At 38.1% G+C, this 547,857-nt stretch overlaps 17 protein-coding genes, 1 long non-coding RNA gene and 1 pseudogene across 49 annotated transcripts; 12 read left to right on the top strand and 7 right to left on the bottom strand.

The window, feature by feature from the left end:
- The first annotated feature begins 2,998 nt into the window (after window positions 1-2,998).
- Window positions 2,999-3,664, top strand: LOC139814172 (ATP-dependent DNA helicase pif1-like). Its single transcript, XM_071780285.1, has one exon. It carries the CDS (start codon window positions 2,999-3,001, stop codon window positions 3,662-3,664), a length of 666 nt encoding a protein of 221 aa, XP_071636386.1.
- A 2,812-nt stretch (window positions 3,665-6,476) lies between these two features.
- On the top strand, window positions 6,477-15,242 carry LOC139818011 (uncharacterized). Its single transcript, XM_071786410.1, has 6 exons — window positions 6,477-6,514; window positions 12,353-12,590; window positions 12,666-13,010; window positions 14,504-14,630; window positions 14,703-15,012; window positions 15,101-15,242. The coding sequence occupies exons 2-5, from the start codon at window positions 12,401-12,403 to the stop codon at window positions 15,001-15,003; spliced, it is 963 nt and encodes a 320-aa protein (XP_071642511.1). The 5' UTR covers window positions 6,477-6,514; window positions 12,353-12,400; the 3' UTR covers window positions 15,004-15,012; window positions 15,101-15,242.
- Window positions 15,132-21,360, top strand: Klc (kinesin light chain). Of its 4 annotated transcripts, XR_011733358.1 has the most exons (5): window positions 15,132-15,630; window positions 16,701-16,866; window positions 16,992-17,707; window positions 18,812-18,942; window positions 19,388-19,402. XR_011733358.1 is itself a non-coding variant. In XM_071786387.1 (4 exons), exons 1-4 carry the CDS (start codon window positions 15,247-15,249, stop codon window positions 18,842-18,844), a joined length of 1,299 nt encoding a protein of 432 aa, XP_071642488.1. In that variant the 5' UTR covers window positions 15,132-15,246; the 3' UTR covers window positions 18,845-18,958. The 4 variants fall into 4 exon arrangements, 3 of the variants coding, with proteins under 3 accessions (XP_071642488.1, XP_071642469.1, XP_071642475.1); XM_071786387.1 differs by lacking the exon at window positions 19,388-19,402 and having other exon boundaries at window positions 18,812-18,958; XM_071786368.1 differs by lacking the exons at window positions 15,132-15,630; window positions 16,701-16,866 and adding an exon at window positions 20,348-21,360 and having other exon boundaries at window positions 17,571-17,707; window positions 18,812-19,081; window positions 19,388-19,975.
- Window positions 21,245-23,056, top strand: LOC139818006 (uncharacterized; annotated as a pseudogene).
- A 1,917-nt stretch (window positions 23,057-24,973) lies between these two features.
- LOC139817984 (major facilitator superfamily domain-containing protein 6-like) lies at window positions 24,974-30,123 on the top strand. The gene is made up of 8 exons (XM_071786354.1): window positions 24,974-25,930; window positions 26,587-26,885; window positions 27,237-27,573; window positions 27,739-27,929; window positions 28,065-28,201; window positions 28,327-28,439; window positions 28,543-28,788; window positions 28,937-30,123. The coding sequence occupies exons 1-8, from the start codon at window positions 25,873-25,875 to the stop codon at window positions 29,104-29,106; spliced, it is 1,551 nt and encodes a 516-aa protein (XP_071642455.1). The 5' UTR covers window positions 24,974-25,872; the 3' UTR covers window positions 29,107-30,123.
- A 6,038-nt stretch (window positions 30,124-36,161) lies between these two features.
- On the top strand, window positions 36,162-53,658 carry LOC139817918 (thrombospondin type-1 domain-containing protein 4). 6 transcript variants are annotated; one of them, XM_071786257.1, is made up of 14 exons: window positions 36,162-36,590; window positions 39,870-40,075; window positions 46,317-46,464; window positions 49,150-49,316; window positions 49,982-50,078; window positions 50,347-50,386; window positions 50,522-50,646; window positions 50,739-50,868; window positions 51,081-51,333; window positions 51,676-51,876; window positions 52,107-52,268; window positions 52,517-52,693; window positions 52,796-53,012; window positions 53,129-53,658. In XM_071786257.1, the coding sequence occupies exons 2-14, from the start codon at window positions 40,034-40,036 to the stop codon at window positions 53,263-53,265; spliced, it is 1,896 nt and encodes a 631-aa protein (XP_071642358.1). In that variant the 5' UTR covers window positions 36,162-36,590; window positions 39,870-40,033; the 3' UTR covers window positions 53,266-53,658. The 6 variants fall into 6 exon arrangements, with proteins under 6 accessions (XP_071642358.1, XP_071642350.1, XP_071642318.1 ...); XM_071786249.1 differs by having other exon boundaries at window positions 36,162-36,675; window positions 39,892-40,075; XM_071786217.1 differs by having other exon boundaries at window positions 36,162-36,675.
- A 145-nt stretch (window positions 53,659-53,803) lies between these two features.
- Mtg (mind the gap) lies at window positions 53,804-67,354 on the bottom strand. 2 transcript variants are annotated; one of them, XM_071786271.1, is made up of 8 exons: window positions 67,089-67,354; window positions 60,109-60,243; window positions 57,755-57,873; window positions 55,893-56,318; window positions 55,413-55,676; window positions 54,790-55,121; window positions 54,364-54,544; window positions 53,804-54,235 (listed from the first exon to the last, which is right to left on the bottom strand). In XM_071786271.1, the coding sequence occupies exons 1-8, from the start codon at window positions 67,126-67,128 to the stop codon at window positions 53,975-53,977; spliced, it is 1,758 nt and encodes a 585-aa protein (XP_071642372.1). In that variant the 5' UTR covers window positions 67,129-67,354; the 3' UTR covers window positions 53,804-53,974. The 2 variants fall into 2 exon arrangements, with proteins under 2 accessions (XP_071642372.1, XP_071642382.1); XM_071786281.1 differs by lacking the exon at window positions 60,109-60,243.
- Window positions 67,355-90,799: 23,445 nt separating this feature from the next.
- On the top strand, window positions 90,800-100,109 carry LOC139817949 (prostaglandin E2 receptor EP3 subtype). Of its 4 annotated transcripts, none has more exons than XM_071786303.1 (7): window positions 90,800-91,270; window positions 92,050-92,444; window positions 93,833-94,072; window positions 96,342-96,519; window positions 96,755-96,999; window positions 98,676-98,904; window positions 99,180-100,109. In XM_071786303.1, the coding sequence occupies exons 2-7, from the start codon at window positions 92,247-92,249 to the stop codon at window positions 99,290-99,292; spliced, it is 1,203 nt and encodes a 400-aa protein (XP_071642404.1). In that variant the 5' UTR covers window positions 90,800-91,270; window positions 92,050-92,246; the 3' UTR covers window positions 99,293-100,109. The 4 variants fall into 4 exon arrangements, with proteins under 4 accessions (XP_071642404.1, XP_071642411.1, XP_071642395.1 ...); XM_071786310.1 differs by having other exon boundaries at window positions 91,753-92,444; window positions 96,345-96,519; XM_071786294.1 differs by having other exon boundaries at window positions 91,753-92,444.
- LOC139817905 (rho guanine nucleotide exchange factor 17) lies at window positions 99,962-155,352 on the bottom strand. 4 transcript variants are annotated; one of them, XR_011733335.1, is made up of 26 exons: window positions 154,131-155,352; window positions 142,134-142,317; window positions 140,077-140,736; window positions 138,372-138,608; window positions 136,895-137,423; window positions 134,039-134,464; window positions 131,549-131,852; window positions 130,760-131,063; window positions 118,150-118,227; window positions 114,161-114,238; window positions 113,115-113,219; window positions 112,042-112,158; window positions 111,101-111,387; window positions 109,978-110,115; window positions 109,418-109,512; window positions 109,124-109,346; window positions 108,608-108,699; window positions 107,813-108,080; window positions 107,574-107,681; window positions 106,954-107,193; window positions 106,785-106,852; window positions 106,334-106,660; window positions 105,775-105,948; window positions 104,884-105,167; window positions 104,484-104,516; window positions 99,962-103,748 (listed from the first exon to the last, which is right to left on the bottom strand). XR_011733335.1 is itself a non-coding variant. In XM_071786185.1 (25 exons), exons 2-24 carry the CDS (start codon window positions 142,296-142,298, stop codon window positions 104,905-104,907), a joined length of 5,286 nt encoding a protein of 1,761 aa, XP_071642286.1. In that variant the 5' UTR covers window positions 142,299-142,317; window positions 154,131-155,350; the 3' UTR covers window positions 99,962-103,748; window positions 104,884-104,904. The 4 variants fall into 4 exon arrangements, 2 of the variants coding, with proteins under 2 accessions (XP_071642286.1, XP_071642303.1); XR_011733337.1 differs by lacking the exon at window positions 104,484-104,516 and having other exon boundaries at window positions 99,962-102,656; window positions 103,600-103,748; window positions 154,131-155,350; XM_071786185.1 differs by lacking the exon at window positions 104,484-104,516 and having other exon boundaries at window positions 154,131-155,350.
- A 5,277-nt stretch (window positions 155,353-160,629) lies between these two features.
- On the top strand, window positions 160,630-164,379 carry Pasi1 (pasiflora 1). Its single transcript, XM_071786328.1, has 6 exons — window positions 160,630-160,805; window positions 161,383-161,477; window positions 161,612-161,711; window positions 163,066-163,253; window positions 163,343-163,393; window positions 163,476-164,379. Exons 2-6 carry the CDS (start codon window positions 161,391-161,393, stop codon window positions 163,557-163,559), a joined length of 510 nt encoding a protein of 169 aa, XP_071642429.1. The 5' UTR covers window positions 160,630-160,805; window positions 161,383-161,390; the 3' UTR covers window positions 163,560-164,379.
- A 52,807-nt stretch (window positions 164,380-217,186) lies between these two features.
- On the top strand, window positions 217,187-425,028 carry Cv-c (crossveinless c). Of its 2 annotated transcripts, none has more exons than XM_071786013.1 (16): window positions 217,187-218,382; window positions 237,572-237,788; window positions 289,242-290,771; window positions 291,214-291,388; window positions 291,951-292,190; window positions 292,496-292,735; window positions 292,989-293,182; window positions 297,325-297,367; window positions 375,312-375,383; window positions 401,611-401,774; window positions 418,584-420,300; window positions 420,396-420,733; window positions 420,849-421,000; window positions 421,376-421,660; window positions 421,849-422,028; window positions 422,240-425,028. In XM_071786013.1, exons 2-16 carry the CDS (start codon window positions 237,618-237,620, stop codon window positions 422,352-422,354), a joined length of 5,616 nt encoding a protein of 1,871 aa, XP_071642114.1. In that variant the 5' UTR covers window positions 217,187-218,382; window positions 237,572-237,617; the 3' UTR covers window positions 422,355-425,028. The 2 variants fall into 2 exon arrangements, with proteins under 2 accessions (XP_071642114.1, XP_071642123.1); XM_071786022.1 differs by having other exon boundaries at window positions 217,188-218,382; window positions 421,379-421,660.
- A 138-nt stretch (window positions 425,029-425,166) lies between these two features.
- Window positions 425,167-432,000, top strand: LOC139817857 (cilia- and flagella-associated protein 298-like). Its single transcript, XM_071786142.1, has 5 exons — window positions 425,167-425,616; window positions 426,291-426,440; window positions 427,335-427,420; window positions 427,505-427,675; window positions 427,987-432,000. The coding sequence occupies exons 1-5, from the start codon at window positions 425,478-425,480 to the stop codon at window positions 428,293-428,295; spliced, it is 855 nt and encodes a 284-aa protein (XP_071642243.1). The 5' UTR covers window positions 425,167-425,477; the 3' UTR covers window positions 428,296-432,000.
- A 148-nt stretch (window positions 432,001-432,148) lies between these two features.
- Teh4 (tipE homolog 4) lies at window positions 432,149-443,901 on the bottom strand. The gene is made up of 5 exons (XM_071786099.1): window positions 440,977-443,901; window positions 440,456-440,666; window positions 436,878-437,332; window positions 435,281-435,578; window positions 432,149-434,862 (listed from the first exon to the last, which is right to left on the bottom strand). The coding sequence occupies exons 1-5, from the start codon at window positions 441,117-441,119 to the stop codon at window positions 434,584-434,586; spliced, it is 1,386 nt and encodes a 461-aa protein (XP_071642200.1). The 5' UTR covers window positions 441,120-443,901; the 3' UTR covers window positions 432,149-434,583.
- A 1,390-nt stretch (window positions 443,902-445,291) lies between these two features.
- Teh2 (tipE homolog 2) lies at window positions 445,292-450,513 on the bottom strand. 2 transcript variants are annotated; one of them, XM_071785971.1, is made up of 4 exons: window positions 450,261-450,513; window positions 449,916-450,174; window positions 449,572-449,745; window positions 445,292-449,253 (listed from the first exon to the last, which is right to left on the bottom strand). In XM_071785971.1, exons 1-3 carry the CDS (start codon window positions 450,508-450,510, stop codon window positions 449,574-449,576), a joined length of 681 nt encoding a protein of 226 aa, XP_071642072.1. In that variant the 5' UTR covers window positions 450,511-450,513; the 3' UTR covers window positions 445,292-449,253; window positions 449,572-449,573. The 2 variants fall into 2 exon arrangements, with proteins under 2 accessions (XP_071642072.1, XP_071642064.1); XM_071785963.1 differs by having other exon boundaries at window positions 449,578-449,745.
- A 33-nt stretch (window positions 450,514-450,546) lies between these two features.
- On the bottom strand, window positions 450,547-457,713 carry Teh3 (tipE homolog 3). Its single transcript, XM_071785953.1, has 2 exons — window positions 453,006-457,713; window positions 450,547-451,682 (listed from the first exon to the last, which is right to left on the bottom strand). Exon 1 carries the CDS (start codon window positions 454,354-454,356, stop codon window positions 453,016-453,018), a length of 1,341 nt encoding a protein of 446 aa, XP_071642054.1. The 5' UTR covers window positions 454,357-457,713; the 3' UTR covers window positions 450,547-451,682; window positions 453,006-453,015.
- A 6,485-nt stretch (window positions 457,714-464,198) lies between these two features.
- Window positions 464,199-479,788, top strand: LOC139817811 (protein tipE-like). Of its 3 annotated transcripts, none has more exons than XM_071786118.1 (6): window positions 464,199-464,716; window positions 467,299-467,675; window positions 469,724-469,990; window positions 470,625-470,818; window positions 472,465-472,781; window positions 476,257-479,788. In XM_071786118.1, exons 2-6 carry the CDS (start codon window positions 467,471-467,473, stop codon window positions 476,261-476,263), a joined length of 990 nt encoding a protein of 329 aa, XP_071642219.1. In that variant the 5' UTR covers window positions 464,199-464,716; window positions 467,299-467,470; the 3' UTR covers window positions 476,264-479,788. The 3 variants fall into 3 exon arrangements, with proteins under 3 accessions (XP_071642219.1, XP_071642208.1, XP_071642212.1); XM_071786107.1 differs by having other exon boundaries at window positions 464,217-464,716; window positions 476,271-479,788; XM_071786111.1 differs by having other exon boundaries at window positions 464,217-464,721; window positions 476,271-479,788.
- On the bottom strand, window positions 466,690-467,292 carry LOC139817862 (uncharacterized). The gene is made up of 3 exons (XR_011733315.1): window positions 467,124-467,292; window positions 466,920-466,974; window positions 466,690-466,825 (listed from the first exon to the last, which is right to left on the bottom strand). It is a non-coding gene; the product is annotated as an uncharacterized lncRNA (long non-coding RNA).
- Window positions 479,789-479,945: 157 nt separating the features above from the next.
- LOC139817728 (protein no-on-transient A) lies at window positions 479,946-494,245 on the bottom strand. Of its 9 annotated transcripts, none has more exons than XM_071786037.1 (16): window positions 493,849-494,245; window positions 491,888-492,127; window positions 491,586-491,804; window positions 491,067-491,368; window positions 490,520-490,815; window positions 490,248-490,438; window positions 489,782-489,872; window positions 489,534-489,553; window positions 484,130-486,596; window positions 482,379-482,421; window positions 481,940-482,014; window positions 481,650-481,721; window positions 481,229-481,294; window positions 480,587-480,873; window positions 480,425-480,509; window positions 479,946-480,044 (listed from the first exon to the last, which is right to left on the bottom strand). In XM_071786037.1, the coding sequence occupies exons 1-9, from the start codon at window positions 494,098-494,100 to the stop codon at window positions 486,384-486,386; spliced, it is 1,824 nt and encodes a 607-aa protein (XP_071642138.1). In that variant the 5' UTR covers window positions 494,101-494,245; the 3' UTR covers window positions 479,946-480,044; window positions 480,425-480,509; window positions 480,587-480,873; window positions 481,229-481,294; window positions 481,650-481,721; window positions 481,940-482,014; window positions 482,379-482,421; window positions 484,130-486,383. The 9 variants fall into 9 exon arrangements, with proteins under 9 accessions (XP_071642138.1, XP_071642131.1, XP_071642135.1 ...); XM_071786030.1 differs by having other exon boundaries at window positions 480,798-480,873; XM_071786034.1 differs by having other exon boundaries at window positions 479,946-480,509.
- A 129-nt stretch (window positions 494,246-494,374) lies between these two features.
- On the top strand, window positions 494,375-543,738 carry Teh1 (tipE homolog 1). Of its 5 annotated transcripts, none has more exons than XM_071786135.1 (7): window positions 494,375-494,516; window positions 496,700-499,506; window positions 500,255-500,588; window positions 525,928-526,545; window positions 542,306-542,365; window positions 542,587-542,952; window positions 543,354-543,738. In XM_071786135.1, exons 2-4 carry the CDS (start codon window positions 498,969-498,971, stop codon window positions 526,007-526,009), a joined length of 954 nt encoding a protein of 317 aa, XP_071642236.1. In that variant the 5' UTR covers window positions 494,375-494,516; window positions 496,700-498,968; the 3' UTR covers window positions 526,010-526,545; window positions 542,306-542,365; window positions 542,587-542,952; window positions 543,354-543,738. The 5 variants fall into 5 exon arrangements, with proteins under 5 accessions (XP_071642236.1, XP_071642240.1, XP_071642229.1 ...); XM_071786139.1 differs by adding exons at window positions 500,997-501,200; window positions 501,914-502,105 and having other exon boundaries at window positions 525,928-542,952; XM_071786128.1 differs by having other exon boundaries at window positions 525,928-535,027; window positions 535,349-542,952.
- Window positions 543,739-547,857: the final 4,119 nt, after the last annotated feature.

Genomic DNA, 547,857 nt, shown 5'->3' with positions numbered 1-547,857 from the left:
TTTTATATTAAGATATTATTTCAAGATTTATATATAATACTTTATACATATTTTAATACAATGATAGACATTTAATACAAAGAATAATGAAATGGCAAGAAGAATTGAGCGATAATCTTATTATTTGCATATAGATATTAAAATGCATATGCAATATGCAACTTTCTCTTGACTATATATTGCTTTCCGTCAAATGATTCTTTTTATCATTTTATGTTTGAAAGTATTAAACTGATGTCATCAAGAAGCGAAATACTTTATAAGATATTTTATCTTATATCAGAATGTATCAGGATAGAGTCTGATATAAACTATTCATTTTTTATTTTTTTAATCTTTTAGGTTTGCATGCAGAATGATAATGATAAACGATTTATGTAAGAAAATCATTGAGTGAACAAAATATCAATAACGAGAAGTAAGTGTTTGTTCCGCCAATGATAATCAACAAAAAGGTGCATATATTTAATCGACTACTAATTGGCAATAATTACATAACTCTCACGACGTTTCGACCCAGGATTCGGGTCCTTCTCTGATCTAACAAACAACAATTAAATAATCACAGCGTCAATAAGTTAGGTTAATATACATGTACCGAATTCAATTCGTGTGTAACAATTAAAAGACCATTTAAATTCGTGGCGATCATTCTTAAAAGGGGCAAGGACCGTCTCGATAAAAATCAGTCCACTGAGTTGGTTTATATATTGTAATGATTGTTGTGCATCCTACATTGGTCAAACGAAACGCTACTTAAAGACGCGCGTCACGGAACATTTCAATGATATAAAAAAAAAGATCGTCAGCACTGTCAGTAAGCACCGCGTCTCTCATGGCCACGAATTTAAATGGTCCGAAGTTGAGATACTTTATAAGAAAAAGAATACAAAAAAGAGAGAAATCGCGGAAATGTTCCTTATAAAGAAATATTCTGACACCATAAATCTCCAAAAACATACGGATAATTTAAATCCCATTTATGACAACATCATCTCTTGTTTATAATTTTTGTTATTCGATAGTGCTTGCTCCGCCAACCTTGGATTTGTTCTTTAAACAAAGCATGACGCGATACTTTCAGTTCGTTTCCGTCGTCCATCGCGTAAACATGAATTTGCCTGCTGTTCTGTGTTTTAATGTAACTCAGCGAGCATGAGACGAACCGGTGCCATTGGAAAGCATTCTCTGCGTAATTAATTCCTTTTTTCTTTCTTGTTTCTTGTTTTTTATTTATTATAACATACTTACCTTTTGACGAATTAATTTTTTAGCACTCTTGTGACTTTTCTATCAAAATCTCATGAATTGTTGACTGAGAATCGATAGTACATTTTCCTCATCAGGTACTTTTAATTGTTACACACGAATTGAATTCGGTACATGTATTAACCTAAATTATTGACGCTGTGATTATTTAATTGTTGTTTGTTAGATCACTTGAGAAGAACCCGAATCCTGGGTCGAAACGTCGTGAGAGTTATGTAATTATTGCCAATTAGTAGACGATTAAAAATATCAATAACTTTGAAATTTCGGGAACACGTACCTTCATAAAAACTATCGTATCACCTAAAACAAAGCAATTTTTATTTGCAAGTTTTTTCATCAATTGCATTATTTTTGAAATATTGAGATGGTTATTTAAAATTGGTTTATCTTTATGTAATAATATAATTGTTTACAATTAGTTATAATTGTGTTTAATCATAACTGTGTTTTAGAAAATGTAATAATTAGGTTGTCTTGTTTTCATTTTTGAATAAATCGAATGTTTAAAAAACCAAATCTTCAAATATGAGGATTGATATTTAATTCATTTATGTATAAGGAGAAATAAAATAATAAAAAAGTCTGTGTTGGCTTTTCAAAGTATGATTTGGCATATTAAATTAGAGATAAATTAAATTTATTATTAATATTTCTATTTTTTTTCAATAAAATTATTATTTTATAGAAATAATTGGTTTTGATTGAAAATCAGAATTAATTTAATTTTATTATTATTATTAAAATTCTAATAATATTTTCCCTTTTTTTATGTGGAACAAGCAGAATGATTTTTTCCCCTTGTATAGAAAATCTATATAGATCATTATTTCATCGCGGAAAAACGTAATCTCATAAAGAATTAATATCATTACATCTACGAAGAATTTTTCTAAGATAACGATGCTTTTATATTCAGTGTGAATGAAACCAAGAGATAGTCTAATCTAAATAATATTCGAGAAGTATATTATCGACTCACAAATGGATACATATATATATGGATAAGTATTGTTTTATTATACACGCGGTTGCATATTATAGTGGAGCTTTCGAAGCGTACTGTAGCTCTCAGGTGCAAATATATTGTTATTTAATGACATGCATACATGTATAAGCTTTGATTTATAATAAATATTTCAACTTACATATCCTGTTATCTTTAATGCTGAAACAAAATCACGTAAGAGATCGCGACATTCATTTGTATAGTATTATAGTTTTAAGAATCAGAGCAAAAATAATTAATTAAAATTCATCAACAATGTATTAATTTCATTAGCAAATTGTAATTGGCATTAGCAAACGGCAAAGACCTAAAGTGTTTGTTAAAAAATAGTACAATTACAGAAAACAATTTCATGTTTGTTTCCTTTTTCGTGCTTTTGGAATAATATAAATTAAAGAATATTGCAGATTTAATTGATTTATATAATAATGCGTTACGGTCGAACAACTAGATGTCGACCTAGTCAACTAGTAACGACCTTATATGTGTTGTGAAATTTACCTACGTATTTATTGTGACATCAAATGTCCATAGCTTCAGTTTTCGATCACCTCCCAAAGTGCTAAGATTGCGATCGAATAATTTTGGGAGCAACAACTCGATCGTTAACAATTATCGTTAAGGCATCTGTATTCTAATCGGTAATTTCCATATAAAAGGTAAGTCATAAGAAATAGAATACCTAAGTATCGCGCTTTAAATATATGACAAAATATAGCTATGAATTATATCGAGGAAATTATGAGAAATAATGGAACTAGCTGCATAAACTTCAAATTGCCAAAACCAAAGCCAGTGAAAATTACTAAAATAGAATATGATTTAGATGAGGAAAGAAGTGGAGGAGAAGATTTATTGTTGACATTAAATGCAGAGCAAAAGCACGTGTACGATTTCGTAATGCGAGCAATTGAAAATGAGAATGAAGTCAAAAGGTTATTTTTTATAGACGGATTTGCAGGAAGTGGAAAAACATACCTGTTTAATACATTACTAAGTGTAATCAGAGGAAGAAACGAGGTGGTTTTACCAGGTGCGTCAACAGGCATAGCAGCAACACTTCTAAAGGGAGGAAGAACATATCACAGTCTGTTCAAACTAACAATACCAATAGATAAGACAACGAAATCAAGTATCAGAGGAAACACGCAGGAAGCAAGAGAATTAATCTCTGCGAAAATAATAATATGGGATGAAGTGAGCATGACTGTAGGACAAGCTCTAACAGCAATCGATAAATTATTAAGAGATCTGATGAGGAATACAAAATTATTTGGAGCAAAAGTAATTCTTTTTGCAGGAGACTTCAGACAAAATTTATTTGTAGTGGCTCATGCAAACAGAACAGCTATAATTGAGTCAACTGTAAAATACAACTCAATATAGAAGAAAGTAATTCAAATTAAGCTTAAGGAAAATATGAGAACAGGGGAGGAAAGAGAATTTGCAAATTGGCTAATGGAATTAAGAGAGGGTAACTTGACGAATACAAATGGACTACAACAAGATACAATAGAAATTCCACACGAATTTTTATGTAAAAGATTACTAATTACAGAGATTTTTGGAGAAAAAATAACTATGGAAAAAATAATGGAAAATCCAGATAGAACGATTCTTTGTCCAAAAAATGAGGACATGTTTTACATCTTACAAATTAATGACAACATTTTAGGTTTAATGGAAGGAGAAAAAAAAGAATATCTATCCATTGACTCTATTGAGAGTGAAGAAGAACAAGAACATTTAAATTTTCCAACGGAGTTTTTAAATAGTGTGACACCAAGTGGAATGCCAGTTCATCGACTAAAATTAAAAGTGAGTGCCATAATAATACTTTTAAGGAATATAAATTCAAAGAAAGGATTTTGCAATGGAACAAGATTGATTGTAAGAGAACTGAAACAAAACCTGATTCATGTGGAGATTATGACAGGGCCAGCAAGAGGAGAAATTTCTTCTTACCAAGAATCGATTTCATACCAAGTGATATTGAACTACCATTTAAGCTTAAAAGGCGACAGTTTCCAATACGTGTCGCATTTGCAATGACAATAAATAAAGCCCAAGGACAAACATTGAAAAAGGTAGGAATATATTTACGAAATACAGTATTTGCACATGGACAACTCTATGTAGCATTTTCTAGAGCAACAAAAAGAGGAAGTGTAAAAATAAAAATAGAACAAACCAACAAACAAGGACATCATTTAATTGACGGAAAAAAATACATCTTTTACTAAAAATGTGGTATATCGAGAAATTTTGTAAATTATATACAAAGTGAGGGGAAATCTCAGAAAATAATGAAATAATGAATAGATTTGAAAAATTCTAACATTTTAATATATATTATTCTAAATTAATAAATGTGAGTAAAATAAAGCGGAACAGAAATGCATTCTGCGATTGGCGCAGTAATTGTAGCCAAAATGCATTCTGCGCTATGCGAGAATCTATATCATATAATATAAAAAGTAGTATAATAGGGCTTAAAGCGAAGGTCTACCTGGTCTACTATAAAAAACCTAACGCGCCAATAGGTGGAGCCTCAAGGGTGGTGTGGAAGTCCATCATTTTAATATCTTAATTTTTTAGAAAAATAAAAGTGATTAAAAATTACATATACAGAATGTAAAGGTGATTAATTTGGGCGATGATTGGTAAAAGGATTTACAAAAAAAAAACAGACGGAATACAGAAGTAATCTAGGATGAGAACATCTTTGTAAAAGTACACATTCGATGATAAATTATCACAACGACAAAAGAATAATAATAGAAGACTGTTCAGATAAAGTAAAAAATCGATCCTGACATTTCCACGGAGAAAAAAATTATCTGCAGATAACGATAGAAATTGGTTGCGAGATTTAATCCAATAATTCTGAAACACTCTGTATATTATGCGATATCGTGCCGTATACCGGCGTTTAATGGCGAAGAAGTTTTGTGTGATATGGAGAGTAAAAATAGCTCAGCAGGAAATGAGTTTCTAATCGGGACCTTATATCGTGCGCTTATTTTGCGTGCCGCCTTTACGATCACCTAATTTAAAAGTCGACGTTTTAGAACATTCTGAACACATTCAGAAAAACAAAATTTTTTTTTTTTAACGAAAACAAAGCTTCCTCTATGAGGAAGCAAAAAGGAATATAGCATTTGAGCCCGCGCGAAGCTTTTGACCAAATCTTAAAGAATTATATATGAAATAGGGGTAGAAAGAACTAAAGAATGTAATAAAATTAAAAAAATTGTTAATAATAAAAGGGTTGCCAATTTCTGTTTGAAAAAAGTGTACGTGATTGTTCAAATTTCCGCAAACTTTGAGGTATCAAACTGAATTTTTTTTATGGATAATTTTTTGTTACCGATTTTTTAGAAACCAGTTTGAAAATTATTCAAATTTCGAGAAATAATAAGTATTAATTAACCAATTTTCTTGAAACCAGTGCCAAATTTTGCTTTAATTTTTGGAGGATAAATTTAATTCTTTATTAATAGATAATTTTTTATTAATGGATCGATTTTCTTGAAACCGGTGCCAAAATTTTTCTTATTTTTTGTTGATAATTTTGATGAAATTAGTACCAAAAGATTACTAATTTTATGGAAATGGCTACTATAGGGTTGAAAATTGGGTTTTATGGGGTTCTATTGGTGTTCTTAATTAATGAGTGAGTTTGGGGAGAGGGGAATAGATTTTGAGCCCGCGAGAAGCTCGGCGAAAAATCTAGTGTTTATATATCCTGCAATTACATTATTCTTACCATATGATTGAATTTTCATATGTGTACAATCCATACAACCAACAACACGTATAAATTTAGCTGTTTGATAAAATTCTTGCTGATTTCGAAAAATTTCTTCTGGTGAAGTAGCAAGTTTTATAAATTGATTTCTTAACGCAGCAATGGCAGGAGATACTCGATGAACAATACTATGAGCGCTTACTTCGCTGATGTCACAGAAATCACCAACAGTCATAAAAAATGATCCAGTTGCATAAAACCGCAGAGCAACCATTAACCCTCAGTTACCTCACCAGGGCCTAAATGACCCTGGACGTGTTTAAAACTCGCGCCCTTTTTGAACACGCAGTGGTGGGGACTCTGGACCGGGGGGGGGGGAAAGTTTGAAGGGTCTAGCATTAGCCTGGTCACGTGCGAGAGTCAGTTCAGTCGAAGCAGCCACGGCAGACAGTGAGAAGTGGGACGATAGGATCACTCAGACCCTGGTGAGGTAATAGCGTGACAAAAACGATTACTGTCAAAATACAAAGTATATAAGTAAATCTTATAAAAACAGTGTATTTATGCAATATAATGATAAAAAAAATATTCTGTGTTGTATAAAAAGTAAAATTATTCGTTTCTCGGGCTTTACACGAGATAGTCATGTCTCTCAACCAAGTTTATATTCTTGCTTTATTTCTGTTTACCGCCCGTTTACACAATTTTTAACTATGACTCAAATATTTCTGTAATTTTGACGCACAATGATCTATCTTTGTTAAATTAATTTGATAAGGACCCAAAGTAAGGGTTGAAACGTCGTTATATCAATAAATTACTGCCAGTCAGGCTGACTCAAACGTTTTGTTTTAAAAAATAAAATATTGGATTTTATTGGTTTATAGAATCAAATAATACCTAATTTTTCATGTGTCTATTTTTAATAAATAAAGTATTTTTTATGCATTTTTATTGCATTTATTCAACATTTTTACCGATTTTATACAAAAAAACATGAATTCTTATCTCTCCATAGCCGCCATTTTGTATTAGCCATATGAAACTTTTTGAAAAATATTTTGTTATTTTTCTACATGTTTATATTTCATGCCCAAGGTCGCAAGTTTTACGATTTAAAAAAAAATCCGTTTTTTAGAGACAATAATATTTGATCGATTTTCTTCAAAATCATGAAATTTTACTTTGCAAAAAAAAATATACTTTTTGGAACCAATCGTTATGACACTAATTTCTTCTTAAAGTACAACTCTTGACCTTTCAAATTATGTATTATATAACCCTTGTATTTTTTTTAGTCAGTACTACGTCAATTTAAAAAAAGCAAATTTTTTCGCTTTTTCAAAAAAAACACGTTTTTTTTTTAAAATAACATTTACATTTTTTAATTTGGAATAATCTAACCTGCACAGTCTTGTAGATCTTTAAAAGATGTATCAATTAAAAAAAAAAAAACGTCAAATTGATGCATTTGTCTTAAAGATACAAGCTGGAGAAGACGTCAGGGTCTCTCAGACCCTGGTGAGGTAATATCGGGGTGTAAAAACGTAAGGTAACTGAGGGTTAATTGGATCACAGGTGGAATGGCATTATTCCTATTATACACACACACACACACGCGCGCATTTGTATATAATTAAATAAATATATATAATATATATATATATATATATATGTATGTGTGTGTGTGTGTGTGTGTGTGTGTGTGTGTGTGTGTGTGTGTGTATATATTTAATTATATACATATGTGTTGTTATAATATATAATATACTATTCACAGAACTGAGAGAGAATATTAGTAAATCAAATTAAAATAAACTGACAGAATACATATATGCGTTCCCATAGTATGTATAAAATATTTTTGTTTTACTTTTTTATAATAAACTTACTTTGTCTTGTTTATTATATATATTATATATAAGTTTAAATTGTTGTATTAAATATTTATACATACCGATTAGTTTTATGTTGTAATTCAACATAAATTTTTTCTAATATTACGTTAAAGTTTTGTTTTGATATTGCAAATCTTTTTTTAAAATAATCATCATCAAAAATTTCTAAATAATTTATACGTGGCCTGATTATACGTGGTTTTCGTCGATTTCTTCTTATTGGAAGATCATAACCCTCGTATTCATCATCAAATAATAAAAATTAATAATTCTATCCATGTTACATAAACACGTTTTCGAGATAGGTATTTTAAATAAAAATCGAAACAGCTTTATTCAAATTAAAGAGAAGTGGTATATTACTTTGAAAAGATTGGTTAAGGACGTTCTCCGGAAAACAGATTTTCTCTAGATTTTTTTGAAACTGTGAATATACGTTAATTTAGGTGTGCTTTATGCGATGGTATAAATTTCAATACCTCTTGCGGTATTAAAAATCGAGATACTGAGTTTCAAAGTTTCAACTTTTCAACTTAACATATATAATTTCTATTCCGAGCTATTGTAAAAGAGACATTATAATAAATTGTAAAAACAGTTTTCTCTAAATGTTTTTGAAAAATTAGTATATGATGCTCCATAAAAATAGAAATAATATGCAATTAAGTGTCAATACCCTTGCGGTACTCGTTTTCGAGAAATACTTTGTGTAAAGTATGCGATTTGATGAATTTTTCGCTCGGTTCAGAGTGACAGAAGAGGAGAGGAGTCAGTTACTTGGCAACGCCGCATGAGTTCTCACGCGTGAAGTTAACTTCTTATTTTTTAGATGTTTATTATATGTAATATTTTGTATATAAACATCTTTTTAAGCACGAATACAAGTTGAGCACGACTGGAGCCAGAGAACGTCCTTAAGAACGACATACACAACGACAAATATCTTGCTGTTGGCGACGCTGTTGATTGAGTTAAATCGTCGATTAAAGTTAATCGGCATCGGCGTTGGTCGAAGTGACCCTTTTATATATTTTCGAGGCACAGAAACCAAATGCATTCGACAACGTCGTCGCTCTTGTCTCATACCTTTCTTTTTTTCTTGTTTGTTACTTTGATTGAAAGCGCGACGACTTTGTACGTGTAATATCGCGCGAATTGTATCTTGAAAGAAATAACATGTATCTGTAACATTTATGTGCACTCTATCATACCGATACGGTAAATGCATTGCGATGCACTTTGATGTTTTATTATTTTTATTTATATATGATCCATTTGTTCTTAATCGTTGTGTTATGATTAACACGTGTATTATTCCAAGAGAGAAACTGCTATATTAATCGAGAATTCTAATATCGTCATTGATTAATGCTATTAATCTGAGAATGCTTTACGGTAAGTTTAAGGTTAAATAATTAATAACATTGCGACATAGGTACGTCTCAAAAATACTGAAACAATTAGAATATCATAAATATAACGTCTTACAATTAGTAAATATAAAACAGTTCCTCCCAGATAGATTTCCTAAAACTTACATGTATATTGTATATTTTTAGGTAAATGAGTCGTTGAAAAGCTTTCAATTTTACTCAATTATTTTCATGCAATTTTACATACGTAAAGCCCATGTCAGACTACGCATTAAAAATTAAGGATTGCAAATTGAAGATTGCAATTGCAAGAAGATTGCATTTGTTTAGAACCTAAACAAATGAGAATGAGCGATTTGCTTAGATAAACGTGAATTATACTGCGAGTACTGATCGGTGCACTCGGTGAAACAATTTGTTCATTTATATTTGCGACAGATTGTTCTTTGCTTTATAACTCATGAAACATCGATTTGTTGTTTAATTCCAGAGCGTTGATAAAAAGTATGTAACTTTGTAGATATACATATAAATATCTTTATATTTATTTGAAAGTACAATAAGCACGAATAATATCGCGTATATGAAATCCATAGTACTATGTATTGAAGCTTGAAGATTGAAGATTGTAAACTGAAGATTAGACTTTGATCAATCGGATAAATACAATCTTGATCCGTTTTGTTTTGGCTAAATTCTAATTTCTAATTCGCAATCCTCAATTTTCATTGTAGTCTGATACAAGCTTTATGTATGTAGGATTGCATAAAAAAATAGAGCAAAACTGAAAGTCTTTCAACAGATCTTTTTGCCTGAAAAGATACAAAATACATATAAGTTTTAGAAAATCTGTCTGGGAGAAACTGTTTTATATTTAACTAAAAAATATATTTATGATATTCCAATTGTCTCAATATTTTTAAGAGCATACGTATGTATACGTTACAGAATGTTATTAATAGCTCGATTACTGCATATAGAAACATGTCATTCAGCTTATCATAAAGTAATAATTCTTAGGTTAATAGCATTAATTAATGTAAGAATAATGTTAAAATTCTTGATTACTTATTTAATAGTTTTTATCTCTTTCAGAATAATATGCAGTGTGTTAATTATAATACAATAATGAAAAACAAATGTATTGTATAAACTAATATAAAAGTGCTGTACTTCCTGTCTTATAAATCTTAATTTTATTTCAGATTGCTTGAACAAGATTCTGTTATAATTTAACCTTAAATATGTTTGGGCAAACTGGAAATACATTGTTCAGTATGTATATTATGTAAATAAATCATGCTAGAGATTTAATTAAGGATTCTTTTTATTAAAATATTTACCTTTTTTTTTAGGTGGATTTAGTACAGCGACGCAAAACAGTCCATTTGGCCAATCTGCATTTGGTAAACCTATTACTACAACAAGTTTTGGTAGTGGCGCAACCTGTCTTTGGTATAGTAACAATACTTCATCATTCTTTTTAGTTCTAAGCTCACAGGTTCTACCATAGGTGGCTTGTTTGGAAATACCACAACGCCACCGGCATTTAGACAGCCAACTAATACTCAACCATCTTTTGGAGGTAGCAATTTATAAACTGTTTCACTTGCATGTAAAAAGTTCTTTCCTGTACGTATATTCGTGCGTGTGCAAGATATCATGCATTTGAAACATTCTCGATCATTACGTTTTTTAGAAAAACATTTTGCGATCCAAGGATCACTCGAAATGTCATTATATTGGACAGTAATTTTTGCAAATAATCATATTATAGGGATTATTTATATTGGAAATATAACAAATTGTAAAAGACAATTTCAAAAAATCATAAATTAGTTTAAAACTAGTCTCATTGATGTCCTTCAAAATTATATAATTTATGCCTGTTATATTATTTCCTGTGGTACAAAACATCTTTATGTATACATTGTTGATTGTGTGTATATTTTTAAGCAGTATTGTACATCTGAAGTAATTTATTTTATAGATTTTATTAGACATTAAATCAATAAATATTAAATACTAGCTGGTTACCCGGGCTTCGCCCGGGAGTCGTTTTTCTTCAAACAACTTCATTTGTGTTTTAATATCCTTAATCGAAAACAATTCCTTTATCAGTTCGGATACCGATTCCCAAAAAGATTGATAACTAAAAACTATACAGTTTATAGCACTCCCCGGGAAATTCTATCTCTATTTATATACAATTCTTTTAAGATTCAATCAACTATTTCCCGAAAAATTCAAAAAATTTCTGATAACGATTTCCAAAAAGATCGGTAACAAAAAATTATACACTTTATATCACAAAATTCAATTCTTTGAGATTCGGTCAATTAATTCCCGAAAAATTGGAAAAAGGACTATGTGAACACGCATACTGTGCATAAGTATAATTCATCCAGCAATCAAGTAAATGTTTTAGTGAAAGCATGGCATTCAGCCTGTTGCAAACTGCCATTAGCTGAAACCTAAAACCCTCATTTTTCCACTCTTTAATGCGCCGCCTTATATCTCAGAAAGTCCATTTTTGGGCTTGGTGCCTATGGACATTTTTATCAGCATGTTATGAACTACATTATCCTACATTATTGTCAAATTTGACTGAGAGCCGAAACCCCCCATGACCGTTGCGGGATCCTTTCGGTACCAGCTTCCAAAAAGATCGGTAACGAAAAATTATACACTTCATATCACTCCCCGGAAAATTCTACCCCTGTCTCATATATAATTCTTTGAGATTCGGTCAATTATTTCCCATAAGAATTAAAAAAATTAGAAAAACCGGTTTCTCTAGAAGATCGGTAACGAAAAACTATACACTCTATAGCACTCCTCGAAAATTCTACCCCCATTTTATATGGTTTTAATACAAATTCGTTCCAATAGTTTTTAAGTTAAAAACGTTCAAACATACACCACCCGTAAGAATTTTATATAGTAGTATAGATAATGTGCAAGCAATAAATGTAATTTTAATTTTGGTTTATATGATACTGTATTTGTTATATATTGTTAAAATCTAACAAATATATTTTTGTTTTTGCAGGCTTCGGGACAACAAATACAAGTACCAATTTTTTCGGCACCCAACAAAATGCCGAGACAAATTTTTTCGGTACAAGCACAGGGTACAACCTCAGCGTTTGGTCAAGCAAACAAACCTGGTTTTGGCACAACATCTGGAACTAATCTGTTCGGACAACCGCAACAAAATGCACAACAAACTACTCCATTTGGTCAGGCGAATACCACCACAAACACAAATCTTTTTGGTACAACCACAGGTAAGTTAAGAGCGCAATTGCATAGACTAATAACATTTAAAATTTCAAGCACTTTGATTTCTTTCTGTTCTGCAGGTTTTGGCAATACTAACCCGACTACCGTACCAGCTGGCACTGCAGTGAAATTCCCACCTGTCATTACAACTAATTCCGTATTAGAAAGTCACAGTATTTCGGCCCGTCATTATGTCAAAGCATCTAGGAAATCTTACGAGGAATTACGTTTTGAAGATTATCAACTTGGCAGGCATATTGGAAAAGACATATTATACGATAAATATCTTTTTGGTCTCCGCGCCATAGTAAAGAGTATGTTTAATTTTAGAACGCCAGCAACTACAACAACCAACAGCTTTGCATTTAATTCTACACCCACTACAAATCTGTTTAGTACTAATACTCAAACAAAACCATTTGGTAGTAAGTTATTTTATTTATCCCAATGTATATCGTTATAAAGTCGGTCAATCTATATGTATATTATATCATACAAAATATCCTAGAATTTGCGCGTACCGTGTGATCCTCTGTGCTGAAAAAAGCCGTTTCCTGGTAAAATTCTGCCATCCGACAACTGAAAAAATAGTTAATGAATATTAACTTGCAACAAGAAAACCTTATTAGTAGAGCAAGAGATGTTAAATTATTTTTTATAAGCTGTATTTAAAATAGTGATATTTAGATACACAATTGTTATGAAATCTTTAGAGGGATAATAAAATAGCGTATATAGCACCAACACTGCTGATTCATGCATAACTTTAAGTGTTCATTTGTTAGCTTTAAATTGTTCCGGTTAAAAACTATTGCTCAGATGCAATTTTGCCAAGAGAAAAAAGTTGCTTTTCCTGGCACAATTGTATTGTGCACTCTGTGTGTTCCCACTTCGAGATATTTTGTTTAAATATTTTCTATAATTATCTCATATTTTAAGGGTATACGTTTCTCTCAGTAGGTCCAAAAAAAAGGTGATTTTTGTAATTTTTTTGTGGAGAAAGTAAACAAAATAAATCATTCAATATTTTTGGATTATATTTATGATATTTTAAGTAGTTACCTATACAAATTTTTTCAGCCCATTTGGCGAAGCGGGATACTAGGCAACGGCGATCTGTGCGCGGAATAGGTTGCTCCATGGCGAAAGTCCTCCAGGTCGTAAAATGTGTCTGAAACATCGAATCAATCGATTTTCCTGTTCAGTACAAGTGTCCCTATAGAGTAGACTACAATCATATTGATATATGCAATATTTAATTTTTTATAAGCAAAAGAAGTATCGAAAATTTATAGTAAAAATTAATTTTTCTTTTTGAACTTCCGCCATTTTATGAATTTTTATTCAAAATAATTTTTTTTAGTCTACTCTATAGGGACACTTGTACTGAACAGGAAAATCGATTGATTCGATGTTTCAGACACATTTTACGACCTGGAGGACTTCCGCCATGGAGCAACCTATTCCGCGCACAGATCGCTGTTGCCCAGTATCCCGCTTCGCCAAATGGGCTGAAAAAATTTGTATAACTACTTAAAAGTATCATAAATACAATCCAAAAATATTGAATGATTTATTTTGTTTACTTTCTCCACAAAAAATTTACAAAAATTACATTTTTTTTGGACCTACTGAGAGGAACGTACCCTTAATATATTAATCATACATATGCATATACATGATCAATATTAAAATATGTGATAATTATAAAAGTATCGAAATATACTCACCTATACGTGCACATACGCACACGTATGTGTTAACAATTTGAAGGAAAAAAAAACAATATTTTTATTTTTATTTCTTTAATACGCGTGATCTTCTATTTACCATTATTTTATCAATGAGGTAAATAAAAATATATTTTTTAATAAAATATGGAAAGTATAAAATATGAAGTGTAAAATTTTATCTATAGCAGCTGCCCCGACACCGCTTTTTGGCACCAGCAGTATTAACCAGACTGCTGGAACGAGTTTTGGTAGCATTAATACCGGACAGAATACTGGATTCGGATCTGCATTTGGTCCACGCAACCTAATCAGGTAATGTACATACAAATATACACATTGCATATTGTATTGGAAATCAAAATGATACTTATATTTTGTTCATAGAGTATTATTGGATTGTTCAATCAAAACAAGTCTGCTTTTAATATTCCATCGACGTCGACTAGTACCGGCTTCACTGGTTTTAGTCAACCAGCCACAAACACCACTACGCCATTATTCGGTAATAAAACTACCACCACCGGATTTGGAACAACGTCTACATTCGGTGCGGCCGCGCCTTCCACATTCGGAACTAATACAGGTTTTCATTCCGGCACCAACCCTGGACCCTCGTTGTTTAACTCGTTCAAACCAGCTGGACAAACATCGGGATTTTCCTTCGGAACTACACCTGCATCTTTAACTGGGCTTGGTGACTTACTTTTTCTTTAATATTCGATCCAATTTACATATGTTATCCGCTCAATATATGTTAATATGTGAACATGTGTATATTATAGGCACGAATACTGGTTTAAGCTTGGGCGGTAAGTCTTCATTGTTCGGCCAACAAAAGCCGGGCAGTCTAATTGGAAATACAGGAAACAATACGACGTTTAACAACCCTGGAACATTTGGATCTTCTACTTTTGGAACGAGTTCTAACATGATGTCTGTTTACAATAAAAAAATTGAGAACATAGGCATAATGACGGCGATGACGCAGGAGGAGATCGTGGCTGGAGCACGAACGGTTGCTCAGGGTCTGGAAGCTCTCCGAGTCGAACATGGGGATCTGCTACAGGGCCTGCAGTCTCAGGACGCGCCAGCCGCTCGGGACAAGGCTAGTCTACTATCTAAAATCATTGAGATGATCGACCTCGGCCTAGGCGAGGCACAGGTGATGCAGGCGCTGGCGAGTCATCTGCAGATGGTGGAGGCGGAAAAGCAGAAACTGAAAATGCAGGTGAAGAGGTTGTGCCAGGAGAACGCCTGGCTCAGGGACGAGCTGGCCAACACACAACAAAAGTTGCAAGCGAGTGAGCAAGCCGTAAGTACTTAATTCCACCTGTTTAATCGTAATGTAATGATTTTATGTGGTACATATAGGTACAAAAATAATTTAAACCGAGATGTCAAGAATTTTTTATATACATGTTGTCGATTGTACTTCAATTTTATTTTTCATAAAGAAATTAGTAGTGTTAAAGTTTGACTGAATATTTTGTTTTATTTTATTTTTATTTTGTTTTTTCCCCCTTTGTTTCTCATAAGCAGTTCAAACCAAATTTATTAATTTTCTTCTTATCGTTATTATCTATACAATCTTGCGTATTTTAGATTTAGCATATTTATATTTTGCACCAATTAGTGTATCGTGCAAACCCTTCTCCCCTCCCCCGATTGGATTTTCCGGGCGATTGATTAATCATTGAAAACGGGGCAGCCTTTGTTTCTTCCTCGAGAACTCTTGCGCGAGAAAGTGGTTCAATGAGGCAAAATTATTTACGTGACTGTGATTGCGAAGCTAAAGGGAGTGAAGTGACCGGACGATTCGATATCTTCAAATCAGACTGTTCCGCTCTCGTCAGCCTCACTATTGATTCGGAGTGTGACCAAAGTATTCCGAATTCAAACGCTGCAACAACTGTGACTTTGGCCATTCGGTCGAGCGAAACGTGTGGCTTTCGCTCACGCTAACGTTTTGCGAAATTAACGAGTGGTGGAGTTTTTCGTCCTGCATTGAATGCATTGTGCTGTAATCATGTTCGGTCGAATTTGCCGTAAAGCAGACGTATTGGTCAATCGTATAAAAAGCACGTCACTTAGATGCGATTGGCCATTCTGGTAGTACTAGAAAGAGAGAAAAATACGCTCAAAAGTCTTTCTCTTTCTCTCTCTCGGCGACAGCCAGAACAATAGATCACTCATTCTAGTTTAAGTAAAGACTTAAAATTTTCGACAGATCTTTGTTCACAGATCAAATTTTCAGCAGTAATTGTGAAAATGTTAGCAATTGCGAAGAGGCCCCATTTTATTAATAATTTTCTTTATTACAACAAATTGCTTGTTATTCTATAGTCAGCAAATTTATCACATTTTCAATTGTGTATTTCGCAGGTTGCTCAATTGGAGGAAGAGAAGAGACATTTAGACTTCATGGCCAGTATGCGACAATACGATCCGGATCCATCAACAGAAGATGAAAATGCTAAGGATCGACCGAAAGACGATCTTGTGGTGGATCTCTTTTCTGATGATGATGCGGACGATCGCAATAGCAAATGTATTTCTACCTTTCTATCTTTGAATTATCGCAATAGCAAAATTTCTAATACTGAAAATTTATAAAGATAATTATTTGTTAAAAAATTAACAATATATAAAAAAGATTTTTATTGTGTTTTTCAGCTATATCTCCAACTCCACCGTCGCAGTTCGCTCAGCAAGTGAATGCCGGCTATGAGATACCGGCACGTCTGCGTACCCTGCACAACTTGGTGATCCAGTATGCGAGTCAAGGTCGCTACGAAGTGGCCGTTCCCCTGTGTAAACAAGCTTTGGAAGATCTGGAGAAAACTTCTGGTCATGATCATCCGGATGTGGCAACAATGCTCAACATACTTGCTCTTGTATACCGAGACCAGAACAAATATAAAGAAGCCGCAAACCTTCTGAACGACGCTCTAGCGATTCGAGAGAAAACGTTGGGTGAAAATCACCCCGCGGTAGCGGCGACGTTGAACAACCTTGCGGTGCTATATGGAAAACGAGGGAAGTATAAGGAGGCTGAACCCCTATGCAAACGAGCACTGGAGATTCGCGAGAAGGTACTAGGTCGCGATCATCCGGATGTGGCGAAGCAACTGAATAATCTGGCACTGTTGTGCCAGAATCAGGGTAAATACGAGGAGGTGGAGCGTTACTATCAACGTGCACTCGAGATCTATGAGGCTAAACTAGGCCCGGACGATCCAAACGTCGCTAAAACGAAAAACAATCTGGCATCTTGTTACTTGAAGCAAGGAAAGTACAAGGATGCCGAGGTGCTATACAAACAGGTGCTTACTAGAGCGCATGAGAGAGAATTTGGTGCCATCGATGGTGACAACAAGCCGATTTGGCAGGTACGGGAATATTGAATCACCAGTACAATGCAATTGCAATGTTTTCATAGCTGCGAACAAGTATTTAATTTTTGGAAATCTTTTTAGAGGACGCTTAGTAATAGTCAAAAGATTCCAGAATTATATTTAAAAAAAGAACGTGATTCACGACTTTTGATTTATTTACTGCAATTCTTCAAAATTTTTTTTTTTAGAACAATGCAATGTAACTTATAATCTACTTTACCACATATCTTCTAAAAGATTGATCCATGAAAAAAACTTAAGTTAACTGCAAAACTTATAGATTAACAATAAAACTTCTCTCTGTGTGAGCATTACACAACTAATTCCGTTACACAACGGAAAAGTGATGACTGATGGTTACTATTATTTATTATTTCAACTTTCGTATTTTTACATACATACATACATTAATGTGAAAGTTATAAGATATGGCAGTGACTCACTGTCACAAAATTTCTTTGGTACTTTATATTAAAATTTGCTCTACATTAGAACATTGCGAAGCTAAAGGGAGTGAAGTGACCGGACGATTCGATATCTTCAAATCAGACCGTTTCGCTCTCATCAGCCTCACTATTGATTCGGAGTGTGACCAAAGTATTCCGAATTCAAACGCTGCAACAACTGTGACTTTGGCCATTCGGTCGAGCGAAACGTGTGGCTCTCGCTCACGCTAACGTTCTGCGAAGTTAGCGAACGGTGGAATTTTTCGCCCCTGCATTGGATGCATTGTGCTCTAATCATGTTCGGTCGAATTTACCGTAAACCAGACGTATTGGTCAATCGCATAAAAAACACGTCAATTAGATGCGATTGGCCATTCTGGTAGTACTAGAAAGAGAGAAGAATAGGCTCAAAAGCCTTTCTCTTTCTCTCTCTCGGCGACAGCCAGAACAATAGATCACTCATTCTAGTTTAAGTAAAGACTTAAAATTTTCGACAGACCTTTGTTCACAAATCAAATTTTCAGCAGTAATTGTGAAAATGTTAGCAATTGCGAAGAGGCCCCCTTTTATTAATAATTTTCTTTATTACAACAAATTGCTTGTTATTCTATAGTCAGTAAATTTATCACATTTCCAATTGTGTATTTTGCAGGTTGCTCAATTGGAGGAAGAGAAAGACATTTAGACTTCATGGCCAGTATGCGACAATACGATCCGGATCCATCAACAGAAGATGAAAATGCTAAGTCGATTAAAGGGAAAGAGGCAGTAAGAGCCGGCGCGGTAAATAGGGCGCAAGTTATATATATTTCTTCATCGTCAATACATAAAAAAATTCGCGAAAATGCTAAGGATCGACCGAAAGACGATCCTGTGGTGGATCTCTTTCCTGATGATGATGCGGACGATCGCAATAGCAAATGTATTTCTACCTTTCTATCTTTGAATTATCGCAATAGCAAAATTTCTAATACTGAAAATTTTATAAAGATAATTATTTGTTAAAAAAAATTAACAATATATAAAAGATAGGAGCAAATAATATTATTTAATAATAAATAGAAAATTATTCAGCGAATATTATAATAAGAACAATTGTGGTTTAATTAAAATTTTTTATAATTATGATTTTTAAACTAATTTAAACGGATTAAGTGTAAAATATATTAGAACTTCATAAGTATTACGTGGCTATTTCTTTAATGAAGATTTTTATTGTGTTTTTCAGCTATATTTCCAACTCCACCGTCGCAGTTCGCTCAGCAAGTGAATGCCGGTATGAATCCTCAGTTTGGTACCAACGAAACTGCGGAGACAAATACCTTTTTGCTTCAGAATCTCAAGATCTGTTGTTCTTCTAATGCTCAAACGACGCAGACTAGTACAATTGGACAGCCGGTATTCGGCCAAGCGGCATCGACGGCATCTATATTCAAAACGCCTAGTTTTACTTTCGATTCTGACAAGAGTCTCTTTGGCGGTGCCTCGAAAACGTCGATCTTCGGTGAGAGCAGCAGTGAGAGTTCCGTTTCTTCTTCCACCACTACAAAAACGGCCACCGCTGCTGTCACTAGAGCGAATTCCATTTTGAAGACGTCAACCGTAGTCACTACGTCGATCACATCCAATCAGTTCTCTAACTCGATGTTCAGCGCTAACTCCACGCCTTTCTCGAAGATGACGTTCGGTAGCAACAATACTTTGCCATTCGGTAGCTCTACAACAACGACAACCATCTTCGGCGGAACAATCGCACCGACGACGACCGCGAACTTCTTCGGTGGGACGACGGCAGCGACCGTGGCGAACGTCTTCGGTACGACGACAATGACGAATGTTTTCGGTGCAACAGCAACGTCGACTGTCTTCGACACGAAACCGTCAGATAACATCCAGAAAAAACAAGGATAATTCCATCTTCTCAGTGAATGACGAAAAAATTTTATAAAGATGATTATTTGTTAAAAAATTAACAATATATAAAAGATAGGAGCAAATAATATTATTTAATAATAAATAGAAAATTATTCAACGAATATATTATAATAAGAACAATTGTGGTTTAATTAAAATGTTTTATAAATATGACTTTTAAACTAATTTAAACGGATTAAGTGTAAAATATATTAGAACTTCATAAGTATTACGTGGCTATTTCTTTAATAAAGATTTTTATTGTGTTTTTCAGCTATATCACCAAATCCACCGTCGCAGTTCGCTCAGCAAGTGAATGCCGGTATAAACCCTCAGTTTGGTACCAACGAAACTGCGGAGACGAATACCTTGCTTCAGAATCTCAAGATCTGTAGTCCCTCTGATGCTCAAACGACGCAGACTAGGACAATTGGACAGCCGGTATTTGACCAAGCGGCATCGACGGCATCTATATTCAAAACGCCTAGTTTTACCTTCGATTCTGACAAGAGTCTCTTTGGCGGTGCCTCGAAAACGTCGATCTTCGGTGATAGCAGCAGTGACAGTTCCGTTTCTCTTTCCACCACTACAAAAACGGCCACCGCTGCTGTCACTAGAGCGAATTCCATTTTGCAAACGTCAACCGTAGTCACTACGTCGATCACATCCAATTCGTCGACGACGACGAACTTCTTCGGTGGGATAACGGCAGCGACGACGACCAACATCTTCGGTAAGACAACGGCACCGACGACGTCGAACATTTTCGGCGGGTCGACGGCACCGACTACGACGAACGTCTTCGGTGGGACGACGGCAGCGACCGTGGCGAACGTCTTCGGTACGACGACAATGACAAATGTTTTCGGTGCAACGGCAACGTCGACTGTCTTCGACACGAAACCGTCAGATAACATCCAGAAAAACGAGGATAATTCCATCTTCTCAGTGAATGACGTGTCCTTCTCGGTGCTTGCTGCGGCGGCGGCGCAACCGGAGACCTTCAAAGTCGATCCTAACTTTTCATTCGCTGGTGCGAGATCATCGGTGTTTGGCTCGAAATCCGCTTCATCACTCAATAGCTCGACAAATGTAAACAAATTATATGAAGATTCCGTGCAAAAGGAGAATAATGAAGAGACGATGTCGAATATGATGAGTGGGAACACGATCCTCACTTTGAACCTATTATACCTTTACCAGATGCCATCAAAGTCCGAACTGACGAAGAAGATGAGGAGAAAGTGTTCTGCCACAGAGCCAAGTTGTACACATTCGACAATGTGAAAAAATGGAAGGAGCGCGGCGTCGGCGAGATGAAGATCCTGCATCACGCGGGCCACGGCAGTTACCGGTTGCTGCTGCGCCGGGAACAAGTACACAAGGTCGTTTGCAACTTCCTAATCACTTCCGACGTAGAGTTCCATCCGTTCCATCCCTTCCATCCCTTCACGTCGGACCAGGTTTGGATGTGGGCCGGCATAAACTATGCTGAGGAGAAACCGTGCTTCGAACAGTTAGCAGTCGAATTTAAATCGCCCGATCTAGCTCGACAATTCAAGGCGCATATTGATAACGTTCAGCAAGAATTACGTGATAAGAGAACTACTGAAGGTGAAAGATGCATCGGCTATGAGATACCGGCACGTCTGTGTACCCTGCGCAACTTGGTGATCCAGTATGCGAGGGAAGATTGCTACGAAGAGGCCGTTCCCCTGTGTAAACAAGCTTTGGAATATCTGGAGAAAACTTTTGGTCATGATCATCCGGACGTGGCAACAATGCTCGACATACTTGCTCTTGATGTATACGTAGACCAGTACAAATATAAAGAAGCCGGAAACCTTCTGAACGACGCTCTAGCGATTCGAGAGAAACGTTGAGCGAAAATCACCCCGCGGTAGCGGCGACGTTGAACAACCTTGCGGTGCTATATGGAAAACGAGTGAAGTATAAGGAGGCTGAACTCCTATACAAACGAGCACTGGAGATTCACGAGAAGGTACTAGGTCGTGATCATCCGGACGTGGCAACAATGCTCAACATACTTGCTCCTGATGTATACCTAGACCAGAACAAATATAAAGAAGCCGGAAACATTCTGAACGACGCTCTAGCGATTCGAGAGAAAACGTTGAGCGAAAATCACCCCGCGGTAGCGGCGACATTGAACAACCTTGCGGTGCTATATGGAAAACGAGGGAAGTATAAGGAGGCTGAACTCCTATACAAACGAGCACTGGAGATTTACGAGAAGGTACTAGGTCGTGATCATCCGGACGTGGCAACAATGCTCAACATACTTGCTCCTGATGTATACCCAGACCAGAACAAATATAAAGAAGCCGGAAACATTCTGAACTACGCTCTAGCGATTCGAGAGAAAACGTTGAGCGAAAATCACCCCACGGTAGCGGCGACGTTGAACAACCTTGCGGTGCTATATCAAAAACGAGCGAAGTATAAGGACTTATGTAGGATATATATATATATATTTATCTTTCCGTCGGGGGCTGGTGCTGACCACAGGTCTCGCCGAGTCGCTAGTAAGGTTCGACGGTTCAATAGTACGCACTTAGCGCGCACAGAATTTATTTGCGATTCCTAAGGTTGCGGCGAAAACCAAAAAATTGTCTTTGATATAAACGAAAACTGGGATGAGTATGCGGACTCAGAACTAAACTGTCTTGTGCCGGATAGGAAGTGCGTCCAAGTGCGTAAAGTCGCGATTTTTATAGGGGAGTTCCAAGGATGGAAGGGGTAAATTTCGTTGTGGAAGGTGTCTGGTTTTCGTTTTGGGAACTTCTGGTTGGCGGGATGTTTCTAATTTTTGTTTAAAGGATTTCTTATTGGGTGAGATGTTTCTCACCCAAGAGGTAGATTCTTAAGTTTTCGCCTATCCTAGAAACCTAGAGACGGTTATCGATTTTCGCGGCTGCTCATTGGTGAATCGTCTCGAAAGGCCCCCACCGTCTTATTGGGGGTGCGATTCCCCCAGTGTCTCATCTTGTTTTTCGACTATCGCCGATTTCTCTTTTATTAGGGTTTCTCATTTATCTCGCGACTCTGGTTTTATGTTGACAGACGATGCTTACTTCTCAATCTTAAGTGCAGTTTTATTGCAAACAGAAACTTTCGCCACGTGCTCTTAAATTTCTAAAAGCACGTATTAGATTTCGTTTCTGTTTGCGCGGGCAGTTTTGAGCTAGTCGCGTGATGTAATAAAGACATAAAGATCCCCATCAACCCCTGTCTGGAATTAAGGCCCCTTTTGCGCGTCGTGTCGCCGGGTTTATAGTTATGGGCCCGACTAGGTTGATGAGAATCTGGTCACTATATGCCCCGTCTGTTAGTAATTTGTCATCCAAAAGGTTTGCTTTTAGTGGCCCAAGCAAATAGGCAGTTTGATCATAAAAAAAGAAATGTGAGGAGATCTAAGCTCACTCGCCGATCGATAACCGTGCTTGCGAATTTATAGAACTTGCTGTAAATATATTTTAAATATATATTTAATCGAACATTTTTTATGACGTGTAGCATCCGGTATATTGCGTATGTTAGAATCTCTACTTACTAATAAAGTATTTTGGAATGGCATTGAAATATTTCTCGAAAATGTATCTTTATACAAGAACAATGAAATGTAAGTAATGGAAATATTAATTACTTTATACGGAAATGAACATATAATAGGTTTTATAATTAGGAATTTTACCATCTTTCCACACACACGCGCGCGCGCACACACTTTTTGATTTTATAATTATGTTATAATTATGTTTTTTTTTTGTAGCTTGATCACTAATTTCAATGATTTATGGGCCACTATGCAACACACTTTAAATGAATCAAATAATATACACAAGTTTAATATATAAACGGTCATGAATTCTTAGATTCAGTTAAATCATTATCCTGTAATAAAGATGGAACGACACAATGCTTCACATGTGAAAATTTTTGTTGAAAATATGCATATACTTAATCAGATGGTGTGGATTCCTATTAGCATACAGAAATATTCTTATTTTTATAACAAATGGTCTTATCACCACACGCAGTTAATACTGTTCAATACAGACAACTATACAATTTTTTTCCCATTGCTTTCCTACGATTGGATGATAATCAACGTACAACAAGCCGGTAAATATAAACAATTAAATTTAATATGCATATGTGTAACAAATGTATTAAGGTATGTTTATATCTATATATATAAGTACCGGACGTCTGTCTGTCTGTCTGTCTGTCTGTCTGTCTGTCTGACCGCGAACTACTCATTCGTTAGTGGACCGAATTTTTATCAAGAGTACATGAAATAGGGGTAGAATTTCCCGGGGAGTGCCATAAAGTGTATAGTTTTTCGTTACCGATTTTCTGGAAACCGATTTTTCTAATTTTTCTAATTTTTCGGGAAATAATCGACCGAATTTAAAAGAATTATATATGAAACAGAGGTAGAATTTTCCGGGGAGTGCTATAAAGTGTATAATTTTTCGTTACCGATCTTTTTGGAAACCGGTTACAAAATTTTCCAATTTTTCGGAAATTAATTAACCGAATCTTAAAAAATTATATGAAGTAGGGGTAGAATTTCCCGGAGATTGCCATAAAATATATAATTTTTCGTTACCGATCTTTGGGGAAATTGGTATCAGAAAATTTTCCAATTTTGAAATTAATTGACCGAATTTCAAAATGTTTTTAAATTAAAAATTAGTATTAAGGACGTTCTCTCGTTCTTATACTAGAGAAAATCGATTTTCTTAGGATTTCCTTGAAACTGTGAATATACGTTAATTTAGGTGTGCTTTATGTGTGGTATAAATTTCAGTACCTCTTCCGGGATAAAAAATCAAGATACTGAGCCTATACACGTTTAATTACGTAGATATATATTTATTTTGTATAATTAAGATTTTACATAATATTAAAAGTTATCTTTATTTATGAGTTTTAATAAAATTCTCTTGTAATCTTTTTTGTAATCACAAATATCTTTTAGTACTAGATTTTTTAATCAATTAAAAGAGTAGATTATTTTTAGCAAATAATTTATTTTTATTATACTTTTTGAAGTATAATTTAGTAATTTTGTAAATAATATTGTGAAAGTTAAACCGACGATGTATATACGCGAGCCACTTGATTGGCAAATTCCTAAAACTTCGATGAACGATAAACTTTAATGTAAACGTTAAAGTTTACATTCATTTGCTTGTATGTACATTTACGTAGATAACGGGCAATATTTCATGGAATGAATGTTGCAGAAAATAGTTTTAAGAATTTGTTTCGTGCATGATGTAACAGTTAACAGTCACACTTGTGTGCTTGTCCAGTCATATCGATGCGTTTAATAGTTTTAATATATATTGCATGCATTGTGTAGATACATTGGTTCAAAAAGTTTTCATCAGTGAACATTAAAACATTTATAACGTGTTAACACTCCTGATTGTGCAAAATTGATTTATTTAAGTGCACTTAATTGTTACTCTGCGTGCATTTCTTTGCGTTCCACAAAGACGATATTATTTATTTAAAAAAATACCAAATATTTGAAATATATTGTTATTGCATAAAATGTTTGTAGAAAATTCTACATAATATTTATGCATATCAATATCCTTATACATTTTCAATCTTACATATGACATTATAGTTTCTAACATTAATGCCAATTTAGCAAGTTCTTAGAAAAAAAGTGCAAAGTAGAAAGTAAAAAAGTAGAAAAAAGTATAAGTAGAAGCAAAAATTGGAGCACATCAGTATTTGTTATATCAAATATAAATTATGAAAATCAAATACACACATCTCTCTTTAAAAGCACATTATTTCTTTTTTATGGCAAGTAAGTAAATCATAACATATATTACACGAATTATATGTAACATAAAACGTAATATATAAATATTACATTTTATTTTATAAAAAGATTTATCTAATTTTTTAATTTATTAATATTTTAATTTAACAAAAACATCATATATGTTTCTTTAAGTAATATAGGATGTTTGGTAGTGACTGGACCACTTCTCGTGGGCAGGTATAGAGCGGGTTAAACTGAATCGAAAAGTTTATTTTATAAGTTTTTCAATAACTAATGCGAAATTAATAAAGATACTACGCGAATCAGTTTGCGTCCATGTGATTCGACGAAAAGAAGCAGCCTTCGGACCAATTCCTTATCAAACTACACTCCTCAACATAATGGTTTATGTCAGCCCTTTCTTGTTTACAAAAAATGCAAACCGTTTCTCACTGTCCAACCAATATCTATTTCCTGTTAGTTAAAAATAAAACGTAAATTTACAAAATTAAGATAAGCATTGCACACGTACTTGTAAATAACCTACATATTTTTTCTTAAGTTTTGCTTATATTGAGCGTTTGACTCCTTTCTATGTGGATTAAATTTAAGGAATATATACATTATGATTAGTTTAAAAATAAACTTATGCTATTGTACATATACACATAAGGCTAATTTAATTGTTCTTATTTTAGACATAGGTGCTATTTTCCCATTTTTACCTGTTTATGGTAAGCAACTCGGTGTTTCTCCATTAGTAATGGCTACCATTACTATCACTTGTCCTATTTTATATATAATCGTCAAACCAATAGTTGGTTTTCTTCTGGATTATTTTTACACCAAGAAAAAACTGATCTTTATGATTATACTCGTCATTTCAAGTGGTTCCTACATTATGTTATATTTTTTACCGTCATTGGAAGAACCAATAGTATTAGATGAGTTTCAAAATGTTTCTTGTGCATCTTTATCTTCTTGTGACGTAGATTATGTAAGTTATTATTTTTTTTTACAATTGCATATTTTCTCGATATAATGTTAAGAGAATACTGTAATTTGTAATTTCGCTCATGCATTTATTTTACAGACAATTTTTTTACAAAATCGGGATTTTGACAACATATGTATTTTAAAATTAAACTAGAATTTAATCTCCTTTTTTATAAATTTACCATGTTAACATATTATATCAAATATATTAAAAATGTATTTTTTCTAAATATTTTCGGAGTTTCTAAACTCTAAATTTTCAATAATATTTTATTATTAATAATTATTAATAATTATTAATTAACACTTTTTTATCTGTATATTTAAAAGTTCTATTTATTATTTACTTCAGAATTCCTCAACATCATATGACGGTATGAAAAGCATTATGTGTCATTGGGAATGCAAGGATACAAATTTTTCGATGCGGCTATCTTTTCGTATAGCTGAAAAGGAAGCAATTATTTTACCAAATACTACATGCTTATTAAATATTAACGAACTACCATTATGTCAAGAAAGGTCAACAGAAAATAATAATTGCAACGTTACCTGTAATAATTTTTTTAAGGATAATAATCTGTACACATCCATTACCTTCTGGGGATTTGTCGTCTTAATGCTTCTTGGCAATACTGGTGTTAATGTTTTCTTATGTATTACTGACGCAATTTGTGCTCAGATATTAGGTAAATAATATCATAATTATTATATATCTTTAAAACTGTTTATCGACATAAATATAATTATATTTTTGCATACATTTTTAGATATAAATAATATATCATATAAAGAAGAAATTTGTGTTGAGTGCGCGCATGTGTGTTTCATAATATATCTGTTTATCTTTTTAGGTAAAAATACGGAAACGGAATATGGTAAGCAGCGTGTATGGGGTGGAGTCGGTTACAGTTTAGCAGCACTTTTAACTGGATATACGGTGGATACATGGTCCCAAGGAAAAACCTACACATCTTACACACCAGCGTTTCTTCTTGTGTTTGTATTTTTCTGTGTCGATTTGATCTGCTGCAGAAAATTAGAGGTAATTTTATAATGCATTAAGAGAGAAAAACGAGTAAAAAAGAAGACTAAAGTTAGTAACACATAGTTTTGTTTTCATATTTCTATTTTATATTTGTTCTATTTTCATGTTCTATTTTATATTTGTATATTACAGCTGCCGCATATATCAACGTCGACAAACATATTAGCAGATGTATATGAACTTTTGAAATACAAATCCTTTGTTGTAATGTTGTGTTTTGCTGCCATTGTCGGTGCCTTGGATGGATACATGCTTTATTTTTTGTTATGGTACATTTGCGTCACTATATCGAAGTATTTTTGTTTATTTGTTATGTAAAATTTAAACATAAAAAATCAAAACGTAAAAATTTAGACAAATTTAATTGTCATGTTATTCAATTAATTTCTACTAGGTATGAAGAAGATCTTGCTATGAAGACCGGTTATATGAGCAAAATTAAATTAATAGAAGGTTTAACATTAGCCGCGGGAACTTTCGGTTGTGGGATAATGTTCTGTTTGTTTGGTACTATTAAATACTATCTTATTATGATTTGCTACATAAATGCAGCAATTGAATAATTTAAAATATTACGCTTTTCACAATATTAAAAATATCTTTTTTTTAGGTAAAATATCACAAAAGTTAGGACATGGTTACACCTTTATTCTCTCTCTTACATCTTATGCAATACGAATGGGATTAATATCTATAGCACCGACACCATGGTGGATAATTCCAGCAGAATGTTTAATGCAGGGTCCATCATATGTACTTTCTCATGCAACAATAGTAGCGTTTGCAAATGCAATATCATTGCCTGGTACATATGCTTCTGTTCAAGGAATAATGGGAGGGACGAAAGAGGGTCTCGGTAAACTTTCAAATCTTGTTTTACGTCAAAAGTCAATTTGTAATAAAAAAAGATTACACGAATAATATAAATAACTATATTAATTATATTAAAAAACATGTATACATGTATATATTAATGTGTAAAATGAGTTACACTATATTTTCAGGTATGGCTGTTGGTAATTTTGTAGGGAGCATTTTGTTGAAAAAATTTGGTGGTGCGTTGACTCTACAAATATATTCAATATTCACAGTAATTTCTGCGTTAGTGTTTCTTCTACTTTACATTACGCACTTAAAACATAAAATACCAGGCAAGAAATCTATAGTGATTTAATTCGACAAAATATGATAATTTGTCCAAGATATTGTTAAAAAATAACAAATTTTCTTTCTAATGTAGGAACACGAAATAATATTGAATGGAAAATGTCTTATGATGCACGAGGACGTTATGTTGTAGCAGAATAATGACTCAAGATCTGCTTTTTATGATATAAATATTATTTTTTAATTACTTAGGTAAATATTATCTAAAAATCTGTCAGTTTTATTATATTTTGTGCTGATATGCTGATATGAAATAGAGCGATATAAAGAAAATCTGTCGTTATATACGTATGTGCTCATATTTGTTGAATTTTATTCGTTAATTTTATTTAGCTTTCTTTGAGTAATTGTATCAGCTATGAGTTTGTAACGTACTATTACAAACTCATATAGCTGATACAATTAAGGTAATGTAATTTTCCATAAAGGTTTCGTTCATATATACTTATATTATTTATTATAAAAACGCCACGATCTGCAAGGACATCTGCGCAGGCAAACGTCCTGATGCTCTGATAGCCAGTTACGAACCATTTGGATTTATTGCTAATCGCGGGCGAGTGTCTTAAAGAAACGCGAGATTTATCAGCTTCAAAGACTCTTCGGCGTCTGTCAGATCGACCAGATGCGAGCGGAACGTTTCTACACAGAGACCATTGGTCAAGAACCGAGAGAGCCTTACGTTGCTATCGTGGGTGGTCACGCGGAAAGTCCTATGTTTTTATTTTCTAAGGCGAGACCGGATGTTCCTTTAATAGAAGAATTTAATGGAAGAAGAAATTAGAATTTTGATCTACCTTGTCCGAGATGCTGAGAGAAGAGTGATTCAAATAAGATGAAATTATTTCGCAATAAATAAAAGTAACGTTACTTGGCATACATTTTTACTATGTACATGATAAATATAAAATTTAATATCGCGCGTTTTTCTTTACTGCATAATTAGAAATAATTAAAAAGATTTCAGATTTTAATTGAAATAAAATGTTTTTAAAGTTAATTGGCGTGCAACTAGTCAGAAATATCTTGTACTTATTCCTTATCTATTTAGTCAAAAGGTGCATTTACAATGATGTTATCGATGCTGCTCTTTTATAAATTGTGCCGTGCCATACATCAAGAGCTGAAAAGATTATATACCTTTATATATAGATAAACGATTTAATGTCGCAACTTTTTAAGAAAAAGTATATTTAAAATATTCGAACTGATATTTGAAAACATCTGAGAGCTTGCGTTGATATTAGATCTTACTTATATTACGTATATTTGATTTTACGATTTGTGAAATCTCTTTAAAGTTTACTATCTCACAACTTTGTAGCAGATATTTAGAATGCCGTTATAACTGTCGCAATTATCTTCAATTGCATCATGACTTGTGGTATAAATTGCAAAGCATGCGACTAACGATATAATTGTTCCGCTAATCGGAACTGGAGTAAAAGTCAAATGCAGGTATATTGCATTGTGATAACAAGTTGCTGCACATTTGCCGGAAGGCTTCCGTATTCTACGTCGCAACAATATGCCGTTATCGTTACAATACGAACCGGATCTTGGACCAACCCGTGCAAGTAATTTTCAAAATAACACGGGTGTACCACGATCTATTGGTCGTTTGTGATCCAACGCATCTGTCATGCGGTTCGGAAGGGCTGATATTATCTTATGAAACGGAAATTGTACATTCCGCCATCACCCGCGAAAGATTTCGCCAATTTCCTCGTATAACCAATGACGCAATGACGCAATTTATTTGTCACCTGGAGCTATACTCGGCAAGGTAAAATGTAGACGTGAAAGTTCATAGCGCTCATATAGCATCAAATTAAGAAAAAAAAGTATATTAGTTCCTCTTAGAAGCTATTACCGATTTACATATGTATATTATAGCGTTACATCGTAGCATTGCTCCGTATGCTATTGCAGCTATCCTATCAGTGATTTAATTTCGATAAGATGCAAGATTATATTCTTCCTAGAAATGAAAATAATTCTGCTCTATCTAATATCAGCGAAGTGTACAGCTTCGGCGCGCGCGTTTCATCGCCGTTCATTAATTAGCGGTCGCGATAGTATCGAGGCGCGCAATATTTTAGGACAGCCGCGGAAAGTAGCTGCGCACGACAGGCGAGCCCATTAAAAATGCTTGTTAGAGAGTATTAGCGTCGTTTCGACGCGAGCTAGATCGCGACGTAAGATCACGATTAAAAGACATTTACCAGACACGGCGGATTAAGAGTGACGCACGGTTCGACCGTTACCTCGTTAAAAGCGCGGAATTACACGCTCGAATTATGCGTAAATCTGTTCGTGATAGCCGCCTCTAAACATTGGCGCCGGTGGCACCCGACATACATAATTCACCAGGCGAGTCGCGTTAAGTTCCTGAACCTGAATCTTTATGAGGGAGTTGCGAATTAATAATAGATGGGCGTGGGGAGAGGCGAGGTGAGTTTTAGGAAGAGATGGGGTGGGGTGGAGAATTAATTTATGCAATTCTGGATCGCACGTTTCATTTCAGCGTTATTCTAATATCAGTTAATTTATTTCGCTTAAATCGCTCATTAGCATTCGACAGCGTTTGATTGTATTAATCTTTCAAATTATCTTATGTTTATTAAAAGGATCTCTTTTAACAAGCTTATCTACATTTTGCTTCTGAGGACCTTTAACTGTAATAAAACACATTTTTAAACACATGTCTCAGAAAGTAAATTTACGTATGTGTCTTGCTTATTCATTATTTTAGATTCTCTAGATTACAGAATCATTTTCTAATATAGAAAAGGTGAAAACATTTTCCAACAAAAGCTAAGTAGCCGTGTACATACTTATACACATGTAACGCCCAGCAGTTACGTTAATTTCTCAAATGACATTTTTATTTTAATTAAAACAAGTGATTTATGTTGATCAGAAATAATAGTTTCTCAAAATTCCTCAAATGTTCTGATAAGAGTATAATCAGCAAAAAGAATTTCCGTTTTCTAAATTACCTGATTAAAATTAAGATGGAGGATACTTCTCGTTTCATCGCGATAGAATCATAAATGTATCCTCCACGCGGATGATGATAGGAGAACAGGTAGCGGTATTTAAAAAGCTAGAAGGGGACGGACTTGCCGATAGCACGCTAACCACAGTGTACCGTCGCATTAGCGATAACATAAAATTACTACGAGGCATGATTCTCACGAATCGCGAGATCTCAATGAGTAACCGCCGGTTTTATTGAAAAGCAATTGCTGCTCTGGGTTCCCGCCGTGGAAAAAAAATTTTTGAACGATTGGATCGTGGAAAACATTCTTTCGTGGTACTCCATCACAAGCAAGTGTTGTACTAAGTAATTATAACATTACGCGCATCGCGATGTGCAGCACCGAGGAGAGAGACATTAGAAATTCCCACGATGCTTATGACTATATATTTTCGCGCGGTAGAGACTTCATTCTGCCATGCCACCGAAACCTTATTCTGCCACGATCAATGATCGGAATGAAGATGCATCGCCATCGTGCGAGTCGAGACTTGGCACAAGAATAGGTATGCAGATATGATCGACATCTCAATTTCGCGCTTTTCGTTATATCTAGTATATCTATTAAATATGAGATTAAATATTTATTTATGTTTAATTCTATAATTATATTAACGCACGTGCTTGCAAGACGATTTAATCAACACACATGTAAAACATAAGTTTAGTGAAGCAAATACGCGAACGAGTATACGCGTTGTCACTAAATTAAAAATCTGTATTTAGTTCAGGTCAGATAAGGATACGTTAATTAGTTAGACTTATATATGTTACTTCTGCAATTTATATTGTACATTAATAAAATTTTTTCGCATTGGAGTTATCATGCAGTTGGATTATTCGCACTCTAGCCTTTAGCAAAACGTTTGTATTGCAACACCGTTTAATGTGAACTCTTTATCTGTGAATACTATAAGCATTATAGGTGCAGCTATATAGGAGTGAAGATTGAGAACTCTAACGCTATATAATGGCAAATAAAATTTTAAGAAAAACTCGATTAACGTTTCTCGCCGTTGATTTACGGCATCATTATGCTACGTTGATTTTATATATATAGAAACGTATTATCGAGCATTATCGGGATCGCGAAGTGTGCACATTGCCATCTTTTATAGTATTTAAAACGCCATATAACACGGCGTAGGTGCCTATTATAAGGATTAATCGTAGTTGCGTATAGTTACGAAATTTTCGCGTTCCCGCAGTTAAGGCGGCCGTAATAATTCGCGCAAAAATTTCGCTCTTCTCACCAATTACGTAATAACAGAATGCACGGACGTGCAGATCAGCGCCTAATATTAAACCGTTGCTCATTGCGCGGCGGTGAAGCGGATTTTGCCGATAAGTTATGAATGTGCCATGATGCCATTAGAGTGAATGAATTGCGCGTTTATTTCCGCGCGTTAATAAATAACAGTCTCCTCGGGCGTTTCGCAAAAATTGGAGCAACCGCGTGGAGCAACGGGCCTATATATTTCTCAAAGTTGCATAATACAATTTCGAAGAGGTTTAATTGTCTCTGTAGGGACAGACGAGATGGTGATTGCGGCATTTTATGATTATATCAGATAACTAATGGCACACAAAGAGCGTGATTTAGGCGTAAAATATGTATCTGCTGCTCAAAATAATGATTTTTGCCGAATTAAAGCGAGATGCTGATCCGCGAGCTGTCCATATCACGTCGAGTCGACGAAAGCTCGCGCGCTCGCAAAGCATCAAAGCACTTATACGATGCTGCATTGTTCGATGCTGAAAGCACACACACCGATCGTTATCGCCTGAATCGACCAATTATGACGCAACGTTAATGATCCCGATGAATGGTGTCATCGAGTCAATGACACTGCGAGCAGTGCAGGCAAAAAAGCAGGTAGCTATACGAGCCGTACGTGCAATTAGCTCCACTTGCCATGCTATAATCACCGTATTACATCGAATCATTGCGATTTGCCTGGCATTTGAATGTGTCGAGAGAGGATCTGATAAAATATTTAAATCTTGTTAATTAGCATCATTACGCTAGGATAACTATAATCAAGTAGCTTAAACAGATTCTTTATCATAATCGCTATTGCTTGTAATAAAATACTAGTCATCACTATTCCTTTCTCTGATTACTTGTTTTTATCGAAGTATGTTTAAACATTTTTGAAAGGTATTATATCTGTTTATATATACGCATATTACTTTCTATTATTAATTTTAAATGTTAGGTTTCTAACGTGTTAGACATTACACACGGTTTTAATGTCAGTGTAAAATAATATAGAATATATGTGCGTTATTCTACAGAAGAAGGTACTCATAACATATATGTTGTTAGCACTATTAGTCTTACTTTTAGTTCATTCGAATTAAAATAAAACTTCAATTTTACTGTAGCTTCAAATTCTCTGTATATATTTACACTTCGCCTACGAGTTTCCGCAAGACGGGTGCAATGGTCGTTGCCTCGGAAGAATGTTCTGTTATCGTACGAAAATTATTTCTCATACTTCGATGAGTGTGATCGAGAGGGTGACCCGGTATATTTATTTATAGTATCGTGAGCGAACGGAACGGAGGGTGATGAACGACGATGATACAAGGGGCAAGATGCAGTCTGGACGCACTCTCCTTGCTCTAGGAACGCGGCAATTTAGCGATATCAGCCGACAGACCGACGTGGCTAATTCTATCTACGTAGCGCCACTCGATAATTTATACTTGTGGAAATGTATTAGATCGCTGCCGGAGCAACTGCTAATTACAGGCTGCCTTGTATGCGAACGCATCTAGGCTGCGAAACGAGATGTTAAACTATACTCCGGCGAAAGTCACCCGTCCGTTATCAATTTCAGTTGCTGTCATCGCTTCCTCCTAAAACCGTTGAAAGTACGTAGGTTCTCGCAATTAATTGCGATTTTCTCAACATCTGAATTGAGAAAATGATTTATGTAGATTTATGCAGATTTTCAATGTAGATCGGTGTCTTTTAATCTTTCGAGAAATGTTTCCAAGAATATATCAGTAATATATATACATAAACACAAGTATATTCGTATCTAAAAAGATATTTGTCTCTTATAAGATTCTATATAATAATGAACAGTTAACCAGTCATAAATCATATTGATGTTTCGCAGCAGCGAGATTTGATGTACGACCGGTTGTATGATGTACTAGGAACGTTCTTCGTTTTCTTTTGGTACAGAGAAACCAGTCAGGTCCCACCTTTGTCATATATTTGCTCGAAATCTCGTCATCGTTGATCTCAAGCGATTCTTTTCAAGAAAAATAAGATTCCGGGAAGAAAATTAAATTAAATAACTTCGCTATATAATCATAATATCACGTAATATCATAAACGACGTATCTGTATATTTATCTCTGATTATATCTTTGGATTAAATCGAATTATTAAACCTTGACTTTATATTGGCTGCTTTAAAATTATTTTGCATTTCAAATAATAAAAAAATTTTAATTTTACTCCTATTTTTCTTTATACTAAGTTTTCATAAAATAAAATTTTTAGATTTTATAAAAAAACGAAAACTTATTTTTATTAGATTTTAGAAGACTAAAAGGATAACAATTTTATTGTAAAAGATCCTTAATTTCAGGCTTATCAAAGTATTTAAATTTTAGAAAAACATGATTTAAGTAAACTTTTTGTTGGAAAAAATTAATTGATTTAGCTAATAAATCTCTGTATATGTTACAAACAAAAAAGGCTTTGTACTCTGAAAGTATTGACATAGACTAATTCTTTCGATATTTTTGTATTCACAGAATCGTTTTGGCCGTTTTCCAATTGAATCAATAAATATAATAGATTAATTAATTTCTGTCAAACTCTCTTTCTGTATTATTTAAAGATTTGCGTCACGAAACGAAAAAAAGCGATATTTTCATCTATTAAAATAACGTCTTCATACTTGGTTGCCAGGTGACGCGCCGTGGCGGAGGCGCCCAAAGCTCGGTTCCGCGACTCTACGCGGGCGTATAAAATCGGTCCTCCACCGACAGGAGCCGTCAGTACGAAACAACACCTCTGACAGAGAAACTCGACTCTCGGGATCTGCTCACTGGCCTGCAATATGCACCTCTTGCGCTTTACATACGTTTAGATTTACACGCGAGATAATATCGAAAAACAAAATTATCGCGGGGGGGAACACTGGATGTAAACTGGATATAAATTTCCATACAGCCATTCCACAAAGATATTTTGCAATTGCAACGCTGATGAACAATGTTTTGTTTGTCGATCGGTGGCGTTGATGAACCAACCAGCTGGTGAACTAATTGGCGACAAGTCTATTAGCTTACAAAACCGAAGACCACGCCTTCGGGATAATTGTGTAATTACAGTGCGATTAATCGAGATGAATCTCTACGATGTGATAATAATTTGCTCTGCAAATTTGCAAATAAGAGCCGTATTCTGTGATCGATATGTGAGTTGATATTAGCTGACGTGTCTGGTTAGTGTGTTCATTCTCTGTCAACAATTTCGCGTACAGTCCGAACTCGGTGCAACAGGTCAGTCAAGTAGTCACAATGATCACGATTTGACGTGATTTTCGTTTTTAATTAAAAATGCAGGCGTAAGATAATGTAATTATCTCTTCTAATATATTTAAGAAAAATTAACAATAATACTTTTCAAATTTAAAATTATATATAAAAGATACACGATTTCTAATGTAGTTATAACTATATAAAATGTAATTGAATTATTTTCGCAAATAATAATTAAAACTTCGTATAAATCTGACTAAAAAAAAATAATTATGTTTTATTAATAAATTGCACGAACGTTAAAATAACACCTGCATAACACCTTAGACATTTCATGACAATCAGTTAAATAAAATTTATTTGCATCCAATTTGGCAATTACAACACGAGTAATACGTCTAGTTCCGTACTTGTAATTATCGTAGCCGGTATAATTGCGAACGCAGCCGGGATTGAAAATATGCAACGCGCAAAACTGTGATTAGGTACGTTCCACTCGGACGAAAATGACTCCTTGTTCGCAGGCTCGTTCACAGGTTCGCCTTTTGCAAACGTGTATTTATAGTGTGGTAATGCTGACGGGGTTCGATAATCGTAAAAATAAACGGTACATCGCGACTTGCGTAAGATTCCCTCAAATGCCCCATCTCGCCGCGATATGCGACGTGTTTTCTCTGCAATAAAGTAAAGACTCCCAATAAACGGTGGCCCGATAGAAAACACACACGCAGAAACGCACGCAAATAATTTTCTAACTCGTAACAAGGGCTCTTACATACGTACGTTAAACAATCGTATGGTATTTTCAACATGCATGTAAAAGAAATCTCATAACAGGATATTCGTTATATAAAAATTGTAAGCTCTTAATACAAAAGTACAATTTCTAGAGAAATATATTTTTTGAATATATTCTGATAGAATAGGTAAAATCACATGCAAAATATTAGTAAATAATTATTATGTTTACACTATTTATTGCACAAATTATAATGCAATGATTAATAAAATAACCAGTAGTACTAGTTAAATAGACTGCATTTAATGAATTATGAGATATTTTAATACATAAAATCGCCAATTTTATCTAGTACGATAACTAGTTTTCACCCGAGAGATGTAAACTACATGCTTTGCTCAAAATGTTAATAAAATTATCATGCACGCGCAATTTATTCGCCAGGCAGGCGTGAGCGATGCAATCGTGTTGCGTTCGAATCAGTAATAATTGTAAACTTAATGAGCAATTCGTACGCGATTTAATGATCATATCTCACGCGGGCTAATTTGCATCGGTCGCGCGCACCGTAAATAACGCAGGCCGCAATCCCGTTTCGAATGTCAATAATGTCGACAGTCTTTTTTTTTAATATTGTGAAATATGCTCTTCACGGAACAACGTGCGTCGGGTTACGCGACGGTTCACCGGTGCATTGACATTATCGCGAGGAACTATCGCATTTCAGAATATATGCAGCGGACGGTGAGCGCGCAAATGCTCTGCCGTCTGCTCCGCGAGAGAGTTCTGTTCCTTGCAAAAATTCTCCGGTACTTCGAACCGGCACGGTCGACTGCCGCAAATTTATCGTACGCGATTATGCAAGCGCACTCGTATAATTGGCGACGCGACTTTGCGCAGCCTTTGTCGGCAATTTATCTACGCAACGCGTAGATTTGCGCGGGAGCAGGCTTTCCCATTTCAGAGCGATCGATATTTACGATCCGTTTGTAATCAGCAGTCCGCGCGTGTAAAATTCTCGTCGTCCGTTTGCTGACTTTGATGACAGAATGTCACGCGAATCGATCTTGCTTTAAATTAAAATAAACGGAAGGCATATCTATTTAAAGTTAGAAGATTTTAAGAATATAATCTTAATCAATTTTAATGTGTATAACTATACGTAATGAAATGCGTGAAATCTCTCTGGTATGTATAATCTGCGGATAATTCTAGCTTCGGGCTACTCCACCTTCGACAGGTCGACGTACGGGTAATATAGGTTCTTGTCTAACGCTCACTAGCAACTGGAGCATGAAAGCATTATACGTGCATATTCGCTCACATGCGCGCCAGCCGATGACTTCTCTAATATCCAATTTCCTTCGCATCGGCTTAGCTTCTTCAGCGTCACGCTACAACATTTGGTTTGAATGTCAAACGTCATTTAAGCGCAAACGAGTCATAATTAATTTGCTATTAATTAAATAAATGACAGGTTATGTTATTTTATTATTAAATGTCATGATATGTTGCAATTTATCAATTTCTATAATTTTATTCAAATATTTGTACTGTTTCCATTTTTATAGGAATATAAAATATACTTTTCTAATCTTTTGAATTTAAAATATTAAATGTCTTTGTTTGCAATATTGTTAAAAAATATTAATAACTAGGTACATCTTGTTTTTACTTTATCTGTAATATCATATTTATGGCGAACTTATAATGTGTATTTCTTAAAATGTAGTTTTATTGTTTAAAGCACCCTTGAATTTTATTTTTATAAGAAAAGCATGACAAAAAGATACAAGTAAAAAAGTAAGTGTGAACAAATTTGAGGTATGTAATAAATGATTTAATTGACGTTTTATCAAGCAATATCACATTTGACGCAACGGTGAATTTGCTAGGGTTCAATCAAGCACTCGTAAAATTGCGGATAGTCGGAACTTTATAGAGACGATGATGTAATTGCATTCCACGCGATTCGTGCCGATGTTCATGAGGTTTTATCTCTGGAATGTTACAATGATAATACTGTTATCGTCACTGTTCACGAAATATCACAGGAATAACTTAAAGATTCGATCATATCGCAAATTCCGCGACATAATTGCATAAACAGTTATAAAAATATTAATCGTGTTGATTCATTTACTGAAAAAGATTCCAAGTATTTACATTTTTTATTATTACATTCTAAAATAATATTATTTTAATATTTAACCTTCCATTACGATATTGTCGAATAAACGCTATTGCCAGAAATTGATTAAAACAAAGAATTCAAAAAAGCTTAGTTAAAAAGACTCAATTTAAAAAAATCTAGTTTCTGTAAATTATTTAAAATACTAGCATTAGAAATACAATTTATGATAATAATCGGATATCCATAATCCACACAATATTTAAAAAAATTAGAATATTTTAATAAAAACATTATTTTTTTTCACAATTAATATTAATAACTTTGATTGCTGAACACATCTAGTCAACGACAAATCTACCGATAGCGCAACAAGCAGCATTTAAAACAGTGAAAAATGACGTAAGAATTAACGTGCAGTGCGGAAAGAAAAGTGTGCACTATCTCACCGGAAACAGTAGTAGCGAAATGCGTCGACAGTGAGGCCGCAAGAGCGAAAATCCGTCAAGATGCAGCCACTCGTCCTTCCCTTTTTGCTGCTATCTTTAACGGTAAGGCATAAGCGCAACGCGACTAACGCATATATTGACGTGTGATTTACCGCGCCATTAAGGCCGGCCGTCCGGTTGCAGCCTCAATGTCAAACTCGTATATCAAACGTGGGCGAAATTGTTCGTAAATATGTTCCGGCACATGTCACGAACATCGCGCCGCCGGTTCCCGATCACTGAGGTCGATCGCGTAATTTCTTCTTAGAAATGGAAAGGTAATGGATGACAATTTTTGCGTTACAATTCACGAGAGACTATAGTTTCCATCGAAGCACGAAATGGTGACATTCTAACAGATGAGATTCACACCGGACTAGAGAAATGAAGACTAAAATGAAAAAATGCGTAAAAGGTGAAAAAGTTCATTGACCATTATGTGACTGAGGCTTTAACAAATTTTATTCTCGAATTTTTGATACTAAATATTTACATAGAAGCCTTATTTTCAATATTCTTCTATTAATTAGTTTTGACAACTGTGTGTTAAAATGTTTAATTAGAAATATATAATATTTATAATCGATAAAAATTCACATAGATAAGTTTACAAAAATTTTTTAGAGTTTATCTCCTACATTTATTGATTTTTGTGAGACGGATTAAATCAGACTGTTTTAGTATCTATTTTCCTTCCTTAATCCACGATGCTTTCTCGGTCGACGGTGAGACTTCCGTCGACGAGGTAATAAAAAAGTGTTACACAATAACAGAGTCTTTTTATGATAATAAGAATTTTTTATAAGAGAGCGTAGCTTTATCTATATAAACATGTGCAGTGGAGAGATTCTCTTAAAATACATGCATATATTTTGGACGAAGGTTAATGCACCGGCACGTATATAGTTAATGTCATTCGGCATGCTAGTTAGAATAGAAATTTCGGAGAAATTTATAAAGCAGACTCATATTTGAAGCGAATAAAATTGAATATTAAATAAATTAAATAGAGAGCAATAACAAAGAAACTTTTAAATTAATTAGGATTCTAATAATAATATTATATAAATATTATAAACTAAAAATTTAGAGAAATTGATCAAATTATCTGTTCCACTTTTAATACGATGCAAATAACAACTAATTATATATGTTATATTTTCTAGAGAATTATAATAAATGTTATAATGTATGCTGTAAAAGAATTCATTTTTCATTACATATTGTCCTTTTATAAATTTCCGGTTGTCAGATTCAGATCAAAGTGTCATGTTACATATTAACTGATCATGTTTGTGTGAAATGAAAAATACATTCAAGCGTGACGAAAGCAATTTTGTGAAAAAAGAGAAGAGTATTACTTTGCTCTTCTAAAAAAAGGTAATATCGCAGGATGTTAATTGGGACAAACGATCACACATCAGCCTTGTAGACTAACGTCATCATAATATTATCTCAACCGGATCGGCTTGTACGTAAAACGATGTTCTATTAGCATAATCTAAGCGCTACTGGCGCCTAATTATAGACAATTTAAAGACGTGCGAGGATCGTTCTTTCTGCGTAAACGAGCGGCGACACGCGGAGAGGTTTCGGAATTAATTGAACTTTCACAGATGACTCGATATTCGCACAGTCAGGTTTCGGTAACCTATATGCGGTAGATTATGCCATGAGTAACTAGTACGCCGAATGCTGAGTAGGAAGTCTCGCTTAACGCATTCCTGCGGCTAAGTGTTGCCGGCGTAGCGTATTTTTAGAATGGCAGAATAATATAATCGGAGCCGAATGTGCAACTTCCTGCCACATGATCCGAAATCGAATCTCAGTCGCTACAAAAATTCTTTCTTCGAGAGAGTGGCGATAAATTTTATAATCTCTATAAATACTTCTCTCTCTCAAGAGTGAGGATTAATATATTTATTCCTCGCGCAGAAACTCTTGCCTCATTTCACACACGTGACAAAGAATTCTTTTAAGCTGCAAGTTTTCCGTCTTTTCATAAATTTTATCATCAATTATTGCTTCTTTCGCATCACTGCAGTTTTGTACGGTCATAAGATTAGAAAATTAGAAGGTGAATACGTGCATACGTAGAAACATTAAAACACGATAAACTAGATTTGTAGGACACCGAAATTTTCACAAGAGACTGTTTTATTTTTTACGTTCGCTCGTAAAATTGCAGTTTTCATTCACACAGACATATTTGACATGTTTATGTGGCGGCTATTCGTCTTCATTATTGTAGGAGCACGGCGCCAGAGGTTTACGCCGACCCCCGCATGTCCCCAATGTGTTTGCCTCCAAATCGCGACGACGTCTTTATTTTCTCCGTATATCCGTTTCGTTTAATGGCTCGTGAGATTTCTTCGGATTGAGAGTGGAACCGAATTTATTTGACTGGTACCGAGAAGACACCCGTTGTCGGCGAGCCCCTTCGTTGTTGTCATCGTCTTTTCGTTCACGTCGAAAGATTTTATATATTGGACGTTTAAGTGTTTGTAGTTTATAACTAATTGCATATAGAAGAGGAATAAATGGCGAACTCCTCTATTCAAAACATCTCGTTGAAATCTTCGTGAAGACACGCGGAAGAGTACATAGAATAAATGCATTGCGTAAATAACGTAGAGTTATCTATTTTGACTCTAACGGAGTGTAACAGCATAAAATAACGTGTTACGTAGAAGATTTGTATTTTAGACGGAAATAATAATATTAAGATTGGAATATGTGATACCTAAATTTCTTGCAATAAATTTTTCGACGTAATGATCGCGTTTTTCTTTTAATACCGAAATATGATCTTTTTAATTGTTCTATTATTTATCAGAAATCTCTTTATCCGTTAAGTAATAGATAAAGAAATTTAAGAAAGCATTTTGTTAAAAGAATTTTGATGTTTGATCGAATAAAACGCACCTATAAAAAGATCGTCGCGATGCATGGTCGCGCAGCAGGTTTGTCATTATGCGCCGCATTTATAGGGCGATGGGGATTTAACAGCTTGAGTGGCCACGAAAATAACACGCTGAAAATAAGCGGTAAGAGATTCGATGCTATAGGTATCATCGCGAGACGATCGGCTCGACGCCGTCGATCTTGATTATCGTAAAAAGGAAGACGCGCCGCGGCGCTGCCTCATGCAGGCGCACTCAACTACTTCACTCTCGTCGGTGACATTACGCATAATCAGCTAAAGCTGGGCGCTTAGAAATCTGACGAAGTGCAGAACGATCTCCTAATTCGTGTTTCTATATAGGTACTACTGCTCATCGCTGTAAATGCGGATAAATGGAAATAGAAGGATTTACATTATTTCCATGCTGTGATAAATAACAAGAAATTAATACAGAAATGTATCGTATTTCTTATTCAATTATAAAGCGTTTCTTGCTGTTGGCTAAATTAATGAGATATTAAGTTGACAAACTAAACACAGGAAGTGAAGAATTGTATTACACGAGGCGGTTAATTAGACGACTGGGACGACCTGCGCGCGACGTAATCTCGGAGAACCGGAGGAAATTATTTAACCGTTCACAAAGAAAATGGTTCTTTCTTAATCGCGTGTTCATACGTTACTCGGTGATACGCAGAGTGTACACACGACCGTATTTTATCGCTATGTAAACACCTAATGTGGCCGAGGTGCTACATATGAGGAGCTATACATATACTTACGCAGATACTCGACTAAATTATGGTTCGTTCGTTATTATTTACGATATGTATGATGCGATTCGATAAATTGTGATATTAGCTTGCTAGCTGAAATTATTTTGCCTGAATGCGGTACTTTTGCGCAATCGCCTCTGCTGAAATGGACATTTTTATCAGCGCAAGCGTTTGAAAACGATGGCCAATCTAGATATGTATAATAAATTTTTTAAATATTTACTTCGCTTGAAAACTGGATTCAATTAGTGACCAATACTTAGAGATTATACTTTGTTTATAATAATTTAAAAAACCAAAGGCCTAACAATATATAGTTCTTGAAGAGAGAAAAAAAGAAACAGCTACATTAAAAACTTTCTTCTTTATTTAAATAATTATTTTACACCTTATTTTATCCCTATGTCTTATATATATATATATATATATATATATATATATATATATATATATTCATATCCGGATTTGAAATTAGTAAGATATTTCTATATTCCATTTCTTTATGTCGTTCTCTCTTAATGGAAAATGGAATCTTTCATATTTCGGCTTGAACGTTGAACGTTCTACGCCACTGTGCATTCATTGTTCGCCGCCGATTTATAAATTCACTCATGCGATATTCATACAATTAACATCGTGCGATCTCGCGTACACAAACGGCAAGCAAGTTGACATTCATCCCGAGTTAATCCAATTGGAGAGAGAGGAGTGTCAGTTTGGGCGCGGCTTGATGTGCAGTTCGCCGATTAAACCTGGTTGAAAATGAACGGTCAGCCTCAATCGAGCAGCGTCACTCTTTCAGAATGATCCCCGACGTGTAAAATGTCGAATTATGTTGTTGTATTCTATACGTCACGCAGAGACATATCGCTAAGAAAACTCGAGCGAGTTAGAGTACTAGTGAAATAAAACTTTAACTTGTCTAATAGAGAGTAGAGATTGTAATATGTGTGTTGTAATTTATAGTAAAATAGTAATACATACTTCTTTAGCCTAATCGAGATATAAAAGATGTAGTAAATTTATTCAATATTATATTCAGGTTTAATTCCCATTCATTATTAAAAACTAATATACGTTTTAATTTGAAAAATGTTGATTAAATGAACGTATCGCAGTATGTACATTCAACACATGTAACATATTTCATATATTCAACAAAACAAAAACTTTTACTCGTTTTTAATAATCTTTTGTTAAAATATAAGGAGAATTTAGAATAATATTGTAGATAATATTGTCAGAGAATTAACAAGGTTACTTAGTAATAGTAAAGCAGTGCGGGAGCGATTCGTAGCAAGAGAAATGATTTATTGCTGCAGAGATACTAGCAAGCTGATGGAAGAAGCTCGAGGTATAGATTAAGCGAGGATTCTCTCTTTCTCTCTCTCACGTACACCGGTATCCGTACCACAACCGGGCCACGTGGCGCGTACAACGTGATAATACTTTGATCGAGATTCAGGTCGAATCGCGCATCTTACATCTCCAAGCTACCGTTTGATCGCTTAGTTAACCTTGATGATCTTACGTGGCGATTTGACGAGGAAGCAAAAATGTTCTACTATCTTGATATAGTAGAGGTCTTGATGCTTTTAAGCTATTTTGGTGTCTTTACGCAGGATATTCCAGAACATGCATCATGAATGTAACTTCTATGTAATTTATGTCGGAACGATCATACACACACAGAATAACATTCAACAAGAACAAGATATAACATTCTGTTATAATTTTCTTTTAAATTTTAATTATTTCTTTTAATTAGTCTTTTTAATGATTTCGAATGTGCTGTATTAATTATTATCTCTGATTTTCTATGTGTGTTATACCTTCCTATAAAAATAGATTTGTTTGAGAACCGTGCGTCTAAAAGGTGTTCTTGCGTACTCGTGCTAATTTCCAGGACCGAATTCGCGACCGGTGTTTATTTCTGTGCATTAGCGAAACAGTGGGTGCGGTAACCGTGCAAATGTAAAATGCTCGTCCGCGCGCCAGAGAAACGGAAAGGGTGACGCGAAATTATGGCTGTCAAGACGTAAATTTAGACGACGATTTGCCACCGTTTCGGTCCGCCTGCATTCTATTCACCTCGTCTGGCTAAAGTCGCAACAATAAGTCCGCTGGAAATAAAAAGCGAAGTGTAATCCCGTCACAAATCGAAATGCAGAGAAGATAAGAAGGTTTATTACCTAAAAAATATATCTTCTAACTTCTGACTGTTTTTTAATCTATTGTTTGCAAAATTTTCGCATCTCACGGTGCATTTCACAGTGTAGCAATTAATGCACGGAAATCGAGAATTTTTATCAAGCATACAAGCATAAATCACCCGTCTGCATCGGGCAAAATGGGTGTGTCGCTTCCTATTAATTTATTTCGCAGATTGACATCAGCATGGTCGCACATACACTCTGCTGATTTCATTTTGACGTCTAGAAAAATTGGAATGCACGCGAGAATGTCATTCATTACCTAGTACCCGTTCAACGGAATGCTCGGATCTATGATCTTGAATGCCGAGGCTGCGAAATTTAGTCTATGAAGTCACGATTTATTATCTTTTGCATGAAATTCTTGGCTGGCACGGCCAAGTTAGCACATGTTATACCTACTGTTTCAGTGTGGTGTGAAATTTGGCAGCGGTCATCTGATAGATGGAATTTTCACGGAGCCGACTTTGGAACCGGGTTATAATTTGGTGGCGGTGGTCCCACGTGGCGCCTTGGCACTGAACGTGACCGAACTCCGTCGCACGCAGAACTATCTTGGTAAGAGAAACAGGAATTTATGACTATTGATGAAGATAAATTAAGATGGCTGAACTATTTTCATTCAGCTCCACGCTAAACCTTGCATCGAACATTTTAAGCGCGTGGGTGCCCCATTTATTTAAGTATATAAGATCGCCAATATTAAGCAATATATTTCATATTTTGGAGCCTATACTGTAACATCACATTTTTAATTATTAAGTTTATTTATTAATGTATTTTAATGCCTCCTATCTTCTGAAGCCGCAACGTTACAAAACGTATAAAATTTCTTTGATAAAAAATGATAAAGAAGCTGAGAGAGAGAGAGAGAGAGAGAGAGAGAGAGAGAGAGAGAGAGAGAGAGAGAGACAGAGAGAGAGAGAGAGAGAGACAATAATTTCTTTATTACGGGATATAAATTAATGTCAACGCAACTTTGTGCATATGCAACTTAGTGCATTTTGCAATGTAAATTGGACGTTACATGATCAGGACGTGACTAGCGACTCTTTTTACTGACGTCCAGATACTGATCAGCGCTAACATTAATTGCGCGGTTGGCGCCAGATAGAATAATTCAGTATTGCTTTGGATTTCGTGGAAAGCGCAGGCAACCGGTTGCGAGGAATGCATTTCCACCTACCATGATTTCTTACTGTTTATGCACTGTTTACGGGTAACCCGTTACATAGCGTGGTCGTTAAATAGCGACCGCACCCGACGTTTAAGATCATCATCGTCCCGCGAATATGATTACGTCGTCCGCGCGAAAAATTAATTTACGACGAGCATTCTGCTTGCGAGATAAAAAAGGTAACGTGATTTAAGAGATTAAAAATGACGATATTTATTTCAATAAAATTATGAAGTTATTATATACTGTAATAAACATGTCAAGTTACAAAAATATTAAGGATTAAGTTAGAGATTGAAAACAAATATAAATATTAGGGTAATGACGTTCACTTAATTATCTGATTAGTTATCTGTTATTACATCAGACATCTCAGTTAATTGTTTCTGAGTCTTTAAGAATACTAATTTCCCCTGTCATAAAACAAGACGTATTGCAGGTGTCGCGATTAGTGTAGTTACGACTATTGAATTTGCGAAAACCAATTAACTTTTTTTTCTTTAGAAAGCATAATGCATCAAAGACCATACCTAACTTACATAATTCATTACGCAAAATTCACGCTGTATGATTCTTAGTTTTGGAGATTATACTTTTTAAGAAATACTATGTTGAAAACTGCAAAATATTTGTAGCATAATTAATCGCGAGCTACATACATTCTTTCTTCATCTCGTTAATTAATTTAAAAGAGATATATATACATATAATGCGTTTTTTACATTTAACAAATTTTAAAAGCAATAATTATAATAAAAATTGGCTGTAAATAATATTAAATTAGCATTTTAAAAAGTATAAACCATAAAAAATTAATAGTTAATATAACAATAAATAATAAACAGTTTTAGCAATGTTTAAAACCATATTTAGACCATTACTTATTTGCTAATAGCATTATTTTGTAATAAGTTTGGTGGTGATATGCTATTTAAAAAATTTGATTAGAAATTGAGTCTCCATTACATATGAAGGCAATCATCATTGTACTGTCTTTGATGCCTTTCGAATCCATTCATCGCTCGATCGAAGTAATGTAATGATTACCTTTCACGGGATACGAATAACAGATCGTAATCAATGCGTCTCCTATATACAATGATGGCGTCGCCGATAAGCAAAATGAGTCGCCAGCAGCGTGATTAGTTGCGATCGTTAACAATACTGTCGGCACCTTCATTACCGCCGACGTGATCGCGCCTCCCATTATCCTCACTTAATCTGGGAAGATGAATGATTCAAGGGAAATCGATAGGAAATTGCGCTTCGCGTGAAATTAAATCCATCCAATCTTCAGGGAACATAAAAACATAAATTGACATAAAATTTACAAGATGTAGTTAATAAATTAATATGTATATGTATAATATGTTTATAACAAAGTAGAATATTTTGTAAGGCGATTGTAGGACGTGTTAAAATTAATTTAGGTATCAAAAATTAAATTCTGCAAATGCATTTCCGTCAGCTTTAATTCATTTGTTTTTTGTGAATTGCGCTTTTAATGTAAACGTAATTTAATCTTTCGCGGTGCGTCGTAAGTGGAACGGGGCCCGTTGTTCCGCTAAATTAGATGCACCGGCCCGTGCCACGTGGATTACATAAATCGCGCGCGGCCGTAAACTCGCTCATAAACGACTGCTATTGTGCGCGCCCAAGTCTCGTTTAAACGATCGTGCGATTGCCAACTTTAGCGTGATCCATGTCAATCGACGTGTCGAAGATCATCCTTGTTTTATAAATAGGACTAGGTAGTTTATTCGAAAATAAATGCGGTCACTGTAATTTTCTCGTTTTTAACTATACCAATATGTGTGTGATATAGGTACATATATTTGTGACGAATAAATGTTTTTAAGATATACATAGTAACTGGAACGTACTCGTTACATATAAAATGTATGGAGAGTAATTAATATTATTAGCTATTCTTTTAAATAAATGTAAACAATTTTATTACAATATTATTAATATTTCTATAATCTGCATCTCAGATGCTGCACAGAAAGTCAAATATTTCTTATAATTTAGAAAGTACGTAATAAAACACGATAATAAATTTGCAGCGATTAGATTGCAAGATGGTAGCTATTTGTTGAACGGAAATAATTTTATCAACTGGTCTGGCGAGTACAAAGGAGCTGGAACAACATTTGTTTATCGTCGTCAAAGTCCTCAGAATTTAGAAAGTTTTTCTGCCGCGGGCCCATTACAGGAACCTATAGATGTCATGGTAAGTAAAATATGATATAATATAATATAAATCATATAAAGTAACTTAATTTTTATCTTTGTCATTTATACGAAGGAAACCAACAATCATCAACGAAAACAATTATCACGTTAAATTATAAATTTCTTAAATAATCTAATAAATACATATATGCGGAAATAATAATTAATTGCAAAGACTTTCTTTATATACATTACATTTGCATTCAGCGATGTTAGTCAATTTTTGTTCATAGAATAAAAATAACTATTAATATTACATATAAAGCTTTATATCTTATCGAATATTTTGCATCCTTCGGCCAAATTGTAGACATTGTTATAACGCGACCGTAATAATGGCGGCTCTCAGAGTAACAATTGTTGCGCGCTAGCAATCGTGGGCGTTAATGAGTTCAACCGAGTTCCATTTAACCCTTTCACCGCTGATTTTCCGCTGCACATTGTCATAAATCGTATAGGTTCTACGTTTAATGATGTTAAATTGCATACTGTTCCACTTTTGGAATACTATTTGGAATTTAATAATTATAGGAACTATCTAGTAATAATTCAATAATTAAAAATTGTTTGATAATAGTTTAATAATTAAAAATTAGATCTCAATTATTTTTAATTCAGATCTACTTAAAGTATATAACATAATATAATTTTATTATTTCGTAGGTTTTGTATCAGGAACCAAACCCTGGTATTGTTTATCGATATCGGATTCCCGGAACTACAAATTTACCGAGAAGCAATCATTTTCCGCATAATTCAGGTATTATTTTATTATAACCATATATTTATAGAAAGAAAGTAATTTCGAAAGCATACTGATTTTGAAATATTTTTTAATTGTATTACAGATGAAGAATTGTTTTTTACTACTTTATTTGGATATTTTTAGGCTTTTTAATTTTATTTAAAAAAAAAATTGACAAGCAAGCAAAAATAATGCTTTAGAAGTTACTTTTCTTGAAATAATAAATACTTGATATTACATGTATGCAAAAAATTACTAAAAATGAAAAATTGTTTAATTATAGTTTCCAATAAAGGCGTTGAGCATAGCTTACAAAATAGAAGGTAAGAAGTTCATAAACTAACATTTAATTAATTTAATAAATTAAGACATTGTTTATATGCCTTTTGATAACAATAAGCGTCTCACTTTAAATTTTATATTTAATAATTAAGTAATTACAAAGAATTTAATTTTAGATTCGAAAATGAGCCAGCAGTGAGTAATGTAACGTCTCCACCGTATTTATCACGACGGTTTAGGAAAAGAAAATTTATCTGGAAAGCGATTGGTCATAGTGAGTGCAGCAAATCATGCGGCGGAGGTAAACGTGAATTAGCTGATAAGTAGTTGATTTTATGACAAGTTTTATTAGAGACCCGCGCAGGTACAAATGGTTTTGATATGTTACATAAGGTGTACAGATACTCAGACACGTGTGTATCAAGGAGCACACGCAGCAGCCGGTATCGGAGAAGAGATGCCATGGGTTGGAAAAGCTGCACGAAATTCGTCTCAGATGTAATACCATGCCATGTCCACCCAGGTGATTTTAATTTATATTTTATACGCGTAAAAAGTTTCTTATACATATAGATTATAAATACGTGATAACATTAAATAATAATTGTACAATAATTGTACAAAATAAGAATGCATAAAAACACAAAAACGCAAGTATTACAGTTGCAGAAATCTAAAATAATTATTTAAGATATTTTTTACATTCTTCTCCAAATAAAAACTGTATTCTCGAAGGTGGCGCGGCGGACCATGGAGTGACTGTTCTACTTCTTGCGGCACCGGGGTTCGCACACGGGAACTCGAGTGCGTACAGGAAGTAAGGACGTCATTAACGATGAGAATCGCTGATGGAGCTTGCACAGAACCGATAAATCTGCCGACGAGCGAAGCGTGCGAAATGCCAGCGTGTGAGGAGATTAGGCAAACGTCGACGGAGACATCCTCTCAATCACCGGCTCCGCAATGGACCGTGGGTGTTTGGTCACAGGTAATTTTGTTCAGACACATACATTATCTATATCGATAATTTGTTATATAAGAGAAGTAGAGAAAATAAAGCATAACAATATTATATAAGTTTTAATATTTAACAAAAGTTTCATTTTATAGAGCGATATTATGTCAGATTTTGAATTTATATATTTCAATATTTATTTATATTAATTATATGCTTTTATATCTATCATGGGTATAATATTTTAAAACAATTTTTCAGAACAATTTTTCTAATTTTCCTGTTATAAACAATTAAATATGTATATATATGTACAAAATACGTACAAATATTTGAATGGAGTGATTATAATTTTTTATGTCATTGATTTTTAAGTGTTCCACGTCCTGCGGCGTGGGGAGAAAAACGAGAGTCGTAACTTGCGTTACAGAAGGTGCTCCATGCGATCTCTCGGAAAAACCTGAGGCACATGAAACGTGCGACTTAGGACCATGCCTAGCGAAATCAACGCCGCTAAACGTTGTTTCTGCGAAGCTACAGAATCCGCAGTGGTTATTCACTGAGTGGTCTGACCAGGTGAGCTGTTTACCTGCACTTGCAAGCTCTATGAGAACTGAAAGTATCGTTCTAATTAAGAACTGGTATAATAAAAAGCTTATTTTTAATTTTAATAACTTATTAACAGAAGAGCTGATAAAAAATGTGCATAAGTTATTATATTTCCTAGAACATCACACTTGAAATTATATTCAGATTAAAAAATTATTATATTGATTTTACTAGCAATCTCTAATTATCGACTTTAGTGCTCGGCAGAATGTGGCACTGGAGTTCAGACTCGGAGAGTTCTTTGCGAGACGAATTCTGACGAAGAACATTGCGATGAATCGAGTCGACCTGAGACTTCCAGAGATTGCTCGAGCAATAGAACTTGCAGCGGTCAATGGTTCACAGGACCATGGGCGGAGGTCAGGCTTAATTAAATATAATTGTGCAATAAAGCTATGAAAAATAATTTTAAAATAGAAAGTCGTATTATAAAGATTATAACGTGTTGATTGTGTGTCGTTGTGTATACACACATATATATTATAAGAATCCATAGCAAAAGAATATATATAATTATGTTTGCTTCACTATTTTCGTAATTATCTCAATATAAAAATATTTTTAAAATTAATTATTAATGTGACGAGAATTATTTTACATTCTCTAGTGTTCTTCAGACTGCGACGTGGGTGAGCAAGTTAGAGACGTCGTATGTGTTACAACTCTTCGAGGCTCTCTACGTGTCGTCTTAGACATGAATTGTCCTGCGAACAAACCGGAAAGTAGAAGATCGTGCAGAGAGCGTCCCTGCACATCTACTTGGTTCATATCTGACTGGACGCCGGTAAATATTTATTTTATCACAAGTTAAAATCACAAGATTAAAAATTTTAAGGGTTACGGCAGAACTCGGTAAATTTACTTGTTTCCAAAAATCGGTTCGCAGTGTTCGCGATCTTGTGGTAAAGGTGTACAGAAACGCGAAGTTCGATGCCTGAATCCAGATGGCCAATTACCCGAATCATATCAGATTCATTGCCGAGAGGAGGATCGACCAGTATCTCGAAGAACATGCAACGATTATCCTTGCAGAGATGATCTACGCGCGCCTGAAAATTCTCACAGGGTCGTTCAAATCCAGGACGATTCCGAAATAACAAACGGTAAACGAACTTTTAAATTTGAGATACAGATAATATAATTTACCCTTGATATATGTAAAACATTATATATAAAATGATACTTTTTCCATTATATATTAACATTTTATTTATTTCAGGTGTTGAAGACAATCCACTTTGCAAAGACAAAATGCCTAACTGCAATTTAGTCACACAAGCTCGGCTCTGCTCTTATCAATTTTATCAAGACTCTTGCTGCCTGTCATGTTCTCGAGGCAAGCAGGATTTTGAATAGAAATCCCCCCCCCCCTCGATCAATCATGTTTATTACGACTTTTTAATGCAAAAAAAAAACTGCCTTCAGTAGTATTCCCCGTTAGTATATATCGCCAATTAAAACCCTATTTTTGTCGCCTATTGGTACAAATAACTTTTAATAATTAATAGATAGTAAAACTTTTGTACGTTTTATATGTATAGAAGTATAGATATGCATGCTGCAGAGCAATTTTAATACGAAGTCCACGATTTCGTTCGAGCAAGATATTTGATAAAGAAACAGAAGAGACTGATCGCGTGTAATTGCCGGTTCGTTGTAGTGATCTGATGCAGCATTTAAATCCGCACTGTTCTCGAATAACCGTAAATATATATATTGTGCATTAATAAATGTTACGCTTTTTTCTTCTTCGTTGTTCCTTGCTACCTTTTATTTCTCTGCTTCCTTTTTATTTCAACGTTCTAATATTAGTACAAGGAATTTTACGCAAAAACATACTATGTATTATTATTCAACAATAAACGAGGAACGTGTATACTATTTACATTGCCTCTAAAGTATAAACCTACATGCTATATTTTTTATTAATAAAATAAATTATTTATATATATATACAGATAAAAAAATTGTTTAAACTAGACGGGAAGTTGCATCATGGAAACAAGGCAAGTTTCCAGATATTGAACATTGAGCTTGTGAATCTTTGATTAATCTGCTGCTTGACTCAAGAATTATTTTCACTTTCCTCCGCGTTGTTTGTACCGTTCTCGTGATTTTTATACGCTGAGAAGAACGCCAAGGCCTTCATCAACTGATAGCTCTTGCTGATGGGTATATTACTGTCGTACAAGTTCTTCGAAGATTTACAGTCTACATAGAACCACCAGTTGCACTTCAGAATCGTTTGATCGAACAACGTCGATTCCGGACACAAGAAACTCTTCATGATCAGGCCGTCGTCCGTCAGTGCGCACACGTGGAATACCTAATCGGACGAAAATTAATTTCAAGAATTTTTAAAACAGCAAAAACAAATATTGTATAAAATTTGTCAAATAAATACTTTTTTTAATACAGATTACTTTAATCTAACGTAGTTTTTAAAAGCCTCACCATACATCCCAAATCTTCGTCGGCATAGAGACCTGGAAAATGCTTTTGATCGCCACAATAGAAGCTCGTATCCGGCAGATCGACACGACTTGCGAAATTGTCATCGAAATTCTTGTCATATCCAACGGGATAGTATTCCCGTGGCGCATTCATCACTTTAGTAGCTCCGGAATTATATTTACTGTAAACAAAAACGTTTTAGATTTTTCTTCTCAGTGACTTATCATTATCATTGTCATATATATTGTCTTGTAATGCATATAAAGTATATATACGATGAAACATTATACATATACAAGATGTATTAAACGAGATAGTCAACACGAAATACGTTTCATTTCCTGTAAAGTAAATGTCTGTATCTTTTTAAATTAGTTAAATGCCCTGCTTAAAAGATTAGTTAAGTGGAAACGAAAATAAATTTACTTTTTAGGAGGTGCGATTGTAGATGTCGTAGTGGTACTGGTACTTGCAGTGGGTCCCCGTTGCTTTTTAAGAAGCTGTTGTTGTCTTACAAGAATTGCTGCTTCCAGGGCTTCTAGAGTAATATTACTTGCTTCCGCGAGAGCCTTCAAGGAGGTTTCCATCCCTTGGATGGGGGCCAAAGATGGTAAATCGTTGGGCAGTGGCAAAGACTGTCGTTTTTCATTTTGTTGAAGAGGCAGCGATTGACTGGCATCACTTGCAGAAATAGGCTGCAACGAGAGCAACGTCATTTCGTTCACCGAAGCAGCCATCTCGTCGCTCGGCAAAGGCAGCTGTAATAATAATAAAGTAATAATAATATTTAAACTTTACAATCTTCAAATATATCTTTACTGACATCACGCGATTTATTTGCACAAAATATGTTGTGACAGTTTATTGAGCAACATGTAAAAGTTGAAGTTTAGAAAACATATATAATTTGAAATGTTTCAATAATTACAACGATAACTATATAGTATAGTGGTAATAAGATAAGAATATTAAATAATGTAATAGAGTTATGATGATACTGGATACAATGAAGTTTTAATAAAATGATTGCTATATAAATACCGTTATACCTGTGTGAAATCATCTTTTGATACTTCGTTATCGGAATCCTGTAACAGAGTGCTACTACCACTGATTCTGTTCGTGAGCTTTGCTGACGACTGCGGCATCGCGATGAAAGGCGGCAAGCCAGCGTTTGCCGAGACTAAATTAGTCGTTGCCTTTGATGACAACGATGTTGGGAGGGCTTCAGCTTCGACCATACCAACTGACGGAATTGCAGCAATGATAGGTAGTTTCGGTATCGTTCCTGCCACCGCTATCATTTGTGGTTGCTGTACCAAGATTCAATCGAGTGTATTTTTCACATTTCTCAAAGAGAAATCTTTTTATTGAGATAATAATCGAAGCTATAAAATTAGAACTGTGTGCATATATGTCTGATAATGCATATTATTATTTAAATTTCCCGGAACAATATTTAATTATTAATTTAATTAAAATAAAAATACAGTATTAAATAAATATTAGATTAAATCAAAATAGATTACCACAATCACTTGGTCCTTCTTGTTTTCTATCGCCATAATCTGCTGCCGTTGTGCGAGCATTTGGTGTTGCTGTTGCTTCTGCTGTTGCTGTATCTTTTGTTGCTGCATCTGTTGCTGTCTCATGGCTTCCTGCTGTTGCAGACGTTGTTGCTTTAATATCTGTAGCGCCAACGCTTCCTGTTGTATTCTCTGCTGCTGCTTTAGCTTGGATTCTTGATGAATTCGTTGGTGATGCTGACGCAGTGCATCTTGCTGCATCGTCGGCATCACTGGTGCCGTTTTAAGAGCTGTTGCGTTCACTATCAGTTTTTGACGTTCAGGCTGCTGGCTCATCGGTCGAGTCGTTCCGATAGGCAACGGCTTGAAGGGCGGTACTACTTGGCGAGTATTGACTGAGCCTGCACGCGTATCATCACGATTGTTTGGCTACAAAAATAGTGGATTTATATTCAGTGTAAAGTAAAGAAAGAATTTGTTGATACCGTCTCTTAAGTCTAATTTTAAGACACTAGCTCTAATAATACAGGGCACACCCAGTTGAGAGCGTGAACTTTGCATTTTGTGGAAAGTTACACGACGCTCATTCGTGCGTTGCCTGAAGAAATGTCAGTAAAATCGCAACGTGTCATATAAACACGGCACACGAGAATGTACCGCGCCGGAGCGACATTCACGCACCAGTTGTGACAAGGCCGATATCGGCACTTCGTGTAATCCATATTTTCTTATAGCGATGCAGAAAAACCGATCCATCTTATTCGATCCCCGACCTAGATATTCCCCTCGAGGTGAACAAAGCATCAATAAAGACATTGAAAGATATTGAATATAATATTTACTGACACTTTTACTCCACTTTTGCTGATTGTGTATCTCTAACGCAAAGGGGATTACTGAATCGATTGTATCAGTTTACAATCGCTTCAGTAATCCCCTTCGCGTTAGAGATACACAATCAGTAAAAGTGGAGTAAAAGTGTCAGTAAATATTATATTTGCATACAAGCAATACAGTTTCAAAATTAACATAAACCGCAGTAATACAAGCACAAATCTAATTTGACACAAAATTTTAATCGTTATATTTAATTATAAACCTTTTAGTCAAATTATAAGTATGTAATAATAAAAATTTTACGATAAATTAAATTTCTTCGAGCAAAATGTCGGTTGCGATATAATAAATGCATTAGACACTTTCCTCAAAGCGGCTACGAAATGAAAAGTTAGTGACGGTTATTATATTATATAGAACATAATCCTATGATTATTATTGATCGTTATATACATCACGAGGCGAGATCAAGAAGCTGCCTCGAGAGCAGATGCAATTAGATTGCACACTGTGGAATGGTCAAAGCGGATTTCCAGAGGGGATATTGCCTCTATGAATAACGAGTGAACGCTTTCGCGCTGATCTCTGTCTGCATTGGACTTTCCATGAGCCGATTTGAGTGTGGTTATCGTCGTGATACCTATCGCCGCGTACAGGATGTTCAGCCCGAAAGTATCGTGTAAGCGAACATGTTAAGATTACTGTCGTATAGAGACTACAGAGTATGGAGAGCCTTAGGGCAGGAAGGAAAGTAGCAAATACAAGAAATAAATGCAAAACAAGCGTTAAGCGAAAGTAAAATCGTCATCCTATTTATTCAGTTCATTTGATCGGTCTTTTATGTATATTGTTGTATATATAGATATTACTCATACAAGTAATATATATATATATATATATTACTATATAATTTTATAATTACTATACACATATATAATTTTTATATTTTGATACTATATTCTAAATGTCTTACTTGCCTACATAATTGGATGAGCGAAATCTGATTGGTTTTGAAATTTTTTACTTACCGTATTCAAGGGATTAAATGCAAGCCCATTAACTCTGTTCGGTTGCACGCTTCTTCTTTTTGCACTTTCCAAATTGGAGAGCGATTGGCTAAAGCCTAGCTCGTCTCCAATGGAAAATCCTGTAACCAAGTAAAATTAAATAAATTTGATTAATTATAAGCATTACACGCGAAATGGAGGACTTAAATTTTTTAAAATAATTTTGTGAGAAGAGAGCAATAGACAATTTAATTTATTTACAAAGAGGAGGAGACAGTGCTATTGTAGAAAGCTTCCTATAAGTGTGTTAAGAGAATAGAGACGCGTAGTAAAGCGTAGGTACATGTGAAGAGTCACAGTCAATATAGAAGTAGTAGCTTTTTCAGAACCATTTCCACCAATCTTCTTTTCTCCTATTGTCTATTATTCTATTTTTGTAATTATATTTATATAGTCATGTATATATAATTCAGTAGAATTTTATACATTTTTCACACAATGCTTTATATTTGTTTTTATTACATTAAAAGACTTGTATTTATAAAAACCACAGGTTTTCGAAATCTCTTTGTTATCGTATCTTTATTTACGCCAATACAGTGTCTATATTAGCTAACACTAGCACATATAATAATTGCTCAAATGAAACGCCAGTAAACTGGCAGCTGTTGAGGTCGGTAGATATTGTGCAAAAAAGATGTTGCGTCATTTTAACGCCTAGTGGGCTCATTTTTACTATCGACATTTGATCCTCAGCCGCATGCATTAAATACAAATTATGTCCCCGTCGAAAAGGTCTTCTTTGAAACGAAGATGTATGATGGATAGCTACGCAATAACTGGACCAGGTCAAGGAAGATGAATAAATCATTATCTACTTGTCACTGCGTCTTTAAAGACGAAACCGCGATATCGGTCAGAGGGTAGCATTCAATGCAAGTTGCATCTACAGGTTAAGCCATTACATATTGTGCCTATACAGGCCAATCGCTTATTTCGTAATAATCTTATTAATAACGCTGTTGCAATTTCCGATATTAAAGCAGTTAACTTATACGTAAATCTTACTTGCAAGAGTTTGTTAAGATTAAAATTAATTACGTAATGGTAAAAGATTAAAGTCGTAAGATATTCTCGAAAATTATAACAATACACGAAGTAAAACTGTTTTCAGTATTTATAATAATTACAGAAAATAGAAAAGCGTAAATAAGAACGTTGTAGTTCGACTTGCTGTCAAGTTATGACATCTCGATCGTTATATCACTTAAATGTACTTGTCACATCTTTCCGACCGAAACTTTATGTAACAATTGCACGCGATTGGATGTATTTTCCGGTAGTGACACGATAAACGCATCCATCAGCACGCACGCAAATAGCATACGGGGTGGGTGAAAATTTTGACGTAACACTTAAATCGCCTTGTTTCTCAATCGTTTGGAGAAAATGTATATATATATGCAATATATATAAATATTTATAGATATAAATATTTATGAACACGTGAACCGGTAACTATCGGTAAACACTTAATGAAGTGCTTAAAGCAGGTCACGTATAATTTAGAAATCTATGAACATTTGCATTTATTATGCACAAACGTTTCTTTCATGATGTGTGAAAGATGGGTATATCTGAGCAAAGTTTGTTTCACCTATAAACGTTCATTTAACTTGTTACGTGATAAGAATCTTAATTTGTTATTGAAAAGTTTTCATTGCAAACAGTTTTCTGTAAATAGGACGATCAACATGTTACAAAATCTCTTCACAGTGAATTGGCAAAACAATTTACGCAACGTACAAAAAGGTCGAATGTGCAATTCATCTTTTATTTAAAAACGATAAATATCAAAGGAAGATATGTCAAGGAAAAAACATTTCGACTAGCAATACAAGGACATTAATATACATTTTAATATTAAGTTAAACTGAATTTTAATAAACTTAATTAATATATATTAAATTACTTACTAGTGCTTTTTAAGCTAAACTCAATTCATTTAATATATAATTTAAATTTAAACTTTTATAAAAGATATCTCATAAAATGGTTTACTATATAATTTACCTCTATAAATGTATTAATAGATTTTGTAATTAAAAACATGTATTTAATAAAATTTAATTTTTTTTTAACGAATTAAATATTCTTAAGAAGTGTTTACTATTCAAAGAGTTCTTTGTCAATTTCCTTAACGTAAATTTAAGACGCGGATATAAACGAGATTTGGTCGATTGATTCGGTTCACGCGATAATTATATCTTCTCAAGGTTATTCGTTTTCTCTACAATCTCCAATATGAAATTAATCGACCGAGCCAGATCGATAAACACGATTATTGGCGATCGCTCCCATCATATTCAACTCACCCAGGCCGACGTAACCCTTTACACCTCCGAGATTTCTGACACGGAAGAGACCGGACTTTTTGAAAGCGCAGTTTAGAACAAAACCAAAGTCCGATTGAAACACGCACGTGCCTAGCGCCTCTCGCCACGTACATCCTGCAAGCAAAACCGGAAGAAACAAAGCCATGGATCGTTCCTCTGATCCAGCGAATCCGAAAGGATGATCTGCGTGATTCGTTATGCTCCGAGGTGAATACAGTTTTATGAGTCTTGAAGTATCAATTGTTTAAAGCTGCATGTTATATTAATTATGTCTATCAAGCTCTTACATGCATTTACGTATACATTTTCGATTATGGAAATTTGATTTTAGTTTGCAACTTTTGTTGTAAACTATTTATAAATATATGAATAAATTGTAAACAAATATTCCTAAGAAATTTAATGGTTATTATTTTGTATCAGATTGAATTGATTCAAATTGTTAAATGTCATTATTATAATTAAAATAATAATATAATGATACTACTGTAAAATATGATATATTAAATAATGGTCAGAAACAATATTTTAATCAGAATTGATTATTAAAAGCAAATTTTGAATAATCAAGGTATATGCTTATACATATATGAATGATATATTTGCGTATTCTGTGCTATTGATTCTCCGTCGCCTGTCAATGTCACGTTTTCAGAAGATATGCTTCCATGTATACAATATTTGCTTAGCAATCAAATAAATAAACTCAAAGAAGATTAATGTTAATATTGGTATTAATCCTTGAAAGTACGTAAAAAAGCTAGTACTATAATCCGCAATCTTTTTTATATGATTTATCCACATGTAAACTTTTTTAAATAAATTTCATTAATAATTTAATGCTAACATACGCAGATATTAAAATAATGTTTAAAATATTTTTATCGCGTACTATAAATTGTTAGTTCCTAATAATGCTTTTTAATTACTAAACAATTATTTATATTCAATAATGTAAAAATTGTGTATCAATCGTATTGTAGACAAATCGAAAGTAACTCTATGAAACCTTTACTTTCCAATCTCCTTTCTCGAAGATTATTGTAAAGATAAATAGCCTTGTCACCGTAACTATCACGACAAAAAAAAATAATAGTGATTTATGTCTACGTGTTTTCTCTTTGTTTAGATATCGCCATAAAGAGCTGTGGGCCAAATGCCATTAAATTACCTATCAAAGCAACCTTCACTTTGTAGCAGTTTCTATTTTCAATGATATTACTCTCCGTTAGTAGAAAAAACTCTTAATGATGATATATCATGCATCACAAACTTTAAAGGCAATTACTTTCTCATTTAGGTCCATTTCTTATCTATCTACACTCATTGTGATGATGATTATAGAATGACTATAATAACGCGGCGATTATATTACTTTTCACTTATGTTAAAATAATCTATGCGTATCGAGTAAGTACGTTTTGCAAGAATTTTATTCTCTTCTTTGCGGAACGAGTATTTCGAACTTCGTGAAAGGTATTTCCGGAATTTGTTTAAGGAATATTTGCCGGATCTGAAGCGTGCCGTTGGGCCATAGCCTAGTGACCCACTTGAAACCTGACTAAACGCCCTGGCGTTGACCGAGCACCATGTGTTCCATGGTTTCCATGTGGCCCAACTGCTTTCTTATCGATCCCAAATTTATGAGACTTCTTCTCGAATTTCCGACTTTCGACTGATGCATTCATCAGACTTGGATACATCGCAAGTATTTACAAATCGCTTTTAACTTCAATATCAAAGCCAACATAACATTACATTCATCCACCGGAAATTGAAAAATTTTCGCCATCAGACAATTAATTTGTGAAAAAGAACATTGTAAAAATAATAATCAACTTATTCGTTATGAAATGTTATTTGCAGACTAGAGAAAACTGACAGCTGAGATCTTTTTTCTTGATTAAAAACAACCGGATGAGAAATAACAAAACTTTGAGAAAGAAATTATGTAGACGGCTCAAGACGAAGAAGAACACAAATTGTCATTGATAAAAATGAAATTAATAATTAACAGAGCATTATTATTGTAATTAATACTGTTTCGTCATCTCTGCTGATGAATTTCCTTATAGGTAATAAGGAAATATAGTCAAATAAGGTATATTTGACTATAAGTATATAGTCAAAGAGAATCGGTACACTGTTCTTGCTTCGGATTTATTATACAATCGCGTATTGCACTATGACGTACGAAAGTCGGCGAAACGAGTGGCGCATGGCGTTTCGTAATGTAAGAAATTATCTCTGAATAGAAATTTTACCGTTCCAGTCCGATAAACGGATGTAAACCCCTTTTTTCTAGAGCACTACTGGTAATGACACGTCGCGTGTGTGTCATTCGTGATAGTGAAAAGCAAAAGAAATCAAAGCCGGGAAATTTCACCGTGATTCGTGATAAATTAGGTGCTATCCGATCACATTAGTTATATTCAAAACAGCATTTACGGTTGAACGCATATGTAGGTTTATTAAATTATATTTGCATACACCGATATAATATAAAAAAAAATAAAATGTTATTATGTATATGTGTACAATTCAATTTAATATAACAATGCTTGATAGAACGAATACCAACAAGATACATTACTCATCTTGCTGCACAAATAAATGATAAATATTTTAGCAAGATCAATTCTTTTATCAAAGAAACTTGTTTTACTATATGCTTCAGACCAAAAATGGCAAATAGCGTTTTTGGCAAAACGACGATGAGGATATATTCACACATCTGTGGTACAGATCTCACACGTACATACTTTCACTGTTTCGCTTTTGAGAGATGCCTGATGTAACAGAGTCACGATATGATTCTTAAGAGTTATATTAGGTTCTACGAACGACGGCGAAATTCACTTTTCTTAACCGGGATTCTCATCATTGAACGACATAACAATGATCGTGTACGGGCGAACCGTGTAATACTTTTCTAAGGCTGGCCTTCACCTTGACCGCCGGCTGCTTCGATAATATTACTATTATTATCTTTACTCTATCAGCGGATTACAGAGAGAAAGAAAGAAAATCAATGCCATCAACGTTTAGAAACTAACGCCAGTCTCTCCTCTCGCAGACACCAACAATTGTCGACGATAAAATAAACATCCAACGATCCATTAAATTGTATATAATGATTTGTCGAACGCGATCATTAATCAAAGCAAAATCGCTCAAATAAGGGAAAGTAGATCACATTTCTTCGCGAAATGTATTCTGACGTATTGTGACGTTTATTATTTTGAAGGAAAATAAAGTAATTTATAATCTAAAATAAATTGCACAGATATTATTATTATCACATAAATTATTAGGTACAAAACATTTTTTATACAAGGTATCTGCAGATTTGAGATAATAAAATGACGATTAAAAAAAATAAATTTTATCTGACAATTATAAATTTAATAAATGACTAACGTCGACTTAACGAGAGCGGCATTGTTGGACGCAACTAAATAGAAAGTATGCGCACAGATGACATTTACATAGACAGGTTGGCCTGATTCCCCAAATACGCATCCCGTGAATCTCGGTAAAAGGATTATCGACAGAAGCAACTGGTCATTCTTTCAAGGTAGCCTAATTTTTCACTGGACACGTCGTCAATGCAAAGTCATTCAAAACGGTACATTCTCCTATTTTCGTGTCACGTATCGCTTTATTGAGCTTGAAGAAATAGATTGCATACGTAATTATAGTTATTGTTTACAAATAAATTAACCCTGGCAATATATAACAATCTTAATATTTTAAAATATATGAGATTGCGTACATTTAAAATCAAGTGTGACGCGTATCTTAAAAGCATTTAATTAAGGTCAAATAAATAAAATTTATTCGGAACAGATTTAGTAAATCAAATCAGATTTCCTTAGCGGATCTGCAGTTTGGTAAAAGTAGCGACCGGTTAATTCAGCAGTTAGTCAAAATACAGGAATAATTAACCTCAATACAACTTATTATCTATAAAAAAAAGTATATTTCACTTTAACGCCAAATTCTGAGCCTAGCAAACTTGTGTTATAGTTACTTTTCAATTCATAATAATGCAGACACAAGTACGACAGTCGTTTTTTCGATAATCGTGGGTGAAAGCTTTCGCGCATTTTATTTAATTATGCGTCACATCCGTTGACAAGTTATAAGTTTATACAAAAATAAGGTTTGCATGCTGCGATATCACAGGAACTTCAACAAATACGCATACCTCTTTCTCTTCCTTTTTACTTTTTGTAAAAATAATACACAATTATATAGTTGAAGAAGCGAAGCCGACTTTGATTCCTTTCTCCTGGATCACTTTCGATGACGATCATCTAGCGATCAAAATTGCATACTTTCGTCGATGTCCTGCTTTATTTTTTCCACTCTACATTTCGCGACGCGTGCACCCAATCTTTTCGCACTTTCTATACTGCATCACTGAGCAAATCAATGACGATACTTTTCTCAATGCGGTAATTTTTAACCGCCTACACGTTACGCATATTGTTGTACGTAAGGAACGTTTTGTTATATGAACCTGTTATCGAAACATTTGTAATTTTATGATGCTGTCAGGAAATCAAATAATATTTAAGCTTTTCTTTAATTATTGAAAAGAAATAGTATTGTTGGAAATTATTAATTCTACAAATAAAATTCTAATAATAATTTAAAAAATACACAAAATAATCATGTGTATTTGTATAACAATAAAAAAATAAAAGAATAATACAAAAAAGTTATATGTGCAAATTTTTGCAATTTCTTGGATAAAATATTTTGTCTTCTTATTTATATATAATAATATCCGGTCCTAAATATTACCATCAATAATCAATTTATCGAAAGTTTTTAAATTACAATGTACATATTTATTTTAGTAAATAAAGTAATGAGCTGCAAAACAGACTTTATATTTTCAAGGTGTTATTAAGCCTATTTGAGCAATGTACACACAAAAGAATAAATTGGTTAACGTAGCGAGAGCCACGGTTAATTATACAGTTTCATCATTTTTATTTACACATTATGTACACATATTTATAGATATACGATATGTACACCGACTCGTTTCAATAACTTCCTTTAAGATTTAATTTGCAATTACATGTATTTAACCAAGAAGATTCTATTATATCTCTAACGTAGATATATAAAAATACACTTTTTTAACACATGCTTACTTTATACAATTTTTAATAAAAATACTATAAAATACAGCTATTATGCTAGAATTACTACTTACAAGTATTTTGATTGGCTTTATTTATTCTAGAAAAGAGATTATATTATTATTTATAAAAAAATTGTTTTTATTATCTTTCTTCACAAACACGATTTTGGTTAGAGAACTGCGTCTTTTTGCAAAAGTATTAAAAGTTTCCGTATAAAAATAGGTTAAAATATTTTAGAAAAGAGATTTCCACTGATCCTGACGCATCATGACGCATAATAATGCATCGAGTGCAACGGACTACCTGTATCAACCTGCGAGAAGTCCGACTGCTTTTCACAATGCGTAACCATCACAGTCACGCTCAGATCATTGCAAACAGTAGCGTGAAATTACGGAAAATGGTATATTTTTACACAACTCACGTATCTAAGTAGGATATATGAATTTTCCGCGAAGTATAAAATGCCTGCTTACTGTAACGTTGTAAACAAAGGTCTATTATGTACAAATGCACTTTGTCACAGAACGAGAAATTTCTTCGCTAGAGAGAAACAAGACCATTAGTAGAGTAAGAAAGAGATACGCTGATTAATTGATCGATTTACAGCGTGAAACGTGCAGTCAAGTCAAGAATAATGTACAGACGTCGAAGTCGATAGCACAGAATAAAAATTATGCAGTTCATACAAGGCGCAATAAAAATGAGAGAAAGGCCCAACAAATGAAACGCCCGTGTAAAAAATGCCGACGGTTTTTGCGATCGGCTTTCAAATTCGACTCTACTGCATATCGTTCGTTTAAAACTTTATTATAACACATCTGAATATTGCATTAAATACTAATTATATTCTTTAGTGACACCAATAAGCAGTAGAAAATTAATGTGTTATTTTAATGGTATTAAAATGTTCCTTTTAACAACTGACAATGAGAATGTATTTTATGACAATTTACTTCAAATTATATAAAGTTTAAATAAAAGATTTTTTTATTAATTATTGAAAGATTAACGCAATTAATATCATAGTATTAAACATTTTATTTTAAAGACACGATTGCATAGGGAAATTTGAAAACCGATACTTATAAATGTTAAAAGAAATATTTGATAAAAGTTTACGTTTATGTGTATCGAGAATGCATTTATAGCGCGATTGTCCTATTCTATTATGGCACAAGAATTAATTTTTATGTTGCAAAATTGACGGCATATAGATGTGCATCTTAAGCTCTGCGCTTATTTGACATATACAATATATATTTTTCAAATTAACTTTACTACACAATTGCATGAATACCAATATTCCACAAAACTGTCAATCAAAGCATTGCATTAACGTATACTTAGATATCAATAAGAGAGAAATAACCGGATGCACAACATGCACATCGATAGCCACTGTCTGTTCTGCATTTTACGCATCTTGCGCGGTAGAAGTAGCGCAGCTGGATGGTTTTCTATCTGTGACGTTTACCTCGATAAAAATTTTAATTTTGAACTTAAAATTAATTTGAAATTTAGTTAATAAATCACATAACATTGATTTAAATATTGCAATGCAAGAACGAAAAAATAAACTTAAATCGCTAAAATTGATTCAAAATTTCTCGAAACAGTTTTATATAATTTAATAAATAATCTAATAATTTGATAAAAATTTATAAAAATTATATTCTTTCTTCTTTTTTTTTCGTAAAAGTATGAGCATAAATAGCATATTTTTTAATAAATCAACAAAAAGAAAAATAAAGAACCAGCCACGCCATTTCTTGAAAAAAGAAACAAATTACTTACCGACGACCACGAAGAGGAATAATGTAGTGGCGATTTTCATTCTCGATCCAGTTTTGATTATCACTATCCTAAATGATCTCAAAGAGTCGTCGATCCTCGTGAGACGATCCTGAGAATCGTTAGGAACGAGGGATAGAGTAACAAGCGCAAGGATTATCGCGAAAATAATTTGCTTGCAGGTTGAGCGAATCTTTACTAGGAACGATCAACGACTACCGGTGAAAAACGTGCGGCAAGCTACTCGATCTCGCGGATACTAATAGTACATGGACATGCTCGACAAAGGCGAGCACGCGGGGCACTTTCAGACTTCATCTGGCTTTCAGGGCCGAGCCACACAAGTCCTGGGACTTTACACTCTCTGATATCCCCTCTCATACACGGAGGACATCTCATCCAATATAATATTCTAAAATTGAAATTTCGTAATCGATGCATTTTTTAAACTTGACAATATATGTTTTCTTAATAATTTGTAGTGATGAAACATACATGTGATCGATTACTCTAAAAATTACTTTTTAACTTTAGTATTTATCTCTTGTTATTTATTTTGTGTGTTCTTAAATTATACGTTAATTTTAATTTTAAATTAAAATAAAATCTGCATACTACACTCGTAAATTTAATATTTAAGAATGCCATATAACTTCTTTTAAATTTAAAATTAACTTTCAAAACTTCTTAATTTATTATGATACAAAAAGCAATGTTCAAAGTATATAATACAATATTCAAAAAAAGGAATTGATTTTATTATTATTATACAACATTATATCAAAGTTATTTAGTAATCACTACTTAACTATTCTTTTTATCTCATGAGATATTAAAACAAATGAAAAAATTTGAAAAATTTTTTGAGAGACACAACACTTTATTTCTCATGTTTGTTTTCTTTTTTCTTTTAATTTTCTACTCAATTGTTTATTTAATGACATCTCTTCCGTAAAAGCATAATCTTATTACATATAATTTAAAACATCGGTTTTTATTACATATCATTATGTGTAAAATTTAAAAATTTTACTAAAATAAAATAAAAAGTTAAACAATTATGTTTTAAATATCAATGGAGATTTCTTGTAAAAACAAGCCGTCCCTGCGTGCCCCACCACGTTTTCACTGAGAACGGTCCGCTCACGGAACAAGTCCGATGCACGGTTGCGAGTTAATCTTGGCGAGGTGCCGGTGACCCACTCGGACGAAACGATAACGGGACCGACATGCGTCCATTTAAAGACAACCAAATCGACCATGATGGCTGGACATTTGAAAAATAGAAAAATATTCAGAAAGTTTATTGTTTCTGAAAACAAATTGCACCTAGATACAACAGTGGTTTTTGAACGAGAGAGAGAGAGAGAGAGAGAGAGAGAGAGTTCTATTTAATAAGTTCAAATTTATTATATTATATTGTAAAAGAATTTAAAAGTATACTTTTGTAGATATATTTTAAAATACAATTAAAAACGATAAATTTATTTTGTTATATATAGTCCATATAGTGTAAAATTCTTCAGTTCCTTATGATATTATTTTAGAAGCTTGAAATATAAACTACAAGAATCACTGCATCAGGAAAAAAAGCCGAAGATCTATATGTGCTAAAGAGATAAAAATTACGCACATAAAATAGTTATAAAAATATTAAAATTAAGAAATAAAGCTGAAGCATACCTACATGTGTGCTGGATCTTATTTCTAATTTTCAGTCGCAAATCTCAAGTGAAACAAAATCAAAAACCAACCGACCCTGCACAGACGATTACGTAACACACATTGTTGCGTTGATTTTCCGGCAAAATTGCACTGCACATTCGGTGTAGGGGAAATAGAAAAGGAGTTCGATGGGAAGATTAAACACCTCGTTCGTGACTGGTGTGAATTACACATCGACGGTTGCGTTCGAGAGAGAGGGAGGCATGTTTCGTTGGATACAGCATGCACTTTCATCCAACCGTTTCAATTCTAGAAGCTACTAGTGCATAATGCACTTGACCATGCAAAAGCCGAGAGTGGGTCAAGGTTTAATTACGATTGAGCTTTATTATTTTATGGAGCGTCAAATTATATTCGTCGGAATTTTAATTATTTTAATAATTTTCATTATACGAGTAATATCGCTCTCTATTAAATCATGCTGTAATAAGAATATTCTGCCCAAAGATGCAACAATAGAAAGTATGTCCACAGTTTAAAAGGCTGACAGTTTTCAGTTAAGAGTTTTGGAAAGTAATATTTCGTGCATTAATGAAGAATCTATTGATTAATTAATCAATTTCGAAGACACAAAAACTTTTCTTTATTAAAAATACAAGTAACATGTATACTTAAAGTAATGAAACCAAATTATCGACAAGAATTTTGTTATATTCTGCATTAATTTAATGCATTAATGTCCATATATATAAATAAAATTTTTAGTTTGCAATATTTGAAAACTCTATTTATTTACTATTATTTCATTATTATTTTTTTATTTAGAAGACCGGGTAATCCTATTTCATGATTTATGAATTCAATGCTTGCAAGATTTTGCAAATATTAATTACAAACATTATAATAATAATTATTATTTTGGTTTGTAGTATAAAAAGTTTTTTTCAGTTGTAAGAAAACTTGTATTTTTCTGTCTGCTGCTGTTCCTTAAGTTTACGTAATTTATTCTGTAAATATTCAGATTTGGATCTTTTTTATCAGCTTTGTTTGTATATATGTGTTGAAATGTTATATTCTGAATCATTCAACACACGGTGTTTGACGTAATAATTTTAAAGTAGCGTCAAGCTTCTTATTTTCTTCTCGGATCATCTTCACCGTATTCTGAATATAATTGCTCCGTATCTCTAATGCAATTTTCTCATTACTAATAATTCTCAATTTCTTCTGCATTTCTGCATGCGTCCGATCAAAGTTTTTTATCACTTTATACTGCTTTTCTTTTATGAGTGTCAAAAACTTTATATCTGTTTGTAATGATTTCCTTTCCACATTACGTGAATTCTTTATATCTGACTTTACCACCTCGTCGAGGTCATGTTTCCTCCTTCTTAGTCGTGCTGGCAATTCCTCTGGGTTTTTGAACTTTTTAATATTCGGCACTTCTTTTAGTAAGACATGATCCTCAAAGTTTTGGGTTAAAAAACTATAGTTGTAATTATTACTTAATAACTGTTTTCTCTGCTGAAGAACCTCTATTTTATTTTTTAATTCTTGTAACGCTGATGGATTAGAAAATTCCTTAAAATCAGATTTCTCTTTCATATTTTTAACGTCATCATCTTCCGAAACATCGTATTGTATTGTACAACTCTCAGTTGTCTCTTCGTACTCGATTGGAATCTATTGAAAGCAATACAATTTAATTAATTATACTTTTTTACATGATTGTGTAAAGCTGGAATATAAAATTAAATTCTATAACTTCTAAGAAAGATACTAAACTTAAATAAAATTAACTCTTACAGAAAATAATATATTATTGTAATATAGTCATACTAATAAATTATTTATTAAAAAATTAGAAATTAAAAACTATATAAAAATTAAAATTATTAAATAAGGACAGATAGATAAGAAACAAACGTAGTAATAAAAAATGTAAAAAATAATGAAAGTTACAATTATATAGTTTAAAGTAATATTGTCATTTCTTCTGCTAAATTGTTAAACTTGAGATATGTGTTATCGGTAAACAATATATAATGTCATACTTAATTATTTATAATAAATTATTTATAAAAAAAACTATAATCTTTATAAAAAAACAAAGTGATATTGTTTTGTATAATTATTACTTAATAATTACCTTTTCTGCTGGTAACGACTTTACTTTCTTTTCAAATACTTGTAATACTGATGGTACCTTTGAATTACAATGTTCCTCAAAATCTGATATTCCATTCGCGTTTGAAACGTTCTTATCTTTTTCCAAAGTGTCATATTGCACTATTTGTTTTTCGGTTGTCTGTTCGTACGCGATTGAAATATCCTGAAAGAAGTACAATTTAATTAATTGCATTTCTTTTCTTAATTATGTAATGCAGAAGCATATAACTAAATTTTATAACACTTCAGAAAGATATTATACTTAAATAAAAATAACATATTTATAGAAAATAATATATTACTGTTATACAGGTACTTATAAATAATTCATGAAACTGTTGGAACTGTAAAAAACTGTAAAAAAGTCAAACAATACTATTTAGTAATTTTCACTCTATATAACTATTGTTTTCGTTGTAGGAGCTGTACCTTCTTTTCAAACTCTTGTGACGCCAGTGGTACCTCAGGATTACGGTATTCCACAAAATCTGTCGTATTTTGAACGCCCTCATCTTTATGCGAACTGTCACATTGCGTTATATGTTTCTCAGCTGTCTGTTCGCACGCGATTAAAATATCCTGAAAGCAGTAAAATTTAATTAATTATAACATTGCTCTTTTTAATTGTGTAATGCAGGAGCATAGAATTCAATTCCACAACTTTTAAGAAAGATATTATACTCGATAATATAATTAATATTTACAGATAATAATGTTACACTAATCCTGAAAGCAGTAAAATTTAATTAATTATAACATTGCTCTTTTTAATTGTGTAATGCAGGAGCATAGAATTCAATTCCACAACTTTTAAGAAAGATATTATACTCGATAATATAATTAATATTTACAGATAATAATGTTACACTAATATTGTTGCAGATAAAATGTTCATAAAAGTTTAAAGTCTGTAAAAACTACGAAGATGCTGCTTTGTCGTTATTATACTTAATAAGCTATTAATTTCGCTATAGGAGCTCTACTTATTTCGCTATAGGAGCTCTATTTTAGATCCACGTATCATCTTTTGAATCGCTAATGCTGCTAGATGCTGTAATACCTGTCGATTACTACAATCCTCAAAATCTGGCACTTGTTTCGTACTTGGAACGTCTTCATTTTTTTTCGAAGTATCATATCCTTTTGTATAGCTCTCAGCTGTATCGTCGAAATCAATTGAGGTACACTGAAAGCAGTAAAATTTAATTAATTACATTGCTCTTCTTAATTATGTAATGCAGAAGCATAGAACTAAATTTTATAACACTTTAGAAAGATATTAGAGAGAGTCCGGGAGACTTGACCATAGAGGAGAGTTGAACCACTTCAAATATCTCGTTCAAATTTTGAACAAAGAGCTCGATCCGAGCACGTGACAACATGACGCTTGGTAGTGCGTTTCGACTGTGAGTGAGACAAACGTGTTTTAACGTGCTCGGATTGAGCTCTTTGTTCAAAATTTGAACAAGATATTTGAAGTGGTCCAACTCTCCTCTATGGTCAAGTCTCCCGGACTCCCCTTATACTTAAATAAAAATAACATATTCATAGAAAATAATATATTACTGTTATATAGATACTGATAAGTAATTCATGAAAATGCTGGAAACTGTAAAAAATCAAACGATACTATTTAGTAATTTTCATCCTATAACTATCGTTTTCGCTCTAGGAGCTCTACCTTCTTTTCAAACTCTTGTAACGCTGGTGATATTTCTGGATTACTGTATTCCTTAAAATTTGGCACTTCTTTTGTATTTGGGATATCCTTCACGATCACCGAGCTCTTGTGGTCCGGCAGCAGGGATGGTGGATTCTGCAACACCTCTCTGCCGTGATGGTCCCACTCGAGGCTGCCGGTCAGCTCGCTCTTGCTCGATAACGACTTATTGTGGCTCGACTGCTGTACTTGCATGAAAGCACTTATTATTCTATCTTAAAAAATGGCTTTATCATAGGAGTCGCCAAAATTCCTTTTAAGGGCTTTCATTTTAACCCAAGACGAAGCTTTTCACAAAGTTTCATCGAAATCGGAGGGGAGCCGTTTTCGGAACTTTATCCGCAAAATCAATGCGATGAGTTTCTTTTGTCCACTCAATTCTTTAATCTTTTTTTTTATTTAGGGCCTTTACTTTATCCTCGGCAGCGTTTGAAATAGAAAATACTCAATAATTTAAGACAAACTCATTTAACTTAACGGGCATTTTTAAAATAAAAATTTAGTGACAATTCTTGAATCGCAGGATCAAGTAGTTGCTCGTAGGTCACTTTTTTACAGTAGCGAGTGAGAGCCCGTTTAATTTATTTCAAAATCTAACGCTGTTTTTACGAAAAGATTCTCGCTCAATTTTTATTCTTTTAATCGCTATAAATATAATTTTGTTAGATATGTCTACCTTATCCGTCTTAAGGAAAGTCTTTCTTTTGTAGTTACGCACCATTATCTATTTATAAAAGAACAATTTGTCATTGAAGTGTGGACACATTGCCCCATCAAAAATAGGACAGATAGCCCCGACCACGTTTTTCAGTCTTTAACATGTTGCCAATTTTAGATAATGCGGAATTAAGATTTGACACTTCTCACACCTGATAACTATATATTAATTGATAATATTATGAATTGCTTACTTTAATTTGAGTTAAACTACTGTCGCACAGCAAATTTTTCGACCGTCGAAGAATGTGAATAATTGTTTTCGTTTTTTTTTTAACGTATATAGCGTCTGCGAGAGACATCGCAAGAAAACAAACAACATTTAAATATCTTACGTAGGGCATTTTTCAACTACTTGTTACAATAGTAGAGACATCTTTTGGAGGATAAGTTTAATTTTTTATTAATGGATAATTTTTCAGTAATAAACCGATTTTCTTGAAACCAGTGCCAAAAATTGTTTAATTTTTGGAGGATATAAGTTTAAGTTTTTATTAATGAATAATTTTTCAGGGTAAAAGCGCGCAAAGCGCGGGCGAAAAAAAGAATAAATGAATTGATATTAAAACAGAAAGACAGCAAATGTAAAACTAAACCCAGTAGAATTTTTAAACAAAATAGAAAAAGGAGGAACAGAAAGAAAATAAAATGAAAGAAAATAAAAGAGAGTCAATAATGGCAAGTCAGCGGAGGGTGAAAACGCGCGAGGCGCGAGCAAAAATAAAATTTAAAGACTTCAATATAGGGGATTACATTTTTGAAATATTTAACAATATGTTAATCTGCATCTATAATATTATCTATTATTTATTACTTATTAAAAAATAATTCGAAGATGTAGGTTAGAGTTTGAGGAGAAATAATATCAAATTTGGTGCTCCTAATTAATAGATGAGTTTGGGGAGAGGGGAATAGATTTTGAGCCCGCGCTTATTCAGGAAGCATCGGTCGAAGCATCGTCCTTTTTTCCTTTATAGTACTCTCTTTTGAATCTCTAATGCTGTTAGCAATACCTGTCGATTACTACAATCCTCAAAATCTGGCACTTGTTTCGTACTTGGAACGTCTTCATTTTTTTCGAAGTATCATATCCTTTTGTATAGCTCTCAGCTGTATCGTCGAAATCAATTGAGGTACATTGAAAGCAGTATAATTTAATTAATTACACTTTTCCTTTGAATTGTGTAATGCATCAGGAGCATATAATTAATTAATTTCTATGACTTTAAGAAAAACATACATGTATAGGTACTTAACGTAATAATGCTTAACTAGCATTAACATCTATAGGTAATGATATAACATTGTTACTGATGAATTATAGAATTCATAAAAACCATTAAAAATGATAACATACGACTTTTTCATTATTCCTTCGTATCTGTCTTTTCCGCTGTGGGACCTTCACTTTCCCTTCAAGTTCTGGGAACACTAATGACTTTACTGGACTATGTAATTCCTTGATGATATTAAATATTTTTTTTGCATTTGGAATGTCTTCATCATCTTCCAAAGTAATATATTCTAATGTACGACCCTGATTCTTCTTTTTATTCTTTTCAAATGAATTACGCTGCAAAGAATATTTATATCAAACTACGCTTCTTGTTTGCATTGTGTAAAGAGAATAAAATTAAATTTTATGTCTTTTAAGTAAAATGTTACACATGATAAACCTAAAAATCCTAAATAATAAGATACCACTTTGTAGTTATTACTTACAATTTTTTTCGGTTTTTCTTGTTGTAGAGCTTTTATTTCTTTGTCTTGTAAAAGTTCTTGTAAAAATAACATTATTTGTCTTATTTTATTTTTAGGGCAATATATAAATTGAGACCTTTCTTTCGTGTTTGGAACATTCTTATCTTTCTTCGAAATGTCATTTTCTGTTGTACATGTATCAGATATCTCTTCGTCCTCGATTGAAATATCCTGAAAGCAGTACAATTTAATTAATTACATTTTTCTTTTTAATTATATAATTTAAAAGTATCTACAATTAATCCTTCGAGGCCACACTGGGTGGCGGCCACTCAGACAAAAATTCAGATCCGATATTTTTAAGATAGGCTTTATAATCTATGTCTCTCCACCCTAGGATCACTAGTTTGAGCCCCTCTCTCGAAGATCCGTACAGTAGAAAGGCTTTAAGACATGTCAGTTATGTTTGGTAAACATTTAAAAATTACTGTGAGTGTGACCTCGGTGTATATTTCTTATCGCGACCAAAAATTACAACATTTTTGTTCATCGAGCACATTTCGGGTTCTGCACCAGTGTACATTAATTGAAATTATGAGACTAAATCCGTCTGGGCGCCGACCATCCAGCGTTGGCCGGGGCGTATTAAAGAAAGAGGCCTCGGAGAGTTAAAATCTATGTCCTTTACATAAAACATTATCCTGTCTATCGGATAGATATATTGTATTAGCGTTCCGCTGCGTTATCCTCAACAAGGTATTTTAAAGCTTATAAAAACAAAAATGCCATCATTACTCGCCTTCGCCATTTGCCTGCGTGCGCCCAAGACACTTCTTTGTTTTCCTGTTTTGTGATTACGTATCATTATGAAATTATGATACTTCTTAAAATCTGGCACTTCTTTCGTATTCGGAACATCTTCCTTTGAAGTATCATTTTGTGACGTACATGTATCAGATGTATTTTCGTCCTCGATTGGAATATACTAAAAGCAGTACAATTTAATTAATTACACTCTTCCTTTGAACTGTGTAATGCAGGAGTATATAATTAATTAATTTATATGACTTTAAGAAAAGCATATACTTATATACTTAATTCTTAACTTAGATTAATATAACATCTATAGGTAATTATATATATAACTATGACATTGTCGCTGATGAATTATGGAACTCATAAAAACTACTAAAAATGATAACATACGATTTTTTTATTAGCCCTTCGTATCTGTCTTTTCCGCTGTGAGGCTTTCATTTTCCTTTCAAATTCTGTGAACACAGTTGACTTTTCTGAACCATCTATTTCGTTGATGATATTAAATATTTTTCTGGCATTTGGAATGTCCTCATCGTCTTCTGAAGTAACACATTCTAATGTACGACCCTGATCCTTCTCTTCGTACCCTGGTGTATTACTCTGCAAGTATAGTACAATTTAATGAACCACACTTCTCTTTGACATCGTGTAAAGTAGGAGTACCAGGATTAATTTCTATATCTTTTTAGTAAAATGTTACAAGTAATAGACAATAACATTTACAGGTAATAGTATTATTTTGATATTGTTATTGATCAATATACGTATGACAAACTTAAATATCCTACATAATGAAAAGGATACTGCCCTGTAGCTATATATCACTTATAATTAGTTTCTGTCGTGCTTTAAACAATAATGATATATCTGTATCACTGTGTTTATTAAAGTCAAACTCATTTTTCGCATTTAGGACGTTCTTATCTTCTTTCAAAATCTACAGTTTAATTAAAAACATTTTATGTCTTAATTGTGTAATGCAGGAGCATGGAATTAAATTGTATAATTTTATATAAAAAATTCTAGCCAAATAACGAATACAGGTAATAATACTATCAATGTGACATTATTACTGATAAATTGTTTGTTATAAAGTTTCAGTTATTATACCTACATAAAACATATTCAAAAATATATACAACAAATTCGAAAATTCTAATTTTGATGAAAATTTATATACAATATACATATAAGAAAAAGGGTAAATAGACGAATTCCGAAATTTTCAATTGCAGCACAAAAATGATTCTAAGGAGAGAAAACCACTCCTCGTAGAGCGGCTTTTTGCTTTTCTCGATATATCGCGAAATTATTTTTTTGAAATACTATTAACGCGGCTAAATAGAGGTGTTCTTATCATAGAACTTTTATATAAAATATTTTCTAATATTTCGAGTACTTTTTGAGATATATCAAGAAAAGCAAAATGCCACTTTCTACATATACTTAAGAGGTAATTTCGCCTCTTAGAATCTCTACACGTGTATAAAGATCCATCAAAATCAGAATTTTCAGGTTTACGAGGTTTCCTTTGTCGAGCCGACTTCTCAACCGTATATGCAATGTCATATCTCATTTTCGCCGATTCATAATTCTTTATTTTTTGTATTGTATCATTAACTTTTTGATTGGTTTTTTTTGCAATTTTAAGGTGCACTGAGAGAAATACTTTTTTAATTATTAATATACCATGAGTTTAGACTTGATATATTTGTCAGAAATATACAAATGTCAATGTAAATTCGTAATATTTAATAATAATATACGTAACTGTATAGTAAAAATACCATCAATTTATATGAAATTGTATGTATATTAAATGTAATGTCATTGTAATTAACAAATTTATATTAATTATTAATATAAGTATAATCAATAATCTCAAATAAATTATTTCATTTGTCGAAATTGATAAAATATTTTACGCAAACATACATTTATTTATGACAAAAAAAGTCAATGTTATATTATTACTAATAATCTTTATTATTAATAAAGCACGGACTGCGGTATGCAGTAATATTATTTTTATACTGATAAATGTAGTTATATTCAGTGATACGCAATATAGCACATATTAATTATGAAGAAATATTTATTAGGGACGGACATAAAAAATTCTTACATTAACGACAAAGCATGTATATTAACTATTAATATACTGTTCTCTCAGTGTAAAATTCTATTTCTTTTTATTTTAATGTACGATTTCGGTCTCAGCTCCTTGCGTTTCGAAATGGCACATTGTATGATCCCAGATAATAGGAATTACTTTTCTTGACCTGAAAACAGGACCGACCATCGCACCGCTCACGAAAAATGTCATATAGTGTTCTTTCAAGGTACTATGATGACGGATGACCTTTCTCATCACTTTCAAAAACCATAAAAATCCTTTAGACGTAAAATGTATATGTTTTCAGCGTTGTAAAACCACTTATATTTCGTTATTTTTAAATCGTTTATTTTAATATCTATTTTGTGCATTTAGTACGTATGTATAATGCCTATTAGTTATATTTTTTCCATAATAAAAAATGCAACTAATCTTCATTCTTTAGAAATTTTGGCGTAATAAGCTTTTTAATGTGCTTCTTTTGTTTGTTTAATATACTTTTGGTTTCTTCTCACTTTTTTTCGGAAAATATTTAGTTAAACTATATATATAATGTCCTCAAATGCACTAGTAAATTTTTAAAAAATATTAATATACAATATATAATTAACAATATTTAATAACTTTTAATTGTAAAATAAACGTGTAAAATGGTGTAAAAAAAATCAACGTAAATGGTCGTTTACGCAAAAAATAATTAAGTTAATAGTTATTAGGATTAAAATTCTCACTGAGTTTATAATAAATAAATAGGAAAATAAAATTTTACCTCATTGAAGATATATTTCAGCTTGATTTTCCCCATCTCAAAGTCATTTATCTCTTTGATCAATGTGTAATGTATTTTCGCAGAAACTGTTCACTAGAGCACCCGGTACGATCGAATTCCGACCAAGAAGTGTTCTTCATACAATACGTTTTAGTGTTCTCCAGCAATCCTTGCGCCTGCGCATCGGAGTTTCAACGAAATACTCAAGTATAAGGGGGTTGTTAGGTTCTTTCTTGCATGTAAATCCTGGGTAGTTCCACGAGCGACACAAGACGAGGCACAGGCCTTATAATTCTGGGAATCGACGGAATTTCACGATCGCTTTTAAATAATCGTCTTAACGTGACTCGATACAAAAATCGTGCTACGTAGCCACAATAAATACGAATAATACGAAGCAGGGGTTCTACATTTAGCATGCTTATTAGAAACCTTTAATCTTTTATCTTTTAAAATTTCAATATTTATCAAAAACAAAAACAATGAGTTTGATTCGCCAGCGAAAGATTAAAAAATTAATGTTATAGGTAGCTTTTTAATCGATCCAACTGGCAAAATTTATTAATATATTTTACAACGTTTCAACCGTTGATTCTGGTCCTTATCAAGTAAAATGTTATAATGTGCACCGTTAATTGATTGTTGGTTGGAGAAAAATGGCGAGGACAAATATTTCTATCATTTTTTCCAGTTTATACATTCAGTATTTCGATTTATATTTACTTTGGCTAGAAACTAGAAAAGCCTTTAAACCGTCAATTTTAACTTTGAAATTTTCACAATAGTAATACATGTGTCCGGGTATGCGGTTATACCTCACATCTTGTCCCTTCCTTTGTCACGGTAGCAAAAAAATTTTACCTGATAAATTCGTACCGACGTAAGGCAGACTCATTTTTGAAGTATATTAAGGTAAAGGTACCAATACCCGGACATGTACCTATATCTGGACACCTTTATTATTTATAAGTATAACGCGTATTAAAATCAAAGATAAAAGTATTTTTTCTTGTAGTTTGAAACTTAAGTTATAATATCCAAACGTTTATTTTCATAAATTTATGTTTTTTTAAAGGTATCCAGACACAGATACGTGTCCAGGTATTGGTACATTTCCTATGCTTAAGTGTCCGGGTATTGGTACCTTTACCTTACATGCTTTATAACTCTGTTAGTTTTGCAAAATATTCAATCTTGAAAAACATATAGTGTTATAATAAATCATTTTTATATAAGAAATTTTGAATATTAATAAACAAGTTTTGCGAGGAACCCCGTTATACTCCGCATAAAATGCATAATAAGGAAAACTCACACTTTCAAAGAAATAATAATTTCATCCATTCTGTTCTTTCGCGGTAAAATTTGTGTCGTTTTTACAGTGGATATTTTAAAGAACATTTTAGTGTAAAATCAAGAGTTTATTTATTTATTTTTAATATATGTTTTAAACTTGTTTAAACCTTAAAGTTACCATTATGCCCCGGGTTCTCCTATATCTCATAAATCCTGGTTTCTTTTTATTTCTACACAGTATACATACAGATAATTAATTGATCTATATAAGAAAATAATAACGTATAAATGGTAGGTACGCGAGATAATATCGCAGTAAAAGATAAATATATACCTTTTCATATTTAAATCTTTTGTTATCTTTTTTACAAATAGTATATTTATGACGCACAAATTAAATATAAGTGATATTAATTATATAAAGTATATAATTATAAAAAAAATTTTAATGCCTAAATAGATAATTTGTTTATGATTATTTATTAGACCACAACATCGAACATTATTACAATAAATTTAACAATATAAACAAATATTACAATTAAAACATAAAGAGCAAAACAAAACTATTAATAGTAATAGTTAAATTAAAAATATGCCTAAGATTCTGATCTATGCTGTTTGCGTGAAGAAACTGTCCTCTGTAGACAAACTAAAGGGTTTTTAACGAAGTTATACAGCATAGAATATAATTCTAAAACTAAGTCTGCCTGGCGTTGGGTCGACTTTTTCTGAAAGAATTTCGGGTCAGGTAAAATATTTTCGCTTTTCCCTTTTGAGAGGAAAGGGGGGAAGAAAGGAAAACACGATGTCAGGTATAACCGAATTAGCACACCGACAAATTATTATTGTAAAAATTTTAAAGTTAAAACTGACGGTCTCTGAAGCTCTTTTAGTTTTTAGCCAAAGTAAATGCAAAATGCCGAATGCAGCTAGAAAAAAATAATAGAAATATTTGCAACAATGCTGGCACCAACGACACAATTAGAAAAAAAGCGCCTAAGCATATCTTCTGTCTTTCAGATTTTACCTGAAAGCTATTGGCAATGTTCCGTGTAAACCGTACATCAACGGCGAGCCTGAGGTCCAATGTGTACCTCTGAATGGACGCACCGAGAATTTTCTAATCGCCTGTGACTAATTGTGGAATTACGTGGGAAAGTTTCCCGTTGACCACAGCCACTCACAGCCCCCGATGCATGGAATTTTTCCAGTGGACCAGCCAACCAGATATTTTTATTTTAAATCAGCCAACTGACGACGTCAATTGAGCCCCACTCACATCCAGTGGACCAGAGAATCACGGCGCTCCGGCAGTTGCAGAACCGGTGTTGCAGAATCCTTACGATCTTAAGCACGTGCATCAGAGTGTTGCAGAGTGCTGACCGTGCGGGTTCTCTCAACAATATCACCGTAATCGTAGTGTTCTTGACGTAGTGTTCGCCGCCGATTGAAATGGCTTCGCGCTCAAGTCCGCGTAAAATCCTGATGCATCAAGAACTGAATCGTCCAATACTGAACATTATGAATTCTAGTAATCCGACTTATCAGATGCCGTGGAATCACGATCTAAGATACAGGACCTACAACTGCATCAGCCCCTATTCCGAAATAAGCGACAGGTGGTGCGAAAGAATGAAAGACGAACAGTGGTACGACAAATACAATTACACGCGCAATTTAAATTCGAAGACCGATGAGGATGTGCGCGACAACAATTACCCTCTCACTGATTCGTCGCTGCTCGATCTCTCCCTCAAGAGCGAAAAGTCGCCGGTGAAAGCAGAGAAGCACAGCAGCGATGACGACAGGAATGACAACGATTATTCTAACAACGATAATGCGAACGTCTGCCTGGTGGACTCGGTAGTAGACGATGGCGTAGACGATTGTGTCCGTCCGAATGACAGAGACATTCGCGACGCGGACGACGAAAATGACGAAATGCTGCGCGACCACAGTGACGACGACGACGACGAATACGATTACACGGACAATTCAGATTCGTGGACCGACGTCGACACCGACGAGGATGTGCACGACAATAATTGCTCTCTCGCCGCATCGAATGACGAAGACATGTGCGACACGGACATGTGCGACACGGAAAGTGTCGACGAAATGCCGTATTTAGATTCGGAGACCGAGGATGTGCATGACAATTACTTTTTCGCCGCATCGTCGTCGCTCGATCTCTCCCCCGAGAGCGAAAAGTCGCCGGTGAAGGCAGAGGAACACAGCAGCGACGACAGGAATGACAACGATTATTCCAACAGCGACAATGCGAACGTCTGCCTGGTAGACTCGGTAGTAGACGATGGCGTAGACGATCGTGTCCGTCCGAATGACAAAGACATTCGCGACGCGGACGACGAAAATGACGAAATGCTGCGCGACCACAGTGACGACGACGACGACGAATACGATTACACGGACAATTCAGATTCGTGGACCGACGTCGACACCGACGAGGATGTGCACGACAATAATTGCTCTCTCGCCGCATCGAATGACGAAGACATGTGCGACACGGACATGATCGACACGGAAAGTGACGAAATGCCGTATTTAGATTCGGAGACCGACGAGAATGTGCATGACAATTACTTTTTCGCCGCATCGTCGTCGCTCGATCTCTCCCCCGAGAGCGAAAAGTCGCCGGTGAAGGCAGAGGAACACAGCAGCGACGACAGGAATGACAACGATTATTCCAACAGCGACAATGCGAACGTCTGCCTGGTAGACTCGGTAGTAGACGATGACGACGTAGACAATCAAGCCCGACCGAATGACGAAGACATTTGCGACACGGACGACGAAAATGACGAAATGCCGAATTCAGATTCGGAGACCGACGTCGACTCCGACGAGGATGTGCACGACAATAATTACTCTCTCGCCGCATCGTCGTCGCTCGATATCTCCCTCGAGAGCGAAAAGTCACCGGTGGAAGCACAGAAGCACAGCAGCGATGACGACAGGTATGACAACGATTATTCTAACAGCAAATTAAAAAATGGGCTATGAGAGCCGACGCAAAATCAGATATGCGGAAATTATATTTACAAGGGAACCTCGCGAAGTGGAAAATTCTGATTTTAATATAACTTTCCACATATGTAGGGGGAGTAAAAAGATGAATTTAGATATTTTTTGTAGCTGCCTAAAAACGGTTTTAAAGGGTGAAACCACTGCTCATAGTAGAGCGGTTTTTTGCTTTTCTCGATATGTCTCGAAAAATATTTGAGATATCAAAAAATGTTTGATGATACACTTGAATGAATTATTAAACTTGTTGGTACTTTATACTTATCAACTATGGAATTAATGCACGCTGTCCGTCACATCCTTCACTCGTATTTACTATTACTCGTAACTACTATTTATATTTTGTTTACTTACGATAATTATGTACAATTTTTGATAATAAACTTTCGTAAGTTAAGAAATGGAAAAACACGTTCTATCAAGCGAAATAATCATAACTTCTGTATACAAAATAAAAACAATACCAAATGAATGACAAAATAAAATCAATATTTTATATAAATAAAGTTAATAATTTCTCGCAAATTAAATTCAGCAAATTGAAATATAACAAACTTAACTATTTAATTGTGTAGATTAAATTGACAAAAGAACCCCTAAAACTAAAATATTTTATAAAACACACACACGCACGCACGCACATACAGGTAAATAAATTTAGAAATTTTTAGTTGGCGCTAAAATTATTACAATATTGTTTAAAGAATTATAAGTAAATTCAGAATAAAAGTATGTTTATTTTACAATTTAGAAATTTTTTTTGCTGCCCAAAAACGATTCTAAAGGGTGAAACCACTTTTTATATGTAGAGTGGCTTTTTGCTTTTCTCGATATATTTCGGAAAGTATTCAAGATATCAAAAAATGTTTCAAATAAAAGTTTTATGGTAAAAACATCTCTATTTAACCACATTAATAAAATTTTGAAAAAAAAAAATTTCTAATTTTTAATCAAAATTTTGTTTAAAAAATTATTTTTACAAAATATTATTAATGTTGTTGAATAGAGGAGATTTTACTATAAAACTTTTATAAGAAACATTTTTTGATATCTCAAAAATTTTTCCAGATATATCGAGAAAAGTAAAAACCGCTCTACATAATGAGGAGTGGTTTCACCCCTTAAAACCGTTTTTGGGCAGCTACAAAAAATATCTAAATTCATCTTTTTACTCCCCCTACATGTGTGGGAAGTTTTATTAAAATCAGAATTTTCGAGTTCGCGAGGTTTCCTTGTTAGTCAATACATTAAAATTCAAACGTTTCGGCCCTAAATCGGGCTTTTTTCAGTGACTCATAAATATGATTTATAAAAAGTTAATATGCACGCATATATGATGGTATCGCAATGGGCTATGTACAAAGTTATTATGCACGCATACAATGGTAACGCAATGGGCTAACGCGAAACGTAAGCGCAGATATTAGAATTCGCGAACGTCAGGTGCGCGTTCAGATCTCTATGGAGGTATATAAGTATTACGGCGCGTATGTCCGACAAGCATCCGCGCAGCACTCGACAGCGGGAACCAAAGAAGGAGACGAAAGGCAGCAAACTGTGGCCCGACAGAACTACAGAATGCAGTAACTATTAGGATCATTATAATAGATGGAAATTATGAATAACTTACTGCGTGCTACGCGAACCGCGCTCAAACGTCTCTGATGGAATTTATACCTATTCCCCATCTGGAGAGCGATGTGTGTGTGTTGGCATCTCAACCATGAATGTGAGTTCAAAGCGCACGCCGTGATCTCATCAAGAACACACGAACGTATAATAGTTAAGAAACAAACAAACACGTATCGCCGAACATACGGCCGCACCAAGAGAAATCAATGGATTTGCTTAAACATTAGAACGATGTTTTATTTTATTTATTACCGGGAGATATAATATGATTCGCCCTGATCTTGCGTCGGCTCTCATAGCCCATTATTTCTTAACTTGTTTTTATTCAGAGCCTTATTATACATTTGTTTATTCTAATAGCGACAATGCGAATGCCTGCCCGGTGGATTCGGTAGTAGACGATGACAACGTAGACAATCGTGATGTCCAATCGAATAACAAAGATGTTCGAGACCCGCCCGACAAAATTCGGCGATTGCTGCGCAAGACAGAACAAGTTGTCGACAGTGGTCTGCGATTGCTGCGCGACGACGACGACGATGACGACGACGACGACGAGGATGTGCACGATAACAACTTTCTCGCCTCATCGTCGTCGCTCGATCTCTCCCCCGAGAGCGAAAAGTCGCCGGTGAAGGCAGAGGAACACAGCAGCGACGACAGGAATGACAACGATTATTTTAACAGTGACAATGCGAATGTCTGCTCGGTGGATTCGGTAGTAGACGATGACGACGTAGACAATCGTGATGTTCAATCGAATAACAAAGATGTTCGAGACCCGTCCGACAAAATTCGGAGATTGCTGCGCAAGACAGAACAAGTTGTCGACAGTGGTCTGCGATTGCTGCGCGACGGCGACGACGACGACGACGACGACGACGACGACGACGACGACGACGACGACGTCGACGACGACAACGACGACGACGACGACGTCGACGACGACGACGACGACGACGACGACGACGACGTCGACGACGACGACGACGACGACGACGACGACGACGACGAAGATGTGCGCGATAACAACTTTCTCGCCTCATCGTCGTCGCTCGATCTCTCCCTTGAGAGCGAAAAGTCACCGGTGGAAGCAGAGAAGCACAGCAGCGATAACGACAGGAATGACAACAATTATTCTAACAGCGACAATGTCAATGTCTGCCCAGTAGACTCGATAGTGAACGATGGTGACGTAAACAATCGTGTCCGACCGAGTGACAGAGACGTTTGCGACGCGGACGAAGAAATGCTGCATGACCACGGTGACGACGATGAAGCGCGTGTCGAGACTCCTGGCACGCATACCGTTGTGGTCGACGACGACAACGACGACGACGTCGACGACGACGACGACGATGACGACGACGACGACGACGACGACGACGACGACGACGACGACGACAACGACGACGACGACGACGACAACGACGACGACGACGAGGATGTGCGCGATAACAACTTTCTCGCCTCATCGTCGTCGCTCGATCTCTCCCTTGAGAGCGAAAAGTCACCGGTGGAAGCAGAGAAGCACAGCAGCGATAACGACAGGAATGACAACGATTATTCTAACAGCGACAATGTCAACGTCTGCCCAGTAGACTCGATAGTGAACGATGGTGACGTAAACAATCGTGTCCGACCGAGTGACAGAGACGTTTGCGACGCGGACGAAGAAATGCTGCATGACCACGGTGACGACGATGAAGCGCGTGTCGAGACTCCTGGCACGCATACCGTTGTGGACGATGACAAGTCGCAAGTAGAGATAATGGCGAGCGACGACGAGGATTCGGACGCGGACGAGCACGAGTACGAGTACAAGTTCTTCCCGGTTAAGCGGCACTGCGCGCAATCGTCTGAGGCCAACGAAGCACGTTCAGACACGGAACAGCACACGAATGCAAATACGGAGACCCTGGGGCCCTTTTCAAATACAAATTTGTTTACAAAAATCGTTTTGGAAGGCAGGAGAATACGGCGCCTGGGAAATACCGATTACGACGAAATTATATGCCAAACACAGATCGAGAAGGAACTCATTGATGCTATGAATAGTATGGATAATAGCATCAATAAAGTTTTTTTGGCTAAACCTCCTCAGCACGCACAGTTCGAATCGGACACTGATTTCGAGAGCGAGTGCGTTCATATCAAGCTGAACGAACAGGAATCCGCATCGGCGGTTGTTGCAGCAGACAAATCGCCTCTCGACGACGAATGGGTGATGCTGGATGGCTCATCCGAATTGGAGCAGGACGATTGTCAATAAGAATAATCCCATGGCTATATCGCTTACACCAGGTAATTATAAGGCCGCATTCGAGAAAAATGTCGATTTAAATGCAATACATACATTGGACGACAGTTTAGATGGTGCTGAACAAGTGAACACGCCGCCGCGTTCACCTAAGCCGTATGCAGACGAGGATCGTGCGCACACACCCCTCTTGGAGGACAAGAGCCCGAGCGATGTCTTGTGCGCGTCAACACCGCAGCCCCCAGACGATAACTCTGTGTCCACACTGTGATATCCATTATCCTTGACGTGTATCTATGGAACAATTCAGCGCCATGGGGAGAAAAATAATAAATAACTTTATGAATAGGCCTGTTCTTTTCAGATGAACTTCTTGCATTGTTCATCTTTTTTCTCTTTCTCTCCAACAAAGAAAAGAAAAAGAAGAAAGATGAAAAAAATGAAAAAGAAATGCTGCTTTATAACTCTGTTAATTTTGCGAAGTTTTCAATCTTAAAACATTCTCCAGACATTATATTTTTAGGAAATATAAAAAGTAGATTTTTTTATTCTTTAGAAAGTACAAATCCCTCGATATAACTATCAAAATAGAGTACATTTATATATAACATTATTACATAAAATTTGTTACGTCAAATTTTATTTGATAAAATGCCTAAATTCTTTAGAATAATTTTGTATGCGTCTTACATGTAAAGCCCCTTGCACAATGCTAGGCAACAGGCAATAGGAACAGAGAATAGAAATCAGAAATCATGTATAAATGCAGAATAAACAGTGACACAGGCAATAGACACAGAGTTTTCGTCACGTTGGAAATTCTGTGCCTATTGCCTGTTGCCTAGCATTGTGTGTGCAAGAGGCTTAAGAAACACATAAAGAATTATATCTTCGGATTATATCGAGGGAGGAGCACAACTATCGTGCGCTCTCTTTCTTTCTCTTGTTTCTCTCTCATTTCTAAAGTAACATGTCCAACACATGAACTGCACGACTGCAGGCCCATTTCGATTTAGTTTCAGTTTCTAATGCCTTTGTGTATTAGAAACAATAGAAACTGCAAAATGCATTGTTGTCGGATGAATGATGACTTATATGGAAAACTCCGACATCTGGGAAACCATCAGTTTGTCTACAGCAAAGAGAGTTTTTTACGCAAGCAGCATGCATTAGAATTCGGTTTTAACATAAATTTTTTTTATCAAGCGGTCTAATAGGTCATGGCATACTTTCTTTGTAAACTTTTTGAATTTTTGCAATATCTTCAAAATTGAAGAAAATATAGTACACGAAAATGTGCTGTGACGTCATACCTTATATGCAAAATTTTTTGAAGTTGCTGTCATCAAAGAAACTTTAGCAAGCTATAACTTTCTCAAATTTAGGTTTTTTTTTAATTCAAAAAGTACTAAAAATCGGCTTAGATTCTCTACATTAATTATGGATACCGCTTAATAAAAAAAAAATGTTAAAACCGATCTGGGCGAATTTAATTTAACTATTATTATTAAAAATTTTTTGTTTGTTTCTTCTATCTAATTTTTTGTTTATTCCTTACATTTGAATTGGAATATTTGTGCATATTGTTAAATTTATTGTAATAATGATCGCTGATGTTGTGTAATAAATAACAATTTAATTTGATTCTCTTTCATAATTTATTTTAATTTAATATAATCTGCGAGACATATGTAGGTCAAAAATAAAGAGTATTTAAAAAAATATCTTTTTTATAACAATTAAAAATTATGTATAAGTCTGTATAGTTACCATCTACTTATTGTATAAATAATTCAATAGTTTAATGTTGATTGTTATATCAGTGATAGAAAATAAAAATAATTTTGCCAGATCATAAAATTGTTGTGTGCATCACACTTTAAATGATTGTTATGCAAGAATGGCACCAATTGCAACTGCATTATTTAAATTAATTTCCTCGTTAGCTTCAGTATCGACCATTGTATGTTTATGGCTCACCATGTAAAGATGAACCTTGAGTTTAAGCAGCACATTCTGGCTCGCAAGAATACAAATGATTCGTTCGCGCTGTTAACGTCTCACGACAAATTGTTAGTAATTGTATGAGAAAAGAATTGCTTTATAACAAGAAATAAGAATTATCGTAAGAATATTTTTAACAATGTTTATATTTCTTGTTTTATCATTTACGGTTTTATATAAGTGCTTTATTTTATAATTTTTTATTACTTTTTATAAAATCTAAAAATTTACTTACTGCATATTAAACAATTTTTATTAAAAGCCTTATATTAAGAATTTATCATTTCGCTTTATTTTGATTCGTAATTTTTTTTATTTTTTGTACAAGTCTTTTTCTGGATTATATTGAGATATTGTAATCTAAGACAAGAAAGAAATTTAATTAGAATATTCATCGCTGCAAATAAAAGTACATTAAGATACATTATTAGTCTTCTTTATTGAAATATTACACTGGAGGATTAAAGCAGACACTAAAATCTTTGCGATAACATCAATAAACTGATCAACACTTCACAATGTAAATGATACCGTTTATACTGGTTTCCACCGCATGATATTTTCATGAGCTGTGAAATCTCGTGTAATATGCGTACTTAGTTTAATAATAACCACTCCATGAATAGCATAAAGATAACATAATGACCTTTGTTTTAACAGTGTTTAATGATTATAGGATACCGATATATTTCTGGTAATCCCAAAAATTTAGCAACATTTACATAAGCATTGTAATGATATAAGAAATAAGTAATATAAGATATTAAAAAAAAAGACAAATCTTACAAAATCAAATAAATTGATATAATGTGAACCAATTAAAATAAGTCATCAAATCAGACAGTAATATGTTCAAAATATCGAAGGAAAATAACAAGAAGAGAAGAAGAAGTGACTAAATCGAAATTACTTGAGAAAATTAAAAATTTATTATGACATCGTAGATGTGTAGATGCATAAATTTTACTAAAACAAACTTGATTTCTTTATCTTTTAGTATTTTAATTTTGTCGTGATCTTTATATAGCGGGACTCCATAATTATATGCAGTTGATCTGCAATGCTCATTTATTTGTCAGATTATTTAACACGTATTTTGTTAAAAAATTCTTCTATCAACATTTATTGAAATTAACAAATTAATTCTTGACTGATAATCAAAACTAGATATATTTCTTTCTATCGTTATCACAGTTGGATTGCACCGAGATATTGACAGATCCGCGCAAAGTTTATTGCCATTCCTTGCTAGGAATGCATTTCATTGTGTTCTGCATCGTTTGTTTAGCGCATTATCGTTTCCGTGCTTGAAATTATTTATTGACTGGTGCGTCGTCTTGTATACAAAAAAGTACGTGTAACATACATTATTCATAATTATCCGCATGCCAACGAATTGGAATTTGCTTGAATCCGTTTGCGAGACATCCACCGAAAGGCAAACTGTTTACTCACTTAAATGATTTTAGTATATCGTCTTCTTACTAGTTGCTATTAATAGAAGATATAAAATTAAAATTTTGACACAATTATTTTCGATAAAATAATATCGTGCATTCTAAAACTTATCAAAACTAAAATAGCACGCAAACAATTTCGTGAAAATAATTGTATAATAATTTAATTAAATTGTGTACTCTGATCTAACGTTTGCGTCGGTGACGCTTCTGATGAATTTTATTAATAAATATATGATGGATGACTTCTCTGGACGATTACTCTTGAAAACTCCGCGCAGGCGCCAATACGATTAAGTCGGTCTTCGGGAGTAAACAAAACTGGATCCTACCGCGTGGGTACGATCAGTCAAGCGATGACTCCACTCATCGAAGGAATCTCTTGATATCCTCTGAAATTCTCGTTTCTATCTATTTTCAATCGAAAGATTCGCAAGTTCGCGTCGTCGATCGTTGGCTCTCCAGGATTTCCTGCGACGAGAAGAGCGCGACGGGTGATCGGCGTTGCTTATCGATACGAAAATCGGATTAAAAGTCCGGATTAATAGACAACGATTCAAGCGAAACCGTGCAAGATTATCGTCTTGAAGAATCTCAGATGAGACGGCGAATAATTGGAAGAGCTTCGAGGATTGAATTTACTGAGAAAAGGCTGCGATTTTCTAAACTTGCAATTTCCTCCGCGTTAATATCTCTATTAGAAAAAATTCGAGGAATTATAGAATCTCAAAATATTTTGAGATTTTTACAATAACTGTATCGTAAAAGTGTTAAAATTGGCTGTGAATACAACTGTTCGGAATTTTCACGCTGTGCGTAAATATTACACTATAAAATTTCGTTATAAAACTAAACTATTAGAAATAATATTGTCAAACATTTAAAATTTTTGTAATCTTAATCTTTAGATTGCTTTAATAGCTTTGTGATTAATAAGCTTTAAAATCTTTCTATCATATTATAATCCTTCATTGTTAAGAAGTTTTAATTGCGATATCCACAATTCTCTCAGAGCCTTCTCAATTTTAATCTTTTCCCCAGAATTAATTATCTTTGTCATTAATTGTCATTAATTGCGTTTAAAGTCCGGTTTTCATCTTCTGCAATTAGTATGTAGTAACTATTATAAATTATTATACTTTTGCAGACATGTAGAATATCTTGTTGATCCTATTTTAATTATTCTTCTTGAAAACGTTGCTGCAAATATTGCAAAAAAATATTGAACATGCAAGAATCATTATACAAGAATTTTTATACAAGTAGCAATAAAAAGTTATTGTATACCTTTTAGAACGCGAAGACAAAAGTGCAACGAACTGAGACTGCGTAAACGTAATGTAATGAGCATTCTGTAGATGACAGAAGAAATTTCTATCCATCTTCTTTGGATCCATAGTGCCAATCTATATAAACTTGAAAAAATATATATATATTATAAAAAAATATATATATATACATAAGTGTGATTATACAATACGATTGATGCTAATATTTTAAACTGAACAAAAATAATCACGCATGAGAAAAGTAAGAATTGAAATCGACATATTTTAAAAAGAAGTTACGGATGATTTACATCGGATTATAGTTGATGTGAATGTCAGTTGTCTGCATTGGTAAAGTCAGGCCATTGTGACTGCATACTGGATACTATACTTCATTATAGTAACGCTTTACGTCACATTAAGATAAGTCACATTAAGTTCTTCGACGAAATTGAGGAAACAAAAAATAAGCGGAAAGTCCCGAAAACCACGTATCTTCCTAAAACTACATATCGCAATCATGTTGGCGGATAACTGGCAGAACGATACTTTATCAACTTTTGTGTTTAATAAGACGATGATGATGACTAACATAGGGACAAGTGTTGCGCGAAAGAGACATGTAACTTTTGTATCTCAGCTTATATTGACCCTCGTCTACATAACCGGTGTCATTGGTAACGTGTCTGCCCTGGTAATACTTTTCCATCGGGACAAGGTAATTCACAAGATTTTCTCAGCTTATTAATATAAATAAACTGATAAATGATCTTATTTCATATTAATTAATATAATTTTTATAGTAGATATGCTTATTATAATGTATTAATTAATGAGTTTTTGTAATATATTGTAATAACTGTTATTAATAAAACAAATATTAAAGAAATTATATATTACATAAATTATAATGCCATTTTTCTCAAAATAAATTTTTTTGTAGTTTATAATTGAAAGTATATCTAATAAAAGACTTACTTATTATATTTCTATTATTAAAGTATTTTTTTTTTAAATATACACAAATTTAATATATTTTCTTTTTAGCTGGGTTAGTTAAATTAAGATCTTAATATATTATTAGGAATATCTTTGAGAATAATGCCATTTAATTAAATCCAAATATTGATTACGCGAAACAAATAAAAATGCTTTTTTTAATGTTTGATCACTGATGGTATATTAAGTCCAATGATCGATCCAAACTTGATTCCACCGACAAAAAGTTAAACCTTTTCTATATATAATACTATTAGAACGTTTTACGATTTTTCTTTGTAGAACAGTTTTCAATAAATATAAAATTATATTAAATATATTTTAATAAACAAACAAATACAAATAAACCGAAGTAATTATTTTCTTCGTCAGTAGTGATTAACAAGAAAAACAATTTATTTCGACCACACTGACAATTTATTATAACGTTCACATATAAAGTTTTGATCATTGTTTTTGGTCCTTATCAATTCTACATTCTAAAAATAAATAGCGAAATCATAAATATGAAGAGACACAGATATCAAGCCATAAACAAAAAGGAAAGAATCGGTACCTATGTCATAAAGTTAAAAATAGCTCGGATCATCTTATTAATAGTTACAAATTTTTTCCCGGAAATTCATATCTAAAAACTTTTTGGTGTTATCATTCTGACTAATTTTTAATTTATCTTTTAGATATAAATTTCCGGGAAAAAATTCGTAACTAATAAGATGCTTCGAGCAGCTATTTTTAAGTTTATGACATAGGTACCGATCCTTTCCTTTTAGTTTATGGTTTGATATCTGTGTTCCTTTGTATTTATGATTTCGCTTTATTTTTAAAGTGAGAAGGACCAAAAACAACAGTCAAAACATCGTATATGTGAACGTTATAATAAATTGCTGGTTTGGTAAAAAATAATTGTTTTTTTTTGTTAAATACAAATTTATCAATATTTTATTAATAAATTATTTAATATAAATAATTTCATATAAAAAATATATTTCTCTATTACATAATAGCAAAAATATGTTTTTGTCAACTTAATGTTGTTTTAGCGAAAAGTGTGTTACCCTCCTCATAGTAAAAAATAATAGAATGAATAAATTTGTTTCATTTCAGAGAAGAAATCGCAAGCACCTGTTGATGCTGCGTTGTCTGGCAACCAACGATCTTGTGGCGTTATTGGGGATGTTGGTACAGATGTATGTTACAATTTATGCGGACGGTGTGACATCCACAAGAATATTTTGTTCCCTGCGGGTAGTCTGGCGACTTTTTGGTCTCTTCAGCGGCTGCGTCGCCATCGTCATGGCGGCAGAGAGGTGGTTAGCTTTGACGAGACCCTTTGTTTACCAAAAGGTAAGCCTAAGTTTAAGATAATATAGTAATGGTGATGTACTTACAAATTGCAGATAATTTTTTATACAGAAAAGAAATGAATTAGTTAATTTCTTTACGCAAATTAAATAAAGAAAATAAAGAAATTGTGCGATCGTGTGTAATCTATTAGAGAAACGGATTCTCTTTTATATTTATTGTGACCATAAGTTAACGCACTAAGCGTGTTACCAAAGTAAATCGCACGTTATAATTTACGACATGGTTTCGTTTAATCCGAACAAACTGACGCGTGTGAGAAAATTTATACACGTGTGCCACTCCAAAGCTAAGACAGACGCTTATAGAACGATCGTATTTTACCATAAAGATGGAATAAAAGGAGGGAGAACGATTGATCGACGAAGTTAGAAATCTATTTTTGTTTGAAATACAACTGCGTGTTGATATAGGAGTACTAAGACTACAAGGAAATGCCGTTTCGGCAAATTAATAAATTCGAATAATTTCACGATCATTAATTGAGGAAGTATTGATCGCGGAACGATGGAAGCTGACGTCAATTTACACAGCGTGATCATCTTATTCAGACGCAGTATCCAAGATTGCAAGTAATTGGAGATGATTACCGCTACAGTTATGTCGCCCTTCATCAAATATTATTTTTTCCAAGAAAACCCCACCTATAATTCGAAATATTCTCCATTCTAGGGAAATGCTATTAAATTAAAGTAATAATTTGCAACGCGCGTTATTTAAATCTATGTTTGTTCATAAAAACACGAAAATAGTAGATTGTAGATTAATAAGTTTTTAAATTTATAAATACATAAAAAGATTATTCTTAAATATATTAAAAGACTAATAAATAGGTCATGTTTTCGATTGCGATATAGTTCCGAGATATCACTCTACGCACGGATCATGCAAAACTGATATAAAGCCGCATACGAAGAATCGATAGATTTATCAGGCGCCAGCATGATTTCTGGTCAATCTTGGACGATTTAATTTGATACAAATACCGTTTTCATTGATTTTAAGAGACAATTGCCCTTTTGAGAATTTTGTAAGATTTTACGCGGAACGATGTTCTCGGAATGCTTTGAACGACGTGGTTCGTAGTTCAAAACAAGGCGTCACGAACGTATATTTTTCGCATGTTGATCTACTTATAAATACTTAACAAAACTTTAGACATCAGTATATTTTCATCTTATCCTGGTTGTCATGTGTCATGAGACCGCATGTTACAATACATGATAAAATTGGACGAATTATCATTTGGTGATAATTAGATTATCGGTCTTTATTTGATATCTTGGTTTTTTCTTGGTTCTTTGATAAAATTCTATCCTTTCCAAAAGGCCTCTGAAGAGTAAAGAATTGGCGAGCGCATAAATCCAGATCATGTAACATAGAAGATTTATGCGAGTATCGGGAGATAATAAATTCAAAAGTTTCCCTTAGGAATTTAATCTAATGATTTCAATTTAAAAAATCTACATGGTTGTTAAAGAAGAAGATATCTGAGATATAAATCTGACACATCAAATTTGATTTTTCCAGAAAATTATTATAATTCTATAATATATATTATGGTCTATAATTTATACCTGTATTATTTAAATACATAGAAAATTCTTAATCTATATAGATGAATGTCTAAGGCCGGTATTCATAGTCGGTTCTTATATTTAAGACCATCTTACGTACAATCTTAAGATGTCATTAACCAATCACAGAGCCGTATTAGCATCTTAAGATATTACTTAAGACGGTCTTGAAATAAGATCTGATTATGAATACCGGCCTAAGACTCAATATTAGCGATTTGAGCTTAAGGCTTAACGCACATTTAATAACATTTCTTATTCATGAAAGATTGCATTTAATTTTCTTAAGAAATATTTCTTTACAAAGAAGAGATGAAATTATTTCTCCAGATTTACAAATAGAAACAAAAATGACTAAAAGTTTGTAAACAAATTTATAAATGAAGATTACTACCCAGCCGGAATGCTAGCGTCTTTTCGACGTCTATAGATGTCGATAGATGTCGAATCGACATCTATAAGATGTCAATTCGACGTCTATAGACGTCGGCGTTCCGGCTGGGTAGTTTTTGTATCCTTTTTTTTTTGTCTGTGGCAAAATAAATTACACCGAAGCCGGTTTTTCCCGGTTTCTTCAATTTGTATAGCTATCGTAATCAAAAGTTCAGCAAGGAGTCGATACCCGCATCGTCGTATCTCGATATCTTAATGGATGACACGCATGTATCTTCCAGCAGGTGACGTATCCGGTAATTGTGCGTTGTATGTTGGCGCTTTGGTTGGTCGCATTGGCAATGACTAGTCTTCCAGTTATGGGCTTCGGATTATATTATAAAGGCGAACAATGCATGCGTTACCGAGAGGCTACCGAGCCGAGTGATATCGCTTATGCTTATGTATGGTTCGTTTTTGGTAAGCATAGATGAGAAGATAATAAAAAAAGAGAATTATTGATAATTAACAAAATATAACATTATTTATTTTGTAGATTAGTTTCTTTCGTTAATTATACTATAAACACATCAACATTTAAATATAATAATTGCTATAAATATAATTATAATTATGTTTCCGGTTAGCAAAAAAGATCCAATTGTAAAAGAATTATTTTCAGACTAATAAATATTAAATTTTTTTTTAATTATAGGTACTCTTTTGTGTTTGTCCATTGTCTGGTGCAACTTGGCGGTTTCTAGGGCCTTGAGTAAATTGAGTCGTCGTACAATCGCCCTTAGGAGAATCTCCAGAGCTTCATCAAGAGCGAAACCTTTGCTGACCGTAGCCAGACCAGTAAATCAACCGGAAATGGTTGCTACGACTGAAGAAAGAGCATTCGCAAGGCTTATGGCTGTATTATCGATATCATTCGTTATCTGCTGGATGCCACAAATGGTAAATTTATCGACTTAATTATAATTACGTATTATAGCTTAAATTTATAATAAACTGGGTAAAAAAGCAATTAATAAATAATTAATATAAAATATAAATAATTAATGTAAAAAGTAAAATAATGATAAGAAATACAATAAGATAATAAATTACAGAAAATAGATTTTATCTTATCAAGTAAAAAACCTAATGTAATAAAATAATATTAACTTTCTTTTATTCTTTTAAAGTATTTTCCTGTTTCTTATCATTCTTTTATATTTAGAAAAAGCATGAATATATATCATACACATTCATTGATGTGTCCTTCCATTTCATAAACGATTATCTATATCATCAGACTCTAACAGATAAAAGTAATAAAATAGCAGTCAAAGCAAAAAAAGGAAACAGATCAATTCAATCGATCTTTTACGTGTCTTATGCATGCAGTAAGGATTGGTTGAAGGTTTCAGGTAATAGATGTAGGTTGATGTCTATCTTTAGACAGTAAACAGTATCGAATCGTAGAATGAAGATCGTTACGTAATTCCCATGAAGGATGGTTATCATTTTTCCTCTCTTGTATAAGTTAAGAGGGAAGTCCTTGGTAGAAATACAAGTTCCTTTTCACATACTAGTACATTACTCGTCGTAACTATAGCATGTAGCCTTGAGAAATTTTTGTCACGAGATTCTACTTTCGGCAGTTCCGATCCAGGAGTTCGATAGTGTAGCGTCCATGACATTTGCCTGCATGTGATTTGCCTGCAAAGTGTTGTTTTAGTCGAATGTTATATTTACGACGTTTATGCTCGTCCATTTTAATCTTGATAGCATTGAGATGAAAGAAGAGATGAAAGATTTTTATAACAAAATGATTCTCGACGCTTTCATATGTCATTCGATGACATAAAAAATGTTTTTATCGAGAAGATTTTTTTTTAAAGAAGATTTTATTTAAAGATAAAAAATGAAAAAATTACTAAATATAAATATATAAACTGTTGCTACAATTTTCTAATTATAAGTAATAATGATAATAAGAAGAAAGAGAAATAGCAGGAAATATAATAACAATACGATTACTAGTAATAAGTAGATAATGTGAAGAGTATATTAATATCAAATAAATAGTCTGATAGAACGTAAATAGTTACATTGTATTTTTAAATAAATTGATTGACTTAGAGTGAGCATCTTCTTGCAGGAAATAATAATCATTATTATTTATTACATCTAACCAGTACAAAAATATCGCGCGCTTCCGCTATAACTGAAGGTCGAGGGTAAATGATGGATATTTGAGAATAGTTTCACGTACAAGCCATCGAGACATCCGCGAGCCAATATTCTATTCGTCTCTGAAGTGATTTCATCCTGTTGACGGTTTTGCCAAGTGACGAAAAACTTTACGCGCAGAGAAAATTAATTCGCAAAATAAATAGATTCAACAAATATTTTTTTCAATAAATTAGGAACGTTATTGTTATATATATTTATATATATAATCTATTTTATTTATAAAAATTTTTGTAAAAAAAAGATTTAATAATAGTTGCACACACAAATGCATCTCTCTATTCTTGAAGATTTTTCTTTGTAATATTTTATCTGCAATAATTAAATCAAATTTTTATTAGTTTAATTTAATATTAAACTCTAAATTGCTAAATTGTTTTTATTTCCTTATCTAGATTTCTATTCCATTGGCTCAATTCGCGCTGCAGTTACCTAAAACGGCGGTCACTGTACGGAAATGCATTCGCATCTTCCATGTCGTAGCCGATATTCTTTTATGCATTCACTTTACCCTGGATCCATATATTTACGTACTTTTGCGAGTGCCACGGCCAAGATTTCGATTGTTGAAGCCCCTCTGTAGGATCTGCTGGCCGGATCGAAGCCGCTCCAATTCTTTTACAGGTGAGACAATATATGAATGATTAAAAATTAAATATAATGCCTTACGTATTTTTATTCATGCCGCAACAATTGTATTAACAAAAAAGATTTATATAGATTAAAATTACTTATATAAAGTAAATATTAATTATCAACTTTATAAGATCGTTGTAGTAAAAAATAAAATACAACGAATTAAATAAAGTTGGAAAAATAAGATTATAGCTGTTGGGAGATAAAAACCAAAGTAAAAATAAAATTTATAGCATTGTCATAAAAACTATTTTGTGCAACAGGTACGACGGATCACCAATGTAGCACCGGGGATCCACCCACGCCGATCACTGAGGCTCCATCGACCCCTGTCAGCGAAGAGCACGATTCGCATCTGGTTACAGCATCTCTCTGAGATCGGCTTATGCGAATGATCTTCCTAAAGCGATTGAAAAATCACGATGTAATCCGCATGTAAGCATTTGAATCGCTTCGAAACTGGGGAGACATTCGACCAATTTTTGATTGACTCCGTTCATTTGCATGAGGCAAGTGAAAGTGATGTTGATATTTTGTACACGAAAAATTTGATCAAAATTTGATTTAAAAAAGAGAATTTTTATTTGTAAATAAGAAATATGATATATACTGCTTGAATATGTTTGTTTATATACGTAAGCTTCTAGTCAGTAACGAGAGCGCGAGAATGAATGACGTAATCCAATTAAGCGCCGAAAACCAAAGTGTAACCATGCCTGATTAAGAAATATTTTTTTAATACTAAAAATTCAAAATATATAGAATACAAATATAAATCTCAATATTATGAAGGATTTTGAAAAGAAAATGCAGAAAAGTTTACGAGATATAAAGTTCATATACGTTCTTACATATAAGTTTAGTTTAGAATATAAAATAAAAAGATAATTTTTTAAAGATTTATGTCAATCACATGTATTTAAAATATTGTCGAATCTTGGACGCAATGTACCATAAGAGAGAAGTCTATTCTACATACCTCTTATATACTATATGCCGTATTGTGTGTGCAATTGCAACCTAGAGCGTAGGAATGTTGTCAGTATATTTGTAAACGACTTTATTTTAAACGAATATCGTTATTTGTACATAATATCATACATACATATGTTAATGTATTTTATGTATACCGCGCAACGTCGCGTAACACTTGCGCGTTTAACAACTTTCAAATAAACGTTAATCCGAAATTATCTAGATCACGACTCACCTTCCGTTCTCCATCCAGGACAAACATACACCCACGACTATTCTCGTGTACAAAAAGAATAGAATGCAAACATATGCTTCGCACTCTCTGTGCAGAATATCTAAAATATCGTCACGTCGCGCTACCCGATATATTATAATGATCGAAATGGCGAAGCGCAGCGCGAGATAAATCAAGGATCGAATGAAGTTATACAAGTAATACAAGTACAATTATATCGGCAGGTAACTCGCTGTTAGTTACTGACAATGTTAAAAATAAGTTATTCACCGTCAAAAAGTCGAGTCGTTTGGAAGAAATATACATATCTCAAATGCAAGTTTAACTAAAATATGTATACATTTTGCCTATACAGAATGTAACAGAATGTTATTGTGATTGCATTTGCGTTGATCCATATGTTATTTACTTACTTGTAATATATAAAAGATGAAGTATATAAATATTCGGATAGAGAGACATAATATATGTCAACATTTCTTCGCTAAAACATTAAAAATATGATTTGCAGTCGGATATTTAACTGTTGCTGCTAATAAAAAAAATTGTTTTTGTTATATTTAATATTATTAATTTGTATTATATAAAAGAGAGAATGACGTCTTTTAATATTATTTACTTTTGACTTGAAAATAGTTAATTTTATAGTTAATTTTATAGTTAAAAACGCAATTACTATAACATTTCTTCTCACTTTCTGCGATGTTTCTGCATATTTTGAAGCTTGGAGCTTGATTTTTTGGAAATCGAAGTTACATTCGACTATTATATATCATTCACAAATGTACATATACATATATTTTGGTTTGTATTAATTTGACAAAAATTTATATAATTTGATAATATCTTTCTGACAAAAATATCGTTTTTATGCAACAAACAAGTGCATTCAAAATTCTAGTTTGAACATTACAACTGACATATGTACATTAAATAGAATTGGCAAATAACAGCATGGAAAGACCATAAAATTGCAAATACCACATTCCTTTATCTAAAAAGATTTGTTTGTTTTAAATATAACGAAATAGTAATAAGGCATGAAAGCCAAAATTGTATAATGTGACAACAAATTTACTTCCGTTTTAAAATACATATATTCAATAACCATTTTATCAATTTAATTATGGATAGTATTCTTCTCACTCGAATCAATTTATTTTTATATCGTAACAAATTAAATACTGATAAAATCCACAACGCCATATGTAAGTCACTGCGTTCGCACGGAATCGGAATAAGTGTTTGACCATTGCACTAATCGCATTTTCATGACAACAAAGGATGTCAAAACACTAATGACTACATACACTTCGTTTGGTCTCGTATACAGTTATCTCGATTCATTATCAATTAATTATTGTCTGGTATGTTGTATGTTTATTACATGGTTAATTATTTAAATCACTTGCGGACTTGTGACAATCAATGTCGCACATTTCTATCAAAATAGCAATGCATTCTTCGAACGCTTGTATAATTAATAATTCATAATATTATTAAATGCACCTCAAGCTCATTATCGAATCCATCTTGAATTAAATGTGCTTTTAAATTACTGCATTATTCAGCACGACATTGATTGCAAAGTCTTGTAGATGCGGAGAATATAAACGACCAAATCATTATACAACAGTAATGTACGATCCTTTTAGAATTCTTCTTAAATTAACTTTATAATACTTTTCTCATTATAAATTATATAATAATTCTTAAACAATTCAAGAAAATAAATAGACAAGTAATCATATCCAGAAGAATTGTTGATCAAACACTATTTGTCATCAAAGATTCTTTATTTAATATAGTTTAATTAAATCAAATATATTGTGGAAAAAGCTAATTTTTGAAAGTACAATTGTGCTTTAACATCCATCACAGTTAAGTTGTAAAATAGCAGATTTCTGATATTGGAATAATGATTTTTCTAAAAACAGCGCCTAAAAAAAGGAAGATGTACAACTTGATGGCAACTTCGTGACAGAATAATTATTGGCACTTCTATTAGCTTGCAATTGTAAATTTGTTTTTACTGACTTGTAGTTTTAATTAGAAGATAATGAAGTCCACACACATACGCACGCATACATATGTACACCTTCACGCGCGCGCGCATAGATAAAATATAAACAGTCACCTCTAATACGTAAAAGCTTCAAATTTCTTTATTTCTCGTTTCCTTCAAATAAATAAATCCGTCTATTTTTTGATGTACACAAACTCGATAAACTCTTAAACAATTAACACGAACACATCGAGTTACATTATACCATGTACTGGAAATAATGAAGTACATCAGTACTTTCGCAGTCAATTGATGAACGGGGAAGAGAAATTCATTTTCTTTTTTTTCCCTTTTTCTTTTTTTTGGCACTTCAGTATTTGTAAGAAATATATATATCTCTCTATATCTGCTAATTGATGTAGGCCAGAGTTGGATACATGTACACATATATTAAGCTCGATTTGACGTCCAGTCAAGTCCCGTCGATTTCTCAGCGTCGATAATTTTACCTGATCATAATCCGGTCTGAAATAGAAGATCTGTTACATTTATTGTTAGTTACACTTTCTACATTTTTCGACAATTTTCTCCTAACACTCTTTTTCTTAAAAATTCAACTATATTTTTTCCCCATTTTAAACGTAAGATGTTAGAAAGTGCAGCTAAAAAAATACACGCACGGATCAAATCCAAACGAGACAAACATCTAAAAAGTATCGTAAAGACCCTACTTAAAGAAAAGCAGGTTTCATTTTTATAAATTTCGTAGACGTTCTTATACACGTTCTTTGGACCTTTGTGTTGTTTTGGAATCTGTTAACTTAACGTGTGGGCCACTTTCAAGACTATATATATCTTCGTATATAGCGAATCGATATCAAAGCATACATCGACATCGAGAATTACATCAAGGATCAGATCCTACCATTTCCAACAGAAAATTCGCGATCTCGCGATTCGTCCGGTATTAATGATTTACCAAAGGCATGTGCTCAATTTACAAGAAGTTAACATTTTCAAATACATGTAAATATCGCAAATATAAGGCAACTCGAGATAAATATACACATTTTTTTTCAATCGTGATTATTTAATGCAAACGCATATTGCTAATAATTGAACAATTTACAATATAGAGAGAAAATAATACAAACGTTCAGATTTAAATATAATAATTGTTTTATTATATGTTAATCTCCAAATAATTTCGGATATGTAATCGAGGAAGCAAAATCCCACGGTCATCAAGCACTCGTCATTGGTAAACGATCTTGCACCAGACCGACGTAACTCATCATGATCGGGAAATTACAAATCCACTTATAAATCGCGCAACGATGACTAAGACAGGTCCATGACCGTCTTCGATCGGTCGGACTCCCGCGCGAGCTGCAATCGATATTTCCTTACGTCTTGAGAGCAGTGCACTTCTCGCATCTTACTCTTGATCCACTCAGCTAATACCAACCAGAGAACCCGCCCGCGTTCCCTGAAAACCCGACGCGCCGATGTGTTCTGATCGGCCACGATCAGACGACGGCAACGTCTGCCTGCGTGCTGCGCGTACAACGATTCCCACGGCGTGTCATGCCGGTTTTCATTTACCGCGACCCTTGCCTGCAATGTAGATGATCTTCATTACATTCCCCCCTTCAACTATTTATTTACAGTGTCTATATACGTACATCCACATAGATTAAACATGCTCAACTAAGATCTGTCTAGAGAAAGTTTGACTAATCTAAATCTATTAATATTCGTACTAGTGTGTAATTGTATACATAATAGTGTTTAAAATTACTAATTGTAAGTTTACTGTGTTATAATAAAAAAATGTCGAGATATCTTCTTTTATACCTATTAATATCTTCTCTTCGTGCTATATGTATAATTTGATTGATAAATTATCAACTTTTAACCATGAATCTATAATCATTTAAATGTTATAATAATAGATTAGATATTAATAACAGGCAAATTCAATTAATTTAAATAAATAAAAAATAGTGATACGATTATATTGGGCATTCAGTTTACTTTTTGCGACAAAATAAAATTATTTTTTGTTCCAATATTTTGTCGCATTAAGTAAAAACGTGTTTTCAACAATGACATGTATAGATTTCAATAAATAGAAGAATCTTATTGTATTAAAGAACAAAAATTTTTATATAAAAATATATAAGAAAGAAATAAAAAATATTTTATCGTATATAAAATTGATATAATAAAATAAAATTGTTGCTACAGGAAATACATGTGCAACAAACATAAATAAATCATACACTTTAAATTCTACGGGATATAGATAAATTTCATAATTAAAATTTTTATAAAATAATACATACTTACTAGAAGTAAAATGATTACTGCATCATCCTGAACCTTGTTCAGCATGATGAAAAACTTTTATTTAGCGTACGATATTAATAAAATATTAAGAAAATTTAATGCGCAATAGCAAATTATAATAAAATCAAGACAAAAAATTATAAAATTGTCTTGTGAGAAAAAAAACTGTACTTTAAATATTGTTTTCAAATAAGTGATCTGCAGAAAAGAAAAAGAATAATTTTGTTTCGTGTTTCTTTATGACGTAAGTTTTATCATTTAATCTGTTCTTCTTTGTACACGCAACAGCGATATAAAATAATGTGTATAATTGATATATTGTGTATATTTGACCTATTTTAAATCAAATTTTACAATAATATTTTTTAAATATTTTTTATCGGGGACTTGTATCTTTTACCTGGGGTCGTGCCATATCGTATCACACTTTCCACAACAGTAAATGGTTTGTGGAGTCTTCGCGACCAGCTTGCAACTCAGCGGATGCTTGAGGTCCACGGAAGTCTTCATAACCGTCTCCGCCGGATATCACCAGGAGTTTACCGCGATTGATGTTGTTCTGTTGCGTTTTGTTCGATTTTAATGAATAACGATTCACCTTTGGACGAGGATCCGGTTTCGAGGGATTCGGTGTTTCCACACAGGTGAGAAAACGCACGTGTCCTGTGTGTCCGTGAGGAATTCCTGTATAGAACATCATAATTTTATTAAATATTTAATTTGATAAAGATTATTTAATGTAAAGCTTTAGTGAACGTAGAGATAGAGAAGTAGCGTGTAAATTTCATAGCAAAATTTGCCGAGTTTCTAAAATCTTTGGCCATAATTTTAATCAAATTAGTTATGCAAATATAATTTCTCATGCAGTTTGTTTCCAGGAAAACCTTTATAGGATCGATTTATTTCCACTTGACGTATGCCAAAATGCAAACATACGTATAAAGATATTAATATTCGTCTGACAAAATAATATACAGGGTGTGTATATATAAAATATACAATACAATAAATTTTGATAATAATTAACACACACACACATAAAATACACACACATAAAATACACACACACACACACACACACACACACACACACACACACGTTATGTACGTATATGTTGTACGTACGTATTTTAACGCGATAAAAAAAAAGAAACATGACATTGATCGATCGCTTCTGTATCCTTCCACGTAGACGAAGATCGCGCGAGATTTGGGGTGTCGGCCAGCTTTCTAATTATATCGCGAGGCAATAATAACGACACAGGCGCTAGAATATGACGTCAATACGCACCAGTTACGATCGGCGGCTGCGACATCCTCTGAGTAGATGGCTTTATATGGGGAATTGGCACGGTGAGCAGCACGCCAGCGCTCGTGCCGATCCAAAGCAATTCGTTGCAAGCCAATAGTGCGGTGACCCTGAGACACGCAGCCTTGTGCTGCCGAATTATGTCATCGCAACCTGCAACAAGTTTAAAGCTTCCGTTAAAATAAGTGCCGAAGCTTGTCTCTCGATGAGAACTCGTCTTTATCGTCTCTATCATTCGGGTAATCAAGTTCAGACGCAATTCAACAAGTTTGAAAGGTGTGTCACACATCTATTTCTATTTTAATATCTTAATATTTTATATTTATTGTTTTAAATTAACTTAATACTTACAATTTATATAAAAATTAAGTCCTAGTCTCAATTAGAAGAGGCAGTTTTAAATTAATAGAAAGTTTACGAAATCCTAAATTTGAGATCTATATAAAATTTTATCATTTTAAATTATTTTTTTTTAATTGTTTCTTTAAATTTTTCTACTAATCTAACCCGAGTTTCTAATTATTCAAGATTTGAAACTTACTGGCAAGCATTTTGGTAACAGCTGGCGCGATGTTGATATCGGTTAGGCACTCGTATGTACCGGAATGGAAAAACCTCAGCACAGCGCTATTGTGTAAGGAAATCCAAACACCTAAACCGCCAGAGTTTGCCATACAGGAAACGGCGCGGCTCGTGTCGCTGCTCACGGCGAATGTGTGCTCGATGTCCAGAGTGTGGGTATTCAAAACTTTAACGCTGTTGTGACATCCGCACCAAAGTTTCCCGGAGACGGACAGCATTTTGGTCACCGGTGACGCTACCGTCCCGACGGACACCGTCGTTGGATCCGGAGTGTTCCATCCACTGACTATAAGAAAAAAAAAGAAAAAAGAAAAGAAGGACAAAGAAGAACAAAGTAAAAATAATTTTGTCGTGCTCACAGACTATTTTGTTACTAATTACGAAAAAGAATGTCAAAAGTCGGCACGTACTATGGTCCCGAACGTAAACGGTGATATCTCCGTTGGCAAGAGAGACGAACACCTTGTTATCTAAATATCTGAAATCACGAAGAAATATCGTGAGAGTTTAGAATAAAGCGTGGAAAAGAAAACATCCCTATTCCTTTGTAGTAATAAAATAGATCACAAAACGACTTACATGATGCAATGCACGCTGCTGCCGTGCTGTATCTTCACTTTGTTCTTCTTGATACGAATGTTGTCGTTGCAGTTATATACATGGATGCAGCCATCCTCGGTTCCCAGCCACATGGTAGGCTGATTCGTATCCTCCTCCGTGATAGTATTGTCGATACTCGATACGTCGCCGCTCAGCGTTACGCTGCTCGTGTCTGCACATGGAATGTCGTCCGAGTCCGAATCGTCGGAGCTCGAGCTACTGCAAAATGTGCGAGCAAAGATAAATATTAAACAGAAATAACATTAAACTAAATAAAACGTTCCTGCGTGGCAGCCTTCTATGCAAATTCCAATTACTCTGATTTTAAAGAAATTTCATGACCGTTAACTGTACTTCAGTTTAATAATTAATATTTAATTTAAATAAATATGTTGAATTATAAATTTAAATATAAGATACATTACTGGATAAATCAATGTTCCAGATATTTATGTTTAACCCGATCAGGAGTAATGTGGCCATTATTAATATTCGCCATTATCAATAAATCATACTCAATTATGAACCACTTAATATTGCCAAGTTTCGGATATCATTATTTACGCGTCAGTCGCTAGAAGCTGCAGAAGAAATATTACCTGTCTAACTGTATGTTACCGCCGCTGGCATCCACGTCTTGCACCGATATACTTATACCACTCTTGCTGTTAGCAAACGGACTGTTGTTCGACGTGCACGAGTTTGAGCTGAAAAGACAAATAATTTTTAATAAATTTAAAACCGTGTGTTCGCGTACTTCCCTCCACCTAGTTAGCTATTCAATTATATCTCGTGGTAATGTCAAACTTCTTTACGCATCTGTTCTCGTCAATCTTACCCAGGCGTACACGCAGGTATTCCAGCGACGCAGAGTATCCTGGCGTTGCAAACTCCATTGCACGACGTTACTTGAGGTGGTTCTGGGCTTAGACTCAGTACGCACACCTGACCGACGTAACCGTCACTGTTGCAGACCCAGACATCCTTCGATCCCTGCCCGTTCGCCAATGTCGGCGCCGCGCAAGTGAACTGGAGGCCCGCTCGCGTTTTCCTGATGGGCAGAGGCCCCACGAATTCAGGACACGGTCTCCTGTCAGCCGATAGTGCTGCACACATAAAGAAAAAGTACTTGAAATTTTCTTGCAAGTTTACTTTTAAATGAAAAATAAAGGGTACGTAACAGATTTAAAGGTGGAAGATTTATATGTGGATATGTCTTATATGAATGTGTCTATGCTTCAACCTACATTTACAAGTTACAAAAGATTTGGAATTCAATTTGATGTATAAGTTGGCTTAATTAAAACTTTGTTAAACAAAACGTTTATATATTTCTAAATCATAATTTAAGTTTTACATACCTCTTCATTCATTCATTTATTCAACTCTTCGTTAAATATTTTATTTATATCATAGGTATTGCTTTTGTGTGAAAGTTCGAAAAAGGTAATTGTGATTGATTAAATTATTCATCTATTTGTAAAATCTTCGATATATCAATTATATTACTCTATCGAATGATATAATAAAAGGATTATTTTTAGGTGTATTAATATCAAAAAATCAACTTTTATCAGATGTAGCTTTTTCAACGTGGAATGCTTGACATCAAAGACTAGGTAATATTACTCACCGAGCTTCTGTTTGGCTTCATTAAAACTCTCCTCCCAGCTCGCACGCTTGTCAGGCTTCGCGAACATGACGGATATATTCTCGATCCCGGCTCTGCAAACAAAATACACAGTAATGTGAGGCACGTTGCGACCGCGATCGAATCATCATGATTTAGGGATCCAATATTTAGCACGTGTGACGGAAACGTGATCGGAAACGATCCTTCGACAACGATCAAAGGATTTCACGATATTAATTTTGCAAAATTAGATGAAGCTCGTTTCCATTAATACCTCACATCAAGCTAAACTTATTTATCGCCATCAATTTCCTATAATTTGACCGTATATATAAATTGTAAAATAAAGATATAAACACCTTATATATTTTTGATTCATTTTATAATAAGAATTTGCAGCAACTAAGAGCTCGAGTAGTCGCAAGAACTACATCAATATATTTTATCATCATCGATCCCCTAAGCTCTTCACTATATGTTTATTTATCCTGTTTAATTTCGGAGAGGCACGCTTACTGAGTATTAAGTGTAAGTTCCAAGCAAGCCAACTGCGAATGCGCCGCGTTTCTTTCCGCCAATTGCCGTTGGGCCTGACTCAGCATATCCTTGATAAGGTCTTCCAACTGCTGCTTGGCACCATGCAAAGTCGCGGCGAGTTCCTGCAGCTGAGTCAACTTCGTGCAATCTTCTCGGAGATAATCCACTTCGCGTACCATTCGTCTTAAATTCTCGTCTTTGGCTGAAAACGATTTTAGGATAATCTCTCAGGCTCGAACGATGAGTAATATATTATCGATGTCTCTACAATACCTTTCATCACTTCGAGATCATCCAGTGAGATCCGCATCAGCATTTTGTACTTGTTTGCGTCGAGCAGACCGACCAGGCTGTTCGGACACGTGCTTCTGTGAATTTTCATTTCTTTTGTATTTTTATTGTCACAACAATATTTCTATTAAAAACTATTTATCTTTATATGTATATAAAAACATAAATTTTATATATAATATATATAAATGATTTATATTAAAATTCGTAATGCAACGCAATATACTGAGCAATTACTTTATTATTTAAACAATAACTAGAAAGTACTGCTTTTATATTCATTTCTCTTATTTGCATTATGCTTAGTGTTTTAAATAAGAGTAATTGAATGCATTACAATTATTTTAAGAAAGTTTTAAATAGATGTTTGGTAATGCAGAATGTTTCCACATGTTTATGTATTAAATTTTTTTCTACTAAAACGTCAAATAAAATAAGTTTGACTTAAACAAATAAATTCAAAAGAACACTTTTTATCGCACCCCGCTAAAAAGAATTTTATTTTTTATATATAAGTATATTTCTCTAATAATCTTGCTTACGTTGATGGTTTTCTTATCGTGCCGCTCCTGCGCTTGATGCTGGTGATGACGAGGAGATCGGAAAACAAAAATAAAGCTCGTTCCTTCCGTGTGCCCTGATTCGACGCTATGGTGACCAGATCGTGTCGGACGAAAGCTCTATGGGAGAAAAAGCGGACAACGTGTCACACGATGAATTCGATGAATCTTTTTGTCGCGTCGTGGCCAGTTTCCGCTACAGCACGCATCATTATCGGTAATCAATATTCCGATTCCGATGGCTAAATAAGTCCAGTGGAAAAACTATGTAACGCGTGCGAGACGATTGACACAGATTGAAAGGCATGTGAAGTGGGACGACACATTTCTGTCATGCAATGGTCGATAATTTATTGGAAAACGTTATTCACCACGAAACAGTCTAGCAATATGTATTTTCTTAATAATTTACGTTCCTAGTAGTCAATTCGAGCGGTTATTCTAAAATACAATTTATGTCCCGACAAAGCATGCAATAATTTTTTGGCGCATTCGCTTTAATTATTCTGTAAATAATTTTTTTATTTATGCATGCGAATATTATAATTTTGATATCATGGATAATGATATTGTGATAAACACCAAACAATCATAATTTATGTTATTATTATGACTTGACCTTATAAAAAAATTGTCTGATCATTATTATAGGTTGACCTTATAAAAAATTGTTTAGATGTTTATACCTGAGCATCTAGACTAGACACAAAGAAAATATGAATGACGAAGCACGACTTTGGAAACGCTATGGTACATACGTAAATTGAGCAATTTATTTTACAATTTGTAGTTCTTATTTGATTATTCACTCTTTTGTTTTTTTCGCTCTTCAGCGAAATTGAGTTTCGACATCCTTCGTCGACGTCAAGATGGGGAAATGATTGAGAATTATCCTTCCGTCGTGATAAATTATACCGCACGTGCATCGATCATAAATCTAAGGATATTACGTTGGAAAATGCTCGTAAATCGCGACCGCAACGTATCGATCGTAAATCCGAGACCAGCTGTCTTCAGGAAAACAAAGCCGAATCGAATTATTATCCGTGCTCCGCGGGTGACGTAAAAATTGTAAACGAATATCGGCTCGCAGTTATTATATTACCTGTCGTTCGTTACGATGCCGGCGAGACCTTCGACGAGGGCCTGGACCTCTCTCAGCGTGGTCTGCTGCTGTTCCCATTCGAGCGACTCCCTTTCCGTACAGTTGATCTTCACTACCAACTCGTGCACTACCTTCTGCGCGGCCTGCAGCAACTCGTGATCGGGATGCGTCGGATCCGTGTGTTTTAGCAGCCTCTGGATCAACAGTTCGTACCGCGGGATCTTCTGCACGGGTTTGATCAGTAGCTGATCCAGACCCAGCTTGCCCTTGTGCTCGCGTTCCATTGTCTAATCATAACAAAGTGTGAACTATCCTCTAGGATAAATTTACCGCGGATTTTGGTAAAATTAACTTCCGTACAAGATTTAGGTAGTTAAACGGTAATAATTACTATTATATAGTCATAACGATATCTGCCAATTGAAATTTTGCTTAATATAAGATATACAAAGAAGTTAGTTTTTAAATAAAATCGTAAACTGCTAAAGAAATTTTTTGAAAAAATATATGTAACGTACGTTACATAATGTTATAAGCTATCGCGAATCTAAGAGATAATAACTCACAATCAGTAATGATGATGCACAATAATAATACATTTAAGCGCGTTTCAGTGTTTAAAGCGACTGATATACTTCGTATTTCTCGAGTAAATGCAAGTTGCCAAGTGCGTCGAAAATGCGCCCAGCCTCATGAGAATCTAAGCGGTAAGTGGGCGATGGTAATGCCGGCAATCAAGTAATAAGTTAATTATATCGATAAAATTGCGAAAGGTCAGGTTTGATCGTGACGCTTTAAGAAGTGACGTGGAATAAAAAAGTTTCGTATTTAATAATAACGTGTTGTAAAGAGAGAAATATATATATATATATATATATATATATATATATATATATATATATATATAGAAAGAGTCGCAACGGATAAAATGTGCAGCGTACCTCGAGAAATCGTGCGAAGGCCGGCTTCGCTTGGCACGTTGTTTTTATCGCCTTCCTCGCAGACTTCCAATTGTCCAGAAACAGGGTGTATGTCTCCAGCACCACCGGCTTCGTGAACTATAAAGCGACACGAGCTCTTTATATCTTCACGTATCAGTGAAAACGTATGTTGTACACAAAACGCAATTCTTTAATAAAAACATTATTAAAAAATATATTGAACTTATTATTTAAGTCTTTGTTAGTTAAGGATGGATTATGAAAATACTTGAATAAAGATATACCTGACAATAAAGGTCATCTAAATGAACTGATATTCTCAATATTCAATTTTTAATTAAATGCATTTCACTATTTCATCTAAAATGCTTGAGTCAGATTATTTTGCAAAGTAAGTATTTTGCTAAAAGATTTAGTCCATAAAAATGTAAGTGTGGCATATTTCTAGTTTATTTTTAAATAATCAATATAAAAGCTTAAATCCGTTCCTGGTACGGCATTTTCAAATGCGGGGCACGCAAATTCGCGGATAATGAGAACTTGTTAAACTTTACCCTCTCAATTGAATAATAATAGGATAAATTTGGCGTTACGTGAAGTCGCGACGCTGTCAAAATTTATTCTGTTTGTAATATCAATCGCGCACCAAATTCCAATACGCCAGAATTAATTCGCGGCTGACAAAGCCGAAGCGTGGGAATGAATTTAGTCTCACGCTGTATCCTAAAATTTTAGAGAAAATCCTGGAATATCACGGCATCGCGAAACGACCGCTGTAAATTTATTCGTTACATTACATGATCCGCGGGGAAAAATGCGAAACGCAGATAAATGTGTTTTCAAAGATAAAAGTATTCCGTGTTTATGCAAGGGGTGGTATGGTCGCGACGTTGGTCGATTTATTAACGTAGACTGTGTAGAAGAACGAGCCACGAATTAACTGTATGGCGTCTGTCGATTTTGTTGGCGCGGGAATCTTAATGGCAAAGGAAAACGGATACTGTTGCGCAGTGTAATTTATTACGTGTCCGCGGCCGGAGATATTTGCGCACCTAGTAACAATGTAAACTCACCACATCGAGGAAGACGTCGCCGATCGTCTGCCTGAGTTCCCAGGTGTCCAGTCGCCTACGCAACTCCTCCAAGAATACCTCGTGATGACTGAGAAGCGCAGGGATCTGAAATGCACGAGTATTTCCTTTCGACAACTTTATCTTTGATTGATCGACGCACAATCAAATAATACTTTACATGGGGGGATTACATCGAAAATCTAAGAATTCGAATAAAACGCGAGGTATCAAGTCTAACAGGTGGAAGACTTGGTTATGTAACTGCTGTGTCTAAGTTAATAATATTTTTAACATTATGTCTGATTATTATATATTTTTCGCTAAAAAAGATATATATAGGTATGTATGATTTATATTAAAACATAAAAAACAAATAAAAAGAACAGCTATAATCTCAGCTCTATTTTATGCTGCTATTAAACTTCATAAAATCCTGTTAATATTTTTTTTATTTTTAATAAAACTGTCACATAATATAATAAATGCATTCTTTAAATCCTAATTACTGTTTTAATGCCTATACATTTAACAATTATTTAACGCCTACACATATACTAGTATTATATAAATGTCATTAATATTCAATGAATTAAATATTATTCCAATTAAATGTCATTTATAATGAACTATTAATGATCTCGGCTACACTTTTCAAAATAATTCATTAATAATTAATATATAGCAATTTGCTAATTGATCACGGTTCTGGACAAATTGTAAAGAATCGAACGGAACATTTCGCAGTCGATGGTGTTCGCCTATTTGAGCGGGATCGATCAACTTCGCGGTTAGATCTTGGTTTTAAATCTTCGGTCGGTCGGAAGATCGTAAAGCCCTCCTCCGCCTATATACAACTCGACGCGGCATTTATAAAATATAACCCCGCGAAGAGAGAGGAGCTCCTCGGTTCCGTGAAACTTCCCGGATGTTGAATTACAGCCCGCCGACGAGGCATGGATTTATGCGCGTGGAATAAGTGCGACGTACACGCTTTTGACGACGAAAATACGAAAATAGTTCCGCTTATACGCCTATGTCACACCTACCTGATAAAATATCTCATCGACTGTTGCAGCATCCACCAGACCGGCATTTTCGGGGCTCTTCAGGGGCTGTAGGTATTTCTGAAACGCATATCAGAGACATTGTGTTCATAATACTTTTATGTAGTAACAATCTTTTAGCTATTAAATTCTTTATAACGACAGCTAAAAATCTATAGAGAGAGAAAGAATCCGTCGTTAAGTCTTTCGCAATCAGTAGCATTGTTGTTTTTAAATGAGCAAAGGTGTATTAAATTGTCTGCAATCATTCGCGCAAGCGGAATAGAATTCCCCATAATAATTTTCATCTAGCTTTACCTATTACTTGAGCTTAAGAAGATCTACATTATATCACAAAGTGCTTGCACGCGTATTCTTTCAGCGGACCTTCAGATTCAATTCCGCGTCCTTCGGAGTCGGAGAAAACAGCGCGAGCTTTAAACATTTCAATGCCACGAGTCGAGAAATGAATTCAATTCAATTAACGCCAACGCGTTGATACCGTAATCGACTGGAGCAAAAAAATATACCTCGCGGTTTATTTGTACGCTCCTGGATAGTTTTCTTCCTATTATTTTTCTAGGTCACATTGGCAACGTGAAAAATGAGGAACCCCCTTCATCGTCGGTCCCAAGGACGCCGTTAAATAATCAGCAAACATGCCGACAACGGTTCCCGTTGTGCGGCACAGCCGTGTTGTTTATAAAATATGACAATCAAGTCGGCCGTACGCGCCGTTACGGTGACGCTTAAATTCCGCGGGCGTAACGCGCTGGTTAAAAATCGCCTCTCGGCCGAAACTTCGAAGAAACCAGCACGCCCTATTTTGGAAGTGTAAACAATAAAACGCGTCCTGAGTTTAATATTATGTATTCGAATGTGACCAGATGACCCAGTGGGATAGCAATCTAACATTATTAATATACATCTCATCATGTTTAAGAATGTTCCCCTGTAATATATAGTTTCATTGAATTTGATCCCTTAGAGAGAAAGTGATTTATTCGACATTATAATTGGTTGCATATATTACCTACTCTTTAATTATAAAGATGCGGTAAAATTAAGAAAATTTCATTTTTTAATAAAGAAGCTATTACATTAATTAATATAAATTAGATTGATACAAAGATAACGGAAAAAATAAAGAAAATAACAAAAAATTTTAAAAAGTTTGAAAATCTTTAAAATATGATAAACACACGCAGCATATACATATTTACTTAACTTATTTATATCTTAAGGATGTTCTATAGGTACCGTCCCAACCAAAAGTATGCAGGAAATATTAAAAACTTTGATATTAATTCTCCGGGGATCCAAAGTCAAAAAAATGTATATAAATAGTTACGGAACATCTAATAGAACGTAAAAGACGTAGATTTAGTGACTGTAAATAACTGTTATTGCTATTTTTTCCAAAAAAAATTTTCAAAAAAAATTGTAAATTGTTGTTGCTATATTTTTGTTTGTTGATGATCTGCTTGTGTGTAAAATATTATTATATTTGTTACATTTTTTAATGTTTACACTTTTCTCTGTAAAACCCTTTGTAAAACGGATATTCAAAAATTGATAACTTTTTATCTAAATTGTGAATCGATTTGAAATTTAGCCCCGAATTTTGAAAGAGAATACACAATATAATATTAAATTTTCGTCAATTTCGTTACATTTTAATTAACTCTTTAGAACACCCTAAAAAATATTGCAAAAAATGTTCTTTATGTCGTTAATTGTTTATGTTGAGAAGTAAGAATTTGAAAGGTTATAAATTTGTAACAATATCATTTTACCAGCAATTACTGATAATAGGCAGTTCGAGAAGCATCCTCAAATAAATCGCCCGATAAAGGGGCATTAAATTTCCAACAGTATCGTTGCACGTATTGACGTAATTATTTGATTCAATAATTATACCGCGCTGCGAAATGGCAATGCAATTAGTGTGGCGTATAAATCGCGTAATTAGTTAAAACAAAGATCGGTCTCATCATCAGTTCCGCAGCCAATGTTTGTCCGGTTAGCTTTTATTAAAGCGCCGGGCTGTCTGCACAATTGTACAGGGCACGTTGCACGTTAATGTGACTTGCGTCTCACACGTGTTCGAAGACCCAGCGCATTTCCGGTCACGAGTGACTCACGCATGTGCTTGAAAAAGTTCCATACATTTCAACCAATTCAATAAAAAGAAGCAATAATTAGAAATTGCTTTTAATAAAAAGCTGTTACAACTTAAGCTTTTTGTACACTACATAGTCATATAAATAAAGAAATATGCAAATGTTATACATATAAAAAATTTTTATATTAAAAATCACGTATTTGCGTCGCAATATTTTATTCTTTTCGCAAGTATTCCTACTTTCTCTTCCATCTGAATGCAAATTGCAATTAATTTAGAAAAATCGTGAAATCTGTGGAGCTTTAATGATAAAGTATTTTTAATGCTAAAGTAATTTTTAATTCAGCGAATTTAAAACTAAGAAGAGGAGAGTAAAAGATGTAGCAAACAACGGCTGAACGCAAACTGGAGCTGTTTGTACGCGGAATATCCCTGTCGGAAATCGAATTTATATGTGTAAATGAACACTATTATCATTCCACGATAGCGAGGCGATACCTTGACATTTGACATACGTATTTACAAAGTTACCTTGTACAAATCATTGTGCAATCAATTTCGCGGAAGCACCCTTCAGCGGATATTAGATGCATTGTGCCATTAAACAAAATATTCGACCAAGGACGCGAGCGAGCGCTTGAAAATCAGATTACAAGTATATAACGCGACCTTGCGTGGGGTGGGCCCGCCGCCTGTTGCATTTAATGCGTCGTCCACTTCTGACGATTGCCTCTTGCGAATTTTCATTTTCCAATGTAAAAAATGTACAATGTTCTCCACTTATTGACACATTGACATTTATAGCTACATGCAAATTATTAGTTTTGCAACTGCATCGAATTAAATTATAGTTACATCCTTTTACAGGATTCTGTAAAACAGCGGTACATCATAAAATTTTCTCGTAAAAATGTCACATCAGATTTTAATTATATATTACATCCTTACATTAATTAATGATGTTGGTCAAATAAACACATATGTCTCTATACATAAATTTTCCCTTTCTTTAATAATTTATAAATTTGTTTCACTATAAAAAGCCTGAAAAACGTTGATTTAAACAATGACTTTTATTATCATAATCACTATTATAATATAAAATTCATTATTATAGTAGCGCTAATTTTTAACAGCGATTTTTCAGCCTTGAAAATGAGGACATGCAACGATATACGTGTTTAATCGCGAATGCGTATTCTCTTGTAACATTATGCAAGCGCACAAATCGACTGATTCCCGTAACTATTCGGCACGGCCTGGTATTCAAACCTATTTCCGGTGTTTAACGAAAAGCGATTATGAAGTCAGGAGTGGAAATTTAATGAAAACAAGAAACCGGAGACGGCGTACTTGGATCGAACGAGCAACCAGCTCGCTGGAGCGAAAGTGTTGTTCAATCGGAGCGAATAAACGAGCGGGGGTGTTTGTTTACAAGACGCAAGGACGAATCGCAGTTCCGACGTACGTCGGTGCAACGCCGTTTCTTTGGACGTCGCGACTCGAGAGATCGATCGACGCGATCCTCCTGATCACCCTAGTCCGGAATATTTATTTCGAAAAAAAAATTCATTTGTCTATATATTTAGTCTTTTCTTTCTTATTGTATAGTAAAAGTTTTAGAAGTTGAGAAAGCTCTTCGTAATTATACGCTCATTATAATCTTTGAGATTTAAAGAATATTAAAAAATATATAATATTGTACTATATTCCAGAGAAAACTAAATCAAATTCTAAGAAAAAACGTCCGGCTAATCGATAAAAATGTGCTGCATGACAGAAGGAATTTTAGAATTTTTATTAGAGAACTCCATTTTATAAAGAATCGATTTCTTTTCGGATCTATTGATTCAATAAATGTACTTACATTGACTAGTATTTGTAGCGCCTCTACATAGGAGCGTTCCGTATCGTAAAGCTCCACAACCACGTGAGTCCTCGTATCCTGCAATGCAGAAAAGACAATCAGAAAAAATGAGTATTCATTGAGCGGCATTATAATATGAGGAAAAAAAACCGTTTGACCGAGATGGAGAAAGGGAGGGAGCTTATAGGCGACCGAGCACAGCTGTCACAGCTCGATTATTGCATCGTCTCGTGATGAAGATCGCACGTGTGCTTATGAAAGATGTACACGTGCGATGCTTCACGTGCGTATGTATAATACAAAGCGTTTGATTATGGTCGTTATGCAACATGGACGACGAGCTACAAGATGTTGAGACGTGTATCGACATTGTGATGCACGCCGGCATCAAGATTCTGTTGAAGTACCTTAACCCTGGATGACTAATATATGACGTAATGGACGTGCTTTCAATTCGCCATAAAATCCTTCACTTTTTCTAAAGGATTTTTTATCTTCAAAATTATTAGATCTCCTCATTTTTTATATTTAATTTTTTTCCTGTGTTTTTTATCTCACTTTCTTGATTTGCAAATAAAGATATATATTATAAATATTTTATCATATATATATATATTTTTTTTCCCACTAAAACACGTTGCGTAATTCTGAATAAAAAGAAAAGAACTAAATAATAAATAAGAAGAGATCTGACCTATCTGACTTTTGCGACACTTATGATTATTTTAGTTTACTTTTGCAAAAGTTTACCCAACGCTTACTTAAAGTGCTCAGAAAGCTTTTTCATTCAGAATTAACCGTGCCCAGTCTATAAACATCAAAAACAAGAACTACCCACGCGCTCGGAGGTGACGCGTTCGTTATTCTCGCTGTCCACCGATGACGTACTGACGAGCTTGCGATCAGCGTCCATTGTCATCCACGTAGGCCACCTGTACTGAGATTTCGTCAGCATTGATGCCCTCCAATCGCATAGTAATCCGAGCGATCGCGCGGAAAGTGCGTATAGTTTCGCAATCTCCCGAAACCGATGCACTGTGAGAAGCGCGCGCGTGTCCGACTGTAGAGTATGCACTTGCGTCTCGCGCGTTTCCGGTCTCTCACTTTAATCTATTCCGCTTGGCGGAAACGAGGTGAAACCAAAGTGGAGCTCTTAAGCTTCCGTACGTAAAAGCTGCTCTCAAACGTTTTATTCTTGGACTCTTCCCATGAGCTTCAAGTCGATCGCGCCCAAATACTTCACGACTCAGTAAACTACATCGATAAAGCAGCAATTAGTATCTCGATACAGGAACAATTAGAATTTGTATTTTTAAATTTTATGATTCTCGTAAATTTTATAAAAAATAAAATATAACTTTTACTGCGTATTTCATTAGCATACATCTTTAATTTAAATTGTTAATATAATCTCCCAGAAAACTATTGTTATAAAAAAATATGTCTGTATACTCCAAACAAATATCGATCATCGCGAGTGACTAACATTGCAAGTTTATATAAACCGCATGTATATATTTGTGTTCCTTCAATCCTTATATTTCTACTTCTTCATTTTCAGCATAAAACTTCCGAGGTAATTAATAACTTCTATCCACACAAAAGTTTCCAAGAAACCAATGCAAATATTCAAATAAAAACAGACCTATTCATGTTCTCAATCTGTATATCGATCGCCACGATACTCTTTGAAAAATTCTTTCTCGAGTATCATTCTTTCCTTTTTAATACAACAATTCTAAAGTACATGATTTTCGCGAGATTTCTAACAGTGTCTATTTCCAGGAAAAACTAATATTAAATGAGAAAACAATATACACTTTGAATTTCAGCATTGATCACCGCGAACGATCGGTAAAGCGTAAGTTGCGCAAGTTCCGGCTCGAAGTAAAATGGAAAAGAGAGCTGACTGTCGATCGACGCTCGTGCGTCGTACTTATCTGAAACCGGCGCGCGTGTCAGAGAGAAAAAAAAGAGCCGTGTCTCTCGGCGTGTCTGCGCTCCTACTCACGACACGCTCGTGGACAGCGCCTCTTTAAAAGCTCGTGGGAATTTGCATGCGGAGCTTTCGCGCCTCTGGACGATCGCGCGTCGAACGCGTCGTGTACGAACGAACCGACCAGTCGCCTGTTATATTTAGCAACCGTGACTATAAAGACCCCCCGCTTCGTCCCGTGAGCTTGCAAGCTCATCCGCGGCGCTCTTTCTGTCCCTCTCCCTTTTTTTCACGCTCCATCAGTCTTTCTTCGTTCCATGGGGTCGCGCCCGGTTACGGAATCGATAGTGATCCCTTGATCACGTTGTACGAGTATAATGATCCGTTGTGCGATCGCTTAATTACGCGAGTTTTCTTCGCTAATTAGTCGCGGAGTTATATCACAAACGTTCGGCGTCTATCCATCGTGTATCTAAGTAGCCTTCACCTTGGTATCACGGAAAAAGTGCGTAACTCAAGAGTTTTTCAAACAGAAAAACTACATATGAGCTCTCTGCGGAATAAATTCTTCTTCTGCATATAATTTGTAGTATTTATTAAAATTTAAATGAAAAAATGTTTTGCGCGTTCATATATTCCACCCGTAAAGAAAACAAATTATCTAATAACGCGTTGACAGTCGCAATTGACTTTCTTACGTGACTGTAATTCTATTATGTAAACTGATAGTCTATTACGCAAGCACTTAGTTTTATACTATTATGCTTACGCAAGACAAATACGCCAGATAAAAGTTTGTTAATCAATTTTTTCGTGGCAATTACACGCTATAATATTTGAAAGATTACAGTTATGCGAAGTTATGCTTTCTAGTTAGAATAAAATATGTGGTTAATACCATTGATAATCATTATTAAAGGGATAAATTGTGGGCCATCTGTTTGTCTCGTTATTACGAGAAAGATTGATCAACAACACGTAACTTTGATAAACAACACGTAACTTTAAATAGATTTAAGAGATAGATCCATGCGATGGGGTGGAATTCGTGGTGATTCATTTGCGAAGTCTCGAGTTGATTCGACAAGGTCAGGAAGAGATATTCGCGCGGCGTAGACGTGATATCGAGAAGAGGAAACGCACATTTCCTGATACTGGACCGTGTTGAAAAAGAGAAATCATGACATTCCTGATCCTGACATTCAGACGTGTCGTTTCAGCGATTCTTCGATTTGACTTGCGCGACGAATTCTAATTTACTTTCAAAGAAATGTACATCACACTGGAGCAGCACGAGAAATCTTGATGCAAACACAAAAAATAAAAGGAAAATGTCTTAAAATACGCGAAAGATTTTAAGTCTTGCCCGACAAAGGACCAGAGCTGGATTTTCAAGCGTAGCTTTCCAGTGGCACAAAGTGATCGACATTATTCGATTAGCTCGTAGAAACGCGCACGGAATAATTAAGAGTTTCTCTCAGCCATGCTCAACAACTGCAGAGAAAAATAATTATGTTGCACTAAATCTTTTCACGATAATAACATATTTTAATAACAATATTTTCTAGAATTACATATTATTTTTTTATAACCATTAAATTTAATATTAAATAATAATAAAAAGAAGTATTAACCATTTTCTGGTAGAAAAGAAAATAAAAATTTAGAATCAAGTTAAGACGCGAGTGTAATTATGTTTATAAGTTATAATAAAAATTTAGAAAGTGTAACGAATTAAATTTTAATGAAGTGAAAATGCATGCCTTATTCTGTTTTTTTTTTTTAATTATAATTAGACTTTATTGCAGTAAATATAATAATTGTATCTAATATCGCGAAAAAAGAATATATGTTTCAAGTTAAAGAAATTTGAAGAAAGATAAAAAAAATTGTACGATAGGACAATCGATCGCTCAATATAGCGAAGCATATTAAACGTGTCGTTATAAGAACCAGCCGCGCGCGCGCGCGACCGTGTTTAAACGTTGAAGAGTTGAAAACGCTCGTGTACTTACAAGTACTTGTCCATACCCCTTCGCGTCACCCTAGAGTGCTACGCGATCGCAAGTAAACACTTTCAACGTAAGTTTGCATTTGCACATCGACGAGGCTCGAATGAAATTACAACCTGTTACACACGACGGAGGCGTCGCGACGCGCCTGTAATTGCCCGGTCGCCCGCGCTACTTCAATTCTCGTCGAGAGAGAGAGAGATAAAGAGAGACAAAGAGAGAGAGAAAGAGAGAGAGAAAGAGAGAGAGAAAGAGAGAGAGAAAGAGAGAGAAAGAGAGAGAGGGAGGGAGGGAGGGAGGGAGGGAGAGAGAATGAAAAAGGAGCGTAAATCGAAGCGGAGCGATAGATCTTGTTTAACAGTCGCATCTCATGTATACACAACTCGCTACGGTTATTTCAACCTAACGAAACAAACGGATGGCACGGGATGATATAACGCCGCACAAGCAAATCGAGAGATGATATAACCCAAGGCGATTACACCGATCGAGAATCTATCCGAACGAGGTAATCGTCGCTTCTGTTCTCGAGTAACAATAGACGCATTGTCGGATTCCAACAAACGCGCGAGATTTGCTTTATTTCCTCTTCCCACGCCGAATTCTTCCTCGCATATATAATAAAATGCCGGTAACTTTGCGATCCGCCGATATTTTCAGAGCGCTCTTATTTACGAAAGAATTGATTACTTAATGCGAGAGGAGTATTATTTAACTTGAATTTGTGCTCCAATGCCCTACTGCTCCATTGCGTAACGTTATAGCAAGCTGCACCTGACAGACCTGTTGTTTTATCGTCGAAAATAAACGCCACGATATCTATTAATTTATCCGTAAGCCAAATCGTTTGTTTCCAAAACTTTCGAGCATTCAATTCGATGGAAATGCTATTCGCCGCTGTAATCCCATCACGTTGCACAAAATAAATGCAACGCACGAAATAAATGTCGCACCAAAACATTCCTGTTAAAAACTGGAGTTTATTCTTTAAATATAAATAAATTTTAATTCCCTCCCTAATCGATCAATACATCCAACCCCAATTTTTACTCACGAACTTGGAAAATTTGGGATCAACATCGAGAGATTGCTCTCCGGTGGGAACAAAGTGTTTTGACAAGACACTCGCGATGATCGGTCCCGTGCTATCTAGCTGCTAGAGCTACCTGTCGCGGTATCACATCGTAATAGATTATTATTATCGATTTATCGGGATTTGTTATCGATAAAAGAAAAAAAGTCTAGAAACCATTCTGCGAGAATGAATATTGTATAATACTTTCTTACGCGCACGTTCGATTTGCCGAGCACGATAGCGAGAGTGATCGCGGCGAGGCGGTGAGATTTTTCCCGCGTGTGCTGTTCCCGCCGCAGCTTTCCCGCCGACGAGCAACAGTTAGACGCGGCGTTACGCCTGAAACTGGCGACCCGTCGCACAGCTACCAGGAAGCTGATCGATGCTCAAGAGAATAACGGCGGTGGAGAGGACGGAAGCCGGGCGTCAGGACGCCGGCGCGTACTCTTCACGTGGATTACACGCGCTCCGCTCCGTATCCTGACACTACATCACCGCCACCAACGTCCTTCCCCTCCCACGACCTTGTCCTACGAGGAGACGAGGCGCGACCTTGCGTCGGGGTGTCGGGTTAACCCTTTCGAAACTCGTTACTGTGCAACAGGTCCTTAATGCCGCGCCGGGTAGATTTGGGCGGAGATCGATGATAAACCGTTCCGAAATTAATTTTCGTTTCCTATTGAATTATTGCGTGCAACGGAGTGATTAGACAGGCAAGACACTGATGAGTCGCCCCTATTTAATTCCCAGTTGAATATATTTAATCTCAATTACGTATAAATACGTCGAAGCGGCCACGATGCAATACAGCCTGATTTTCTCTATTACCACGTCGCGTTTTACGGTTACTTATTATCTATTATTATTCAATTAGAATTCTTTTATCGATATCGGAATCAGGATTAGGATTCTGCGCCGTGAAAAATGTGAGAGAATTTCGCCTGACAGCGTGAAACTTCCTTTTGAAGTCTATGATGTATAATTGAGACGAGATATGATTAAAATCCATGATTTGCTTGGTTTAGGTTCATCTTTCAGGTAAATTGTAAATTGTAAATAGAATTGCGGTTACTCTGTAAATTTAATTAAAGAAACGGCGGAACTAAATATCGCAAAATTATCGAGAATATATGCGCATTTTGCACCGCGCTTGAATTTAAAGCTCAACTTAAGGAATCACTTAACGTCGCGAACGATCGTCGGTCGCATTTAAATTTAAGTCGCACGTTTACCGGCAGACGCGTTACGATTTTACGACGATGTTCGACCGGGACTACGGGCTTTCCGAGTCGTTCGCGCGTAACCGTACATTTTGTTCTTTCAAATAACAGATCTAATTCATAGCCGAGCGGCATTCTGGCCCGTAAACTCGCTCCGAGGCACGCTCGCTCGCACGCTCCCGCGCGCGCGCGCCGCGCCGCGCGACGATGCCTGGACTCACGCCCGAATAAACTCGTCCACGTGAGGATTCCGTTAAAGAAGTTGAACGTACGATTTATGCAAGCCGAGCGTGCGAGAACAATGACCGGCTGGCTCTATAAGCCGTTTCACGGAGACGCGCGGCTTTTGTGTTTACCGGTGGCGGACGGGCGGGAGGAATCGATAAGCCCGCGAAGCGAATTCGAATACATCGTCACAATAAACAGACGTCTGTTAAAGCGGCGCTTCCTTCTTATTCGACAACGAGAATTAATTTCCGCCACCCGCGCTCGTTCTCCGGAAGCGGCACAACCGTTGCTGCTGAGAATACGTCGATGATGCACTCCGATGGGAATCATATGAAGCAGGAAGAAAAAAGACCTTCTCAATGCAGATTATTCTTCGGGATCCTTTTTGATCCCAGCGGTCATGAAATAATTCTGTTAAGTTATTAAGTGAAATAGTAAAGATCAGAGCTCTGAATAAACGTTTGTGAAAACCTCCGCTTTTTATCAAATGCCATCACATAAACCTCATTAAAACAAATCTCAGTATTTTATGTTGTTAAAAGGTCGATTACGATTTTGGTACATTTGTTTAAAGAATTTTTCATTTTTCACCTTTCGCTCTTGCGGCAGAATTATGTAAAACGTGCGTTCGAAAAATTGGATATTGCATTCCCGTATTAACATATATACATATATTGTTGAATTAAAAATTTGACAATTAAATAATGATAAAAGTGCTAAAACATAATGTAACATGCAGTAGTTAATTAGCTTATTTTAGCTTCCTACGATTTCTCGGGAAACATTACAAAGGATTTACAATGATATAATGGTATATGAGTTACGAGAAGATAAAATAAAAAAATCCCAGCGATGAGATGTGGTATAGATCAAGGGTCAACGTGAGTGTCACATCAAGATGGGCGAAACGCCGACGATTTTTCTTAACGACGCACGGAATGCGCTCGTGATTGCGGTTTGGCACGCACCCTCTCCGGATTATTCTATCGCATTTTTGTAACGTCCTGCAGCCTATATTTATTTCGACGATGCTTGTTTAGTCTGCGTCCAGGCTTGCGGCGGGCATCGAAACGCTGCTTTTCGGAGGCGCATTTAGCGAGTTTATCGCGCTGCTGCAAAATGCAACGCATTACGCATTGTTCCCACCGTGTGCAAATCCTGTACGTGAATTATTGACCCGTGAATTCGTGTGGGAATTTTTTTTTATTATTTAATTATTCACGTAAATAATTGAGTACTTTAACATAGAAGAAAATATTAATCAAATATTTTTCGCAGTCCAGAAATATATTTTAAGTCCAGAAATGTACCGTTTATTTGCGAATTGCCAGAAATTTGATTTCACTTTCTATCAAAAATTTAATTAATAATTAATTCAAAAAGTATTTTTGTATGTATTGTATGTGTTGTATAACACCGTGAAAAAAAAATATTGCTTAAAGATACCTGTTCCCTTAACGCCGAAGTACAGGACAAAGTTCTACAGTAAGAAGAAAAAGAAGAAAAAAAAAAAAAAAATCTTATGTTATATCTGAAATATAAATAATATATTCTAACAGCGATAAAAATACTTAAAAAAGAGAAAAGCTTATGTATTTGATTTAGCAAATGGATATTAAAACATTCGTTTTCGGCATTTTTCCAGAACAATATGCGCGAAAGTGTTACCAATATAAAATATTGCGCAAACGTGCATGCAAACAAGTAGGTTTGTGATCGTAGCGCGATAATAAAGTTACGCACGTTTATGGGTTGAGCAGAGGCATGAACGCGCGCGCGAGACTCGAAAATGCATTTCTGTTTACTCACAACAGGCGGAGAGTGCCTTTGCGCACGATCTTAAGGTCGATTCGATCGAATTAAATATCGCGCAACAGCGAGTGCCCGCGCTTGCGAAACTACAGACCAAGTGGTTTATACCATCGTGTAAGTTAAATATTTAAATATTTCCCAGTAACGTGCCCCGCAGCGAATGGTGCAACTACTTCGTGCCCGCGCGCGCGCTGCACTCGTCGGTTTATTCATAGATTATCCGGCAACATCCTGGCCTGCCACGCGGCCCCGCGTGTAGATGCATCACGCCGCAGTTTCACGATCATTCTTCGATCCGATCGAAATGTCGCGAGGTATTGCGAGAGCAACGCATTGCTGATTTATGGTGATTCTTGTTTTGTGCGCGTCGAACAATTAATCTAAATAAAATTCTCTAATATCCATCACCTTTAAACTGAAAGCCTTCTCAGTCGTAATCCTGCGAAGATTTATCATAAAATATTTAATATAATAAAACAATATTGCGCAAAAAACAAAATAATACACTGTTTAGAAATAATACAGTTTGCGTACATCTTTATCAATATTTACAAAATTATTGAGAGATAAAGTAGATCTTACAGTGAATAGATACGTGTCCAAACCTAAGTGCCAATAAAAAGATATCAAATGTAGAAAACATTCTCGTATCGTTTCGATATTAAAGGAGGTCCTACCGACGAGTTTGTCCGAGTCTTGGAAATTGCTGCAACGATATCGAACGTAAATGCGTTTAAATATCGCGCGTGCACGAGATTCCTTTACGGTCTCCCCCGAGAGACTGATGTACTTACTGATACAAGCGGCGAGTAATAAAAGTCGGTACCTACCGATACCACCTACGTGCCTAGTCGCGTCCGCACCTCTTAACAGTCAATGGAACCACGATTACGCTATTGTTCGAAAGTTTATGACCGGCCGACGGGCCTTTCATTATTCTCCGGCGTGTATCTCTCGCCGCGCGCCGACGCGACGCGACGCGCTTTCTCGCGCGTCGAATTTCTGCCGTTCGGGGCCGCAGTTTCTCTAAACTTCCACCGATAATGCTGTCGATAAAGTAACGAATTTGTACTCCCGGTACCGTGCAGGCTCTACTCCATCACGTCTGGGGAAACTTGCTACTTCAAGAATACATACATCACCGGAATACTTGGAGACTTTTGGACGCTACCGCGCTTCGCAGTTTCAATATTAAATTAATGATTAAAGCGCATACGAGCGTATACGAGTACATCGAATAATCGATATGACGTTTAAATAAAATAAACATTAAAATACCACATACTATGTATAAAATATTTATCCCTGCTCGGGCGTACAAGAATAAAAAAAAATATATATATATATAAAATAAAAGCTGTATGCCACATACGTATATATGTAATGTATATATGCGTGTGTATAAATTTATACATAAAATTTTTTAGAAATTTTTCACAGAACAGAATTATATTTCTCGATAATTGTACCATAATCGTCTCGATAAGATCAATGAAATTATTCATAAAGCTATATTTTTACAATATAGAAAACAATTTATTATGAAATTGACAAGTTAAACGAATATTTTACTTTGAATTTCAATATACTGCTTCGTCATAATAATTTATTGATCTGATAAGAATGCAAAAGTATGTATACGGAAATAAGAAAGAGACCGCGGATTTCGCACAATCGTGAAAATTGAAAGGGGTCTTACGAGGTATTCAACGACGAGCTTTCGTGAGCTTTACACGGCGGTAGGTGTTTAGTATTACGTCATTCTCCGCTCGTCCGGGGGATTTCATGAATGGAACGCAAAATTCACGATGCCTGGGCGTATAGTGACGTCAACGGTAAACATGACGTCGACGGAGGGTCTCTCGTATCCGCGGAAGAAACAGTTCACTGCTCTCTCTCTTTCTCTCACCGATGAAAACGCGACTGCGTACAAATGTACGGATTGATACCTGCCGGGTCAGCGCGTATTTCCATCGCGTCGCGGATGCAAAAATATGGTTCTGACCAGGATGTGTGCGCGAAACTCCGCACGTCGTGGGGTGATGACTATAACTGGCGTGCACAGAGATATCGCGCGGTAAATGCATTCCGCTTCACGTCATAAACAATTCTGCTTTCTCTCAGCAGACACAACCTTGCTTTCTTTCCGTGACTAATTTCCGCTGTGTGCGCATCGTCGCAATACGATGTAAATTCTTCGAAAATCCTCGTTAATCCTCGTTCGCGAATGCCATTCGTATTAAAATTCATCCGTGCCTCAAATCCCGGTGAAGAAGTTCACGGAATATCTCGTCCGCTAAAAAGAAATGCATTCCTCGTTGTTGAATCGACTGACATATCTACAAGTCTATTTTTAATACGACACGTGAACAGAAATAATCTTAATGAAAATAACCTTTTCAACGTAGATCTGTAATTTTTTTTTATATAACTCGTATACGCGTTTCAGATGGAAAATGAATTTAAATTGAATTATTTGCAATGTCCGTTTCGGATTGCCACACACGATTCTATTTCAGTTTCCTTATGTAAATATAGAAGTTCTCACGCGCTACGTCTAGCAAGTAACATTGAAACGCTGAGATCAATTGAGCTTTATTGCTAATAGCTGCAAACGTTTTAACATTTCACGCTCAATATTCTACGATCACGAACAAATTGACCGCGGCGTGAGGATCCGTCTGACTCCTAATCGGCGTAGAGAACGTGACTAAGTTATGGCGACATCTTTAAGTGATATATTTGCGGCTGCCAAGGACTTGTGGATAAAACGGGCCTATCGTTCCCGCGGTTCTTTGTTGTTCTTTCCAAACGGCAAACCTGCTGGATAGAGGACGCGCGCATTGCATAAGCTCATCGGAATTGCGTAAGTTCTACCGCGGAATATGTACGAGGGAATGGTGCGAACTTATAAAATCATCGAAAATGTCTGGAAATAACTTAATTTTGGAAACTGTTATCCCTCGATGTCGCTTAAATTAAACTTCTTTATGAAACCAGATTTAATCTGACATAATTCGTAAAAAGAATTATGTAGTAAGTAGAATTACCTCGTAAAGTTAGAATTCAGTAGCGGATCGGGATATATTCCAACGCGGCCTTGTGTTCTCCGCGATGTTATTGCCGCAATATTTCTAGTTCAATTCCCAAATCGTGTCTCTGTATCGCCAAAAGTATTTTTGGGATATATATATATTTTTTTACATAAAAAGAGAGGTATGCATATCAATTTAAATAAGCGTATATACCGCGCAAGGTCGCGGAGTTTGCGCCAAGATGATCGTGGCACGCGAATCATCGCATCGATGTTGAGGACCGTGGTGTCGGTCCCCAGGTACGCCTAACCCGCCAGGAATATCCGCGTACACGCCCCCGCCAGAATCGTATAGGGACTCTATACCAACGTCGAGTGCACTGGCCAAGGCACGGACTCATCCGAGAAATATGGCCGTATATTATTATTAGATTATGTTTTCGGCGCTGGAGTCGAACGAGCGCGCGAGCGCGCGGCCATTCGTTTCGCTCGGATTGCGGGATTTCGGTTTACCGGCGCTTTACCTCTCGTGGCCTCTCGGCCAGATGTTAGAACGCTGATGCGCGAGCCAGAGATACAGGGTGATAAGCCGTGTGATCAGCGTCTTTGTACGATATTTAGAAAAGAAGCGAAATTCGAGGAAGAAGCGGAGTCAGAATTCTTTGGCTCGCATTCATGCCACGCATTTAGCGACGAAATGTGACCGTCTCATCCCGAGATTTATTCGTTTAACATGAAGAATTTGTCGGCGAGAACCAGTCAGTCATATTCATGGTTTAGCGTTGGATATAAATAAATTATTTCTCCCACAGAGAGGAGAGATATTACAAGAATATTAAATGAGTGAATGACACGATGCATTTTTTTTATTGCAAATTAGCTTTTAAAAAAATAATGTAACAAATTTTACGGCTTTAGCATACTTTACAAAATAATTTAAAAAATAAATGACCGTTATTATTTTATAAACCTTGGTACAGATTTAGAATGCCAACATCAGTTTTTTTTCTCTTTTTTTCTTTGTCGCGTATAATTAAAACATTTTCGTAATATAACGACATCGTGCGATGTGCAAGAAAAGATTTTCCGACAGAATCGCTCATTCATTAATCAAAAGGAGCGTGCATTGTGCATGCATCAAATGTCTCGATAACAAATGCGCTGCACGAATCGTGCGGATACTTTACGGCCCTCCCTCGCTCTTATCTCCATCGTATCGCGAAAAATGGGCGAAATGTAGCCGGGGCATTGTAACCGGCAATTTATATCGAAGCGAGATAATCTCTGACTCACGTTTCGATGCGCCGGTGCGCGAGCCACCCTCTCCGAGGACCCTCTCAGCAGCTCCGCGAGCAGCTCAGGACTCGGCCCCGGAAGTCCGTCAAGTTTGGTCGGGCTGGAGGTCGTCCGATGGTGGCAAGGCGTGGGCGGCTCGGAGCCGCTGTTGTTGTTGCTGCTCGCGTTGTACGAGAGATTCGCGGAGATCTTTCTGCGAGGACGGAGACCTTCCTCGAGCGCGATATCGGTGGTGCGCGGTTTCGCCATCTCAGCCTCCAGCATTTGGCCGTAGGGCCCGCGAAGGGGCCTCTTGCTATACCTTGACGTTTGAAAAGAAGAGAATCTTTATGTTATTAATGTTTATAGATATCTATCAGTAGTACATTAGGGATTAAAACAAAAATTTTAGCTTTCGATAAAATTAAAATTGTTGACGTTGTAGCTGTAAAAAAATGTATTTTACATCTTTAAAAAAATAAGAAAGAGTTTTTTAATTGTTATGTATTATATTTGTGTGCGTACTTTTTGAAAATGCTTCTCTAACACGTTTTTTAAAGCTTAAGAATATTGAAGCTTGACGATAAAATATGAACTTGATAAAATCTTGCGAGGAGAAACCGAACGAGCAATCAAAATGTAAAAATTTTTGCTTTACACATAAAACTTTGATTGTCTCATTAAGGTTATTATTAACGCAAAATTGAAAATGGAAAAGGAAAGTATAACGTTAAATCGTCGCGTCTCCATATCAGGCGCACTTCCGTTCTATTTCGATGGGTCTGGATGTATAGGTTCTCCGGTTACCTTCGAGGCGTGTGGCCCTCGCAGTCGGACAGGTCGCTAGGCGTCGCAGGTGGCTCGTCTCTCTCCTCGCTGCTCTGAGCCGACAGCTTGTTCCTGTCCGCGTCCAAGGGCTCTGGCCATTGAGTTATGTACACGCCCTTCCTCCTCTTGCTAGTGTCGCCCCGATATCGTCTCGTCTTGCCGGATGGCGAGGATGCCTCCGAGGGCGTCTCGCTCGGCGCCTCGCTGCCCTCGCTCGCTTGACTCAGTCGCGGCTCCTCCGGGGGTGGTGTGATGATCACCTCGTGCGGCTCTATCCTGGTTTCTAAAAGCCATTTTTACGGTTCTGTCATTCTTGTCTGCCTATCGTATGTCAAAACAAATCAATATTGATTTATTTCTGCCAATCAATAATACGATCAGAGAAGAATCTATATAAAATTAACGAAACTGCAGCTTTGAACTTCAAACTTTCATAACGAGCAAAATATAGTTTATTTATTAATATTATGAGAAATAAGACCGTTATGATACAATCAAATTATAATAAAACGCCATTTATAATCCAAGCTTGGATCTTAGTAGCCTAATACTATTTCTGTGTGTATATTATACAGATATTTCCCAACTTATTGTTAGTAAATTGCGCGCCGATTCTTTGTCAGTCTTAAAACACAGTTATTGTTGGAACATTAAAATAACTGTGTTTTAAGTCCAACAAAGAATCGGCGTGCAGTTTACTAAGTTGGAAAATATGTGTATAATATACACGTAAAAATAGTACTAGACTGCTATGATGCAAGCTCGGGTCGTAACATTTTCGGAACAAACTCAATCTATAGTTCCGAAGAAAACATGTTTTCAAATTAGAGTAAAACGCCATTTACGGTCCGAGTTTGACCTATGTAATTAGAATAAAACGCCATTTACGGTCCGAGCTTGAATCTTAGTAGCCTATAGACTACTATGATATATATTTTGTTCGGAACTATAGAGTGAGTTTGTTCCGAAACATTTGTATACTTAAAGACTATATTTTAAGATATATATTTTAAGACTAGATATAAGAATAGAAGCAGACTCTTAGGCGTTCTCCCAGCACATCTTCTAGCTTGATTATACTTTTGCTAAGAACCTGAATACTTATTAGCTTTAAATTCTATAATCCTCCTTAAGTTCTCATTCCCCTCTGTTACTGTGTAAAACTGTGAATTTTTATTTAGCTGGTAAAAGTTAAATTTTTTAATATAAAACGAATTATAAGAAATAAATTTCTTTGTGATTTATTTCTGTCTGCATCGAATATTTCATCATTTATAAAATAATATGTGCGTTTCTTGATTTTTTCAGACTTTGAGATAAAGGAGCGCTATGGTTGGTTAAATTTAACAAAACTAAATTTAATTCTAAGTTACTTTAATTTGTGCCAAAATTGGAAATTCCAAAGAAGTTTACAGTTTAGCGTGAAAATTCATCGTTGCAAATTCGATCTCAGAGAAGGCAGAGTTTATCAACATGAGATCAGATCAAGTAGGCGTTCATGTATCTCGTGATGTCAGAGACGATGGACAAAGAATAATGCGGTGGGAGGGGGGGGGGTCGCGGGAGAGAACGAGAACTATTTTGGGTGCATCGACAGGAGCACGGGTACAAAGGTGCACGCAAGTTCCATGTTATTTTGCGTGGCACTATTTTCAGAACGGTGGGTGCCAGAATGGAAATAGACGTTTGAGCGTCATTGAGTTATAGCCATCTTCATTGATGACTTCACGCACGGCCGCTCTCACACGCGCCTGGAACCGCGCTCTATTCACAATAAATGATGAACTGACGCGCATTTCTCAACGATGACGACGGTATCCTACCGTCGCGGCTACCGCGTTTCTTCGCCTTGTTCGCCGTTCGTTTCCTGTCGTTGTTTCCTCGCGATGATGAGCAACGCCGCGCGCCGCGGCGAAATTCGAGCAAGCAGATCTTGCTCGCGCACTCGCGGACTCCCACGCGAGTGTATTTCCGTTTTATATCCTACTGAGATATCTCTCACGCATACAATCGACCCACTATCGCGAGTGGAAACTTTGCTTCGTTTCTTCGAGATTACGCTAAAATGTGCCGAAAGAGGCACATGTGATTCTTTTTATTAAAATAATATAGGAGTTAGAAATTATTAATTTGTAACATAGCAAATAAAACTCCAAGTGAAATAAAATAAAGTAAAATAAAGCAAAGCGTAATGACAAAATAAAAGCTTAATTATTGAACCACGAATATACATACGAATTACCGACTTAGAGGGACTATTACTTTTTCTTCTAAATTATAAAATAAAGTCGAATATAATTGACATACACTTCTCTAAAACAATTACGAGAGAATATATTTCTTTTTATTTTCTCAAGCTAAAGACGGTCGTAATTTCTCTAGTGATATTAAGCCTATGAAATGTTAATGCTAATAAATATTAAATATAAAAAAACTAGTAAATATTTTTATCCTCAGAATATATCTAACCTTTTTGAATAGTTTGTTCCACGATGCTTCCTTCGACGACCGGATACACTGATTCGTGGCCAACGAGTTCAACGGCGGGCGAGTCCGTTTGCACCAAATCGACCCTGGGCTCAATCTGGTTCGTCTCCGGAACTAGTGGTTCCGGGCTGGTGAGTGCGCTGGAAGTTGCCAGACTGTCTGAGCCATCGCTTCTGGGTCGTATCTCCTCGTGGTTCCCTTGCTGTGAAACACCCAAACCCTCGGCAGAACCGACGGCGCTGTCGACGCTGGGCGTCGACGTCCTCGGACTCTGTCGATTGGGGCTGTTTTGTGGTGTCGAGCTACCCGGTGTGACATCACCCCGACGACGAGGTAACGTGCTCGCTCGAACGTCTTTGGTCTCAGAGCGATTGGACGTTACGATCGGCTGACTTTTCTGTCGATTCGCTGGAAGAGGAAAGTGCGAGTTTGCGCTGAAAGTAAAATCTGCATCTTACAGAAAATCACGAGTTGTTAGTAAGTTTATCCTTATATTTCTGTCTCATTTTATAGCGTTTTAAATACAGTATTCCATGAAAAAATATTGCATGAGTTATATTTATCAGAAGCAATATATTAACGTTGTTAATGTTCCATGGCAAATGGAAAATCCCTGGAGAATAAAAGTATAAATTATTTCCATTGTAATAATAGAATAGCCAGAAAATTGTGAAAATAACGTAATTGTAGAATTACGTTATTTTATATCTAATAATTATTGGATTTTTGTAGTAATTTTGTAAAGCTTTAGAAACAAAAATACAATGCGTTATTATTAAATTTTATATAATATTGAATATTTTTAGTAATAATAATACAGATAAATTATGACAAAAATTTATTTCAGGATAAAAGAAGTTGAAAAGATAAATAATATAGAAAATGTAAGGCAAATTTAGATTTTAGTCTAAAGCGCGTTACTGTTACTAATCATTATTACTGTTAATTGCGTGTATTATAAGAAAGCTTTTTGGTACAAATTCAAGTGGTCTCTACAGATACCTTTTGAATGACGTATTCCAGAGATGCGTATTACGCGCGTTTTCAATAATAACTCGAGTACTCTTGCACCGAGCAACAGTGAGGCCGCCTCTCTCGGTCGTAAGAGAAGGCGAGAAACGCAGAGAGCACTAGAGGAAATCCTAATTACCTCCTCGAGTGTCACGTAAGTTTGGCAGCGCTCTTAGACCGAGGAGGTGGACCATTCCAATAATAACAAACAGACCGTGCGAGATGAGAGATCACGAAGACGCGAGAAGCGGCGCGCACTTCGCTGGCGGAGTTCCGGAGAACGCGGCTGACCGATTAAGATACACGATAGAAAATTTTATTCCGTACGATTAAATAAATCAATACAATTTCGCTAAAATTTTACTTTCAACGTTGTGAATACAAAAAAAATGTATCGTGTGCCAATTATAGTACTTTTTCACATTATCACATACATATATGAATATGAGCATAAATATAATCATTTACGTGAGTATCCTCAGAGGAGATGAAATTACGAAACTTATAAATTCAACTTTATGCAGGATCAAACCGTAAGAAATGAAACAAATTTTTCTCGATTTTTGTTAAAGAATAATTAAATTGTATTATATAAATTTGAATATATTTTACTGGGTAGTCATTTTTTTCTATTGTAACACTTGAGATAATAAATTATTAATTTCGAATTAAATAATGTTAATCACAAAAATGCAAATATCAAAGCATACTGTATACAATTATCCGATAAAATATTCACACAAGCTCTATACAACATAAACAGAACAGTCAGATAAATAGACTTGGCTTCTACGTCCGCTCGCGGAAAGAGATTTGGGCAAGCGCAGAAAAGTTCTGGCGACGATATTTCAAAAGCACCTGGTTATCCGTCCTCGCAGCCCGCCTTTCGTGCGTAAAAGGTGTCTCGAAAGATTTGTTGCCGCGGAAGCGTGAAGTGTTTCCGGCTTGCCAATGAGTCGCGACGCGTTTTCACGCTTTCAATGTCATCATAAAGATATATCGTTCATATATTTTGTTACTTGAACTTTAAATTGTTATTGTTATTTTAATAAATCTTTTAATGATATATTTATATTAATATATTTATATCTTTTAATAATATGTATTTAATTATAGAATAAACTTAACACTTTTCTTAGTAATAGAATCGTTTTTTTATATGTCTTTATAAAGTGTTACAATCAAATTATTGTATTAATAAATTTACGTAAATATTATCTTTTCTTTTTTTTTATTTCAGTAAGATTTAATGCTGTTAGGAGCGCATAAAATTCTTATCAAAGATATGAATGTGCGAAGCAATTGAAATCTTGTGGTGATCTAAAAAGATAATACGGGTCAAGGATGCCAGATGTTTTATTACTATCATTAGAAATTCGAACAGTCGCACTTAGCGCTTTTCTTATTTCTAGTCTTTCATTATGCAACCGAAACTACTGTGGTATGTAGTTCAGGGTTGAAACCTAATACAAGGCTGTCACTGTGGCGTTACTTCAGTTCCGTGTTTCCAAAAGTATCTTGTGAAGACACGTGTGGATCGTGGATTAAGAGAAGGACTCTATGGATGAAAATAGCATTGGCCGCATTGTGATCGCTATCGAATTAAAAAGCTATTTAAAAGCAACATTTTTCTTTTCAAAGATTCGACCGAGCTATATAGCTAAAGAAACTCTACTTGATCGCACGTCCTCGATTTTCCTTCTGCATGACGACGATAAAGTAAATCTTACGGTAGACACAATCTGCATCAGTCTTGCTGTAATTGGTTTAATTAAACCTAGCTTGCAAGACGCCCCTAATGAGCTCAGCCGGCACACGGAAGCTTACCTTGATTAAAGTCCACCTGGCTGAAGGAGGCACTCCTATAGGGCGCGCCGGATCTGTGAAAGGCGAGCAGCCCACGCGGCTCCAGCGTGGTGATGGCATCCCGGGCCTCCCCCTCGTTACCGCCAACGGAAGCGTTCAGGTTATCGCACAAATCGTCCACACTCGTAGCACTGTCCACCACGGAATCACTGTACTGTCTCAAGTGTTTCGCCGCCTCCGCATTGGCATTCGGTTTGCTCCTGAGGTCACTGACGTCATCACTGTTTCTCTCGGGTCTGCCTGATCTCGAGGTCTTCCTCGAGTCGTGGCAGGACTTCCGGTATATGTTGTTTCCCGAGCGATCACTGAGACACTCTTCACTGACACTTTCACTACGGACCATCGTCTTCGGATTTTCTTGCTGCTGATGCTGTTGCTGATGTTGTTGAAATTCCTGATTGCTATTACCATGCTGGCTGCCCTCGCTATATGTATAGCTGCGATGAGATGAGCGACCCTCACAACGGCCACAATTTGGATTCAAGCCCGTCTGAGAAAAACACGCAAAAAATTAGATTAATTTGGCTTTATATTGCGTCGAATTAAGTCTAGCAAAAATGCGTGATTTCATTCAAATTGGAAATACACCCACTTTATTTGTGGGCGGACTTTAATTAGATTTATGTCATATAGACACTAAATCCGGAAATAATTCATGCGCGATTATTAAAGTATTATCGTAGGTCAAATGTTATTGAAATTTGCATAACTTGACGTCATGTGTATTAATTCCTGTTACGAGGTAATAATATTACTATTGACGTTATAGCAAGAAATTTATTGGAGGCAGCAGAATAACAGAAATTTAATGTACAAAAATTATGACGAGCTAAATGACAATTTGTGTAGATTATGAGAGAGCGATCATCTTTATGCGCCTTGGCATGCATTTAGTTCAGCGAAATCATGACAAAGGAGTCTCGCGAATCATGAAATTCAGCAAAACTCTTCTCGGATATAAGCGGCAAAATGGACATTGAGATTCGTTAATGAGAAGTATTGACTATGTCCTACGAAATATATCCCGATATCTATTTTTATTTTCTCTTAAAATAAAAAATAAATATTTGAAATATTTAATATTAATTTATATCTTTCTTCTTAATGCTATTGAGTGTCACAAATTGAAGAAAGATAAAGATTCTGTCTTAATATAATGCAATTATTTCTAGCAACACAGACATTTTCTACAAATACAATGGAAGAATACCTCCTTTGTTTGCAATACTAAAAAACCACATTACAAGTAATACAAATTATTAAATAATTTCTGCATATGCCTGATTTCGTAATAATGTTCAAACGCTAATAATAAATATTCTTTTTCTTGGCAATAGCGAACGTTCGAAAGTATAAAAAAAGTCCAGTTGTGTAAAATATCACTCGTTCGTGCGTAGCAGAAGACGTCTCTCGTCACTATGACGTTGGAATTCCTCACCTGTGGATAATTTTGAGACGACGGCTGGTATCCGCTCGGAGGAGGGGAGAAAGCCTGCACTCGCGACGGTCTTCTGGGTGGCGGAACCGGTGCTGGTCCCTTGAGTTTCTCGGTGAGCTCGCGAAGGCGCTCGGCCTTCTCGCTGCGGGGGCCGGAAGAGGACTTCTTGCCACTTCCTCCTCCGCCCCCGCTCCAACGAAACCTGTGCAATCGGTCCACCGCTATCACTGCTGGTTCCTGCAGTCGGTCAGGGGAGAACAAATAAATCTCACGGCTTGCAATAGCTCCGATAAACACGTAAAGCCAAGTCGATAAAAAAAAATTATTTATTTCTCATTCTCCCTGCTATCTATTTTCAATAACTCCTAAACCAATCATTCTAAATTAATATCAAGGTAAGGTTTGACAGAAATAATAAAAATTATCTTTCTCCGATTGATATTAAAATATCGGTTAATAAACGATTTGCATATTGATAGTTACCTAACCAGTCTGCAGCTTAAAAGTAAGGCTCTTAGTTTAGTTAGAGTTTCTTTCTAATTCCCCAAAAAACTGCATATATATGTATATATAAAATAAATATAAACGCAAGAAAAAAATTTGCTTTGCAAATATTTCTCATGAACACAAGTGTATATCATACTTGTGTAGTGACTGACGCATGATAATAGCGATGCAAGAGTATGTCACGCGGGCGAATGCGTAAAGTGGCAGGCCTAGGTCATCAAAAACTCTTATGTGTCGCGTACATAAATGTCTAGTCGAATAAGAAGAAGCGATATTCTATTTTCGTCGTCGTCTTTATCTCTTCCCTCTCGGAGCGGTAACGTACCGCGACGCTACGTGTGAGATGATCCAAAAATCAGGCGGCCACACGAATGCATGATTTTAAAAAGCAAGAAGAAGAAACCGAGTTGTTCGAATGTGCAGAAAGATCAAACGTGAATTTTGGCACTCCTCTTTGCAAGCTGATAAATTTCCTTGGCGCGGTGAAACCGCGAGCGTTTCAAGGCGAAGTGGATGCGTTGACTGTTTTGTAAAGTTGAAAACAAAAAAATACGTCCATGGAAAAGAGCAGTTTAATTGGATTATAGTTGATAAAATGGTATTAAATATTCTTTTTATCATACTACAATTAAGAATTTGGAAATCTTTTTAAATAGAAAATTTTGGAAGAGGAATATCATTATTAAATTCTTTAAAAAAGATATAAGTAGTTAATAAAAAAGTAGGGTATTTTTTTTTCAAAAGTTATATAGGTCAATCAAAGTTATTCACTTCTTTGATCATAGGAAATCGAGGAAAAAGAATTTCTTTTAAGACGAAAACTGCTTGTAATGGAGTCTGCCACAAAGATTAAGGTAATTTCAAATCTGTTATCAACAAAATTCACGGTGTCATCGAAGAGATAAAATTCCTAGCGGTGACCTTGAGACCTACCTCGGGGCTGCTGACACAGAATCTTCCGGACCTAAGCCACTCCACTTTGTATCCCTTGTGACCACCTTTTGCACCTCACCGAGTCTACGCGCGAAACTCGAACTTTGCGCAGGCTACGGACGAGCGCGATCGAAACGACCCATCGCGAAACAACGATCCACTCGCGGATAATGGAACGGCAAAGAAACGGAATGACTAACTGAACCAACTAAACAAGCGAGGAACAAACGATCGATCTTGGCGCACGATCGACTGAGGCAAGTACCTGCAGCTTGAGCGTCTGATGCTTCGTCCACTGCGCGAGCTGCCGCGGCACGGAGACGGTCTGCGTCGTCGTCGGAACGCCGGACAAGTAGCCGAGCGACGTTGAGGGTGAGCACGGCGTCGTCGTCGGTGGCGAGTACGACGATGTTACCGCCGCCACTGCTGTTTGTGGATAATGCTGCTGGTAGTGGTGCGGCTGCTGCTGTTGCTGCTGCTGGCCGGTGCTGCCGATGTTCCCCACCGATGTTTGAGCCGCGCCGCGACTATTATTAGCGAGCGTCGGCGTCGTCTCCGCGACGCTCGCGGTAGAAGCAGGAAGAGGCGGCGAGCAGCCGGCGGCGATACCCCCGGAGGGATAACCGCCAGCGACGATCGAAGGACATGACGACGACGACGCCGACGATGACGACGCGGACGATGCTGCTGTCGCCGTCGAGGACACGGTCGAAGGGGCGGAGATCGCCGGCGGGATTCGTGGGAGCGGTAGGCGCGATCGTGGACCGATGCAGCAACAATCGGCGATGCTGGCCGTTAGATCGATCGGCGGTTTTTCCGCCACCGATCTCTCGGTCAGTCGCTCCCGCGAATCGCCCTCGCGCGAATTCCGCTTCCGCCGGCGCTCCTGCGATTCCTCTCTGGAGTTGGCAGACGGCAGGCTCTCCTGGAACAAACAAACACAATCTTCGATTCTTCGTAAAGCAATTCTCATCGTCGTTTAATCTCTTTGATCGTCCTAAGTTTACCTGATATTTCCTCTTTAAGAAATAACTCTATCAATATTTTTTTTATTTCGAAAGTCGTACGTACACTACGTACGCTTCAACGTTTATTATTTCATTTCCTAAAGTAGTTCATAAAATGTTGAACATCGTATACTTTATATATATATGTATATTTTTTTTAACGTCCTTATTCAGATGTAAATTTGGAGCTAAAAGTATTGAAATAAAAGATTTAAATCAAATTACAAAGAGAAATCGTCGCTAAATTCTTTCGAAAATAGAATTATGCTAGCTCTTCTTCAGGGCGCCTCGTATATCTTTGTTACTTATTCGCTATTTCTTTGTATTTCACAAGCACGTCCTCATATTCGCTTTATTTCTCCGTCTGGGGCGATGCGTCTTTTTCGTTTCCTTCCATTTCTCTCATGTCCCTTTACTTAGGGACACTGTTCCCCGCTCTGTCTCAAATGCATCTTGTATTTTTAAACTTACAAGAAAATAATGTACATGCAAACGTACTACTACGTAGGTACTCTTTCTGAGGGCGTATCGCATTTCGTAAATCTTCGCCGCGTTACTCCTAAATCTCAACCAGTCTTTTTTATCATCAAGATAATATTTTCGGAATTGATAATGGCGTCATTGATCTACACGGCGATAAATAACGGCGATTTATACGGGTCTCGGGCAGAATTTGGCACAGAGGACGGCGCGAATGTGTCACATGAGATACACGTCGGTCGTATGTGTCGTTGTGACGTCGACGGTGCTTATTATTCCGCGGACAAACCATGAAAAGAAAGGCGGAAAGTCAGAAAGAGTGGCAGAGGTGAGAATTGAAGAGTCACTTTAAAATCGGCTCAAGTCAGTGACTGGCGAATTCTATTTGTATGATTGGTTCTAAATTTAGATCCTTCAACGTCTTAATTTTCGCGACACGATTGAAGATCGTTACCAGACGAGGTTTAAAGAAAATAGCCGGTTTAAGTAGAATTTAAAATAATGCAGATTTTCTCTCTTATAGAATAATATAAAAAATAATTTGCTGCAAATCTTATTGTTAAATAAAAAACCAAAATATTTTATATAAAGTACATTCTAAATTATTAATTTTTAATTTTACTTCGGCAATGCATTTGGAAAATGAGTAAACTGCTGACTGCAAACGATTAAAATAAAAACTTCTTTTTGTAATTCTTTGGAGTACAAATATCTGATAATAAGTCTTGAATGATATCAAGAAAGAATTTTGTAAAACTTCTATTTTCTTCATATTATTCGTAATCTGATATTTTGAATTTTATCGCCGCATAATAATGGATGAACTGCACAATACCTGAGAGATCCGCAAACCGTATCTGGTGCCACCCAGAACAACGTACCCGCCACCGACGCCTCCACCCGTCATGGCCCTTGCAGCGCCACCCAGCCATCCTCCGAAGCCACCCCCACCTGTCCTCTGGGGTCCGCTACCCCCGTCTCCTCCGCCAGCGCGGGGCATTCTTCATCCTTCCTTCACCCTGAAATTCAAATCGTATTACAAGCCGGACTAAAAAGACGATCGAGCGAAGGATGACACGTGCAAAAATAAAGTGAAAAGAAGGACGAATCTTGCCTCGCGCGAGAGAGATTACGGCTCGCGTGAATTGTCCTTGGCTGCCTTGCACGAGGACTAACGAGCTAGATTCATCCTATGGGATATTAACGATCTCGGTTGAGTTACGAGCGAGCGGCTCACGCGACGGACACATATCACGCACTTACGCACGCAAAATGCGGGCCGCTGCGTAAATTACTGCGAACGTTCGCGCATTCCCCCAATAACTGTCGGCCACGATCTTATTTATTTATTCATACACCATCGCCGATGAATGAGACTCGCCGGAATTCGTGAGCCGCGCTACCATTAAAAGTCAGACAGGTCGCGCCGTTACCGGAAGCGACGGAGGCCACTGCGTGATGCCGTGGCAAGACCAATGCCGGCCGCGAAATTCTTTCTTGGCTCTCGCCAGGTCCGAGAAGAAGTCTGCTGACGTCCGAGGGAGGTCTTCCTCCCTCGCGAGTCTGTGGGTCGTTAAAAAAAACTTTGCGAGAATTCGGAGCAATTCTATTCCGGCGTGCGACACAAGATATTTCGAGACTTTACTTTAAATAGATAGATTTAATAAATGCGAGAAATGTTTACAATGAATAATTATTTTTCAAATTCTCTGCAATGTAACGTGACTCTGAAATAACGTCACATATGCCTATTCTGTAATACTATTTTTGTAATTTGAGAAATTGCATCTTTGTGATATATTTTTAAAGATAAAATAAGATATGCTTATTTATAGTCTTGTTGCGTGACGTCTAGATCGTGAAGCAAAATAATCTCGTTTATATTAACGAGACTTAGAATTTTATCAATTTTCCGCTTCTCTAATTTTTTATACATAATTATCCTGTAGAAGTTAAACAGCAAAATATTGGCTTTTAATTGCACGATTATGTTATGCGTTACAGTGGAATCGCCGTTGACATCGTTACTGAATCGTAAAAGCGCACTGTGGAGATATCTATATAGTAAACCGGCATATTTCTGCAAAATGACCGGAAGTCGGCGTCGCGCCAGTGTATCATAACTCTTTCTACATAAAATCAAAACGGAATAATGGAATATAAATTTTATCCGACAAACTTTCCCCACATAAACTTCTATCTTCATGTAAACTATGCGCTATAATAAATTTTAATTTCTTTTTCTTGTATTTAAAACTTCAAATTTTCTATTAAAAATTTTAAAATAGGTGGCAACTTGGCACAAAAACATGATAAACAATTATTTACATAATTTTTTTCTCTAATTATATATTTTAATCAAAAGAATTTTACATAAAAAAAAACATACAAGTTTGTATTATATTGGTAATAGTCTAATATAGTAAATCAAAACTCAGAATTGAAATTAAAGCATTTAAACGTATATTTAATGTATGATATAGCAGATGATAGCAGATTATGCTGACTTAATGATTTGTGTACAAAAGTCGTTTATATTTCAGATATTTTCTTCTATTATTTCATTATAAGCTTGTCCCAGTTGATTTTAAATCTGTTTTATGTATACTTCTAAAGCCTCGTGGTATTGACACGAGCTAATTGCACGTTTCCCACTCAAATCAATGGGCGATGTGCCTGCTCATCCGAATCAGATTAATTGTTATAACGCATGATTGCCGCGGTCCTTTCCGAATCAATGAGTTTCACAGATCGCCTGCTGGTCGCTTATCTCACGGGCAAATAAATAAACAAATAATTAATACAAAACTGTAATTATGCTGCATAAATCTCGATCTGCTACCTACATGCGCCTCCCACGGTTTCGTTATAAAATAACGGTTCAATGAAACAGCGGACAAGTAACGAACAAATTTCAAGAAAATTCCTTTTTTTTAATAATGAAATATTTTTGTAAAATATCCTCATATATTTCACAATATTTAGTAATATATTTATATTAACAAAAATTATTTTCTGCTATAATAATGTTCTTCTTCGAAAAAAAAACTATAATCGAGAAAAAATTATCCAAGGTTATTTTTTTATTATTTTTACATTATTTTATTTCTTGTTACTAATATAGTCATTTTATATAATTTGCTACTGCTTTTTAAACTAAATATATTATGAAACTAAAATTTAAAATAAATAACTAGATTTGCAACTTGACTTTCGAGATTTATTCTGAAATTATCCTTGCCCTCACTTGATATTAAGAAGATATTAACTGACAACTACTTAAATAAATAACAAAGTTCATTGTGAGTCTAACAAAAATATAAGAATGTAGATTTAATTGCGATTTATATCCAAGAAGTTGAAAAAAAATCGCGATTTAATGGATGTCCATTTAAGTAGATAAGCGTGACCGCGGCTGACAGGTATAATGGATGAAATTTCGTTGGAATTCACGCGCAAGGCCTTGCATAAAACGTCCGCTCCGAATTTATTATCAGCGTTAATGCAAACGGGACGCTTCGCCATGCCGGAAGTCACTCTCGGGTATTACCCTGCACTAATACCCGAGAAACCGATGTATTCGGTACAATCGTCCTTCCAGTTCAACAGCTTCTTTCATTCCGAATAGACTTTCGATACAGAGTTAACTTCTTGGTTTCGATGCGATAACAAAATTCACCAGAATTATTCGACTATTCACATAATATATCCAAATATAATGTTTCAAAAATAATATAAAAGAATTAATGAATACATCCACATATATTAAAAATTAAAATTATTTGATTATATGTACGTAGCTTTTAAATTTCTTTCATATTTATATGTATATGGCAAAATATTTATCGTTTTTTTAAATAAATCTCACATGATTAGAGTTGAGTGAAATGCTTAACAAAAAGGAAAACGATTGGATCTAACAATAAGAGGCTTAAATGGCATATATTATATCAGAGATGCACGTATGAATGACTCTTAAATATATGTACGTGACTCTATTCTTCGAGAACAGTCACGCGTCACTATCATCCGTTGAAAGCATACCTTTTACTACTCATATGTGTCGTTACTATAAGGTAAGGTCGACGGATATCAGTCTTGTTAGATATTCATTACGTCACGTTATCTGTCAATGACAGACTGACATCGTGAGTCGTTGAACTCGCGCCAAAATGCCGGTGAATTTGTCGCGACGAAAAGAAGGAATTCAGGAAAAAAAGAATCATTTCTCTCTCGTCGACGTGAAAAATGTGTTTATTGGCGACATTATGCCGTTTGGCGCTTATCCATTCCGTCGTTTGGATTTTTCTAATATAACAAAAAACGTATTTTTATCGGTGAAAATCGGTCGCGGGATCAACGAGAATGTTGTTTGCCTTCAGTGAACAGTGGACATGCTATAACAAATATAAATTATTCCTGGCGCCTCTGCTTATCTTTATTTTTGCTCATACAAGTAATTCTTGCTCCTTTGCAAAAAATATAAAACGACATTAAAAGTAATGCAGCATAATAAAATAATGAAGTTGTAACCTATAAGAATTTTTAAATTGATCCTTTAACAAAGATTCAATCGAAAACTGTTATTTCACATAACTTTCTAGTTTTTAATCCTATCAATCTTATAAAAACTACACAAGTTTCAGAGTTTTGATAGGAGTTTAAGATAGGAAAATACATAAACAAAATCAATATTCTAAAAGATAAATACATTTTAATAATTATTTACGTAATTTCAAAAATTCATTTTTAATGATAAATAATTAAGACTAATATAATTTAAAAGATTTATTATAATTGAAACCAAGTGGGAGTTGGAAGAGATCGAGTGCAATTTGACTATTTCTGCGTAGCGCCCAATTGATAAACAGGCTTCTACAAATAATTGAGACTGCACCAAGACCGAATCAATATCGTCGAGCAGGATGTTTATTCGTATTACAATTTCCAAAGCGATCATATACCTACATATATTCCAGATTTATCGCACCATACCACATTTAACTTCAATCTACACACTATCTACTATATCGTACATACGCAGTTAATGTTTGCAATACATATCTTAAAGTTCCTAATCGTATCCGGATTTTCCTTCAATCCAAAAATTCCTTTTATGATATTCATATGCATATATTAATATAATAATGTGATACTAATTGTAAGGTAAATAATACCTATTATGAGAAGTTATACTTATCTTAATGATTATATTGTTACGAGAAGCTTTATCTTATTAAATTATTAAATTGTTAATGTTAAATCTTTTTCTATGCAATGATTAAATCATATATTTAAGTATATTCGAAACGCACGTAAAACGGTTAAATGTAGAAGTGAAAAGCGAGCAAAGAACTAGGTAAAAAACAAAGTCGCGGGCAACACGCGTAAGCAATGCATCTTCGCGCATTGCTGTTTTGATCGAAGGAATTCTTGCCCTGGTGTAAGATCAAGATCGCAGAGAAAAGGAAGGTCCTGTCTCATCTGCCACGCGGAGCACGTAAGAAAACCGAAACGAAAGTGCGAATCTCTCGTAGGCTGGACCTCTGTTATAAACGCATACGTCGCGTTTCAACTCATTCAATCCGCGTTCTATTTGATCCATATTCCAATTGAATCAATTCACGCGGTTAAAAAAGCAAGTCAACGGGATTTAAATGCAATCGAACGATGCATATTACTTTCTTTAGCAATGATTCCTTTGTTTCACATATGTTTCCTGTACCAATATAAGTTTCGTTTAATATAAGTGTGTAAAATATAACATTTAAATTCATTACAATAACTTACATACGCTATATATTCTCTATAAACAACTCGCAGATTATTTTCCTTTTTTATTATTCTGTATTTTTATTATTATTTTAAATTCATTTTTATGAGAGAGAAACATATATTCTCCGTGAAACATATTTTTTATACGAATAATGCAAAACTCAGTTATTACTGGTGGCGGGTCAATGCCAATCCCGAAAAAGGAAAACATCGAATAAAGAAAAGCAGCCGCATTCAATTTCGCAGGACATTATTTACACATGAGGGGGCAACTCGTCCCAGTGCAAATAACCGATAAACATTCGCGATGCTTTGTCATCGCGGCACAACGCGTCGCGTCGTGAGGTTTATTTGCGAAACGATAAGCACCCGCGTCAAAAGTGCATTCCCGCCGTATTTCGACGGTTTTGCGCCGGACTCGCGACTTTACGTCGCCAGAAACGAGGACGTCAGATATTAGTCATAAACATCAATAATTTCAAGTTATGAACGATGAAAAATTTAAATTAAGAATTCAAGATATGAACGTATGGGATGTAACTATAAGTTGACATTTTCAGGAAACTGAGTTAATATTTTACGCTTCAAAGTTGTACTTATTCTGCATATATGTATATTAATTTAATATGTATTAATTTAAAAAAAGTATCGATATAAAATTTTGTATGTAATAAATGTAAAACAATCTGAACATTACTTCTAAAGAGAGAAACCACCTCACACAACATGTTATTTAATAAACGAGATTGTTTTTTTTATAATTTAAATTTTTAAATGCACTTCTCAAAGGAAAATCTTGAAATTCCTCGATGTAGTATCGTGTTCCAAATTTAACACCTGCATGGCCACTAAGGCGCAAAACTTCGAAATTGATGGAACGCCCATTGTAGATTTCATATTTCGAATATTTTCCTATCAAAAACAATGCTTTTCCACTAAAAACAAGGATAAAATTACGATCTCGAATAATCGAAAATTATTGATAAAAATTTATAACACACTTATCTTTTAAAATATACTAAATTATTTAAATTTGGTCAATATAATGACGTTTTGTAAAAAGAGAACTATGGAAACTTATATAGATTTGATTTAATGTTTGGAAAGCTTTCAAATATTAAATATGTTTTATGTAAATTAAAACATTTTATCTGATAAATAACATTTGCTGTATAACATACATATGCACAATTTTCGTTATGCTTATATAAAATATTGTAACTCTAAAGTAGAATCTTACAGCAAAATTTAGATGCGACATAGAATGCGCCTGCATCTATATATCTGTAATATAAATTGCTTGTTTGTCACAACAGGCTTCTGTGTTGTGAAACAACGCGTAAACTTTATTATCTAAATAGATTTCCATACTAAAATATCTATTAGAGCATCAGAAGACTCTTGTGCCGGAGGCAAGCTAATAGTCTCGTGACTGCTAGCCGTCTGTACTCCAAACGATCCGCCAACGTAATACTTCCTTTATCCCGTGGAGAATGCAAAGGAAGCCAGCTCACCGGGGGGGTTTCGAAATTTTTCTCTCAGGAAAACGTTTCTAAATATAGAAAGATGCGTATTAACCTTTTACACAGAAACATCCCGACCGCTGAGGCTTGTACATCGATTTTGCTCCGGGTTAATCTGCCATTCGCTCGCCGAACAGATTCGCGTCAATCACTTTTAATTGTCGCAAACATCTGCTCGCGCGAAACGTCTTTCGTGTTATACGAGAGAAAATGACGCAGCAACATTGAATATTTTTTATGGTCTCAACGGGTCTCAACCAAATATCAAGATATATACCTATAAAAATAAAACAAAAAGTATTTATAATTTACATATATAAATATAAAGGATATCATTTGCGAAGAGTATAACAGAGTATAAATGTAGACATAAAATGTAATGTAAAGTAGTCTAGATAACATTGCATCTTACTTTTCATTTAACTAAGCAGAAATTATCGAAATAAGATGTCGAATATCCCGTAATTATGAAGTTAAGGGGTGATCTATAAATCCAAATGCAGTAGCCCGATAATTAACCAATAGTGTATTTCTGATTTTATGCTTAATTAAGCAAGCGCGATTTAAGCCGATTTAATCGACGCGCCGCGACCATCCCGTCCCGGTGTCCGTTCGTCGCTTTCAAATAAATTAATTCGCGATCTAAGTCTAAACGGTCGCGTAAGCCGCGCGGTCCCCTCATTTGCATATCGATCGAGAGTTGTCCCATAAGTCACTGCAAATCGTTCGTTATAAATCGCCGCACAAAACTGGCCGGCGGCTAGGGAATACCTGCCCGCTCCTGTAATCCTCTTTCTGCCAGTTTCTGCAGTATGCACCGTTGCTTGAAAAGTCCGCGAAACTTTTATTTTCTTCCATCCCATTTTCGACGGGTCGGATTACGTCATTAATTAATCGTTATTAACGTACAAGATACGATGTCATATTTTTGCCACGATGAGTAACTGTGTTTCATTCCTAAGAAAATTAGAGAGGGAGAGAGAGGGAAAGAGTCGCGGCGATATTTATATCTCATTCGTGAGCGGCATGACGTGTGCCGGGACATTTCTCGCGATGCGTTCGCCAATTTCGCATGGCGGAAGTACCGCAAATGAAACACTTGTTTAAGAGTAATTGGATCTAAGTAATTTCTGGGAAGTTGTTTTGAGAGAACATATTATGAAATACTTAATATGAGTGGACTTTGTACGATAATGTTCTTTTCTGCATATCATTATAATGTAAAATTACATATCATATAAGTGAAACACGATATTTAACAGAGTATATTGCTCTCTGTATGTTAAATACGTAAAAGAGGAACTATAGATTACCATGACAGAAATAGAACGAACAAGTTGTCTATCACTAATCAGTCAATATAACGACAAATCATCATTATCGCATTCGATAATGATTTTATTATCATGCAAGCAAGACGCCCTGATGTCTCGCAAGAGAGTTCCAATTCATCAAATGTTCATCTAACAAATTTCGCGATGGAATGTTGGCACTTCGGACGTATACAATTGCTTCTTTTCTCTCGGAATCATGCCAAAGAGAAATAAAAATTACTGGCATTGATTGAGATCGTGATGATGAAACGAAGAGGGAGATCCGTAATTATTTTCAACGTGCAGTATGTTGTTAAAAATGTGAGTAATAATTTTGTTAAAATCAAATAATGGAAATTATCGAGATAAAATATAAATTTAAAGATATTTCGGAATATATTAATTAACTAAAAAGTGTGAAGAAAAATGTTTCTATTAAGATATAATATAAATAAAAACTATTTTTGTATTTATGTATAAAAAAAACAATTTTGTTTTGACGACAAATACACTTGGTAAATTATTTAAAAAATTGAAATTAATGTAATAAACTTTAAATGCTGTTCTTGAGCCTCAAGCAAGCTTATAAGATTTGAACTATAGTTCATGTGAAGTCTGAAGACTGAAGTCACTGTTACGTTTATCTCGCCATGATATTAAATATTCTTATCAGTCTTATATACTAAACAAATAACAAATGTATCAGTTCATATGATCGGCACACCAGGTACATACCCTCGGAGAATAAATTCACTGTCATCAGTGAGTCCCGTCATCGCCTATCTGTCTCTCATTTTCTCAAAAGTCTAATTCTCATGTACACGCGCCTCACTATTCACCACATTGATGTCTGTCTTTCCTAAACTTCCGGTATCGCGTTGCTTGATTATGGATTTATTAAAAATTTTTCTTAAAGATTCTTTTGAACATTCAGATTTTTCAGCTAATTTTATTTAAAAATCATATACTGCGATTGTGTTTTACGATTATTTTCACGAATTATATCGCTCAAACTTCCTTTTCGGCTTATTGTAATCCTAACTTTTTTGTCCTCGGTATCTTCACCTCAGGATAATACGGAAGTACGTATATATACCTTTTCTGAGAAACTCTTAAAATATTTTACGTGCTTTCAAAGTTCTCCTCAACAACCCTTAAGAGCGTCTTCGAGATTCTTCTTGAGACTCTCTCAGGATTTCTTTTCAAGCTCTCTTCGATGCTCTTCAAAACGTTCTGTGTGTTCGGGGTTTTCCTCACGGTTCTCTTCAAGGCCGTTACACGAATCACGAGACAGACGTTCGCGCACGGGCGTGGCGGATGCCAAAAAATTTCACCGGGAACTGAAGCGACCACGGGAGGAGCAAGAGGTGAGGGAGGAGCAGGGGCAAAAGATCAGTGATGCACAGGCGAGGAACACGATGCCACCTTGGTGAAAGCCACCGCGATGAAGAGGCTTCCTTGCCGCACCGAGTGTCGCTCCCGCCAAGCGGAAGATTATCTAAATAGACTCCGCGGGCCAAAGAGGGAAGGAGCAGAAGAGGAGACGAGGACGGCGGCTTAGGAGGAGAAGAGGACCCACGAGTTGGTATTTATACGTCGTGCCTTTGGAGAGCCAGTGGCCGCGACCAGGAACATCCCTCTTCGTGTCCGCGGACGAAACGCACCGGATGCCATTGATTCTCCTCAGCCCCTCAGCCGTCGATTGGAATTCTCGGGGCGCGCGCGACAGGAATTAACAGCCTCATCGGCAATAAGATCTGAGAGACAGAGGGGGAAGGGAGGGAGAGAGAGAGAGAGAGAGAGGGGAGAGAAACGCGGGTTAATCGCACCGAGCGAAACCGAGGACCTTTACTCTTCGGTTACATCGTTTCGCTGTGCATTTCTTGGGTGGTAGAGATTACTGCGAGATCTAATCTGAGTTTCGTCTTCGGATTTATTTCACCGTTCATAGCAACGCAGTTGTAACTTTTAATAAGTAATTATGTATAGTATCTTTAATTATGTACGGGAAGCTCTTACCGCATTTTCTAACAACAATGTGTGTGATTAAGAAATGTGTCTTTTATTTTATCAGGGGCTTTATGAATATTATTTGCTTTCACAATATTTTCCAACATTAAAGTTTAAGTACAATTGTAATTAACAATCATTTTTAAAAAATTGTCTGTTAAAATAAAATTTGAATATGGTGGTGAAGCAAAATATTAACTTGAGGCTTATATATATATTGCAAAAATCCTTAGATTAGTACGACTACTTATAAATAAAAAATTATTAATGTTTCAACATTTTAATAAAAAAGATTTTTAAGATAATTTAATTCTGCGTTTAATTACTAAATCTTATATTTTATATATAATTAATTATTAAAGTTGTTGAAGTTAGCTTGAAACTCAAAGTAATTTATTTTCCTATTTAATTGCCAGTATTAATAATAAAAATTTATTTTATATAATTGTAATATAAAGTACAAGATTTATGATTGTTTCGATTATCGGATTTGAGAGACGAGAGAAGATTGCAATGGAGGAAATCTGAGTAGCACACATTCGCAGCTGTTTTAATACAAGTGTGGATATCAGGTGCTAAACCTGATGATTGCCGCGTTTGTGCGCGAAATTCCTTAGACGCTTACGTAACCACGGATACAATAAACTTAGTAAAAAAAAAATAAAATAATAAAACTTGTGCCATTTGTATAATCAACTGTAAGGAGCAGCAAACCACGCGGTGGAATTTCTTCTTGTTTGTCCTCCCGTTCCTTAAGACGATTCGTGTTTCACTCTCGATAGCATCGTAGACTTCGATAATTAATTTGAGAAAAAAGAACAAATATTCGATAAGCGTGGCAAATATTAGAAATTCCGCAGAATATGTCGTTTTTCTGAATCAACTTGTGTGTGATAATCCATATGTCAATCTTTTAAAATTAGAAAAAATCAAGATATAAAAAATACATTGTTAATTTATCCGACAGGTTTTGTTAAGAATAAATTCTTGAAGTAAAAGAAAATACGTAAAAAATATCGACGTTGAATACAGACAAATAATTTTTAGTAAATATAATTGGTTAATAATAAATAAAAATTTGTTCCATACTGGATGGAACTGGACATCTTCGGAAGGAAAGAATGGAAAAATATCGTAGATCGCGGATATGAAAACAATGGAGAGGGTCGCGCCGACATTTATGAATATAACGTTCGGTCGTCCCGTGGCGTTGTTCGAGCGGAAAACATCGCGATTTTTTGTCGATCGGTGAAAGTTCAGCGGTGATCCCAGGCAATCCCGGAAGCCGCGTTCCTCCACTCGTCGCAACGTGGAAAGAATCGGTATTGTGCATCGCACGCGCTCACGCTCACGGACGAATGCGTGCAGCCGCCTCCGGTACAGGCCGTTTCAGCGCGGGCCGTTGAACCGAAACGGTCAACCGGAACGACGTCCGATACTTTTTCCTTCTTCAATAACGGGCGATCCGCCGCGCGCGGATACTAATCGAGCGAAAATCAAGGACGCGCCGGCGAACGTCGAGCGCGTCGCGACCCGCCGCGCTCGATTTCAGGGCCAAGAAAGCGTGCATTGCATTGCAAGGGCAAGGGACTCGACGCATTCGAAGAAGCGAATTTTTACAGATTCTTCGTAGTAATGAATTTTAATAATAATCTTTCGTTTCACCCTTGGATTTTCAGTCGGAAAATATAAATATCTAAAGCGAGAACTTAAAGAGTATCTTCATTTTTGAGAGGCCCGTGTCTAAAAATTATATGCTAAATGTAATCTAAAAAAGAAAGGAAGTAAGAGATTCCAAAATATGTTTAAAATAAAAATTGCATTTAATGTGAGATTATAAAATTATTGCCATGTACATTTAGCGCTAAATATAAAATAAGATTTTTGATATAAAATGTTAATCTAACAATGGAAAAACTCGCTTAATTATAGGATGCTGGCGTCTCAGGATTCATAGAAATCTAGAATCTTGGTATCCCAAGATTGTCGAATACAAAGATCGCATCATCCCTTAAACCTCTCACGTTTCACTCGGTATAAAGTTCTCGACTTGTTTCCGAATTCTCGGCGTCTAATCCACGTAACATCTATAAAGTTTTAGGATTATCGCGTTCTGTGATCTTCGAGCCGTACCTTGTGTCCGACATTCACACATTCCGGCACTACAACGCAAGGTTCTTCTACGCCGTTGTAGATTAATAGCGGACTTACTTCTGCGGACGATCGAAAATACTTTCGCCGATGCCCTCCGCGCGATTCCACCTGAGAAAGTCAACGATCGCTGGGTGACAACGTGCAGATCCATGATCAGAAATCCGTCAATGGTTGATATATCGTCAGCAACCGAGTACGTGCAGACTCGGGAGATTTTCGTCGATGCGCCCGCGCGTTTACCGCGAGTGCACGCGCACTCACCGCGACGTTCGCGTCGGTCGCTCGGGAAAATCAGCGATCTCGATCACCAAGGAGAGATCCAGTCAAATCGCCGAGTCAATCTTAGTCAACCGCGCGCACTGGCACACATTAGCACAACGTAGCCGTTCTACAAATCTAGATACTTCACTTCCTCCCGATTCTGCCTTTGGACCGTTTCTTTCCTCCAGGGTTTATCACCTGATCGCGTTGTCACCTACCGAGAGAGAATCCATGAATTACGATCGCGATTTTTATTTTTTTACTTTATGGATGCAACTTAATGGAACGTTAAGCCTGCAGAGACTGGCCAGATCTGAATTGTACTGTAAGTTTGATTTGCGGGGACTTTGCATGTGCCTCCAAGTCAAGAAAGAAACGACGCTTCGCGTGAATTATGACTATGATTCACATATCGGAGTAATCTCTTTTCGCTCCGCGATATCGAGAAACGGTTTCGCACGATACAAATCGCACAATGTACTTTCCCACTTCACTTCAATCCTGTCGATGGACTCCGATTCTACTCTCGTACGTCTTTCACTCGCAATCATCTGAAAGAGTAATCACTTAACACTCAAAGTCGGTAAACTAAGAAATTTCCTATTGACCGACATTTTTGTGTCACTCGTTCTTTACCTGTTCTCAATGTGCAAAATTTTATTTAAAATTTAACACAATTTTTGGCTTCCAACAAAGAAGAAAAAAATCGATGCACGTAAAATTCACAATAAAGTTAAACTCCTAATTAGCGCGATAAAACTCCGATTCGTGCATGCAATTTTTCAAAAATCCTTTCGATCGCTGTCGAGCTGGATGCTTATCCACGAGGACTCACAGGTTTCACAGATTCCTACGTCCTTCTCTCCCCGAGGAGAAGACGAGGGCCGCGCACAAAAGAAACGCACTCTCGAAATTGGCTCCGGCCTCGATCAGGATCGGTCCCGGCGGCAGACTCGCGACGCGCGCGCGCGAGGACGCGTCGCAGGCGATCGCGGGCGATCTACGGGATCGCGAACGTTGGGACCGCTCGGCGGCCTCGGCGCGGCTCTCGAGCGTGTATGCGTAATCGCGGCGATATAAGGTGGCCGCGCGATGCGGTTTCACGGATGCAGGGAGAAGGGGGTTACATCAGAGAGAATACGAAGGAGTCCGCTCTCGCGGCTCGACTCGGTTTGTCGTTCACGATGATGACGACGACGACGACGACGACGGCAACGACGATGACACGACGCGCGAGATCGCGCCGTGCCGAGGCACCGCTTCGACTCCGCTTCGTTTCGCGAGCGCCGGGACCGACGAATGGCCGTCCGGGACCAGCTGGGTACCGCGATGTAGCTGGCCCGACTTGACGCGAGAGACCATGGCGCGTATGCACGAGGCAAGGCGGATCCGACAGCACAAACCGGCACGAAGAAACGGCTTCGACGGCGCGGAGCGCGAGCGAGAGGGGCCCGACGGGGCCTAATCTGACCGGAGGGGCTCCTATGCCCCCTTCGCGCTAACTCTCCCACGGCGAAAGGTGGTCGCCGACCGCGCGAGATGCTGCGGTCGGCCGAGATTTTCCTTGCCGACCATTCAGCATTAACAATAATACTTTTCTTATGTTATAAAAGCTTTACATAAGTTTTTTTTATACAAATAGCTTCAGATATAAATTGTATTAAATTGCTAATACACACAATTTATATAAATATAACATTATATTCTTTACGAAAAAGCTTATCAAATTTTAATTACGTAAAAAACTATGATTTTCTCTCCTTTGGATCTTTATTTCTAATACTTTATTTTGTAAGAGTTTCTTTTTGAATTTATTTTAAAGTCTTGGTATTACTGAGAAATGTATTACGACTGTGCGTCTATAGGCCCCTTAGTTGAGGTTCTTATTTCGCTTGGGCGGGAGAGATCTCAGATTCAAACAACGCATCGCGTGGCTGCTCCCGCGCCACGCCGACTAAATATTTCACGGAATATATTAAGATATTAGTCACGTAACTCTGGTGGATCCACTACTATTAGCTTTCGAAGTAAAGTGATTTCCACGCGATCTTAAGGCACGTGATTGGTGCCCAAAACATGCGATATTTCAGTCTTGATACTAACATCCCACATTTTCTTTTAACAATAACAGTTGATTCACTAAGATAATTATAGGCTTTCTAATTTCTAGAGTATCATTTTTCAAACGTTTTTACATTACTCTCTCCAAACATAATTCCAAAAAATAGATACATAAAAAATCAATTTCTAAAGCATTATATTTTAAACATTTTCACGTTACTCCAAACATAATTCTGAAAAAATGGATACATAAAAAAATCAATTATGTAAAAAATTAAAGTAGAAGATAATTATAATAACGTTTAATAAGAAATAAATTATAATAAATTAATTTTCTATTGTCTTTCAATATTCTCATTTCTTAAACTTTGCAATGTTTTTCATTATATATTGTAAAAATACCTTAAAGGAACTAACTTGAAGCAATAAATTTAAGCCTTGCAAACAAGGTTGTAGTCTCCAGATACGAATCTTATTCTGTTATCAATTCTTCGACTCATTGTCAGACTACGTATCTATCTGGCGTCATACCGTCGTTGGCTGAACGTGCGAGGGGTCGTGTTTCCATTCGCAGATAATTCACGAGAGAGTTCACGTTCAGAAATAGTTTGAAAGAAAAGAAACCTTTTTCTTCGCCTCTTATTTTACAGACAAATTAACATTTGTATTAACATATATGTACTTTTACACGCTTAATGATTCTTTCATGATTAAATCGAGACTGTTCGACATGATTTATTGTTAAATTATTGAAGTTAACACAAACATGGCATATATCTCAACCTCTCTGTTTCTCTCTTCTCTCTTCTCTCTCTCTCTCTCTCTCTCTCTCTCTCTCTCTCTCTCTGTTTCTCTGTTTCTCCCCTTGATGCTGATACTTCGTTCAACTTGAGTGACTCTAGTACTCCGAGTACGTCAAGTTCACTCGAGCAGTTACGAGCACCGAAGGAATTACATCAAATTCGGTTCGGTAATCAAACAAATAGCGCATTCCTGCGTCAGATAATATAATGTGCCGCCGAAATATTTTCCGTTTCAGAAACCAGCTGATTGCAAAATTAAACAACCGCGACAGGCCGCGCGATAACAGTTTTATCACAAAGATAATAATTTTAAAGTCTGAACGCTCTCAACGATACAAACCCAACATCTAAATCAAACCTGTAGTAACTGCATTTATATGCACCACAATTTTATTCGCAATTTTAAATTAAGCACCTATAAATATTATTACAAATATTATCCTAAAATTATTATTTAATAAATAATTGTCTTTAGTGTCTATATTCTTGTAATGTTTATGCGCGGTTATATTGTTTACTGCAGAATGATCTGAAGAAACGTTAGCCAAAGGAGCTGCGAGCTTTGATAAACAAGAATAAGCAATCGCGCACACGATACATATGTGCATATATACGCTCGAAATCATTTACGTTCATCGGCAGAAGCGGCGCGACGGAATGGTTGCTGGGTTTACTGATTATTCCGATTTGCTCAATTTGACCGGGGCATGAGATGAGCCACGTGCCGGGTGTTGGTTGAAGATTCCGCAGCGTTGCCAGTCCACAGTTGTCTTCATTCCAACCATTGACACTGTTGAAGTACCTCTCGACTAGATGGCAACGTTGACATTGCCGCGCGAGCGTGCAGCTGGCATGATGCTCCGAGTCCGACGCCTAAATCGAGAGACAGTTTACAGTGGTCCAGCGGATGCTAAGGTAGCTTAGAGCTGCGCCGCGAGGGAGCCGATATGGTAGCAGGCGATCGTAGAAAATGGTACGGAAGAATGGAGAACGGAGGGATCTGTATCTATCCGCATATAACGCGCGCACATGCACATGTATTTATAGCTTCTTCACTAGTCGGCATCAGGAGGAGACTACGGGATCCGTCTCTTGCTCCGTGTTTGGGCGCCGCTGATACCTCGATAGCGGGATGGGAATTAAATTTAAAATTACCTGTCTGTCGATGGAGACGAATATTGATGAATGACACGCGCGCGCGGTTTCATTCGAAAGTTTGAGAGGGCAATGATCGACTTAGAACTTTGGATGTCTGGAGTAGAATGGAGTTTGGGACCCTACGACCATACAGTCAAAATAATTCATATTTTCTAAAAAAACTGTTTTCTATATTATTATCAAGGAGAAATGGTTGCATTAGTATAATAACAGTTTAATCGTATTCAATAAAATAATTTCATCATTATTACTATCCGATACGATCAGTTTCTCAATTCTGCATTACCCGTTCTGTCATATGTCGTTTCCGACTGGATATATCTTGCACCTTATAGTATTGCTAATCCCAATGACGTTAATCCTGCTTGTCGATGATCTACGGCGTCTTAGAGCACCGCTATCTCGACGAACGTCTGGATCCATTACGCCGTTCGTTGTTGCGCCGAATGACTGTGAGGATTTATAGACGCATGTAGGCACTGTCCTCCCCGGAGTGAATGGATTTTATCATTTCATAGAGCCCCGTGAAATTCCTCATGGCCGGCCGACAATGACGGCCAATCAACAAACCATTCTCGATCTCCGCGTACGTCGATTACAAAAGGAAACGTTCGAACGTGTCCGTCTAGAATTTTTAGTGACCCTCGCTTTTTTTTCTTCACGTCACTGTTCGTTTATTTTATTTCAATTGAGTTACATCGTCTTGAGTTACATCGTGAAAGCGTGAAACGCGCGTAAAACGACATCAGGATATACGTGCGGGATTTCCCGCGTCGAACTGTAGTTTTCTTCTCGACAATCGAATTATCATCAATTGATCTCAACACGGTAGGTTTCTGTTTTCCTTTGCGGTGCACCAAAATGGTGACCCGCTGCGGAAACCGCGGTCAGGTAACACGAAACCGTTGCACTACATTTTCCGCGGGTTCGATGACGCAGACAGCTCGATAATAAAGTGACAACACAGCGAGTTTATCGCAAGATTATTATAAATAATAAAATCCATTCATTCCGGGGAGATATATTTGTAAACTATCGCAGTAAAAAAAAATCAGTTTGTGTGTGTTTCCTCTTTATTCAATTTTTATAAATATCTGAAGACTCAGAATTGCTATTTCCATCCATTTGTGGCAAAAGAAATTACTGAAATAGATCATACAATGTAAAAATCACGGAAATTACTGCCTCTTCAAGAGATTTTGCGATCTTTGAAGTACACGGCGAATTATAAAGTAATGTCACGCTACTCTTCAAACGCGCGGCTTAATAGGAGATATAAATGTGACCATTTCTATTTCTATCCAGACTGACCTTGCACTGCGATATTAATAGATGGTAAATCGCTGTGCAAATACAGATAGCGTTGCTACATTGAGTTCGTCGCACCTGCTTGTTAGATAAATTGATAAATTCCAGCACTAATCTTTATAAAGATTCAATTACGTTACATAAAACAGACATTGCATTCTTTTCACCGGATAATGCTCAAGCTTGTTGATAAAAGAAAAGTAATTTTTATACAGATACGTATTAATTGTATTCTTAAACGTTTATTTAAATTTTCCAATTTTCTCGAAATTCTTCATGTACGTTTTTGAATAGCACTATAAAATATATTGTGATCATATCTTAAGAGATAGGAATATAAGATTATACGGTACATGTTTTAAACCAAGCGCCGCAGACGGTATAGCGATTTCTGGTTACATTTGTTCATCAGCCGCACTGTGTCACTAACAGGTGAATCGATTCAATTCGTTATTACGTTAATAAACTTATTAAGTTGACAAATTGATAAAGAACAAATAGATACATTCACTATTTATGAAAAATAAGACTCACTCAAATTTTTTAATTTACTTTACTAACAATATTCAAATTTGATATATTGTGGTTTTGTATAATAAAATAAATATTGATTTTATAAAAAAAAGAAAAGAACAAAAAACAGATAATTTGTTCAGAATAAAATCTCTTGTACGATAGAAGATTAATTATAAAATACAAATTTTTTGCAAACCAAAAGAGTTAAAATATGCAATAATAAATAACAACTTCAAATTTTATTAAGAATATTACTCAAAAATATTTTAAAATTTTTAAAATTTTTTTTAGTAAATGACTAATTGTAATATTTGCAACCATGGTGTGTTATGGTGCATGGTATCCTTAGCCAACTGTTCGGAGTTGGTGGATCGACGCGTTATACAAGCTTTACGAAAAGGGAACAGCCGGCATCGTGACCTGTTCGCAAAGTGGAGGGGGTTTCCAATGCTGACACGACGCCATTAACCGTACGTCCATCGACGCGTGTATGGCACTGTTTGTCAGTTCTGCTGTTATTCCGAGGCGATTCGAGCATTCGAATCTTGGTGACCGCGGTGGCAGTCGACGTTGACAAAAGGAGTCCGATTGAAATCATTTTTCTCGCCCGCACCCCTGAGAATTCGTAAGTACGAGCGAGAGAGGAATGATTTTTGAAAACAACTTGGTGCTGGTGTTCGACATGAATCGACTGCATTGTCGCATCGTGTGCCGTGGCGATGAAGAACGCGCGATTGGTATCCGGAAATTTTAGCGTCAATATCGCGCCGGGCAAGAAGTGCCGTGTCTCGTTTAAAAATTGCAAATATGTATTAATTGTTTTGTACGCGTTTGACCATTTCACATGAGTAAAATCCAACATGCGTGTCAGAATTGATTGTTCCGCCTCTTGTAACATGAGTCTGCAACGCTATCAACTATCAGTGTATTGACGCTTCTTCGATATCAGTGTCTGTGGAAGTGTCGTAAACGTGAATGTTAACGCGATTATTCGGACGCAGAATTGATTTTGCGCATCAACATAATTTTATTTTAATCTCAATAAAGCTTCCACGAGCAATTCTGTCAATACGTATTTACGTTGGTAACTCTGATGCGCGTCGACGCCCAAGTTTTGCGACGATTGTTGAATAACGTCATAGTCGGCGAGACCACGCTTAAAGCGCGCTTTACGTTCTCTCACATTCGAATTTTGATTTCAGTGTAAACAATGGCGATTGTGGAATCCTGTTGGTCGCCGTGCATCTGGTCGAACAGCGTTAAGACCGGTTGCAACGCTATAGCGTTTTACACAGTGGTGAGCATCACTTAATTGGCTAAGAAGTTCCATGCAATTAGAGGCAGAGTTAAAGTATATCTAATGGAATATAATTTTAACATTTTGAGGTTTATTGTGCAAATATCACGTAATCAATATTTATTTTCTTTCAGGCAATTAGTGTAGTGTTAATTACGCTAATATGCTATCAACTGGCAGGTGGCGATTCCACACAGATATACAATCCGTTATTTGAAGCTGATGTAAGGGGATGTAAGTATGATATTAATCATGTATAAATGAGTTTGTACACGGAAAAAAATTAAGTTAAATTTAGTCGTAAAATATGAATAACTAATATTTTTTGCAGCAAGAGCTATATTTTTTGCAGCGAGAGCTGTAGTTTAGCAATAGTAGCAAAACCTTTTGTTCTCGCTGCAAAAAATGTTAGTTATCCATATATTACGACTATTTTAGCTATAGTAGCTAATCTTTTTATACACTGAAATAGTGTATAAAGTTTCAGAAACGGATATGAATTTTAGAACGCTAACTTACGTATATTTCGTTCTTACAATTTTCAAAGATTTTCGAAACTATATTTATGAAATGTATTTGTTCATACATATGACGTGAGAAATGTTTAATTATTAGTTATTACTTTAGCTAACACATTAAAATGCGATATTATAGTCGAAATTAAAAGAATCAACTTTTACTCAGGTCCTTTTAAATAAGAATACCTACAAGTTGATTGATCATATACAAATACGAGTTTAAGTAGTCACAAGTATAACTTTCGCATCAATCAGAAATTAATGATCCAACATTTGCAAAATTAAATAAACAATATCTATATAATTAAGTAAAAATCTATTGACATTTTAAAAATCTGTTGACATATGTATGTGACTACGATTTAGATCACTTTGCTTTAACAAAATTCGAGCTTTTTTTTTATTTTATGTAAAGTTTTATGCTAATTCCTGAAGAATGCGAATAACAAAAACGACGAAAAGTTTAAATAAAGCTACAAAATCTTACAAACTTTTGCATTATCTAGAGAGGGTCATAAGTCATATAATTTTATTATCACGTTTTCATTAAGCTGGTGAGTGAGTGACTTCACTTCTTTTTGTCAAGTTCTGACTGTCATTTCTATTTAAATCATATTACAAACTATAATCACTAGTCAAATTTTATTTTTCTCGTAAAAGATAAAATTTTCTTTTTTTGTACACTACTTTTAGATCACCCAATCTTGAAGTATTCACCTATTTATATAATTTAAAATTGTTTTATTAACACTAGACCTACCAGAGCTGTTCAAATAACCGGCTTATAATATTTTATAAAAATTACTCAATTTATAACGGTACATTGTTATGACTTTTCTTGTAATGTGTAAATAATTAAATTAATCAATTTACTCTTTCCTTTCATTTCTTTCTTAAAAGAGATATATACAGTATATTTAAATCACAGAAATTAATTGTCAGTGTTTCTAATGTTAGTCTTATTAGTTCATAGGCTTATGCTTTACCAGTTTATAGATTCATAAGCTTTTAACTTTTATGATATTTTTAGTATTTTATTCAAAAAAATGAGAGACGCCCGCAATTTTTAGCTATGCAAGTTGTCGGAGGCTTTCTCATCTTCTATCTGCTTCTGTTGGTCATATGCGCTTTGTTAATGGTTTACGGCATAAAGGAAGGCGTACGTGGATGGTTATTGCCATGGCTCGTTGGATGGTTCATCGTTTGCTTGTTCCAGTTAGTCTTCGGACTATGGCTTTTAGGCGGCTATTATATTTATGTGAGTTCCTTTTCTTTATTTTGGCAATGATTCTGTTATCGTTCGATAAAAATTCGCAATCATATCACTTATTTATGTTTTTACTTTAGTTGGACTCTGTATTCGCGACATTATGTAATTGGCTTTGGATGTCTTACAACGTAAGTGTATTTTTTTGTTTTTAGCGTTTCCGTGTTATCTAAGCTTTCTGGTCTTCATAACTCCCTGTTTTTTTTTTTACAGATATACTGCTGGCTGGTTGTTTTGTCAATGTACAGAATATTTGCGAAGCTGCAGTCTCCGAACATAGAACTTTTGTGGCCTTGAAGGAAAGCGCAATGTACGCTACAGCAATACGTATACACCTATTGCCACCAAAGTAAGAAAGAATCTCTATTTCCATTTACTCGTAAACTCGACGTAAGAACGCGTGAACTTGTTAATAATAACGCAAAGTTCTCCAATCGTTTTAATATATACTTTCGAAATGTTTCAACGGGTGTCTAAGAAAGCGAAATTCGCCTTTTCATCGATGTGTAGATATTAAGCCCCAATTGGGCTTAAAGACTTTTATGACATGTACTTTTAATACAATATGCATTCGACCATATTTGTCTTTAATAACGTTTCTAAAAATCTCAGAGGAGATTTTGGACCGCATCAAACAAATCCCAATTATATTTTTGTATTTTTTTATATTCATATAACATTCAATTATAATATTGGTCACGTCGTATAGCGCATTTCTACTTAAGTTTCAATAATATACAACTATAGTCGATGAGAAGGTACGATATTTTGTTCATAATAAGAGACTAAGAGAGGCCTTTTAAAATATCCGTCCGAATAATCATCATAATAAGCTTAGAATCTCGTTGAATAAAGTGAATAAACAAATCAAAATAGTAATGATAGCATCAGGTTAGTTGAAAATTCATGTTAGGTCTTTTTACATGACCGTTTTACACGTTGTTCTGAGTATGTTGAGATATTATACATTTTTTTCTACAAACTATTTTTTCTACAGCATTAGTACAATAAAAAAATATATAAATTACTCGATATAGAAATAAGCATCTATTTATATTATACAAACAATTTATATTAAAAATAAATAAATATTCCATTATTACTCTTTTATTATAAATGTAATTATTTACGTTATTTTTCTATTCTCCCTTCCTGGTATACAAAAAGCCTTATTTATACGACATAAAATAGTACTTAGAGAATCTTTAATTACAAATATAATATATGTTTTTTACTGGAAGAAATATTTGTAAAAAAGGACAACCAACAACTTTTATGCTAACAATTCTCATATTTCTTATGCTGTACGACAGTAGATGGCGTGACGATTCACTTTATTCGAGCAAAGAAAATTTTATCTACAAATGGTATTCTCACAGATATTACAGATATTAAAAGGTAAATTTTATAACAAGAAAATTCTTATAATTTTGTAACACTTCATATAATAACAGATATAAATATTATATTTTTACATCACGTGTCTCATGACAACTTGTCATTATTTAATATTTCTATTGTTTTACAAAAAGATTACGAGTCGTTGGCTTATTTTAACATTAACATATACTATGACTTATATATCCTGTTATTCAATTGCGGAAAGACCTAATGCAGAAATTGTGCGAATTTACCTGCAGTGCATTACTAAATCGAGCAACTGAGAGTTGCGCATATACATCGATTCCCGCTCGTTTACAGCAACATATAGGTTTGAACTGCTTGAAGTCGTACAGCATCATATCTTAAATATAGAAATTGTTGCAAATTGTAATCTTCATTTAAATTTTTATAATGTTTTCAATTTAATAAAATTTCTTAACTCATACGCATCCATAGATTTCAATTTGTTTATGTCTGCTTCTATGTTTTGTCTTCTGCACAGCTGTTTATCGTTAATCATTCGCAAGAGTATATGTTATAAATGTGTAGATGTATGTAAATGTCCACAATGTATTGAGCTCGAGTCCGCGGGTTCGCTAAGTTCAAATGAATGTATGAATCAGTCATTCCTGGTGAGTAACATCCGAATTGTCACAGTTTATCGTTTAACTTACGGAATGACGGGATGAAAATCGTACGCTCAATGATGCGCCGATTATTATCTTTGCGAGAAACCAGGCGCTTTCTAAGCGCGACCCGAGCAGCGCGGTTCCTGTTTCAGTGATTAATGACGACGCGAGAAATCCTCCCTCGGTCGGACCACCGGGTTTGCGCGCGAGCCCATCTGTCGAAGGCGATATTAATGGATTCGTCCTAGTGAAACGTAGCTTCGTATCTTGCATCCAATTAGCGACGCGGTCTGTCGTGCAGAGTGCGGAGAGAGCGCGCGCGCGCGGAAGGCTTGACAAATTCTCGCGAAATAACGGCGCATGTTCGCGGATTAACGGCGCGCGTGTCTATATCGTCGCCTCTGGCGGCATTTGAAGCGTAGTTAAGCTGATATTTTGCGGTGATAACCGTTATCGTTTGTCTTCGCTTCGGACGTATATCTTCGAACAGAATGGATTCGTCATTCTCGCTCATTCTTATGAGAACATGCTTAGCAATGTGCAAAATAAATATAAAGAAGATAAATCGAATTTATTATTAAAAACTATTTTAAAAAATGTATATAAGGTATATATATTGAGAATTTTGTATTTAAAGAAATTATTTCAATAAAAATATTTCAATAAATTTAAGAACTAAAAATAGTTTTATCTTTGTACTTATAGTTTATAGAAACTCTGTTGAATTCTTAAGATTCACGGTTGTGGGACTGCAAGTAGCGTTTTCTGCGGCCGCAATCTTTCCTTTCTGCCGATAGCTCTACACGCGCATACACATGCGTAAATTGTAGGCGGCTTAGAAGTGCTGATAAGACTGATACAGCGCATAACGCGTCCATAAACGGCGTATAAAAGTATGAATGGAACATTCTTCTTGTACTGATAATGTCGGGAGGAAAACGTTTCTGTATAGGCTCGTCCAAAATACACAGTTTAAAAGTATCATTTTATACATTTTACTTATTTTCCTCTTTCGCTTATTGTTTTAACAATATTAATTTGAACTCTTCTTATGCGTAACTTCATTTTTTGCATTAATAAATATTTCTTATATAAATAAAATAAAATCTATTATACTCATGTATATAATTTTTTAGTCGTACTGTACATTTTAAATTAATAAAATTTGTACGATCGTAAGGACATAAAACTGAGCATCCGTAAAATTTGTTTGCGATAAAAGCCCGCGGACCGAGAAAGTGACAGCGAAGGAGCATCGACAGAGCGACTTCGCCATATGACGACGAAGTCAAGCGAGTCAACGGCCCTAAACGTCAAGCGGAAAGGGCGGAAATGGCGGGCCGTGCATAAATAAGCGCCTGGAAACCACAATGCGTTTGCGGAGACGTCGCGTGTGGGCAGCAGCGGCCGCGGTGCCGTACCGGCCACTCGACCTGAAAATCAATGTAAAACAATTTGGCTGACGACCTCTCACGTGACACGCCGTAAATCTCCGGAACGTCGATGATCTTCGCAGGTATTTGATTTCCGACGCGCCGCGATAGAATGTAACGAGTTGTACCGACGAGAGCGGGACTTGTCGATGCAAATTGGGATCCTAAATCTTAGGAGAACGCACATAACATGTAATAATATGCGATATACAACGAATCATATATAGAAACTGAATAATATCGTAATAATCATTCTTGACAGGCCTAATGTCAATGGCAATCACACAAGATAAAGTTATAAAAGGAAATATACGTGCTATTTCTTTTCAAGATACTCCTAAAATATCAATTATTTATCCATTACTCGTTTAACTTAAGATTTAATTTTATATTAACTACATAATTCCGTTAAGTTTTACTTTCGCTGTATGAATTTATTGCAGAAGCACAACGATTCTTGTTGCAATTATTATAATAACCATAATAATTGTAATCGTAAAATAGATTTGTTACCGTAATCTCTCATATGTGCTTTCGCGTAAATACAACAATATTAGAAGACACTTAGGTTGAACGTGGTTAATCATATATCTCTGTACTTTCGTGATTAACAATAATTACGCCCGCGAGTGCCGTTTAAGGACACCGCGAACTTTCGACTTTCCCTTCGCTCCATCTGCCAATTACAATCGCCGCGTTTGGATGAGTCTTAACGTCTCTAGAGCGTTTCACGAGTCGTTGTCCACCGTTCATTAAGCCGGTTTCACGATTTACGATTCTGCCGAGCAAAATGCGAATAATCGAGAAGAAGACGGAAAAGCCGGGGGAAATATGTGGCGCCTTAAGAGAAAACGAGAGGAGGACGAGCTAAAAGGAGCGGAATCACTCGTAATGGTCGTATCTCGTGCTGGCAGTATTCGTAGCGAGCATTATGGTTTCATAAAATATCACGACGCGTACCTACATGAAAGTCCCGTCGAGTTTATGCGGCGCCCGACTTATCTCCCCGTAAAACGGAGATTAATCTTTCGCCACTTATATTTTAATCCACGACGGATTCCACTCTGGCTTCTTGTTGGTTCGTGTTTTATCGTTTCATGAATGAGAAGCGACGATAAGCATCCAGATATACTATCGAGTTATCGGATATCGATCTACGAGAAGCTATTTTAAAAATCGTAATCTTAGGTACACATTCTTTCTTGATTGCGCGCTCTTTGACGATTTTCAATTAAGTTTTTTCTAATCTTTAAATTTAAGAAAATAACATACGGTATATTGCGTATTTGTCCTACATTTATTTATATTCTTCAAAATTAAAGCCATAAACTTTAAAAAAGAAAATTATTGCGTTTAATTAAAATCCTTGTTTACTTAATCTTATCACCACAGTATAAACGTAAGAAGAAATTATATCGATATTGATTCATTTACACATGACTTACGCTTGCCCAAAGCAAAAAAATTTTATTCAATGCATTTAAAGCCTCGACGGAGTCCGATGTTTATCCTTTCATCTTCCTCGGAAAAAAATAACACCCTCGGTCAGTGGCTCCAATTTCATCTTGACGTGAATATCAGAGTACACCGAAAAAGAAGTGGATACGTTTTAAGAAAACACTTAAGTTACGGTCTGCTCCGGTTCAGGTTTTGAGGCGCCCTGAGGTCGAACGATAACCATTCGAACAGATATGGTTGAGTAAACCTCTTCAAACGGCCTCCTATAAGTTGCTAGAATGTATTCGATCTATTCATGCGCATTTTTTTTTATCTTTTATTGTTGACGCGGGAATGCTCGCACACAAAAAACAAGTATTTTACCTGCTTTTCTGGTATGAAGAGATTCGTTTCTCTTCTTATTATTAATCCTTCGTACTGTTCATATTTATTCCAAAATTAAAACGCAATTATAGATGAACGAAAACATTAGCATCTTTATCAGAGTACTTTATAATCAATGGACTCTTTGGAATTTAATTTAATAAAAAAATGCAAAATTAAAAAAATTATGAGAAAAAATTCTAATTTTAGACAAAGATTGTTAAGATATTAACAACGTTTAATATAAATGAGTAATTTTTAATTCAATAATACAATTTTAATAAAAAAAACAAGACTTTTAAGTATTAAATCTCATTATTTTTCTCAACTAATTTGTTAGCAAAAAAATTATTTATATTCTAATTTTGCTATGTTTCATTAGGAATAAATAATTTTTAAGTTCATAAATAGATACTTATAATTTAATCTTTCAAATCTTATATTTGCACGGTCAAAACGAAGTGAGTAAACGCAGAATAAAGTCGACAAACCCTGGCGAAAAAACTGCATCTCGCATAACGCAATCGAGAAAAGAAATTTTTTAAGGAATCGACGCGGATTGTTGCTGAGGCAGTGCGTATGCAAAGGGACCGACATACTGTCTCATAACGTATGTATCTCGCTTTCTATCGAGGCCCGCGGAACCATATTAGTGCATCCTGCATTGCACAAACCGCAATGGCCGGTTGCTGCCTGACTCCATATTAGCAGCGCGCCGCCGTTCTTTTTGCGTATACTTCATTGATCGTAGCAACATACATGATATTTAAATATTTACACGATAATAATGCACTTGTATGATTGCATTCTCTTTGGCAGATATGCTACTATTGTTCGAATGATACGGCGGTTCCTCTTTTTTTCTTTGTTACTAAAACGCTAATTTTATAATATAATTGAAGTTTATATGTATTATTTTCTTAAACATATCAAATGGCTCTCGAATTCTTTTTTATTTCCGTATTTTTATATATTTTCTTGCAAATTTACAGGATGTCAATGTTCCAATCGCTCAAGGACAACTCTGTCGAAGAATCCTTATAACGTGGAGGATTCTTTGTAAACGACCCGCGATCGTAGATCATGTCTCGTGCGAATCTGCGCGCCGCAGGTTATTTATAATTGTTAGAGGCGCATTGTAACGAGTGCCTGAGTTATTGGACGTCGCGAAGAATATTGTGTCCTCGTTGAACCTCCTGTCACGTCACGGCCATGCGCATACTTTGTATCACACCCGTTATATTTGCGAGCTGCTCTCAGGCGATGAGGAAGCGTCGCGGACCTCGACCGACTTAAACCGCATTTCCTCGCTGCATCGCGAATCCCACGGTTTCTATAACAAGCCTCGCGGTACAAGTTTTCAAGTTCTTTATACCTCAATTATAACGCGCGGCAACGTCAGGGAAATAAGTCAAGAGATAATTTGGGTGTTAAATTAAAAGCACAGTTAATAAATCGTCTGTGAATTACTTCATTATCTCTCCTGATGACCAGGAAATATATTTACGCTTATGCCCAATTACTGCACCTTCCATGAATTGTACTTTTCACTGGCATGAATAAATTCTCCTTTTGAGAATTAAATTCATAAATTGTCTGAAGCGATCATTTAAAACGATTATTTATATATAATAAGGCCCTTCCTAAGTGTCTTCATATCGTCCTGTAAATAGATTTATATTTTTTTCTTAAATATAACTACATGAGTAACTATCACTTTTATATAAATATAATCTGTTGTTAATATTTTTGCGCATAAATTAAACATTTAAAAAATTAGTTATTATTTCATATTTTTGACATCTCGAAGAAAAGTTACAACAGTCCTGTATTTACTCTTATAAAAATTGAAATAGTTAAACGAGATTTAACTGTTTCTTTCTAATTCTACATATATACTTCTAAAAAGGATCGGCAAATCAGGTAAGCCTCGGTAATTTAAATCAATGTTTATGGAACGATTCCTAGGGCTTTATGGAAGTCTAAATCTGCTGCTGCATGGACGCACGTTCTATATCTCTTCGCAACTGGTACTCCTACGGGATTCCACCACACAAAATAGCGAGACCTAAAGACCTTGTAGATCCCTCGGACGAGGTTTCTCTCGCGTCCGGTCGCGTGTCGCGGATCCGCGTCGCCTTCGTGGCGTCGAATTAATTTTCATGGATTTCCGCGGGGCGAACGAGACAGGCTCGCGCCACGAACACGATCGTTCCCCGGCCGTGGAAGAAAATTAATTGGATGCGGCTGCAGCTTTACGGCTGTCACCATTATACGGCCTTTACAGGCGGCTTAAAGCGTCGTTGCGCCGCGCCATACGAGATAGTTAACGATTAATGCGATCGTCCGTTCACTCGCTCGCTCGCGTTCACCGGCGCATGTTTCACACGCGGGGTCTCGACGGGCCTGGACGACGTTAATTGCACTATCAAGTAACGCGAGGGTGCCGCGTACCGCCCGCGATAATTGCGCTTAACTGGTCGCCTCAATTGGAATGAATTGTCGTTTTCTCGCGATTACTTTTTTCGCCGTCTCATCTGCCACGGATATCATCTGTCTCGTGTATGTTTATTATGTTTCACCCACAACTGTATCACTACTAAATCAATTTAACGAATATTAAATTAAATCGCTGACAGCTGTACAAATTGACGACTTTCATAAAAGAAGAAACTGCAAGATAAACTTCTAAAATTTTCCAAAGAAAAACACGTTATAACATTTCGTGACAAACATAATACGTAAGAATAAACAATTTTTTAAAATCTTTTTATATGTGCATGTGTATATTAACATATTAATTAATTTTTGCACAAATAATTTTTTATTTTATGAAACTATTAGCTAGTTTTTAATACTTGATTTATTTTTATAATTTAAATATCATTAATTTTATTTTGTCACCTATCCTGAATCGATTTTCAGGTTTTAATCTACAAACATGTGAATCACTCGAGCGATGATCGTGTAGTGTGTAACAATCACTTTGACGCGAAACTACGCAGTAGGTAATGAACGCAGTTCCTGTCACGCGCTTTTTACCGGAACCCGCAAATAGGCCGACAGTGTCCAATTTCACATTACGCAAAACTGACACCGAGCACGTCCGTTCAGTTCTCCATCTGCACCTGTACATCGTAACGCAGGCGCCCGCAAGGACGAATCTAAATTACCGCTCTCGCAATTAATACGTGTCACGGTCGTCGTAAATAAACGAAGAACACGCAGACATGCGGCTGTCGCTCGTAAACTGCGAACACTGCGGCGAGCGCGAACGTGATCAATAACGATTCTGCGGGTTGCCGCGCCGCGCCGGTTGCCGTAACCCGAATATAACGGCGACGATCGTTGTCGATTATGCAATCGTTAATCGATACGCAAAGTTACCGCGTAGATTGTATCGCCCGCGGGTTTATCCCTCCCTCTCCCCGCGATCGAGTAAAAGGCAAATAAATTAACTGTGCCTCTTTAATTCCGAGAGCGGCGCGATTAATTGGAGAAATGCTCGCATGGTCGCGTCGTCGTGATGCATTTATTACTCGTGCGAGACACGCTTTCCCACGATCGCGAGACAGCTTTTCCTCCTGTCCTCTTGCCAAAGAGATTCGGAGGTTCCGCCGGTATTCTTGAGAGAACCCGGATGCTCAGGGGATCAAAGGATATGAGGAACGCGCCGCTGTATTAATACCGAAATCCCTATTATTATTGAAATCATTCGGACCCCGAGGGTGTCACGGTGTGTTAAAGCTACTATGCTTGTTTCTGATGTGCTATTATATACCGGGTGTATGCGAATAAAGAGTTATTGCAGCGTGCATGGTGGTCCACGCAAAGATAAAGAGGATTGACGTATATTGTTATTAAATTTAATATTGCCAATTTAACTGCTATAGTAAAATATTACGGTCGGATCGATTTCACACTCAATAAATAAATGATAAATAATTTATGTATAAATTTATTTGAAAATAATTTGTTTTTGCTATTATGACAAAGAACTGATACTTACATATTGAGATTTACTATTTTTGTATTAAATTTCGTACTTTCATTCTCCGTAATTGTAAAAGAAATGGTTCAATTAAATGTGTGAATAATATAATACAAATTATTTCATTTTGCAATTTTTTTGATTATTTAAATTAACATAGTTATTTAAACTAATATTTTATTAAAAACGATGATTCCTTGTATATACTATTTATGTATTTAAGTGCCTATATGCTTAATGGATTAAATTAAAATTTGAGTATTTACACGTTACTTTCACAAAAAGATTTCTCTTGCGAGAAGGGAACTTTTCCATGCGATCATTCCTCGCGATTTCCGCGTAAACCGCAAAATTTTAGACGGACACGTCGCGTCGCGTCGGCGAGAGCCCGTAAAAGTCGTGGATCTCCCACGCGGATGGATCTCGCGAGAGAGATCGTACGGAGCGACGCTGGTAGAGCGGATTATGGAGTTTACGTGTCGTATTATCATAGACAGTGCAATGTCACGAGCGCCTCGTCTCGTGTACGGGGCCTTATAGGAGCGGCCCCGATCGACCGCCTCGTATAATCCGCCGATCTGTATTGCGAGATCGATGCAGCTGGCACACGTACCGTACGTATGCACGTCGATGCCGATATACACGGGTCCGTCCCTCGTAGGAATTAATCCCGATCGTGGTTCGACGATCCGTCATTGGACGGGACCGGTGAGCTTAGCTGCGCGTCCGAGACGCGAGCGCATACGACGGACGTCCAGCAAATGCAGGGATACGCTGAGAATCGGTAATAGTTTTACGACGTTGACAGAGACAAACTGCGGGTAGAACAATGAAAGCAAACGTGAGAAGTATAAACGCGCAACTTCGAAATTGCCCACTTTCCAAGACCGCACGTGGATGTTTTTCGAATTATTTTTATACCGATTTACACTCACATTATACTACATTAAATTTCATTGATCTCTTTTCTTTTTATTACTGATATAACTGATTTATGGACCTGTAGCCTTCATAAACTTTTACATATAAATGCTCGTAATATGTCGGAACTACTGTCCAATTCATCAAAAAGAGAGAGAGAGAGAGAGAGAGAGAGAGAGAGAGAGAATTTAGAGTTAATATATAAGATATAAAAATAGTCGTTGATAAATCTCGAGCCACTATGTTAAAACAGACGTCAGATAATTTAAGAACCAAATGAAATTACTCGCGCATTAACTTTGGTACATCATTTAGATGAATTATTTAATATTAGCCGCCGAGATATACTCTCGCGTGCGTCCTAAGCGTAACGCATAGTTGATGCGATTAAACGAAATTGGACGCACATATAATCACCGGCAATGTGCATTATCTTATCACGCGCGATGGATCGCGGCCGCAAGAAGACGAGTTCTAATGACCGTAAGAGCCTTCTTATTCGGTATAAGAAGCTACCGTACCCGCTTATTATTCCTAGCAGAAGACGAAACAAGGACGAGAAGGTAACGCGAGTATCACGTGCAAGGCGACCATAGCTTCTGCACCGAGAAGAGTCCGCCTCGAGCATTTCGGCGCGGCGTTCTCGAGAAGAAGAGCACGCCGCTACTCGTGGGAAGATAGAATTGGGTTAATCCTACGAGCCGAGTTCTCCGTCACCGAGAGGGCAAACTGTTGCCGGGACGAACACGGCGCGTACATTTGTCAAAGTCCACGGGACTTCCGACGCGCGTGGAGAACGCGCTTCATGTGGCTCTCGTCGTGAAAATAGCATACATGGCGGCGGCGTTTATTCGCGAAACACAAGAGGAAATAAAATCCAAAGAGTGTGTTCCACTTGAGGCATTTTAAAAGAGAGTGTGCTCTAAATATAGAAGAGTCGCCTTTGTCGCATTTATATCACAAATGAAACGAAAGGAAAGTTTCTGTGTTATAATATGTATGCTGTATTGAATATAAAATGCTAGAATATATCTAACTGTTTATCTAATTATATATCCAATCTAAAATAAAATTGCTAAAATGCATTGTTAAGTAAATTACTAGAGAGATAAATATATTTATTCTATGCTGAAAGATAAATGTGCTTCAAAAATGATCAGAGATTCAAGAAAGAAAAAATATACAATTTTAGAGTAAAAATTAAAATCAATAACAAGATAAGACATAAATATCTAAATTTAAAAAAGAAATATTATGAGAGATTAATTCAGTGTGGCCAAGGGGAAGCTGTAATATGTAATATTAAGAGTATAACATGAAGCGAGCCAAAGTATTACCGATTTCTTACACTCGCCGTAATGACGAATAAATTGCTATACATATATACAACCTAGGATAACCCGTCGTGACAGCCGCAGGCTCCATAACGTTCATTCGGTTTCATTTTAGCACCGAGATCAATTTACGCTTTATTACAATTTCCTCATTTCTCGAAAAAAATTATTCAACTTTATGTTAGTTCCGTTCGCGAGTACAGACGCGGTTTCATTATCACTTGCAAAACTGACGATTTTTAAATCTTCAGTAGACATTTCGCGAAATTGCATAATCCGAAATGAAATATACGCTACGACGCATGCCGCAACAAATCGACAGCGGCAGAAATAAAAGAAACGTATCGCTTGAATCGCAATTGGCACTTGGCTCGAAACGCAACTCTCGTTGCAACCCTGAAACGCAATGGCGAAGACCCGGCGCGCCACTCCTGCTAAGTGCTACTTCCTCGAGGGATCGTTGTTGCGGCCGATTGTTGCCGCACCGGTGGTTATATGCACTCTCACCTGCATAGCTCCGCGTCGCGCGCGGAAATTAAGTACTTCAAAGTACTATTGACTATTCGAGCGTGGCCGCGGCTCTCTCTCCGCCCATCGTCGACGTAATTCCCGGCTATTACGAATTGTTAACGTCGGGTGCCCCATCATTGCGATTAGACGTTCGTGTCAAATCGCATAATACGCTCCGTGCTCGACTCGGTGAGGCTCTCCGCGTGCGCGGCCACTTTATACGCAGACTTAATAGCATGACGTAAGAAAGTAACAGTCCACATGCGCGCCCGCGTAATTTTTCGTTTTGCATAAGCGTAAGCCCGTTTAAGGCGGCGTCCCGCGATAATATCGTCGAGCAAATACAGCCGGCAATTTGTTTGCAAATGTATGCTAAATGGGATAGCCGCGCCATCCGGCGAATAGTCGCCGACGATCATAGAGCTGGCCGTACCATGGAAATTCGTACATTTCCGTAATGGTACGATTTGCATAACTGCACGAGGATGTATTCCATGCGACTTAAGTACACATAGATCTTAAGAAAGTTGAAAGGAATGCTAAAGATAGAAAGCCGCCGAATTTTTAGAGCATTAATATTCCAAACCAAAGGTACACACGGAACGTAATAGGTTCGCAACATAGATGAATAAGCTCGAGCTAAGCTGTTTATTTATACACGCACGATGCGAAATAACTTTACGGTTGTTAATTTCACGACTGCAGGGTATTATTATCACGCGTACGCATTGGGACATATCTCCGCCACTCCGTTCTGCTCCACATTCCTCTATCACCGCATTCCTTCCCTACCGCGCTTGTCGCCTAATTTCAGTTCTTTTGTCGCCCCCACCTTATCAGCGCACGGCTCGTGGCTCCAAACGTTATCGCGTCATACGTTGAAACAGAAGAATAATTCGGTCGCGTCTCCGCGAACGGTCCAGAATTTATCTATAATAGCAACCTCGAATTGCTCGATGCTGCATTCTGCCTGTTTATTCGGCAAACGGAATCTCACCTCGAAATAGCGGGGCCGCGGGGTCCACACTCGGGAAACACACGCATACGAGAGTTTTGGTGTAGTAGGCTACTTCGGCGCTGACGTCTCAATGCAGCCACCGAGAGGACCACCCAGTCGCGATACTTCCTACGACCGCCCAAACCAGAAATCCCTTAAAAAGACGACGAGAGAAAGATCCCTCGAGCGTCGACGGAGAGAAGGGATGAGGGAATGGATAGCTCAGATGGAGATTAGCGGAACAGCTGAGGATGTTTGCATTTTGAATATTTAATTACTGGAACGTATCAAGTATAGACTCTTTCATAATTGCATCTAATCATAAAATAGTAGCTTCCAAGAACAATTCTCGTGTTGCGATGTATTGCATTTTATATCGTCTGCGAATAAAAAAATAAATGTCATATTTATAACATATCATATTAATTGCAAATTATTTTTCAAACTGCTATAAATGATAAGAATCATCAGAATTGATTGTCATATTAGAATCTTCGCGATCTATTAGACCCTAAATTCATTTTCCTTTAATTCTTGTATTTTTAGAGTGTGATATCGGATATGGCATTCATAAAAGTTCGCCGAACCCGGCTTCACAGTTAATGTGTTACAAATTGTCCGGCGCTGGTGCACCGCTGCCACAGGGATTATCACGGAAGAGCTCATTGCGTCGCCCCGAATTTGTCGATAAATAAAGGCTTATGTTAATTCGAGCGATGGACGAGAACCGACCGAGATATTTCAAAGGATTAATATTACATTTACGCCAATCAGGCCCGGGGTTTAACCTCCCGTGGACCTGAGCTTTGAATTCAATGGAACCCACAAATCCCAGAAATACGTACAGCGTACTCTCGCTTGAATGAAACAAAATTTTCGAGGCGCTGTGAATATTGTTAATATTTGAAATATGTAAAGAAAACACATTATGTGTAACTGTATCCATATTAAGTGGGGTCTTAATGTAAGATCTCAATATATGTCTTATTCAGAGATGTAAAACCGAATTTACAAGGCTCCTTATAAAAAGTTTTAAAGTTAATTTAAAAAATTAAATATCTAATATTACAAAAAATAGTATTGTTTGAGTATTATATTAATTCATCTATATATTTTTATAACTATTTCACGCTTATGCAATTTATGATTTCATACATAAAAATAAAATAGAGTTGAGTGATAGTCAAATAAAGATGGGATTTAAAATTTTTTTATTGGAATTAGAGTCCCGACTAAAGCCCTATTGTGAAACTTCTATCAAGTTAAATCCGTAAAGATTTAAAGCTTTCCCATCGTTGTGATCTTAATCCGCGTGAATCCGGCGAGAACGATCCACCGAACCTCGCAGCATCCAGAGATCAGCCTCTGAAATCGAATTATGGTATTCCGAGCGCATTTAATTCGGAAACACTCGTGTGATTTATAATCCGACAGCATCGGGCCCGGCCAATCTGACGATCATCATCGGTATCTGCGGAATGCCGATCGTCGAAAGTGAACCGGGCACCCCGATTCGATCGGACTTACGAGGTGCACCTGCAGTTAACGACCGTGCGTACGCATCGGCGATTCCCTTGCTGATCGAATATACCCTCCCGTAATTACTTTATGTTCATGCGAAAAAAAGAGTATATGGAGCTTCTTCCGAGGTTCCATAAAATTAGCACTCTATTTTCAGAACTTCAATATATTCGATAGAGTTTTGACTGATGTTCTCCAAAAAATTCTCCAGTTTCTAACATGTTCTAGAAAAGTTTCAAAAAGAGTTCTAATGATTAAATGTAAAAGCTATAAAATCCAAAACACAAAATACGTTTAAAAATAATATTTTATGTTTAAAAAATACAATTATATATGTATATGACTATACTAGTAAAATCTTTTTATCTTATCGATTTAAGTCGTAATATTTTCCAATAGAACCCTTCAGGCACTATTCAGAATTACAAAAGATATTAGATTAAAAAAAAAAAGTTTTTAATTCATGTGGGAACGTAGAGAGTTGCCGTCGAAAAATTGTCTAAAGTGCTCTTTCGTTTTTGTACCGTGAAAACCGCGTCAGATTGAGTAATGATACATATCGCAGGGATATTATCTGACCTTCATAATGAAATGGTACAACGCGCTTTTAGCAGACTTAATACCGTACACGGCTGAGAGTCAAGCGAGCGACCTAATGGATAACGCATAATGCACCGTAATTAACTACTCCAGGACGAGAAACGAAGGTGGATTGACGTCGGCGAATCGACACAGTGAGCTTCAAAGTTTATATAACACCGGTTCTCTTTATGATGCAGACGAGCTGCTCGAGTGCCTCGTAATGGCCGACAACTGTCTCCTCCGTGGTCTCTCGCTTAAGTTACACTCCGTAACTGACTCCGATTCTCATTGTAACACTCTTTAAGCCACACGGCCGTCGCACGGACGCGCGCGCTGGCTCTGTGGGCACAAGCACAAAGAAATATTTTGAAAATGCTCACCGCTTCTTCGACTTATTCACGCCTGTCGCGCGGACAATGGCGAGACGATTAGCGGTGGATACATCGCGATGACGCAGGGCGGCTTCAGCGATCCGACTTTGCTTTGGACGCAACGATGACAAAGATCTTTATTAAAAAACAGTTAGAGTTCCCCGTGCCTCGGAGACGCGACATATAATTAAAGGGAAAAGTTGACGAAGCGAATACATCGACGCGGACGTATTGCGAAACTTAAGAGAGAGAAAAAAAGTTATCTCTATAAGACGCGATTATTAATATTTCTCATAATCGCGTTATAATATTAATTTAACAATGTGATATTGTAATAAGAATTTATAAATATATAGTCTTATAATGTCTTATAATGTCTTATAGATAGTCTTATAATTTACTAATGAAAACTGTTTAACGTCTTATTACAGTAAACATAGATATTTTTTATCAAATGCACTTGATGTGTAATTTAGGTAAACAGATAGATATAACTTTCATGAAAGTTTAAGTATTCCACATGTAGGCTATGATGCATAGATCTCCAACGCTGGATTAACGAACTTGGCCGTTGCTTTTCTCGATCATATGCACAGTGCGAACGAGTCAAACCGCCGAAACATCCTGCTCGCCGCTTACGAAATCCGCGTCGCGTGGAGCACGCAAGATCGTCGACGAATCAACGACGAAGCACCGTTAGACAGTTCATTTAATCCTGCGCGTCATACGGAAATACACCGTAATTAACTGCTCGCAACGAGGTGCGAGCCGGGATTGACTGACGTCGACGATTCTCTGCCGCGGGATATATAAGTTTATGTAACCCGCGCGTTTACATTGCGTGTCGACGAGATCCCCGACTGGAATTTAACCCGCACCCATGACGTAATATTTATGGGATGCTTTTTTTTCTCCGCGCGACAGGAAGTTTCTCCTCTCGTTTAATCATCTTCGCCGGACTAATCATGCGGGACAGAGTGTAACGCGGTACGCATATGAATAATAATACGTTTATAGCTACTAACCGTGCGTTTATTATGAATTATTATCGCGGGTCTCCGAGCAAGAAATATACGAGATATATTATCATTTTCTCGAAGAGAACTGCGAGAGTGCAAGCGCTAAAGTGCAAGTATATTCGATTAAAGTAGAAAATAGCTAGTTTGTGCATGGTAAAGCCGAGAAATGTTTTGAAACATTGTTATCATGCTTTTTACGAGATATATACAATTTTATTGTAAAAAAGATATTTTTTCTTATATTTTATATTTGAAAATGAAATAAATACGTCGAAAATAATAATTAAAACTGTCACTTTGATTTTTTAATATCAAAGATACAATTTAATTCAATATGCCTTAAGATAGAGTCACGTGTTAATTAAAAATTAAGCTCTTATTTTGCCATACAAGAAAACTGTTAAGTATATGCGTGTACATAAGCGTAAAAAAATAGTGCAATGCAAATTGGGCAAAGATCATATAATTTTTCTCTAACTCTTTAACTGATACGCAATCACTCTACGTGAAAAAGATTATGAGGCATCATAATAAATAAAAAGTAAAAAAAAAATGAAAAATTCTGCTCGAAATTACATGATCAATGCTCTGATTTGAAACGCAAAGCAAGATGAAACGTCACCTATAATAGTTAGGTCGTGAAAAAGAACAGTATACTCGTGGCGACGCTTCCTCAGTGTCTGGTTACGTTTAATATACAAGCAGGATGCGCATAATGATGCGTTGCACCATCCCGATTAACGAGCGTCAATGGCGCGAACCCGTCGTTGTCGGCGTGCTGTTACGCGTTACGCGTCGGCGGAGTCGACGACCAGCTCGATCATGGAAACACGTCCGCCGTCCATACCGACCCCATGATTCAGCGGCCGGTCACGCCGAATGACATTGTTATGCAGCGTTTGCATCGGGACTCTGAACGAAGGAGGCCGCGCGAGGTGGTGGGGACCCCGTACAAAGGCACGAAAGACTGGCGAGACTATTGTGCGTAAGAGTGCAATGGCGCAAGCCAATGCATTATCTCACGCAATGGGACACTGACACCCCGTTTGCGGTGTCCCTCCTTGCGGCGTAAAGAGCCACACAAAGCGAGACACAGTGAGGACTGGCGGACGAGCAGAGACGGGAAACTGATAAGCCGCGACACGAGATTACGTCGCCACGAGGCGTGCTGTAATGCCCCGTGAATACTTATATAGAAAGAGAAAGATTCTCAGTTTGACTGTCTAAAAATTCTTTAATTTGGACGCTTGATAAACGCGAGAATAAATTCAAATAAATATCAAATAATACTAGATCAATTTTTTTCGCTTCCCCCTCTTTTTCCCTCCTTTTCATTCTCCTCAGAGAAGTGATACTACGTTGAAGTTACTAAAATAATATGCGTAAATACGTAACGTATGGTATTCAGAGCTCTTAATATTTTGCTTGTAAAATATTTATTTAGAGTTATCTAATATCTCTAAATATCTATTTAGAGTTCAGATAAAAATTCAATGTTGAATCTACGAGATGATTATTCTGTATTAGTAATGTAAGAGAAGTGAATTCGCCTATCTCGCGGTCTGATCGTCCGTAGCGGCGGAAGGAAACGCGATTATGTCGACGCTGGACGAAAACTCGTTCCCCCGCATTACCATTCGCGTCCGAAATGCGGTCTCCTACCGTGCAGCGGTGCCGTTTGATGTAAGCAGTATCCTCGCTGCGTATCTTTCTCCTCCGCTGCCCGCTACACATTTCTCTTTACATTTTGTTCTTTTTCTCCCTGTTTACTCTTGTACGCCCACTCTGTCACCCTCTCCTTCTTTATCTTGACAATATCTGAGAGAGTTTTTCGCTGTTTAACCCTTCCTTATTATGTTATTTGAAGAAAAATGAGAACGCGATATTTATAAGTACTCGAAAATTGAATCAGATTTCGCAGACTTTTGACTCAATGATATTAAAAATAAAGACATAAATTGCCATTTTATCATGATTCGAATTATATTAATACAGAATATGGACTATACCATTATTGCCATTTGGATTGCCTTTTAAGTGTGTGTTTCCCTCTCTCCTTTTCTTTCTCCTCCTTCTTCTATTTTAATTTTTCTGTTCTTTATATTCTCATAATTCTCTTGTTTGCAAGAGAATAATGACATTTCTCACAATCGTCATGCACGCAGAACTACTAAAGCGGAAGGGCATTGAAGTGGAGCCATGGTTTAAGGGCCATGTAGCACGAGTTAAGTGGTCCCCTCGTTGTCGCAATTATCGTGGAAACAAAACGACAGCCAACAATGCGACAAATACCGCGTAAACAGCCGTGGAGGAGAAGAATGAGAAGAAGAGTACGGGAGAGGAGGAAGGGCAGCAGAGAAGCGAAGGAGGATGCATGTGTCTTTGTATTACGGAAATTATGGGAGGGAATGCTTAATGCTTCTGCGTCGGCCAAGTAATTGCAGTCGTCACAATGCCCTTTCTTAAAGCGAATATAGGAAAGCTATGTTTCCAATGCTTGAAATAATTTAAATATTCGTAGAATGTTAATTTGACATGTTACTTTTGTCTATTATAAATAGATGTACGAAGATTTGTGTACATTGAGTATTTTAACGAGTAAAAAAAGAAAGAAAGAAGAGAAGACAGAGAATCAACGTGAGATCTGTTGCTTACATTATTTTATACAATTCGCCATTATTTTTGTGACAAGATCAGAAGAACGCCCGAAGTAAAGTAAGTATCGTATTAAAAAACACGGGGGGTCCGACGCCGCCTCTGGCTCTCCGTCGGTCAACGAAGATTCCTCTTCGTATGTGTGCCGCGTCTGGTCCCTTCATTAGAATAATTGCGTACCGTGGGATGATTAAGTGCTTCTTCCACACGCTTAGACGTTACACATACGCGACAGCGGATTTTTTTTTTATTTGTAGCGAATATATTTCCGCGGATGTCCTTCTAACATCTGACGTGTATTTTGTTATTCAACGGTTATGCTTTGGGAAGTAATGTGAATTTATAAATCAGACTGAAAGAAAATCGAAAACTAGGCTCCTTATACCACCAATATGGTCAAAATAATATATTATTTATGTATGTTTATCATTCAAATTTTATATTCCTATATGTATTCCCCAATTCAATATTATGTAAAACTCTTATGTATAATTAGCTCTGCAATAGTTTTTTTTTTTTTTTTTATGTATTAATCTAATTCCAAAATCTTCAAATTAATAATTTTGCACAATATACAGATTGTTATGTAACCCTTAATCTTCTACGAAATAATGCTAATAAAATAGCGAATTTCATAAGAGTCAGAGCAAAATCTGGAAAGACACAGATCTTCCTGTTTCTATTTTTTAATCCTCTCTCTCAATCCTTTTTCTTTTTTCTTATAATCCTTATAAATAAAATCTCGTCGTCCCCGACATTCGTTCAGAGCGAATGTCACTTCTCACACATACGCAAACCAGCAGAACCATTGTTTGTTAATGTTTCTTCTTTCGTCTTCTCTCTTCTCCATTGAGAGATACATGGCTTCGTGTGTGGTTTTTTCTCGACGAAGTGTGGCCCATTGTTGAATGGGCACTGGTATTCCTGGCAACCAGCGCTGGTTCTGGGCTCCTTCGCATGCCGACCAATTTACCGGCCGACAAATACCCCTTATAGTCTCTCGCGTGATCGTGAAAAAATGAGAATCTCAGGATACCCGTATCGGCGCGTTCGCAATCAAGTCGATTCAACGTTAAAGGAAGACTACTGCGTAATTGCAAAGTATATAATTACAGCTTACGCGCTATATTAAAGCCGATTTTTTTAACCTAATGAGATATTTCTTAAACCACATGTGAGGTGCTTTTACATGAGGCGCTGAGAATGATTTAAACGTCATATTTATAAATTGTAGTAAGATTATATCATGGGTATGAGACTATACATAATATACATATTAGGTATAGTATGTAGAGACTATATGAGCATAATAAAATATGAATTCATATAAAAAAATATACGTATATTTTTGAAGATATTTTTACAATTAAACTTTTATTTCATCCGGCTATAATTGGCAAATAATCATCGTGACGATGCGACCATTGGTTTTAGTCCTTAATCGTCAAGACGTTAATAATCTTTGATACAATTATATTATATAAGCATCAAATTTAAATTATTTTAAAAATAAGATGCTTATATATATAAGTATCAAAGATTATTAACGTCTTGACGATTAAGGATCAAAACCAATGGCCGAATCGTCACGATGATTATTTGCCAATTATAGCCGGATAAAATAAAAGTTTAATTGTTTACTATATTGTTGGCAATTTACGAATGTACTTTAGATATTTTTACATCTTCTTTAAATTTCAGTTAAATTTCGCTAGAATTTCTTTTTTTTATATGAGAAAATATCTCAAATCAATATGTTGATCAGTTACTTGATCGTGAAATTACTTCACGCTTTAACGCGCAATTCTTCATAAGTGTCGTGAATCATGTTTGTGTGTGATTAAGACTCGCAGATGAAATAATTGCGTCGCGCGCTATCGTTCATCAAAACATTGTCGCTCGAGTGGACACGAAATGGTTTGTCACCCGCGGTGAGTTAATGCGGCCGATCGCACTGAAATCATGCTGTTTATGACACAATACGAGCGACGCTTGGGAGTTAACATCCAGGCTGGCGAGAGAGGTGGTCTCGATTCGTTGTGAAAACAAATGTATCCACTATTTCCTCACCGATCGGCATTATACCGAAGAGACGCCCGTAACAAAGTATATCAAGCTACATTGTAAAAGCGTATCGATCGACCCTCGTAAAAAATATCGAATATCAGCTCCTCGCATCGAATAGAAACTCACGTCGAGGGATTTAGAACCGTTTAGATACAGCAAAGACGTCCACGTCCGTCGTATTTAACTTTATCGGCGCTCGGACTTTTATGTGGTTTTATCCGGTTGTAAGATATCGTTTACCTTATATTCCATCACGCGCGTTTTACGATACTCCGTACGAGTGGCTGTATATATTCGCGATTATTGCAATAGATGTTGTTCATCTCTGCTTATGGGAGGTAAAAAGATTCCTCGAATCTCCATGATAAAATTTTTGTGATAAGTTAGATAATAGGAAACATTAATATTAAATTATATAAAATCCATATTTAATTTCTAAATTATTAATATTAGATATGTGAAAAGGCCTAATATTTTCTCAATTATTTTTGTTAATATAAAGCATAAAAATTGAATTTATGAGAAAACCGAGCAATTATTTTGAGCATTACACAAAAATCTCTTATCGCTACATAAATGCTTAACACAAATATCTAAGTATTTCACTTTTCATAATTGCTTTAGTTTATATGCGTTCCTATAAATATTTTGTTAACGCCAGATTTCTTGTACTGAGAGCTCAATATTAGTTAGATCCATTTTTCATCTCTGACCAGGTGGTCTCGATGGGTCACTCGAATGAATTCAAGTCGCTACGGAATATCGTAGCCAGGGACGGATAGACGAGGAAAATAATGAAATTTCAGCTTGAGAAGAGCTTATAGCTGTTAAAACCTCTATGGAATAAGTTTGATCGGAAATATTTATCGATTTCATAAAGTTTTCTAGATATATAAGTCTATGTATTATGTAAAATAATAAAAAAGTCAACGTCATTTAATAATTATTGTTTTTTTTTTTTATTCTTTTTCTGCTCAAAGAACATTATTACTTTTAAACACGAAAAGAAATCACATCTCCGTTCCTGTTTCTCGCAATCAGTTAGTTACGTACTAGTTCACAACGCTACGGTGATATTACGGAATGTAACGTTTATATTGGTCTTTACGATTTCGTATCGCAATCCTAGGAATAATCAGGAAATGACCGGGACTACCACGTGTGACATTTCGCAACCGTTAAGTTTCTTTCAAACTCCAAGGAGTAGACACCAATTTGAACTAGGACGATTTGACTAAGTTTCTAGGACATTACTTCATTCGGTTTGACTTAATTTAAAAAACACGACAGCTTTGTATAATTATCAATTAGTTGTTCGATAGTGGTAAACGAGTTTTTTAACGTTAGCCAATGTTTGATATTTTATAATGAAAATGTCGGTCAATATTCGTTTAGAAGTTAAGTACACCCGATATCTCTTTCAACAGAATTGCAACAAACTTTATGCCCGCAGGCTTGAAATAATATTACATGAAAACACGTAAAATCGTGCTTTATTATTTAATTAAATTTAACAATATAAGTTATTAATACAATTAGAATAAAATCAGTTCAAGAAGTTCGTAACAATTGGAAAGATTAATAATTCCAATTAATACGCAGAATTAATTAATCGCTTGACTAAATCTCCAAGTTTGTGGCAGTAAATATGAGTTATGGTACAAATGCAAGTGCAATATATGTTGCAGACGTGGCGTCAGTTCTATTATCGTAACACAGAGAACCAAATTAGATCGGCTTCTTAGAAAGGGTAGCCATTAAGGAAAGCTCGCGCTCTAGTCGTGGGAAGGTTAACGTTCCGTCGTCGTAGCGCCGTGACGAATTGCACAAAGTGTTTGCGACGAAATTGGTCTCAGAGCTCAAATCTCGTCTCGTCTGTAACCTCGGGTTAGTCCGCACCACCACCCCCCCCCCTTAAATTCATTTCGCAATTTCTCATCTCGTTTTAACGCCTCGGGCGGCGCGCCGTATTTAAATCCGTAATTAATTGTCGGCCTTGAGCTCATGCACGCGTTTTACCCATTAAAATTCGTATACTCGGGAGGCTAGATTAATTAATCGCCTCCGCTTTAATAGCTCTCCGCTGATGTAGCGCCGTGGACAAACTTCGGGGCCGATCGGTTTTCGCGGGCGACAAATGAAGCGCATAATAAAGCCCTCGATCATTGCGGCCGCCGTCGTTTCTCTCACCGCGAGCTCACAATTTGCATCTTCGCACCTTCGCACATTCGAGTCGTTTAAAGCCGCCGTAGATCTTGCCACTGCTTGCTCGGAGGCATTTAAAGGAAACCCTGATCGACGCGGCCATGCGTTCCAATCCGCCTCGTCCGCGACCATAAACGGATCGGCTTCATTCATAAGCTACTGTCGTCGAAACGGTCTCCCGTCGTCGATTCGTAAATTTGTTCCTCGCTCTGATGGGAAGAGGAACGTGGGAAGTTATAAATTCAACGCATGAAAAAATTAGGGGCGTGCAAAAATTACCGAGATATACGACGTTGTTCTCATTAAAACACAGTGGAAGAACTTTGCGCGGTCGACTTCCTCTCAACTACTCGTTATAATTATATCATAACTAAATTATAAATTATGTGTAATATAAATAAAATTATATGTTACTTATAATTATTTTGAATATTCAATTATAATTATTAATATAAATATGTATTAGCTGTTTATTGTTTTATAATAATTACGCAGAATAATTAATTGTATAAACGGAAGACAGTTTGTGTTAATATAGTACATCCGAATAAAGCGAATTACAAAATCAGCTTGCAATCAAAATTGTTTAAAAAGTTTCAGGCGTTAGACCACGAGGACTGATCACGACATACGCTTTCCGCTGGCCGAGGAACATTCCGGTATCGCTTGGGAGATTTATCGTATGTAATTCCTTTCGCGGGGACCCGAAAGGCCGAGGTATCGCCAGAGGAAAGAAAGAGGTTTCGACAGGTCGTCTTGTTCATTACATCCTCGCAGGGTTAATGCACTGGCCACAATCGCGGCGCACGCACCTACGTGACCGGCTTCCACAAGCGTTGACACATCCTGTCGCAAGCCACACCTGCGATATACCTACACAAGGGTATACAAATGGCGAGGAGGTATACAGGTACACTCGTCGGCGTTACACGCAGAGTCGGAGCAGAGGGATCCGCGGAGATCTCGCTCGCCGATCGCCGATAGAACGAGATGGAACTTAACGAGATCCGCGCACGCGGCCGCGCCACAAAAACCAGTCCGCTTTCAAGCCGCGCCGAGGAAAACCTCGCGGCGGAACGAGAGCGGAATCGTTCAACGAGCTCTACAATGGTGCTCGTCAATGAGCTACGGAATGATTCCGCGATCGTTAAGGGGCGATAGCTGCGGATATAATATGCAATCACGGCTATGTACTGATCTACATTGATAGACTATCGTCGCGGTTTGCCGCCGTTTAATTCTCTCCTCGATGGACTCTCTCGATAACCGGCCTCGCAGCCCGCGTCACTCCGATAAAGTGTCTCGTTGGACGTTGCGTATCGACCATTTCCATCTAGTAGAAATTCTACGAGGTGGGCCGACTCGAGACGGAGACTGAGCGAATTGCAATAAAAGAAAATTTCGTTTCATGAAGCTCTTTGTTGCTTATCACTACGAAAGTCTTTCCCTTTGGTTGTTATACTGCTTTGTCATACCCGACATAAAAAATGCTTCAGATAATTACTAAGTAGATAGTTTATCTATATCAGACTGAGAGAAAGATAGGGAGAGACGTGTCATAAAAATAAAAAGTATTATATTTTTTTTAGATAAAATAATATGTATTATTCAAAATTACTAGTATATAGTTTTTAGAGGCATGAGATTTAAAATTTATTTATTTTTATTTACTCGGTTTCGTTCAATTCTCTCCGTTATCTTGCCCGAAACAAGCATTCAAAGAAGTTCAGGCAAAAGCAGAATAAAAAGAATAAGAGAAAAAGATGAGAAAAATGGAATTAAATCGCAGTCGTTCGGATTCACTTAATCCCGTAAGTATGGTGGTCAAAACTTCGCTCGGCGTGATCGGCAAAACTTGCGCAGGTAGACGTTGACTCGCGATTTTGTGATGAAATTTATCGCGATTATTTAGTCGGTTTCGCGGAACAAGCGCGAAGATCACCCAGACTTTTTCGTGAGTCCTCATAAAAAACACGGTTTTATCGTTACGACTGCTGATGATGCTAAAAGTGGCTTCCCTCGCATTAAGGATCTACAGTGAGTCTCAACCACGCGTCTTTTTTACGCTCCCTGCGCTTTTCGTCGGAAGTTGTGCAACAGATCGAAGGGGGAATTGCCGCAGTTGCTTCGTCACCAATATAACGAGTAAGACAATGGCCCCCGTCTGGCTGCTCGCCCCCCTCCCTTTTTGATTTCTAAACACCTTCGAAGAACAACTACTCCGTCATCGTTGCCCACGCGCGCCATTGTCATCCGAGGACTCGACAATACCCCGAAGAGTACGGAAATTGCCTCTCGATAAGTTTCGCCCGCCAGTCGACGATGTGTCAATATTCGAATACGAGTACGCCAATAGCGGCGTTCGCGATGATATCCACGACGAGAGAGCCGCTGTACACTTGTTGCACGAATGCAATTCGCGGCGATCGCTTAAACCTGTCCCCGAAGGGCGAATTTCGACATCGTTGGGTTGATGACGCCTTTTAAATGGAGTGTCAATTACGTTTTCATTCTAATAACTTACTTGGTTCAAGCGAGAAAACACGTCAGTGAATAAATTTGTTTTTTTCCATCGCGACTTATAGAAATATTTATTTGATTCTTTCGCTTTTCTTACTTATTAAATTTCAATCTCCCGCGTTATTGTTGAAACTACTAAAAAAATACTTTTACAAATACAGATGTTTTTAAATGTAAACAAAATCTCTATGTAATCGAAGCAGCATCGATGAAACTCGTTGCTTAAATAGTTTCTGAATCACGCTACGATAGAAATGAATTTAAATCCTTGATTGGGAGGAGGATCGATTGAGAGAAAACAAAAAATGCAATTTGCGCGACATCGCCGAGCGTAAAAAAAAATATTTACAATATTACCTACATTTAACGCTCTACCCGCCGAAGAACGTTAGCCCTCGATGAACGTTAAAGTACATCGATCAAGGGCGGTCCAGCTGTGAAAGAGAGGAATCCGCGAGATCGTTGCGGGCTGGCGGCTCATGCCATTGGCATTAAGTATTCACAAAGTGCATTTAATATTATTCATGTGACGTGGCGTGTCCATAAAACGCGTGATGCTACGTATCGATAGGATGTGGTTATCCGCAGACGATATGTCGATACTTAAACTCGTACTCGACGCATTCGCGAGAGTATTGTCCGCGACGACGACGGTAATGATAATTAAATACAAACACTGCAGATTAATGGTATGTCCTTCGCACGTTTAATATGCGTAGCTTTGATAAATATTTAATTTAGTTGCGAGATGCAAACACGCGCAAACCACACAAAGGGTTAATATATACTTCATTTATTCAGTATCAGGGCAAATACACTTAAAATACAAATTTTTTTCATACATTACAATCTTCTCTTTAAAATTTATTTTAATTATCTTTTAGATTAAAAAAATGGAATACTGACAATGTAAGAATAGGATGTAAAATTTCGAAAATTATATTGATCTGATGGTTATAAATTAAAAACTACTACAAATAGTCTTATCAGGCAAATAGCTCTTAGCAATTTTGTGTTTATTGTCCGAATATTCTCGTAATATCTCAATAAATTGCATCACAGTTAAAAATGAATACAAATTATTAGCTTAAATAGACAATTCTTTCAACTAATCTTTTAATATATAATGATTTGTAATTTAGCATAATTTGTAATTTATCGAAAATTGCGTTATAGCTCAAGATATAGCTTCAAATCTCTCGATCGACTCGTTGACGATGCAAACGCATTTGCTTCGCCAACGTGTGCATCTACCAAGTGCATTTAGTATCCTCGTGGCGTGGCTCGCGCGCGAAACCACTGCGTATTTGCATAATAAAACAGCCTTCGCCCAGGTGATTCCAGGGTCGGATTAATGTATATAATATGTAATATAATTCTCATTCTACTCATCATTTTATATATACCATTTTATATATAACATTTATACATAGGACATAATAGAATAATTTTTTTAAATTAAGAATACGAATAAAAAATGAGCTTCAACTTTCGCTATCTTGCTCTATTTATATCATACACATATGTAGGTTCTCTTGTTTTGATTCTTATTCTTATTATTTTTCAATAAAATTATATTTTACTTTCAATTGTCCTCAAATGTTTATTACTTACAAAAATATGTATATGGGTGTATATGATGTGTAAATGGATGTAAGTGTCCGCAGTGTACTGAGGTTTGTGGGTTCGCTAAGCCTATAAATGACTATGCGGATCAGTCATCCCTATGGGAGCGATAGAAAGAGGCGACACATGCGCGATCCTGGTGTAAGTTCTTTTCTTATTCTATCTCGCCCACTAGTCGCCTACCAGTACAAATTTCATAATGCAATTCTATTGCTTATCTGATCAACGTCAAATTTCTTTTTGTATAAATCTTCTATATGTATTGGAAAACCATCGATGGAGATATTTATCAACCTTATATATATTTATTAATCTTCATAAAAGTCGAAATTGATCGTTGAAAGTATCTGAATGCGTAATTTTATATCGTCATATGATTATCCTGTCGAAGATTCCAAAATACTTTAATCCGATCCTGGGTGATTCATCCTGATGCACCGCTTGAGCGACACTCAAGCCGAGGGGCCAGCGAACTCTTTATGACTTGTAAGGAACCTGTCCAAAGGCGACTGAATGTCATTGAGAGTAATAACTAAACATAACATTATACCAAGTCGGGAGATTCGAAGATTTTCGTAATCTACAGAATCGCTATGACCTATTTCTCGCTATACGAACGTACGGTCCATTTAGTCACGCAACGATTTTAATTTTCTCGCTACATGCGATGAGACTGGACGACGTCGTTAACGCCCAGAGGGGAAAAAATCAGACAAATAGCGAGATCGCAACGCGAGTATTCCGAGAATTTTCTAAGCTGGCGATTCTCTAGTTCGTACGAAATTGGGGCAAGCGCGTGTACTCGTCGCCGAGGAATTTCTTGCCATTAATTCGCCTGCATTCCAATAGAACTCCGCGGCATTTGACACGCGGCACGGTCGGATCAAAGAAAACGGTCGCAATAACAGGCGTCAACAATCCGACCTTTCATCCGCGCATTGCTCGCGATACGTTATGATCGCTCGTCAATAATTCACTGTCCGCGATTAGTATCACGGGATCGACAGCGCATGTTAAAGCTCCGAGCCAGGCGGTACCCGATGTTCGTTGTCATTGGCCGCGAACAGCCGCGCGAAATAGTGCAAAACGGTTTTATCGAGGAGCAAAGTGCGGGAACTGATATAGGCGATGCAACTGACGTTTAATCAAACGCAGTGGTAGATGAGAGAATCGGAAACTTCAGACAGAACAAATGTAATAAAGTATATATAATGATCTAATAGCGATGAGTGACCCAAACGAGATAGCCAGGTGCATTATGTCAATATTATAAAATAGTATACGAAGGCACGAATATATATAAGATTCGATATTATGCAACTCAGATAAAATAGTTCACGAAATAATACAACGTATAGCATTGTTTATACAAAAAAAATTTAATTTATATGGAATAAATTAAACCGCAGAGAGAGAAAGTTAGATCTTTGGCAACGGCAATTAAGGATGCAAAAACGTAAGAAACCTTTATTTCCGTCTTTCACTCTTATTATATAGCATCGCGAAACCGACGAAGATCGCACGCGAGCAGCTCGGGCGAATGCACGCGCGTGGGTGCGCATACGCGTGCCCACACGCCGACGAGACTTAATGGACTTCCGATGGAATCACATACGTGTGCCCACGTGGATCGTCTGTCTAAGCTTCTAAGATTGCGGAATTTTCACGCCGACGGAAATTTATTGCCATATGCACGCGTCTCTCCACGCGATTAATAAAACGGCGCTGCAGCATTCGCGAGCGGAATCATTCAATGGTCGCTTCGGCCGAGCTTCGAAGAATACTTTGCACTCGTTATGCGTCGAACAATTCTACAAAAACTTGTCGCCGTTTCTTCGACTTCCGTTGCCATGGACGCCACGAGTCGAACAAAAGTAATGCCGATCGTCCGTCGTCGTTCTCTCGATCGAGGGGTAAAACGTTCGCCCTTCGATCACGTTTCAGTCTCGTCCCACTGTATTATTATTCCGTTCGGCGAATTCGCGTTTTTGCAAATCAGTAATTTACAGTGATTCTTCTGATTGTTCTTTGCTGCGGTAAGAACAGTGCCGTTTCGAAAATCATTTAAATATTCACTTCGACGCTGATAAATCTTTAATTCCTATGGCATTATACGTAACGGTTTGTACTTTCTTTATCCAGAAGATTTATTTCTTGATATTAGTATTTTTTCGCAAGCGCTTGTATCATCTTCAACCTCCTTCTAACTTAGCAAATAATAGCAAAGGAATAAAGCAACGAGGTGGCTAATGCAGTCTCGTAACAAGAAAGTGTGCCATCGCGCGCGCGGAGGTCCACATTGCACATGCAAGAGTGCATCTCCATCATCGTAGCGGGTAATAGCACGACCGCGACATTAATCACCTCAAGGATTCCGCATTAGCCACTTGGTTACTATGTCCTCCGGTAATGACCGGTAAGTTCTTAACTTCCGTGCATGCTGGACGATTAATGAGATACACGCGGACCGAAAGCCACTCGTTAATCATCGCTACAACGTAATCATCGAAAGCTGCACACGGACCCGTCCACCGCGGATATGATACAACAGAATTAGACGTTGCACTTTTCCTGGAAAATCCTGCATATCGCTTCCGTCATAAGTGGTTTTCCGCGACGATCGAGTCGATTCTAATCTCGAATATTTTTTTAGATTAAAAAGTGACACGCATATGTTTACATATTATATGGCAGTAATAGTCAGAGATGGGATTATAATTTTATAATAATTGTCGGTTAACTTGCGGAATCTTATATTTAATTCTACAAAATACATTTTTTCTGGATTTTATTGTATCCAGTAAAAAATATGCTTTAAAAGTAATAACTGTGAAAGATCCAATTGCAGTTTCCGATATCATAATATATCATTTTTCGTTACTATAGAATTACGATTTGCAAATACTCAAGTCGAATGATGGAAAATCACGACTGATTTCGCAATGCACAGATTGTACTAGATCAATCGGAGGATCGATCAACATGCGCTGAATCGAAGCCTCGGAATTCTCGTCGAGATCGATCATCGAGGGTGTTAATACTCGACCCTGCGCTTCGTTTCTACAATCACGCTGCGATTTCGCAAACTATCAAAGACGAAGTGTTTCCCCTTGCGAAACATCACGAGGCCTCGTCGACTCAGACTGGATTGTCGTGAGAATAATAATCGGCCAGGTGGCCGATTATTGCGATAGAGGGAATCTTATAGTCTCTTGCGTAAATTACGCGATTCATCTTGAAAATATTCTACGATGAAAAGTGTTCTTCATCTCCGAACGAGAAGAAACCTAATTTCCTTTTGCATGCGTTTAAATTACTTTGACGATAAGAAGCGCAAACAGGTTTTTTTTTTAATTCTTTGATTAATGTAACGTCAGTGAAATTAAAACACTATCGAAAAGTCAATACATGACTTTATGCGCGTTGTTAAAAACCTTGTTGGCTGATCTTGCTTTTCGAATCATTCTGTATATGGAAAAGACGCAATCAAGACCACATCCTCTACGCCACTGGTTGTAAACGACACCATAAGTATGTAACAGTTACTTACGTTTAAAGACAAGTTTGTATGTATTAAGGTTCGCGATTGCGGCATGACTGCGTGTGGCTATCGATTACTTTGCGATTTTATCGATTAGATTAATGAGCGAGAGCTGCTCGTTTCAAACACGAAATCATCTCGCTATATTCACGAAAGTCGAACGTTCGGCGACGATTGCGAAATTATTCGTCCGGAATTTACGAAAGTTTCGTGAATAAATCCGATGTCTTCGTATTTACTGATGTACTTGTCACATGACAAATAAAACGATCGACAATATCCTAATCTAATATATAGCTGGAAAGCAGATGCATAAAAAAGATAATAATATATTGTCTTTAATTGAATTTGTATAAGTATCTGTTTATAAAATTAGGAAATATCTAGTCAGTAATTAAATAAAAATAATTAAAATACAGCTTTAAGGCAAACACGCGATTATTTCGTTGATTAGAATACATCCATCACTCGTGCTCGGCATTCTAAGGATGCGTTTTTATAATTTTTTTATGATTTGTGCAGTACTTTTTTTTGCTAGACTGAGAAAAGTCAGAACATGTGACCGTATATTAAAAATTACCATGCCACAACAACATAATATGGTCCTTAGCGCGACAACTCGACGAGATGGGATCGCGTAGGATTGATCTGGTCCACGAGAGTACGACCGAGCTTGATGATGACGGTTGATGAAATGATTGAGGAAATCTCCAAATGGTAGCCGGCCAATTTAGTCGTTTCGTTCTAACAATCTCTGTTGTGGTAACAAGGGACCACACTGATACAACTAGTTTCGCCATATCCTGCAATAACATGATTGTTGCGAATTTCATAAACCTAAACATCCAATCCAATAATATCAGAGAGATGAGATATTTTGTGTGTATTTGTTATATAAATAACAAGTACACACAAAATATCAAAATATCAAAATGTGAGAATAAAACAAAAATATGTTATCGAATAATCTTTTGTTATAATAAAATATATATTATACTCTTATAATTAATCAATAAAGTAAACAACATCGTCATTGTGCAATTCAAGACATCCAGTCGCGTGTTCCAATTTCTCTCGATCTAGCAAAACAATGTACTGCATAAATCATCAAGTATAAGCTGCAGAAAATATTAAATGGATCTGTTATATATATTAAGAGAGAGACATTCTCAACAAAACTCAACATTATTTCTATAATAGAGTTATCAAATTTATCTAAGATGGCTAATTGCCAAAAAATGTATCACATTTATTAATAATGTATATACAAAATTTGAAAAATAAATGTACGTTTATGAATGCAGATTTTATGATGTACCGTAACACATGTACACGTCATATATGTCCTTAAAATATGTTTCATGATTTTATCAGTCTCAACGCAGTATAACGAGTCAGCATCAGTAATGCTCGCAAAAAATTCTCGCTGCTTGTTCGTGGGTACATTCAAGTCTTAACGGATCCCGGTCCATAATATCACACAAATATGTAACATTATTTCAGCGTAGAGCAGTTAAGAGTTAAATGACACGGGTCTGATTTTACAGTTGGCACTGATCTTTCCGCGGCCCAAGGCGATTGCACGCGCTCGCAATGCGCTCTGAAAATCATTTGGATGCAGGTCGGCCACCGACAAGGGGAAGGCGCGTCTGTCCTTAGTGGCGAGCACGAAACTTAACCGGCGACTAAACGATGAAAGGGAGAATAATGATAGGCGGGCAGACCGGTGTAACGACGTCGTACGGCCGCGCCGACGACTAATTTGTTACAGTTTTAACGTCCGAGGTAATTTTAAGTGCGTGCCTAGAGCGCTTTTATTCGCGTTAAATCTCGAAAGCCCGACCGAGACGCGTTCTTAAACCTTAATAGTACTTCGAAAACGGCGTGTTATCGGTTTATGCGTAACCGTAGCATATGTACAAACTGATTTAATGTTTAAAGACCGCGAAATTTTTATGTCCGTTTGCATTTTTTGATGAAAACTAGCTTGATTTAGAATCTCGCGTCCCTGAAAACTAAAACTTTAGTCGATTTTTATTATCATTTCAATAGCTCTTTCTTAAATTTGGTTGAGTTATAAAAAAGCTTTTTTTATGATTACTTCGACCTTTGTCTCAGCAACAATTAGTAATACAATGCGTGCTTTAAGGCCAACCGCGGTAGACAGTTCATTCAGTTCCCGTCAAGGCAACTTTTTGCGACTGGCGACGATCTTCCTTGAATCGATCGGCGAATCGGTTATCCTCGCCGGATTCGTCCGTCGTCTTTACAATGTCGTCGGCATGTGCTGACGACCGAATCAAGTTCAAGGCGACTTGGATAATAGGAATACGAGTCGTGTTCTAGAAGATATCTCGCATGCCGCATTCAAGCGCAACCTTCCATAGAAGGTTTAACTACCTTCTATGGAAAGTTGCGAATCCGATCATCGAATTAGAGTTAATCGATCGATTTATCCCAGAATCAGTAAAATTATGACATTTCAACGCTATTTATTTGAAGTAAAAGTTGCACTTGTTCAACATATTGATAAGTATTTACTTAGATAAAAATGCAATGTCTGCTTAAGAATAATCTTATAATAATTAAAAAAAAAATATATATATATACATATAACATTATTTGATCTATTATTCTATTTTTCTATGCAAATTTATGTAGGTAGCTTTTGTATTTTGTGCAGTAAAAGAACTGTATTTTTCATAATGTATGATAAGAATTTAACGTGCATATTCACGGCATCCTTTTTGCTAAAGGTGACTTTTACGACCGGCTCCCGAAGTATCGCGGCCGCCTCGTCATTCACCTTATATACGAGCGATACTCATTAGCCAGGAAAGCGGAGCCGCGATCCATATCGAGAATCCTCCGATCATCGCCCACGAACGAAGCGCGAATCTGTCTGATTGTAGCTAAACGAACTCCGGCCGGGCGATGCGTTATAAAGAGGCGCGCGTCTGCGTTATACGGCCTACGTGCGCTTTGCATTTGGTGCGCGCGTGGGCGACAAATTGCGGTAAATTACCACGAAAATCAGGAAACCGTACGTTAGGTCGAGAGGTCGGGTCGTCTTTATTTTACCAACTGCAAATTGTAATTAACTTCTGATTGACACGCCGCGGATTGAGTCGTCGACAGTTTTCTCCGCTTGTATACATGCAACAAAAAAAAGTTTGCCACTTTCGTGACGTATACTGCCTTAACGATATTACCGGCTTTTCCATAATAAATACATCGTATAATTTTGCTATCACGGTTATGTTTAGAGATTTATCAGGATTATTAAAGATTACTTAAAAATTTTACAATTTTTTTAAATCCATTAAAAAGCTCATTTGCAGTGTTCGAATATTATTATAATTTTCCTTTTTATCATGCATGTAAGTGGTATAGATGGTTATGTGTGTATGTGAATCTGATAATAGTCGGAGAACTGTAGAGCGCTATAGTACAACTAATTGCCGACCTTGTCCGACGAGCGCGATGATTGACGTTGCATATTCGGTAATTGCCGCTCATTAACCGACATAGCGGTACCTAGCCGGCTAATGAATGAAATGTAAAAATCGTGATCGCCATGCGAAAGCGGCGAAAAGCGCGTGGGCGCACACCTTAGCGTGGAATTATGATGTCCTAGAATCGTAATCACAATAGTAGGTGATATACCGGCCCGACGTATATCTGTCAGTAAAACAAAGCCATGTTCATAGTCTATTCAACCTTTCTTTCCTCCTTTTTATAAACTAACCGCGAAGTGCCATTTCGAGACATATGATAACTCAAGTCAATTGTACTTTTGTTACATTATTGACATTGCGCCGATTGCGTCGACGTACCGATGGTTGATTGCTCTTACTACTTCCTCATTGCTCTAGAAATTATTTTACGTCCTAATTAATTTTGATTCGCAGCTTGCGATGACAAAATCGTAAAATTTACAAAATATTGCCAGACGTTTTTGGACCCAAGTAACAGAAATTATAATAATCAATTAGGTGATTCCTATAATAACTTAAGCAATTTAATTTTCACTCTAAAAAATAAGTTTAATATAATTTGTAAGTTATTAATAATATGTTAATATTATAACTTATAGAAAACATTGATATTGAAATGAGCAAAAAATCTATCGCGGAAATTAAAATAGTTTTTGACACACATTATTATATGTATATAAAATATGTATATAAAACTAGAATTTAACCATTTTTATAAAATATTAAAAGTTTTTAAAAAGATATATTTAGTAAAGATCATTATAAGCGATTAAATTCACGAGAGTTAACGATTTGTAGGTGTTCGTAATCGAGGAAATACGATATTAAAATGCATCTTGATGTATCATCTAAACGTGTAAACTTTATTTATCTTATATAGCATATATCGCTTCGTTACGCGCCATCGCCTACTGATATGCGATTGCTGCATCAGGACCTCAGTAACTTCGAGACATACGGCCCATAATTGGCCGCTACCTTCCAACTATATAGTTACTTTTAGTACTTCCTTGTTACGTTAAGAATTATTATATACCGGGATTAATTAATTGCGCTGTCGAGACTGAGCAACAACTACATGCTCGTTGACGCAATCGGCACGTTAGATAATGGACCGGAAATATCGTGAGTGCATAGATCATGTTTGCTTTATCTATTTGGGATGTATGACTTATATACAATACCGATTGTCGTGACCAAACAGTGTCAGAATTTTTTTTATTGACTTGTCAATGAATAGGTTTGGAATAATTAAGACAAAGTTGCTGTAATTACATTTAAATTTAATTTCGATGCATGCGTTTATCATGGAACAAATCCAATCTATTTAAAAAGTAAAATCTTTATCTTATTTGATCAAAAGAATATTTTAACAAATTTAATTGTTGTTTTACATAAATTAATAATAAAGTTGATAATTACATTGTTAGAAAATTAATAATTAAAAATGCCGACAAACTAATAGCTCGACAACACACTAGTAGCCTAGTATGTTTTACGTGTATTAGAATATCAAGTGTGTGCGTAGCGCGCGATAGTAAAACTTCACCGACGATTCATATCCACGCCGTCACAGGAAGTTACTTGATAAAAACCATTTATCACGTTATTTATCATATTTATTTTTGCAGGTGCTGCCGGTTGCAAGGCACCGGCGGCATGTCGCGACGATACCACACAGCTACCATACATCTGGGTAAACCCGCTTATCAATGGGCTATCAATGTATTACTGTTCGCGACGTCTTTGGCCGTTGTATTTTAATACATGCACGAATTTCATGTCAATGCATGTGTAAAATGAGTGTCGAGATGAACGACCCCATTCCCAACGCTATCTAGATTATTGCTACAGAAAATAATGCTTCATAATTTTCACCGGCAACCGCGCCTAGTGAAAGTGTAGGATTGTTATAAAAGATCTATTTTACTTTATTACACCGCGTTATTAGAGCATGAAGACAAAAAGCTGCAGATTTATAAAATTTGAAAACTATTTTTGTTCAGAGTCTGGAAGTTTTATTTTGGACTAACATTTATTATAAGCTTTTAATATAAGATATAACTTTTGTTAAATCAATTTACATCAATTTCATAATTTTGATATTTAATAAAACTTTAATAATCAATTTAATAATAACGATAATAATAATAATAGACAATATAATGAGAGAAACTCCATGTGTGTATAAAATAACAAAAATAATTTATAGAATTGCAATAATTATAAAAATGTAAATACGTGTAATATATTAAATAAACTATTTGTTATTTGTTGGTTATACCTCCGCCATGTTTTTACAATTTATGGATTAATAATAATGTTTCATTTATTAATACTAATTATCTTGCTTACCACAAACGCGTGTGATTAAACGCATAGGAAGAAGATGCCGAAGAAGTTGCCGGTAGCTCGATCATCGCAAGAAATCCGTTGCTCTTTGTGCATATCATTAGCGATGCAAATTTGCATCTTGTAGTACATAATTGGCCGATATTGTGTCTTCGTTAAGAAGCCATTCTGCATAACTCTAACAAGTTATCATACAAACGGACGCGACCGGCGGCTTTCCGGTTGAAAGGAAACATTTTCACGTCACGCTGCAATTTTCACGCTTCGGCGATGCCAGCGAGGAGGAAGAGAATGTAAGTAACGGCAAGAATGTTCCGTGAAGGTCTCCAACGCGCGCAAAGGTAAAATTTTTGTAATTTGTTCAGTTCAAGAGTGTCACGGCCGTCGACAAAAAGCGACAAAAGAGGAAAATTTATTATTAACACGGTTTGTGTGTATTTGTAAAAGTATACGACATACATAAGCACAGTCTCATTTATTATATTAATTTGTGCGTTAAATAATAAATATAGAAGTTTTTTCTTGTTCTTCAACATAAATTACTTCTTACGTTTTTATCCCTTGTAAGTGTCAAAAGTTAACAATTAGAAACGTATTTTTAAACTCTTCTCCTCGAAATAGACACGGAAGCGCGCAGTTAAATAAAAAACATCTTATTTCTGGGTATCCTGCTTTATTCTAACAATAAACATTTCACTTTACAAACTGACAACAGGCAGTTCCATTAGAGAAACAGTGCAGAATCGAAGGCTCCGCGACTGGCGAATAGCCAATTCATCAGACTGCAACGGCGACAAGTGCATTCGATGTGGCGAATAACGGACAGGGAAGTAAAGCATCGGTTGTTCGAGTTCCGCCGTCGCATCCCCGCGCGTTTACATAGCATAATTAATATCATTATTGTGATGTCAACGGTAGGAAATGCTACGAGCGCATTTTACGAGTCGTACATATGCGAGTGAGCAAGGCTACCGCGCTGCATATGCTAACGCAAGTACGATCGAACAACGCTGTTTTATGCTAAACGAGTCACGGCTGTCACGTCACCGGGAGGGACAATGCGGCAGACTGCATCGCGAAACACATCAGGATATGCGCTCGGTTAAACGAAAAAAAATCTCCCAGCCCAGAAGAAGTTCCCTTTTCTCACACCGCGCGGTTCTGGGTCACTTGGAAATAAGACTCGCCAACAATAGGTCTTAATGGTGGGAACGATACCGCGTCGATGATAATTTCGAGATCATTTTCATTCCGTTCGATCCTCTAACCATATTCGCGTTCTTCCAGACCCAAATATAAAAAAGGAGGGAGGTATATATTTTTTTATTTAAATAGTAAACATTATGTAAAATTTGTTTGAAGATTTTCTTATGCGTTCTCTTGAGTATTTTACGTAACCGTTGTACTTCATTATATTTATTACTCTAATCTACTTTTTATCATTTTTAATTCAAATTCAAATAACAATGTCTAATAAATATTTATTTAATAAACCGTTCATTTGGCATTTTATTTTTTATTTGGACAATGGATATCATGGAATATTCAGAAAAACGTGTTTTTCTGAATATTCCATGATCTTTCGGGATGTTTTTTAGTTTCTGTCGTAATAGTTAATTACTCGTAATGGTGCTAATGGAATTCGTTGCGAAATTGCAACTGGCACGCATGTGCTGATAGCGACTGTGAGAAACTGCTTTTTCTCGTTCGCCCGTACCATGATGCACTTATATCCGTGAGAGAGTCAAATTTCACTCGAAACAAAGATTTATACCATTGGCTGAACGTAATAAATATTTCTTTAAATTTTTTAAATATTTAGAAAAATATAATCATATATTTCTATATTTATGACGTAGAATAGTCTTTTTACCTTCAATAACTTGTAAATATAGCAGAATCTTAAACTATTTTGCTAAAGAATTCATAGTTACTCCAATACTATGTTGTCGATTTGGCGCACTGATTGGATGAAAAAAATCACGTCTGTCTTGTTCAACAGCGTTCACGTTATTAATCATACGCCCTGTCATACTGTCGTGAGGGAAAAACACTCATTAGGAAAAGAGCAGAATAATATGAGAACGCTTACGCGATAGCGCATCAATAGTTGGTCATGGCTCACGAGTCATTCCGATCTCGACTCGACCGTGCCGATCGATTCGACACGCACTCCGAGCTCTTCAGGCACCGAATAATCGTCTCTCATCTCGAACGACGACGTACTAACGAGACGATAAAGAGAGTTTTTCTACGGAGGAGGAGTCGCAGCTCTTAACTAAGGACAACCTACATGCGTTAAATCCACATGTTAACAATAGTACGCTTAAAAAAAAAACCGAATACTCGAAGACGCGAAAGTCACGAAAGTAACATATTTTTCATCAACCCTTTTCATGTGTTCATTGGTAGCTCGAAAGGAAATTTGTCTATTATTTAATAATAAGCGGGCAAACATCATAATAAGTTTCAAATAAACAACTTTCTTTGCATATTATTTCATATACATATTTACAAAATGATAATTAAAATTATTTACTTATTGTTAGAAATAAAGTTTGTTTATATTAGAAAAAATTATCTTGGATACCCTCTTATCTCTGCACCAAATAGCAAAGTGGTTTAATTTAAAAATTATCGTGTCGGAAAAGGATATGAAAAAAGCCTTAAGGCATCAGTAAGATCACATATGTTACAACAGATTTCTTTAACTCACCGCGCTGTCGGGAACATGCGCATGCCGTTGTCGACAAGCAGGAGATCCAAACGATCTCGCGGTACTAAAAATACGGCCAAGCCGGCCACGTCTCAGGCTTGTTTAAATCGAAACTGAGAAGACGAAGAGAGCGGCGCGAGGAAAGCCGAAGGCCCGTCAACACGCTCGACTAACGTAACGACCGTATACATTCGGCTAAAGGCGCTTCACGTAGAGGGTGACTTTCCTCTCTCTTGCATCCCTCCGATATACTCTACAGCTCTACACTCTTCGTCCCTCCCTCCCCCTTGCTTTGCTCGCAATGAAAACGTCGCGGCGACTTGTTTTATACGCCATTCGAACGGTTGTTAACGGACGGCGCTGAGCAGGCGCCTTCAATGCCGTTCGCGAGCACGGAGCAGGCCGTATAATTAGAAAAAGTCCCATCGGATTTATTACCCCTTCTGTGCGACGGTCGTGATTTATTTGTCGATACGATCGGGGGTGAGAGACTCGCCCGCAGCAAAATTTTCCAAAGCGTGCAGAAACAGTACAGTTTATTGCAATATCTTTATTAATAATCAAAACTCTTAATCGCTATCTATTCTATATTCTATTTTTATATTTAAATTAATTAAATTATTTCTTAATATGTTACATACTTTTCAGTATATAAGAGAAATGACAAAAGAAAATAGAAATAAAGTTTGAGAATTTTAACAATATTGAATTGTTTCAAACGAAATCTTTCAATAAATGATCCAATTCAATTTTAAAAACACTGAGAAGCAAGTTTACTTCTAATCAAACTGTTTCTTGACATTCATAAAAAAAATACGGTGTCAGAATAAATCATTTAAATAAATGTTACATAAAATTTGTAAATTAAATTTGCAAAGATTCGCATCTTTGCTATGCTAAATATAGCTGCTTTATTTTCTACATCAATGAGAAGAGTTTCTATCAATTTTTGTTTTGCAAATACGAGTTTATACTGGAAGTGTGATTTCGTTCGACCTTAAGCGTTGCAAAGATCCATCGACTCTTGACATTAGCACGATCTCTCCCGTGCAAACAGAAATATATCGTTTTCACCGCGAGATTTTTCCATGGATCCACACGTAGTTAGAAACCCTTTCTCAGAAGACCGCCAATAGAAAACGTGGTATTTCAGTGTCGCGAATCTCATTCTCACACGATTTATTGCTACGTAGTTGACGCACATGCATTCTGCAACTTCTCGCCATGTTTTCAACTAAACGACCCGAAAGTCAAATAAAACTCAAAGCTTTTGCAAAGGACAAAATTTTTGTACTAATATTTAATGTATGTAATTTATTATTTATAACAAAAATAAAAATATATATCTATATATATATTTTTAATTAATATATATGTATACGATTTTAATAATTTAACACCAAGCTTGTTATAAGATATATAAAAAAATAACATAAATATTCATTAAAATATCCTAATTTAATGCATTATATTAAAATTATTAAGTTATCTAATTTCCCTTTTAAATTATTTAAATTGTTTAAGAATTCTTATTACGGAATGCAATAAAGAGGATAGCAGATTTTTAACTATTTTTACGAATATTCGGTTTGTTCTGCATTGCGTCGGCGTAGTTCCACTATTGAACGTGCCACACAAGCACGAGGCACACTTTACGTTTTAATATTATGTTTTATTGAATCGATGAAAGCTTCACGCCTCCTTCTCGCTTCTCGTTCGATCATAGATCACATGCTCGTTGTCGATGTTGGAATCGCATTGAGGAAGGAAGTTGTAAATTCGCCTTCCGTCGGCCCACGTCGAATCGATGAGCAGCGATACGTTCCCGCGGGACAAATGCCGCTTTATACACTGTCGCGAGTGTGCACTGTGCAAACGATATAAGGCGCAATCTTTGCGATGGCAGAAGGACCCTATATATTCGGTCCGCGAGACGTTTTACAGCCACGCGATGCAATGTTTACGAGCTGGTAATAGTTAGGTCGTTCTTTCCACCATATTATAACGATTCTTCTGGGTAGAAAGAAAGGGAACGCTTTTTCAAGTGTTCGGCCTTGCACCCAACACTTGAAAACACTTCGTGCAACCCCCTTTGTGTGTGCTCTTGAATAATAAAATCCTTGTATGGAATTGTATTATGTCAAAAATCATAATAAAGTAACCGCACAGAACTTAATATGTGACTGTAAATTATGTTACTAATTAGAACATAATTATATATAACAAATATTGAAAATATAAAAAATTCGAAAATTATTATAGATATACATATCATGAGAAAATCCATTTTTTGTTCAATCATCGAAAATTTGAACATTCTGTAGTATAAAAATCAGATGACAGACCAGAAAACCTAGACGCGTGTCTAACACGATGCTTCCGATATACGATATCCTTCTACTTTGTCCGCCACTCCTCCCAGATTTATCCGGGTACCTGGAAAGCGTCGCAAGGTTTTTCACTTAAATATTATATCAGCTGTCGACAGAACGCGCAGATAGGGATTGGCAGATATATACGAAGGCTCCTCTATAAAGTATAGGCTCCAAAAATGTCTGTCTCGATGATGTATCGCGCTGCAGGAGCTAACGTTTTCCCGAGGGTCAAGTATACGCACGATAAGAACGACTCGAGTGCGACCCGCTGTTTCTGCCGTGTGAAGAGCCGAAGCGGTGAGTTAGCATATCCTTCGAGGAAATCCTTCGAGAGGGATATCTTTTATTTCTCCAGGGCATTTTTCGACGCAGCGGTAGTAACGACCGTGGAAGCGTTCGTTGTTGCAACTGACACAACCGACCGAACAATGCCACGTCGTGGTAACAGCCCCGCACGACACTTTGTCTCGCAGAAATCGTCCTCGTGTTTATAAGGCAGAACGACTCAGCCGTCGCTGTTCCTCGACGCGCATCCTGCCGGAAATAATTTATTGGACGGGGCGTCAATAAATAATTCCGTGCCGGGACCATCGCAAAGGTTGCGACGCCGCGACGCCTGTGACTCATGCGACGTTGTGCGATTCGGCTGTGCCGGCGAGTAGAAGACACGGTATGCGAGTAAAAGGTTCGATTTGGAAGACGAGGTCAATCGTGTTGATTGATGGTGAAAATTCGGCGTAACGAGTAATTTACATAACAAAAGATAACATGTAATAAAAAAAAGATCGGATTGATTAAAAGCGAGCTAAAATAGAATGATATAGAGCGATGCGGTTGGAAGGTCGTGTAATTTCTTTCTCGACCGTCTGTTAACTCGATCTCGATTTCCACCCATCGTGGTTTACTGTATTTCCAGGAATAGAAATCCCGATTTCAAACGAAAGAAGAACATGAAGCCTGGAAAACACTTTCCGTCGTTGAAACACTCCACCCCCTCTAAGAATCATTGCTTGAAACGAGGCGATAAAGTATTTACGTCTTTGCTCCCTGCTAGTCTCCCTGTTATTCACTTATTTCAAGATGAATTACAGCAACAGAACCCAAAAACAGAAAGTCCATCTAATATCAAGATATATTATTATTTGATTGATTTTTTAATGATGTAAATTATATCCTGTTCATTTTAAGAAACAAAATGTTTTGCGAAAATAACATAATTTATTATTAATTCCGAATGATGCGAGCTACTCTGTTAGTTTTCTTTCATACTTTCGAAAAGATATAAATAATTACAAGAAAAATGTTTTTTATAAGGATTGAAAATTAGAGTACAATAATTACAATTAATGATTTAACCATTAGACAAGAAGGTGAGATAGTAATTGATTGAGAAAATTGTGTTGAAGATAAAGAAGATTGTCACGCAAAGCCTTTTATGCGCGTAATAAAAATATTTCGGTCGTGGAATGTGCGGCAGATAAAAGCATGGAATCGTGTCTCGACTATTCAGCCTCTCTTTACGACGTCTTTCCACTCTAATCTCCGTCTTTTTCCGCGCGAAACTATTCGTCCAGCGAGAAACGCACCGTAATAACCGTCGTTGTCAAGAGAACGACCATTAAATTCTCAAGGTAATATCCTTAATAAATAAAAATAAAAGTGTAAAAAAATTATATAATTGGTCAAACGATCCATAAAAACTTTTAAAAAATTTGCAAAGTTTTTAAAACAATAACTAATATAGTATTACCTTATAAGTAGCACAATCAGCAAGCAACAAAATTCACTTCTTTAAATCTAAATATTATTTCCTGTGTTTATAAAAGCCACTCCTTACATGTATGTAGTAAGGAGTAATGTTATTTTTACAACTTAATGAATGCAATTTACGCGAGTCACGTATTTCGAGCACACGGCACTTACAACGTGCTTTTAATTACAATAACTTAAAACAGACTAAAAATACTTACTTCTCATTAACCCGCATTCCTTATTTCTGCTTTTATTTCTTTGTCCGAATAGTTCACGTCATTCAGAATTAATGTTCTTCGAATTAACAACAATTCTCCACAAAGAATCTTCATTTAATATAGTAATATACTTAATTAAGTATCGCTTCGAAATTGTAAAAATACTGCGGACACTCCAAATAATTGGAGGATAATCGAAAAATAGTTCACAATTTTAATCAATGTCGAAAGACTTTAAAACTTGCATGTGCCACCCTATATACGTCTCGAAGCCCGGCACGAAAACGATGACACCGCGAACAAGGTCACTGCGATAGGCGTGCTGGCTATGCAAATTAATGACACACGTCCCATCGCTTCTTAAATAAAAGCGACGAGACGCGCAGATGGCTAGAATTCGCGGGCAGAAAACGGAGGTTCCTTCAAGGCTACCTAGTTTCTCTAACACACAGCCCAGACGAAGAGTTGCACGCGCGCGCGCGCATAGATGCTGCACCAGGTATGCGGACGTATGCATAAGCGAACGAGCTTATGTCCGCAAAGAGGAGACATTAACTATCACGTGGAAAATATTTGCGGACCGGTTCGATGTCTTTCTCGCTAGGTCTTTTCTCAGGTGGAAATCACTCTGTCCGTCCCGCTGCGTTATATACAGACTGTCCCAAAAATACCGGATGTTTTCTCAATAACAGGTTTTCCATAGCTTGAAATCGATTCCCAACTTGGGTAAATAAACAGGTAAAAATCCGATGTTCTTTAAAAGTTTGAAGAAAAAACAATTATTGTATTTCTTTAGGATATTCTAGCTTTTCACGTCGATGACATCAATAATTATTTGAGAAATAGAATTTTTACGATAATAAAAGTAACAAGCTAAAATCATTAAAGATAGCGTAAAGTAATGTTAAATTCGTCAAAATAATAAATAATACCAAAGATAATAATCACGAGATTACGTGGCGCTTCGTAAAACGTGAGGAGCAGTCGTTCATTTCACAGACCGCGTTTGAAGCTGCAGCCGCAAGCTGTCCCACGGTACTACTTACGTGTTATCAATTATCATCTTGAAATGAGCTGAAGCGCCGCGCGTCGGTATTGTAATACATACAGCTTTTGTTTAAGCTGATAAACCATTGATAAGACGTAACGTGTTGCGGCGTTCGCAGTATCGCAGTCTGTAAAATATCTCGTAACGCGCGTCACACTTGGCTCATCGACATAATTAAAGTGGTTGTCGATGAATAAAAAAATAATTTAATTTCGAAGCTAACTAGATTCGTCATAAACAACTGAGTTAATAATTAAAAATGAATTTTTTCATAAATAAATTTAAAATGTCACGTTTAAAAAATATCAGTCTCCCTATATAGGTAAACTGACAAATGTCAGTTAATGCTAATTAGGATTTTATGTCATTTGTTATGACGGTATATTAACATTACTCCTCAGTATTAGCATAAGAATGGGCGAGAACTGCAAGATGAAGGCCGATGAAAAACCGAAATAAAAGGAATCATTTTACGCGCGAACCGGTTGGATATCCGATCTTCTAAACGAAAGGACGAAAGGATACACACAACCGCATCGAACGCGCGCGTCACAGTAACAATGAGGGATTTCCGATGCAACGCGCATTGGGCTGGAACATCTTGAATTTCATTATTTGTCCGCGGTATCGAAACCCGACGCCGTGCGGATGATAGAGAACAAATCGATGTGCTATTACCAAGGTTATATACAACTTGGAAACGTGTTGAAGAAATCCATAAGGATACATTTTATTATATAAAATTGACTATTTATGATCATTCATTTTATATTAATAATTGAGACTTTGTAGAAATATTTACATAAAATTAAATCAATTGCTGCAATTTAGAAAATAAAATTTTATTTTCTTTTTAATGCAAAATATGCAAAAATTTTGTAATTTATAAATATTATTTTTACTGACAATACACTGAGAAAAAAAATTGTTAATCTCAAGAAATATTTAGTCCGATACGTTCAACTAAACATTAGTTCTTTTAACAATTTATTTAGTTTCTTTAATCAAGAATTAATTAATTCAACTAATGTTTAGTTAATTAAGTAAAATGTTTAGTTGAACGCATCGGACTAAATATTTCTTGGGATTAACAAATTTTTTTCTCAGTGTAAAGTTTAAAAATGCAGAATTGCTTTAAATTTGTCTCTTCAGACAAATTTCTAGAGTGAGAGAAAATCGTTGAATTTTTCACACAAATCGAAACAGGTTTCAAAAAGATCTTCAAAACATCCGTTCAGACACACCACGGAGGCTTTATTCCTTTTTACTGAAAGATCGTATCTATACTGTTCTTTTTGGTTCCTATAGGATTTGCATCGTCATTGCAAATAGAAAAACCGACTTTTGTCGAACAATGATGGTATAAACCAGAAGTCTACAACCTACGGCTCGCAGGTTAGATCCGGTTTGTCAAGAAATTTCGACGTTTTATAAGTGTAAGATATACATAAAGTTGTGAGCCCCTTTGGTTTTGTGGTCGTCGCTGCGTCGGATTTTTATAATATAAAAAAATTTAAAAAAAAATTTATTTTTATATAATTTTAAAAATAAAACTTATTCAGCCTCCGGATCATTACAAAGATTTTAATATAGCTCTCTTGACAAAAAAAAGTTGAAAACCCCTATTATAAATTGGAAAAATATATTTGTCCATTTACAAATAGTTAAAAGATGATTTTTTTCTGCATTGAATAAGTTATAAATGCCACAATTCATTAAAATCTAATTGCAGAATGAAATGTATAGAGAATTCAAAATTATTCTAAATACTCTCTAGATTTATCTTTTGCATTATATTTTATGAGAAACTTGAATTCCACATTGTAATATAGTTATTTTTAAAATTTTATTTATTAATTTATTTACTAATTTTAATTTCAATTCTAACGCAAGACTGTATAATCTTAATTTAAACATCGATTATAAATTATAAGAGGTGTATAGATTACGAAAGACTGATTATTTTTGGTGAATAACCCTTGGCACTTGCCTTTCCGAAACGTCCTCATCATTGTTAAGTAAATCTCGCGTGTCGCACGGTGTAAGAGCGTAAGGGCGATAACGAGGTAAGGTTCGTGCCAGTCGTTGATTTAACGCCCGCATTTCCGTGGAGGCCCTTCGGAACGGGACGATCGCGAAACGAATAATTCTTGCCGCGAGGACGAACGTTTGTCATTATTATCGAGGAGGACCTTTAATACGCGCCGCCTCGCGCGAGAACGAAAGCCAAAGACGAGAGGCGTGTGTGCGCGGTGAAACAACCGAGCGGAGACCCCTGGAGCTATGGGTCCCGTGGGCCCGACGCGGCCTTGGTGAGAAAAGGAATGCAAATGAAATCGACGATGCGAGATATTCCGGGTCCCTCTAATGCGCCTTGATGAATTCGAACACGAAAACACATATATCATAACTCGGCTCGGAAAGAACCGTCCATGATCTACACACTCTACACGGCGTTCCGAAACTTCAATCCCCGATTCCACGTACATACATAAGCTCGAAAATTATCTACATAGCTGGTTATTGTGATAGTATGAACAGTGAATGTTTCCATAATTAGAAATAGAATTAATAACTATCACACACGATTATTCGCAATTATTACAATTTTTCTTTTCTTACAATTATAAAATATTCTTAAAAATATGTTATAATTGTTTTTCGCAATTATACACATACGCATCTTAACCGACGTTAAAAAATGTTATTTTCTATATACTTTTGTTTAATATTTCTTTCGTCATAAATAACGTGCGTGAAGTAGTTCTGAAAGCAAGAACGAAAGAACCCGGTTACGAAGGTGGGCACGTCCTCGGTTCACGACCCCACTTTCGTTAACTGCTTTTAATTGCGCCGTAATTGAGATTAATGGAAAGGCATGCGGGCTCTCATGATATTTCTCTCGACGAATTAAAGTTGAAACGCGCGTTGTGTGCCGCAAAGGCGCCGCCGGAATCTCTTGTGACACGCAACGTCGCCGACTTCCAGAAAAAGAGTTACATAATAACGCCTCAGTGTCAATTATTATCGTTCAACCGAGATATTCCAATTATATTTGAGCGTCTCGTTCGCACAATAAGTCAAGAAAGAACTCATTCACAATTAGCTTTTTAACTATCAGATAATTTTTCTTTAAAAGAATTTACGGACAGCATTCTTATATCTGCGATGGTTTAAGTCCAAAGGGAACAGAGGAAACCAAAAAGGAAATTCCTGATAGCTCTAAAGAATTAATAATGAGATAAACACTCAACCACTATGGGTCTCCGTTTAAGTGAATATTTACAATCGTTATAGCGTAGGCGTGCAAAGAACCTCACTCTGTTCCTAACAGGAGGGTTGAACAACCTGCGCGGTAAATAGCTGATTATCTCAGCGTACCCAAAGCATGGAAAGCCACGGGCCAGCACCATCCTGGACTAGATGAAGTAATAATAGGGTAATCTTGTTGGCATGCGGCGAGCATACCGCACGGCTACGATGTATGCACGGACAAGCTTCTTCCTCCTCGTCGATTATCGATTTTGCGAGTGCATTATTACCTACTCGTCATAGAGGACAATGACACGATATTAAGCAAAATATATGTTCAATGTATAATAATTCCCATAAAATTAGTGTAAGTCGATAAAAGGAATTTGATACTTGAAATAATAAAAAAATGTTCGTAAAAATAAGAATTTTATGCATTTAGTCTTAATATTTACTTTATCCAGACTTGAAAAATTTTAGTATTTAATATTAAAAATTAAAGATTCTTTTTTTACTTTAAAGGAATTAAATCTAGAATTCCAAAATTGATTGCGTACTGTAAATTTAGATATTTCGAATGTTTCCTTCTTACTTTGTGTTTTTTATTCCGGCGCATATATAAAATGGAGTTTAATAAACACTTTTTGTGCCGAGTCGCGCATAAATTTAAGCTCTAACAGACGTCGCGGCTTTCCCCGTCGATTTTACGACGGCGAATGAGAGAGATCTTTCGGAGTAGCAGACCATGAGGCGATGTGGGGGCTGGCACTATTCACTCAAGATAGTCGTATATCCACGCGTGCTCCAACATGCTCGCATGTTCTGTAAGAAACAGCTGAGGCCGGCGAGGACGAATGTTCTTTCCCGCGGAACATCCTCCGCGGAATTAATGGCTCGGGATCCTTGGTTTCAAGGACGTGCGGATTCGCACCAGACCAGCGGTTGAAGCGGACAAGCTTGCACGGAGATGCTTCGTTGCATTCCATCGATCAATCCTGCAGCCATGATAAATTTTGGCTTGCCATCCCGAAGTCCACCCGAGGATATCGCGTAAAAATTTGTTTTTTTTCAAGATAAACGCTATAATTTTTGAATGACGATGTAACGGAGGACTCTTGCTTCTTGAAATATAAGCTACTGTGACTCTAATAATGCTTTAATCGGCAATAAAAGAAAAAAGGATGCGACAAAAAGTAAAAACCACAATATCACAATTAATTTAATTATATACCTATATGTGATTTAATTAATATCATTGTATATTTTATATTTATATTAATAGCAACGTTAACATAAAATAGATATTAATATCACAACGATCAAAATCGAAGGAACAATAGCTGCATAGCTGTATACAGTTCTTAGAGAAGGAAAATATTTCAAGAAACCATTACCTCGCGAGAAAATTATCGCCGCGCCGGCCCAAACCTGTCGGCAAAAATACTTAGCGCGTAGATGAAAGTTACAAAACAGAGTTAAGGGCGTAATAACAATAATTGTTTCGCGAATGAATTATTCATCATGGGGTTAGCCGATATTTCGTTACATTGTAAAATCTCTGACTGTGCGGCAAACAATCGGTAGGCACGCACGCGTAATTAGACTCCTACATTCCCGCTGATCATTCCGTGAAAACTGAGGACCGGCGCCTGCGGCACGACGGACGCCTACGCGTGCACATACACGTGCGTGCCTCCACGCGGAACAGCTGAGAGAGCGAGGTGCGTAAGTACGCGTTGACGAGACGGCGCGCGGCGGGTTGATCGTGCCGGAGTTAGGCGAGAAAGAGAGAGGAAGATAACACTGTAGCGTGTTATTACTTAAAAAAATGTTAAAAAACATGGCGTGAAAGAGATGCTATTCCTCGGGAAAAATTAAAATAAAATATACATCGTACAAAATTATTCAAGCAGATAAAAATTATTGTCCGTAAACTAATGTTTGAGTAATGGTTTACAAAAGATTCAACTTTTCTTGTAAAAATAGGGCGAAACTATATTTATACTCCTTTTTGTGGATCAACATATTCGAATTATTTTTTTTAATTTTTTCAACAATTGATTACATTTTAATTGATATTCTTTTCTAGATAATCTTTTGTTAAACTTTGATTATGGATTAAAAAAAACAATTATTTTTCTTTTGTAACTTTTATCACTCATGACTTTTAATTAAATTATAATTTTTTTAAATCGAATTAAATCGTAGTCCATTTATTTATGTGAAGAGGTTCAAAAAAGATTATAATTAATTTACAGTATTTTCTAAGAAAGAGATACAAATACAAAAAGATTAAAAACCATGATTTACAGCCGAAGGTTTCCATTTACTATTTAGCATCACAATCTCACATCTCAAATTTGTTTCGTTATTGCTTTTAATCATCCACTTCTAAGAATTTAAAGAACAAACCTTTTGTTAGACATCTAAGACATATCCAAAATTCAATTTGTATCAGTTGAAAATGTGTAAGAGACAATGTATTCTTAAAAATAGAAAATTGATGTTTTGGTCATTTCAAGTGCCTCTTCTTTAAGTCATTTTAATAACACGCGACACCACCTATTGCGATATGCGTCTAGCTCTTTCTGCATTACATAGGTATTCTCAAATCTCGAGTCTAAACTCTTAAATTACCTCCGGATTTGAATGCGCGTCGATTTCGTAAGCAAACAGAAAACGCGACGTGACTGCGGTGAGACGTTTGGCAACCTCTGATGTAAGCAATCGACGTTAGGAAGAAGTGGTGATAAGGATTCTCAATGAAGCGCGCGGGGGGACGACGCGACGGGGGAACGGCGCGGTCGGGCGGCGAGGGAGACAGGTCGGAAGCGCGAGAGAGACACGGTACGCGATGCTGCGCGTCGCAGGAGCGACTGAGAAGGGACGACTTTGCGTGACTGACTCACTCACAATCAGTGATACCATGGACCCGTGGATTCTCGGCAACATAAGTGGTGGGGAACAGAGTAGGGGTAGGCTGACCAGACACGGGGTGTTCGGTGTAACCCTACTACTCACGTTGCCGGAGAAGCCGCGGTCCCATTCAGATATCGTATCATTATCACCGAGTACGCGTAATCTTGCGTGATAAAAAGTCGGCAGAGGATTACAAATAGTAAAAATATTTTCTAGGCTCTATTTCCGAGCCGATTTATTTCAAGGCAATAGATATTATTTTATAAGAATTACATCTTATTTCTTATACATACATATTATTTACGTTTTTAATATAATATTATACCAATCCATTGCCTCGATATTGAAATAAAAAGTAACTCACCGGCCGATGCGCAACAGCGGAGTTGTAATCCTGCGTTGATCTGTAACAAAAAAATAGTTTTACATTAAAGCAGGCATTTTTTAAAACATCGTTTTCAAGAGATATCTGATTTTAAAATATGTTAATGCGAGAAACGATCGCGGCCACCGTAAGCCGCCAGCGGCTGCATATATTTCCGCAATATTCCGTATTAACTCGCATAATTAATCCGCGAAAAATCGTGCGTGTAATATATGTATATATTACGACCGTGCGCGAATAAGGGCCAGTTTCACAAGTGTCAGTTAACTTTTAATCTTAGATTAACTCCGAGATTAACTCACTCTTCGTCTCCTTCTAACGTCCCTTTTAGAAAAAGACGAAGAGTAAGTTAATCTAAGGTTAAAAGTTAACCGACACTTGTGAAACTGGGCCTAAGAGAGACGCGACGCCGCGACGTTCGCGATGTAATATTTCCTCTCGCATATCGGAGATTGAACTCCGAAATTACAAAATTGCACCGGAGTTAACCTCAAACGGTATTGTACGAATAATGAGTATCAATTATCATTTAACGGGCGAATCAAGTTGCGCTTGAGAAAGTGACGGGACCTGGCCGTGACAGGACTGCAGGACAGCAAAATAATAAACGAATAATTACTCACCCTACGGTCGCTCCGCTGTCGCCCGATGCCTCCCAGGCCGCCTTCGCCTCCTCTGGCCCTGGCCTCCTCCTCTTCTCGGTCCATTGTCGCATCCGTCGCATCTTCGTCGGCGCACTCACTCGACTCACTCGCGACGTTCACGCGAGAAGATCGACAATATCGTCGCTTATGACCGCGCGACACTTTGCACGGCACTCCCGGTATTAATCTCGCGACGCGACGCGTACTTAATTACACGGCGACGGAAGAATTACGTCGGAGTCGTCGGAGAAGCTACGAAGCAAAGCTATACGATCCGCTGACGTCCCGCAGGTAGGACGCTAACATGGCGGACTGCGGGGCGCGGAGAAAATTTCGTAAATAGCGCGGCCAACTTCACTCGCCAGGAGCAACCGTCGCGCGACGCGAGGACGCTTGCTGCTCCCACACTGGAAATCGATCAAGTATTTTTTCCCCTAGCGGAAACACCAATAGAGAGGCTAGCGCTAGATTACGCGCGATTCGTGGTTCGTGATTTGCGATTCTCTATATTCGTATGGATTCGCCCGTTTGCCAATGTAGACTCTCCACTATTCATGGTTCATCATTTCGCGATTTCGATTCATCTCTTTGATTTCGTAAAAAAAAAAAACGTTCCGCTAGTGAATCGGCGCGAATGACGAACCGCAAATCACGAACCACGAATCGCGCATAATCTGGCGCCAGCTAAAGAGATATGTATATATAAGATATACTTTGAACAACGAATATAATGTCATTATACTTTTACTATTGCAATCTAAGCGACGTAAGAGAAATAAATGTGTGAATTAATGTCAGATGAGTTATTCGCGGAACATACCAACCGAAAATAATACGATCGCTACTTTACTGATTGCGAGGCAATTTTGGTTAACTGCAATTAAATCATCGATTATGAATATTGTGTCTATATCTTCCACGATCGCCAAATATCAAAACACGACTAAATACGACGTTAATAAAAACTGTTATCGACGTTATCGATAATTAATAGAGACGTTAAATGTACGACGTTAATAGAGACAATAACTAATTAAACATATTACTCGAGGCGCCACTCAATTTAAGGTCCGCTCGTATCTACCTATGTTCCGAAAACAACGACAACTTCTTTCCGAAGCCGCGCGACACGCGAGTCAAGTTGGGCGGTTGAGAAAAGCGAGACCAATTATCCAAAAGAACGCGATATACCTCGATACATTATCCGTATAAATTCCGCGAAGCACGTGTATAAATAAATATTCGATATATTACAGTTTTTCGTAATCTCAACCGCCGCGCGTCGGGCCCCGGTGATTGTTGTGTATTTACTCCACGCGATCCGTGAGGGGAAATGCGGCTGAGGGGACGGGCGCGCGCGGCGCGACGTCCGTGGCTCTCGTCAACACGAGTGGTGGGGGTGGAGTGGGGGTAAACCAACTAAGCGATAGGCACGCCGCGCGCGCCGCACCGTGTCTACTGCCTATAGTCACAGTCGCAGTCGGTCGGTCTATTCCCCGCTTCGTCTCTCCGTCATTCGTGTTTCCGAGAGAGCCGCGAGCGCGCTCTGGCATCAACGGACTCGCTCGGTTCGAAGCGGGTAAAGCGACGTAAGCGTGCCATGCCGAGCATGCGCACGCCGCTCTCGCTTCTCAGTCTCGCCGTGGCGGTCGCGGGAGTCGGTTCCCGCATTTCGTGGCGCTAATTCGATTTGAACGCATCGCTCGTGCGCGTAGGCGGCGCGCCGTCGCGTCGTGCCGTTGCTCCGGTGAGCTCCGAATGAGTTTTTCGTTAGTTTCTACGGTGTTTCGCGACCGCGGTGTTCTTCGCTGGATCGTGACAGCAAGATAGCGACGTAACTTGACGAGAGAAAGCACCGACCGGCGGTGCTCTTCCGCGATTTGTGCGCGACAGTTTCGGCGAGCGTTTCGATATTAACGGAAGTGAGACGAGATCGAGAGTGGCCCTTCGTTTACGTACGAGGTTATCGGACTTGCGTGTGTGAGGTGATCCGTACGCGTATCGGAATTCCGCAGGAATTATGTCCCTCGTTAACGAGGCGCTCGTGTCTACGGCGACAATCAACAAGTGCGGTGGGTAACCGTTGCGGCCACGTGATACGCGTCGCAAGATACGCTACGCTACCGAGTTGCCGATTGCCCGCGTGGCTCTCGCTTCTGCTTCTGGAGTCTTAAAAGAAGCCCGGTGCCACGTCGAACGCGGAAAGTCGAGATACGGAGAATCACGCGGGACGTACGAGAGTGTGAAGTTCAGTGAAAATTCAAACGACAGTGTGATCGAACTGAAGCGCGGCCAACTTCAGTCCCTCGGTACATCAGACTGAAATTCGCTGCGGCGGATCGATCAAGCGCGGCAAGCGCTGCAACGTCGATCCTTCGACGCAAATCAAACTGCTCCAGTGCTCCGACAATAATCGCGTCGACACGTCGACGGTTCGTACGACACGTTTCGCGGGGGGGAAAACGACGAGCTGCAGCCGAGGATACGTGACATATCGCGCGTTGACTCGCGCGACGAAATCGCCCGTCGCTCGGAAATTCGCGGAAGTGAAGCCACGCGGCGTTTCGCGGAAAAGTGAAGCGCCGGAAACGCAACCCGGTCTCGGGAGAGGAAGAGGCGGTGGTGACCGCGGTGATATAATCGCGCGGGATCGTGAAAGAGACGCCGCCGCGCCGCGCGCGGTGGCCGGTGGTTTCTTGTGTTCGCGTCGTGTCGCGCCGACGTTTGTATGTACGAGTAAATTTAAACTACGCCGCCTCGAGAACACGTGGATGCACGCCGCCGCCGCTCCGTTGTCGCCGGCGAGAACTCCTCAACGTTCGCCGAGGATCCTCGGGTGAGTACCTCACTTTCGAGAGTTATATCGTACCTAACCGACGCGACGGCGGAAAGTCGCGGAAAATTGCACGAAAAAGAATTTCACACGCTGACGATCCCACACGGAAGTGCGGCAGCGACAATTGTTTTCATCTCATCCTTTCGCTCGGGCAGGCATGCTCGAAACATTCACTGGTAAATTCGGTAATTCGTCAAATTATATACTTAATTTGTGTAAGTCATTTTTAATCATTTCTATGAAGTTGCCATAGCTCAAGATATATCGTTAATTTAACTAAACCAATAAAGTTAAAGTGATACCGTTTTGTGTTAAAATAATAAATTTTGATACACGTGATACACGTGAGTTAGAAATAACAAAATGTTATTTAATTCAAGGTATTGATTTTTATTAAATTTTATCCTTTAATATTTAACAATGTTGAGAACGTTTGATACTTGATTCTTGGTTAATGTCTGAAAAATTCAAGTGAATTTTAAATGCCTGCTCGACTGATGATTCGGAAAAAATAATATCACTCGATTTATTTTCGGAGTACCGAAAATCTTGAATGTGTGTCACTTAACATTTTAATCTCGCGGGTCATTAAACTTTGATCGATTAATTGACATTTGTACCATAATTGCTCGACAGGCTACAACATATTTTTATCGCGAAGGAATGCCTATCGCGCGTTGAGCCATTCTCGTCGACACAAGTGCAATTTATCGGAGCAGCTTAAATATAAATACGAATAGTCGCATGCCGCATAGGATTATGACAACTGGTTAACGTTGCGGCCTGACAATAAAATACGCAACTTCAACGCTCTGTTTTTTTCCCTCTCTTTCCGACTCTTTCGCTCGACACGCGTGTGCAAACTGCAACGTGCGCTCTGACGTCAATCGGAAAGTCATTTACCACACGTGGCCGATAATCTCGGCCGAAAAGAATCTAAAGACCGGCTGTTAAACGTACATAATTTGGGTGTTGTTTATCGCGAACGCGAAATTCAGATTGGGGTGGAACTAGTCCTAAATTATTTATAAAATCGTACGTCTGATAAAGAGTGTTTTTCCTCCGTCGCTGTATCCATGCAATCTCCGTGCTATTCCGCCGTACGAGTTCGGTAATTAGAACGAGGCGAGATCGTTAGATCTGACACGGTTCCGATCGTCGGATCGCCCAATTAAACGCGACAGCCGATCGATGTGAGTCGCGCAGAGAGCGATATCGTGGAATTGAGCGCGCGCGGCCGCGTAACGGAAGTGAGGCGCGCGTTGTTTACAGAAGTCGGTAGCGCGTGTGTGTGTGCATCTCCTGCAATCTCGGATCGAAGGCGCGGGGCATGCGTCGCGACGCGGGCACGGCGGTGATTCGTAATCGTACGATTTATCGTAGTGGCGAGATCGGTAATCGGTATCCGCCGCGCCGTGCCGAGCAACTCGCTCGGCCGGTGCGCGCGCCCATCCTTGAAGGCGAAATCCTGATTACGATTCCGCTCGATGCCGCGGTGACATCACCGTGAAATCATCATCCTCGTGGAATGTCCCGCCGATTAAATCTCCGCGTGTCTAGTGCCGCGCGCTACCTGCTTCGAGAAAACAATTTTTTCTTTTAATTTTCTCACGTTTCCTCGTTCGTTAATTTGCAGATAATACTAGTGTGATGCAACGCGTTTAGAATATACGAATTTAGAATATAGAACTTACGATTTTAATTTTTTAACTTTATTAGTAATGAATAAACATTCTATTTTTTTTTATTTTTTTATTACCTTTGACGTGTTTTGCAAGACGAAGTTGAATTTGAATCTTACATCGATCTTGTACAACCGCGACGGTTAATTTGGTCGAAAAATAGTGCTCTACTATGATACTATAGAAAGCGAAGAAGTCACGTTGACGGATTCAAATTATACTTTATGATTTCATTCAACATGCCTGATAAGGTTCTGAATGAATACTGCAATACGCAGCTGAAAAGTATGAATGCTTTAAACGCGCGCATTAAAAGAAGCCTGTTTATTTAACGCTTACTTCATAATATCATCGCCAACAAATGAACGGTAAGCGATCGCCGTGCGTTGTTATTTCGTACGTGATTAGTACGGCGTAATGATATTACGTTTCTCGGAATGACACAAATATTTTTCACACCGTAGTAATTTTAATTTATTTCGCAGCGCTTGATGACGAATAAGTGAAGCTGATATTGTCACGTGTCGATATATTAACTTGACATAATCAATAAGCAATACGATGCTTGATTAATTTCGAAAATTATTATTCTGACTACAAGTGCAACAAATATTGCTATATTAAATCGACAATCGATTGTCGAAAGACGTTTATACTTTGAAAACCAATCTGTAAAATACAGCTTTTCTAAAGTAAACGCAACATAAAAGGGTTAAAAATATTTTTTTCACATTTTCTAATTTATTTGTAATAAGAACTGCACTTTGTATGTACTATGTATGCTAAAAAGTTATGGGATAATAGTGAGGGATTCTTATGTATATAGTCGCTACGTTCACACTTCTTGCAGGAATTGCAACGCGGCAATTTGCATAAAGCGAGCAGTCGTCGGGTCGGTCGTAAATAGTCGTAATGCGATTGCGAAACTTAAAAGCTCCCCGCGTTACATCGACAATGGCAACGCTCGATTTCTTAATTCAAAGCGGGAGAGCGAGTTATTTCTGCCATGCGGATCGCGTAGCAAAGAGGGGCAGCTTTTTTGCAACGTACTACTCTTACTTTACGCGACAGGACTCTATAGCAATACATTCACAATTATTATAAGCTAAAAATAAACTCTATTTCGCGTTTCTTTTATTTTACTTTTATTTTACTATTTTGTGTAAGCAACAATTTAGTAATCGTTTATGAACTTGAGAAAAACTGTCGTGTGAAAACAACATTTTTTTTATCACGATTCAAGGGCCATATTGATTGACCATGAGACTGTAAATAAAAGCTACCTTATTATATCAGTCAGAGCGCAAAGAGATGAGATACCGTGCTGCGTCGTGAATGACGTTTATCACATTCGATTAAATATCACAGCTACTCCTTCTGAGAATGACGAGTCACACAGATATTTTTGCTCCTCGTGTGTACATGTGTATAGAACACTGCAGCCTATCAGCCGCGATAAGATTCTGTCTATGACTTTTGGAAACTAATCAATGTTTGTCGGTTTATCTTTTAGAGATACACAGAAGTTCCCCGATTTTCAGTGGCTAACACATGAAATGTATTGATCATCGATCGCTTACTAACAATGCATGAGAACGATCGCCGTTTAGGTCTAATCATTAATTACCGGCACGCAGCGATCGTTTCACGAAATTTATTATGGAGGAGTGACGACGCGTCTTCCTTTGTTCGTGATGATGAGCGAGCACGGGCTACTTTACCAACAAGGCTTCCAACGAAACACGTGGTCAGCACGTGTGGCTGCTCTTCCGAAAAGCTTCATACTTTATGCTACAATCATTCTCAGCGGAAGTACGTTCTTTGTTCAGGCTACTGCCTTTTACGAATCACAAGCTGCTAGTGACAGAAAAACGGATATACGCACACATGATTATAACTCAGTTTATCAAGGTTATTCTATTTTATTCCGAGAAATATTACAATATAGATAGAGTATCATAAGTAATTATTTGAGGAGAATTAATTATAATTTTTAAATTTTCTAATTTCTAAAATATTAATTGCTAATAAATTTTAATAGAAATATTAAAATTCAGAGATGTATATATAACACTAAATTGAATATAATAGTGTTAAATGTCGCGTCACTTTCTTGTAACGGATTTTAATAGGCTCTATAAATTATAAACTTTCACAACATTTGTAGGAAATCTTTAATTTTATATAATACCTTGTGTAAAAAAAAGAAGAAAAAATAGGAGAAAGAAATAATCGTCAGGCACTTTCAGTGTACAGGATTAATTACGTTGTCGATGATCCTCTGACTCTTCTTCACTTCCTTCTTGATCCTTCAACTTTTACGCGCCTCCGCGGAGTAGCTCGTGTCCCCTGCATGATTTACATCCCGCATTTATGACGCAACGTAAAATCGCACGAAACTTTCCGCGAGCCAACCCCAAGTGCCGGGAGCGCTCTTCTCCTCGCGCGCCTTTAAACGCCTGTATATCTCGATGGGTGATGTGTGAAATATTTATGCGCGATCCAGGCTTTATTCCTCCGACATGAGTGCCGCAACGCGCAGCGGTAATACGTTTGTGAGGAAAATAGGAAAGCGGGAGCCTTTGCGCGTTGCAAAGTTCTCTAAAATGCGGCTTCGTTCCGTGGCTTCAAGTGTAATCTATTAAAAAAAATTGAAATAACAGTGTTGACGGAACCTTTCTCGTTTTATCTCCAAGTATTCCGCGTAGAAAAGTTGCGTGGCTAAAACGTAGCTGCAAATTCACACAAGCGACCTCCTAATGCGGACGGAAAACATTAACGGCGCGAAGGCGATTGCGCGTGGGAATTTAATTTTCTTACCGCCTGCCGGAGTCGGTTACGCGCGCGGTAATGACCGGTACTTATTGTGTCATTGGGTCATATTTCTCGAGGAATTATGGTTATGCTGTAGCGCGCTTCTTTGAAATCGAGCCCGCGGCCTATCGGCTGTCCCTCCGACGAGAGACGGCCCTAAAGACGACCTCCGTTAACCGGGATTACCGTCGACAGAATACGAGGTATAGTAATCGTATAATCCTTCACAGAGCTTAAAGAAATTCATTTCAATCTAGAAATAACAAAAAATTAAAATTTTTAAACATTTCTACGCACAAATTACATTATCTATTGAGATTGTGCGTGAAATTGAGACCTCGCAAATCAAAGAAAGCAAAGCGCAAATAAATGTCTAAACAAATTAATTTTTAAATGTTTATCGCTGTTGAAACATTCTCAAAAAATAACAAAATCTTATTTAATAAAAAGAAAATAAAATATCTAGTGAATTATTATCGGAATTTATCTTGCTTATTTGAAGATTTTAGTTTATACTTAAATACTTAATTTTATTTTGACATAAAAATATATGTTTTTAAATTTTGATATTTTTTATCGGAACAATATCATCCAGAAATATATAGATAATGAACTGAAATGAAGATATCGATACGAGGAAACATTGAAAAGCTACCGCGAGTTGTCATAGTAACTATCAGTAACGTAAAGGAAATCAATAGGGACATAAAGGAGAAGCGTTTACTGATTGAATCGTGATTCAAATATGCAAATAGGTCGTCGATCTGGTCGATCACTCTGGTTGATCACGTACACACACGCATATACATGGCGAACTATCCTCGTTACGCGTTGCGCGAAGCACAATTGACGACCGAGGAAATCGAAAGCAATTACAGTCAATTAAATAGTAAAAGGCTATTGTCACTGTTCGGTACATCGATAAGAGCGTTCCATATCACTCGTGCGTGAAATGGAACGAGGGTGGAAGGGAGGAAAATCGACACGCGACAAGAGCGTAGCAGTTCGTGCCGGTCACGAAAATATCCCTCTCTATAGCGCCGGCAACCGACTGTGTGGGTGGTCTTCCGTCGATAGGCCTGTCGATAGAGCGGCGATAATAAAATCAACCTTGATGTCACGGGGATGCTTGTTGCGAGCATAGGATCGAGAAACGATCCCGAGATACGACAGAGAATCGATTCTATCCGCTGATGCATTCGAAACAGCGTGCAGCTAAGTAAACATCGAGTCAGATATGAAATATCGTGAAGATTGGGAATGTAGTTTCGATATATATATATCGCAATAATCCGAACTAATTGCTATAATAATTGGTCAATGCATAATAATAATAATGATGAGAAATTCTATCCAACAATTAAGATTGAATAGCTGAATTTATAATATACTAAGTTTTTTAAATTACCATATAGCGAGAGATAAAAATTGTTGTTAATTATTGTTAATTATTGTTAGAATTTCTTATTATACAAAGATAATATTTCAAATAAGAATTTTGAAATAAGTATATATGGATCTCTCTATCGGCCGTAAATACACACATTTTTGAAGTTCTTCTATAAAAGTTTAATATCGAATAAGTTAAAGGCAATTTGTATATTGAAAGTTAGAACGTATGTTTTGAAGAAGTTGCGGCTTAAATAAATGCCAGCAGACCTACTTTATCCAGGCGACGATGAAGAGTCGCGTCGAGAAGTCATTGATATTACCATCAGTATCAACGCCTCTGGAGAGCTTCTCGTCTCGCATAAGGATTAAGTTCTCCGAGGTTGTTTGCAAAGACCTAACGCATGAATCATATCATGTCCCTTCCTGCTTGCCTACTCCGATATTTGCTTGCAGTTAGTCATACATATTTGCTGAAGTTCGAAGAAAATGCTGTCGCATCCGTAGCGGTTCCTCACATTGTAAAATTAATCTTACTTTCAATACTTTTAGTTCTGCCTATATTATTGTTACTATATGTGATGATACTTTAGAATTTCTGATTTTAAAAAATATCGTGGTGGTTTTACATGTCAACATTAACATGGTGGTTTTGCATCTACCTGTTTCATTGCTTCAGTCTGGTTAATAATTTTTTAGTACGGCATTTATGAGGTAATTTCTTATTAAAATAAATGAACTTTGTCTTTAAATAAATGTAAAACACGCTGTTACAACTAGTTTACTGATATAACCGTTTATCTTAACCAGGACATCAATGATCATGGTCATATTATCATAAAGTCGCAATTTAAAATAATATATTATCCTCGTAACATTTACGCAACATTTTTGGCATTTCACGGTGCTAATACTTATTATTATTGCCACATATCTTATTTCTTATTAACATTCGATATGCATATCTTGCATATTTTATCATCTTATGGTTAATATTTATCATACCTCACAAACAGCCGTTTGCATAGAATTTGTAAGCATTTTTATGACACGTAATTTTTTTTCTTCTTTTTTCGCGAGTGTGATGCAATGTAATATAAATAAAATGTAAATTTCTCACACTCGGTTTGTAGACAAAAGAAAATGTGCTAGCGTCTCCACTGTAATTTATTCGAAGAGTATTCGTAAAAAGCTGATTTTGCGAGACGCCTATCGAAAACGACATTTAGAATGCACGGAATTAATGACCATGACGCACCTTGCATCGCAAGGAACGCTCGTAAAATTTTTATTTTGTATTTATTCGACCTAGTGTATGTTAAATCATTTCGGATGATTGTGACAGTATTTTTAATAACAAATTTAATACTTACGAAATTATTATAAGTGATAACTTCTACTAATTTAACATATAAAATTATTAAATATGAAATTATTAAGAGAACCCATAACTCTAAATCTAAACTATTATACTTATATATCATCATTGATGTCACTTTCACTCCATGCTACATTTTTTTATTGATTTGAATGATTGGATCTATAGATGAGTATGAAAAAAACAAGAATAGCAGAAAGAAAATGAAAGACATAATAAAAAAAGAAGACACAGGAGATATATGGTATAAGGATTTGCTGAATTAACTTTTCGTTTAGAGATATATAAAAAAAGTTGCCCGTTTATCTATGACATTGGCTTGGATGTCACAAGAAAGGTCCATCGTTTTAATCAGACGATGAGCGATGAATCGCGAGGACCGCAAGAAGGGAGAATCCCCTGAAAGGATCATCGATACATCTCTCTTTTTAGCTATTCGCGGCCTCCTCTCATCCCTGTTCGTCTCCTTTATGTATCGGAATCGACCGCGTGTAAAACCAGTTCTGCGACTTGGGGATGGCGAGAGGATATAGTATCTTATAGCTCGCGAACTCGCGACTATTCCAGAGCAAAATGGATCATGCTGATCACGCTTCATTATTTTTTTTCCTCATTCTATTCTTTATCGTCATCCTCATTGAATCGTGCTTTTGGCATCTGCTGTACTTGCTGTGTGCGACTTTTGTAATAATGTTTCACCCTTCAAACACTAAACGACTTTATCGCGGATTATGAAAAAGTATTAAAAAACATTAAAAGAATGTTTATTGATAGATTAGTTTTTAATTTTTTTATCTTTGCTTTTATTTTTTGATATGCCTACTGCATTATACTTATAAATAGATAACAAAATTTTTAATTTTTAACTTGAATATAACTTTATTTTTAATTAGTGATTAGAAGTATACGTTTATTCAATTTAACTTCAGAAAAATTTTTTGATTTAAAAATTAATTGGGTAAAACTCGTATCTCGTAATAAAAGTCAATGCAGATATTGCACTTTACCTTAAATAAATTTAATCAGCTCAGCTTAATTGCAAAAATAGGGAAACACGGTGAACCGACTGGAAACTACATTTGATTTAATTTTACGTACATCATGATTTTAACAGTAATTCACAGTTATAGCGTTTATATCGCGGGATTCAACGCGAACGTTTGCCGCGCGCGTCGCGACAAAGATATCATAATTCTAAGTTCTACGACCTGTACAAGTATATCGGCGCTGCACTTTCGAGATCCTTTCGCGCAGGATTGAGACGGTAGATAAGGGCTCTCACAATGTAAAGCAGCCTCTTCTCTGACGCGATCCGAAGCCCGTAGAAACGAGTCGGACGATCTCCACGGATAACCGACGGCCGTCAGTGAAGTAGAAGTACAAGATACTCGCCGTTCAAAATGCAACAAGCTATCGCGGTGGAAGCACGACCACCGCGCGAGTTATTCGCCGCCGTTCGAATGCCACGATGCAATCATTGCTGAAGAAGCACGACCACCGAGCGATCGTATTAACTTCATGATGGGAAAAGCGCGGCTGCTCCACGACTTTGGGAAAAGTTTTATCTTTTTGTCCGCGATTTACGTAAAAAAAGGAGATCGTGCACGGTGATTAACGTGCACGATATTTTGAAGGAATCTGGAATAACTACTGAAAGATAAAGAAGATAAAATGGACTGAAATTTTTATTAAATTATAGAAATAATTCTCTTTATTTATTTGTGTTTATACTCTTTATTTTACATTATCCGTCAGAGTTCCGAATAATTAAGTGCGATTGATTCTAATTCTGGATACTGGAATTCCGGGTTGGGGCAGCTCTTCCTTACATCGCTTAAATAAACATCGTGTCGGATCCGATTCGAGACACATCGTTTTCTTATTCTCTTGTAGACGTTGCAGCGACGGACTGTTTATTTGCATTACTGCAATAGCTCAAGCTATGACCTAAATGTTTTCTGACTATCTTATAGGGTGCGGAGAAATTTACGTTAGCTGAACTCGGAAACGTGCACACGAGACATAACTCACGTGATAAATCTCGATACATTGAATTTAAATTGCGAACGAAATGAAATTAAGTGAAATAAATTACGGATATGAAAAGTACTCGTCGTATTTATACACATATACATACATACGATATACATTATGCTTATGTATGTTATTAAGCGTTAAACGCCGACTGTGTATTATTTACTCTAGGGAAATGCTGTCTATTACTTAATAGCGACTATTTTCGAGCTTGTTATTAAGTTTTCGCATATCCGAGTCACGAGGTGAATCGTATGAAACACGCGATAAACTGTAAATCGTGTGATAATAACTCTCGTCACGCAATCTTCACGATCACGTTACGTTGTCGATATTCCCGCACGACTCCGTGTACATTTTGCAAACGTGATAAATCAAGACGTCGCACTATGCCCGTTTTCATGCTTTCTATCTCATCGTTTCCCTATTACGTTCGTGCAGCATACGCCTATCAACAAAGTCAAGTCTTGCTAAATGGCACGGAGAACATATGAAAATAGATTGCCGTAATTCAGGAAGAAGATGCATATCAGATTTAATAATCTTTAACCTTTATTTCTTATTACAGCTCAGTTTCTCTCGAGGGAAAATAAGTGTCGTGATGTTGTAATGTGGAAATAAAAAGGATCCGTTTTCAAGATACTAAAATTTCAATCTAACAGTTTCGTTTAATAAATGTAATTGGTTTAAAAATGAAATTGAATTAATATACAATTTTATTGCTCAACGGAACTTTTTTCTTTATTAAGCTTGTGCCAGGAGGGAATATATAACATAGGAGTTTATTTAATTATTCGTGGTTTGAAAGAAACGGAGTTAAGACAGACGAATGTGTCGTCCCCGAGACTATATGAGTCATATATGTGCGGAGCGTAAGAACGTTATGAAGTCGCAAAAGTAACAAAGGGACCACACATACGCGGATGATACGTTTGATCTTTGAGCGTGACGAAGAATGCACGTAAAGAAGGGATTCTTAACGATCTGAATTCTTCCAAGTTAACTGAGAAGTCAATCAGGAAGAACCTTTAAGGCGAGAGCTACGCTCGTTATAAATTTCCCAGTTAATTATATCTAATGATTCAATAAACATTTTATTGCGCACATTCCTACGGGCGCACTACCGCAAAGAACTTAATTTACCGCAACGGATGCTGCAGATAATTCGAAAATAAATTGTTGGAAGCGACGCAACTTCCGGCATTCTTATAATTCTCATTAACATTTCTTAAGTTCTTTCGGAAATTACGTTGGTGTGTTCTTCTGATTTTTTATTATAACAACAAAAGGTTATTTTCCATTTTTTACGCTGTAGGCAAAAGTATTCTTGAACTATTATTTGAATCGCTAATTTGTCAATGATTTGCTCGTATAATCTTTGAAACTATTTTCGTTAAAAAAAATTATTTGAAACAATCTGTAAATGTAAATACTCTACAGAAATTATTTAAAGTAATCAGGATTATAATTTAATGATCGCCTTAATTTAATTATGAATCTCTTTCTTTTTCTCTCGTATGAATAAAAAAGTGATTTTTTTTTTCTAGAAATATTTATTTTATATTTATAGTGTTAGCATATCTGACAAAAAAAAATTTTACATACCGATTGCTATTTGACGAAAGTTAGAGAACCCCCATCGACGTCTTTTCTTTTCTGAATGTGAAACCGGAACCAGCTATTCCGCGACGAATGTTTAGAGCCATTTAGCAGTCGCTAAACGCCGCGGGTAGCCAGCATCCTGAGCGACCAGCTCCTTTCAGTTCACGTTTCCATCCATTGAATACCTCGTAGCGGGTTCTTCGAAGGGAGAGAAACGGAGAGAGGTTGTAAGGAGGCCTTGCAAGGTTACCTAGCTCTTAGCGAAGTCTACGAACCACTTTCGAGTTTGCTTATGTATACATGTATATTTTTCGGCCAGCGTTTTATATCCACAATTCTTTTAGACAATCTAAATAGATAATTTACTTTAAAATTTATGCATAAAATAGAAAATTGGGGAAATAAAAATTGGTGCACAAAAGTAGATACTTTTATAAGTTTATATCTTTTTTTATAACTTCCAATTTAAATAATTAAAAATTTAAAATTATATTATTAATACAACTTTAAATTTAAATTCAAATTTTGATTTTCATGTATTACATAAATAATAAGGAAAGGATATATAAACCAAGTTTATCATAATAATATTCAATGTCTTAATCTTTCATGTTACCCAACGTCTTAAGTTATTCACTCAGATTCACTGGCAACTTCGGTCAGATTGGATAATTGGACTTCCATGATAATTTCCTCTCGACGTTAAATATTCACGGAAGTCACGGAGCAGAAACGCGGGTGCGATTTCCGCGTGACAAAATCGTTTTCTCCGTTCATCTTCGAGGCTCGGCATACTGAAGTGCACGTTGGAACGTTAATTCCGATGGTAACAGGGCAGTGGTCACGTCGCGAGCGTAACGCTTTGTAATTACCGGTCGTCATTATCGTGCTACTCGACTTGACGCGATGATTACGGTGCACCGGACAGGAGCAAATCGAGAGTGCTTGCTACGGTGCGTGGTCGCGCGGAACACCCCGAAGCGTGCGAGTGGTATATCGTGGGGCCAGATAGTTCACTGGGTTTCGATTAACGCCGTCTGACGGGGTCCTTCCTACGGAATTATCAGCATGGCGAATTGAATTTTTGCCGGCAGCGATTCGAGTCACGAGCACACACCGTTATTGCAAGGGACGCGCGGACGTGACGTTCTAATGCATCCAGGCGTTTGATTGATTCCGGTTAACCAAAGTCTTTCTTCATTAGCGAACATACGTTCGTTCAATTCGTTGCATCAAATTCGTTGTCGCGTAGCCAGTATGCTGATATAACACTGTGAAATCGTTTTACTGTCGACGACGCTATCACACTCATCCAAAACTTCGTTTTCCGTGTCTCGAGGTCAGTACGTATCGGCACTATCGGCAGTTCCATTCGACGCCATAAATTATTTATATTAGGAAACGTGCCGATAACCGTGCCAGTGCCGGAGCTGATAATAGCAGTACGGGAAGAGAAGAATGGTGAACGCAGTTATTAACTGAGTGACTTTACACACACAGCCAAATGATTAAATATTCTATGCTGTTACAAACTTACGGCATTTTTCCAGTGTATTTGTTTGTAAAATAACTTTATGTTTTACAGATTGTAGTTTTTAAATCTCTAAATGAACTTAAATTATTTTTCAAGACTTATTGTTTAATTTTTATCTCTATAATTTTATATGTTGATTATTAAGCCATATATATCGACGTATTGTAATTTTTCTAATTTTTATTAATAGAAACATCAGTGATAAAAATAAAATAATCTACAATCATTTGAATTATTATGATTTAAGTATAGTTTATTTAATATGATTGACTTTAATTGATGAAAAAAATGCTTTGATTGATTAAAAATCTCAAACTGCAGAATCAATTATTATCGACAATATCTCTCGATCACGTGTTGATAAAGTAATCGCAAGGAAAGAAGTAACAAAGTTCCTTTTGACCAAATTCTCCGCAGTTTCAAAACTGGTTTCGAGTCAGGTCGGCTAATTGGAATTAAATGCAGTTTCCCCGCCCGGCCCGCGGCCGCGGCTGCATTTATAAACAACTGAATGACAAATACCGCGATAGCGACAGTAATTAGGTATACACGATACCTCCATTTCCATGTAGAGGCTCTTCCTCTTCTCGATATCTCGTCCGTCTTTTTCTCGCCGCTTAATCATTCGAGTTCTGATTGTATTCCAGTGGACTTTGAAGTCTGAACGAACTTCGGCATGTGCATGAATAATTATACACCGTTTTACATGTCGATAATAATACATTGATGCGAACAAATCTCATTAATCAGATAGAAGTATGCGCTTTCTGACGAATTTCGTCATTAAAAAGTGAAATAGGACGAGAAATAAATATGATATAACGTTATTCACATATACGTTGAACTTAATAAACTTACTTGTTGAGATACGATTAAATATATATTTATTATAAATAATATTTCTATATACATTCGTTTGTATTTGACCCAATAAGTGTCAAGCAATAAAAAAAGTTAATAATACGTACAGCAAATAATACTTATGTTGCTGTGTACGTATAGGTATAATAATCATTATTATTATTAAAGAGATGAAAAATTTGTGTCAGGTTGCCCGAGGTGGAAGGAACGTGCACCTGCCTGGTTGTACCTTGTATTACTCAACTAAATGTACACAAACGTTTAACGAGTGTTAAACCCATAAAGGTGTTGCTGACACTACCGAGCTTGACGCCTCCGCTTCTTCGAGATATGCCGTTACTTTCGCGAGGCGGGGTAGGCATCTGAAACAGAGATTTTGTTACGTGGGGAAAAACGGTATTCCTGTGGCCAATATTGAGCAAATTATTTCTCTCAATATTTTATTATCTATTTTATATTCTCTGGAAACTCTCTCTTTAAATGAATTCTTACAATTATTATTTTATACATTATTTTGTACATTAATTATATTTTTTATTCTTTATGTTTTATTTTTATATTTAATTATACTGCGATTTTAATTTATATATGCTTACAGTTATTTTTATTTTTTAAATAGAGTTAATGGCTGAGAACTGTATATCTAAATTCAAGATTTTTTAAATAAGATGTATTAAAAGAAAGCAGCTAAAAATGTTTTGTTAACAATCTAAACATTTCCAAGCATTATCGCAATGTTGAATAATATTTCTTTCATGCTCAAATCAACTGGAATGAATTAAAATTCGATTCTGTCCACTTGATGATTCGCGCGTATCGTCTCGCAAAGAATTAGCATAACATTAAGCGTTAGCTTGCAATTCATGAATATGCTGGGTAACACCAATGCGTATGCATGTCTCTCAGACTGCTGAATCTTTAAATTCTAAGGAGAGTGTAGTCTGCGTGTTTTGCATCTGGATGTCTCACTGTCTAAATTGTGACATTCGATGAATAGATTCCGCATCTATATTATTTTTTACATATTAGTTGGTTAATATTATTTTGTCGTCATTATATAATTTTACTTTTATTAATTGATATATTCTATTTATTATAATGTTTAATATATTTATAATTTGATATAAAATTATAAATAACAATATTATAAATTTTATATAAGTTATATAATTTAATATTAAATTTTTTTCGGTACGCATACTTACTTTTTTTATGTAATTTTTTGCGAAGATTGTGTAGAAAGAAATTTTTTGCTAAATTTATTTTGTAACAAAGTTGTGAAAAGGACTCTTGAAATAGGACTACTTGAAAGACCTCTAAGCAGAACATTGTTTGACTTCTCGTGCGTTCGCCTTTCCTTCTTTTGTTACGAAGCACCTCCCGCTGCTTTTCAGAGAACGATGTCAATGAGTCTAGACGAGGGAAATAGTTCGTGTCCGCAATTGCGCGTAGCCGAATGGCTGCGAAGGTTAATAGGTTGGTCACTGTGGTCATTGTGATTCACATAGTTAGTTGGAAACCTACATTTAACAATCTCTCCAGCAGTTGTCTCCGTTCGCTGGCAATCTTCCTTGAAACGTGCAGAAATTTTTCGATCGTTATTTTTCAGGTGTCAGTCTTACTATGTCAAAGTAGTTAATAGAATTAGCGTTTACTGCAGCTTATTAGAACGCACGGGGGGCTATAGGCAGAATAATTTAACATAAATTACAAGCGAGATAACGGTCGCGACAGCGATTAATTGCGGATTAGCCTGACAGACGGATAAGCTAATAAAACGAAGTTGATAGTCGCATTTCAAATTCGGAACGGCAAATAATACAAGTTTACGGATGTAATCCTAATCGGCCGCACGAGTGCGTTACATAAAGTATCGGAGGAGGGTCTCGGGAGCAAGGTTTCATGATTATGGTCGCCGTCGATGCCGCACATGCACAGAACACGCATTGACGCATTCTGCACGAGTATCGAGCACTGCATGGCAGGCTGAATGACCGCAATTAACCTTACGTAACTCGGCCTTCCTTGGTGGTCCTCCAACTATCCGCGGCCTCATAAATTGTACCATATACAATGCGTCTATACATAGAAGTAACTATGTTTATTGCTTAACATTTTGCATTTTTTTGTGTTCTATTTAAACTAGAAGCTAAATGGTTTTAAGACAAATTTTACTTCTATTTTTCATTAGTATCGATATATTTGGCAGATTAAAAATTACATAAAACTATTTTCATTGCTATTCTCGTTATTGCACATTATGTGAAATCATCGGCTATCATTTTCGCCTACGTGAACGAGATCACACCTCGTTGTAACGTGACGGAAACAAAGATCGTGCGGAATGTAACAGCGTTCGAGAGTGCGATAATAATGTGTCGTAAAAAGAAGCGAAAACAGCTTTAAAGCTCCGTTCCGCGTAACAAATATGTCGTACGTGGAACACTCCGCGCTCTTATCAGTCGGATTTACGATTTCGATTAGCACGAAGCCGTCGTGTCTGCCTTCCTGGTGGTGAGAAGACACTAAAAACAATTATCGCCGACGTGTCGTACCTTGGAAAGAGCAAGGCTTCGGAAGGGTAAAAAATCTCGCGAATTGAATTACAGCCGCCCACACGTGCGGAAATATTTGAATATATTGATAGTATCTAAGTGACAAGTCAATATCGACGCGCAAGTTTATACAAATCCTTATTTTTCTCTGAAAGAAAGCCTTTTGATTTTGAACATATAAGATTAATACTAATGAGGAGTAATAGTATCACTTTTATGCATTTATATGCGTATAACAAACTAATATTATACTTCATATCTTAATATATTTTAATATATCTAATATTCTATTTTTAATTTAATATTCAACATTTTTATTCAGAGAAATGGATTAAATTTTTATAGAAAGATATGCTCTTTGCTATACATGTAGCTATTTTTTAAAGGCTATGAGATTCAACAAATATGATTTTGCAAATAAAAACCATCAAAATATCAAATTCATATCGCGCAGATAAAATCTCGACGTATCGATATTTACGCAGTAAGGCGTTGGTAGTTAATACATGCCGCGAAGTCGATCTCCGATCTGTTCCGTCTGTATTCCTGCGAGCCACCCAGGTGTGAACGCGCCCAGGAGCAAAAGGATTGCGGGGTAAATTACCGGCAATAATTTCCAACTGATAAGAACGGCGCGCGTCACTCTTTCTCTCTCTTTCTCTTTCGCGGCTAGCGGGCCGTTTAATTCAGTTTAACCAACGGCCTGTGTCCACCTCTCGCAGAATGGTATTCGATTAGGGTGAGCTATTGGTACCGGGAGGCATCGGTATCGTAGTTATTTACGAGGCGTTCTGACAGCCCTCACCTACCTATATCGCGAGCTACAAATTTCTACGTCCTACACGGGGTTTGAGACAGATTATTCAAAATTTCGACTGCAATTTCCGAATAATAAACGCAATAATCGCGGATCGAAAAAATAAATCTTTGTTTTATCAATCGAAACATAAGAAAAATGTTTAATTTGCTCAGCAAAAATTCGATCACTTATTCTGCTATTCACGTTTTACTAAAATTTTATTTTATTCAAACATTTGAGAGATTTGGACTGCATGTAACTCTAATTTTTCAAACTGCAAAGTAAAAACAGATTAGTAAAAAAATTAAACAAAAAAATATTTACAAAGCCATTTTTTTAATCCGATTTCTTCAAAATATATTTTTATCATTGAGGCAAATACTACTCAGAATGATCCATTAACGTTTTGGTTTTCTTGGCAGCTCGGGAAAGGATTTCGGTCTTATAGAGTTACATTTTTAAGTGTAAGTTAAACGTGGCTGTTATTCGGCGTGAGTTGTACCTATCTTATATAAGGTGCGACGAGCACTGTCGTTCACCTGTGAAATCACCTGACGTATTGACTGCCAGCAGCCGGCCACGATTAGACATCCGGTCATTTTCTAATATTACGTGTGCGGGCAGGCGATTCATGTTCTCATGCATGACTTCATTGTTGGCGAGTTCAATGATTGTAACGGCGATCGTATTGTATTCTTCAAGCAGGTAACGCGATGTAATCGGTTCGTAATCTCGCGATCGCGTGTACGTAGATCTATCGAGATAGACTGGTTACAAACGTATCAAGTAAAGTACAATCGATCGATTTAATTATGCCGATATATGATTCATTTGATACATTACATAACTTCTGTTAAGGAGCGCTTAGTTCCTGCCTTTTTTTTACTTACGTATATAGTATTTCACTGCGCATGGAAGGAACAGGACTCTGAATAATATTTTAATCACAATGGATTCTATCCAAAGACATGTACAATTGATAGATTTGAAATTTTTGGAAGTTTTACAAGGTGTAATTATATATATTGTACTATATGGTCTATCAGCACGGTTTTCCTGAGATTTAATAAATCGCAGAGCCTTAGTTATGATATAATGGATTAGCGGAATCTTTCTAATAATATAATGACAAAAACTCAATATAACAGATTACGAGAGTCATTTTGCAACAATTATAAAACTCGATAGAGCTGTATTAAGATAAGATCGCGCTACCTATGTGTCCATATTTTTTCGGAGGTGGGCTAGATACTCACTACGATAAAGTTGTATACGGTAGTCGAAGGCGAGTACAAAATGTAATATTAATTATTATTAGTCAGAGCTCGCCGGAGCGTAAAGCCATGCTCATATTTTAGTTTTACTATCGTATACTTGTCTCGGTGCCATTAACGCGCGTAACTCCATGTGCAGAAATATGTCGCCGCCATGTCTCTGTCACAGTTAAACGAGATGAAAGAAATTATTCCATCAGATTGCATTTTATAGTAGTTCTTCACACGCCCCTTATGTCGCATCGACACCACTCGTCTACTTCGTAATTTATAATTTTTCCAGTGCTAGTTACTAATATGTGAATTTATAGAAAGTTAACAAAACGTGCAAAATAATTTGCTAGTTTTGCACATGTCATATAATTTTTATCACTGTATGAATTATAGTCTATAAAATAAAACGTTTATGGTTACGCAGATTGCTTTTATCGCGACTTATCAAAAACTTTTCCACTTATTAACGACCGATACTAAAAATTGTAATGCGTACAAAAGAAAAAACATACGAGGCATAAAAATCACTAGAATAAAATCATTCATTAAACTTTTCAATATCTTCCATCTGGAAGAAAATGTTTCTCGTCTGTGTAGAGAACGACCGCGTGCAGAGACTGTTGCGAACGATGGCAACACGACACAATTTCGAGTAGTAGGGAATTGGATACAAAGTGATTTCAGATTAGCCACACGTGCGGACGGTACGGCTAATCTGCGCGGAATATAATTAGCTCCAGTGACTAACCGCTAGCGCGGCCGTTAAATTTAGCCAAATGCAATCATAACAGCGCAGGTGGTCATTTTACCCTTTTCAAGTATTTGACAAGTCCAGATTATATAGACCGCGCGTCGCAGCGGCCACAGTGAGTCATGGCGAGGCTAATTATATATATGTATATGTATAATGCCTTTGCCAGAATACAGACCTAGGTCCTCTTTGGCCTTCCTTCCATTTTTCTCGTTCTCATTTGAGCACTATAAGCGTTATAATTCCTCTATCGATTTATTTGTTCGTTATTAAAGCGTAATTAACGTTTTTACAGTAGATAATATGTTTATTTATTTTGTCAAGTGAAATCTAAGGTCTTTTGAATCAACCGATCCCTGATAAATTGTCTAAATTGTTCGTTAGTTTTGCATAGTCGAATCTTTAGGTTTATATTTGCATTTTTATTGCAATTTTTATATGTTGTTATTCATGCGACGAATAGATTTGTCTATATTCTACTTTTTATTGTTATTAATTTATATTGTTTGTGGGATGTTGCAGATGCACGATAAAATGCGTGTAAGGTCTTCGAGGTGACTGTGAGAGCATGGAGACTATGCAGGAAGGTGGTGGTCGTCTGCAAAATGATTCGACCGTCGCGAAGATGCCGAATCGGTTGAAGCTCGTGCAAAGTGACGAAAATGACAAGGTGACGAGTGAAAAGACAGCGGAGATGGACCCGTACAGGGAATTGGAGCTCTATCTCGCCAAGGTTAACGTAAGTCAATTTTGAATTCGTATATTTTTGCATTTCTATATAGCATTTAGTTGCGAGAAATTATAAGACCATCCTAAGAAATCGAATAATTTTATTTTACAATTATTGAGCTATTATAAAAGAATGTACGTATAAAAGGAAATACAAAGTCTGATATTTTTATAATATATTAGATTCTTTAATTAATAAATTAAATTGATGTTAAAATATGATTATGTTGAATTATCTATGGCATTAATAGAGATATTAGTCGGAAATTCTATTAGAGTGAATATCTACATTTTACTTCAATAGATAATTATAATAGATATAGTATCAGGATATTTTCCAGTATTTTTTCGGCGTTCCGTTATGAGATCTTTTACTTCGATACCTTTGTTCTGTAATTAAATCTTCTGATATATCACATCGTATAAAATGTGATGTAAACGTTAAGAAGATAATCGTATTTGAAATCTCGCGTTGCCTGCGGGTGTGATTAATCATCGTATATACATATCACCCGCATTCAAAAGTTCCACTCGTTCTATCTTTATCCGTATACGGGATTAGACGCGCTGTTTTGCAATTTCGTTATTAAAAGCATGTTTATACGAATCGTGAAAGGTTCCAACGTTTCACGTAATCGCGTTTATACGACCGGATCTTTGAATGAAGAAGACGAAGATCGGCGATAATTTAAAAAGGTCGAGCGAATCGACGCCCACTTTCTTTTTACGATAATCGATTCTGATTCCCTGGAAGTGACTCGATTCCCCGACTTCTTAGGCCTGAAACGGAAGATTCGAGCGGTGAAAGGAATCGTGCCGTGAGGGCTTCGCCCATATTTTTCATTATCGAACAGATCACCGCAAGAGCAAATGATTTCTCTCGCACGATGGGCCGAGCGCGACGAGCGGATGATTCCGTCCGGATAAATATCTCGTCTTTCTTAATTAAAGTTGTTTGATGCGATCTAAATCACGCGTGCCTTGTTTAACGTACACACAACGCGGAAAGTTGTCTTGCAGTCTCGCAACTCGGTACATCCTTCTCGATGTATCATTTAGCATGCCATAACACTGCTCATTTAGCTGCACAATAAAATCGATCATCGGCTTTATCGATCGTTTCGTTAATCGCCAACGGCGAGGCATCAGGCATGTCGCGACAAATTAGCCACCATGTCGACGATCGCGAAATCCCGAAACAAGTCCCGGAGTCGTTCTTTGCTCTCCGTTGCTTGTTTTTCCGTATTCCCTTCCTGGTCCGATGTTTATACATCTGTTTTAGAGACTTTACCTAACTAAACGACTCCAATGGCACCCGAGAGTACGAACCGGTTCTTGTTTGCGAATTCGCGTAAGGCACGTTTGGTTACAGGTGTCACCATTACATTCCTATGTGACTTGCTTGAATATTCATTAGCTGTAGTGGATACACTTGGAAAATCTACTTAGAACTTAGAATGGAATTCATGTCGTCAGTATTTTAATGATATATTAACTCTACATAATACACATAATAACATTTTTATTATATGACAACACACGCATATTAGGCATTAAATATGTAAATAATATTAATCATAAAATCATTGACCATTAGTGGGTTTTCTCTGTCAGCATAATTTTCTCAATGTGTTGCCGGTCTAAAAATAATTCTGATCATTTATAGATTAAATTGATGCATGATTAACTTAATAGGTCGAGTAAATCTTACCGATCTAGTCTTGATGTCATGATCTGAAAAATTCAATCTGAAATGCGTTAGACATTTCGCGCGTTTTGTATTTCTGTTTGTATTCGATTATCAGCTGCTACCACAGATTATGTTTTCGTCATTCGCTTGGGACGCGTTCGCTGATTTTGATCGGGCGATCGAGCATGCGAGCATGCGAGCACCGTGCGTGCGTGCGTGCGTGCGTGCGTCGGTTCCGCGTCGTCCTTTGGCGCGTACCGGTGCATCGCGAGTGCATCGGTGCATGTCGATGCAGCGCAAACAAACAAGAAGAGTTCCGTCGTACCACAAGAGGGGTAAGGAAGGTGGCGGCCGATGGCTCATCGTTAAAACTAGTTGGTGCGGAAGTCGCTTCTTAGTCTCCTACTATTTCTCAGATAGTGCCTTCGAGTGCTGCTACTGGTCGGCACGGTATACCTTAACGTGGTCTTTACGAGAAACTTATAGCCGCGATGTAATCGGGACTCAATATCGTTTCCAGATGAATGATTGACCACTTATCGGCTAACGAGTGATCTGAGCTTCAAAGATCCCATAGATCCATTTGCGTATCGTTCCCCTATATACAAATGACTGATAGTAGCGACGTTTAAAATGTGTCACTGATAAATTCATACTCGTTGATAATAAATGATAATAAATTATATGTATTGCAATGTAGTTTCTTCTAATTTTGATTAATTTCTATTGTGTTACTTTAACCAAGTCGCGCGCAAACGTATACTATACCATACTATTGATTATGTACATTTGTCTAAATATTTCTCATATCTCGCATAACTAACCGTTCTGCAGACGTAGTATAGTTACACATTTTTTAATGACGCAATTAATATTCATATTTTATAATGCACGTTGGGTGTACCGTTTCGCGTTTTTCTCGCAGCGTCGAGCGAGGGAGCACGATGCTCGATATTCTCCCAAGCCGAAAAGCAGATGACACAAACGGATTCTTCTCCACCCATCAGTTTTTTGCACTCTCCTTCCGTGTGCATACTTTTTTGCTGTTTTCTCCGACCGTGTGAACTGGCGGGCGTTTATTAACTAGACGGATAGAGAAGAAGCCCCGCGTCACACTCATCCGATTGTGTCTGCGATCCTTGACCTCCGCGATGGATGCGTGTCTGCTTTTTAGAGTAGCCTGAATCGTCTTAATGCGCTCGGACATTAACGAAAGAATGTAGACCGTGATCCTATTGAAAGTTAAATTCGGGAGAAACTCTTGAGTAATAATAACTGGGTTGCGCGTGATCATATAGCAACTGTTTCGAACGGTCGAATTGATATTAACAAATATTGTTGTAACAAATAACAAATTCTTTGCAACTAATAGTTACAATCATCGATATAATGTAATATAGTAATAAATAATAGACAAGAGACAGTGGTTTTTATATGCAATACAGTAATAAACAGTATTTGTTATTCAGCTGTAGATAATATTTTTGACTTTGAATTATCGGTTTTTTAGGATTATCAATTATACATTAGTATAGTTGGCATAAAAATTTACCTTAAAATCATTAAATTTACCTAATTACTTTATTTATATTGTGATTCAGGTTGAAGATAGAAGTATAAAAAATAAATGAGTTAGGTGAATTGAACGGGTGCAAAGTATCTTTAGCCATTGTTTAGTTTATTACTTATACAATTAGTGGGTCAAGCTTGAAACTTTTCAAGATTTAGGTTAAACAGGACCTAACTTCCTCTTCCTTGCTTTTTCGCATGTTTATGAAAGAAACGATTGATTCAATCGGAGTATACCGGCGGCGACGAAACCGATCGAGGAAACTTGTTTTGCGTCTCAAGTCCGTAAGTGTACGCCAAATTTAGCGGCGGTTCGGCCGAACCGTCACCGTGATTATAGCAATACGAGCGCGAATTCTTGAATGAGCGTGATCTTTCGTACATCCGGTTTCTCTGCACGCAAGGTGAAATCTCCAGAATCGTGAAACACGTGTTTATTAGTAATTACTGGAACAACAGTGTAGGTATTACAAAATATCATGCACTCCAATACAAATAATCGTTTGGCCATCGTTTCGTTATATCAATAATAAAACAGATTTTTTTTTTATGCTGTTGCTATCAAGTTACAAATTAAAATTATTTTTTATCTACACAAAAAATTATATAAGGTCGAAGTTGAATATTTTAAGTTTTATATTTATTGCAGTCATTTTTATTCATACCCTATTAACTTCTTGGGCCTTGATTGCATATACATATTTCTGTTAGCCCGTAGATCTTCATTTTTACCATTGTGACGTGAGATATGAGTGTCATAAAATCACGCAGGATCTCAGGTCTAACAAAGCGAGCAAGATATGAACTTATTTTTTCCCTGTCCTCGGTCATTTATCTAGATCACCGAAGTGAACAGACGCATTCTTTCGATGATATCATTGCGATGACGCCTAAAATAGACACTAGTCATACTTGGTATTTGAGTTGATCGGTATAGAAATCAAATGTAGATTTCGTGTATCGACGCCCACACTTATATTTCCAGAGCACGAAATGGTATCTCGATCGAGAGGACCGGTAGATCGTGAGATCACTTTCTACAACCTACTGACAGCGGAGAATATTTGTAAGACCATCTTACCGTCGAGCGTCAACATTTCCTCACGTTCATGCAGTCATTAAATAATAACACGCACGAGTCTATAGACCTCGAGGTCTAAGTAATCATTGGCGCGGCAAATTTCCCATAGACATGATAAAAGCCACTGTTCTCGCGAACCGTGTCTTTAATGAGAATATCTTCTTACAGCGCGTTCTGCAGTTAGTTCACTGTTATATTATTAATTTAATTGAAACTATTTTAAAGAAGTCGTAAAAAACAAAGCAATTTTCTGAGCTAAAGCGACTTTCGTAAAACTTTATTCAGTTGTAATTTAGACACCTATTTCATCACAGAGAAAATACTCAACAGGTACAACAAAATTCACTCTGGAACTGTCGTCAAACATCGTTCGCGTCCGTGGCAACTCTAAGAAGTATCAATTCGCGGTCAGGTCCGGTGTACGTTCGCGGGGCGGCGATCATAACGCGTTTAAAACGGCAGTTTAATGCAAACACGTTTCGCACATGTGCGAGGGAGCGCGTTTGGTGCACCGATGCCACGGACTTGCCTGAGGTTGCGGATAATAATCAGAACGGAATGTAGCGACCTCAAGCGTAAATGCAAGCGTCTCGACCAGGCGCACGCGGCAGCGCGTTTCTATCTGCATAACTATCTCCTGATCTCAAACGTAACACGTACGAGCTCGTGAGACGATGCGTCCGAATGCGGAATAAATTCGTGGCTGCGACGGACGTTTGCGAGACTGATTGAAGTTTCGAAATACACACGCACAGGCCAGATTTATCTTCCTGAGAATAATACATTATATTTTTAGTATTCATGTAAAAATTATCTATTATATAGGCACCCGAAACATAATTTAAGATTAAAATGAATATTTCAGATATTAATCTCTTTTTCTAACAATAATTATTTTAATGTGTATTCATCAATTTAAGGTATTAAATACTCTGTGCACAATACTGTTATTAATATACTCATATTGAACTTCTATAAATCAACATCTATAAATTAACGCGCGTAAAAATGATGGAATTTGTAATTGTTTCGAAAACACGTAATAATAAATGCTCAAGAATTCCTAATATTAATAAAACGTGTGTGAAAATGAATTTTATGCCAAGTGTAATAAAAATTTCTTCAAGGAACTCCGAAATCCATCGTGTATATGTGTGGATTAATCTTTTTACACCGCGATCGTTTAAAAAAAAATCTTCTTGAATGTCCTGGTGTTGGGGAGACGCGGCAATAAATTCACAAATAGGTTGTGCTTTGCATATGAAATTGCGTATTCACGATGACAAACTGTTGCGTCGCGAGCGCGAGAAGTTTATTCGTATTAAATTACTGGCGGACACGCGCGTGTACCAGTGTCCGTGGCAACTCACGCGCGAGGAACATATGCTGAAATCAGCGTTGTGCCGATATTCGAGGCAGTCACAAAATTTCTCATAACAGACAACGTTAACGCTGTAATAAACTTGTGCGGCCACACACCATGAATTTTTTTCCTTTTGCATATTTCCGCCAACCTGTGATGTCTCTGTATCTCGTGCCTTAATATAAATAATTAGTTAATCGTTCTTTCTTAATTTGCAATTTTAATTGACATTTTTCTTGATATGACGTAATCTTAGTTGGTAAACGTATTCACGCAACTTTACGATTATTTCCTACTTTGTACTCGTCTAATAATAAGTTGATCGATAGATTAAAGGCGGCTCTGTGAATTTTAGTCATGGCAAATCTATAGAAATAAAAGCGATAAATCGTTCCCGGAATGTGTTAGAAGTAATCTGCGTGTAGTGACTCTTGGAAAAATATTTTACGTAAACGGCACGAAGCTGGTTTATTTCACCCCGACGGGCACTTCGGCGAAGACTGCGTTCTCACCTTCGCGCGTTTACGAGAGATCGATGGTAGATCCATATAAATTTTCGAGGAAGTTCTGGTGGAGTCGCGGATAAAAGACGATGCTTCCCACAGCCAATCGCGCGAACCTCCTGCACTTGATGCGCTGCGTATCGACGCATCGCCACATAAATCGTGCGCCGGCGAGTGAATCACGATAAAATCTCCGGATGCAAAATGGGTAAACTCAGAAATGCCGCGTCTGTCCGCGACGACAGGGAAACGAAGTGGGCAGGGAACGCTGGAATACGGAATAGCATCCGGCTGGAGTATATCTCGGGGCTTCCCGATACCGTCAGGACCTGAAATTTTCTCTGGTAGCTCGGGGCCTTCGTCTTGAAGGTGGTCTTTCCACGTTCTTTCTTACTACACTTCTTTATATAATAGCACACTTGATATTTTATTAATTGTCCAGAGATCGCAATCTATTATCAATGTTACGAGGATTCTTAACTTTATATCTATATTTTATTGCACTAAGAGAGGCTCATAAAAAATGTCCTAAATAAAGTCGTAAAACTATCTTGACTTTTGTTAAAAGGACCTTTGATAAATTAGTAATAAATTAAAGTTGACTGCACCTGTGTCCGACAGAGTCTTGATAGTTTGGCATTATTTGCATACGAACTTGTATGTTATGTTGGAATCTCAAGGCTGCCCATCCTTTCCCTTGAAGATTGCAATCTCCGTGCACGCGCTGCGTCGATCGTGAACCGACACGTGAAAAGCTCTCGGCTCGCGAATGACTCGGCTCGGCGGGTCGAATCATGAGCAAGATATTTTTCCCTTAGGAATAAAATCTAGCTGACTCATTCGATGAACTTGAATTGTCGATGTGTATTTGATTAATTGTCCGCGTTGCAAGAATGATGCACGCATTACCTGCGACGTGGGTGATGTCACGTGCTACGAATCAAGGAAGAGAGCTCAATGACGAAAGTTAATACGAAGATATTAACAAAGAAAAACTGCAGAACAGCATCTATTAATTTGGATCACTTATAAAAAGTACAAATCTTTTTAGTACAAATTAAATTATTTAATCACAATTGAAGAATAAACATTTATTACATGAGGGATCGATTTATATGAATTTATTCAAATATTTATTTTTTTTATAAGTGCTTTTTATGCTATAAGTTGATCGTGAATTTTATGACTAATTAATTTGCTTGTGAAATTGGCAAGTATTTATGAGCGAAATACTCGAAATGTAATTCAAATATTAAAGAAAATTTAGATGTTGTGATTCTTAGTGGCATTTTTAATTTGATCATGGCCATCGTTCCGTATAGGAGAGATCGGTCCGGAGGAGCGGGTATAATACACATTAATACACGGCAAGACGCCTGCAGCAACAGCGCAGTAAAATCATTCGGGATTTAAAAAAATAGCCTTTATCCGAAAAGAATCTTCCAATTAGGATAACGAACCGGCGAGTATCGGTACCGGATCCGTGACCAAGAATTAGCTCTTTAGTAGGCGCCCGGTCCTGGTGCGTGATTACTAATTAGCATATCACCGTTAAAACGGTTCGGCGTAGCTCACGCGGCCAAATCAGATTTCATTGCTTGAAAGTAAACGCGGCCTTGCGCGCTCGCGTGCGTGCTAAGAAAAGTGGCCGCTCGATAACGCCGTGGGAACATCGTGAACAAACTCGCATGTATGCGTTGGTCACACGCGATTACCCTCAAACACTATACCAATTTTTGTTAGGTACAATATAATGGTGGAAGGTGGTTAAAGATAGCTTTATCAATAATGCTTTTTATAAATGTTGACCCAACTGCATGTATGAATTCGTTTTGATGCACGCGGTTTGACTCATTACGATAGTATTAACGATTGATATATTTATTTCAATGTAAGCAATCGATATTTTTTATAGCACAAAAGAAGATGGATAGATAGAGGGAGAGAGAAAGATAGAAATGAAAAAATTAAACTTTATTATTATTATTAGTAGCCAATGAATTATTGAATGATTAAAGTGCTTATATATGTCGTAATAGCTAGATTTAAAAAAATTAATAACGAATTATTTATATGAGCATAACAATAAAAGCATTTCAAAAATTGTATTAAATATGTCAATAAGTAAACAAAATATATATAGTTAATTAGAAATATGTATTTGAAGTGGTAGTTTTAAAATGTTTGAAAGGAAAGTTCGCGGTATTATTGCGTGCGTGCATCGCTGTTTCGAAATTATAACCATCGTTTGTCCATCCAAACTTTGTCCCTCAATTTTGTTAAAAATATGGAATTCTCGCGTGTACGTCGATCATGCACGCGTGGCGATCGTTCCCTCGAATTCCTCAATGACTTCTTTGTGCCAGCCTTGGATACTTTCACTTTTCATCTCTCGGCCATGTGACCAGGTACTGTCATTCCCCGCAAAATGCATACTACGCGCTCTTTCGCTCGCTCGTTCGCTCGCTCGCACGTTGCACGCACGGTGCACGCACGTGGGGGACAAGATATGCGCGTGTGTGGGTGGAAGTGTAGGACTGCCGTACATCCGGTTGGGCGTGTCGGATGGGTGCTCGAAAACGATCGCATTCGTACCTCGTTAACGCGAATCGGATGCAGTTCCTGCCGCAGGACTACAGAATACAACTATCTTCCGCTAGCGCTGAATGTAGTTCGTTAGGTGATTCATTGAAAGTGTCCAGCATCTCCTCGATTTGAATACCTATCGAAAAATACAAAGATGCTATTAAAAATTTAAAAAACTGCTCGAATTTATTAACGTTTTTGCAAAGCGTCACAAAAATAAATATTGCATTAGATGTAAAACGTTTTATATTATCAATTCTTTTAATAAATATTTATACATTTTGCAAGATTTCGTAGCCGAGAAGTAAAACTTTACTTCTGTTCCATTTAGTGATTCAGCGACGACTTCGTTTGTTGCGAAAGAGTCAGCGCTGAAAGGGTTAATAACCAGGCGGGGTCAGCGGGTCGCATAAATGTTTTTTTCTTCCGCCGGCCGGTCCCGCATCACTCCTCGCGCATTATCAATTTGCAATGCTGATAAGATGGAAATGCCCGAGCGGATTTGTAAGTCGAGTCGCGGCGTAATCAGCTTCGCCGTCGCGAACGATGAAAACGATTCGGTCTCCATCATTAACGAATGACCGACCGATTGCAAACGTTTCATGATCGTTATTGTAGCACTTTCTGCACAAATAACATTCCGTGAGATGATTTTGCTCTTACATGTAGGTTCAGATAACAAAAACAATTCTTATTAATGTATACTTTACGTGTACTTGGCGCGAGACACTACCGTGTCTCTTGATTCAAATAGATGATACGAAACTAGATATAATAGCAATAAGTAAATAAGCATGAGAAATTTTAATGTCAATGAACATATATGAAACGAAGCAAAAGTATTGCAAGTTGTAGAATGTAGACAATGACTGTTGCTTGAGGAAGAACCATGTGTATGACAGCTGTTTCCTTTTGGGGGTCTAATTCTGCTTCGGGAAATAATTTTTGAGACGACAATCGAGACTATTGCAGCTGGTATCCATTTCGCCTTTTCCACTTTTGAAAGGATGCCCCCTCTAATCGATTACAACATATTTAGACAAAATTATATGGATGAATAGATTAGATTCAAAATGATGCGCATGGCAGTAGATTCTTTAAAAATAAAATTATTAACATGTATAATGGATACATATGAAAGCTATCTAAATTCGAATCCCGAGTTTTTAAAGTTCTGTTGGTATTCTTTGCTGTGAACATTTTTATACTCTACTAAATAGATTCGCGAAACTGACGGCAGTTCGTAGAACTCGCATGCCGATCCTCCTTTGCTAACTTCTCGTGCGCGGGATATTCCAGATATCGTTGTCGCTTTTTCTCGGTGTGAACGACCTCGTGAGCCAGCGCCGTCGAAATTAATTTGCCCCCCTTTGCCGGCCGCGTGCAACCCTCGCCTTCTCTTTTTCTAGCCAGCTGCGACGCGAGCAGCCGATCACAACTGCGGCAGCGGCGGCAAGCAGATGCGAGCCAACGTGTGGTTAACTTGGAATTACATCCATTTAGCGGCATCCTCGCATTTTGTGGCCGCTTTGTACCGCCAATTTGTTGCCGGCCGGACGCGCCGCCGCGCCGGTTCCGACGGTTAATTTGTTTGCGCGTCGCACTTGTCACCGCGAGAGCGGAGGAGACAGGCATGCGAGCAGTGGGTGGTAACTGATAACGAGCTCCCTGCATGTCTGCATACCAATATTTTCTGACAGAAAGAATTTTGTACATGCCGTTATATTATAGTTATTATACAGATCCTAGAACACATTAAGTACTCTTGTAGTTATAATTTTATTTGCCATTCTGGAATTGATCTTCTTGCAATAAAAAAATATTGTAGCATTAATAGCTTCTCAATAATATTTTCACGAATAATTATTCCCGGAATTTTAACGCAGAAGTCACTTTCTTGGAAACATTTTTGTTAAAGAGAAATAAAAGATATCTGAGAGTTAGCTAGCTGAAGATCTCCTTTTCTCTCTACTTTTAAATTTCTCGAAAAAATTTGGAAATTTTATTACTTTGTTCTGCGTGTTTTCTACATTTACGAGCAGGCGTCTGGAAATTGTAGTCACTTCTGTACTTTTTGCGAATATACAACCGTGAATTGGCACGCGAGAATAACGCCGCGTAGAAAGATAGACCTCGCCAGTAAGGAAGAAAACAAGAAGCGGTGTACACAACGGACGGGCGAGTAACACAGATTAGCTCTGTGCCGAGGAAACGTAACGTAACGGTATGAAATGAGAGGCTAAGCGTGGCTACAGCGATGACATAACATCGTCGGCACCGCCACCTTATAATCGCTACACTAGAACTCTCACAGCGACCGCCTCTGCGAGAAGAAATATCATACGTGGTTAATAAACATCGTGAGTTCACGGATTCGCGGTTCTTATGACGCAGAGACAAGAGATTATTTAATATTCTCCAAATGACGCGACACGGATGTTTTCATCCGATTGAGTAGAATAAAAATAATCTTTAGCTTACAAGTGCGCGCTTGGTACGAAGCTATTTTTGTACCTCATATTCGTTAAACACACAGAGCATGCATAAATCGAAGATAATTTTCATCGAGGATAAGAATTACGTCAATGCATAAGTGTGATTATGCAGGAAATGATAAAAATCTCGTTTTTTTTTTCTAAATTCAAATTACATCAGCCATTATTCATAGATGCGATACACACTTTACGTGGTTTTACTAATAAAAATTTCTTAGACATTTAGGACAGATTTTTAAAAAATTTGGCGCAATTTCCCGTAAATCTATGGCATGGAATCTATTATCTCTGAATAATCTTCTGAATAAGCCGAGACATGACGTACTTAATTGCAAGGATACGTTATTAAAACGCATATCAGTTCTAAGTATTTAACATTATCTCAAGCAATCAACACCAAGTCGATAAATCCGCGAACCTAGAGAAGGAAATTGCAACGGTATACGTTTGCTCTTCGCGTCATATGTGTATCGAGTTTCCAACGATCCGACGATAATCGAGGTGTATCCATTTACGTCTTACGTGATTTAGCCGATCGTGTTTGCTCGCTAAATGGTATCACTTGCCAAGATTCTGTCATCTATTACCTTGGCAAGTCCCGGTCGTTTATTCGCGTATTATTTCGGTCCAAACCGTTTTTAATTTTATTTCATACTCTGATGACTTTCCGAAGAAAATAATTTTTTTATGAAGCATTAGAGAAAGATCTAAGATTATTGATAGAACTAGCGCTGTGATAGCGGAATATCTTATGTTAAATCAACGTATTTACGTCAATATTCAAATGTTACGTTTAAGAACAAGAGCCGGTGCAGCCACTAAGGCAATGTCACGTTGCTCTTGATTATCGTGGCCGCGATTTTTTCGCGATAACGCAGAGCCAAGAAATCCCGCGCTGCCCACCTGTTTGCCTATCGAAATCTCACTAGTCTACTTCGACGCATCGTATACTGCAGGCGTGCGTGGTCGATATACGCTCTTCGCCGACGTGCAATACATGCAATGCGTGCAATGCGGTCGCAATCGCGCGTTGCGACTGCACGGTTGCGCTATCGCAGGCCAGGGCTTTTATCGCTTGGTTCAACGGGTAAATAATGACGCCCGCGTACTTCGCGATTTATGGCGAATCAAACGAATGTTACATAAAGGAAGAGACGGTATATTTGTATGCAATGCGAACATGAGAGGCTCTGCACGCGCAATGATTATTCGCGATAGCTCTGCATTTTGAACTAGTTTATGTTAAATTATTAGTTTTTTACTTGTAAGAGAAAATTTGGACTTTTTTTTATAAAAAAAAACGAGAGAAACGATGTCTTGAATTCTTTTAGTGAAATTATATCAATTTTAATGTTAAATATTTTATATTATTGACTCGGTATATTGTTATATTTAATGCTTATGTATTCAATGTGTATTAAATATTACAGTCTGAAATTGCGTAACACAACCGATCACGCGTAGCTTTCACGGATCGGATTGAGGATCGTGAGGATTTATGTATTTTATTGAGACATAGTCCGCGCGCGCGCGTATCAGATTTACAGTCACGCTTTAATATTGTTACTCAAGTACTCAATGTGTGTCGCGGAGTCACGTCAGTGTTTTTGTTACGATGTTAATCGGGCCGTAACACTTTATGAGTGACGTAACCAACCTTCATCCGCGCGATCACGCGGTCAGTACTCTCGCGCGTCAGGTTAATGGGCGAAAAAGTGGAACCGCCGCGCCGCGCCGCGCCGAGATCCTTGCACGGGCCGATCGTATTTTCGTTTCATTCAAATGCACATCCGCCCAGACACTCAGTTTATCCAGCGTAGCGTGCTTATTATTTATCGAAGTTCTCTGGCGCCTCACATCTCGAAAGATAAAGGCCATCTGCTAATTATTTCACGACGAAATTATTTACAACGGACAAAACGTGTGAGTCAACACGAGAAGATAAGACTCGCCTATCATATTTATGGTTTGTTAATTAGTTAACGTGATTTGCAGGATGCTTAACGATTGGAGATTAATACATTTATAGTTTAAGATGCAAAAGCTACTCATCTTTCTCTTTCTCTCTGTCTCCCTCCCCTCTCTCTCTTTCTCTCTCTCTCTCTCTCTGTCTCTTCGCCTCCTCTCTCTCTCTCTCTCTCAACAAAAGCGTGCATGGACACGCAAGAACTTTAAAGAAGTTCGATAAGACGATGCCTCGCGCTCTCGTGTTCGACACGTTTCTCTCGGGCGGCGTCACGGTAGATAGGGTCGATTTATACTTACGAGGCGGAAAATAATTAGATGCGAGAATCGATAAACATTCGAAAGTGGCAAACGCACCGCATCAAAAAGCGTCTCGGAATTCTATTGGATGCATGTTTATCGTGTAGTTTTTGAGGAAAATTGCTTTCTTATGAAAATGAGTGAATGATCAAATGACAAGAAATTGTTCTTTGAGCAGTACTTTGTGATACTGCACATGCAGAGCAGTACTTTTGTGATTGATATAAGCAATTATTATTTCAAAGTAATTCTTTGTCGTCATGGAATTTCTTAATAATTTCTATATTCTGTTTTTTCTTTTGTATTTTATAAAGGATTCTATTTTTATACTTTGAATAAAAAAGCGATATCGTCAATGTAATTAATACGTGATGCAATTAATTTTAAGAGAGCTCAAGGTCAGCGGTTTTATTTCAACGGCACCAATCTGTCATAATGACTCATTTTTTATTTGAAACAGATTAATACTTGCATTAATTAGCACGTATGGCCGATATTCACGTAACGATTAAGTCGAGAAATAGTTGTCGTAGGAAAGACACGTGCTGTATTTAAGTTACAATCAACTGAGTAGCTTTGCAAACTTACGTGGCTTAATGCGCCTGTTATATATTGTCTTTTCTCATTAAAATCGTGCGCGCTCGAGCGGGAATGTCTCCGGGCATCCTCGTAACTCGTAAGTTGTCCATAACTTTCCTTCCTTGTTTCACGATGAATAATTCTTCGCTTTGATCGCACCTTCGCTATGTGTCCGAGAATGTGGCTTGATACTGAAAGCGAAACAGAAAGGAAGAGAGCAAAAGCTCGAGAGGATGTGCAGAGCCTCATTGAGAAGTAAAAAAGGTGGCTGAAAATAAATAAAAACATTGGTGAGAAAGGAACGCAGGCTTACACGGGGATATATAAGAAAAAAGATGAGTACAAAAGTAAGCAATTCAAGATGTAAATGCATAAGAAAAAAAACAATTGAAAAGTAGTCAAGCGTCAAAATTAAAAGCTTAAATAATCATAAAATAAAAATGAATAATAAAAAGGGAACAATTGTAAAATAAAATAAAAATGAATAATAAAAAGGGAACAATTGTTGTGTATTTTATATTATTATTTTGTCGAAGCTACAAATTAGAGAGAAAAAGTTAAATGGTGACAAAAATAAGCGGAAAGAGATAGCGAAGATGCGTCATATAGTTTTATTATGCCTTTAGCTAGACTAAAAGTTGCGAATGAAAGTAGGGAGGAAAAGAAATAGGAAGAGACCGAGATACATATATACACATATCACTCCATCACTTTCCTCATGGGTAACCAGGCACAGCGATGTGATCGGATTATAGCTCGCGGACACGCTTAATGCCCGGCGAAAATTTATGCCGGCACCGCACCAGTATCGGTACGGCATTTGCAAATAATTATGCGGGTCACTCTTGAGATTATGTAAGCAAAGTGCTCTCTCGTTCTTGCTCCTGCGGGTTTATTCTTTATAGCGTCGCCGAGAGAGACAAGTCTTCGGCATACGATAGCGTTAAATTCCCCAGCCGGACCATTCGTGGACCGTGAAGAAAAAATATAGTAGCGATTTGCGCGCTTTCCAAGGTATATGTATATGTATTATCGCATCAACTTTACCTGTACACTAGGGATTAAACAGTATTCTATAAAATATACAAGTGATATTTTTGTTTTAAGATTTTCAATTGATTCCAATTAATCTGCAAAATATGCTAAATAATGTGCTAATAGTAATAATTGTATAAACAATTGCGATAACCATTCTACAATACGTATAAAATAATTTATGATTTAGTTATATGTTTGCAATTATTTTATGTCAAATAAAACTGAAGTAATATACGTTGGAGAGTAAACAATTGTATATAACAATTATAGCTTGCTATTAGCAATATACGTTTATATACATATCAAGCAGATTGAAACGAATTTTATTACCAATTAAGATTCAAGTAACGATATTTTTATTTCAAAATGCTTTCACAATTGAATGGTATTAGTTACTACTCGATATATACATAGTTATTTTATAGAAATAATATATTAAATATTTCATGGTAGCAACACTGGCTGACGTATGGCCTTGATGTTTGTATTGATAATGTACAGCACGCTATTGCTATATACATATACAAGGCCACCGCCCGCCGTTTTTATCATTCGCGCGTCAGAGGATACTCGGGATTCGCGTCGGGGTAGGTAAGGTAGTGGCGCATATCGTTCCTTGTGTCTTTGCATTTATGCCCATCGAAACGCGATCGCAACAAGTACGAGCTACTATTATTTTCTACGAACTATTAGTTCACGCGTTCAGTTCACTTTCGCAATTAACGATTGTAAATGTATTATTTATCGAAGCAAATATTTCGTACGATTTATTCGTTTCGTTTAAGGATTCGCTCGAAGTGTAGCGGATGGGAATTACCAATTATTTTATTTATACGCGCGACAGATTTCTCATTCTCACAACAAATGAGTTAGTTTTATTCTAATTTTTCATAGCTTATCTAATCACAGTATAGGTAATAACATATAAGATTCTCTATCTCATTATGTATATGTAATATTGCGAGATACTTTATAATATTTTAATACTCTCACGTTTCACGAGTATAATTGTTCTGTTTCTCATGATTTATTGAATATATTTTCATTTGATCTTTAATCAAAATATGACTCTGAATCCGTCTGTGTCTCAAGAACTTTATTCTGAGTATTTCATCTGATTTCTTCATATGAGATTCATGTAACGACTATACAGGCTTCAGACACCCTTCGGAGAAAATATCTATTTTTATAAACACCTCTCACGTCGTGATTGAATGATATCGCGAACTTCCAAGCTGGATCTTACATATAAACGTACTTTCGCCAGAGAAATTCGTCGAGAATCTTTGATGCGGCGAACGTTGAGTCACCGGTACGTTATGCCGCGATAAAGTGTCGCAATACATCAGCATTCAACAAGTTATCGGCGAACGAGCGGTATTTCTGCCGACGATAATTACCCGCAAGCCCGGGCATCGTTATACTGCTGGAATAGCAATTAGCTCCACGCGCATGAGCGATTTCTAATTGGTAGTCCATTAAGCGCGATAGATTATTATTTCTCTTCCTATTTTATCGAAATCGCGATACGCGACCAGTTTATTCCCGGTTGATATGGATCAAGTACCGCAGAACGGTTAATTACTTATTAATTGGCCAAACAAAATGTCGTCGCCTTCGCGACACTCGCGTCCACGAACAACAATCTTTTCAATAATATTAACATGCTAGTATTAATACGCTAGTATATTAATATAATTAGTGTGTTAATTATATGGATTTAAAATAATTTCAACTAAATTTTGACTAATAGAATCCTGATTATCACATCCAAGACCCGATCGTCAGCTGCCACCGTTCTGCCCTGTTAGGGATCGTCGTACCTAATTAGATATGCCGATTGCTGGCCGCTCGATATATCGAACGTGGCTTTCAGATTAACGCAGCGTCCGCGTCAATGGCGATCGAAGATTCGTAATTAACGATTACCGTTAAGTCTCCGGTCCGATAAACGGGAAAAGATGAGATCGACCACGAGCGATCAGGAATTGGCCACGACATCGGGGATCAGGAAGTAAAGGATGCGCCAGGTTAATGAATAGTGGTCCTTCGGCATTAAAAAAGGACGACCTGAGCGATGCGCATCTTAGAAAATAACGTCCTTGTACATCTCAAGTTCTATAATACGAAAGTATTGTCGGTGAACGTTCTCCACTATGTGTGTTTCCCACGATACAGCCTCACACGGTGTCTAATAAAATTATATCGCCACGCAACGAACATACGATGCGTAATAGCTTGTACGAAGATAATATTACTCTTTTAGTAGTGCCTTTATTGCCTATTACGTTAAATTTATAGTACATTCTTCATTTTAAAGCTCTAACTACGCTGCAGAGTAGAAATTAAAACTTGAAATTAAAAACACTCCCTCTAGTCTCTATAGAGCGCAATGTAAAAATATTGTCTTTTATTTTATGCTTTTCTTAAGTGGGGAATTTAGAATAACAATGCATTTGCATGTTATAAGTGGAAAAGTTACATTTTGATTTATATTCAAACTGAATGAGCCGATTTTATCTCTCGAGCATTTCTTAAATTGTAACGAGGCAGCCAAACGTTGCCGGCTCAATGATGTTCAATCAAGCATAAGGAACCGTTGTAGTTGATTCGCCTACCGCAGACTCGTCTTCGTTTAATGAAATCGTTCCCCCTCTCGAAGGTCCAATGCTTCGCCATTATAATTCTATCTGGATGCAAGAGGAGATTTCTGAATCTCTCACGTCGATCAAACCGCGCGTCCGTCAAAGTGGGCGACGCGACGAGTTTCAAAAGTGCATTTCACATTGATATGCGCATAATCGGCGCGATAGGAATGCGATCCAGCGGGGGCGAAACACGTGCAGAGATCCGATTCGTGACCGCTATACGCGTCCACATGCGCGCGTGCTCCGATCGATCGCGCGCGGCCGATCGATCGACTAACCGATCTCGGCAATGGGTAGCCGTTATACCGGCTAGCCGAGTTCCAATCGGTCAATTTGTGGCACGATTCGCACGTTACCGTGTTACGAAACCCCATGGAGGGGAGGTAGGGAGGAGGCACTTAGGGTAGCAGTTGCGTCAGGGCGAGCGAGAGGAAGATCGTTGCTCTCGCTCGACGCGCCCGCGGCCGTAACTCGTCGTCGATCCCCGTAATCACGGACAGAGCATGGCCATTAGAATTATCGATAAGTATCGATACTCGTCGCTGCGCAAGCGTGTATAAGCGATTCCCGCGAGCACCACCTGCGAGCCGCGATTGCGGCTGCAACCGCGTGACGGGAGAAGTCGCGTCGCCCGAGGGAACGACGCGGGATTCGCGTGATATCCACTGATTCACGCTAAGCAATGCTGATTCACAAGCTCATTCCGTTTTCATTGGAAGCAACTCGGCCGTGAAGTACGTACGGCGCGGCAAATTAACTTCTCGGCCGCTCGTTTCACTTAGATAACTTCGTCCACCCGATAAAGTTACCACTCGGCGATCGTCGTTGGGGGAAAAAAAAATTAGTGGTAAACACGCAAATTACAGGATGCGCTAATGCTTCCCGTAAATTGGCACTCGTGGTTTTGCGGATGCCATTATTTCTCCAGTCGCGCGTGCTATAATTTCACGTAACGTGCACTTTCGTGAAGATTGATTTAGATGAATTAAATGAATCCGTGAATTTAATGGGACGTGAGATTTACAACAACACGATCGGTAATGCCAATTTGATGCATGTTTTTTTTTATCATTTTGTCTCTCGTTGTGGTATATATAATTGAATTTGTTTTAAAATTCTGTATTGTAGTCAAAAAGATGAGTATCGCTCTACGATATCTTACATTATTATAAGATCATTGCGATGCAAATGAATAATTCATACAATTTTTGTTACACTCGTAGTTATGGTTGCGCAATACTTTCCGGGATTTGTTGAGCTCATAATTCTTCGAGAGGCCGATGTCTTCCCGTCGACAAAGATTCGTGGGAAACAGCTTACTTACATCGATAGAGGCGTGCGTAATCGGATCAGCGACAAAGCAGCTTTAGAGAAGCCGATGCGTTCGTATGTTACATGCCTGTGCTTATCGTGCGCGCCGCGAAGGAAAACGTTTTAGAAAAAAAAGAGGATTTTCAAGGGAACATGTTACGTAACTAAATATGCAATTATGCAGATAAACGGGTACGCCGCTACTCATGAATTACGCGTCTACATATCCGCGCAATTCCATTACTTTTTACGACCGATAATTATTGCGGGTAACGGTGCGTCTTGGAAACGCCATTTGCGTATATGTCGACTAAGCAGTGTCTATGACAATGCACAACCGGATCGGCTTGAAAGCCGAAGATACGCGGTATCGCAACTTAAGTTGCACTTTACCGCGAAGTTAACGCAACATCTTGCGGTCGGCGTGCGTAGAATGAATAAGGAAGCTGGAATACATTAGAATTTCATTTCAATAAAGACACATAGGTTTTCTTAAATACAAATAAACAATACTTTCTCTTTGCAGAAAATTTTCTTTTAAATTTTAGAGACAATGCTTGTCGAAAAAATACGACCCATCGAACCGCAAATATAGTACCATAATAATCTGAATTTAGTTAGAAAAGAAATATAAAATCCTGAAGTGATTTGAACAAGTTATCATATTATTTTAGAAAGGCATATCCGACGAAAATAAATACAATTACATCGACTCGTGAGAATCTATTACGATTTAATATTTTAACTGAAAAAATAATATACATTTTTAAGCGACGTTTCTTTGCGGCAATAGAATTTTTCGATTTTGGAAGACAATATTCATGGCGTGATTCATCGATCCGTGCCGCTGCGCGGCGATTTCGCGCAAAGGCGTGCTTTGCATTCGTGCGCCTAAGATGGATAGTCGTTGGCAGACTCGATCTGTAAAGCCGGTAATTACGTCTATTAGCGTAATGCTGATTGTTTTGGTTTTACTCGCCTTTTTTCAAGACGCTCCACGTCTACGCTCGTGCTCCGCCAGTGTAGAAAGCGGCAGCGAGATACGTACCGATTAATACTCACTTTGAGCGGTAATTATAGGAGCTTTTATTGAGAAGGGAATTCACTTACGGCGCTGACTGCATTCTATTATTATAGTGGACTGCAACAACCGAGGATGTCGTTGGAAAGAAAGAATTGCTTTAAGTTCGCTCATCGTTTATCTTGTCATCATATATTCATAATACTATTTAATAATACGCTGCTTTATCTCATTTCTGTTATCATCAAGTTACGATTATCATTTACAAAATCTCAGTTAAACTTCAATTAAGCAATCATATATCCAATTAATTATAGAGAGTTAAGTTATAAAGAGCCTAAAAATAGACCCATAATTATCTTTATTTTTCTTTAATATCATTATCTCTTATTTCTTATCTTTGTTATCTTAATTCAATTTCAGTTTCTTAAGCCATTAGCCGATTGTATGATGCGGATAACCTTACTGTGCTGTCGATCGATTAATACTTTTAAATTATTTTTATCTCGTCAGAGTGTATTACCTCACGCTTGCCTCGTTGCATAAGGATAGACCGCTGTTTCTCGTGAAGCGTTTCCCACAGAACAGAGAGCGTTGTTCGCGACGTGATTTATTCCACGGGCCGAAAGAACGCTCGCGGAAAAAAGCGGCTGTAAAGAGAAATGGTTTCTCAAAACGTCCCGAGGGTCGAAGCGGGCGGCCTGAGCGAGCGCGTGACTGCCCGCCGCGCTGCGCCGCGCCGCGCTCGCTCGGAAAACGCTTGCACGTCGCGAGCGCATCGAGGCCCGCGAGGCCCGCGTGGAGCTCGGCCGCGGCACGGCTAATTACTATCTAATTGCGCGCATTACTGAATACAACAACAACGGGCCGCGGCCGTTAAAGGCGGCCGCGACGACGCCCGGTATAAATGAGCCCTGACGGGATATAAATTCAGGGTTAAATACTGCATACAAAACGCAGTAAAGCTCCGGTTTACGAGCATCCGACAAGATCTCCCGCGTACGTACCGTACAGGGCCGCATCTCCCGGTCTTCGGAAAATCTATGCTTCTACGAGACGCTTGTTTAGAATATCAGATAATCTAAGCTTCGTATGTTAAAAAAGTTAGAAAGATCCGTCTATAACGTTTCACTTATTTATTAAGAATTTTATTTTTGCCACTTTCAAAATACGTGTTTCTTTCGCATGAATCTTTTTTGATATTAAATATAACATTTTTTTCTAGTAATTTTTTAATTCATCTTTTAATTTGGATAAACGATATCTGTGAGATAAAAATTTCTTTACGCATAAATATTCATTGGTATTTTCAAAGATCCCAAATAAAGTATCAATTTTTCTCCTCTCCACTATTACAAAATTTATTTCTTGTTTCCATATTTAAATTGGACAGCTGTTAAGACTTCGTGGACCTTAATCTCTTTTTTCTGGGCCGTTTCGCATGTCCGTCAGGCACAGTTATTAATCCAACCCTGTTACGTGCGTTACGCGTCGTTTGTATATACACGTGCATGCTGACGTTTGTACATATGCACGTGCAGCATTTCACGCACACGTGAGATCGCAAGCCTGAATATCGCACAGAAAGATATCTGTGTGAATATTGTATTTGTACCCGTGTGAATGTATACATACGCGCGACACGATTACGAGTAGGTACATTGTAATTTAATTATTAATTTAATTACGAAGTTTGTACGCGGCACGCACAACATAATGTAATTTTACAACGTTAACGGTACAGCGGTAGCGCGAGGAAGACTGTTTAATAACTACTGTCCCAGTTTTCTTGTCAGAAGCTCTATGTAAATCTGCAATTAGTAGACAAAGAATAAAAGGATAAATATAGGATAAGGTTGGTATAATTTTATGTAATAATGCATTTAATATGAATATTATTAATATTGCTGTTCGACATTGAGCATTTAATACATTTCTTTTTTTTTTTAATCGATAATTGTATGCATATACTTTTTACACTACATTTTTGTCTCTGTTGGAGAGAAGCCTCGAGAGAAGCAATATCTGCGATCGGCTTGAAATATTACCGAGTAACACCTTCACAACAATGATATTATTCGCGTTCTTACGCGGACTTGAGCAATTGCGCGGCTGTTGGTTGTGGTAATTGTGGAAACGCGGAATTGATAATCGACGCGAAGTACTTCTGTCGACGTAAGGAAAGAATTCCTGGCCTCGCCTGATGTCTTGCTTCGCCTCGACCTTTTTTTTCTCTCGCGGTTGACCGTTGCTCGGCGACTTATAATCCATGCTTAATAAGCGGCGCTTTTCAACGTAATTGGTCACACGTCTCAGCGTCAGTCATTGCATTGAGCAATGTTGGCGTTAATGAGAAATTTCGATCCGAACAACTGATACGAAGTTATTCCCTGATACTAATTAAACGAAAGAATTTTAGCCGAAAGCATCGACGAGCAATTTAAATATTTTATACCTACTCTCAATTGTTGATAAAACTTTATTTATATGAGCATAAATTGCTAAAAATTATAAGAGGTTTCTTGATACAGTCCGTCGCATTACTATTCGATCACATATTTATTACTTTGTTGTTGCATGAATGTTAATCATCACATTTCCGTTCTACGGTTCAATTCTTGTTTGCATTTTATAATTTTATTTTGACAGAAAAACGTCTGAAGACAAGCCAAATTGCAAGCGATTGCACTTATTACTGTCAAAAATATATTTAATATATTTTTTATTTTTTATCCTTTATTTTAAAATTAATTAATCTTAATCAGAGTATTTAAATAATAAGTATATTTAAAATATACTTATACGTTTTTGATTTGGAAGATTGTACGAGACTTTGGACATAATGATTTTTTTACTGTCTTTTTAGACAATACTGTTTTTCAATATTATTTCCTTACTTCCTTCTCTGAGAGAATAATCTGCAGAAAAATATTGTGGATATTCATATTTGCTTACGATGTTCTTCGCTCATGGACGTTTTTTTTCTTCGAAAGCGCAAGGTGCACAATTTAAATTTCAATCCCTCAGAGCGACGTGGCCGAATCGAACGTTATATTATGAAAAATGGTTACGCTGAAAGGTGAGTCCGACGATCACCGATAATTAATACGGCAATCTGTTACCTCGTTGAGTAAACAGCATTAATGTCAATATTCTTGCGCAGCCAGCGGGCACGTTGATGTCATCGAAACTGCTTTTTCTGACGATTGCCGACTAGCTTATAACGCAACAGATCAAGGAGAACAATCATATTGTTGCATATTTTTATTGTGTTACGATCTATAGAATATATGTTCAATGTGGCAAAATTATTTGTTGAGTTTATTGAGATAGAAGACTAATAATGAATTGTAACGTAAAACGGTGTGATTTTTATGAATATAATAGAAAATAATAAGACTGAAAATATTAGATATTAGATAAGAGGTTGGTGTAATAGAACAACGGTCATTGAACGCGATACAGGATAGTTGCCGTAATGACTCTTGACATCGCTCGTCAAAAAATATTTGGTATCACACGCGAGTATAAAGGCGAGCCGGTGAAAAAGTTGTGCGCGCAATCACGGTCGAAATAGTCATGCATACAATAGGGGGACGCGGGATGATGAAGGAAGAAGTTTTATTAGATTCCGGGCTGTCTAATGGGATGCGATAGCGGGTGATTTGTGAGCTCGGCCGTGATTTAAATAAGAAATCGGTGGCGGCGGGGTTCAGGCCGCTTCGTATATGCGTCGCACACTCGTTTTAGTCGGCCGTTGACCCTCTCAACTGATTGTGAGGAATCGTTGCTCAGAATGCGCGCCTCATACATCGCACCCAGAACCGAGATGCGGCCAATCGAATCATCAGCGATTACCACTTAAGTATCGCGGTAAGCGCGCGATGAAAAAAGCTGAGTGCCCCGCGTGCGTTTACGTCGGCGATTTAACCCTTTCGCCAGTTTGATTGGTACCTCAAAAATACGCTGTCTCATGTACCGATTTCATGTGCAGTAATGGACTAATTAGACATCGGTTGAAATAAAATCTACATGCATTTGGCATTCGTAAAAAGAATTTTTGCCGTTGTAATCACTTTTTCACGTTTCTTTATATAAGATCACGATTTTAAATAATTTTATAGCCATGATATAGACATGAAGGATATATGAATACAAACTTAACTAACATTACAATATAACAATTATAGAAATAAATTTATTTATAATAATTGAGGATCAATGGATGAACAAGAATGTAATATACGATAGAAATTATTTTTATGATTGCGATTACCCAAATATCTTCCTACTTTTTTTCACTAAATTGTTTCTTCTTAATTGTCAGTGAACGCGAGTGAGGTGCATTTCGACTTCCGACTATGATCCATTTTATACAGTAGATTTTATAAAGCGGGGGCCGAGAGTTCGCGAGGGGTCATATGGCACGGGTGCTAGCGTACAAAGGCAATATGATCCTTTCGCGGAGGATCCTGCAACGTAATCTTGTCGTGATTCCGTGTGGGAAGATCCTCGTGCGGAGATCACCCTCGCTTTTTTTTCCTGCTCGTTCTCTTCCTTCCTCGTTTGCCTTTACCTTGTGCCGCCTCGTCTAATAAAACGCATAATTAACTCCCTTTATAAGCGTACGATTTGCTTACAAAAATATAAGCCCAGAAAAAATGCGACTGATTATTTATGCTCTCTTTAGTTTTACGTACCTATATATCCTTGAATATATCTTTGTATACATATATATCTTCAAAACATTTCCGCATTTATTTGCTTACGTTTAAATTTTTATCTAAAAGCAAAATTTTTTAGAAGACTACTTATTGACAAAGTTAAAATTTTTGTAATTAATATTGTATAACTAATTAGCAAAATATTTTATCACGATGTATTGGCGCCACTGCTGGATTATATTAGACACTTGAAACTGGGTGCCACGGGACGTCGGCGATAAGACAAATCAACACGAACTTTCTCTTTATTGTGTATGAACTTCGCTGAATTTTTTAAATACATTATTTTAAATTATATTTAACTTTAATATATGATCACATCACACACGTTTACTCACTTCTAATATCTTGAAATTATTATATCCCTGAGATTTATGTAGATTTTATGTTCTTCAAAACTTTAAACGTTGATATTAAAACTCTCAATCTCTTTAGGATAAATAAATAATAATAATAATAATAATAATGTTAGCGATATGACCATCGAAATTATGCATTTAATAACAAATAATTCAACAACATGTGATTTTTACCGCATAAAATTAATTTTTTTCTGCTTTCGGATTGTGTATTCGGAAATGTCCATCGGAACGTTTATCAAGAACACGTTTTTCCTGAACAATAAAGCGAATCAAGAAAAAGTTAACATTGCAGGATAAAAAGTAATTAAGTTGCATATACTTTAGAAGACACATATCGCTCAGTAAAGAGCACTTTATTCGAATCGCTTTCTTAAATTTATATACATATGTGCGCGACGCCTGCGCGTATGCTCGAGAACCATCCACGAAAGCATCGAGGATGGGTAGGCATTCTCCTTGTCCATGGAGCGATGGAAATAACCCAGTCTTATGTTCGTTCATTGCAGAAGAGATGGCGCGACGACCACGATGGATTACGATTTCTGTCGGTCGATCCTCCTATAGAGTATAGAGTATAGGGATGTGACTGATTCGCACAAATATTTAAATTTATCGTTAGCACAAACCAATGAACCCGAGCTTAATATACTACAGACTAGCATAAACATTTACACTTTATGTACACCTGTGTCACACATTTTTGAAATTGACAGTTTTATAAACATTGGAGAAAAAGTGGAAGCAAGATATATGTTTTATTTTAAAAAAATTATAAGAAGAAAAAGAATAATAAAAATAAGAACAAGATACTTGATGTAGATAAAGTATTTGATGCCAGAGGAGGATAACGAAAGTTAGTTGATTTTTTCTATTAAAAAAAATTTTTGTCGAATATTTGTCGATGTATTTAAATTCGGTAGTTTCGAGCGCGTTTGTTAATTTGTTAATTTTCTTTTATAAAACGAAGACGCGATAAAATTTTGCAATAATAATTTTTATAATTATTACTAAGATGTTATTAATGAATAACTAAGGTAATAAAATGGAACAGGAAATTCTATATAGTTTATTATTTATTTATATAATTGTATATAATAAATATTTATGATTAATCTTTCTACGTTAATTATTTGTCGCAAACCTATAAATAATAAGATTGAACTATGCATTGAATTATCTTGTACACTTTTTTTTAACAAACGAGTTTATGATTCATACACATTTCTTATTCTGGTATATATGATTTATGCAGAAGTTAACGTCACTGTTTGTAAGTACTTAATTTTCTCTCGTGCTACTATGAAATCTTGCTAGATTAATGATCCATATTTGAACGCTTATGAGCAGTTTCATCAATAATTACCTTTTTATTCTGCGTCTATTTCTAATAATAGCTTTAGCAAAAGTATCATTCAAACAGTTAAAGCTAATCGATGTTTTTGAAATCGCTGATTAGATAATTGAACTGCAGAGATTATGCACTCAATTATTCAGAGGAATTGATTACGGATGATTATGGATTGTTATCTTGCCGTGAGAGAAAGGTTTCAAACTCGACGGGATATTTGTTGCAATCGTGTCAATTGCAAGTGACATTTCTCTTTATAAACAATTCAAATATATTGCAACACAGCTTGCACATGATCCCCCCGACGTGTTTATGAATGCGGCAGACGAGCTGCACGCGTGAAATATCAGTCGTTTATCGCGATGCGTCTCATGGTTCGTAAATCCGAGTTTTCAGCGAATGGGCTCGCGGCCGATCATGTTTATTTATGAGGCGGCCGCATTGATGTCGTCGGGATCGTGAGTGTTTCGACATTTTCAACGAGAGCGCACCTTCGAGATTTCTTAGCTCGGCGCGAATATTTCCAATTCCTTTTCTTTCACAGCTCGCGGCTCATTGGCCTGCAAGCTTTCGTAAACGCACAAAGACACATCTTAAGATGCATGGCGCGAGTTCAAATTGCGCTGAGATCGGGATGTTGGCGACAGATAGATATATCTCGGAATAATTCAAGAAAGTTATTACCATAGATACACCAGGTATGCTCTCGGGCAATTGCGAATTGCCGGCATTATACCGAATAATGTGTGCGAAATTGGACATTATAGACTTATTTCTCCAGATTTCAGCTTGTCAAATTTAGAAAATACAACGAGAAATGACAATCTTTATTGTATGCATATATTATTAATTTATCTGTGCTTAATTCACGGTTAATAAATGAACCACGACAATAATAAGAATGATTTTTCTTATCTTGAAGAACAAAAGCTACGTTCATGAATGTATCTGATGCTAAACTTAAATACATTATTACTGCTTTTATGCTAAAATAAAAAATATAAATCTAATTTTGTATTTTTTAATTACTAATTCGATCGATTAATATAGTCTTACTAATAACCATTATCGTAAAAAAAAAACGTTACAACGCGTTTGACTCGTTTACTGAATCAGAAAGAAATCTTTTTCTATTTTTGTTTACGAGGATAGAGAGTGATAACATCAATATAGATGAATCACGATAGGCAGGATTGGGAGATCGAAACGGAATGATTATCGCGAATACGGCTTCGATGCATCTGGACGGTCCATTTCCTCCTGCTCGATAACTTTGAGACCGCGAAGGCCGAATTGTATCGAGACCCTTGCGCGAGACAATACCCCAAGGGCCGATAAATAATGCAAGGCAATAGCGGGGACAACGAGAGGAAAATAATGGCGATATTCCCTCAATGCAACTCCCGCCTTTTTATTTCGTGGCTCCCTTCGTTTCTTCTCTTTCTTCTTCCTAATTTTTTCTTTGTCTTTATCTTTCTTTGTTCTTTTTGCCTGGTCCGATACTCTTTCGCTTCGCAAACCTTTTCTTTTTTCTTTCTTCGAACTCGTCATGTTCTTTCTTTTTGCTTTATGCAGACTAGCTTCTTCAGAGCGGCCAAGTTTCACTAATATAATCTTATAAGCTAATCAAATCCGACATGAGCCCATTCGCTAATTCTGTTCTCAGATTAGCAGCTTAAGTTAATTTACCGAGAAGATTTGTTCGAGCTATAATTTTATTTTAAGCTTATATCCTTCGACGAATTATATTTCGTTCTTTATGTATAATTTATGATCCAATATATTTTAATATATAGGTACTGATATTACTTAATATTTGATGTGAAATATGATGAGGTCTTAAATATTATCTCGATCAATTATCGCGATAATTTTTTTCTGGTATATTGCATTTCTCGCAGTTCTTTCTTTCTCTCTTTGGCAACGGTGGTAAATCTCACAAAGAAGCGATTCAGAGTCACGATATTATCAGCGCAGAGACAAGCCCTGAGAAACTGAACTTTATTGCTGCTTTTATGTTCTGCTCATGGTCCCCCTGGGCGCGGCGGATCCTGCTCCGGTATACCGAAAATTTCAGAACGTAGTACAGCCTCTACGTCGTTTTTCATAGGACGACACGAAGCGGATACGTGATTCGGTCGCTTAGTCGCTTTGCGACTCCACTGTATCGTAACTTCCATGGGCAACTTTGATTAGCGAGAATAAAATACAAAGGAGAACTGTAGGATCGTAATTCAAGATTAAAAAAGAATCAGAACACTCCCTTCGTGGTTCTAAAGTTGCTTTCGCCCCGCGGTCGCGCCCAAAGCGAATAAAATATTACGGTTGCTTTTGCATGTCTTCGTACTTCGTAACTTAAATAATCCTCGACCCCTGTCGTAAAATTACATTTTATAATATCTATAGTTTTACAGAGGGTTTAATGCTGCAGGAATCTTGCAATTCGTTCATATACCTAAATTCACGTAGCACGCGCGAGTTGGCAGCGTAATTATTAAGGATATAAAATATAAGGGACATAAGATATAAAATATATAACAGCCGCACACACACACACAGTATTTATCGATAATATAAATAATACAATAAGATAAGCGATGTGTTTATCGAAAATACATTACATTATAATACGGCTGTAAAAAATATAGACGAATTATATGGATGGCATAACCTCTCAATAGGGACATTCTCGCATAGTCTTGAATCCTTATTCTATCACGTATACGGATATACGTGACCCTTGCGATAGGAACCCTTTTCTTCTTCCTGCACTTACATGATACTTCATGGAAAACAGAATTAAATCACGTACAAGCTGAGGTAATTTATTAGAAATATTAAAAAGTATTAATATATTAATCCTTTTAAGTATATTTCTTTAATAAATTAACATGAAAGCTGTATTTTTATTTCTGTTGACAATATATTTTTACTTGCTGAAAATATGGATATTGGAGAAATAACTTAGGTGATCAAGGTTTATAATTGTGTAATTAATATAAGTAACCATCACGGAACAAAAATCATACTTTGGAAACCGAAACTATTACATAGGATCAGCAAAACTTGCATACCAAGAAATAACACTTCTGTCATTGAATATCTATTATTACAAGAATGATGATATAAGGCTTATGATATTTTTTTTAATATTTTCCCTATAAAATCGGCTGCAGTAGACAGCAACTGACGATGGTGGTTTCATAACAAGCAATCGTGGAAAAAACGAGACTCTCAATAAGCTCATTGGGAATTCTATTGACGACGGTAGCGCCGTTGCCTGTCCTAATACGGCAACTTGTCGTTTCTTGGCTCCTGGCAAGAAACGTGCTGTGGCTCTTGTAGAAGAGAGATCATACGGCCCTCGATCGTTGTCCGATCCCAGTCGCCAGGTTGCAAAGAGCAGCGTATACCTTCGCGTTCATGCGGGAAAAATCGTCGCGGCGGTTGTTTCGCGAGTGATGTCTTCCTTTGGTATCTTTAAACGAAAAACGGCGTTGATACCCTTTAAAATCTTTCATCGACCTCTTCGCAGATGCGTCGTTAAATTTAATTATTTAATTTGATTACAATAACGAATAAAAATTTTCAGCATTGACAAATTCTGTTTAAATATCAAGCGATTGATTATTATTGCGAAGCTTGATCGCTTTCACATCAAAAGTATGCAGTAATAGCTTTTTTAGTGATAGTGAAATTTCTTTTTTATATATATATATATATATATAGGTATATAAACTGCTCTCCTTTCGTTAACATTTTTACAATCCTCTTGCCGCAGCGATTTATTTATGTAAAGGAGAGGTACGAAGATTTCTCGAACGAAGTAACAGTGAGAGGAGACAGGCGGCTGATTACGTAGATCGTTCCTAGCTATTGTGTAGTGCCTCGATCGCGAGCTTTGTTACTTTTCGTCGTCGACACGAGTATTGCGGTTTCTCCGATGAAACTGCTAGATTGCGAGGAATTGCGCCAATCCGCATTTAATAACTGTACCGTTCTACACCGTATAGCTAGCTACCTTATCGCTACTTTATCAACAGGAAACGATTACTTTGTGTGTCTAACTTGGAGCTTTTCTTTGTCAGTTTCTCCTTCTTCGTCCCATTACGATCAGAGAAATATATTCTCTTCGGTGGTTTTAAAAAAGGTAAATATTTAAGCGTTAAATCTCTGTCGTGGAAGCTGTCAACAGGTTCGAATCCAATAAAATAGCATGAAAAGATAGAGTGCCGTCTCGGGGGGAACGCAAGATGAAACACAATGGGCGCCGCGAGACGTTAAAGGATGAGGAAGGAGGCCGAGCCCTTCGTGAAGCGCAAACGAAAGTGGGATTCCAAAAGGCCGGCCGATCTGGAGCGCGTTTATCATTCGCATAACCGTGAAGTAAACTGGTTCCTACGCGCGCATCGTAAATAATCGCGCGGTTATTCTCGGTCGACGATCGACTCGACGTGATTAATACTTTCGTACGAGCCCGGCACCGGTGGTTAATCGGTCTAACGGTGTACCGTGGTGTGATAACACGCGGGTACCGATAAACGGGGACATTTGCAAATCATTGATAGCCCGCTGTCACCGCGATGCTTTATCGATTCCAGTCGACGCAAAAATCTCTATCATCTAGGGTAGATCGTAACGACGTCGTTATAGTCGATTGCCCCTGCTGCGTCATACCATACTTAGCCCGAAGTAAAATAGTGATAACTTTATTGGGAGAAAATTATCCCTTCCGTGAAAAGTGAACCGATCCTAACGATAGGCTAGGTATAATACAAGCGACTAGAATTTTAAATTTTTTCGTTACCTATATTTTTTCTTCTTAAAAGATGACTCGATTTGTTTATATGAAACACATTTCAAAAGAATGTCATTTTCGAACTTGGCTTTTCGAATTTGCTTTTTTCGACTTTATTTATAATAATATTTGTTATTTAAAACATGATTAAAATTGTCGATTGTCTTGGCAACGTTATTAAGGAGTGCCTAATTTTTTATACAAGAGGTGACAAATCTCGAATGGAATTGGCGTGATCGATGATTAACGACTGCACCTATGTCGATGTAAACGTCTAGCCTGTAGACATCGGCTGGGTGAAAGTGCTAGTTAAACATCGTAATTAACTCTTCGCCGCTAATAACAGCTGCGAGAGGATGAATTGACGATCTCGAATCCGTTTATGCGTAGGCAAGGCGTTTGCGAGTCGAAGCTCGCGAATAAATCTAAATGTCGTTCTGGCCCCGTCTTATCGACGCCTGTCGTGAAATTTTATTTTCCCGAGGAATAAGTTTTTGCTACTTACGTCGATAATACGATTGGAGCCTTCGATACCTCGTAAAATACGATTTAACTAACGGCCATGATAAAGACAAAGTCTGCCCGCCCTTTACTTGAGCTCAATCATACGTGACTACAACGAAAGTTAAAAATATAGTTAAACATATTGAGTCTAAATTAACTGGAATGCCCAATACTTTAGTCCCTTTGCGACATATACTTTGTTTTGGGCATTCCAGTTAACTTAGACTCAATATGTTTAATTGTATTTGTAACTGTTTAATTTGAGTAACACAGAATTGCAGTAATTTCAATATTTGATTGAAGTTACGTTGTTGGCTTGCAATCTCCTGCCAAAAAATAATTTCTAATTATGTAATGTATTTGTACACCATCCGAAAAATGTTCATATAAAGTGTATTTTTTGTTGAAGTATACAAATATATTATATAATCAGGGAATTATTTTTTGAGAGGAGATTGCGAGCCAACAACATACTTTGATCAATCAAATATTGAAATTTTGAGCAAGTTTGCCCTTTTTAAATTCAGATTGTGGCGGGTGATTAGCTCACAGCATGACATGGTGGCAAATGGGGGTTCTACCTAACAGTTGCCAGTTATATGTTGGGCTAACGATTTAACATCTTTCTTCCGAAAGACGGAGTTCAGTTTCTCCCACTAGAGTCCCTCCGTTAATTTCTTGCGCGGAGGGGTGCAGTTTAGAATATAAAAATTCCTGTGATCATGCGGACTTGAACCTGGTTTTCCGTGATTGCGAGTCTGACGCTTTACTACTAGACCACACTGCCATCCCTAATGCAATAAATGTATATAAATGACATAATATTTGCAGAATATTTTTGATAAAACTCTAGTATCCTATTTCTAACATTAATGTTCTTCTCCTTCGGTATTGTGTCTAATGATTTTCTATTGCCATCGCCGAATTTTGAATACGGATGATCTAGTCTCGCAGATAATTGCTTTAATCGTCAAAATCGCCAAAGATCGCTCGCTATATGTTTCTTGAATTCTGAATTTATGGCATATTTAGCTCACATTCGGTCATGGTCTCAGTAAAGATAGACGCTGAGAAAAATTACGCAAGGCCATCTAAAGCCTTTCAACTTTTTTGGGATTATATATAAGTTATACAAGTAATAGATGGTGTGATCTAAGAATGTCCATGCGTTGCCTAAACTGCCATTCTGTGATAGATAATTATCGTAATCATCCTGCTGCGGATATTTCTCCGTTCTAAGAATAACATATATGCTTGCAGAAGCGCGCTAATTTAGGCAGATCATCCGGATCGCACATAGAGCCTGTAACATATTTTATCTTTAATTAAATAATCCTTGAAATTGATAATTTGACACTCATTATAAAAGATATTAATCTTTTGATCATTTGCGTTATCGCAAAATATGATCAAATCTATCAAGAAAAAATTGTAAACAATCGTCACACTAGAGAGTTACTCAGAAGAGGAGAATATATAGGTAAATAACGTATCAATATATTGAAATTCGTATATGGAAAAAATACGAAGTTATTAAGCAAGAAATCACAAACATCTAAAGATTAGCACATTAAAAGATATAAAATATTAAACCGATGAAAAAGTTATTTATCTTCCGATTATATATTTTTTATTACAATTTATAATGTATGTACAGAATGACTTTGTAAGAAAGTAAAATATTAGTTCTCCTTTACAGTTATGAGCAGTAGATTCCAATAATTCTTCGCTGGACCAATGTTGCTCTGACAACAGAATCGCAGGATAATATATTGCATATTTATCAAGTTGTTTATTAAATAAATTTTTCAAGTCTCTGATACGGTGTAAGTTATTCTATATAAATACGCTGCTTAACTAAAATAACGAGATTGCATTTAATATCCATAGTACTCTTTTTCGTTTAGGACATATGACATATATGATTATAATATCGAGATTTAAAAATTAGAGGTATAAATATTTTTTACCTTAAATTTAGAGATTCGGTAATCTCATATTTAACGTTGAACTTTAAAATTATAAGAAATATTGCGATCCACGGTACGAAGGAAACATCTCGCAACTAAATGAATTACGGTAAAACGGAAGCTGTATATGCAATAAGTTGCATGACATGCTTTTGCGTAAATAAAATACCCGGTAATTATAAACACAAGTGGCATACGATTCGAGATTTCAATTGCAATATTGTGGTCGCCGTTTCGAACTTTCACTGTCCAGCAAGGAGAATTCCCAGTTGATAATTGGATTCATGATGTGACCGGCTACTAAAATACTCGATTTTACGGGACATTTTTTGCGGAATTAATTTGTAAAAAAACGTGAACCGGGTCGGGCGTCTCGACTTCAGTTTCCAGGAAGTAGATGATTAAGAGGAAAAAGCGATTCTTTTCCCGCTGGCGACTCGAGACGGAATTCTCGATAATTCACTTATGCTCGCGAAACCGCGTGATCGATGATCCGCGGAGAACGCGTTATTTACTATAAACGTTTATTGATTTGTCCGAAGACAGATGCTGTGCTGAGTTAATTAAAGGGGAAACGATAAGCAAAGCGCGATGTGGTTCGAGGCCGACAGACATTATAATTATGAAGTTCGAAGAGAGCAACAAGGATTTTCTCGTGTGGGCTGTCTGATTCAAGCGCTTCGCGCTTAATGGCCTGCCATTTCGAATGCATGGGTTCTCTTGACTTAACTTCCGCCACGAATCACAGCGAAGGATATGTCTGTTAGTTTATTTAATTTCAAGAATGTGAAAGAGGCGAGTCGATAATTAATTCTATGTGAGAAGTTGTAATTTATACACGTTTATTAAACGTCTTACTTAAAAATTGAATAATTCAGAAGCTAGTGGGTGACTGTCAAATTTAAGCCTACTTAAATAAAATAATCACGCTGCTGCAAGATTTGATTGCAGACTCGATAATCATGTGTATTCAAATGACATGTGGGAACGTTGCTCGGCGATCGAAAATTATTTCGCGTATTGCGCGACGATCCAATTAAAAGAGATTCGCGCATACAGTATTCATTAGCGAGGTGCGAATGCGAGCTTTCAAGGACGCGTTTGACGGAATACCAAGGACTGTACATATCGAAACAGCGCAACCTCTGTTTCCAAACAGCGTTGCTTAGCGAGTATCTTCACGCAAGAGGAAATTAAGAGAATTGGCCTATGTTGCGTGTGTACATTAGCGTATGATGGTACGCGGCTGCATCAGCTGCGGCTCCACCTTTATCTTGTGCAATTGATGGCACGGAACCCATCTGAAAATTACGGGTTCTCGGTTTAACGGCCATGGTAGTCGGCGTCGAAAATGAAACGCGAATGATTATTCCTAAATACCCCGCACCTTTATCACTATTATATTATTTGTCTTCTCCAATTTTCCACAGGTTCTACAAATAGTCAGTTTAACGTTTATTGTCAAAATTACGCTTCTCTGCTACCGTAATAAAATGAGTATTACGATAATTATATTATAGTTATCTTTTTAACTTTTTCTCATCAGCGTACTTTATCAACTATTGTTACGTTATATTAATATCTTCTTGAGATCATGAATTCTCCCGCCGTATTGCTATATACCGTTCCTCTTGAACTGATCTCCACACTTGCAGGAACCTCACGTCTTTAATACAATTCTAAAATTTCTTTTGATTCTTGTGGAATTTGTCTATTTGTATATCGGCTCTTTATCTATTGAATAACTCGGTATATATTACTTCAAATTAAATGCCTATTAAGCTGAAGCATTGAAATTGCAATTGCAATTGCTGAAGCTGGTGCAATTTAGTTTATCTGCCAAGGTCTCCCGATATTGTCCAATTAAACGGGATGGTAGGTATAACATTATAGCCACGTGCTCTTTGGCAAACTCCAAGCACGTTAACGATACGCATTAGCACCGAAGGGTGAAACGAAGCGAACTGGTGCCGCGCCCCGCGCGCATTTCTCTCCTCGATTTCACTGCTTGCGCGGCATAGCCCAGCGTCCAGCTGTCAGTAACGAGACGGCGCAGACAGTCCAGACCTGTATCGCACGCGTGCACGTGCACGCGTGTCCGTGCTCCGAGGCGGCGCAGCGTGTTAGTAGCGGTTCAATCGCATTATGGTTGCAGTTTCGCGGCGGCGAGAGAGTCGCGAGAGCAGTATCCTCGAAGAAACATCCGCGTTTCGCGCGAACGCCATCACAAAGGCAGTAATAATCGCGCGGATCCTCTTCGCGCGTAATTGAGAATCGACGGTGAAACAACCCATGGTGAACGGCCTCGGATATCGGAGCGAATCGACGCGATCTTGGAGCACGATCGTTAAACGGTGATTTACGACCGCGGCGATTGCGTACGGCGTTCGGAAAAAATTAATAACGCGCCATCGATGATAACGACGACGATGACGACAACGGTGATGATTTGAGACCATCCGCGCGATTTTACTTGCACATCCCGGTGTTTAACGTGTCAGGTGTGTATAAATGTTCCTTGTGCATCGTTGCTGTTCGCGGAGATCTCGCGTATTCAAGGCCGCGGTGATCTTTTGACGTGTAATAATACTTCATTATCCACTTTGCAATATCATGTATAAACATTAGTCGTCCGCGTGGAATCGTGGCGCGATCGATACGCCGTGATATTCCCATATACCGTCAGGTCAGTGTAAACTGGCGATATCGACAGGGCCTTGAATCTGAATTCGATTGCAATATCTGATATTCGCGAAGAAAAGAGTCCTCGATAAGATTTGAAAAAAAAATTATAATATTCTAGGACTTCACAATTTATTATACACATAATCAAAAGTTATTAAAAAATACTAAATTTGTAACCAAGCATATATTGTAATTAATAAATAAATCTTAATTAAAAATCATTAACGTGAAAGAAAAAAGATGAGTCTTTTTGTTTTAGGGTAAACTCGGGTAAGATAGCCACACAGGAAAGATATATGGCCAACTCATTGTTCATTCGATGCTTCATGGCGAGCTAGATTGAAAGAACATAGGTTGGCCATCTTTCCTGTATGGCCATCTTACCCGAGTTTACTTTATTATTACTTATATCAAGATTAGCGGTTGCCAATTTTATATTTTGAAGAAACAGAGGAATACAATAGTGCGTTATATTTTTTTATTGTTTTGATAAATAAATATAGATGTATAGTTTTTTTACCATAAAATTTAGGAAGAGATACGCGCATCGACGAAACTATAAAAAGTTATTCGAATTTTAATAGCTTTTGATAAGAAAGCTGATTGACGAGAAATTTCACCGTCGGTCTCGAAAAATGTCAGTTATACGGAACGATATCCATGATGAAAATAGAATCAGTAGCGCGCAACATTGGGTCGATCGGTGTCACCTGGTGATCCTTGAATAGTGATCGTGCGTGCACGCTCGATCGTGGCACGCACTCGCGTCTTGATCGTCGAAGATCACGCTGCTGTTGTACGAGCTGCGCGTATCGAACATATTGGTATCGTTCAGTGACTATTGATAGTGTAACATTGACTGGATATCGAATCGTGTTTTTCGTCTAATGACGTATGGACTAGTTAACGACGCTTGTCCGTGTCAGTCACGTGCGGCGGATTAAGTGATGCAGGCGTGTAGGTGAGTACAGTGTGTAGTTAATAGATGCATTCTGCATCGGATGCGAAGCACTGTGCTTTACATACGAAGGTGCAATGTTAATTTTTTGCCGAGCGGCGCATCGTATTTTTACGTTGTCGATGCATGGTCTTTTGTTTAGAATGACGTGCGTTTACTCCGATCGATTTATTTATGTATAGCGTGAATCAGTTTATTCTTTACGCGATATTATAGATAGGACATTGATGTGACGTGGCATTATCGAAAAACAGAGTTGATTAAATATACGATGTTAATCCTCGTGCTACGGAAAAGAATTATGAAATTATGCCAATACAAAGTTAACATATTTTATTTGAATTATTTTTATTATTGTAGCAAATTTATATGTATTATATGTATGTACGTTATATATATGTATTATAAAAAAAAAAAAAAAAAAAAAAGTAGACACTTATATTTAAATACGCCTATTTAAATACGTTGGAAAAAATTTTATATTGGCTTAATTTGTTCAATAATATAAAATATGATAATAAAATTTTTAAATTCTAAATATACGTATAATTATACGCCAAATAAGAAAAAAATTCACAACATGCAAGTATATAAATTATCAAAAGATATCGCTTTCAAGTGAAAAGATACACAGAACATGTCAAGATATAATATGCAAACAAGATCAAGGTGCAGTGTATAAATCCTTTGAAACTGATTAGAATTTTTGCATAAATTTTTATTTCAACATTATTAATATTGCTAATATGAGAACAATTCCTACAGTCTTTTATAAATATTCTAATATACCATATACTTTACCAATTTCAATTATTCGTTGTTTCAATGTTGTTTAGTCAAGTGTGTGAAATTATCACAACACATTTTATCATCGCTATATTTAACGCTGACAAATATGTTATGCTTAACGATAAGTGCACAATATTTAACGTTTAGATTTAAGAGAGGTGTGACAATTACTTTTCACGTTCCACGTTCCCGTTAAAGCATTTGGTTTCGAATGTCAATGGTAATCTTTCAAGTAATGGCTTCTAGTGAGTGTATATTGAGAAGTTCGCGCGGATAATTCCGATGGAGACGTAAAAGATATTAACGACCATGCGGTGACCGCACGTTTCGTTTAGCTATCTATCTATTTAGCGTTTAAATTACCGCACGCGGATTGCTTCTCTATAAGCGCGCGTATTACGCGCGTTCTTCGCTTAACGGAGAGCCGTTTAATAGTTTCGCGGCTCGCACCTGGTTACGTCTCACCGCATGCTTCGAGATCGCGCTATCGCTCGCGAATCTCGACCCGCGCCGCTCCTTCTCGCCCGAAGTGCTCGAAACGAATTTATTAGCGATGCGTACCTCACGAGATTAAATCGGCTTTCCCCCGTAATTACGGAATAATCCGAATGGTTATGTAGCGAACCGATGTGCAGCTATCGGGCTTTATGGCGTTTTAATTATATGACTGCACTGTCGCGGCGAGAGCATCCAAGTAAATGCTCTCTGTTGCACGTATTAATGGGAGAAATCTCATTCAATGCAAATGTAGGAAACACGGGATACTCCTTATTTTAAGCTGAAAGGGAGATATTAAACCGGCAAAGGAAGATACAATATTAAACCGGCAAAGCTTTTAATGACGATTTTTGCAATAATCTGTTATCTTATTATTGGTTTTATTATTTTTCTTTCTTATTACAGGATATTATAGGTATATATAGCATCCATTATAATTAATCCATTATGTGATTAATCCGTAAGATAATTTTTAAGATAAATATAAATCAGAAGAATTATCAGAAAATTATCTCTCATCGTTGCCTCTGATTTATGTTTATAGAATATGTTTTTCTTTGCGAATGTTTTTCCTTGCCGTTAAAAATATTGACTCCAGATAAAATTGGTGTGATTTCGCGAAGGAGATCTCCGATATGTCGTGGATCGTACACAAACGCTCGTGCTATCGCCAATTAAAGGTGAGCATCGATTTAACTGCGATTCGGTTTGATTCAGAGGCAGTTGTTGCGGAGGCGAGCGACATAAATCTTGTCCTTCGTGGTTCCAGTTTCTCGAAAGGAGTGAGAGGCGATCGCAATCCATAGTGGCCGATTTAGCTATCCGTCGATCTGTCGTCTTCTCCTTGATAACATTAGAAATAGAATAAAATTTAAAAGCATCTAAATTTTTATTAATTTAAAAATATTCAAGGTAACCTCATTATTTTTATAATTGTTTGACTTGAAATATTTTAGATATATTTATTTTTATATAGAAGAGTAAAGCATTTTAAAGTACATACGTGAAGAGAGTGTGGAACGGGCTAAGTAAGAGCTAAGCGCTATTGACGATGCACAAAGGTTAATTCTTTTATTCTTGATATCAAATTTTAAAAACGTTTTTAGATATCATAAATAAAGGAATTAACCTTTGTGCACCGTCAACAGCGCTTGGCTTTTACTTAGCCCGTTCCACACTCTCTTTGATTGTTACCAGAGGATTTACACGGATTTACATACGTGAATGTATATTAATATTAGATGAAAGAGATTAGAGTCTACATGTTATTGATATATAAAAAGTATTCGATTGCATTATATTTACAGAATTATATCCATCTATACTAAGAACTATATCCACTATAATAAGAACTCGCGTGGCGTTAAACGTGTTAAGGATACCTCGCGAAACACGTTACGATTGAGGAGGCTTCGGTATTTATCGCGAAGCGAGGTGTAGCCAGCAGGTGCTTGATCGGTGGTAATTTTGCGACTTGTCGGCACGGTAAACGGCACGAGAAAATGATGCACATTTACCCGAATAATACATGAATGCCTTGCGTGTGTACCACAGATTCGAGGCATCAAGTGGGCCTTAAAATTGCACGTGTGGATATATGTGGCGTACATATACGTGATCGGCGTTGAGACCGCGCGCATGTCAATCCGTAACGTATCGGTGTAATCTGTAGCAAGGGGGAGGAAGGGGGTGGAAACACAAACGGATGAGAACCGACGGTCGACGGAAGAAAGATATTAATTTTATTTTGCGGCGGCGTAATCGATTTATCATTGATCGAAACAATCGACGCCTCGATATTATCCCCCGCAAATATTCGTCGAGTCACCGACCGGTTTTTTGCTTGCCGTTCAACGTACAGAAATTTCACGGCGGCGACGACGTCGCCATGGAAGTTTGAACCGCATGTGGGACGATTTCGTAGGTGTCGACGGAGTTCCGTGCATAACAGCGGGAATAACGTCAGCGACAGAAACCGCCAGGGTCCTAATGTCGTGCTTAGAATAGTTTAGAATATTAGGAGGTCGCTGTTCGACCAACTCGTAACTCATTAAAGCCAATTAAAACGGCCAAGTTCTTGCCGGTTGACGTCACGAATTTAGAGCGCCGCATTCCCTACTTTTTCCCCGGGCCGGTTTCCATTCCGAGGGCTGCCACCTCTCGCATGTGGACGGTAGATTAGAAAATGACGGAGCGAGAGATCTCGATTTGCGTTTAGAAACCGTTTGAAAAACGCGCATGCGATTCTTTATCATTCACCGCACATGCTACTCTGGGATCTTGATCCATCTTCGTTTTAAACTGGCACAATTATTATTTTCCATTAACGTAATTAATTTTCTATTTCTATCAAGCTCGAATATATTTCCATGCTTTTATTTTTTTCATTAAAATTATATTATTATCATATATATTATGCATAATGTATAATTAAGAATGTGATTTTCTATTTCTATCAAATGCGAGCAAATTTTCACGATGAATCGCGATCACTCGGATCGTACGGGACATAGATTGATACTGTTGTAACGTGTTATTAACATTATAATATTTTATTAGCATAATTGATTCTCTATTTCTGCCTAAGCGCGGACAGGTTTTCACGCGTCACTATCAATTTTGCTGGACGGATTCTCGATTGAATTATCGGAGAAAGTTGCTAATAACTGTAATGTCGCGGAAGGGAAGAAATTTCCGGACGGCGGGCAGAGAATTTGGCGTTCGGGTCGAGCTACTTTTCTTCTTCCACGGCCATGTGTTCACTGGTGCACCGACACTTATTGCTCCATTTTGGCAGTTTTATCCTCGCCATCTTCGTCATGACGAGCCTCAAGAGATTTTACAACCTGGCGATGAAACGCTCGACCTTGATTCGGCGATAGTCAAACGCGAGAGTCGAAGATGAGTCGCGCGATCCTTGATCTTCTCATAAAAAGATTTATTGATGAGAGGAGGATTCGATTCTTTTTAAATCGAATATTTATTATTAAAAATCCTTGACGGAATAATTTGTATATATACAAGGCGATAAAATATCTCTTGAAACAACCGTAAAATAACCTGAATTTTGTTAGGGAAATTCGTAAAATTAAATTTTTTAACTGTAGTTTTTTTCGAAAGATTACTTTAAACTTTAAACTTATTCGTGAGATCAGTTTAAATTTTACAAAATGACAAACGGATATTGCAGTTCGAGAACTCCGATATATCGAGTTCAATTGCTCCCTTCAATTTCCTCTCGCTGTGTGTATAATTAATTCCTCCATTTCAAAGAATACAGAATCGAAATCACAGAATGTGCTTGAAATTAAATATTCATTAACGTGGATAATTTAGTTCTTTGATTATCTTACAGTCTATTGAAATAATTGTTACTGTTGATTAAATAGTCAATCCTAATTATCAGTTCTAAATAAAATTAATATAATTACGACATTGTTATTAAATAATTACGAAATTTGTTAAATATGAAGAGAGGATGCGAGTTTAATTTTGCATTGCAACCACGTCGCAACTAATTTCTTTATTTGATACGTTTTACTTATATGGGATAGACTTTTAACGTACAATAATATTAATATAATATTCATTGACAATCACAGTCAACGATGAAACTTATGCACCTCGCATCTGCGGTCATAATTTTTTTGCGACTCACGCATCGCCCGGAACGTTGCGTGACGCAAGAAATCGCGCGAGAGTTTTTAACGAGGACGTATTGTCGTCCGTATACGCGAGACGCATCGGCGACACATCCGAGAAAGTATGCGTCGCGACGTCTGCGAAGTGAGGTACCGTTTCTCACGCGTGAATCGTATACGACGCGTGACCCGTTAACACGCGGTGACGACGTTCGTGCATGCGTCGAGCGCGATGCGCTTTCACGGCGAGCCGCGAGCGTGCGAGCGCGCGCTCGATAAAAGGAAATCGCGCGCGAGTGTTAAACTGAAAGAAGATCGTCTTCGCATTTAACCCTATCGCCGTAAGAAACGTACATAAACCGCCGGCGAGAAAAGAGAGAAAGGAAAAGAGAAAGAGAGAGACAGAGAGAGAGAGGATTCGTTATTCGATCGCCGCAATAAAGTTGTGTCCACGATTTGCATACGCGAAAGCGATTGCTTCCAGATGCGCTGTCTGACTGCCGCTCTCGCGGATGCATCTCCGCATCGCCAGGATGTTTCTCTCGCGTCGCACTTGTTTTTATTGTTTTTATTGTTTTCTCGTCAATGTAAATTTCCCGCATCCTGTTTCAGTCTTGTTTATAACGCTGGATTTCAATTTATATGAGAATTGTGAGATTCTGTGTGTGCTGCTTAGGGTGGGTGCATTCGCGAGATATTCCGCGAATTAAAACTTCAAACGAATATGCATTATTGTAAGTTATTTTTATTTCCCGTAAGTTTTGTAAGTTATATCTCCTGAAAGTTTTTTTTCTTTGACGTAATTTTTATCGCGTTTCGACTCTATTCCCGCCGAGCTGTTAACGTTTTCAGAGCTCGGAAGAAATATCCGTATTTACTTAAATCTGGAGGCTGTTGAAAAAAAAAGAAAAAAAAACGGTGGACGATGACACCGCCGATCGAAGTAACTGCTAACATGCGAAGATATATATCACGTCTTGAGTGAAACGATCGATCGACACGCGATGAGCGTCCGTTTCAATGGATCGCGGCCGGCGGATCCTTTTGGGAACACGGTTGCGCGTAATGGTCTTCCTGATGGCGGAGCAGAAGCGTAACGCGATTATACCCGGCGTGCCTCGTAACACAAGGGAATACAACGTGTAATTTCCGTCGATGGCCGATAGAAAGCTGAAAGAGCCTTTGCGATCGGCCCTTCACTACCCGTGTAATGACCGGGCCGACACGCCGCACGATCCATCGTTCTTGATTTTCGATGACGAGAAAGTGTTTGGGGGATGTGCACCGTACGCGGAGTGCATCTTACGATGTATCTCGATTCCCGTCACTATCGACGACCGGCGTACATCTCATCGTTCATTAATGTCCCGTTTTATCCGAGATAGCACCATCTGCACTGTAGCGTCAAACGAATAGTTATCATATTAAAGTATACCAATATGTATATCAATATATCAATATCTCGAAACGCGAGAACAATCAATCATCCTTATGATTTACGTGCAAAATGACAGATATACGTAATCTATCATGGGACTGGGATGTAATAATTATTGCGCGTTTTACGTAATAATAATCGAGTGAACGAGTGTCTTCTGAATGAGGTAAGCACGAACAGGATTCGCGAGACTGACCAGAGAAAAGCCTCGGAGCAATTTTCTCGAACGTTGATGAAATCGCGATCTCTCTGACCCGTGCGTCGACTTGCCTCTTCACTGTTTTTCTCTTTTTTTTTTTACAAATATGCTTTCAATCGGACGAGCCCGCGGGGTGAAAAAAAAGCATCGATAAATTTCTTCCAGTACTCATATAACGAGAAATGGCGATATTTTATTGCTAGACCAACTGCAATAAAACCGCACGCGTTGACATTCGCCGCACCGACTCGTAGAAAGCACGCGGCACAAATCCCGTTTTGTATTTCAATTGCGGTGCTTTTACGGCTTGCATAGCTTCTGAGTATCCTATCGATTACTTTCTTTATGATTGAATTTAACCGATGTTTTATGCGAAACTTTCGTCCTCGGTGAGATAAATCGCGTCGCTGCTGAAAATTAGAAGCGAAATAATACATAGTGAGTATATAATTATTTACGAGATCGCAGTTTAAATAAATAAATAATTAAACTGATTATTCATTATTAGTTAGTTAACTAACCAATTGAATAACTTTTAACGTAGTTATTAACGTATTTAATGATTAAAAAATAAAAATAAATTCTTTATATAACGATATATATAACGATATATCATATTTAATATCATGCTAAATACATATTCCTGTTATCAAATCGTATGTAATTTATATTGCTTGAAATGTTTTAATTATATGTTGTTGAGATATTTATCAAGAGATCTTACAACCCAACTTTTAATATCGCGCGCGTTTGGACAACAAATTAGATTAAATTTTATACTCATTTGCCGCCGTGTGTTCTTCGCGGGCAGATTTACGGTTGCACAAAACCATGTTCGAGAGTATTATGAAACGTATTTGCCCAGCGTATTTGAAACGTGTTTAGAAACGAGCATTACTTATGCGTCAATCTAACAGAAGACGGATTTATAATGCAATTACATATACTGGAAGGTTCGTGATAAAAAGCCGGTTACGTATCGCCAAGTGGAGAGAAGCGTACTGATATAAAGTGGAAAGTAACAGACCAGATCTCGCACGGGATCTCACGTAAGCGCGAAATAAATAACGAGATATATACATTAACGTAAATCTAGTTTTACACTTATAGTGCATGTGTGCGCGCGCGCGCGCAACCAAGCGACGTCGCGACGTGTGATATATATATGTGGAATGAAAATTATGAGACTTCTTGTCGTTACGTTACGCACCGCGTGCCGAGGGCCTACTGATCGGCTTTTTGAGTTTTAACGTTACCTATTAACAAATAGGCGCATTCACGCGTGCATTTAATTTCTCGATCAGTAGGTTTCTTAAGTGATCGAAGGTGCACGAGAGTGCATGCCTTGGTGAACAGTTATCGGATGAATTATGGCGTTGAAACGTCAAAAGGCAATTTTTGCAATTAGACAGTTACTCGCGGTTTTAATACCAACTGACGATCAGATGTTGACCTTAATTGATGCATGCCCGAAGATAGATTTATTCGATAAAATGGACAGATGCATATAATGATCTCCAAGTGATTTTCTAATTACTAGACTGAGAGTCTGTATAGAAAAACGGTTAGTTAAACTTGACATTAAATGCAGACTACCCGATGGTCTTTTAACTCTTTTTGCTTCTTCAGTTCTGAAATAACCAAGCTGGATTTACGAGATGCTGAGATGCTTGTATCTTTCATATGACTGAACTACTTGCTGCTACTTGCAATTAATTTTATAACGTTCCTGGAACACTGTTTTTTTTCATTCATAAATTCTACATTGAATTCAAAAGTAACTTTTCCTTTAGCAAAAATGTTGTGAAAGTTTATCATTTGGCTTTTCATGCAATTATTAATGCTCAGTTGTAAAATTGCTATTATTTTCTCAATCTTCTTTCTGGCATCTATGATTGGAAAAAAGCATCCGGTAGCTCTGGGACATCCTATATAACTACATAAATGGATAAAATTACAGTTGTTGTTATATCGCGCCTCATAATAAGTGCTGGAACCTGTTGCTAGCGGGAATTCGTCATTTCGTGACCGTCGAGAAATCCGCAAGGCGATCCTTCGCGCAGACAAATAAGACCTCGTCCACCGTGGACGCGTATATGTATAGAACACCTGAGATCCTTGGCATCACGACACGCGTGTTTCACGCGCAAATGAAAATCGATCGAATTCCGATCCTGTAGCCTCGCATGACGCCGTTCGTTCACGATCGATTGGACAAACCGTGGAAACACGTGATTTATCAGGAAATATACCTGAAGTGCTGAAATGAAGAAAAATGATAAACCTAACTATGTAAAATATGATATATGAGATGCATGTAAATATTATCTGTACCATATTTATACCGTAATATCTTTTTAATATTAACAAAATCTACGAAAATTTATGTCTTAAAGAATGATCAGAGAAATGCTCGGTCGCTCGGTGTTTCTATGAACTATTAGATTAATATTATTATGTATTGATACGAAGAGAGAAAGAGAGGGAGAGAGTCGGTAATCGAGGTGAAATGAAGTGAGAAATTCATAGTCGATAATATGACGACATAAAATATTATGATCGTCACGGAAAATTAATTAAGAGCCGACTGGTAGAATTCGCGAGCTACCCGACAAATATGTGGGAAGATGAGATAGGATCAGTAGAACGGGTTGATCAACGTAAATTTCTATCCGATCGATAGGTCACATTTCATTCGGCGTACAGATATTAAGCTTCGCGTGTTTGATGTCGTAGTAATCTTTCATATTAGCGTATCATTTAATACGAATGAGAAGTCAATTAATTAACATGATATTTTTATATGCGTATCGTGTCACGCAAAAAGACGAAATGCAGAATTATAAAAAAGAAAAAGCCAGTATTATAAATTGCGTTGATTATTGACGCAATTGGATAAGTTTGATTTCGGGAACTGTTTACCGCCGAATTTCACTTGATTTATGTGGCGACGTTAATTAGCAATCATTGCGATTAATTAACCAGCTTGGTGATTGCAAGTGGATTAAGTGGCACGCGCAGGCGTGACGGAAAATCGTTGATATGCTAAGATTCATGCGATCAATTTCCCGAAGCGATGCACTCGGCCATGAGATGCAGTTTATGAGATGATTAAAACGTTGTTTTAATTCCACCCGATTATTCTTTATGCTCATTGGGAGACTCTCGAGCTTCTCCAGCCGGCGTTTAATTAAGTTTCGAGTCAATTAAGCCCGCACGATGGACGAAACTATCGCACGCCAAAATGATGTCACACAACCTCCGTTAATTCCCGTTAATGCCCTTTACATACGAATGCATAGGGTAAACTCGGGTAAGATGGCCATACAGGAAAGTTGGCCAACCCATGTTTATTCGATGTTTCATGGCGAGATAGATTAAAAAAACATAGGTTGGCCATCTTTCCTGTACGGCCATCTCACCCGAGTTTACCCTATTTGCAATTTTAGAATTTTCTCGTGCAACATATCCCATGTATTCGCGGAAAGATTAATTTAATTAGAATTTACCGAAGTTTGATATTGAAAACTTAGAACTTGCACATTCTGTTGTTATGTGAAAATATTTCAAATTTGCAAAAATAATTTGAGATTTAAAAATTTTTTTTAATTAACCAAGAAAGTTAGTAATTAAATTTCTCGTATAACATTAAAATAAACTATTATCTCAAGCATTGACTAACTCTAGAACTTTTCTTATATGTATTAATGCAACATTGTCTTTAGAAGATTAATACTTTTATACAAAATGCTATATAAATGTAATAACAATTTTATGTTTTGAGCGAAGAGGACAGAAGAAAGAATAGAAAATATAAATTAAAACGTTCAATATGATAAATATAATATGTTAAAACAGTTTATTACACTTTAGTAAAAATATCAAGATTTTACCATTAAATATTAATTTTAATTCTGCCGGGAACTGTCGGCACGTATGCTGGCCATACTTGGCGGAGGGATTGACGACTTGGACGTACGACAAGCTTCTTCGCTTAGTGTACGACGTCGATATTTTATCGAAACTTTTTATTACCTAAGCGGGTTGACGACTTTTCTCGCTTTCAGGAAGATGTTAAGTGCGACATGCATTGCGCGCGGTGAAATTGCGTGTTTGCAGTTTGAAAGGTCACTTCCGCGTCATTCGCTAATTAATTCCTTTAACAACAAATTAAGAGTTTGACAGGCAAATGATCGATTTGAAGTTCTGTAATTATTATGAATAATTATTATTAAAAAGAGAGAAAATCTTCCAATTTCTCTCTCTTTCTCTCTCTCTCTCTATTTTTTCTAACGTGAAAATTGTAACTTAATATTTGTCAAATAATCAAGAGAACTGAAGATATACGTGTTTTTATCTTTACGTTATATTTATAGTTACAAGCAATTATATTTACGTTATAAGTAATGATCCATTATTTCATTATTTAAAGACTGCTTTCGCCATGGTGTAAGTAACGTTTTCGCTGAACGATTTTCGCTATCAATATTACAGCAAATCGGCGGTCGACGAGTGTTAATTTATTGTCTTCCAGCAACGTCAATCTCGCTGACTGTCGTTATCATCAACGGTCGGCCTACGCGGAGGCGAGAGAAAATTTTCCAGACGCGCTCGTCTAATCATTGCGCTACGAGAGCTATCTCGAGTAGGAAGAAAGTGCGCCGCTAAAAGCGCGACGTGCGTGCTTTCACATAAATATCGTCTTGATAAATGTACCAGCCCGGGCGTTATGGATGGAGAATATTAGAATGGCACATGCTGGCGATCGCGGCGATGGCCGTGTGCCATTGTAGGCGTAGCGAGAGAGCGGAGATTAAACGCGATCCCAATCAAGACGATTCACGAGCGCGCTTCCGCGTCCTTCGACGGAAACGTTACACTCGATCCATCAACAATTATAGCGATTAAGATTTGCGTGAACAATCGGACGCGCGAGTGAGAAACTTGTCGCTTTGTTAAGTCGCTCATCAGAACGGTGTTTCCAGAAATAACACATAATGTATAACGAAACAAAGACGATGTAAAAAAATAAAGTAAAAAATGCTAAATATTGTTTCTTTCTCTTTCTCAGTGTAAAATTGAAAGAAATTTCTAACCGAACAAAAATTTCTAAATAAAAATTATTATCCTAATTACGTAATATTTATTTAATATATTATTTAATTCCAATATATTATGTATTGCAATTAATATACATATTATTAAATTGATACTAAACATGTAAGTAACACTTTCTGAATCAGTTTCATGATACACTCTAAGTAACTTCACTTGGTAACTGCAAAAACAACAAAACTTTTAGTAAAATTTCAAACTTACCAATTTCTCGCTAATTACTTAGGCCATACCGTACAAGTTTAGTCATATCGTAAGCCTAATGACCATACAGCGATTTCCTCGCGCTCGAAGAATAATTGACTGTGATTGGTCTATTTTCTTACGGCCTTACGATTATGACTAAAACTTTGTTACGTGCAATGGCCTTTACAATATGTACCTACGATTCATTCTTACGTGGTAAATTAGTACAACGAACATAAAGGTCAGGCTTTCAAACGTACTTATTACGGTTACGGCCGGATTATTCTTACGACAAGTTCGCAATTACAATTACAAACGTATCCACTGACATGACGTCAAGATTAACCTGTTTTGGGATAGACCAGTCCCCGAAGATATATCAAGGTATATCAAAGCCGCGAGATTAGTCGCCGATAGTAAATGGGTTGACACGTCCGAGACAATTATATCCCGGTATCTTCCGCGAGGCGGCCATTAGCCTGCGGCGCACAATGTAACACCCGCGTAGGAACAATAGGAAGCTCGTGCACGATGATTGATCGCCCAGCTGGATGCAATCGTACCGGCTGGATGCCCTCGAGAGCTCCTCCTTCTTCTTCCTCCATCTCCCCCGCCGTCTTATCTTAGCGGCTCTTCGTCTTACGCGCCGACGTTGCGCCGCAGTCCTGATGAGTTTTCTTCGCTAAGTCCGCGCCGGTTAGGCGGACTATAACTACTCTCGTCGACGGTTTGCATACCAAATACGCACGGCAGCCTATAAATTTTGTTCACTCGTAGGTACGCGTAAATGCACCATTGCGTTTTGCGTTGTTGCGGTCTTAAGATTCCCACACGTTCTTCCTCTCACGCACTCTCTGCGAATCTCAATAATTGTTTTCTAATTCGTATAAGATATAAAGACTGACTGAAGATTCTTTCCTCCGCAATTTCCATCTCTTGATTTAATTTTTCATCCTTAATTTTAGCCTTTGATACGTCTGAGAGTGGAGTTTTCGATTGGATTGCCAAATCGTCTTAACCTTCTCGGTTTAATCAAGCTTGTTCTTTCCATCCGGTATAATTTGATACGTCGATCGACGAGACCGAAGCGTCCGGTTGGTTTCGTCTCGCGACTGTCTCGTGCGTAGATCCGAGATCGCGTGGGTCGTGAGCGAGCTGCGTCGAAGAGACTTATGCAAATTCAATTTAGCCCGCCTGTGCAATGGAGGAGGGCCGGTCAGGGTCGGCTTGAAGACTTTGCGAATTTCAACGTATATTATTATTTAAAGCTGAAGTACGGAATATTTCTTGCATTGTCGATGAATATAATACGTTAAACGTTTTAGTGAATATTTTTCTAGTTAATTATTTTAAGCCTCAAATATAAATGCAAAAATCGAAATTTATTTTATTAGTCGAATGAAAAGCATGAAACCAGCTCTATTCTTACATATATTTCTATTTAAGTGCATAGTAAATCTTATACACTTTAATTTGCTTTAACTTCTCTTAATCGCGTTTCACTGCAGTCCTGCTTAGGATGCACACACGCTTCACAATGATTATGTGCCTTTAAAGAAGGAAGGGGGACGCGATTGATAGATAAATAGAACAAGAAAGCAGGAGGGAAAGAGAGAGATCGGAGATCGTCCATCGTCCATCGTCCATCTTGAAATCGGCTCGTGTTAAGTCGCGGCAGCTGGCCGATTCCCTCGTTTTATTTCGCATGACGAGCAACGGAGGACCGCGTTGCGCGTTGGTTCTGTCAGCCTCTCTCGTAACCGCTTCATTATGGGCCACTTTATAAATGCGTTCCGCTGGCTAACTGTACGCGCGAGATATCCGCGGCGCAAAGGTAGTACCTAACCTAACCTAACGTATCTATCGCCAATAGATTTTTGCAAGTTTCTCTTTAGCCTCGTCGATCGAGCGACAGCTATGTTTAAACGATGACGACTTTCAATGAAGCTTCTTCCTTAATTTAAATTACGTAGCACATATGATATTATATTCCATTCACGAGCTGTATATCACGCTTTGCAAAAATAACGTACTTAGTGAAAAGGCTATTCTCCGACAATGTAATGTTTTAACCGCTTTGAATTTCTGATTGGTTGCAGGAGGAAATCGGCGAGATAATCGAATCAGCTCCAACGACTCCACTCCGCAAAGAGACAAAGCATTCGACTCAGCCCGAAAAATTGTCGAGCTACACGAACGATTCGTTCACCCTGAAAGATTTGCCCGCTACGAAATCGCACGGCTTCGTGAGGAGACAAAACTCGTTGACGAGAGGCGGCGAGGATATTGGCGAGTGGTCGAACAGCATCCTCGCAGAGTTCAATAGCATAATCGCCAACGAGATCAACGAGCTTACCAAAGAAAAAACGAGGAGAGAAGCGGCGCGTGGCGACGACGACGTCAGGGTGGTACAATACAAGGAGCTGCTGAACGAATTCGGAATATCTGACAGCGAGTGCTCCGAGCGAGAGTTCAGCGGTGAACGTGGTTCTCTTCGAGACGAGAAGAGTCTACGAGATCGCAGGAACGGAAAACTGTTCGTCGACGATGATCGTCGCTGTCTGTTGAACTCCGATTACGACGAGCCTCACGATCGAGTAATTCCTGAAGGAAGGAAGAGCGGTAGCCTGCCGGAGAATCTGCAGGACATCATTGGCAAACGTGGGCGATTTCATACCGCGGAGACTCTGAGCTCCGACTACGACGAGCCCAGCAACTGTCTGCCAATAAACTCGATCAGGAGCCAGATCGATAGAATCACCTCTAGTCTACCGTCGAAATTGGAACGTGAATGCATCTCGAAAGACACGCGATCGAATCCTTGCCATGCACCAAAGACACCCGTAGGATTAAGTTCGAAGACCAATGAAGACACCAACGTGGACACAGCGCTCCAAGCTGGATCGTTCAGATGCGCTGAGGAAGACGCCGAAGAAGCGAACGCGAAATTACCGCCGCGACAACGATCCGAGAGAAAGACGAGCCTTCCCATCAATCTAACGAGCCAAAAGCGCAGAAAGGCAATGCGACTGCAGAGACTCCGACGAGGTCCTGACGATCGAGAGACCATGGATCCCGATTACGACGACGTATTTCCGAACGAGGAGACGGGCAGATCTAAATCGTTGGACAATCACGTCCCGAAATCAGCGCCCGTAACACCCACGGACGAGAAGAAGCCACCGTTCTCGAAATTATTGAGGAAACGGCACACTCCGGTGTTCCATGAGAGCTCCGACGACGTCATTCTGGTTAGCGTGTCTTCCCTGCCGGATCAAGATATGCTGCGCTTGAGAAACGACAGGCTCCATGAGACGAAGAATGATAAGGCGAACTCGAGAGAAACGTTGATTCGAAAAAAGAGAGCGATATCGCCGCTAACTCTACGTTCTGACGTCACCGCGAAAAGATTGTCGGAATCGGACCGAGATATCAGACGAGTCAGCCCGGTGGACTTGAAGAAATTCTCGTTGACGCGAACTTGGGGCAACGACGTTGCGGTGAATTGCGACTTGTCCGAGAACGGTGACGTCAATGGAAATTGCGGGATCGAGAACGGAACCCTCGGCAAGCTGGAGCACGCTGACGTGAAGAGGATTATGGAGGAGCAGAACGCGAAAACTGGATCCGTAAGTTTCATATTGATATTTCTTACAACTAATTATATTTCACTGACATGAAATTATTGAGAATTAATCATGCATTAGTTTATTTATTATTATAATATGTATATTTATTTCGACGAGTCTATAAATGCAGAGAATTATAATCAGAAGATACATTTAAATAATTATTAATATGTAAATATTTGATTAATCAAATATTTACAGTTTTTTAATTAAATGCTTTTAAATAATTATTTAATAAAAATAGAATTGAATTTGAATTTAATTATTAGCTTGGTATTATCCATTACAGTATTTTTAAATTTGCAAACATTGTTAAAATTTATTTGGAAATAGCATGCATTAAATTATTAAAATATGAAACTGTTTTCATATTTACTATAAAAAAAATAATTTGGAAGCAATGGAAAAGCGAGGTCTAACTAATTTATATTGTCGTTTGTAGTTGCCTATTTCCCTGCAGTCTTTGTTGTCGAGAATACGAAGTGGCTCGGGTTCTTGTTGCCCAAATAGTCCGCCGATGGATACTCTCACCTGCTCCGACATGGCGACTCAAACGTCACCGGCGATTTCGAGGAGCTCTAGCTTCACCTGGGTCAGCGATTGCGACTCTCCTCAAGGTAATTTTCGTATCGTCCCACGTTGCTTACATGGCCCGCTTAATATATATTCATGAGATTAGTTAACGCCCGTGAAATTTATTTCCGTTTCGGATCTCCGTAATCCAGTAAGCGACTATTACAAGAGTTTGTCAATGATTTACGTTTAAATTAACTCCCCGTTGACCTTTAGAGTCGGTTAAAATTACATCTGGTTGGAATAATGTTTCTGCCTTTGGGTGGTATTGAATAGTATATATTATGATTTTATATTTGTTTATTTTCGATCTCTTCTGACGGAGAGAATATTTTTGTACGATAAAAAATTTATAGAAAATAAATAAAGGTATATATTTTATTCTATTAATACATTATTAGTTTACACAAATATTTTTTATATTTCTATAAAAGTTTGATTACAATTTTATTGAATGTTCTTTAGAAAATACAAATAATATTTAGGTAATACTATATTATATCGGGAGTTATAAAAATGTATATATTTCAATGAATGATACATGTAAGATTACTATTGTATATTTAGTTCATAGTTTTCTCTAAATTGCATATTTCTTAATCGCAGCCGAGTCCCAATTAGATTCGCAGTCGTTGCAAGATGAGAGTACCTTAGACCCAGTTTCCCCTCAAGACACCGTGGATGACGACAATAGATCCTCATCGTCGTCTCAAGACCTCCTGCAAAGCATGGACGAGATTTCCTCCGGAAGCTTGTCGCCGGATACTACCGACAGAGCATCTCCGCTTGAAAGTGGGATCGGAACAGCGAGTCCACCTAGAAGTACGGACCGCCGATTGACTAAACGTAAGCTAGAACTATTTTATTATCTCTTCGTAGATATCGACATAAATATCCTAAAAATCAGATTGCCACATTTATATCTTCTTTTACTTTCGAAATTAAACTACTGGTAGCATTTTTGTTTCTATCAATCAAATCATTTGTGATTTATAACCGCGTATATTTACAATGATAATACACTTGCGGTTTCTAAAAATATTCTTTTATTAGTCATATAATATATTTTAATATAATTACATTATTAAATATTTAGTATTATATAAAAATCGATATTTGTTTAAATCTTGATGTTGTTGTCTCTCACGTAGCGTCAACACCGAACAAATGTCATCGCAAAGAGACATGGGAGCGAATCCGGCGACGGCCGTCGAAACTGAACTCGCGGAACGACAAGAATTCGCAAGACGTGTGGGTCAAACGCGAAAGCGTGCACACGCAAACGAAACAGATCGACGACCAGTACTCGCAGGACGCGGTGGACAGCAGTAGTGGTCTCGATGACTCGTTGCCGAGGATCAGGACGCCCAGGCCTACGAATTTACCGCTATGTGAGTCATGTCGGCATATTTCCGAGTATTCCTCCTACGCGTAATGTCAAGCTGTCATTTTTTATGTTTTCTTATTACGCGCGGCGCAATAATACGCATAAGCGTAATAAATACGAATCATTTATTTGGAAAAAACTTGTTTTATGAGACCAGTTTCTCGAAGATTTTACTAGTCGGACGATATACTTTGCGATAGTTTATTTCTACATGGTATAAATTCTAATCTAGCCGCTCGGCTATTCTTCTGCAACAGGCTTGTCCACCACTGCGAGCAGTTCCTTGAGCTCGGGCGAGCTACTCGAGACGCCGCCCCGAGCGCCGTCTTCTCCGTCCGCGGCGAGTCTCCAGCTGAAGCCGGAACCTCTAGCCGTGGAAATGGGCGGGAAGAGTAGCAGTGCGCCGTTGTTGGAGAACAATGACGCCAAGAACGCCAACGGGAAGGTGCCGGTAAGCTTCTCTTTCTTTAACTTCGAGTAAATAGTCGCGGAAAGTTGGTTGAAATTGAAATCAGGTGCTTGTATGAACTAAAAGAAGAAAAAATCAAAATATATAATAGATATAAAATGTTTTCCACATTGATCGTGAAAGTCTTGTACTTATTTTATCAATATTTTGTACTACATGATTTTATCCCCTTTAAACGTCTGATAATATCTGATAATAATCCGAGAAATCCTCTGCAATGAGGAGGAGAAAAGTCAGCCATAGAAATTCTCCAGTTATCCGACAAAAGTTAGCAAAGTTCGGTTTAATATTGTATTTATTTCCCTACCTTGTTACTGTTTAATTAAGATGAACGTGCAAACTTACGTAAGCGGTAACGTCCGTATCGTTTGACGTCAAGTCGCCGGTCTGAATATCTCGCGTCTCTTAAATATCGATAGTTAACTCGAGCATGACTCGTGGAGCAAGAGGCCGGGCGCTTAACATCGGGTATCGTCCTAGACGGCGACGGCGGGCATTAATCGCGCGGCAGCGAAGCGTGTACGGCGCTATCGGTATCGAGATTACCCGACACGGTATCGCAGATATACGCTCCCCCGTCTTCGCGGTTGCGTTCGACGATCCGCCGTTCACGGACAGCTATTAGTCTCTGCCCACGTGGTTTGCGTACGTCGTTCGACACGTTAGCCTACCGCGTCTCTTGTATCCCTCGCCTGCGGCTCGTGTGGGCCACGAAGAGTGTCGTAAGAATGACATTTCGTTGCGGCGATGAGCCTCGCGAGTACCTTTCTTCGACAAGAATACCCACCTGTTTCACAGAAGATGGGAATTTCTTGCAAATCGGCAAGAATCGCTTTCCCGTGAGAACTGGTCGGTCCAATCTACTACGGATGCATCATTAAACTTTATGCATCGTCGATCCGTTATGATTAATTGTTCTGAGAAATAATTAATCTTCGTAATTTGCGTAGATAGTTACGATAAGAGAGATTATTGACAAGTTCTAGCATAGGAGATCGAAACATGAATCAGTGGATAATTACTTGGATTATATGAACGAAGATTGAATGTAACATTAATCTTGTTAACTTAATGTTTATGCGATATATTTAGATTTTTTGACTGAAGAGGAAATTATTAGGAAATTAATTTGTACATGAATATGCCATAGATTGCTACTAATTAGTTATTGGTGATTTAACAATATATTATTATATTATTGTGTATTATTAGTAAAATAATTTTATTGTCCAATCTTCTGATATTGCAAGATATGCATACCAATTTTTGATTTAGCCCATTTATGAGTGCGATTTCCGTACAATGATATTTCATAAGAGAACGCAGTTTCTGTGTTGAATTTTAATTTGCGTTTAATTATTCCAACATACATCTCTTTTATAAAATTCCTGTGAATATTTCGCGTCAATATAGTATAACATCAGGAGTTCCAGCGCTGTTCGCTCTGTTAAAAGGTACCAGCGCGGCAATTAACCGTTATTCACAATTAAGAGTCATGCTAAACGGTCGAGCAACTAAATAGGTCGCATTTATTGTTTTCTCGAGCAGCGTTCTCCAACATTCTTCTTTAGTGTCGTCTCAAGCGTGTCGCTCTCTATGCGCGCGAAACATCCAGTGAACTTAGGGAATTCGTTTCGTGCCCGAAAATCGTGCAAGGTCAGTCTTTGACGGTAAAAGCGGTGCTTCGCATGGATGCACTTGGTGCCGGGAGAGTCGATACTTCATTTACTTAAAATATTTTCGGTGCGACCGACGACGACGGTGCTTTGATCGCCCAAGTCCAGCTGCTACATTTCGCATTCCGTGAGCGAGCCCGGCCGCAACTTTGACCTTTGGCATGCCCGAATGTACGCCCGCTGCTCCGGCGCGGCGTTTATCTCCGCAGTTTTCGTAGGACGGTGGCCGCGTATGCAAATTATATCAATGAAGTGTCAGTACACGGGGAGATTCGCGCTCGAGTGAGCATGTTGCCTCGGTAAACACCCATTGCACGAGAGCGCGCGCGGAAGTCGCGCGTGAACACCCGGTACCGGATTGCCTGTGTTGAGCGATCAAAGCTAATGGGGCAGCCAGCCGTGGTGGCGTATTAATCGGTTGGTATCCCTCGGACCTCGAATATAGCCACACCGTGTGGTCTATCACATACGCATGCACGAAGGCCACGATGGAAAACTCGGGCTTTCGTCAGATCAACTGCTTTAAACGAGCAACTCTCTTCTCTCTCGTTCTCTCTCTCTCTCTCTGACTCTCTGTCTCTCTGTCTTTTTTTGTATCTCGGAAATCGCAAGTGACATACAATTGTTCTTTTTCGAATCAGCATCCGTGACGAATCAAACGTCATGCGAGAAACCTCACGCGTGACGCGTCTTATGTAGTGAAAATTTTAATCGACCGTTAATTCGGTTTCGTAAACGTTATAGAAATCATGTATCTAGCCAGGAGAACAGCGCTGAATATGCAATGGTATTTATTTTAATACTTGAAATGCGCATTTTGATATACATATGCTGCTCATTTTATCCTGAAATTACAAAAATTCACATTACTTGATCTTAAATCTATAACATTTTATTAATATTTTATTTGTACGGATATAGAAGAAGAATAATTTATCTTTTCTTAGAAGATCCTTGGCTGTTATCGTGCTCGTTTTATTGCGATACTATATACAGAAACATTGCAGTATAAAATAGAGATCAGAAATATTTATTTTTAAAACTGCCAAGACTGCAGTGACGCAGCTGCCTTTCGTGCGTTTCTTTTGCAAAATATGCTTCTCGGAATGCAGCGGTTTAAAAACGATACATTCTTTTGAGAATTACGGAGAAATTTTTCGCAAAAGTATTGTGTATCTTTTCTACGTCACGTTGTTTCGCCTCGTATCTTGTTTGTAATCGATGGACAAAGTGATTCGACAGAGTAAACGGGATTCCGAGAAACGATATAACTTTTTGTTTGAGAATTTCGTAGGATCCGCTTTGAAGCCTAGTAAGTCGTAAAAAAGATAGCCACGCCTATTCGGTTTTGCTTGAAAAATATTTGACGGCTGGTCTACGATTTTTAAATATGGCATATACCTAGAGACTTTTATGATCACGTAATGGCGAGGACCCCTTTTTCAAAGTCGCGCCTCACTTCGTCACCCTGCTCATTTTCTGGTCGCGCTTTGTGTGATTTCCATTATGAATCATATTTTAATGAACGTTTTAATAAGCTTTGAAGAATAATGACGCCGCGGAGTAATTGAAATATGAATTAAACGTTTTTCAGAATTGTTATATTATATACTGGTATAAAGCTAATGCTGTAATTCCATCAACTTTTTGACTATTCCCGTAGCTGCTTTGATATATTAATTTTACACTTAGCGATTCCGTGTAGAGGGAATTAATTAATTTTAAAATGCCCTTTTCGATACGAAAACATGGAGTATCGCATGCAAGATCGCGTGTGTATTACGAGGTTAATTACAAACTTCTCACTTTTTTCGTGAATATTGGAAGGATATCGATCGACGACGCATCCGCTCGGTGGAGCACGGTGTAGATAAGGTCACGGTTGTTCGTTGTTTTCGAGGCCGACTGGCTCAATACTGCAAGTGGGTCACGATTCAATGTCGCGTCGATTATTAGTTATCTCTCGTTGCTATGGAAATAATATGAAGTTAGGATCCCCCGACAATGAAGAATAGTCTTTTGTGTATCACTGACTATTATATATCAAACAATTGATAGCTCTATGTAAGACGAAGTTAAACCAGTTCTATGAAAAATTACGTTATCAAGCCACGCCGCTAAATTAATAATTAAATGTCTGATTTGTTACAGTTAGTTCATGTGGAAACTTGAAATGTTTTAAATAGATGTACTTACAGCTCTTTGACGGCTTGTTTCACGCTTAGGTGAAATTGGCTTTACTAATCCACTAACTGATCGTTAAGCGGGCGAGCTAATTCATTTTGAGCGATGCTTTTACCGCGGCAATTCGAAATATACTGTCGCTGCGGTTACCTGAGCGCAGTAAATGCATCGTTCATGCTAAAAACACTCTTTTGACCCTTTGCCCACGGTCTCGTGCAACCACGATGTTTCTCAAACTAATGATGCGTTCTCCGTTGCTTTCAGAGCTTGCAGCAGCCGCGCTCGCAGTCGGAACGACAACTATCAGGTACGTTTCTCCGTTGGCCAGAATAACTATTCTACTTGATCATACGAGCCGGTGAACTCGATGTCGTTTAACAGTAGGTACCGTGTATTTCTTATAACGAACACGGTGAACTTTTAATGGTCATCGGCCGACCTTTCCGAGAAAAACCGATGATTCGATTTCAAGACGATATCGACAATCCGCGTTTACTCGATTACGCGCGCGATTGCACACTCGGTGAATTTAGGAAAAGGATTCTGTGACTCTCCCACGCGAAGCGAGAGTAGAGAGAGAGCCTCCAATTTGTGTAATGTAATTTCTCGCATTCTAGCTGAAACATGAAAATATGAGCTACGATGCGATGTACGATGACATTTATATTTGGCGCTTAAACGAATAACTACACACGAAGTGACATTTGACATTTCGAAATGCTGAAAAATTATTATACATACATACAAATGCAAAAAATTCAATAGAATAATTGAATTCTACACGGGACGCTCAACAAACTTCCGAGAAATTAACTGAACTTATACACTTTATAGAGTTTATATATATTCAATTTGTGAGAAACTCTGTTATCCAAAACGAATGACGGTTATCCTGACACTTCGGTTATTCGGACCACCGCATAAATCACACGTGGCAGAACCGGCATCTCTCCGATCCGCGTCTGATTACATTTGAACGGTGGTTGTCAGCTTACGATCCCAATCTGTCATTAATTTACGCTTCTCGCGTGGGATGCAAATGAGGCCGACACGCACCATAATGAATATTGACATCTTTGATCGGGAACGATCGTGATCGATACCGAACTTCTCGAACAATATCGGTTCGAGAGCATCCGCTAACGAGTTTAGTGCGTAATTAATTTCCCTCATGGGAGTGCAACGCGATTGAACGCAATTTGCGGTGGCGCGCTGGAAACGGCGGAATTTTCACCCTACGATCGCGGTGATACAGGTAATGCGGTGCCTGAAGGTTCATTAGGGGATGCATGCTGCATCCGGCTTGACTTACGCGCGTGTAATACCGCATGCTATTACGTATCCCGCAATTAATTGAAGACACCCGGTGGTGTCGTGACCCCTTGTAATTTTCGCGTAATGATCGTGCCATTATTCTGAGATTTATCTGATTACGCTATTTCGATGAGAACATCTTGAAGCTACACACTAAATGCAAATGGGATACTGCAATTCTTTAATTAATCTCATTAAACAAAATGTATCAAAGTAATCAAAACTTTTTTACGGTCGGATTTATATCTCTCATATTTATATTGAGTGGTAATACAGAATTCAAGATATCATAACTCAAGATAAGAGAGGTATATGTGTGTGATGTAAAAATAGAAAAAGGAAATTTAATTAACTTCTTTGTAGCATTGTAAAAATAATGATAGATGTCGAGAGATTCAACCACATCTTCTGTCGCGCTCTACATGAAAGTTCCTCCATCGCTTCCTGCCTCCTGAAGCGCACGCTGTATTGTGTCGCGAATTTGATCGCGAAAGTTTAATTAATTATCGACGTGAACTAATTGCTTTCTCGCGGCGCGATCTCGTGGCGTGACGTGATTATGACTTCCGGTATAGACACGCCCACGGCTAGAATGGATCTGTGGATGCGCGCCGGCAATGCACTTTCCTTCTCGCCCGCGGCGATCTAATCGGCAACGCGTTAATCGAATAAATCTTACGATAGAAATATAATAGATGAAAAGAAGCGACTCTGCATGTGATGGCTCGCTACAGAGTGGAAAATCAGCAATATTCTGCCGCCTTGAACTAGAAAATTACATGTATGGCGTCGCAAGGGGAATCTATTTATTATCTGGGGTAAAAATACAAGCTCACACCCATATTTTCCCCGACGGCCGGTGAGGAGCTATCGATTTTCTGAGTCGGATGATTATACAATAATTCGGAATTTTATTAAAATCACTAAAGATCAAATATCTGGATTACTAAAATCATAACTTGTCACAAAAATCCAGATGCTTGAACTTTAATTTTGATAAAATTCCGAATTATCAAGAAAAAACGTTTATTTTATATGAACGAAGAAAGAATGTTTATTTTATACGAATAGATATTCGCTTCTCTGCGTTTTATCCTTGATAAGCTTTGTAATGTGACAGCTCATCTCTTTCCCTCATTATTTTATTATCATGTCGCTATAGTTCAAAGCGAGAACGATTTGTTTGTTCCGAGGAATGATATCCTTAAGGGATTCCCTCCGGCGGCTGCGCTGTGCTAAAATTAATCATTCAGGAACAACTCTCGCGCGAATATGGATCGCATTAGTGCCACGCGGATTCGGTGATGGAAGTATAAAAATAAATAGAACAATTCTACAAGCGGATGGCGATGAAAAGAGATACGTTTATTGCTTCTCCATCGACGATTCGAATTAATATCGGCTCGCGCGCGCGTTCGCTTATCGTACTCACTATTTTTTTTACAAGTCAGTTTGTCGAACAAACCGGAAAGATTCGTGCTCAATTTACACGACGGAAAATGATTGGCACAAAATAATTAGAAGCAATAAATTACTTCTTCTTCTTCGTTTTGTTAGAAATTTATAGCCGATGACACCGCGGTGATTCACGATTGGGGTTAACGATCGAGTTTCCCGTTAATGCAAAAACCCTGTCTCTCGCATTTAGATACGGAAATTACATTTTCTGATATTTCCATAAAATATTTATATTTCTCTTCTGTTATAAATCTAGTGACATGAAAAGGAATTTTATAATATGAGAAAGTTTACTCTGTATAATTTTAAATATTATACATATTTATAAATTACTGTTTACACATTTGGGACATCAAACAACAATCCAATGTTTAATTATACTCAAAATAATATTATCGATATATAATCTCTTTCAGTACCATTGGCTATTGAAACAGCGGGAACATTATAATTAATATCAGCTGAATGTTATTCTAATATTATCATAATAGCTTTTGGTTTGCTTTGCATTGTCTATAGAAAGCTATACTAACGCGCGATACGCGATACGTGAATAGGAAGACTGGAAACAAATGACAGTTCGAAAAGCTCATTACAACGATATCAGATTAATCCTTGCCGAGCAAACTGGAACAGCATTCTATAAAACTTTCGTCACAATGTCGTAAAAAAATGGATCGATATTCGAAGCATGATAAAAAAAACTTGTCGGCACAAAAATACCATTTAAATTTCCCCGATATCGTTTCCCGTACACGAATTGTTAAAGCGTCTCGAGTTTCGAACATTTCTTTTTTCAAGTGAACATAACGCTGTTACATCCGAGTATCTGATACCCAGAACACCCGCAGAGCGAATCGTTAAATAAATATCAGTTACGATCGTGCGATAGCCGGATATATTGCAGATCCGAACGGAATCTTCTCTGAATGCGAGTAAAGTGCACCGAGAGCATCCGTAATTTTCGACAATTGATCCTGCGGTTTGCGCGAATTAATCACATCGGCTCTGCGTCGGTGGCACCATCAGGCATTACGCGCAAATCATGTTGGTTGCAGCGCAGGTGATTCGATCGGATCGCGCGGAGAAAAGCGCGGAAAAGAGCGGGTTGCGCGGGACGCTTGCGCCGCGGCGCCGCCGCTGCCGCCGTCGCCGTCGTCGTCGCCGCCGGTAGCTTTCGTTCCGTTCCCCGGTGGAAGTCGTCGCCAGTCGTCGCTATCACGGGCACCGCGGCGTTGGGTCGCAGTTTACGAGGCGGTCTTCCACGCGACTCGCGCGCGCATCTATCGCGCTGTCACACGACTCGTTTCGAGCCGTGTCATCGCGCGCACGCTTCATTAATCGACCACCGAAGCCCGAGGTATATACGAATAATTGTGGCCGACCGCGTCTCTAGGGCGATCTCTTCGATATGAGCGATTATAGGAGAATTTTGAGGGTCATTGGGCTATTTCGGAGCATGCAGCAGATTGATTAATTTTATCGGAATGTATGTACATTCTTTTTTTTATGGGTTTCTTGAAATTTTAATATGAAAAATGATAAGGTGTGTGAGAAAATAATCTGCACGCGAAGTGTTCTAATATTATTTCGTGAGATGAAAATCTTCGATCTTTCTATTTTTATACATTATTATCAGGAATCTTTAGGTGCTCTTAATATAGATTCCGCAGATTTCAGAGGAAAAAAGTGAGAGAAGGATTAAGAGAACGGAACGATATTTTGCAGCAGCAGCCGGCTGCTTCTTGGAAAAGTGTTTTATAATTTTCGGACACCGGTCCGTCAAACTCGTACGCGCGCGCGCGCGCGCTTTCGTGCGGCGTTTGGTATCCGTCATCCATCAGCACGTTGACGTAACACATTAGTATCCCGCAGAGATGTTTAAAAACATTTATAATTGTCAGCGACCAAGTTTTTTCTTGTCTTTAATCCAGTGGTGTAACTTTTTTGCAATAAACGTTCAAAACATGAGCAAATAATAGTTTTTATAATGGTTCTATTTATATTAGAAGTCACGTACTATGATTATGGTTCTACCGGTTTATGATACCACCAAAGAAAATTTAATTACTGAGCCATTAAAAAATTGTAAAAAAATATATCATTAACTTATTTTCAGGCTAAAAAATTAAGGAAATATGAGAGAATTTCGAATTATTAAAATTTTATTTTTCAAATTTGGATTAATATCGTTAAAAGTAATAAACCGATATTTTTGACAAAAACTATGCAGACATAATTGAAAAATAAATCCTATTGAAATAAACTTGGAATTCAAATACAGAATATAAGTTTTTAATTAATTCTATAATTAAAAAATAAATTTTTTGAAATAAAATCTTGGGATTTAAAAAAACTTTTATTAATTTATTTTTAATACACTTTATTATAAAAGAACGTTTTATATGATTTCACGCTATTAAACTCCAGATTGAAGAAAATACAAAAAAAAAAAGAAATTTTGTTCTTCAAAAGTTTCTTCCTGAGCTCGGAGAATTTAACAAGATATAGAGGATGATAAGCTTGCATTATTGAATTAATTAGGTTTGTCAAATATTTCATGGGGATAGCTATCGAAAACAACTAGAATACTTTCTTACGGTATTCAGATTGCGATCAGTTTTCCGTATCGTCTACATTCCTGTCAAGATATCTGCGCATCTGGTAGCACTTCCACGCGTAATTACAGAAACGTGAGATTCGGTTCAGCAGGTCTCCCTTGAGTCTCAGTTCTCACGAGACAGTGCGTAACTGGCCGCCGTAACTTTATGCATTTCGTTATACTATTTTCATCCGATGAAAGTTCCGGCGCTAAAAATACCCGAGGCCCGCGGCGGTCCTCGCCGTGAAATGTCTATCGAAGCGTGACAGCAACATTATTGACAGGCGGAATCCGCGAAATTCGCCGCTGTCGTTGCTCGTACAACGGTCACGCTCCATTTGCGCGCTGGTTCGCCATTTTGTCGCAATTATTCGTGGCGACAAATACTGTCGCTTTCCGTCGCGCGTTTCACGAAATTTGCACAATTTTGCGAAACGAGGCGTGACTGCGATAGCGTGACAAGAACGCAATCGGCTATGTCGTTTTTCATTTAAATGTATTAACGCGCAGTAAATTTTTTGCAAGAGCTTAAATATCCGCGCAGATTGAAGAGACTACATTGGATGACCTCTAAATGTAGGATGACATGGCAAAAGAGAAAAAGGAAGTTTTCACATTGAGCGAGATCTACACGTAAAACAATTTAATTTTTTACCTTCTGTCGTGTCATCGTACATAGTCTCTTCTATATCTACACAGATATTTAAGCTCTCGCAAAAAATTTACTTTCCCTTTATGTAACTTTGTGTTAGTCACGTATGAATTGTCTGACCTGTCGATTTTATTATTGCGGTCGCTCCTATAAAAAGCCGGTAAATGAACGTTAATAATGACCATAATGTCTCTCTTAATTAGTCATTAGATGGCACCTGTCTAAGCCACTTTCATCGCTTTCAACGTGGCAAATAAACGTAAACGTTTCCATACGTAAAAGCTTTCGATCCATTCTATCCATTGATCTTTGGTAGATTGAAGTTTATTCGAGACGACAGGCCGTTTCACGTTGGTCAATGGTTAAGTGATGTTTCGTAACAATACCGAATTAAGATCGATGCCCGATCGTACGAGGAGATAGCTTCCTTATTGTTCGCCCGGGAAGTATTTAATCTCGCCATTAGCTCGGTTCGCTCGAACAACGGCGGGAGAAAGGCGTCTCGGTTTCCTTTCCATGTCGCTGGCTATTGTTGACCCTCGTTGACAAACAGAGAGAAAAGACTGCAACTTATCTAATAGCAGTTTATTTAGCGATCGGCCGGATAAGTGACTTTGACGCATGCAAATCTTGCAGCGGCCGCGATCGCGATTTAGTTGACAAATGGTCGAAACGGCGGCTAAACTCACACGAGCGCGAAATATCGTGCCGTAATTTTTTTATTCAGATCCGATTTCGCTAATTAGCGACTCTGGTATCGCCTGATAAATGACGTTTCGATGAAATCGTGATTATTTTATCCGATCCTTGTATTTTTTACAAAACCTTCAAGCTCTCGAAATAAAGAAAATATTTAAAAGCGTAATTTTTTAAGGATAAATTGATACGCGCATTGAGATTTAGTTTATTAATTACTTATTAGATGATAATTTCTGTATAATTTGTTATTGTGATTAATCTTAAATTCGTAAAATCAATCTTTTTACATTATAATATGATTCTCGTATTTTGCTTTGTAGTTTTCAGCGATTTAATAATCACACTTCTTGCCACTCTATCTAGATGATGCTGCGAACCGCGAAAGGTCATGCTATAAATTTTCCATTTATTTATAAATATACGCTTATCGAGATGCTTATAAATTGCAGATTATGGTATTCCAACAACGCGATAAAGCTGTCTGAATAACGCAAAAACTCTAAAAATGAAGGTGATTAAAATATTAATATGCTTTCGAAGAGTTTATACTACGTCTTCTAAATATTTTTATTCTCATAAGAAAATTTTCTTTAAAAATTTTACAAAATAAAACGTCTTTGTCGGAACGCGAAATCTAGATACGTTCCGTGATTCAGCGACGTAACTGTAAATAATTCGCGTAACAACACGTTGACATAATCACATGATTCAGTGGAAGATACGCGGCGATCTGGAGTGCACCAGATGACTGACAGTTCTCAGATGCGCCCGGATGCGTCTCGTGAAATCCGACGCGGATGAGATCGTCGCGTCGGAGACGAGATCGGGAGATGGTTCGCGAGGCCGTCGCAACCTGTTACCGGTGAGGTGTCGTCACTGTAAAGTGCCACAAATCGCTCGTTAAGCATCGTGATTACCGCTTTCCTTCGACAATGTACACACCACCGTGGCTTGCGCAATAAATCTCTCCATCGCACGCCTGGAGAGGTGCTGAGTAACCTTGAAGAGAGGCGCCTTTGTGCGCGCATATGCTCACGCGCTCGTAGCTGCATTTTCACCTATTCACGGTTTCGCGGCTTTCTCTGCAACCGGGACCTGTTAGAACGTTTTTTTTTCGCGGATGCGGAAGATGTCGATGGCTTGGGATCTTACGGGGTGCCCGATTAATTTGCGTGCGCTACGATGACTTTGGAAAAACGTATCGATCGCGTAGCTATCGAACTCGCAGCAACGCGGGAAAGCTCGTTAGCGAAACTCGGAATTTGATTTTACGCGGAGATAACTCGATCTATTTTTTTTTCCCCCGATGGCTTGTGCAAGTCTTTGAAGATGAAAAAGAAAAGTGTTAAAAGTCGCGAACGGAAAATTGCAGCAAAGAAGAGACAAATAATCTTAATTAGATTATTTATGTTAGGAGAAAGGGAGATAGCGCGAGTTGGGAACTTGAATCAGAGAAACTTGCATAAAGGAAACTGGTGAAGTGTGAACCTTTAGCAGGCAGCAGAGACGGATAATATCTTTTACCTGAAAGCCTGGAATTAATGACTTTTAGGTCTTTGAGAAAGAATATTATCAAACCAGAAGATGAGAGGATAAGTTTGCAAAATTTCTAAGTACACTTGAAAATTTTCATCTTGCTTGAAGCTTAAGTTTCACCGGTTTTCATAGAAATTTATCGCCGTGTGTCAAATTAAGATTAAAGCTGCGCATGTTAATGAACATCGCGGTTGTCGCGTTGACACAGATTTCTCTCTGGGTTAGAAATAATTTAAAGTTTCCTATTTTGTCGTAAACTTGGAATTTCGAAAATTAGGATTTACGGTGTTGATGGTGACGAAAATTTCAGAAGGAAACAGCGTTCTCATTTATGTCAATGCACATCTTTTTCCTCAACAATTAAAGAGTCGGCGCATCGCTTTCTTCGACTTCATAAAATGCCGACTGAAAGTTATCGATCATTAGACGATCGGGAAAGAAAAAAATTTTTACTACGTGCAATATAACTTGTTTTTGTCCGTCGAAATGACCGATTCTTGCTTCGAGCGAATGCTTCCGCGTGTCTCTCAGGACAGTTAGGACGCAAGATCTCGTTTTAATTGCGTATCTAGTGAACAGGAAACTTAAATTAAATTGAGAATATGGCTATAATGAACGATAATGATCGCATTCAAAGCAACTCTTTCATCTTTACTAAAATTTCCGACAGAAAATCCTATATGTCCTTTTTATATTTATATCGAATCCTAAAATTTAATTTAAAGCTTAATGCTTGTGTTTAGGATTGATTTTTAGTCTCGTTAGCCTTCTCTAAATAATTTTCAATTGATTTATGTTTTCCAACTCTTGTCAATATGGTAACTTTTTTATCTTTGTCGCACCTTTACTGTATTTCGAGATTTTAATATAGTTTTTACATATTCCGTCGACAAATAATATCAATACACGTCGGAAGTCAATGTCTGGCAATACTCGTCTATATTCATTTTCTCTTATCGATTCACGTGTCAAGGGGAAAAAGATATTTTAAGCTTCAACTCTCAATATTCTATTAGATTCTCCAACTGCTTTGTTCACGAGTTTTCCATAATGAATATGTCTGCTGCATGTTCTTCTATGACAATTTTCTCATTCGATATCTCTTTTTACATACATTTTTATTATATAAAAATGATTTGTTCTGCCATCTTTGCCATGTTAATTACGATATAATAAGCAAAGTGGTTATAATTTTTTTATTTTGTTTTCAAATTTTATATTTATTAAGAGATCGGATGTGCCAAATGCAATTATTTAATATAATTGATTAATATTGTTATACGAATTTAAAAGAAATTAATTTAAAAACCCTTAAACTTTTCTCTTATAATCGCTTTGTCAATTCAAAATGTAAATATCATTTAGATCCAACAAGAGAATACGGGATTATTTGAAGCGAAATGCGACACGGTTTTCGGTTGAAGAAGAACTCGTAATCGATACTTGCAGTTTCGATGCAACGCAGAACATGTTTCCTTGAAGTGTGAACGTCTTCGGGCGAAACTTCGATATTCCTCAAGAACAGCGAGAAGATTATACTGGTATCCGAAGAGAATTTAATTAAATGGCAGAGGTCAATCGACGGCCGGCAGCTATCAAGCTCAGTTGGTCTCTGCCTCTCTCAACAAAATATAGGATCACCTGCTGGACATGCGATGGAGTCTCTTCGAGATCGAGAATTGTACCGGATCATTTAATCGTTCGGTCGACGTAAGTTCTCAGAATCGTTTCGCATTAACCGTACAAACTTTATATCTCCTTATTTCTCTAAACGAGCGGTTGTCACGAATAAAAGTCTTTTTCGCGGGAGAACGGACAAGATTATTTCCCAGTATTCTGAGAAAATCTACGAGATGAATTCATGAAACGGAAATAATTAAGTGGAGAAATAAATCAGAAGTATTGGACAGAGCAATTGGGAAGAATTTTTAAAGCAATGGCTAATAAATTGATTTAATTAAAGCCAATTTATTTCATCGGAAAAATGTTTTTTTCTGACAAAAATCAAAGAGGGATACTCTTGTTAGCCTCCAAAGTAAAGAATCATGACACAGTAGCTTTGTGCTACGATACATTAGTTTATCTCGTTGACTTCCGGAAGGGATTCATATCGACGGTGTGACAAATAATCGTCTTCCGAACACATGCACAGTTGATGGCAACATGTGGTACGGCTTGCAGCAAAACTAGAAGTCGCTCTCGATTTTCTCATGCTTTTTGCCGTGAAAATATATACGTTCTTCCAATCTAAAGTTGTGATCTTTGAGAGAAGATATATTATTTTACATGCAAAGTCTTAAGGCATAAGACAGATATAAAATACAATATTTTGAAGCTATTTATTCTGAATGAAGATATGAGATAAAATTATATATAGAAGTTATATAGAAGTATTTTGACCGAAAGAGAATATTTTTCGCACCAAGGAAATATTAAACGGGACTTCAATAATGACGGGGTACCTTTTGCAAGAAGAAGAAACATGCCGCACGGTTCAAATTTGGATAAATTGTTCATTGGATTAACGCGACTTAACGCTACATATACGTGAAATAGAAACGGGAATTAGTTTTTAATGCTAGGCATGTCGAGTGAGGATTGCCGAGACAGCACTACAACGAGTTCCGGTAACATCGATCAGACCAGAAACACCGGTGGTAGAAGAATGTCGCACTTTAAGGAGTACAAGTTCTTCCGCAGTTTCAGCGCGAAAGTCGAGAACTGGCCGATGCGCAAGGCGGAAGCGCTATGGCGACGAATGCGCGAGCGGAAAATCGCAGGTAAGCGTTTCGTTGTTAGAAAGACACATTTCTTAAAATTACAAAGCAACGGTTGACGATAAAAACAATTTGGGGATACAGATTATTGGAGATAAATAAAAGAATATATTTACTTGCGTATAAAATAAATCGATAAGAAAAAAAGTTTTATCACTTTCAATTTTATTAGTGCAGCTTGCAATTTTACATTTTCTCCGTATGAAAATATTTCTTCTGTTTATAAGTCGCTGTATGTAATTTTTTCATATTATATTTTCTTAAAAGCGATTTTTGTTCTCAAATAATTATTTTTCATTCTTATGTATAGACTATTCGTCAATATATAGTTCATCTCCTTTTCATTATCTAGCGTACGTTAATATTAGACAATCACAAGTGATAAAAATGTAGAGGACAGGCGATTCTGTTACAGACGTAAAAATACGGCTTGGTCGAGCGTGATAGGTAGTTTTCGCAAATTGTCAGTTATAATTGATAGATGCTTGTCACCTCAAAAGTGACACACGTCGGCAGTCCCAATAAAACTCATATTCGCGTGTCAGATGATAATGATATAATGGTGCGAGATCTATATCAGTCCTGGATCTGTTTTACTTCGATCATTCATTTATTTGTTATGTATATCACGTGATTTTCGTGAAATTGTATAAATCTGACATTTCTATTTTCGAAGTTCCGGTTCATTGGATATTTTCTAGAGAAAATGTCACATGAAAATTGCATTTCCGCTTTCAACATTCGTGTTATTTATAGCAATCAACGATACGTATTTTTAACTAAATTTAACGCTGAGGTTTTCACGCGATAAACGTGAAACATACATTATTGACTGAATCTTCCGCATGCGTTGACGTATCATTGGTTAGCCGTTATCTCGTTCATGACAATTTTGCAGCCGTCAAAAACATTTTGCACGCGGTCTCAGATGCCACCTGCTTCAAAGCAATTGAGTATCGTTCCGGCAAGTCATAAAGACAGCCCGTGTTTTCTTTCCGATTTCCGAGAACGATCCCGTGGAAATTTCGTTTACCGCTGAAACAACAGCTGGTGAAAAGCAACATCTCGAGTGACCGGCTGGAACATGCTCGTATGCGAAGAGATATCTTTATGCGTCGTAAAACTAGCGTTAAACGGCATGACACGTGTCACGAAAACACCACAAGCCTCAAAGATATATGATATATAAGCGGATTTATATATAGTAAATAGAACCTGTCTCAATATATCATAGGCTTAATCTTCCTCGCGCTTCTATTTTTTCCGTTTTCTTTGTATGAAGTAACTTAACATTAAATGTTAAGAAAATTATGTCATTATAAAAATTTTTCTTTACAATGCTTTACAAATTTACTTCATATTTGTAGTCATATGTTTCGGCTGAAGAACTCGACTGAAACCAATCTTGAGACACGTATTTAACAAATACATTTTGAGAGTCAATTTAATATTTGTTTCATCATATCTACAATCGCAACTTGATTAAAGAACTTAGATGAAGTTTAAAACAAAAGTTTGAGTTTTGATTCTCGTGATGCAATATTTGTTCTAAGAGCAATAAAATTACATGATTTTAATAAGTTAAAAAAAATAAGATTAAACTGTGACACATTCTTTGACAAAATAATCTGACTTTCTTGATTTGTTTAAAAAATCATAATCCTTCACCACTCTCAAGTTATCTTTAAAAAAAAAGCAAACAATTTGTATATAACAATTAAAGTTTGCTATTAGTAAATAACATACATTAAATATAATATATGTATCAAGCAGATTTTTTTCAAAATTTTTGCAATTACATGGTATTCATTGTTCGGCATATAGTTATTTCGAACATATAACATTGAATATTTTGTGATAACGATATTGGTCAGCGTACGGTCAATAGGGAAATCAATCGGTTTTCCGAATAAACATTCTTAGTTCAAGTATTACGGAACACCTTTTTCTGCGAGAATAACTGGGTCAATTTAAGTCGAACATTCTGGCAGTCGGTTGGGATTGCGCAACATATCAGATTTAATTATTCTTTGACAATATTCAATGCCTCGCTGGCTTTCGCGATAGCAGGTGCATTTTAACAAAAGCTTTGGCTGACTCTCGTTTAATTGGAAAATATCGGCTGTCCGTGTATGGCATGTTTTCTCATGTCAATAAAATTAATAAATAAGGAGAGGATCGCATACGTTGTTCATGACAATCTCATGATCGTTTATTGCTACAAAATTGCGAGCAATATGTGCCATCGATGAGAGAATAATTACTATACGACTCGTTCTATGGTTAAACAAATCGGCGTATTAAACACTTCTTTATTGACTTGTTCGATCGCCAGTGAGATTTTGTTGCGGCGAACAGTGAAAGGCAAAGTATTTTACGTGCAATTATCGCGCACGATAAATCGTGGATTTCAATCGACCCAGAAAGTATTTCGCGGGGCTGCGATAATTACGGGTTGTCGCGATGAAATGTGTGCCTCCACGAAACAATAGGACTCTTTCGTAATGCACAAACGTAACGCTGAACGATTCGAATCGAGAAGACCACCAAAGCGGCGGAATATAAAAAACGAATACGTTATTTCTCGGAATTTATTAAGAAATAAGGTGTCGATGTAATTCAATACTTATAAAAAATAAGCAAGACATTTGCTCTACAAAAGTTAAAAGTATAAATGTGCAACAGCAAAACGATTTATTTAATTATTATTAAATAACTGTCTCGGATACGTATTGATTCTGGATGAACGCAATATTATAGTATCGGATAGTAGTAATTTAAATATTACGGATTTAGTTAATATTATTGCTAATTTGAAAATATTAAAAATATTGAAAACTATGTAAAATTTTTTTATCTGTATATCTTTGCGGTTATTGAGTGGGGTGGTAGGTAAATATTTATTCGACGAAAGCTGTAATATTTTTTTATTACTACCGCAAAATGAAACTAATTTTCGCTTTTATTAACTCAGCTTATTTTTTTTTTTTTTATACTCGCGCTTACATTTTCAACTAAACTGACGATTTTAAATAATTCGGGACACGTGCGTATTAAAATGGATTTACAAAATATTAATAAATTCTATTACTGAAGTTTATACATTATACGTTATTTATACTTTCGTGTGTATATATTCTTTAGAATTTCTATTTTAACATATATTTTTAGATTTCCATATATATTAATAACTTTGTGTGCGTTCATGTTATTCTAATGCGCGACATGTAATTCTATGAATACATAAGTGCTCGAGTTTATTTTCAACTTATGTTTGGCGCACTAAATTCCGGGTTATAAATTCGCCTGTAACATTTTTTTGACGTTCTAAAATCCCATAAAAACGGGGAACAGAGTCTTTCTTTGCTGAAAACATACCGTGCGGTGTTTTCATTTTGTTGAAGTTCATCTTTCGGTGAAATCCTTTCTGGTTGCCCTAGGTTTCAGTTTCGAGGGGGATCAAAGGGATTATGTCGCGAGATCCTGCAAAAGCGGTAGAAACGCATTACGCGGTTAAAACTGCTTTATACTAATCCTCATATAGCTCCTATCTGCTTAACTTGAAAAAACTTTTATCCCCCGTCGTGAAAACGAGAAAGACGCAATCCGTCGATAAAACGGCTTCGAGGAAAGTTTCTTCCTTTCAATTTCAATTGACATATTTAAGAAGGAAAGAAGATATAGTGATTGTTATTATTGGGATTAAGCAAAACAGGTTTTTAAATTAATTCTTACCAACACGCGAACTTTTATTCCTTCTTTCTTTCTTGTTTCTTGTGCAACATCTCGCATTTCGACGGTAGCATTTATGAAAATTTACGTAAAACATCTTGTTTATTTACAAATTTTCAGAATATTTCTCGGTTTGTCGGATTTACGCGAAATGCGCAATAATTTCGAGTGCAATCTGTGCGTTACCGTTGCGCGAAAGTTGTTAATGATGTTTCACGGAATAGCGCTTTGGCTGAACTTTCGGTGCAAGCTGCATCCGCTTTTCTACTTTAATAAACAATGATGATAAACTTGGCGTAATGTAGATGTTGTTCAGCTCCGTCATACATAACTACTCATTACTAAAATAATTATTTTGTTAGACGTATGATATGCGGTTTCAATTAGATCCGACTTATATTTGCATGCCTATGTCATGTTAAACAACTCTATCTATCGCGTTTACATCGTGGCATTTCTGCGCGTTTGTATCAGATTTTTATTTTGATTGGAAATACGAGATGAGTGTAATAAGATTAATAGCAATACAATGGGACGAGCGCTTTATTGCGCGAGCAACCTTTTATTTGAAATGACCTTTTATTGTTGAACATTGACCACAATTCACATATCGTTTATCAAAACCGTGAAACGTGCGAATATTAGCGAGAATTATAGAAAATATTAGCGAATATTATACCGCGATTTGTATCGTTTATCAAAACTGCAAAAAGTGCAAATACTAATTGTATTATTACATCAACCATATAATACATACATAGTTTATGAAAAAAAGGTTATTGAGAAAGCTAAATAAAATAAAACGAAGATTTAATCAAAGTTAAATTAACAATCGAATATTTTAGATATTATAACAAATTTTATGACATGGTTCGTTTTGTCGCGATGAAAGTGTAATGGGCAGTCGTTCAACCCGACCGACGTAGACCGACAGTCTCGTTCGGCTGCGTAATTCGCGGATTTCGCGTAAAACGTAGTATATTACGTTCGCTGCAACGTGCGCGTCAGGATTTATTTGCGGAGGCCCGTGGGTCTTATAATAGATCACAATATAAACGCGGCATAGTGATCGGCGTTGGTACCGCGAAGTCAGCTTGTTTGTCTTACGGGAAACGTGCCTCTGGTCACTACTAAGTAGCCCTTGGTTATAAGCTGCCGCCCTCACTCCCTGCGTGAGATTTATTTTCGACGGTTGCCTTGTGAGTAGATGGAAAACATCATAACGCAGTCGGTGGTACCAATGGACTGGCTTGGGATTATTGCTTGTAATTTTCGATTTATCGATTTTTGAGGACAAATTATATGGAAGTGCATATATTTCTGCAGTACTTGGTATAGAAGCCATAAATTAGAATAGCTAACTTCTGGAGGAAATTAAAGAAAATCAATATATTCACTGGCAATACAGTTTAAAATATTATGTTTAAAATATTCTTATTGAAAAGTATTCTACTAATTATTGTAATTAGTTAATTAATTAATTTAAAGAAAAACGACCTTAACTCTTTTTAATGTCAAAGAATAATCATAATATTATATTATGTTGCTGATTACACAGACGTATAATCACTAAAAGTTCAATCAATTGCGTTATTGCATAATGCATCTTACTCGACATTAAATCGTCTAAAAGTTACTTTAAACGAATACGTGAGTGTCGCAACGAATATTTGATTATACATAAGCATTGCACGAAGAGGGCTTTTTCGATTTCACCAGTCAGTAATAATTGCGCGGCATCCCTCTAATTTCCTATGCCGTAAAGTCGATAACAAAAGAACGATCGCGCGAGGTGAGATATCAGCGATCGAGACAAATTGCAGTTTAGAAAGTTCGAATGCGTACTCTTCGTGGAACGAGGTGCGTTTACACCTGAGAATGCACCAGCACCTTCCGATAAAGGCTAATAAGACAATGAGTGAAACAGGATATTTCGATTGCGTTCGTGGGAATGCAATTGCATTGCGTAAAAATTATCTTGTTCGATGCAATTCTGACCATTTTACAAATGAATTTTAATTGAATGTTTTATGCTGATATATTGTTTCGTGTGGAGTTCTCTCAAGGATCATTTTTGTCAGATAAAAAGAATGATTTTGATTTCGTTTCTTTAAAATCATAATAGAGTAATGAAATTCTCACAATTTTGTTGATATAAAAACGGATTTACATTGGCGGAAATGGAAAAAAGAATACCATGAAGGGCTGATACACTCACTACCAATGTACCTGTAAGGTATCCTCAATAAAGATTTCCATACGATCTTGCTTTTTTTTATCGTGCGAATAAACACAGCGTTATCGGATATCGTAGGGATAAAGTGTTCTTGATATTCTTTTTTCCATTTCCACCAGTGTAAATGTCAAAGATTTTATAATGAGACTCGAGATTTTTCTTTCAATCTTTAGCGTTTATTAGGAACACAGCGTCTTCATTGTCTAACTGTAACACTTGTTCAAATGATTTGACGGTTCAGTGAATAGCCGCATTTTGCATTTAAAGCGTTGTTACACAATGAGAAAAACAGTGGCGCGATATGGAGACAATTAAAAGCCACATCGTGTATTTCACGGTGAATAATTCAGGTCTTTCGATGTAGAGAGAAAGTAAGATGAAAGATTAATTCGCGATCCGAGATAACGTAGTATTTAGTAGTGTTGTAATTTACTGATATTGCCGGTATATTGCAATAATATCGATGCGTATTATTGAAAATTTATTTGTTATGGTCGTATTGTCCGATTTGTAGTACTATCAGAAATACTTCGCTTTTAATATAATAACGTGAATTAATTTATTTACGCTGATATAGCAAAACATTAGTATAATTATATTTTTAATGAAATTACAACTTATTATTTTTTTTATCCCATTGTGCCAGTATACTCGAAACAAACAACATCAAAATGTAATTTTATTCTAAATTTAACATTACTTCTCGGCGTATTGATTTTATATATATGTCACTATTACATTTTTAATAATTTTTTATACTTTTACTTTAATTTATAACAATAGATATGTTTATTAATAATTCCTCAACGTTGGGGTAATTTAATTAACATTTTATTCTCGTTTGTTTCTGTAACAATCATTCAGAGCCAAAATTAATTTTCTATATAAAGTTTGACCTACTTTAGTATGATTGTTTCAAATCTTTTCTTCTATATTTCGTGGAACATTCGAAAATAAATACCTGAACGTGTTGTCACACGCTTATAAACACGATATGTATTTTTTTCCTTAAACAAGACAACTCAAAGGCGAGTAACGTAGGAAAAAGTGGAGGCGGCAAGCAAAGAGCCAGAATCCGACGTTTATCTTCCGAGATGCCTATCTCGCGCCCTCGTAATTCCTCGCGGACGGGATTTATAATTCCCCTGAAAATCACACGGCGCCCGCTTTCTACACGGCGTCCAGCGTCGTATTATACGCGTGCATTCATGCAAATTGTCGGATTTATTATGGCGCGGGACGGGTATGCATATGAGAGTCCGAGTTTCGCGGGCGGATACACCCCGTTGATTGCACCGCCGCGCCATCCACGAGAGTTTCCTCGATATCTCGTCCCCTTTCTTTTCCTTTCTCTCGCCACCTCCGCCGACTTTTGAATTTCACGCCATTGTCGTGGACGGTACCGGCAATCCGGCGCATGCTTCTCGAGAAACCGCGGTGTACGTCGCGATCGAAGATGTCGGGGTGAGATGATAGCTATTGGCTTATTAATATTCCGAGACAATGTGGCGTAATGGCGAGGTAATGCGCGGTAATCGGTTCGGGAATAGATGCATCGAAACCGAGCCTGTGTCAGATAATAACGAGATAACAGCCGTGCTTGTATATAAGCGTATTAAAGCGTACTAAAGATACTTCCATTTTTTGCCGAAGGTATAACATCTTGAATTTAAAACGATAACGTTCAGAAAATATCCCGCGACTTTTTTTTCACAACATATAGCTTCCAGCAAGATTGCAAGCCGCGTAAATGTAGTAAGATACGATTACCGAAAGTGATTGTGATACGGAAATGTCTTCGAATGATATAATGGATAATTATTTTGTCTTAAAGATTTCAAAGTGCATGTCGAATAAGTAACATTATTGCTTACAACAACATTACAATGATTATCAGGTTTATTATTAGAAAATATTCTATAGTAGTATCAGGTTTATCTCGAGTGTATCACAGTTATCTCGATCGACTCTGCTTCTTGCAACGTGTGATATTTCACACTTTGATCTTTCTTATAATTCAATATACATACTTCTTGGCAAATTTCGAACTCTGTGTTAAAAGCAAAATACTTCTTGTATATACTGCACTTATTGCAGAACGTGTTGGAAATCAGCATTGCTGATTGGAGTAAGCATTGCTCCAATCTGATTCGTTAAATAAAGATCGCTATTTCGTTTCACGCAGGAAACGATAAATCGTTATCCCATGAGACTCATTTTTTTTGCGGAAGTGTGAAGCAGCCTGGGCACATATTTTCTCCGTTAGAAATTCCGTTGAGAATAATCCGCGACACATCGGATGAGGGGAAAGCGAGCGTGCACGTATGTATCCGTCTGTTAATTGCATCAAAGTTTGTTCCGAGATCGAAAAAAAGCATACAGCGCACGCCACTCGGGACGCAGTCAATTATTAGCAAGCAGAAGGAAATCGTGTTTCCAACGTCAATAACAATAAAACCAGAGAAGCAAACTTTCGGTAACTTTCGGTTCTTTTTGCGGATGTTTTGTTCGCTACCAGCACCGCTATAAATCGACCTTTTACAAATCGACGTTGTTTTATATAATACTAGGTGCAACTTTACTAAAATTCTCGATATTTTATGAATAAAATAATAAATAAAAATGAAGATAAATGGGAAATGTTTTCACACAATGCTTAAAATCATGACGGTTTAATTATAAACTTACATAGAAACATTTTTAACGATTGTCATATAGGTTTTTTTATATCTTATTAGAGAAAATAAATTTCTACAACTGTTCTATCAAAATAAAACGTTGTTAATTTTGCCAGTTATTCCATAAATTATTCTTTCGAGTGTATAAATCTTTCAATCGCGAAAAGGCCCGACGTCCTTCGTTGACAATTTCTACCGCCGTCCATATTTCATACACTCCGAATTTCGATCCATCCACGTGTCACGCGAAATGTCACGAATGAGAAGACCCACGTGCGCAAATAAATCGCAATCGAAAAAGCGGCTCTCGCACCCCTGAGAACAGGCAGCACAAATTGCCTCCTGGCATACCCGCTTCATCTGGTGCATACGAATGCATCCGCTGCACCGTATTAGATTGCCACCTACTGGTGCAACAACGAAGCGGCACACGCGTTCGGGTCCGCATTTACATACATCGAAGACCGCGTTTCGTCTCACAAGAATGCACCGCTGAATCGCCCGTTTCCCGATTGAATCCTATTTTATCTTGTCACCTAGGTATTGATATATAAAGAGTACAGGCACATAAATAACGGCGTGGAAAGGGAGCAAAAGGAAGCGCAGTTATCGCTCCAATTAAAATACTTTCCAGTCCATATCGAACGTTTATGAATAAATTTGATATCTAAATGACGATGTCCTCTTCGCGATCGCTTTTTACCGCGTCGCGCGGATTACGCCGACTTCATAAATCATCGCGCGGCGCACGGCGGGGCCGCACAACGCGCTAATTAAACGAGCATCTTTATTAATCGACTAGATCGCCGCGCTTCTCGCGGTCTCTTGCTTATTTCTATTGCCGCGTTATTTATAGCATTTCTATCTTTATAATTCCACAATTCTCGCCTAAGTCGTATTTACGTCGCCGGAACCCCCCGCCCCCCCTCCCCCCGTCGGCGGCTAGACGCTAGACCCCTATGACAAACAAATCAAAAGGAAGCGACATATAAACCGATTAATCGAGCAGAGCCGAGGAAAGCCGGCCTGTCTACGCGCAGCCTTGAGACGAGCGCGCACGATAAAGTCGCTGTGGGACGAACGAGCCTAATAAAATTCATCGAGTCTCGTGACGATGCAACTTTGCCCGCGCGCGCGCGGCCCATCGCGGTCGGCGCATCGCGTTGCACCGCGTGAATAACGTTAATTTGCGGCTTCTGCGCTGCACCTTCGACCGGTTTAGCAACTAAATCGCGGGATATGCGAGCGCGCGTTATTCGCGACGAAAGTGTGCCGACGATCTCCGCGTCTATAGTAGATTCTGCCTGCCGACGAGAGACTTTTCGCACCCCCTGGCGATACGTCAACCGGAGCGGAATTCTCCGTTCGCGATGTTTCGCGTTTAATTAAAGAAACGTTGAAAGCCCTCGTCTTCCTCGTGGAAATGAAACGCGAGCACATTCCAAGCAATCTTTCTCATTCTGTTCGTAAAATTCATCTCGAAGTCGGATTGAACAGATGAGAAATATTGCACTGCGATAAGTGCGTACTACAGAGCAAGAAATGTCTTTTTAATCGTACTTCTCTTTTATAAATTATTCAATAAAAAACTAATATTAACCTGACATTACGAAATACGGAGTAGTCTTAATATAGCGATATTACTCGTAATAACCCAGGTAGCAAAATGACGTCTAAAGACGTCTTAATGATGTTTCATTGACGTTAGAGACGTTATTATTAAGACGTTATTAATATACGTCATTCGACGTCACTCTGCTACCTGGGAATACAAACGGTGATCTTTTTATATATTTTCTCTTTTTTGTACACTGAGAGAACAGTATATTAATAGTTAATATACATGCTTTGTCGTTAATGTAAGAATTTTTTATGTCCGTCCCTAATAAATATTTCTTCATAATTAATATATGCTATATTGCGTATCACTGAATATAACTACATTTATCAGTATAAAAATAATATTCAGTCCGTGCTTTATTAATAATAAAGATTATTAGTAATAATATAACATTGACTTTCTTTGTCATAAATAAATGTATGTTTGCGTAAAATATTTTATCAATTTCGACAAATGAAATAATTTATTTGAGATTATTGATTATACTTATATTAATAATTAATATAAATTTGTTAATTACAAAGACATTACATTTAATATACATACAATTTCATATAAATTGATGGTATTTTTACTATACAGTTACGTATATTATTATTAAATATTACGAATTTACATTGACATTTGTATATTTCTGACAAAGATATCAAGTCTAAACTCATGGTATATTAATAATTAAAAAAGTATTTCTCTCAGTGTACATTAATAGACATCAAAGAGCAAGTTTTCTATTCTTTCTTTCACATTAAGAATAAATTCTCTACTGCGATTTAAAGAAGCAAGAAGCAATTGTCGCCAACAGGAAAATTATATTACGTATCACTAATTGATATTGTGACACGCGAAGTGTCGCGAGCGTTGTTCGATATCGATTACTTACAAAACTGTTACTATAGTCACTAATATCTGTCCATCGATTCGCAGAGATTCGCGTGATATATCGATCTCGTTTCCGTTCCGTATTAGCAAGCTGAGTCCGCTCATTATTTTAAAGGATCGATTGAACCATATCATCTACTTTATCCGCCTCTACATGCATCCTCTCGTTCTCGTCTTTTCGTTTTCCTCCGCTCCTTCCCCGTGATTCTAACGGAGAATCGTCACTGATTACACCTGCGGCTGGTAATAAGGAAACGAGCGGCTCAGCAGCATCCAAGCCGACGGATCCGCGAAATTTACGAAACGTCGAGATAACGGCACGTAGATGAGCCGCGTAGAATAATATATACACATAGCGTGAAGAATAATGCGAGCTAGAAGTCGGGATTAACAAGGGAAGGAAGCTGGCAGATGCGCGGTGCGAAGATAGTTTAGTATTATTTATGCAAATGATACGCATCGAGGAAGAGGCCGCGAACGGGCGACAGTAAGTTGGATAATTAATTGGAATGTGCCGTACCGCGAGGAAGCGAGCGGTATACGGAGTAAATTAATTCCGGCGCGACAGCTTTCACATCGTTCTTCTTCTCGAATATCGAAATGAGAAAAATTATATAGATATTACCTGGCTTTCTCTTAAAAAAGCAGAAACTCTTGGTTAATTAAAATTCATATTTACTCACTTGATTTGTAACGTTTGCGATATCTGCCTGATTCGCGCGTTTCTCGCGGTGAGACGCGTGATTCGTATTAAACGAAAATGTTAGAATTTTATAATGACGGTTGCCCCGCTTGGTGACCCGCGAGATTGAAACGATTGCGGATACGCGAACTCGCACATTAGCGCAATGCAGATGTACCGGTTTATGGGACGCGTAAAAGCCACCGACGTGCGGCCCACCGATGGTGTCTCGCTCGTAAAACATCGCGTACCCCGGTCGCGCATTTATCAAATTTTATTGACACACGCCTGTATCCAGCGGCGTTAATTACAAGGCATTTCGGCGTCGCTTATCAATGAGCATCGATAGCGCTAAGATTCACTCCTTATCACCGTATAAAAAACACATTGGTTCTGTTATTTAAAAAATGTTTTTTATGATAGAAAAATATTTTTATCATATAGTACATCGCACATGAAAAATTTATCATATGACGATCGTTATCTACAATGTTGACATTAAAAGAATATCTTAAGTAGTTTATCTTTCGAACATCAGGTGCATTTAGTTACATGCACTAAATGCATTGGAGTGTTTCAGGCAAAGCTGCCATATTATTATATTATGTTTATTATCTTTTACAAAAAATAAATTTAGATGCATTATTGCAGAAATATCATACAAAAGTAGAACAATATTTCTTATGCTCTTATGCTATATAATGTAGGATACGGCTCACTTTTGCAACTCGATGCGTTACAACAGAATTGGTAGATGGCACATACGCAACTGCTAAATTTATCGCACGAAAGATACAAAGAGGAAATTGTTTTCGTGATATTACATCGCAAGCTCAGACGTCGAAAAATAAATGAGAGTTTCAATTTGTATGTTCTTTTAATAACGAATAAATACGATATATCACGTACTATTACGCATTTCGTGCTGTCCGTCGCGGCGATATGTGGTCCGACGTTTTACTTGTTTTTGTAAAACGCATCGCGAAATGCAGCAGCGCGCGAGCTGCAGTGGCTCGAGGTAGTTGACACGTATTCTAAGTGCGTCCCGCTAAACTATCGGCTTATCATCGTTTCCATTTCTAGCGGAGAGATATACCGGCGATCGCGGTGGATCGGTTTCTCCGTTGCCGTACGATTTTCGTGGCCTTTCCGGCCGTAACTCGGGCATTTTACAGGCGATTTGGCAAAGCGGCCGCTTCTCCGTAAAGTCGATCACCTCGATATTTCTCGCGGAGTAACCTTTCCATGGGTACTATCGCTCGGCCGTGCCTAATATCGTCGTGTTTCTTTATGTTTCAGGTAAGCGCAGGTCGATTATAAGAGGGATACAGAGAGGGGCCGGGGGTTACGGCGGTAGCAAGTGAAACACTAAATCCGCCCCGTAAGTACGCGCCGCATTTTAAGACTCATCCAATCACCATAAAATAGTGTCCAAGGGCGCGAGTCGTTAGAGGGGGGAGATACAATTTGCATTTTCATGGGGCGACGTACCTCTACGGTTAGTCCACCTTCAAGGTGGACTGCATTTCGAGTCTCCCCGTGATGAAGATCACGAAAAATGTCAGTCGGCCGTGTGCAGGTGCAGCATGAGCAAGCGAGCGAGTAGTAAAATGGGTGCCGTTTGCAGGACGCATTTATTTGGCCGCATGTTTTTTATAGCGCGGGAATTAATTAGAAGCTCGCTGCGCGCGCGCGAGCGAAATTCCGCGATCGGGATCGCGGCTCGAATATGAAATCGCGGGAGTTATTTTTAGCCCCGGCGGAGTGTAATCCGCCGTGTGCACGTGTCTCTTCTAATCTGCTATCGATCACGCGTTGGTTAATTAAAGCCTTAGCGCGCAAAAGTCGTCGCGCTCGATTTCAAGAAGCGATTAAACCGCAACGGTGATCGATTAATCCAATTAATAGGACAGTAACGAAAATATATCGCGAACGCGGGGATGGTTTCATTAAAATTTTAATCGACCGAATTTATTCCGCGCTGATATTAGAACGCGAAGCAACAAGAGTCAGATGATATTGACTCCGCAATAATTCATCTTCAGAAATTGCTATTAAAGTATTGCAATTATTGAGAATGGAATATATATACTGTTACACGCGAGTGAAACTTTAAATTTCAAGACAAAGAAAATAAAGTGCGTAACGCCCTCGTGATGTTATCATGCAGATGCGATGAAATGGTACCAACGATAACGTACCGACTTTGATTAATACAATTGTAGTATTATATATTTTACAGCCGCATGTATGTGTGGTTTTATGTCACGTTCAATGATCACGTGCACGTGAGGTCGCCGAAGGATTAGTCAATCAATCCTAAGATGCGATGATAGCGGTGCAACGATGCACCGCGCGTACCTCGCGCGCCCGTTACGAGGAAGAAATTAATAATTGCACTTAATCCAACGTGATTAATGCTACATCGCCGGCGTCTACTACTACGGGCTTCCGCGCGAAGTCGCGAGTTGTACCGCGCGTTTCAAATAACAAACAAGCTCGAATGATTCATAGTGATACCATCTTGGTGCGACTAACGCAGGCGGAAATACTTATGTAGAATAAATGTCTATTTTTTTCCCCCGAAAGGTCAACGTACCCTTAATTAATTTTCTTATCTGATTAAAGTAAAGCATAAATATAGAGCGTAATAGAAAGTCACAAAAAAAATGTTCTTATACACAGTGTGGGAAATAGCACGCGCGATTGTTATATCCGATGTTACATATCGCAGGAATAAAATCTAAAATTTTACGAACTATTTGAAAATAAGATAGGCATTTTATCGGATTGCGAGATCTTGTTAATTTTTCGCTCGTAACACCGGAGGTTACGATTGCAAGGAGCTAAATACAGTTCATGTAGCCGTGCGTGGCACGTACGGCGATCTTCTGCGAGCGAAGTGGAGTATAACGGACGGTAAAAAAGTGCATTCTTTCGTTATCTGGCGCGTTATATTCGCAAAATTGCGCGTTGGTCTCGCGCAATCGCGGTCGGCCCGTTTGACCGGTAAAGCGTCACCACTCTTTCAATTAAACGGCTTGGCCGATAGCCGGCGACCGACTAACGCCTGTCGCAAAGATGCGGCCATTTTGATAAAGCTTTTTATAGATCCGCTTTTCTCCGATCGCAAAATTGTCCGTGGGTATATGCGCGAGGATAACAAGGCCATGCATTTATCGATTTTTTTATCGCGACAGGTCTATATTGATAAAACGGGAAAGATACAACTGTCCTCTTCTAATTGAAATTACTTCTAATCTATAAAAATCTTTTTATTAGAGAATATGTCTAGCATATAATTTCGAGTTTTTTGTTTATCTATATCTGCTTTCTAAACAGAAAGCCCGCGACTACAGTGCGATCCAGTCATTCTAAAAATTTCGTCTCGGCAAGTCTCGAAGAAACACCCTAATTGTGCAGCACGAGACGAGTTATAAGCGTGTTGAAACCGGGCACGAACCCCGCCAATTGAAGCAGCTAGGCGCGAAAGTGCGTCGAGCACGAGATGAATAATTGTACTGGCATACTTAAGATTACAGATAAAGATATCTCTCAGAGCCTGCCGTCGGTGGTGCATTTCGTAGCAGCCGTACGGATCATCCTACGGAATTGATGGGCTGCTATCAACGCCGACTTTATGGCTGGAAATCGCAGCGTCTCGCGCGCGATGCTTACAAAGTACATTGGCGAAAGTGTACAAGCCTTACAGACTGTTTCAAACGTTTTCGCACGATCGTGCGAATCGATGAGTATTTAATTAAATCAAAAGCGAAATTAGACGCATATTTATTGTACAGGATATAATATAACTTATTAGGTAATACGTTTATTAAATCATGTATATATTTTATTTCGCAAGGATAAAAGAGTTGCGAATGTACGAAAGAGAATTCATGATACTTCGTGAGGAGAAATCTATATTACGAGCTATTACTATTATTATATTGTTAACATATCTGACAAAGTAATTGTGGCGAAGTACACTTCTTTCCACTCGGTGAAGAGTTATCTTTATCTATAATAATGCACACACATTTGTACAATTATTCAACGAGAGTTTCTTGCGCTCCGGCTCTCTCCTAATTCGTCTTCATCGTATTTTCTCTTCTCTTCCCTTTTATATACTTCGCATGCGGGATCACCGTCTCAGGGCTTATAGAAAGGATATGTAATCATAATTAGCGATGTTATTAGTGAGTCATGGCTTTGTTTTATTGGTTCGTTTTATCGGGGCTTGTATGGCGAGGGTTAACTGCCAAGGATAACTGGCTGGTGGATCCTACATGGTTGCACGGCTGCATGAAGAATTCCGTCAGAGTCAATTAGAAACGTTCGCGGATCGAATCTCATCGAATGGACCGAAACGTATAGAGCTCGTCATGGGCCGTACGGAGCCTGTAGAAAATGAAATCGATAATCCAGTCTCGAAAATGAAGGGTAAAATCGCGTTAAAATCAATTTTCAAAGCAATCATACGTAATATAAGGATTGTGTTGTTTTTTAATGATAGAAATCGCGTGCGGAGTTCTCAATTAGTAGCATTTAAAAACCGTTGATTTCACTTTCATCACGAACTATCACGCCTCAATACTAAACAATGAAAGCATAGCATGGTTTTTGTAATTTCAAAACATTAGAAAGTTCTGTACATAATAATTAGATTTTTTTCCTATTTATCTACATAAATCAAATATTACTTTCTAGTATTGCGGGATAATTAAACACAAACTGCGCAACGTATATTTTGAATAAAAAATTTATTTATAATCACGTTTACAGCAGAATTCACAAATATTAATCGTTATTCTACACGCGCGAAGTCATGGTATACTCTGATTTAGGGGCTTATACGTACTTTTCTGAATTTTTCCTATAATTAGATTTTTTAAATACATATTCATAAAACACGACATATATGTATTATATTTGATACAAAAGATAGACTGATAACGGTGCGCGAAATTAAAATATAATATTTAATAAAAAGAAATTGAATCGTAGTGAAGCGCAAAAAATTAATCCGATTGACTTTCGAGTTCACGGGACGGACTCGGCAGATCGGGTCGATCGCTAGGAACACACGTTGTCGAAATGTTTGCCATTCGTCGGAGCGCTTAAAGCACCAACATCGCCGTGCACGATGCGCGCACGCAACCACCGCACATAAAATCATTATTATGGTGGCAATAAACCGTAAACGGACGCGCGGCTGTATTTTCACTCGCGCGCGTACGCGCGCGCTCTCCGAAGGGGAATTCCTCCCTTTATTTCCCGCGCCTGCCCGACGACGGTGCGTATTCACCTGGATGGAGGCGCATCCAGGATGACGCGAAAGACGAAGGACGACGAGAAGGAGAACGTTCCGCACGCGCGCAGCCGTCCGCAAGCCGGGTTATACTGCGCCATTAGTGCCTGTCCACGGGCTTTATGGTGCTGCTCCGACTTGCGTAGGGCTGTCTTCCGGTGGCGAGATTCCCGACGCACTATGGAGCTCACTTTTTTCAGAAAGAATACGTTCCAGGAAAGGCTATCTTACTTCGAAAAAATACGCTTGTTTTACGGGCTCAGCATAATTTTATCCTTAACGTCGAATCTCATGCTAGATTTTCATTAAGAAACCGCAATTAAATTTCCAACGCGCGGCAAAGGTAACGCTTGTATATATATTTATATGCATACGTAGTACGTACATATATTTAACTTCTCTTTGAGCAGAAATTAAATAAGGGAGAAAGAGCAAGGGAGGGAGAGGAAGAGCCAATCTACATGAAGAAAAATGACTAGTTAATAGAATATTATTTAATTTTATTTTTAATGTCTAGTTTCATGTTAAATTTTAGTCCCGTAACAGCAATTGATCTTGTTTCTACATCGAAGATAACATCATTACAATGTTTTAGTAATATGCGACACGCATGATATCTCCACACAACGTCAAACTACGTGGTGTCGTGCTAATACGAATGTGCCGTTCTTGTCATGTTACTGACATTCCCGCTTATGCAACAAGAAATTTCTAACATAAATTTGATGTTATCTTCATCATTATGTTTATAAGATTATGGAGAGCTTCTCGATTTCCGGCGTCTCGCTAAAACAACTTGCGGAGTATAACTTATCATTTTCATAATGACTCTTATTCCGCAACCATCAAGGCGAAAGCAAAGTGCCATTATTTTTCTATATGTCTTTTAACCAAGATCGTTTATTACACAGTCCAAAATTATTCTCCGTTTACTTACGGTAGAATGTAATTAAATGTCACACGCGCGGGTGTATATGTGTGTTTGTTTATGTGTATGTGTAGGTACAGCTTTAATTGCAACGCCAATTATAGTCCGAGAATATTAGCTTCGACATTGCATTCGTAATTTTAATTGATATTTTAATTTGACACAATTGCATATACATGGCGTAACTTTATTTTGCACTGTCATTAAATTTCGTTTATCACGGGGGCATCTGACGAACCCGAATGAAGACGGTCGTGCGCACGCATGTGTAGATGAAAGCGTGTACTGTGTGCAAGAGGTTTACGGGGGAGATATCTGCTTCGATCAATTTCGCTGATTACGCCTTGTTGTAACACGTCCATATGAAAGCATATTATTTCTCCTTTTTCTTCCGTTTTATTATTCTTTTTGTCCATATTTTCTATTGTATCGCTAATTAGATTTTCAGGATAGTATATACAAGTGTTTTTCGTAAGGTGCCGTTTTCTGCGGATACTTTACAATTAATCGAGTGATCTTCTTTTCGTGAATGATATCGAGAGAAACTCGTTTTCTGTCTGTCAAAGATCGTATCAGAGTGTCTTCCGCGCGCGATCGAAGAGGCTTATTTTAAATTAACAACACACGTAGATAACAAATAAGAAGAGACGTCGCTTAAACTCTCTGTAAGTATCTGCACAAGTTATCCTCGTGAGAATTAACTTCGTGCTCGCTCAGCGAACACGAAGTTTCAGTGAAAAATAAAATTACGGTCACTTATTACACGGCTAATCAATGATTTCCGGATCGAGTTCAAGTTATTCTCCCATTTATCGCTGTACACTGTAGGGACAATTATATCTTACCAGGAACAATTTCTTACAATTTTCTAACGAGTCTGGAACGGTACCCGCAACTGGAAAACTTCGCGCGTCCGCATGTCTGGTAGCGCCCGAGTTCATGCATGAGAGACTTACGCAAATAGCGTGTAGATAATGTGCGCGAGTTTCTTAATCAAGTTTTAATTGCCGACCGCGATTTGATAAACTCACGCGAGATAATTCTAGTCTTTGATATCGGATTAAAAAGAGGATAATCTATCTCCGCAGCGCAAGTAAAATCGCAGCCGATACAAAACGCCCCTCGTTATCCCATTTGCTCCTCTCAATTAATTATAGCTAATTACTGATAGTGATAACCGACATATGATGTTTATGTGGCCAAACGATATTTACGATCGATGTGCTTGTCTACTCCGCTTCCGTTGCATTTGTTTCATCAAAGGCAGTTTTATTTCAACGTAACATTCACAAAAATTGAAAAGTAAGATTTTTTAAATTGCGGCTGGAGAAAATAATGCCATTATGTTTTAATCCTGAGAATAATTTCTGAAGTAATAAAGTAAGTTTTTATTTATTACACAGATTAGTAATAAATATAAAATTCAGCTTTTTATGTCAAAATTAATAATATCGAAATTGTATCTTTAGACGGAGACGATACGAAAATATCTTCTATTTTAAAACTGACGTTTGTCCGTTCTTCTATCGTCCTATTTTGACAAATGCCAAGTTTATTTTAAAACCTAGGTCAAGTGTTCGCGAGTATTTCGCTTTAAAACGGTGCATCGCGCACAGCGCGTTTTATTTCACGTTTCTTCAATATCCGCGAATACCAGCGAGAATTCATGGAGAGTAGAATCTACGTAAAAAAGTCGACATTCCGAATCGCTGCACTCTGCCCTCCGCGTCGTCGTCGTCGCTAAAGAAATCTCAGCTTCCCAGCTGAGCCGGGACGAGAGCCACGCACAATAAACGCGTTGTTCACCGCATTCCACGTGCACGCACTCGCGCACACGCCGACGCTCATATCGCTCGCGTGGCGTGCTCGCGGCAACGTATGCGATTCAGTTTGGCGTCGTACACGCGTTACTCGATATTAATTGTACCGTCGTACATAGATAATTGCATCCGGCTACGGTTAAAATATCTCTAGCAGCGACCGATTAACGATGCCATCGTCGGTACGCGCCGTACCGCACGTCGTGGCCGATATAAAGGAGCTACGAACCGGTACATATATATTCGTATCCACGAATGACTCGCGTATGCGCACGTACAGAGCGATGGCTTTGAGTCAAACAAAATATTCCTTGTTACAACTCGATTGCTGTAATTATGTACAAAAATACCAGTTGCATCGACTGAATGCATTTAATTCCGCTTAGGAAATTGTGTTACATGTGTAGACATATTACATTTCTTATTTTAGAAAACCGGCAGAAGTCATCCTCATCTTTTATTTAACGAATCGTGCTGCACACGCTTTATAAATTTTCTTAACAGACTTAACAGAATCTTTAACACGCGTATTACTAGCCATTCAGATCTTCGAAAGTTATGTAATTTTTAAACCGAGTGATTCACTCGTGTTTCATTCACGGTCAGGAGGAACATTCTCGATCGCGTACCAGATCAGGCCCGTCACTGACGCGCATACGTACGCGTGTTTGTACGATGGTACATCCGCGCACACAATCGTCGTCGTCGTCGTCGTCGTCGTCGTCGAAGAGCACGCAACACGTGTGCATGCGCATGCACACGCACGTGCACGTGCTCCGGCCGGAGAGTCAGGTTGCGCTGCACGGATCAGCGACTGCCGAGATATGTTACATGCGCCTGGCTTCTGCGTTCTCCGCCTCGGCCATACGAGACGAAGAAAAGAGCCGTGGAACGAGATCCGAAGGTCGAAAGCATCGAAAGAGAAATGGCGCGCGCGGTTATATCGCCCAAGTAGACCCTCACTCGAAATAACATTCGAGTGAAATATTCTCAAGTCCCGCTAAGATCACGTTTGTTTAATTAGGGACATTTTAGTTGCCAAGATGTGAACACACAAGATGTTTCGTATATTATCTCACGAGAGAGCAAATTATAAACTCTCATCCACTCTCTTCGTTTGCAGTTACGTTGTAGATATATTATTCTGTAACAAAAATACTAAGAAAATATGTATAGAAGGGCATATTATTAGAAAAGAATGTCGTGGACTTAGAAACAATCTTACACGTTTCCAAGTCCAAGGATAGTCATTTCAAGATTAATATGTAGCTGAGATCGTCGAAAATCCCAGTTACATCCCAAACGCAATTCCCATGCGTGCACGCATAGACGCGGATGCAGTAGCGATCGTCGAGGCAGCGAGCGCGTAGGCGCAGGCAGGCCCGAAGAAGCGGAACGGAAGGATCGTGTAATCGAGGTGTAATTCATGAGGGTGGGATTTTTTAAGAAAAAGGTCGAACAAATATTTCCACGTTCACACGCGTGCCCGAGCTATACTCGCGCGCCGTGCGTACTGCGTGAGCGCATATTCGCGCGTCTCCGTGGGGCATTATTGCGCGGGTGTGCGAATCGTCTCTCTCTTTCTGTCTTTCTCTTCGCTTTCTCTCCCTCGCGATTGAAACGTTCCTGGAAAGCGCGGATGAATAAGGTCCGAATAACAGCGCGGAACGAGACGTACGGTTGTGTCTAAATGGCGTCATTATCGCGGCCCGTATGGATTGGCGGATGCCGCGCGCGTGTAAATGGGATTACGGTATCTCCGGATGCGACGCGCGCGGGATAATGCACGATCATATATTATCGAATGCGATGTATAAACGATGCGCCGCGAACGACGCTTTACACTTCGGCGTTGATAATTTAACACTTTGGCAGCTTGCGCCGCTCGCCGACCGGCCGCGACAGCGCTTTAATTGCGGATATTAGTTTGCGACGGATTGTCGTGGTCGCGGATACTGGCGAGCTACGATAACTGCAGGTCTAACGTTGTTTTTTTTTCGCGTTAAGCGACGTAGGTTGAATAAGCTAACGTAAGCCGATCAAAGGACAGGTTTGACGTATGTCGAGTTTCGCACATAAGTCTATGGTGATGACTTAATACTTCTTGTCTTTACGTGAAACACAATTATATAATTGGGATAATCGGAGTTTTGATATTTTCGCTTTCTTGTGAGTCTTAAAAATGAGCTGTAACAATTTTTAATAAAATATAGAATTGTTTAAAGCGATATGATCTTAAAATAAAATGTAATACATATTTAGCAGTATATTATATCAGTAATTATACAATGATACTTTGAATCAAAATGAATAAAAATTTAAAAAAATAAGTGATGAAGCAACGGTCTATACGTCTTAAGATGCAGGATTATTTATATTTATCATTCTTTATATAGGAATTTTTGTAAGTTTCATATTTAAGATTAGAGATAAAAAAATTTTGCGTAGGAGTATACATGACATGAAGAAAGTGTGAAGTTTTCACTTTTACGATGATAATATTAATAAAGTTTGTAATTTTATGATAGGTTTCTCACGGGGTGTCCTCTTGCATGACGTTATATTCTTGTCATGCAAAATGTAATTATATATAGCAAACATCAAGATGTTCGCGCTTAACATCGGATTACCGTGAATATTATTAACACCTCTCAGCGATCTTACAAATGAGCACTTAATTGGTCAATCATCATGTTAGACGTATGTAATACGCTTAGCAATTTTCTTCTTATTTATTATATAAAATAAAATAATTTAAATGCATATTTCAATGCTTTCGAATACTATCATTTTGAGTGAAGAATATATCTTCAACGATCTGGGAAAATAGACGGCTTAAAATGGATAAACTCTTCTCCCAGTTTACAATTTGTAGAATCGAGGGCATTTGTGCTACACAGATATTTGAAAGATTACTCGGCTATTAATAACCGTGAGAACTACTTTTCGCGAACCGTCACAAATAGAGAAAAACGATCTCGCTCATCCAATCGGAAGCGCCGGAAGTATGAAAGGATATATTCTCGCGTTGATGCAGTACGGACAATCGAATCGCCAAGTCACGACGTTTCGGTGATCGACGCGCGATGCGGCGCTTTATCGCGGAGCTAATTAAAAAGCAAATTAATTCCAGCCTCTCCTCAAGGAAATCTACTTTGTATAACGAGTTTTCTGTACGCGTCGTAATAACACGCCCGTCGTTGCCGCGTTCTGAAGCTTTTCAGCCTGTCGGATCGCTCGGCGTGCTCCACGTGGCAGAGAAATGCCGTGGAAATGGACACGAGCAATCCGATTACTTTTGACAAGCCGTTTTATTCCCGCCTTGATAAACGAACACGGAAAATATTTTTTTCTCCGTCGGGATATTATGTCGTTAGCGTATTAGAGGCTGTTAGGATTCGTTAATATTAAGTTTTAGGAGACGACTATTGTCCCGTGCAAATTTCCTAGAATTCTTAGTAAGTTAAACAGGTTAATTAGGTAGGTAGGTTAATATATAAAATGCGGTCGTCCTCAAACACAAATATTCGTTAAAGTTAGCACAGCCGATGCTTTATTTCTGTTTAAAGACTCGGAGAGAACAGAGAATTCTACCTCTTCCGAGACAGAGTTAGAAAGGGACAGAGAAATCCGTTAAACCTCAACTAATTTCAACTAAAGTGTATGGGAACGACACTTGTAATTAATTATGAATTTTATTCTGGGATTTTGCGAGAGACGAGAGCCGCTCCCCGACGATTAATTTTCCACTCGCTGCTCAATAACAATTTCCGGCACACAGCCACAACGTTCCACTTATATAGTATAGTGCACGTGTCTCCGCATCGATGCGACTTAAAGTTTCTCCCAGGTATACTACTATGGAGCGCAACGAAAATCGACGGACACGATTAGCGGAAAGGCGAGCCGCTATAGTGTCCCGCCCGCCTTCGCCTGCCATTTAGAATCATCCGGCACGACAACGTAATTTCGTAATTGGGTCTCCCGTTAATTATCCGTCGTCGTGAGTAGTTTTCAATCCATGGCGAGGTCCCGAGACCCACGTCCTCTCTCGTCCGACAGGTGCGCACCGCGCGCTCCTTCGCGACTCCTATTAACGGCATGGAAGTATCTCGCGTGCGCGCGCGAGAGAACCTTCTTGAAATCTCGACCGATCTCACCTTCCGCGGGGCTTCCTTCGGTCCCCGCTCGGCCGCCGATTACCATAATCACGCGGATTATATGCTTAAGCTAATTACACGTTCCTACGCGCATACATACGCGCGCACACACACACACACACACACACACACACACGCATATGTGCGCACGGGTGAATCCCAACCGCCCGCAATTGACCGCGCCTCTCGCATTAATTTCATCGGAACTGCGCCCGGTCAGAAAAAGCCGTCGTCGGAATGTTATCTCGCTGTGTTTACTCGACGCACGTAGGGAGGCTCCGCCTGATAAATCTTTGTTAATTAGGCTTGTCGACGAAGCGGCGCGGGGGAGATTTAGATTTCTGTGTGTTTCTGTTGCAGAATAGCTTTTGTTATCCACGTGCACGATCTAGAAAATGGGATAAAGTTCTGGCGTTTATTAATTTTCTTCGTAGGATTTTAAGCGCCAAAAGATCCGTAATAACGGAATGATGTTTCGTGAGAAATATTTCGAGAATGCAATCGGGGTTGTGTGAAAGAAGAGAGAAAGAGAGAAGGAGAGAAAACTACGTTGGGGATTTCTATTTGCACCAGAGATCTCTCTCGCCGGCATAATCTCCCCGGTCTACATCGATTCTTACACTTCGTTCCGTTTACTGTGTAAATAATTCGTGCTCTTAGGAATTCTGAGTTAGAGGAGCCAGTACACTATTAGCTTCCAAGCTACGAGGCTCGTCGATAATCATCGGGCACAATGCGAAGACTGTACGGGAGGATGTGATGCAAGTGGCTGACATTGCGTGCACGCACGTGTACACTTAGCGATGGATTCAAGCAAGGATCAAGCGTCACGTAATAACACGTTAGGAATACTTTAAAGAGATTTTATATTAAAAGTGTAACGATAGAATTCCTACCCAATTTACATCCTTCCATCCAATCTTCACCCTGTCCGATGATTATAGATCAGCTCGGAAGCAGATAATTTAACAAATAAGATAAATATCTCCTTTGCCTCATTGAGGAATGGAGAAACTGAAGCTAATCGAACATTGCAGAGATTTTATTTAACGATTACATTAGGCAGTATAGCTTCCAGTGTTGAAGTAATGCTGCGTCGATATTCTAGGAATACGTACTATTCTAGGAATACGCATATTTCGCGTAATACGACCTGAATTTGTACTGAGTTTAATGGCACTTATCGTGACTTATGTGACTCATAACTTTAATGAGAATTATAATGCGGATCAAAGCCATTGCTGACGCATGGACAAGCGCGGCTTTGATGCGTACGTTAGACAGGCAGACGTAGGATAATATTGCTGCTCGCTGGTAGCCGCTGCTGCATTCCGGCCGCGCCGATACTGCCCCGTGCAAATTATTCAAATAAAATTGTGCAATTACTGGTACATACGTAATAGCCGCATTAAGAGTAACTGGTGCGAATAGAAATTCCACGGCGCGGCGTTGCCGTAATTATAATACGTCGCCGCGGAGACAAACAGGACGCTCCGTGTTGCAAAACGAACGCGTCGTGTACCGTATGTACATATTTTACGTACGACGGACGTGTGCACGGACGCGTGCATTTGTCGAAACATTTTACACGCCGCGCGTCCAGAATATTTCTCTTCTTTTGACACAGATACACCGCGGAACATCGTGCAAAGACATCCATCGATCGTCGGCATGATAATTAGGTCCTCCTCTTCAGTGTTGCATCTCCGATGCATCTCGCGATATGAGTCTTGCAAAACAGCACGTGATTACTAATTTCGCGGCCGAATAATACATCATAACGTATAATCAGGTTTAAAGTTCCGCGATTATTCATTTAAATCTCATTACTCTCATATATAATTATCTTTTCATGGATTAAAAACGCAATATATTTGATACTGTTTGATATTTCAATTGCATTGTTACTATAATTGAATTTATGTTACATACGAATGTATACAAATAAGATTTTAATGCGAAAATCTACAAAACTGACAATGAGCTAACGCCATTTGTAAATCTATACCTTTTCTGAAGATCTAAGGATAGGCCGAGTCCAAGAGTCCGAGACATTGCCGGATGTCATGCTTTACTCTCTCGATTCCAGAGACTGAGGCAGTCCTTGAGGTAGCTTCTCGCTTCGCGATGGAGAGGAGAGATCTTAAGGATAAAATTGTTCGACGATCGCGCGTGGGTACGAGATATACCCACGGATACCCTTTCAAAACGATAAATCAACGGAAATCGTATATCATTCGACGCGACGTGAACCAGTTCGAAAGTCGTCTTGCTATGCGCACCGGACGTAAGGCTCCACGATATGCACGCATACATATTTAAATATATAAAGTAGGGTGCTTCTTATAAAGCTTCTTATAAACCTTTTGCGAAATTGCTAAGTACTTGGTAAAATTCCTATCTTCAAGGCGGTTCAATCCGGAACGGGAACTTTTAGCACCTTCTTGGCGAGAGGTTTTAACTAATAACTTAAAAGCTACTTGGAATTCATATATGAATTAATCGGCGTGATGCTTAATATCCAGATAAATTTTTTATCTTTCTTATCACATCCCTTTGTTCCGTTACATCATAAAATGTGAAATAAATCGACTGTGTGTATATATACGCAGTTGAATGAGTTAAAATTCTGCGAGGTAATAAATGTCTTCCGCCGTCACATATCGTCACGTATGCATAAATTTGATAGGCGCAGCGTTGTAGTTGTAACGAAAATGTGTGTCACTGGTGTCTATGTCGGCTAACGGCATCTCGTCCCGATCGTCGGTGACGGCGGGCCACTGTAATAAATAGTAATATTCTATGCATCATGAGATCCACCATTGTGCATGTGCGTTCTCATACATAAATATCACTCATACACCTACGTAACATATCTCGATCTCGGTGATCGTGTCGTGTCAGGAATGTCTTCACGCATGGTAACTCAAGGTTAGCGCGATGTCCCTCAGTTGAAGTTGCAAAAAAGATAACAAAACTTTATGATAAATGATGAAACGATAAAGTCACGGATTAATCGAATCAATTCATTTGCGAAAATTTTATATGCGTCATAAATTAAAATAAATGTTTCGTTCACGTGTAATAAAATGAGGGATTTCAGGAAGATGGACATTCTGTCGGGAGATACATTTATTTAAAAATATGGACATTTTTATATATAGCTCTTTGAGGTAGAAAGATTTCTTTATAAATTTCGTTCTTAACCAATATCGGAATAACCAATTTTATTGATTAAATCGTGACGTTATTATCGTGCTAGACAGAGAAGTTATTATCGTGAATTTGGTATCACCAATAAACCGTACGTAACAGTGGTTGCCGATGAATTGAGGTGGATATTGCGGCGTCACGTGTTGCAGCTCCGAAGCTCTCGAGGCGAGCTCTAGCGTCGCGTCGGTGTGCGAGTCTCCGCATCCACCGTCGCATCTTCACGCTTACGAAGATTCGCCGGGGATAATCGATGGAGAATCGAGAACGCGCGCCACGAGATGGTCATTAGAGGTCCGCGTGGAGTGCCTCGACCCGCCGGCCGGTATACTGTGTAATTGAATTTCCGCTATTTCTGATCCCCGTACAGCCACGACAAGCTACGTAATACTCGTGTCTGACATGAATCCCGTGTCATTGTTGATTCTATTTCGGTTTCGCCATTGGTGCGACCGAATAACTTCCTTGCGAACACCAGTCACGTCCCGATCATTTACAGATGCGTGCTAATAAGTCTAAATCGAGTAACTGTAAAGTGAAATTCAGTAAATAATCACATTGGAAACGTCTTGAAAAATAAAATGTTTGCACGGCAAACATTTATCCTGGGCTAACATTTCTGCTAGTAATGTACTAACAATGCGATAATAATATACTATTAAATGTCTAATAATAGAATTGTCAATTGTAATGTAAAGGATTTATTCCAATTAGATAATCTGCTTCAAAATATTTTTATTTTATATTTATTTCTCGCTACGCGAAAATAAGACTATTTTTTCTGGGGTCTTAGGTAATAGCACTTTAACCATGATAATCGAATGTCAGTGCGATTTGTTTAGCAGGCAGATAAGTGGGTTTGGCACTTCGATTGACGACCGTCAGCATGACGAATAACCCACATTGAATGAAATTGTATTCCGACGAGGCGGCCATCGGATACGCCCGCGCCCATCGACAATCGTTAGATCATGTTGCAATCATCCGACATGTTATTAAAATTTATATATTTTTTAAAATGTCAATCTTTTTTTATATTCTTTTTAAGAACTTTTTTGGATGGACAAGAGATCGATGATTATTCTCTTCTCCCTTTTTTTTAGTATATTAAAAAAAATGTCAGATACATTAAACAAGATACGTGTTAACGCAACAATAAATGCAGTAATTGCGATATCAACAAAATACATGTGACAATTAATTATGTAACTCTTTCATTCGACTTGCTTATTGTGCCTTATCCATCAAGGTTTTCTTGAGCGGTGAAGACTATCGATGGCATCAACGCTGCGTTACTTCAGCGATTAAATCAATTATTTAATTCAAAGAGCATATAACGCGCGAGAGGACGTTGAAGTTTACGTATCCATGAAGACCGCGCTTTCGGTAGCTAATCCGAGACTAACGAGGCCCCGCGTTCGTTAGAGCTATACGTAATCCGAGTACATGGATCAAGCTAACTACGTCACGGTGATTACCGTGAACGCAATCCGGTCTTTACGCGTTACGAGCACACGTCCACCGTCGTTATAACACATCCTGAGTTACGCTAGTACCTAGAATCGTTATCGCGTACAATGTGGATAATTATAGTAATATCCTTGGGTTCTGGCACATGTCACAAAAGTACTATAAAGCTCTCGTAACAGGAGCAAGAAATAAAAGCGCGTTAAATGCCCGTGGAAATCGATTACGAGTAATAAAATGATCCGTCAAAATTATACCGTCAAACTGAATAAAGAGCGGTACGTAACTGAAGATTAATACATCGTATGAATAATAACGATAACTCCATAGTCGAATGAATTTCAAAAGAGATTATTTTTAACCATATAAATTTAGTTATTACAATTTTTGAATAATTCAATTGAATTTATATTAACGAATTGTTTATTATTCATATCGTGATAAGGTGTCCTCTTTGTGGCAGATGCGCTTTTATATTTGCTCGTAGAAAAAAAATTATTGCAGCAATAAACCGTCGTTACAACTTTCTACGAGAAATTGCTATCTGCGAATGGTGCTCGTGCGCCTTTATGAAAATTGTACTCGCGCGAAGCTCGTTACGATTTACGATCGTTTTGTTACGTGCAAATTGCGCAAAACGTGCGAGCCATATTATCACGCGTAAAACATCGTGGTATTTTACGAGCTTGACAACTACCCTCGAAATTGGATTAGTGATTAAATTAAGTTTATACGGGAAAAGTCATAACTTTTGGGATCTCTCATGCTTTAACATTTGATATCACATAACGAACGTGTAACGTGGACGTGTACGTTTCGCATATCGCGAAAATTATGACGAAATAGCGAATAAAACAGAGAGGAATAGAAGTGCTTTTGAGAGGAATTTGAAAAAGCTCGTTTAGTAGAATTTTTGTTGAAAAACTTCATATTTTACACGAATATTCGGTCTTTTTAAAATTTCAGCGATTTTAAAAATAGTTTTGGAATAAAATGTCATTTTGCAGTATCTGGCCCTATCAAATATTTCGAGATTATTGTCATGTTGTTTTAGTTTCTGTCAGTCTTAATTATATGGTTATATAATCGTTTAGGTTTAAAAAGTTTCTATTCTACTTGTGCCGTCTCGTTTGCGAATCAAAGTATTTTAAGATCACAAAGCGTCGGTTTTAAAAATCTCGCGGTGTTGATTATGAAAAACCTTTATGTGCGCGCTGCAACGGTACCCCTTTACTCATAACATTTCTTTTCGCGGGAGCCACTGTACCGGCGAATATACACAGTGCAAGGAAGTGCCGGCTCACTGTTTCTTAATGATAACTTATTCACTTTGTTTATTCAGCGTCGAAATTTTCGCGGTGTGTTTACCTCGCGTAAGGGTGTCCATAATTTACATCGCATTACGGCGTAATTTCACCGCGCATGGAAAATTTGTGGTGCGCGTCTCTCGATGAATTCCACCACAGTGTTCGTGAAAAGTACACGTATAGCGGAATTTTCAGAATAGAGTGTGAACGCCAGTTGAGCGCGTGCATCTTCGAGAAGACACTTCTCACGTGAGTTCTCGCCACGTCACGTGAATTACGCGCATTCTTTTATTTACACGGCAACACGGGGGACTTAACGGGCCCCTGTACAGTGACCACTTGTCATTTCTCGTCGGGTTTTCAGTATGGAAACTCCGAGGTACGCTAGCTCAACTATTACGGGTGATAGGTAGTTGACCTTTTTATCGGTATGCTCTTTCACAGAGCGTTTACGTTATATAATTTTTAACTTGTTCCACAGTGCGCATATATGAAATTTTTCGCACGAGTATGCTGTGAGTTAAAAGCACTTTGTCAATGTTCTCAGGACGTAAAATTATATGTTTAGTTCAACATTTTCCACATCCTAAGACTCGCTATTGATTTTTTGTTAATAATCGAGGCGAGAATTGTTACGAAATACATATTGAACGAATAAAAAGCACATAGTGTGTCACGAAACGCTTTTCAGTAAAAAGTACATCGCTGCAATTTACATACATAGCCGATACGTTATTTTCACCCGTTCAATCAGCAATCTCGACGATAATCCAGGCTTTGCGCCACACTTCGCGGGCCGGCGACGTGTATTACAAATAATTTGTGCTTATGGTATATGCCGCGTTCCCTTAATAGATTTTCACTAGAAATTCAATTGGTTGCTGTGTCTCTCTTTCTCTCTCTCTCTTTTTCTTTCTTTATCGCCGGGGTTATTTAAGATGCTTGCACCGCCACGTTCGTTCGCCTAACGCAACGTCTCGCATCTCGTCTAACGGGATTTCGCGTAGATAGATACGGAAAAGAGACTTGCGACTCAAAAGGAAAAATATTCGAGAGAAAAAGAACGGCTGGATCTATATGCCAATAATCATTATGACGGAATCGCCACGATCCGGGAGAAACGCGAATCTTCATTCAATCAGATTCACGCGTTTGCAGCGAACAAGCTGTGCATCGTAATTACATAACGAATGTAAGTTCGGTACATGAAACGTATCGAACATAAATTTGATTTAATAAATTAGCGTGATACGTAGCGCCGACGTTTGTGATTAAAAAAAGAACATGTCATTTTCTTTGCCGTACATCTGTGAGATTTATGGTTCTGATTTATTATTTCTGCATTATTATGAGAAATGGTGCATGGTGCAAAAAAAACGAGGACAAAGTTAGGATGTGAGGACAGAGGCGCGATTTAGAAATCGGCGGGTATCGAGTTTCGTCTCGGGGGAAGGCCGAGGCTCCCGTTCCTCATCGGCAAACGCGGAAATCAGTAGGAGGATCGGCCGTGGCGACGTGAACGTGACCCATATACCGGATGATAGCGATTCATCGTGAGAGCTGAACAGAGTGTGGAATATTAGTTTACTGAGCGGCCCGCGGGGACTTTCGGTCGATTAAGGTTACATCCATCAGCTGTTTAATCCGTTCTAGATCCAAGAGCCAGAGAGACGCTTCAAGATTTTTATTGCGTGACGATTGATAAACGGGAACAGCCAGATGCTCGCGTTGCATATTTTTCTTGACTATTTTAAGAACGCTCGATATTTGGCCACGCGACTGACCCTCGTAGTCGATAAATTATCGACCGCTTTTAATAATTTAATCCGCATTTTCCGTGAGATATTTTTAAAAATGTATTTTTTATTAATTTGTGGGTGGTACTTAAAATTTTTAACTTCTTCAAGAAAATGGCAATACGTTTATTTTTTTTATTTTTAAATGATTTGATGTCTGTATATATAATATTTAATTTTTTCTCAATTTTTCTCAAATTTAAATATTTTTTTACTTTTTTTCCGTGCGATCTTGTATCGTAAATTTAACAAGGCAAGTGATAGATTATCTTTTTATTTAACTGAAGATGACTCCTTCCAAAGAAGTTAAATTGTTCCGAGAATATCCATTAGAAAATCAATATGAGAAATTCCCATAAAAAGATTAATTGAGATTAACTGCCAGATGAAGTGTCAGGCACAGATGGCTATTTCGTTCAGTCATTCGCGGGATCGAGGCTACGGCCTTCTCGTGCGTGAAATTGGGTGATGTAAACGCACGAAATTCAGCCGATCTTCGGGAACCAGAGAGCCACGAATTTCACGGATCGTTGAACTCCCACAGATAAATATCCAGAATGGGATTCGAATACCGCGTGAAAGATTATTCTACCTGCGTGCCGCGCAAAGTCGCCTATCATTGTCACGTATAAGAATTCAAGGAGCCGGTGTGAGGGCCCCTCGGAGGACGTTTCAAAGGGCCCGACAGCGGTTTTCACTACGCCTCATTTAATAATTGTTACGCGCCCCCCATCGCGTGATGCATACGGAAGAACACGACTCGTTCCGTCGTTCCACGTTAGATAGGATCGTTACACGTGTCGTGAATATGCGGGATTTCTGGATGTCACCGAGTTTTTGGAGATTCGTGTCTGAGAGAGAGATAAATAATTTCTTGGTCACCTAAAGATGCATTGATATATTAATTTATTAATTTCACACGATTTATAAAAATAAAAAAATATTTCCTTATAAACTGTGACTAGTCTAGACTTATAAATTGTGAATAGTCAAACTGTAAGCTCAAGAGAAATATTATATTTTTTTTATAGCAACATACAAATGATGAATAAATATAAATGTTTGGATACGTAGATATTAATTACATTAATTTTATATATTATATTATATTTATTTTAATGGATATATATTAATTAATATAATTAATATGTATTCATTAAACGTATTAATTAATTAATTAATTAATTATGTTTTTGTCTACTTTAGTTTTGAAAAAATATTTTTTGTGAAATCACTAAGTTTTTTTAAATTTAATTACTACTTTAGTCCTTTGCGTAAAAAAAAGGAAAACGGTGAAAGAATGAGAGTCACTGACGGGCGGTATCTTTGTATAAGACCTAGACGAAACATTATCTACATGGTCGATCTCTCAATCTTGATCATCCAAGGAAATCCACTTAACTTTCACTGAAGGATTCTCCTCGTATGCCTATTATCATCCTTCGCGGGAACTGTCATGTGACACGTGATGTTTTCTATCGTGAATAAAAAAAAAGCTTGGAAACGTTTTATCAAGCTCGCCCGAAATACCATACTACTCACTGACGTCAGTCGTATAGGTAACGAGCGAGATTTGATCGAATCTCCCGTACATCGCGTGGGCGTGCCTTACTCTTCATCGCGAGGCCATTTTCACCGGTATCGCGCGGCTCGATCGTGCGATTCGTAGATCCTTCGCCGCAAAGGTCGCCGAGATAAGACACGACACTGTAGGACTTAACCCCTTCTGTTTCCAGACCGCGCGCTTCTCCGTGGATTGACAGTCGGTCTCGACGTGATCTCTGGCCATGCGCATGTTTCCGCATGGCTGAGAGAGCGAGAAGATAGATAAGCAGGGTCGATAAGCGATATATTAATTGATCGATCAAATGGGCACCGTAAGGAATTCGCGGTCTCTGATTTGTAAATTTTCTTAAATTAACACAGGCCTCGCCGAGACCCGGTACTGTGAAATTCTACGCTTGATTGAACGTCGCTTTTTTTCTTCTTTGTGCAAACAGGCGGTGGCTCGTGACGGCCTTGTTCCCCGCAATAGAAATCTGAGTGTCTAAATGCGCTTGTCTACCGGTTAAATTTAATCGGAAATGATCCCACGTATAACTTTCGCTTGTATTCACTTTTAAGTCGCTCGACATTTTTGTTTGCATTTTTATTTCGTAGAGATTCCTGCTTTCGAATTTTATGTCGACGATCGGAATCGCGTTATAGAAGAGAGAATATTTCATATGCACGATGTGTGATATAATCCAACCTGTAGTGATAAAATGAAATTGTTACCAAATCGTTATTCGTTATTTTAATCTTATTTATTTATCATAATTCGATTACTTATCATGTTGTGACGTTGTTTTAGATGTTTTAGGCGTTATCATTTCATCAATCTCTCAATCTTTAATATATCTTTGCACCGTTTAAAAAATCATTTAGCTTTTGCCAAGGCAGAGATTGGTATATCTTTTTTTTTTCGTAAAAGAAGAGAATTACATACATGTTTCTCAATTAGCGTACCTACATCTGCTCTCTTCGCTCGTAACGCAATTATTAATGCCACGATTTGCTTATCCACGGCTGCTCGAGATTACATAAAAACTACTGAAATAGAACCGTCGATCACACTTCAGGCTTCAGGGATCGGCTAAATCGGCTTCGCTTCTCTCGCGCGGATATAGAGACCGGGCCGAAGCGGTACCGCGCATCCTGCGTCAGAGCGACGTCAATGCTTCGCAGCCTCGGTCGACGAACCCAATGCGCATCCGACGTTATTTTCAACGAGCGCCTATAAACCGCGGCACTTACTCGCACGGGCGAGTTGCAACGCGGAACGGCCTTAATCGCCAGCGGAAAGAAATCGGCGACGGTGGAAGATCCGCGCGGAATCCCGCAATTCGAGCTAATCGTTGATTTCCCGCGCGTGCCGCATCATCCTTTAAGTCTAGGCTTGCCATAGTTGTCTAGGATCAGCCTATCTAATTCTTATTTTAAGAGGTCGGTACTCACTCTTCGATCTCTTACACCGCGTGATAATAATCATGTGTATTTTATGTGATATCAATCATCTGCTTTATTTCAGCATAGATTATTAATTTAATTTTAAATAATTGATCCAAGAACTGAACTTTATTGTTTTGTTACGAATGTAAAATAGATAGATGTTCAGAGAATATATATACATAATAATACCACAAATATATTTTCAACTATAATACAAAGTAATATCGCAAATAACATGTTGCGCTATCGTAGACAGCATCATAAAAACTAACACGGATCAATGAAATAACGTTTGTTTCCCCTTATCGTTAAACCGTACAGAATTCCATCGTAACAGAAACTCGATCACGGCCGTTGTGGGTGTTCGAGATATCGACTGGCCGCATCACACACAGAGAAGCCGCTCTTTCGCCGAAAGTCGGCGGTGCTTTTTTACGGCCACACCGCGCCGAGAGGCGGTAGATATCGTTTTACGTGCGATAAAAGGCGGCTCGTCAATCGGGAGCAGCGCGACGTCGATTAGAGGGAGTCAAATTTAGCGTAGGTAATGCGATCCGTGAAAATGACCTATCGGACCCATATAAATATGACGGCATATGACTGATGAAAGCTACAAATTTTATATACATTTCTACGGAAGCTTTATATTTATGTCATAAAAATCGATCTATTGACCAAAAAATCCGCGATTAACCCTAGACAGACTCACTGGGGTCTACGGGACCCCACGCGAAATTCAAATTGAGCCCCTGCTTTAGGAAGGTTAGTTTTCATACCGAGACCCTAACCATAATTCAGTTTAGTCATCCGGCAATCGACCTCTGTGATTCAGCGAGTGCGTTAGATCCGTGCAGCAGCTGTGACCGAAAAAGAAAATCGTTTGGGGTCTCGTAGACCCCAGTGAGTCATTTACGCTCAACATTTACCACAGTAAAGTATAGTTCAGATTTTTTTGTAAAAATCGATAACGAAAAATTATACACTTTATAGCACTCCCCGGAAAATTCTACCCCTGTTTCATATATAATTGTTTAAAATTCGGTCAATTATTTCATTTTTGCTGTTCTTGCACAGCAACTGATTAAAACTTTGTAAAGTTTTTGTGGAGTTAATTTTACTGTTTCCATATACTTTTATAACTTTTGACTACTTTTCAAATAAATAATAATCGACAGAATCTGTTTTACTTTCCATTTCTTGCGATTTTTCCCATCCGATAGTTTTTCGTCATTTCCTCTACTTCAGACGTTCAAAGAAATATGTTTTTTTTAAGAAACGAAAAAGTCGCTTACATGCCCTTGAAGGTTGTCTATTCGTCTTTCAAAATCCGTTGAAAATTTTAAAATCGGTGAATTTTATGAAAAACTACAGCATTTTTAATAAAAATAGTCATTTCAGCCCAATTTTTGGTTCTTTTTCTTGTTTTTCGAAATTTTTTTATTGTTCCTTTTTTACTACCACAAATTGATGACTACTATCGTCTTCCCTATTAAACAACAAACAAAATTATCTATTACAAAGTTTTCTAAGAACATTCTGGAAATATTATACACGCGGTACAAGTTTGGGGTTTTTAAGACCCCAGTGAGTCATTCACGTATGCGAAAAATAAGTGAGTCTGTCTAGGGTTAAAATGCAATCAAATCCTGTGCGTGCATCGTAATTCTTTATATTATAAAGATTTGAGCGAAAAAAAGCGAAGTTAATCCATTGCCTGTTTTATTTCAATGGTTTTTATATAATCTTAAAATCGCGGGTATAAAAGAAAATCACGTTATTAATATAAAATTATATTTGATTAAGTTTTAGAAAAGGAAAAGAATTGTGAGGAGATATCAAAGATAAAAAAGAACAACTCGATAAGTAGCACGTCCGGTCGCTCCAGTCGTACACGATGGTACTGCCATTGAAGATTTACCGATCTCGAGGACGGAGGACAGGCGCATTTTGATCGACGCGAGCCACCGGTCTATGTGATACGATCTTTACGGAGGTTTTACGTGGCGTATTACAGCTCAATTTACATGGCGTATACGCGACAACGGGAGTGTACGGTCGCGGCGATACTCAACGGCAAGAGAAACGATATTCTTTACGGCCGCTTCACGGGCGGCGGCGGCCATCGCGAGTCCGCGTTGTCGTCGTCGTCGTCGTCGCGATGCAACTGCAATCGCGCTTGTCGCGGCCGCAATCGCGGCGAACAATGCCTCGGGAAAATCGACGCACACGCACACGTACGCGCATGTCGGATATGTAGACGTGTAGAGGCGTGGAATACTTCCGACGTGCCGGCACGGTTAGAAATACGTAAAGTTTAAGGGTCGCGTTTTACGATGCATCCGCGCGAAGGCGTGGGTGCAACCGCGACGTTCGCCATTATTCACGAATATCGGGAAAGCCTTGACGGGTCCGATCGATTTTCATTTGGAATGGCTGCGCGTAAATGTGCACAATGGCGAGATTATATAAGAGAAAGAAAAAGAGAGAAATAGAGAAAGTAATTAATATTTTTATAAATAAAACGTACAAGAGAGATTGGAGTCACAGAGAGTTGCGTTTTACGGCAGAATTACAGGCAGAGCTATAGCACGCGTAAGGATCGAACAGAATAAACGGTTTTACCAAGTCGCCTTTTTTTGTTTTATTCGTTTTGCTTTGCGAATGTTACACGGCACACCAGCACAGCACAGCTGCGATGAAAACTCTGTGGTTTACCGTAAAATAAATAATCTGCGCAGTCAACGGTTAAATGTAAAGGCGAACATTGATTCCCCATGGACCAAAACAATCCACTGTTTACGTTGTAAAATAGAGACTGCATGATTTATTTTAAATAATAATGCTAGGTATTTTTCTTGAGCAAATTAACAAAGGTAACTAATCCATATTCTTTTATTAATTGCGTAAATCTTTGACAATTTGCGTTGAATTGAGTGGTGATACGAAACTTAAGCGCAGACATCTTGAAGAAACTTTTTATATAATTTGATACACATTAAAAGAATTACCTATCATACACATAGATACATATACATATTTGAATCTTATATGAAAAAAAAACATCTAAGATTTTCCCGAATATGTTATTATTCTTTAATAATTACGTTCTATAATAATTACTTCCTAGGTAATTCACTCAGGGAATTAATTATTTTTATCAACGAATTTATCTGAAGGAGTAGTATATTACATTTTCATCGTGTTTTAAATATTTTTCTTTGAAAAAACGATTCTGTCAATTCTTAATTAACAGACTAAAATTAAAGACCGAAATATCTCAATATAATAATAATATTGCAATCAAATGTATTTATATTTATTATGCTGAATACGCTTTTCGTGAGCAATATTCACTCTATTTTCGTTTCTATGACAACGATGAAAGTTTGTCGAGTAACTTTGGAGTCAATCGGGGCATACGATGTATCAGGCCAAAATTTGATGACAAAAGCTGAACGTGTAGGCAGCCTATCCGTAAGATCCCATTATATTGACGGTCGGCTTGCAGCTGACCTATTGAAAATCAATGCTTCGAACCTTCGACAAAGCCATGTCTTTTCCTATCGTCACACGGATGATCGCACTTCATTCCCCTGTAAACATCGAACGCGAACCCTTGCTTCGACAGTACGAGAGGATCCTGTTGCGAATAAAACACTTGAAAATAAATGACGGTCACGTGTCACCGCAGCTATTTATCCCGCGTTGACATAAAGGGCCGATTTCATTTAATCGAACTCAATGGCTCGGAACTGATTGTGAGTTGCGATTTGGAAAAATCTACATCTTATTTCCACAAAAAGTACGATTTAGAAATTCAAGACGAATAAATTAATGTTGGCAATTAGGCGATTTTAATATTATTATTGCCAAATATTTAAAATTTTTATCTAAGATTCTTGAGATATACTTGTAAGAAAGGTATTTCTTTGCAATTGCATGCTTATGTGCGAGAGGCAGTATGGCCATGGTTGATATGTGTGCCGAACAAAGCGGAGCCGAGCGCGAGGAGACGCAAAAGAATTCACATCAGAAGAAAAGGGCGGCCTTGAAAGAATGCCGAAGCCATCCGGCGGCGTACACTGGTTCACACATTCCGCTCTGCAAAGTATCACTGGCAAAAATTTGAATCGAAATTTACCTGAACGAGCGACTTCAATACGGTTCTCTTGTCGTTGGTTGCCGTGAGCGCGGGAACCTTGACCTAAAAAATCAGCCGAGACGCCTTCAGATAAAAGCCATGAACTTATCGACCAGCCGCGACCCCTCGGCTCGGTTGCGTACCCACGTGCGCACGTGTGACCATGTTACGCAGTTGCGTACGAGTGCGAATTAGTGTGGGGCGACAATTGCCCACGACCGCCGAACTACATAATTCAGCGTCCTGCTTTGCATAAAAGATCACGGGTTAGCTTTGGAGCACACTGCCGATGTTGTGTATTGTCGGCTTTCCTATGTTAGGTTCGTCGCCGCTTTGTATACGCGGGAATATTTACGCGGCATACAAGTCATAGTCCTCGAAAATTAGTAGCGGGTTATACGAGAACGACACACTAATACCGCGGTAAAAAAGAAATTCTTGTAAGGTAATGATAAAAATTATTCTGTGTAGGTTATTATTGCTAATTTAATTGGTTACCTGTGCACCTCAATTTATTAACTCGTTATAAATTTCCAAGTCTACAATTTAAACCATTGTTTAAATTTTACTTAATTCTCATTACTACGCAATTAATTGTGAAAAGGGTTTACGCAAGGATTATGAGAATATTTTATAAATATGTTAATGAAAAGTCGTTTGTCCTAATTAGGATTTTTATTTATTTATACCTCCAATTTATAACAAGCGTAGTCATTAGTTGAAATTTTGAAAGCTGTCTCGAAAGCGGGTCGCGTGCGTTTTCGCACAATGGATCCCTCGTAACTCTCGTTAAGGATGCTAAGCTCGCTGCGTAACGTTGCGCCAGACAGAGAACACAGTTGTTCTCGTTCCCCGCGCAGTCGAGATAAACGCTCCAGAATGAGGACGAATCATCGAGAAAGGAGTACAACGTCGTCAAAGGGGACGACAATGTCGGCTGAATTGGCATTTATCCGCGACTGAAAATCGATAGTCGGAGAAGTTGCGCTGCTACGAACCGATTGAATGGCTATATTTGCGCCTTACGCTGGTAATTGAAAAACTGAGCATCGACACGGTAACACGGTTTGCGCGGACACCGGTGTGTAATCTTCCCTTTAAATCCGCTTTTAAATCTTCCTTTGATGAATTTTTTTATTAGATAAAAGTACAAAATCAATCGAATCAAATATGGTCACCGTGGCCGAGGATAATCCGGTCCTTGTATCAGTCTGAGATAATGACGTTTACTGAGATTCGTATTTGCTCTACTGGTCACTTTCACAGCCTAAATGCGCTCGAGCTCTATTTACAGAGATGCCACTTCGGGGATCGAAAAGCATGGCAAACATTGAGAAGATCCACTGGGATAGATCGCAAACACAATCCTCCGTAAACAACGACCTGGCTATTCGCTTACTTTCCAAACGATGTAGATAGGCGATACTGAGAATAACGCAAAGGAACTCGCCCGTTACTGTCACTAAAATATTATCCATTATACCTATGAAAAAGGATATTGATACTACCAATGATTAACGTGCATCTATTTCTGTCTATTTAAATATACTAGATATATACTGTATACTATATATATTTTTATAAAAGGATGAAGGGAAAATAAACGGATCAATTTAATCATTTCATGCATATTGCAACAAAAGTCACGGAAAGTTTCAAAAAATATATCATTATGATAAAAAATTACAAACGAGTCAATTTGACCGCTTTGGTAATTCTAGTGTTAAAAGAATATAGCTAAAATTAATTTTTCTCAATTAATTTTCTAAATCGTTCACAATCGTTAACATCTTTTCATTACCCTTTTGAGTAATTCCACTATATATTTTGAGATGAGGAGTTTGTCGATTACATATAAAGATAGCCCCGATGGCCGGTCGTTGCCAAGTGTCGATCCTTCAGTGCTCGGCCCCAGGCGCCGGCAATAAAATAATCAGCCATGGATACAAGGGACGACGCCCTGCGAATAGACGCGGACAGTCTAAACAAACAGCCGCCTATCGCCCACCATGGGGGATCCTTCGCGCGTTCGTGACGTCATCCGCGAGGAACCAGCAGCCGGGGAACGTTTTTTTTCCCGACCTCGAATGGCCCCGTATATTTTCTCAACAATGCATCAAGTCCGGGCATTTATAAACGTCGTTCGCCTCCTCTGTTTAACGCGTGTCGGACTATTTCGGGCCGTCCGAAAGCTCTCCGACATCCAGTAAATCAGTCCTCTGCCGGAATAATTGGCGCATCAGGAAGCGTTACGGCGCCTTCGCGTCCTCGTGAAACTGCGAAGCCGCGTGGAGAAGCGACCTCGTTTTTACGAAACCGAGACACTTTAACGCGATGACTCGATAAGTTACGTTTATGAGCAATTTCAGCGTCATGGGCAATTTATCTAATTTGTTTAAATTGCCTTTATCTTAATAACTATTTTCGCTTAATTATTTTTTATCTATTTATTATTTTTATTTTATTTACGAGAACCTCGCTAAGCTCTCGCTCATCTTGATCACCATATCACGCGGTGCTGCTTATGAATAATTTTTCATCGAATATCTGAGTTGTTTTATTCGATATTTTTGTATTACTTCCGTTTCGTTTATAGTATTTACATTTCGATGACTACACGGGTATGTACGGATACCATATGATATCCTGATACAAAGTATATTTGACTTGGGCACTTTGATACTGTTGCAATACGACAAGTATTGCAAAAGTCAACGCGCACTCTGGCCGCTTTCGCTGTGTCATTATGCGGATTTCAATTCTCGAAGCATTTCGCTTCCGACTTACGCGCGGTTGCTCACAGGATCGAGACGTTTGCGGATCCTCGAGGTCGGTCGAGTGCCTGACTCCGCGTCGAGGCACAGAGTTCTTCCGCGAAACTCGCGCGATCCGCGACTCTCTCTCCTACTCGTGTAGAGGTACGCCTTCCCGCGTGGAATTTACACGTGCGAATTGAGATTGTTGCATGCTCTGGCGCGGCCAAAGGACTAACCACACGCGACCGCGATACATATGCATGAGAGAAACACCGGCGAGCCCCGCGCGCTGATGGATGAATAAATATTCGCGGGCAAACAAGCTTTGGGTCACCGTGGGTGTGCGTGCATGCGTACGTGCGCTTATCATACGCGCGGTTTTCGTTGGCATGACCGATGCGCTCCCGCGAGTTTCTCGCGAGTCTCGTCGACCACGTGTGCTCCACATATACACATGTGCTCACCGCTTGTCAATTCCAGAGTAATCTCATTTAGGAAATTAATTTTACACAAGAAGATTGGAACATGGACAATACTTGTTACGTTTCTAATAAGGATTACTTAGCTTGTGCCTATTATATTTGTTTCAAATTTTCTGCGTATTTCAATGTCAATTTGTAGTGTCGCAATATTATTACAAAAATATGGCAATATATAGATATATTTTGATTTAATAAGCATCTAATTATAGATTACAAATTAAATAAAATCCTAAATCATAAATGTAATATCTATTACTATGTATCTATAAATAATGAATGCAAAATATGTAAGATTATTTATAAAGTTATGTAATGAAGGAGAAAGTAACTATGTTGCGACTTTTTCCAAAAATTAAGTACCATTAATAAGCATTAATGCATCCTACGCGCAGATAAATAACTATAAATTTTGCCTTGGTGAGCTGGCAATGATGTCATGCGAGATTCAGTGACGATCGTAGGACCGAATTCGCCAAAAACAAGTCGCATCCGTGACAGGATTCCTTTTCTGGAAACTTGTATAATATTAGTTTGGGGAGAATGTTTAGTAAAAAATGTGCGTCACGTCCATCGCGTATATAAAAGTTTCGTGTAACGATGACACTAATGTTTCTGAAAGCAAAAACGAGATGGAAGCAAGAACAAGCTGAAGAAAACATTGAAAGTAAATTGAAATGGGTATATTAAAATGTAACAAATTATTACCAGCATATTTTATATGTCGCAATGTATCGTAATTATAGTTAATAGATAATATCTTATTATTATTATTTATAAATTTAATTATTACTATAATTCTTTATTGCACAATTTTGTTAATTTTTCTAAGACAGCTTATTCCATGTCGCAATATTAAATAACGATTACAGATATCGTAAGATTATTAATAAATTTTTCTGTTTCTTTGCTCAGCTTTGAAGCAAATTCATCGACTGGCAAATATGCGACGATATCTCTCCGTTCGCCATATCGCATGGCCGTAAAATAAAATCCCGCGAAATACGAAGAGTCGGGAAAAGTGATTTTACGGGTAGTTGCCGGGGTGCGATTACATAGTATTAAATTTACTTCGAGGGTGGAGAAACGACGCGTAAGGCAGCCGCTCGCTGCCGGTCGGCACGTTTCACTGAGAAATATTTGTTCTTCGCGCATTAGCACGACATTCAAATGGATACAAAGGCGATCTTATACGTTCCCGCTGAATGGATTTTCCTTGGCGCGAGTCGAAGGTAATTTTCGGTCTGGTGCGAAATGAGGATGATGTTTATAATGCGAACGTAAGATCGCGGAAAGCCTCGATAAAGCTCATTTTCGCTAATAAAAGTTGCATTTTCACGTTGTCTGGAACGATGAAATTTAAGAACTCGGTCTCAATTTTTACAACTCTGAAAGTTACTTATGTCGGATGTAATAAATGATTGAATCGTCGTTTATTTCAATGCGGTTAAAATATAGCAAATAATAATAATTTTACGGATTTGACGGCGAATTTTAAACTGCGCTTTAGAGAGAAGATGGGACGAATATAACAATATTTTATTTAATTTACATTAATTGAAAATGAATACAAAGCGTAACTTTACGTAAATAATTAATAGAATAAAATCTATAATTTTTTTACATCTCGATTAAATTTTTAGTGAAAATTATTTCAAAACAGAATCTACGTAAAATTAATTACGTAAAATTCATTTATTTGTTTTATTTTTAATTATCTGTATCATAGAAATTATCGATGATATGATCTGTTCATTAAGAGACAGATTTCAATTACAACATGCGTCTTATTATTTTAGTATTACGTGTATAAGCACATATGAATATCACTATCAGTATCACGCGATACACGTTATCGATGTTTCTAAATGACCGTCTGCGTCTGTGAGAAAGTAGCGCATGCAGCGTTGCAGAATCCAGTATCCGCTAGCGCCAGCAGCCATCGAGTAGCTAAATCAATAAAGTTTATTGACTTTGCTCGCGGGAGTGATTCTCGGGGCCGCTTGATACACGATATTAGCATAATTCGATCATAGATTTCGCTCGCGTGTTTCGTGATGCCGGTGAATTTAACGCGCGATGCGCACCGATCCGGCACTCGTTAGGGGCACACGCAACGGTATTTTGCGTCACGCGCGCAATTTTTTAATGGACGCGATTACGTCTCAAGCATATCGCCGGTCTCGCCATGGGAAAACTCGTGTGCGAACTGATACCGCGTATCTATATGGATCATTGCCACGGATGTGCGCTTGCTCGTACAAAGATAACTCGACCCACCTGTTTCGTGGCGCGCGCCGTCTAGCGTTAACGTTATTAGTGTTACGTTAACTCGGCAAGTAATTATGAAATTTTTGCAAATACCGTGCTTCGACTACGGAAAATGTTGAAGTTCGGTGTGGGACAATTGCAAATTATTAGTTGGCAATTTCCATCTTGAATTTATTGCACGCGGAACTTAATATCGGTATATTTGAAAGTGTTGTGAAAGTTCAATTGAGCATTTTTTTCAATTATTAAACTCATTATCTGTTACATGTGCTTCATATTTTTATTAATTGTTATTATATATGTTAAACTAAGATCATTCTGTAGAAATGTCACGCGAAGAATCTAAGAGTTCACGTTACCCTTGGCATTCTTACGCGAACTATATGGTAACTGTTAACGAATTAATTCCGACGGTCGTAAAAATGTCGTGGCCCGAGAATGACTCATTGTCGTTGAGTTCGAAGTGTTGTATAAACAGTAAGCGGATTATACATCGGTAACAACGTCAGCAACAGTGTCCGAACGTACTTTCAGTCACGTCCGTCTCGCAGCCAGCTTTCGGAACAACGTCGAATTCAGCTGAATAAATAATTCGTGACGTAATTAAAATTGTAGAACCTTATGTAAATATTATCGACGAACAGTTCTTATTTTTGTTACTAATTATATGTCAAATTTTTAAGTTAGGAGGAATAAGAATCAGATAGATATTGACTTGAACAGTTCTTTTAATTTTCTCGCCGATCAGTTGTGCTTTAAAACGTGAGGATATGGCGTGTTACCTGACATGTGAGGAAAAAGAGCAACGAACTCTAGAGACTCCGTAGACCCGAACCTCTCGATTACTTTTACTGTAAGTTTGCTGCGGCTTTTCTTACATATTATGCAATAAAAAATTAATAAGCGGTAGCGAGCGAATTCCGAGCGATATCTAAGAATGGCATTAGCATGGAGCGCAACTCATGCGCGACTTTACACTCCGGTAAAATGATCCAGCGTTAAGTCATCATCGCCAGGTGATGCGGTGTCCGCTGTTGCGATCATCGAAGAGCATTCGTCAATAACTGTAAACCTCTTCGCGTGGATTCCTGCCATCGTGAGATAACGCGGCTTTTTATTGTCCGAGCCTATATCCGTGAAGACGCTTTCGCACGTCGAAGCGACGTGTATAATCACGGCGCATTAAGCTGTTAACGGCACAAATGGACAGGAAAATGTGGAAGTGAAGAGAGATGGCAGAGAAAGAGGGAAAAAAGAAGAGGAAGGCGTCAACCGAGTTGATATTTTAATGCAACGGGTTGGGTGTTTGTTGAACCATGCCGGATGACACTGCTCTCTGTCTCTCGCTTATTTTCTCAATGAATTCGCATTCGTTAGAAATTCCCCCACGTGCGTAGTAAAACACCTGCGTGCGACTCCCACGTGGGTGTCCCGCGAATTACTTGTATCGTGCTCTTTAAAGGTGACGGGTAAACTTATAAGGAGGGACGGTGTAAAAGTAGCGACAGCCTATGCGTAGTCGACGCAATTTTTTCTGTCTCTTTCCAAGCTACATCACAATATAAAACCGCTTTTTTCAATTTTAAATATTTTCCAGCGTGATACATGAAATATTTTGCTAATAACTTTCGAAGAAAACGTTTCGTATTATTAACCCTCAGTTACCTTACGTTTTTACACCCCGATATTACCAGGGTCTGAGAGACCCCTGTCGTTTTCTCTAGCTTGTATCTTTAAGACAAATGCATCAATTTGAAGTCTTTTTTTTTAATCGATGCGTCTTTTAAAGATCTACAAGACTGTGCAAGTTAGATTATTCCAAGTTAAAAAATGTAAATGTTATTTAAAAAAAAAGGAAGACGTGTTTTTCTGAAAAAACGAAAAAGATTGCTTTTTTTCAAGTTGACGCAGTATACTGACTAAAAAAAGATACAAGGGTTTTATGAACGTTTTAAAGACCCTGCACGTTTTAACAATGTGCAGGGTCTCTCAGACCCAGGTGAGGTAACTGAGGGTTAAATATGATAATATAGAGCAATTTACGCACGTAGCACGGATTCTCAAAGGATCCCTAAGATAATATCGGAGTAGGAAGTCGGTCAATATAGGAAATGGGAGAACCTGATATTGAGATTCTTAGTCGGAATTGTAATACAAAACTCAAAAGGTTGTCTTCGAATTTCGAGTTTATTATATATACTGAATTTTTCTGTTCCCCGGATAATCCTGAGTCTATATTTGATATCTATATGTTTATTTCACCTCTGCAGAGAGTATTCAGATAAATAACTTTTTTAAATAATTTTGTGCTTATTTGAAATTTCTAGATTTTTTTACCAAGACTTTACATAAGAGACTTTATTTGCGATAAAAACTCGCGATGCAGACGCAAACGCTGCGCAATTGTTTTTCCAGATATGTGACATTGCTCATTTTACTAGAGATCTCCGTAAAACGCGCGATATACGTGGGTGGTGAGTGAACGGCGCACAATATCCCGCATGAATGAATGCGCCGTTACCGGCTTAAGAAAACGGTCTTAAGCAACTTACGCCTTAACGTCGAGAAAATCGGGGGAGGTTCTTTGCAATCTCCCGAGAAAGATTACGTCGGTCCGCCAGTCAGATAAAATCGTTCAGGTAACGAAAGGGATCGCGCATTTATCTCGACTCGTCGTCGCCGTCGACGCAATTGGACATGCCTGAAAGTGGTCCATTCACCTCTTTTTCCCTCCCTATCTCTCTTGCCCTCCGTCTCTCTTTCTCTAAATATAGAAGAAAATAAAAGCAGCGAGCAATTTCTCGAGGACTGGAAAATGAACCGCGCGAGCATCGCGAACCTGCCGAGCCGTAACAGAGCGTAATTGAAAAAGAGAGGATTCTTTCTCCCTCGTCTTGGTGATGTACAACGGGCGCGTCCGGCGATTACCCGTCGTATCGGGCCGCAAAAAGTTGCGTAATTCGGTGCAATCCCGACAATAAGCACCGTCGTGCATATATATACGTGTGCAAATGACTCTTGCTCGGAACGAGCTTATTTGAGATCGTTTATCCCAAGCGTTTCGTACACACTACGTGCGAGCAGTACACACTTCCTGACCAGACCAGAACGAACGGTGTAATTCACATCTCGCGGCGCACGCCAGCGAGTAGTAGGTACCCTCCCTGTTTCACATCCCGCAGATGAGGCGCAATCATATAGCATTGAAAATGGGCTAAGGATTGTGAGTCCGTCGATTGCATGGACGGATACACGATCCGCGGTTCCTCCAGCGATTTCTCATGATCTTATTCCAACAATAAGTCACCATTATTTCCAGTACACGTACCGCGATACTTTCTAATAGGCGTTATTATTTAACATGCGAACGTTGCGGGATTTATAAAATTTTTTCGCCAATGGTTTATCGACAGTTTTCTTCTTCTCTCTCTTACTCTCTCTCTCTCTCTCTTTTTTTATCGACAGAATGATTGAAGAACTTAATCCGTTGAGGATTAAAATTACATTGAGGGGTGAAAAATTTTATGATCGCGCTGAAACATTTTTACAAACATTTCCGACTAAGCCGCTTTCATTTTACAGCGTTTGCGCCGTCGAGTTATGCCGGGCCCCGATTCTACGCGCGGATATTTCCACCGCGCTGCACGATCGAGAGATCTTGCACCATTACGGTCAACCGCCAGCCGCCCGCGTACAAGAGCTTTTCTTCTTTTCGCGTATCGCGCTTTCCCACGAACGCTCTCGAGAGACTCGGGGAATCATTATACATAATCCCGAGGGCCGCACCTCTCGTGCGATGGTGCAAGCCTCGTTAAAAAGCGTGCGCCCGCCTTCTTAATGGTTCTACAATGTGCACTCGCAGGAGAGAGCACAGATTTTCCGACTTGTAAATTTCGATTTGGAGAAAGCCGAACGAGAAATATCATAATTTGCATGCGAGAAAAAAATGCCGAAGATGATATTTGTTGCGACAGGCGTGCATCACTTAAACGACTACGATTAAGAATATCCCGGTAAAATACTCGAGCAATAAAAAATATTTCTCTGAATTAAATTACGTCTAAATGTCATGGCATATATGAATAAAATATAATTTTAAAAGATATACCGCATATTTTCTATTTTTAATTTATTTGAATTTTATCAAAATGCATAGCACATGTTATTGACATCTTATTGACATATTCATGCATATGAAATGATTTTTAATTAAAGTCCGTATGCGCGATTGCAATTTGCCGCATAATAATTTATTATTCATAGCTATATCACGTACGCTCTAAGAATTTTACATGCAATATTATCATCCTTATTGATAATTATAATTCGACTGCGCGTGGTCTGTTCATTTTTTTTTTTACGTGGGTGCGTACCCTCGAAGATACTATATGCATATATATGTAAACATGCTCGTACTTTATACGCGAGTTTATTTTTCGTGTGTGGATTATTATTTTTATTTTATTGCACAAGCTACAATGTAATTAAAAACTTATCGTTTACATTATTCTTGACATTTGTTTGTTGCACAATTTATCTTTAATTCCGTGAAATCAAAATATACCAGTTGCTTTCATACATCTATTATTTCATTATTTCTGTTATTGCCGATCGATTAAATGTCACCGTTCAATATACCATCGTCTACTGATTTGTTTGCTAAACATAAATATCGAATATAGGTGTATAATTGACAACTTGGCGTTACAACAAATAGCACGTCGCATAATCGCGAAGAAAGTTGGCGCGAAAGGGTTGATCGCCAACGCTAATTAGCCCGCCGCGATAATTATTTATTGCGTCGTGTGCGGGCGGCCGGCACGCAGTACCTATTTCCGTGTGCATTTACAGCGGATTTTGTTGCGCTTTCCGTTGCAACAAAACAACGACGTGTACAGAGTACTACAGAGTCGCTCGCTCGCTCGCTCACGACGTAGGTACACGACGGGGAAACCTCGTATGGGCGACAAAGCGCGCGGTGACGCGTAACGCGGCTGCAATCGGGTGCAACCATGAATGCAACCGCGTCGTTGCACGTGTCACGATCGAGCCGCGATCGAAAGGCAGGCTTAACGACTGCTGGCGTCTCTGTGCGTTGAAAAGGGGCGCGATATCGTAACGGGAATACGTCGCGTTCCCGCGGAGAGAGGCGTGAGAATGTAAAGTGGAGTAGGTAACTATTGTTATGGGCACGCGAAGGGCGAAATATACTTCTTTTGAATTCCAGACTGTGTAAAAGTTTCCGAGAAATAATCTTCGATCTTTGAATAATATAAAATTTTTCCGTTTCTTACGCAATCTCGTACGTATTTGATCCCCACAATGCAACTTTTAGATAAACGTTTAATTATGATTTTTAGATCGTATAGTACGTTATAATTAAGGTAAATTCTAGCTGTTGTGTTTAAATCGAATAATGGAAAGATAAAAATTTTTTATCCGTTGCGCAAAATGTAACATAAAATTTAAAACGTAGAAACGAGATCTTGCAATTAGTATATTTTCATCCGATCTAATGGGAATCGATTAATTCATATTACGTTCACGGTGTTTTCGTATTATGGTGCTCGTATGGCATGCTTGCATAGATATATATGAAACATTACATAATTAAACCGTCCTACAAAAGGTAACGACCGCATTAATTATACAAAGTGTAGTTGCGTGAAATTAATCAACTCCCGGCAATATTGCGGTAAATCTGCATCGCAGATTGAGATTCAATTAATTTCCACCGTGCTCTTATATTTATGCTCATTAATTTGTCTCGTGCGTGCACCTCGCAAAAGGTTGTTGGCACGTCGTAATCGAATAAGGAACCCGCTCGACAACCATTAAGCATGATCTCAACATCGATCGCAGATACTTGAAAATCAAGAGCTCCAATCAAGTTTAAACTTTTTTTCTTTAGAACATAGCTGTTAAAATGTACCTCAATAATATAAATACTTTGAAACGAGAACACATCTAACGTCAGTCTGCGACGCGCAGAACGAGAGACGTATATACGGATTGTGTTCAGCATTCATCTTTCTACTTTCAAGACATCCGTCGATATCACTTGTTCTTGCTTCAAGTTATATAGGAACATTTGGTAATCTCAACTGAGATACGTGCCTTTGTAAATCGATGATTCGTAATGGTTAAATCGCGAAACATAAGTTTCCGAGTTCTAGCACAACTTCATCTCGGAGAGAGAATCTGTAAAAAAATCCCTGAGAATTTCCTAAGAGAACAAGACCGGCATTGTTGGCTAGCGCGAAGTGGGACGCGTCCGTCGTATCGCTTTCCTCTAGAAATTCGTAGGTGGCGAATGACGGACGCGCCCGCGTCCGCGCCAGCCGGTATCAATTTTTAACGATGCCTCGGACGATCGTGAATATCGCCAGAGTATCAATTTTCACGTGGGCATTAATTCCGATACGCAAATCTCTCGCGAGATCGCCCTCCCTTTCCTCGATCCGTTCGTTTGTTCGTTCGTTCGCGAGCAGCTGCGCGACTTTCTCGTGGTTGCGATCGTGTCTGCGATCCCGCGATTCTCGGCGCCGTTCAGTCTGCGCGATCCGGGAAAGGCAATGAATTGATTGACTTCTTTCCGTCTGCGTCTGCGAGATAAATTGAAACAAGAGCATCACAGATTCTTTGCAATTTTATAATTTTATGGTAACGTCGTATTATATATATATTTGATATTTATTTAATTTTTTAAATAAATTTTGAGTCGCTTAACTCAGAATTTTGTTTTAAAATCCAACAATAAGTATAAATTTAAATAATGACGGATTTTGATGGAAACATAAAAGAATGTCCAGAATCAACTTACGTAACAACTTACTTAACACAATTATATCGAGATTCTTAAGATTTATTGTTATTATTTGACAGACTATACAAGAAACAAATTTGTTTCCTTAAATCAAGTAAAAATTAGTATTAAATTAGATAAATTACACTTTTAAATTCAATTACAGTTTTTAATACGTGCAAAAATATATCATATTTTCAAACATTTTTTTGTATAATTTTTTACACTTTTGTTAAAAAGAGAATTCTTATTCAAGTCAGATCTAACACATTGAAAAATTGGGTTCAACGAGTTCGTGCTGGTTTCAACGCTCGTGTGAAACAGTTAGGCAACGTATGACGAAATTCTCTCCCGCAAAGAATTAGAGAGGAAGAATAATGTCGGTCGAGGAACCCGGTGATTTCCGCCTCGTAGATCGTCCGAGGACAACGCGTGGGTGTTTGTCGCGAGATGTCGCGATTATAAACAGCTGCCGAAGCTTTCTCCATTGTCCTGAATAATTATTCGCGGTGACGCTTGCCGGTCGCGTACGGTTTGGAGAGTTCATCGTGCGATCTCACTTAACGGCACGTTCACGAGTTTTAGCTCCAAGAGCGATGGACTTTTTAATATTACTGTGTCTCTTATTTTAAGATGCAAAATTGTTTACTTATAACATAAATAATTTAATATATTATTAGAAAAGGAAATGTACGGATATATATGGGATATTTATTACGACAGTAAGAATGTAGCAACACTTGAAATTTGAGGCAAAACTTTATTTATGCATTATACATATTTGTTTATGTATGTATATGATGCGCATCGAAACTTTAGAAAGAGTTAATTTATTAATCGTAAATTAATAATGCAAAAAAGCGAAAGTTCTCAAAATTTCTCTTTTTCTTATTATTCATATACTTTTTAATATTGAATTTTATTACTTCCCAGAAATATTCTCTATTTTCCATTTCTGTGGTTGTACAATAATAATGTTGCATATTTTTGTCTTGCGAAACATATTTTTACCAAAATTATCGTATAGGTATTTGTGATATTCTGCATTTCCAGTTTGCAACTCGTCTTTTCATGTCGATAGACCTCATGATCGAATGTAAACAACTTCCTGATTCATCGCTCATCCGTGTAAGAGAATCCGGGAAGTGCATTCAACGAGGAATGTAGGAAGGGGAGATTTGCGTGCTCCAGTTCCAGAGTTCCAGAACGGCCGTTCTAGCGGAAGTGCAAGACGTAAGAGCTTCGCGGAGCTCGTCGAGGCGCGCGACGAGCTTTGAATCGTATAACTAACGATTCCGGGAATTACTTTCTCGGCGGCGGTTATGCACCAACGTAAGGGATTTAGACTGTAAAATCCGACAAGCGTTTCCGGGCTGTTCATCGCCCGTTATCGGACGCGCGCCAATTTAGCGGGTCCTTCCCGCGACCACTTAATTCGCAGCCGCTATTATAACGGCAAAATCCACCCGAGAGTCACGATAGACGAATCCGTCGATCTTGATAATTATATTAAATCGCCCGGTTGTTCGTTAACTGTAGAAATCTGCGCGCAAATTTGCCGAGAACAAAATTTGTAAATTGTGGGAGATAATAATCAATTTTAATTTAAAATAAGTTACGAGACCGCATTTTATAAATTGAGCAATAATATTATTAATTTTCATTAATGAATTTATATTGTTCAACATTGAATATTAACTGTTTATTGCATTGATATTTATTTTAATTATTTTAGTTATTTTATATTAATATTTAATATTCTAATTATCGAATATATCAGATAAAGTAAATTACATCCAATTATATTACATATTAATTCTTTATTTAATTCTTTGAGTAAAGATTAAACGCTGAGATAAGAGTTAGCCATGTTTTTTCCTCGATACTTTATATGAATTCCGTTGAGGTCGGAACATTGTTTTTTATTCATAAATTCGTGATGTAACCGGCTGGACCACCCCCGAAGATCTTTCGGAGCCGCGCGAGTGGATTATTCCGGAGTCGAGTCACGAAAGCCGTGTAGGGCCGCGATATACACGGTGAGGATAAAGGGTGGGAACGCTCGGACGATGGAAGGAAGAAGGAAAGAAGGAACGAGAGAGGTCCCGCGCGCTTACGAATTTCTTTGGGCGACTGGCCCAAAACGACCGGGACCACAAGCGAGGAAGGGTGACGGCACGTGAGCGTGTATACCTGGCAGCCATTCTTCGTTATTATGTTTCTCTTCCCACGGTATTCATAAAAGCAAGTAGACAACACGCTGGTATACGCGTTTGAACGTACACGCACGTGAGGTTTGTACACACGCGCCTCGTCCGTGAAATAACATACTCCTTCTTGTAACTATGTAACTGAAGACAGTCGATAACACGCATCAAAAACTTTAGCGGCCCTAAACAGGATAACGGAAACCTCAAATATTTACAAAAGTCTTTTACTGTTCATTTTATAATATTAATATCAAGATGTTGTTTCTTTTTAATAATGAAGTACTCTTGAAAGATTTGACACGCATATGTTATAATATAATTTATTATATCATGAGATTTATATTTATGATAATAATATAATAATTATTCTCTTCGGGTCTAATGCACTATTATGTGCCTCAACGTATGACGTACAAAGATATGTAATATAAGTTCGAGAGATTGTTTCTTTTTAATGATAAATTATTTTTGAAGATTTGACACGCATATATGCTATGATATAATTTATTATAGTATAATGAGATTTATATTTATATATGACAGTAATTATATAATAGTTGTTCTTTATTCGGATATAATAAAGTATTATCTGCCTCAACGTACGACGTGCAAGGAATTGGTAATTACGGATCACGTGTATAACAATAACACACGTGCGACTAATCGTCCAGTCATCGACGAGGCCCGGAACAATTCTCACCGCACGATGCTCCTCACGCTAACTTTTTCGCGCGGATATTCAATAACCGTGGATAAACGTACATTGTGTCGGATGCGCCCGCTGAGTTTCCCTGTATCATTATCTCGCAACATCGTTCCGGAGAAACTCCATTATTCGAGGATACCCGCGTTATCGGCCGGCAGGACAGTTCTAAGTGCCCCTCTCTTTCTCTCTCTTTCTCTTTTGACTCGCGAAAAAAGCAGCGCGCCGCATGCATTAAGTACGTACACATGGACGTATGCGAAATGCATAATACAATCCACGAAGCGAAGCCAAATTACAGCTCGGTCCCTCGGTCCGGAGAGTTTCGGTCGTTACCGTCGCGATAATAATTAGGACTTCGCGGATACGCGGCAAAAGTATTATTATAGGTGTAAAGACGGTGATTATGCGCGAATCCGCGTAAGCTAATTATTATTGTTGCGCGAACCGGTTTCACAAAACGATTTAACCCCATACCATCACGCGGGGCGACACAATTTCCGAGAGAAATTCTTAACCCTTCACTGCGAGAACCAATCGCGTTCGTGATAAACTCGGAAGTTTTTTGGAAAATAATTTCTCGTTTGAAACGCGCTCGTTAGCCCTAAAGAATACGATATGTATTTTTGCGTCAGTATCAATCGATTTCCCGTGAATCCCGTGAATCCTCTCGTTTTAGTTATTACAATCAACATTTTTCCATCGATAAATACTCTATGCATTAAAGATAAACGGGTAATATAGCCGAAGATCGTCCGTCGCAGTCTTACACATTGGGCTGTGATTTTAAGTCCAGCTAAAAAGATCGATCCCGAGTTTGGGATCGGTAAAAAAATTATCGGTCTCTTCCATCCGAACGGCGAAAGTTGAATTATTATTACGCACGATCGTAAATCACTGTAGTCCTGAGAACTTAACCGAAGGTATAAGATACGAGTCTATACGCAAGGGGGTAATTTCAGCGAAGCGTTAACGCTTTAACACCGGATTTACGAGCTTTTATCTGCGAATTTCCATAATCCAATCTTGAATACCGGAATCTATCAAGTGACCCGAGAGAGGCCACGTTCCGTTCTTTCTTTTCCGTTTTTATAAAGCCGGTGAGGAGGAGGAATTTCGTCTCGCTGTAGCAAGTATTCGCCGAGACTTTCTCCCGGCAGCCTTCCGACCGGTCGCCGCGCATAGTGCAACGCTTCTCTCGATGATCGATTAAGTTTGACGCGAGTTCGGCAACCGTGAGCGATTTCACGCTCCCTTGCCTCGCGGCCGAGTAACGGAGTCGCCCGGTCGCACCGCGTATATCGCACCCGAAGATCGGCGAGAAATTAATCATTGTCAGCGGGAAAATGCGACGTCGTTCGCGATCGACGACGATCGACAAATTCGCGGCACACTTTGCAACGATACGATTTGCCGGAAGTGCAATATGCGCTGTCTGCATAGAAGGATTTACAACGCTGCGATTTGTATATTTCAACTTGCCCCCTCGCCCCCACCCTCTTCGCCCCGCCGTACTCGAGAGAAATTAAATTACGCAATAGAATTTTTACCGACTCTTTCTCTCTTAGCATTTCTTTATTAAAACCGATCGGACAGTTCGCGCGATACGGTTATTTAAGAAAAATAATATTTGTGACTTTACGTCGCTCTAGATTGCCGTCGATACTTCGCCTTCGTAAATACGCCTCTGCGCGCTTGTCATGCGCGATTTACGCCGATTTATATCGCGATACCGATGTGCTATTCCCAGGCGTCAAGAAGCGCCGCGATAGCCGTGACACGTTCGAGACTCGACGGCGAAAAGGAGGTTCGCCGGCGACAAGCACCGTTAGCCTCTAATTATCGGCCTGGCTTCTCGTAAATCAACCGCGCTCTCTTAACACGGGCGCGCGCGCGACATGCTCGTGCGGCGCGCGTTTTTCGCACCGGTTACGCGCGTGAGTCATTAGCGCTTCATTGACGGTCGATTTGTACGTAATAAAGTGCGATAAAAAGTGCCGACGACGTATTGTCCCGTCGATAAAGCGAACGGTTTTTAGGAGCCACACAGACTTTCCGTCAATTCTTTCGTGTCAATATCAAAGGGAATGTTTGCAATTTTGATTTATCATTGTTGTTTTGTCAAATATCTTAGTTAATTAAATACCAAGTATTAAGTTTTTTAATTTGCCAGCACTCGTAACGTCAAGGGTTGTTATAGCTTTGTCACGCTTCTTAGTTTGTTTCACAACGTGTCCCACTAAAAGGAAGGGTAATAAACCTAAGACGCGCCGTGCTATCAGATAAGAATGATATAAACGACGGGAAACCTCTACTAGAATTTACCTAGTCATAATTAAACGATATATACAGGTTTGTAATTCCAGCGAAAGGTGCTAGATAGGCACAATTTACAGACTGCGTTCCAGAACGTGAAATTCGAGTCGCACGAGCAAGCTTCCAACGCGCGTTGAATAATATTCATGTAATATCTCACAGCGAGGCTATTGATAAAAATTACTCGCGATCTTTAAACATCGAGCCGTCCCCCGCATTTGTCAAGCTTAAGATAGCCGCGGCGATGTCTCGATCGCGAGAACGGCCGCAGGGGAGAGGAAAAAACGAGGCCGCGGGTACGATGCGCGCGGTCTCCTAAAAGCCGATTTAATTAGTTGCAATAAAAGCCGTGTTAATGCAAATCCACGGCGACTATATATCGGAAATAATACAGTTCATTAGCAAACCCGGACCCGGCGTGTACCTATCGCGCGGCGGCGGCGGCGGCGAGTTGCGTGTACGTATATTCAAATGAGATATATGCACCGGCGTGTAACACCCGCGTCTGTGTGCGCGCGTGTAACTAGGCGCAAGGAACGAGACCGCGAGCACACCGCACCGCGCGTTAAATTAACGGCGCGCTTTCGATTCGAATAAATCAGACGTTGAGAACTATCGTATTTCGGGTCGCGATATTTAACCCTGTAGCGGTATCAAGTAAGTAATATATGTAGAAATGTATAAGTGTCCCATAAATAGATTTCTTCTCGACAAAAATGCCGAGATAGCGATGACTTTTGAGTCAGAAGTTATCTACTTTGCACCTTGAAAGATTTCACGAAATAAGCTTCAGAACCGAACGTAGGTGGTAAAACTCGATCTGCTTATTTTTCTATTTAGAATGGATTTTATTTGTATTCTTAGAATTTTCATTCGAAATTAAATACTTAAAATAAAATATTCAAAAATGCTTTAAAACAGAATATTAAAAAGTTGCTGAGAAAAAATTAGAAGTGTGTCGCCAAACTGTGCCTGTATGTAAATAGATATATTTTATCGGCTGGCAATTAGGATTCGACCGTTGAAATACGTCGTCGTTTTGCCGTTGATCTTTAATTGAACGCCCCCGTTTTGCCGGACGACAAAAAACGCGCGATATGATACGCTGGAATAAATCATGGCCTTCTGCCGATCCGAGGACGACTCTCCGAGTATCTCGTCGGCCGGCAATTAGGAATCGTTCGATACGGTGACGTTTTACTTGTTGCATCAGAGTTATTTATCTTATATTTCCCGCGGAAGTTCTAGCTACGCTTTTATCGCGAGCTCACAGCTAACAAGCCGCTGATATCGCGAATTTTTTGCTTGACTTTTAAACGGATGTACGTGTGAGAACGAGACGTAAGAGTGGTCTCGAATCCATTAGCTTCTATAATATTTTATCGTTTAATCTGAATTCGTTATTTTTAATCTGTATTTCAATACCCCGATTAAATATAAAACCTATTACGCATAATATATCAAGGTAATTTTAAATAAATGTGATTGAAAATTTTATAATATCAATTCCTGCATCCTTTTATCCTGAGCTTCATTTCTTTCTGATGATAAAATTTAATTCTTTTCTCATAAATATGAGAAATATAATTTTATACGAGCATAATATCATAGAAATTGCGGCAAATCAGAAACACTTTAGAGAAGTGGAAAACGACCTAACTGATATTATAAGCTGTTCTTCCAGAGAGCTCCTCAATTGCTCTCGTCTCGTCGTAAAAGCCTTCAGGACTGAGGATGACAGTAATTTATTACCATTCTTCCATCAGTCTCTTAATTTTTTTTAGCCACCGAGAGAAGCGAGATCATACCACCGGCTTTAAATTTATCGCGCGAATTAACTAATGAATACAATCGTACTGTGGTAACGATCTCACGTTGTTCTCGTTCTAGCGTGTCATATGCTGCTGTTGCAAGTCCGTAATAAAGCTTTCGCACCGAAGAGATCGTTAAAGCGACGAGCTCGTCTACGACCTGCAATAACGTTTAAAGTGTTAAAGTTCAACAATTTTACCGCGTAAAAATATGCGACGCTCTTCGCGCTCTGTAAATTTTCTCAGATTGTTCGCATTCGCGACTTCTAAAAATGCAAGTGAAGTAAAGCCCTTCGAATTCCTAGCATTTAAACGTACATCTCTTTCTCCGGAGATTTTGCTCGCGTACTCTAACCCAAAGAAAACGAGAAGAGTTATGTTTGCAACAATAATAAATATTAATGATGTGATAATTCGTCATGTATAATTAAATCTTTGTCTAATTCCTTATCTTTTTCTTAGAAGAGAGAAATATCAAGAGTTTGATATAATCATAAATATTTTCTAAGTATTTTAATTAGTTTTGCGACGTTGTAGAAAAAAGGTATATAAACAAGTACTTTTGTAGTTTGTACAAAGCATATATGAGCGTATTGTTAAAATGGCTCGATTTGCTTGCCAAGCCTTGGCAGATAGTCGGGCCGGTCCGTTTGGTCGATCGGCCCGCGAGTTCCGGAAAATGCGCGCGGCGATAACGAATCGGTGATAACAAGCGCATGACAGATCGCCGATGTAAGTACACCTCGCGCGGATATCTCGTTAAAACGAAATAATCTCGGCAGGCACGCTCACCACCTACGGGTCTGTTCTCTACCGGTTTAGGTTGAGGCAGGTCGTCCCGTGTCCCGAGCTATTACCAGTTAATGACTGCCGCCACGTTCTCTGTCCCTTTCGGATTCCCTTCCCTTTCCGTCCGCTCCATCTTCGCGTGATCACGCCTTCTTCTCTTCGGATCCGATCCCTCCGTCGCTGCAGACACGCGCGTGACAGTTAATCCGACTGCAGCGATGGAGTCACGCAAAGGACCGCGGTAGAAATTTTATCGGGGGATCTTATAAGCAATCTCTATACGATTCCGGAATGGAGCGATCTGCACAGATGCACATTCCTCGATTTCTAATATCGTACCTTGAAATATTTTCGTGGAAATATCATTTTGATTGACATAGTGTCAAATACAAGTATACAAAAAGAAATGATGTTGTACTAACGCTATATTAGTCTGATTTAAAATAATCTTTTTAATTCAATAATAATATTAATGAAACAAATAACATTTTATTGAAACAAGATCATATATTTGTTTCATTAATATTGTTATTGAATTAATAAAATTATTTTTAACATTATTTGTCTCTGATGTGCATGCAATCTTTGATTATATACATACACATGTTTGTTTTATTTATTTGTATTACCCAATATTATATGCATAAACACATATGATTGAATATCATAATAAAAAATATCATAATAATCTGATATATGATCAGCATTTGTGGATTGCGAGAATGTGTTTATCCTTATACAATATGTTACGAGTTACGATAAAGAACACAATGAGAGTATTCTTGGGCAATTCTTCAACCAGGAAAGTCTTTGAAGATCCTCATTCAGATATTCTCCCCGGTTCTTGACTTTTAATTGCCGGAAATGTGAAACTTTCTAGAAGGAAGTAAAAAGAATAGGAATACTCGCCAACCCTCTGATTTTCACGCGAGACAAGGTACAAGAAGGAAAATAAAAGTAGAAAGCGAAGGGTCGGGAAAAATTGGAAAGAGCGCGAAACGATGTTAACGCTCAAATCGTCGTATTACGGCAACGTTTTCAAGGCAACGCGCATTAATTCGCGTCTCCGCTCGCAAGAGACGTAAATCATCACCCACCACTCTCACGTGCCCGATAATAGATTTCGTCGCCCGCGAGACATCATTCTTACAAATGATACGGTCCATACACGATAGTTAGCGCGGTCGAGGTTCGGCCGGTCGGTGCGCCGCTTTTTAAGAACTTACGGATGGGACGAGGCCGGAGATATGAAGTCGCGAGAGGAGGCAATGATTGTCTCCCCCACTCCTTGTTAGTGAAGAAAACGGCGGAAGGGTGGAGAGTAGTCTCTGCGCAATTAACGAAGAAGCCGTGGAAATGCAATCGCGCAAATCAAATATTATTCCGTGCAGAAGGACGAGACTCTTCTCTCGCACGAAAGGTATTCGCAGAAAGTTTTCGCAGAGGTCGTCCGTTTTATTTTATTTTTGCCGTTACTTTTTCCGATGGAGAAGTATATCCGTGAACGTCGTAGGTCGTAGGACAAAGGCGTGGCTCGACCTTTTTTTTCTTTCTGTTTTTTTCCTACCTCCGTCCTCCACCACTTACCTACTCGTGTAGATTTATCTTTCCGGCTAAACGAAATACGAAGTTCGCCAGTGTTTGACCGCGAGGCAGTTCGGGCTGGCAGTTGCCCTCGAAATGTGATGGTGAATTTTGGATGGGTCAACGGGGCGCATTGCATGTGTCAGGGAGAGAAATATTAAAACTTCTCAGACTTTATCGGAGATATACGAGATTTTAAAAATATCCCGACCTGCTTTTACGAAAATAATTATTAACAGACATAATACAGAAAAACTTGAACATAACATACTTGTTATTAAATAATAATAATAGCAATTGTTATATTTATGAATTAAACGAGTACCACATTATATATTATAATATAATATTGCATTCTAATTATTATTTTATTATTACAATGAAGGGAGAAGTAAAGATAATAATCTCTTAACGTTTCGCATAATGAACCATAACTTCCCCCATAATTACTGGTCTCCGAATGACGGAGCATTGCTTGATGATTATCGAGCCATGTTCGTCTTCTTAGAAAGAGTCCTAGCGCGAGCGCGCTTTGCAAATCACGGAGGAGGATCCTATGCAAAGCGGCTAACCGGTTTCCGTGAGTCCCAAATCGACGCGGGGAAGAATCCGGGGCCCTTCTCGCCGACCCTTCTCTCGAGACTCTGTCAATGTGACAACGCGCCGTGCCGTCGCAGCATGCGGCGACGCGTTTTACACCCCGCTGATCCGCATTTGTTGAACCCAAGACGCACTTCGGACGACATCTTTACCGCTTCTTTAACGCAAAAAGAATTCGCTTCGCGTCACGTCAGGACGATACATGTTACGAGTTATGTAATACATAATATGTACGATGACGTGATAATAATCGAGAGAGAGAGAGAGAAGGAGAAAAATCAGCCGTTTAAATTTCATATTAATACACAATATAACGGATGTATAAAATAAATTCCGGTTTATTCACTCTGTTTGGTAACAAAAAATTGCTAAAATATGTAATTTATAAAATCATCAACGAAACTTTAATTGGGTTATAATATTTTTATTTCTTAAATGTATCTTTATTCTTAACTACATAACTTAGAGTTGAGAATGTTGATAAATGAATATTATATTCATAAGTTTATTTTTGTATCTAGCTTCTCCTCAGGGCTTCGAGTGTTCCCACAGTATTTTCGCAAGGATTAACACGTTTCTGACTGAACGGCTGTACGGGGTGTAAAAATTTCAATTGCCTTTATGATCGCTAACTCGCGCGGTACTCATTAGACAAATGTTTATGCAATGGAAGGTCGTAAACGGGGCACAACGTTGCCGTATATCACTGAACAAAGGTTGAGTTGTCGGGTAACGGGGACGAATTGCAAGAGATCTTTCAGCGGCCAGCAGCGGATAGATTATTACGTAATATAGGAGTGGTACCAGCTATGTGTAGAAAATTGTTAAAATATGCAGTTAATATTATCGTAATTTCGGTGAGCACGAACGAGGGAAATAGGAAACGTTGAGTCGCACGATATACGTATAATTAAGGAATAGCTATGGCGAGCAACAAGTATCCTTACGTTGTCTTTTACTCTCTACAAATAACATATGCACGTTGAGGATGACGAATAATTGTATTCCTTCAAGAAAGTTTAACGAGAAAGTTTAACACAAAGTAGTAATAAGTGCCATATGGTACCATAAAATAATATTAAACGTGAGGTAATTACAGAGGAAGTTAAAATTTACTTGTACGAATATGCATTATGAGAGTATACTTATATTATTTATTTCGTTATTGCACTTATAATTATATATTGTTATTATGGTGTTCTAGGACGGTGCGGAAACGAAATTCTCGATTCTGTTTTCACTGCATCACGCAACTTTTCCTTTTAAAACTTTGACGCGCGGTCATTAAGGCCGCGTGATTCATCTGCGTTTTCGACGCTTGCATAACATTTTTTTTTTATATAAATTGTGGCTCTCAAGCATAGCAGCTTAAATACGGCCAGGTCTAACCGATAGTCTTTGGGCTTGCATAACATTGAAGATAAACCTTGTTCGAAGGATAGTTTCACTATACCTACGTATGACGGTTGTCTATATATGCTTGTGAACGCCCACCGGAGGCAGAAATTATCTTTGGCGCCAGTCCGCCGTTAAATGCAATATACGAAAACAATAACATATCCGCTGGACCATGACCCACTCCAATGCCACGATTTATCGGACTCGATTGGCGATGGATATATGACCGTGTTGTTCGTACAATCAATAAACTCGCTTAAGAGAATTCGATTTGTCATAATAAACCGTTTAAACGGAATATGCGTACTGAAGAATGCACGTAGGATATAATGGATCTTACGACCTACGCTATCTATTCGCGAAGAGCGTATTCAAAGAAGCAATTATTTGTTTTCAAAGATTATTTATTGATTAAACAGATCGAATCTCCGAATGTAATGAAATTATGAATTTTCTCTTTGCCATAATACTCCGCTTTCACGAATAATATAAAATATGAACATGTTTGTATGCTTCTCCGTTAATATTTGTGTTTTCCTTTTAAAAGTTTTTATCATCGATTATCGCAGATGAACTTAAAAATAAGAAGCTATGAATATTTCTACTCCATTTAATTCAGTTTCCGCACTAACATTTCTCTCTCGTAACGAGGAAAAGAATTTGTCACTGTTGTCCCAGAAAGCTTTCTTCTTGAGTCATTGCAGGACAACGCGCCGGTATGTTTTCTTCGTAGAATTTCCGGCGGAAACGTGAACATTACCCTGATTTCTGTGAAAACCACAATAGCAGGCCGAGAAAAAATATACATATATATTTCGGGTGCATACACTTGACCCGAATCTACGAACAATTGTGCATTTTGGATTGTATGAGACACGTAACTTTCGCGAAAATGTCACGTCCTTCAACTTTGATTTGTCGCATAAAGCTCCTGGCGCACAAGGCACTTTTTACACCCCCGCGTCTTTTTTAAGCTTTTGCTAATGCTCGACTTATTTTGATACTGACATTAAACGTGATGCATAAATTTCGTTTTATCGTCAGTGCCGATTTCATTTGAATTTCTTATCGTTATGCTCGAATGGATTAATAATAATCTAATCTGGAATTCAATCGATATTAATATTTAATATGAATATATAAATATTTCAATTTGGGAAATTCGATATTAAATATTTCGATATTAAAGCATCCAGATAAAAAATTATAATAATGTATGATGATCATAATATAATGCTATTTTGTATTTTACTTTCTTTGATTTCATTTTACCATTACACTATTTTTTCTGTTATATTTATCTGTTAAATTATTAATTTTAATATACAAGTATAAATATAATTAATATTTTTTTCTGTTTTTATGTATTTGTGAGATTCTTATATTCGTATATTGAAATAAAATTAATACGCGGAGCTTGAGTCTCGAATATTCCGTGATGTCAGAGACAAAGTTGCACCTAGAGATAAAAATATCGAATCGAGAAGGATTAAATTTAATTGGAATCCCGCATTTTGTACTGCGCGTTTTTCGTTCGTTTGGTATAAGCACGCAAATTGGCACGATCGGAAGTTTAAAAAGTGCGAGTATCACCGATATTTTGAAATAGGACAATGGCATCCTGACGGTGAGTGCGAATACTCTTAATCCGAAAAAAAGATGGGCCCCGCATACGGTAACAAACAGCTACATTGACATGAGCTATTTAATTAATATTTATCCCGCGGGGATCAAAGAAAACCCACGGGACGAGGGAAATTACTGATTGAAATACAAGATTAACGCCTGCCAAGCCTGAACTCGTTTTTTCGTACTTGCGCATGTCGCCGTAATAGCATGCGTTTCTATATCCGCGCCTTTGGAATATTCTTCATTTTCTTTCCACATAGAAATAGGCCACCATCCGAACTATAATCAATCTTGGCGGAATTCTGTATATGAAGAAAATCCAGACATAAATAAAGATAATCTGCATTTGATTCATCGAATAAAACACAGAAAAAAATAAAGTAAATATTTAAAGTGTGCTCTATATATATATATATATGACTAAGTTTTAGGTCGTTGTACTTTTTTGCGCCTTTCTTGCGGTGACAATAATTTCCAACGTACAATTTTCCTCACTTATCCCGCTTGTTCGTTCGCAGGGCCACATGACAGAAATTCGCTACGGAATAATACGACTTTGCGGTAGGTCGCTGCTTTTAACTTCCAGTTATATTCTGTACAAAAGCAACACGTAGGTGTGTCATTCCGCGTGAGATAAAAGCACTTCGTGCGCTTCTCTCTACAGCGAGAGAATATATCTCCTAACTTCAATTGTTATACTGTTGCGCGGTCAACCGATTTCTGCGTCGGCGTCGAGGCCCTCTTGTATTTGGAAGCTCTCTAATTAGCCTGTTAATTGGTTCGCTCTGGTAAACTATGGTTCTCTACATAATTCCCGCCTCTGCCGCTTTCCGATCAATCCTGCAACTTGTTGAGACCGATATAACTTCGATAAGCTCATATTTCGATAATGTGCATACGCGGAAGTGAACCGGATATAATCATTCGTGATAATCGTATTGAAACATAATTAATATACGGAGCTTGTGTTTCGAATATTCCATGACGTATGACGTGTATCGGAGTCAAAGTTGCACCCCGAGATAAAAATAATATCGCACCGAGAAACATTAATTTTAATTGGAATCCCGCATTTTGTCCCGCGCGTTCGAAAGAAACGTGAAAATTGACGCTACGAATTCTATCCTGTCTCTCTCACCCGAGAAATTGACTTTATTAAAACTATGTCAGTAAGCGCGCTTTAAAAAGTTAATATAGAGATACTATTACATTTTTCTACCTGACTCTGTCAATTTTTGTAAACGAAATACTAATGCGCATTGCACATCCTTCCTTGTTCTCGCGCGGACAATGTCGATCCTACACATTATTATTCGCGTTGAACGTATGCGCGCGCGCGAAAGGGATATTTTTAACGTTTATACAGATACTTTATCTCATTATAATTCGCCCACGCGTCCGCAGAGCGACTGCGTTAGTTACCGTAACGATCTCCGCGGCAGCGAAGGCGAACTTCTCTTCCTCATCCGCTTCCTCATCGTCTTGTTCTCCGCGCGTGTTCTCCGCTCGTATCCTCTTCTCACGCGAATTTTCATCCGCTCTTTGGATTACATTTCTGCCATATTTCTTGTTTATTTTTTTCTTGCTTATTTTCCTTATATGAGCACCGCGCGCTTATTCAAACACCCACTTATTCTCGTCACAATTGCCCTTTTAACGCATTGAAATATATATCCTGTAAAGCGAACATCATTTGTTTACAATAAACATTCACTCCTTCCGCTTATTAATAATTTAAATGTAAGATAGAATGTGGTTGATTGAATTTCGTAATCGATAGAATTAAGATCGTTATACGTTCGTGGAGCGCGATCGAAAGAAAGAAGAAGTATCCTAAGCATCCTTTTCATGCGACTTGAGATCTGAACGCAATTGGTGGGCACTTAGGAGCGAGACGGTTCATTTGCATGTTTATAAAGTGGCATACGTGAATACGTACATGAATACATACATAAACGCATGGCTACTTACGTAAATTCGTGTCGTCGACCTCGCGTAGACTCCCCGTAACTTATATAGTTTTATCTTTTTTTCCGTCATTGAATCTGCACCACAATGATGCTGTCGTCGCGTTACATTTTACTACAAAATACAGTCATGAAACGAGAAATTATATATATATTTAAAGTTTTAAATTTATTATCTTTTGTAAATATCTAATCAATCCGAGCACGAAGTATTTAAAAACCTTGCGTATTTAAATATTTGAATTATGAGTACTTGAACAATAGGTACAGAAGTCGTAATGTATAATAATGTTTATAATATATATATATTTACGTTTAATTTATTAAAAAAAAAAAGATGGTTAGAAACTATGCCAGACGTGCAATATATTTGATACATGAAATATGATCCAATGTGCGCAACTAATAATGCTCGTAGATTAATCGACGGACGAGCTAAAAGATTCAACTACCGGCGTATCGCGAGTGAAATACTCCAGCTCGCAGGTGGAAAATGAAGACGTTGGCCGTTCATTCGCGAAGGCTACCCGCTGTTAAGGAAATCTATAAATCCGCCGTGGCGATATCGATACTGATGGCTACCCATGTTTTATCGCCCTGCGGATACGCGATCGCCCGGATCTCGATTATGAATTCCCGTCGTCCTAGTCTCAGCGGGGTGACTGACTTTCCAAGATATCTCTAGTCGTTCCAACGATTTTTCGGCGATAAATTTCGCGTATTTCCCGCACGTCTTCTCTCTTTTCGATCAATTTCACGAATATTATATTAATTTGCATAGATATTTTGATATTATATTGGCAAAATTTAAAAACTAGATATTTTTATCCTGTTTATCCATATATAAATATCATCTTTGCTTTAATATTAATTTATGACATTGTCATTTTGTACGACATACTGAATAATCTGATTAAGACTGATTTAAATTTTTTTTAGAAATCGAGGCGCAAGAAGCTTGCAAATGGTTGAGAGCTGCCGGATTCCCGCAATACGCGCAAATGTACGAAGGTAAGTGCTCGAATAAATATCAGAAAGATAATAAACAATTATGATTTGCGGTTTGAGATTTATTAATGCAAGTCAAAATACCTTTAAATTGCTCCGAGATTGAATGAGTATAATACTAAATAGCTAACACGAACTGAAAGGAAGTAATTTTAGATGAGATCTAAATCGCTTGAGACATCCGAGGATTCAGATGTCCTGGAAGTAGATAATGGGAATTTAAGTGGTGCTGTTGGGAATGGCAAGGAGGCTTAACCTTTTGTTATCCTCCAAGTCTCTTAAGGGAGATAAACTACCTAAACTTTCGACAAATTCTAACTTGTTCGAAACTACGACTCGGCTACAGTGATGTTGTTGCACATAAATCCTGACAAACATTATCTTAATTGCGTAAGATTATCATCGACATAATTTTCACGACATATTTCCCAAGTACTACCTAGAGCCATGTGTTTAATCTCACAAGGGTTCTTCGCCAAAGCGATCGCACGCGTCGGAACGCATGTATTGCTTGTCCTCGAAAAAGGATGGGACTAGAAAAAGCAGCGTCATTTTTCAGGACCGCTCTTCGAAGAGAAATATGTAGTTAGAGCTTAGAGCAGAGAGATTAGAGAATCTAACAGCAAGATTTATAGGCAGTGACGCTCAGCCTGAATTTCGCGATCTTTGAAAAAAATAAAATAAAATATATTAAATGCGTGTGTGTATGCAGTGGCAAGCCAATTCTGAAAACTATCCGTAGATAGCGTGACGTGACAAATGATCTTACTGGGAAATGAGTCTTACCACGGGCAGAGCTGTTGGTGACTATTTTGCAACTGGGTCCGACTGCCAACTCAAGTGTTGCAAGGCAGTTATTCATATACGACAATACAATACGCGAGTTCTCGAGGCGCATCGGTGGCCACGTTAGCGCCAGGATACGCCGGAAGGAGGAGCAGTAACGAGCGACATCACGTGGGTAGACGCGGCGGATCAGGTCGTCGCGAGAGCCGAGAAAGTAAATTATTAAGGGGGCAGAGCTTGATGCGTATGTGCGCCCGGACATGTTAATACGTTTTATAATGCGAACCCTTTGTCGCGGCGCCTACCAACAATGCGTTCGTTATTGCGGTACCGGTGCATTGTTGCCGCCGCATTTGCGCCGCGGCCGATGCCTTCTTCTCGCCATGCCATTAGCGAGGTATTGTTTTACGTTTGTAACCAAGGGGGGTCTCGCGGAAGAGTTTAATGCCTATAGCAGTTGGGCTTAATTTTTTTAACCGTCTCGGATCAATTTTCTGACCTTCTTCTTAGTCTGACAGACTCGAGTAATATTTTGCTAGACTAAATAGGACACCGTTGTATATATAGAGAATGTTTTGCTCCTGGAGACCCATGGACCACCCAGTCATGACGTTAGAGGCCTCAAGAATTGTCGAAAGTTTGAAACCCAACACCCCTCTCGTCTTTTCGTGTTTTCTTTCCTTAAAAAGCTCCACTTTCACGCACTGTCATTAATTATGTCACGAGAACTCCGTAAAAATATAAGTATATATATATGGCGATCGGCAAAAAGAAGCTGAAAAAATTTTACTCATCATACATCGTGTTCTATATCTAGAGCTAAATAAAATATCTCGGGGATTTAATGATTTCATTCCACCGGCGATATCCTGGTGACATAAATCTCGTCGTTACATTGTGACGCTTAGCCAGGAGGTAAGATCCGCGTAGATGTAAATCAGTGCGGCTAGGCGAAAATGAAAAATTACGCGAACCATTAATCACTCGTCCGACGGCGTCCGGGTGAATATTATTCCCGCATTAGCTCTTGAAATTGAAGAAAGACCTGGAATTACTCGCCGTGCCAAGGACGTTAATGACTGCTGAACACGAGGCATTAGTCCTTTCCCTATGTACACGTGGGTTAATGCCTCTGCACGCGCAATACGCTCTCTTGGCGGATTTGACGGACTTCGTTTACATCTGCTATGAATATCATGTGCATTATGGAGAAATACGTGCCAACGAAAACTGACGAGAGCTTGCTTCAGCTGTCCCAGTAATCCAGAAGATCGTATTTCTATAACAATTCATTTGATTTCAGGAGATCGTACATTAATACTTAAATGTGATATAAATGTTTTAGTGAAAGCAGAGAATGAAATTTATTTGAAATTCTCTATTCAATTTATATCTCTGATTTAATTAAGTCTGTGAATCAAAATAGCAACGTGATCAAGCGGAAGACGAGGTTTAACGTAATTGTGATTTATTATTTAAAATTTAAATGCAACTGGTCGGAATTTTTCGATTTGTCTAATAACTCGGTATTACATATAACTGTAATTTGCAAGTTTAATAAGTTCGCTCCATTATAACTGTAAATTTATGTGCCTCCGGTCACGCCATCAGTACGCCTGGCGCGAGCGAGATACGCGCGTTTTTCTCACTGCGGCAAGGAATCAGACTATAGCAACGCGCCTTGCGTGTGCAAGAGGCGGAAAATAAAATTTCTTATTGAATGTCGACGGATCGCGGGGTTCAGCTTGTATGTCGCATCGTATCAAAAAAGTGACACATTTGATGGATACCTATTATTCCCATACCGCGAAATAACATGACGATGTTCAATATTATATATACTGTCATCCTTCTGGAAAATTAGAAATATTATGAAATTTTTTTTCTTCATCGCCGAGCCGAGAGATTAAACGGAATAAGTTGATTTGACATTTTATATTTTTCTTCTCAATTTATTTACTTACGACATTAGAATGCATTTTATGTCACCATGAAGAAATGTGCGGACAGCCCTAAAGATAGTTGCGTAATGAAATATGCGGTGTTAATGCGCAAGCGGATTAACGTCGATCGCGGAAAGAGTGTCGAGCCGCGGCACTCCCATTTCCATTGTACGAATCGCAGGCCAGAGATAGGGACCCACTCTGTTTCACGACGGTCGTGATTAAACAGATTTGCTCGACATATACTATGCAGCGGCTGGATAAGCCGCGGCAACGCGACGTGTCCAACGTCACGTAAAATCTGGACGGAAAATTTTACGCCGGGTTACGTCGCGTTAATACCTCGACTTTTCGTCACCGTTCAACTGGCGGTGTCCATGTGTTCCGACAGGCCTGTTCGCAGTCAGAGCTCAATCACGCGCGCCACACGCGTAGCTCGCGTGCGAAAGTTTCAATATGAATTTTTTTTCTGACAGCTTATGAGCCGAGGGAAGTTTTAATTCTTTTATCACGATTTTTCTCGCAGGGACGACTGATTCACACAATTATCTAAACTTAGCAAATTCACGGATCCGAGCTCGATACATTCCTATACATCCTATACATTTTTATGCATGTTTTTATAAGTAATAATTTTAGAAGAAAAGTGAAAATAAGATACAATGTAATAATTTAAAAATAAAAAGAGTATAAATAATAATAGAAACAAGATTTATGTGCATTTGGTGTAAATAAAACAGAATAGCGAAAAGGTTCATTTTTTTCATATATTTTAAAGAAGAATGTTATAGCTTTTTATCAGTTTCGCTACATACGTATTTTTATAATTAGTTTGATCAATGCTAATTTATTTTATTATAATAAGCATATATTATAAATGCATACAAGTTGGCAACTTTGAATATTATTCGAATATATTACACGCTTTAATAATTTTCGTATTGTTAATAGAATTATATATTTAGAAACGAAAAAATATATTTGTATTTAAAAAGTAATCATATTAGTAACATCAGTATTTGCAAATTAGTTTCTTCCAGCTGTTTGAAGTTCCAGCAATTTTAAGAATTTACTACTTGTGTGATTTTATTTAGCGTTATTTGAAACGACATAAATCGGCCGTAAAAGTTTCAAGATAAAACGATTTTATATTTCTGCTTATGAAGAGAGAGACACGTTGTTTATTTATTATTCTACAGAAGCCAGCTTACAGACAAAGCTGCCGCCTGGATTCTCAGAAGAGAAAGCTCAAAGAAAATTTTAGATACGAAACATTTCTCAGTTTTATCAAGTTTTTCTGGACGAAATGCATCTTCGTTAACGATTCTTTTGCGATTAAATATAATTTGTAGATTAGAATATTTATTTAAGAATATTTTGACGAATTTTAGTTATCTCAGAAATGTATTATAAAAATATTCAATATTTTTACCATTTTACGCGCCAATTATCGGTGACATATTGTTATAAAAAATATTTTTGTTGAAAAGGACTAGGAGATCCATTACATTTAGCTCGTTTACACTCAGCTTCATTACATTCATTATTCTTCCCGAGTTTCACTCGGCTTTCCGTGCGAACGGTTTCAAGTTTTGCAACCTCTTCCGTATTTTCCGTAAGTAGAGCGACTCTACATTTTATGCGGGTAGAAATTCACCCGCAGGCGGTGTATAGTTTACAAAACAATCTGTTTTTCGCGTTACGCGCAGCGACGCAGCTGACAGCGATCGTTAACGGCAGACGTCCCGAAAAATCGACTCATTTATCCTCGTGAATCACGCGTTGCGTCAATAGCAACAGCGGCATGGCATAAATCGATCATTTACTGGTTTAATCCTCCGGTGTGCCTTGGACGTGTTGCCACCGGCGTCACGACGCGGCATCACGCCAACGGCCACGGGTGTCAGGTGGTCGTCCGTTTCGTCTGCTGGCCGAATTTATAATACGAGAAAGAAAGAGAGCTTCTCTTCTTCTTCTTCTTCTTCTTCTCCTCTCTCTCTCTCTCACTCTTTTGCGACGTACTAAAATAATTTCAGTCGAATGCAGACTAAAATTGCACGGTGTCGCGCGGCAACAGTCACGATTCACGAAATCGCGGGATGTCGGAAGCACGTGCTGCTCTTTCTGCCTTCTTTCCGAGCCGGCTTGGCACGACGCCAGACGTCGGGGCGCTTCTCCTGTTACCTCTTTGTCTTCACCTCGCCGTCTTCCTTTTTCCCCTTGCTGTCTCATCGCGGAGGAACATAATCGCCCTGAGCTGTGGGCAAGACAGACTATTCGTCTCTTACCCAGAATCCGCCACAGCTGCGGATACACAGTGGTCTCTTCAGATGATCGCGACGTAATTAATCGTCCGAACGGCGCGAATAGAGCGTTTCGAGGAATCATCGACCCGTCCACTCGTTGTTTTGTCTCGCTTCGGGCGCTCGTAATTGCGTATCGAATCGAGGCAACGACTATACCCAGGGAAATTCCGGCTTTGACCCGGCGTTTCCGAGATATCGGACAATCTCTCTCAGGTAATTTCTCCCCGCTCGTAATTCCAAATCGGATTCGCGTCACAATGAAAATTAATGAGTATTTAATACCGTATATGAATAACGATAATATCTTTCGAATTGTTGTGAATTAATGATCGTAGATGTCGGGATGGGAGATATTTCGAAGGACGCGAGCCATAAATAGTTTTGCTCAGCGTCTCGTTTTATAGTAATTCACTTAGCCGAGGAATTTTTTTCGGCGCGTCCCGTGTTCACGTTACCAATTAAGGATAGCATGAAATATTAACTCTCCTCGAGCTAGCGCTAAGAGAGGAGCATTTATATATCTGCGAAACACCGCGAAGCCTGATTGCTATGCGCGGCTGATCTTCGGCCCGGCTCTCAGCTGGGCTCGGCTCCTCGGATTCTCCTCGGGGTGCAAGCCCGCTTGGAAGGTCGCACAAATGGTTTTCATAAGACCTTGGAGAACGTGACATCGGCACTGGAAATATATCGGTTCCGTAAAAATGATGGTTCTTTACAAGTTTCTAGCCAACCGTGCTGGGAATGTCGATAGAAACTGGAGCGACAGGTAGTGGTAGCTTCGAACATGAATAGAATCATTTTTATGCTTTACGAAGACTTCTGCATTGTACATTCAAAAACTTGAAAGTTTTGATAAAAATATTTTAATGATGAATAATTTATTAATTGTAATATTTAGAAAGATACATAAATAAAAAAAAGGTTATAAATAACATTCTCTTAATATATTTGAGCAGGCTTTATGTGATAACTTAATGTCATTATAATATATTGTATTTTTATGTGTTTATCAGTATATTTAGATTATTTATATAGATATGAGATAGAAATATGATGTAAGTAATATTTTCTATTTATATATAAGTTAGAATATTAGAGAAATTAACTCCAAATATTTTTATTTTTGTTATTTATAACTTTTCTATGCGGAATAAAATTTATTTTACATTGACTGCGCTAATGTTAATAAGGCCAAGTTATTTAGATTAATGGTGACAGGTTGTCCGACTCAGCTGTTATAGGTGACGAAGGACTACTTTTGCCGGAAATAAAGCGCAATCGGACTCTCACGCTGTAATAATCGCGCAAGCGGAAATACATCGCGAGAGAATCCGATGCGACGTGGTGAAACCTTCACCCAGTTTCCGCGTATATGTCTTTAGTGTAAAATCGCGAGCAGATCTAAGGAACTAGGGCGCCTAGTTACGTCCGTAACAACAGCTTCGTAACGACCTTTTCACGCCCAGTTTCTCCTCTTCCGCTTTCATACCCTTCCTGTTACAGTTACCACGGAGGTCGCATCCTCGATACGATATTTTCGGAAATATTCAACGAACGACGGTAGAGAAATTCTCGACGAAAAAGTATTTTTAACGAGGAGTAGAGCCGCTGACTACGAAGATAAAAATAATGCAGCGCCTTCTCTGCAACGCTTATTACTCGCCGGAATGTGAAGGGACGATTTATAATTCTTAACAATGTGCATACACATAATTCACCCGACTCTTGATTTTCGTAATGGAAATAAATTGTATCGACGCGTATAGGAAGTACTCCAAAATGTTCATCCGTTTAATTTAGATTTATGTCGAAAGTTTAAAATTACACGTTGCTTCTTTCGGTCAGAAGATATATCTTCTTTAAAGTTTGACTGATGAAGAATGACTGATAGCTTTAAAATTTCAATGACTTTGAAAAATAATCAATTGAACGGAAAATTGGAATTATTCGAAAGCTTTTCTCAATTACATCATTTTTATATAAGGCGCGCAAAATTATAATATTGCGTTTGATGCCAAAAATAATAAAAGGATGAAAATGCTATTTTATCTCAAACTACGACAAGTAGACTTGGGTTATATATGTCCGCCAAGATTTATCTAAAAATTCTCAAGCTTCTTCAATAGCAAGGTGAATTTCACGTTAAAGCGATAAGATAAGCGATATATCATGTATCTCGTCATATCTCAGGTCTCGCCGTAATCGATTGTTTTTTTCTGCAAACCTTTAACAGTTTTCAATGAAAAGATTACAAACGAGCTCTGGTATCTCGGTTTCATGTGAAAACCATCGCTCGTTTCAGCCGAGTGTCTACGTGACTCGGGTGAACCATGAGACGATCGATCACACCCCTGTCTCCAGTCTCGATAAATCGCTATCTGCCTGTTTGGACGCGTCTCGCCCTCGTCGCACGTCTAATCGCGAGCGTACCGCCGATTTTTTATCGTTCACGGACGTTCAACGTATAGACGATGCCAATACAAGACATCCGACAGGTCCGGCGCTGTGTATGGCACGCAGCGTGCATCGTCCACGGCCAATTAGTCATACGGCTGTTTGCTGGTGATACGATATCTCGATAAGCGGTCCGCGTCGGCTGCGCGCGCGTTATGACATCAGTGTTATTTTGTTATGTAACACTGGAATGCGCGGATCGAATTTGTCGGTGCGCGCGTCTTCTGCCGATGACGAGTACGGGATAGGGCGCTCAATAGCAGACCTACGATCCTTCAATGACTCAACCAGATTTCTATACGACGGCAAAACGACCTTGTCGAAGTTACTCTTGTGGTTAATGACGCATTATGTTAATTCTAATCGGCCATCTGTTACGTAATTGACTCAGAAAAATTTATTAGAGAAGAGAGCAGAAGGGCAGACCGAAGGCACATGATGTTGTAGCAATATTGTACCGCACCGCTATTATCGCCTATTAATTACTATTCTGTAACGCACCGCGGTCTAGTCCTCGATAAATAAAGCAAGGGTTAATTTAATAAGGCAAGGGCAGTTAATAATCCGTCGCGCCGGCAATAGGAACGTCCATCATAGCCGCCGCCGCATTCGTAGCCGCGGCGAGATATGGATGTGCAGGCGAGGGACGATGTACCAATCGCTCGGCAGTCGTTACAACTGGTTCGTAATGACAAACGATGTCGTTACGTCTATCTGATTACGTGAGGCATAAAGAATCGCTGCCGGACTGAAAAGCACCCGCGGTGCGCGGGAAGAAGGGGGTGGGAAGGGAGAGACCCCTCAATGAGCGGAGCGATTACGAGAACGAATCGTGGATTGTCGGCCGTGAAGAGGCCTCTCCTCTGCAACCGATACGGCGCGCCCGTTATTTCTCGACGTAAATAAATTCGACCGTGATTTAGCAGCGTGCACCGTGGCCGGCCGTTCCCGATGACTGAAGTACAGGGTTATCGCGACTGTGCAACGCGTTAGGCCGTCTGACGTATGTGCGTTGCGCCGAGCGCAATATGGACCGAGCATCGTTACTTCGATCTGCATACTCCGTAATAGTAAAATAATTGTTTGTTACGCACTTTCAACGATTTCGCGAATTCGTGAGGTTTTATGTTTCTGAATGTTCATTCGCCAGACGCATGTTTCTCCGCGATTGTTTAAGTTTCCATAAACAATCGGACGATATTATTGCGACTATTATTAGTAGGATGATAAAATTGAGGAAATTTTCACGTTTTGTTTGGACGTGTCGCGCTTGAATTCTCATAATTGCGTCGAAATAACGATCAGACTGAATAATGTTCTCCGGAATTAAATGCTTCGCCGAGGCGATTTTACTGTCGCAGAATCTCGCCGTGATGAAGATCGTTCCTAAATTTTAGGAACGATAACCAAGTTCGAGTTTAGATTACCGAGTCTTCAACATCAGTCTTGAATGCTCGGCAACCAAGTTCTATGTTAGATTTCATCCGATCAATCTGCCGCAGGCGCTTCAAAGCGTACAAGCGAGAATTATGCAACCCGAGCGGATCCCTGACGTCGAGAGAGAAGAGCGCCGAGGGGCGAGAGCTTCTCTCTTTCTCTCTCAAATCAAACGCGAATATCGCCCGCGTCTATTTCGGTAATCGCTCGCGCGGAGCATCTGCTCCTCGTTTCTTCGGCATCTCCGACAGTACAGGCAGATATACATATAAATGTTCCGCGACTTCTTCCTCACCGTCGAAACACACCCGGAAATATAACCGTCGTAACGTAACTGCGACGCCTGGTAGATTTAATTCGGACGCAACTGGGTTACGCCGTCGATTCCGCGAAACGGCGCGTTATTTTATGGCCGTTCCTTCGACAAACATCAAAGCTCCCGGACTCGCGGCGTCGTCGGCCGCCGCGCCGCCCGTATAAATCAGGAGTCGCGAGGGGGATGCGAAACTCGGGACGGATTTATGCGCGTCGCGCATCAGAAACGCTCGACAGCCGTATAATGGTCCCGTCATCGCCCGCGCAATTATTTTAAATCGTGAACTTCTTGCACGCGATGACACGCGAAAAAGTGGCGATGAAACTTGCCGACTTCGAGGCGAAAATGCTGGCGCGTCGTGGCGAAAAACTTTTCCCATTTTTGCGGTAGCGTGAAACTTCCTTACGGAAAGGTCAACGAGTTAATATAAGAGAAAAGATAGGGGCCATCGCGCACGATGACACGAAGGTCAATGTAACATGAAGTACTGATATCGCAGCGCGATTTCTACCGTGCGCCATCAAGGGCGGGGGTCTTATTTTCCTTTTATTATTCAAGCTCCATAAATTCCCTGATGTTCGGCCGGCGAAGCTGATGGTCGGCGAAGCGCCAGCGAAATTCGCCGTTGTGTACAGTTTAATCGCCGCTTCCCACGGTACGTGCGGGGCATCGCCGATTAAGCCGTCCCCGTGAACGGGCTTGATCGTTCGCGAATAATTTCCCCAGGTTGCCCCCAACCTGTCCCCCTCCTCTCCACCCCGTTCAGCGCGCTGCCTCCCCGCGTTTTCCTTTTTGTTCGCACGCGCCGATCTCGCGCCGGCGACAAAGTAATCTCGCCCGGGATAAATTATTCGACGGCCGGCGAAAATGTAAATTCGCCCCGGTGGGCGAGGGCGGCGATTTATACGCGACCAAGCGGGATACTTTGCCGGCACTTAAGTGCCAGCCAATCCCTTTTTCGTCCGACGCACGCGCTCTCGCTAATTTATGCGACTGCATTTCGCGGTATTCGCGCGCTACAGTCTCTCACGAACGCTAATTCTACTTGTCGCGACGTTCGCTCGTAGACGAGAGACGAAGCGGAGAGCCCGCGAATATTCAACAACAAATTATTAAAGCCTTAGTTGCGATACGAAAAGCACGATTGCCCCACGAACTGCACGATACCGTCCGAAAGAATTAAATTCTATGATAACTTATCAAATTGTGAAATTGACATGTTAAAAAAAGTTATATAAATGCCTTTTTATTGAACTTCACCATCTTGGTGTACAAACCCTGCTAAAAAATTGAAACAAAATTTATAATACTAGACACCGCAGACGCACGCTTCGCGCGCGCTATTTAGCTTTAACATTATGCTATTAGGTTTACACTATTAACTTCTTGATACACATAACTGTCAAAATATATGATAACAGCTGCAAATGAATTAAGTAAGCGCAGCGAGAGAACCAATTGACATTGCAGAAAAGCGACAACAATAAACTTCGATAGATTCGAGTATCGACTTTACATCTCTTTTTTAGATGTGGTTGGATGGATCAAATTTATTTCAAACATCCTCTGGTATTCACATACTGTTTCCTATCGACTTTTCCTCTAATAATTATTATTTCAGAACTTTAAGGCATAGATCGTAATAAAAATAAGAGAGATAAGTATAAGCTTAATTATATATATAGAGAGGTATAATTTATTACATGTTTGAAACTTTTTTAATCTATGAGTTTAAAATTCATTACTTGGATATGTGTTATAAGTTTGTTTTATATAAAACTTGTGGACTATGTTATCTCCAATATTTTTATATAGAGATAAATAAATATAGACAAAAGCTCAGATGTAAGCTCAGAGGAAATGAAATAATTTCCTCTCAGTGTTTCTTTTATGAACTACGCTCACTGGTTTATTTTATTTCGTACTTCTTCGTCTCCGCCTTCTTCTGATATAATGATCCATCAAACTGATGTCAGCGAGAATCGAGTTTCTTATGTGACGAATGGTTCTTCTAAGTAATCCCGCATTATCGTTGTCGTTTTGATATCGGGAGAAAAAGGCGAACGTGCTCGGACGGTCGGTGCACCAGTTCTTTGCGAGACCGCAAGTGAGTAACGCACCCTTGAAACTCTCGAGAGTCACGTGACACCTCTAGACACGGTGAGTCTTACAGGCTACTTGTGGAAACGAACTCTGGTCTTGAAAATACTTGGCCTCGACTCGAGACTTGTCTGACGTCACGTGCGATTGGGAGGCAGGATCCTCCTACGGTATTCTCTTCTATCCAAATATTTCGATATCGTTTAATCCTCCTCGACGCGAAGGGAGACGTCGCACGTGATAACCGAGTTTACTTCTTATTATAGCGAGCGATGTAATTTTATTAGCTCTCCGATTTCGAACATCCACTTACATAACTTTCTTATACGGAGTTTATAATACAAAGTTGTAACATAAAACTAATCTAATAAAATTACTTGTATACAAGATAGTATAACGTGTAATTATACGATATATTATTACATATTGTTACAACAATTAGATATTGATATTATTTCAAATATGTACTGTCGTGTAGACTTGATGAAAGTTAAATGCGCATATAGAGCAGGCTACATTCGCTCACGCAAACGCGACGCATGCATGTTACACGTTTACCAAGTACGTGCAACGAAGGGTTATTTCGAGCGGTGACATTGAGCGCCGGTTGAAAAATGAAAAAAATCGCGGCGCTTAAATATACTGAGAAGGACGGCTCTATACGAGACTCGGGAGACGCCGTGGCGCGCGCGAGACCCAGCCACACCTCTATATTCGTCGTAACGAATTACTCCGCAAACCGGATTAATGTAAACCACCCCTCGGGAAACCTTCGCCCGTGCGAAGACCCCTCGCGGACAAAAGAGTATTAACAGTGTGGGCAGGATTATCTGGTGTTTCTCGCCGTGTCGCGTTGCCGCTTCTGTCATTAATTCTAAAATGTACAACAGAGAGAGAGAGAGAGAGAGAGAGAGAGAGAGAGAGAGAGAGAGAGAGAGAGAGACTTTCTGGTTGTACATTTGTTTGCCTGTTCATAAATACCGAGAGACACTTTAATTTTTCTAATTACATTTCTGGAAAGATGCGTTATTAACGATTCCATACAATTGTAGAACGTTTACAAATCATGCGCGCATTCACGCGAATTATCGCTCGCGCGCTCATGCTATATAATTTCGCTCGTGCTTGAATTCAATTCCGCGGACGTTGGCCCGCATTTAGTTTAACCCGAGATAGCGTTGTACGCGATCTTCATATAGGAAATAATACTCGGAATCGTAGGCAGTCACATTCCGGCTAAACGCCGGATATGAATGCGGATTATTGAACCCAGAAATAACACTGAATAATTCGCTGTCATCTGGTGAGAGACTGTGCAATTTTAGCAATTAGACTGGCGACTGGATTACGAACGCGAGCGCCGTTGCAATTTCGTCGGCGAGATTCAAGCAGAGGGGGGAGGGGATTAACCCGAGAAATAACTCATCCTGATCAAAGATTTCGCCTGACTCATCTGACTCGTCTCGACTCGTCTTACGGACGCACACTAATTCTAGCTGACACAGGCGCGATGGAACGTTCGGCGAGGTTCTCCGTAAAGCTAGTCCCCTCCGTTTTTCAGGGAGCAATAGCCTGGAGTGCTGCCAAATCCGTAGATGGCCGAAGCTAGGAAATCGCTTCGGAGCAGGTATTTCCGCGCCTGGAATTCGCGGGATACCACCGTCGTCGCTGCGTACCGAAGCTCCGATCGCGTCGCGGCGGGGTCTTCCCTCGGTGCCCCGCAACCGCGGCGCTCTCGAGTCCGCGACGTACGACGGAAGGCAAGCGTCGCGAAAGACGCGATAGCTCCGACGGCGTTGGTAACTGCCCGATTCTACCGGGAAGGATATAATTTACCCGCGTGTATTTTCGGGAAGCCGCGGGCCAAAGATGTGCGCCCCGACGGCTATTTGAGGCGTGTGCCATCGTGTATTCTCGAGACAGGGAAGCCGATTTCGCGCTCGACGGACGGCTGTCAGCCCGTCTGGCGTCCGATAACGTAATTACGTAAGTGCGTCTGCTTAGATCACCGTCTCTGATAATGTCATTTCCTACTCAGACATTTCCCGAAATAAATTCCGATGGCGATTCCAGATCTCTTAATTGATTCGATTGATAAGCACATTTACAGAATGTATGATATAAAGTCGTGTATTGCACACAATATTTAAAGTAATTTCCGTCGGTTTCGCAAGGCTGTTAAGCGAACAAACATAAAACAGATAGAGTTATCAAATATGTATATATAATGTGATATCTCATGTTAAATGCATGTTACATGCTTGTATAACTTGCATCGATAAACGAATCAAACGTAATAATGCCCGCGAGACAAATGTAATTAACTCCGATGCGATAGAGCAGCTTTATTCGGAGGAATCGCGTAGAATAAATTTGTGTACTAAGACGCGATCTATATGAGCGAGGTGCGTGTTTCTTTTTCGTACATTAGCTCTAGTCTAAGAATTTTGAACAGAGACGCGTGTACACCGAATCCTAAATCGACGTCCGTGTCCTAATGGATCTGCGAATCCCGCGAATCGGCCATCTAAGGTTTTGGCGACGCGCCAGGAATAGTCCCGCGGGGTTGCCTGCATAGATCTCGCCGAAAGCAAAGGGGTCTTTGACACATCTGTTGGGGGCGAGCCAACTTTGGAGAGTGTGCCCAGCGCGCTGTACCGTGGCACCTGGATAAACCCGTGCGTGCGTCGCCTCCTCTCTCTCTTACGCCGAGCACAAAGATTCGCGATGACGATGAGAGGCGAAATCATCTGTTTTAATGGAATCGATGAATATAGCCGGGAGCGGGTAAAAGAGAGGGGGTCACAAAGGACTGGTAGGCTTAAGTGCGTGCGCGCACAGTAGCCAGCCGCTTCCACGAATTTCCGTCTTTGTTACTCGGATCTTCGTAGGTGGGCCGCGGGAGATTCGCGGGGATAGATTTTCCGCGTGACAGGAACGCCGGCCGCAGCGTCTTTGAGCGCGCGCGGCTGACAAAATACGCGGGGCGATTAACCTCGGTCGCGTACGCGGACGGAATTGATTCCGCCGCTGACGCAAAACGCCGATGCACGTATCTGACGCGCGGATACGCGTCGCGATAAGAAAGACTGTGAGAACTCGTATTGAAGAAACTCTAGTTTTAGTCAATGGAACGTTTGAAAATTATGACAAAAATGTTGTAGAACGAAAAAAATCATGTGAAGTAAATCTTGATTTCTTGCTTCTTTAATACGTAACATGCATTTTTCAATACGTAACGTAGTGGATTTTGAAGCTCCGTGTATTTTTATACGTAAAAGAAAAGGAAATTTGAGAATATCTCCGACGCGTTCATATAAGTTTGAATTTGCAAAGTATGGAAATCGAACTCCAGATCGTACAGGAACTTAAAGGGATATATACGCACTCGCCGAGTTCTGATTACGCCAGGCATAGCCCGTATAAATAATCCCGACTAAAACTGTCGCGACACGCGAAATAATACACGTCGCCGGCGCATCCATTTTCCCGGCGTTCTCCAGTAATAGAATGGAAATTCTCGCTAAACCGCGCTTCCGAGACCTCTCTCTTTCCCTCTGTCGCGCTGGCGTCTTCCGCCAGGCTCATTCCCGCGTATATCTCCGCGCACCAAGAAAACGAAACGTAAACTCCGAATGCTCGCGAGAAGTGGAAACGTAGAAACGGACAGATGACACGAAGACACAGTTTCTACGGGCAAGAAAACGCCGACCACGTCGCCTTCCACGAAAGGCGCCTCCGTCGTCGTTGGTGGGCCGCAAATAGTCTCGGATCCCTCGGTATAGATGAGAAGGGATGCGCGAATGTGTGTTGCACTTTCCACGCGGTCGGTATCTGTCTTCGCGGCCCGGCTCCCTATCGCTCATCCCGGGCCCGATGGAGCGAGAAATTCGCGCAGACACGATCGGCGACGCTTCAGCACCGTCGCGATCGTCCGCTTCCTCGGACGCCGATTGAATTAGCAATGCGTTTTCCACGTAACGAGCACGCGAAATACATCGGGGAAGCTATACATGCATCTTACCTGTATCGTCGCGAGTTAAGCCGTTCGGCGTCGCCTCGTTTCACACTCGTGGATGTTAGCGAATTTACGCGCGACGCTGACGCATGCCTTCACGCGCATTAAGGTCGCCCGGGTTTACTCGTGACAATGGACAATGGCATCGCTAGCGATTATTCAAATAAGCACTGTTTATAATATACGCTGGGAAGAAAGTTAAATTATCCCCCGCGCGATAAACGCGAGGAAAAGCGATTTAATTCATCCCGCAAGATGGATGTTTAAAATGGCTCTTGGCATCAGTTTTTTTTCCGCGCTACACCAGAGTTCGTAATACGCAGAACTGCGAAGCTATATCCAATATAATTTATACTTGTTGACGCGCGTCTTCGAAGATCCATTACGAGAGGCGTCAAATCTCGCGGATAGCGATGGTCTGGAGAAATCTTTTTCGGAATCTCGCGTGACCCAGTAAACGCGCTTTAGAGAAACACAACGATCGTCTCAGATCTTTCTCGGTACAGGAACCTTTTCTTCGCATTTGTTTTCTGCGGGCGTTAGCAACGCTGAAAGATGCTGTGTGTTGCGGCGCGAAAATTATTAGACGTGTATTTCGGGCGATCGTAAGCCACGCGCATTCAGGCTTGTCACCCCTTTTAGCTTTCGACGTTAGGGGATTTTCCCGCATTTGCTTTGTATTCGGAGATATTGCGTTATTTATACGTCACTCGCTTCTCTTTCAAAGATTACAATTTATTGGCTAATTACGGATTACGAGAGATTTTTATTTAATATAAAGATAAAAATAACAAGTATTTTTAAAATAATTCTATATATTGTCCATTTATTTTTCAGATTTATTCGGGTTTGTTGCATATATTTTTTATTAACAAATTATAACTAGGTTATTTTTAATGTGTTCAAAAATAAATGTATTTTTAAATTTTCTCTCGAGTCAGCAAAATTCTTCGTTCGGTATTTTTTTTCTACCCCAAACAGCCACTGTTGTTTTTATACTGTCAAATATTAAACTGTTAAATATTAAAGGTTGAAATTTAAATTAATACCTTAAGTTAAAAATAACATGTTATTTAACTCAAGGTACAAAAGCAGTATTACAGTATACAAAAGTAGTATTATTTTAACTCCATTGGTTTATTGTTAGTTAAATTAATAACATATTAAGTAGCAGTGACGATCTATAAGAATGGCTAAAAACTATTTAAATTGAGTATAATTTGACACTTCGAATTTAACAGTGTTGTAAAGCTCTTCTATGATAATATTACAAATTTTATAGTGAAGGAAATGTTCAATTTTAACGAAGATATTTACTGAATAAACGTATTGAAATGAATTTACAAAGTATATAATGGAAGCGACAATAAAGCATCATCTGATGCAATGCCGCGACAACGCGACATCGGTCACTGCATCATGCATCCGGGGGTATCCGTCTTATTCTCGTACTACCCGGCCGCGCGTAGCGAAGTCGAGTGCAGGGCATGCACCCGTGAAATGCATCGGTTGCATCTCTCCCCGTTACCGTTCCTCTCGTTCCCCTTCTCGTACGGACACTCGTGCCTCTCACCGTGCACACGCTCTTCTTCGTGCATTCGTACGTTCGACTCTTCCCCTCTTCTGGGACCAGCTGCCCCTCGGGTACGACTTCTTCTCTCTTTCTCTCTCTCTCTCTCTTTCTTTCGCCACCTCTTCCTCTGCTTCTCCACCGACCTCTTCCCTCTCTCAGCCGCACGCTTGGTAGAGTTGTTCTTCGTGTGCCGAGCCTCTCTTCTATATCGCTGCTACGCGCCGACGACCGCTAGTTGAGAGCCGACCGGCTAAAGAGTCACTACGTTCGCTCCGAATTACGATTGCTCGTGCACGAATCGCTCGTCATTCATCGCTCGTTGCTCTCCGAATCGCATGGCACTTCGAGTTGCGTGCGTTTCACGCGCGCCAAATCGCACGCGCTTTTATTCGTGACCCAGGGTGCGAACGGGACAAGACTTTGCGAAATAAAACATCCCGGTGCCACGTCGAGGCGGAAGACTAGTGGCCCGATCGATGCCCGCAAGTGCAGTAGCATCATCGATAGCACTTTATGAACGGTGATTGAAAAGGACTTTGAATGTCGTGGGAACGCGACGATAGTGGAAAAATTGTGGAAGCGTGCGAGAGTGTATGACATTTTTCGAAAAGATAATTTATAACGGTGAGCGACAAGTACGAATGGATCATTTTTGAATAGCTGATTGATGATACTTAACTATTATAGACATAACTCGGACGAGATACAAACTTGAAATAAATACAGTGTGTATACGGTGTTGATGCTCTTGTTTCTAATCGCGCGCATGACGGGTGTCGTTGACCGAAGACGACCAGCCGAGTCGCGATCGATAAAGTTTGACGCGGCGCAAAAATATTGATACGCGCGAATCTGTCAATTTGTCATGATCACCGAGAGTCAATAACATTCCGCTTTATTGCTCCGACGTGTCAACAGTACTCCGTAAAACTACGTACTCTCTACGCGATTCGCCGATCATCCGTGGGATTTTGACGTGCGAAAGCAGAGTCTTCGGTGGCGAGGGGACGTTCAAGATCGATCATCTCCGGATCTGGGCGTAGATCGCGTAATTAGAGGCGCCTGGTAGTCCGCACGTCCGCGGCGCGATCGATCGATCGCGCTACCATGATTGTGTGGGTGAGAGATTAGGAGTTGGCTGGTAGCCATGAGTCGCGTCGGATTCCTCACGTTCGTGTGACAGCGAGACGGGACATTTCGCCGTTGCCGTGGAGAGGAGGAATTCGTCGCTCAGCGCGGTCACGGATGTGCCGACGGTGCCCCAACGGAGACATGAAAGGTAAACAGGGGGAGGAGGCCCCGGCGCGCGTTAATCGAACAAACAGTCTCACGATCGCCTGATTTACACCTTTTGCGATTTATTTCGTCTACGAGAACGCGCGGTTTATAGCCTTTATCTTATCTCAGCTCTCGGTGTGTGCTCGACATTTTGTTCCCGCGTCGCTCGAGCGCTACACGCTCCATCGGGCAATAATGTCGCAACATTCCCGAGCCGGGATCGCCGCACCGCGCGCCGGCCGGGAATTGAAAATTTTGCAATAACTCCGGCTTAAACGGTAAAATCCCATGAATTTCGCAAACGGGACCTTTTGACGGGATAAAATATTCTCTTAGATCCCCGTTAGTCACTTCGCGCGAACGCGAGTATATTCGTCGTTATTATTACGATTTTATGCAAATTTTATATTACTTATACTTTTTCTCAGGTGTATGGCGGATCATTTTAAGCTTTACTTGAAAAGCTATATATATTGCTTCTTTTTTAATAGCACGTATTTAAATTTCCAAGTTTGCACGTATGCTGTTGTATATCAGTTACTATGGATATATTTAAATAAAAATATGATCAAGATCAAGATGCTTATTGTAGAATTAAAACGTACGGTATTTTGGACCAATATGCCATAATTATTACGAGTAATCAAACTCGTTTTAAATTAATAATTCTGAAAAAAAAAAAATAATAAACTGAATAAAACTGAAAAAATGCGACAAAAAATGAGTCATGAGAACAGTACTGCATTTGTCGGGCATAGCGTTGTGCGCGTCTGATTAAAAAAGCATTGCGTTGGAAAAATCGCGGAAAATAGTCTGTGCGCGCTCGTATTTTCACGTAGGAGTGAACGCCCATCGATCCGTATCATCTTGCCGCGGCGAGCCGCGCAAAAATCACGATAATTAGTTTGCTCGCGGCGCAATAATCGCGAGTGAAGTCACCCGTATCTAAAAGGACAATCTTATGTCATACCGCTGCGGTACGTGGGCGTAATTATAATCCGGTTGCGAATAAAAACGCTCGTCCTTCGTTTAATATCGACATCGACGATCCTGCGATGGGAGATCCTTCCATATGCCGATATAACGTCCGCGCGTTTCGAGCACCTCGACTATTACGTAAACGCATATCAAAATTCACGGCGGACACTTCGATACTGCTACACGGATCCAGTTTTAAATGTGACATCGTCGTGATCGTGGGAAAAGTTTATTTTATCGGAGGCAAGGTGGAATTCTGAGGTTAAACCGCAGCTTAATCACGAACTATCGTGCGGGTTCAAACTAAAAATAATTAAACGAAAGATTGGAGAGAAAATATTTATAAGATATTTAGAGCAATAATGCAACAAAGAGAGATATCTGAACAGATCTATTTTAATAAAAATATAATTTCTGTAAAAATTAACGGTTAAATAGAATGTCTGAAAACTATATGACATAAAAATAAATAATTATCAATGACAAAATTGATCATTATTATATAATTTTTAATTATGATCTTGAACATTTATTTCTATATATATTTTTTATTACGATATTTTAGCAGTAATAAATAGAAGATAGATTTGATTTATTTTCTGCAATTGTATTTGATCATCACTGTGCAGTTTTTAATTTTTTATTTTGTAATTTGATTGAGTGATGGTAGTTATTTGATGCCTAGCGGAAATGAAATGACATTTATGGAAAAGCGATGTTTTCACGATAAACAGTACGACGTTCTGCAATGGCATTTGTCACACAATGTCGCATAATGACATTCACAAATCTAATATCTCCGCAAACGATGGATGCGACCTTCATAATAATGTTACGATATAATTGATGAATTTTCGATGAAGCTTCGCAATTCCGCTAGAGTACCACTCGATAACTCATTCGCAATTATTTTAATAACCTTCTCCGCAGTGAAATAAAATTAAACTACCGCATTAAAGTGCAACGTAAAATACAATCCAACGCCCACAGATTTGGTTATATATACTTGATAATCACAATTCTCGATGCCGTATTATTCTAGCGAATTTTTACTCGACAATTTAACTGAAAATGCTGCTGAATTTATTTGCAGTCGCAGTTTCGCGAATACCGTCGCAGTTTGCGAAAAGATACTTGACGCACTTAAATACGCAGTTTAATGCGTGCGCTGCGCTGTCCACGGATAAACATATTTACGCCATTGTGTCAGAAATTCGCTGCGCTGGCGGAGAAATCAAATTTCGCAAAAGAATAGCACGGCCGGTATCGTTTCACCCAGCGGGTGATTAGGCGTAAACAAATCGTATTCGCGAATATGATCGCGTGACGTTCGTGTATCACGGATCGTGAGACGCAATAATTTTTTTTTGGTACGATCGAGCCGCGATGGCGCAATTGCGCGCGTTTAAGCGCTCGCTCGTGCGCTCGTTTGCATGATGCATCCGATTGTTTACTCCGCGTTCGCCGCGACGGATTTATCATCGATTTCGTAATTATGAGACAAACAAGCCTGTAAGATATCGTCGCGTCTCGTTGGCGTCATCGCAACCCTCGCGGGAGCAAGCGTCACGAGCGACTGGCACGAGGCAGTGTCAAGGGTTGACATTCTTCTGCCGCTGACGCATAGCGCCAGGAATTTCTGAGTTTGCAGTTTGCACAGATAATACGGCGCGGCTACCTCAGATTATTTTTATCTGGCCCATTCTTTGTTTACTCCCATACATATTCGCATAAACTCGCCATAGCTATATTTGGCGCTGATCTTTTCTGTAATTCAAATATTAATAACAGAATAATACATTTCTTTCGCCAGTATAGAATAACAATTCAAGTAATTTCTTTAAATCGACCGTAACTGGCAATATATAACGTCTTTTCGATATGAACCATATGAACATTGAAAAACCGTGTCAAATATTAATGTTTGAAATTATTCTAAAATCATTAGTTACATACCTGAAAAGAATGTCTTGAATTAATTGCTAAGATAATTGAGACTCGAATTCGAATGTGTTATAATAATGTTATACTTATTCAAATTTTTTATTAATAGTTCCGATCTGTTCTGCACCATAATACGAACAAAATCCAATTGTTCATGTAATATGCGCATTTATTCGCGATTTATTCACGCCACGACGCAGTCATGATTAAAATGTTTCCAAGTTAACAATTCTTTCATTATTGCTAACAATAAATTCACGACACACTTAGCCGTGCGAGAGGTAACGATTAGCTTGCCAAAGTTCTCGACAAATTTTCCTCCATAAAATCCGACGCCGCAGCTCAACGATAATCCGCGATGCCTTTAATTAGGTGTTCGGAAACGAAAAAGAAGGCACTGTTGGAAAAGTTTTAAACCGCACGCTCGAGAATCGCGCCGATTCCAGGGCGGAGCACCTCGCTAAGGGGGTCGAAATGCAGCCTTAATTCTCAGGGCAGACTCGGGGCCGTTTAATCGTCGTGATAAATTAATACCGGCGAACGCGCTCCCGCGCCTCCCATTTGATTTGTCGGCCGTAGCCGTTGTGCGTGATGTATACGTGTATATTCTGGTGTGTACACGCCTGCGTATATTTTACTTGTTAGAAACGTGATTCTCGAACGACGTTAGGTTTCGTACGGTGAGTCAGTGGAGCTCTGACCGTTGCTCGAATCGAGACTCCCATAAACATGTCGCGGCGCAATGCAGCCGGACAGGAGACATTGCGATGCGCGATGCGGCGACCCACATGCCAAAAGCGGGAAGAGGAATGGCACGGAACTGACGGAACCGGCCAGCCGGCGGGCCGTCCTAACTGCAAAGTCACATTTACGCCCCCGAAGAATTCGCGACGCGAACAGCTGATGTCCCCCTCGCGTGTATGAAAGCATCTGGCCGAACAACGGTTACTATCCAAACCACTAGGTTCGTTGGCGCTGGGCTGGTCATAACAATTTTTTTTCTTTTGACATAATTAGATAGAAGAAAAATATCGCGACACATATGTTAAAATCATGAGATTATTTTTAAAATTATTGTTAACATCATAAAATGACATTTTATTGAAACATTTCGATGCAAAACTTGAAGCTCTTCGGCACACCTGATCTGAAATTTCTTCAATAAGAATATTACGTGAGAAAAGGAGACGTATTGCGTGACTGTAAGCATTTACACTGACACGTTTATTAAGGGTTAAGGACGATTGATCGTTCGATATTTATCGTATTATATCAACACATTCACTTCAATTACCTAATACTAACAGCGGTACTACAACCGCAGTGCTATCGATAATTACATAACGCTGGCGCGAGCAATTAGGATACTAGGCGTGAGAGGGATTTACGAGGTGGCATATGGGACTTTCACTTTTTGCGGTGCGCGTGGGAGACATGCGGCGACTTTATAAAACTTTAATTTAATTTTTGTGCGTGCGGACCGCGTACACCTCGGTCCACTGCCGCAGCCTCACAAACAGATTCTGAGCGACGCGACGTAACCGCCGCCGCAACGACCCAGATGCCAAATGTGGAAAGAAGAAATGGTGCAGCTTGGTAAACGACAAAGTTTATTCTAAACTGTCACAGCATACAAATGCATTCTCTTCGCCGCGGCAACGTCGTCATTGCGCGACTATTTTTAGTTCAGAACATATCTTTAATACAGAAGATGACTTGCATTCATAATTCTTGTGAATTGTATGAATGGAATGCACGAAGGAACCTGGGGGAGAGGTTGAAAATAGACTTATATTTTTTAAATAATAAGAGAGTAATAATATCATATAATAAATAATATTAGAAAAATTAATATGATTGTTAAATTTATTTTGTTATTTCTTATATATGATACGTGTATTCATGATGAGAATGAAAAAGATTTATGAACCGTATTCTTAAATTTTAGAAAAATTTTGTTAAACTACCTTGAAAAGTCTTATCAAAAATTTGTAAATATCTAGCTGTGTCTTAAAGATATTATTAATTTACAATCATACACTTGAGTATGTATCGTAACAGCTTCGAAACTATCAGCTCTAAACTGACAGCTCTAATACGTCGGCAGGCCTGGCGAACGCGAGTTTGCACACGTACACGTGCGTGTAAACTTATGCGTGCACGAGCGTGTGTGCCTAGGCGTATACGTATACGTATACACGTGCGTGGTACCACTTACAAAGTTCACGATTGATCATAACTCAGACGAGTTCTCGCGATCGAAGCGCACTATGAATAGTAGCTAATTGACCCAGTTGAACCCGAGTCGGTCGGCGCAAGGCATGATATAAATACCGATACCGATGCCCATCGAACACGTACGGGAATCACGCGACTCACGTGCGCGCACACACACACACACACACACACACACGGGGCCCACACACGCGCGCAGCCGCGCACACGCGATCTCGCAAGGATATTACCGCGGGTCGTGTCCGGCCCCGACCGCGGAGGATCCCCTCGACCGATCCTTCGTGGAATTCCAGCGACGCGACCGAATGTGGGTGTCGTGTCTGACGATCGGCGTGATAAATTAAGGACGTGATCCGATCGATCACATCGCCATTCTTGGCCCGATGCGCCGCCGGATAAATTTATCAAGTCGCTCGCGGAGTGAATTTTTGTGTCTCGCGAACGACAACGGGTTGGCCATTGTAAAAAAAAGAAACTGATCCTTTTCTTAACCTTGGTAAAGAAGATATATGTGAAAAATGAGAAAGAGAAGAAATTGAGAAAAAGAAAAATGCGAAATATCTTCTACAAAGGTGGACGAGTATGTGCGAGACTTGTTGTTAAATATATATGTGTCAATAGTAACATGTTTTTAGCGACAAACAAATCGGTATTTGCTGATTTCGACGAGTGAAAGTTCGCGCGCTAATTGATTCATCAGACGAGCACCGTGTGTACATGATCAGCAAATTTCCCAGTAAAACGTGATTAGTTTGTAATTAGGACATCCAGGAAGCGCGCCGTTCATTAACGTGAATCTACCGATAGCATCATAAAATCCTTAGCGAACGATCTCGTTGCTAGGAAGTATACCGTTTGATGCGTAGATGGCGAAAGATATAAAGAAACGAAAGATATGCACATATGCAATGCGCAATGAATCAAATCATTCTTCATTGAATAACATTGACACAAGCATCATCCTATATTCTCGTCGGTCGACAGGCTTTATTAGAATGCAAGACTGCCTGCCATATCGCAGTCCCGACATATATTTCACACTTTCATACTACTTCGAGAAGCTCAATAAATTTTCTAGCGATAGGGAGTTTTTGCAATAGCATATGTTTTACATTCGGTACACGCGTCAAATATCAGTATGCAGTGAATGATAATGTGAACCTAAGGTGGAAATTGCTACGGACGGTTTATAGGTGTTACACGACACGTTTATCGTATTCGAGATGTACCTACGGTATTGCAAAAACTTCTAGCTGTACACGGCGTGAAGAAATGTTAACGATTGGAAAATACGGATGCGCGTTTAAGCATTCCGAAGGAGGAAGCGAAGTGTGTACAACGTCGGTACGTAGAGCAGATAACTGGTTAATTTATCCGCTATCAAGTAACATCAGGGACTGCTCGAAGTCGTTAATCATATTTACGCTTTAATAAGTGAAAATAAACGTGGCTGACATGCGCGTGCGCTTTATAGTTTCTACAGTAAGCGGAATTTCTTTTAATTACCAAGCTTGTTTGCGAGAAACCTTAATGAAACATTATGGCAACGCCCTCCCTTCCTCCTTGGCATTTTGTGCGAACAGATGAATCAGGTAGAATAATATTTTTAATATAACAAATATATATATTTTATACTTTTCACCGGAAAACGTTCGATATCACGGAAACGCTCGCCGTGTTTATTGAAGAGTCGTTCTACTTTGGGGATCGACGAATCGATCCTAGGTTAAAGATCCCGGAATCCCGGTTAAAGATCGTAGAGCCGAGATCTGGTTCAGAAGATCTAGGCCAGCGTTGCGCAAGTCGTGACAGAAATCTTCCAAACTTATACTGCGACATATTTACGAAGAAATTCTGGAGAGATAGCAAAATCCACCATCGAAAATCGCGATTTTTATTATCATTAAGAGTGAATCTTTTTTTTACCGCCACTACCAGTGTAGTAGAAAATGAGAAAAAATAACGCCGATATTCTATTCACAAAAACTTAATATTATTGTAACAGCTTTTTTGTTACGTGCAAAATGGATTATGTAACTATATAGAATCTGAAATAACTTTCGCAATTTTTATTGCGAACAAAAATTGTTGAATGATCGTTGTACAGCTTCAACAGACGTCAATGTTAATAATAGCATTTATGGCATGTATTTTTTGAAGCCATATTACTACGACATTTAACAGTTTTCGTGCGTAACAACGGATAGCAACGTAACTACATAGAATTTAAAAGTTTTCGTATATTATTTTATATATTTTTTTTACATAATTACAATTTTACATATTTACAATTTTTTAAACATAATTTTCTTTATTTTTTCTCACAATTAGAAAAATAGTTAATTAAATTTATGGGAAAATACTATGTATTAATAATTATACAGAAACATTTTAGATATTGTAAAATTCAATTGGATATCATAATAGATACTAATCACGTAAAAACAAAACGTACGTTTTAAGTTATTTATTTGAATTTAAACGTTTTGTACAAAAAAAACCAAGCAGAATGGAGCCGCGCGACAACGGCACAATCAACATATGATAAGCTCTTCTCGGATTCACGAAGAGATTAATGCCCGCGGACTAAATGGACATGGATTTGGTCTATTCACGGCGTATACCTGTGCGCGTTTATAGCATCGTTCGATAATCGAACGACCCTGAATGTGCCGTTGCAACAAACAAACAAATGGCTGATACGGCGTATGTTTTTGACATTATATCAAATATCGGCTACGACGTACTTTTTTCGTTTACGTAAATACGCGCGCGTAAGCGCGATACCTTATCCTAATCTCGAGCGCGATATAATCGAGTATGCGAAACGAAAATTAACGATCGTCCGTCTTCGTGTTTCAGACTATCAGTTTCCGATTGACGTTTCCGGCGTAGCCAAGGACCACCCTTTCCTCGAGGCCGATTCGCTGCAGAGCCTTTTCCGGCGTCTGCACGCCCTTAATCGTTGCGCCAATATGAAGCTCGACACGCATCACACGCACCACAGCACGAGCCACAGCAAAAGCGTGAGTATATATACGTTGAATTACTCGACTACGGAGCACGTACGGGAAGCGTTGCGCAAACGCGCGGATACACGGAGATGCGACAAGGAATTTCAATGAGAGTTCAATTAATTCATTGGAGTTAAGCCCAATTTTATTATACTATTGACTTCCGCATTTTACATAATTCTCATAAGGAGATTTGCTCCGGGAATAATTTCGATTCCGCTACTTTTATGCTATTTTTGCCTTATTCCTCCGTAAACTTATTTTTCTTTTCTTCGCAGTTTCCATCTTTAAAGGTTTCCTTGAAATTCTCGTCGCATCTTCTCTCTTCGAGCGTTCTCTTGAGAATTTCCCGATAGACGATGAGATCTAGAGGAGACCTCAAGACGGAAATGTCAGATTAGAGCCCGGGGTCAGTTAGAGGAGACAAGGGTACTTAAATGTTTCTTAGAATTCCATGGTGGAAACGATTCAAATGTCACGTTTTACAATTTTTCTTTGTGACGTCGCGCGTGGGTTTCTCTATTATTAATGTTTATCATTGATTTAACATATCAGTTTTCTAATTAAAATGGTAAAATTTTTAATTAGTTGAGTTTATATGTAATGATATAAATAATAAATAGCACGTTGCGTGATGATAGATAATACTTTCCTAATAATGAAATTTTGAAGATTAAATTAAGAAAGTAGATAAAATAGTTAAATATGTCGATAAGGAGTATATATACGATTATAGACGTTATAGCCACTCTCATATTCTTGCTTCGTAATCTATGACAAATCGACATTTGAGTCACATATTATGACTTTTATGACACGTTCACACATATGGTCATTGTTATGCACTAGATGAAAGCACCCGCGTGTACTGTGTTCTTACGATTATCTGTGTGGAACGGTGAACAAATGAACGGAATAGCAATCAACAGTTGTCACGTGACGGAAATAAATTCGTAGTTAATTACTTTGGAAAGCGCACGCTGGATACGCAATTAAATGTATCGTAACGACGTCTGGCAATAAATACCGATACATATAATGATTTAAAATTATAAAATTTATCATGTTATTTATTACTGCGAAAATATTATCATTATTGCAACTCGGAGACAGTTCGATATTACTTTCAATTAATCGGATGCTTGGGAGATAAAAATCTACCTATCTAAATATAGCTAGTTGAATTATAACTTAAAAGCGTTTCTGCGTCTCTTCGTGTTTTTGTACGAATTTTACTTTACGCATACATCGGTAAGATCCAAGTCGTATATACGTGAGCGGTCGGAGTGCGATGACCCACAATCATGTTATTTTGACTCCACCGTCGTGTACCACGCAGATTAAATACAGCTAATCCGAAATAAGCGCAGCGAATCTACGGGCCGGTGGTGATCGTAAAGATCAATCTGTGCGAATTACCGAGTGGGAGTGTTATTGGGCCGCTCTCGGGAGAGAGAGAGAGCAGGAAGCGTTCACTATCGTAACTCTGGTGAAGGAGCACGCATCGCAAATCAGAGTTAAAAGCATTTCGACGAAAGTCTAAATCAATTATATGATCCGGCTCGGCCCGACCGAGATCGCGGTGGATCTATCCGTGTGATCGCGAAAGGAGAATCGCTCGGATTTGTACACGTGTACAGAAACGTATGCCGATGCCACAAAAGAGATATCATGGCAAATATCGATCGTGTCTTTGTAGACTGCTGAGTTTCGACATTGATTTGTGTATCGTATCGCGTATTGATCTCGGTTTTGAGATCAGCAATGAATAATGGATCGATTGGCCGGTTGCAATCCATCGATAAGCTCCTTGGAGTTTGCTCTATCGCGCGTGACGAACCGAAAGCAGGCTATTATCCGGTCGTCTGTATGCCAATTTTTCTGTAGGGAGACATTTAACTTTCGGAAGAGTTGCTCCGAATGGCGGAGAGGTCAATTCGTACCGCAACATCCCAGATACGCTGAACGATAATTTCGAAATAAATTTTAAATTTGCAGTCTTCTTGCGATATTTAAAACTCTGTTTTTACTAAGACTGCACATATTTTTAAAAGTGTTGATTTTATTTTTAAGATATTTTCCAACATCTGTAACATTTTACCTAAAAGTCTTCGTTTCTGATATATAACATGTCCTACCAAGCAAGAATTATTTTGTGTCATTGGGATCTACCGTAGCTAATTTAAAATTTAAAAAGGACTTCAGGATAATCGATCGATGATACTACGGCACTGAGCATGATCGACCACTTTCATGCCCATAAAGGGTTCACGCGCATATATGCGTGTTTGCCAGCAGCAACTGCGACAAGTGGCGAGCTCTTACCGGAAGCCAGCGCGGATCGTTACGCACGGTTGTATGTTTAATAAATAGAAAATTTATCTGGCGACCGTGCGCAAAACGGACCGCAGAGTAAACTGGCATAAGGATTTTTCAAGCAAATGTCCTTAGATGGGGAGAAAGCGCGTTTTACGCGCACGCGTTTGGTACGAACGGATATGTACGCGAAGCGTCTGGTCGCCGCTGACGCGCGAAAGTCTTGCCAAATTTGTAGCTACGGTGACTCGCAAGATACTCGTATTGCGAGATCGATTAGATGAGTGTCGGTTTGTCGCCTTTTTGAGCAAAAGATTATCGTATGAGGGCTTTGTGCATACGTCGAATACGATCGGTGTAACATTTCGTGCTTTAAACGAAATGCATACGATTTTAATCAAAGAAATGTAAATATTTTTCATATAAAATAAACTTTTAAGTGATAATATAATTCTTGAATTTAAATATCGAGACTGTAATATAAAAGTTACGCTTTGTTAGTGTCTTATTTGCTACAAAACAAACAAACTCCAGATTGTGTGAAAATAATTGAATATTTATATGAAGATTTCTAAGTAGAGAATCTTTTTTAGGAAATTTCAGATTCCGAAATGTTAATATTCTAAAAAGGATTATGAGAAACTAAATTCCAGAATTGTAAGACTGTAAAACTTTGAATCGATAGTTATGCTTGTCGCTAGATCGCGCGACCTCCAACTGGTGAATGAAACGTTGTGGAGGTGTTTATAGCCGCTGGATTGAGATTAATCGAAATATACCGAGCAGAAAATACCGCGATGCAATATCACCGTGAGGTAAAGTGCCAAGTTCCTAAGGCGCTTTATTTTCTGCCTATGTCTTACTATTTTGTTATCGCATTGACCTGATTTGCGCCCAAGGCCCATTGATCCTCGCTCGAGCCAGGTAATTTTATTCGCCCGTTTTAGACCGCGGCTGCTAAATTGCTCTCACCTTCGTCATGCGGCCAGTATATTACGCTTACATAGTCCTCGTAACGCATTAGGTAAGATCAGTTTACAAAATGCCAGAATTGGGTGTGACGTGCCGACGCGTGTTGACATACTATTAAAATTATCTCTGGGCTATTTCGTGATAATGAAGATGTGTAGCAATTAACGTAATGTGTTTTTCTTTGCGGTGAGAAAATTGTAGGAATATGAGATGATACAAATTTAAAGCATTAAAGCATTAAGATATTTTTTTGCTTCTTTCAGAAAATTGCAAGAGAAGATTTCACATGTATTCTTTAGTCATGTAATATGTAGTCGCGCGCGTATGTGCGTGTATAATTGCGGTGTGTAAAAAATTTAAGAGAACCAGCAGGTTTAACGCATAAAATTCAACATATATAATATATAATGTTCTGAGATAAAGATGAGTATCTTTATTGCTTCCTCATATTCCTTCTCTTTATCTCGACAACATCGAAAATTAAACTCTCCGGCCAGAAGGCGTTTTAAATAAAATTTTTGGCTGACGTTGACCTTGCACTCCGAATGGAAAGCACTGACCGACGTATAATGCGTTTTATCGGGTGAAAGCTAGCCGCCCCGATGAGACGTGCGCACGTGAAGTGTAATGATCTACCGAATCGAAGGCCTTACGAAAGCAAAAGGCGGAGCGGAGGCCCTCCGGCGTTGACGTTCTCGCGAAACGATTCTGGTACGAAACGTGCTTTGCGAAACGCGCGCGATTGATCGATACGAGGAAGCGACACGTAACATTGTCCGTGACTGAATGAACGAGTCGTGACGAGGTTCCTATAGCTCTCGTTCCACAATAACGTAATCCGCCGTGGAATCATCGCGACTGCACGCGCGATTGCATTGAATAGATTCGTTCGATTTTCGCATTTTCCCGTAGTCTTTATTTTCCCGACAGACGAGCGTGCGATAGTCCCTCCCGTTTTACGTTGAAATATATTCTCGTTCTTCTTTGCTGTGTAATGAATCTAGAATCTGAGGAAATTTCTTCAGTCATGAAATCTTCCCGGAGGCAAAGATCAATAATCCGAAATGCCGCAATAGCGTGACTTCGAATTTTCAAACGATACTATAGAATATGCTTGCGTCAGTTCCATATAAGATTATGGAAATGCGAAAGAATTTCTTTACGGCCGAATCTTCGCGTGCGTAACGCATATAAGTACGCGGGCAAGAGAAAGTAGAGGAATGACTGATGCGTTTTATAGGAATAATTTATACGCGAGCGTCGCGCGTAACTTAATTTGGTAAAGCGACGTAGCAGCGGCGGCGCGGCGCGGCGCGCGGCGTGGCGGCGTACATTCGTGTAAAGGAGTAGTAGATATCCGGGACTTTCCCTGTCAGACGATCGGGGTCCCTTTTCCTCTCTCGCCGGAGGTCCGAGTCGTTTTCGTTCGATCCTCCCTATAATTGTTATTAATAAAAGCTTTCACTCTCTGCGCCCGTGACCGCCGAAAATGAGATCTCTCTCGCGCGCGCGCGCCTCTCGATCCCTGTGTTTGTCGAATCAACGAAAGTGGCAATTTGCGGCAATTGGGTCGATTTAACAGCGGTCGTATTATTGTGCTCGATCGACCATGTTTTCGTGCCCTACTTCGATCTGGTTCTTGAAAATTGCTGCTTCTCTGGAGCTACGCCGTTCGCACTGATGAAGGTAATAAATTGAGCCATTTAGAGGGAGCGTATCTCAAGCTATTTGTGCTTATCATAAGGTTGCGTTAGGAAGATTCGTGTGGCTTGATGTTCTGTAATAAAATCGTAATTTCCGAATTAATTATTGAACCGATATTATTTTATGCTGCAACTGCTGTTATCTTAATTGAATTTAAGGTGTCATGTAAACGTAAATGGACATGACACAATACAAACATATTAACATTTATGAAGGAAAGCTCTTTTTAAAGTGCATTGTTATTAATGTCACGGTAAATTAATTTAATAAAGTAGAATTATTAATTTAATAATTTAATAAGGATATATTTAATATCAACTCGATATATATCCTTTATTTAATCAAATTCTATCATGCATTACTATCTTTCAGTTAATACATACACAGCAGATATGAGGCAAAACTTCTAAACTTTTAGAAAGTGCGGCAAATTAAATTGATTGCTGGCTTGTTAACTCGCGTTTACGGGGAGCACGAAAATTGCAATCACGTTAAACGAGCGCATGCTAATGCTGAACAGAGGAAGGAAGGAAGAGGAGAGACACGTAGAAGTATCATCGACGTCCTATCCTCGCGAATATACAGGAGGACAACAAGAGAGCTGAGAGTAATTATTTGCCGGCGCGTTGGCCAGCTTTTATGCAGGCCTTTACCGCGACACAGACACACGTGTGCCGTGATTACATGCATGTGCTCGCACAAGCGAGAATATCGCGGACGAAAAAGAGGGAGGCAGAGTCCGAGTTATAGTGAGGGATTTCGCGGCCGACTCATTAATTGGCAAACGGTTAATTACCGGGCAGGAAAGTCGTTATAAAATATAGTATCTATCCAACTGCCTCTCCCCCTTTTTCTCCCGTTTTTTTCTCCGCATCTTGGCGCTTCGCTGTCTCTCAGTTTCTCCCCATTCTCCTACTTCACTTCGTTCCCTCCATATCACCGTAGATTTCTCCTCACACGAACCTCTCTCCTCGTTTTTCTTTTGTCGGTTTTAGTTTTTTGCGTCCGCACATGGTTTTCTTATTTCACTTGATTTTCTTTTTATCCACTTTAAGTCTGTGTTTCCTCTGCGTCTTCCTTTTCTTCCTGCTCTCTACACCCCGTCTGTAAGTTTTTCTTCCTTTCTATCGTGTCTTGCCTTCTCTGATCTATCTTCTTCTCTTTTTTACGCGTGGCCGCCCCTTTTCCGTCGGTTTCCCCTTTTTCCTATGTAATGCGACGCTTTTTCTTTCCGCCCAAACGTTACGGACGCTCTCTCGCATTCAGAACGCGTTCAGCCATCAGGGGAAGGAGTGGTGGTACACGTAATTACATACATGTATGCACCCGGGTTGCCGGCGTGGGCTTCGCCGGTGCGTAAAACCTGGAAACAGGTTCGGTACACGCAACCGCGGAGAACGCCGTGCTGGCAGACTGCGCGGCACGGTTCCATGCACGTCGCACCTGCATATCGCAGTCGTCACACCATTGGCAGGGCACACGGTAGTCAGTAATAATACCCGAGAACTTTTGTAACATTGTGCGGCTAATAGAGGATTGACAGTAGTTATAAAATTTATTCAAACTGCATACGGTATATCGTTTTACGTATATTAAAATAATTTAATTGAAATAATTCCACTTAGACTCCTCGCATTTCTCCATGATAAGATCTCTCGTAATTTTAGTTTCGTAATTTCGTTCTGGAATCGTAACCGGGAATCGTAAAGGCAAAAGGAAAAGTGAACAACACTGTTTGTTCGCGTTTTATGCCAGCCATATGTTCCTGGATCAAGGCGTTTCAATATTCTTGACGTGGATGAATAAATTCCGATCCTTCGAGACCCATCTGACATTATACGATCATTCTGTCGGGATAATAATACCTGCAGGCATACCTGAGCGTGAATGCGAGTCACAAGTGAACGGTTAACGATGAACAACTTAAATTGTCCTACTATAGAGATAGCTGATTCATGGAGACTCGAAGGTACCGTATTTTCCCTCCAGCATTCGAGGGAATATCGATCATTATCTGCGGTTTTTCCGAGGCATCGTCACCTTTCTCTGTCTCTCTCTCTCTGTCCTCTGTCTCTCTTTGAAAAGTGCCGCGGATTGTCGGGAAGGCGCGACACGGGGAACGAAGCGACGACAACGATGCGTCTCTTTCTCTCGCGCGAGTTGACAGGCGCAAACGACAGCCGACATTCCTCCGTCGATCGCGCAAACCGGTTGCCATAAATTCGCGCGAACGCGAACGCGACTTGCCCCGTTTCTACCGCCGATACCCGTATCGGCGCGCCGCGCTTTTTCCCATGGCACGACGGTCGGTGCACCGTAAATTTTATGTATGTATTCGGAAAAACGCGCCGTTCGTTCGCAGCGCAAAGTGTATATAATACGTCTCATTAAGCCGAAGTTCGTGTTCGACGTTTGTGTTCTGGGTTTCACCGCACACTTCCTTCTATATACCGTTTCTTCAATCAATCTGCAGTCGATTTTTACTTCGTAACAACTTTCATGTGGAAAGTATTTTTGTCAATTTCTTATAATTCTTTAAATATTTTTTTAAATATTTGTATATCGCAAAAATAGAATCTGTTTTGTAAAATCTTTTAGGAATTTTTAATTTTCTTTAATTTAAATAAAAATGATATTTTTATTAGATGTAATATAATTTATATTAAATATATATAAAAATGAATATTTTAATATAAACGAATGCACTGCAATACCAGTCTAAACACATTTTTTATATGAACATAAACGCGGCAGACATTCAGCGTAAACATACATAAATGACATTTAAAAGAGACATATTTTACTTTCTTCGCATTTATTACTAGATATAAATTATATTTAAAAAATTACGTCATATAAAATACATATCCTGCGTAATATAAATTTTCCGACAGCGGTGCACGGCTTGCTCTCAACTCAACCAAGATGTTAACAAGCTTCATGTTCTTATCTCTCGCGCAAATTAATCCAGTTACAGCTCGGCTTATACCGTAATTACACTACGGTGCCGCGTGAGAGGAAAGTACCCACGCTCGATAATTAGCGCGTCCGATTCGTCGGAACCCGCGCCGAAAGCGTGTCATTTCTTCTGCGAACGCGGTCTCTGCGTGTATAGAAAGTACACGTCCTCGGATGACGACGAGGATGGCGATGATTATCCGAGCGGGATGTCGGTTCGCAACGACGAGAGCTCCCTGACCCGGGGAACTCCTTATCGAGCGATCGGGCCGAGCGTGCAGACGCGGGCGCGTTTCTACGGTGGCATACCGCAGAAATCGGACGACAGGAAACGGTCATTAGCGCTAGGATAAATGTCCGCTTGTCACGCTCGTGCATATGCGCATTTCTATGCCGCACCGTTATATTATAACGATCTGAGCGCGAGAAGTGCACGCCCGGCGCGGATCTAGTTTTTAATAGACCGCCGCTGCTGTGCACCTGCACAGCATAATCGCCATTCTCATGCTCGCCGGAAGAGGATTACCGAGAAAACGGTCTCAACTTTTAATCGCGCACCGGACTGGATTGTAACACCAGGCATAACGGAATCTTCAATGCATCTCTTTCCAAGAATTTTAGAAACTAAATGTACTCGTTGTCGTACTTTATCTCTATAAATTACTGTTTGCTATAAATACTTGTATAACAACACACTATTAATTAATGTGTTATTATTTACTAATAATATTATACTAATAATATACTATTATCACAGTACAAATTATACTACTATAAAATTGTACTAATATTGTATTAGTATATAATTATTAATTAACTCTGACAATTATACTAATATAAGATTATACTAATATTATATTAATTTAATCAACTCCTAACAACTGCAGGGATACCGGTATAAAAATGCTTTAATCGTTAGACTGGTCGTTTGTTAGGAAAAAAAAACGGAGTTCTACAATATGGCTCTACTTTCCAGGCATGTTAGAAGCTAGATTCTTTCTAGTATTTAACCACATGCACCCATTCGCGACGATGGGTGGCGACCGCCGTCAAATCGCGATGCTTTATTTACAAGTGCATGGTGCAGTTATCGCGACTGCTCCGCTCGTGGAACCGCGAGCAATTAGCACTCGCGGCCGAGAGTCGGCATATTACCATAAATCTCCATCGCGGACCGTTCAGAAGTCAATTAGCGTAAGTCATACTGTGATGAAGACCGCGATACGTCTTGCGGTTGTTTAAATTAAGCAACGACCGCACGGAACCGTTGTATCGCGCCGCAACTTAATCGCAATCCAATGGGTACTTGTCGGATTAAAAACCGCTACGTCAAACGATGTTAAAAGTCGGGGATCGGCTGCCGCAGATTGCGGTATGTAACACGAAGACAGAAATCGAAGCCAGTCTCTGAATACATGAAGCTCCAAAGAGATATTTTTTATAACGTTCAAAAAATACCAAGACTATTCGCAGGATTAAAAACTTGCAAGCTTGGCGATTTTCAGGCTTAAATCACAATTAATAATTAATTAACTCTCTCTATTTTAAAGTCCTAAGAATCTAAGTCCATTTTGCGATTATACCTTAATCCTGAATTTTGCACGCGGTAATTTCATGTGAAATGCAATGTGTACCTTGTGATTTTCTTTATACCACGTTCTTACACTCTCTGGATCTATTTCAGAGAACGTCTAATAAGCGACATTTTCATGGTAATAAATAACGATAAAAAGAGCCGCGGCATTTTCTCCGTTTTTATGTTTTTCTTTGGAAATGTTTATACCCGCACACACACACACACACACATGTGGACACGTCACGCGTGTTAAACAAGTGTCACGCACCCACCGCCTCGGGCAAAGGGACAAGATGAGCGGGATGCTGCGAAATGATTTCTCTCTTGCGAGAGAGTCGAGAGAGAAGCATCGAGAGAAACGGCTGACGGAGCAGACAGCGCGTCGCCGCGCCGCGCCGCGCCGCGCCGCGCCGCGCGCCGTCGTCGTGCGCGAAGCCTTGGCGTGGCAACGAAGTCGTATACGCAAACGTAGGAGCATTCAAATCGGAGTCTGGCCAATCCGTCAATCTTTAATCGTTTTAACGTCAATCGCGATTATCGTAAACTTTATTAAATTTTATTTTAGAGAAAAAAAACTAAATAATGTGTCATATATTATATAATTATTTTAAAATTAGAGAGAAGCAACACACATATTAAATTCAACATGGTAATTTTTTTTAATAGCGAGATTAATCGCAGCATCGAAACGCATCGCGTGTATCGATCTGACTCCCACTCGAATGTCTCTGTTACACCGGATGCAGCCGCGTGCTATTTACACACAGTGCGCGCATCAGGAGAAACTCCTACGAGAGTTCCAAGCCGAGAATTATCGCTGAAACCGACGCTGTCCTAATACCTCCTCGCGATTAGAATGATCGATCGACCGACCGGGCGAGCTGGTTCTCGCAAACGAGGATTTACTCACCGTTAGGGCGCCCCACGAACCGCTCGTTAGTTAATGATACCGGAAGTAAGGGACGATGGAGGTGACGATGGAAGTGGTCGGGATTAATGAGGCGTGACGGGAGTATCATCGCGCGATTTTCTTGCGGGGATTCGCGCGGAATCTCCGTAGGAAAATACATTGATCGCGTCGTCGTACCTTTGCTATTTCGAGGAAGCGAGATTTATACAGATTTGTAATTTTATACAAAAGGAATTTAACATATCACTTGCTAGTTGTTTGTTAGTTAAGTCAACAATAAATTAAAAAGTTATGGAAATAATAAATTACATAATAAATAAAAAATAATGAAAATTTGGTTTTAAGTCGATATTAATACACTGAGAAAAAATGGAAAATTTTTTCTTCATTTTAGTAAATGGAGTAACGGTTGTATGCAAACTAATATTTACTAAAATGTAGACAATTTTTTTCTCAGTATAGGTATTTTGTTACATTCATGCAGTCTCTTAGGTACATGTGAATGACCGTTACGTACTGTTCAATATATCTATTTGTATTTTTATTTCTGTAACTTCTATCATTTATTTTACTTTTTTGACTCTTAAAATTGGACGGGCGTTTCGTTAATGAAAATGACGCATAAATATCTCTCCGTGGCCTCCGTTTGAGTGGCGGTTTTTTGACGTTAGGCTAATTGAATTTCGTGATATATGTTCCACACAATGACGGGCCATTCGTACTCGTTAGGCCACTGCAAATCGAGTGTCACTGATCGCGACAGGCCGCAAGCTTCTATAATACGACGGTGGTCGTACGGCCCAAATTTAGAACCAACCACCATAGAGCGGTGAGATGACCTAGATTTCCGAATGTTTTCGTTCGCTCTGGGTGGTATACGCGATAAAAATTCTCTCTTCGTGTATCGAATTTTTAAACTTAGACCTCAGCATTTCAGTCAGCGCAAAATAGACTTGAGGAAAACTCGATACGAATCTGTTTTTCCTGGATTTATTTATAGAAAGAACGAGAGAAAGAGATGTGGAATTTTTTATTAAGAATCGGTTTCACGAATTCTGTCGGGAATAAAATATTATCACGGGTACCACATCTTTTCGACGCTCCAGATATACTTTTTCCACGCTCTACTGTTGGCCGTTGCATTTCGAGAAACGAGCGCGAACAAATTGTGCGAGCAAAAACTGGCCCGCGTTCCTTGCCGCGCATTGTCGATTCCGCGAGTTAAAATTCTCGATTCGAAAGTATGTTATCGTCGTACTTGCGAACGAGACGACGGCAGAAGAAGTAGAGGAGACCGACATTCCAGGGATTTCCGTTGATCGCTGAGCGGCTATGCAGTCACGGCTGCAGTCGTCGCAACTGCAGTCGTGGATTTCTTCATTGACAATCGTGATTCAGTGACGAGCCCTCGAGGATCGTACGGTTTGCCGTGCCGCGGTCGTTTCTTTACGCGAAACATCGAATATAAGCTCCCCTGTTAGCGACCGTATCAACCGGTCGTCATTGAATTTGTAGCCGCGACCTCTTTTTCCTCGACGTTGTCCGGCATCACGATTTCCTTCTTTCATGGCGCAACTGGCAATTGCATCGCTCGTTTCTGCAATTTGCTAAATCGTATTGTTGATTTGCGAATATGAATACCAACATACAAGTCATATATATAGGATTTACTGAATTTATTACAGAAAACTATCAATAATATATGCATTGCATGTATAAGGATATTCGGAACAATGAATGTTTATACATTTAATATTTGCAGATTAAATAAATTTGATCAACACTTTGTATTTTTCAGATATTTTTTTAGACTCTACTAATTTATCATGTTCAAAATTTGGCGTGTTGTAATATTGTACGGAATGGTCGTTGTTTTATGATTTGAGCAACATTCTATTTATTGTTTTTGTTTTTGGCTGCATCTATAACCGAATTTTAATTAATATACTCACCGTGTATTAAGTCTCGCTCTTAAATTGGAGACTTTATCGGTCGCACTTAAAGAACGATATACATAGATAGGGCAATTTAACTAAACAGCTGCGTTAAAATCAATGTTAATTTTGTGAAAGGGGGAGTTCCTGAATTTACCTTCTGCGACAAACCGCTTTCTTCTGGGGGTCGTAAATTAAATTAATGCCATCGCGTGATACGACAGCTGGTTAATTGGTAATCCAACACGACCAATTATTCCGACAACGTCCATTTACAAATGGATACAGTATTTTACTACAATTTGTGCGCGTCTGTTATAATTGCTTGTAAGACAGTAAAGAATTAGAATGTTCATTAGACCAGTCTGTCGCTTTATATCACGTATAATTACATTTTATGCGCCATAAAGTGGCAATGATATGTGTATTCGAGTCATATATTTTTAATGCATAATAAATTTTTATAATGTAAAATAATTACGCGTGTGATTATGATTTTATATAGTTTTACGTAAGTTTTACGTAACAAAATAATATTACGCATCTCTCGCAGAGACATTAAACAAGTCGCAAAAAAAAATGAGAAATGCATTTTAATAAGACACACTCGACGGAAGTAAAACTGAAATTTTTTTTCCTCTTGCGTAACGAGTGTCCTTCCATGTATGCGAGATGTATTTGCGCGTATATCTCGGGCCGTCCGGGCCCAGAAAAACGACGGACGGACGGTTTGTTCAACCTGCTTAGACGGAAGTGACGTCGGCCGTACACACGGCGGGGCGACACGGCTCGTTGAGTGCCGCGCGGAAATAACTCACGTATGGGGGTATCGTCACGTCTCTCGCGTAGTAACGCGCCGGAACGGAAACGCAGATACCTACGTGCATGCGAGCGAACGATCTAAGTACCGAACGGACGGTAATCGGCCGCGAAACTTATTGCATGACAAAGAAAAAGAGAGAGAGAGGGAGGGAGACGGAGAGAGTCGTATGCCGATGTCCGATGCTCGCGCATTAGATGCATTACGAAAGGTGCATCCTCCTCGGAGAAGGATGACGGAGAATGTCTATTGCGTCGATCCTCCTCGACGTAAATGCATATAGCCTTCGTCGCTGGCTCGCAGAGTCGTCTCGCCGTCTCGCCCTTCGTCAGGCGTGACGCCGGTATAATATCTAATGATGGCGAAATGTCGGGGAAGAAGTAAAAATAATCGAAACTAGACACGAGATATAGAAATTGGAAGCACTGAAGTATGATTCCTTTTATTGATCTCTTTTATTGTTAATCGAGTGTACGATGGTCTATTGCGTTTATATCAAGGAAAACGTTCGGAATATGGACTGTACGTCGAAATTCATCAACTTAAACGCTTCTGAAGTGTGTGTCAATAAACCAATGTAAACCATTAATTTTACGCGTTGAAAGCATAATGGATACTTTGTACTCTCATCAGTCTCTCTCTCTGTCATGATGCCAAGCATTTATCGTAATTCACGAACGAGGGATTCTATTTAGCCTTCCAGTTTGTGTTAGCCCGGAAAGTCGTTATCGGCATTCACGCATCCGAGAGCTTTTCGTTCCGGCGCGGCGGCTGTTATCCGTCTTCCCGATCAGCTCGTCTAGCACGGGCTGTGTGCCCCGGTTGCTCCGTCACCGAGGAAAGAGAAACGACACGGTGACCCCTGCGACTTCTCGTGGTATCTCGTCAGTTCCCCATAAGGTGACTAAGCCGAAATGGGCGTCTTTTCGTGCGCCCCGGAGACGGTTGGCTTTCTAACAATAGGACCGACACATCGCTTCTCGTTAGTTACGAAACTTGACGCCTTTGTATTTTCACGTGAAGCGCGCACACACACACACACACACGGAGCGTACGTGTGTGTGAAATCTCACGTGATCCACGCTACATGACAATGGACCTGGTCTCTCACCGCGGCAACGCCTCGCACGGTTTGCACGGTGGCACCGTTTAACACACACACACACGCGCGCGTTTCTCATCTAAGAAGCGAGGATCACGTTTTGAATTATATGCTCTCCGTCGGGATTTTCTCGGAGCGCTACGAATACACAATTTACAAGAAATGCGACGGGTTATCGAAAGGAAAATCATGCGATTCTTTTTAAAGCGCTGACTTGAAACATAAACATTGATATAAATAAAATTTCTTATATAATTTCCCTTTATTCTCCTCTAATTCGAGTAAAAATTATCCTTATTATAAGATAATGCATGAAATCAGAAATAGCGTTGTAAAAATTGCATTCTTGTATTATCGGAGTTAACGTGCGTTTTGCAATTTCTTCTCAATCGTCTCGATCACTTTTAAATAAATTATAAAACCAATTTCTGCAGAATGATTGATGGCAGCCCGTTTTGCACCACTAAAAGAGTATCAGAAACGTGCCACTCCTATGCGTTTTCGCGCGCGAAGGGGGCGGTTTTATTTATATTATCCCGCACGGGGCCACCGGAAGGAATAATTAGCGACGCAAAAATAGTTTCGCAATTATACCGCGCCTTACATCGGCGTGAACCTTGCCTCGCAGGCCTCATCAAAGACCCGACATTTGTCACCGCGGTCGTCCCCGTCGACGACGACGACGTCGCTGTCGGACGTCATCCGGCCGATTTTATTTCCGTCGCTTCGACGGAAGGATTTCGAAAGCCTGCCCCACCTTGCAGCGTTAGGCCAACACGGAGCGCGAAATGCACTCCGAAATCTCAAAAATCTATTTTCTGCCGGCGTCGCCCACGCTTTATTTCCCGGCCGATATCCCGCACGTGCAATGCCGCGTATTTTTATCCGTGGCCCACATCCTCGAGAAGAAGCGCTGCCTCACATTATTATTCGGTCACTCGCGTCGCGTAATCGAACGAGGAAAAAACGAGAGGTATTGCGAGAGACGCGAAAAGGCGAAGCCCTGCTCGTTTCCTTCGTCCACCGCGGCGGAGACCTGTAAACCCATTTCGAGAGCGTCACCCACCGCGTCGCGCCGCGCGAGATCGTTCTAGTAAATTATTTTTTTACGACGTATATCGTAACTGTGCCTTGGGAATGCTGTGTTTCCTATATAAAACGGGATTTACCGCGGTAATAAAAGCGTGCGATCGTTCTCCCGAATGGCGAAGCTTCCCAAAATGAATTAGGAACACGGTTCGGGCTCGTGTCAGTTCGTCTGACGGGTCGTTGAGTGGAGAAATGGTGTAAGTCCGTAATAGCCGGCCATAAATTTCAGACGGCACAATGAAATTTAATTTAGGAGACATAATTAGGACGTAAACTGTTTTGACGTTACGGAAATTTAGGATGTTTCCTCCTGTAACACTTTTTAATTGATGGGCTACAAAACTGATATGACAAAAATTATTATATATACCTATCACATTCACACAAGATTATTTAATTTTCATATTTTTTGGCAATATTCTGATTTCATAAAATAATAAAATTTTCCTTTTACCTTGTTGATACGCATAGTTAACATGATAATAGCGACTTCCGTCGAAAAATCTCCCGGTCTGACGGTTTCCTTCGGAAACCGTTCAATTCTTATTACGCGAGCTGATGACCTCGTGGTTATCGAGCCGGCAATTTCTTTTTTCTCTTTACTATCGAGGGCAGCAGAAATGCTTGACTTGCGACCTCAAGAACCCCATCGCCGATTACGAGCGGTAAAAGTGCGCACGGAAGACTTTCTACAATTAATTATAGAGCACTGGGCGCGATCCGCCTGTTCTCCAATGGCCGGCGATCCTTAATTTCGTTGCTTACGAACCGATTACGAAACACCATCGTTCGTTAAGCGTTCGATAAGTATCATTTATTTCGAGCGTAACGTTTCTTTCCCGTATAAACGTCGGATAACGTTGAGTCACATATGTTCTTTCGGGCCCACTTTGTTAGTCCGCCGTAATCCCGCGGAAGAAACGCCCAGGCTTTTACGGATTACACGCGCCGACCGGCTAGTTTATTACTTACTTTGTGCTTGCCGGAATCGCACCTTGCGCGCGACAGGATTATCCTCCGCGCGAAATAAATGGGCTCGAAGGCCCCCCCCCCGCTCGCGAAAGCCGCACGTACGAATGGAATTCTCGTTCGAATCGAGTTCCCGGATCCAGATTCAGCTGGATCCGGATCGTGATTCAGACTGGTGAATCACATTTTGCCAGCGTTTTTTGCTTATAAATTTAGGTCAATCAGAATAACTATGACACTCTTGTTATAAATATAGTATAGTAATTATAGTAATCGGTTCAAATCTAATGCTTTAGCCGTGGCTAAAATTAATAAACTATTTTTAAAAATTTTATTACTTATTATAGAACATCGTAATACAACTTCAAGGAAATATCATGTTGATATATATTATAATTATCATAATATATTGGTTGTTATATATATAAAACTCGTTTTATTTTAAATTTTGTGTCGTTATTTATGATACAGAGTGGTGGCGGTGACGAATCCGACGAGGACACGCAGTGCGCCTTGAGCGAAAAATGGACCTTCGAGAAAAAGACGAGACGCTGGTCGCGCATAGGCGACGTAACACCGGCGAACGTCGAGAGGCTGCAGGCGATCGCCGGGCAGAACGCCGCGTCCGAGGACGATTCCATCGAGGATCGTCTGGAGGCGGAAGAGGCGGAAGACACCATGCTGGAGAATCTGCGGTACGGCAGTTTGCCACCGGGAACCGTGCCCGACGAGAACGGCACGCGATTTCGCAGGTCCGGCTCGGAGAGGCTGCGGGACGGCGCGAAGGCTTTCCTTAGGCGCGTCGAGTCCCTGAAGTCGCGGCGGCGGAAGCGCCAGAATCGCGACGGGGTGGTGATCAGCGGACCCCAGGTGCTCGACGTGATGTCCATGCAGCAGAAGATGAAGGAGCTGAACTGCGTGGACGTGTCGCCCACGGGGCCGGCACCGGTCTCCTTCAACGAACTCCTGTCGGCCGGGTCTCTGCAAATTCCCGGCTCGCCGGTCACCCTCCCGGCCTCACCCTATCATTTACCGCCGTCGCCGCTGGCGAACGCGCCCAGCCCCTTCGGCGACGACTCCTCCAGCTACTGCTCGGACGGTTCGCAGGGCGGTGGACCGACACCGAAGCCGACCCGCACGAAGATGAATCGCGCCCGCCGATTTCTACATCGCGGCAGAGAGGACCAGGGCGCGCTGAGCGACTCCGAATGCCAGCCGACGAACTGGCGACATCGGTACTTCCGCGACGCTAACAGCAACCACGCGAAGGTGCTGGAGTTCGTGACCGTGCGTTCACAAAGTTCCAAGGAGCGCTCTCAAAATTCCACGCCGGCGAAGAACGCACCGATTAATACCCGCGGCGGCAGCCTGAACCTCGGCAAGGAGTCGCAGAGGTATCGCGACAAGCTCGCGCAGGACAAGGAGGAAAAGGCGGCGACCTCGAAGCGGGAGGACAAGATGCGCAAGAGCTTCCGACGCCGCGACGACTCGCATAGGGACAAGTCGCTGTCTAAGGAGGTAACAGTCTACCGAGAAAAATCCAGGTCCAGGAGCTCTGAATTAGCCGGCAGTCAAGAGAGTGGCTCCACCGTGGCCAGTAGGGACTCCGAACCGGAAGAGGAATCGCCTAGGCACAAGCAGGGCACCGTTGTCAGGTGGCACAGTTTCCAGAGAGGGTCGCTCTACCCCGAACCCTTGGACCCGTTGTGTCCTAGAGCGATGGCTTCCATGTCGTGCGGACAACTTCTGGTCCTGAGGAAACTGGCGTTGTTGAAACTCACGGCGTGCATGGAACGGTACTGTCCGACTCATCGCACCGGTTGGAACTGGGAGCTTCCGAAGTTCATCAGGAAAATCAAGACGCCTGATTACAAGGACAAGACGGTCTTCGGAGTGCCGCTCTTGCTGTCTCTACAGAGAACCGGTCAAGCTCTACCTAAGTGTATCCAGATCGCTCTGAGATGGCTGAGAGCCAACGCTCTGGATCAGGTGGGCATCTTCAGAAAGAGCGGCGTCAAGTCGAGGATACAGAAGCTGAAAATTATGACGGAGACCCAGGGAGACAATATCAATTTTGACGGGCAGCAGGCGTTCGACGTCGCCGATCTTGTCAAACAGTATTTCAGGGAGTTGCCGGAGGCTCTGCTGACGAACAAGCTCTCGGAGACGTTTATCGCCATCTTTCAACGTAAGTATGCGCGATTCTTGCTAGCTTGTTTTCTAGTTTACAGACCGCTCGAAGAGGGAAACGTGACTTTGCAATGGATCGCTTTTTTTTCGCAGATGTACCGGTGGAGTTGCGACCTGATGCTGTGCAGTGCGTCCTGTTGCTGCTTCCGGATGAACATCGTGAGGCGTTAGAGACTCTGCTCGACTTCCTCAATCACGTCGCCAGCAACTCGCCCTACAACCAAATGACAGCCTCGAATCTGGCCGTGTGTCTAGCCCCGAGCCTGTTCCATTTCAACCACAGCAACACGAACGTGACCAACAGGTCGAGCAGCGTGTCGCCACGTAGGCGAAAGACCGTGGGCATTCCCGATCAGCGGGAACTGTCGGAAAACAAAGCCGCTCACGACTGTCTTCTGTATCTGGTCAAGTTGCATCGTGAATTATTCATGGTGAGTGCCGAAGCGTCGTCATTCGTCGATCGCGATCGCTCGCGGGTTCGGTTCGATCCTAGGCGCGCGAACGAGTGGGATGGGCACGGGTTCAAGCCTCTTCCGGTTCTTTCAGGTCTCGTCGGACATGCTGACGCAGTGTCACTTTAATTACATGGAAGAGAGCATTCCGGTTGCGCTGGAGGAACTCGGCTCGGAATTGAAGCAGGATTGGAGGGGTTACCTGTACGCCTGCACCACGGCGTTGCTGAAGGAAGCGCGAGAAAAGTTAGTACATATCATCATTATGTTTAATTCATACGTGAAAGTAAATAATGTTAAAAATAAAATTAATGTAAGCGGATAAAAATTTTAGAATTTTTAAAAATACATAATGGTCCGTATTCTCAGTTTGCTTTTAATTCTGAGATTCTATAGTTTACATTACATATACTATGGTATTTCAAAAATAAAAGTGCGTTTTTATCAATAAAAGTGAACTGAGAATACGGGTCTATATGTTTTTAAATTAAATATAAATATAATGAAAGAAAGAGTATGAAAGATACAGTATATTGAGTCTAACAAGTCAAATGAGTAAATAATATAAATAGAATAATAAAGGATGCGCACGCGCTAAACAGAGACTGCAATCCGTTCTAGCAGAAGTCGCGGCTGGGTCACGGTAAGCAATCCTGCCGACAATAGCGTAGAAATGGCGTACAAAAAGGTCGGCGATGGACACCCGCTTCGTCTCTGGCGAGTGTCAACCGAAGTCGAAGCTCCGCCAAATGAGCTGTTACATCGTGTGCTGAGAGAAAGACACATCTGGGATCCGCAACTTTTAAAATACAGACTGGTGACCAAGCTGGACACCAATGTCGAGGTCTTCCAATACGCCACCGGGAACATGAGTCCGCTGCCCGCTCGAGATTATTGTGTAGTAAGGTAAGCTTTAATAAAATTATTAAATTACGTCATTTGTCATATTTAAATTATTTATTCTTCCTCTTTATACATGCATAAACACAATTTAGCATTATTGTATTTTTATAAATAAATATTTTATTTTCCGAGAATTTGAATTATTTACAAAAATGTTTACAGTTTCTAACGAGTATAATTAATTTTTGCAGATCCTGGCGGAACGATCTTCCCAAAGGTGCTTGCGTCATTGTCGAAACATCCGTGCAACATCCAGACGCCCCTGTCATGCTCGGAGGAACTCGTGGCATCGTTTTGGCCTCACGTTATCTTATCGAACCATGTGGCAGCGGCAAATCCCGCATTATGCATTTATCCAGAGTCGATACAAAGTAATATTTTTTGAATAATTTTAATCTTCTTCGACTCTCTTAACGTTTACTTAGAAGTATTTTACAAAAATTTACTTAAAGCAAATTATTTATTTTTATTTATTTCAAATTAATTATTTATTTTATTATATATAATTTATTTGAAATAAATTACAAGACTAAATAAACTTGGGATTAGACAAAAATCCAATTGGAATAATTTTGTTTTCAGGGGTCGCACACCTGAATGGTACAATAAGAGCTACGGACACATCGCTGCTCTTCACTTAAGCAAAATCCGTAATTCTTTCAAGCATACCACCGATGGGCCCGAAAGCAAAGTTTGAGAACAGGGTACCGTGCAACAGGTATCGTTGCACGGTTCTTCCTTTCCTTCCTCCTCTTCTTCCTCCGCCTCTTCCTCCACCTCCTCTATGTCCACTCTTCAAGTACCCGACGAGCAGTATGACCACAGGCTCCTAAAGGACGCACTACAAGTCCAGCCTACCATCGATGAAGAATAATCTCGATCGATCAGTAACCAAAACCCACCGATGTCGTAGTTAGCTTTGTTCAGCAAATGTTTTTGAACTTGAGATAAGCAATCTATTTTATCATATAGTAGTATAGTAATAGAATGCCCCGTATGACGCGCGTTTACTGTCCAAAGATCTTACCGTCCGTTTGTCATGAAAGTTGGAAGGGGCGGGATATAAAGAATGAGAATGAACAATCTCAGTCAGCAATTTTAATAATGAAGATGGCTCACGCGTGTCGAAATCAGCTATTTTGGGATACAAAGGACGACACGTTATTTTTGCAATTTTAATGTTGTTGTTGTTTGAGAATTTATCAATTCTATCAAATTCCGATCGCAGTGATTCCTGAAATCGCGTCACGCTGCAGTTTTTTAATTTGATCGCATTTTAATGCTAAAAGATCGAAAAATCGGTCGATAAATATAAACGCTTCCGGTTGTGTGATAGAAGATGAACGTCATTCGGTGTTTTCGACGACTATGTGTATGTGTTTATATGAGAATAGCGACTCCATGGGTTTATTCCATACTGTAGCAAGTTCATATTTTCGATAAAAATAAGATATAGAGATATGTGAAAGCACGACCAAGATAAGAAATGATATTAACTATATTTTCTCATAACATCTTAATCAATAAAAACTTCCTAATATAAAATGTCATTGTTTCGACTTTTACAAACTATAATATAGAGATTACAATATAACTGAAATTGTTTTTTAAATATTTTATTTCTTAGTGCAGCAAAATTTTATTATTAGACTTTGGTGTCAAACATTTTTCCATAACTGATGAAAATTTTAAGATGAACAAATGAATCCGTGGGACCGAGTTTTGTCAGAATAAAATGTCGCTATACAGGATCATTCAGACTTGTAGAATGCACCAATTAGTTACAGCGAAAGCTGTAAATGAAACCGCATCTAAGTTGACGGTATTCGTACGCAATACATTTGTAATGACAATGTTGATCGATTAATGTTTCCGTCAGGTTCCTAAAAATGGGATGAAGCCTAGATAGGGTGCTGTCTGAAAATACAAATTTCATATGCATTTCGTATATTTTTGTTGGACCAAATGCCAATTTTTCTATCACATAGTGTATCACAAGTAGTAGTTGGCATATGTCTCGATTGAGGAATTTCCTTCCTCTCTCATAAATGTTGCCACACATAGACGAGCGAATAAGTAAATGTCGCGTACGCATTTACACGTGTGTCTATTTATAAATGTGCTCTTATAAGCACGTGTTTGTTACATGTATGTAAAAGAGATTACGTCGTTTCATTGTCGGAATTGCACGATGCGCTGCTTCGCACACCATTTGTCTGTTGTGTGGAAAAATACGTCATGAGGATACAGTTAAGCAAAAATAATTTGTGGCTACAACTTTTCGAGAAAATGTCTCGATTATATCTATTATTTTACAACATCAAACAATTTTACTTTTTTGACTTATAATCGATAAAATATTCGAAATTTCTTTAGTTTTGTGAGATTAAAAATATTCCGCGTGTAGCGATTGACGTAAACAAATCAGTGCACCGTGCAGTTCTGCTCGTTATCGTTAGATTTACCGCCGGGGTCACGATCGCCGCGGCAGTTCAAGCAATGCGAAAGGATTTTGAGTAAAACATAAGTATCCAAATCTCGTTGTTCTGTCATGCGAGTGGCGAACGACTCCGCTCGACATAAGCAATTATCATTGTTACTCGTATCGATGTTAAGAGTTATGAATTATGAAAATGAAAAAAAAAAAAATATCCGTTTTCGCCGTGTTTGTTCCGGAATCGTTGCGAGCCGACCAATTGCGCCCGCGACTTTAAAGACACGCGCTTAGGATGTTTAATTGTTTGACATGTCCGTATGCAACAATTACTATAGGGACCATCTCGTGGGCGTAACAAATAACCGAACGGAATGTTAGCCGTGCGAAATAAAAGTGACAAAAATGTAAGGAAAGAGAATGCCAAGTTCCATCGTGCATCAGCGCGTTGCTCAATGATAATTTGTAATGCGACAAAACTTTATTTGATATGTCGAAATGAGACGGATCAATACCAATTCGTTTGTTACGTCCATGGATCACCTTTGTTTGGACCTCAAACAGAAAATGACCTGCGTAAGATGCACCTCATCGAATTGAAACTCTAAGTGTATTTTAACGTAAATACTAGTCACTTACATTATAGCCGAGAATTATGGATTACGACATAGATTTTTATTGTGCAGCGTTGCGCCGAGGATATTTAAAAAATATATTATTAATTGCTACTATATATATTATATATCGACGTTAAGTAATCATACAAATATATCATATTTTTGTGTCAAAAACGTCAGTAGAAGCGCGATGACAATAGAGATTCGTCGTCGACGTTTCTTCATATTTGTAACGATATATGAACGTCTTTATTCTTGTAATCCGTGTTCCACTAGAATGTAAATATGTATATTATATAATAATGAGCAACACAAAGTTATATACTCATTAAGTGATATCTTCCTATTCTTTTATCGATCCGTCTCCCTTTTATTGTTTGTCTGGTCATTCTCATTTTTCTTTCAGCATTTAGCATATACGACCTTTTCATTCCAATTTCTTTCAGATTGATAGCCAGCTATATTCGCATTGTTTAATCGATAGCTTGTGTTACCATGGACCCTTCCTGTCGTTCAGGCTGCTTTTGTTGGGTGAATATGAATATATGTTGGATACTTGGACTTGTTTAGTTCCTCGTGGTTCCTCATAACAACTCGCTGGATGCACTTAGCCGAATATTTTAACATTTAAATCGAACTGATAGTCATAATATATTCATTGTCTCAATTAAAAATCTCGAGTTAGCGAAGATATTAAATTGCGACTTAGTACGTTAATCTTATCGAGCAGAAATTTCAGTCTTGATCAAAAGTTCCAACCCGAACAGAAATGGTGAGATTACACGTGAAGAAAGGTGACGACAGTCAATTTTTATATGATACCCACGTGGAGGCGAGTGTGGACGATGTCGTATGTGACATCGCAGTGATCTACAATGGTCGTTTAAAGATTTCGAGAATTTGTTATGGTAAATTTATTATATGTATTCTTCACAAAAGCAAGTTATTCTAAGTACTTATTATAGAGCAGGATAAAATATACGTTTTTGAAATTCCGAATTATTTCGGTTATTTTGATAATTCTATTTTAATAATTTAAAAAATAAAGAAAATCATTCTTTGAGTCTACTTATTTATATAAGATTTAATATACCGGACGAGCATGAAATCCTTTCAATATAGACTATCGTAATTGATACTGTTGCCTTCTTATATAGAATTAATATTCAGTAATTTGGAGCAAAGCTATAGAAAATGTTGAACAGTATTTCTAAGTCAAGTACAAGCAGCAACGAGGACAGAACCGATTGTTTTTTTTTTTTTACGCTTTTTTTACGAGCTTTTGTGGCACGAGGTGAACCGGCGAACCGCGGCGTCAGACCCTGCCCTGGCCTCGCAGTCGGAATATCAACGTGAAAAATCCATTAGCGATTATCTCTTCGGGGCACACTCGCGGCCGGTAATAACAGCGTGTAATAAGAAAGTCGAGTTGCCTGAGTTTATGAACCCATCTATCCTGAGCATCGGTGTGATATTAGTCACGCGGAATAATTATACGGACTTAAAACTTGGCCGCGGTCGCGCGCTCACTCTCCCTCTCGTACGCTCGTCTTCTCACGGCTGTCTCTTTCGTGAAAAATAGAGATCGAGGAGCTGGCTAAGCACGGCGTGATGTTACCGCCTGACATAATGGGCCTCACGGACGAGCAGGTTGAGGAGCTCAAGCTCAAGGACGAATGGGCCGACAAGTGCGTGCCCATGGGCGGTTGGACTTTCAACAGAGACAAGATCGGTGTGTAACATGTAACGATGTAACATATATTGTTCGCCGACACCGGACAATAGGTTTTATAATATATAAAAACGAACGTCTTTCATAATTGATAATGAGCTTGAGTCTCTTTCAATAATATCTAAGGCCCACTGGCCCAGTTCCGCAAACGTCGGTTAACTTTTAACCTTAGGTTAACTCCACTCTGTCTCTTCCTATAACATCTCCCTTGTGTCCATTTCCACCAATGTAGATTAACTTTAATCGCGGTTTAACTTACTTTTCATCTTTTTCTAGTTCTTAAAATTAGAGACAGATAAAAGGTAAAAGTTAAACCAAGATTGAAGTTAACCCTTAAGGTGCATACATGGGTCTACGGCGACCGAGCTAAGTGATGTTTGTAGCTGTGAAACTTGCAAGCTTGTCAGAAAATATTAAATAAACGATATTTATCAAAATGATTATAAAATCGTCAACTACAATGTAGACAGCTGTTTCACGAATTTTTTTAGATTTTTTAAGATACCTTAAGGTAGAGAAAAATAGCGTTGAACGTGACAGACCCACGTATGCACTTAGAAGATACCGAAAAAACGTATGTACATTAAGGCGGGTGTTGGTAGAAACGGATATTAGAAAGAGACGAAGAGTGAGTTAATCTTCTAAGGTTAGAAGTGTGAAATATGGGCCTACCAAGCTAGTAAATTAAGCAAAGTATGATGTACTCATTATGTTTTTTAGTATATCAGTTTATAATTTATAATATTAATTATCTATTTTATTTGTATCTCAATGATACCAATTCTTAGCAATATAAAATTTTGCTAAGAATGCGCAAATAAATTAGATTGTATTTAAAATTGTATGCATCTCACATAATAGATTAAGACTAACAAGCAGTTTAAATAAATACAGGTCGTAGAAACGGTAGACAACCCAACGAAAAGATGCAGGAGGTGCTGAAGAAAACTATCGAGGATGCACGTGCCATGACATCGAAAGTAAATCCAATTTTATTTGTTATACACATTTTACACTTGCTAAACTCCTGGCTGTTCAACAAATTCTTCAATGTTATTTCGCAGAAATTAGTGCAACAAGAGAAATTGGTTACCCAGAAGACAGTCCAAGAAGCTCTGGACTTGTTAAGAGGCGCCGTGACAATCGTTTATCCGATGGGACTTCCGCCACATGACGTGATACGTAAAGAGTTTGAGAATACCGAAGATCTCACCGGTACTCAAGCATCTCTCGAGGTATTGTTTTTTGAAAATTGATGAACGATATGACAATATAAAACAACACAAACGCTTTAAAACTGGCATTTGAAAAATATTCTAATTTTTTAAGCACTCTTTAGAGTTATAAAATGTTTATTATATAATATGTAATAGGGAAATTTAATTAAATATCGTTTTTTTAAACGTTTAAAAAATATTTTACGGGCGTTTAAAAAGAATTTTAGTCTGGAAAACGTTTTTTAAATTTATATGTTGTTCGCGAAGAAATTAAGCTAGAAATTGGCGACATCTTCTCTGACATGTGTAAAAGCACGCACTTCTTGTAGGTAATTGATGTGCAACTGGCTCAACTGTGGTTCTCCGGGAAGGAATTATTACCTGGGAAGAAGATAAAGGACTTCGTGGGTAATAACGAGAAGACCAAGGTGATCGTAAAACTACAGAAGAGAGGATCTGGAAAACCAGCGAGAGAGCCGTTAATGTCGGAAGACGAGCGGAAGCAATTAATGCTGCACGCGTATCGTCGTCAAGAACAGCTGCAGGTAAGTACTTTTTCTTACACATCGATGAAAATCTCTGATGATTCATTCAGGATAAGGTATAATTTTATTATTATCGCTGCAAATAAAATTTAGCAATTGTAAAAAACATATATAAACGCATTTTAAGCAATTGTAAAAACATATATATAAACGCCGAATCTCAAAGAATCTGGATGAATTATCAAGTAACATTGACATTAACAACAAACGGTGATCAAGTCTGTAGTCGAGCTTGACGCGTTCTGTTTTATCCCTAACTGCTCGTTCAAAAATCAATAAAATCAATGCACGTGCAAATTACAAACAAAAATAATAACAGAATTTCCTAAGTTTCGTAATAGTTTGTCAATAAAATAACTGTATTGTAATTTGCAATACATGTCAAAGAATTATAAAGCGGAATCGATTTGATTACTACTCATGAGGTATTCTAAAGCGAGAACGTACCGCCTCTATATAAGACGCCTCCATTGATCGTGCTTAGGAAAAGATAGTGCATGCCTATCGATCGCACGCGTGTCCTCTGCACGCCCTATTCGAACTAGGGTGGCTTATTTCAAAAACAGCTCGCGGGCTTGTTAAGCTGATACTGATCTTTTGAGCTATCTTATGTTGACACGTGCTTTCCACGATTGCGAATTTTCTCTCTTGAAACTGAATAATTTAACATTTCTAAAGCATTGGATAGAAATAAATTTAATTTCAGAATTGCACGAGTACGATCCATAAGTACGATTTAATTTAAACTAATATTTTAATACAAGGCGACAGTTTAATTTACAACATAAAATCGAAACATAAAGTTTTTCCCTACATTAATTATTTCCATTTATATTAAAATGGAGACATCTTCAAATTATGAAGATATATCTTCAAATTATGAACTTCTTTACACGTAATAATTGTAATCTAATTGTTTTAGTACATATCTAGAAATATCTACAAATTATTTTTTATTTATTTACGTAGAAATACTTTTGTGCTTCTTTTCAGTAATTTAAATGTAAAATAAGTAACGTAATATAATATTATATAAATGCATATTAATTTAAATTAGTCGTCAGGGGGACAATTGCAGAGACTAGGTAGGTGTGACGAACTCATAGCAGCAAATGTCCCATTTCCATTGTTTCCATTATCGATCTGGAGTCGCAGCAAATAGCTTTCAGTACGACTTCAATGTATAGCGAACGTACAAAAATCAATAATCTATTAAAGGACGCTAATATTTTAAGATAACTTAATTTAAATATTTCATGTTTTATTTAATCAAATATCCTAAACTATGTGGGATGCATGAACATTTCTCTTTAGATATCAACAGGTATGATAATCTTCCCAAACTATTGTTTGCTTGAATAATCATAGGTCATAGTTTCGTCAAGGGCTAAACTGATTGAATTGCTTTTCAAAGATTTATCTTGCTTCTTTTTACGTCGTTTCTTTGATGGAAGTATAAACTTAATCAAACTTTGATCAAGTGCGGAAATTATATATTGCGGCCAAAAGAATGTGATAGAATATATATAGATCTGTCTCTTAAAATTTTGAATTTTTTATGTATTGTACAGAATTAATAATTTAGCAAAATTGTTTTAAATTTTCAAAAAATAGCAGTAGTAAGTATATTAATTTTGTAAATTATTAAAATCAATAATAGTTATAATAAATTAACATTAACGGCAATTATTATTATTACATAACAGTAAGAATATCCTAAAGCACATAGACATATTGATGTTGAAGCATGCTTCTTTATTAAAGTCAAATTCAAATCACTTAGCAAATTATTTCTCTAGAAAGGTTTTAACTAGTCCTGCTACTATACATTAATTAGAAGAAAGGCATTATAACTTCTTAGACATTGTAATAATTAATTATTCCGTCAAAGCTATTTATTGCATTGGTCAATGGACACAGTAGAAATTAATGTCTTGCTTCTTTAATTCATAAAATCGATTGCTTGTCGGTACTTGGTATCTTACCCCGTCGTAAAAAGAACTTAAATGGACGGAAAAAAATATTCTCATTAAGAATAATCGCGTTGGTCTAGTCGGCACGTGTCGCACGAGAAATTGCGTTTGTGAAATTTTCATGACGTTCCATTTGCTTTTCTTGGGAGGTTGACAGAAAGAGACCGCAGTGTTTGTTAACGGTTGTAATTTGTTCAGTTTGTTCAATGTCGTCCCTAAGTTCCAATATTTTCCCTTGGAAAACAAAAGCGGAATTTCTATCGCGGTAGAATTTTTACGTGATATAATTTTTACCATAATTCTGGAATACATCTCTCTACAGAATGTAATGATCGATGTTTTTCGACTATAAGACCATGAGACAGTTGGTTTACTTTCGGTTGATATATCTACAAAAGAACATGTATGCTATTGTGTAACGTGATAAATATATCCACGCTCGTTCATTATTTCTACAGAACACTATACCTCACAAAGTTACGTGAGAGAAGAAAACTGTACGTTGATTTAGCATTCTTCAAAAATTCATTGTTGAGCGTAATAGGCATAGGACACATATCGATATTAAGCTGCTATTTTCAAGCAGCTACTTATAATTAACAATGCGTGAAGAGCGCAATTTCTATTTATATCTCTACCTCTACGGAAGTTTACTGATTCAATGTATATAACTCCATTAACTCCCTTTCGTCTTTTATGATACAATTCGCTCGTGTGATCGTATCTCGATTTTCGTGTTATTCGCTGGTTGGTTGCCCTATCACGTAATATCACGTAACCGACGTCTGAAAGCTTCTATTATATGTTTATCTAACAGCTAAGGCTTTCCATTAAACACCGTGTCAGTTCCAGCTTTTTGCGACGCGTTGATGGGACATGCGTAAATGGGAAATACTATCTTATTGCATCTCTTTCCCCCTCTCACTCTCTGTCTTTCTCTTTCTCCCCTTCCCTCTCTCTACTTCTCTCTCTCTCTCTCTCTCTCTCTCTCTCTTTTCTTTCTTTTTTTCTTTCTTTCTCTTTGTATATTGAGATGCGTGAGCATTTAACGGTGTCTGCATTATGAAGAACCCTTCAAATGTCGACAAGCTGCGCGATTGACAGGACGCACTTGATTTTAATCTGCAGTTGCTGCGAATGTAGGTTGATGACAATTCAATTATCGCATTTATTGTTTATTTTATCAAAACGATACGATTCTTTTTTTTTTTAAGGGAAATTATATGATGAGAATATAAGTTAAAAAATTGGGACTTAATCGTGATAATTGATTGTCTAGAAGTCACAATATTATAAATATGAATTATCTCCTGATATTAATATAAACTATTTTCTATTATCAAAATCATGTTTTACATTTATTTATTAATTATAACTAACGAAATGCAAAGAGAATAATTTATATTTCCATAAAAATATGAATCATAAGGAGATTCCATGGAGAATCTTTGTTTTGAAAGAAAATTTTTTATCCGCTCTGCAATTTTGTGTAAGATTATAAAGAGGTAAAATTGTATTTGTATCGCCAAGGTCAGAAAATGGATTTCGCAGTAGATTAATTTGCATGAGCGTATTATGAGTGAACGGCAGATATGAGAACCATTTCGTTCTTGCGCAGCAGAGCCTTCGAATGATGCCCTCGGCACGAAGTGTTCCGTGACACGCAAGGTGGCGGCGATATTATTTTATTACGGTTTAACGATGTGCGCATCGCGTTTCTATTACGGCGAGGGAATTCTTAAACGGCAAAACATTTTAATTCAACGTTTCCATATTTCATTACAGGGAAAGAATAAATATTCGACGTAGTTTTTCTTCGATTGCCCCCATTTTCCGTATCGTGTTTTACAATCACGCGGACACGCAACGTTTATTCTGAACTGTTTACAGGTAAATTTGAGCGAGTTAATTTTATTTTTAACGCGGAAGATAAATTGAGATGCGGGTAAATATGCAAGGAAGAATTGCGGTAATTTACACGTGAAGAAACTTTATTAAAAAAAAAAGAAATTATATTTTACAGTCGGCACATTCATATATGTCACAAATGCATTTGACATAAAGGCATACCACATAATTGCACGATTTATATACACATATATACTAAGCTATTAGCTATAATTTTTTACATACAAAAAGAGGATTAGCTCTTTATCTAGTTAGACAGATAATTAATCATATATATACAGTTATTCGTCATTTGCATAATCGTATATTTATTTGCCAACAGCTAAATCTTGCATTGTTCCCTTATAATCGGTGTTCTTTAAAAATAGTTTCGAGGATCTGCTAATTACTCCAATCATTCATCTCTTTGTCCGTTTTAACGTCATTTCGTACGTCGATCACATTGTTTTCATGAGTACACGATCAATCTAATGATTTCTAAATAGACAGAAGCGATACACGCTAGATTAAACTTTTATTTACAAATCGGAACTTCCCTAATTTTGTAATAGAGCAAAATAACAGAAGTAACGGAACTGCGAACATTTATTTCCGAGAGAGCGAAAGAGCTCGAAAAAGTTTCCTTTCGAGCCTGTCTCTTCGGTTAATTTATAGTATTCGCAGATATTAATAGGTATACTTTATTGATGGCTCCATCGAAAGCGGAAGAAGGCACATAGAGTACAGTGACATCAGAAAAGTCTTCTTTTCTTGTTGCGCGGTTATTTTTAGCCACTCTTCTTGCGTGCATACGTGCATACGTGTATCACTTGCGTGAGATTTAGGTATTTTAACTTATTCTTGCCTATTTAAATCGGTATCTTACGTTGCTGATTATACGAGTGTATTTTTCTAACAATTTTTTCATAAGTTTTGATTAAAAAGTAAAAAAATATATACATTCTTTCTTCAATAAATCGTTGTGAGAATAAAAATATCAAATTAAATTATGGCTTTTCGTGCTAATTACCTATTTTGAAAAAATTATTTATTTTACTTTATTTTAGTTAAGATATTATGAAAAATAAAAGTGTGAAATATAAAACCAATAATTAAAAATAAAAAATAATGTTATGGCATTGCGTTATTCCTCTTATAAAAATTCATATTTCTAATTAATACATATTTGTTAATTGTATCAAGTATTTTGAATATTTATTACGCGACGGATCATATTTTTGATTGACTTGAAACACACGCTGACACGAAACTGGCACGAAAATTGAGGCAATGTCGATTACCACGAATATATAAATGTCTCGCTGAAAGCATGTTATGTCATAATATATATTTTTATATATTTACATCGTAAGGTACTGATACTTAGGCATCGCAAGTATGTAGTACAATATACTGTACAACTATAATTTACGCATATATAGGCAGTCGTAGTACTCGCGTATCAGAAATAGGAAATCGCATCGAGTGTTTTTTTACCAGCGGTATTAGATGTATCTAATCACAGTAGTACGGAGTCAACTACAGTGTAGCACAATATAAGTGGATGTAGAAAAAATATAAATGCACGTTCGTTGATAACCGAATATTAAATGAGCTCTAATTGTAAGTCGCCGTGTTATTCTATACGTTGTACATCAAAATAAGCTTGATTATTTCACATTTTGCGCAAAGATCGCAATTATCGCGTAAAAAAAAGATATTTTCGCGGAGTGACGTTTACTGCAGTGAACATATATTTCAGCGTTTATCCATTCGTTCCATCACTCATTCCGTTTTGTCTTCGTTGATTAATGTTGTTCATCTTTCACTTCATTCGTACACATTGCGCGAAGACGGTTGTTTAACGCCATCATTGTTAGATACCGTTCGTTAAAACACGTATAAACAATCGTATATTACACAAGTACCTTAATGAAAGTTTCTTAAATATATATCTGGAGGCAAAATCTTAAAACTAATGTATCGACGATTGTGATACCAGTGTCCGTACGTTTGTCTGGCGCGCAAACAAAGTGATAGCGATACATCGAAGGCAACAGTGAAAATGTATCCGATCGATATCTAATTAGAGAGTCGGTATTATTAACTTGGACCCCGAATGGGTTACTTTCGATGAGTTTCATTGGCAGAGAGATCACTTGAAGTTGAATTTCATTTCAAGCACAACGATCAGGTCACATCATTGTAACGTCCACGTTATTACGCATTACAATGATCATTGTAACTGTAGAAAAATTGATTGCACCTCATTCCGGAAGACGACGTTAATGTCCATCCGAGAATTTAACTTTGCCTCACATGCTTCATTTGTGTTCGGATTTCATTTTTAGAGCTTGTCTCTCGCAAGATTTTTCTTGTTGGATGGATCTGTCCGGCACGGCGACCGCTTGAAAATCAAGTATCGCGTTTTCTTCTAAAAAGAATCCTCAGCGTCGTCCATGTCGATCAACGGCAGCCTTTCGTAACCCAGTGTAGCGCCCGTGCCAAGCGGCTTGTACTGCTAAAGGGTCATACTTCTGATCTCGTTCTCATTAGCCTGACTTTGAGTCGCGGAGGACGTCGCCTCCACGAGTCCCTCGTCCTCGCCCCGGGTCTCTTGATTGTCAACGCAGTATCTGCATCGCATTTTCGCGTCGTCCCCCACCTGCACCGATCGCGAGATGATAATCAGGGTGATGACGCTGATGACGAACACTCCAGCCGGCACGATAACAGCGATCAACAGCTCCATTCGCGTCTTCTTCAGATCGAAACGTGCAACCACGAATAACGAGTTGTTCTGCATAATATGTATCCGCATAAATAAGAATTGCGCACATTATAAATTATTAGTGTTTTACTATTATACCGGAAATAACAATCGACAATAGTTGAAATTACTCGCCACGAAAAATTATAATAATTTTTTTCTATAATTAATTTAATTGCACGCCTTTGCCCTGTTTGTTGAATTTGATGCATTTTTTTAATAATTGCTCAAAACACAAAAATTATCGAGATGCCGGAATATCTTCTTTAAGGAAAAAATTCAATTTTTATCAAGAAATATGGCTTTACGCAATAAATGTGCCTGTTTCTAAACGTTATATTATATATTTTTTTACTTAAAAAACGGGATTGCCGGAAAAAGAGATCGCTGAGCCGAATCCGTTTAATCCTCACGTATTCGTTGAATCTTTCCACAGAAAATGCCTTACCTTATTGTAATAACAGGGATATCTGCTCTGCGCGGTCTGATTATCGCCGTCGCGGCCGTGGGTAAACTGGAATCGTCTGCACTCGCCTCTCAATGTGTTGACGCAACGCTCGAGATTGATGTACAATCGCGAGGTATTGTAGATTGTCAAAGACTGCTGTGCCGGGACATAGGCATTTGTGGGATCCACCGGATGCTTCAGGGTCTTCTCGTAAATTTTCAGGAAGCTCGTGAAGTTAATGGACGGTTCGGGGATCGGAATCTCGTCCAACAACGTGCCGTTCACGCAGTCCTCCGTGCTGCGAAAGTAACAGGGGCGGTAACGATATAACGCATATCGACAATTTTGTCGATCTCCTTACGTAAAAAAAAATAATAATAAAGATGAAGATGATAGAGAAATATAAATAAAATATAAAGAGATAAATGTTTTTCACGCACATTATGAAACATTGCAATTTTTGTAAATCTTTTTAATGAAAAAATTTTATTACATATACATATTTGAATCGATTAATATCCGTTAAGCCTCTGTCAGACTACGGATTGGGATTGAGATTGGACTGAATTTAATCAATTAAAATAAAGAAAACTTAATCACAAGTTTAATGAACTTTATTCTAATTGGTCAAATCCACTCTCAATCCCAATCTGTGGTCTGATACGGGGTTTAGAGAGGATTACGAACTAAAGTTAAATATTTTCTTGTAAGCAATTTTATTGGGGTCAATTACTTCTATCGCGAAACCTGTGTCGTTTCTTTATACCAGCTTCTTATAGGCTATAGGGTATTTCCATAGCAACCATTGATCCTGCGACTGGGTTTGGTTCCCCCCCCCTCCAATATTTTGTCCCTTTCTCCGTCATTGGCATGTTTATCTTTTTTTACTTCCTGGCAATTCAATAAAATTTTAAGCCCTTAGCTTGAAAATAACATGATGGTGATAAATGAGAGAACGCTTGGAATAACATCCACGAATGTGTATCAAGTACATTTTACGTGATGACCGTATAACGGTTTTATTTTTGTTCGTGCATAAAATTTCAATTTTACTATTTGATCAATATCTAAGACGATAATGTTATCAATGTTTTTACGGGAAGGAAAAAATAGAGCAAAAATATATTTTCCGTTCAATCATTCAATAAAGCCTCACTCTATCAGCAATCCAATTCTCGAGAGTCTCACGTTTCATTCGGTCTCTTCTCATTTTCTACGTGCGCATTTAAGACTCAAAGATGCGATAGAGCCAAGGAATTCAATAGCTAATGTAGCGTTAATAGCGACAGAAGACCCTTATAAAAAATTGGCATAGAAATTCACCACGTAACATATATCTAAAAAATTAATACAAAATTTGCGTTTATTGTATAAATATAATTATTTGTATATATACGTATATAAAATATTAACATATATCTCTTTATATAACAATCGCATTTTAATGATGTTCGTCTCTTAACGATATTTAATTATTCCATTCATATAATTAGATGACGTGATTTAATGAAACGAGATTTTAAACGAGAATAAATTTAAATAAAGTGGAAAATTATTATTCGTCGAAAGACTTCGTTATATTAACATTCGTCATTACCTGATGATATTGCCGTGGTTCGTCACGGCGAAGCAGCTCGCGAAAATACTGCCGTTCCGCTCGTCCCAGATTTTAACGGGGTTGTCCAATCTGATACCGGGTAGGCTACCGTTCGCCCTGTTCAAGGCCATTCCGCGGGAGCACCTGGCTGATATGATACTGTCGTCGTGCATTAGATAGACGTTTACGTCGCTGGTGGAAATGCTCGGGCAGTATCGGTCGCAGGTGAAGGTACTCTTGATTTTCGTGCATCTAGAGTGCTGACAGCTGAAGAAGCCGTTCAGCTTCATATTGTCCTTCTCGCTATCGATGACGACGCCGTCGGCCTTGTGATGGCAGAGCATCAGCTCGCTCATGTTCGAGCAATGTCCGAGGCTGCAGTTGAACACCCCCGTCAACATGCTGCACTCGCTGCCGTTGTTGCAATTGTACCGTTTCATGCTCCTCATGTTTGCCTATCGACGTTTCTCATTTTGAATTCTTACTTTATATCATTATTAATTATATGACAAAACTACGTATCATGATGTGTTAAAGTTAGTGTCAGTGGATTTGTGATTTTAATCTGTCGGAATTTTTTTATTTATAATTTAAATTATATATATTAACTGTCATTTCTGAATCTTTTGGATAATTTGACAATTAAGTCTCAAATTTATTTTACTTACAGGATAAAATTTATTTGAAAATATTTAAACATAAAGTTTTTAATTATATACGATGTTAATACTTAATTAGTCGAGTTCTTTTTATTTTATATATCTATATATTTTAATTTTATTCTCTTATTGCGTAATTCCTGCGAGAGAGAATTAAATGATATTTTATGTTTTAACGTTTGTGTGTCCGTAATTTTATTATAAAATTATTCTGTTTAAAAATATTATTTAATTAATTTATTAGGAAAATTATTTTATGATTTATGAAAGTTTGTCTGACATCATTATCAAAACGATTGTAAAAGGCACGGTCATGTATGTTTTACACGCTATATGACTTTTTCTCATCAACGCCATTAATTAAATCCCATTACTTTCAGAAAGTTTCAGGCCTGTTGGCAAAGCATTAAAGGTCAGCATACAGTACGATTCCGTGCGCCTAAATATTCATATTCATAGGGCACTCCCTCGGGGATAACTCGTATGACTCGTATCCTCCCAACTCATAACTTTTACTTTAGATTGGGTTATCCCAATCATTATTACCGGGTATTTTTAGACGTTTTTTACGATATTACTTGAAATCTTTCGACTCTGTCGCGAATACCTTTCCCTGATCAAAAATTGACATACATTCTGACTATAAGAATATAATCGACAAGTTTATAATCATTTCATAATTAATTAAAGTTTCTTAATTAAAATACTATTATAACGCGATTTAGAGAGAAAGAAATTAGTATATCTTACTTTTTTTTATTGTATATAATAAAATTTTTCAATTTGTGAAGGATGTAATAGCCGTTCGCAAATAAAGCTTCTAATCCGCAAACATTGTTGAAAATGGCAAGTTGTTTGTATAACGTACTGCTACTACAGTATAGTGAAAGATTATGTCATATTGTTTGCCTCTTCGACCTATCATGTCTATTTTTATCAGCACATTTCTTTATTGTTTGTTAAACAATCGGATATAATAAACAACGAAAGCAGTTAATATTGCTTACAAGGGAAGAAAGCTTTTCTTTAAGAACTTTCGATGACGGATAATGTTGTGGGTATAATATTGCACGCAATGGATTTTATAATGGCATTTCTTCTTCGTGAATATTGCAAGAGGTTTAGGCTCTCAACGGGCTGAAAACCATCCCTGTAATCGATGTCTCTTGGTTGATGGATCAATATATAGAGGAGACGATAAGAACATGAGATGGAAATTTAAGAGCAAGACGAAAGCGAAGTGCGATTTTCATATTTTCTAAAAACAATTAAAAAGTTTTTGATATCTGAATCATGAATAAAATTATATTATTTAATCAGATTGTATTTCATAAATATATTTTAACGCATATTATGCGTGACACTTATATCGGGTGACATCTATTTCCTACGGAGATTGCAAAGTTGACAAGTATTGATCGATTGATAGTATTTCATATTCCTTCTTTCTCCAGTAATCTTGTCGAGATATAGTATTGGTCAGTATAGTATCGACATTATATGATAAATTACAGTTACCATTATCAAGGATAGAGTTAAAGGAAAACAATAATAAATTGATTTTTAAAAGATGGTTTTGAATGTATAAAGCTATTGCTTTGAGCTTTAATAAAGCCGTGAATTCAAGAAACTATTATTAATAATGAAAGTAATTCCGAATAACACAGCAAGTGTCTCGCTACAGTTTATTTATATGCAATTCGTATGAATCTTCCGCAACATCACCCCCGCGGTATCGATGTTTGACGGCACGGCGAGGAAATTGGAGCCTACGTTGCTTCAGTAAAAATGTAATATTCCCACGAGATGGAGACCTACGCCCACGAGAAAGCATCGGGTGTGGAAGCTCACGGTCGCGCTTGGTTGGGAACGTACCGTGAAATAAAAGTGATCGGAATCCGAAGGGTAAACGTGTGTCCTCGCCACTCGTTAAGAACCTTCATACTACGTCAAATGGAAGAAGTTTCCAGGGAAAGATTATGGCCAGTGGGGTATTCGAGCAAAGCTCGTTATTGTCTTTCCCCGAGAAAGCTTTGCCTAAAGATTTCCAAGAGTTGATTGGGTAATTATACGAGATTGTAATTGTTCGTGTCTAACGAGAATCATCGAGGGAGATCATAAAATTTTAATATCAGATCTTATACCGTAAATGTTCCCGACCGGAGGAAATTTTATGCCGAGCTCGTTAATGGCAATCTATCTCAGTTCGTTGTTAATTTCATGCTTCACGTTTTCCTCTTCGAGAACAAAATCAGGTTGTTAATATAAACTAATAAATTAGTCAAGATTAGATTAATATTTAAATAAATCAATTAAAAACTTTTTTTCAACATAATTATTTCCCATTTCTTTAAATCTTTATGTTCTTGTTGTAGCACTTAAAATGTTATTTTGCATTCTGCATTTTTAAAACCAAATTGTCAATAATTTATAAACTTCATATTTTTATCTGTAATTTATAATACTTGTTACATATTTGTGCACAATATAGGCTGCGTTTCGATATTCACTGCCAGTACTGAAAATCCATAGTGTATGCGACGTAAACTAAAGTCCCTCTAATAAGATTCGCGACATCTTGAGTTTCGACAAAATAAGAGAGAATTAAAGAGAAAGCGATATACAAGTGATATACATTTCTTTCTCTCTTATATCTCTTTCTCTTTCTGTTTCTCGTGCTTTTGCCGAAAATGCGCACCAATCAAAAGTTGTTGCTACGTGTCGCGACTCTTATTAGAGGGACTCTAACGTAAACTAGAGAGATTTTCAGTACTGGCAGTGAATATCGAAACGCAGCCACAATAGTTTATCGAGAGCTTTTCAAATGATTGGACAACATTTAAATTATAACACAATGGGACTTTCAAACAAAAAGCAAGAAAGAACACGACAAAGTAATGCTGCGTCGTTCTTACGCACCTGGGGACACGCCATACTGCTGAACTTGGTGCAATTTTCGAAAGTCACGTCGGTGCCATTACGTCTCACGGTCGCGTGATACTGGGGACAAAAACCGCTCGTCTTCGTCAAACACCACTCGCCGCAACTCGCCCATCCGCAATTATTCACCATCGAGGCGTTAACGGTTTGGCACATCACCGGTTCCGGCTCGATGCCAACGTGGAAGGCCCTGAAATTACGCCGGCGTCGTTAACGCGCCTCTCGGATTACGTCTCGTGGAAACAAGCTGCGAACATCTTCCCCACAGCCTCATCTCGAATAACATCTTTGACTTGAATAGCGTCTCAGTTTCATCTTTAATAAATCCTACACGGTGAACGCAGTCTTGTGCGAGAAAACTTTCACGAGGAACAAATCCTTTGGATGGATAGAAGCTAATATAGAGTCTACCAGTCGAACGTATTTCGACGAAAATGGGATCGATTACATGCCAGAAATCAATTTCTAATTTTAGATTGTAATATGTCATTTTGTTTTACCTATACGACGGCGCGTAGATCGCCACGCTGAGGTAAACCAAAGCCACGCAACTGATGACGAAGGTGAACTGGAAGAAGCATATGCTACCGCAAATTTTACGATCCTGTTCCGGTATCAGGCGGCGCTTCTGCTTTCTGCCCATTTTTTAAATCTTCCGTTGAATTTTTTCTATTTAAATTCCACGGGGTTTTAATTCCACATCAATCAAATGCATATACACATTTATGCGTAAACGTGATCCCAAAAATTGATAATTCCAGCAGCGGACTTGTTGAAAAATTATCTCACTCGTTGGAGTTTTGACCTTTATTCTCTTATCGATATGCGTTACCGCCCAAAAATTAATTCTCTCCAAATTTGATAAACTAATTTCGTTTGTCAGATAATGTTAAATAATCTCACATGTATTATATGTATTATATTATATTATATATTTGCTTCCTCTCGGAGCGCATGACATAAAAAATAAGCGACTTTATGTCGACATTTCATTACCGTCGTGCTATAGCAGCCTCGTAAAAGTTTGATCGTCGTCTCGCGCGAAGAAAAACCCGAGAAATCGAGAGAGCAACGGACCGCACTCTCGCTTCGCGCTAGGAATCGATCGTTCGCAACAGCCCCATTTTCACTTTCATAATATTACCCGCTGGAATGCACACGTGCGCAGCCGGAATATTTCGTTGCGAATCTATGTTCGTTTCCCGCATACTATTTCCGTTTGAAAAGTACAAGTCGCGAAGTCGGTCGACAAGTGCGTGTGTGGGTGTGTATGTCACGACTTCCATCGATTAGATGATTTCGCTATAGCTACCATCCTCTTATAGGGCACGAACACGCGTGACGTCGTGACGCACGATCGTCATGCCGTTTCGAAGAGCGTCAGATGACACTTAGAATTTCAAATCTTCTAATCTTCTCCAGCAGCGACGAAAATTGACGAATGAAAAAAAAGCGCTCGTCAAAAAATCGCCAGTCTGCTCGATTTCGAATTCAACGAACGACTTGTAACTTTCTCTTACTCTCCTTTCTTCTTGGAAGTTAATTAGTTACCAGTAACATTAACAATTCAACGATAATGTACCGGAGATTCGTAGTAAGCTCCAAGTGTGTCACGCGAGTGACTCATTAGGCAAGTGATTCACAGTTCTCCCGAATCGCTGGCGGGTTGCCCCATTTCTCTGATCGGAATTTAAGCCGGTGTGATCGACCGTTCGTCAATCGAGCGCACAATAGCGTGTAATGCCGAGGAAGTCTTCTCCTGTGTTTGCGCGGATCCTCCCCCCCGCCGTTCTTTCGCTAGACGCTCTAGTGTCCGATCTATCTGATGCACTTAGAGCAATTACCACGTGTTAACTTCATTAGCCGTATAGTTGCGAGCGGATGCTCTACATAGGACAGTATAGAATTAGATGATGGTAATCCCATTACCGCGACGCTCGAGTGGGCGCTTAAAACAACTGTTTAAAAAATGCGCTATTGATCCGGATTTCTGTGCCGCACCATTACCGTCGGAAGTAACGTCGTTAGAATTTGTTCCTGTCGTTCCCTGCGTCGTTGCCGAGACTTTGCTGGCGTATAATTAACAAGTAAAAGGCCGTTGTACAATTAAAAGAGTGACGTTTTAACGCACCAGAAATTTTTAAACTAATTATAATTTTTCGTCACGCAAAATTTTCTTCCTTGAAGAAAATTACCTTCCGTTAAGTATTTAGAACAATGTCAGCATTATTATTTAAATAGAAGACAGGAAGTAGTAGGCTTTTGCGTTTTTTTTTTTTATAGTGGGCAATCGATCTCGATGTTAGAAAGACACTTCTCTGAGGGACACCCACGACGAAGTCCCTAATGACTGTTCCACTTGCGAGTAACCTTGGAATAACCGATTATCTTGCCCATAATACCTTTGGGATTCTCATTCTTGGAATTGCCATTATTGCCGTAGACGTGCGCTATCTGATTCCTAAATTGCGTGCATAAATTCATTAAATCTGATTTTCGTTTTTTATAAAATCTATCATGATTTTTTGTCCCCCTTTTTTTTATCGAGAATAAAGCTGCCGATGCAGCAACAGAAATGATTAGACTTGCAGAATTATTATTCGTCCATCCGCATCCTCCTCAAAAAAAAAAGAACTGCAACTGCAGAATATTTTTTACATTCTCGATATTCGTTGTCTGACTAAAGCGAGTATTTACTACTCGTTCGAAGCGAGTTTTATCTCCGATAAAATCGAAGCCGCTTTACTTTTAAGCTGATTGCGCGTCTTAACTTTTCATGGATATCAAGTGCTCTTCTAGATGAATTTTTTTTCTGCTCGATCACCGATTTTCAGCAGCTGACGTAAATACCTGCATTTCTTTTTCAAAAAAGAATTAAGATAATTCTTTTGTAGAAGTTCGACGATTTGTGTATTTTGCGGATAATAAAAATCCGCATGATACAACGATTATTATTTATGTCGTTATAGCGAGTCTTCATAAAATTTTCTTGAAAATTTCTTGCATTTTAAAATTTCGGAGATGAATCTTTTGAATCATAATTGAAGGAATGGATCTGCTTAACACCGTTTTTCTTATGTCGACGCAATTTCACTCGTTTTCATCGTTATCCCGTTCCATACTTTACCGAAAACTTTACACTTGATTGCTAATTATATTTGCACAAATAACACTCGATCACGAATAAACCGTGTCATTTAGCCACGAGAATTTAATTTCACACGTGTATGCGATCGGTACGCGTCCCTCGTAGGATCATCGATGTTAAGAAACGATCTCGCGATCATTTCCGTCCGCGACTTGCAAAACAATTGTCAGTTCGTCGCGATCTTTTCATCCCGAAAAAGAGTTCCACGTTCACGCGAGTATGCGCGAGGTAGCCATGCAACCGACCAGCTCCGACGACTGTTTGAAAACAAGTTTGCTAGTTGGCCGTGTGGTTCGCGAGTTCCCTCGCACGGAGCTTGCGCGGTATATCGCGCTTTTCATGGGGGGTGGGATCCTCTTTCATGGTGAAATGCCCGAAACGACCCACGGTTCACAGATCTCATTCTGTGGTTGCGAGAATAATAGCCCCTTGCACAATACCAGGCAACAGGCAGTAAGAACAGGAAATAACCAAAAAATCGTTAATTACAACCTAAATAATTCGAATGCTATGATTGGTTGGCAACAGACAATAGGCACAGAATTTCCAATGTGACGGAAATTCTGTGTCTATTGCCTGTGTCACTGTTTATTCTGCACTTATACATGATTTCTGATTTCTATTCCCTGTTCCTATTGCCTGTTGCCTATAGCATTGTGCAAGGGGCTTAAATAGCAAAACTTCTGGAACGTTGAGATATGACTGCTTAAACGACAGGAGACAGTAACAAAGATTTATTAATCTTCTTTTCGAAGTTATTTATTTTTTTTTACCTTGAATATAAAGTACAGTTTATTTTAGCTAACGATTATTTCTTCAAAGTATTTTAATATATTTTTACATGCAGCGACATTTGCAAACATGACGTTTGACGTTCAATTCATTTGTATTCTTTTGAAGTTATATAAGTTTCTGATTTCAAAGTCGATTTCAAAAAGTGATATATATATTTTTTTATTAATAAATTAATAATTATAATATAATTTGTTTATAATTTACATTTATTTAATATAATATATAATTGATATTTATGCAGGTTAAAATAATGTTAATTCTAGTGTCAATTAAGTTCTTATCTCTTCTTTTTTTAATTTCAATTGTACTTGCAAGAATCAGCAGATGAAATATGCAATTTTGCACTAGGAAATGTGAAACTATTCTCTCATCGTACACTATGAATTATAAATACAAGTGTTCCATATAGCACATATAGTCAGTTGATATCTGTTTTATCGATTTAGATTCATTCCCTCGATATCAGTCGAGTAGGGTGGAGTGTTAGTTCCGATGGATTAACATTTAACATTTCTACGACCTTCAGAGCAAAAGGTCAAATGTCTTCTGTTTAATGCTATGTAATCTTCGCATAATGCATGTGAAGATAGATTTTTCATATACCGTAACGTCGATAAATGCAACGTATCTGAGTTTTATTATCACAATTCCTCATTGGCAGACTTTAAAATGTTAGAGATCATAACTTTCACTTTTTGAGGCTATTATTTAAAAAAAAAAGGTATCAAGAAAATTATGGGAAAGCTATAATTAACATGAGCTTTATTAATATAAAATTTCTTTTAAATTAATTCACCTAAAATCAAAACAATTCGTGGTATTTTGAGAAACGTATCGGGAATGTTAAACTGGAAAAATAATATATCATCAGATTAACAGAAAACATTCTTTTTATGTATTTTAAACGAACTCGTACAATCTCTTATATACAATAGTCCGTTTGTATCGCAGAGCGAGTATGTGGTTTATTTGTATATATACACACCGTATATATATATTATGTACAATATTTATGATTCAGTATGTAAGAAGCGAGTTGAAAATTTTCGAGTAGAGAGAAAGGAAGCGTCTCGAAGAGTATTTTCTCATTTATATTATAGATTTTTTTTTATATATGAGGAAAGAGGCGAGAAAAAGAGAGAGGGACATGATGTGAGGGACATGATAAATATCCGACTATAGTGCGAATATTATTATAGCAGCCAAATAACATTACGAGTGGTATATAATATGTGAAGGTAAACTATCGAATAATGCATCGCAGCACTGCTGATTTTCAGAAATCGAGTACGATAGCTAAATCGCGTGTGGAAATAGAATTCGCAATATTCTCGGTTATTATCAATTCGTGCTCCATTAGATTACTCAGTTAACCGCTTATTTACTCTACATCATCCTCGCGTATAAATTATTTGAATTTATACTAGAATTTGTTTACCTATCTAATGAGAGATCCCAAGCAAATATCTGTATGTTGAATTTTTCCTTGATTAACTTTCTATCTAATTAATCTTTCGAGAAGTATTAAAGAGAAATTAAATATATTACACTCTTTATAGGATATTTTCATAGTAGGCTAGGTATGTGTATCATCATTTTTCATATTGTATTAAATATTGCAACGTTACCGTTATATCGATATATTTATTATAATTTTAAAATTCTGATATTTATTATAATTTAAAATTGAGTCGAAAAATCATTCGAAGATTAAGGAAATTCTAAAGATTTCAATTCTAATTCTTTGCGAAACAAAATTGCGTTTCCTATAACTCAGCCGAGAAAAGTCATCCGCTTGAGATCTCCAGTTTCTAATATAAACATCTTCTCTCGCGATCTCGATAAGATCGTGCGATCTATAAATAACGCTGCCTATGACGATTGCGACCGGCTAGTCGAGCTAGCGAATTTTTATTGGCACTAGAACCGATACGTGATGCGAAAATTGTGCCTATACGCGAGTTACTTGCTCCTGGATTGTCCGCGTCGAGATTTCTTGGTGTTGCGCTTGAAAGCTTTTAATATCACATAAGAGTTTTAATTCTAACTGAAGATGAAAATTTTGCGATGTGGCGAACCGATGTGACTTTTGCGAGAAAGCGTACGCGAATTCAATTTGCGCCGTCGTTTCGTCGATTATGAACGCTTTGAGCAAATGTTCTCGCGAAGAAGGGTGCAAGAGAAGAGAAGCAAGAATCGATTTATATAATTCGATGCTCTAATTATGTTTCGAATTAATACTTATCATCCGATATCTAATTTTGATTATTCTTTATTATCTTATCGATGTATATTAGCGTAATTAAAATTCAGCATCCTCATTTAAAATTCATCCAACTTGCGAGAGAGAATCGAGTCGGACGAAATCGTGTAGTTAACGTGACATGAAATCGACGGACATCCACGATTCGGAGACGATCGAACGGAAACTATAGACTAGCAAGCTTCAAGTGGGGAATGAGTGCCAAAACATTAGGGTCCATGGGAAGTTGCTACCTCGTGGAAGCCCTTCCACTCTGGACACCTAGAGTAAGGCCGAGTAAGGATTCACAACCATACTAGATGTAGAGGGTTACGACATGGTTTCCATATGCTTCGAAACAAACATTAATTAGAACCATTATTAAAATCAGTTCTGTCAAGTATGTGGGGTTTTTCAAATAATTTCAAAGAACTCAGTCACTGATAAAAACAATTTTGAGAAATATAAACTAATTAATATTGCAATCATAGTGAGCAACTTGATCATTCATCAAAATTCGATCCACGTATTCAAATTATTTAATATTTGATATTTATTTTATGTGTTTTTCCTTTTTTCCGAATTTCTTTAAGTAATTATAGCGCAGAAGTCAATAATCAACTGACAAAAACAATTTTGAGAAACATAAACTAATTAATATTGTAGTCACTGAGAGAGAAAGCAACTTCTTCACACATTCATCATAATTGATTTCAAATATTCAAATTATTTAATACATATCTGAAAATTCCATTTCACTTTAATGACGTTCTCGGTTAAAGTTACTAATAAATTATTATCTGCGATATATTAATTTACTTGCAAGCAATTACGCTTGATGGAATAAATGTTATTATAAAGCGATTGGCGAGCATTCAATAGTAAACGATGTCGTTTCGTAGCTTATGGAATGTAGTTTGCGCGTCCCTGCAGAGAAAATCCAACTTAAAAATATATCGTTATATCTCTAGCCCTATAAACTATGCGCACAATGCGTACCAGCGTTCACGTGCGTTTAATATACGCGTATATTATTCGTATATATCTATATAATATATCCTCTCTTTGACTATATAGAATCCACGACGTGACTTGCGTCCGCGTACAAAATTCGTAACAATTCTTATATCAATTTCGATAGAATTACGATTGGTAATATTCACAGGCTTAACTTATAGCCTAGTCTTAGCCTACGTTACTTGGTGCGGAAGCGGATTTTGTAAGCAAACCACGTTACTTGCTTCATTTCCTTCTTCATAAAGCACTTTCATAATTTCCATTCAATACATTTGCCTTTGTACTATCAGCAATAACATTTACGAATCGCTTTTCTTTGTCGATTCTGTAGAACGTTATCATAGTTTTATTTTACTCTTACGAAATTAAAATTTAGTGCAGCTTTCAGAGTCCTGCGTCAGAAAATGAAGAAGCAGCCATTGCTCGTTCTACTTGGTAAAGTAATTACAACGGGAGGCACGAATAGGACAATTAATTTAGTGTAGCGAGTAACGTGATTAGCCTAATAAGAGTCCGCGTTGGAGTCTGTTTCTTCAGCTCGACGAAAGAGTGAAGATATTTTTCGCTTAGCACCGAGCCACTTGCTCGTACTGCTTTCATCGGTACTGCTTTCACGATCGATTTATCGTCATAAAGGCAGCTTATGTAACCAATCGTAAATTCACGGTTACGTAGCTTAATCTAAATCCGATGCTGCTGCAAAACCTAATTCTGTGCCGTTTAAAAACTATCGTACTGCTTAAACTTTTATCACGTAAGTAGGAAGGCGCGCCTTTATCACGGCTGACCTCGAAACACACGGAAGTCCATCATCACCGTTTCGTAATTGCTTTTATCTGAAATTACTTCCATAAATTAATCTCTAGATTTTCATTTCAAGATTTTAGAATGCGCAACTACGCTGCTAATAATCAGCTGCGAATAATTTTGCGAGTGTCATATCGTACTAGCATCCAATGTATTATGTATTGCGTATTCATTAATGCATAATATATTATTTTCTGACACTGCCGCATGTTTCGAGCCTCTTGAAACTCACATGGAATACTGATAGATAATTGAAAAATCCGAGTTCTCATATTCATGGCCCACTTTACATCGTAAATTTAAGGTATATTCTTCGCGCAAGCGATTCTTCTGATTGCCGATCCGTCAAATGAATCTGACCTTACATTTCTTTCGCGTAAGTGCATACAACTAATATCGGTGCAATTGAAATATCGAGAAGAAGAGATAGAAAGAGATAAATATTTTTATGTCGCTGGCACATAAAACTTAGGCGTATGTTCCATTTATTGAAAGCACGAATCACAGATTTAGAAGACAAAAAAGTCGGATGTAGCGTTAAGCATAATGAATAAACCCGATAAGAAGCGATAACAACGAGATCCTTTTTGCCGCTCTTCGCGTATTTTTTCTAAACGCTATTACTCGCTCACTTAAATTTAGAAAGTAAAGTACGCTGGAGCCATTCGGAGATTATTTCGCTGGGATCACTCCCGCGCGGGGGGGTGAGCCCTTGGTAGCAGTCAGTATTCCTCTTCGTCTTCCTCGAATTCGTCCTCTGCCAAGATGCTGTAAGAACGAAGAGAAATAAAAAAAATTACAGAGATGGAAAGAGGAATAAACGGTAAAGTCACATAATGAACAGAGGAATTACTTTGAGTACAATTAAAATCCTGCAAATCGTGTAATGCCTAAGAGCCAAAAATGAGAGAAAATGTGTGTGATGCAATTTAAAAAAATATATAATTTTAGCCAACGCTCGATTTTTCGTTTACAATATTCGATTATCGTTTTTCTCGATCTCGACAATCGTAGCGACAATGACTTCAAAGTAATTCCGTATAAAATACAGTTTCTGCTAGCCCGCAACGGGCACTGCATACATACACTTACTCTTCCTTTCTAGCATACTTGTCCATGAGATTGCGACTCGACCCGCCGCAGGTCTTGTTCATCGGCGGACAATACCAGTAGCACAGCACGCCGAGCGTCCCGGCGAATAGTACTATAGGCACGATCAAGGCTAGCACCAAATGCCTCAGATTCTCATCCCACGAATATCTGCGGACACAAAATAGCGGGCTAAGTTGTTTGCTAATCAGAGATAGATGATCGTGCAAACCGATACGGTTCTCTAATATACGAAAATGACGTCTATGTTTTATACGAGAAGCAAGATAGCGCATTATGCTTTGGGTTGACAAATCCATGCATCGCCTCACTGATCGTACCTTGCGACAACTGTCTCCGGATGCGTTCTGCTGTAGTAACAGGGAAATACCTTTCCCATATTTTCGTAGGCGTACTTCTTCGCGAAAAGAGAGCAGTTGACTGTGGGCGGGTAGCCGCATCCTTCCGTGTTCACGAAGAATTTCGTTTCGGTGACGTCCCACGGCACTGAACCCAACGGCTTCGCCACGAACTCCTCGTACGGGAGCCTGGTGTAGTTGACTTTGATCTGATGACAACGAAGCGCGGCCGAAGTGCAACCTATGACGTTAATAACGATATCATCGATTACACTCGGACGGTATGCTATAAACGTAAAAAATATGAGAAAGGAATCGAGAAATCACCTTCCCTGCAGCTCGCCCATGAACAGTTTTTCAATCCCTCCGCGTACACGTGCTCCGTCGTGACGCAGGCAACCGCGTGCGGCGAGAAATCCGCCAGGATGGTGGTTATCGCCGGCTCGACGACGAACGGGATCAGAAACAGGAAGGCGAAGACCGCGAGAATTGCCGTGGTGCCCATGCAGACAGAGGTGTAGAACTTGGCCTTCTCGACCAAGGCGCCTATCTTGGACTCCTCCACCTGAACGCCCATTATCACCGTCGATTCGTCGGAATCAATGATTGCAGCTTTTTGTGGGTCCACGTGGACCCTACTCGTGATTTACTCAAAAAGTTTCTCGAAAGATGCGCGCAGCCACGATTCGCGCGGCCGCGTCGGGACTCGTCCGAAGAGACGTGCTTATGGCTCACTTACGACACCTTGATTCACCCCGTGATTCTTTCTTGTCCGATGGCTGCAGCGGAGGAGGAAATAATTTTCCTCAAACGAGTGAAATATTATAACTATAAGGCTTGTGATTAAACGATCTGCGATTTTGATGAATACAACTTGATTTATTTAAGAATTAATCTAAAAACTTGTGAAATATTGAACAAGATATAATAAGATGAGATAGTCAAATAATTAATCTAGAAACCTGCGAAATTGAACAAGATATAATATGATAAAGTTAATTAAATAATACGATTATTCAAGAATCGACATTAGATTTAGGTAGGTCTAATGGACGTAGAACTGCGTTAAGTTGGAAAATTCTAAGCTTTGAATATGAAGCTTCTTGAGGTGAAGGTCTTCAAGTTTGAGTAGGCCGACTTTTTCTCCGTCGATATTGCTAGGTTGCTCGCGTCGTCGTTCGCACTTCTGGTTACGTTGACTTGTTGAATCGTTAAGTAAGCAGGCTATCGAGAGCTCGTCTCGAGTCGATCATCCATCAGCAAGGCGCGCCTCTTGGCTGTTAAACTTTAGCTATTGGTCACGGCAAATCAATCAAGAAAAGGGGAACCTCTTAAGAGCTACGAATGTCACGTGTGAAAAAACGCCAAAATCGAGTAAATCTTCTCTCTTGAGCTGTTACTTCCTTCTCGAGAACGAGAGAATCGTGCGGAATTATACGTTCGATATCGTGACAACACCTGCTCGTCGTGTCACATAAGCATGCGTGTGCGGTCTTTCAATTATTTAGTGCAGGCAGTGCGAGTAGATAAATTCTTCTTGATCTCTTTGTTGTCTGACCGCTTCCCTTTTTCGCTTCGTTTTCTCAATACTTTTGCAGGAATGTGTACGTGTTGCTTTTTTTTTGTTTTACTGAATTGCAAGATGAGAATTTTTTTTATCACGCGTTCCCCCCCTCCCCACACCTCAGTAATACCCGCGCAGGGAGAATATCGACTGACGAGCCGGACTCTCCTCCAGGAGGGGAATGCCTGTTAACACAACATTAAAATCTATATTGCAATTTATTAATAAAAGTGATCGTATAAGTTGTCTATCAATAAATAGCTCGCGAGTTTCTCTTTCCGAATTTAATGAACTTTGGACTTCGTAGAATAGTTCAAAATAACAGCTTCTTACATTCGTTCTAATGCAGGTTTTGTTGGATAATCAATTTAGAGTTTAATCTGTTTAACGATATTTATTTGTGATGATGTCTATTTAAATAAGTCATTTAAATATCCTTAGCCCAAATAAGACAATTGTTTAAATTGAATTCGGTATTCTGAATTGACCTTAATAACGTTGAACCAAACTAGAAACTTTACTTCGCGACTTTTATTGCCAATAACGTTGATCAGATTTATAATCTGGGAATTGCAAAATGAGGAAATAATGTTACGCTGTATCTCTTTAGTAACATAAAAACTAATACATCTTTAATGCGACAATATTCCTGAGAATATACGCATGTATACATCGCAAGTACTTCTTTTTAAAGATAATTTCCATGACATACTTACAGATAATTTTATCAAAATTTATCAAAAGGGATGCTTTTGAATTGCTCTTAATGTTATAAAATGTTTATTTAAAAATTTTGTCGCATACACATATTTTTTATAATTATGACAGTGGAATTTTGTTAAGAATTGAATACGTTTTAAATACATGAATGTTGAATGCATTTTCTGTTCATCTCTCTAATATTTGTATCAGAAAAAATATGTGTCTTGACATACTCTACAGTCTACACACATTCAAAGCTCGTGTCGTCTTTTCCTGAGATAGATAGATAGATAGAAAGGAAAGTATTTTAGAGAGTAATGCAGCGTTGGAAAAAAAATAATTCAATTCACATATATCACTTTAGGTCTAATTTTATTAAAATTAATTTATTAAAATTACAGTATCCTTATATTATGTCATGCCATTTAATAAAATTATGGTTTAGATTTATAAACTATAAGAAATTTGCACAATATGACAAGAATAAATTAATTATATATAAAAGTTATTATTACTATGACAATCACACGTAAAACGATTATTGAAATTCCGATTGAATGAGAGAAAAAGGAGAGAAGAAATATGATTTGATATGAGATATGTGATATGAAGAGGATTATGTTGTTGGGGGAAGGGGGGAATCGGATAATCTGAAAATTATATGAAATTAATTTCTAAAAATAGTGTAAACTACAAAACGGGGAATCGAAACATCTTTCGTGATATGAAAGGACTGATTAGGGCAATGTAAATAGCTAACACCATGCCTGAAAACGCAACTATTTTCTGCCGAAAACATGTCTTACGTGACGGATCTCAGAGCGCCATAACGGAATCTCCTCCGCCAGCATCCCCTAAGTTGCCCGACGCGCTTCTCTCTATCGAGACCAGCGCCCCGGGCGAGCCCTTGAACCTCATTTTAGCGTCGTCCCCGACGACGACTGTCCTCTGACAGAAGATCAGAGTCACACAGCTGATGACAAACAGAATACTCGGCAGCAATAGCGCGATCAAGAACTCTTTATAGGTCGTTTCTAGATCGAATCGTGACACGACGACGCCCGTGTTAGCCTCGGCGTAGTAACACGGAAATCTAGCACGCGCGTTATGATCGGACCCGTCCTTCCCGTACTCGTGAAGGAACTCTTTGCACTCGTCCCGTAGGGTGTTGACGCATCCCTCGAGGTTGATCAACAGTCGGCTCTCGTTGGCGATGATCAGGCTCTGCTCCGGCGGCGCGACCAGATTGTCGTTGTCCAACGGCTTCGTGGCGAATATATTCAGATAGGACAAGTACGTGAAATTCGTCAGATCGCTCAGCAGATCTTTCTCCAGCACGGAACCGTTGATGCAGTCTACCGCCTCCACGCCCAAGGTGGAGTTGAAGATCCCGTAGCAGGAGGCCATCATGACGTCTCCACGATCCTCGTGCCAGATCTCGCGATTAGTCTCTACGTCTATAGCTCGTTCACACTGGCTCAGATACACCTTGTCCCCACTGAGGAGGATCATGTTCTTATTCCTGGTCGGGATGTCGACGCACCTGCGGTCGCAGTTGTAGGGCGTGCGTATGCGCTCGCAGGTGCCGCGGTTACAATTGAACAGGCCGTCGATGTCGATGCAGGTGATCTTGCCGCGACGGCCGGAACACTTGAGGGGCGGGTCCGTGTCGTGGAACATGCACTCGAAGGCGTCGGTGATGTTGATGCAGGTGCCCGCGGAGCAGTTGAACGTGCCGGTCAAATTGCGACACTCGTCCGCGATGCACTTGGATTTCTTCGCGTTCTCCTGATCGATACCGTAGCACGTCTTGTTCGTCGTGTTCGTGCAGTTCGCTAGGAGGATCGTGGACCCGTTTCGGCGTAGGTTCACGTGGATCTGCACGCAAGGCCCGGAGGTCTTGGACAGGCACCACTCGCCGCAGCTGCCCCAATCGCAATTGTCGGCGTTCACCGCCCGAATCGTCGTGCACATCGCGGGCACCTCGCTGATGCCCGATTGAAACGCCCGTCCGCTGGGCATGTAGATCGCGACCGTCAGGTATACCAGCGCGACCGAGGACAGTACCATCGTCATCTGGCAGATGCAGATCGTACCGCAGATGCGGCCATCCTGCGGCGGTATCACCAGATTCTCCACCGGAACTGGTTTCGGCATCCTGCCCCGATTGAGTTGATCGCACACCAATCGATTGTCTACGTGCACTTGTTCATCTTACGTGCGACAAAAGCGTAACTGGTGGTGCGTGCGCTAGATAAACATTCGCTGTTTATTCGTTTGAACGGATTGGAGAAGACTCGACGATGATTTTAACTAGCTGTCTAGAGTCTATAAGTCAGTCGTCGTGGATTCTTAATATTTCTCTTCAACGATCTTATCAACATTTGTAGAGAAGCGAAAGATCACTCTTGACTTCTCTAACATCCTGATAAGATATGCCGAATAAAAATCTTCAAATCTTCGTGCGTATCATTATTGTGACGGGCTGTTACGTAAGCTGAAACTGCACTCTTGCCGATAAGTCCCACAACACTAGGTATTTGGATGGGAAATGATAATTATACTTTAACAGAGGCAGTTTTATTAATCAGAATGGAGCGTTTTAGCCACCAAAAATTAATCGGTTGATACCCTTTGCCTGGCACTAGCTTTCTACATCTTGCGGAATTGGAGCGTCGCGAGAACCGTTTCGTCGCAACATTCCGTAGTCACATCACAAACACAGCGCGGCGTTGGTTCAGCTTTCTACCTCGGTCTTTACGTTTCGCAGGATCGCCGAATTCATCGAATCCCGCTCCACGCAGAAATGCGAGGGTGCGTTTGCATCATCGGCATTCCACGTCAGAGGTTTCCACGCGCGTGAGTCTCTCTCTCCTTTTTACCGCAGGACGAGTCCACCCGCGCGCATGTTCTGTTCCCGGTCCTCGTGTAATATACGGCCGACGGGCACCCTCGTGCGAGGACGCGCATTGATCGCGGTGCCGCGCGACTGCGCGTCGACGGACTGCAATGGTATACCGTGAGCGTTACCGCAATTGACGTCACGGCTACGAAAAACGTCTGAGGGAGGATGATGCGGGGTGATCTCCAGAGATGGCGGGTTCCGACCGATCCGGACCAACTGGTCGCGATTTTTCGAAATTTCTTTTAACCCTTAAAGCGCACACCTCCGAAAAATTACGTAAAGCGCACTGGGGGTATGAGATACCCCAGTGTCTTTAAGTATGTATTGTAACGACGCTATTGACTATTTTATTGCATAAAAATTTCTGAATGAAGTTAAAGTAATGTATTTTAAGGATAAACAAAAGTTATAGCGATTTCTTAAAATTAACATTGTTTAAAAAATTATTGAAAAAGACATTTTAATGGGACTTATCAGAGCACAAAGTTCGGAGTGGGGTATCCTACACCCCATGTGCGCTTTAAGGGTTAAGAGTCGTCGAACGACGATGCGAGTTGGAGAACATTAGAAAATATGGAACTCTTGAGCGAGACATTCGATGTACTGTTCTTTCTCTTGATTTTCAGGGATTCAAGGTTTACGGTTTGTTTAAAAGTCTTAAATTGGAATTTAAATTACATCTTTTGAAAACTTTTGTTCCGAATTAAAGACTGAGCTGGTAAAGCACAGCACAGTGTCCAAAATCGGGATATAAGACGTCTCATGTTCCTATTTTGGACATTGTCTTGTCCGGGAGAGAATAAAAATATACGTAAATCGCTTTTCTAAGAAAACTTCAAAGGTAACCAGGTATGCGAGAAATCGTAATAAAATCATCGCTGAAAACAAAGTAGGTTGAAGCGAAGCATCGAAGTACGAAACTGGAATAATTCCCAGCTGATGCATTCCTCTAATGTGGATTCTATGTATATGCGTTGCGGGTGATGGCCTATGCAAAGAGTTTCTAAGAGATCTAGGTGTAACGGCGAAACTAGGTCGACAACCATCCGTTTCACATGCCATTAAAATGACGGCAATACCTAGCGCGGTGTAACTTTGTTTCTTTATCTTCCGTGTTTCTGCAATTGTAATCTAAAAAAAAAAAAAAAAAAAAACTGCGTGACCGTTATTTATATTGGTGTTTTACGTCTTGTAGATCGATGCTGAAAACAATTTCCGGCGGCCGTTCCAAAGGGAGTCTTGGTATATCGGTCGTAAACTTTTACGTGTTTTCTTTAATATCGTATAGTATACATTTTCTCTCCAAGAAGCACATAAAATATTTTATCTCCGCAAGTGTAAGGGTACAATATGTAATTTCCTTTCTGCACTGTAAAAAATTTTTGTAAAATTACAACTATTATAGTAGGTAATTTTGAGACCCACTATAATAAGTGTAAATTTCCACACATTTTTTTTTACACAACGTTGACATTGCAGAGGCTTTATAAGCAAGACTCTCGGCGGATGATCGCAAGAGACATTTTTGTGATACAGAATTCTTTCCGAAAATCAGTTCCTTTTTTCACTTCATTACGCAAAATAAATCTGCCGCGATATTGTGACACACTTCCGTTAACGACCTTCGCAACATGTGGCAATTTAACCGGAATGGATGGAGAACAAGAAAAGAGAGAAAACGCTGATAAAACGTGAGCGAGGGTAACAAAACGAGGCTTATGGTGTTCGCAGTGTAAATTTATCGAGCGCCAGGCTCAGACGGTATGGCGCCCCCGTTTTATGCGGTTTTCCACAAATGTATAATATACACACGCGTCGGACTCGTCGCCTAACGCTCGCACGGAATCACGCAACTCGAATCGTGTCAACAATTTTTCGTATCGATCGGCACGGGAAAACACGGACGATTTCTGCGATAATTGCCTCATATATGTCTTTGGGTTCTTCATAAAGCAAAACTGGATCTGCAAGATAATTCTTACATCGTAATTAAACTGGAGATGCATGTCTCTATATAAAGAAGAATATAGAGGCAGGCGAGAATATTCTTCGGAGATTAAAGCTAATAATTTCCAAGTAAAGGAATGTTGAATTGGTATTTATAAAATAGAATATCTCCGTTACAATCTCCTTTTATAGAAAATTCACAAGTTTACAGACAGATAATTCTCCAGATATGTAACATCGGGGAAAATGCGCATCAATGTTATGCAGTGTAATTGCGCGCGGTTCGATCGAATCTTAAATGAGGTCGACTGCAATAGAGTTTGTCGCGTTTTCTGCGGCTCACCTGAGAATCGATCACCTGCTTTTAAATTATTCAGCGCAAAGACTTTTCGCGACGCGAACATATTTCCATATGTATGCCCGTATGTATTCTCAATCTACCGCGGTGGACCAGCATAAAGCGTCATCTCTAATATCACTCGGTAATATTCCACCTACCGATGTTACAGAACATGTTTTACATCTAGTTACGCGAAAAAGCTACAGATACTTATCTTATAATACCCCCAAGACTAATGCCGTGATATATGACTTATCGTGCGTTTTATAACGCAATGAGAAATAAAGTAGTACACTGTGAAAAAAATTTTGAGATCCAAGAAAATATTTCTTTGAATAGTCCTATAATAACATATTTACTTAATACAATACACATATTTATTTAGAATTAGATATTTTTACTTAATTTAAGTAAAGATATATAATTCTAAATAAATATGTGATTATATTAAGTAAATATGTTATTATAGGACTATTCAAAGAAATATTTTCTTGGATCTAAAAAATTTTTTTCTCAGTGTAATAAGAGAATAATCTAGTGCAAAAGCATTACGATAAAATTATTTTGCACCAAAGATTAATATTAAAAATCGACTTATGTGTTAATTAAAGTCTTTTTCTTTCTTCTAAATTAATTTTATGAGAGTTACAGATGTAGATATTGTAAATATATCGAGGAGAAAGAAAGATTTCTATTTGATTTTTCGTTCAACCAAACAGGCGAACGCGTGATTGACACGTGTTGTAGCCAAGAATGAACGATCGATCGCGCTACGATTGGTCAGACCCTAGATTTACCGGACCTGACCGCACTCGGGTGATTCCATTCCTTTATAATTTACAACACTTTCTTACGACGTAAAAGAAAGAAAAGAAAATTCCGACTGCAATGAAAAAGAAAAGATTCCGTTGATTTGTTGCAGCAGAGAGACGCAATTAACAAAGAACACGCGAAGCGGATTAAATGGGAACGGCTTACCCCGCGATTGCAATTTTTATTCGACGCTGGCACTGTTTTAATCTCGCGCGGGAAGATACATTTAATTTAGAGAAACATTTATGGGGGAAAACTTATCAGTTTCTTCCCACGCGTTGCGTCATTTCTTCATTGACGCGCGTGAATTATATCCACTGAAGGTACACGTCATTGAAATTACCCCCTTGCTGCATCTCAAACTATTCTCATTGAAATTATAATGACTCACAAATTCACTCGGTGATTCACTAACAGATCGCCACCAACGGAATCGTTCTTCGCGGATATAAAACGAGCGAGATGACTCGTTGGTTTCCTGCTCCCCTCATTGATCAGCCGGCGATAGCGTCGCGGATTCGCGCGCGTCACGCGGCCGATCGAACGACAAAAAACACGTATCGGGTATGCGGAAAGTATACGGGCACTCCTTGAAAAAAGTTGCGGCAGTAGTTTCGCCGAGAGACAATCACCTGTCGAGCACCTGTCACGCGTTGTTTACGCGGTCCTCCCGCCGGAGCGCGGATTCGCACCACCTGCTCTCGCCGAAAGGGGATGCTAAACGCGCTTCGGAGTCCGCGCGCGCTCCTCGCGCGGGGGTGAGAACGGTCGGAGAACGCCCGTGTGGAACTGCACGGGGGGTTTTGCGTCCGGATCTTCAATCTGTTACTTACGCAACGGCGGGACGACTCGCCGATCCGGCGTAAAAACCGCAGAAAATCCGCTCTTTCCCCGCAGTCCGGTCTCGGCCGAGGGAAACAAATATGGCGGTACGACGGTCGTACTGGAGCTGCAACTGCTCCACCTCGCAGTTGCCGTATTGTACCACAAAATCAATACCCCGCGTTGCTACCAACACACCATCGTTTTGTCATCGCGAGGCAAAGCCGCGCGGCGGCACGCACGTCCACGCTCGCGCTCATCTCTCCTGGCCATGCCGGTGGGCGAGCCGCCCACGTATACGCGTCGATTATGGGAATAAAAGGATTGACCTGAATGAGAATTCGATACCCTCGCCCGTTGGTCTCGCTGATAACGGGTCAGTCCGCGCCCCCAACACCGAAAACCGAAATCTCTCGTTCGTCCGCCCGCGTGCGTTCCCGTATATTGTCTCGACGTCGCTTCTCCTCATCCTTTCGATCAACAACGGCGATTCCTCCGCGAAAGAAACGACGACTTGCGCTTTGACGTCACACGAAGAGAGTGGCCTGGGAAATAAAAAGTCGGAGGAGATCGATTGATTCTTGTTCCTTAGGCGCGCTTGGGCTCACATCGCTCGCTCGCCGATCCAATTGGGGGATTCGCGGGAACTGGTTACGCGCAAGAATCCTGGGAATGTCCTAATTACTGTTCCAATCCGCTGGTTCGTCGGCTGCCCTCTTTGATTGCCTCGGCATTTTCTCTCGAGAGTTGGTCACTGGGAACGTGTTCAGGGACAGAAACTGACCACACGAAAATGGCACGTGGGCTAAGCACGTGCAGTTAATTTCGAGCGCGTCGTTAATTTAGTCGGTATTGGAAAGGGTGTTAAGATTGCACCGTTCAGATACGGCTCGTCCGAGAGAGATATATATATTTGCATCCATGCACTCGTGCGCGCGTATTCATGGCCATAAATAGAAACGGCGTCCGATATCTCCAATAATCCATTCCTCCGGCTCTTCCGCATTTCGAGCTCTCTATACCTACAAAAATGTAGCGCCGAGAAGCTCATACATTAATGCAGATATATTCGTCTCTTTACTTGAGAAATTTTCAAATTTATTCCTTCAGCTTGCGACAATATTCAACTGGAGGAGCGTCATAAAACCACTGATAAAATATGGCTATTTTCATAACTGAGTACTGGAAATAAAGTCTTTTTTAAAGTGAAATTTATGTGGGAAAAGAATTATATCAATTGCTCTTGTCAATTAATCATGTGGGAATTAACAAGATTCACGAGATTTATCGTCTGTTATAATATTGTTGCGATATGGGATTACCGTGAAATCCCTCGCTGTATCAGATCGCGTATTATTGTCGGGTATCCAACGTGATTTGTCTTTAAACAAACTGAATTTTATAATAATAAAATTATGATTGTAATCGTTGGACTCGGATTTAGTGAGATTTGGACTCGGATTTGAAAAGAATAAATTGTAAATGTATACAACAATATATACGTGCATACACTGTAAAAAAATTTTGTAAAATTACAACTATTATAGTGGGTAATTTTGAGACCCACTAATAGTTATAATTATACAATGTAATGGTTGTAATTTTACAAAATTACAGTACGGAAGGAAAAAATAATTTTGTATTACAATTACACAAATTAAAAATGTGTGGAAATTTACACCTATTATAGTGGGTCTCAAAATTACCTATAATTTTACAAAATTTTTTTACAGTGTAAGATTTTTTAATCTCTTATTGTTCTTATACTATAATTTTATTAAGTTATTCAGAAGTTCTATAATCAATAATTTTATGATCGTGACCTTGGCTATTCTATCTCGACGTTTAATATGTATACTTTCATTGGCATGGAGGTTTTTTCAGTTTGTCTCTGCCAAAACAAAAAGTTGTACTGGTACCGATTCGTACGAATCAGACAATTAGCGAAGACTTGGCAGTGTCATTTACGTTCGACGTGGCATAAAAACGAACGGCCCACATTTCGGTTCGCTGGCTATCGGCCAATTTTCCGCAGGACCGCCGACGAGAGGGACGAATCAGCCTGGGACTATCCCCGGTTACATCGTTAAGGTCAATCTGTCTCACTATGTCAGTGTGGCACCTAGCGCCATGTCGCCGATAAAGAGGGATGGTATAATAGCGATTCTACTATTGTCTGCACGATGATTCACGTGAACATTTTCATTCACAGAAAACGCTGCATTTTGTTAGAAACAATTAAAAATTCTATATTTTCACGTTGCAACGCGTTCGTGAAAACAACGCTCTCTTTTCCAATTAGTTTTTTTATGACTTCTACACTCATGTAAAAATTGTCATTTTTCAATTATATCAAATCATAAAATGTCTCTAATCATTAATACATGAAGATAAAATATATATCTTAATCAGAAAATTCGTCAAAAGTTTGGCCTAGTAAATTTCTTGTAATAAATATGTAATAAAAATTTTCTTGGAACTTTTATTTAAAAAAGAAAGAATGAATGTTTCTCTTGCTCTATATAACTCAGAAATTCACATTAATTTCAAAAAGTTTATCCTATTAATCCTTAACAATAAATATAAGATCAATCAAAATAAATTAGTGAAATGATAGATATTTCGTAATGTGTTATAACGAACCATCACTATGAGCAGTTTTTAGCTTTAGATATTGCATTCAAGTCGAGAGCACTTTGCACTCAAGTATAGTCAGTCCTCCAATTTAATAAAGATGGTCGACGATATTCTCGATTGTACAAGAATAGAAAAGACTAGCAATATAAAAGATTTATAAAAGAGTCTCCGAATCTGTCTAAATAGCATTCAAAATTTGTAAAATAATTAGATAATTGTCCAAACGATTTCATATTTAAATATCGAAGATTGTGAAACCTTGATTTTCGGATAACAAGTTTAATCGAAAGTATAGATATATTGATTTTTAGCAATTTATTTTATAGAACAGTCACATCTCTCTTTCTTCGTGCCGCCACCTCGCTTTTCTTTGATTGATCAAAAGCAAAATTCAATTTCTCTAACTAAATTTAAACGTGATTGGACTCGATAATCGCGAAATGCAAACCGTGTTCCACATTTCGCAACCACTGCAACGTGAAGTATCGAAAAGCGTATCAATAAACTGCGTTCGCCGTGTTAATGGAAGCCGCTGCGAGTCGGTCGACATCCTTCTTAGAAGCAGTTACACAATTTTAGTGACTGACGGAAGCTGCATTACGCGGTAACAGATGCTTTCTTCGTCGTCAGACGGAAATTAATATTGATACCCGTTCGACCGATCGTCTGGAGAATTGTTCGTTACGTCATTCGCGATAATAATAACTCTTCAAACCATCTTGGAAAATAGCATTTAGGGGATGGTAACGTATTTATTAATTAATAGGTACTTGAAATAAGTTTGTGTCATTGAAACCATCAGCAATAGATTGAAACCACTCGATATGTATATCTCTCTTAAAATTTCTACATCTTGTAGATGAAGCGAACTTCATCTACAAGCGAAGGGCTTAATTTCGTTTCAGTGACTTCGTCACTGTTCCAAACTCCAACTAGACCGGGAGCGCTTATTGGTTTTCCTTCTTAAATCGCAAGGATATCAGACAGTTGGTTGTCAGATAGAATTAAGGAAAGTATATCTGGCATATAAAGAAGATTTCTTTGTCCTTTATCTTCTTCAATTCTGAGTCTTTTCTGAGATATAAATTTGTTTTTTATTAAGAATAAATGCAGATATTATTTTATAAATAGTTCTGGACATCGATTTTGAAAAGAAGCACCTATCGCCGCTTTAATCGATATGCCTTGAATGTCAAGTTAAATTTTACATGGATAATCGAATGCTCAGCTGAATAGTCGCAGCTGTTCTCTAATCTAAAGTCGTTACATCGAACAGTTTGCGTCTCAAAGTAAGAATCTCCATTCCGAGTATCTCACTTGGTATTCCCTTAAGACGAGATTTCAAGTAAACGCGACTATAAATATGGACTTAGGAATTCAAGATTAAAGCACACACTGGTCTTAACGCTGAAATAGCGGTAATAAAATCTCCGTTATTTCCTCCTACATAAACAAAGCGAGGTTCATGACTCCATCGCGTTCAACTCCGATTTAATTGCAACTCGTTAGGATAAGGACGGACTATTTGAGTCAATATATTTTAAAGAAAAAATCGGATAAAAAATTTTCATAACAGAGAGGAGCTTTTCAATTTTTAAAGTAGAGAGGGCTTTTTGGCTTGAAAATTTTTATCCGATTTTATCTTTAACTGACTCGAATAGCTCGAATCTCCTTACCCTATTCTTATTTCTCAACCGATCCTTCGAAATTCTCGGATCGATGGTAGAACTACTTCTTAAGAGTGGTATTTTGCATCGAATAAATAATAAGAAACAAGCATAATGAAAAATATAGCAAAAAATAGACACTAGTAATATTAGAGATAAAAATTGTTAAGATAATTCTAACATTGTAGAATAATCTACAGAATTGTGTCGTGCGTAAAATAAAAAAAAATGCAAAAATAAAAATGCAATTTTCTTACATTGTTATTTCATTAAAGGATTTAATTTTAAAAAACGGAGATTTAATTTTCAAAGTTTCATTATATGTTAAACGTCTTAAATCGAATATACATTTCTACTTGTATAAATACAAATTATATAGTTTATCGTATGTTTGAAATTTACATATTTCTCTAAAAAAGATCCAAATCACATTAAGATATCTCATACTTTAACGTTTCTGCCCTTCTCCTATGATTAATGAATATTTAAAAAGTCTTAAAAGAAAAAAGGCAAATTGTATTGGGAGAAAGAAAAGAAAAAAAACAGATCTGAAGCGAAGGGGAAAGAAAGCTTCGATATCTCGTATTCGTGCGAAGCTCGTGAGACAGTTATAGCGATATAAATTGCTAAACAGCATGCCATCCAGCAAGACAGCAATGGCAATAAATTGTACGCCGGGGTAATCGCGAAAGAAAGCGCGAGGGGCGCCTTCTTCGAAGAAGAGGGAACGCAAGGTGATAGGGGCTTACGGGGGTCGCCCCGGACGACGGCGATCGCGCCGTCGTCGTCCTCGTCGTCGTCGTAGTCGTCGTCGACGGTGGTGGCGGCGGTCGATGCTACGAGGTACCGTCGTTGGCGCTGGTATCGCTTGAAAATAAGCTCGCCCGAAAGCTCCACCGACTGCAGTAGCCCGGCATCCGTCGGCGCCGCGGCCAGGATAAAAGCTTCGCGCACACGCGGACTTGGCTCTGCCGTAGGAGGTCTGCCGATGGAAGCTCGTCGCTGAAAGCGCACGCTATGCGGATCCCGTCGTGATCCACGTATCGCGGGACGGTATATCGTTTCTTTTATCTCTTCGCCTCCACCCTGTCCCTCTTTCATCCCTTCTTCTTGCAACCCTTCTTCTCTTTCGCGCCTTTCCCCGATTTAATCATCCTTCGGCAGCGGGCCAGGGCGTCGTGGTGATTTGCGTGTCGCGGGGGAGACAAATGTGCACGGTGGACAGCAGTGTGACATAGTGCGCGGAAGTAGGGGACGAAGAGATCGGCAGGAGGGCAGAGGAGCGAGGAACGCGGGAAGAGGAGTAGCAGAAGGTGGATGATGATGATGAGGGGGCACAGGAAGAGGGCGCCGAGCCCTGATGCATTCGCATTTTCTACATAGGGGGTACCGTTACGTCCGACTCCGAAGGGAACTGGTCGAGTTTTCTTTGCGTGACTCGCTCCGATTGAGAGATTCTCGGGGTTTGAATCGCTTGAGATCCAGCTTCACCTGAGATAACGTCTTGAAACAAAACGCCGAAAATATTGCAAATTATCGCAAAGATCCCGTAAAGAAGAGATTTAAATGTTCGCGAGCCGAGAGCAAAAGTTATTCGCGAGTAAACATTCGAAGACTATTAAGTAGGATAACATATTGCCTCTATGTAGGTAAATTTGCGCCACGATAAACAGGAGCTTTTAGAATCACGTTTACCTCTAAGAAATTAATTCATAAGCCTTGTACTTTCATGAATATCCACGAAAAAGCTTTTTATTGACTATTTTCTTAGATGCTAAGTGGTTCTAAAATTATCGCTTAACGCGGTGCAAAGTTATTCCTTTCTTTTTCTTTTATTTTATGAAAAGAAAATAAATAGTAGTCGTGCGAATAAAGTCATTTCTTCATTTTGATGTAAATCTTGAAAGATGTGTACGAGAAAAGAAGTTACGTAAATAGATTTCGCTATCGAACTATTAATATATAGTAGAATATCTCTTTATAAAGAAGTTGCGCCACATTATTTTTTATATTTACGTTTATAATTATTTAATATTAGTGATTGCGGTAAAATCGGAGAATAAGATAATGCTTTCACAACTTTCTCGTTATTAGGAACTGTTGACAACTATGAAGTATCCTGACTTTTTGTTATCTACTCCGGGTGCTATCAAAATTACATTAGGCAAAGGAAAGGTTAGATAGACTTGCAATAGAGACACGCTATGCAATAGGGTATACCCCCGACGTAAATCATGCATTAGAAAAGCGTAGTAAGCTTGAAAAAGTTATTAAAGTTGTATAAGCACTTTTTGTGGATGTTATAAAAAAATATACATTATATATATTTATACATATAAATTTATCAATGTATAAGCAAAGCAATTATTAGATCTTATGATCATACGTCGCAATTGGTAATTAAATTAAGATTCAGTAAACAGCATAAATTAAGTAGATATTATTTTTTTAGACAAAGTAACAGATTACTTTCAGTAATGTTCAATAACTTTATCATCTTTACTAATCAATTTATTACGACGTACAAAACGCTTTTCTTAATCGCTATCTTTCTCTTATTTTTAATGGGGTACATAAATAATTTACTTTTTATTTATATTAATTAATTGCTTTATTTAATTGATTTTTTTAAACAAAGGATAAACTACATGAGTAAATTATTTTCAAGTACGAAGGACACGATACAGTCTTTAATCCCTTCGATTAAACGACTCCACGTGAACTCACATAAACCTCCTTAAAACTCGTTATAAGTTTTATCCTTATTCTCTCTTGTGTATAATGTGTGACAGTATATAAATAAAATCCAATAACGTGCGAAGCAATATTTTGGATCTCAGGGCCGGGATCAATCCTGAGTCCAACAGTCATTTCGTCTTTCTTTAGGACGTCAGAAACTTCCGCCGGAAAATTCCATGAATTGCCTTCGATGACCAAGAAACTTGAGGAGCAACTTTACCTCGATACTGAAGGCTTGAGACATTTTAAGAGGCACAGATTCCGTCTTTCTGACCCTTACAAATTTTATATGAATATAAAAATTGAGTAAAATTTAATAATAAAACATAATCAATAAAATATCCATGATAAAACTTGTAAGAAATCTTCTATCTTCTCTCTAACAAGAATTCAATGAAAACCAAGTTATGTGCGACGTTAATAGGTATTGTCCGTCTCATTTATCTTTCATGAGAATCGAACGATCGCGTCATTGTGCCGAAAGCCGATAGTGCCCATAGACCAAGTTGGAAACACGTAATTGTCCGGCACTTCCTTGTCCTTTGCTTCCTGCAATAACCTACGTTGAAATTAAAGGTGTTCTATAAAGTTGTTACTACGAGAAATTCAAATCATGAATTGAAATTTATAATAGTCTCAGTTTTAATATAACATTGTTGTTTTAAACAAAACGGAGCTCTTTGGATTATTTAAGAGCTAGATAAACTATCGTTAATTTTCCCTCCTTCCAATGGGGAAAAAAAAGATTACTGCAATCTATGAATACGATAAAAAAATGTTAGATTCATGATAGTATTGATTTCGTCTATTTCCACTGCCATTTACAGGTCCCATATATATATATACGTACATGCCCCTAGTTTGCCAAAGAATAAAATAGACCGCGAAACAATATCACACAACCCCTAGATAATATAAAAAATTATACTCTTTCATCATTCGACCGAATGTACGTCGCAAAAGAAGAGAAAAAAAAGTCGTTTAATCGATACGTCGCTTCAAGGTGATCAAGATAAATGGCGCTCGTTGCACAATGCGTACAAAAGAATCTCACCTCTAACGGAAGCATTCCAGCGCATGCTAACCCCCGGGAATTTCCGTAAGAGAAATCATCTCTCGGAGGGGTGACTCTCTCTCTCTTCCTCCGCGAGGTCTTTCGGGGCACGAAGAAAACTCGACTCGCGATACCAGACGGCAACGGAGGACAAATACCTGCGAATTGCCTGCAGATCGTTCCGTCTCTTCGACGTCCGACGTCTGACGACGAGCAGCAGGCACGCCGAGGACGACGGCGGCGACGACGACGACGACGACGACGACGACGGCAACGACGACGACGACGGCGACGACGTCGCTTAGGAGCCCCCAGCACGAAACCAGCACTGCCGTTTGTTCTCCGAGATGGCGGACGAAAAGGAGAAGCAGACGTTCTTGCAGAAGCTGCTGTTCTACACGACCGCGTTCTTCATCCTCCTCAGCACCTTCAGCCTCTTCGCCTTCCTCTTCTTGGTCCCCTTCGTTATCGACCCCGCCTTCACCACCATCTTCATGCAGTTCGACACTCGACCCGCCGAGTGTGTTACCATCGACGTTGAGTCCAGAAGAGGTGAACAATCGGCAACCCTTATCTCTCACACCTGTTCGCTCTCGTTGTCGCTCCTCGTTGCATGTGTTGTGTAAACTCTCTATTCTTCGCTCTTCTGAGAATTCTTCCTTCGCGCGCAATCTAAGTCCTTCACGTTTCTTGTTTCTATGTCCAAGCATGTGTGTTTGTTGGTATGAACATATATCATTTTGCGTTTGTATGCACGTGATGAGAGACGTTTTATAAAGTTGTAGAAAAATCGCGTCCAAATCACATCTAATCTCATTAAATTTTAATTCTCCATTAGATGAATACCGTGACATAACTGGTAAAAGAGACATATCGTGCGTAATTTAAAATAAAAAAGTTTGCGACATATATTAGAAAAAATGATACTCTTTTTTTTCCCAAAGAAAATTATGTATTATTTTATTCTAAAAATATTTCACGTGACAGACAATGATAAACGTATTACACCAGGAATTGACGTAAATTCCCATTTATAGAATTAGGTCAGCGTCAAAATATGCGAGTTTCATGAATGATTGGAAAGGCTATTTCCCAGACCGAACAAAAGTGACGAAGAACGTCCGTACAGGACAGCTGACGTTTCCGCGCTTAATTTCATATTTATCGTATCACAATTTATTTAGTTGGCATAAAACAGCAATCGCATCCACCTCTGATTAGCAGTGAAGTCGTAGGAAGATCAGCACATGGGCAACAATAACGGAAGTAATTGCGCTTTTAATTATAACGGCAAACGTTGAAGAACGCCGCGCAGTTCCGTCGTAATTACTTCGTCTTCCTTCGCCGCCTGGGAAATGCTTCCCTAACTCGCTCTGGATCACGATAAATTCAACGGAGATTGTAACAAAAAAAAAAAGCCTATGAATTTTTTATCCCCCGATGGCACGCATTTGCCTTTCATGTCGGGCCGTCCACCGCACGTTCGTGAATAGCTAACATAAAAGTTTAATACTGTCCTATGAATTTTAATTCTCCATTAGATGAATACCGTGACATAAAATTCCCGAGGAACAGAGAACGTCGTTTCTCTGCATGTTTCAGGGGACTTCTCTTGGCTCGCAGGAGAATATATATGTGTATCATAAATTTATTAGTAGTCGTTATTTGAATAAATCCTTCGTTTTTTTTTTTTTTTTTTTAATCCAGAAAGAGAGAACCAGCGAAACTTTAGTAATTTAGTTAAATAACATTTGCGGGAACGAGCTTCTCTATCGAGTGAAAAATACAAAGATATAAAAGGAATCGAAAGAACCGGTCAATCGTTAGCCAGGAAAGAGAGGCCGCGGCGAGTGGTGATAAGATCGACGCAACTGGTGTCTTTGTGCTCTTGGTACCCCCGCGGCTCACGTTCATTCGAGTCTCCCTTCGTTTCTCCTTCGTCACTTGAATTTTCTTCTCTTCACGGACGTCAATAGGGGTGCAGGTGCTCTTCACGATTGAGCACCGGCCTCGTGTCAACATCCCTTGCAACTTTACGTCACGATGCAAAACACTTTCTGGACGACGGCTCAATCTCCGACACTCTCTGCTTTGCCATCGTCTTCGCCTCTGGTCTCCGCATGCACGTTTCCGATATTCGTTTCACACGGCGGATCTATCCTCTCGCAATGTGTGTCTATCCGCGTTGACTGTATATCTGGAATAAATTTGCGACTGTGAGTTATTACTTTTTCATTTAAACGTCACGTCGGTGATGGATATAGCGATTATCTAGAAATTTGAATAAATTAACGAATATTTCATAAATTCTTGAATGAATTGTGTGTAATGCTTGTTGACGGTTGCAAGCTTCAAACTTCAATCTCGTAAATTTTCATAAAGAATTATCCATTTTCATGGAATTGTCAATGTTTCAATCCGCTGTCTCACGCTTTCACTCGTTTTTTACGACTTGATGTATGTATGTGCGTACGTGTATTTTTGGATGTGTCACTCATTTTTTTTCCAGTTATTTGTTCATGCGCGAATGTTCTTTGTATTGTGCTTGGATTGTGTATTCCGCGGCCGCGGCAATTTCCATGAATGATCGTTGAGTCCAGGTACGAGCAATTGCTCATGGACATCCTGTAGAGAGGGTTGCACTAAGGAACTGTACGATTGCACGCAAATACGCGTCAACTATAAGCTACCGGAAAACACGACCGAGGGGTCGGATGGGGAAGGCGGAGCGGTAGGAAGTGTCGAGGACGACGAAGAGAACAAGCGGATGCCTCGTTACGAGCGTTCCTTAGGCGAGTACATCGAAGACGGCGACGAGAACTTTGCCGTGGATGACGAGAACGGACTGCCGAAATCTTTCCCTACAGGTACAAAGTGATATCACACCGAGGATTTGAGATTCAATCCTACCTTCGATCATCTGAATCCGTTCCATATTTGTTTTCGAAAAGAGAAGCTTGCTATTTATTCGTGTAATTGATATTTTACATATGCATCAGAACCGTTTTGACGCTATAAATGTCATAAAATTATAAAATCCTATTCTGTTATCCAATCAAAGAGCCAACAGAAATAATAGGAACGTTGAAGTAAAATTTTAAAACTATTGATAACTGTATTAACTTTTCATAATTACATTATATCTATAATTATATAAATATCTTGTCATATTTTATGATTTTACAATTATTACCGGAATTGAAAAGTCTTCGTTGCGATGAATTATTCTGATTGATTCTACGTGCGAAAATCGTTAGAAACAGGTGCGGACTTAACGAAGCCAATAGATAGAGAACTAAAACTGTTACAGCACCCGCGAGAGAGGGATAAGTTTTCTCCGGTAAAACTTCAGCGATTCATCTCGCTGAACGTGAGAGCGTATTGTATACAGAAGTCATTATACGTTTTCTTTGTCCCCCCCCCCCGTCCGGTTTGTTCTTCCGGTTCTCCCGCTGGAACGCGTTCCCCCGTTGCCGAACAATAACGAGGGAAAGTTCGCAGGTCTCATGGGCAACGACTCCGTGTGGTACTTCACCGGGGCCAAGCTGTTCCCCAACGTAAAAGGCTGTGGATACCCTCCAATACTGAATTGCAGTATTTTCTACCGGCAGTACGCCAACATAGGGCAGAACTTTAGCTGTTACTACTCGAAAGTGGATCCCGGGATAGTCATCAGCGACCTCGACATGTGGCAGGTCTCTGGCCGTTATTGTTATACACTTCCCACGCCGTGGACACTCTCTCTCGTCGCGTCTATGTGTGTCTGTCTCCAGTTCCAACCCTAAATCCCTGGATGTGCGAATTCCTTCGCCGACGCGATGGCATCCGTCGGCCACTGACGTGGCTTTAGCTTCCCGGCGTGTTATAACCCGGTGACCGGATTATAGTTCAGGCGATTTGCCATCTATATCGGTATGTGCGAGTCACGCGAAAGAAGTGCTATGTGACTTTTGCCCGAGTTAAACGCCGGGACTTGAGCCGCGCACTTGAGAATCAATACTGCGGCTGCCTATCGGGAGCGGAGCGTGATATACCGGCCGAAACTGTTTCGTATGAAATGATTAAATGGATCACGGTAATGAGTTCGTGCGGAGAACGGTGAATCGGCTCTAACTGGAAACACAGAGACACTCTCACGAAAGTCATTCTCCCGACAGTCCCGACTGTCACTTTGATCGCGGCTCTATATGCTGCAAATGAGTCTCGCGTTTATTCCTGTAGAATGTCTGGGGTTCATCTCTTTATGAATCTCGCATAATCTCGACTACGTGTTGAAAGCGATATAATTTCCGTCGAGTTTAGACCTCGACGCCGTAGATACCTGAAAATGATCCTCATTTCGAGACAATTGGTGTAAAACGGATTTCTCCCGCATCTGCACCGAAAATTAATTAATTCATTCAATGGAATTACATTGCGAAAGATCACACGTAGAAGATGTAAGCGATAGCAAAGAGCGGAAGAGGAGATTTTCCGAGCGTGGGGGCACAGCGCGAGTAGCGTTAACGGCGACGGAAATGCGACCGTCCGCACGAGGAACGGACAATGCATTTCAAAGCGGTTGAATGGGCGGCTCGATGACAATAAAGACGGAAGCCATCGCGGCGCGCGATGCGCCGCCCGGAAGAAAAGAAAATTTCTCCCGGCGCGCAGAAATCCAATTTCCACAAGTGTGTGCGGCCGGCGTGCTATTATAAACCCGCCGATAATATCGGCGATCCCGGAAAAGCCCGCCAATCCTTCGAACGAATGGACGACAGGAAGAAATAGGATCACGTGGCGCGAATAACACGGCTCTCTCTCGGGACTGTTCTGCCGCCAAATTTATAGAAATTTATAGAAAGGTCATTTTACAGGATCAACTCGGCCGTGTCTTGGCAATGAAATTGCCATAGTGATATCGAATAACGTTTTTTTTATATAATTTATTCTTAATTGGAAAAGATGATTGAAAAATAACGCTTAGTTATTTCTCAATACAAATATCTCTATAAACGGCTGATCATACATTGACTGCTACCACTTGTCTAGTTACATTCAGTTTCACTATACTCTTTTGTTCGGATTATATTTATTATCCGTTAAACAATATTGATCTATATAATTTTTCTTATTCTTATTTATGATCAAATTAATTAGTTCCTTTTATTTTTATACTTTGTGATCAGTAATTCGAGTAACTAATTACAAAATTATTCGTAATTAAATTAATCTTTCAGTCGAAATTCGTTCGCGGGATTCCTTCCACAAAACACTGTCTCGATGCATGGGTAAAAGAACCCCGGGATGCACATATTAATTTCCGCCAAGCTCTGGTCACATGTGTGAAACGCTTCCTCAGGTGTACATGAACCTTGTGTACGCGATGGCAATTCCGATACCGTCTTTCATAATCTCGGTGATATACCTCACCATCGCCTACTTCAAGATCTACAACGAAGACGAGGTGGTCCTCGTAGGTGGCGAAGAGGGTGAGGAAGGGGAGGAAGGGGAAGGCGACGGTACACCCTTGCCGCCCACTAGCGGTGCACTGACGCCCGGAAGTGAAGCCTTCAGGGAGGATTTGGCGAGCTTCGGGCACCAACTCAAGGTCGCGATGGCCGACGACATCAGCAGGGAAAGTCTTGACGGGATTCCTAACTCGCTCTCCGCTCAGGGGTAAGCACCGCTTCACCGAAAATCTCGTGTGGTATCGATTGACTTTAGGAACGCGTGTCAACGTAAAGAGAGACCGGCCAGACCTCGCTATCTTACTTGTTGACTGTCGATCTAAGCTTTTAAGTGTCTTCGTGGTTTTCCGTAGGGCTTCGAGAAGACTTGCTCTAAGCATTAACTGTGAACAGGCATAATCACTTTAACCGCAATCGCCGACGATTTAGAGTTATTCCTTAGGAATGGTAATCCTGCCTGAGCCCCAGAGAAGCTATTACGGCGCAATTCTCTCTTTCTCTCTCTCTCTCTCTCTTTCCGCATAACAATATACATAAAGGCCCGTATTCTCAGTTCACTTTCATAAATGCGCGCATTTAGCATATTTATGTTACATGAATCTCAGAAATAAATGCGCGCATTTATCGACAAAAGTGAACTCTGAGACTACAGGCCAAAGTGAATAACATGAAAAATGATTAACAAAATGTTCGGAGGCACAACATAAAATTAAACAAAACTGTCTTTTTTTTACCCCATTTACCCGTCTGCTTCGTAATCACAGAAAGATATTTATGTTGTCGTAAGAGCTAACTTGAGTCTTAAGTGCTTCACTCGGATGCAATAATTTTACGCCGGGCATAAAATCGTCTGAATGAACGACTCGCTATAGAAACAGCGCGCCGAGTGCATAAATGTCATTCCGCAGTCCGCACGGTTTATATATGTTCAGGTATGACGTTGCCATAGGAGTATTCAGTCAATTTCCTTCGTGGTTTGCGGCGAACCGAAGGTGTTCGATAATCCATGTGAACAAGCATCCCCCTGTATAAAATTGATCAGTTGCGAGCAATCAGATCGGCGCGGCGGCGTGCCAAGTTGTTCACAAACAGCTCGAAATATTCATGTATCTCCATGCAGCCGTCAATTACGAAACGCGTCGTTTGAACAATAACAGCGCGATAAATTTTATGAATATCGACGTTCTGAGGGCATTGTACGTAAAGACGTTCGCTGGAACGTACGCCTCTTCAATGAGACAAATGAGTAATCAATACATTACGAACATTTAATGACGCACGAACGTAGAATACTTCAACTTTCATATACACATTGTTTCACGAATAAATACGACTCGAAAGAAAAAAAATACCAGATATATTGTACGTAAAAATATGTCAGATCACGTACATGTCAGATTGTCATTTCGGTTTCATCGTCAGAGATTTACGTTATTTCAGCACGTTTTAAATTGGGATTAATCGTGCCGCGGATTCTAAAGGTCCGCAGAGGAATTGATTACAGAAATCCTACGACATACATCGTTCAATATTTAATAATCGAGAATCCCGAACTGTATAGCAATCCAAACTTCCGACGAGAATGCGATATACTCGAATGCCGTGGGTGTAGAATGGAGATTATAGGATAAATTCGTGGAAGATAAATTGATCCACGAATTCTAAATCGAATGTTCGATGAATCGCTACGGAAGTACGCGTCATAATAGAGAAGTATCTTCCACCACGGGAAATCGCATCCTCTCTATTCTTCGCATCAACTGTTTTTTTTTTTTCAAATTCGCGATTAACTTCATAAGAATAATTTGTTCGTAAAAAGCTACCGATGTAATAAAATGATGGCGCAGTTAAGTGCTCTCGACCACACTACCGGCGCATCTATCTATAAATAGCGGACTCGGGATGCAGGGCGATATATAGGTCGAACGGCTGCGCGATAGACTGCGAGTCGCCGCTACCTTTCTCCCACCATCGTTCAACCGCATATACACAGAGTAATCTATCCGGAGTATCCCCCGATTCATACCTACCATTCAACGACAGCGACAGAAGCAACGATCAAACACCCCTATTTCCTCGTGTCTGATCTTTCGAGCGGAAACTTCGCGAGTTTACCTTGTGCGACAGCGTAACGAATTTGTTTTCGTGATCTTTCTACACGGGAGAGTACAATTTTCTAAACGTTTCTCAAGAAAAGTCATAAACGACTTCTGAAACATGTATATGCTGCGGAAGGATGAAACATTTTTGAGCAGATACTGGACGCGAACGAGCGTTCTACATCCGCAAATAATCCGTTCCACTCTCGAAGAGAACTACACACGCGACAATGTCTGACCCGTTATGTTTGCCGAGGAGATGTAGTAGCGAGTAGTAGTTCTCCTTCATGCAAAGCTACTTATATTACTTTGCCCCAGTTTATTTTGCCGTCTGTCAGCGAGAAAGCGAGAAAGAACTGCAATTATTATTCTGCAAATCGGAAAGTTGAGGCAAATGCATGACATTTGAGACTATCCATCTTTTTATCTTCCTAAAAAACTTATTCAACAAAAACTTTCCACTATGTGAAAATATATTAAATTTGCAATCATTTCTACTCTCAGTATATCAAAATCACTTTATATTATTCACAATCAAGATTAAATAAATAATAAATAATCCTTTTACTCCTTTTACTGATGGGGAAATCTTTCAGCAATTACAAAAATCTCAGTTTAATTAAATTATTTAACTTCGTTAGAGACTGCTATTAAAACTGTGAATAAAAAAGAGATTTTAAATAGCCAAATTATTGAAATTTCAAGGCTTAGAAATGTGTTATCCTACACAATGAATTCCCAACATATTACTTTAATTCATCTATTTTTGCCCGAGCATGCTCGACGCATGCACGTTTCCGTGCGGCACGAATTCGCACGTGTTCATGATCAATCGTGAGTTAGCCCCCACGCAAACGGGGGACCTGCGGTTTTGTCGTTTATACACGGGATGCGTGAGAGAGGCCACGCTGAGAGAGACCAGGCAAGGACGCGAGCATCGATTCTGACCCAACAAGCCCCGCCTAACTCACCCTTGCTTTCTCGGCCCTCCCCATAGCTTCCAAACGACAGCCCTCGGAGCTCTCTCCTACCTCGCCGAATTCTCGCGGTCGTCTCTTCGCGAATACCGCGCGAGCTTGCAGAAACCGCGAGGTATTAGGGTCGTTTGCGCTCTATGCGCACAGACGAGCAAGTTTGGGATATCAACGAGGCTTCGAATTCACGAATTGAACCAATATGCGAAACATTAAGGGTGAACTCGATCGAGATACACGGTGAAGATAAAAAAAAATGATCTTCTAATCTTAACAACATAATACAGTGCTGCACTTAAAAATATTATGTAAATTACTTTTTAAATAATATAGGAAATAATTTAAATAATATCAGGAAGTAACGTTCTTAATAGTTGAAAGGTGATTACATTCATGTTAATCTTCTCTACAACCAACAATTTAACTTGTAAATAATTCAATCTCGCTCTTTAAGCGGCGAATAATATAGAGATAAATAAGGTAAACCCGAGATGATCTCTACAACTTCAAGCGCGGGGGGTGAATAGTATCGAAATAAATCATGTAAACCCGAGATATTCCTCATTAAGAGGAATTAAGCGAGGACATTAAGCGAGAAGTGTCATATTAGTTTTTAACTTGCAGAAACTTGAGCAAGACGATGACGACGAGTATCTCGACTCCCCCTGGGCCGACGGCAGCAGTTTGAAGCGGCATTTTCAAGGTCTGAATAATATCTCGTGGAGACCACACTAGGCGATTCCATCGCCGTCCGTAAAGAAGCGAGGCGTCACAGCGGCCGAGGAAAGCTTCCTCGACCGAGAAAAGGAGTCAAGTTATCTTTCTGTCTCAGGATCGATTTTAAAATCCACCCTCGCGATTCACGGAGTGAACCAGAGACACACTCGGTACTCTCTCGAGCGAACTCGAATCGTGCGCGAATACACGGCGCGATTCGAGAGCGACCCTTGACTAAAATCTGCCATTTCTCTATCGTAAATCTGTCCCCGTTATAAGCGCCGACTTATATCTGCAGGTGTCACGACGATATTTCGCGACATACCTTTTCCTACTCGATAATAGCTCAATAATTGCGATGTCGTGTGTATCGATAACTCTGTCGCAGACTGTCGTGCCAGAGAGAGGCAGAAACTCTCACGAATGCGGTATCTTCAGCGCGATGCACGTATATGCGCCAAAAAAGTTCTTCGTTTCCTTGCAATGTTTAACATTGGCACGCGGCAGTCGTTATTCCGCGCGCCAGATTGATGATTTACCTCGCACGATGCCTTCTTCGTAGCTTGTCTAAGTGCGATTCGCGATACGAAATCAATTCGCGAATCTCGTGCCTGTATATCGCATCCCATGAAGAACCTGTCCTTACTGTCGTACACGTAGCGCGTTCTCGGGTACACCGTATATTTTTAAACGATTTTCCACGATGTATCCGCGACGGTAGGCGATCGTTCTGCGTAGAAAGGAAGCAAATCGGTTGCTTTGGAAACGGCACGAGTCTATTCTTGAATTGTATAAATCTATAATAATTGTCAGTTAAAAATTTACACGTCGTATAAATGATAAATTTAACGGTGGATTATAAGTCTGCCTGTGCAAGTAATCGATTTCTCGAACGTACGTTTCTATCTATGTATGGTATCACGTTACGAAACTTGAAGAAGCTTGTTTTTATACAAGAAGCGGTTATCGTTTTTACGTAAACGATTCTTTTATATCTTTATATTAACTGATTGAATCTCAAAGTTACCTGGACTCGTGCCATTCTCAAAACGACCGACGCAAACTTGCAACGAAGCGCATTTTACCGAGTATATACGTTCCCTCTGGTTCACTCAACGATTACCGAACGGACGTCCATCCGAAGAACGCAGAAGAGGGAAAGGGACGCTTAGCGAGGTGTCCACTCGCTCGGCGTCGCGCGCTATCTGTATATTAAAAGTCACGAGAGTTAGCTATGGACTTAAAGAACTTAATCAACTATGAGCTAAATACCGTAAAAACGTTATGAGTATTATCAGGTAATTCGCTTGCTGTGTGATCATGATGCGTCCACTCGCGTGCATCGTTAGACACTTTTATCAGACACACCGACGACATCACGTCCGTTCCACTTTTAACTGGCGACACGCTTTTGCAAGTAAAGAAAAAAAAACGCGCGCGATTCGCAAATGTCCACCCCCGCACCCCGTTGCGGCCTCGTCCATGTATCGTCTATGATCTCCACACGCACAAATTCTAACGGTTTTTTCAGGTACCTGACCGACACTCACGAAGAAACGTAGGGTACCTTACGCGAGTCTTACGACTGCTACATATGCGCATTTAAATCGATACGAATGCACAAGGCGAAGGAACGTTCGGTATATAATGCGAGGTGAGGGCTTCTCTCGAGATAAAAAACCGAGGTAGGGCTTGTTGTTGTTTTAGGTACGCTTTCTGCATTTAAACGAGAGAAATTATGCGCTGTTTCTTCAGGAAAAAAAAATAAAAAGAGAAAACAGGTGTTGAGAGCACATAATTAAAAAGGGCAGACCTAGAGTCACTAAATTGTTTTTTTTTGTTATGTACCATTTGTATATTTTAACAATGTTATATTTGACAACATGTTGAGCTGTTCTGTACAGAAATTTCCCCTCAAAGGATGAAATGTACTTGGTGCCCAACGGTTTAAAATAAATCGTAATCGCGATAATTTCAAAATCGCAATAAGCTTCGTGCTACTCCTCAGGCTTAAAAAGAACGGCTAGTCTTATTATCGTCTCAATGTCGGCCGTGAACATAATTAGCTGTTACGTTACGTTATGATTTTAGCATTATAACGTCGCCTGGGATATCGACCAAACGCTTGCCGCATGGAAACTCTGGGAGTACCCAGGTAATACTTCGAAATGCACGTGAGCATTTAGTTTATAGCGTTTGTATCGAAACTTTGAAATTTTACTAAAAACTTGACTGAAAATGTATAATTTGATCATTTACAACCTCGAGTTTTCATCCTCGAAAATATATTGGTGTTCCATGCGGCAATAAACTGGGCGAGATGTGGAAAAAAACCATATGTAATTATCGCTCGACATCGGTTTACGTTTCCGGGATTCGTGCTGTTTTTTTGCGATCATACACACACCGAGCAATACCCACGACACATACACGATACACCACCGTGAAAGGCACATTCAATACACATCGGTAATCTATGGAGAAAAATAAAAAGATAATTGAATTGTTTTTATGGATTAAGAACAAGTTGTCTGTGATCTACAATAATTAAAAGAATATTTAATAAGTATTAACAGATAAAAAGTATAATTGAGATATAATGTTGAACGATGGAGGAAAGAAAATAAACCGAAGGACGCTCGGATTTTATTGGTACAAGTTGAGCGCAGGTTTCTCGAGGCATTGGTTGAGCAATACGATAGTAAGAGAAATAAAATGTCGTATAAAAAATTAAGGTCATCGCAAAGGAATTCTAGAAGAAAAGAGGTATATATTATATAAATTACAAAAAAAAATAGAGACTTATACAATAGAGCACGCAATGTGTGTGAACATTTAAATCGCTACTGTTAATCTGTACTTAACTTGCGATATGAAAACAAAGGTGCGCGTGCTGCGTTCGGATAGTACCAATAAAAAAAAAAATATATATATACATATATAAATATATTATATGGCACTTGACCGTCGCGGCTAAAAGTATATAGGATTAGATAGATTTATAGAAGCGCAAAACACCAAAAATCGTTCCTTCCACCCGCTCCGGCCGTGTATTCGATTTTAAATATATCGCATCTCATATGTGAAGTCAAAGCTCTGTGAATTTATAAAAGCGCACCTCAAAACACAATTAGCATCGTCATCTTACTAAATGAAGGAAAGGAACTATATATATACACGCCCGTATCATCACCGAATAATAAGTTGTTCAACGAGTGTTGCGAAAAATATTCGGGATAATTTTTCTACAATTCTGGCACACACAAGAGGAACGTGCAACATCATCGTCGTCTTTATATTTATGTACATTTCAATTATGAATTTTTCAATATTATTATCGAACTATGATCGATTTTGTGTGAAAGTGTATATGGCTTTTTCTGCGGTTAACAATAAAATGTTTTGTCAAAGCTTTTTTCACGATATACACATATTATTATTATATTTTTTTAAAATGTCTTAAGATATCAATACCTATTTATCTTAATCTGTCCTTGCTTGCTGACTCCAATTCATATCCGCTAAATAATGCATTATGATATAAGTCGGAAGATAATTTAATAAAATAAATCGATTAACGCATTATTTTAATAATAAAATATATTTATTCAAATATAAAACATTCGTATAAATATTTGAATAATTTAAGTTTCAAACCGCTGGCCCGTACTGCATGTAATGCTGCAAACAAATAGAAATTGATTATTTTCGTAAATGAATGTTTACGATAAAAATTGAGATGTCGTACAAATCAGAAATGTGAACGAGTGCTTTCTCATCTTTCATTCAGGACTCTAGCCAATTATTCATCATTTTCATAATTAATTATTCATAATTTTAATACAAAACTAGAAACATTTTATTTGTGTAATTTATATTTACTTAATCCTCCCGCGAATATAATGCTAATAATTCTTTTTATTGGAAAGTTAGTTAATTATATTAACTAATATATAATAAGCTAAAAGCAACCGAACTGGTAATTTCTTGTTTAATATTTTGATTTTCTACTCTACGAGAATAAAAAGTTTAATATAGGTTAATTAATAAGTATAATGTACCTTTCTACAAATAAAGTTAAAGTAGCCTTCAACTACTTGATACTGAAAAGTACTCTTGTTGAGAGAGAGTGCGCCTTGCAATACCCTATACATACAAAACATTTTTATGAAAAACAAGTAAAAACAATTAATTAACTGAGTAAAATGTAGTTCAAGACATGCCTCAGTTAAAAGAAATGTACACGTTGGAATTTGATTTTTTTCATCAGGTTTCAGCCCCGAAAGAATATCATCATTGCAGTCTTGATAATAGTTTATATTAACGTTGATATATTTATAACATTAAATATTTTCTTTCTAGTTGATATAATATACATTATTTAAACGTATGTATGCACACTTTTTAAACAAATCTTTCTAATAATTTTCTCACCTCTAAAGCATAATCTGCATAATTTATGTATTTCATGTACCAGATCAATTTACGTCACTTCTTCATTACGAACTTCCTTTAATACAGAAATAAAAAATAGCAGAGTTAGCGATATACGTGTAATTCTATATCATATAAATTAGATATTGATTAGTTATTTAGTACAAGTGCAGACAATTAATTAACTAACTGAATAAAATGTAGTTCAAGACATGCTTCAGTTAATAGAAATGTACACGTTGGAATTAGATTTTTGACATCAGGTTTCAGCCCCGAAAGAATATCATCATTGCAGTCTTGATAATATTTTATATATTATAACGTTAATATATTTATAACATTACATATTTCCTTTCTAATTGGTATAATATGCTCTATTTAAACGCATGTATGCACACTTTTTTAAAAAATATTTCTAATAATATTCTCACCTTTAAAGCAATTTATGTGTATCATGTACCAGACCAATTTACGTCACTTCTTCATTACAAACTTCCCTTTAATACAGAAATAACAAATAGCAAAGTTAGCGATATACGTGTAATTCTATATCATATAAATTAGATATTGATTAGTTATTTAGTACAAGTGCAGACAAAATTAATTAACTAACTGAATAAAATGTAGTTCAAGACATGCTTCAGTTAAAAGAAATGTACACGTTGGAATTAGATTTTTGACATCAGGTTTCAGCCCCGAAAGAATATCATCATTGCAGTCTTGATAATATTTTATATATTATAACGTTAATATATTTACAACATTAAATATTTTCTTTCTAATTGATATAATATGCATTATATTTAAACGTATGCACACTTTTTAAAAAAATATTTCTAATAATATTCTCACCTTTTTAAAGCAATTTATGTGTGTGTATCGTGTACCAGACCAATTTACGTCACTTCTTCATTACAAACTTCCCTTTAATACAGAAATAACAAATAGCAGAGTTAGCGATATACGTGTAATTCTATGGTCACGTAAATTAGATTGATTAGTTATTCAGTACACGTTAGGATAATTAAAATCATTAGAATCATTTATAAAATCTATCATCATTATTAAATTGATGAGAATTAACATGAAGGATTTAATCGTAAACAATAAATGCAGAGAAAGAAATTAAAGATTATACAAACCTTAGACACACGAAGTTCATTACTTCATGTAAGGACATCAAGCCTAACCATCGTCTCAAGACCTCAGAATTCAGACTATAAATTGCAAGAAAATTATATAAATTATATAAAATGCAAAAAATATTGATCAGTTTCAATAGAATTTTTATAAATGCGATCGGTACGATCTGTCTATCACGAATCTTTAAAATAATGAAAAAATTCATATCTTTCATAACATGCAATATTGTAAAGAAAAAGTCTGCTGACAATATACAACAAAAATTAAAGCAAGTTAACAATTCTAAAAGCATGTCTATACAAAAGAAAAATCTGACCGCAAACAACTTTGACCATGTCAATCAGAATATGACAACAAACTTTTGTATAATAAGGCTCTGATTGATATTTAAAGTTAATTAAATATAAAAAATATTTTATCAAAAATTTAAAAATATACCTATATTTTGTCAGCACTTTCTTGATCAACCTGGTACTGCAATCTGAAAACATACAACATGTTATAAATACGTGTTCATTAAAGATATTGTAATCAGGCGATTCCAGTTCTAAGAAATTGGATATCCGCGTAATGACAATTACCGTCAGTCTATAAAATATGCATCGTTCGGTAAGTACAGCAGTTAACAGAAAATTTTATGTTTTAAAATTTAATACGTTAAAAATTACGTTAAATTACGTTAAAAATTTAATACAAGTATATTAATTTAATTTTATATCAGCGACGTGTAATTAAAAATAATTATAGTATTATATAATGTAATTCACATGTATATATGTTAGATATGTATTATATAAGTTTTTAAATAGGTTACAAATATATGTATATGATTCCCAAAGTATCATATTGATCTAAATTTTAGATTCTAAAAAGTTAAGGAATACTAAATGAAAAATCTAAAAATGATTACAGATGATAAGTCATAAAATATATGCAATGTATTGAAATATGACAAATTGAAACATTCATAGCATTCATAAATATATTATGCAGTTCATAAATTGTATTGTCAATTAAAAAAAAATTTTTTTAAATTTATTATATTTGAAATAAATCAGATATATTTAATAGGTAATTTCTAATTTGTGCTCCAAAATAATTACAGATTCTGTTAGCCAAAACAAATTTTTAGTGTATTCTAATATTCTGTCATATAATATGGTAATGAGATAAAAATACATAAAAACCGCAGAAGATTTCAAAAAATACAACAAAAACTTTGTATTTTCTGTAACAGCTTCTTTTAACAATGCAATAAAAAGTAAGTAACTTGTCTATAATCGCGTTAAAGAGATAATTTTGACAAGATTATGATATATCAAGAATATCATGGAGATTCTTTTCACAAATCTCTGAACTTTCTCAGGTTTTTATGTACATTCTATCATCACACGTAATATTTCTTAAAGCTCTGCATCGCATCTTAAGAATTAATAAATTACAAACATCTGCATTTCCTCTATTTAGTTTTTTTATCCGAGATATATCCTTGCGTGCTAAAAATATTTCCTTCCTATGGAGTCACTTACATAGTCAGTGACCATCTACCATTTCACGAAATTATTTTTCGAGAGAGATTGTCGCTATATAATAAAACCGTATGTCAGAATTGATATAAAAGATTCATCGTGGTATTCCTTGCCACTCAAAGTGGCATAAAGTAAGAATTTGTTATTCATGTTACTTAATTGATTATCTGTCATCACAGCCTAGATTCAATAGCTAGACCAAGACAACCCTTTCATCAAAGTACGTGTCCAGATATTGTGGTTGTCATAGGTGAAAAGAAGTGCTGTCTAGGCTGATAAGTGCTTAAATCATCATATAAATTATTTAGACCAAGATTTAATGTTTCCTTCTTAAGCGAGTCGGAGATGAAAGTATCACGAAATATAAAGTTACCTATTTAAATATTAGTTGCATATTATAATAATTTCTAATCAACAGTAATGTCTGTCAGCAAACGTTACAAAGTAATCTTCAGTTTGCTCGCTCTTTCTCTCCCTCTCTAGCGTATAATATAATTTTCTGAAAGAGAGACTCATAACAGGCGCAATAATAATCTTACTGAGGGACTCTTAGTGAATGGTCAATAAATTATCACTTTGTAATTTTTGCTTGAATGTTTTAACGTCCCACCCGAAGATTAAAGTAAGATTACGCATAATAGTTTTACAAAATCTACTCACCTCGTTAACAGGTAGTTCATTGACTAGCAGTTTCGAGTAAGTAAGTCTATCTTGTGATTGTAGTCTCCTCTCCGTTAAAAGACTCTTGATTAATTATATTCAGTTCTAAATAAATATTATTAAGCACTGGAACGTCGAAGATTCTTGAAGATGAAAAATATTTTTTTTTCTTATCATCCATAATGATTCTTAAAGAATCAAGGTAACAGACAAAATTGCCAATATTACAAATAATTGGAAAAACAAAACAATAATATAAGATCTTTGAATCATAGATGCTATAATATTGCAACTTTTACATTATAAAGGAAGGCAATCTCTTTTTCACACCCATTGTATAAAAAAATAGAAACTTCAGATATAATAATTATAATAATTAAGTAATTACATAAATTCAGATTCTCACTACAATTAAAAAAAGTTTTTGAAAGCTATTTTAAATATATTAATTACTTATTAGGAAATTTACGTTAGAAAAATTTCAACCAGTATGAAATTTCTATCGACATTTTCTACAGAACGCTTTTGTATATTTTTCCAAACGCACTGTCTTGTCTATAACTATTATAAATCGTAACTTTCCGAAGTTGTATATAAAATACAATTAATAAATAATTATCAGATTTTTTCAAAGAGGAATAAATCAGACATCCGAAGATATTTGTGAGAAACTTTCTCTGAGAATATCAATACATCAAACCTTTCCTATGTAGAAGATATAGAAAATCGTTGAACTGAAAGCAAAATTAAGATCATCAAATAATTTATGTAAATATTTCAGTAGTAGCAAAAGTTGTAATCTGTAATTCAGTTATAATTCAGTTAGTTATAATTTACAGAGAATCAGTTATGTATGCAATTCATAGAAGACACAGTAATGTTGATTGATATTAGAAACTAAGATATATAAGTTTGTGTATTATATACCTTTATTTTTTTTTAATCACGCTGCTATAGATAGATTAAGATTCTTCACAAAGTATTGAATATTATGTCTGCAGATAGCACTGCGTATATATGTATATATATATATTTATATATATGTATGTATAATAACTTATATACTAAGTAATTACTGTTGAATATTTAAAAACTGATAAGTTTGCATATCACGATGCAACCACCACACTCGGCATAGCTCGGCGTACAGCACAATACTAATTTTCAAGATAAACCAAGTATTGTAAATCTTGATTGAAAAATTAAATTCTAGTTATGACGTCTTTGCGTCGTCGCTTATACATTGATATTTTCATAATTCAGGTAAAGAGTATAAAATAATAAGTAAGGAAAGTGCGATCTTTCAAAGTTAACAAAAAAAATTAAATTATAGCTTTCTCTCAATAATAAATAATGTATAATATGGTTATCGAAAGAATGATTAAAAATGGTACAGTACAAATTTAGAATGAACGAATTTTTTAATAAAGCTATGATATTCAGAACAAAAATATATTGTAAAACAAAAAATTATATTGTTATCTTTTAATATCATTCACATTTCCCAAGATCTTTAAATAAATTGTAACTTTGAATCTCACTTCGTAGTAAATGTATGTATCTCATATTTGTAATATAAATGAAATATGAAAATTCAAATTATTCATGATTCTATACTTGACGAGTCTAATATTTATGGGCATTTATGCAATATTTCGTTAATATTTATATGTCAAATACAAAATACACATATTAATTATGAAGTAAGATTCAAATTTGTGATGTTTAAGTCATGATTCGAGTAGAAGATGAAAATGCGGAATAAATTGTGTCCAATAAAATATCGGGTATGTTAAATATTGCTTTTCAATTGATGATATTTTGCATAAATCTCAACGTAGAAACAGCAATTTAAGCAGATTTCTAAAACGTACAAGCTGATGACGTTAATTTTTTTTTTTTTTATAACACCATCGTTATTGATATTCAATCGAAATACATGCTCGAGAAGAAATGTCATCTGGAGGACACAGAATCCGTCAAGGTATCAAAACATTAACTTGTGTTTTAAGTCCAAACTCTCACGCATTTTTCATTCGCAGGTCGAGTATCTCAAATCGGTATATTACTGCCATCGATGTCCAATATTATGCTTGTAAATAATATTCGATTTTCTCAACACTATTCTCTCCCCATTGCCTCGTTAATTATCAAGATCAAACAAGTAATATAAAAGTGAGAAATGAACGAAGGACATAGTACGATTTGCAGAGTGTCAAGAAATCAGCGAAGTAAGACTTTGTACTGCGCATGTTTAATATCGTCGGCGTTTGCTAGGATAATCATCCGGGCGATTTCGATCATTTCCTTGCCAACGTCCACTACCACCGCTACCTCCACGACCACCGCCCATATTACCCATGTCAACCCTCATGTCCATTAAATCCATTATTTGCCCACGATCATCGTTATAACCCCCTCGACTACCGCGATCCATATTGTACGCGTCCATAAATGACTTCGGGTCCTATAGAAACGCGCGGAGAATGCGAATCGTATAGGGAAGCCGAGAGTTTGTTGTTAATCATTGATGAGAATGTCGTTCGCATCAGAGGAACGCACGATACGCGTGTGCGCGTGAATTGCGGATGTACCATATAAGTACATTCCGTACGATTCAGGGCGACCATCCATGTTTGACAGCAGCACAGGTCATCGTCAATTTTCGTCAAATCACATAGAAAAGAAAGGGGAAAACACAATGTTAGATTGCTGTTTTGTGTGTCCATGGCAGTAAAACTGCATTAAATACAGCTCTTACTAATATATCTCTTTTGGCGGATATGTTCTGTGACATTAATCAGACCAAGAAAATGCCCAACGTAGACAGACAATACTTTTGGTTATATATGAGTAGACAAATATCGGTGTAGCTGTTTACGCGAATCTTTTATAATTTTATCGCACACGTACAATTACTTTTCTTAATCGTGACTTCAACTCAAAATATAAAAGCTCGGAAATTGCATTTCAAGCGTAACATTAAATATAATCGTGGATTATTTTTATTATACTTCGTATTGTGGAGTTGAATTTCAAATTAGAGTTGAAGCACGATTAAGATATTCAATTGATTCAATTGATATAAGGATTATTGCTATTTTGATAATAATGTAGCCAATATATATTGGAGATCCCACAATATAAGAGTAAGAATGAGATTCATTTCATTTTGCACATCACACAATGAATAAGCAGAAATTGTCGATGTATCGGTTTGTACATAAATGTAACATAGTACAAACGCAAGTTTGTACGCCTGTATATTCTATATAGTGTGTAGACCTAAATAGAATTTCTTTAAAAATTTCCCAGCCCCAATAGTAGAGTGACGTAATTATTAGTCATATAATTATATATTCGGTAGAAATTATGAACGAGTTTACCTCGAGTAATTAGAGTAATAAGAACCTAATGAATAAATAAATATCTCCCTCATATAAAATAAATATCTCCCAATAAAAACGATGAATTCATTTTATCGTGTGGCAAATCAGATTTCGCACATTAGAGAGAAAACGCCGGAGATAATTTCAATTGCTTAACAGTAAAGTACTGACATTAAGCTTCCACATAATTTTGAAGCTCCGAGCACTAAAGACGCGAGCAGCAAAGAGACGTGATCAAGGTCTCGAAGCAAGCTCTATCTCCGTTGTGCTCGTAATACTTCAAAAAAATGTATCGTATTGCGAATCAGTACTATGCATAAAATACTCCTACAATGAGCATATGTCAAAATATGCAAGAGCATTAGCATTCCATAAACAACGTGCTTCCAAGTATTCAAGATTATACGAAGCTCAGAATAAATAAACAAGATTCAAATTTAACTTAGTTGGAGACTGCAGAAATATGTGCATGCACGATTCAATTTCCTTAGAAATATTTTTATAAGAGTAATAGCTTAATATACTTATTTAGAAGAAAGGTCTAGTTGGGCACTTCTTGGTCAGTAGAATTACTATGGAACCGTACTACTTCGTGAATCTTTTGCCACACATTCTTTTCATTTTTTGTCACAAAAAATGTAAAGGCTATAATACCAAATTATGAATGTGTAAATGTTCCATAGTAAATAAAATTGCTCTTAAGACTACAACAGAATAATAGATCAGAGTCTCCTGTCTGCAATCATGTGGAGAGACCAATATGGCAGTTATATTTATAGATCTAAATCACTTTCGAAGGCATAAAGAGTTTAGATTGTAATATATTTTTAGTAATATATATATTACAATCATATAGGCCAAGTGTGGCACGATTATGGAAGTAAATTTCGAAAAATCAAGAATATCACATTACGACAGAACATCTGTCTAGTGTCCTACGTACATATATTAATAATTATTAATATATATATTATATATAATATATATATTAATATATTAATATATGTATTAATATATATGTTAATAATTGAATCGGTATATGACAAAACTTATTAAGTAAAATTTAATCGTTTGTCAATTAGCGGAAGTCAATTAACGGTGATGATTATTATGGTTGCTATTTCTAGCTGCAATGTTTGCAGCAAAGAGCAGTAAAATGTTTGTTATGAAAGTCACAGTTCATTAATTTGCGTCAACGCTGCGATAAAATTGAGATATTGCGCTGTTCGCATGCTGGTTCATACATATAACACAGAAGTCGGAGGTTTTGAGCAAAACTTTCAGCGTAAAGTCATCGGCATCGGTACTTCCGATCGAAGATTTCGCATCTTAAAGAAAACAGTAGATCATATAAATTCGAATATCCGTGCATCAAAATTAGATGCAAAACAAAAGCGTATCTCGTCAGTAGAAAATATGTTGAGGAGTTAAATAGCAGAAATAGCTATATAATCGTTTACAGATCTTTGCAAACGGCAAAGCCGGTTAATGGAGATCATTTAGAATTTGTAACTAAAATCAGTGTTAATATTGTGACACTCCGTGCAGTCATTGAAGTGTCATTTTTTGTTGTCTAAATACTATGCACATTATTGATTCCTCCACATGTTACAAATATCCGAAACAAATTTATATATATATATTTTTTTTCATAAATGTATTGAATAAAAAACTATTAACAAATATTATTCGTTAATTTTGCAGACATTAGAACTCTGCTTATATTGAAGAGCATGCTCAATTGGGGGATAATATCAGGGTTTATCAACCCTCCTAAGTTAACTTTATAGTGTTATACACCATGATAAATAATTGCATCTCGTCATGCACGACACAGTATTCCGCTCATTGTAATAAATGAGATGTGCGCGAAACGCATGAGAATACATTTCAAAATTGTACCGCCCAAGAAGAAAAAAAGAACACGTCCAGAAAAGAAAGTCAAATGTTACGAGAAAAAACTTAATGCTATAATAAGTTATGGAAGAAAATAATAAATGAAAGAGATACATTACCACTGGCATGCCGCTTCCACCTGCAAAAATTAACAAAAACATATTTGTTAAAGTACAGAATATAAAATTATGACGATGCTGAAAAAACAAGCCTTAAATCGTTGTATACTTCTATGTAAGTTTAGACATACTGTACAGCTGTATTGCACATATTTGCGATATATATAATGTATAGATTGCAATTGTATTATAGTTGTATCTTCGTAATCTTAAATCATTTCTTCCTAAAACAAAAACTCATTACTTACCATCAGGTTGACCATATCCATCACGATCATTGTTACTGACAGAATCATAATTTTTGCCGCCGCTGCCGCCGCCACTGCGAATTGCCTGTTCCTAGAATATAAAAAAATACAACCATCAGTACACAATAATTGAAATGTTAAACCTGTGGTTTCAAGAAAAAATACAATATAGAAAGTTAAGGGAACTAAAACAGAAATTTTTATATTTTATATATCCTTTCACTTTTTATATCAGTATCTTTTTTTTCATAATAAACTTGTATTTCACGTGTCAGCACACAGCGATGATACTAATCAACTATGTTTCCTATGTGAAACTTATATTTTTCTATACCCCTAAGATTTATACATTAGGCACTTGTTGATTAGAACACATCAAACAAGCGTGGCGTCGGGGATTTATCGAAAAGTTTGTCAACAGTTATGTTAAACTTATGCCGTTAAACAATTTTATTACTCAACAAACCTGCATAAACAAATTGTTTTCCTGTTGACGTCTATGCAATTCCTCTTCCTGCCTCCTGATACGTATCGCCATTTCTTCTTGTTGGCGTCGTCTTAATTCCTCTTCGCGAGTTCTCTGCTCTTCGGCTTGTCGCTCCTTCATTTCCCATTCTCTCTTTTGTCTTTCGCGATCCGCCTCGCGCATTCGCAGTTCTGTAATACAAGATATGATAATTCATATAATCATAAAGGAAGAAGAGGCAGTACTTTACACATTAATATTAGAATACGTACGTTCTCTCAGAAGTTCCGTCTCGTGTTCATATCGGGCGAATTCCATTTGAGCTTCCAGTTTTTCTTCTTCCATCGCCATTTCCCGTTTAAGTGCTTCTTCCTTCTGCTTGTATAATTCGTGCAACTGCTTCCATCTCGTACCGTACTCGTGCTCAAAGCTGCCTACTTGCGCGAAGCGTGGTCCAATCTCACGTGCTTTGAAAAATTCTGGATTCTTGCGTGGTAAATTTTTATCGGGATAGCCGTCCACATCATCTTGCTGCTCAAATGGCTCAACAACTACTGGTCGAAGGGAACTGAAACAGAAATTTTTACATTTTATATACACATTCACTTTTCAAATCAGCATCTCTTTTTTCACAATAAATTTGTATTTCACGTGTCAGCACACAGCGATCAATGAAACTAATCAACTATGTTTCCTATGTGAAACTTATATTTTTCTATACCCCTAAAATTGTACATTAGGCACTTGTAGATTAGAACACATCAAACAAGCGTGGCGTCGGGGATTTATCGAAGTTTATCAAAAGTTATGTTAACTTACGCCGTAACGAAATAGCAACCCTCCGTGCATTTTCTCAGAGCTAACTGAGCAGATGGTTTCCGGCAAAACTCAACAATTCCTTCGCCAGTAGTTTTACCTCTATCGTCAACTTTAACTATCGCACGCTCGATTTCGCCAAATACACTGAAGGCTCTCTCAAGGAGTTCGTTGGATGTCCAAGTTGTAAGATTCTTTACTTTGATTGTCGATGAATGAGGGGCGAAGCGTACCTTCAGCGCACGCCCTTTTCGCATTGAACCATCTAGTTCGCGCTTAGCTGTATCAGCATTTGCTTTATAATCCTAGAACATAAAAAAGAAGAACAATTATTTAATTTGAAATTGCAAAACACGAAATATTTTAGTAGTTATAACGTGATCATTTCAAAATTATACAGCCAGAAATTCTTATCATTTCATATCAAACGGTAATTATTATAATCATTTAATATTGTCACAAAGAAAATTGATGCGCAGCGATGTTGCTTATTAAATAACTATATATGGTTCGTATAATTACCAGTCTGAGAAAAGCAAAATTTTTCTCTTTGTTCACAAACAGCTCGGATATTTCTCCATATTTTTGGAACATATTCTGTATTTCTTCTTCGGTCACGTCGTTTGTCAAATTTCCAACGTACAAACGATTTCGGCCACTGAACTTCTTCTCTGTCGTATCCTGTGGTGGAAGCTCATGAGTAGGCCCACTGATAGACATAACGCGTTCCATTAGTCGATCCTAAAAATGATAAAAATAATCAAGTTCATTAGTATAATCACTATGGGTGAACGATATACAAAGAATATAAGATGTAAACTTACGTCTTGCGATCTACTGGCCATGTTTCTGTCGCCGCCACCGCGACCACCTCTGCCACCTCCTCGCATTGCACCACCGCGACCCATGCCCATACCGCCACCCATTCCGCCACCCATTCCGCCACCCATACCGCCTCCCATACCTCCTCCCATACCGCCTCCCATACCGCCTCCCATGCCACCACTCATACCTTCCGGCATGGGATTATCCATCCCTCCATCCATGGAGTCATTCATTTTCATCTAGAAGAAAATCAAAAGTATTCCTGAATAATCTATCATTATAAAACATGTATAATTCGTTAAATACACCCTTTCTTATAATTTTGTATATCTTATTCTATATAGCAATTTTTAAAATAAATTTAAATTCTATTTTTTCATAGTTAACACATGTAATTTGTTAGTTAACAAAATATGCATATATTAACGTGATTATCAAAATGCGTATTATTACTATATAAAATATTTTAATAAATATATCAACTCTCCATTCGTAAAATAATAGAAACATCTTAAGGTGATCCTAAAGCCGTGATCCTAAACGGTTTTTTTCTTAGCACTAATCTTTTAATTGGCTTTATAGAAATACAAAATTCTTGTCTAGAATTAAAGTACGCATCAAAATCTGAGTCATGGTGGTCGAATTTATATCAAAAACGAAAAAAAATTAATATTTTTTGTTATACGTGACGACCACCACGTATAAATTCGACCACCATGACCTAGATTTTGATGCGTACTTTAATTCTAGACAAGAATTTTGCATTTCTATAAAGCCAATTAAAAGATTAGTGCTAAGAAAAAACTGAAAAAAAACCGGTTAGGATCACGGCTTTAGGATCACCTTAATCTCTTAGCAACGACTCTACGAGTTTACATATGTAATTTATTACTTAACAAAATGTGCATATTAACGTGACTATCAAAGTGCGTATTATTGCTATGTAAAGTATTTTAATAAATATATCAACTCTCTATTTGTAAAATAATAGAAACATCTTAATCTCTTAGCGACGACTCCACGAGCTCACACGTGTAGTTTCGTTACTTAACAAAATATGCATTAACGTGATTATCAAAAAGTGCGTAGTATTGCTATTCAAAGTATTTTAATAAATATATCAACTCTCTCCATTTGTAAAATAATAGAAACATTTTAATCCCTTAGCAAGAACTCCACGAGCTTACACGTGTAATTACTTAACAAAATATGCATTAACGTGAATATCAAAGTGCGTATTATTGCTATACAAAGTATTTTAATATATCAACTCTCCATTTGTAAAATAATATAAAAACACCTTAATCTCTTAGCGACTCCACGAGGCACGTGCGACGCGGGAATTTAAGAACGCTCACCGCCATTTTAGATGCAAGGAACGCCATTTTGCATTTACTCCACCGGTGTGGGAGTGCGTAGGAGTGAGAATTAAAGACGTGTGATTCATATCCTTTCAATCGTCCCAACGTTTTCAGATTCAATGCTAACGCGTTATCGCAGGCGTAACAAAGGTAATGCCGCCGATCGCGAATGCACCATGACTCCAATTTCGACAGTCACCCGCCATCCCGCCAAAAACGGAGTATTTCTCCCGAGAGCTATCTTATTTTAATCTTCCCACATCGGCAAACGAATGCGGAAAAATCTCGACGCGCGGTCCTCTCGTCACGCCAAAAATGCGCCACGACGAGGCGTTCTACGTATATAATCGCCATATTCACCACGCGGCCTGCGGCGACGCGCCGGAAATAGCGCGATCTTCGCGATCCACGATCGAAGGGACGCGGGATCGAGGGACGAGGGGGGGCGCGTAGCCGGCCCGAAAATAATTACTACGTTTCGCCTCGCCGGACAACGTAATGGCGCCGGTACGACGCGGCGGCGATCATTTGACGCCAGGCGATTTTTTAGCTCGCGGTACATAAGTCGCAAAAAGTCGTGAGAAAGAAAAGAAAATTACCGCTTCGTTGTTCCTGCCGCCGGGACCTCCAGGACCACCGGGACCACCGGGGCCGCCTCCACGGCCACCGCCGGAGAAACGAGTACCGCCTTTTCGGCCGCGAGGTCCGCGGCCGCCACCGCCTCCGCCTCCTCCGCCGCCACCGCCGCCGCCGCCGCCGGGCGGGTTCCGATCGCGCATATTCTCGCTGCTGTTCTCGACTGGCGCGTTCGCCGTCTCAGACTTCACGTTCGGGGTCTCCGTCCCGGCCATCGTTGCTCCGTGTCCCGCGTGCCGTGAGTGAAATCCAATTCTCCACTTTCTGCTCTCGACCGAACCGAAGCTCCTACGTCACGCGTCCCGTACGTACGAGTCGACCGCACTCTATGGCGTCCGGCAACGAAGAGACCGACGAGGGGAGCCGTGGCAATTAAATATGGCAGTTTCCCTTTCTGGCTGCGGCGCGATGCATTGTGGGTGACGCAACGACGGGATTGGTTGAGGCGTCGGCTGCGGCGCGCGATGATTGGCCTAGCAGGTTCGCCAACTTTCCCAGGAATGTGTTGTTGACTAGGGACTCTGGGTGCACTTCTTGCATTTGTATTCCCCAGGCGACCACGTGAACACGTTCCGTTCGAGCAAAAAGAGTTGTATAAAAGATGGAAAATAAATACATATATGTATTAGAGGTGAGAAATTATATCTTCATTGTCAGAAATTTTGAGAAAACAGAATTTAAAGTTTATTATTTCTATGAAGATTTTAGAATATATGACTTTTTTTAAACAGTAATAATAATGTCGACATATAAAAAATTCTTAATATATTTATTCAATTTAAACTCCTGTAGAAAAAGTATTAACTCTAATTTTGATAAAAACTCGGGATACGACGATTCTTTGCCTCTGACAAGGCACAGATATTTTTATAATTGATAGTATATTTTTTGTGCATATATAGATAAAACAGCAAAATTTAGTTAATTTATAAAAATAAAACATTTTTCAAAATATAATACGAATTTTAGAGAGAATAAAATGTTTCGATATTTAGTTTGTCAAACAAAATTTATTTAATTTAGCATTAAATTATTAACATTTGATCCTCGAAATCCATTGCGATATTTTACGCTGTTATAAAAATCACAGTTAATTATTTACTTAAAATTAATTCGATGTAACAGAAAAGAGTAAAAAATTAATTACCGCTCGTAATGCGAAAGACGTATTCAAAAACTAATTTGTCCTAAACTTTGGAGGGACTCGAGAAATGTCAGCCCAAGTTATCGCATACTTCGGGAAAACTTACGGCATACGTATCAATCAATGTAGAATGTCAGTGTCACACGGAGTTGAGCGGTGTGAACTTTGATAAGTATGCTGACACGCGCGTTCCCTCGGAGTCGTCGCTATCAGTCGACGATATAGGTGTGACCTAATGTTTCCGGCCCGTCACCTAAATCACGGGAGCTCTCCGGGTCGTAGATCCTATACCGCCGGAAGCGCGATCCGATCGCAATCTGGGCAGAAAAGCACGCGTGGGAGTTTAACGATATAATAAATTCCCGGGCGGTCGTCCACGTATCGGGCATTCCTGTCGCTAGATCCAAGTGGCGAATTAGGGTCGGAGCCGGCGATCTAGGACGCGCTCGTCAGCCGATCGTTCAAGCCAGGGATATACGCTCTCGCGAGGATCGCGCAGTTTTGCCGTGACACACACGTACACGTAACAATCGGGACGACTCTCTGGAGGGAAAGTAGATCGCGTCCCAGAGACCCATCTCCCCACACCCGCGGTCTCGGAAATTATCGGTATATTATATACATCATATAGCGGGTAATAAAATCTGCTTTACAGCGAAAGTAGACTCCGTACGTAGAATGTACTTTCAAGAGGCCCGTAAATAAAAGTGAAGACATGCAGAGAAGATCGATAACGCCAACAATGAGACTATAATGGTTGCTTTTCTATCCCGTGGCTGAGGGATAAGCGAATATTTTAATTGATTCTAATAATTCGCAAAATCTCTCAAAAGCGGACCCCACGACGCTGAATCGTCCCTCCGTATTTTTTTATTAAATTGAAAGCATTAGAATAAGTCATTGATGTTAATAAAACTTTCCGTAGTTCGCGTTTCTGCGTCGTAGAATTGCCTCTTAATTTTATGCAAACTCGCTCGTTAACCGTATTGAACTTCCGTCAAACGATTTTTAAAGAGCCTTAAAACATCACCTCTCCGTACACGCCGTGACGCGAGAGAGCTAAGACTCCACGATTAAAAAATTGGCTTCATTACAGGACGTAATTAAAAGATGATAATAGAAGAACGAGAGAGGGAAAAGAGTAGAACACGCTGGTTGCGCGCGACATATATACATATAGTGTCCTAGATCTATCGGGTAAATATATTTTGGAGACTTTTTCCACACATTCGAAATTTTGAAGAAATCCTTCTTCTTAAAATAATGATCGAAATATCGATGTCTTTTCTGATCTACAAACGATCGAAAATAAACTCACTCGAACTACACGTAATTAAATGGAACCTTTAATCCGTTATTTAATTTGAAATATTTCTTAATTCAATGTTCTGACAGTCTAACTCCTTCAATTCTGAGTCGTCAATCTTTAACGTTTTAATTTAAATGTGATTACATTCTCTTCCTCTCCCTCTCTTTTCCATTGAAGTTCCACAGTCGTTGAACAAGTATTCAAATATTTAAAATTTCTATGCAAATATTTGGCTCGCTTTTGTACCTAAAACGTGATGTATTTTAAACTCTAAATCAGATAATTTTCCTGTAAACGCAAATATACTTACTTTCTGATAAAAGTGTAAGAGTTGGTCTCGTGAAATTATATCTCGTTTCAGAATTCGAGAAATTCACGTCGACATGTCAATGAGTTTCGATCGCTGTTGAAACATCACACGGTGGCTTCGGGACATCCCGTATAGAGAAGACGTGGAGGAAGCAAGGCGGGACAGGCAGGAGCGTAAACAAGGAGAATGCATCGCGGGGGTGGCACGATGGGGTACGAGGGCGAGAGGGTTGTACCCGTCGCTCATGCGCGCCTAGAACCCCGCCCTGTCGCTTCGGACCACAGCCTGTCCTGTCGAGGACTCCTCGCCGAGGTGGTCGAATAGTCACGCTTGAACCCGCGATCCGCGAGGCGGACGGCACTCGCCAGGAACGCGCTGGTGCTCGTACGCGAGAGGAGGAGGAGGAAGAGAAGGCCCCGCGAAACATCTGTCCTGGTCCCCCCCCCCGGTCCGTCGCGCTTTCACCCCTTTCACAGTTCTCTTCCCCTCTCGAGATCGCAGGATCATCGAGATCACCCCGTGATCCGATCGCGACGGCCGGTGAGTGTGAGTGTGTCCTATGCACCCAGGAAGGATCGACGGCGGCGGATCGATCGGGTGTACGCGACGGGGAGTCGCGTGCGGCGACAGGAATTTCAGGATCGCGACGCGACCGACGTCGATGCCAGGCATCTCTCCGCTGCGTGGCAACCAGTTGCGGAGCTGGTGTTAAACGGGACCCGTTAAGTGTTACCGCGAATGGTCCTTCGGCGCGAGAGCCAAGCTGGACGGCGACGGGTAGATCGCGGATTCATGGCACCATCGGGATTCACCGGCGGAGGCTCACACGGGTTCTGAAAGAGTACGTCGAATACCTTTACTCTTTTTTCCGCTGGAAACAGACAGCTGGGTGGATCGATCTGGAGCGCGTGGCGGATCGTCAAGTATATACCAGCGACCGCTGTTGATTGCGGATAGACCTGGCGAGATAGTAATAGCGCAACGTCCTGGATGAAAAGCTCCTTCATTAGCGGAGACGAAATGTCGTTGACGGTTTGTGGCTTCCTGTAGTATAATTTTACGATCGGTTCTAAAGCTGACGAGCAAGGTACATAGGGGAGAGTCGCGTCACGTCGACCTGCTTGTCGTATAAGTTTCACATACGCGATATCGAATTCCTTTGACTCGATATCCGTCGTTCAAATATCACAACGTGCGCCTTACCGATAAAAAAAATAATAAACAAAGAAACGAACGAACAGGCCTAACTTGGGATCAACAGATTAACAATTTCCAAAATAGCACGCGACTTTTCTAACGCGTGAAGCGATCATCGTCAGTCTCTTCTCGAAGATTTTTTCATATACGTGCGCGGGGCGCGCTGCTACGCGCGCGCATTATAGAAATGCATGATTTCCTGCAAAACGGCAGTGGCTGAAAGGTCGTGATCGATCGGCTCAATTTGATAACCCGAAGGAACCTTAAAGCGTGCAAGGTCGTTATGTATAGCGATAAGGTAAAGACTTTCCACGGTTGAAAAGTCGAGGAGGAGAGTCGAGAGAAGGTGGCTCGGTGGAGCAGAGTGGTACGTGGCCTATCTACACAAACGATGCCGAGATTTACAAGTGTCTGTTCAAGCAAGCGTCGAACTTGAAGGCGATAATCGAATTCATCGAATCCTCGCGTGATGCCGAGCCAAGGCCGTCGCGAGAAGACGTGCATGGAGCTTTGCGAAGCGCGCGGCATCGTTTGCAGGATCTTGCTTCATGATGCTCCTCGAGATTTCGGGAGGAGATCCCCGACGATCGAGCGTACATCGACGAAACAATAACGCGGCGTCGTCGATCGAGGATCTCGTATAAGCTACACCTAAAATTATATCCAAATTTTTTGTATCGAGGAGCTCATATTGTTCGATAAAATCCCCCCCGGTATACACGACGAAATTGCCTCGACGACCGTGCATCGAATTTCGAGACGAGCAAACGAGTTGGTAAACGGCCTCGCTCAATGCTTCCTAGCGAAAGACGGGATCGCGATCGAGCTCACTTGATCCCCGGTACTCTGCCGGACGAGTCGTCCACGCGGAAACCGATGATCGATGCGTGCCTGTTCGACAGTTGATCCCGGAGGATCAAGAACCCCTTCCCTCCATGAACCTATAGCGTCTAACCGTATACGAAGCGATGATCGGCCAGTAGATCGGCGCGCTCGATGAATCGTCGCAGAATCGAGGCATCGAGCAGCAGCCAGGACCGCCCGAAGAAGAGGAAGCCGTAGTAGAAGGAGTCTTGGCCGCGTAGCGTCGTCTCGATCTCGGAGAGAAGCCGTCTCCCGGGTGATGCGCGGAAGCAGCTCCGAACTCCTGCTGGAGGCGAGCTGCAGCCAGTGCCAGAGCGAACACGATCGGAATCAGGGTCGGGACAGCGGCGGCGAGTACGACTTCCACGAGCGGGAGCTACGTCGTAAGCGCAAGCTGTTGGAGCTCGGGCTCGGCGCGTCGCGGCGCCGACCGCCACGGCCTACCTGCCGTCAGCGGTTTAATTTCTACGCGACATCGGCCCTGGCCTTCGTCGCTACGTCAGGCGGCGCGGCGCTCCTCTTCCTGGTGCCGCTCTACGTCGACCCGGCCATCAGCACCCTAGCGGCGGACTTCTCGCCGGAGCCGGTAATCTGCACGACCTCGCGGCGCGAGGACCTCGCCGGTCTCTTCAACTGTACGTGGAGCTCGTGCCGCGAGGGATGCACCAGTGACGTGTACAGCTGCACTCACATATACGTCACGTACACGCCGTGGAGTAACGCCAGCATGAAGAACGACACCGGCGGCAGGAACACCACCGCGAACGCCACGGCCGATCTGGGCACCGTCACTGCCGGTAGGATCACTAAGTCGCAGTCTTCCTTAGCGTTTTTCACTTTTCTTCTTGTATCTTCCACATGCACAGAAAGAAAAAGAAGTATCAAATCAACACTGGTATTATACTCATTATATATACACACGCAACAATATATAATTTTAAAACGAGATTATATTGCGTTAAACGAAGAAAATTTACTTGAATGAAGCCATTTGTATAGTTAAACGAAGTTTTCTATAGTTCAATCAAGAAGAAAAAGTTGAAAATCTTATAAGATAATTATATATGTTGTTGCGTATACACAAGTATATCAGTGTTGATTCGACACTTGTTTTTTTCTGTGCGGCTATACAATTGAGAATAATAGTCGAAGTTAAAATAAATTGGACGTTAAATCAGATTGGCAAAAAAAAAAGGTTAAAGAAATGCCGTAGAGAAATAGGCAGGAAAGCACGAAGTACAATAGAAAATCCGAAAAAATTAATCGTAATATGATTTCAAATATTAGAAACAACATTGTTGAACGCGAGGTACAATTCGTAACGGACGGAATCTGTAAAATTCAAAACCACCTCTTTCTCTATATCGCTATTTGACTATAAAATAGAATGTATCGCCTGGGAAATCGAAGAGAAATTGGAATACATTCCGATTTAGTAGATCAACGTTGCGGATTGCATGCGTGCTCTCGGCGAGCATAAAAATTCCAAATCCACCACCCTCCCCGATGTTAATCTCCGCTGTAAAACATGTCTTTGTCGAGCAGTGTCCACGCCGGGGGATGTCGAGGCGGTGCTGTTGGTGAACATCAAGGGCTGCGGATATCCGCCGGCAGTCGATTGCAAGAACTTCACCCGCGAGTTGGGTTACGAAGGCGCGAAGTTTCCCTGCCATTATAGCCGGGTGAATGGTAGCATAGTGATGGCAAACTATAATCGCGAGGCACAGGTCGCCATCATCATGCACTTCTTCGCGGCGCCTTTCGTAGTGACTCTCGCGACCAGCGTCGTGCTGTGTGTGATGCACTGTGACTGCAGGTGCACGCCGCCACCGCGACACCCGCCGCGCGGCATGAGAAGATCCAGGGGCAACGACCTCAGGTAATTAGTTTCGCCAAAGTACAAAGCCAGTGATACCCACACACACACACACACGTTCGTTCGTATATACCTAGACAATTTTTTTTTTCTGACGGACGTATACGGATTGTTCATTAGCCCTAGTAACCATATGTCCATGATACACACACGTTTTGTGCGGAATGAGTTAAAGTTTTGCCTTTGTTAGTTTGAATGTAACGTATCTAGAATAGAGTAGAGTAGAGTAGAGTTGTCACACACGGTATAAAAGTGCTTTGTTTAAAGAATTGTTGAAACGCGATAACGTACGTACGCGTCGGAAATCCGGGCGCTGATATCAATCGAGTTAATAATACTCTCACGATAATGACAAGTCACACACGAAGCTGGTAAATTGGTGTTAATATAGCAATTATTGTAATATTACAGCTGCTGCATGAGTATAAAAAATCGATAACGGGTTAGAAGCGTGCCAGAAGTCGTCCGATTTAGAAGGTGTATTTGACGAGGCAAATAAACTTTCTAAACCATACGTAAGACAATGACGACTTAACAATGATGTTACTACCATCGTACTTACCGTCGTCGTGAAACGATGCTAAACTCTTTCGGCTGCAAATACTGCCTTAGAAGGTATCTCAAAGATCATTTTTCAAGGATTGATTGGTGTTATCAATCTTCGTGTTCCGTTGTGCATAAATATTCATTTACATGATCGTGTTATCAAACTAAACAATCTTCTTAGCGTTTCTTCATTCTATTTTTATATTAAAAAATTGGCAAATAATTTATTTTTTTATTCACGTTATATATATTATTCAAAATTTATATTGCCAAGAATTTTACGAAAATGTAATCGTAATCATTTTCTTTGTCCACTGTTCTAATTAGAATCATTTACAATTTTCCAAATCAGATTTTCAGCTAATATACAGAAGAGTCTTTTCTCCTTTTATGAAAATTAATACTTGACTGTCGTAGTCTTGGAGCGCGAGAGCAAAATAAAAATAGAAAACTATCGATGATTTATTTAAACAATAAGAAGAATCATTTATCGAGTGAATTATTAAATCCGCTTTGACGCTCCTCCGCTTTCGCAATATCGTCGTTTAAATTAAATATTTATATTGGCTTGTGTTGGTTGCTAAGTTTTTCCGAGAAAGCTTGTTACTGCATGCTAATTCATTAATATTCGCTGCAAAGTGATACAGACCAACGTTTCCTCTGACTCGCTATGATTTACATGCAAAACGCTTTGCCGCAAATACTAGTGCTTTTTGAATACACGACGGAACACGGAGGCGCTGCCTTAGGAATAGAAATACACATTTATCATATTATTACAGAAAAGAGCGAATCGCAGAAACGGAAATCGGATATCGATTCATCATCTCTCTCTCGTAATCTCCACTAATTAGCTCCAAAAGGCGCATTCATCTCATTAACGATACGGAGTGCGCTGCCGAAAGCCGTGACTGCGCTCTCCGTGCAACGCAATGAACATGTAAAAAGAGATCTCTAATTATCGATCGGATGCCGTAAGTAATTCCGTGCACTCGGAATAATCGAGTTCTCTCTCACGAACGTTGATACGTTGCGTGAACAAGCATATAGAGCAAGCGCGTACCTCGCGTATAACTCGCGTGATCTATCACTTTTCCGAATGTTCTTTTTTTCCTCTCCCCTTTAATTTTTCTACTTAATTCAGTCGTTGAGCGAAACAAATCACATTTTTCTCGGTAAGATATCTATGAAAGTGCCTCGTGTAAAATCCTGTTAATGTATTACAGCAATTTTTCTAAATCATCAACAAGACTGCCTAAAGTACTTGAACGGAATATCCCGACAAAACCACTTGAAATAAAAATACCCAAAGTTGGTAGTCACGCCAGAGTTGTTAAGTATCATATTGCTTGAAATATGACTTACAAATATTGACTTGCTGTGTGTCTGTCGATCACTATTTCGCTCAACCGCTGAATTTCCGCTACCGCATGAGATTTCCCCCCCTCACACAGATCAACGCTGTATTAAGAGAAATAAAAGGGACCAGATTGTTGAACCAAGAAATCACGTGTCAAGAAGCTAATGTAATAACAGCCCGCAGAGGCAGCGAGAACAAAAAGAATTATATATGTATTGTTATTTCTATAATATACTCTCATCTCTATAATATTCTCGTCGCACACGTCGAAGAATCGCTGATGGAAATGGACTTATCGAGTTTTGCGCTACGGCACTACCGAGGGTGAGATATTAATCCACGTCCGAGCGACGGGGGCAAATGCGAGAAATAGATGTGCGATTGAAGTCAGAAGTAATTTCTGCTGTTTTAAGCATCGCGATTCAACGTAACGCGGAGCCTCGAGGGCTCATTCCCTCTCCGAAAGCTACCTTGTTATCTTTCTACTTTCGACCGTTTGTCATTTCCACGACGATGGTATTAGAAGACGGAGGATCGGGGGCGAGGATGACAGCTAGCAAATGGCAGCCCCGACTGTCATACATCAGATTTGGATTAACCAGCGACCCTGGCCGTGTTGCCTTTCACTCTTTTTCTTCTCTCTCTCCTTCTCTCTTTCTCTTTCTCTCTTCGCTCCCCCTCTTTTTATATCTCTTCTTTTTCATCTTTCTTCGCAAAGTTGTTTCCTACTGAACGTATCGCGTGCGTTTTCACTACAAACGGTATTTTTGTTGCCAGGGTTTTTCCGCTTTTATCTCGCCCAGGCCACGGGAGTTGTGTCCGCACAAATCGCTGTAATCCGTAATAATGTAATTATGTTTGCCCGGACTCTCTGGGTTCCGGGGGAATTATCTCGGTTAATCGCGTTCTATCCGAATGAAACTGGAATGTATATCACTTCCCGCAGTTCATACTTTTGCATTTTCATGACTTTCAGTGAAATTGTCGCCGTCGATTCTCGTTTCTAAGTAGTACAAGTAAAAGATAAGATCGTTATGAAATTTATATAAGGATTATATAAAGATATATAGAAAAAGAAAAGAGTATGAAATAAAATATTGTGAGAAACAGTGAAGGCGTGTGGTATTCCTGAATTCTCTACCGGGATTTTTATAGGACAATTCGAAGCGACCTATTAAATCGACGATTTTGCATGTCACGCTGCTTGATCTCCGTGCAACGATATCCCTCGAAATTTGTCGTGTGTGCGGCAGAGAAAAGACGCGATACACGATACCGCTGTCGTGTCACTGTTGCTGGAGATCGTGTTTCGTATCAAAGAAGGGTAAAGATGAAGTACGGCAAATTCCGTTACCGTATATCCTTCTTCCTCAGAATTTCCACGGGACAGACGGATAAGCCCCGGCCGTGCTATGAAATACGAGAAATTCTTCTTGAACGCGGAAAAATTCACTCCGGTGTACTACGTTCGTGTGATATCATCATGCTAACGATTACGGCAAACTTTTCGCTCGAGAGTTTTACGGTGTATAAATTATTCGAGTTAAATGGACTTGTAATCGCGATAAAGGAACACCTCCATTTCCCGTGAAAAGGAATCGCTTCCGCAAAGAAAGAAAGAAAGAGAGAGAAAGAGAGAGAGGAAAGGAAGAGATAGCTTTCTCGAATCTATGTCGCGCAAAGTACGTCTTGCGAAATAATAAGAAGTATATTTGACATTTGTTTTTCTGAGAATCAGAGAGAATCGGGCTCTCTCGGAAGGAACGGGGAAGGAGTAGAATACTTGGGCGTATACTCGTTAACTTTGCGACCATCCGGGATGGTATTATACATAAGCGGATGAAAGGGATAAAAAAAAAATCCTCTCGAACTTTTAATTGAAACAGTGCTCCGAAAGAGCCGTAGCTACGTGTCAACACGTGAATGAGAGAATATCTCGGGAACTCGGTTTTACGGCGTTGCTGAAGTGTCCGTGTGGCTATTAGCGCGAGAGAATGAATGAGATTTTAAACTGGCACATCGGAGGTAACCTCTTTGAACATACCGGAGGACAGTTAGTCGAGAAGAATGCCCGCGTAAAAGTTAAGTTACCATAATTTGTGTAATCTTTCGTTGCTCGATGACGTTCATGGCTGGTTCTCCTTTCATACCTTGGAGACTGGCCAGAAACTTACAAAAGGATATACTTTTGCTGGGTTAATTTATAAGTAATTTCCATTCGTTGAATGCCTTCTTGAAAGATTGTAATTAAAGATATTGTGGAATTGCTATTTAAAAAATTGTTACTTCTTATATTTTTAGATATACGCACGGACAGATTGTTCAATTGGAATGGTCTGTGATGTAATAATGAGAAATAAATGGCAGTATTTCAGTGAATAAGAATTTCTAAGAAAGTTAGAAAATAAAATAGAAACCGATTACTTTTATGTATTCCAATTTATATTCTGCATATATCGCTAAGCTCTTTATACGATGTGATAATATTTTGACGTACATTTTACACGTAAAGTGTAATAATACATTTAACAAAGTGAAAGTATTAAAGCACGTTGTTTTACATTTCCCTTATTCCGTGATACTTAGAATTAGACTGACATCTACGTGAAAAGCAATTAGTGTAGAAAATTACAGTTTTATTTTTATTCCGATTATCCTGTAGGGGCAAACATTCAGGATATGGGAAGAGTAAACATTGGAATTTCCAATTATGCGCAAACTGCATGGCTTCCACCGTGGCGCGCGGTGGTTAATTTGACGTTTGAGCAATGCCGCTCCGTTACGCTTCGGACGCATGAAGTTACGGCTGCTTTATTTCGCGAATCGCCAGCGACGCGACGGGGCGAAAAACTGTCGTACAAAAAAAAAATCGGCAGTGATCGAGAGAGGGATAAATAAATGAGGTAGATCGTTCACTGTCTCGCGCATACACACGCAACGACGCAGTTGCCTGCAATTTGCATTTGTCCTGCATTCCGCGAGAAGCACGTGCCGCTAGCTTTACAATCCCATTAAATATTTATTTACTTAATTTGAAACGCTGATACGATTGTTTGCAATCCTCGTGTGCACGTCATTACTTCGCATCGCATATATACGTTATCAAGAACGTTGGCGTGTCTAACGGATGACTCATAATCGATGATGGTATCGAAAGGTGTTTTTTACCGCGTGCGGGAACGCAGAGGGGGAACGTAATCTTTCTTTTATAAAGTCGACCACGAACGATTTAATCAAATTACAATTTAAACCGCGAAGAGAGAGAAAATGCATTTTTATCTTGTGCAACCATCATGAGACACAAAGCGTTCTTTGCAAATCGCATTACGCTGATTTCTCGTGATATATCACGATTACTCTTTTATTTCGACGCAACTTGTGAAAGCTTTATTTATTTATTTTTCTCATAACTGACATTTCGTTGCCATACATTGTCGCAATAATTACTGTACGTTGCATAACTCTTCGGGCAATCGGTTACCGCGATCGGTTATAAACGCGTATACGCGTAACTCACACACGCGACGGAACCGCACATGCAGTTACGCACGATTTTACAGCCCGTGTACGATCAGACGGAGCTTAAGGGCGCCTGACTTTACCGGAGCGCACGCAAAATACAGTTGCAATACCGGTGCTTAATTGCTTCGTGTTGCACAGCGCGTATATAACTGCCTCCAACTCCACCTCCAATGTGGAGGCGCTTGCGGTAGCGGCGATACATCGAAGGAAGATTAACTCCGCAGGGATTAACGTGCAACGGGTTTAACCAGATGGAGAAGGATAACGGAAACTAAAAGGCATATTAATCGTGGGAAAACCGGCATTTCCGAGATGCCGTTCAAATTCTCCGAAATTTAGCGTTACCGCGCTTTGAAATAAGCTCGGGGTTGACTAAGAATTAAATAGTACTCTCATTCGATACGTTTTAATTGCAGGACAAATGTAATCAAAATGATTAAAATAAAATTTCTCTCGGGAATTGAAAGAAAAAAAAAACAAAATTCTTAGATGAAGCAGAAATTTATGATGTCACAGTAATATGTGAGAAAAATTTTTGAATTATATAAGAAGAAAATATAAGTATCTTGATGCGTATATATAATTCGCGTTTACATCATCGCAATGCGACATAAAATTTAATAGACCTTAATTTTCTAACTGTTTTATTTAACGTTATGAAGATCAACGTGACGGAACATTATGTGTTTCCATAGCACTTTCCTCCACATTGTTATCTGTACTAATATTTTGTTCATCAACCAAGTTACGCGCAAGTGACTTTTCAGAAGAGGGACGGAGGGCAGAACTTCTTGAGAAATTATTCGATTACCGCGGCGGCAACAATCCTTTACACTATCCGCCGCTATTACAACGGACGACCTATTCGGGATCCCTGCGATTATTGACTATTTATTCAATCTTGCGCTCGTGTTCGACGCGTTTATTCCCACCTCGCGGAGAATTACGGTTTCGATTAAACTAAATCAGTTCGCGACGCGCCGAGGTCGCGCGTTACACACACATACCAATACGTCCTTTTACATGCTCATACGCACATACGCCACACGATCTTACACGATATCGCACACATCTACCACGTAGTGGCAGGCGCCACTGCTCGGTACGATCGGTGTGGAAGTGGTTATCTAGCTCGTCATTAGGCACGATTGTAGTTTAATTGCTTTTGACGTACGTTCCGGCCGTGTAGCGCCACTCCAGCCCTTTTAAAAGTAAACTCGAATCTCCACGGCATCTCAACGCGAGCGGAATCGGCGAGAAATATTATCAAAGGCTTTTATGAGATTTTGCCCTTAATTAAGATTAAAAGAGTCGACTCTAACAGAGGGACTGGAAGTAAGATTAATGTCTTCGACACTGAAAAGCAAAGTTGAAAATATTTTTATGGCCATCGCGATAATGATTCCCTTTCACGAGTTTTGGTAATTAAAATGAAGACTAATCGCATTTTTATCGCTACATTTATCTCCGAACGGAGTTATTATTTGAACAAAATTGTGAAAAGTTCTATATGGAAATATTGCGCATTATATATAATATATATTGTGACCAAAGGGTTGAAGTTAAGAGGTAAAGTTGAGGTCGCAGACCCTCCTCGGTAATATCTCTTTAAAAAATTTTGGAAATTCATAACTTAGCGGTTCTGAAAAATTATCCATTGAACTTCTGGCGCCGATTTCCTCCCCCTTCAAAATTATTCGAAACGGTGTCAACGTTGTTGTTGTTTACGCTTCGCGATATCCCACTGAAAGCTTGCTACCGTCTGCCGCGTGATGAGGAAAAGTCGCTGGAAACAATATAAAGAGTGGAATGCAGGTCATGGCGCGTCTCTTTGTAGTGCATTTCACGTATATGATTTCGGTGAGCAAGATTGACTTTCCACGCAAAGAATTTGCCTTTCATTATCCGCGCCTCGATTATTTATGACAGCCATGTGAAACGCCCGAGATCAAAATCAATTAAAAATGTGTGAACTATGTTCGACGACAGGGCGTATACGGGGACAACAGTGCAATCGATAGCGCGAATTTTTCTGGCAACGCAACTTAAAATCGATAGCGATGTAACTACGCAACGAAACCATACGTGACATATATAATAATCATTGACGGCGTATATTCTGCGAATATACCGCTATCTTCACTTAAACTGCGGTTATTCATCGGTGTTGACGTTAATCACCACCAATTGACAACGTTTCTATGAAGAGCTATATACCCACGTACTCTAAAGAGCTTTGATTTCAATCGAGTTGTGTTGCTTCAATTCCGTTACATTCCTTTCGCCTGCATTGGTAACTTTTGTCCTACATTTTATACAAATGCCACCGCAGAGTGAGGCGTATATGTATAGGTAAATAACGTTTGAAACGTGTTCGAAAATCCGAAAACGGAATTTTAGAGGGCCGTTGAGCCTTCGCGTTCGAGTACCGTCGAGACCACATTTCAGAGCACCCTCGTGTTTCTATAAATTGTAACATTATTACAGCAGGGTTCGCGTATAGCTGTGATAATATTCAAATTTATGCCAGTCGTCAACTTTGTCGAGCCGCGGCAAAACGATCCTAAATTGGTCGATCCGCATTTTCTGCAGACAGAACACGATGATCGACGCCTTCAGTATTTATTCAGGCACGTTAGATGTAGGTATATCGAGCTTGCGCGCGAGTCGGTAAATCTTTGCCCATTGGCCGGTCGTAAAAACGATCCTAATAACGTTTATCACGTCCCCTCGGGTAAGTTATGCACGAAGTGTAGAGCGTTGAATCGAGTTCCCAAGCGGTCCGGGGAAACAGATGGCGAAACACCGCTCATCGATCGTGTCCCTTGTCGTCTTGCTGCCAGTTCCCAGTGAAGGGCAGTCACGAGATACGGCGAAAAGTATTTCAAATATGGAATTCATGCATTCACCAGAATAAGTCAGTATTTTCCTCCTCTTTCGCCAACACTGTCAACAAACTATTTTGATTTGGTAATTTATTTTCTCCGTGCGTTCATCGTTGGATTCATATTCTAATTTCTGTCATGCATCCTGAGTGAAATAATAATTTTGTCACGTGTACGATGACGAATTACATATGAAATATGTGTATGACTAAAAAATGCGCGTTGAATTTTAATAACGTATTATACGTAAACTAAACATAAAAGGATACTCTAATACTGAGAGAAACGGTCAATATAGTACGGTGTTCCATTTTTTAATTCAAAAGAATAATTCCAGATTATTTAAATTAAATTTAAATAGCTTAGAAGGAAAGTAAACAAGGTAGATTGTTGCCAAAATTTTTTAAGAACGCCTCTCTCGTTAATTTTTTTATATTTATCTACTTTGTTCACTTTTCAGAATTAATCATCTTGCGGCAAGACCTGTATCAACTTTGTTTTAAAGTTATCTTTCAGTAATAAAAATAATTCAATGTGCAATTACGGAAATATGGCTTGTTACAACTTGTATTTTAAATTTTGCGGTACGTAAGTGATAAATTAGATTTTCTCGAGTAAGAAGTTGGGTGCAAGTATGTACTTGAATGAAGTATGCGAGTTAAGATGGAGGGTCGGTCTCCCTGGAAATCGAATGAAGCAATTCCAACGAAATCGTTTCAGAGAACCACTAAGCTCGGCTTGCAGTGTGCAAGCGAATTTCTGTTAGATCTTCGAAATTATGTGTCTGGAAATGCCGATATGGATCAGCGAGAGAACGTACGGGGCATCATTCATCGCTTGAGAGATTGTATACTACAGGATAGATAATATAAATTTATAGAATGCAATCGCATTCTTCTTTTCTTTCTCTTTCCTGTATTGTTAGTGGGTGTAACGTTTAATTAATTTATTTTATGCTGTTTATCTTATTTATTTATTATTTATTTATTTCACCTTTTGCAAATCTGCCAATATTTCCACAACAAGTAAATTTATCCTAACGCTTAATATCGCGATTGCTTCAGGCGAATATAGGTGTGCATACTGCATGTGTGTAATACGTGTCGTAACAGGTCACTTAGGAGTATTATATCGATCCGCTGCGTTTCGCTGGGGGAAGGACAACGGGGGAAAAAAAAGCGACTAAACACTGCGAGGGCTTGCAAAACGGGGCGAGAAAAATCCGTGACCGATGCAAGGTGGTCGGTCGAGAAGAATGCAGCTCGGCAAGGACATTGTGGTGGTAGTGTAATAAAAAGAGAGATCGTAAGTTTCTTGCGGCATTTCTTTCGTCGCCATTCTTCGGCTCGAAGGACGGCTGGCGTGGGCGTCGGAAATGCACTCCGCTCTATTCGTTCTCGGTATTGGCCGATACTCACTGTTTTGCCGTCTTATCACCTTTATTTTCGTTATATACCTACCCAGCGAGGAATTATCAGTCAGTTGTTTGTTTTATTCTCTATGAGCGCGATCTGTGAAGACTATAACGATAGAATGTAAAATAAATATTGAAGAAAGATTCACTTTTTGCATATATTTTTCGCGCCTGTGAAAATAAAAAGTCTGTTACATAACAGGGAGAACTATTTTTGCAAATAACATTTGCACGCGAAGTAGCGAATATTTATTCAGTCTTTTGCAAAATTTCTCAAAATCTGTTTTTCCCGCGAAGACGTTTCACATTTCCACATTTTCACAGCAAAAAACAGTTTTTGTAATGGGCATCATTGTCGTGGCTGCTTTTTTTCTCCCGTCCGTAGTCGAGCGTCAGAAATATACTTGCCTGACAGCTACAAGTTGCTGCTGGGGAATTCGCGGTGGCATCCAGACTACTGGACACAAGCGACTTGTTGTGCTTCTCGGAAAAGCTCTCCCTTGGGCGCGCAACAAAAAACGTGGGCAGCGCGGCGTGCCAGCACTTTAATATAAAGATTCCGCTTTCGCGACATGAAGAAAATGAGGGTCCAATTACCGCGGCTAACGAGGAGAATTTAATATCCCATGATAAATACCTAAATTCGGTTAATTAAAATAAAATTCTGATATTATTTCTCCGCTCCCGACCCCGCCCGCGGCGCAAACCGATGCTGCGGTCATATAGTAAAATCGAGGTAAAATTCACCAACGTTTTCCAAGCGAACCGCCGTGCCGCGCCGCTTAAGCCGCGGTGAAATTAAATTTCTTGGTTTGTTTTTACGGCTGGAACAGTACGAGTTGTGTGTGCCAGATGGGACGGCTTTACGTCGATTTGACGCCGCGGGATTTAAAGAAGAGCGAGCCTTTTATTTGATAAAAAAAAAAAACCGAAAGCGCTTTAGAATACGCTATTCCAGTTTTGTCCTCGCTGCCAATTTATCCTTCGGGCGCGGCGAAACGGATTATGATATTAAATTATGAGGAGAAGTGGAGAAACTGGAAATATTTGATAGCGGATCTCCGAGTACTCACTATCAATTTTCGGAAAAGGTATCCTGTGATCTTTTTCTCGTGAAAATACTGAAAGAATCATATAGATGCATTTTAGTTCAGATATTTCGATGTCTCTAAAAATATATGACTGTGACAGAAGTACGAGCGTCTATATGGATAAAAAATTTTTTTTAAATGATAACGTAGCGAGAGAATTTTGTCGAGAAAAATTACATTTGAATCAAATATCTCATCCATCTTTCAAAGGTTCAATTTCATATACGTTTCGGTGATGTAATTACGTGCTATATAACACCATCGTATAAAAGTTTTCTATTTTTCTTAAAGCACACATTTCAACGTCTCAAGATTTTTCTTCTTCCGATTTCTTCTTCCTAAACCGTATATGAACATCATTACGAATTAATTTATGCAACTTTAGATGTAGAAGGAGATACAACTTTACTGCGTTTAATATGCTAATTTGATTGTCCTTAATTATTGAAATTTCTCTGATCTGGAATAGATATATACGTTCAAAGAGAATGAAGAACAGTTCGGAACTTCGGGAAATTCTTGCGACTGCCTCAGGCTAAACTGGAAACTAGTTTCCATCGGATCATCAATGATTTCGCCGTCGTTGGCACTATGCGCCTCGCGCTATTAATTTTTGATCGCGTTTCCGACGGTACGCCGCACTCGCCGGTGTGGAACATCATGTCGTTTTTTGCTCGAAACGTTTCACTCGACAAACGCAGATAATTGAGAATAATTGTTGGAAATCTGCAAGCGACATTACATCGATGTTGCATAATCGCAATTTGCCGTGCAAAATTTTATTGAAAGTATTACGTAACAATAAAATTGTTATTGCGTCAAAAGCGATATTAATTTGTTTCTTACATAAATATTAATTCACTTTAACATTTTATTTTAATAAATAAACAAGTACGTATATTTATTTAGAATATTATAAAGCGTATAAATCTATATTTGATTTGATTTTATTTTAATTGCTCTTCCGCGTGCCCTGTTTTATATAACTTGATACCTGATATACGCTGGTGTCATTTCACGAATTGCGTTGCTTCTCGAAGCTCACATACCACTCTGTCGAATTGCACACGCACACGTTTATATTAAATTCCCCGATATATTATCGTGTGCACCGTCTCTCTCATCTTCGTAACGGCGAAATTATATGCGAGGCAAGTATTCCGGCGGTTCGGGCTGACATCCGCGGCAAATTAGTGCTTAAAAGCGACTGACTGAAACTCGAGTTCATATCATCTTCCGAATACCACACCGACCAGGTTTGAATACAGCGACACTGACAGCACGCTGATTTGGCCCGGATCTAAAGGCTCGTTTATTAACGTCCATCGCAGGTCATTGCGAATTAATTTAGTGACCCTACAATTCGCATTATTGTAATCCCCCGACATCGATACGTTCGGTATTATAAGTGCTCAATAATCGATAAAAAAAAAAAAATTAATCGATTTAATTATCACATTTATCTCTCTTTAATTTCGTTCGCAGAATAAAAAGTATAATTGTACTCGCATATTTTCTCTTTCATTTGGACGAACTCTTTGCGGAAAACGACTCGACTACGCTTACGAGTCGTAGTTCGGCTTGTTGTTCGCCAGCCGCAACCCGGAAAAACGTTTGCGCAAGTAAAAGTTAGCGGTCTCGTTCGTATAAGCTTGCACACGTGTATTTATACCCGCGTAAACTTCGATCAGAAGCGTGATTCACTCACGCGGAGGTCGCCTTCCGGAAATACTTTCCAACTGTTTCTTTCCATTGACATAGGACCGTGTACGCACCTTCGATTTTTCCGGTTGTTGGTTAATTCAAGAGCTTGGAGCTTACGTTTGTGACGCAATAAGCTACAACGCGGCGAGCGTCGCGCGCCGCAATACAGCACGCCGTGCATAGTCCCATCGCGGAAGCTAAGCAACCATAAGCTGTTCGATATACGCGAATCGCAAATAATACGATCGAAACAGCCCTCGTCTGTGAGGGAAAATTACTCGCCATAGCGTTTCCATTAGCAGCCAGCTGGTATAGACTTTCATTAAGTATTCCAATTCGTCGAATTAAGGCGGGTTGCGTTATTACAAATTAATAACGTTCCGTAATTTTTCTCCTAATTTAATTATACAGAACGCTTGTGCGCGCGCGCGATATTGCGCGGCGCGGTAATTAATTTTTACACGATGCTTTTATAAAAGTGATATTAAATTTCCATCATATAGATTATAGAATATAGACGTACAAAGCGTCGAAAGCGTCGAAAACGCTCGGCTTTAAATTATAATTAATTCTCCCTATCGCGAGTTTTCCGATTAATTATTTCCATCGAATCCGAGCTAGTACACTTTAAAATTTACCGCACATATAGCATTGGCGGTGTATCGCCGCGCGCGAGCATGCGAATCGATTTCCGCACAGTGATGTATCGCCATGGCAATGAAAGCTGAACGAGTCTTTGATAAGGTAAATAAAGTTATGACGAAATCGATAAAGTTCGCCGAGGGAACTTCCATACGTCCGCGTAATAACACGTCCGTGGTATCGCGTTCGACTTTAATTAATTCCGCGTGAAATTTCAAGAAAGACCTTCTTCGCTCTTCAACTTATGTTCCACCAGTTGTAATGGGAGTTGTAAGATTCTCACGGTCCTACCCGCCAGAATATCCAACGATTATTCTGTCTCGTCGAACGTGAGATAACAACTGTTTCACGTCGCGCAGCGGTGACGTCTGACAAAAGGCGAGAATTTAACGGAGGTCGAGTGTGCTCCGAGGATGGAGATTGATCTCGTCGGCGAGATAAACTTGAATCAGCAACCGAACGTCGTCTCTCCCGCCATCGATTGTTATTAGCTAAAAGTTCCTGGACGCATTCCAACTCGGAATCAACTTCATTTGATCGCCAACTTCTTGCTGTATTTCCGAGATCGCTCATGAGCCACTTTTACGAAAATATATAATTGCCTTCAGTTTTTTTCGCTCTTAAGTCGGGTCAATATAGAGTGCTTTGCTCATTTATAAAATGGGGATCGCAATATGTTTTTTTTTAATACAAAAATAAATTTAAATCTAACGATACAATTTCATTAAAATGAAGATTGAATCTTGTCGAAACAAATCGTACTTTAGAACTGCAGTTTATGCTATTTAACAGAGAATTATAAAAGATACTTCTTGTATCCCGCTTTTTCCGTATTAGACATCTCATATAGCGAGACCTTTACATTTTTGTTTGTAATTCTGCACTTAATCCACATTCAGCTATTTTATGGAACGAGCTCCAACGGACATTTTATTATTTAACACGGAAGATTACAGAGCTTCAGCTAATTAAACTTTTATTGCAACAAGTTAAACTTTTCCGAGACAATTAGCACAAACTATTAAGACGGTTAAAAATTGAAAAAACAGCTGCAAATTTTATCCCAAGTGCAATTCTATATTATTAATGTACGCGATTGCTCCGGATTGTTTTATTCCACAAGAGAGATGGGTCAACAGCAGAACGATTGGATATGCAGATCCAATTATTTCATAAATATGCTATAAAGCTACACACGCTGTAAATCGCCCCTTTGAGGATGACATGGATATAAACCCGAGAGTGGCGACCTTTGTATACCCACTCTCGCATTAAGTCAACGTATATCGTACACACGTTGTTACGCATCGGTGCTCATATCTGAGGATACGTAATAAGTAATTAACTTGCGCAGGACTGCCCTCCTAATGCGCGGGATACAACCGATACGCGGAAATCGGGCTTCAAAACTCTATAATCGGATCCAAAGTTTCTCCCGCACAGGCTCGTCTTGTAACCACTTCTGCATTCGTGGTAAACTAAACTGAGTCTGAAACTAAGCGACTTAGAACTTACTTGGAAAACTTCTATTCCATTACGTAATCACGATATAGCCGCCATGATGTGCATATATTCTCGCTGTCATTCTCGAACATGAGTCCACATATAGGGTACGTGCGATTCTCAGTAGAATTGTGGCGGAATTCTCGCGGAAAATTTTGTCGCGAGCTTTCCGAGAGAGTTCGTTTCAAGGAAATCTCGTTAAATCGGTGTAACAACAAGTTCGCTTCTAATTTCACATGGTAATCTTTGAAGAAGCCTTGAAGAAGCTATTACAAAGGAGCTGCTGAAACGGTTGAAAAACACTGTCAAATAAAAAACAAATATGTTAAAAAATATCTCAAAGAAAATAATGTATTAATGTGTTTGTCATATTGATTGTAATTCAAAAGTCTGCATTTAAATTAAACAAGTTATAGCTTCGAACCTGACATTGCGGGAAAAGTGTCGCGCCGTCTTACAAAAATATTTTTATAACATTTATTATTCTATATTATTTGATGATGATAAAAGCGCACCTCTTAAGTTCTGTTATAACTCACGTTGTACACCGCGTTTAAACCCGTCATAGCATTCGCGAAATAGTAGTTTTCTAAGAAAATGATGTTATCAGAAAATGTAAGGAAGTCAATTATATTTATACAGAGCACGCGCGGAATATTTTCTCCTACCTCGAGTGTACTTTCCCGATAGGAATCTCTTAATGTCCGTTTAAACAATAACTCGTAAAATAAGCTTACGTTTCTTTGCGACCTTTTTCGCATGCTGGATGGCACGGGCAAGTTTCCCGGACCGAAATTTTATCGGGTTCCAACGCTGTCGAGAGAAACGGGCTTCCGTCGCGGAAGTGGCTTATCCGTAAAGGAAACAGGCTCCCTTTACGAATAAGAGCACTTGCTGTGATTTCCACGGTCACTCCCTATCTCGAGGAGGACGCCGTAAAACGACATTACGTGATCACATATATGTGATCCCATGTACGTGTGTATATATATATATATGTGTGTGTGTGGGTGTGTGTGTGTGTGTGTGTGTATATGTGGGTTTGCGGATATATGTTGATATGAACTTTTTTCATATTTGGTGTGGGGAGCTCGCCCCCGAAGTTTGTCTCCTTATTTTAGTTACACCCTGTGTATATACACACACACACATATATATATACATATGCACACACACACACAGGGTGTAACTAAAATAAGGAGACAAACTTCGGGGGCGAGCTCCCCACACCAAACATGAAAAAAATTCATATCAACATATATCTAAATATATCATATATATATATATATATATATATATATATATATTTATACATGTGATGTTCGTGTGTGAAGAACGCGAGCGAGAGGCGGCTCACGTAATGGCGATACGATGTTTTAAGGGATATAGGTCAGGGATTCGCGGGATTCTGCACGTGAATGCTTCGGCGGTGTTGTTCTATATCAGCGGTTAACCTGAATTTCGTAACGGCCAACATCCGTCCAGAACAAAGCGTGGCGATTCGGTTACGAGTACCTGAAGAACGGAACTGCACACAATTTTTCCACCACGAATAATTGGAAATGTGATTAGCTCGGCGGCCGCTGCGAAAAGGCTCGTGGCGATGCGCTAAAGTTAATTAACGTGCAAATCTTAAAGTTTACACTCGACATTAAAATGTCAACGTTACGCCACGTAGGCCCTTTTTTTTTACTGCGAACGTGTTCGCGAAAATATGAGACTATAGAATGTGCCGCGCACTCTTTTTGCGTACGCGACAGAAACTACATTTATGAATTGAAAATGATAATTACACGAGCGCAATTTTACATAAATGTGCACATTCACTTTATCTCTAAAGAATGCTATTAAAATTTTAAAACATAATTAAAATAATTAATAAAATATTATTAAAAGATCTTTTCATTCCTATACCTTCTAGCTTTACTAATTTTCATTCGCATTCTGTTAACTGGTGCTTGTAATATTATTTGACGTCTTTTCAAAAATCGCTCTCGGCAAAATTTAAGTTATCGCACGAGCGAAGTTTTATATTTGCATAATTTCATGTTGCTTTATAAAATTTATTCTAGAGCGCCGTCGATACGGCGCTTTATGCAAAATATCTCACCGATTAGCGCAACGTCGCCCGCAATGTTTTAATCGCGTGTTAAACTGATAACCTGGCAGCTGATGCAATCGATTAATTCACGATGAATTTTTCAATGAACGATTAATTTTTTATCTCGCGTTCGCGAAAAACAATTAATAATCGACAGCTTTCCCCGAGGTTATCCTACTTTCCACACGATCGTTACATTCGGCAAAATACAGTAACGTTCTAAGTTCTAATACTTAATTAGTATATAAAAATAAAGTATAAAAATAAATTTTGAAAGAAGTGAGCTTACAGAGACATACGTGCTTAGAATAAAATAGGTAATCCCGTAAACTTTTAAAAGTAGAGAAGAAGCATAATAACATGTGACTGTACATATGTACCGCGGGCAACATATAAATCTAAATTGAATCTGCCGCTGAAAGACATTTCGGAGGGTCTGTTATCAATTTTGTGAAATCTCCGCGGACAAAATCTGTCAAAGAAATATCCGGTGGTGCCAGGGATTGCCCCAGTTTTTCTCCAAAGAGTATTAATATATCGAGAAAGAGAGAGAGGGAGAGAGGAACTTTCACCTCTAACTTTTTTTCAGGATATAAGCACACGGCATCATCGACCGCCGTGTCGCTTCCACCATGTCCAGCCATTTTCCAACATATATATATACGACAAGGCTGGCATTGACCGCGCGCAATCTTTCCAGCACATTACGTTAAGCTTCGGGAACCTTTCCTGAACGGATTTGAAGTCGATCCTATTTATGCTGCGACAGCGACGAATCTATTCGGAGACTAATGAAGCTTAAACTTTCCGTCCCCGTTGGTCACAAGAGAGCTCCGCAAATAATTCAGTCCTTTCTCAGCTTGTGTTCTAATAATAGAGAACAACAAATGCATAATTTTTATAGAATCAATTTCTAAAGTTCAATTTTTGATACGTACAAAATACTGCAATTATTTAACAGACTTGATAATAATCGATATATATGTTAAATATATATATATATATATATATATATATATATATATATAGCGGTATTTCAAAAAAACTAAAAAACTAATCTTAAAAAAAAAGAGAGGAAGAAAATATAATCATAACACTAATGCCATTTTGTTCTCGTAAAATAAATTTTTTACAGAACCACTTATTATCAATTTCTTAAAATTAAGTAACATTTTTTAAGATTGTACGGTAGATTCTGTAATAACGACAATATCTTTTTGTTCAGTTATACGCTAAAAGTTTGCACAAATGATTGTTTTTAGCCCAAAAAACTCACCGTCTGTTCTCGACAACGGACAAACATCAAAATTCTGTTCAGGTTCACTCGAGATTACTTCCTTTGAAAATTTGAAGCCACGCCTTCGAACGGTGGTGAATAGATACGACGACTTTGTACGTGATTTCGGAGAATGCGCGCAAAGAATTCTCGGTTCCTTCGTACATTTGTTATCGCTCTTCTGCATCCAGATGTGTCAAAAAGCCACTTCGGCATTCACTTGAACGAATGTCGCGTTACTATATGCGATATCATGGTTGAGTTGACAATTGAAACGTAGAAATGTGCCCATTGTCCCTCTATTTGTACATGAGACACGTCGCATTTTTATCATTTGAACTGCGCCCTTACTATTTCCACGAAAGACGCGGCGAAGTGACTTGTCGTCTCAGTCTTGATTTTGAAACTCTAAATATGTCTTCAAAATAGCACTATAAAAAAAAGAAGATAACTGTTGGCACTGGTTGGTATGTATCCTTTCGTGGGTTTAAAAGTTAAGTATATTGAATTTCTGGCGTTGGCTTTCCTCGTAATTTTACCTTCTCAACGAAAAGGAAGAAAGTGCCCGGGAGCGCCTTTTATGATATTGCATTAGCGTAATTTTGCATGTAGTAAGAAAAGGTCGCATTATGGTAGGCGGTATAAAGCTTTTGCGTAGGCAGCGGTATACGTACTTGCGGGTCCGTTGAATATTTACGAGTGGTCCGTGTAAAAAAATAGGGAGCACATCTTAAAAATCGCTGTCAGCGACGTCCCACGCACGCGGAATAAAACAGGCCGGGCTATATTGCAACGCGATCCCGAGTCCCCGTCTCATAATTCTTTGAGTACGGAGTTGACACCGGCGGACGGTGTCACGTGCGAAGATGGATCGAAACGAGACATGAGTAAGGCACACGACGCCGTTAGGATTATTTTTAGCTCTGATTATGCGTAATAAATCTCGAGCCCTCCTGCCGATTTATGTGATCAAACTTAATCCAAGTATATACACGGTATTTTACCGCTTGTAAAAAAAATGGTTTTGCATATAAAATAAACGAGTATGAAACCGTCGAGTCAAAATTTAAAGGATATAATATAGGAATATACTCGCGCTTTAATATAAAAAAAGGCATTTGCAATAAAATTCAAGATAAGAAATTAAAGAAGAGTTTCTATAAAAGGATTGCGAGTATAAAGAAATAAAGATATGCGATAAATATCACCAATAAAACAGTAATTATAGATCATCACCGCATGCTTTCGTAAAAATTTCCTTTACGTGCGTCATTCTTCCGTTATCGGTAAATAATGCGGTGACAATAACGCGATTTAACGTTCCTGTTCTCACGAATTTCGTGTGTTTCTGAACACCGTATATGTGTACGCGTTCGTGCGTGCTCTGGTTAGCGTGACACTAACGAATTTACGTCGGGGCTGAAAGCTTTACACCGAACTCCCTTGATTATCACATGCGTGCCTCGATTGCCATGATTACATTTACGAAGGTCGTCAGTACATTCCCGTTTGATACAATCGCGATTGTTTGTCAAATTGTAATAAATAATGACGTATGAATTACTAAATTATGATGCATTATTAAATTACAATAAATGATATATGGTTTAAATCATATGCGCACGTCAAACCGTAACTGCAACATTTGTTATTGCATTGATTACAATTTAACGCTGCTATGAATACCGCAATTTAACTCGTCGATTAAATTATATCGGGCATAATTATAAACTGTACTGCCATACTGCGGGGTATGGCGATCTAAACTATATGTATCCAGCTTATCTTAATCTATTGGATTTTTGGCAAGGGCTCTGAAAAGGCGGTCGCTTAATCTAATGGAATCCATATTTATAGCCTAAAGCGGCGGTTCGTACGAGCTTGCGGGTCGAGGATTATTAGTAACGATAACAACGAAGCGGTGTATAAAAACGTGCTTACTTAGATTTCCATTTAATATCCGTCATATATTTTCTCTTTAGATTAAAATTTTTCAAACGGTTTACTCAGAGAAGTACAACAAAACGTTAATCTCGATTAATTAAGTACACTATATCTAAACGATATATCTAAATCTTACTTTAAGAAATAGAGAGAAGTTTGTAAAGGGCTTATTAAAATTCAGTTACTTTGCATTGCGGCACTATTTAGTAAAGATCAAGGTAAATGATTGAACAATACGGTCTCTCTCTCTGTAATATGTATGACTTGCCGTTGAGTAATACCACTGTACCACCCAACGGCACAATTATCTCAACTCCCATTCTCCCCGGTAACGTCGGTTAAGAATTAGTTTGCCTAAAAGCGAGCACGTATAATGTCGTCGTATTTCGAGCAAAACGTCGTCCTCGACCTTGTCAACTCCAGGTACCCGCGTCAGTCCCCTGCTGACGGCGAAGTCCTTATTATTAAACGCCGTGCAGTCAGCGGCTCAAATTTCGAACTTCAATCGTGCATGTCAGCCGAAGCGCGGCCCTAAAATTTATGTCCCACGGGCATATCGCGGACGCTCGTAATCATAACTTTGCGTCCCGCGGGAGTCGCGCGCGCGTGGGCTAAGGGCGCGTATCCGTCGTCTCTTCAGCTGTCACGCAACGGCTTGTAACATTCATTGACATTCTGAAAAGGTCACACTCGTTGGTCATGGTCGGGTTCGCGTATGCTGATGGCGCGCGCGCGCACGAAAGAGAGAGAGAAAGAGAGAGAGAGAGAGAGAGAATCGAGTTAACTGCATCTAAAATGCAGCCCTGCGGGCCAAGCGGCATTACCTTCCGAAGAAATTTTAACGCCAAAGTGAAAAGTGGACGACGCTTATATCTACGCTTCTATGTATTTGAAAGTTCGTTTTACATCAATTATCGCGACTGTCCAATAAAAGCGAAAAAAATTTTGAAATGTGAATAGCTTTGTTCTGGGGAAGAACGAATTTGAGAACACGAGATTTAATTTCAAATATATTTTATATTAAGAGACTTGAAGAGTTGTAAGAGAAAAGGTGAAATTTAAATAAATTTTGAAGCAAAAATGTTATTATACGACTGACGATACGATATATATTTTATGTAAAACAATTATACATATTCAAATAATTATTATCGATTTATTTTATACTGTTACCACTCTGTCTCTCGATTATTTTCATTTGGAAATTATAACCTTCGTAAAATATCGAAAAGAAATTGAATGGAACATGAGAAAAATAGAACAAGAAATTAATTCATAACCAGTTTATCGAATTGTCTCGCTCAATTTGTACTGCTTTAAACTTTGAACGCGTAACGTTTAAGCATGACGGTAGAAATCACTTCTGGTCTCACAGGGGACTTGTAACTTTATTGGTTACAATGAAAGTTTGAATTAATAAGGCGCTAAAGCCTGCGATGAACTTTATGACGATCTTATCGAAGTCCCGTTGTTGCACGCTCGTAAATGTAACAAGTACTTCACTCACTATCGATTTCCTACTGATATGACATCACGTCATAGAACGATTTAGACTATCGCAGTTGGATATCACGTCTATCCGGCTTTCTTATTTTCCCCGTTTTAATGTTTAATTCAAAAGTCTCTGGAATCCGCTTACTTTTCCATTTATTACACCGTCAAATAAATCGTTACAATCGTATTTGTACTCAGTTTTCGGTCTTACTTATTGATTTTGTTTTCTTTCGCTTTTCTATTTTTCTTAATTTATTTCCGTCTATTTTTCTTCATTTATTTACGCGCTCCAAGCTTGAATTATTGTTACTATAATACACCGCGAAGTAAAACTAATGGGGAGAGCTGCGCCAAGCGAACGATATCGTTACGTGAATCGACAAGTGACGTGAACAGTTTGGACGTGAAAAAGTGACGGAATAGTAAATAATTAAAAAAATTCCTGCTCACTACTCGCCGAATCGCGATCGGCACGCAATCTAACTTAAGCGTTGTCGGGCCATTATTGAGTAGTAACCACTGCGTGAGCGACGTTGTCCGATACCATCGGTCTACAACTACTGCGCCTGACAATACTATACTCAGTATTCACCGCTCTTTTTCAGCGGGACGATGTAGGTCATGGTGATATCGCATTTAGAATTCTTTTTTTTTTCCCTCATCACCCACGGCGATTTGCTATCCCGCCTCCTACCATCCCTGTCATCCCGGTCAGCTCTTCCGCCAACTCGACGTGCTAATCTTCGTTATTTCTCTTATAAACCCTTTACGTCAGGTCTATATTGCCGTGGATAGTTTTAATCTTTCGCAAGAATTATTTTACGCTTTTCCTGTGCTTTATTGCTTTTTATCATTGCTATTTTTACTCCGCGAGATATTTTAAGTCAAACTCATCCGATTATAACAACGTATTTCTATAAAAAAATTCAAACCGACTTTTCCTTAATAAAAAATTAATCGGATATCTCTCATTCTTTTTATAATTTCTTAATCTTTGATATTATAAATTTAATATTATTAAATTTATAAATATTATTAAATTTATAATATCAAAGATTAAGAAATTATTTAAAAAATGAGAGATATTCGAATAATTTTTTATTAAGGAAAAGTCGGTCTTGTTTGATTAATTTATTTACAACGTTTCTATTTAATTAATTTTACTTACATTTAAACATCTTTATAATAAATTATTTATGTTTATCAATTATAATTATTTATGTTTAAATAATCTTTTAAGGCAACGTCGAGGACTCTCTTTAAACTAATTGGGAAACGCTTTATCCCCTAAGCCATCAACTTAATTCTAATTGTAAGGTGTCCGGTATTTTTTATGATGACGGTGTCATTCTATTGTGCGAGGAAAGCCCGCATGAATATGCAATATTCTTAAGCTTCAACCTGAGTGTTAGCGCACGAGCGAACGTCGGCGGTCCTCAATTCAACAATGGAGCCTTTTGTAACCAAGATTTGGCTATCCTCTATTCTTTACGTTACATAATCAAAAGAGGCAATCCGCGGAATTCGGGTTGAAGTGGTTTCCGTAGACTAGAGGCAGTAATAGGATATACCAAAAAGAGAAAACCTCAAAGCGAATCAAAATGTAACAATTCTCATGTAGCGAGCCACATTGTGGCAAAAATTCAATGAAGTCGTAAAAGGATAAGGCATATCACAATACATCGCAGCGAGCGCTTTCATTCCTCAGCCCTTCGTTGTAGCATTTTAATCATTTTGGCTAGGTACGTGCCAGTGATATATACGGTCATCATAAAAGAGTTATTACGTTTCATGATAGCATATTCAAGTAAAGAAAGAATGGAATACTCAACGAGAATATTTTGCAATAATACTAAAAAGTAATTCTATCTAGGAATTTCATATAGATAAGTATAGTAATTTAGCGTTTCATTATATTTGTTAATCCATTTTGTTTTCTATTTCTAAAACAAAAATAATAATGGCGAAGTTCTTTTTAATCATCATTGCAAGATTAAAAAATGTCACGTGGCAATCAACATACTTCTAACAGAACAAATGTCGAATGGCATAATTGTTGCATAACATTCGCAAGCCGTCGCGCGCGAATATTGTCGGCATATATCGCTTCGTTGACGTCACATCTGATTCATATACGCATTCATATGAGTTGTATTTAATCGCATAATCGCAAAGCCCACGCAGACGTAAAGGGACTGCAAACGGCAGCGGTTTACAAATTTTCGGCGTAAGACTTAAAAATGATGGCAATTTTATTCATTCCAATTATCATAGCCTTCATCTCGACAGCGGCTCAAATTTCGAACTTCAATCGTGCATGTCAGCCGAAGCGCGGCCCTAAAATTTATGTCCCACGGACATATCGCGGACGCTCGTAATCATAACTTTGCGTCCCGCGGGAGTCGCGCGCGCGTGGCTAAGGGCGCGTATCCGTCGTCTCTTCAGCTGTCACGCAACGGCTTGTAACATTGATTGACATTCTGAAAAGGTCACACTCGTTGGTCATGGTCGGGTTCGCGTATGCTGATGGCGCGCGCGCGCACGAAAGAGAGAGAGAAAGAGAGAGAGAGAGAGAGAGAGAGAGAGAGAGAGAGAGAGAGAGAATCGAGTTAACTGCATCTAAAATGCATATATCTGAAGTCACTGAAATGCATTTTTCCTTTAACAAATGAAAGAATCTTTCACATTGCGAAATCATTCCATCGTTCCGCGTATATACACAGTATAAACGGCGAGGCGGAACGACTCGATTATTCACTCGTTATAACAGCGAGCTCGTCGTTGCGCAATCGAGGATTCCACGCCGTGTATTTTATTGTCTTCAATCGTTTCATTACGTTGTGCGCGTTCCTTTCGTAGATTTTTGAAACTACATTATTAAAGCGAGAAGGTAGAAAACACTGTTGAGAGCAGAACTTCAAATTAAAAGTCTTTCATTAATCTTCGCGCTCTAAATTAATGCATTTATTATTCAAAAGAAAAAAAACACATAAATATATATACTGAAGAAAAAATATTGTTAAAATATAAAAGAAAGAGAGAAACAGCTTCTTTACCATTCTCCTCGCTTCTAGAGAGATGAGAGGTATTTCGCTACGTAAATTTATTACGGTAAGCAGAAAATAGGAAGCGCCGACGTTACACATTACAACAAATTGCATTTCTAAGAATCTCATCTCAACTGATTTAACGAAGTGCCTTAATAAGGAAGCCGTACCTGACGCAATAGAAGTTTTCCATCCTAAAGGGTTAACATCGAGATAAATTATATGCACTTGGCATATACCGTAAATTCAATATAACTTAAATGGATTTTGCAATTTCATCAACTTGCAATCCGCGGACATTAAACTGTTTTAATAGAGCTTATTAAACTCGCTGCTTCTTGTTCGAAAAAAAACAGCTACACGGCTTTCTCCATAATTTAATGAGAAAATTTCCTCCGATACCTTCTGTTTTATTAAGAGAGTAAAACAGAAAGATTCTCTATAAGAGAAACGATATCTAATATACCCATATAACTTACATTATATTTATACTTATGTCTTGATCGATGCTTGCCTCTGTCGGAGAAACTTTATTCACTTCTTCACTTCTTCACCTCTCTCTCTTCTTGATCACTTGCGCACAGCTAATTACTAATACTAATTTTAATTAATATGATCAAAGAAATTCAATATATTGCAATATTAATCATTATATAACCATTATACTATTATAATCTAAACGAGGACTCTTTCAATCTTCATTTTTATATTTGCAAAGACGATGTAAGAGGCTTCTCGTGATCTTAATGACTTTAAATCTGTTCCGACTCTTTTTCGTCGTGTTAATCATTTTACTCGGTCTTTCTGTTACAGCGACCACTCAATCAGCAACCGCGTGGACCGTCGTGGACACCCGACGCATTGCGAGTGTGGCGAGGTGACGAGGCCCTTATGACGACGCGAGGAGACGGCCGAGAGTGCCCTGGCCACGTCGCAATCCGACTTCTAGGCCTCGTTCACTCTTCCCGCCCTCGACCGTCCTTGAATCGCTCGTTGAATTCCGCATGTTTTCCGGCAGCATTTTATTCCGACCGTCCCCACTCGGCACCACCACCACCACCACCACACGTGTACAAACGGAACATTCGCGTTTACACGCATACGTAAACACGCAGGCACACACAGGAACACACACGAACACACAGACGCAGGAACAAGGAAATGATCCTTCGATCCTCTCGAGGACTCGCCCGGCGACTATAATTAAAGAGTAGAGGGGGCCCCTGCGGCAGTCGCTACATCGGTTACTGCGATGTTACCACAATGGTTACTGCGTGGTTAATTGGTACAAATTGGCGGTTCGCAGCTGGTAATTGTCGTCAACTGCACGAGCTGGTAATTGAGCGGTGTGATTGATGAAATTATAAAAAGCGCGCAACGAGACGAGAAACATCGTGCGCGTGGGGCGTATTGCGCGCGATCGAAAGAAAGGTACGTACAAATTGGTTATCGTGTACAGGACGAGAATAAACACAAAAATCTACGTTGTTATATACCTATATTAACGGAATCACGTGTTGAATGAATTTTTGTAACTATTGATATAATGTTCTGGAAATATTCTTTTGCGTGACCAGATCGTGAAAGATGCCTTCTTATGCAGTAGAGAGGAGTATATACGAGTCTCTCTCGGATATTTTCTTTCTTTTTATATATTGAATACGACAAGAGAGTACAAGATACGCTCTATACTTCGTTAACAAGTGGAAACTCGAACAGTGCTACGATACGGATAATCAACTGCCCAGTTAATTTAAAAAGGGAAGAAGAAAACCGTGTCCCTTTAAAATATAATACTCTATAATTTCTCATCTTTGTACCGTAAACAATATCACTATTGGCCTACGTGTGCATTAATTAGTTTCGTTTGATGACACCGCGCGCTTTGAATTCTCTCGGCGTGCTACATACAGAATTTGAATTCAGCAATCAATATTTGCCAGTCTGCTCGGGGATTAAGTGCAAACATCAACGAAATTCGCGAAACGATAAAGCGTATTAATGCTCCTCAAATATTTTCGGCAAATAAGAATTCATGCGTTGTCGCAAATAAAATTACGCTCCTGTTACATATACGAAATTGCGGAAATGCCGAATACGTCGTATAATATCAGTAAACGTAACGTATACTGATTGTACAACCAGCCGCACGCTCACACGTTTATTGAAAGTTTCCTGCCACGTAGTATGGCGAGGTGAATGCGTCCCAATTGGTTCCGCGCGTGGTTGGAAAAGTCTACGTTCGCAAAATTAGCCGAGGATCACGTGCGAGCCCTTCCGAATTTCGGTATCGCGGTCACGATTAGCCAGGAAAATATCGGGCATACTAAAAACCGAGTACTTTTACGCTTTAATAAAATCACAGAATATAATTAATAAATAATGTCGCATGAACGAAACTATCTTCTCTTTATTTCTGTTTACTTCTATATTCTCTATTTGAATTTTTATATTTTATTTAATTCTATTGATTTCTATTACTTCGTGCAATGTCATATTGCACGAAGTAATATATTGTATAAGCTCTCTTTGATAATAAAAAAAATCTCTAAAATTATATTTAATTATATCGTTTTAAATTCCATTATATAATTAATTCTCTTTCGTGCGGTAACAAACAGATGTTACACACATTCTTTATCTAGAGAAAAATATTTTATTCTTTTTTTTTTTTTCGTTAACTTCTGCAGTTCTATCCAAACAACGTAAATTTCCTTCTTTTTCACGCATGAGAAACAGATTTCACGAGAGATCTTCGTTCGTCGGCCAGGGAATAAATGGATTTATCTTAAATCTATCTGCGAAATCGACAGGCACGACTGTAGGCCTCGCGACAGCCAATTTATTTTACTGCCACTAGAAGGTCGTTATTCTTGAGAAAACGTCGAAATGAGAAAGGGAGAGATAGAGAGGGAGAGGGGCGAGAAATCGAGTTCAGAGAATCGCAGAGGCGAAATAGGCATTCTAACTGTATTCGTTTTCTCGATGTATCAAGTTTAAAAGATACAGAAGTAAAAAAAAAACTAATAGAATTGACCGAAGCTATCAAAGACATGGACTTTTTATACTTCGTTTCATTATTGCGCGACATTAAATTTTCTGTAACCCGACCTACAGGTCGCAAATATTTTCCACCATGCGTTTCTCTTTGAGCTTTGGAAACTGATTGTGAGTTCGATAGATTGAAGTAGTTGAGAACCTGCGGACAGGATCGATAACGCGTTATGCAGCGGTTCGATATTTCTCTATCGCACGTGAACTTTGATCTTGAGTCGCGTCAGGAGAAGCGCCTCGCTGACACTCGCGCAAAGAAACTGCACGACAACTGCATTTTTCACGAGAGAGATCGGAAACTTTCCGAGGTCCGCGTGCTCTTAATTTATATGTAAATTCATGCGCGAGACACCGTTAATGAAACAAGTGGCGGCGAGAGCGACAATTCACGAAGGACACGCGCGCGTAGTTAGATATTACGGCTACGCGGTCTGTGGAATATTAACAGCGACGAATTTGCTGCGGCCATTGTCAGATTTCGATGCAAATTGCGTTCTCGTATTTATTGCCCGCCTCTCCGGGGAAAAAAAAAAAAAAACGTAAGCGCCCGTGCAACTTCCGCGCGAATATTGGGCTATACATATGCCTTCCGTTTTCCGCGGCCGAATTGGCTCTCGATAAACGATATCAATTTTTCGGGTAGCTAGTAGCGTCTACTGCACACTCGGAGGCAGTTCATTTGTACGCGGAGTCACCTAATGGAGGCAGGAGCGCGCCGCGCGCGCGCTTGGGTCGACGGTGATTAATGTACGAAGGGGGTAGCAGATGCATCTCGCACCCGAGTTAAGTATTACATTGTACGCCTTCGCGGAAAACGCATTCATCTCGCTGAAATATCCATATCAACGTCCAACTTGAAGCAAGATCTGCGACATTTATTACCGCGCCGAATTCGTTTCTGCTTTTCGACGAGTAAATTATTCGTTCGGCCGAATTTTATTGGTAAATTTTAACAAGCGAAATCAAGCGCAACGCGCGCCGGTTTCGCTTGTTAATAAATTATCAAGTGTCCGTAGAGAGCGGATGAAATTTCCATTATCAAATTTAATTATTTTGGAACGTCCTATACGCGCGATTAATATTGCCCTGCATCCTCATGACTCCTGGGAAAACGATTTATTTCGCAATTTTACTCGCACGACATAATTCTTTTTTTATTATTAATTTATTATCTTTAAATCTTTTCAGTTTAACGCTGACAATATCGATTTATTCAACAATTTATGAGCATTTACAGATGATTGACTTGCAATTACGATCCGATCGATCCAATGATGCTTACGATTCATGTGCAGAGTGATTCCACTTTCTTTTTTGGAGACTGCTCTCCGTTGAACACCTAAGCACAAATTGCGGGCAATTTAAGCGCAGATAACAGAATTATTCGCGTTGCGATAAGCGAAAGCATCTCGAATATATTTCGGAATGATAATCGAGCGCTCGTGCCGCACTGTGGCTTTCATTCCTTTTTTTTCTACCTCCACTGATATTTATACGCGAAGTTTCGTGGGTATACGCTCGCGTGCTAGCTTCTTTCTGCTTACGAGGCAAGCGGTTTTTGGAGCCACTGAAATTCGCCGCGGCATGCAACGCGATTTGCGCTTACGAGTTCGCATGGAATTTGCACGAATACGTAGCCCAGGTGTGATATGATCTCTTAAGTAAAAAAATAATTTGTGTATGTTCCGTGTTCTCCGATTGGATGGCTTTCCACTATAATACCATACTTTCAATTCGTGATACGAATTTCTATACGAATCGCGTTACCTTGTAAAAGCGGCATAACAATGCAATATTATTTATTTTTATTTTTATACAGCTTGCTAATTTTTAAAGAAAAGTTTGTGTTGAACTAGAAATATTATTAACTTCCTTATGACGCGTGTCACGCTGCAATATCAGTTGTCAGACTCTAATTTCAGATTTCTGGCTGAGTCATGCAGTGTCTGTGCTTAATTATCGGCGGAATGCAAAATTTATGACACAAGTTGTCGACAGGCATGCGGCGTGCACGGTGAAATTATGCGGAACCGGAAGATCGAACGCTGCATTACGTTGTCGCACACTAGATAGAGCATAAATACCGCAGCGATCAACGTAACAAAATTTTCGATCGGAAATTAAGCCTTCGTTAAAACATTTGAAAATAGTTATTCGTTAAACTCACGTCTGAACAATAAATTAGTATCATTTTAAAGAAACCGTGCAATCGAAAAAGATTTCATCACTGAATTCGCATGAAAATTATAATTAGAAAATCTACATCGGCGAAGCTGCAATCTAACCGCTGCAAAATATTCCACGCGATTGATATGAATCTTCTACGCTTTATTGTACACGGATTTGGAGATATATAAAAAGAAGCTATATACGAACATTCTATTGTTTGAGACTTTCAAGGATCGCAAGGGCCAACTCGTTTTCTTCTTCTGCCTTTTGCTGCTGATCAAACCATTAAACGAATTAGCAGAGCGAAAAAAATTTCAATTATTAAAAAAACTCCGTTAACGTTCGTGTTGTGTTCGCTAAAATATAATATCCAAGCACTTTTTAATTGCAGTATTTTTCTTACAATTTAGAAAAGAACAAAATGCGTAGATGAAACTAATTATGCGCAGAAACGAGTAAATTATATTTTTACTTTTTATTTTTCATGGCTTATCCCGCGCGGCAGCTTAATTATTAATCACCCTTAATTATTTATCAATTGCGAAGCGACAGCACTGCGCTTCAATTCATATCGTTTCGCCCCGACGCATCCGCGCGCTTCGACAACGCGTTATTTCGCAGTCGCGACCCTTCCGAAGGTATCTGATCACAGACACCGTCAGCGCACAGCGAGCGCTTCAGATGGCTCGTTTTCACGAATCACGTATCTTGAACGAGAATCTGGGGCAATCGGATGTTTGTGTCGCGTGAGGGAGAGAGAGAGAGAGAGAGAGAAAAATCAATTAACGACAGCGGCGGAACGCGTTATACACGGCCGCGTGCACACATCGCGAAGTGCATTCGCATTTCGTTGCAAAGCCGTTCCACTTCCACTTGGCATTGATTGTGTCACACGATGTTTGGGATAGCGCGAGGGCGGCATAATGGCACGCGAAGATGGGCCCTCAAGGGCCACGTTGCGGAAAGCGATACGCGGAGACACGAAAATAATCGTCGCGGCGAACGGACGGTCCGCGCGTGACAGAGGGGAAAAAGAGAACAGCAATCGATAACTCGTTTTTTAATCTGTGCCATCTGTTGCACTCGTCGATGCGGCGATACATTAATGCAAATGTATCTCGCTCACCGTTGTACCCGCGTGTACTTTTTGTTTTTAAACGCGATACAACCGTGAAACAGTATAAACAAGTCATGATACGGTACGGGCGATAAAAATTTAAAAAAAGAGCCGTACGCTGCAAAACGTATGCACGTGATAATCTCCGACTGGTACTCGGTATCTCGATTACTCGCGCGGATTTCGATTGAATCTTTCTACCGTGGAATTGCGTGTATTTTTGTTATACGGATGTACGAATGTTATACGTACGGATATATTACGCTAATCACGATGTGATTAGTACAAGCGGGATGTATATACGCAACTAAATGGATAGCGACCTACATTTTGTACTAATAAAATTATATATTACCTGCACTATATCAATACTAACATTAACATTATGTATGGAGATATACTGTTATTTATATCAGTTTAACTTCTAATTAAAACAGTTTTAACGATGTTATTTTACACTACGTTATGTTCCATATATTCGGTGGTTACATTTATTTCAAGTGAAATTCTTCGTTCTTCCAAAATTATATAATTCCGCTCACTCGATCACTCGAAAATGAAACAATTCGTGTTTCAAAAGCCACTCGTAGATAATGAGACGATATATGAGTAACGGATATAAAATCTGAAACAGAGACGCACGGCTGTCGTTATTTGTCGTTTTTCTCTCAACACGCGCACTCTATAGGAGAAAACTAGCTTAAAATATAGATAGATTCTAGTTACTCGGTAAAGAGTGACGTTGGGGGCACGCGTCTACTCAATTAATTGATGTCCGATCGGAAATTGGTAGAACGTTTGGGAGGATCGAGCGTTTGATGATTTCGGCGCGTGCCTCCGAGATGATGCGTTTAATTAATTATATGGGCACTGCCAGACTTGCAAAACTTTAATCAAAAGTACACACCGGCACGGCTAATCAAAGACCCGTAATCAAATCGAGCCGCGATTTCGTCGATAAGGACAAATGTACACGTTAAGCGGAATCGAGCACCATGGCGATTTTCCTATGTTATACCGGTTGTCTCGGAAAAATGCCGTCAGCCTTATCTGATAAACGAAAATTTATGCAGCTCGGACACAAACCTGTATACTGTATTTTGCCTTTCGTCAAGCCGACTTATCTACGCAAGATTGCAAGTGCACGTTTATCGGTTAACGTTTGATTGGCACTTTTCGGAGACAACTTGCATATTGATGCCGGGAGAGAGCTCTGACCACAAGCCACGAGAAAAAAAAGCCGCATTAATAAGGTCACGAGCTTAATGAACCAAAAAAAAATACTAATAATAATAAAAAGACGACCGGGGAAAAAGAGAGGAGCGAGTAAAGGAAAACATCTCATAGGAATTAATGACCGTTGTCCTAGATATGTCTAAAGAAATAAACGAGCCGAAACTTCGTTAAGGATTTTGTACGTTGACTTCGCGAGCGACCCGGATGGTCGTCAAGGTCGCTGGTGAGGGTGTATCACAAAGAACTACTATTTTCCTCGTACACGACACGCGATGCTTGCGCGTCTTGACACCGCACGAAAATTAAGAGGGGCGAGCCAATGCCAATGCTGTTATATCGCGTGATCGAGGCAATCGTCGACGATGACGACGATCAATGGGATCGTTCGGTTTGGCACGGTCGACGGATCTCCCGTGATCCGAGACGGGATGCCACGTGATAGGAAAAAACTTACAGAGCTAATAAATTATTATACTTGTAATTAGTAGCGTTTTGAATTAACACGAATCATTAATACACACACACACACACACGTATTCACATACACACGTACACGACACACGTACACAACACACGCGCTCGTGTCGCATACATACGAATAAGTGTGCGCAAATGTAAACTAGACGAGCTTTAGGCTAATCAAAGGGCTCGAATTCATTGAATGGGAGCTCGCGGGATAAAAGATGATGCGGCATGGTATCGCTCGTGACTTAATTAAGGACGTTAAATAGCCGCCCGATGTTGGCATTTAGCTGGTCTAAATCGCAGAGGGTTCGTTTCTACTAATCATAGTATATACTGTTGAGTTTAATCGATTGTGAGATACTTTATTATTATACATATGCGTAGGCTATAATGTACGGGAAATCATATTTGAAAATCGATATTTCTACCGAAAACGTTTGTAAGGTGTGTGTTCACGTATGTGCGCGGTAGCAATCCGATCGGTCCCACTTGGCGGTTATATCACGTGGCGAACGACGAACGACGAAAGGAACGCGCGCGTAATACCTTCCGGAGAATCACGCCTAATACGTGCATAATAAATGAATAAGGGGATCAAAGCAAGAACTTTTATTCCTTTAATTACAAAATTTTAAGACTTAAGAAGAAGAAGATGCGGTAAAATTTATACGAAATTTATACGAGATAATTGATCCGAATTGTGAGGCAAATTCGTCTGTCTCTTCTGGTTTACCATCTAAACTCCCGTGTTGGTAATGAGAAGCAATTACTTATCCTTAATGAAACACATGCATATTAATAGCAGATGTCTGGCAAGTTGCGCGTCCGAGTTTCGAAATCGACTCGGGGTACAAATCGCCCCATCGGGGTTGAATGCATGGCGTCCTTCGCGCGAATGCAATCTGTTCTAGCCGTCCTTTCTCGTCGCGGATCTCTCCTTGTCGGTCTGACCTTAATTGTAGGCTAACCTAGATTATAGAAGTCAGAGGCAATTCCGACGAATGAACAATCTCGGAAACGATAAGGCTCTCCCTGCTTTATCATTAAGCCTCGCGGATCACCCTGTCTTGTTGCGAGTTTTCAATATTCAAACCGTTGCCTCTCCTCTACTTGGAATTTCCACGTAGAACGATCGAAATACTTAATTTGTGAAATTGTTAGCTAATCGCATCTGCTGATAATGGCTTAAATAATTAAACTCGGCCGCGAGAGTAATTATCTCGGAATTAAGAGTACTATAATATCTTCCTTTTCTGCAGCAGCAAATTATTAATTAATGACAATCAATAATTGGACTGTTTCTTTATCTATTCACGCGTATGTTCAAAATGGTCCTCTGTTTTGAAAAAAAAAATCATAAAATGTCTCATAAAAGTATAGAGAGATCAAGATATGACAAATTAAATGCAATGCAAAAAGAGCGAATATCGCGGACCGACATAAATGCAAAATTCCTCGCATGTTAATTCGCAAATTAACGCTGTCGCGCACGCTCAATTAAATCGTTGAAATAATTTGTAAAGCTGCTCATAAAAATTCGTTACGCCCGTTTGCAATCGAACGAAACGTAATATTCGGTATTAATGTTTCCAGAGCGCGATATTGTTTCCTGCCGGCGCGTGTGTCGTTGTGTTTGCCCGGGCGATAGCCGTACAACGCGGTTAGATGGCTCAATAACCAGCGATGTATGCTTCTGGTGACCCGCCTCGCATCGATCATCCGCACATTCGACGAGATATCATTTCCTCTCTCGCTGAAACTTTCCAGAAAATCTCGCCCGCAGATAGCGGATTGGACAGGTGTCATCGACATATTTCGCGCCATCGAAAAATCTTCTCGCCGGGACACCTGCTCTTCGATTACATCAGAAACGTACGTTTTCATCGACAGATCTTGTCAATCCATCAAGTTTTTTATTTTCATTTTTTTTCTACCTTAGTTTAATTTTATGATGATATATCTCTCGGTTGTCGCGAGAAAAGTTATATTATTTTCTAAATGATATATCGAGTCATATCTTATTCAAGATTTAAAGACGATAGAGGAAAGACCGTAATTGCTACATTCTTATAGGCTGTGTTATTTATGTAAACGTTCATTCATAAATATATAGAAAAAGATATTAAAAATATTTTGTATTTTTTTTCTAGTAAAAATAGATTATAAAAAAAAAGAATTTTTGTAAAATTTTAGGTTCTGTTGGTTGCAGTCCTTTTATGTTAAATCTCAAACTGGTCGCCGACTTGCTAGACATCGTGCTTAAAGGAGCGCTCTCCTGGACTTATTTTCGTATCGAAATTGAGTACAGTTATGTGATATAGTTCGTCGCCGCGTATAAACCGCCGCATAGTCAATCGCGTTTCCACAGAGAAGCTTCGAAAAATTCCGTCGACGGGTTGCTACTCGCCGCAACGAGAATGTTATATATATATACGTACGATGTACAAGTCCTGATTTTGTAAAAGCAGCAAAACATGTTACATCTAGAATAATAAAAGTGATATATATGAGGTTTTATAAAAGCTATCCCCGTTTTTGAGGAGCAACTGTTTCTTGCCCGACATTCCACACGTCTTTCATCTTCTTTACGTCATAACCACTAGGAAATTTTCTGACGCGCGCAGCAGGTTCGTAACTACTGTGGAAACTTTCCCGGGAAAAGGAGTAAAACGTCTTGAGGATTCTTTGGCAGCACGAAGCCCCAGGGTGCACATACCTAAACTGACCTTTCGCTCGAATTTCATTTTGTCTTGATTTCAAATTATTCTTTCATTGCATACAGATGGCGAATCTAACGTAAAAACGAAGTTTCTCTCTTGAAGAGTGATTCATTATTCCAGAATAATTGTGTATCTGATTGCAAGTTTCCAAAGTAAATAATTTTTAATTTTGTTCCTCGAGGCTCTCTTGAGTACCTAATGTACAGAACAATAAAAATGGTTGAATCGAGAATCTCGAGTAATACGATAAGAAAAAGCCGTTCCAGAATGATGTAAAAAGTTTCTCTCGTAAAAGGGAAGGGTAAAGGGTAAGCCGCAGGCCTTCAACTGTCAAAAAGCCCCGGATGAATAATGTTGCTCGGAAATATTTATCAAGCTTTTAAGCGACGTTATATAAAATGGAAAATACGTTTAACACTTCAATATTTGAGTATAATCCCGCGCCGTGAAAGTTTTTCTAAGTTATTAATTTCAGAAAAGAGTTGGGTCCCCTAATTGAAAGAACATAAGCAGCTTAAAAATAATTTCAAATTTTATTCAAATGTCAAATGTTAAAAGGATTTTTATATATAGTCAATGCAATTTCAATTTCATTTCGTGTTTGGTTTAGACATGCTGATATTGTAGAGACTTGCGTTTCAATATTTTCAACATTTCATTTTATATTTAATGTACTGCCCTGTTTACGGCTATTAAAATACTAATCTCTATTCATGACAGCCACATACGCATCCTCTTTTATCTTTTCCCGTGTTTCTTGCCAGTCTTCATGGCCGGTATCATGTATGTTACGAGCAGTAAATCTGCACGTATCACACAAATTTTTCCGGAGAAAGACTGTTGGTTTTGCGGAAGCGTTATTGTAGATCCCAGCAGTGTTCTCCGTTCTCAGGACGAATCCCCCGGAGTTCTGTAAAGTATAAAACGAGTATTTACGTTTTTTTTCTACCGACTGTTACTTCTCGAATATAACGTTTACCGACTGTCTTCCCGTCTTCTTACGATCGATATTAATACTACAGGAAAGTTCCCTAAACTCGGTGCTTTTAGGGCCAATCACGAAATTAGAAATTTTACCTTTATACACATTTCTTGCTGTTCCACCCTGATTAATGATGGAGATCGCTATAAAATCTGCAATGTTATCCCTTAATTATATCGTAACACGCAAATTTGGCGTGGTGGCTCGCTTAAAAATGGAATTCTTCGATCGCCCCCGACTGCGAAACGCTCCGCCCTCCATTCACGTCCCCGTTAATAGCGACCGCACTTGAAATTGCATACACGTCGCCAGTTTAAATCCCGGATGTTAGTGGCGTAGTGACGGCACCCCGATCGATCTCTCCCATAATCGGGCTGTTTTTATTCCGTCCCATGCCATTGATCGCGTATGCCGCCCTTTTCTTCCATCCATCCGTCGATCGACACCTATCACGCGACCCTTTTCCGTTCCTGATCCCACCTAATCGCGGAGGACTACGTCATTCTCGACGAACGATTGCCTATTTGCAAGGGTGTGGCACACACCCCGGTGTACGTACCACCAGCCCATTGAGTTTCTGGGCGCGGTGAAGACTTGAATGAACACTCTTAACTTCGCCATCCAGCGTAACGATCTTTATGCAAATTGGCGTTTGTTAAGTGTGCACGAGATTGCCGCATGTATATGTGTATGCGTATGAGTATGCGTTTCTGTCAGAGATTCTATTCATTAATAACACGATATTTTACTTCTGATAATTTATGGTAAAATTCTCATATCCCTTAGGTTCACATAAACACGCAAAAATAATTTCCTACCTGACGATGTCGACTGATTGCGAAATGTTTTTCTCGTATACTTAGAACGTGAAAGAGATTTGTATCATCAATACTCTGGCTTAAATCTAAGGCGCACGATTAATAAGCTACGTTCGTGCGAGAGATCTCTTAACATCAGAGAAAAATGATATCGAGAGAGAGAGAGAGAGAGAGAGAGAGAGAGAGAGAGAGAGAGAGAGAGAGAGAGAGAGAGAGAGAAGAAAATCATAATCCGAGAAGTGGATCTCGCGCTCGCTATACGGGACGAAGGGATGAGAACCTCACAGGATCTTCGATACACAGGAACTTCAGACGGAAAAGAGGCTGGGGAATGCTCTTCGCGGGAACAGGTAGCTCGAAGAAACGATTCATCGGCGGGGCTTAAAAAGAACGTGGAAAAAGGAGCGACCTAGTTTCACCTCCCACGAAGACCACGACCCCCACCGATCTTTTTTTTGTCACGAGTCGAGGGGCAGGCTCGCAAGTTAAGGACAAGACGAACGTCTCTCTCTCTCTCTCTCTCTCTCTCTCTTTCTCTCTCTCTCTCTCTCTCTCTCTCTCTCTCTCTCTCTCTCCACGCAGAAGGTCGGACCGACCGGCATGACGATACTACACGGCGACACGCAAGTCTCGTTAATATAGTTATTTGGATTTACTGACCCTTCTGCGGCGCAAGACGGTGAGGTCTCTTCGCCAAATATTCGAGAATTCGATGGGTTCTCGAAGGCAGCTGTTCGACAGCTATAAGTAGCTGCGACCTTTCGAGGCTACGGAATATCGAAAGTTCGCCAAGTTCATTATATTCCGAACTTCGCGGCGTATTGCGGCTCGGCTACTCGGTACGTATACTTTTCAGTAATCGATAGTTCGAAAGTACCGGAAGCCGCTACCTCAATATACGCGCGCTGTAATTTGGATCAGACCGGCAGATTTATATACTATACATTATAAGTTTATACATTATATATGTATGAAAATAGTTCCGCCTAGAAAACAAAAAATTATAGAACAGTTTCATTACTTATATGATATGAAAATACACATCGTTTTTTTCTTCTTTGACTTTAAATCTATATTAGGGCTATATGCCATTTCCTTAGATTGATATGTGAATTATTTGGTAAAATATATTAATTAGATTGGGTATAATTCTTACAACGTATATAACTTTATTGCGTATAATTAATTTACAACGCAAAATAATAGATTTTTTTATATACTCTATACATTAAATTTATTAATTATATGTAAAAATAATCTCGTCCAAAAAACAAAGAATTACAGAACAGCTTTATTATATGATAAGAGCACACATCATTTTATTCCCCTTTGATTTTTTATCCATATTAAGGCTATGTGCCATTTGGACTGTTACGTGAATTGTTTGGTAAATATTAATTAGATTGGATTTAATTATTTTACAACATATATAACTTTATTGCATATAATTAATTCACAACACAACACAACAGATTTATATACTATTCATTAAATTTGTAAATATATGTATATCTATTACATGAAAATAGTTTCGTCTAAAAAACAAAAAAATTACAGAATAGCTTCATTGTATATGATATAAGCACACATCATTTTCTCTTTGATTTTTTTTATCTATATTGCGGCAAAGTGCCATTTCCTTGGATTGACATGTGAATCGTTATTAAAATATTAATTAAATTTGATATAATTATTTTAACGTATATAATTTTATTGCGTATAATTAATTCACAACGTAAAATAAAACTTCACATCGTCTATCTCACACTTTATGGAATTATTAAAGAGATATTACAGAAAGATATATTATAAGAAAAAAGTTGAATTGCGTTATGACGATCTTACATAGCCCGTTAAAAGTCGAGTGATGTTTAATTCAAGAGTCACTTGAACTCTCTCTTCAGTTAATTTTAAATAACGTTTATGGCAATGGCACTTTCGCAAACTCATTTTCTTTAATGGCAAAAAGAAAAAAACGCCTTATATCACTGTCCCACCCAACGATTCATATCTTCCTGTTCCAAATCAGGGTCAATAAAAAATTCAAGCGCGAGTGAAGAAACGATTCCCAGTCGGATTTTTAAGCGGGTCATTTGCGACATAAAAAAAGGGGTGACGAAAGGAGACGGAGTCGCATTAGCCGATCAGCTTTGCGGTTTACAGGCATGATGAGAACAACTTTGACCTGGATCGCCGTGCATAACTACTGGCCGCTGTCATCCTTCTCATTCTCCGCCCTCTCTCTTCAACCCTTTCATATCGTAAGTTTGCACGCCGTCAGTTTGTCCTGTGTGTGTCCGCGCTCCGTGTCGTGCACCCCGCGACCACCGACGCGACCCCGCATATGCACCAACCACGTCGCGTAATCCGCGATAGAGCCGATGCGCGTTACGCCACACGTCGACGATCTCTCTACTCCCGTCTCCCGTATTGCCGTTGTCGCCAATATAAATCCACATAGATTCGTAGATTGCGCGGGATTAATCTCCCCGGATGGCCGGCGGAACGCCGCCGGTCCCCGGTATAAATAAATCGATCACCGTAAAATGCTACAAGTCGGTCATGTTTTTAAAGCAGTCAAGGTAATGTATATATCGCCCAGCTGTCCCTTTTCGTTGGACCGACTCCGTGCTCGCTTTCTCTCTCCTCGAGGCTAGTGCACATCTACTATTCACTTAATCATGCAACTTGCACCGCAAATTATACAGCCGTTGACCTACATATCGCCCAGGTATAACATGCCAATTCCGTTTCGATGCGTTCGCGTGAAAACGCGGGGATTTGTTTAGCATCAAGGATGCACGCGCACGGAGCATGATGTATCTTTCATTTATTCGATTATTTATAAAAATGATGAGTATGAACACGGTTAGTGTAAACATTGCCGACATTTTCTGTAACGAAAAAAAAAGCGGAAATATAAAACATTCATTATCTTTAAACTAAAAAATTAAAAAACTTAATTTTATAAGTTATTATTTCCATAATATTTATGTCTCTGAAATTATATAAAATAAAAATTTAAGCATTATAGAATACATTCATTGTATTCTATATAATGCTTATATAATTTATATTTAAATTATAGAATACATTCATTGTATTTTTATTACCTTTCTGGCATAGAATCTTTCTGAAAGACAAAAAATTATATCGGTTTATAAATTTTCATTTCATCTCTGTATTGTATATCTTCTGCCGCTACCAATAAGATATTCGAGACATTATTTGTACACGGCATTCATTTTCACGCTTAACAATGGTAATATTCCGTATGCATTGGAACAAAGCTGAAATTATTCGCCACGGAAGGAACCCGCGGTCGCGGAAATCATGCAAACTCCGCGCTTCGTCAGTATCGGGGAGTATACTCTTTGTGTTTGCCACGGCGAAGTGGTGCTTACGCGAGATCGACACGAAGATTGTCATTCGCGAGCGCGGGGGGCGCCAAATATCGATTTTAGATTTCATACTGTCGCGTAACTCCGACGGTCGCGTGCCCCACTTTTTCAGAGGGCTATCCCAGAACCCGTCAATCGATCGTGCATGAATTATCGATCGCTGACTAGGAAATTGAAAAAAATGCGGCGCGTTCGAACAAAATGAAACAGACTTCGAATCTTATAACCATTAGTATTCTTTCACTCGACACTTTGTGCATATGCTGCCTATAATGATATGCTTATGGATTGTTACCATATATGTTACCTAACTCTCAAAGCGAAACCGACGATATTCTTCTTGTCTCATTACGCTCGTTTCGGTATTCAAAGAGATTAGAAGTTAAATTCTAAACTAGCACGTAACTGCAACTGCAGAAATGTAACATGAAATGTGGGCTATTTAGTCCAAATTTTGAATTAGTGCTTTACTGACCTGGAAAAAGACCACGATATCGCTACGTATATATAGGTAAAGTAAATTAAGTTTAAAGCATTGCGGTATCATCATGATGATCATAATTTCTTCGCATACATGGTCTGTTGACCACATATCTTTCCAAATTCTATTCCGTGAAATTATTTCGTAAAATATATCAAGGGTTCCAGGAATTAATTAAATTAATATTATATCGCGATCGTTATTTTTCGGTGGCCTCAGCACATGATTAAATATTTTCTATGTTAGCATATAAACGTATTCATGAATATCGCTCGTTTCAGTTGATATTTCGTAATAGGAAATGTCAAAACTATATCCCGTGCTCAAAGTCGTAATTAGAGCTCCGAAATGTTATATGTCGTTCAGAAATACTGTGCGAATATCACGGCTCTCTCTCTCTCTCTCTCTCTCTCTCTCTTTCCAATGCGTACAATTAAAAAAAAAATTTTTTTCCTAAAACGGACTATGGTCGAAAATATCGGGTGGAATTTTGTAATTTAATATTCGCCAGGAATCGAGAACGACGTCACAAATTTTTACAAAACGGGGCGGTTGCTCCACATCCCGCGAACCTTCAACGTTTCATCTCGGCACTGTCGACCGATAATCTCTCTCGGCAAAGTGATTTTCCACGTCCCGGGCGCTATTCACTATTCTTTTTTCTACGTCGCTCGCGGTAACGCTTTTGATCAAGTTACATGACGGCGATTGTATCGCTGCGAATGATTATGCCCTGAAACTTTTTCAGATGAGCTCGTCGAATTATATCCTTCCGAGATATCTCGGTTAATTCACGGCTACACACCTGGTAACTATATTTGCATCCAATTAGAGTAATTTTTCGCGTTCATCTTTCTATCTACATATTTATCCATGAAATTAACGATTGCCCGTACATTACTGGCAGTGTATGCAAACATTGTTTGACGTTGTTTTCATACATAACGAGTAAAAACTCCGTAAATCGTCGGTGACCATTTGCCCGATTGCGAAAATGCCTTAAATCCATATTTAATTTTTCACAATTAGCAAAACTGTTTCGGTGGACGTATGCCAAATGTGTGTTCGGCCTAATTATTTTCCGAGACACCTAGCAGCCACACAGGTTCGGATACGAGATCGCAGATGGATCTTCCCGAGGGAAAAAAAAACGACGTTAGCGACGTTCGAAGGCATTCCCCCAACGGACGTTGGAAGATTCACAGCGGTACGCGCGATCGGGCTTGCTGCCAAACCAATTCAGCTGCAATAATATTTGCATAAACTGGATTCGTCGTGTCGGATACATAAATCAGGCAGCGACACGCGCGGCAACGCTCTTTCGCCCCGCAATAACGACTGGGGAAGAAGCGGCCTTTGAGGCATGCCCATTGCAGTATGCGCCGCTTGGTTCAGGTACGTCAGCCGTACGATAAGTGAATCGATTTGCAGGAAATCGAGCCGTTTATCGCATTCCGTACTATCCCACTTCGATAAATTTTACTTACCCGAAGGCAGGGAACGTATGCTTTGCATTATATCGCCTAACCATTTGTAAAGTAGCTCCGTTATGGATGTATACATTTTTTATAAAGTAACGTGAAATGTGTGCACGATAAATTATTACATAATCTTCTCATACATTATGTTACGTCTATTAAAAAAAAACTCTTTGTTTTGAACGAGTTAAACACATGATCTTGTCATTCCGTTTGAAGCTCTAAGATAAATTCTAAACTGAAAGATATAAATCTTGTTTATAAACTTTCCTTTTATACTGGCCAAGTTGCTGATCGCGACTTCTGTTGTTGTTACAGCAGCAGTGTAAATAACGCCGTTGTTCTTATTGGAATTCCCGCCCAGCGTGCCGATCAATCGCGGGCGTATTTTTCGGGATCGCTTGTAACGGAGAGCGGAAAGGAGTTCTCCAGGGCTTTCTCGAGGATACGGGCAAAACACTCGATGACCATATAGACGTGAGTTGGCCGAAATTGAAGAGTTTGGTGGAAGAAGAATGTTAGTTCTGTATCGCTAAATTTTTCATGAAATACAATAAATTGGATATTTAAATGTAATACTTATATTTCAAAAGTATGATTACAACTTGTGATTTATGTAAAGATACGTTTAAAAATGTAAAGAGATTTCTTTTCCATAAATAAAAAAAAAAACAAAGTTTCCTCTATGAGGAAGCGAAAAAGACTCAACTCATTTTCTTTTATTGTAATAACCACCTTTGCAAATATCGGTGTACTTTAATTGCTAGACGACCGATTACGTAATAATGTTATATATAATGTTGCTAAATTAAAAGCATTGTCATCATAAAATGTTTCTTTTATTAACATGATGCAAATAGAATATATTGAATAATAATAATGTTTGGTATTTTTTAAAATATAAATAAGCAATATCTCCAGAATATCTTCTTTTTAATCAGCTCGAAAGGACAAAGTTACGTCGCACTTAAGACGAGGTAAGGAAGCTCCAGTTGTAAAATTCGATTATGACAGCGCACTTTTCGTAGCTAATAAAAAAACAGTTTTATAGAATACCTGTGTAAAGGGCAAATGAGAAATCGATAGCGCGGAGCTAGTTTACGAGGGAGCTGCGCGGAATCACACGATGAGATTTTTATCGGATACCTCATAAAGCGGGAAATTACACGAAGAAGAACTCGTTCTATGCATTGCTTCGCTCGCGCCAGTGAAGTAAATTGAAACATGAGATTTTTCTGATCGGCATCCCGCGATTACCGTCCACGTTATCGGAAATGTACATTATGGAAAGCGCGAAAGTATTTTCGATGCAAAACTTAAACGCTCTCATTGTCTATTAACGAACTGGAAAAACTTGATCTGTTTCGCAAAGATTTATCGCAAGTATTTAACGTGTGAGAGCTATAGAATACGAAATATCATAGAGTTATTTTTTAGATATAGGTACAGCATACTATATAACTCGCATTTCTTTCTGTCGCTCTTAATACATTTTAAAGTGGAGTATCATAAAAAGCATGCGAATGCGTATTAAATTCTCCGGTTGGTTTAGTATAACGGCTTTAAAATCCCGTAAACTAAGAGGGAAAGGAGGAACAAGCTCTCTTACACATTTATTCCGCGAAGTTTTCCCCACGAAAACGAGTATATAAGCGTATATTTGGACTTGCAAAAAATTTAACGACGCATTCACAGAAGGCACCGGCGCACACGGCAGCGCCGGCGGACCTCTCGCTCTCTCGCTTCGGATCCGCCCGCGAACTCGGAAACTGCAGCGCGATGCATATTACGAACGTAACTGGCACGGAAAAGTCCCTCGGACGAGACAATTTGTCACGAGTGAGAGCGCGAGACAAAGACGCATATCGAACAACTCCACGCCATTCCCGTAGCCCGGAGGATACTCGACCGTTCCTTTATGCGACATTGACGGAAGTCTGCATTCGCTGACGAGGCGAGCCAGGAGCACCGGCGCGGCGCGGCGCGGCGACTGCGAGAGCGGAAAATGCATGTCCGCTCTAAGTGCTGTCGCATAACCGTCGATGGTGATAATATTTCGTAATGTGTTATGACAGTTGACTTCACCAAACAAACGAAATGAACTTGGATAACGTTATTAAGCACCCTCGTAATCATTATACTGTACTGAATCTAATAGAAAGACTTTTATTGTTTAGAGGTTGTTGTTTACTGGATTGTTCATTATTATAAACGCATTTTTTTTTCAAAAATAAATGCTACTTAAAAAAAAAACACTTTATTTTAATAAATGGAAAGAACGGTTTTGCTGAAATATCTAAAAGTTTAGCTAGATACAGATCTGAAAATAATTTTGTTGCACCGTTAAAATAATTATGTAGAAAACTCAAACTGATTGCTAAAATATCAAAATTTTTTACAGTATTATCATCATACTTCAGCGACCTACTATAATTATTTTGATAATACAACACAATTATTTTCAGATCTGTATCTAATAGCTAAATTTTTAGATACTTCAGCAAACCCGTTCTTTCCGTGTAGGGTGCCTTGGTGCATAATAATTTTGGCCAAGGCCAAATATTATAGTATATTGAAAACGGGAACAAGAAGAATCATGAATATTGTCGCGACTACTTAACTAGATTCAATAACAGAGTACCACAAAATAGAAAGCTACGATACAATTGTGAATAAAATATTTATTTGACACAGAGAGCTCGCGGTCAACCGTTATTTTCACGAAAAATGTGCGAAGTAACCATCAATGCTGTTAGAAAATATCGCAAACCGTCGCGTCGCGTAAAAGAGTCACGGTGCGTTTCGCGTTTCGCTTCGCGTGTACTTGGCGCGAGGACACTACCGTGTCTCTTGATATATTGCACTAAATTAAAAACATAATTTGAGCCGCCGGGCGATAAAATAGTGCATGTCATGACGGAAGATGAGAAGATATGAAACTTTTGCATTATCTTCGCGGAACATAAAAAAAGTTTTATGTTTTATTCTCCGTGGCGTGACAAAACGTACCGCAATATAATGCAGTAAGATTTACATTAAGCACTTTCACAAAAAGCGCTGTTTTTTTGAAACGTAGAAAGGTATGATTTATATCGTTGTCTACCGCAACCATAATGCCTACACGGAAAACGGAAACACGGAAAACATTATTTGAGGTCATGTGTAATAACACTAGCAATTACTAGATGGCCCGCGAGCAATGTATGTTTTCGTTATTGAAATATACTTAAATGTATAATATAAGCACGCATGTAGTAATATAAGTTTGGTATCGTATACAGGATTTACACATATAAATAGTTGTAATCATAGTATATACGATCACCTCACTATATATACTAAAAATAATAAATTATCTATTATGGAGAAAGTATGGATCTCTATTAAAGATCTATCTGAGTTCCACCGTAGAGATCGATAGACGTCGCACGGCGCTATGGATGGATTGTACGGATAGATGGGCGTTATGTTCCGTGAAGACTGCAGAGTCTTCATAAAAAGATGCAACATTTTGAATTACTATATTTATGCTACCGCATTAATATACGTTGATGATTTTGATGTTGAACAATTCCTGACAGTTGAAAGTTTAATTCTGTGTAAAAACATATTCAATAAGATCCATTAGCAACCACCACCATATCCGAACGTTCACGGAAACTGCTCACCACTTGTTCGAGTGCTGCGGTGGGAATCCTTTCTACAGCGGTTTTGAATGTTGATTTTCAAATTCTCAATTGTGCGAAGGTGTTATTCTGGTACCTAGACGTGATCCTTTAGATCACCATAAATGAAAATCATAGGGATTTAAATCCAATGGGGAAATCGAGTTCATGATGAAATTGTTCCAGATGCCGATTAAATATTACTCTATATTACATTTATTCTCTATATTGAATATGTTTTTATATAACATCAAACTCCCAGTTGTCAGAAATTGTTCAACATCAAAATCATCAATGTATGTAATGCAGTAGCCTAATTATAGTAATTCAAAAGTGCTGCGTCTTCACGTGAAGATCTTGTCTACATGTAAAGTGATACAGTATACATAACGATAACAATTATGTAACACCTTTTGTGAGCACTTTCCATGTGAGAAATTAAGGATCACCTGGTGTTTGGAATTCAAATTCGCTGCTCGTTGTTAAACTATTGTAATAGCTTAGGTGAAATGTCATGTATTACTAACCTGGCGAATCAACAGAATCATCATATTTAATGAAACAACATCGCGCAACATTCAGTGCGATTATCTTTTTTTGCTATCTCACCACGTTTTTTCCTATGTTTCTCTCTCTCTCTCTCTCTTTATGGCTACATTTTATAAAAATGGGACATTTTAAACTGTCCGTAACGACGGTGCTTTGTTTGTCGCGATCCCAACCGTTACATACAAACACGTGCACGTAAATATATAGGTACACGTAACTGTAAAACTCGTCATATAATTGTGCTTTCCACGATTGTTAATGGTCGAAACGCGCTTTCCAAAAACGTTCGCGGACAAAACTTCCAAAAACTCGTAACAAAAGCAGGAGGCCCCTGTCATTAGTTTCTCTGTAGCTCGCAGGCTCTAGCTTTGGAAAAAAAAAAGTTCGCGCGGCAGAGTTTTCAATTCCGGCAGCGTATTCGGCACGGAGGAATTTATCGATACTGTGAGACGCGTATTGAAGTCTCATCGCTCCAGGTGACGTTTTAAAATCGCTCGATGATACTCTTTCTCGCGTAACATTGCGCATCGCTAATGCACGTTACGTGTCGGAAAGGGATCGCGTGCAGCGCGAGAATTATTCCCGTATACGCTCCCGTACGATTGCAT

The sequence above is a fragment of the Temnothorax longispinosus genome, chromosome 1, assembly GCF_030848805.1.
Source record: "Temnothorax longispinosus isolate EJ_2023e chromosome 1, Tlon_JGU_v1, whole genome shotgun sequence".
In the NCBI taxonomy this organism is placed as follows: domain Eukaryota; kingdom Metazoa; phylum Arthropoda; class Insecta; order Hymenoptera; family Formicidae; genus Temnothorax; species Temnothorax longispinosus.
This window is presented reverse-complemented; position numbering and strand designations above follow the sequence as displayed.

Excerpts from the sequence above, each read along its gene's own strand:
- LOC139814172 (XM_071780285.1), top strand. The coding sequence starts at position 2,999 with ATGAATTATATCGAGGAAATTATGAGAAATAATGGAACTAGCTGCATA.
- LOC139818011 (XM_071786410.1), top strand. The coding sequence starts at position 12,401 with ATGCCGAGACAAATTTTTTCGGTACAAGCACAGGGTACAACCTCAGCG. Across the intron at positions 13,011-14,503 it reads TCAAACAAAACCATTTGGTA|CAGCTGCCCCGACACCGCTT; the intron begins GTAAGTTATTTT and ends TTTTATCTATAG. Across the intron at positions 14,631-14,702 it reads GGTCCACGCAACCTAATCAG|AGTATTATTGGATTGTTCAA; the intron begins GTAATGTACATA and ends TTTTGTTCATAG.
- Klc (XM_071786368.1), top strand. The coding sequence starts at position 18,850 with ATGGCCAGTATGCGACAATACGATCCGGATCCATCAACAGAAGATGAA. Across the intron at positions 19,082-19,387 it reads GGACGATCGCAATAGCAAAT|CTATATTTCCAACTCCACCG; the intron begins GTATTTCTACCT and ends TGTGTTTTTCAG. Across the intron at positions 19,976-20,347 it reads GACCGTGGCGAACGTCTTCG|CTATATCACCAAATCCACCG; the intron begins GTACGACGACAA and ends TGTGTTTTTCAG.
- LOC139817984 (XM_071786354.1), top strand. The coding sequence starts at position 25,873 with ATGAAAATCAAATACACACATCTCTCTTTAAAAGCACATTATTTCTTT. Across the intron at positions 28,202-28,326 it reads ATGCTTTATTTTTTGTTATG|GTATGAAGAAGATCTTGCTA; the intron begins GTACATTTGCGT and ends AATTTCTACTAG. Across the intron at positions 28,789-28,936 it reads AGGGACGAAAGAGGGTCTCG|GTATGGCTGTTGGTAATTTT; the intron begins GTAAACTTTCAA and ends CTATATTTTCAG.
- LOC139817918 (XM_071786257.1), top strand. The coding sequence starts at position 40,034 with ATGCAGCCACTCGTCCTTCCCTTTTTGCTGCTATCTTTAACG. Across the intron at positions 51,334-51,675 it reads CCGTGGGTGTTTGGTCACAG|TGTTCCACGTCCTGCGGCGT; the intron begins GTAATTTTGTTC and ends TTGATTTTTAAG. Across the intron at positions 52,269-52,516 it reads TCACAGGACCATGGGCGGAG|TGTTCTTCAGACTGCGACGT; the intron begins GTCAGGCTTAAT and ends TACATTCTCTAG.
- Mtg (XM_071786271.1), bottom strand. The coding sequence starts at position 67,128 with ATGAAAATCGCCACTACATTATTCCTCTTCGTGGTCGTCG. Across the intron at positions 54,545-54,789 it reads ACAATCGCACCTCCTAAAAA|TAAATATAATTCCGGAGCTA; the intron begins GTAAATTTATTT and ends TTTTGTTTACAG. Across the intron at positions 54,236-54,363 it reads ACGAAGATTTGGGATGTATG|GTATTCCACGTGTGCGCACT; the intron begins GTGAGGCTTTTA and ends TCGTCCGATTAG.
- LOC139817949 (XM_071786303.1), top strand. The coding sequence starts at position 92,247 with ATGTTGGCGGATAACTGGCAGAACGATACTTTATCAACTTTTGTGTTT. Across the intron at positions 94,073-96,341 it reads GACCCTTTGTTTACCAAAAG|CAGGTGACGTATCCGGTAAT; the intron begins GTAAGCCTAAGT and ends TGTATCTTCCAG. Across the intron at positions 97,000-98,675 it reads TCTGCTGGATGCCACAAATG|ATTTCTATTCCATTGGCTCA; the intron begins GTAAATTTATCG and ends TTCCTTATCTAG.
- LOC139817905 (XM_071786185.1), bottom strand. The coding sequence starts at position 142,298 with ATGCCCCGCGCTGGCGGAGGAGACGGGGGTAGCGGACCCCAGAGGACA. Across the intron at positions 137,424-138,371 it reads CGTCTCAAAATTATCCACAG|ACGGGCTTGAATCCAAATTG; the intron begins GTGAGGAATTCC and ends TGTTTTTCTCAG. Across the intron at positions 111,388-112,041 it reads CCTTCGCACGATTTCTCGAG|ACAATGGAACGCGAGCACAA; the intron begins GTACGCTGCACA and ends TGTTATGATTAG.
- Pasi1 (XM_071786328.1), top strand. The coding sequence starts at position 161,391 with ATGGCGATTGTGGAATCCTGTTGGTCGCCGTGCATCTGGTCGAACAGC. Across the intron at positions 161,478-161,611 it reads CTATAGCGTTTTACACAGTG|GCAATTAGTGTAGTGTTAAT; the intron begins GTGAGCATCACT and ends ATTTTCTTTCAG. Across the intron at positions 163,394-163,475 it reads GGCTTTGGATGTCTTACAAC|ATATACTGCTGGCTGGTTGT; the intron begins GTAAGTGTATTT and ends TTTTTTTTACAG.
- Cv-c (XM_071786013.1), top strand. The coding sequence starts at position 237,618 with ATGGAGACTATGCAGGAAGGTGGTGGTCGTCTGCAAAATGATTCGACC. Across the intron at positions 292,736-292,988 it reads GCCTACGAATTTACCGCTAT|GCTTGTCCACCACTGCGAGC; the intron begins GTGAGTCATGTC and ends CTTCTGCAACAG. Across the intron at positions 421,001-421,375 it reads CTGAAGGAAGCGCGAGAAAA|CAGAAGTCGCGGCTGGGTCA; the intron begins GTTAGTACATAT and ends AATCCGTTCTAG.
- LOC139817857 (XM_071786142.1), top strand. The coding sequence starts at position 425,478 with ATGGTGAGATTACACGTGAAGAAAGGTGACGACAGTCAATTTTTATAT. Across the intron at positions 427,421-427,504 it reads CACGTGCCATGACATCGAAA|AAATTAGTGCAACAAGAGAA; the intron begins GTAAATCCAATT and ends GTTATTTCGCAG. Across the intron at positions 427,676-427,986 it reads GTACTCAAGCATCTCTCGAG|GTAATTGATGTGCAACTGGC; the intron begins GTATTGTTTTTT and ends CACTTCTTGTAG.
- Teh4 (XM_071786099.1), bottom strand. The coding sequence starts at position 441,119 with ATGGGCAGAAAGCAGAAGCGCCGCCTGATACCGGAACAGGATCGTAAA. Across the intron at positions 440,667-440,976 it reads ATCTACGCGCCGTCGTATAG|GGCCTTCCACGTTGGCATCG; the intron begins GTAAAACAAAAT and ends GCGTAATTTCAG. Across the intron at positions 435,579-436,877 it reads AACCACGGCAATATCATCAG|CACGGAGGACTGCGTGAACG; the intron begins GTAATGACGAAT and ends TTACTTTCGCAG.
- Teh2 (XM_071785963.1), bottom strand. The coding sequence starts at position 450,510 with ATGGGCGTTCAGGTGGAGGAGTCCAAGATAGGCGCCTTGGTCGAGAAG. Across the intron at positions 450,175-450,260 it reads ATGGGCGAGCTGCAGGGAAG|GTTGCACTTCGGCCGCGCTT; the intron begins GTGATTTCTCGA and ends TTAACGTCATAG. Across the intron at positions 449,254-449,577 it reads AAGTATGCTAGAAAGGAAGA|CATCTTGGCAGAGGACGAAT; the intron begins GTAAGTGTATGT and ends TCGTTCTTACAG.
- Teh3 (XM_071785953.1), bottom strand. The coding sequence starts at position 454,356 with ATGCCGAAACCAGTTCCGGTGGAGAATCTGGTGATACCGCCGCAGGAT.
- LOC139817811 (XM_071786107.1), top strand. The coding sequence starts at position 467,471 with ATGGCGGACGAAAAGGAGAAGCAGACGTTCTTGCAGAAGCTGCTGTTC. Across the intron at positions 469,991-470,624 it reads GCCGAAATCTTTCCCTACAG|GTCTCATGGGCAACGACTCC; the intron begins GTACAAAGTGAT and ends GAAAGTTCGCAG. Across the intron at positions 472,782-476,270 it reads AACTCGCTCTCCGCTCAGGG|AAACTTGAGCAAGACGATGA; the intron begins GTAAGCACCGCT and ends TTTAACTTGCAG.
- LOC139817728 (XM_071786034.1), bottom strand. The coding sequence starts at position 494,100 with ATGGCCGGGACGGAGACCCCGAACGTGAAGTCTGAGACGGCGAACGCG. Across the intron at positions 490,816-491,066 it reads GGTTGCTATTTCGTTACGGC|TTCCCTTCGACCAGTAGTTG; the intron begins GTAAGTTAACAT and ends TTTCTGTTTCAG. Across the intron at positions 489,873-490,247 it reads AAAACAATTTGTTTATGCAG|GAACAGGCAATTCGCAGTGG; the intron begins GTTTGTTGAGTA and ends TTTATATTCTAG.
- Teh1 (XM_071786135.1), top strand. The coding sequence starts at position 498,969 with ATGCGCGGAAGCAGCTCCGAACTCCTGCTGGAGGCGAGCTGCAGCCAG. Across the intron at positions 499,507-500,254 it reads TCTGGGCACCGTCACTGCCG|TGTCCACGCCGGGGGATGTC; the intron begins GTAGGATCACTA and ends TTTGTCGAGCAG. Across the intron at positions 500,589-525,927 it reads TCCAGGGGCAACGACCTCAG|CGACCACTCAATCAGCAACC; the intron begins GTAATTAGTTTC and ends TTTCTGTTACAG.